This window comes from Giraffa tippelskirchi, chromosome 4 (assembly GCF_054371585.1).
Source record: "Giraffa tippelskirchi isolate mGirTip1 chromosome 4, T2T-mGirTip1v1.2.pri, whole genome shotgun sequence".
Taxonomy (NCBI): Eukaryota; Metazoa; Chordata; class Mammalia; order Artiodactyla; family Giraffidae; genus Giraffa; species Giraffa tippelskirchi.
Genome location: NC_137278.1, coordinates 37,676,894 through 38,231,623, shown reverse-complemented (window position 1 = coordinate 38,231,623; position 554,730 = coordinate 37,676,894). Strand labels below are relative to the sequence as shown.

The 554,730-nt window shown below is 41.9% G+C and overlaps 6 protein-coding genes, 5 long non-coding RNA genes and 1 other non-coding gene across 23 annotated transcripts; 5 read left to right on the top strand and 7 right to left on the bottom strand.

The window, feature by feature from the left end:
* The first annotated feature begins 59,735 nt into the window (after positions 1–59,735).
* On the top strand, positions 59,736–147,362 carry ARHGAP25 (Rho GTPase activating protein 25). Of its 6 annotated transcripts, none has more exons than XM_081595682.1 (11): positions 59,736–60,189; positions 98,911–99,110; positions 105,881–105,968; positions 113,288–113,404; positions 127,609–127,816; positions 133,573–133,705; positions 135,682–135,755; positions 137,308–137,429; positions 138,204–138,388; positions 142,201–142,727; positions 145,191–147,362. In XM_081595682.1, exons 1-11 carry the CDS (start codon positions 59,907–59,909, stop codon positions 145,396–145,398), a joined length of 2,145 nt encoding a protein of 714 aa, XP_081451808.1. In that variant the 5' UTR covers positions 59,736–59,906; the 3' UTR covers positions 145,399–147,362. The 6 variants fall into 6 exon arrangements, with proteins under 6 accessions (XP_081451808.1, XP_081451809.1, XP_081451811.1 ...); XM_081595685.1 differs by lacking the exon at positions 59,736–60,189 and adding an exon at positions 60,362–60,475; XM_081595686.1 differs by lacking the exon at positions 59,736–60,189 and adding an exon at positions 87,389–87,606.
* LOC145547064 (uncharacterized) lies at positions 79,620–83,021 on the bottom strand. The gene is made up of 3 exons (XR_014083513.1): positions 82,526–83,021; positions 82,103–82,417; positions 79,620–80,848 (listed from the first exon to the last, which is right to left on the bottom strand). It is a non-coding gene; the product is annotated as an uncharacterized LOC145547064 (long non-coding RNA).
* On the bottom strand, positions 103,923–107,081 carry LOC145547063 (uncharacterized). Its single transcript, XR_014083512.1, has 3 exons — positions 106,310–107,081; positions 105,897–106,075; positions 103,923–104,077 (listed from the first exon to the last, which is right to left on the bottom strand). It is a non-coding gene; the product is annotated as an uncharacterized LOC145547063 (long non-coding RNA).
* Positions 147,363–176,862: 29,500 nt separating the features above from the next.
* Positions 176,863–183,605, bottom strand: BMP10 (bone morphogenetic protein 10). The gene is made up of 2 exons (XM_081588266.1): positions 183,272–183,605; positions 176,863–177,803 (listed from the first exon to the last, which is right to left on the bottom strand). Exons 1-2 carry the CDS (start codon positions 183,603–183,605, stop codon positions 176,863–176,865), a joined length of 1,275 nt encoding a protein of 424 aa, XP_081444392.1.
* A 25,509-nt stretch (positions 183,606–209,114) lies between these two features.
* On the bottom strand, positions 209,115–209,187 carry TRNAG-UCC (transfer RNA glycine (anticodon UCC)). The gene has a single exon. It is a non-coding gene; the product is annotated as a tRNA-Gly (tRNA).
* Positions 209,188–231,108: 21,921 nt separating this feature from the next.
* On the top strand, positions 231,109–235,841 carry LOC145545594 (gastrokine-3-like). The gene is made up of 6 exons (XM_081590467.1): positions 231,109–231,141; positions 231,433–231,486; positions 231,886–232,020; positions 233,613–233,720; positions 234,693–234,834; positions 235,747–235,841. The coding sequence occupies exons 1-6, from the start codon at positions 231,109–231,111 to the stop codon at positions 235,839–235,841; spliced, it is 567 nt and encodes a 188-aa protein (XP_081446593.1).
* An 8,498-nt stretch (positions 235,842–244,339) lies between these two features.
* GKN2 (gastrokine 2) lies at positions 244,340–264,762 on the bottom strand. 2 transcript variants are annotated; one of them, XM_081590844.1, is made up of 9 exons: positions 264,728–264,762; positions 261,211–261,600; positions 259,376–259,575; positions 256,817–256,922; positions 249,762–249,815; positions 249,185–249,322; positions 247,313–247,423; positions 246,421–246,577; positions 244,340–244,548 (listed from the first exon to the last, which is right to left on the bottom strand). In XM_081590844.1, exons 6-9 carry the CDS (start codon positions 249,269–249,271, stop codon positions 244,466–244,468), a joined length of 438 nt encoding a protein of 145 aa, XP_081446970.1. In that variant the 5' UTR covers positions 249,272–249,322; positions 249,762–249,815; positions 256,817–256,922; positions 259,376–259,575; positions 261,211–261,600; positions 264,728–264,762; the 3' UTR covers positions 244,340–244,465. The 2 variants fall into 2 exon arrangements, with proteins under 2 accessions (XP_081446970.1, XP_081446971.1); XM_081590845.1 differs by having other exon boundaries at positions 259,405–259,575; positions 264,728–264,748.
* Positions 264,763–264,811: 49 nt separating this feature from the next.
* Positions 264,812–272,299, top strand: GKN1 (gastrokine 1). 5 transcript variants are annotated; one of them, XM_081590842.1, is made up of 8 exons: positions 264,829–264,895; positions 265,931–266,072; positions 266,154–266,278; positions 268,485–268,538; positions 268,622–268,759; positions 269,714–269,824; positions 271,244–271,391; positions 272,061–272,299. In XM_081590842.1, exons 3-8 carry the CDS (start codon positions 266,276–266,278, stop codon positions 272,153–272,155), a joined length of 549 nt encoding a protein of 182 aa, XP_081446968.1. In that variant the 5' UTR covers positions 264,829–264,895; positions 265,931–266,072; positions 266,154–266,275; the 3' UTR covers positions 272,156–272,299. The 5 variants fall into 5 exon arrangements, with proteins under 5 accessions (XP_081446967.1, XP_081446968.1, XP_081446965.1 ...); XM_081590843.1 differs by having other exon boundaries at positions 264,845–264,895; positions 265,931–266,122; positions 266,206–266,278; XM_081590841.1 differs by having other exon boundaries at positions 264,812–264,895; positions 265,931–266,278.
* Positions 272,300–302,649: 30,350 nt separating this feature from the next.
* ANTXR1 (ANTXR cell adhesion molecule 1) lies at positions 302,650–552,940 on the top strand. The gene is made up of 18 exons (XM_081594569.1): positions 302,650–303,143; positions 328,782–328,853; positions 333,341–333,412; positions 357,175–357,256; positions 357,814–357,847; positions 359,305–359,384; positions 361,958–362,026; positions 363,592–363,672; positions 378,573–378,633; positions 391,670–391,768; positions 417,658–417,727; positions 419,298–419,376; positions 450,654–450,749; positions 470,415–470,456; positions 480,210–480,305; positions 480,836–481,003; positions 493,291–493,371; positions 549,062–552,940. Exons 1-18 carry the CDS (start codon positions 302,992–302,994, stop codon positions 549,320–549,322), a joined length of 1,695 nt encoding a protein of 564 aa, XP_081450695.1. The 5' UTR covers positions 302,650–302,991; the 3' UTR covers positions 549,323–552,940.
* LOC145546768 (uncharacterized) lies at positions 485,770–517,649 on the bottom strand. 2 transcript variants are annotated; one of them, XR_014083247.1, is made up of 12 exons: positions 516,984–517,207; positions 512,060–512,132; positions 510,642–511,399; positions 510,322–510,442; positions 510,022–510,198; positions 509,416–509,647; positions 508,433–508,528; positions 499,938–500,074; positions 496,438–496,517; positions 495,758–495,903; positions 489,782–489,961; positions 485,770–488,119 (listed from the first exon to the last, which is right to left on the bottom strand). It is a non-coding gene; the product is annotated as an uncharacterized LOC145546768 (long non-coding RNA). The 2 variants fall into 2 exon arrangements; XR_014083246.1 differs by lacking the exons at positions 485,770–488,119; positions 489,782–489,961; positions 495,758–495,903; ... (2 more) ...; positions 512,060–512,132; positions 516,984–517,207 and adding exons at positions 499,564–499,746; positions 517,472–517,649.
* LOC145546771 (uncharacterized) lies at positions 501,979–504,560 on the top strand. Its single transcript, XR_014083250.1, has 2 exons — positions 501,979–502,048; positions 502,890–504,560. It is a non-coding gene; the product is annotated as an uncharacterized LOC145546771 (long non-coding RNA).
* On the bottom strand, positions 534,704–541,949 carry LOC145546772 (uncharacterized). The gene is made up of 3 exons (XR_014083251.1): positions 541,196–541,949; positions 535,682–537,473; positions 534,704–535,173 (listed from the first exon to the last, which is right to left on the bottom strand). It is a non-coding gene; the product is annotated as an uncharacterized LOC145546772 (long non-coding RNA).
* Positions 552,941–554,730: the final 1,790 nt, after the last annotated feature.

Sequence of the window (554,730 nt, the reverse complement as noted above, 5' to 3'; positions counted from 1 at the left end):
CTTCTCACTCAACAATAAGATTGTCATCCCTGGAAGAGATAACTAAGCACTGAAAAACATGCAGAGACATAAGCAATAGTGCAGGGCTTATCTGAGAGTGGATTCTGATGGGAGGAGAGGGTGGAGGGAAGGAGAGACAGAGAGCAGCTTTGCGAAGCCAGTCTGTATGATGGGGTGAGGGAGGCATCACATTATTAGGCGGAAAAAGTACAGAAAGGATGTGGAGGAGGAAGTTGAAAACAAAATTGGCTGATTTTAAAAAACCTTCAGTGAGGGGCATCCACCATGTGTCAGGGACTGAGCTGAGCAGGTTACAGGAATTATCTTGCACAGTCCTCAGAAGAGACCCTCCAAGGCGGGGTGGGGTGGGGTGGTGTATGACTCTCACTTTATAGATGAGGAAACAGAGAGCTGCTCAAGGCCACTCAAGGAGGGAATGGTTGAGATTTGAACACAAGAAGCTCCACTTGTGGGCTCGAGCTTGTGATCACAAGCTCGAGCTTGTGATCACAAGTTTGAGCTTGTGATCAGTCTATGCTGCAGCCTTTGCATGATCTTCCATGTGCCTTCTAGTATACCAAATAAATGCCTATCTCCTTTGTGATAAATCATCTCTTAATCAGATTTTCTCAAAATCCAAGAATGACACAAATCCCACCTTCATTTTTCCTTCTCTGAGAAGTTTTTATTACCCTCAGCAGCTGACCCTGATATACAGTTCTTAACCTTTGAATGTCATGGGTGCTTCTGACATCTTCTGAAGTTCATACCCCCTTCTCAAAACAGGGTAATACATAGATATGCCAAAAAAATCAATTATTTGGACATACTCTTCTCAAAATATTTTTTTTAATTTATAGTATAATTGTATCAATATTTATATTAAATTTTTTTAGTTAAATATATAAGGCCTTAAATTATCAGATTAAGATCAGGGTTATTAACTACCATGATGGTTGTTATAACTACCGAGATGTTTGGATGGCATCACCGACTCCATGGACATGAGACTGAGCAAGCTCTGGGAGTTGGTGATGGACAGGAAAGCCTGGTGTGCGGCAGTCCGTGGGGCTGCAAAAAGTCAGACGTGAGACTGAGCAACTGAACTGAACTGAATAACTACCATGCTTCTGAAGTAGTGATGAATGTGAATGACATTTTGAGCTCTCTTTTCAAGCTGCAATGTAATATAAAATATCTTCTCATTTCTCTTGGGAACAGTTTCAGTGACTGTTAATATTCAAGGGATTTGTTGCTTGTGTCAAAATAGCGGGAATAACTAAAGTTTAATTATAGGTTAGTGAGAGTAACAGTGGATTTTTTCCATCAATGTTTGTACTGTGCTCAGTCGCTCAGTCGTCTCCGACTCTTAGCAACCCCATGGACTGTAGCCTTCCAGGCTCCTCTGTCCATGGGAATCTCTAGGCAAGAGTACTGGAGTGGGTTGCCATGCTCTCCTCCAGGGGATCTACCCAACCCAGGGGTTGAACCCAGGTCTCCCGCACTGCAGGCAGATTCTTTACTGTCTGAGCCACCAGGGAAGCCCACCATCAGTGTTTATGGCCCCTAAACTGGTTAAGAACACCTGCCTGAGAGGGAGGCCAAGGCAAGCACACCTCAGAGTGGGCATTGGTAGAAATGGAGATGGCAGGAAGGAAGATGCATGTGCATGTGAATGGAATGAAATCAACAGATCTTTTTTGGGGGTACTTTTCTTATAAAAACACCTCTAGAGGTGCTGTGGTTCACCCACTGTCTGTTCTGTGCCTTCTCAGTGGCCCCAAACCTCATCCATGTGGCAAAAATTCATTCAAGAAGCTAGAGATGGTCTCTTTCCTTATGACCTGGATTACTCAGGATTCTTTCATAAAATTATTTAACAATCATATATTGTCTTAGGCTGTCTTAGACTTAACTTTGTGAAGTTACAAAAATGTTGCTGCTGCTGCTAAGTCACTTCAGTCGTGTCTGACTCTGTGACCCCATAGACGGCAGCCCACCAGGCTCCCCCGTCCCTGGGATTCTCCAGTCAAGAACACTGGAGTGGGTTGCCATTTCCTTCTCCAATGCACAAAAGTGAAAAGTGAAAGTGAAGTTGCTCAGTCGTGTCCGACTCCTAGAGACTCCATGGACTGCAGCCTACCAGGCGCCTCCGTCCATGGGATTCTCCAGACAAGAGTACTGGAGTGGGTTGTCATTGCCTTCTCTGTACAAAAATGAATACGACACAATTTCAGCTCCTGTTCTTTAACAGTTGGTCTCAAAGAGACCAGGCATTTGGTTGATGGAAAACACAAGACAGATTTACCTATCAAATGACTGGTTTGCTTCTCTTGTTTTGTTACTTTTAGGTCTTATATTGGATTGGCCAAAAAGTTCCCTCTGATTTTTCTGCATGGTGTTCTGGAAAAGCCCAAATGAACTTTTGTCCAACCCAATAGTTTTATTTTGTTTCTATTTTCCTCATTTAAATATCGTTGACTCTTTCATATATTCTTGAGTTGAATACACATTTCTTTTATTTTTATTCTTTCTGTGTCTTGTAAGTAACTAAGGGAGCAAGCTTTCTCTCCATAGAACTTTACTCTTGGTTGGAAGTGTGGAGTATCCTTATCTCTGAAATATATCTTTTTATTTCATTATGTTTGACAAATGTATTTCTTTCTTCAGAGTTTCCATATTCTCTCTATGTGTTTAAGATTTCCAACATTTGCTGTATTTGTTTCTCTTTGTTCCTTTGATATTTATTTATTCCATAGTAGACTTCATTTTTCTTTTGCAAGATCTCTTTCTTTTTCTTCTTTTCTCTTCTTTTTTCCTTTCTTTTTTGCATAAATGTGCATTCTTGTCCTGTTGTTTTTTTTATTTTACTGACCTTGGGCAGAACCAGCTCTACTGCCCAAATACAGTGATTTTGTGTCCTTTCTGTTTATTTCTTCCATTTGAGCTTCAGCTAGATAGTATGTGCTTCATGTTTTGCTTTGCTTAGGATGGGAAGAGAGGACTATTTATAGCCATGATTGGTGGGTTGGGTCTTTTTTCTATTATTTTAAGTCCTATCCTGGGATTCAGGCTTCCCAGGTGGCACTAGTGGTGAAGAATCTGCCTGACAGTGCAGGAGACGTTAAGAGACATTGATTTGATCCCTGAGTCGGAAAGATCCCCTGGAGGAGGACATGGCAGCCCACTGAAGTTTTCTTGCCTGGAGAGTCCCATGGACAGAGGAGCCTGATGGGCTACTGTCCATAGCGTCACAAAGAGTCAGACACGACTGATGCGACTTAGCACACACACATGCATCCTGGGATTCACTGTTGCTGAACAGGTGCACATCCTGCCCTTGGATTTAGGATTGTTCCTTCAACTCAAGGAGAGCCTGAATCTTCACTTCAGTCAATGATAATCTGCTCTAAATTAATTAGTCCCAATTTCATCTTATTTTTCCCCTCCTATTTCTCTTTCTCCTCCACTAGTCATTTGGTGGGAAAATAGAACTTGAAGGCTTTCATGAAAGGTTTTTCCAGTAGTCATGTATGGCTTTGAGAGTTGGACCATAAGGCTGAGTGCCAAAAAATTGATGCTTTTGAATTAGTGCTGGAGGAGACTGTTGAGAGTCCCTTGGACAGCAAGGAGATCAAACCAGTCAATCCTAAAGGAAATTAACCCCAAATATTCATTGGAAGGACTGACGCTGGAGCTCCAATACTTTGGCTACCTGATATAAAGAGCCAGCTCATTGGAAAAGACTCTGATGCTGGGAAAGATTGAAGGCAGGAAGAGAAGGGGGTGACAGAGGATGAAATGGTTGGATGGCATCACTCAATGGACATGAGTTTGAGCAAACTCCAGGAAATAGGGAAGGACAAGGAAGCCTGGCGTGCTGCAGTCCATGGGGTTGCAGAGTCGGACGGAGAATGAACAGCAACAACAATTCCTTCTTTGCTTCTCTGAATCCTCCCTCTACTCTGTTCTAGAACCCAGGAGACTGACTTTGGGGTTATACCATTGATAAGCCATATATTGTATTTCTTCTGGCTTCTTGTTGGATTAAGTCAGTGGCAGACACTGGCAGAGGGTCAGAGGATAAGACAGAATGAAGATGGGAATTTATTCAGTTGATTCCCAACTTTCCAGATTGGAGGGGCTACATTCTATAGCTGTTGGTCCCCTTGGGTACTGCTCCTCCCCTTTTCCTTTAGGGCTGGGGGAGATCCTGGCTGCCTTTGTTGCTGGCTTTAGGGAGCTCACTACTCCTGGTTACTTCTTCACAGCCCTATCTGTACCATTACAAACCTGTCCTTTATTAAGGATAACCCCCAACCCCATTTTTCCTGATAGTTCCCTGGCTGGTAGAGTATCAATCACAGCACTATGAATTCTAGTGGAAGAAGGCAATCATGCATATCTCTTATGGATTACCCACCCTGTAAGATTTAAAAATGAGTTCTTATCTGACTTTTAATTTTCTCTTTCCATTTTGCTAAGTCACTTTTCATTCTCAGAAATATTAACCATGGGTGGTCATTCTTCAAACCTTCTCTTGACTTCTTCCCAGCTGGTGAAAAACAAAACGGTGAATCCTGCAATTTTTCTCATTTCTGGTATGTTATCACCCATAGTAGTGGGAAAAGCTTTTAACCCAGAAAGGAATTTTTAGTTTGTTCCTCTAAGATGTCTACCTCCCACATGCAGTATGTACTTCCTTTGTACTATTTTTCAAAATTTCATCTTCTTACCTTGTTCATGGTACCACTTCTAAAAGATACACCATGTGTATATGTATACCTATATATATAAGGTTGTGATATATATCATTAGGTTTTATGGTCCTATGTCTCCTTTACCATATTTCCCTAAAGGTCCATCATATGTGTTAAGTATACTATAGGAAGATTAGTATGTTGGAAGGATTTTTACCAGAAGAACTAGAACCAGATAGATCATTAGAAAGTTAAAGAAAATGAAAGTTGCTCAGTCGTGTCCAACTCTTTGTGACCCCATGGACTGTAGCCTGCCAGGCTCCTCTGTCCATGGAATTCTCCAGGCCAGAATACTGGAGTGAGTAGCCATTCCTTTCTCCAGGGGATCTTCAAACCAGGTCTCCCACATTGCAGGCAGATTCTTTAGCATCTGAGATCATTAGAAGGGAGTTAAAAATACAAAGGAGGACGTGGATGGAGTGAAGGTTTTAAAGTGTTACTGGAGGTAAGGAAAGGGGAGCAGGAAGGGATGATGCTGATGTGTTGAGTTTGGCAGACTGGAAATTCAGGAGGAGGAACTGATTTAAGAGGGGGCAGATAAGTTTATTATTATATATATTGATTTTGAGGTACTGATAAAATATTTGGCTATATCCATCATGTTTTTATTGATGAGGAATATAGGAGAAAATTGGAAGTTAGAGAGTGTGGCTACCATCCACACTGAATTAACACAAAGGATCAGATTGTCAATTTAGACTCAAATTAGAGCTCCTTTTCAGTACCAAGGTTCACTAATGACCTCAGGTCTCAAGAAATCGAGAGGCTTAGGTCAAGGAAGGATTTTCTAGGACAATCTAGTGGCTATCTACATCCTTCCTATATCAGATATTGCCTTTGCTCCCAAATAAAAGATGAGGTCTCTCACTGAGATTTGTGGGTCATTTCACTGGGTAGGGGATATTTAAAATCTGAAATAGTTCTCTCTCTTTTTTTTTTTACACAGATAACCACAGGGATTTTGTGACTTTTTTAGAGGTCTTGACTCGCAAATGCACAAACTGTATTTTCATTTAACATAAGTAATACTGAAACAGGGTTATCCTGCTAAGGGAATTTTACTGATGAGGATTCTTTTCATATGAAATCATTCATTGATTATAGAAGATCCAGTCATCAAGAGATTTACAAGGAGATTAGACTGAATGATCTGCCTTCTCACCTGTGAACACCCTCCTGATAATATGGAGAGAAATGGACCACAAACTAGCTGGCTTAACACCTTCCTAGCCTCATACAAACTTAACAATTGAAGCCTTTGAAATGGATAAAGTTGAAAGTACAGAATATAGAGAGAAAAGTAGAATGATTATTCAGAAATAAAAGAAGGAAAAACCAGGAATGAAAAAGGAGAGAGATAGAGAATATTCAGAGAAGAATGAATTTAGTGTGACTGGGAATTTTAGCTTCTTTAACTCATTAATATCCCCTTTTTCCTTAGTAAAAGGACCTTTTATTTCAGAGTAAAGACTATGTTTCCCAGTCTTCCTTTCTGCTAAGGACGAATGTGTGACCAGTAAAACCTAGGGGAAAAGTTATGAAAGCAGAGAATTCATTTCCCTAAACAGGGGAAAGTGCTTTTCTCTTTTCTTTTCAAAATCCCATTATTTAGAATGAGATGTGAAGGCTCCAGCAGCGATCTTGTACAATGAAAATAAGGCTTACAGTATAGGCTTGGAGGACCAAAGACCTGGAAGGATAATGGGCCCATAGTAACTCTGTGGTATCCGTTCCAACACTGGACTAGCTCTGTATTTCTCCTAAGTGAGGTAAAAGTAATTTATTTTAATTTTTTGGTCAAGTAGCTTGCAGGTTCCCCATACTCCCTGCAGTAGAAATAGGGAGTCTTAACCACTGGACTGCCAGGGAAGTCCCTTATGTTACTATTTAAGGAGGTCTGCTTCTACCTAACTTTGTATCCAGAATGGCTCAGTATCAACTAGCCTGACTACATTTTGTCTTCCAATGCCTGTCTTTTCAATGGAAGTTAGGTTGTCCAACTACCTGAACAGGACTTCAGCATTCTCCAGCATATTAGTACCTTAATAAAAACAGAATCTGAACAAATCTAATTGAATCTGTACCACACACACGAGGAAAACTTTTCATCTGACCTTAAGGTGCTTCCTTATCATAGCTAAGCTTTTCTTTTTAAGAAAAAGAATTTCTTAAATTTTCTTTTCAGCTATTATGATATGGAATACAGTAGTAGTGGTAATGATAATAATAATATACTGTACTATTGCTTCTCATTAATCAAGTGTCTCTGTGATTCTATTAAGCACTTTACAAGCATGATTTTATTTACACCTCACAACCCAATAAGATGGGTGGTAATATTGTTGCTGAGAGATGGAACTACCCTATCTGAGCTTCCCTTTTTTCCCTCTACTACCTTTGTGTTGAGGAGTATCTGAGGACAAGGATGCCCCCATTTAGTTGTCTTGTAATGAGAATTCTATCTAAGCATACAACGTTTCTGAATTTTTGTTCTTGACTCTAAAGCTAAAAGACCACAGACAGGTCAGGTGGTTCCAATGTCCAATGGAACTCTTGGCTTCTCCACACTGCTACTTAGAAAAGATCTCAAACTGACCACTAACTTGGGACCTCTGAGGCTGTGGATAGTAAAGAATGGAGCACCTGTGATTCTGTTTCAAAATTGGGCTCTCTAAAGTACCAGAAAGCTAAAATTAATAGATTTTGTTGTTGTTGTTGAGAGGTAAGCTTGCAGAAACACACGGTTAGAACAGTTCTCAGTATGAGGCATTAAAATGTATGTCTCTAGCTCTGACCTTTTTATTTAGGAAGTGGGCCACCCGAAGTCTTCTGTGAACTTCAAGGAGGAGCCATCTGAGCATCAATAAATAATACACAACCTAATGAGTACATTTTGTTTTTTTAACAGCATTGAAAAAGCATGGGACAAAGAAGGTCATCTTCATGTAAACATACACAGAAGTTTATAGACTCCTTGAATTGGAATAGGTATTTGAGTTTTAGTGTAGTTATTTTTGTATTCCACCAAGAAAAAAAAGGTCTGTAGACTCTGAAAACGGCAGTTTGTTAAACAAACCACACCTTATTCTTGGTGTACCTCCAGACATGTTAAAAAGCTTTTGGATCCTGAGGGGGAGGTCAGGTCTTTAGATAAAATGTCCTTAGGAGTGAGTCAGTGTATCCATGGCAACCTATTTCCAAACCAAACAGAGATACCCCTCCCCCAATTGTGAGAGTGCGCTGATATCACATTTGCTTAATGTAATTGTCATTTCGTTGTTGCCTGTCCATAACAGCAGGAAGTCCTCATGTGTGATCCTCTTTCGAAGTATTACTGAGGCTCCCCCAGGAAGGCCTAGGTCCCACAAATTTCTTCTTGGTTTTTGCTCATCACTTCAGCCAGGCTCTCATGCCCACAGTCTGCACCAGCTGTTGCTTGAGTCTGTAGGCTGTGCCCTCCACAAGGGGGCTCCAGATGGCCTGCATGTTGTAAGCACTTGTCTGCCTCTCCTGAGGTCCTTCAACATAGGAGAGAGAGGCTCATCCAGTCTGGGACCAGGCTGCATGCATTTCCTTTGGCACAATTTTCTCATCTCTCACCCAGGGGTTTATTAATATTTCTCTCCCCAGTGCTCAGCGATAAAGAATCTGCCTGCAATGCAGGAGCTGCAGGAGACTCGGGTTTGATCCCTGAGTCCAGAAGACCCCCTGGAGGAGGATATGGCAACCCACTCTAACATTCTTGCCTGGAGAATCCCATGGACAGAGGAGTCTGGCAGGCTACAGTCCAAAGGGTCGCAAAGAACTGGACACAACTGAAGTGACTTAGTGTGCTTGCATGCACTCACTTACAATCTGAGTTTTTAGTCTTTAATTCATGGAGTGGGGGTGGGGGTACCAGTAGTCCACCTCAATTAACTTGTGCCAAGAAGTCTAATGCCTTCCATTCAGAGGGAGGTAAGAAGCAGTTGGCCCTAATGTGTGGTCTTGAAAACATGCTATTCAGTCAGTAAATCTTTGGGAAAAATATACATGCACCTCTACAAAAAACGAACTCTTAATTTTAGGGATTATTCACAATCCACACTTGGGGTGTGTCTGTTGACAGGGGAGAAGAAGGTCGCTTTTGGTTGTAAGGACTTAGTCTCACCAATGATATATCAAATTACATTGTGAAAGCCAAACTTATCTCCATCTGAAGTATTAATAATCATGTAATGGTGTCTTCTCTATGAACAGTGAACAAGGAGTGGTTATTACTAATATATATACTATACATACATAGTACTGCATGAACTGACACCATCTTGGGCTCTTCCAGATTCTCCTGGCCTTTCGCTGACCCTACCAGGGACTGTACTGTGTAATAAATCACTTCTCTGTGGTCGATGGCTTTGCACTTAATAGATACTGTTTAATCATTAGGATCAGGTGGCCTCTCTGCCCTGTTCATCTCCAAACAATGATGAAAACCTTCACTGACATATTCCCAGCACTCGAGAGACTAGTTACCCATTGATGAATTTTTTAAAAAATTAATTAATTTTATTTTAGTTGTGCTTGGTCTTCATTGCTGTGTGCAGACTTTCTCTAGTTGCAGTGAGAAGGGCTACTCTCTTGTTGCTGTTTATGGGCTTCTCATTGTGGGGCTTCTCTTGTTGCAGAGCTCGTGGGCTTCTCTAGTTGCAGCTTGTGGGTTCTAGAGGGTTCAATCTTAAGTAGAGCTTGGTGTCATCTAACGGTTCTGAAAGTCAGAAGTCCAAAAATCAATTTCACTGGGCTAAAGTCAAGGTGTTGGTGGGTCTGACTCCAGGAGAAAATCTCTCTCTACTTAAGATTGCCGCCCGAGACTTTCCGTTTCAACCCTCTCAGATCTGCCTCTAGAATCACTTGTGGGAACTCCAGGGTAGGTCTTGCCTTCATGCAAAGCCCTCAACTCTGGATTCCTTTTGCTGTTGGATTTCAGGCTCCAGTTGCCAAACCTGCCTTGTCATGCTGAAAATGCCTGCCAAGGCCTTCCTTGGGGGACTGCATTTTTAGGGAGTGAGATTATTATTGTGGTAAATGAGATATTTGACTACCACTGAGTTTCTTTTCATTGTCCTCTCTTTACCCCTTATTACAATGTAGATAGTCCGTAGGAGTTGACAGTCTAAATGAATAAATGCTCTTCTTAGAAAAGCCTCCTCCATGGTGTAAAGTCCATCCTTCCTCCTCCTCACCCTCCCTGTCTTCTCCTCTCCCTACTCCTCCTCATGTCTTAGAGCTGAGAGAAACCGTCCCAGCTGTGAAAAGGCAGATTAGTTGATCTATTCTTCCTCCAAAGGATTCTCCTTGAACCATCAGTCAAGAACCACTTTCCTTGTCCATCTTTGGTAGGAATGTAAATTTGTGCAACCACTATGGAAAACAGTATCGACGTTTTTCAAAAAAACTAAAAATAGAGCTATCATATGCCCCATCAATTCCACTCCTGGATCAGAAAAAAACGAAAACACTAATTTGAAAAGATACATGCATTCCAATGTTTAGAGCTGCCTTATTTACAGTAGCCAAGATATGGAAGCAACTTAAGTGTCCATCAACAGATGAATGAATAAAGAGGATGTGGTATATATATATATATGTGTGTATGTTTGTATTGAAAATTTGCCATTTGCAACACCATGGATGGACTTGGAGGGGGGTATTATGCTGAGTAAAATAAACCAGGCAGAGAAATACAAATACTGTATGATATCACTTATATGTGGAATCTAAAAAATAAAATTAGTGAATATGACAAAAAAAAAGGTAGACTCACAGATAATAGAGAACAAACTAACGGTTACCAGTGGGGAGAAGGAATAGGAAGGGATAAGATAGGGATAGGGATTAAGAGGTACAAACTACTACATATAAAATAAATAAGCTACAAGGACATATAGTACAATACAGGGAATATAGCCAATATTTTATAATAACTGTAAATGTAGTATAACCTTAAAAATTGTGAATCACTGTTATATACCTGAAACTTGTATAATATTGTAGATCGACTATACCTCAATTTAAAAAAACAGAATCACTTTCCTGGAGAATTTAGCTCACTTGGAACTGAGAATGCTTCTCCCTTGGTGTGTCCCAGTGGAAGCATTTTATTTATATGCAGATAACAAGCCAGGCAGCAGCTGACTTGTTTATATACTTAGCTAACAGAGGTGCTGTATTGCTCCCATTCTGTGCCTGAGGCTCTGACAGAAGGGAGGTGCCCCTGGGGCTCACGGAAGAAATGTCAGAGCAGGCTGTTAGTCTAAATATGGTGTCTGCAGCTACTCCCTCGAGGTCTTGAGGATGTAGCAAAAATGAAATCAATTTCCTTTGTTTTGCACAAACTTTTACTTTATTATTTTTCAGATTGAAAATCAGAGAAGCTATAAAAACAGTCATTTCAGCTGGAATCATTGTTTTTACCATCTGATATTATTTATTCATTTAATAAATCTTGTATTTAATGCTTACTCTGTACTAGGACCATGTAGGTGTTGGGGATTCAGCAGTGAATAAGACCAAGTTTCAGCCCTCACGGAGCTTATAGTCTAGATCAATCAATCAATTAAACAAACAACAGCACATGCATAAACATAATTTCTGATAGTGGTAAGCGTTATTGAAAAAAAAAAAGTAGAGCAGGGTAAAGGGACAGCAAGTGACAATTCATGGAATGAGGTCGAAAGAATTGGAGGTGGTTTAGGTTGGAGGTTGTTTAGGTTGTAGGTCAGGGAAAACTTGGCTTCTAGGAGACTTGAAATGAAGGAGCCAGCTCTGTCAAGATCTGGGAAAAGAGCTTTACAAGCAGAGGAACTAGCAAGTGCAAAGCCCCTGAGGAAGGGGCAAGTTCGTGTGATATGGAACAGCAAGAGACTAGTGTGGCTGGAATGTCAGGAGGGAAAGACCAGGATTGCCCTTGGTGAGCAATACATTAGATAATGCTGGACCTCACAGGCCACAGTAACTGTGTGAATTTCATCCTAACTGTGAGGGAAGTTAGCTGGAGAGTTTTACGCAAGGAATTAATATGGGTCTAAATTAGGGTCTAAAATTTAGTACTCTGCCCATTGCACTGAGAATAACTTAGAGGGAATGGGCCAAGTTTGGAAGCTGGGAGACCAGCTGCAGAGCTATGACTTGCTCTAGCTTCTGGAAGACTTCTGTTCCAAGGAGTATGTTTCCATATTTTTATTTGCTAGGGAGATTGATTTGGTTCTCTTGGTATTCCATTTTAACAGCATTCTTTTCTTGTTCAGCATTCTTTTCTTGTTCAGCATTCTTATTTTTTAGATAAAATTTCTTCCCTTATATTACAGAGAATTATATTATTGTTAATTTTTGAAGTCTGATTTTCTAAAAATTGTCTTTATTACTAACAAATGTGTCTAATTTATTATTATTAGCTTTGTGGTTAACAGCATAGATTTAAGCCAGATTGCCTGGTTGAAATAACAGCTTCTCCACTCATTATCTGTGTGACCTTGGGCAAGTTACTTACTATCTTTTTGCCTCTGTTTCTTTATTTCAATGGAGATAACAACAGTATTAACTCAAATGCTGATTATAATGGTTAAATGAGTAAATTCATATAAAGTACTTAGAATAGTGCCTAGGTCACATATAGGCACAATAAGGGTCAGCTTTTATTTTCTCTATTTGCTTTGGTCTACTTGTTACATTAGATGGTTTCCTCAACTGTCTGGGAATTCTTGACTCTGTACAAACTTATGAATGAGGCTCTAGGCACAGAGGAAAGGCTTGTCTACTGTGGGCATGATTCTAGCATCCCTGGTTAAATTATACCTATACCTTTTGGGGAAAAAATCTAACCTACTCTTTTCTCTTGGAGTGATCAGGTTCATAGAGAAGGATCTCTCATTCTCCAACTTGGAGATTACAGGCTGAGCTGTGCCATCTTATGAAAAAGAGCTAGTTCTCAACATTCAGGCTATAAACTTTCATCACAAGCTGGAATCAAGATTGCCAGGAGAAATATCAATAACCTCAGATATGCAGATGACACCACTCTTATGGCAGAAAGCAAAGAAGAACTAAAGAGCCTCTTGATGAAAGTGAAAGAGGAGAGTGAAAAAGTTGGCTTAAAGCTTAACATTCAGAAAACTAAGACCATGGCATCTGGTCCCATCACTTCATGGCAAATAGATGGGGAAACAGGGCAAACAGTGTCAGACTTTATTTTAGGGGGCTCCAAAATTACTGCATATGGTGATTGCAGCCATGAAGTTAAAAGACACTTACTCCTTGGAAGGAAAGTTATGATCAACCTACACAGCATATTAAAAAGCAGAGACATTACTTTGTCAACAAAGGTCCATCTAGTCGAGGCTGTGGTTTTTCCAGTAGTCATGTATGGATGTGAGAGTTGGACTATAAAGAAAGCTGAGTACCGAAGAATTGATGCTTTTGAACTGTGGTGTTGGAGAAGACTCTTGAGAGTCCCTTGGACTGCAAGGAGATCCAACCAGTCCATCCTAAAGGAGATCAGTCCTGGGTATTCATTGGAAGGACTGATGTTGAAGCTGAAACTCCAATCCTTTGGCCACCTCATGCGAAGAGTTGACTCATTGGAAAAGACCCTGATGCTGAGAAAGATTGAAGATAGGAGGAGAAGGGGACGACAGAGGATGAGATGGTTGGATGGCATCACTGACTCAATGGACATGAGTTTGGGTAAACTCCAGGAGTTGGTGATAGACAGGGAGGCCTGGTATGCTGCGGTTCATGGAGTCGCAAAGAGTTGGACATGACTGAGTGACTGAACTGAACTGAATCCCCCTGTTTGAGAGTGGTGCCCAATGAGTGTTATCCATTCATCCATCAACTGTGCTTTATGCCATACATCCAGAGTTCCCTGTTTAATGATCTCCAAAGAACAGGTTTCGCGTCTTCTCCTGGATAAGGTGGGAAAGGCATTTAACTGTCTAATGTTGGGAGAAAATCTGGAGTTCAATTTTCTCTTCCACAGGCTTTCCATTTACTTGTTTTCAGGCTCATCTTTCTTCTCACTTCCAAAGTGCCAGGTCCTACTAATTCCTGGACTTTCTGGGGATTCAGTGGTGCAAACATGGCTCTTTCTCAAGCTGTCTTCACTGATTTTGGGAATCTGGGTTTCTTGAACACCTAAATCTACCTGTTTTCTAATTTCCAAATACTATTGATATATTTCCTCTTCAATTTTTTTTTCTTTGTTAAAAATTCCTTTGCAGTAGTTTTCATGGGCACAAGGAAGGATCAGAGATACAAATGAGTATTCAATCTGTTATTTGTAATTAGATGTTCAGTTCCTTGTTTTTTTTAGAAACTTGAAGCCTGAGGTCCAGGGAGGCTACAAAGCTGGTTGGAGACAACATGGAGGTAGGATTGGGTTCTTTTGATTGTGGTCAAATGCTCTTCCCACTTGTTTTAGTCTGTTCTGGCTGCTATAAAAGAGTATCATAGACAAGGTGACTTGGAAAGAACAGAAATTTATTTCTCATGGTTCTGGAGGCCAGAAAGCCCAAGATCAAAGTGTTGGCAGGTTCAGTGTCTGATGAGAGCCCAATTCCTGGTTCATAGACAGCTGTTTTCTCACTGTGTCCTCATATGAAGGAGGAGGCAGAGGATAGTTCAGGGGTCTCCTTTATAAGAGCAATAATCCCATCATCAGGGCTTTACCCTCATGCCCTAAGAACTCCCAAAGTCTCCACATCCTAATATCATCATATGGGGCATTAGGTTTCAACATATGAATTTTGTGGGAGACACAAACTTGCAGAACATAACATCACTACTATTTCATCCTAACTCTGAACAGCCTCAAGAGACCTGATTTGATAAAGCTGAGCGAATTCCATTTGTGATCTTAATGGCCAAGATTAAAGAGTGCACTCTGGCCTCCAGGGTGTTATTAGAGCTAGAAAAGTTTTGATTCTACCTCTGCCCCATCTTCTTACCCACACTTCTTACCCATAAAGTTGTCATCTGTGCTTTGGAGAGCAACTATTTTCCCTCAGAGAAGGCTAATATCTGAGGGAGGCACCTCATTTTAAGAAATTAATTTTCATAAAGGTGGTGAAACTCCCCTGAATTTTAAGGGACATGATAGATCAGTTCAGTTCACTCAGTCATGTCTGACTCTTTGTGACCCCATGGATTGCAGCACGCCAGACTTCCCCGCCCATCACCAACTCCTGGAGTTTACTCAGACACACGTCCATTAAGTTAATGATGCCATCCAACCATCTTATCCTCTGTCGTCCCCTTCTCCTCCTGCCTTCAATCTTTCCCAGCATCAGGGTCTTTTCCAATGAGTCAGTTCTTCGCATCAGGTGGCCAAAGTATTGGAGCTTCAGCTTCAGCATCCGTCCTTCCAATGAATATTCAGGACTGATTTCCTTTAGTATTGACTGGTTTGATCTCCCTGCTGTCCAAGGGACTCTCAAGAGTCTTCTCCAACACCACAGTTCAAAAGCGTCAATTCTTCAGTGCTCAGTTTTCTTTATGGTCCAACTCTCACGTCTATACGTGACTACTGGGAAAACCATAGCTTTGACTAGATGGACCTTTGTCAGCAAAGTAATGTCTCTGCTTTTTAATATGCTGTCTAGGTTGGTCATAGCTTTTCTTCCAAGGAGCAAGCGTCTTTTAATTTCATGGCTGCAGTCACCATCTGTTGTGATTTTGGAGCCCAAGAAAATGATAGATATAGCCCAACAAAATGATAGACATGATAGATATTTCCTCTCAAGTTGAAACTCATCTAGACAATGAAATTATGTGTATAAGACAAAGGAATGTGATATAATATAGAGGATGAGTTGGGGTGAGGGGGAAATGACACCCAATCAGGGCTAGGATCAAATAAAGAAAATTAAGAGAAGATGAGTCTTATAACACGATGGGCTGGTGTGCAGAAGAGGAGGAGAAAATCTTTGGAAAGTTTTATTTGCTGAAGTTCTTATATTTGGGGGTTGTGACTATCCTAACTATAAAAGAGAAAACCTTGCCATAATATGTGTCAAAATGTTAACTAGAGTCTGCTGTAATTCAGAACAATAGATGCCTACAAGGCTTGATATCTTAACAGTATCTACCTGCCAGCCCGTGAACCCCTGAACATGACCCTGGAGGGAACCACTCCTGGTTCATGAAAAACTGTAAGAAACCAACTATCCAATAGAGCTGGGCCTCCATTTCAGCAATTATTGTAAACCCAGGTTCCACCCTTGCTACCCACTTGCTGTGAATGGTCCATTTAAAAACACCTGAATGAACGAAAATCTTTACAGAAATTTTAGGGCTTATCATTAGACCATTTGTGAGCTGGAAGAGACCCTAGCAATTACTTAATCTATGTTTTATATTAATAATAAAGGAAATTGGTTCTAGGAATTTGCTTAAGGTTCTGTAACTAACTCATAGTGGAATTTTAGAAAAATTTAATTCCCCTTCACATAGGGATGTAGAGGAGGTTGAAAGTCATTTATTCATTCAACAGATATTCATTACAGGCCAACAACGTGGCAAGTGGTGCTCTGGATATTGGAGCTCCTGGGATGAACAATCAAATAGAGTTTCAGCTTCATGAAGCTCATGTTCTAGTGGGGATTGGCAGAGGGAATAAACCAATAAATGAATGAATATATGATACAGAATATGGGAAAAAGAAAAGGCTGACAGTGAGCAGGGGGTGATGGCTGTTTTAGATTGATGGTCAAGGAAGTTCTCTTTGAGGAAGTGCATGTGACCAGACACCTTAATAAAGTGAAAGGAAAACACCGTGGAAATATCTAGGGCAGATCATCCCAGGTTGAAGAAACTGCAAGTGTAAAATCCCTGAAAGGCAAAAAACGCTGGTGTGTGTGAGGAACAGCATGAAGGCCATGGTGGAGGTGCCGAGTGAATCGATGGGGAAAATGGGTGATAGGAGCAGGGCAGCTGGGGAGCAAATTCCACAGGATCTCGTAGGTATGGAAGAATATTGGTTTTAAGTGGGTGGAAGATTTGAGTAAGGAAGTAACCAACATGAACTGCCCTCTCTGCTGTGTGTAGAATAGACTGTGGTAGACAAGGGTAGAAGCAGGGGGACCAGTTAGGAAGCAGTAGTCCAAATAAGTTATAAAGGTGTCATAGACGAGGATGGTAATGGTAGACATGGGGAGAAGTGGACAGATTCATGTTATTCATCTTATAATATATTCATGTTATATTTTGGAAAACAAAGCTAATTAGACTTCATCAGTATCGGATATGGTATAGAAGGACATAGGAGTCAGGTTTTTTTCCTGAAAAGCTGGGCAAATGATGACATTTTATGTGATGAAATCACTGAGGATGATCAGGTTTCGGGAGGGTAGTCAACTGAGCATTTGAAACTACTTAGTTTAAGTGTTTATACAGAATAAAGATGTTAAAAACTCATTTGGATATACAACTCTAGACATCACAGAAAAGATTGGAGTTGGAGATAGAACTTTTCGAGCAATCAATGTCCAAACAATATATATGCAATTTCAGATGATCAAAGACTTAAAAATATAAGCAAGAACCATAGAAATTCAAGCAGAAGACAGTATAATATCTTCAAAACCCTGGGCAGAAACGGACTTTTTCTAAAAAATTTAATTTTATTTTTTTAACACTAAAACCCGTTTGTATTGGAGTATAGCTAATTAACAATGTTGTGGTAATTTCAGGTGAACAGCGAAGGGACTCAGCCATTCATATACATGTATCCTGTACACCCATGGCTGATTCATGTCAATGTATGGCAAAAATCACTACAATATTGTAAAATAATCAGTCTCCAATTAAAATAAATTAATTAATTAAAAAAAAAATTTACATGTATCCATTCTCTCCCAAACCTCCCTTTCATCCAGTCTGGCACATAACATTGAGCAGAGTTTCATGTGCTATACAATAAGTCTTTGTTGGTTATCCATTCCCATTTTAAATATAGCAGTGTGTATATGACCTTCCCAAAGTCCCTAGCTGTCCCTACCCCTTGGCAATCATAAGTCCATTTTCTAAGTCTGTGAATCTCTTTCTGAGAAACATATTTATTAGCACATGAAAAGAGTAACATAAAATAAAAGTTTGATGAGTTGAATTCATCAAAACAAAATATTTTGCACATTTAAAGGCATCATTAAGGAAATAGGCAAGCTACAGACTGGGAGAAAATTTTTCCAATGCAGAAAACTGACAAGAACTTGAATCTAAAATGTATTTAACAACTCCTAAAATTAACAATAAAAATGACAAACAACCCAATAAAACATGACAAAAAACTTGTATAGATACTCCACAAAAGAAAATATATGATTCATATGTGCTAATAAACACTTGAAAATGTTCTCAAACATCATCGGATATTAAGAAAATACACATTAAAACCACAAGATGTCAATTCTCACCAACTGGAATGGGTAATATAAAAGATATTAGCAATACTATTGTTGGTGTTGTTCAGTCACTAAGTTGTGCTCAACTCTTTGCAGCCCCATGGACTGTAGCACGCCAGGCTCCTCTGTCCTCTCAGAGCTTGCTAAAATTCATATCTATTGAGTCAGTGATGCTATTTAACCATCTTGTCCTCTGCTGTCTCCTTCTCCTATTGTTTTCACTCTTTCCCAGCTTCAGAGTCTTTTCCAATGAGTTGGCTCTTCATATCAGGTGGCCAAAGTATTGGAGCTTCACTTTCAGCGTCAGACCTTTCAACGAATATTCTGGGTTGATTTCCTTTAGAGTTGACTGGTTTGATTTCCTTGCAGTCCAAAGGACTCTCAAGAGTCTTCTCCAGCACCATAATTCAAAAGCATCAATTCTTTGGCACTCAGCCTCCTTTCTGGTCAAACTCTCACATTTGTACATGACTAGTGGAAAAACCATAGCTTTGACTATACTGAGCTTTGTCAGCAAAGTGTTGCCTCTGCCTCTGCTTTTTAATACACTGCTTAGGTTTGTCATAGCTTTCCTTCCAAGGACCAAGCGTCTTTTCATTCCATGGCTGCAGTCACCATCCACAGTGATTTTGGAGCCCCCTAAAAAGAAAATCTATCACTGCTTCCACTTTTCCTCCTTCTATCTGCCATGAAGTGATGGGATTGGATGTCATGATCTTGATTTTTTTCACATTGAGCTTCAAGCCAGCTTTTTCACTCTCCTCTTTCACCTTTATCAAGAGGCTCTTTAGGTCCTCTTCACTTTTCTGCCATTATAGTGGTGTCATCTGCCTGTCTGAGGTTGTTGATATTTCTCCTGTCAATCTTGATTCCAACTTGTGATTCATCCAGCCCAGCATTTCGCATGATGTACTCTGCATATGAGTTAAATAAACAGGGTGACAATACACAGCTTTGTCATACTTCTTTCCCAATTTTGAACCAGTTAGTTGTTCCATGTCCAATTCTAACTTTTGCTTCCTGACCTGCATACAGGATTTTCAGGAGACAGGTAAAGTGGTCTGGTACTCCCACCTCTTTAAAAATTTTCCACAGTTTGTTATGATCCACACAGTGAAGGAAATCAACCCTCAATATTCATTGGAACGACTGGTGCTAAAGCTGAAACTGCAGTACTTTGGCCACCTGATGCAAAGAGCTGACTCATTGGAAAAGACCCTGATGCTGGGGAAGATTGAGGGCAGGAGAAGGGGTGACAGAGGATGAGATGGTTGGATGGCATCACTGACTCAATGGACATGAATTTGAGCAAACTCCAGGAAATAGTGAAGGACAGCTAAGCCTAGTGTGCAAAGGGACCCCATGGTGTCCATGGGGTCACAAAGAATCTGACATGACTAAGCAACTGAACAACAACACAGTCAAAGGCTTTAATGTAGTCAATGAAGCAGAAGAAGATGTTTTCCTGGAATTCCCTTGCTTTTTCCATGATCCAACAAATGTTGGCAATTTGATCTCTGGTTCTTCTGCCTCTTCAAAACTCAGTTTGCATATCTGGAAGTTCTGGGTTCACATACTGCTGAAGGATTTTGAGCATAATTTTGCTGCACGTGAAATGAGTGCAATTATATGGTAGTTTGAACATTCTTTGGCATTGCCCTTCTCTGGAATTGAAATGAAAATTGACCTTTTCCAATCCTGTGGTCACAGTTGAGTTTTCCAAATTTGCTGACATAGTAAATGCAGCAGCAGTAAATGCAGCACTAACAGCATCATTTTTTAGGATTTTAAATAGCTCAGCTGGAATTCTGTCACTTCTACTAGCTTTGTTCATAATAATGCTTCCTAAGGCCCACTTGACTTTATACTGCAAAATGTCTAGCTCTAGGTGAGTGACCACAAATTCACAGTTATCCAGGTCATTAAGACATTGTTTTGTATAGTTCTTCTGTGTATTCACAGAGCCACCCAAGTCAGAAAATGTCCAATATGCTACTAGAGAAGAGCAGAAGGCAATTACTAATAACTCCAGAAAGAATGAAGTAGCTGGGCCAAAGCGGAAATGACACTCGGTTGTGGATGTATCTGGTGGTGAAAGTAAAGTCTGATGCTGTAAAAAAACAATATCGCATAGGAACCTGGAATGTTTGGTCCATGAATCAGGGTAAATTGGACATAGTTAAGCAGGAGATGGCAAGACTGAACATCAACATCTTAGGAATCAGTGAAATAAAATGGACAGGAGTGGGCAAATTTAATTCAGATGTCCTTTATATCTACTACTGTGGGCAAGAATCTCTTAAAAGGAATAGAGTAGCCTACATAGTCAACAAAAGAGAGCAAAATGAAGTACTTGGGTGCGATCTCAAAAATGAGAGATGATCTTGGTTCATTTCCAAGGCAAACCATTCAACATCACAGTAATCCAAGTGGGTGCCCCAGCCACTGATGCAGAAGAAGTTGAACTTGATTGGTTGTATGAAGACCTACAACACCTTCTAGAACTAATACCAAAAAAAGATGTCCTTTTCATCATAGAGGATTGGAATGCAAAAGTAGGAAGTCAAGAGATACCAAGAATAACAGGCAAGGTTGGCCTTGGAGTTAAAAATGAAGCAGGGCAAAGGCTAACAGAGTTTTGTCAAGAGAGCCCACTGGTCATAGCAAACACCCTCTTTCAACAACACAAGAGTTGACTCTATACATGGACAAAACTGGATGGCAATACCAAAATCAGGTTGATCATATTCTTTACAGCTGAAGATGAAGAAGCTCTACATAGTCAGCAGAAGCAAGACCTGGAGCTGACTGTGGCTCAGATCATCAGCTCCTTATTGCAAAATTCAGGCTTAAATTGAAGAAAGTAGGGAAAACAACTAGGCCATTCAGGCATGACCTAAATCAAATCCCTTACGATCATATAGTGGAGGTGATGAATAGATTCAAGGGATTAGATCTGGTAGACAGAGTGCCTGAGGAACTATGGATGGAGGTTCCTAATATTGTACAGAAGGCGGTGACCAAAACCATCTCAAAGAAAAAGAAATACAAGAAGGCAAAGTGGTTATCTGAGGAGGCTTTACAAATACAAAAGGCAATGGGGAAAGGGAAAGATATACCCAACTGAATGCAGAATTCCAGAGAAGAGCAAGGAGAGATAAGAAGGCCTTCTTCAATGAATAATGTGAAGAAATAGAGGAAAACAATAGAATGGGAAAGACTAGAGATCTCTTCAAGGAAATTAGGGATACCGAGGGAACATTTCATACAGGGACAGTCATGATAAAGGACAGAAACAGTAAGGACCTAACAGAAGCAAAAGAGATTAAGAAGAGGTGGCAAGAGACACACAGAAGAACTATACAAAAAAGTTCTCAATGACCTGGATAGCCATGATGGTGTGGTCACTCAACTAGAGTCAGACACCTTGAAGTGTGAAGTCAAATGGGCAATATTATACACGTGGACAAAGATCTTTGCCTGCCAATTCACTAAGCAAAGGATGTTGTGGCTACCATGCCATCAACCACTGCCACCCCCCCACACACACCTGTGCACCTTGAGTGAATTCAGGATGGAGAGAAACCAGGTACTGGCCCTAGATAGTTAAGGTACATATCAAAGGAATAATTTCGTTAAGCCCAAACTCTTGCATATTCCCATACATAGCAAAGCACTTAAATTCATTAACTTGAGACATCTGTTTCTCTAATTAGCAGTAAAATTTCAGTGTTCCACTACTTACTTTTTTTTTTTTTTGCTTTTTTATTTTTGGTTTGTTTTTGTTTTGCAGAACCTCCTATATATCCTGGCTTCTCATTACCTTTTCGGGACAGTCCCTCAGAGCTATCTGAGAGGCTGTATTCTGGGTTCAGGTCTTCAGTAAGTCTGTGGAATAAAATGTAATATTCAACATTTAGGCTGTATATATATATATATATTTTTTTTTTTTTTTCAGTCAATGTACATATCAGGAATGTGGAAGGGCTGCAACTCTCCTACATTGCTAGTGGGAATGCAAAATGCTATAGCTCCTCCAATAAAATGCTGACTTCTGTGGTCCTTCTCTACAGTTTCCTGTAGAAATGATCCCCCTAAATACAACCACTGTCCCATTCTGGGCCACTGAGCCTGCCTAGGCACATAGCTGTGCATGGTGCCTGGTCTCTAACTCCTCCACACACACACAAGAATGAATGTTTTAGTTACTCTGTATTTGCAGGAGAAATGTGAAATTCTCATTAAAATGTAACCAGATTTGTATCAGTATTTTTTTAGGGAGCTGGGTGATCCTGGAGAAATTGCCCATGCAAGCAGCATAGGTAATAAGAACACTCACACTAGCCCACCTTCCCCAGCTCCTCTGAGAAGGAGCACCAAACAGCATTCCCACCACCCATAGGCTCCTCTTGCCTGGTTCCTGACCCTACAGAAGGTAAGAGTGGGAGCCTCAGAAAAGGATTTCTATTTTTTTCCTTTGCTTTGTAGCTTATTGCAAGATATTGAAAATACTTCCCTATGCTATAAAGTAGGACCTTGTTTATTTTATATGTAGTAGTCAGGAGAAGGCAATGGCATCCCACTCCAGGACTCTTGCCTGGAAAATCCCATGGATGGAGGAGCCTGGTAGGGTGCAGTCCATGGGGTTGCTGAGAGTCAGACACGACTGAGCGACTTCACTTTCACTTTACACTTTCATGCACTGGAGAAGGAAATGGCAACCCACTCCAGTGTTCTTGCCTGGAGAATCCTAGGGATGGTGGAGCCTGGTGGGCTGCCGTCTATGGGGTCACAGAGTCCGGCACGACTGAAGCGACTTAGCAGCAACAGCAGTATGTATCTGCTAATCTCAGACTCCTAATTTGTCCCTCTTACTTTTCCCCTTCATTAACCGTAAGTTTGTTTCCTATGTCTATGAGTCTATTTCTGTAAATGAGTTCATCTGTATTATTTTTCTTAGATTCCACATGTAATGATATCATGTGATATTTGTCTGCCTCTGTCTGACTTACCTCATTTAGTGTGATAATCTCTATGTCCATCCATATTGTTGCAAACGGCATAATTTCATTCTTTTTTATGGTGAGTAATATTCCATTGTTCGTATGTACCACATCTTCTTTATCCATTCATCTGTCAATTGATATTTAGGTTGCTTCTATGTCTTGGTTATTGTAAATAGTGCTGCTATGAACATTGAGGTGTGTGTATCTTTCTGAATTAGAGTTTTCTCTGTATATATGCCCAGGAGTGGGATTGCTGGATCACAGGATAACTATAGCTTTTTAAGGACCTCTATATTGTTTTTCATAGTTACTGTACCAGTTTACATTCCCACCAACAGTGTAGGAGTATTCCTTTTCCTCCACACTCTCCCAAGCATTTATTTGTAGAATTTTTGATGATGGTATGGCAGCAATTTAAAGGAAAGCTGACTATGACTGCATTGCATTTCACCATTTATTCTGTTTTCTCCCTTTTCAAACTAGATTGTGATCTCTTCATTTCTGAATCTCTAGAAGTTAATATTTATAGTTTCCAGACTATAATAAGGCATTGTAACCATGAGTTTGATTACTTTCATGAGGAACCCATACAAATGGTAGGAAATAGACTGGTTAGAAAATATCACTTGTTCATATTATTCATTTATTCAATATGAACTATTATTTTCTGTTTATTAATTTAAAATAAATCTTGAGATTTGGGATAAGTATCTGGTTTTTGTAACCCTTGGTTCATTGTTCTCTCCTCTACTGCAAGTAAGTGAGAGGAGAAATCCTGTGAATGACTTATGGTCAGGGGCTGGAGTGGGGTGGAAGGACAGAGTGTCTGCTTTGGGGGGTGTGTGTGGTCAGTTGTTTAATTGTGTCCAACTCTTTTGTGACCTCCATGGACTGTAGTCTGTCAGGTTCTTCCATCCATGGGATTTCCCAAGGAAGAATTGTGGGTTGCCATTTCCTTCTCCAGGGGAACTTCCTGACCCAGGGATCAACCATGTGCCTCCTGCACTGGCAGGCTGATCATTTACCACTGAGCCCCCTGGGGAGGGCATGTTAATTACAGAGCTTTCCAGAAGCTGTGTTCCTCGAAAGTCAAACTGCATCTTCTGTCCTCCTGCCACAAAGCACAGTCTCCTGTGCAGGTTTAGATCAGGTGGGTGGGAACAGGCCTGAATATTAAGGGATCTAGAGAAAAAGAAGTCCAGCAATTCATTTCACAGGAAGGGAACTGAAACCAGAGCAGTTAAGCCATCCTCCTCCTCTTCCTTTTCGTGAGAGCTTAGTTCTGTTGAAGCTGATTTTGAATATTGCATCTAATCATCAACTCTGGGCTATGGGCTTAACTGTCATGAGGCTCTCATTTCATGATAGATAAAGCAGAAAGAGAAGTGGTATGCTGTGATGAGAAAGTTCTGGCAGGAAATGAGATGGCCAGTTACCACCCATGGCTCTCTAGCTTCTCTCTGCAAGGCTTTTTTTGAATTCTTGCTTTGCCTTCCCATTGAGTGATTGAGTCAGGCTTCATTTAAATTGTAGGCATTTGCATAAATGCTCATAATGAAGAAATGTATTCCCAACTGGCCTGGAACAAAGCCTGTGGCTACTTTCTGCCTTTTGTACTGTGTCCATTCCCTGGAGGCCTGAACCCATCTGGTATGGGGAGTTGCAGTGGCAGCAGAAGGAAGTGACCGGTCAGAGCAGGCCATGGGCTAGATGAAATCACATGTTATATGTCTGACACACTGCATGTGTTCAACTGCATTTGTTATCTCCTGGTATCGTGGCAGTAACATAAAGCACAATGCGTGCCTATATGCATATTCAGTTGTGTCCAGCTCTTTGCGACCCCAGGGATTGTCACCCATCAGGCTCCTCTGTACATGGTATTCTCCAGGCAAGAATATTGGAATGGGTTGCCATTTCCCCCTTCAGGGGGATCTTCCTGACCTAGGAGTCTAACTTGGGTCACCTGTGTCTCCAGCATTGGCAGGCAGATTCTTTACCACTGAGCTACCTAGGAAGACCCTATAAAGCCCAATACAGCATATATTTGGCTTCAAAGGTGACATAAGACCATATAACTATTAACCAATCTGAGTTAATGTTTTAATTTGTTCTTCTGTTTTAAAATCTGAATACTGCATGTTGATTCCAAACAGATATTTAATCACTTGTAGGAGTGTGATAAAAGCAGATCCCATCTGGAATTGACATCAACATGTAATATGAAAGGCCCTTTAGTTGTGCCTCCCAACAAATGGTGATTTTAAGATAAAGGTCAGTAAAACATGCCTTTCACCCTTAGATGGTGTTTATCAGGAGCCTGCGTTGTTCCCAGCACAGCTGGCCTGGGCTCTGCTGTGCAGCGAAGGGTTTGTTTACTGTCTTGAGACCCCACAGGGGTAAAGCATTTTGGGAGAGAAGCCAGATCTTCAGTGTCACTGGATTTGGGGTAAGCCTCTAGGTGCTCAACTGAGAACAAAGCTTTCACAGGAAGGTGTGGCTGACTGGGACCTTCTCTCTGCACCTGGCCTGTGAGTCCTTAGGCTTTAAGCAACAGGAGTAAATGAATGAGCCTGACTCTATCAATAGCTGGAGCAGGACGATCTCACTCTTGTCTCTCACAGGGACCTGACCTGGAAATTCTTGTCTAGGTGAGGGTGATCGTTCTGGACAGTTGCATAAATACGCTACTGAAATTTGAGCAGCAAACAGCAAATGATAGGGGAGGCCAGACCTTTCCCGAGTCATCAGTATTGATGAGAGTTGAACCACTCAAGGTCTTTGAGACTGCTTGCTCAGTGATTTCACATTAGTTCTTACATTTCCAAGGATTTTCATGCTCTAGGTTAAGGCTGTCATCACTGTGGCCACTTCTAGCGGAAAGGGTTTGGTCATAGCTGTAATGAAGAAAGGCCACTGAGATCTGTTAGTGCCAGCCTCAGGAAATACCACTCCTGATTTTATTTTTTTCAATAAAGCCCCTTATCAGATACAAAGGTAGTGGAGGGATCTTCCTCTCTATCAAACAAAACAAAAACCTTGATTCTTTCTCAGAGATCCTGTCTTCCTTGTACTATACAGGTGAAATCAAAGAATGCATAAATACTCAACCTCTGACCCTCCTTGTCCACAAGGAAAATTCTGGAAATTCTAGCATTGTTAACTTGGCATTTACCTTTGACCATGTTCTCCTCCCCATTTCTACGCACCTCCCCAGCAGTCATTTCTATTATGAGGATCTAGTTTGTTAGAGAACAGAAATGTAAGATAATCCTGTTTTGAGATCTCTCATATAGGACATAACACAAAAGAGAGGGACTCATTCTCTCTCATTCCTCTTTAGAACATTGCATGACTCTGGTGCTCCATGGCTCATTGTTCACAGCAGGTAGCCCAGGGGAATGGTAGTGATGGTCATCTCTGGCAGAGCTTCATTGGAGCAGGATCTGCTTAGAGGATTAATGACAGCCATAGGTGGGGAAACTGCTGTGCCCAGTGGAGATCTGAAGAGAGACCACGGTGCAGAGATCATGGTGCGTGCCTAGGGAGTCATGTAGACACCATGGGAGAGAGATTTCTCTGTGTACACAAAGAATTCAAATTACATAAAGTATAGTCTTTGAACAAATTGAACTTAACTAAAAATAAAAGAATAAAATAAAAGCCTGTCTGAAACACCTTCAAATAATTGAAAACTAGGAAGGAAAGTTATGACCAACCTAGACAGCATATTAAAAAGCAGAGACATTACTTTGTCAATAAAGGTCTGTCTAGTCAAGGCTATGGTTTTTCCAGTGGTCAGGTATGGATGTGAGAGTTGGACTGTGAAGAAAGCTGAGCACTGAAGAATTGATGCTTTTGAACTGTGTTGTTGAAGAAGACTCTTGAGAGTCCCTTGGACTGCAAGGAGATCCAACCAGTCCATCCTAAAGGAGATAAGTCCTGGGTGTTCATCGGAAGGACTGATGTTGAAGCTGAAACTCCAATACTTTGGCCACCTGATGCGAAGAGCTGACTCATTGGAAAAGACCCTGATGCTGGGAAAGATTGAGGGCAGGAGGAGAAGGGGACAAAAGAGGATGAGATGGCTGGATAGCATCATCTACTCAATGAACATGGGTTTGGGTAGGCTCCGGGAGTTGGTGATGGACAGAGAAGCCTGGCATGCTGCGGTTCATGGGGTCTCAAAGAGTCGGACATGACTGAGCGACTGAACTGAACTGAAGCAATATAATTTTTACCTGCAATTTTCTTTTCTTGTACTGTTTTTATCTGGTTTTGTTATCAGGATAATAGTGACCTCATAGAATAAGTTTGGGAGTGTTCCCTCTTCTTTAATTGTTTGGAATAGTTTGAGAAGGATAAATATTAATACTTCTTTAAATGTTTTTTATAGAATTGGCCTGTGAAGCCATCTGGTGTTGGACTTTCCTTTGCTGGGATTTTTTTTTTTATTGCAAATTCAGTTTTATTGCTAGCATTCAATCTGTTCAGATTGTCTATTTCTTCCTGATTCAGTTTTGGAAGGTTGTATGTTTCTAGAAATTAATCTATGTCTTCTAGGTTGTTCAATTTGTTGGCATATAATTCTTCATAGTATTCTTTTATGATTATTTGTATTTCTATGATATCAGTGGTTACTTCTCCTCTTTCACTTCTTATTTTATTTAGATCCTCTCTCTTTTCTTCTTGATGAGCCTGGCTAAAAGTTTATCAATTTTGTCTATCTTTTCAAAATATCGGGCTTCCCTGGCAGCTCAAATTGGTCAAGAATCTGCCTGCAATGTAGGAGACCCTGGCTCAATTCCTGGGTCAGGAAGATCCCCTGGAGAAGGGATAGGCTATCCACTCCAGTATTCTTGGGCTTTCCTGGTGACTCAGCTCAATGTGGGAGACCTAGTTTCAAAATATAAACTCTTGATTTCATTGGTTTTTTCTATTGTTTTGCTTTTGTGGGTTTTTTGGGTTTTTTTGGTTTTGGTCTCCATTTATTTCCTCTTTGTTATTATTCTTTCTTGCTGACTTTGGGCTTTGCTTGTTCTTCTATTTCTAATTTCTTTAGGTTGTTTATTTGAGACTTTTCTTGTTTCTTGAGGTAGATTTGTATCTCTATAAACTTACCTCTTAGAACTGGTTTTGCTTCATGCTATAGGTTTTGGGGAGTTGTGTTTTTATTTTCATTTGTCTTGAGCTATTTTCTGATTTCCTCCTTGATTTCTTCATTGACCCATTGGTTTTTCAGTAGCATGTTATTTAGTTTCCATGTGTTTGTATTTCTCCCATTTTTCTTCCCAAAATTGATTTCTAGTTTCATACTGTAATTGAAAAAATGCTTGGTATAATTTCTATCCTCTTAAATTTGTTGAAACTTGTGTTTAGCATGTGATCATTTTGTAGAATGTTCCATGTGCACTTGAAAAGAATGTATATGCTGCTGTTTTTGGATGGAATGTCCTGTAGGTATCTATGAAGAGTCCAACTCTGTAGTGTGTCATTTAAAACCATTGTTTCCTTAATGATTTTCTGCCCGGATATGTCATTGATGTAAGTGGGATGTCAAAGTCCCCTTCTATTATTGTATTATTGTTAATTTCTTTCTTTATGTCTGTTAATATTTGCTTTACATATTTATGTAAGTTCAGTCACTTCAGTAACATTCAACTCTTTGCGGCTCCATGGAGTCTGCCAGGCTCCTCTGTCCATGATATTTTCCAGGCAAGAATACTCAAGTGGGTTGCAATGCCCTCCTACAGGTGATCTTCCTGACCCAGGGATCAAATCTGCATCTTGGGCAATGCCGGCAGATTCTTTACCACTGAATCACCGGGGAAGCTCTTTACCTACTTAGGTGTTCCTCTACTGGGTGCATATATGTTAATAAGTGTTATATCCTCTTCTTGTATTAATCCTTTTATCATTACATAATGTCTTGCTTTGTCTTTTGTTACAGACTTCATTTTAAAGTCTATTTTGTCTGATATGAATATTGCTACCCCTGCTTTCTTGTCATTTCCATTTGCATGAAATATCTTTTCTACTCAGTTTCAGTCTGTGTCTTTAGTGTGAGGTGAATCTCTTCACAGTTCTAATGTAAGCAGCATATACATGGGCCTTGCTTCTTTATCCAATCAACCACCCTCTGTCTTGGGAGCACTTAAGTCTACTGACATTTAAAATAATTATTGATAGGTGTTTACTTATTTTCCACTTTGATATTTGTTTTCTGGTTGTTTTTGTAGTTCTTCCCTGCACTTTTCTTCCTTAGTTTCTTTCCTGATGATTTGATGATTTTCTTTAGTGGTATGCTAGTGATCCTTTCTCTCTAGTTTTTGTGTATCTATTGTAGATTTTTGATTTGTGGTTACTATGGGATTCATATATGTTGACCTCTAACTATATCTACTTGTTTTAAACTGGTTGTCATTTAAATTCAAACATAGTCTAAAAGATCTATATTTTTACACCCCTCCCCCACATCTTATGCTTTTGATGTCATATTTTACATTTTTATATTTATCCCTTTACTGTTTATTATAGCTACAGCTGATTTTACAATTTTTTGTCTTTTAATATTTGTACTAGCTTGTGTAAGAGGTTGACCTTCTTCAGCCTTTACTATATATTTGTATTTACTAGAGGGATTTTTCCTTTTCTATAGAGGCTTCCTTCTTTTTGTAGCCTTTTCTTTTCCTCTTAGAGAAGACCCTTTAACTTTTTTTTAGGGTCACTTTAGTACTGTTGAACTCTTATTTTTTGCTTGTCTGAAAAGTTCTTCATCTTTCCTTCAATTCAAAATGATATTCTTGTTGGGTAGAGTATCCTAGCTTACTTATCCTAGTTTAAATTTTTTTCCCTTTCAGAACTTAAAATATACCATGCCACTCCCTTCTGGCCTAAAAAGCTTCTGCAAAAAAGTCAGCTGGTTTTATGGGGGTTCCATTGCATATGACTGCTTGTTTGTCTCTTGCTGCCTTTAGAATTTTGTCTTTATCTTCTTTTTTCTTTTAGTCTTTTTAAAGACCTTTATTAAAATGTTTCTTACAAACTGGGGAAAAACTTTTATACCACTAGGAGAAAAATCCTTATTTTACAAGACAATTTAAAAAACACCATTGAGAATTTGATAATATAACTGTGATAAACTCCAGAGTTCCAGATTCCCAGTTCTTTTCAACTACCCTCTAAAGTAGTACTCAAAGCTTTCTGAAAGAAACCAGATCCAGCAACTCCTACTATAGGTATTTTAATTAGATTATGTCTTGGTGTAAGTCTGTTTGGGTTCACTTGTTTGGGATTCTCTGTGCTTCCTGTACCTGGATATGTTTCCTTCTTCAGGTTCAGGAGATTTTCAGCAATTTCATCAGATACACTTTTGAACCACTTCTCTTTTTCTTCTCCTTCTGGGACCCCTGTAATACAAATGTGGGTATGCTTAATGTCATCCTATGCTTAATGTCATCCCTTAAACTGTTTTCATTTTTAAAATTTATTTATTTTAATTGGAGGATAATTGCAATATTGTGATGGTTTTTATCTGTTTTCACGTTTTAAATTTGCTTTTCTCTTTTTCTGTTTTGATTGGTTAATTTCCTTTATTCTATCTTCCGGATCACTTATGCATTCTTTTGTATCATCTACTCTGCTGTTAGTTCCTTCCGATGTGTTTTTCATTTCAGGTATGTTATTCTTCAGTTCTGGCTGCTTCCTTTTATATTCTGTGTGTATAATATTTTCCTAGAGAAAACAAATTATGGACATGATTTTTTTTCTCTTGTTTTGTGTGTGCTTTGACTAACTCTTGGTTATTGGGACAAATTTTGAGTTATTTCCCTTGGTAGGAAATAATGAAGACCATACATTTGCAAGAGGTCTAGCTAAGATCAGGGGTATACCTGGAACCTTGAAACTGTTCTTCTCATAGCAGCTCTGAGGTAAAATATTGATAGATTTGAGCATAAATCAAGCCCTGACCAGTGAAAAGCAGCCTCTCAGTCACTGAGCTGATGTGCTGAGATCTCTTCTCTTGCCAGGGGTAAGGTTGATGTATAGACCTCAGGACTGTGGGCTCAGGATGCTGTGTGTGTCATTCAGCACCATGCCTCATTTTCCTGGTCATCATGAACAATGAACAACTTGAGCAGGTTGGGAGGTATGACCTTTTTGTCATTGGTTGACTCCTCACCAGCTTCAGAAGGAATGCACTGATTCTAGCAAAACCCTTAAGGAAAGGAAATGAGAAAACCAAAGATGAGAAATCAGCAAGACTTCAGAAGTTTGGGTGTATGCAGTGCTGAATGCCTTCCAAAATTGCTATGGTTAGTTTCTGAGAATTTTTCAGGAGGATAGGAACAGTGAAGAGAGGGTCACGTAATCAGGGCTTTTAGCCTACGGAAGCAAGGCTGTAGGTACTATTTTAAAAACCAAGCATATTTGGTCAGGTTAATACTTAGCCTTTCCCCACCTCTACTAAATCTGTAAAACAGATATAAATTTGACCTGTAGCAACCAGAATAAATATAAAACATTAAAGAGAACTTTTAGAACCTGTGGTTCCTAACCAGGAGGTCCAATAGAATCATCTTGGATTCTTTTTCAGAATAAACATCCCTGAGCCCATCTCAGGCTTACTTCTTTGTAGAGTAGGCTGGAGAATCTCCATTTTAGTTGGATTTATCACTGGGAAGGCCCCTCTTCTATTTTCATCTTTTGGTGCACTGGGCTTCTTGAGAAGATTTTCCCCATTGATGTGGATCTAACTTCCCTATCAGCTCATGTGTGTCAAGAAAATGGCCCTTTGGTGGTGCTAGTGGTAAAAAATTCACCTGCCAATGCAAGAGACGCAAGAGACGCGTTCAATCCTGGGTCGGGAAGATCCCCTGGAGTAGGGAATGGCAACCCATGCCAGTATTCTTGCCTGGAAAATCCTTGGACAGAGGAGCCTGGCGGCCTACAATCCATGAAGCTTCACAGGGTCAGACATGACTGAGCAACTGAGCACACACATACAAAGCACAGGACCCCTGTTAATAAGGGGACAAGTGGTTTTCTGATAGGCCAGCAGAGGGAGCTGAGAAACAAGGGCTTCCCTCTTGCCAAATACTCCCGTGGCTATGGATGAAGAAGCCCTTCTCTTAGAATGAGTATTAGTCACTCAGTCATGTCTGGCTCTTTGCAATCTCATGGTCTGCAGCCCATCAGGCTCCTCTGTCCATGGACTTCTCCAGGCAAGAATACTGGAGTGGGTAGCCAATGGGTTATAATTTCAGTTCAGTTCAGTCGCTCAGTCATGTCCAACTCTTTGCAACCCCATGGATTGCAGCATGCCAGGCTTCCCTGTCCATCACCAACTTCCAGAGCTTGCTCAAACTCATGCCCATTAAATCAGTGATGCCATCCAACCACCTCATCCTCTGTCATCCCCTTCTCCTACCTTCAATCTTTCCCAGCATCAGGGTGTTTTCCAATGAGTCAGTTCTTCACATCAGGCAGCCAAAGTATTGAAGCTTCAGCTTCAGCATCAGTCCTTCCAAGGAGTATTCAGGGTTGATTTCCTTTAGGATTGACTGGTTTGATTTCCTTGCAGTCCAAGGGACTCTCAAGAGTCTTCTCCAACACGACAGTTCAAAAGCATCAATTCTTTGGCATTTAGCTTTCTTTATGGTCCGACTCTCACATCCATATATGACTACTGGAAAAACCATAGCCTTGACTAGATGGACATTTGTCAGCAAAGTAATGTCTTTACTTTTTAATATGCTGTCTAGATCTGTCATAGCTTTCCTTCCAAAGAGCAAGCGTCTTTTAATTTCATGGCTTCAGTCACCATCTGCAGTGATTTTGGAGCCCCCGAAAAATAAAGTCTGTCACTATTTCCATTGTTTCCCCATCTATCTGCCATGAAGTGATGGGACCTGATGACCATGATCTTCGTTTTTTGAATGTTGACTTTAAAGGCAGCTTTAGGACTCTCCTCTTTCACTTTCATCAAGAGGCTCTTCAGTTCCTCTTTGCTTTCTGCCATAAGGGTGGTGTCATCTGCATATCTGAAGTTATTGATATTTCTCCTGGTGATCTTGATTCCAGCTTGTGCTTCATGCAGCCCAGCATTCCGCATGATGTTCTCTGCGTATAAGTTAAATAAGCAGGGTGACAATATACAGCCTTGACGTACTCCTTTTCCAATTTGGAACCAGTCTGCATGTTTGCAACACATTATACAAAGATCTTAATATTCCAGAATTTGGCAAGTGAATGTGCCTCATATTTCATTATCACTGTGCCTTCCTGAGCCAGTCATGTGGTCCTTGTCCTTGTGTGATGGGAAGACAAACATAACATTGTGTCTAAATGTGGACATTCATGCTGCCTATGATCCTCTCTGGGTAGAGACAAAGAGATAAGAATCAAACTGGATTACAAGACAAAAAATGGCTAATGCATTTCCCTTTGGATTTTTTTGGTAGGAAGTTCAAGAATGATTTTCCTTAAAGTAATAGTGTTATGTATTCTTTTTGAGAGATAGCTTAGTGAAAACTCTGATGGCAAGCCCTTCCATTAATACATAAAAAAAATAGCTAATTACTCAGGACAGATAGCATGAGGTTGATTTTATGCTAGGTCTACAAGTGAGTTAAATAGATAATTTATAAAGGAAGAAGAGAATCATCCATAGAAAGGGAGGAAAAAATATTAATTCAATTTAGCCTTGCAATTGTAAAGAGAAATGGAAATACTTTGAAAAAAATACAAACTTGAATTAAGATGTATTGTTGAATAGAATCCATTAAGTTCTTGAGTAAATGGAATAATGACAACGATTTTGTTCTAGTGGCAGAACTTCAGATTATTTCCTGGGTATTAGTGGAAAATGATGACCAGAACCAATGGAACAGAAGTATTATTGAAATACGAGAGCCTATTCTTTAGATGGTGAATGGGATAATGATTCTAGAGTAAACCAGGCTAAAAACAGTTGTGGGACTTTATCTTAGCCCCTGTGATAAGTCAGGCTTGGGATTCTGATTTTTGCACAGATGAACATCAGCCTAGGATTGCTCAGAGCTGTTCCATCTGAACGACATGATCAGTTTTTGGTCATTAGCTCCCATTCCAGGCGACTCTTGATACCCCAGACCACTATTTCTTTCTGGAAGATGTCCCTGCAGCAGGTAACAGTTTTCTCAAGGTCAAGGCCCTCAGTCAACTGAGTGAAACATTTGTTCCCTGATATGGACTCGGTGGCTTTTTCTACTCCTTACATAATGAACTGGGATGTCAACTAGGGGCTGACCTTCCCCTCGAGATGTAGGTTAAATTACCTTGACCTTCTAACAACTGGGCCTGTGGAAAGTAAAACAGGATTTCTGCTACATTTCCCTAGGGTGGACCAGTCTTACATTGCTCTCTGAGTTTCCTCTGCCTCTTTGGCTTTCTGCTTCCTCCTGGGTTGTCTGGGCCATCCTATGCCAAATGTGAAACAGAGCTGCTTTAGTTTCCACCACAAAAACTCACTCAGACAAGCATGTGTAAGACTCTTAACAGAAAGAAGGACCTGGTGAAATGATGAAGGAGATCCAAGTGAGAGTTCACAGATCAAAATACAATTCCTCCTTCTCAATGGCACCCAACTTTCTCTCCTCCTCTCTGTTTTCCAGTGGATTTCCTGAGGAGGTCCAGTGACTTCTCCTTTCATTTGTAGGTCATGTCAGCCCTTTTCTCTTGAGCCTTCATTTTGGCCTTGATGGAGCTTCATGCTGAGTAGCAGTGGAGGTGATATTTTTCCTCAGGCTCTTTTCAAATTATTTTTCCAACGGGGAAGAGTCTTCTTCCTCAGACGAATTTTGGTGCAAACCAGAGGTTAATATTTTGTCAACCTCGGGACTTCCCTCATGGTCCAGTGGTTGAAAATCCCCCTGCCAATGTACGGGACATGGATTCAATCCCTGGTCCAGGTAGATCCCACAAGCCTTGGAACAGCTAAGCTAATGCACCACAACTACTGAGCCTGTGCTCTAGAGCCCTTGAACCACAGCTACTAAAGTCCATGTGCCTAGAGCCAGTGCTCCACAACAAGAGAAGCTGCCAAAATGAGAAGCCTGCACACTGCAACAAAGAGTAGCCCACACTCACCATGACTAGAGAAAGCCTGTACACAGCAACAAAGACCCAGTGCAAAGTAAATAAATAAAATAAAAATTATAAAAAATATTTTTTCAAGCTCATGATGCTGATTTTTAACTCAGTTACTCAATAGCTACTCCCACCTACATTAAGCTCCATTCACAACCTAGATATTGATACATAGAAATGGATGATTAGAAAAAGGAAGAGAGGGAAAATGTTCTTTAGTAAGAAAAACACGTGTTACAAAAGCATTCTTAATAAAGGAATAATACAGATGAAAAGAAAATTCCAATCAGTTCAGATGGGCACATAGTAAAATATCTCATTACTTCCTTCCACCCCCTCTTCTCCCACCTTCTCCCCAGGGGCAGCCACTTTTGACCATTTCTGCTTTTAGTTCATCTGATGGTTACAATCATAACTTCCCTGAATGAGAGAGATGACTAAGCTCTAAGCTTGAGGGTGGACCGTGAGCACTAGAAGGCTTCACTTAAAACACGTGGGCAGGAAGTCAGGTTAGAACTACTTAAAATGCTGAAAGAGAATGGGCCCTTTCACTGTTGGTTGCTTCCTCAAACCCAGTAACCACCACTGTCAGCATCACCTGGGAACTCTTCAGAAAAGCAAGTTTTTGACCCCATCCTGACACTTACTGAACCAGAACTTCTGAGGTGGGATCCAGCAGTGGGTGTTTTAACACATACTCCAGGCGATTCTGATGCACACTCAAGTTTGAGAGGCACTGCTCTAAATCAGCCACAGAATCACATTCCTTTTGCCCATGATTGGCTTAGGGTAGACATGTGACCCTGTTCTGGCTACTGAGATGTGACAGGTTTGTCTGAGGGGCTTCTGGGAAAAGAGTGCTTTCTCTTAAAAGGGATGCATGAAAGAATGGGAGCCATCCTTGGTCCTTCTACCAGGTACTGTCTAGGAGAGAGGAGGGAACTCCTGTGGCATCTGTTGGCGGTGGGGTGAAGTGACAGAGTGAACAAGGCTGAGTTGAGAGGTGGAAAGAATCTGACATCCTAATGATATCCTGTGGCTCTAAAATTAACCATCTTGAAATTATCCTCCCGTGGACTTTTTGTTGTATGCATGGGGGAGGAGAGAGGACAAGAGAATGGATCTACTCTGCCGTTTATTTCATAAACATTTGTTCAATCATTTTCATCCCTGACTCCAGTACCCCTGTTCTGCTGCAGGTTTCTCTTGGACATGTTCTGAGCTGACATCCCTTCTGCCAGTGTCTATCCCTCTGTATAATTCTAACTATTGACTTACTTCCAGAGAGTCATGAAAATCCTCAGTCTGCTGATCCTCTCCTATGCTCTCCATTCTTCCTGGTCCTTCTTTATTGTCATTTAGATGGGATTGGGGGAGAGCAGAGCAAGAAAAGGAATATGCTTAGCTTTGCCAGCTTGAATCAGAAGTCCTAGTTTGCTTGCTCTTATTGAGACCTGACACCCATTTTCCCTGGTAACCCATTTCAAAAGGAGAAAGAAAGAGGAAGTGCATAGAGAAAGAGGAGAGCTCTTCAGAGTGGTCTCTTCTGGGACATCCATGTAACCCTTGTGAGGCATTTCCGTATGTGGAAATTATGCTTAACTTTTTCGTGCTGTGGCTTCTCCCAAAATGTGGATCCTTCAAGAGAGACAGGACTACTGCAGTGAGTCAGTGCGGCAGCAGAGAAACCCAGCAGGGCTCCTGAGCTTGTCTTGTGTGGCTTCTACGTTTTCTGGAGCTTGAGACAACATCCTTCCCTCCCAGAAGTAATGGAAACTGAAGTTTCAACTGTCTAGCACAAGAGGATTAAAAATGTGTGTATAGTTTTATCCAAACCCTCAACCACATGAAGTCATCTCTTTTAGCATACATTGATCTATTTATTAATGTTACTGAGTATAGCTGGTTTACAACGCTGTGTTAGTTTCAGGTGTACAGCAAAGTGAATCAATTATGCATATACATATAGTCATTCTTTCTCAGATTCCTTCCCCATACAGGTTATCACGTGATGTAATCTTGAAGTAGCACTTACGCTGGTGAGAAACCGCCATGGGATCTCTAGAGCCATTTTGGATAGGCGTCTGTATTCTACTTTATAGAATAATTTTCCAACCTATACTTCTTTCAGTCTGATGTGGTTTTGCCACAGCTATTTCAATTTACTCTTTGATCTTAACTGAGCAATACATGTGATTCTTTTTCTCTCTGTAAATGTCAGAACGTGACATTCTGTTGTTTAGAAGATCTACCCTGGGTTGTTGAGGGTCAGCCAGGATGGAGAGGCTTTTTCTGACTCTAGAACTGAGTCAGTATATGCCTTTCTTTTTAACCTTCAGATTCCTCCTCTGCAAAAGACAGAGATTAATCGCAGCTTCTGACAGGCTTGCGGTGCTGAGGCTTGACAGGGGTGGTAGGTAACACCGACTGCAATATTGTGTAAGAAAAATCAAAGGTCTGAAGTATAAATAAGTACACCATCCCCACCACTGAGAGTGGCAACAATCCCTTGATCTTTTAAATTTTTACTTAAAAAGTAGATGCATATTCCCAGAGCTTTGTTTGTCTAAATCTTATCTGTAATGCACTGGCAGAAAAGTTTTGGTTTCTTTAAAATGAGAGTGAAATTTTAAAGGCACATTTAAAACACTCAGTGTAGAGATTTTTATGATTCCCTCTTGCATTTACCCATCTGTGATTTGACATATTTGATAGTGACCTACATTCACTCTCTCTTTCCAAAGCCATTAACTTAATTTTCATAAAAAGAGTTCTGCTTTTTTCTTCACACTCTTATTTCATTGGTTTAGGTAACCAACGTGATCCTGTAATTAGAGTAGTAAGTGCAGCTTGTATCGCCTTGGGACACACTCACTTGGGAACAGGGCCAACTGAGTTTACATGTAGAGTATACTTGGTAGGAGTGGAGATGAGTGATGCACGACCTGCCCTGGGCGTGCCTCGGACAACTGTCAAAGTTGTATAGAGGACTGGACAGAGTTGGGAAGGTGCCAAGCAAATGTATTCCCTTTGTCCTTGTTCACTCTTGGTGGAAATGTAAATTGGTGCAGCCACTATGGAAGACAGAATGCAGGTTCCTTAAAAACTAAAAATAAAATTACCACATGATCCAGCAATTCTACTCTTGTGCGTATATATGGAAAATACAAAAACTCTAATTTGAGAATATACATGCTCCTTAGTTCATAGTAGTACTATTTACAATAGCCTAGAGATACCCAAGCACCCATCAACAGACAATTGGCTTAAGAAGATATATATAAATATATATACATACATATATATGTGTGTGTGTGTGTGTGTGGGTATACACGTGCGTGCAGGCTCAGTCACTCAGTCATGTCTGACTTTTTGTGACCCCATGGAGTAGTCTGCCAGGCTCCTCTGTCTATGGGATTTCCCAGGCAAGAATACTGGAATAGGGTGCCATTCTGTGGCTCATGCATTGGCAGGTGGATTCTTTACCACTGAGCCACCTGGGAAGCCATATATATGCACCCACACACATTAAAAAGAACGACATATTGCCATTTATAGCAACATGGATGGACCTACAGAACATTACACTTAGTGAAGTGAGTCACACAGAGAAAGACAAATATATGTGGAATCTAAAAAATAATACAAATGAATCTATATATAAAACAAAACAGACTCACAGACATAGGAAACAAATTTGTGGTTACCAAAGGGGAAAGAGAGAAGAGGGGGTAAATTAGGAGCATGGGATTAACAGTTATAAGCTACTATGTAATAAAATCAATAAGCAACAAGGCAATATCATATAGCACAGGGAACTATATATTCAACATCTTGTAATAACCTATCATGAAAAATAATCTGAAAATATATAGATAATTGAATTACTTTACCATACACTTGAATCCAACACAATATTGTAAATCAACAATACTTCAATTTTAAAAAATGTATGTTCCTCTAGAGCCTGGCTACTCAAAGGCTGATCTGGGGACCCGCAACATTGCATCATCTGGAATGTGTTAGCAATGCAGCGTCTCAGGCCTCACCCCAAACCTGAATCGGAATGTTCATTTTATTTATTTTTAATTCAACAACTTTTATTACAATTCACATATTTCATAGAAGAAGGAATGTAGCACACGACCAGGTTGTATGAAAAACGATAAAATGCAGGTTTGTCGCAGTTGCTCTTCTGACACCTGAGGCAGGCTCTCCCCGACATCAGGCAGAGCAGCTGTGCTTGTCCGAGGCCCCCCTGCAGATGCAGCCCCGGGCATAGTCGCCCAGCCTCCAGGGCAGCAGGAGCAGCAGCTCCCCTTGCGGGAAGTGTACCTGCAGGCCCCTCAGGTGCAGGAGCCACCAGTGGGCAGGAACGCTGGGGGTCCCTCGGGAGGAGAGCTGAGGCCTGAGGTCCAGAGGAAGTGGGCAAGCAGATCCAGAGGGGAGCATACAAGGTTCATTTTAACAAGAACCCTGATAATTCAAAGTCACAGAAAAGTCTGAGAATCACTGCTCCGTGATCCGCTTTAAGGCTTCTGTTCTTCCCACTCTCCATACTGAAAAAACTATGTCATGGATATGTTATAATCTTGTTCTGAAAAAAAGGGAAAGGTTGTTTTGTTGGAAATTGCCTCCCTGACCCAAGCTAGCTTATGAACCACCCAAGAAAATCAGTTTTAGAATCTTTGTATGAGTTTTGGCTTGCTCTAATGACAAATTACCACGAACTCAGTAACTTAACCTGGATTTATTCTGAATAATACTGGAGGTCAGAACTCCAAAATTGGTCTCACTGGGCTAAACTCAAGGTGTTAGCAGGGCTTCTCTGATGGCTCAGACTGTAAAGACTCTGCCTGCAATGCAGGAGACCCAGATTCAAACCCTGGGTCAGAAAGATCCCTTGGAGAAGGGCATGGCAACCCACTCCAGTATTCTCACCCAGAGAATCCCATGGACAGAGGAGCCTGGTGGACTACAGTTCATGGGGTCGCCAACAGTTGGACACGACTGAGTGACTTGCACTTTCTTCACTTTCTGCAGAGCTAATTCCCTCTGAAGTTTCTGAGGGAGGACCGACTGTCTCCTTACCTTTTCCAGCTTCTAGAGGTCACCTGGATTCCTTGGCTTGTGGCACCTTTCTCACCTCACTCCAACCTGTGCTTCCATATTCACATAATCTCCCCATCTCCTTCTTAGAAGACCCCTGGTGATGACACTGGGCCCACCTGGCTAGTCCAGGATCGTGTTCCCATCTCAAGATCCTTGACTTAATCACACCTGACAAGTCCTTTCACACATTTTCAGTTTCTGGGGATTAGGATGTGGACATCTATAGGCTGAGCACTATTCAGCCTTCCACATCATCGGACATTGTTTTAAGGAAAGTTAGCCTTATTATCATTGTGGGCATACTGCATGTTAAGTCGCTTCAGCTGTGTCCGATTCTTTGTGACTCTGTAGACTATAGCCTGCCAGGCTCCTCTGCCCATGGGATTCTCCAGGCAAGAATACTAGAGTGGGTGCCATCCCCTCCTTCAGGGGATTTTCCCCACCAGGGATTGAACCTGCATTTCTCATGTCTCCTGCAATGGCAAGTAGGTTCTTTACCACTAGCATCACCTGGGAAGTCACTATTTAACAATGCCTGCTATGTCCTGGCACTTTACATCCATGAAGCCTAATCCTCACAAGAATTGCCCACAGTAGATATTATCATCTGGTCCTTGTAGATGAGAAGTCTGGGATTCAGATATCACAGTCACACAGAGACTGTTACCCAGACCCTCATGAGTCCAGACCTACTGAGCACCCCTTGGTACCTGGCTTGTTAACTCAACACGAATGATGAATCCAGGCTTGTCCAGTTGCCTGTTATGCCCACTGATCTTAAAGCCCATGTTAATTTTGAGAAGAAATTTTGAAATGTTATTCAAAGACCAAAGTGATGGTTTTGGTGAAAAGCCCAAATGACTTCCTGTGCACTCTCAACTGAGTGATCAGCCCATTTCTAGAAATCACACACCTAGACAGGAAAGGTTCCGTCCTTAAAACTGCAGAAGTCAGAAATGCTGTCTCTTGGCAGGAGGCAACTTGTGAGATACCGCTCTGATGAGTGGCAAAGTGTGGGCAGAGGAATGAAGCTGGGACAGAACAGAGGTGGCAGACATGGAGGTGTTTCAGTTTGTTTGTTTTTCTAAGTAAAAAATAGCTCTTACACTTGCTCTGGAAGCTGTGCTATGGGCAGAGGTCAAATTCCTCTCAATATGTGGCCATAATCACCTTGTTATTGGAATCATTTAAAAGGGCAAGTTCAAGGACCACAGTTTGCTTTCAGAATTGCGTCATCCCTCAGATTCAAACATCCTTTGGCAAAGGTGGGCAAAATCTATGCGACTCTAAAATGTGTAGGCTCTTTTCTGATACACTTACCCCCCCACTCCCCACCTAACGTTCTGGAATATTTGAAGGTAATCTTGTTAGACTCCTCTGCTTGAGCAATATTACCTTTCAAACCTGAAATAAGCTTTTGTAGAAATCCAGCTGTGCTTACAGACTGAATGCAGAAACGCTTACGATATGTCCAGGCTCCAAGATTTTACCATGGGTTAAAAATCTTCATTCTTTTTTCTGCCCAAGTGTCTGGAACCTCACATGAAACTCCTTGGTGACAACTCTACTACCATCTCTCCATTAACACTGAAAAGAGTGATGTTTCAAAATGTTTCCAAGTTTTAATTTGTGCTGGCTATGTAAAATTTCATAAACAAAGCTTTTTTGGAATAGCATATAAAGTATGTCGACTCCTTTTATAAAACTGGCCAAAACTCAGACATTTTACAGAACTCCTCTTTGTACCATCAGAGCTAGCAATCAGAAATGAATTCCTGGGACTTCCCTGGTGGTCCAGTGGCTAAAACTCCATGCTCCCAATGCAGGGGACCTGGGTTGTATCCCTGGGTGCAGAACTAGATCCCACATACCACAATAAGAGTTTGAACACCACAACTTAAGGGTTCCACATACCACAATGAAAATGAAAGATTCCAGGTGCCACAACTAAGACCTCACGCCACCAAATAACTGCTTTAAAAAGGAAATGAATCCCTATATATAAAATAGATAACCAACAAAGACTTACTGTATACCATGGGGAACTATACTCAATATCTTATAATAATGTATAAGGGAAGAGAATGTAAAAAAAGAATATGCAAATATTCTTATATGTATTAGTATATGCATATACATAAAACTGAATCATTTTGCGGTACACCTGAAACTAACACAACATTGCATATCAACTGTATTTCAACAGAATTTTTTAAAAAATAAATAAAATTAAAATTTAAAAAAAGAAATGCATCCCTTGCTTTATTTTACATTTTATACTTTCTTTTAAGGATTATATTGTATGTTTTGGGATTATTAAGGTTTGCAACAACTCATGGACAAAACATACATGTCTGACCTTACTCTTAAACAAGTTAGCTCTCTAGCCCATGCTTTAGCTTTCTGATCTGTAAAATGGGATGAATTGTACAAGTTTGTTATGAAAATCACGAGGGGAAAATGGGTTTGCAATGGGTGTGAAAGTCAAACTGTTCTCATTGCCAACGTGTGGAGTTAAAGTTAGACGCTCACACCAACTCTTTCCTTCCCTCAGCAGGATCTGGCTGTACTGTGTGTAATTACTCAATGTGAACCGTGGGTTTTATATCACCGATGAAATCAGCTGCCCTTGTCATTTCCTGTTCTGGCAGCGCCCTGCTGAACATCTTGTGATCTCCGGGGACTAGAAGCTGGCTGACAGAGGATGGGCCTAACAATGTAGCTCCCCAACTGTTGGATTAGATTTCCTCTTGGTGGCAAAGCTCCGGGTAGACAAGAGACAGCACGTTTACCTTTCTGCAACTTGAATCCCTTTCTCTCATCTTGGTGTTAGGATTAGAACACTACCCCCTCCCCACAACACCACTTCCTTCCTCCAGTGTGTCCAGGCTGGTAGGGTTGGGTGTGTCATTGTTTGCCCACGTGCTGGGCTGCTGTAGCGGGGGGGAGGGCGGCTCTTTAAACCACAGTGCTGGTTTGTGGTCCAGAGTTAGTCACTACTCTCAGCATCTCAGCCCTGCAGTGCTTTGTGGACAGACAGCGCCCGTCCTCACTCCTGTCCACACCCCTCCCCAACCAACGCAAGTTGGCTTTGCAGCCTCATAGACCGCTGAAACAAGGCAGGTCCCTGCTGTTCCCCAAGTGGTAGCTGATACAGCACGTGTTAACTTGTTAGCGCTCAGCTTACTTGCTTATTAAATCACATGAAGTGGAGCTTCAAGGACTCTTTAGGACACATCATTTTGCCAGTACAAATTATATTCTTCTTCAACCTTTATTAAGAACTTGCTATGTGGCAGACACTATCTTGAGTGTTTTTGATGTATTGTCTCATCTGATCATCTCATCAGCTCTATGAGATAGATGTAATTACCTCCATTTTGCATATGGGAGAAGTAAAGCTTGGAGAGATTCATTAACATGGTTACAGTCACACAGGTAGACTAGTGAGCAAGGAGGATTCAAACCTGGGAGTTGGCTTTAGAAGCCCTACTCCCCATGGTGACTCCCACCCCAACTCAGGCTCCTGACCCTCCCAACACCCCACCCCGACGCCCCCCCAACTTTTCCACATCAGTGATGGCTCCTGAGCCCTCAAGGACAGCTTTGTGAAGCACTGGGCCAAAGACTCAGGGAAAACACCAGCCAGTGCCAGTAGGTGCAGATGCCCTTGGGCAGGTGGGGAATAGGTGAACCATTTCCCCACTCTCTGCACTGAGAGGAGTGTGCTTGGCCTGGGTCCACACTGAATGGAGTGTGCTTGGCCTGGGTCCACACTGAAGGGGGTGTGGTTGGCCTGGGTCCACATTGAAGGGAATGTTTTTGGCCTGGGTACACGTTGAGAGGAGTAAACTTGGCCTGGGTTCACACTGAGAAGAGTGAGCTTGGCCTAGGTTCACACTTCAGGGGAGTAAACTTCTGTTGGGCTCACACTGCAAGGACTGAGCTTGGCCTGGGTTCACCCTAAGTGGAGTGATCTTGGCCTGGGTTCACACTGAGGAGAGTGGGTTTGGCCTAGGTTCACACTGAGCAGAGTGAGCTTGGCCTGAGTTCACACTGAGAGGAGTGAGGTTGGCCTGGGTTCACACTGCAAGGAGTGAGCTTGGCCTGGATTCACATTGAGAGGAGTAAACTTGGTCTAGGTTCACACTGAGGGGAGTGAGCTTGGCCTGGGTTCACACTGAGAGGAGTAAACTTGGTCTAGGTTCACACTGCGAGGAGTGAGCTTGGCCTGCATTCATAATGAGAGGAGTGAACTTGGCCTGGGCTCACATTGCGAGGATTGAGCTCAACCTGGATTCACACTGTGAGGATTGAGCTTGGCCTGGGTTCACACTGAGGGGAGTGCACTCGGCCTGGATTCAGCTGGATGCCCGTGGGCTTGTGTTCCAGCAGAGGGGCTCCACCATCTCTTTGCTCTCTCTCCTTATGGGCAAGTGTGACAGTGGCTGTGTTTTGCTCTTGAGCTGGCCACTCCCGTGCTCACATAGCCCCGTGGCTGCAGATGGTAAGGAGAGTGGAATAGACAGCAGATTCTGTAATGCTGGGCCCACTGGGAGGAGTGGTCATGAATGGAGTGGAGTTTCTCTAGTCAGAGATTTCCAGCACATGATAAAGGGGGTCATTTATTATCCAACAGTGTGTGGCCATCCATTTGAGAGAGGTGGGCAATTCTGTGGCCTAAAGTGAAGCCCCCTGTTCGGGGGCAGTGAGCCTGGAAAGTTCATCTGCTTGTTTTGGCCAGAACCCTGGGGATGGAGGCCTTCTCACCTAACTGGCAGACAGTGCGTTTCTATATCTGATAGATTCCTAGTTGGCCTTCCTGGTCCTTGGTGGCTGTTCCCTCACTGTGCTTGTTCTGAGCATGGATCCTACAGGCCTCTGGGTGCTATGGGCTCGCTGTCATGGCTGCTGTACCCAAAGGCTCCTTGTGGTTTTTCATTCCAAGTATTTTTAGTTTTCAGAAGTGGACCCCTCCCCCACTCCCATAGAGCACAATCCAACATTTGCAGCCAAGAGGAGGGAGACCCTGGGTACCCACTGACCCTCCTGCCCATGATTAACCCTGCACAAGTGATGGAACCAGTGTTTTCTCTGGTAAAGTGTGTTGATTTTGAGTAAATGCTGCCCAACTAGGTGTACAGAAGGGCTGGAGGGGGTCCCCAGGGTGGAAAGATGTCTCCCCCACCCCAAGGGTGCTAGCAGGTCAGGAGAGAGCAGTAATTAGAGTGGCCACAATGTCAGCAGGCCACTGAAATCCCTGAGAGGGCAGGTACAGACCCTAAGAAGGGGTGGCAGTCTGGTGGCCATGTATGGTAGACTCCCCACCTGGGGGAACTGGGCCCATCACCTGCAGGCCTTCTGTCCCTCTGCTTCTCCTCACAATCTGGAAGAACTAGGGGAAAAATGGGACCCAAGATGCTTCCCTTGGATGGAGCAGTTACTGTATGAATACACTGTCAAGCCTCTGGGAGAATAAGAACTGGGGTCCCTAAGGTGTGAGCCACCAGAATCTCTAGATGAAATCTCTGTGCTATGGAGTGACAGGCAGCAAAGGGCTAATGCAGGGTTTTTTTTTTTTTAACAGAAAAATAAAGTATCTAGACTAGCTGATCAAGAGTGGGCAGACACACCTGGCCCAGTCTTTTTTTTTCATTTTTAATACAATTTTTAAAGGTTGTTTTGCATTTACAGTTATCACAAAATATTAACTATCCTCCCTATATTGTACAATGCATCACTGAGCCTATCTTTTTTAAAATTTATTTATTTTAATCTAAGGATAATTACTTCACTAGGGGCTTCCCTGATAGCTCAGTTGGTAACGAATCTGCCTGCAATGAAGGAGACCTGGGTTCAGTTCCTGGGTCAGGAAGATCCTCTGGAGAAGGGATAGACTACCCACTTCAGTATTCTTGGGCTTCCCTTGTGGCTCAGCTGGTAAAGAATCCTCTTGCAATGTGGGAGACCTGGGTTCGATCCCTGGGTTGGGAAAATCCCCTGAAGAAGGGAAAGGCTACCCACTCCAGTATTCTGGCCTGGAGAATTCCATGGACTGTATAGTCCATGGGGTTGCCAAGAGTTGGACACAACTGAGTGACTTTCACTTTCTTTCACTTATTTTACAATATTGTGATGGTTTATTGCCATACATCAACATGAATCTGCCATACGCATATGTGTGTCTCCTTTCTCCTGAAATCCCTTCCTACCTCCCTCCCTACCCCATCCCTCCAGGCTGTCACAGAGCACTGGCTTTGCATTTTCTGCATCATACATCAAATTCCCACTGGCTGTCTATTTTACATATTTTTGTATATGTTTATGTTAATGTATATGTTTCAATGTTATTCTCTCAAATAATCCCACCCTTTTCTTCTCCCACTGAGTCCAAAAGTCTGTTCTTTATGTCTGTGTCTCCTTTGCTGCCCTGCGTGTAGGACTGTCAATACCATCTTTCTAGATTCCATATATATGCATTAATATACAGTATTTGTCTTTCTCTTTCTGATTTACTTCACTCTGTATAATAGGCTCTAGGTTCATCCACCTCATTAGAAGTGACTACAACGCATTCCTTTTTAGAGCTGAGTAATATTCCATTGTGTATATGTACCACAACTTCTTTATCCATTCATCTGCTAGTGGACATCTAGGTTGCTTCCAAGTCCTGGCTATTGTAAATAGTGCTGTAATGAACACTGGGGTCCATGTGTCTTTTTCAATTCTGGTTTTCTCAAGGTATATGCTCAGTAGTGGGATTGCTGGGTCATATGGTAATTTTATTCCTAGTTTTTTAAGGAATCTCCATACTGTTCTCCATAGTGGTTGTATTAGGCCTATCTTGCACCCAATAGTTTGTGCCTACTGACCCCTCATCCTTATACTGCCCCTCCCCTTCTCTCCCCACACCCAGCTCAGTCTTAAACTGGACTCACAGTGCATACATTTACACACCCATGTGGGGAACATGGGAAACCCCAGATGCAAAGTTGCACAGCCCTGTCAAGACCACAGGCAGCACGTGGCTCAGCCTGCCCTATGAAATCCCAGGCAGAATGGGTACAACCCCCAGGGCTCCCTCTAGGAAAGAGGGGGAAAAGGGTAGGGAAAACCCTAGAAGGGAGCTTAGGTCAAATTGCCATGAGAGGCCCTCACCTGAAGCAGAAGGGCTAAGAGTAGTTTTGTTAGACAAGAAATGGAGGACTTTCCAATTCCTAAACCACAGGGGGAAATGCTGAAAGCCTGAAAGGAGAACCAGGCTTGGCAGAGACTCGGGAGAACCCGGGAATGTGGGCCTGAGTTCTGTCCATCTCTGCATGGGTCAGTGGGCTTGTGTTCAAGGCCAGGGGGACCCAGCTGGGCTTCAGAGATCCTGTGGGCAGCCACCTAGGTGCCAGCACTGTGGCTGCTGGTTAATAGCAAAGAAGGCTCAGCAAAACCAAAGTGAAGGAAGCGGGGCTGTCAGCCCAGTGAGGATCATTAGGGTAGGCTTGCCCTTGCTGGACTCCTTGGGCAGTCTGTCCAGACCTGTGGCCCTTCTGTGGGACCAGCTGTAAAACTGAAAGCCAATGGGCTCCCTGCAAGCCTGGATGGGCCGTTTCTCAAAAATGACAGGAATGGACCACATTTATTGTGAAACTTCTCTTGTGATAGTTGGACAGAGTAAGAAGGAACAGATTAAAAACCTCTAGCAGGTATGAGAGGGAGGGTGACCATCCAGAACAAGGTCAAGGTCAAGGAGGAGAAAGAGCAAGAGGACTCCCTTCTGGCCCTAGGGCTCCCTCTAGGGATCAGCGAACCCCTACTCCCCACTGGGTTCCAAGAACCAGGGGAAATAAAGGGCACTAAATCTTGGCACCTCAACCATTTCCACCCAACTTTGGAGTCGGGGGTGAGCTGAGTGCTTGGGAAATGCTGGTCCATAGGGACTCCCTGGGGGGGATCATGAGGTCCAGGCTCCTCTGTCATGGGAAGACCCCTGGGCCCCTGAGAGTGGATGAAGGAGGGGTGGGAGAGCTAGTCCTCCGTCTCTTGCTCACAAAGCCTGCTTGGCCATGTTAGCCTCCGAGTTGCTCTGACCTCTCCTCCTGGGTGTTGGTGCCTTCACTGCAAGACACCTGTAAAAGGGCTTGAGTGAGGGGGACTGGGAGGAGACAGGCTCTAGTACTGCTTGTAGCAAGTCAGTCTGTGATGGACACAAACTGGACCTGAAGATGGGCATGGGTTTATACTAACACACTTTCTGGTCCCTAGAGGTTCCTTCTGGTGGCAGGATGGAAACTCCTTGTTTCTCTCTGAGCCTATTGCTCCAAAGAGAGGCACACATCACCTGACTCACTTGGGAAGGAATGGAAGACCCCAGCTGCTTGACCATGGACATGTCTGACACTGGGAGGTGGTGAAGTAGGGTAACTTCCCAATCCAGACACCACAGAGCTATGTCCTATGTGCCGAGCCTCTGGAGTCGGAGAGCCGAACTAGAGCTGAGCAGAGATGTCTGGTGGAGACTGCGTGGCTGGGAAACACAGGGCTTCTATTCTACCAGTGGGAGAGGCTGAGGTCCCCCTGGACTCAACTTCCCACTGGACTGGGGGCCCTGACTCTCCAAGTTAAGGAGCGGATGTTTCCCCAACCCCCTGAACACTTGGGCTGTCCCTGAGACCCCTTGACATCTGAGCCTAAACTGTATATATCTCCTGGGCAAGATCTCTCATGCCAGCCCCAGGAAAAGGAGAACAACCTGGGGGAGCATCCCCACGGGGGCAAGGCCCACAGTGCATTGTCTCTGCAGGATGTTGGGAAAACCCAAGGCCCTCAGGTTAATACCAACTGTACTTACTGATGTTCTTCCTGAGCCACTAGTGGGACCAAAAAAGTGTAAGGTCAAGGAAGTGTTTGTTTACCTGATCTAAAATATCCATCCAATAAATCTCAGCCCTGAACACCAGACTCCCACCCAACTGCCCACTGGACCATCTCCACATGGAGGTTTATCGGGCATCTTTAGCTCATGATGTGCTGACCTCCACCCTCTCTGCTGGCCTGAACCTTCCCCATCTCAGCCAGTGGAAGCCTCATTGTTCCATTTTCTCAGGCCAAGATCCCTGTACTTTCCTTTGATTCCTCTCATTCTCTCACATCCCTCACCCAATCTGTTAATAGAACTGACAGGACTGATCCACGATGCATTTAGAATCTCAGCCCTTCTCAGCCCTAGCTCCTTGGCCACTGCCAGAGCCTTTGCTGGTCCATATGGTGATGCTTTTGTAATATTTAGAAAAATATCACTTCATGACTTAACAAGTAGACAGAGCATTTGAGAAAGGAATGGTTCCCCTTCCTCTGGAGGAATGCAGCGCCATACTCAGGCTCTGGCTGGATCCCAGTACCCCTTCAACCTGTTGGTGTGGCCGGTGCCTCTGCAAACTATCAACTGCACAGCCATGTGTGGTGTGCTGGCTGGTCCACACCAATCCGGACCCACCATCCCCTCTCGCCTGCATTGTTGCAGTCAACCTCTGAAGTCTCTTCTTCTGTCCTTGCCCTTCTCAGCCTTCACACAATTTGCCCGTTTTTGTTTCCTTACCACCTACTTAAGCTGGGATCTCTTATCCCCTCTTCCCCAGCCCTCAACACGGAAGCCATAGTGATCTTTTTTTTTTTCTATTTACTGACATACAGTTGCTATACGATATTATATAAGTTACAGGTGTACAATATGGTGATTCACAATTTTTAAATGATGTACTCCATTTATAGTTATAAAATGTTGGATATGTTCCCTGTTGCTGTACAACCTCTCCTTGTAGATTATTTCATACCAAGTTGTTTGTCCTTCTTAACCCCCTACCCCTATATTGCCCCTCCCCCTCCCTCTCCCCACTGGTAACTACTAGCTTGTTTTCTCTATCTATGAATTCATTTCTCTTTAAAAAATATATACTAGTTTGTTGTACTTTTTTTAGATTATGCATTTAAGTGATGTCATACAGTATTTGTCTTTCTCTGTCTGACTTATTTTGCTTAGTGTAATGCCAAGTCCGTCCATGTTGCTGCAAATGGGAAAATTTGATTCTTTTTTATGGCTGAGTAGTATTCCATTGCATATATATCACTCATATCTTCTTTATCCATTGATCCGTCGATCAGCATTTAGTTTTCTTCTGTATCTTGGCTGTTGTAAACAGTGCTGCTATGAACATTTGAATTACTGTTTTTTTTGGATATATAGCCAAGAGTGGAATTAATAGGTCATATGATAGTTCTACTTTAAGTTTTTTGAGAAATGTCCATACTGGCCTCACCAATTTACATTCCCACCAACAGTACATGAGAATCCCTTTTCTCCACATCATCACCAACATTTGTCACTTATGTTCTTTGGATGGTAGCCATTCTGACAGGTGCAAGGTGATAGCTCATTGTGGTTTTGATTTGTATTTCCCTGATGATTAGCAATGTTGAGCATCTTTTCATAGTGGTCTTTTAAAACAGCAAGTCAAGTTACTCTTCTGCTCAAAACCTCACTCCAAGCATAAGCCAGAGTCCTGGCCGGGTTCTAGAAAGCCCTGTGCAGTCAGCCCCCTGTTACCTCATCGACCCATCCCCAACGATCTCCCTTTCTTCCCTCCACTCCAGGTACAAGCCTGCCTCACAGTTGTACTTGAGTGGGGCCCTTGCATTCACTCTCCTTTCTTCTGGAATGTTCTTCCACAGATACACACCTGGCTCATTCCTCACTTTCTCAGGTCTTTACTCAAGCGGGGCACGTCCACCCATTTACAGCTGCAGCCGCCCCCTCCTGAAACTCAGCACCACTTCTCCCTTCCCAGGGCACAGCTACTCTCCCCCACAGCTCTCACCCCTGGCTAACACAGCACACTCACTCTACTTATTATTGTGGTTATCTCTCTCTCCTCTCACTAGAATAAACTTCACAAAAGCAAGAGGTTTTGGCTATCTTGATTTTGGCTGTGTTCCCAGCACCTAGAACAATGCCCTATGATCCAGAAATCCCCCTGCTCTATATATACCCAAGAGAAACAAAGGATGTATACATGAAAATTTGCACATGAATGTTCACAGCAATATTATCGTAATATCTCCAAAGTAAAAATAATCCAAATTTCCATCACCTCATCAGGTGAACAGATAAACAAAATGTGTCCATATAATGGAATATTCTTTGGTCATAAAAAGAAATAAAATACTAATATATGCCACAACACTGATGAACCTTCAAAACATTATGCCAAGTGAAAGTGAGCATTTATTTTAAAAAAAACATATATTATATGACTCCATTTGTATGAAATGTCCAGAATAGGCACATATATAGATTCAGAAAGTAGACTAGTGGCTGCCTGGGGCTGGTTGGTGGAATGGGGAGGGTGTGCTAAAGGGCACAAGTTTTTGGGGGGGGAGTAATGAAAATGATGCTAGTGCTAATGCCAGCACTAGCAACAAAGCTTCTCTCTGTTCCTCCTAAGGAGAATCTTATTGATCACTAGTGTGTGTGTGTGTGTGTGTGCATGTGTTAGTCACTCAGTTGTGTCTGACTCTTTCTGACCCCATGGACTGTAGCCCTCCAGGCTCCTCTGTACAGGGAATTCTCCAGGCAAAAATACTGGAGTGGGTTACCATTTCCTTCTCCAGGGGATCTTCCTGACCCAGGGATCAAACCCAGATATCCTGCATTGCATGCAGATTTTTTTTATCATCTGAGCCACCAGGGAAGCCCAAAGGTACTGCACTACTGCACAAGAAGCTAAGAATCTGGGCTCAGAGAAACCTTCCTGACTTTGTTTCATAGGCAGAGACTTCCTGACAAAGGTGGACACTCAGGCGTTTTTCCTGGAGTCTGTTCTTCACTCAGAGACACACACTGCGGAGAATCTGGAAAGCTGAACTGCCTTCTCTGTCGTACATCTCCCTGATGCTCATCAGTGAGGTGGCTACTGTATCATCCTCCCTTCTTCTCTCCAGGCACTGCTACAAATCCCTGCAGAGCATACCAGCTACAATAGAAGTGATGATGAGGATGATGAGGATAAACACTACCTGGAGCATGTGATGGGGAAAGAGAGGGAGAAATCAGGGGGCAAAGGATTCTCTCTAGCAGACCTGATCACTACTGGTAAGATGGGACCACGGTTTCAGACCCAACATCACTTAAACATTCGTCAGGCAGCAAGTAGGGGAAAGTGGTACTTCAGAAGTACGTAGGAAAAAGACTGCCAGAAATTTGGAATGAAATTCAGCATGACATGCATCAGCTTCTCCTTAAAGAAGGGCTTAAAGGAACCAAAATAAAGTAGTAGAAATTGGAAGCAGTCAAAACTGGAAGTTCACATTTTAACTGAATGTGGTTTTGTAGAAATGTGCACTCTTGTAGCTACCTCTTTGGATGTTTCAAGAAGCAGAATTTAAGCTTTAAAAAACAGACACAGCCAATAAACACATGGAGACATTACTGCCTTCAGGAAAATGCAAATCAAAACTACAATGAGATACCATTCTGAACCTACTAGAATGGCTCAAATAGATGATAACAAGTGTTAGGGAGAACATGGAAAAAATGGAACCCTCCGACATGGCTAGTGGGGACATAAAATGAGGCAGCCACTTTGGAAAACATTCTAGCAGTTCCTCAAAAGTTTAAATGTGAGGCACCATATGATCCAGAAACCCTACTGCTCTGTATAATACCCAAGAGAAACAAAGGATGTATACATGAAAATTTGCACATGAATGTTCACAGCAATATTATCATAATATTTCCAAAGTAAAAATAATCCAAATTTCCATCACCTGATGAACAGATAAACAAAATGTGTCCATATAATGGAATATTCTTTGGTCATAAAAGAAATAAAATTCTGATATATGCCACAACACTGATGAACCTTCAAACATTATGCCAAGTGAAAGTGAGTATTATTTTTTAAAAAACACATGACTCCATTTGTATGAAATGTCCAGAATAGGCACATATATAGATTCAGAAAGTAGACTAGTGGTTGCCTGGGGCTGGTTGGGGGAATGAAGATGGTCTGCTAAAGGGTACAGGTTTTTTGAGGGCTGTGGGTAATGAAAATGTTCTAAAATTGTGGCAATGTTTGCACAACTCTGTGAATATAGTAAAAAAAAAAAAAAATCCCTGAATTTTACGCTTTAGATGGGTGAATTGTGTGGTATATAAATCATATCTCAATAAAGCTGTTAAACAACCAAACCAGTGAAATGAAGAACAACCATGAGAAACTGTCTCAAAATGTAGAGGACGATAACAGAAGTGACAAAATGAAAGACAAAGAGGCAACAAATAAAGAGCTAGCAGGTAGCTAACTGGAATTTCTAGAGATCCAAGGGCCAGTGGAACGAGTCACAAGTAAAGGTATAAGAAAATCTCCCTCTTGAGCGATCTCCAGATTGCTCAGACACATAGATACCTAGGCATAGCTGAACCCTACAAATGGCCAATATGCATACTAAAAAGTAACTTCAGTTTCACTATTAATAAAACATTGTTTGTTTAATTGACAATGATTAAAAAGAAAACGTGCCAACTGTTAGCAAGGCCATGATGAAACTGGAGCCCTCATAGAGCACTGATGTGAACACAAACTGGTAGAACCTTCTGGAGGACAGTGTGAAAACACGTCAAGATAACTACTCAGGTTTTTTTGTCAAAGGATGTTAGCATTTATCAAACAACATGCATTCTAATGTTTTAAAAATTAAAACTATACATAAATATATATACAGACACTTCCCAGGTAGTACCAATGGTTAAGAACATGCCTGTCAATGCAGGAGATGCAAGAGATGCAGATTTGATCCCTGGGTCAGGAAGATCCCCTGGAGGATGGCGTGGCAACCCACCCCAGTATTCTTGCCTGGAGAATCCCATGGACAGTGGAGCCTGGTTGGCTACAGTCCATGGGGTCGCAAAGATTCAGACACGACTGAGGCAACTTAGCACACAAGCACATACGTAAGATCTAATGTACAGCATGGTGACTATAACTAATGTTATATATTTGAAAGTTGCTAAGAGTAGATCTTAGGCATTCTGACCACACACACACACACACACACACACACACACACACTCACGCACACAAGCAAAGAGTAAGGGTGTTAACTATGTGAGATGATGGGTGTGTGAATAATCTTAGTAATCACATATGTATAATGTATATGGATATCAAATCATCACATTGTACACTTTCAGTATAAATAATTATATTTGTCAATTATTCCCTAATAAAGATAAAAATACATATACATATACACTACATCTACAGAGAAGACAGAGAATGAGAAACATTTTCATTACATCTTAAACGGTAAAAGTGACTTTTATTGTTTTTATACTTATTTAAATATATGGAATTTAGAAAGACGGCAATGACTATCCTATATGCAAAGCAGCAAAAGAGACACAGATGTAAAGAACAGACTTTTGGACAATGTGGAAGAAGGTGAGGGTGGGAGGATATAAGAAAATAGCATTGAAACATGTATATTACCATATGTAAAATAGATGACCAGTACAAGTTCGATACATGAAGCAGGGCACTCAGAGCCAGTACTCTGGGACAACCCGGAGGGGTGGGGTGGGGAGGGAGGTGGCGGGGGGCTTCAGGACGGGAGCACCCATGGCTGATTCATGTCGATGTATGGCGAAACCCACCACAGTATTGTAAAGTAGTTATCCTCCAATTAAAATAAATAAATAAATTTTAAAAAACTTGCATAGACATCTCTAATGGTAAAAATAACAGTAAAAGAAATGTTTAAAAAGTCCACTGTTGACTCTCACCTCAGGATAGAGTCCAACCCCTCAGCCAGTGCCTGAAGCCCTGTCCCTTTGGCCCTTTTTTCCTTCCTCCAGCCTTACCCCGCAGCCATATACCACTCAGGGTACTTCCCTAAATGAGTTTCCTGTTGTAGCAGCTCTCTGCTCTTTCATCAGCCAGAATATCTTCCTCCCGCGCCCCGACCCTGCTCCTTGTCTGCCTGGTCTCTCCTGGGTCACCTCTCCTGGGAAACCACCCTGGCCACCCAAGCAGAGCTCACATTTCCTGCTCTCACCCTACCCTGTGTGTGCACTATTTTTATGCCTCCAATGACATTGCCGTGATGTTTACAGTTCTCTCTCCTGAGTCATTTGAGGATTAGGCAGGTTGTTAATCATCCTGTTTACTCAGCATCCATCCAGCACAGTCCTGGATAAATGTTTATGGAGTGAAGTGGGGAATGAATGAATGTGAGTTCTGGGCTCTCACACCAGCTGAACATCTGCTCTTAGCACCTGGTAGCTCCAACCTGTCCCGGACTGACAGAGCTCACCGTCTTCTCCCTGGGGTATCTCTCCTTCCTCATTAGCAACCCTCACTCTTTCTGTCCACCCCCCGTCTCTGTGATTGGAGCCTCCATCTCTGCAGGGACAGGGGTCAGGACCCTGGGCATCTTTTTTCTCCCAAAGGAACTCATCGGGTGCCATCAATCTTACCACCTGGCTGGCTCTTACCTTGTTTTCCCTCCTGCCGTCTTTCACTCTCACTCTCCATTGGATGTCTGTCCCAGCCTCCCCATCCTTATCCCAATAAAAAGCTCCCCAGTGGCTTCTATTTCCTCCAGCATAAAGTCAAATCTCTTTCCAGGGATCCAGCCCTGATTCAGCCCTGGTCTCTCTCCCCAGCTTCATCTCTCTTCCATCCCTCCTCTTTTATCCTTTTTAGGAGCAACCCGATGAGTTCTTTCTTGCTTCTGTGCCTCTTGCATGCTGTTTGTTTCATCTAGAAGACATTTTAAACCCTTTTGCTTCCCTAACTCATTTATGCAGCCTTAAAAGACACTTCCTCCAGTAAGTCTTCCCTAACTCCCCAAGGCCCAATTAGGCCCCTCTGAGGTAAAGTCTCATGCTCCCCAAATTTTCAATTCAACATACCCCTTCTCATGTCATATTTAATTGTTTACTTAATTGTTCTCTTTCAACAGACTGTAAGTTGAATGTGAAACAAGAGCGGCTTGTTTAACATTCTGAACATGAACATTCCTCCAATATCCAGTAAAAAATTAAGTCCTGGGACTTCCCTGATGGTCCAGTGGTTAAGACTTCACCTTCCAGTGCAGGGGTGCGGGTTTGATCCCTGGTCAGGGAGCTAAGATTCCACATGCCTCATGTCCAAAAAACCAAACATAAAACAAGCAATATTGCAGCAAATTCAATAAAGATTTTAAAAATGAACCACAACCTAGATGTCTATCGGCAGATGAATGGATACATATACATAATGGAATATTACTCAGGTATAAAAAGGAAGGCATTTGAATCAGTTCTAATGAGATGGGTGAAACTGGAGCCTATTATTTAGAGTGAAATAAGGCAGAAAGAGAAAGACAAATACCTTATATTAATGCATATATAAATTAAGTTCTCAATAGCTGGTTAGCATTCAATAAGCAAATAGATGAATGAATGTTTGCTTTTCCTTTTGCTGTTGCAGATGCTGGTTCAGTCTTTGGAACCAGACAAGACATCTAGTTCTTCATTTTCTGGAGCCCAGGAATCAGGGAGAAGCACTGCAGTGGTGCTGCCCTCTACCCCTACCTTGGCAGCAGAAGGCCCCAGAGCAGGCTGTTGGAGGCAAGGCAGTTGTGCTGGGCCTTTCCAGGGTGCTTTTCTTCTGGCCGCCTTTCCAAGTATTCACAAGCAACTTCCCCATCAGTCACGAGTTTTTCCAAGACTTATAGGAACCTACCCTGAAGAGTAAGGGAAGTTCTCTGCATGTTTCTACATGCTACCGTTAAGATATTTTCAGAGTTCTTGAGTTTAAGGTCTCAGGACCGAAACTTTGGGTGATATCAAGTTCTCTGTTGAGGTACTGCTGGGCTGAGCTCAGGACGGCTATCCACCCGTACCCCCTTCCCACACCCAATGCAAGTGAGGACAGAAAAAGATTAGCGTTGTTTGGGTTGGGCAGGCAGTCATGCAGAGTGGGGGCTGTGAAATGTGCAATTGGTTGAGTCAAGTTCAGAAGAATCCAGCACCCCTGGGGTGGTTGGAAAGTGGCAGAATGAGTCGGGTTGGTGGGATGGATTGGAGTATTTATTGATCAATCTCTTTTGGTCTCTCCTCCCTTCTCCCCCCTCCCACTCAGGGCTATGAGTATTTCCTGTCTCACTGACTTTGGACTTGGTCACGTGATATGTGTTGGCCACTGGAATGTGAGCAGCTATGATAAGAACAGAAACTTAAAATGTGCTCCTGTGGTTCTTCCCTCTTACAGTCTTTTCACTCACAAGAAAGATATGCCTCAGGTCACCCTTGCTCCTTCAGCCTGGTTCCTCAAACATACATTTTGGAACAGTTTTTTTTGAGATGGTTATTCATTATATGAGCAGAGATGTGTATGATTAGGTGTTCAGGGAGCAATTTGGGCTGGAAATCTACATTGGAGGGGTCAGCAGATGCATAGCAGGCAAGCCTTGAGAGAAATGAGCTCACTGAGGTGTGGGTATAGATGGAAAAAAAGTTCACTGAGTGCATCTTGGTTTCTTCCAATGTTTAGAATTCAGGGAGATGAGATGGAGTCGGCAAGGATATGGAGATGGGGCAGAAAGACAGGCAAACAACCATGCCAGCAAGGAGTCCTGGGGGCCAAGTGGAGAGTGGGCCTGGAGCTGGAGAAAGTAATCAAATGTGTCCAAAGTGAAATGACAGGCAGAACTGAGCAGTGGGTTCAGTGACAGCGATGTCATTGATGTCCTTGATAAGAATATATTTGGGGGAGTCATGGGATCAAAAGATAACGAAAGAGATTCAGAAGAGAATAATAAGACAGATATTTGCAAGTACAGACAATTCTTATGTAAACTTTGCTCAGAAATGAAGGAGAGAAATAGAGCCATAACCAAAGGGGGAAGAAGCATTAAGAGAGATTTTTTAAAACTATAGGATGAAAAAAAATAAGCTTGAATGCTGGTAGGAACGATCCAAGAGAGAAGAAATTGATGATGCAGTAAAGGTGGAAGAGTGGCGACACGATTCGTCCTTTGTAACCAGGAGAAGATTGAGTGAGTGAGCTTTCCTGCGTGGAGGTGGGACCTACAGCAGTTGGAGCTTATAGACATTCTCCTCCGTTGCATCAACTTTCTCAGTGAAACAGGAAGCCAGGTCACCAACAGAGTGAGCATGTGGGAGGAAAGAAGAAAGTACGGCAGAGTCTTCTAGGAGAGTGGAAGAAGGAATGAACCAAAGGTTTGCAGCTAGTATGCTGGCCAGGAGCGACTCTTGTGAGCATTCTTACCTATGGCTTTATTAGCCCCATTACCTTATGGCCTCATTAGTCTTATTATCTACTATCTTTCTTAAGCCTCATGACAGCCTTGTGAAGTAGGTCCTATTGTTTACCTCATTTACAGATGAGACTATGGAAGTACAGAGTGGTCAAGAAGCTTGTTCAAATTCATGCAGTGAGAAAGTGGTTGGGCCAGGATTTGAACACAAGCAGTCTGGCTCTGGGCCCAAGCACTTAATCATTAAGTTAGTCCAGCCCAGTTGAACATGTGAAAGCCTGTCATGGAACTGAACTAAATGGAATAAGGATTGAAATACGTTTGTGGTGCACCCACTGTGTGTACTAGATGCCTTCACAGCTCTGTGCAGTCATGGTTATTATCAACCCATTTTACTGCTGAGCATACTGAGGCACAAAGAGATTCAGTTGCTTATTAAAAGCTATAGTGCTAAAAAGTGGAAGAACTGAGTTTTGAACCCTTATCAGTTAGATTCCCAAACCCACAGCCTGTACACAAGGTCAAAGAACCGCTATAACACCTAAGTGGGTCTACTTAGCTAACGTTGACTTAAATACATCAGAATCCTCCTGATATCAGGTTGAAATCACTTGGAACTTTTACCCAGAGCAGGTGGAGAATTTACTACGTGGGCCTTATAGCAGGAAGAACTCAAAGAGGGTGACTTTAGGGGAGTGCTGATTGTCTTACCAATAATTTTTGGAAGTGCAGTCTGTTCAGTGAGAAAGGAGACTTAGAGGTATATGGCCAGAGTCTTTGAATTTTAATCAAACCTATAAGCTTTATAGCCCAAGAGCACTTACTCTACTTATATAAGCATTTCTAAAACCTATTCTCTGAAGAAAGAGCTTCAGAGCTCAGTGTATCATCTACACTGAACAGCCACCCACTTCCTCAAATGCAAGGAAGCAGACAGTTAAAAAAAAAGCCAAGATGCAGCCGTTGTTTATCACGACCTCGCCTCAGTGAGGCCTGAGATTCTTTCGAACAGGAGCTTTGCTTCCCATGACGCAGAGCGAAGTGTCAACTGGGATATTTCTGGTAATACTGAAAGCAAGAGAAGCAGGGTATACACTTCACAAGGCACCAGCCCCCTGAGGGACAGTGGGAGGGCTTGGGTGCCATCCCCCATGACAGACGGAGGGAACTTTCATCTGAGAAAGGAGAAGATACTTGGGCAGATCAACCTCAAACCCAAGATTGCTTGTGAAGCAATCGTACAGGGGAAAAACACACACACACACACACACACACACACAAGCTCGAGAGGCAAGAAGATCAAAAAACCAAGAAGGGCGCGAACTGTGGCAGACTCCCCGCTTCAGCAGCGACTCACCCAGACCAGAAGCAAAATGTCCCTGAAGTTGCCAAGAAACTGGGATTTCAACCTACGAGGGGAGGCTGGCAAAATAGGTACGGTCAACGTCTTTTTGCTGCTTTTGTGGTTCTTACACTTGAGTTCCCACCATTTGCATGTTGGTCTGCGGGGAGCATAGTCTGCTTAAAAATGGATCTCTGGGCAAAGCTGGGTTTGGGGTGAAATTTGCATTCAGATTGATATATTGGCTCAAAGTCCCCGAGCGCCAGGGGAAGGCTTCTTTTTTGTTTGTTAGTTTGGAGGTGGTGGGAATGGAGCTCCTTGGCGTGTGGGATCTGGGGTACTTGGCGTGGACTAAGGCTACAGATCTCACAAAACATGGTGAGTTTTTCTCTGTTTATCTTAGAAGGATAATTTCCCTCCTGTTTGGACACATCCATGTATGAATGGGCTTTGACAGAGTCTTAGAAGTGCTTGATCTGTTCTGTTTTGTGAGCCCACTGGGTCACCAGACCTTTATGGACTTGGGGCTGAAATGGTGTTACTTGTAGCAAAAAGTAAACAGTGTGGACAAGACAGGAACATAGAGGCATTTGAAGGTATAATAAAGACACTTTTAATTAAAAAAGACAGAATGGAAGAGAAATCTAGAGGAGATGAAATAGATGCATTCTAGATAAATTAAATTAAGGGACTCTGGTATGCTTTCTGAGATACTCGGGCCTTTAATTTTGGCCTCTTCTCGTTAACAATATTGGTGATATATTGATTTTTTTAGATAGATTGTCATTGAAATAGAGTTGATTTACAATGTTGTGTTAGTTTCAGGTGTACAGCAAAATGATTCGGTTGTGTGTGTGTGTGTATATATATATATATATATTTTTTTTTTGCATCATTTTCCATTATAGGTTATGATAAGATATTGAGTATACATATATATCATTTTTTTTGATTCCACATATAACCAATATCACATGATATTTGTCTTCCTTTGGCTTACTTAGTATGATTATCTCTAGGTCCACCATGTGATCCTTTGATTTTAATCTGTTCCATAATTGTTATCATCAGTTTCTTTATATGTGTTTCTTCTACAATTAAATTGATCACAGTAATTTACAATAGAGCAATTGGGTTGGAAATGATTCCCTGTGTTTTACCCCTATACATGTATAGTGAGTTAACTTCCTTGATACTAGACATAGACAAGTGTTAAGGTGTTTCTAATGACTTAGAAATGTTCAGTTTGGAACAGGTTTAACTTGGACTTCTAATGATGATTAATGTGCTACTAAAACAAAGGGTTTGTTGCAAAAAGTCACATATCTGAGTGTTAATGATACAGGTCTAAGAAAAGATTTGAACAAAAATTCTGAGTAATCAGAGAAGCCATTTATCTTGATAACCAGAGAGGATTAGTGGTCTCTAATCAAGCTGGGAATTAGTGCAGGTTGGTTCAGAGAATAAGGAGAGATTTTATATAATCAGAGATTTTTCTGCTAACTACTGTTGATAGCAAGGTACTTGGCTAATGCTCATTCTACTGTATGTTATAAAAATTTACTTTTAGAAGTAAAACTTCTATGGTTCTGTTCCTTTGAAAGTGTCTTGCTTCTATTTATGTGGGGTCATTCTACCCTCTCCTCACCTGTGTTTCAGTCTTATTCTCCTTCTGTTTAAAAATAGGAAATGAGACAATTAATGGTTAAATGATTAACTGATTAAATAACTAAGGTTTTTTTTTTTTCAGGGAGATAGGACATTACCACATTAGAGTGCAAGTCTACATAATCTCAGACTTGGGATTAGGTTGGGTAGATTTCATGTGATAGCAACCAATGTTTCTTAAACCATGAACCCATAGTTAGCCTGTGTCAGAAGTCATGACAAGTGCTAGGTAAAAATACAGATTCCTGAGCATCATCCTGACCTGTAAAATCAGAATCTCTGAAGGGAGACCCAAGCATCTGCAATTTAATAAGTCCCCAGCCCTCCATCTCACCTCATCAAGAAGTCCTGCTGTAGGGGCTGTGGTCTAAGTCAGTGAACTTGGGAAATTGCCATTCATCCTATACAGCGTGGTGCTTGGTCCCAGTGGGCACACAACAAATATTTGTTGACTGAATGAATGATTGAATACAAGCAGATGATATTGTTTAGTAGTAGTTAATGAAAATATCAGGCTTCCCTGGTGGATCAGTGGTAAAGAATCCACCTGCCAAACAAGAGATGAGGGTTCAATCCCTGGGTCAGAAAGATCTCCTGGAGCAGAAAATGGCAACCCACTCCAGTATCCTTGCCTGGGAAATCCCATGGACAGAAGAACCTGGTGGGTTATAGTCCATGGGGTTGCAAAAGAGTTGGACATGACTTAGCAACTAAACAACAGTAATAACGAAAAAAATCATAATCACAAAATGAAATGCAGAGGAGCCCTTGTCATTATCTATGCCATTTACAAGTTTGTCACCCCAAGGATTGGACTGCAGCCAGAATACTTCTCATGAGTATCATGTTGGTGAGGATTCAAATCATAAGCTGAGCCCTCTGAGGGAGGAGAGTCACTGACTCAGCCATGGGACCTCTGGTTCCCTCTCCAGCATCCTGGGTCCAGGTGTGACTGTAGGAACTGGCTTAAGAATAACCAAAGAAGCTCATGTCTTAATAGAGAGTTGTGTCAGGGTGTCAGTGACCTGTAGTTTCTCCAGCCTGGGCTAGTCAGGAGTAGATCACTTTCTCAAGCTGGACACTACAAATTTTTGTGCTGGTTGATTCTTGTGATGGGCATTATCCTCTGCATTGTAGCAATGGTCCTCAACCTTTTTGGCACCAGGGACTGGTTACATGGGAGACAGTTTTTCCATGGGCTGAGTGGGGGATGGCTTTGGGATGACTCAGGTGCGTTACATTTATTGTCCCCTTTGTTTCTATTATTATTACACTGTGATAATGCAGTAATGTGAGCAATGGGGAGCGACTATAAACACAGATGAAGCTTCACTCACTCGCTCACCTCCTGCTGTGTGACTGGGTTCTTAACTGACTGGTTAAGCCTGGGGGTTGGGGACTGGTATGCTGTCCAGTATGATGATCGGTACTGGTCCATGGCCTGGGGTTTGGGGACCCCTGCATTCTAGGATGTTAGTAGCATCCTCGGCCTCTATCCAGTAGATGGTGGTAGCACTCCCCTACCACCAATAGTGTGACAACCATACTTATCTCCAGACATTACTAGATGTCTTGGGAAGAGACATGTCTCCTAGTTGAAAACCACTGAAGTGGATTATCATCAAGAAGGTGTGGTTATCAGGCCATTGGATCTGGAATTCAACTATCACTTCATGATTCATTGTCAAGGGCAACTTTCAAGAGGCTCTTAGTAAGTTATAACTTCAGGGGACAGTACCCTAGAAGGACACCAGGTTCAGCACTTGTTTAGGGAAATAGCAAGACACTGATGTGGCCCAGGAAAGGGCCCAATATCTTTTTGCTGAGTGGCACTTCTAGTTCCCCTAAATCTTATCTTGTGAATGCTGAGCCGAGGCTTGAATGAAAGTGAAAATCTCCAAGGTGGGGGGCAACTTCCATCTCAGAGACTGAGGAGACCCCAGTGAATGGGAAGTGGATGAAAGACCACACCATGGGTCTGGATGTATGGGAGAACCTGACCCAGGCCACCCTGAATCTGATCTGTTGGTCTTGGGAGGGAACAGGGGTTGGAGGTAAGGGAAATGCTGAGCCAACGACTTGACTTGAGATGGAGCCAAGAGCACACATTTCTTCCTTTGATCCTTTGTCATCTTCCGTTTTAGTCCAACACTTAAAATTGCGACAGCTTTCCATTGCTTTCTTGCAGTGTTTTGTCTTATTCTTTGCAAATGTGTTCTATCACTTATTTGTCTTTCTAACAGAATTGTAAGCCCTGAAGGGTGGTTTTAGAATGCAGTGTCCTTTCTTGCACTCTGTCCAAGGGTCTGGCACATCCAATGGATGGAATGTAGGTGATCTATTGAGAAGGTATTGACCATTGAGGGAAAGCCCCTTCTGCCTTAAGGCTGGAGAGTGCTTAGTTAGAAGATGACTGGGTGAATTTCAGGACTACATTGTATCCATCCAGTTGCAGGCACATCTTACTTTTTTCTCACGTACCCTAAGCCGAACCAGGGGAGAATGGGCCCTAGAGAGCATATGACTCTGAGATACATTTTTTTTTAAAGAAGTGACTATGGAGGGGTAGTGTTTTCAACTTTTTTGTGTGTGTGGACATATATTTTTAAAATTTTTGTTGGAATATAGTTGCTTTACAATGCTGTGTTAGCTTCTATTGTACACCAAAGTGAATGAGCTATACTTTTAAAACAAATTTATTTTTATTTATATTTTGACTGTGGTAGTATGTGGGATCTTAGTTCCTTCACCTAGGAATCGAAACTGAAGCCCCTTCAGTGAGAGTGCAGAATCTTAACCACTGGACTGAGAGGGAAGTCCACTCAACTTTTTTTTCTTGCTGAAATTTAATGTTGAGAAAAACTTATTCAGAAACACAAATTCATTGTTTTAATCTCCCAAGTAGTAAAGTGAATAATGACAGTAGAGGAGGGTTTTTTCCCCACTTGATAAATCATTATTTTTCTGATATGGAATCTAGTTTTGTCCTTTAGAAAATTCGCATAAGGAGAATAAAAATATTTATTACTTAAGGCTCTGGAACTAGATCAATTTCCAGTGTACGTTATTACTCTTGTTTAAAGAAGTTAGATTTGAAAGTATAGTTTTAGATAGATAGATGCATAGATAGATAGATCCACAGAGACAGAGACAACTGAATATATAAATAAGTCCAAGAATCCATAAAAATGCTTTAAAAATGAACAAACAACACGAATAGGCATTTTACAGAATAGGAATAATGATTCCAATAAATACATAGAAATATGGTTAATCACAGTAATTAGGAAATGTAAATTAAAAGTACAATGATATACCTAATCTCACTCACCAAAATGGTTAAAATTAAAAAGTTTGACAATACCAAGTGTTGTTGAAGATGTGGAGTGATAGGAACTGTCAGACACTAATAACAACTTTGGAAACAATTTGACATTTGGTTTAGTGAAACTGATGATGTACAAACTCTATGAAATAGTCATTTCCCTCTGGAGAGTGCCCCCTGGAGAAAATGTTGTCTGTATTAACAAGAAGAGATGTATAGCAGTTCCACAGTGGTATCTCTTGAAATAACAAGGGACAGGAAACAACCAAAGTGCCCATCAATAAAAGAAAATAAAAATAAATTTTAGTATCTTTACAAAATGTAAATAAACTTATAATAAATTTATAAAATGTAATACTATCCAAGAGCAAAAAACTAATTGTGATGTATTTCAGTGAGACTGAATGGCAAAAACTTAATAGTAGACAGAAAAGGGAAGTTACAAAATCAGAATGGGTATTCATTTATAAGAAACTTAAAAACTATGTACGTCTATGTATGTATATGGCAAAACTATAAGGGAAATAGAGAAACCAATTAACATAAAGTTCTGGGTGGTTTTTACTTCTGGAGGGAAAAGAACGGGAAATGCATTTGGAAACTCCAAAGGTACCTAGAGGGCTCACTGGTAAAGAACCCTCCTGCCAATGCAGAAGACGTGAGTTCAATCCCTGGGTCAGAAGAATCCCTGGAGTAGGAAATGGCAACCCATTCCACTATTCCTGCCTGGGTAATCCCATGGACAGAGGAGCCTGATGTGGAGTCAGACATGACTTAGCGACTCATCAACAACAAAGGTACCTAACTGATCTTAATTGGTAGGCAAATAAGAGGGTATTTTACTAATGTGTATAAAATGAAGAAAGAAAGAAAGGTATAAATAAACCCTCAAAATCTGGAAGGAGGTATACAATTTGTTTATACAGTTGACCCTTAAACAAGGCGAGGGTTAGGGGCACAGGACCCTCCCTCCCCATTCCGTGCAGTCAGAAATCTGGGTACTGTTATCTCTGCCTCCAGAACAAAGGAACTGATAAATGACTCACCCAAAGAGGCAGGTTATTGAAATAGGAAAAGAATCTCCAATTGGACACAAACTTTTTGCTACACTTAGTTTATTTAAACATCTGTAAAGTGAAAACACAGAAACTATGTTTATCAAAAAAATAATCACCTATAATTGGACATGCCAAGCTCAAACCCATGTTGTTCAAGGGTCAACCATTATAGCTAATTATGGGTGAGGGATTTATGGGTAAAGTATACCCACACATATTTGTATTATTACATTATAGGTATTTGCCAGAGTTTCTATAGTGAACAAATATTATTAATAACTACATCATTAAGAATGTGTGGGTGCTCAGTTGTGTCTGACTCTTCGCAACCCCATGGAATGTAGGCCTTCAGGCCTGTCTGTCCATGGGATTTCTCAGTCAAGATACTAGAGTAGGTTGTCATTTCCTCCTCCAGGGGATCTTCTTCACCCAGGGATCAAACCCATGCCTCCTGGTGCTCCTGCATTAACAAGCAGATTCTTAACCACTGAACCACCCAAAACAAATTCCAGTGCTTGGCCAGGCAGGTTGACATGAGGTCTGGCAGGTGGCACATGCTCTTTGGTGATTTAAAGCCAGCTGCAAAGCCCTCCTCCAGCTGCAGAGGTTGCAACCAGCCAGGACTTATACATGGCCATCTTCATATTTTCTGGGCCTCTAGCCTTGGGATACAGGGTTTTCTTGGAGCTACATGGTCCTTCTGTGACCAGGCCAGCCTGGTTGAGCTCCCCAGGTTGGAACAACCAAGATCATGTAGCCTGTGGTGACTGGTCTGTTTGTGGCATTTGGCTCTGGTGAAGGTTTTCTTTATAATTCACTGCCAAACTTCCAAAGTGCTCATCCAGACCAGCCCAAATGTATGGCCCAAATATATGGGGCTATATGCTGTGGCTGCCTTTGCACACCCCGAGCAGCTCCGGTCCCTGAGGCATAAGAGACCTCCACACACACAGGCCGAGTCCAAAGGAGGAGTATTGATTCCTCAACCCATGACACAGGGGTACTCCTCTCGGGACCCACCCCCGTCTCTGTTCCTTGTTCCAGTAAAAATGTCTCTCCCTATGTAGTCACTGACTTACCTTTAGATACAAATTAAATTCCTTCCACAAGGCACATGCCTCTTGCTGCCCAGGTCAAGAGCCTCCTGACCACTTGGGGAACAGGGACTGACGTCATCCTAAACGGCAGCAGAGCGAAGACCAACTTGAGTAATGATGGGAAGTCAAAATCTTGTTTTCTGCTCACTTACGGATGAAGTCCTCCTGGCAGACACTAGGCAAGGCTGACTTAGATTGTGACTTAGATTCTGCACTTTTGTTAGATTGGAGCCAAGTGCCCTTGGATTGGCAGAGGTGAGCTCAGTTGCTCTTGGTACATGAACTTTCAAAAATGTGCCTAGGGTGAGACGTGCCTAGACATACACCTAGGCATGGTGTACACAGACGTAAGTACCTTCCAGGCGTGGTCAGGCTGTCGTCTCTGGCTCTCTGTTTATAAAGCATTGGCAGAGAGCATCCTATGGGAGAACTAGGGAAACTCTGCCCCTTCCCTTCAGGGTGGTCCCTTGAGAAAAGGACACTCATTACACGGCAGTTAGAAAGATCCTGTGACTGATTAAGAAGACTAAGTTGATGATAATGGTCCCAACACACACAAGACAGCTTGAAAGAAAAAAAAAGTGTAACCTCTCATGAGGCAGCTCGGTTGTTGATTAACTGGATATGAGAAGGGAGTGTATAAGGAGCTTCTATGAAGCCCCAGCTGTGGCCACAGCAACTGCCACCAAAGGGCACTCATAGAGACTCAGGGGAATACCACAGGGGGAGCCAGGGTGTGGGGCGCAGGCCAGTGGGAGGGATTCTAGCAAGAGGGTGGTATGTAAATTTTGTATAATCTCCGGACAGGAACTGAGATGCAGAAGTTACAAAGAGAGAAGATAATTTACATTTCTTGATACTTTACTCATCACCATTTTTCTCCTTGAAAACTTGATTTTTCCTTTGAAAATGTTCTAAAAAATCAAAATCACGTTACAAAAACATGATACCCATAGGTCTGGCAAACAAATATAAAGGCAGTCAGTCCTGCTGTCTGCTTTTGCAAGGCTTACAGGTTAGTGGGGCACAGACAAACAATCACAGGACATCAAGACAAGTGCTGTGATGAGAACAGTCATGGGAGCCATAGGAGGGCACCTAGGAATCTGCATTCTGGTCCCGCCACCTCTCTCCCCATCACTGCCATCCCTTTTCTTTAATATATAGATGCGTATGCTCTTCAGTGAGTCCCAGACTTGCCATCCTTCTCACACTGATTTTCCTTTACATGGCCTCTTTTCTTTCAGAGACGAAAAAAGCTCCATAATTTTGTGTAGCTCCCCCCTGTGGAGGGATTACATCTGCCCACTTGTCTCTTGCAGCACCTGTTTCCCCAAGCAAACACAGACACACTCTAGACTCCAGTCACATCTTCTGCAGTTCCTGCCCTTTCTCATCTGTGTGGAACCCTGTCTCCTCGGGGCTCCCTTACCACCACCTGATTCCTGCTCATGTTTTAGTCCTCCCTTGGTCTCATTTGACAGACTGACATGCTTCCTCCTTTCTGTAAAGACAGTTGTGAAACTGACTGTGTGTCTTTTTTGTCTTGACTGCCAGGAAGCTCAGAGCTAAATTGAAACTCTATCATGTTTTTGTCATTCTTACACGTCTTGTCCCCTGGCAGCTCCTGAGCCTGCAAATCACTGGAAGGAGAATATAGCAATCCTTTCCCAGCCCATTTAAACAGAGACACTCACAGCTCTAGAAACTGTGGACTTCCTTTGTGGTGAACTCAGAAGGCTCCTGAACATGCAAGATATGAGTCAAACCTCCTAACTGATCACTTGGTTTTTAAACAAAGGCATTTCTCCTTAATCAGTAATGTGCAACACCAGTGCTCTAGGCCCTCCCTGGAGAGAATTAACTTGAATTGTCTGTAAAAAGTGGCATTGACTGAAGTGCGTCTAAGGGATGAATTGCCCATTGGTTTTTCTTGATAGGAGTGTAGGAGAACAAGAGGGTGTGTGTGGTACTGAAGAAAGTGCATGACTTGGGATGCCTTTTCTGATTTGCAGAAACATTCACTTCATTATTAAACAGAATTAATAATACAAATGTTGAGAGGAAGAAATTTCATGCATATAACACAGTAGATGTTTAGCAAACACCTGTTTCCTTTCTTTATAGATAATCTCATTTCTAACCTCAGATCAAATGAGCTGTACTAGGGCTGCATTCCCTTGGCACCCTTGGTGAGACGAGCTCACTGAGCTGTGCTTTACTGTCACACCATCAGTTTCAATCACCACCACAGGTGATGAGTTCTTGAAATCTGCTCCTGATTATTTTGTAACAATGAGAACAAGAAATGAACAAGGCAGGTGACTCTTAGATGGAATTCTGGGTGAGAAAATTTGCTGAGAATTCAGTGCTTGTACTTTGTCTCCTTTGAGGGATTGGCATGCTTCCTCCTTTCCGTTAAGACTGTTGTGAAACTTACTGTATTTCTCTTTTTATCTTGGCTGCCAGGAATCTCAGAGTTAAATTGAAGCTCCATCACAACTTTCACCCATGCAGCTAGCACACATATTTTCCTTTATCTTTGGTATAAATTTATGTGTTCATTGCAAATGAGTTTTCTATTTGAATATGAAAAGCCCATGAAGTCTTTTCTTTTAAGGAGAGAGTATAAGTATATGCAATCTATCAATATATACCTCCTCAGGTATCCTGTGAGTAGATTTCCTACTTATTAGTGGCAACTGGGTATTGTAATTTTTCTAAAACCAGTGTTCAGAGAATATTGGTGCTGAGAATCAATTCTTTTGGTTCACAAATGAAAGCACATTTCCATGATCACCCATATTTTTTTGCTACTTATATCAAATCATGGTGTGTTCAGTATACTAAGACCAAACATTTTAATTTCATTCATTCATGTAACATTTATTTGCTCACCTTTACATTATAGACCCTTTTAAGGAGCATTCTCAATATCATGCCTAGTGACAGCTGGTTCACTTCCTCCCTGTGCTACTCATCCACCCCTAAAATGTGTACACACAGATCTTGTTTCCAGATGGGGCTGGTGACACTCTACTGCTGGAAGTCTGGCCTATGACTTCTGAACCATCTGTATGTTTCCTTGTTGGTATGGGGGTTTCAAAGTGAAAGAGGAAGTGGTACAGTATTATGTTCCTGATACTTATATAAAATATTTTTTAATATTTACAAATAATTTTATAAAGTTTTCCAAATAAATTTATAACAAAGTCTGAACTAGCTACAGTGGCATGAGACAACTATGTATAGTATGGTAGTTAGAAAGTTACCTTGGAGTCAGACTGCCTAAATTTGAATACCACCATTACTCATTGCTAGTCGTGTGATTGGTTCTCACTTTCTTTATCTGTAAAATGGGCATAATCACAGTGCTAACCCACATGGCTATTGCAATGATTAAAGGAGATGATCTTGGTAAAAATCCTTAGCATAACAGCAGACATTGACATGTGTTTCATAAATATCACTTATCATCATCACCATCAAGGGCATTACTACAATCTAGGTATTCTACTACAATTCCTTCTAGCCAAGTCATTGGTGAAGGCCACAGCCAGCAGTGCTAGAGTCCACTTTGGTTTGTCTTGGTCCATTTTAGTTCTTTTCTATCCTCTTTAGACAAATGATCTTTGCAACATCTGCCGATCCACTTTCCTGCCCAGTGTTGGTCGCCTGACACATCTTGTTTCTGACTACCTTACCTCCAGTCTTTCAATCTGCAATACTTCTTTAAGACATACAAACTTTATCCATTATGTTTATATAACTTTTGTCATTTTTCCTTTTTCTTTCTTCTTGCTTTTCTCTCTCTCTCTTTTTTATTGACATTTCTTTCCCAAGTTGGTAAAGAACCTGGGTTGTGATTTTCCTGTAAGGATAAGGAGGAGCTTCTGGTAAGTTTCCTGTAGGATGCCTGCTATCGAAAGTTCAGTCTCCATGCTGTTGTGATGGGGGCCATTCCTCATGCTTCTCTTAACTGGGGGTGGGAAAAGAGTGAGTGACTCTGGGTGGTACACCACCTGGAAGACCCCCTACTGTATTATCGAGAAGCTGTTTCCTCCAGGGCTGCAGCCATCTCCCACGTCACAAGTCTCTGGCCTCTGATGTGACCTTGCATCTTGTTTGTTTGGGCGTCACTCGGGTCAATGTTTAATGTCTGTGATCACTTACATGTGAGTTACAGGAGCAGCAGACTAGATTTTCCATTTCTGTAAGAATCCTGCACGTGGCCATCTATTCATTTCCACATCATTATTTTTAGATACAAGTGAAGAAAGAGCAGGACCTTCTAAATGAGATCTCTGTCTTTCTCGGCCTCAATTCTGCTGTTGCAATTGAAGGGTTCTTGTGAGTGTATTCTCCCCTCCCTGTCTTTCTGCATTTTGCTCAGCATTTGGTCCTTTAGATACTGGAAACCCATTTTGCTGGTAGATGAGGAATCTCACCAGGCATACAACCCAGAGTTATTAGGATCACAGGTACAGAGCCTAGTTGTCACTCTCAGTCCATTCTTAGCCGGGGCTCTTTGTGCTCTGTCCTGAGGCCAACTTGGGCACCCATGTTCTCTGTGTGAGCCATCCTGAGTGCGCCCACTCAGCTAGGGTGACCAGCTGTCCCAGTTGGCCTGGAACTCAAGGGGTTCTTGAAATATGAGACATTCGGTATAGAAACCAGAAAAGTCACCCTAGTCCCACGCTCTAAGTTTGAGATGTTTTGACAGAAAATTGCCATTATTCTAATAGGTAGTCTCTCTACTCACTGAACTGAATTTCCGATGAGGTTGTGCAGTTTAGGCTAAAAATAAATAGGAAGAAACTTATTTAAACCTTGACTTTTTCTTTTTTGGTACTTATGATCAAAAGTCCTTCCAGATTCTTCCTTCAGGCTACCTGAATCTGCTATGCTACCTTCCTCCGCTTTTATGAAATTTAAAAATTCTTGCTCATACTTTCTCTTGAAGGATTAAGAGTCACATCTGTCAGTCACGGCAAGGAAAGTCTTCCCAGAATGACACAAAAATCCCCGCTTTGTGGAATCTATATTTGGCCTCTGGGTTTTCCATTATATTTTCTGGGTTTTCTTTCAATTCTACCCCTTCCTCCCCACCACTATAGCCACCACCCATCTCCTTCTGGAAGCCTTCGTGAAATTGCCCAAGTAAGATTAATCCCCCCTTCTTATGTGAAATTGTTCCGTTTTGCTCGTTTTCCTTCTCTTTTGATGAACACATTTATCAGACACCTACAATGTGCTGGGCACTGTGCTAGACTCAGGATGTAAGAAGATAAGAAATATTATGATCTTCACTTTAAGTAGCTCAGTCTCATTGGAGAGACAGGAAAGGGCTCTCCCATTAGAGAAAATCAGAAAGTCATAAATGACATAAGTGCGATTGTAACATTTAAAAAGTTGACTCAGGGTTTGTTCTGTAACTAAAGCTTCCTAGCCCCAACTGAAGCACAGCCTCTAAACATCTACAAGGGGCAAGTTTTCACTTGTTAATTACAATACGCGCGCGCCCCGCCTCCGCCCCGCAAATGCCTCCAACTGCAGATGGCTATTCTGACTAAGTGCCAGTAGAGGGCGCCCACAGGCAACATAGCTACATCTCCAGCAAGCTTGGTTTGTTTCCTGGTTTCTCTCCAGAAGGCCCCGCATTTAACCAGGCTGTGATCATCACAAAGTTGTCCCCATATCCGTTCCTCTGGGGCCTGAAATACCCAGCATTATAACAAAAGTCACCTTTGTATCTTTATAGATACAAAGTGAGTTCCAGATAATACCTGTTTCTTTATCGCTGTGCCTTCTCGGAAGTCTCACCCGCAGTCTTCCCATGCGGAAATGTGATGTGACCACCACATCTTACCTGCCCAGGCCACGCACTCCAGCGATTCCTCCCATTCCACTGGTTCTACCACTTTTCCACCATCAATCGTCCATTATATTCTCTTTAACAGAGATAGATAATTCTGGGATTGCAGAGCTGTTAAACAAACACCCTCGACTTCTCTGCCCCTCCATCTCGCCATGATAATCACCTTGTAAAACCCTTCACTATGTTTAAGCTCAACAACTGACTTTCTTGGTGCCTTGGGCATCTAATCATCGCTAGGGAAAATCAGACCACTGAGCTGCCTGGATTTACTTCATATTTGTGATCGATCATGTTAGGTGGATGTTCAGCCAAGCCAGAGAAGCCTACTATGCCTACCTAATAAATTTCCTTTCCTTTTTGCCAAAACATTTTTTTCTTTTCTGAATGCTTTAACACCTGCTTCCACAGCCACACTCACTTTTGCATTTCTTAGAGGAAAGTGTGTGCGACTGATTGAGAACCACCTTGTCTTCCTACCACCAAGTGCTTCTGTCTACCCACATCTACCCCCATCTTCCCCTCAAGAACTTCCCTTTAGATCTGGACATGGGACCCCCATTTGGAGACTTGGATCTTGTAGGGTCCTGCTCAGGTCTGGCCCTGTGTTCCTCCTCATAAGACAAGGCATCTTCCCACCTGTAGCCTGGGCCCTGCTTGCCATCTAGAGCACTTGGAAATGTGAAATTCCTACAAGGATGGCCAGAGCTGTCTTCCCGGGTCCCCCCCCCCCCCCCAGTGGCTGTTCTGCAGATGGTTGTTGGCAGGGAGGCCCAGAATAGAGCTTGGATGTCTGGGCTGGTGTGTCCACATGCAGGTATGTGGAGCCCCTCACTCTGCTAAATGGAGCTGGGATTGGGAGGAGAAGGGGTGTGGGCTCTAGGATGAGGGGCCTCTATCTGTGTTCATGCCATACTTTCTCCAAGGGTGGTGGTGGAAACCTGGCCACTTGTCATCTACGGTCAGCCAAGGTAGTCACTGGGGACACCACTCCACTAGGAATGTCCTTGTCAGCATCACTGATTGTTGGTATCTTGGCCAAGGGTGCATGGCCGTCCTGGTCTCATTCTACTACCCTGCAGCGTTTAGCCGAGTTAGCCATTTCTGCCTTGAAATAATCTCCAGGCTGGCTTGATGCCACACTCGGGGCCTTCCTTACTGCATTAGCCACTCTTTCTGAGTCTTCTTTAATGGAGTCTCCTTCGCCACCAGACACTTAGCTTTGAGGTGTTCAAGGCAGAACTGGCTCCGTCATTTTTAGGGCCTGGTGCTGAGTGAAAATGTGGAGCCCCTCATTCGAAATTATGAAGAATTTCAAGATGGTGCACTTGAAGAGCACTTCAAGCAGAGCACTGATGCAGGCGCAGAGATGTGGGGCCCAGTATGACCTTGCAGGTTGTGTGTCTGTGAGGCCAACCCAGGCCTCAGGACTCAGCTCCCTCGCCTTCTTCTGTTTATCCATCCTCACTCGTTGGGTGCTCTCATCCCTTCCCATGGCTTTAAATTCCATCTGCCCTTTTTTATGTTCACCCTAGTCTTTCTGCTGGGCTCCAGATTGCTCACCATCTCCACTTGGATCCCTCTCAGGCTTCGCTCTCCCAGTACGTCCAACACAGACTCCAGAATTCTCTCTCTTCCCATTCCTCCCCATCCTGTTTACCAGAGCTCAATAAAAGACTCCACTTTTCACCAGGTTGCTCAAGCTTCCACCTACGGTCATCTTCCACTCATCTTTTTTTCTCCCACCCTGCATCTAACCCATCAGAAAAAAATTTTTGGATTCATTATCGATTTGGGTTCCCCATCTGATTGATTTTTAATATTTCTGATACTGTAAACACCATCATTTCTGGCCAAGTCTTCTGCATTTGTTTGCTAACTAGTCTTCCTGTCTCCCATCTTGTCCTATACAATTTACACTCTGCACCGTGGCCATTCTTAATAGTGTTTTTTTCTTTTTTCCCCCTTCAGTTATTTGCTTTAATATAATGAAGTTGTTATCCAGATGATTTTATAACATCAGTTCTGATTTCTCAGAACATTGAATAACCTCCCTCTCAATAGAATTTAAAAGCAGAAATCAACTTATGGAATGCTTTCTCCAGTATATTTAGAATGAGATTCAAACCAATGAGACCTGCCTATGGGATCTGACCCCAACCATTTCCCCCAACACACCTGTTGCTTCTCTGCTTCTCTCACACTGCCCTTCAGCCACACTCACCTTCTAGTTCCTTAAACACTTGGAGCTCAAGGCCACCTAGAGGTCTGTCTTGCCACTGTCTTTCTGACATGCCCTTCCCTGGCTCTTACCATGACCTTTCGTCCATTTGGCTTCAGTTCAAATATCCTCTCTTTGAAGATGTCTTTCCTGCCCACAGTGTCTAGTATAATAACATCCCCCTACTCCAGTCTCTCCTTATCTCATTACTTTATTCTGTTTTCTTTATAACACTTTAGTACCAGAAATGATATTTATTTGATTTCATTTTATGGTCTCCAACTCCTACTAGACTATAAGCACCTTGAAAGAAGAGCTTTGCCTATTTCCCTCACTTTTAAGGCATTGCTGCCAAGAACAGAGCCTGGAATCTAAACAGGTGACCTTGGAGATTTTTGTGGTACATCTGGGGACTGCCCTGTGGCCTGCTAACTTTTCTCCACCCCAGTGAAATTCATGAGTGAAAATAAGATCTATGCATGTTTTTTCTGCTGTCCTTACTAGTGTGGAGCAATGGTTTGATCCAGAGAGATGATTCTGAATTTCTTTAAGAGAAGGAAGTAGAACTTTTGGTTTCTGAAGCTATTTTGGAAGAACATGCAGGTGACTGAGAGTCAGCTGTTCTCAAGAGAGGTCAGGACCAAGTCACAGGGTTTAAGCTGCTGAATAGGGTGACAAACTGTGTCCTGGACTGGCTTTGGTAAGTCCGCAACCTTCCCAAATTTGTATGAAAAATTATATGTGCAGATTCTCAAAGGAGTCTATACAAAGGCTAGAACCACTGTTTTATGTTTCCAAGCACCAAAAAAAAAAAAAAAAAAAAAATCCCTCACTAAGGAAACTTGTGATAATTAAACCCAATGTAGTGGGCACATGGGTCCGTCCTCTGTCTTGTCCAGGGGTATTTTCTGGGTGTCGTGTGTAGAGAGTGAAAGGAGAGAAGACTGAGTGGTGGGAAAATGCCACACGGTTCCCTAGTTCACAGCCTTTCCTGGCCCCACAGTGTTCCTGGCCTGGGGCAATTTGAGGGTGACAACTAACTGGAAAGTTCCTAGAACTGCTTCTTCTTGTTGACCTGCAGGTCCTGGCATCCTGGACCACATCCTGGTCATGGATGTGTAAGCTGAAGTGGACTGTGGCCACCAGGGGGCAGCACACTCAGCGGCAGCTGGGGCGGATCTGTTGGCCCAGCCAGACCTCTGGAGCTCCCTTGGGCAACTGAGCCGCTTCAAGGCCACCCTGTCATTTCATTAGGTGGTCTTGTGCTGCAGAGGACTATTTTGGCCCCCACTTACTATGTCGGGGCAGGGTTTGACTGTACTTTCTGTACACTCACTTGGTCCTTAAACCATAAAGTTCAGGTGCAAAATTACCCTTCATATCCTGATAGCTCTAAGAGAGTAAACCTTGGGACTGACATAAGCAAGCAATACTTATAAATGTTCATGGAATCAGTTATGCAAACTGGGGAACATAAGTTATTGTTCCATTTGTTGTATAGTAGCATAAAAAATGCAAACTGTTCTTCAAGATGAAAAAGGGCGGAAAAAGAAAGATTATGAATTCCAGGAGAAACCAACTGCTTCTACTTCCAAGGGACTTGAGAACCACGGTCATTTATTTAATGGTAGGCTTCTAGCGGGTAGGTGGCCTTGTCATCACTTCACAGATACGTTCAATAACGTCTTGGGGGATGTATTCCCAGCTCCCCCTCTTGGCTTCTAACCCATCTCCATGGGTGGCCACAGGCTCAGCCTTTGCAGGTCTGCCCGTGGACAGGGCTGACTCAAGCTGCATCTAGCTTGTTCTCTCTCAGCCTGAGGTTCACAGAGAATGGGCATTTGCAACAAAGCCCTGCAAGTTGTAGAGCACTGAGAGAAAGGCCCTTGAACTCTAAGAGCTCAAAACTTGCAAAATCTATCTTAATTTCCAATCATCCTGAGCCATGGTCTTTTTCCCCAAATTGCCTTAGTTTTTAAAAATGATATGCTATCTTAAAAAAAATTATGCACACATGTACATACATACATTATGTATGTACATGTATGTGTGTGTCTATCTTTATATCAGGGTTTGTCAACCTCAGCACTGGCCCATTTTGGTCCAGACATCTGTTTCCTGGGAGGGCTGCCCTGAACACTGTGGGGTATTTACCAGCATCCCTGGACTTCTCCACCTCATCACAATAGCAACCCTCCAAGCTGTGACAAACAAAATATCTCGACATTGCCAAGTATCCCACGGGGGTAAGAACGTCCCCCATGAAGAACAATTGATTGATCTAGCTATTGGTTCATGTATGTGTGTATGTGTGTATATATGTGTGTATGTACATATGTGTCTATCTATCCATCTATTATCTATCTATATTAACCAGCTTGATTCAGAGTCTGTTTTATTGCAGCCAAAAAAAAAGAAAGTCTGGTAAGACAATGATAAAACATGAATAAATTCTGTAAACTGCTCAAATGAGAGCACAGTAAGTTAGCAGCAAAACCAGGCCTGGAAAATCAGGTCTCAGAAACACTGCCCAGAGAGATTTCTACTACTTGCCACCAGAGAACTCCGTTTAGGGGTCTCTCACCCCGCCAGCTTGCCTATCATTGTGCTCTCCCTTGTACTGCAACATGGTAACACTGGAATGAAGAAATGGTGTTGAGGTGAGGAAACAGCACGGCTACCTTGCCTGGTTAGCCTGGGATACCAAAAGGAGTCATTTGGGTGAGGATCATGGTCAGACTTTCTTCCTAGGATATAGGCTTGGTGCTGGGGACGGTGGGCCATGAGGTGGACCAGCCTTTGCAGGGCTACCATCCACCCTTCCTGTGATCCTGCTCCCTTACCATCTGGGGAGATTTGACTTAATATTTTGGTCTTCCTGACATTCCCTTGTTTTTTGAGGTCACTCACCTCGCCCAAGTCACTGTGGGATGGTAAGAGTCACTTTTTTTTCCATTCAGAACTTATATTAGCTATGGAAACTTTTGAAGGTCAGGAGGAAGTGAGAATGTCAGGTGGTTCTGTGTAACAAACATACAACAAATGAGAGTGGATGAAAGAATTATTTTGAAATTCACATCTAGTGAAACATACTTTGGTCTGCAGTTGCATGCATTTGGAAAGTGCCTCAAGTCATGTGATAACCATCACAGTCAAGATACAGACAGGTCCAGCACCATCTCTTTTTAATCAACCCTTCTTGGCTAATCCTGGGCAGCCCCTCATCTGTCCTCTGTCCCTATAGTTTTTCTTTGTCCTAAATGCTGTATAAATGCAATTGTACAGGATGTAGCCCGTCTGGAGTCCGATCTCTTTTACACAGCAGAATGTATTTGAGGTCCATCCATGTTCCTACTTCTATCAATAGTTGTGTCCTTTTTATTGCTGAGTAGTATTCCATCACATAGATGTAGCCACTTGTCAGTTCAAAGACACTGGGATTGCTTCCAATTTTTGAAGGTTATGAATCACCTGCTATAAATATGGTGCTTACAGGTTTGGTATAAATATAATGTTTCATTTCTATTGGGTAAATTTTGAGTAGTGAGACTGCTGGGTCATATTGTAAGTGTGCATTTAGCTTTGTAAGAAACCACCAAATTGTTTTCCAAAGTAGCTGAACCGTTTACTACTCCCACCAGCAGGTCTTAAAGTTCCAGTTGCTTCTCATCATTACCAGTCCATACTGTTTGTTTTTCAATTTTATTTTAGTCATTCTAATATGATTGTAAAGGTACCTCATTGTAGTTTTACCTTGTTTTTCCTAATGGTTGATGACGTTTGGCATCTTTTCATTTAGTGAATTATTTGTTCAGTATTTTACCCATTTAAAAAATTGATTTGTTTGTTTACTTATAGTTGAGTTTTAAGAATTCTTTATGTATTCTGGATACAATAGCTTTGTCAGATATGTGATTGGCAAACATTTTTTCCCCCAATCTGTGGCTTGCTTTTCATTCCCTTAGTGCCTTTCAAAGAGCAAAAGGTTTTAATTTTGATGAAAGCCACCATCAGGTGGCAGGAGTAGTTTCCACTAACTCTGACCCAGGATACTCCACGGATATCAAATATGTTTTGTAAATGTTATAGACTCTTTGAGTCTCTCACTCAGCTCCTGCCTGCAATGGTTTGCAAACATTTTCTTTCATGTTTCCTCTCCAGCACTGCCCACGTGAACACACCCACACACTTAAGCATTACAAGCACAGATTTCCTGTGTCACTCTGAAACCTCAGCCCTCCCTTTCCCGGCCTCCTCCCAATGATCACAGAAGTCACATTTTCCAAAGTATTTTTTATCATGCAGAGGAAAGTGCTGGAGATCGGAATGGTCAGTGCTGTTTTTAATGGCCAAACAGTCCCGAATGTCATTGTGAAGACTTTTTCTCAAAATTATGCAAGTAAAAATGGCATTCTGGAATCTCATCCCCACAAAAACATCCATCCATTGTGTAACAAAGCTCACACTATATGTCAATGGGATTTAATGTTTAAGTGAATTAATCAGTTATGTTTGTCTATTTGTATTTTGAAATATCTTTCCATATATTCAAAGGAACAGATTTTGGGGGGCTATTTTTAAGTCTGGGTACAGCTTCTTGTCACTATCTTAGGTAAGATTTGAAGTCCTCCCATTTCACAGCTGATACAAACTAAGGAAATGCCAGAAAAGTGAAGAAGAGAGGGGAAGGGTGGAGTTAAGGAATTGAAGGAGAAAAAAAGTGTGATCCATTCTTGAACACATGAATAAATCTTTTCTTCCATGTTTAAAATTCCACATTAAGATGTTTGCTACTTCTTTTCTGATTGAACCCCATGGAAGTTCATTATAAAACATGTCAGTTATTTTATCTTTATTTAGTGCATACTTTGAGTTGAATGAAATCATTCCCTTTCAACAAAACCTCTTGCGAGCACAAGTCATTGTTTACCTTTTATGCTGTAAGATGGGCCAGACTAGAGGGACTTGGAACTGGGGACAAATCTTGCGTGTTATAGTATCAATCACCAAGTCACCCATGTGTGGTTCCCTGTCTTCTGCTTCCTGTTTATCTATCTGGGCTTCCTGCTTCTTCAGCTTGCTCACCTACAACTCCAAGGCTTAGTTTGTCTTCCAATGGCCATCAGCTAAAAGCAAACAAATGGATAATGGAGGAAGAAAGAAAAGTGATGTTCTTCTAGATCTTCTATGGACAACAAGAGATGTAGTGCAGAGGCTGGGAGGCCCATCAGGGTTGGGGGGGCAGCCACAGAGAGCAATCAGGGGAAAGGTCTGTGTCTGCCTGTCAAAGAAGCCCACACTTCAGACAGATGCTTTCAGAAAAAATCCTAACATTTTTGTGGGGACCTTGAGCGATAATAGGGAAACCCCCTTGAGCATTTTTTTTCAGACAGCTGATAACATTTGACAGCTTCGAAGAGGAACCACAACTGTAGGATGTCAGCAGCAGAGTCACAGGGGAAATGCTGTCTTTTGCGAAGCCTCACTCAAATACTGCGATGTATAGCCTGAAGTGGATAGAAATGCTGGTAAAGAATATTATTTCACAAAAAAGTAAAATCTCAATGATTTCCCGCATCATTAGCTCTATGTGAGACCTTGATGTTAATCTTTTTTTCTATTGGATTATGTTTTGTGGACTTCAGAGTAACTTCTTCTGTCAATCCTCAAAAACATGTTTAATGGAACTGTAAAATGTCATGGCAATGAAAATGTTCACACATTCCACAGCCCTCAATTATATGACCCAGAAGAAGTGTCAGAAATTTTCTGCTGTGTTGTCTTCTGTTTCTTTGCAACTCTCACCTTCATCACCTTCCTTACACAGCTAAACACCAAACACTTGGCCTTCTCCTAAAGGCTTCTTTCTTGAATTTTCTTAAAGACGCTTTCAATTTTCAGTAGTTGAATTTTAGGCAATGTAGAGTATCCTTTCAGCTCCCTGTCTCTGGTTTGAGATAGACCTTTCTTACCACCTAAGAATGTATTCTATTCTTGATAATTAATTTTGTAATATCAATCAATATTGTTAATTTATCAAATGTAAATTCAAAATATTTTAAAAAACAAATGGCTTTTCAGTTCTTTTACTTATTGCTGTAATAAACCATTGTATAATTTTCTTAATAATGAAATATTTGCATTCCTGGAGTATTCTAGACACTTGGGCTGCCTAAGTGGGAAAACAGGCAAATCACTTAATTTGTGGAGTTTAACGATCTATTTTAAATAGTGAAGGGAAAGTCAGTCAGTTGTGTCCGACTCTTTGCAACCCCATGGACTCTAAAGTCCATGGAATTCTCTAGGCCGTTATAAATGAGTTATAAAATGGAGTTATAAAACTCCGCCATAAAATGGAGTGGAGCTACCCACTCCAGTATTTTTGGGCTTCCTTTGTGACTCAGCTGGTAAAGAATCTGCCTGCAATGCGGAAGATCTGGGTTCGATCCCTGGCTTGGAAAGATCCCCTGGAGAAGGGAAAGGCTACCCACTCCAGCATTCTGGCCTGGAGAATTCCATGGACGCTATAGTCCATGGAGTCACAAAGAGTCAGATACGACTGAGAGACTTCCACTATAACATGAGTTAGGAATTGTTCCTTGTACAGTAATTAACCACAACTCAGTTTTAGAACAATTTCATCTTTCCAGAAAGTTCCCTCTTGCCCATGTGCATTCAATCTCTACTTTCACTCTCAGCTCCAGGCAACTGCTCATCTGCTTTCTCTCTATATAATGTTGCCTTTTCTGGATATTTCTTACATGGATTTGCAGTATGCTATCTTTTGCATTCAGCATCTTTCACTTAGCATAAGGCTCTTGAGGGTCACCATGTAGCAACATGTATCTGTTCTTCATTCCTTTTTATTTGTGGGGCAGTGATGCACTGCACAGCCATGGCTTTGTGTTCATCCATCCAGCAGCTGATGGATTATGGATCATTTCCAGTTTGACCAGTGTGAATAATACCACTGGAAACACTTGCATGCAAGGAATCTGTGGACATGCACTTTCACTTCTCGTGAGTAGATTCCTAGAAGTGGAATTGCTGGGCAGCATGGTAAAGCTTACCTGTAACTTTTAAAGAAGCATTCAGTTTAGGAAGTGCAGCTTTGTTCATGGGCAATTTTTTTTTTCCTCTTTGGGGCCCCCCAGGTTAGCTAAAAAAATTTCCCCTGCTCTCACTGGTTCAGTGGCCCAAGTTAGGCATCTGCAAGACAGGACCTCCCTTGCTTTTCTGGCAGGACTGCTGCAAGCTGGAGATGGCAGAGCCTGCCCAGCCAGGCCTCTGTGCTCTGGGAGTCTCCCTCTGCTCCCCTCTCCAGTGCTGCTGTTCCGCTCGAGGAGGTGGGCAGATTCTTTGGGGGACCATCCCCATCTCGTGGACAACTGCTCCTCCACAGACACTGAACTGTGGGTTGGTCAACTCTTCTCTCAGTTTAGTCCTGCTTAGCCTCCAGGTCACAGAAATCCTCCTCACCACCAGTAGCTGACACTATTCCTTCTTTAGTTTTACTTTCATTTCACATGTCGCCTTATTCTTTGGTCGTTTCGATGGAAATTTGGAAATGGGGCAGTTATACCGTAGGGTCAAGCCATCTAGATTTCCAGGGGATCCTTCCTTCCTGGGATCCCTCAGCCTGCCTCTTCCCTTTCCCCAAGCCCTACCCTTCTTAGCCCCAAAGAACTTGCTCAGGTTCTATGGTTTCTGTGACGACGGCTCCAAACTATACTGATCTCCCTTCCTCCCTGAGTGCTTTCTCTCTTATTTTCTTTCCTAAACAATGAGTCTATTCTTCTCTCCTTTTCTCTAATTCTGTACTCTGTGTGCATATCGTATTAGCAGAAACTGCTTGGATACAGAGAGTAGAAGAATTTGGGGGCTGAGGATGATCTTAGCAAGAATCCTGCTCGACCACTTCATTTAAAATATGTAGAAACCAAGATGTGCAGAAATTATTATTATTAATGACAATGCTGTGTGTGAGTGTGTGTGTGTGCGCTCAGCTGCTCAGTTGTCCAATTTTTTTGGGCCCCATGGACTGCCCACTAGGCTCCTCTGCCCATGGAACTTTCCAGGCAAGAATCTTGGAGAGGTTTACCATGTCTTCCTCCAGGGGATCTTCCCCACCCAGGGACTGAACCCACGTCTCTTCTGCCTACATTGGCAGGCAGGTTATTTAACACTAGCACCACTAGCATAACTAGGAAGCCTGCTTAATAATGATAATAATAAGCAAAATGTCCTATACCTCCTGTATAGGACATTTATATATTGTATCCTGCTGGCAAATAGTACCATCAGACAGGGAAGGGGCACTTGCCCAGGATAACATATAAGTGTCTGAAATGCTTTATTTGAAAACTTTTGGAATTTACTTTGGTTTATGGAGAAGGCAATGGCACCCCACTCCAGTACTCTTGCCTGGAAAATCCCATGAACGGAGGAGCCTGGTGGGCTACAGTCCATGGGGTCGCTAAGAGTCGGACACGACTGAGCGAATTCACTTTCACTTTTCCCTTTCATGCACTGGAGAAGGAAATGGCAACCCACTCCAGTGTTCTTGCCTGGAGAATCCCGGGGACGGCGGAGCCTGGTGGGCTGCCGTCTATGGGGTCGCACAGAGTCGGACACGACTGAAGCGATTTAGCACAGCATAGCATAGATTATGGAAATTTTTCTAATATTGGGACAGATTCCTCTCATTCAGTTCTTTCTTTTTTCAACACATGGCCAATCTTGTTTATTTATTAATAATAATGAATTATTCTAAAGTTTCAGTCAGTTCTTTCTTGACTCACACACATTAAGTTTTAACATTTTTAAATTGGGATATAGCCTGTAATCACTGAAGAAAAAGCCAATGTAGAGATTTTACAAATGACTCTTGTTTTCTTTATGAAAAAATGACAGCAGATATAAGATATAAAAATTACTCATAATTCTACATACCGTGAAAATAACCTATAACCCTACCCCAGTCTGGTGTGAATATTGCATTATGTTTTTCTGTGCTATACCACACACATATTTATGAATTTCCTGCACTATAATGTGTATGTGTGTGTATTTAATAAAATGAAGTCATATACTATTTTGGAGTAAGTAGATTTTAACCTAGCTATCAATATATAAATTCAATGTTCCCATGTCATTATAACCCAAGGAAGCATCAACTTTAATGCATAGCATTTTATTTTATGGGCACACCATACTTCATTCAACCAATTCCATGTGGTTGAACATTTAATATTTACATTTTTTAAACAATCATGCTGCAGTGAGTATCTTTGGAAACAAATTTAAGATACTTACACTATTATCTCCTTAACTAAAGTAGTAGAAGGCTTCTTGGTCAAAAAGGCATGGATGTATCTGCAAATGTTTATATGGAAAGCATGGTTTAAAGCTGGAGAGATGCATCCAGAAAGATGATGGGTCCATAATATCTGGGAGCTAAGCTATCACCCCAGAATAAATTGATCATGCAGCCTGTTTAACTGTTAGTCTTTGAGGAATAGTTACAGTGGCTTTTGTCTTTGTGCTTCCTACCCTGTCTTATTACTGGGACTTCTCAGGGGAATCTTCGTTAGCCCTCTATTGAAATTAGCACTGTAACTAGAGTGTGCCAAATCATCTGGTTTGATTATGTCTTTTTCCACATTCATTTTTCTTCATCAATTACATAAATGCATTGCTAGAGACCTGTGATTTTGGTATGCAGTCTTGACCGGGTTGGCAAATTGTTAGACATGTGGCATCTGAAAAGCAGAATTACAGCACAAAGTAGTTGGCTGAAAGATGTTTAATAGGCCGATCAGAAAAACTTAGAGTTGAAAAAAAATGTTTTTAATTTAAAGCTGGAAAAGCATTCAAGATGCTTTATTCTCATCCTTTTATTTTACAAAGGAGGAAATGAAGACTCAGAAAGGCCCAGAGAATTACACAGCTGGTTTGTGTCTGAGCTGGAACTTGAGCTTCAGTCTCTTGATGCCCAATGAGATGGCCTTCCACTGCTCTAGGCTGACCGCCTGCCGGCTTGTCCACTGCAGGCTGGGGTCACCATCATCAAGTGTAAAGGAGTTACTGGGTTTCAGTAGCCTATGGACTAGCACTTCCTCCAATTTTTGTTATTGTAAACGCTGATAATCAGTCACTCCATTCTTTCCATTGATCTTGAACTAGGCGTCCGACGTCCCAGACATTACTTCTGGTCAGAAGGAATTGTCAAGCAAGACGAAGCCTCTTTGCCTGCCTTGCAACAGCTGTTTTAAAGCTCCTTCTGCAACCCTGGGGAATTGTGTGTGTGTGTGTGTGTGTGTGTCTACATGTACACACACAGACCATCACCACCACACACAGTTTGAGTAAAAGCTGACTTTACAGGAAATATCATCCTAAATTGCAAGCGTCAGGGGTCCCTGGGTTCTTCCCCTTCATTAACTGATAAAGTGACAGAGCTGGGAAACGGAGGGGCAGGCTCCGTCCGGAGGGTAATGCGTACGTGTGTGGTAGAACATCTGTCTAACATCATTCCACGACGCTCAGAGGAACAACTAACAGGTCTGGAAATGCAGGCCTGGGAAAACCAACAAGTTGAAGTTCAGGGCAACAGCTGATGTGTGAAAAAAATTAAGCTTAAAAGAATTTATTTTTAAAGATTAGTGAATCTGGAAAGAATCTTTTTTTTAAAATTACACATACATTTCAAATACCAAAATAGAGTAAGAATAATGACCCCCACCATTATATCCATTACTGAAATTCAGAATTATCAAGATTTTATCACATTTGCTCTATTATTTTCTTTCTTTTTCTTTTTTTTGCTGAGATATTTTAAAGCCAATCCCAGACACTGTGTAACTTTATTCCCTTTACTTAAGTATGCACCTCTGAAAATATGAACACTTAATTTCCTAACCATATGCCTGATTACATCTATGAAACTAACTAATAATTTATGAGTGTCCTTTGTCCTCCATCCATAATCTAATTGCCTCCATTTTTAATAGAATCTTTTTATCAGATTGTACAGTATGAGAAGAGCTGACTCTTTGGAAAAGACCCTGATGCTGGGAAAGATTGAAGGCAGCAGAAGTGGGTGACAGAGGATGAGATGGTTGGATGGTATAACCGACTCAATGGATATGAATTTGAGCCAACTCTAGGAGATTGTGAAGAATAGGGAAGCCTAGTGTGCTGCAATCCATGGGGTCTCGAAGAGTTGGACATGACTTAGCTACTGAACAACAACAGTAAGAGAAACATATTATGTCTTGTAAGTAAGGCCCACCCCACTCCAAGAACTGTTCATTGTTAACACTCTTAATAGAACTATAATGTTAAAAATCACTATTCCAAGGACCATAGAGGGCCCCTAAAAACAGACTGGAGTGACATCTGTAGGCTAGTTAATGGCTTGTAGCATCATCAGGGCCCAGTGTTTGATTATCGGGGCCAGCCCTAGGGCACGGCCCTGGCTGGGTCCCTACTGTGGTTACTGGAGCCACAGAATTTATTTGGGCTTATAAAATGCAAATAGTTCAAGCATTCTAATGCACCACTTATTTACGAATGCCAGTGACTAAGCAGAACCCCTTGCCTAGAACACATGACTGACTTCGACAGTGGAAGGGTCAGTACTAATGAGTACCTCTGACTGTGCTAATGTCCCACCGGTCTTAATGATGCAGAATGCTTCCTTCCGTTCATGTCTGGGGAGCCAGGTAGCTTGGCTGCAGTGAAGGGGCCACAGTGTGTACTCCAGGGTGCATGTGCCGCTCAGTTGCCAAATCTCTTCACATGAGCTGAGGAAGAGGCAACCTTGAGCAGTGTTTATTCGGAAGCACTCACAATTCTGTGCGCTTCTTGTTTTTATGCTTGGCTTCCTGTTATGCAAAGAGCTGCCGAGGGGGCCAGTGAAGTGTTGCAACGGATGGAGACACACACCCACAAGAGGCAACAGCTCTGTGCATTCCCAAGAGACACACAAGTTCCAGAATGTGAACACCAGAGGGGTGGCCCTGGAGAGGCAGCCTAGGTCGGGTGAATTCAAAGTGTAGACCTTGAAAGCCTGAAGACCACATTCTTATCTTTTCCTACAAAAGACATAGCTGTGTGTGCTAAGCCCCTTTGCAAGGCAGAGTTTGCTTTTTCAGATTGAAAGGCTCACTTATCAAACAATGAAGGTCTCTGAGCTATAGAACACGGGAGCATTAAACCTGCTCAGTCCCTGGGTCTGGAGGAAGATATTCAAGGAACAACTGTAGGTATTTCTTTGAATTCTGTCTTGTGAATTTGTCTCAGGGCCAGTGTCCTGGGTGGACCCATGTGACTTCATTCTGGGTGCACAGAGCTGTCCTTGGTCTTACATCTCATTACCTTTTGCGGGGGTGGGGGTGGAGCAAAGATTTTTCAAGCCAAAGTTAAAAATGAAAATGAGGATTTATGACAAAATTCCAGGAGAGTAATCATAGGATAAATGTATTCTAAAGTCTAAATGCCAGGTTTTGAAAGTGGAATGATTTTTAAAGCTCCCCACTTCCCTGAATAGTGGGTGTTTCAAAATAGAGCTCAGTTTGCCTTGGAGAAGGGAAAGAGAAGAGGGGGAGAAAAAGTGGGCCTGGAGGTTCTGAAGTTAAAAGACTTCATTTTTTTTCTAGGAAAGCTGTCTTCCCACAGTCTGCTAAATGAATAGATGAGGGTCTGTGTGGGTGGTGGGGCGGATAGTGTGTGGGTAGGTGTGTGACTGTGTGAGTGTGGATGGGTGTGTGAGTTTAGGTGTGAGTGTGGGGAGTATATGTGTGTGGGTAGGTGTAAGTGTGTGTGTGGGCACACGTGAATGTGTGTGGCTATGTATGAGTGTGGAAGTGGTGGGTGTGAGTGTGTGTGTGTGTGCACGAATGTGTGTGGCTATGTATAAGTGTGTAGGGGGTGACTATGAGTGTATGGGGGTATGCAGGGGGGTGTGAGTGTGTGTGGGTGTGTATGAGTGTGTGGTGGTGTGTGCAGGGTGCATGGAGGGTCTAGGCAATGGTGTAATGACCCCTAGTGACCATCTCCAGGGAGGCAGCCATGAGGGGCTACTGTTTCCCATGGCTCCCAGGGCTGCTCCCTCAGCCACGTGGGGGATCCGCTGTGAGCTGCCCTGTGGGCCAAGTGCTGGGCCCCTTGGGGTTGGTTCCAAGTTCCTACCTCCCAGGTCTCAGCCCCACTGGGCTCTGCTCAGGTCTCCTCAAAGGAGCTTGTGCAGAGAGCCAGTAAGACGCGGCAGGACTGCCTAATATGTCCATTTTCCTGTCGGGGTGTCAGTATCGCCTTGGTGCTGGGTGGCAGTTTCAGTGCTACTCTTCCCCATCGCTCTTTCATCAAGGCCTGCTGAGCCTTGCAGAGCTTACGTCAGATGGAAAAAGTAGCACAGAGTGGTTCACACATAACATTGCAGCAAAGTGGGTGGAGGCCAAGGCAGGTGTTTCCCACGATGGACGGGGAACAGTGACCTGTCTCCTCTTCACTTCCCTCTGCCTGTCTAGCTCTGTGAATTTTCACACACGAATCCCAGTCCTGGTGTCTCTCTTTACCACTAGAATATGTGCCTATCTGTGGGCTCTTAGGTGGTGCTAGTGGTAGAGAACCCGCCTGTCAATGCTGGAGACTTAAGAGATGCAGGTTCAATCCCTGGATCAGGAAGATCCCCTGGAGAAGGAAATGGCAGCCCTCCAGTATTCTTGCCTTTGAAATCCCATGTACAGAGGAGCCTGGCGGGCTACAATCCATGGGGTCACAAAGAGTCGGACACGACTGAAACGACTTAGCACACAGCACATGTGCCTCTATGGACTGTGAGCTTAGGTATGGATTTTGGGCTTTGAAGTTAGATTTCTTGCTGTATTCCTGGGCCAGTCACTTCACTTCTTTGAGCTCCAGTTCCTGGTCTGTGAAATATAGAGCTTTCCATGAAGACACAGGGTGAGCATTCAACCACACTGGACTTGACCCTGATAGTGTGCTTGCATGGTGGCTGGCACAGCTAAGACTTCACTAAATACAGCACTGTTTGTGTGGATCTTTCAGAGCAGGGATTCCATCTTCCCTGGCTGCACTGCTTGCATGGGTACAAGTGAACATATCTAGAAATCCCACAGATGTGTAGATCAGCCAACATTGTTTGAAAATATATACAAGGTCTGGTGGTGACTCACATTTCTCAGTAAAATATTTATTTTATTCGCTCAAGAAATATTTACTGAGAACCTTTAGTTGACCAAATGTTTTTCTAGGAGGTATGGTTAGATTGGTGAAAAATAATTTATAAAAATCCCTGCTCCTGGGAACCTACTTTCTCACGCCTGAACTTCTGTCTTTTCACACTTTGCGGTTTGTGATCGATAATGAATCCCCTTTTTTATATAAGAGGAATATGAGAGGGCTCCGGTCCACCAATAACTAGGTCAGACTGGAATCAACTATAGATATCAGGGTGCAGTAGAATGTATTTTTGTGTGCCAGGCTGCACAGCAAATGTTTGAAGCCTCATAAGTCTTGAGCTCACTAATTTAGAGGGTTTCCTCTATATTTTAAACTCTGCACGTTACCTAGCACCATGCTCTGCACATAGGAAATGCCCAAGAAATCTATCTGGTTGGTTAATTTAAAGGATATAAGTTTCTTTGTTAAAGAGAACATATCCTATGAATCTTCTGCCTGTGTGCAGGCTTAGTCGCTCAGTCCTGTCTGACTCGCTGTGACTCTTTCAACTGTAGCCCGCCAGGCTCCTCTGTCCATGAGATTTTTTCAGGCAAGAATACTGGAATGGGTTGCTATTTCCTCCCCTGGGGATTTTCTGGACCCAGGGATCAAACTCCTGCTTCCTGTGTCTCCTGCATTGTAGGTGGATTCTTTACCTGCTGAGCCTTATTCAACATTATTTTCTCTCCTTCTAATACACACACACACACACACACACACACACACACACACTTTCTTTCTCTGTTCCTTCCAATTAGCTTTTCTGAGCCAGACACAGTGAGGGTGCTCCTTCATGATACCAAATGAATAAGACATGGTCCTTGTCTCAAGAACTGCTTAATAGCTCTAGCACCTGCAGACATGCAATAAAAAGCACAAAGATATTTATTACTTACTACTGAGCCATAAAAACGAATGAAAATAATACAATTTGAAGCAACATGGATGCAACTAGAGGTTGTCATACTAAGTGAAGTAAGTCAGAAAGAGGAAGACAAATAACATATGATATCACTTATATGTGGGCTCTAAAATATGGCATAAATGAAACCATCTACAAAATAGGAACAGACTCACAGACATAGAGAACACTCTTGTGATTGCCAAGGGGATAGTGGGGGAAGGAGAGGGATGGACTGGGAGTTTGGGGTTAATAGATGCAAACTGTGAAATATAGGATGGATAAATAAGGTCCTACCATATAGCACAGGGAACTATATCCAATATCTTGTTACAAACCATAAAGAAAAAGGAAAGAATATGAAAAGGGATGTGGACACATGAGTCCCTGGTAGCTCAGTTGGTAAAGAATCTGCCTGCTGTGCAGGAGATCAGGCTCAATCCCCGGATCAGGAAGATCCCCTGGAGAAGGAAATGACAACCTACTCCAGTATTCTTCTTGGAGAATTCCATGGACAGAGGAGCCTGTCGGTTACTGTCCATCGAGTCACAAAGAGTCGGACATGACTGAGTGACTAACACACACACACAGACATATATGTAACTGAGTCACTTTTTTGTACAATGGTAATTAACACATAAATAAAAAAGAGATATTTATTCCCAAGCCATGGGACCTTTGCTCACCTACGCAGCCAAATATGCTTTTCTGAAAGAGAATACTGAGATCAGAAGCTCAAACAGTTCTTTGTAAAGGACCTCTTGCTTTTGAACAGTACTTGTATCTTTAAGGGTCCTCTAACAGAACACGGATGTTTGTGTGAGTGTGTGGTCAAGAGTCTCGGCAGAAAGGGTGATCAAGACTGAAACCAGCCAGTGCTCCTCTCATGAAGCTGTTACCTGGCGAGTGGCCACATCCATCCCTCCAGGGGTACTATCCACTCCTCCGGGATAGCTCCTGGCCCAGGGGTGTGAGATGGGCCAATACCGGCCCTGAATCTTTGCTTAGCATGGAATGACAGCCTTTCCTTTCACATCCCTTCCAGGCAGCAACCCCTGATCCATCGCTAAACTCTTGGGGAGAGTGGATTTTCTTGCTGTATTTCCTTTCTTCCACATTTACACCTAGTGCAAGCTCTCTGTAAAGAGAAGGAAAACAATATCCTTTTCTGCCTTGTATCTAAGTTGATCTCCAGTGCCCTGATTTAAAAATGTTTCCCTCAATACTAGTCTTCCCTGGGCTCAGCCTTTTCTTTGATTTCTGAACATCTGTTATGTTACTTTCCAGATAGGAGATTCTCACATCCTGCCTTTTACTTGCACCTCTTTTCCCCCAATAACCTCTTTCTGAACACACAGGCCTCACCTGTCAAAACCAGAATTCTGGGGAAGTCAAAGCTCTCAGTTCAGTTCAGTTCAGTCGCTCAGTCGTGTCCGACTCTTTGCGACCCCATGAACCACAGCATACCAGGCCTCCTTGTCCATTACCAGCTGCCGGAGTTTACCCAAACCCACGTCCATTGAGTCGGTGATGCCTTCCAACCATCTCACCCTCTGTCGTCCCCTTCTCCTCCTGCCTTCAATCTTTCCCAGCATCAGGGTCTTTTCCAATGAGTCAGCTATTCGCATGAGGTGGCCAAAGTATTGGAGTTTCAGCTTCAACATCAGTCCTTCCAATGAATATTCAGGACTAATCTCCTTTAGGATGGACTGGTTGGATCTCCTTGCAGTCCAAGGGACAATCAAGAGTCTTCCCCAACACCACAGTTCAAAAGCATCAATTCTTCGGCGCTCAGCTTTCTTCACAGTCCAGCTCTCACATCCATACATGACCACTGGAAAAACCATAGCCTTGACTAGACAGAGCTTTGTTGGCAAAGTAATGTCTCTGCTTTTTAATATGCTGTCTAGGTTGGTCATAACTTTCCTTCCAAGGAGTAAGCATCTTTTAATTTCATGGCTGCAATCACCAGCCTACCCTTATATTTCATCACACCCAGAACAGGACTCTCTTGCCCATTCCAGCCCACCACGCTCTCTGCTTCTTTCCCTACTTCTACAAAAGGGCCTCTGAGGTCTATGAGCTATCTGGAGGCAGGATTGTGTCTGGCTGATCTTAGATCCCAGATCCAGTTGCTGTTCCCAGTTTGTGCCAAGTGCTTGGCCAATATGCATAGAATGAATGGATGGAGAAGGTCCCCTCACCTGAACCACTCAAATCCCAAACCTTACACCCACCTCCTGTTCAGCCAGATGTGGGGCTCCAGTGATCCACCTCACCACTGCCTCTCCTATGCTCTCTGTTCCCCTGCCATCATCCTAATTCAGACCTCTGGATTTGTACCCAGAATATTGTACACTGTCCAGTTAGTTTTCCCCTTTTCCTTTCCTCCTTCCCTCTTCCTTCCGTCATCTCTTTCCTTTCATCACTTCTATCTTTTCTCTCATTTAATATAAAATGAAATTTATACTATGATAATAATGCCAGCAATTATGACCTTTAATGCCCATGTTTTATGAGGCAGACATAGGCTGACGCTTGTCCTCTTAGAGTTCAAGTAGAGAGGGAAGACAGAATAAGAAAAGGACCAGAAGGCATGATAAGTGTTTTGAAGGACGTGTATCCTCAGCTAAGAGGGACCAGAGCCCAGGGCTTGACTCAGTCTGCCTGGGCTGAAAAGTCTTCTTGTGGGAGGTATGGCCAGAAGTCTTAAAGGATGAACAAGAACATTCCAAGAGGTCCAACTGGGGGTGGCTAAGGATGGGTGGGAGAATGTTCCAGCAGAGAGACTAGAACATTGTCATGGATAAAGTTCAGGATGGGTATGGAGGAAGAGCAGAAAACACAGCAGGAGAATCACAAAGGATTCTGAATCCCATGGTAGGTAGTTTAGCCTTCATCTTTTGGGATAAAGATGTTGGAGGGTCATTGAAGGCTTCTAGGTCAAAGAGTAACATGGTTAGACTTGTGTTTCAGAAGGACCGTGTCATAAACAATGTCATCAGTGGGTTAGAGGTGAGATGGTGGGAGGGAGACAGGTCAGGCAACTATTGCAGAAATCCAGGGAGAGGATAAATGGGCCCAAAAAACCAGGTTGGGGTAAAGAGGAGGGATCAGAGAGAAAGAAAGCTGTTGATTGTGAGGATGTAGGAATGGGGCAGCCTTCTGAATTGGCTGGTTGACTGGGAAGAGCTCAGTCACAACAAACCATCGAAAAGCAGGTTTGAATGTGTCTGTTGCACAAGCCCGAAGAATGGGTGGGAGATGGGGGAGGAAGTGGTAAGTTCAACTAGCAACACATGACCTTGAGATCTTCACAGTGGTACATGTGGGCAGTTGGGTAGATGAGTCCACAGCTCCGGAGAGGGTGTCTGGGGGGCAGCCATGTAAATTCTACTCCCTTTTCAAATTTATTTAAACAAGGTTCCCAGACTAATGCACTGCTCAGATCAACATATTGAGAAAATATCTTCAGAGATTTCTGGCTTTGACCGAACTATTCCCATCTCACTCATATGTTCACAGCTTCTAAAATAGAATCTAAAAAATAAAAATAAAAATAAATAAAAAAAAAATAAAATAGAATCTAAACTGATGCAGAGTTGAGAGAAGTTGGAAGAAACATCTGCGAAGTAGACCCTAGAAGATTTTGTGATCGATTATCTGGAGGGGGAGGGGTCAGAAGATGAGAAGATAAAGAAAGGAAGTGATAATGCCTCCCCAGCTGACTTCTCTGTTTAAACTTCCTCCTTTAATTTTTTCTCATTCCAATTTGGGGCAAAAAGCAGCCAACTTCTACTGCAGAAACCTCATCATTGAGAATGTGGAACTTCTTCTGTGTCTTTTTTCTATGTCTCATCTCGCCCTCCCTCACCTGCAGACTAGAGTGCAGCCTATTCAGTTCAATTAAATCACTTGTCTATTTTATCACAGACTTCTCTTGCTCAGGTGTGTGAGATGGCTCCCTCTAACCTCTCAGATCAAGGCTGAACTTCTAACTCTGCCATCAGAAGCCACTTCTTCTTTGGACCCTCCAGTTTGATTTCTCTATTTGATGAAATGATACTCCCACCTTTATGGCCTGTTTCATCTCATGCTTGAAGTGCCAACCAATAGAACTTTCTGTGATGATGGAAATATTCTATGTTGTCTATTACTAGCCATGAGCCTCATGGGCTGTTGAGTACTTGAGATGTGGCTGGTGTGAACAAGGCACTGAATTTAATTTATTTTAATTCATTTTGATGTATGTAGCCAGTCATAGCAAGTGGTTACTATATTATTGGACAGTGCAGGTCTTGGGGCCTATTCTTTCTTTACCTACAAGAGTAAGGGTGGGTTTCCCACATCCCTCGAGTGTTCTGTCAACTTTTAACAACTGCCTTCCAACTGCCCACCTTGCCTCATTGGCCACTCGCCACCCCCTCTCCAGCCCACAGTCCAGCTCAGACTTCCTGCCCCAAGGGCTGGGAGCATGCACTAGTATGTGATGACTGGCTTACAAGCAAAGCTTATCACACTTATTATTTTCATTATAAGAAACAGCCCCCATAAATAGTAACAGATTTCTTTGTTTACTTTATTCAGGAACAAGTCACACCCACAGAGAAGAGAGATGCTCAAAGGAAAAAATCAGGGAATGTAGTCCAAACCAAGTTCAACTTGGGGCCCATCAGGCTTTCTTCTCTGGTATTTGACTCATCTCATGATAAGCAGGCTGGCTGAGGAGGCTTACCGAGGGCCGAGGTGGGAGACAGCTCTGATATGGCACAAAAGGAGCCCCAGCTTCTTTACTGTCTCATCAGAAACTCTGCTATCATCTCCCCAGTGTTCGGACCTGATTCTAGCAGTGGAAATTTGTTCTGAACCATCTGTCTTCATGGCCCAGTGCCCCAAGTCACATCACATTTGATGGACGTAAGGGTGAATGGGATCATTTCTGAAATATAACAGATGGTCAGCCAAGGCCTAGATCCCACACGTGCGGACAAAGTGGTCACTTACTTGTCACCAGGACATCAAGACCCCTCTTAACCAAGTCTGAGGACATAAGATTTGTATATCTACTCCTCCTTTGCCAGGCTATTCTGTAATGCACGGATGCTCTTGGGGGAGGTGTGGGGCTTCACATGTTTGTTTCTGTTACTGCTGTTTTTGCCACTTTTGTTGTTACTGTTCAGTCGCTCAGTCGTATCCGACTTCTGACCCTTTGTGACCCCATGGACTGTGGCACACCAGGTTTTCCTGTCCTTCACCATCTCCCGGAGTTGGCTCAAACTCATGTCCATTGAGTCAATGATGCCATCCAATCATTTCATCCTCTGTCACCCCCTTCTCCTCCTGCCCTCAATCTTTCCCAGCATCAGGGTCTTTTCCAATGATCAGTTCTTCACATCAGGTGGCCGAAGCGTTGGAGCTTCAGCATCAGTTCTTCCAATGATTATTCAGGGTTGATTTCCTTTAGGATTGACTGGTTTGGTCTCCTTGCAGTTCAAGGGATTCTCAAGAGTCTTCTCCAGCACCACAGTTTGAAAGCATCAATTCTTTGGCGCTCAGCCTTCTTTATGGTCCAACTCTCACAGTTTTTGCCACTACAGAGCATGAAAAATTTCCCAGAGCTATCCCAGCATCTGAATTCTTCTTCACTAAATTGGTTCTCTTCAGTCTCCAGTGTCTTTTTGGGTCCTGCTCCCCTGCTCCTACTTCTTCAGTGCTTCTGGAGTCCTCCAATTTCTCCTATCTCCTAGAGGAGTTCTAACAGTTTCTGTGGATCTCATTGGGGGCGGGGCATAGCCTGAGTCTGGGGAGACTGGAGTCTTCAGAACCACCACATGGCACCCACCTGATTCCCTCCTCTCCTGCACAGGCTGCCTTTGGTGGCATCACCCTAGAAGCCATATGAAGGTTTCTCATTATGCATTTGCTAGGAGGGATGCCATCCCTCCCAAGTCTGGTGCTGCTTCAGCTGAACGATCACATAAGTCTCACTGAGCTGGGCTACACAGAGGCTATTGAGATGAGAGGAGATCCCTGTGCATCCGTCAGAATCCCTCACTCTTCAGTCTTCTTCCAAAATTCTGAATACAAACCATTCTTTGCACTTCTGCCCTCTTTCTAGTACAAATATGAGTCTTTCCAAGTAACAGTCTCTGGCCTAGAGAGACACTTCTTCAAATTCCCTCCTCCCCATGGTACTCCTACCCATTCCCTCCTCCCCATGGTACTCCTACCCAAACCCTCCTCTGGTTCCTTCAGATCATTGAAACAGCCTTAGAGCAAGTGATCAGCCCCAGAGTGGCTGTTCTTTGAGTTACAGATGGAAGACCTTGAAGACAGCAATAAAGGGAAGAGCAAGATCTAAGATAAAATCCTTAACTGGCATGCCAGGACTCATGGATATAAAGCAAATGTGTTGCTAGCATGCTGCTGAATTGTCATCAGAATGTCAAGTTACTTTTTTAATACAGTGGGGTATCTGCACTTTTATGATGTCTGCGTGAAGGAGGTTGAATTAAGTATGTCTTGTGTCCTGGTGTACAACATAGGCTGACCTCTCCAGTCCCTGGTGAGAGGCAATGGGTGATGCTGCAAGCTGCACCTTGGGAATGACAGTATGTGACAGGAAGGCAGACCCTTTGTGGGGTCAAGGAAGCCCAGTTAGGGAAGAGTCCATCTCAGACAGCAATACAGGATGAAGTATATAAATAGGGTGGTAACTCTGGATCCAATTAGAGTCAGTGGAAGAAAGACTCTGTAATGCTGTATACAATTCTGGTGTTTGAAAGCAAGTTGTGAACAGAAATACAAGATGAAAAACCAACAGGTCTAGAAAAAGATTCAAAAAAGGAATCAAAAGCCATGAGGGAAGTTGTTGCTTCAATGCACTGAAGGTGGGAATGAAGGAAGAAGGAAGGTTTGATGATGGAGCAACATTTTGAAACGAACAGGTAAGTTTAGGAGATCCTCAACAGTGATCTCCATCTTCAAAATAGGAAGTAAAGTCATCTGTTGATAAAAATAATGAGTGACATTTGTTCACCTTGGACGAGGGACTGTGCAAAGTGGTTTATATATATATATATATATATATACACACATATATTAATTCATTTAATCTCCACAGCAATTCCATAGAATAGGGGCTATGATGATCTTAGTTTAACAAGTGAGGAAATAGGCTCAGAGAAGTTGCCTGATGTATCCAGGCTGAAAGATCCAAGAAAGGAAAAACTGGTCTTTAACCACGTGAGATGAGATGGGCTGAGAGAGGAGTTGGCTTAGTTCAGCTACGTCATGAATGTTCTGGGGACTGACAAAAGCTGGATAAAGGGATTATAAGATGGAGACTTCCTCCAGCAAGGAGGAGACTGCAGACACAGGAGACTGACAGGTATGGTGTTCACTCAGCACAAGGTTGAGGAGACAGGGAGCTCCAACATGGTTTTAAGGGCACTGTTGAATCAGCTGGGAAAGAAGGAAGGGGAGAAACAGAAAGGACACGCTGACCCGCGGGGGACTCCAGGTTGGCCGATCGATTGCTGTGGAAAGGAGGGAAGGAGAGAGTTATCCTCAGTGGGAGCTACCATGGAGACAAGCTGTGGTTGCCTGGACCTAATCTGATGACAGGCAGAGCTCTCCTGTGAAAACAAAAGGAAACTACATCGGGCAGTGGGTTGAAGGGTCTGGATTCAAATTCTGCTTCTGTGTCCTGTCGGCAGACTCATGTTCCTTTCAAATGCTTGTATGCTGTCAGCCACACAGGAGGGGCAACCCAACCAAAAGGGTCACAGGAAGGCAGCCACAGGGAGGCCCATGGTTCAGCAGAAAGGGCTATGAACACGCCCAGCGGGCAGGGGGACAGAAGGCACTTGACGACTCTGAGCAGAAAGATTTGAGAGATGCCCGCATCCTGCATGGTGGCTGTTAGGTCAGGGGTGAGGGGCTTTCGGGGGCAGCCAGGGCAGGGCAGAACCAGTGAGGTTGGGGAGCACAGCAACTCCTTCTATGGAAGAAGTCAGGCAGCTTCTGGCTGTTCTGCAGCTGCGTGGGACTCACCCTGAACCCTGAGAGCAAGAGGCACTATTTTCTCCCCTCTCTTGTCAGATATTGACTCCCACGCAGGAAAAAGGAAGCACCTTTTGTCAGATGCTGCGGCCACTTCCTCTTCAGACGGCTCCAGCCAATCTCTGGCTTTGTAGAAGGAGGGAGCAGACTCCAGCTGCCGGACCTTGCGGGTGGAGAGCCCCAGGGCCGGCGCTGGTGGGAGAGGGCCCCTCCGCTGGTTCGCTGGGTTCCGGGGCATCCTCTCTGCAGCAGATCTGGACCCCTGAGCCCAGCCTGGCTGGGGCCCAGTGCCTCCCGGGCCCTCCCTGTACACTGCTCACAGCCCAGGTCAGCCCGCCTGTCTGTCCCTCTCCACAGCTCGGTCAAGGAGCGTGATGACCGGAGAGCAGATGGCGGCCTCTCACCCTGCATCCACCCCCAACCCGCTGGAAAGACCCATCAAGATGGGCTGGCTGAAGAAGCAGAGGTCCATCGTGAAAAACTGGCAACAGAGGTACTTCGTGCTGAGGGCGCAGCAGCTCTATTACTACAAGGATGAGGAGGACGTAAAGCCACAGGTACCAACCCGGCTGTTTGTCCCTTCTTCCTACAGCAGTCTCCTCCCGGGCTTGGGAGGTGGATAGAGGACCGGAGATCCCTATAAACTCACAGGGGGCTTCTCACTAGGATAACATCCTGTCTATTCGAAAGGACTTCTCTCTGTCTTTCTCACCCTTGTCAAGATAATATAAACTGGGCTTCAGAGATGACAGGGTGATGATCCTCCACGGAGCCCCAAGATGATCACTGGGGCTCTTCCTAAACACAGCACTAAGTCAAGCCTGGCAGCTATGGTCTCTTCTTTTTAACTTTTTATTTTGTATTGGGGTATAGCCAATTAGCAATGCTGTGATAGTTTCAGGTGAACAGCGAAGGGGACTCCATGACAGCGTGGTCTTGATGGGGATGCAGAGCACAAGGGCTCAGGGAGAGTGGATTTGGGTTCAGGAAAATTGGTCTGAGGCTTTGATTTATTTGTCTGTTCAATCAGTATTTGTTGAGCATCTACTTTGCACCAGGCACTGTTTGGGGGAATTGAAATAACCCCAGTGAGTAAAACAGATTAAAAAAAAAAAAAAAAAAAAACCCTGCCAGGTGGAGATTAGAAGATGGGGTGGGGAAGACAGAAAATAAACAATCATTAAGAAAAGTATGTGGTTTGTTAGAAAATGACTATTTCTATGAGAAAAAAAATAGAGTGGGCTAGGGGGGTTGGTCATTTGAGAGAGGTGGTACTATTTCAAGAAGGGTGGTCAGAAAGATTTCATGAAGAGGGGGACATCTGAACAAAGATTAAGGAGTGGTAATTGGCCAGGCAGATCTCTGGGGAAAGAGCACTCCAGGTGGCAGGGACAGCCAGTGCAAAGGCCCTGAGGCCTGAGGCCTGAGATGGTGTGTCTGATATGTGTGGGAGACAGCAAGGAGGGCAGAGCGGGGATGTAAGAGATAGAGAATGAGAGTATCAGAGGGGATGAAGTCAGAGAGGAGAGGGCAGGAGGAGGGGGTGCAAATTGCAAAGGACGTGGTAAGCCTCTGTAAGGACTTGAGCCTTTATACTGAGATAAATGGGAGGCCTAACAAGGTTTCCAGCAGAAAGGGGTCATTCTTGGTGTGTGTTGTAAAAAGATGGCTCTGGCTACCATGCTCCAAAATAGATCCAAGGCGGAAGTGGGGAGGCATAAGGGTGATTTAGATGAGAGGCTATAATGTTTAGAGTCTCAATAGGAGTTGGGGACTGCAGGAAAATGACCAGATTGCCTGACATACTGTGAAAGTACAGTAAATGGGACTTAGAGGTGGAGTAGATGGGGCCAGAGAGGGCTTTGATCCTAAATCTTGGGCTTGGGTCTTTTCTTCTTGCCTCATGGCCATTGTGGTGAATGAGAGCAAAAGGAGATGTTAGTAACAGCTGAGAGACCCCAGGTGTAAATTGTATGTCTCAAGGCAACCAGGAGGGCTGGACACCCTCTCCTGGAGTGGTGGAGGTGAAAGAGTAGGCTTGGCTGGAAGGGTTTTACGAGGGAGGACAGACTCTAGAACCTTCTGGAGGCAGGAAAAAAATCCCCAAGAAGGGTGAAGATACTGAAAGTGGGTGACAGAGTATGTAAAGACACAAGAAAGTTCTTTTGGAAGGGGACAGTTCTCTCTAAGGGCAGGCTTGAGGCTCTGGGACATATCTGCAGTGCCTGGTTGGCCCTCCACCCAGAGGGCTGGGAGTGTTTGTTCCTGTAGAGGCTGGAGAAGGGCTGGAGACCCCATCACTGACTGAGTTCTTGATCAGTGTCCTGTGTGTAGTAACCAGACTTTCTTCACTTGACAAACAGACCCCATCAGAGTCAAGCAAGTACAGGCTAAGATGGAGTTCCTAGTGCGTTAATAGTGAGGCAGGAAGTCTTCCCATCTGTGAAGAGTGAGGGAGATAGCAATGCGTTGGCCTTCTCAAATCAGCAGAAAGGGCAGCTCAGTGAGACTTACTTCACTGAGGTGTAGTGGGGGGAGCTTATGTTTGGTTCTACTACCATCCAGCCATGTAATTATTTAGTTTTTCTAGACCTCTCTTTCTTCTTTTGTAAAATGAGACAGTCATCTGTCACAGGATTATATGAAGCACATGTAAAAAGTTGTTTTGTAAAAGCATAAACTGATGTCAAAGGGTAAAATAAATTATTGGTGGTTCTAACTTTTCTCCCTTACCTTGGGAGGAGGAAACTCAGAATCCTCTCAGGATTAAATTAATAAAGCTGCTTCTAGGATGACAAGTGTGGCTTATTTTTTAGGAAACCTATTAATGTACCAAACCAATAAGCCAAGATCAAGAAGTCAAATGAGAAAAATTACACAACCCCTAAAGAGATGGCTGAAAAGAGAATTTTATAAAATTCAAAACTCATTTCAGATATAAAAAGTTTTTTTAAAAAAGCTTTTAGTAATAAAATGATAGTTTCTTAGAATATTTTACATTATATGGGTATGAACACTTTGGCTACAAAAGCCATATGGGAACATGGTAGGAAATTTGGAGGACGCAGAAAATCAGAAAGTAGAAAATAAAAATTATCCCATCAGGAAGAAATAGCTACCCAAATCCTCAATTTTTCTGGTTTTTTTCTATGCATACGCATTTAGAAATATCTATTCTAAGTGCAAAATTAGTATAATAATATTTTAATTAAAAATTAACACTATGTCATGAATATTGTCCCCTATTATTAAATATTCTTCTACAATGTAGTTCTTAGTGGTGGCAAAATAACATCTTGTGTGGACATTCTATAATTTTTTAACCAATTTCATCCTAGAGTTTAGTTGAGAATTTGGGCTGATGTTTCTATATTACTGTAACAAACAAGAATTAAGTGGACATCTTGTAGACTTTTCATATATCCATCATTATTTCATTAAGATAAAGAAAAATCTATACAAACTAAAGAACTTTTATTATACTATCATTTAACATTGTTTTGGGATTCATAGACATTACAAATATCTTGAAGTGAAATGAAAGATATGAACTAAATTCATGGGAAAAAATAAAGGTCTATTTCCACCCTATGTTTCACACCATTCATGATGCTGGATGGATTAAAGACTTACATGTGAAAACAAGTTCTTAAAGATCTGAGAAGAAAGTGTAATTACCTGCATGATCTTTGGGAAGCAAGTGTTTCTTAAGCACATTTTAATTTCTTAAGCTGATTTTAATTGCATAAATAAAAATGTCTCTACCTTAAAAACCAAAATAATAAGGTGAAAAGGCAAGGAATAAACAGGAAAAACTGTTCATATACATCTGGTAAATATTCTTCATATCTTAAGTACTCTCAAACCTATAAGAAACAGCAATAGGAAAATGAGCAAAAGACTTAAACAATTTCCCAAAGAAATGTAATAGCCAAAAGGCATACGTAAAAAATTTCACTCTCAGTCATAATTAAAGACATGCAATGGAAGCTAATGAGATATCGTTGTCCTTTTATAAAACCGGCAAAGATTTTCTAGAAATTCCAATATTAGTGAAGACTAGGGAACAGGAATTCTCATGCACCGTTGGTAGAAATAAGAATCTGTTCAACCTTTGTGGAGAGTAATATGCCTCTTTAAAAATGCAAATTTTTGACCCTGCATTCCTAATGTAGGGGTTTATAATAGTGACATAGAAAGAATATATAGCAAAAGGGGCTAAGTTATATCAGGCAATTTCTATATATTTATACAATAGAATATAATTCAGCTGTTGATGCCGAAACTGATACTTTTTGAAAATGAAAGACATTGATAATTCAATTGCTTTGAAAAAAAAGCAGTTAACAGCAGAGGATGATTTATATGCTAATCCCACTTTTGAGGGAAAAAAGAATCATGAATCTGTAATTTATGGGAATAGACTTGGAAAGAAATACACAGAGGTGTTAACTGAGTTATCTGAGTACTGGAGTTACACAAAACTTTAATTTTCTCTTTCTCTATGACTAAAATATAAATTAGTTGTAAATTTAAAAAGAACACACATCCCTAAAAAACTCAAAACACAAAAATGCTGCAATCATCTTAGAGCAATGATATGAAAAAGGCCCTCATGTATACTGATGATGAGTACGGGCAGCCTTTCTAGACAGCAATTTGGCTAGATTTCTAAGAGCCAAAAATATCATATCCAGAATGACCCTGTCATTCTGGTTTTAAGAAGCTCTTCAAAAGAAATCAGATATGTGCAGTGCTACTTGTAATGAGAAACAGTGGATGAAGTGTCTGACAAAGGAGAATGATTAAGTAAATTACAGAGCCCTGTGTAATGGACTCTTATTTATGCTCTTCCAGGGGGGGTTTGGGAGAAGGCAATCTGTACATTTTTTCCTCTGAGTTCTCAGAAAGGTCTGTCCAGCTCTAATAGTATAATGCCCTGTAAGTCCATGACCTAGTTTTCTACAACTCATTCCAAAAGTTTCTTTGTCGAGGAAGTTGTTTAAAACAGAATCTCAGTGAATTGCTCTCAAGTCTCTGCTACAATGATGGTTTTAGACAATCCTGGCGTAGTTGTCCCGTTGCTTCATCTGCTTTCTCTGAAGTCAGTACAGACGGTTGTCTATTGGGGGCATGCTGGGAAGTATTTAACCAACAGCCTGCTGGTAGAGGAACTATTTTGGATGAAGCACTTGCCAGTTTCTGTGGTGTAAATACTCGCACCATGGCTGATTCAAGCTACCAGCATCCCTGAACTCAGAATTGAGAACAGAAGTACAGTAGCACAGTGTTAGACACTTTCTACCACACAGATTGATTAAATGTAAATAACTATATGAAGAAAAATGATAGTCAAATAGAGCAAATCATTTGGTAAATAGAAATTTTTTTTTATATTTATATGAGATGATAGATGTTCACTAAAGTTATTACAGTGATCATTTCATGATGCTTGGGGGTTAAATCATTGTGCTGTGTACCTTGAACTTGGACAGTGTGGTGTGTCGCTTGTGTCTCAGGAGAACTGCAAGAAAAAAAAAAGAATTAGAAAATGATGAATTCTGAATAGTACTATCTTTATTTTTAATATAAAATATTTCATTGAAAGTTCATATAATTTAACTTTTAATAATGGCTATGAGCTATGGGAACAAAACAAAACACTTGTTTTTTAAACAGGAGAGAGCACTGCCTGGTAGGAAGAAAAATAAAATGTCATTTCAGAGGTATCTGTCTCTCCTAAGTCCATCTCTAAACTATTATTTGATAAATTTAATCCAAATAGAGTAAAAATAAAACACAAAATGTGTACCATTTATTGAACGCTTGCTTGGTGCTGGGATCTGTGTTAAAAGTCCTGCATATACTATCCAGCAGCATAATCTCAGGGTCAGTTTTTTCCTGAGGCCACTGATATTTAAAGATAATAGGGAGTGTGTAGGTGGTGGCTATTTTTAAATAATACAATTAGAGAAGTATAAGCAGATATTTTTTATTTTCCTTCTTCCCCTGCCTCCCTCCTCCCCCTTCCTTTTCCTCTTCCCCTTTCTCCCCTCCCCCTCCTCTTCCTCTTCTTATTTTTTTTCTACTCTTTTTCTCAGTCTTAGCCATTTTCATTTCTAGACCCCCAAGGAACATTTATTCTTTCGGGATCCCGAGCTGATATGAGAGTTGCTTAAGACTCTTCCTTTGTAGCTTCTCTGTTGCCAATCCTTTCATCCGTGGTTTGTTCTAGAAATAAGACGTCCCTGTTTACTCAACTCTGAATCAGATACACTACCTCTTACAGTCAGTGAGATGTAAATTATGAGTGAGTAACTCTAGGACAAATTAGTTAAATCCTTTCCTGCAGTTACTTAGACTTTGAAAGCATTGGTTTCCTCATCTGTAAAATGGGTGTGGCCATCCTGCCCTGCTTTTGATTTGGGGCTGTTCTGAGGTCTAAGGAGATATTGCATGTGACGGTGCACTGTCAGTGGTAAAGCAGTGAGTGTACACGTGGTGGAAGTGACTTGTTTTTCTGATGACATTTTCATGTGTAAGGTCACAAGTTCCACCCTCACTCTTCTACCCCCCCAGCCTCCCCACCCCCATGAATCCATGATCCTCCTCCCCTGTCCCTTCAGGGGACATTATGCTGAAGGGTCTCAGCACCTCAGCTGTGATGTGAAGAGCACAGGCTGTGAACTCACTTCTGAGATGAATTTCTGCCACTTGCTAGCTCTGTGACGTTGGGCAAATCACAGAACCATTCTGATCCCATTTCCTCACTTGTGAATTTGTGTAGCAATACTTTACTTGGAGAATTGATGAAAGGACTAAGTGAATAATACACAGGTGAAGTGCTTAGCAAAGGCACAGACTCCTGGAGTGTGCTGCTTAGAAGCTCTTGCTGCTGCTAAGTACTGCATCTCCTTGATGACCTTGGTTCAGTCCTCAGTGCCCCCTCTGGTGATCTGGCAGGTGGTAGGATCCACCCCCTAGTCTCAACATGGCCTCCACAGAGCTCAGGTGTCTGGTTTGGCCATGAATTTTGGCTCTTGGAAAAGTAGGAAGAGACACAGGTTGTTGACAGCACCCTCTCGGCTCATTCTCTGGTCAAGACCTTGTCCTCTTTGTCTCTCAGGCACCTCCCTTGTGCTCACATTGCTGCCACTTAATTTGACTGCGGTCTGAACAGCTGAAGGGCCCCATTCGAAGCTGAGATGCTAGCTTTCATGTTCCTCTCCACCAGCCCATCACTATCCTGCCTGTCCTCCAACTTAAGTTTAGTTTGAAGCTGATGACATTTCTGTTTATCTTAAAGGCCTCACTTTCAATCTTTCAGGGCTGCATGTATCTACCTGGAAGTACAATCAAGGAGATCGCCACAAATCCAGAAGAAGCGGGGAAGTTTGTCTTCGAAGTCATTCCAGGTAGGTGACAAAAAGTGGGAGAGATGTTCGTTACATTCCTGTGTTACTTCTGATCCCAGAAGTCAAGGCTACATTCAGTGAGTCTGGCAACCAGCTAGCCAACCAACCTAGTAAGAATGCATAATAGTTCTATATATAGTTAATCATCCTATACTAGTTCATTAATAACATGGAAACTAAGTAGATGTACATCTGATTCAGCTCTGTAAGCATTTCATGGGCACCCGCTCGGAGCCAGGTATTCACTAGGCACCGGGACACTGATCTGAAAGTATATCATCCTCACTAACTAAAAGGGAGCATCCCACCAGGGCTCAGAGGTTGGTAAAGAATCTGCCTACCAATGAAGGAGACACAGGATCGATTCCTGGATCAGGAAGATCCCCTGGAGAAGGAATTGGCAACGCACTCCAGTATTCTTGCCTGGGAAATCCCATGGATAGGGGAGCTTGGCAAGCTATAGTCCATGGGGTCGCAAAAATATTGAACTCGACTTAGCAACTAAGAAACAGCATGAAAAAGAGCTTAGCTTTGAAGGAGAGTGGGACAATAAAATGAACAAAGTATAAATTGAAGCTTGAGAAACTGCCGTGTTGATAGGTCAAAAATGGTCGATAGTCAGCAGTCTCATATGGTGCAATGCGGTCTACTAAGAAATGACACCTCCAACTTCCTGAGTATTTATTACGTGTCAGGTGCTGTAATTCACCTATTACACAAGTGAACAGCACACTGGAGATGCCCTTTCTAATCAAGAGTTACCTTCCTGGAACTCATGTAGGGAACGGGGGTATTTGTCTCAGTTTGTCTCAGGGGGAGTTGATGTGTCACACTGAAGCTGCTTCTGCCTGTCTCTTGCCCCACCAGGAACTCCAGGGCTGTTGATCCAGCTCTACAGCCAGCTTTTGCTGCTGCCATGGTGACACAGCAGGAGAGGCCCCAAGTCCCCTGAGTGCCCCTTCCCTTAATTCTCTTTTTAACCCTCACACAAGTCAGTCGTATGCATAAGAAACTTGAGGGGGAAGGCAGTATAGCAGAGAGGGTAGATGTGCACTCTCTGGAGCCAGCTTGCCTGGGACCACATCTGGCCCTGCCGTTTGCTATGTGTGTGACAGAGTAAAGTGAAAGTCGCTCAGTCGTGTCCAACTCTTTGTGACCTCACCAGGTCCGTGGAATTCTCCAGGCAAGAATACTGGAGTGGATTGCCTTTCCCTTCTCCAGGGGGTCTTCCTGACCCAGGGATCGAACCTGGGTCTCCTGCATTGCAGGCAGATTCTTTACCATCTGAGCCACCAGGGAAGCCCCTGCTATGTGTGTAATTGTGATCAGTTATTGAATTTAATTATTTAATTATTTAATTTCTCCTTGCCTCTGTTTCTTTACCTGTGAAATAGAGACAATGATGATGGTAGTGAGGATTAAGTAAACAAATATATATGTCACACTCGGTATAGCACCTGGTTACAGTGTCATGTCAGTGTTTGATGTTTTGGCAGTAACTAGAGGAAACTGTAAAATTCAGAAATCAATCTCCAAACTGGCTATGACTGTTTATAGAAAACAAAGAAAAATAGGATTTTTTTTTTAAAGTTCAGCTCTTCCTAAGTGGCCACCTCATGGGCCTTCCCTTGATTTTTATCTGAGGAGCTATCCATTTTTCTTCCTTCTGAAAGGAAGAGCCTACTTTTCTAATCTCTCCTTTCTGGGAGAACTCCACCCCTTTCCCACAAAGTTTCTTCTCTTTCTCGGGCCCCTTTCCCAGCACAAATCATGAGACACAGCCACTTATGATAACTTGTGTCCCATAGCCTGATTTTTCAATATAGGGTGACCCTACTGAGAGCTCCAACTAGAAATTTACTGTGGGCTTTGCACCAAGAATCCAGTGCCTTTGGAGACTGCTGTGCTAGGGTAGGGTGAAGATCTGTGCTCTCATCGTACCTTATACTTGCAGTTGTCTCCTGGGCTGCTGGGGCAGTTCTTGGGCAGATTCACACATGTATGTAGGTGCACGCACACACTCATCACATAAGGAAAAACAACACTTACAAAGCAATAGTAAGGTAGGGAGCCATTTTCCCAAACATGTCATCATTCACCCGACCTGAAATGAGACAATGCTTTCTGGTACAATGGAGAGAATTTTCAGTTCCTTTCTTGGACATCTTTTTGTACTAGATGATTCTCAGGGGCCAACCCTGGCATAAGAAATGGCCTTCCTAATCAGGGCCCCCTCTCTGTGATCACCAGTGTTAGCTGTACAAAGCCCACAGAGAAGAATTCCATTGTTGTTATGCTCTGCTTTTCTTTATTTGGAGCCGGCAAAGATTTGAGGCAGGCTTCCCTTCCCTGCTTAACTCAAGCAGAATGACAATCTCCCACCCAAAGGGAATCACCAGGTAGAGGGGGGCTATTCCTTCTGTGGAATATGTAGGATTTAATTCTCATACTGCTTTCTGAGATGTGACACCAAATTTATTGAGCACCTGCTATGAGCCGCACATGTTGTAGGAACTGGGAACCCAGCAATGAATGAAACAGCCTGTAAGCAGCTTAGAATCAATGGGGGAAGACTGACAACAAGCCAAATAAATGAGTACATTGTATAGGTTTATGATGGGATCAGTACTATAAGAAGAAAGCAAAGTAAGAGGAAGTTCTGGGTGAGGTGGGGATGGCAACTGTTGATGTATCATTTGAACGAGAGCAGGCAGAATAGACATCATTGAGAAGGTGACCTTTGAGCCAAGATCTGAAGGAAATGAAGGCATGAGCCAAGTGTGTATCTGGAGGAAGAGCATTCCGGGGAAGGGAACAACTGCTGCTGCTGCTGCTGCTAAGATGCTTCAGTCGTGTCCGACTCTGTGCGACCCCATAGACGGCAGCCCACCAGGCTCCCCCGTCCCTGGGATTCTCCAGGCAAGAACACTGGAGTGGGTTGCCATTTCCTTCTCCAATGCATGAAAGGGGAAAGTGAAAGTGAAGCCACTCAGTCGTGTCCGACTCTCAGCGACCCCACGGACTGCAGCCTACCAGGCTCCTCTGTCCATGGGGTTTTCCAGGCAAGAGTACTGGAGTGGGGTGCCGTTGCCTTCTCTGAGGGAAGGGAACAGCCGGTGCCAAGTCTCTGAGCCTATTTCTCATCTTCAGGAAACAGCAAAGAGGTCAAGGTGGTTATGGTGGAGTGCTGAGAGGGGAGTAGAGGAGGCGATTTGGTCAGGGGTGGGCCCAAGTTTCACAGGCACTGGTCGATAACTGTACAAAGTTTGATTTTTGTGCTGGAAGGATGGAAAGCCATTGGGAGTTTTGAGCAGAGAAGTAACATGATCTGACTTTTGTTTTAAAACTCCTTTGAGTTGAGGCTAAAAAGGGGCAAAGGAGCAGCAGAGGAGGTTATTGCAATTATACAATTGAGTGATAGAGACAATGAAGGGGGTGAGAAATAAGCAAGTTCTGGACACATGTTGAAGACAGAGAGTACTTCATTTGCTGACAGATTAGATGTAGCAAAGAGAAGTCAAGGTTGACTCCAAGGTTTTCACGCAAACAACAGGAAAGGTGGGATCTGTGTATGTAGAAGATCAAGGCTTTAGCTTTGTAATTTTGTTTTAGTATTAAGTAGTTAACTCAGTTTTACTGATAAGGAAAACAATGTTCAGGATAATTTAGCTACTGCTTCCATAGAGGTAAGGATAGGATGTTAAGAGATTTAGAAAAAAGACTCCCCCCTAGATTTGGAGTGGGAGGGGAGATGTGAAGAAAGGGTCCCTAGAGAAAATAACATTTGTACTAGATTTTAAAGGATGGGCTTCTTTGATGGCTCAGATGGTAAAGAATCCGCTTGCAATGAGGGAGACCTGGAGTTTGATCGCTGGGTGGGGAAGATCCCCTGGAGAAGGTAATGGCTACCCCCTCTAGTATTCTTACCTGGAGAATTCTGTGGACAGAGGAGCCTGGCAGGCTACAGTCCATGGGGTCACAAAGAGTCAGACACAACTGAGCAATTAAACTTTGACTTTAAAGGCTGGCTAGGAGTTCCTTAGGCAAGGGAAGAAAAGAAGGCAGGTTCCTCTCTAACAAGAGAAACAGCCCAATAGGTGACACATGCTGAACAGACTGTTTAAGTCAGAGAAAGTATGTGTCTGAGGGCAGAGCTGCTGTTCTTGGGCTTTGTATTAATGTCAAACAGTTTCTCTCAAAGACAGCTCTTCCTAGCACCTCAATATGTCTAAACACTCATTTGTTTGTAGGGCAACAAGAACTTTCAAATTCCCTGTGGTTCTTGTCTCTCAAATCTGTCTTAATCTCACTCAGCCTAACTTTCCTTAGCCTTTGCGATACCCTGCTTTTGAATCCATCTTGTCATCAGCTCTTCTGATCAGAAAGATCAGTCATAGAAGCTCTGGTTATTTGGAAACATCAAGATCTGGGTATTTCTTAATTGTTGCCATGATGCAACCAAACGAGTCTCTCAGGAATGAGTGTGAACTGAAAGGCATGTTCTCTCAGACTGGAGTGTAGGCATGATGGAAGACACCAGATGAATTTTGGCCAAGGTCAAATTTGAAGCACTATGGGCTGATGGGAGACTCTTGAGAGAAAGAGCTGTAGCCTTGCCCTGAGTTTGGTGGTAACTTACTGGGTAACTTGTGGGCTTCCCACGTGGTATTAGTGGTAAAGAAGCTGCCTGCCAATGTAGGTGATATAAGAGATGCAGGTTCGATCCCTGAGTTGGGAAGATCCCCTAGAGTAGGAAATGGCAACCCACTCCAGTATTCTTGCCTGGAAAATCCCATGGGTGAGGAGCCTGGTGGGACACAGTCCATAGAGTTGCAAACAGTTGAACATGACTGTAGTGACTTAGCACTTACTGGGTACCAATGGGCAAGGCCCATTGCACCTCTGGGCTTTATTTATCTGTGGAGCATAAATGATAGTAGAGCCTTATTCTACTTTGAAGGGATATTGTGATTCCTTTGGGATTCTTTAGTTCTGCCCCGAAGGCTTTTTACTGCTCATTTTACTTCTGGAAACATCTGCATGTTCCTCAATAGCCAGTGCTTCCATGGTCTGACCCTTCTGACCAGAAGAGCTGTTGATGACCAAATGATAAGATGAATTCAGCATCAGGTTTGTTGTCATTGTTGAGTCACTAAGTCATGTCTGACTCTTTGCGACTTCATGGACTGTAGCATGCCAGGCTACAGAATCAGGTTTCTCCAAAGCATAAAAAAAGTGAGACTGGGTAATTTTAAGGTGGGTTCAAGAGACTGGAAACAGAGGAACTTTGGAAGTATTTTGTTGCTATGAAAGAAAATACAGGTTTGGGCCCAACTGGGCAGATATAACAGGTTCTTTTTAAAAGTTTTTTAAAACAGATGAACCTATTGCCGGGCAGGAATAGAGACACAGACATAGAGAAGGGATATGTGGACACAGTAGAAGAAGGGGAGGGTGGGATAAATTGGGAGAGTAGCACTGACATACATGCACTAACATGTGTAAAATAGATAGTCAGTGGAAGGCTGCCGTATAACACAGGGAGCTCAGCTCAGAGCTCTGTGGTGACCTGGAGGGGTAGGGTGGACGGTGGGAGGGAGGGACGCTAAAAAGGGAGGGGATATATGCATACATATAGCTGATTCACTTTGCTGTGCAGCAGAAACTAACACAAAATTATAAACCAATAATACTCAAATAAAAAATAATAAATGAAAAAACAAATAAAATTTGGACTCTGTTTTCTGACATCTAAAAGAAATTGAACTTATTTGATGTACATTATTATGTAAATTACAGGTGTCCGATATAGTGATTCACAATTTTTAAAGGTTATACTCCATATATAGTTATTATAAAATATTGGCTATCTTCCCCATGTTGTACAGTATATCCTTGTAGCTTATTTTATTTTATACCCAATAGTTTGTCCCACTTAATCTTCTACCCCTTATTGTCTCTCTCTACTTCCCTCTCCCTACTAGTGACCACTGTTTGTTTTCTATATCTATGAGTTTGCTTCTCTTTTTTTTTATTATACCCACTAGTCTGTTGTATTTTTTAGATGTTATCTATAAGCAATATCATACAACAATTATTTTTCTCTGTTTGACTTATTTTACTTTGCATAACGCCTTCCAAGTTCATCCATGTTGCTGCAAATGACAAAATTTCACACTATTTTTATGGCTGAGTAGTATCCCATTGATATACCACATTTTCTTTATCCATTCTTCTGTTGATGGACATTTAGGTTGCTTCCATATCTTGGTAATTGTAAATAATGCTGCTATGAACATTGAAGTACTTGTATCTTTTCAAATTAGTGTTTTTTGTTTTTGTTTTGTCTTTTGATAAATACCCAGGAGTGGAATTGCTGGGTCATACGGTAGTAGAACAAACTCTTTTTGAAGGAAATGCCCTGATATTTTGAAAAGAATGGGTTGGTATCCCCTAGAACAATTTGAGATTTAGCAGTATCATGTCATTGAAAGGAATTGCCCTTATTTTCTTGTTGTTTTTAAGACCTGTGTTTGACGGGTTCCCTCTCCTTCTCTCTCCCCACTTTTCTCCGTTTGTCACTTTCTCTCATTCTTTGTCTCCGTCTCCTGTCCCTGCTCTGCCCCCTTGTCATTTCCTCTACCCTTCTGTCCACTTGACAGCTCCAACCCAGGACATACTACAGATTTATGTCTATAGGATTGGGTTTAAAGTGAAAACAGTAAATATAGTCCTAACAGACTTCATTTGTCTTGTCAACTGTGTATCAAGAGCCGCTGTTTGCAATGTCTCGTGCAGGCGGGACAGCAGTAATCCTGAACCAGAAGCACCGATTCACAGGAGAGACGCCTGTGTGCTCCCTGCCCCCCACCCTCCGAGTTGCTGTTTCCTTTTCCCACACCCACAGCTGAGCTCAGGGTAGCCTAAGAAAGTATCCACGACTGGCGCGAGAGACTGAAGTCTTCAAAACTTGTACGGGCTGAGCCTGTCTCCTCTAGTATTGACATTGCCCCTCGCACTTCCACTTACTTTTGGTAGGAAATAGCTTCTGTCATTCAAGGGAGCAGATCTCAGCCCAAATCAACTCAGTTGCAAACCACTGAGTTCAATGATTCATCTATAGAATTGGGAGTTTCAGCAAAAACAGCAAAGGGGCATAGATATTCAGTTCTTCTGGGAATAAGTAGATGCTTTTGTGTTGTTTGACTGATTGTTTAATTGGACCAAAGAAGCAATTCAGGCTTGACTTCCCCCTTGCTGCCCCTTGCTCTAGTCCCTGACAAATGTAAGACCTTCATTAGTGTTACTTCTTCCTCCAGCCTCATGTGACCAGAGTCGTACAGGACAGGATTCCTATGTCCTCATGGCCAGCTCCCAGGCGGAAATGGAGGAGTGGGTTAAATTCCTTAGGAGAGTCTCTGGCACGCCCTCTGGAGGTAAGGACCCCTGCAGGCTTTTCTGAACAGGTGTCTGTGACATCTCAGAGATGGGAAGGAAGTAGTTTCAGACATGATCTTTCCTGGAACAGTGTTCAAAGAAGACCACGAGGGGACAACTCTGAGGCCATGCTCATTGCCAGGGCCCTAACTTCCTTCCCCCATGATAACAGAGCCAACTCTATATTGGCTGGAAAGACGTTTGCACTCATCGACAAATGTGTGTGATGCCCTGAAGTGGTCCTTTCTCCTCTCTGGACACAATGCTTTCCTCTGTAAAATGAATGGATTGGAGCAGCTGACCCCAGTCCCCGGCAGCACTAACCTTCAGCAGTACCAAGAGTCTGCCCAGTTACAGGGACTTCGGAACCTAAGAGGGTTAATGGCAGTATCTATGCTAAAAGCATAAGTAAGGCTGATCAGCACAGGAAAGGAAAGTTGCTGTGGGGGTCAGACTGGGGAGGGGTTCTGGATTTGTGTCTAGTGTTGTAGGTATGCAGTGAATTCAGAACTGAACACTTTTCTGGCTTATGAGTATTTGAATGTACAAGCTCAAGTTCAAGGTTACAAGCCTGAGTATTTGAGCTCTCTGAGAAACCTGATGCTGTGTCCACCAGGAGCCCTGCCTGTGAATAACTAATGTGAAAAAAATCTGAAATTAACAAACAGGTGAATTCAGTATGTGATTTTTCATGTCATAAAAAATATTAAAGAACTGATGTGGACATGATCTCAAGGGACCACATGACACAAATGAGTGTATTCAACTTTTTTAAGAAGACACTCATTTTTGTCAGCTTCAGGATAACTTTATAATACATGATTATTTATTGGTTATGCTGCCTGTTAATTTGTAAATCATTCATGGGGGCTTTTACAGCTCAAATATTATGTATTTTTTAATTGCCCAACTATTTCTTTCAAAAATGATGAGCACCTTAACAATTTTGTGGACATTGGAAAAAATACAAAAAAATAACCACCCGTAAGGCTACCGAAGATATTTTTATATTTTCCTTTTAACCAGTTTTCATATATACACACTTCTTCCCCAGGATGACAAACATAGGTTATATGCAATTCAATACCTTTTATTTTCTAGTTTAATTTTCCAAAATGGTTGTATAATCTTAATTGGAAATGTTTGTGCAAATGATGTTAAACAAGAAAGAGGGACGCACTGGACATCTGTAGTCACCCCTTCAGGAAACCAAGGGCAGGAGCTTCCAGGAGGACTCAAGGAGCTGAGACTGAGAGCTGATCAGCATGAGCTTATCCTGTTTGTTTCTGAGGGGCCATGCAGCTGTTCGTTCTGTTTTTCTCTGCCTGCTTGTCTGTTTTCATCTAGTTAACAGCCCTCTAGCACTCACTCCAGTCCCAAATACTGCTGTGCTAGCCCCAGCTTCGGAGAAGGCTATGGCACCCCACTCCAGTACTCTTGCCTGGAAAATCCCATGGATGGAGGAGCCTGGTAGGCTGCAGTCCATGGGGTCACGAAGAGTAGGACACGACTGAGCGACTTCACTTTCACTTTTCACTTTCCTGCGTTGGAGAAGGAAATGGCAACCCACTCCAGTGTTCTTGCCTGGAGAATCCCAGGGACGGCAGAGCCTGGTGGGCTGCCGTCTATGGGGTCACACAGAGTCGGACACGACTGACACGTCTTAGCAGCAGCAGCAGCAGCCCCAGCTTTCCTGTATTTCTCCCTTAACTACCAGCGGAGATTGAGCTCAACCTCTTGTTGTTCAGTCACTAAGTCATGTCCAACTCTTTGCGACTCCATGGACCTGCAGCACACCAGGCTCTTCTGTCCTCCACTATCTCCCGGAGTTTGCTCAAATTCATGTTCATTGAGTCAATGGTACCATCTAACCATCTCATTCTCTGTCACCCCTTTCTCCTTTTGCCTTCAATCTTTCCCAGCATCAGGGTCTTTTCCAATGAGCTGGCTCTTCACATCAGGTGGCCAAAGTATTGGAGCTTCAGTTTCAGCAACAGTGCTTCCAATAAATGGGGTGGCAGCAGAGGCTGAGCTCATTCCCTTTCATGGATCACAGCCTTGTGGCGAAGGCACTTGCGTAACTCAATGAAGCTATGAGCCATGCCCTGCAGAGTCACCCAAGACGGATGGGTCATAGTGAAGAGTTCTGATAAAGCGTAAGGAAATGGCAACCCATCCAGTATTCTTCCCTGGAGAACCCTGTGAACAGTATGAACTCAGCCTCTACCACTGCCCCATTCCAAACTCCTGGCTCAGCTGTGGTCAGGATCAGGGCAGGGATGCTGTCCTGTGACCTATGACCTGCATGGGGGGTTGAGGGGTGGGCTGTGAGAACAGAAGTGACTTGGATGGGACAGCCAAACTCAAGAGTGCCTGCTGCCTCCTACAAAGACCTGCAACCTATTACAAAAAAAAAAGAGTGTGACTTCATTAACCATTTCCCAATTCCTAAATATGGCATTTTTTTGGGGGGGTGCTAATCAAGTAGAGATGAGATGTTTATTTATTAAAGGTCTATTTGGTGATGCTCAGCCTGGCTGGTCTTGCTCAGCCTTGTCATTGTGAACTGCTGCTACAGTCATAACACAAACGGGGATTTCTCCCTCTCCCCACCTGGAGGCCACCACTATCAGAAGCAAGTCAAGCATAAGTCCTGTGGGCAGAGGAAAGTCCAGGGGAGGAAAAGTAAGAGCACAACACTATTTATTTATTCAGAGAACAAGGTTTGGATTTGATGTGGCATCTGAGACCCTTAAAAGTTTTGCATTGAACCAAACTTGGAGATCTCAGGATGAGAAGGCATTTGAAGACAGCAGAGTCCAGTCTGAGGCCATGGGACAAGTCAGAAATTTGTCCTTCCTGTTTTTAAGTCAGGAAAGTCCAGTCTTGAGGAAGTAAATGATTTTTCCAAGGGGCCCAGGTGTCGAGGGGCAGCATCAGGGCTACTGTCTCTGTGGGGGGCCCTCTTTTGCCTTGTAAAGTGCCTCGGTCTACTGGATCCCCAGGGTGCATCCTTCAAACACTGGGAAGAAACTGAGATCTGTTGCTACTGTCTTTTTCCAGCTCTTCATGAAACTTCCTACGACTTTTTTTCACGCAGAACCTAATCACTTCTCACCACCTTCACTACCACCATCCTGGTTGAGATGCCAGACTGTCTTGTTTGAATTGCAGCTTTGATCTTCACTCTCTCTCCAGGCTTTCAGCCTCTCCATCTCATAGTCTGTTTTCAACAGAACAGAAGAGCAAGCCTGTTAACTCTGTCATTTCAAGACCCTGCTCTACTCATCACAGTCCAATAGCTTCCTTTCTCTGTCAGAGGAAAAGTCAGAAGCGTTAGGATGAATCCATACATAATCTGCCCCCAGCCCTGTGACCTCTCCAACCTTGTTTTCTAGAACCCTCTCCAGTGCTCATTTCACTCCAGCTTCACCAGCCTCCTTGCTCTTCCCCAAACACCCTGGATATAGTCCTGTCTCAGGGCCCTGGCACTTACTGCTTTCTCTGTCTGTAATCCTCCTTTCTCAGGTAACTGTGTGACTTGGTCCCTTGCTTTGCTCCAGTCCTTGCTCAAACATCACTTCAGCAAGCCCTGCTCCAATCATCCTGTTTAATATCAAGCCCTTTTCCCACCAAGTCATTCTCATGACAGTTATGCAGAGCTGAGGCTTCTTCCTGCCCCTGTTCCTTTTCTAACTCCCATGATGGGAGAGATAGTACATGTGGTTCCCATGCAAACCTAACTTCTTCCCCATGGCTCTTCCTGCCTCAGAACTGATTCTCAACATGCCTCTTACCATGTCTGATTCTGGGACCAACTTTGATGAATATGTGTTGTGGGGAGGGGGAGGGTTCCCCCACAAGCTCAAGCAATTCTTCTACAGGAGCTAGGTGTTATACAATTGAACTCAATTTTGACACTATGTACAATGGTAAAGAGTCCACCTGCCGATGCAGGAGATGCAGGAGACTTGGGTTCAATCCCTAGGTTGGGAAGATCCCCTAGAGGAGGAAATGGCAACACACTCCAGTATTCTTGCCTGGAGAACCCCATGGACAGAGGAGCCTGGTGGGCTACAGTCCTTGGGGTGCAGAGTCAGATAAGACTGAGTGACTGAGCACACACGCATGTACCAAGAGATAGCTTCAGATTTCACAGATTAAGAGCTCAGTCCTACAAGACTCCCCTCAAGCACACACTCACTTTATATGCCTTTGACAAGTCCACATTGTACCATGAGCATCTGACCAAACAGCTAGAGATTAGAAATTCCAACAACCCCTCCTTGGGTTCTAATAATTTTCTGGAGTGGCTCAGAGAACAGAGGAAACCAGTTTACTTACTAGATTACTGGTTTATTATAAAAGGACAAAACTCAGGAACAGAGAAGTAAAAGATATGCATAGGGAAGGTACGGGTCAGCCCTCTCCCCGGGGGCATTCTATCAGTTCCTCCTTGTGTTCACCAACCTGGCAGCCTTCTGAACCCATTTTGTTTGTTTGTTTTTTTCTGGAGGCTTCATTACATAGGCAGGATTGATTAAATCAGTGGTCACTGGTGATTGATTTCAGTTGCCAGCCCCTCTCCCCTTCCTGGGAGGCTGAGACTGAAAGTTCCAAACCAATAATCACATGGTTGGTTCCCCTAGCAACCAGCCCCCATCCATAGCTAGGATCCAAAAATTACCTCTTTAACATAACAAAAGACACTTGATCACTCTCATCTCAGGAAATTCCAAGAGTTTTAGGAACTCTGTGCCAGGAAATGGGTGGAAGAACAAATATATATTTATTACAAATCATAATATTGCACCTTGGAAAGCAACATTTTGGTGCACCTTGGTGTTCCAGCTTTTTCCTTCCTAGACAACCAGTTTATCCCTCTCCTCCTTCCCCTCTCCTTTTTTTACTACGCTTTTCCTAAGAGTCTGTCTGGAAAGGTTAGATTAATTTTTCCCTGAAGTTCTGGATGCAATTCTAGGTTTTCTAGAATTAAGGAGAACAGAAAGGGTAGTGATGACATCTTAACTTTAAATGACTCTTCCCCAGGCTCCCAGCTGCCCATTTTCTTCAAACTCCTCCCTTTAGTAAGACAGCTCTGCCTTCCCTGGATCCGGCCCATCCCCAGCAAGCTGTTAGCCACTTTGCAAATTGTTCCTCAGTGGGGACCTGCCTTGCCCTCTCCCTCTGGAGGCTGGCCTCTGAGGTTTTCCTGAGCCATCACTGGGCACAGAAGCGCTGCTCTAGGTTCTGTGTAGTTTTGCTCCACCCAGCCTGGATATAAGACCCTGGGGCAGGTCCCACGGTTTAAGAGTCTTTGTGTGTTTGCTAGCACTAGGCATGGAGCATATAAATATGCAATTGTTCTATTCCTTGGGTTCTTTTTCTCCCTCATTTCTTACTGTGTCTGCAGCCCTCAGAGCAAAATTTCACAACCCTCAGCCCAGTGTTGCCTAAGGGAGTGTGGTTTCTGTAATTCACTGTTACCCCATGTGCCCTGCTTCTTTTTCTCTAGCTAAATGGGACATTACAAGGGATAGTCTCTGTTTATTTTCATTAATTCTTTCACCTCCTTTCCCCGGAGGCCTCAGCACTCGACAGATACTCAACAAATATTTATTTACTCAACAAATATTTCTTGAGCATGTGTCATATGCCAAGCACTATGCCAGCACTGGGTACAACAGTGAGAGAGAGAAAGAGGAGAGAAAAAAAGACAAAGTCTACTTTCATAGTCTAGTAAAAGACACAGAAAGGAAGTTAAAACTCCAAGGAAAACCATAAAATTACAATTGCAGAAAGTACCATGAAGAATAAAACTCATGATGCCATATGGGGGGGAAATGTCTTTATTAAGAAGTTCAGGAAACTACTGATGATTCAGCTTCTATCTGAAAAGCCAGAAAAGGCCAACTAGGCAAAGAAGGGGGAAGAGGCACAGTGTCTCAGTCAGAGGAACAGCATGTACAAAGGTCCTGTGGCAGAAAGGAGAATGGGCTCTGGAGTGAGAGGAAGGTGTGCACAGTGGAGATAACCTGGTTAAAGCTGGGTCTTTATGCTAAGGTGCTTTGGATGAGGGTAAAGAAGGTGGAGATGGAGAGAAGTAAGCAGGTTTGCATAATGTTTCAGTGGTAACATTGCCCAGACATGGGAGTGAATTTGATACTTAAAGAGAATGTGGTATCAAAGATGAGTCCTCCATTTCTATGAGTGCATGGAGGACGAACTTGGTTGGCAGCATCACACTATCCAGGATCCTACCTGGCAGTCCTTCCCTGCCCTTTCCTGTCTTCCCCGTGACGCTAAGAGTCCATTTCAAGTCTCCTGGGCACTCCAAGCTGGCTTGCTGCACTCTTTGCTGAGTCTTCTCAGTGTGGGGGGTGGGGAAATCTTCTCATTTTACCCAGCAACCCACCTCCAAGATCCTTTTCTCTGAAGGCTCAACTGAGCCACGTGCAACTCATTTCCAGGGAAGGGTGGGCTGGCTTCATCAGCGCTAAGTGAAATCCTGTGTTCCTGCCAGAGGCTTTGATATATGGAGCGATGCTGGGAAGGGCTGTGTGTGGGCTTTCTTTTTTTTTTTTTTAACGCACCTCCCTGGTACTCCTTGAATGGCAGTTGACAATTAGCTGCTAAGTAAAAGGGGGCACTTCTTTTTATTGCGGGGGCCTTGACAGCTTTATGTTCACTCTTTAAAAGCCAAGAGTCATGTGTGTTAAGGTGAGTGGGGAGGAGAAGATGTGTGGGAAGGAGGAAGGGAGGGCCAGGGGCAGGTGCCGACAGATCCCATGGTTTCAGTGCTGGAGTCAGAACCTGAGCAGTGTTTACAAGCATGTGTTGATCTGGAAACAAGAGAGAATGGTTCCTGCAGCTTGTGGAGGAGGGAAGGTCTGAGGCTGGCCCTGCAGAAAGTCCGATTCCTGGGCCCCCACCATGCCTCGTATCCCCAGGATGCCGCGGTGGGAGCTGGGCTGTGGCTTTCCTGCCCTGGCACTGCTCTTTTGCTGGAATTTCAGGAAGAAAACCCCCAAGCTCCAAAAGAAAGGTATTTCTTTCCTATTTTGTGATTTGGTTCTTCCACGAAAAGACGCTTTGCCCAGTGTTCCCCTTACCTCTCCTGTCTGAGAGGGGAATGCTCCCGGGACTGAGCCTCTGGGGACAGGAGTCGGGGAGCAGGGAGAGAGAGACAGAGAGGGGGCTCTCTGTGACCTGGGCTGGACCGGAGGCCGGGTGGGAGGGCTCTTGTCCTGAATCCAGGACTGTTTGAGCAATGATGAAGGAAGAATGAGATTGAAAAGGAGGTGACAGCTAATCCTACTTGTGCTTAACAGAACCAATACAGTGTTCAGGGGTTTTCCAGCAAATCTGGGGTGGAAGCTAGAGAGGTAAGGAATGAAGGATGGCTTGTGAGAGGAGACTAGACAGTACCCCTTTCTCTCTCTCCTTGAGCTTTTTGGATGTCTGAAATTTTACCTGGATAATTTTATTCCACTGACTTTAAACAAGAAAGATTAAACTACGCTGGTTTTAGAATCCCAGGGTAAATATTAATATGATCTTGGACAGATTTGTAATCTGAGTCTCAGTTTTCTCATCTGTAAAATGGGACAATAATATCTAATTTATTATTTTTATGAGGACTAAATGAAAGAGCACATGAAAACTTTTAAGGTAGTTTGTCATAAAATTAGCTTAGGTAATTAAATGTATTAATAATTATATGGCATATTATAATTACTTAAGATTTGTACCTGTTTAGATGGAAATGCGTTTGTTAATGGTAATGGGTCCAAAGTAATGAGCAATTCTGAGTGGACAAGTGGTTGGAGAGGGTAGAAAGGGCAGTTCTTTGAAGGGTTGAGTGCAAGCTAGGAGGGCACAGAAAGTGGAGCTGGGTTTCTCCTCTTAGTATCCTTTGGGTGGGAAATGGTCTTTGAGTACTTTCCAACCCACTGTCTGTTGTCTTCCCCCTTCACTGATCCTTCACTAGTTTCCCTAGATTTCTCAGTTCATCATATTCCCTTATAGCTAGGCTATTTTTTGTCTACCCAGGATCAAAGAATTCAGGATACTCTAGCAATCAGAATCCGGAATTCAGAGGTAGGTAGAACTCAGGATTGGGTCTTTGAAGTTCAGGGATGTTTTGGACTCAAAACTCATGACATGTGATGTGAGATGAAGAGTGACAAAGTCTGATGTAGACAAACTGAAGAAACAAGGTTGCCCTTTCTCTCACGTTAGTAGGGATCTATGGGGTCCTGTTGTCTCCAGAGCAGGCAGTGGTCATCTCTTGTTAGTAAGACTAGCTTGCACTGATTTCTAGGCTGGCGCTGGAAAGTTTGGAGTCTTCATCATATGGGTGATATTTAAAGTCGTGAGATTATAAAGTACATGCAAAGGCGGAAGGAAAAGCTTGGGACATTAAACTTTAGCGGACAGGGAGAAAGGAGGAATCATCCAAGGGGGCTGAGAATGAGCCTGGGGAAATAAATGGAGAACCGAAAGCCATGTGAGAAATTGTCTCAAGAAGGAAGGGGTGATTTGCTGTGTCACATGTTGCTGATGAAGCAGTTCAGAAAAAGACTGAGAATTTGATCACCGGACTTTAAAAATGTAGAGGCCATTGATTTCCTTTCCAATCAATCCTAAAGGAAATCAACTCTGAAGATTCATTGGAAAGACTGACGCTGGAGCTCCAGTACTTTGGCCACCTGATGGGAAGAGCTCAACTTACTGGAAAAGACCCTGATGCTGAGAAAGATTAAAGGCAAAAGGAGTAAGCGGCAGCAGAGGATTAGATGGTTAGATAGCATCACTGACTCAGTGGACATGAATCTGAGCAAACTCTGGCATACTGCCAGTCCATGGGGTCACAAAGAGTCAGACTTAGTGACTGAACAGTAACAACAAATTGATTTCCTTGACAAGTGCAAGTTTGGGGAAATGCTGACCAGAGTGCATTTGGGAGAGAAGGGACAAGGAACAGGAGGAATGGGAGACAGCAGGTAACAGCTCTTTGAGGACTAGTCTGTCATGTGCCAGGCTCTGTGCCAGGAGATAAAAATAGATAGTGAGCCAGACAGGTTGTCTGCCTCTGAGGAACCCACAGTCCAGTGGAAGAGAGATACTTAAATAAATCATCATAAGACGACATGAGAAGTGATGGAGGTATACACAGGGAGCGCTGTGAGCACAACGCAGGGAATAACCAATTCCCTCTTAGGAGAAGGCATTTGAGTTCAGGCTGCAGGAAAATCAGGTTTCCGGGTGGGGAGGAGGAAGGGCTTTTACTACAGAGTTTTCAAGAAGAAGGCTGGTTTTCCTTCTATCATAATCTACAGTTACCAAAGAATCTGGGCTGCAGCAGATGCTCAGGCTGTGTTTGTCAAATGATTTTGTGAATTCCAGTGGAATGAGTTTGCAAAAAAAGAATTGCAGAAGCACCCATTACAACAATGTTTGCAGTACAAGCGAGGACTGAGAAGAGAGGCAGTTTAAAGTGAATTGAAAATGTCCTGATATGTTAAGAAGGAAGGAAGGGGTGTTGCACATCATTCTAATGTGCAATAGTTAGTACCTTGTGTTAATGGCTTTGTATTCTCAATGCCTAGGAAAGCGCCTACTGCTTGAATGATTGACCAAATTGCTATTGCTTGTGAGAAAGTCTATAGGAGAAGCAGTGACTTGGGAGAGTTGGGAGTGGGATGAGAGTGAGATTGGAGAAGACAGTGGGAGAACTGCCATCAGACATTGGGCTTACAGGAATAGAGAGAGAGAAAGAAATGAGGGAGGCAGAGATGATATCTACAGAAAGGGATTGGACCAGATATGCAGATTTATGTCAATTTATGGGTGCTATCCAAATGCATGGACTTGTATGAACTTTCCCAAGGATAACGTCTAGAGTGAGGAGAAGTCTGAATTGGGATGCTAGGAAATGACACACTGAAGGAGCAGGTAGAAGATGGGCAAGTACAGGAACCTGCAGAGGAGCCTGCAGGGAGATGAGACTAAAATGAGGGTGAATGGTTTCATTGCCACATAGGGAGGAAGTCTTGAGGAAGGAAGGAGAATCAATACCGTTGGTCTTCAGAGAAGACCAGCAGATTGTGGAATGAATGAAGGTCAGTTTAGTTCAGCCGCTCAGTTGTGTCTGACTCTTTGTGACCAAAGAGTCACATCACCAACTCCCGGAGTTTACTCAAACTCATGTCCATTGAGTCAGTGATGCCATCCAACCATCTCATCCTCTGTCATCCCCTTCTCCTCCTGCCTACAATCTTTCCCAGCATCAGGGTCTTTTCTAATGAGTCAGCTCTTCTCATCAGGTGGCCAAAGGATTGGAGCTTCAGCTTCAGCATCAGTCCTTCCAATGAATATTCAAGATTGATTTCCTTTAGGATTGACCGGTTTGATCTCCATGCAGTCCAAGGGACTCTCAAGAGTCTTCTCCAACACCACAGTTCAAAAGCATCAATTCTTCAGCGCTCAACTTTCTTTATGGTCCAACTCTCACATCCATACATGACTATTGGAAAAACCATAGCTTTGACTACGTGGACCTTTGTCGGCAAAGTAATATCTCTTCTTTTTAATATGCTCTCTAGGTTTGTCAGACTTGGCCATAAGGAGGGCCTGAGAAATCTTAGAGAACAGATTGGGTGGGAAGATGTTGGTGAGGATACCAGATTGAAATAGATTGAGAGGTTACATGAATAACTAGGGGAACAGTGGAGGCCATGAGGGTGGATGACTCTTTCCAGAAGCATACCTGTTTCTCTGTAAGCATATAAGCATATTGGTGAAGAAAAGAAAGGAAGTATTTATTGATTGCATGAGAGCTGGGGTGGGAAATGTTTCTTTAATAAACTGGTAAAGACTTAGATGCAGATGCTCTTTCAATTTAAGATATCACAGAAGAATGAAGTCCTAGAAAAGACAGAAAAAGAGGGCACCCCAGTTTAAGAAACATCATCTTAGACAAAAGCACAGGGTACTTTTCTTCCTCCAAGAGAAGACAAGCAGATGGACAGAGGAGGGAGGATAGGAAAGGCAGGGACTAGAGATCATGGTTTCTTTCATGATGTCCTCCATTTGGGGAGATAAGGACAAGAGGAGTCAAGGCACCTGCTAAGACAGAGGGGAGGGGATGGGTGGTGGGCTCAAGGGTGTGGCGAAGATTTGGACCCAGGGAGATGCTGGAGGGTAAAGGGATATTGGGAAATGCATGTCCTGGGGAGAATGACATTGAAAGTCGTGACTGTGGACCATGGGAGGAAGAGACAATGAACACAGGAACAAGGCTGAGAGACTCAGATGAGGAGGAAAGTTGGTGGACAGGCTGTGCAGAGGTGTGTAAGAAGGAGCTTGATTTCAGATCGTCTGCCTCAAGACTTCAGAAATAGAGCTCACATTTGACAGCTCTGACATCTTTGTGTTTGGGGTATCTTTCTCTACTGTGATCCAGTGGGCCCCTTGAGCCCAAATGTGAAGTCCTCTGAAACGCATCTGCTTTTCCCTCTAAGGTGCCCTCCCTAGAACTCTCAAAGGGAATTTGTTAAATGCCCCATTGTCTATGCTTTAAGTCAGATCATTTAATCATTTCCTTCCAACTTGGTGAAAATACCTATCTAGCTCCTTTCCCAGACAAATAGCAACCTAATTCTATATATTTCCTGACACCCTCTAATTGTTTCTTATCATTTTGCATGGGTCCTTTTATTTTCATAACTTGGTAGTAGGCTAATTGAAAGCAAGAGTCACCTCTTACAGGTCCTTGTCTATAGAACCCATTCCACATGGCCTGCTGCTGGTACATGCAGGGCACTCAGTAGATGCCAGTGTGAGGCTGAATTCACTTACTGGGGGCATCCCTATTAGGGTTCAAACTACGGAAATGCCCAAATTGTCATTAATCGTGGAAAGCACTTGCTTAAAGATGACATAGCTCATTAAGTAATTCAGCTAAACTGACTGTCTACCTTGTCCCCACGCTAAACATAAGGGTGAAATCAGGTTGAGTTGGATTGAGAGATTACATGAATGACAAGAGAAGAAGAAGAAGCTCTGAGGGCAGGTGACTATCCTGGCTGCTCCTGGCATTAGGGAGCCTACAGTCTTGCAGAGGGCACAGCGCAGATAAATGATAGTAACCCAGTGAGAAAAGGATTGGGACAGTACAGAAGGGATATGGGTGCACTGAGTGAGGATGGAGTTCCTCAGGCTGGGTCAGGGAAGTCCTGGCAGAGGTGGTGGTATTTGAGTTGGGCCAAGGAAGACATAGGCTTCCCTTCTGGCTCAAATGGTGAAGGATCTCCCTGCAATGCAGGATACTGGGGTTCGATCCTTGGACCGGGAAGATCCCCTGGAGAAGGAAATGGCAACCCACTCTAGTATTCTTGCCTGGAGAATTCCATGGACAGAGGAGCCTGGCAGGCTACAGTCCATGGGGTTTCAGAGTCAGATATGACTAAGTGACTAACACTTTCACTTCAAGGAAGAAATAGAATCTTAGTAGGCAGGGAAGAGAGAGTTGAGCAGACTGGGAAGCTAGAAGAGACCATCCAAGGGCATGTAGTCTGTTGAGTACTGTGGGCTTTGAGATCATCAGCGTGAGGTGCCTTTGAGGACGTGGGAGGAAGTCAGGTCAGAAAGGTAGGTGGGAGCTGGTCCAGTTGCCGACCTAAGGGATGTTGGCCCTGGTTTTCAAATATTTAAGAAATATTTAAGAAATATTTAAGCAGACAGTCTCACTGGAATGCTGTAAGTAAAACAGATAACAGCCCAGCAGGTCTGAGGTGATGAGGATCCCCTGGAGCTTTGAGGGGTAATTTGAAAAATGCTGCTGTGGCAATTGGGGAAGAAGTGGGTGACTATTAAAAATGGAAGCATACTTGGGTAGACCAGTTGTTTACAAAGGTAAATAGCAGGAGGATTTTGAACAATTACAGGAGAGGAGACCACAGCAGAGATAGGGGAGGGAGGAGTCCAGCTTGGCCTCAGGCAGTGGGGAGTAAGGAGGACACGGATTCCAGAGATACAGCTGCAGCTCCTACATGTGGCATCCACATTAATTAGAGACCAAATAAGGGGACCCACCAGAGAGAGAATCATGGGGAAAACCAGAGGACTTTGGGCACAGTGTCCTAGGGATTGGAGTGGTCAGTGTAGCAGAGCCCTAATGATGCCAGAGAGAAAACGAGGCAGGACAGAAATGAAACCGTGACTGTCTTCTGACCTCCAGGACATGAAGGGCATGGGGCCCTGGTGGGGAAATTGGTAGCCAGCCAGTGTCTTGATTCATAAACTAACCTTGTTTCACTGCTGGGGTGGGGAAATTATAGAGCCAGGTGCTGGCAGGGCTGGGTGGAGCTGTCTACACATGCTTCACTGGAGGCAGTGTAATTCGGAAAAATATTTCTGGAAAGCAATTTGCATACCATAGTCATTAAAATGTTCAAACGGCTTGACCTAGTAATTCCACATGTGAGAAATGGCCCTAAGGAAATAGTTCAAAAGGAGGAAAAACCAATGTTCATCCAATCCAAATGTTAATTAATCACTTAAGCAATTAATTAGAAATTATACATTGAACTAGATACATTCCAGGAGCTCTGCTAGGCTGGTGACCATGTTCACTGTGGCAGTGTTAACAATAGTAGAACATAGTGAACAACATAAATTATTTAAAATGCCATGATGGTTTAATACAGTATGAGATATCTGTATGATAGACTGTTATGCTTTAATGCTAAATGACACAAGCAGAATTCAGAATGGCCTACTTGCTTCTCTTGCGTTTACTTCCTGGGCGTGAATTCTGACTTGTACTGTGTCCTGGCACCTGACCTTGGCAAGTTCATTAGCGCCTCTAAGGCTCCATGTCTTTAATAGTAAGACAGGTATAAAAATACTGTCTCATGGAGTTGGCTGTCAAGATTAAGTGAGGAAAGGTGTTCAAATTTAGCACAATTCCTAGCACAAACAAGCAATCATTAAAAGTGAGTTGTTCCTTTAAATACTATATATACTGACTGACAGCCTCAAATGGACAGCCCCCACTTTATAGCCCCAGGAAATATGATGTGTGGTTTGTCTTATATATTTTGTTCAGTATCATTGCAGAAAATCCTATCACTTTGACTGCTCAGTTCTGCCAAGGGAAATCGGAGTGACGGGCAGGCTCTGCTTTCTCTCTTCCCAGCTGTGTTTGGCCAGCGCTTGGATGAGACCGTGGCTTATGAGCAGAAGTTCGGCCCCCACCTCGTGCCCATCCTGGTGGAGAAGTGTGCCGAGTTCATCCTGGAGCATGGTCTGAACGAAGAGGGCATCTTCCGACTGCCTGGGCAGGATAACCTGGTGAAGCAGCTGAGAGATGCTTTTGACGCGGGGGAGCGGCCCTCCTTTGACAGGTATGCTGCGCTCACCTCGTCACCCTTGTCCCCTGCTTGGCTGAGAGGACCTTTGTCTACCAGTTGAGCTATGGGATTTGCATAGATGCTTCCAAAATCCCTGGCTTGCAACAGAAAAAGCCTTTTGTTCCGCTCATAACTCAAAATTTGGAAGCCTGGAGCATGGTTAGAGAAGCACGCTGACCATTTATGTGAGAGAGGACATGGACTAGGACTAGGGCCTTGTAGGTCAGTCAAGTGGTATGTAGGATATGGGGGGAGGGGGGTGCGGACTAAGGGAGAAAGATGGGACCTAGCTCAAGGCGCACGATTTGGAGCGGATGAGGGATGGAGAATGGCAGAGCTGGCTGGGCAGACTTGGGGTGGTGGATTAGGCACCATGTCAATATTCAAGGGTTCCGATGGTCTTCCTTGGCTTTCCAGAAACGGCCAGGGCCAGGACTTCTTGCTTATTTGCAGGAACACAGTCCTGTGCAACTCTGAACTTGATTCTGAACCCTTTGGGAGTGAGTACAGACTGACATCATGGCAGCCTGGTGTTCTCCCAATCTTGTCTGTGGAGGTTGCCCAGCCCTGTTTGGGGCATTTCAGGTGCAATGGTGTTTCTTCCACCCTCGCCCCACCCACCACCACTGCAGCCACACAGCCGAGGTTTTCTTCTCTGCCCTGCTCAACCGGCACAACCCCCACCGACATTGTATACTTTTGACCTATTGTGCAATATTTGCTCAGTTGCCTGCACACGCTTGTCCTGCTGGCAAGAAAGAGCCATTGTTCTTTCCAAATCAGCAGCCCATACACCAAGGTTTAGTGAGCTGAGCCTGAACTCTCACCAGTCTCCAAAGATTGAAATCCCCCCAGGAGCTTGTTTACGATGGAGGACTAGGGCTGATCCTGGGACAACCATGAACAGCTAAGCGCGGTACTGTGTCGACCGTCTCACCTTCCCTCTCCCTCACCTCCCACTCCAGTCACCAATTATGCCCACTCTCCTTCGGAAGCATCCCTGAGACCCGTCTCTTTCTCTCCATTCTCAGCCACTGTCTTGGTTTGGAGCATCATACGTCTGTATCTCCTGCCCTTGGCATCCAACAGGTTAATTTATTAAGGTGCTGTGTTTTAACAAGAAAGCAACAGGCGAAGATGTTACTGGAATGAGAGCAGGTTACGGGCATCAAATTTACAGAGTTTTCTGGGAGGACCATAAATCACATTTCACCATCAGACACCTGTTCAATCAAGCTCACTACCTTCACACTGACTTTTCTTCTTACGTTTTTAACTAGCTTTGCGTGGATCAAAAGATGCAGATGGGTTGTTGCTAAAGCAACGAGAGCAGTCAGCCAGGAGGACTAGAGGTGATTATGGGAGTTGCCAAACACCTGCCCGAGGCTTGAGCTCCTACATCTATAAAGTCAGCCTGGGTGGTTGGAGTCTTTGATTCCTGTGAAATATTTGGGGCTAGAGGGAGGAGAGTTACACACACTTTGTCTGACTGCTCTACCCCCTAGGACTGAGGAATAGAATTTACATATCCAAAGTAAGAAGGGTCACCTGAGGCTCTTCAGGGCCGACTCTTGGGGCCACGTGACCCCTAGGGCACTTGTCTAGATCTTCTCCATTGGTCACGTGTGCAGTTCCACCATCAGATCCCCCAAATCACCTCACTAGAAAGAAGAAAAACAAAGGTGCTCTTATTTGGTAGATTCTACTGCAGATGTATCTGGTTCTCATTAAACATATAAATAAGAATTTTAAAATGTCTTTGTCGAGTTACTTCTGGGCTGGATACTGCCCATATATGATTCAATTCCCATATCTGTATTTCTGTGAGAAAAGGACAAGTGTGCCACATTATAAGGTCAGTGTTACAATGCAAGGGTCGGCAGACCATCTGAGAGGCCTTGGCTAATCTCTGATGGGTCAGTCATTGAACTCAGAGGTCACTTGGCTCCTGACTTGTTCTTAGTCTTTGATTAAAAAAAAAAAGTATATATATATATATATATATATATATATGTATATATATATATTAAGTGAGGAAAAGTGTTCAAATTTAGCACAATTCCTAGCACAAACAAGCAATCATTAAAAGTGAGTTGTTCCTTTAAATACTATATATACTGACTGACAGCCTCAAATGGACAGCCCTCACTTTATAGCCCCAGGAAATATGATGTGTGGTTTGTCTTATATATTTTGTTCAGTATCATTGCAGAAAATCCTATCACTTTGACTGCTCAGTTCTGCCAAGGGAAATCGGAGTGACGGGCAGGCTCTGCTTTCTCATATATATATACATACATATATATATATATATATATATATGAGGACATTTCATTAGGTTGGAGGAAAAGCAAACTCAGGAAAAATCATGCTGAAAATTTAGACTATAATCATGATATTCGAGCCAGTTCTGTAACCATGGGGGCACAGACATTAAACCAAAAATTTAGAGACAAAACTGTTTAGTTCTATCGTATTAAGTGCCAAAAAATGAAAAATAGACGGTATTTTTTCATCTGTTTTTAGTTTCATTTTTTCATCATTTTTCATTTCAGCAGGGGGCTTTTGACATGATCTGCTGGATTTAGGGGGTCTCCCTGGTGGCTCAGACAGTAAAGAATCTGCCTGCAATCCAGGAGACCTGGGTTCCATCCCTGGGTTGGGAAGATCCCCTGGGAGGAGGGCATGGCAACCCATGCCAGTATTCTTGCTTTCACCCCAAAATGGCACTTAATCAGAGATACAATAAACAAGCCTGAGGATTTAGCCAAGCCAAGCAGAATTATCTTCCCTTGACAAAATGAACTGGAAAGCTTTCAGTGGGTTGCAATATTCTATGATGATTTAGATGGCTAATTGTGTTTTTTGATGATAACTTTGAAGTATCAATCCTGTATCTGTGGTTACAATCCCTTTCTCTTTTCTAATGTTGGCTTTTACCTTCTCCTGATGGAGCTATCTATAGAGTTTGACTTGTTTGTTGTTGTGTTTATCTTCAAAAGTTTCTGGTTCTTGATGTATTATCTATACCACTTTTCTCATTTCAAATTCTTTGTTTTCCATATTTGTTCTGTGGGTGTGTTCTGAGTTTTGGGGGCTCTGCCACATGATGGACGATGCATTGGAGAATGGAGTCGTGGCGGTAGGAAGCCAAATAGGGGCTGGGGCAGAATCCTGGCAAAAGATGATGGCCTTCTGGAACAGAGCAGGGAAAGGAGGGGCAGGACTTAGAGGGATTCCAGGGGCACTAGCAGAGTAAGATTAGAGGATATGGGGTGGGGGAAGGGTTTCAATCAAACCAGAGATGCCCATTGGGTGGACAGTAATTCAGGGGCATTGGGACAAAGGAGATTTCTGGACTTAGGAGAATGCTGCTCTGCAAAGTGTCAGATGCTATTTTCTAGGGAACTTCTCCTGCATATTGATGAGAGGGCTTTGCCAAGGTATTTTTAGGCAGTGACTCAGCAGGGAAGTCTTTCTAGAATCCCCACCTTAAAGTGAATGGTCCCCACCCCTGATTTCCTGAGGGCAGCAGGGGAGCAGAGGTAGGGCTCTGTGCTTGCTCAAGTTCTGCTTTGGAGTTAGAGTTCACGGGCCGCAAAGGCTGGAGCCTTTTCAGAAAGCAGCTCCAACCACCAGCCATCAAAACAAACCAAAGAGAAAACATTACATGAAACGTCAAGACAGAGAGCTCCACAGTCAAGCCATGATGTTCTGGTTTCTGAGGTCTCAGATGCCTGCCTTCTCCTCCTCATGCCCAAATCCACCCTTCCTGGCCCTCCTCCAAGAGTGGTTCCCACCCAGCCCATCCACTTCTGTATCCCTCATTGCTGATGTTCAGGAAGCACTCAGATCAGCTGAACCTTTTACCACATCACAGCTTTTCAAAATGCTACTGGGACTGTCTCTTACAAACACCAGTTTTTCTTTTTCTTTCTTTTTTAATTGATGCATAGTTGATTTACAGTGTTTCGAGTGTACAGCAAAGTGATTCGGTTACACACACATAATATCTATTCTTTTTCAGATTCTCTTCCATTATAGGTTATTAGAAGATATGGACTATAGTTCCCTGTGCTATGTAGTAGTCCTTGTTATTTACTTATTTTATATGTAGTGGTGTGTATCTGTTAATCCCAGACTCCCAATTTACCCCAACCCTCCTTCTTCCTTTAGTAACCGTGAGTTTGTTTTCTATGTCTATGAGTCTATTTCCGTTTTGTAAGTCAGTCCATCTGTACCATTGTTTTAGATTCCACATATAAGCGATATCATATATTTGTCTTTCTCTATCTGACTTACTTTACTTAGTATAATCTCTAGATCCATCCATTTTGCTGAAAATGGCATTATTAGATTTTTTTAAAGGCAGAGTAACATTCCATTGTGCATATATGTAGCACATCTTCTTTATCCATTCATATGTCAATGGACATTTAGGTTGCTTCCATGTCTTGGCTATTATAAATAGTGCTGCTATAAATAGTGGGGTGCATGACCAGTTTTCCTTAATATGAAATAAGCGTATGTTTTTTCACTATTGAGCTTCAAGTTTATGGTATATTCAGACTCATTTTCTCTTATAGAGCTGTGGGATAAATGTAATAGCTCCATAAACCCCAAGAATCAGTAGACTTTTCTTAAAGGGCCACAAATGAAATATTTAGGCTTTGTGGGTCAGACAATATCTACTGCAGCTACTCAACTCTGTTCCTATAGCATGAAATCAGCTGAAGACAATACAAAAATGAATGAGCATGGCTGTATCCCTATAATGCTTTATTTATGGATGCTGAAATTCAAATTTCATATGATTTTCACTTGCCATGAAATATTCTTCTTTTGAGTCCCCCCCCCTCAACCATTTAAAAATGTAAAACCCATTCTTAGCTCACAGGATGTACACATAAAGGTGATGGGCCAGATTTGGCTCCTGGGCCATGATTTACCCAGTCTTGCCTCCATCCTCCTTGTTGATACATGTGCTGCCTGCCCCATGCCCTAATTGCTCATCATTCTTCAAATCTTTTCTGAAGAGTCTCCTAGGACTCCCCAGTTCTATGTTGGATATCCCTTTTCTACATTTCGATGCAGTCCCAGGTCCTGAACTTCCCTTGTCTTTACACTAACCACACAGTATTATAATGACTGGGTAACATTTGAGTCTGTACAACTTTGTCACTCCATGAGGACAGGGGTCTTGTGTGTCTCTCAGGTTCACTGCTGAAATCCCTATATCTGACACAGTATCTTGAACCTAGTAGGTTCTCTCAACACTTACTGTTGAGAATAAGTGTTGAATAAATGATCGTGTAAATATGTGAATGAACCCCAGAACTATGTTAAGCTCTGTGAGGGATTAAAGAGAACAATGGGCCAAAACTATAAATGAGTTATCACATGAAAAACTATAGACTACATAGAAAATGCTAAATTGTAATATACTAAGTGACTTAGAGAAAGAAGAGTGTAATGAAGGCTAGATAGTTTAACAGATTTAATGGAAAAGTACACCTTCAACTTATCTTTGAGGCACTTACATAGAAGAGATAAAGGAAACGGTGTTGGGGATTGTTATTCCAGAAGGGGGAGTAGCAAAAATATTTTAGTCAAATGCATCTTTATCAAACTCTACTCCTTTGCAAAATTTCCTTGTGGGGACCTGGGATTTTATTCAGTGGATCACCAGCAGGGAGGTGAGGAGAATTCTGAAACTTTACTTTCAAAAAGCATTGCTTATTTTCTTCCAGAGATACAGATGTCCACACGGTGGCCTCCCTGCTGAAGCTCTACCTCCGAGACCTCCCAGAGCCTGTGGTTCCCTGGAGCCAGTACGATGGGTTCCTGCACTGTGGGCAGCTCATGAATTCAGATGAGGCAAAGGTTTGTATGTCGTTAGAGCAAGTTGTTCTACTTTGGAAGAAGGTAATCATTACTGAATACTAGTCTGGTAGGCAAGCAACAGTGGGTCGGGGTGGATCTTTTGGTGAGATACTTTGTTAAACTAGAACTTTCTCAACAGCAAAAAGTCAAATGAAGCCAATCATGGTGACAGTCTTTATGGGATGTCACACTCCAACAAAGAACTGGACTATCATCAAATACCCTCAAGTCACCTTAAAGCTAGTAAGAGAAGGAGGACGCTTCTGAGAAGGTTTCAAGCAATATGCCCTTGCTGAAACCTGCTGGGACAGAAAGACAGACTGACCAACCTGGAGGGCAGAGGCGGGGTCCAACTGTTCTAGCTTTGTGATACCATGCATGACAGGCGTGGGTATATGAGGAACATATGCCAAGGAGAGGAAGGACAGGAACTTTCCTTCAACAGCTGCCTGCAGGGCCTATAGTTCCTGTCTGCAACATCACAAAGCTCCTCACGAGCAGGAGTTTTGATCCTCAGGTAAATAGTTTCCTTAAAGGCCTTACAGTCAACAGTTAACCACATTAGAATGGTGTTAAACAAACTAACCAACCAGCAAAAGAAACCAGTAAAACCCTACTGACAACGATAAAACCTTCATGGTTTTTAATCAACATTTGCAAAACTAAATGGTCCGTGAATGCGTTTGTATTACACAGCTAATAAAGGGGTCTAACTCCCCACATTGGGGGGCAGGGAGAGATTTGTGTTTAGCACTAGTATGTTAAAAGCTCTCTCTGGCAAAATGGTGCACAGAAAAACTTGCAATAAATTTAACTTTGATTTTGCCATTTATTAATAGCAAATGATATATCTTCTGTGAGACTCAATTTACTTAGACCAAGAGACCTTTCTACAATGATTGAACTGTCACATAGCTGCACTGTCCAATGTAGTAACTGCTAGTTGTAGGTAGCCACTAGGTACTTGAAATGCAGCTAGTGCAACTAAGGAACGAAACTTCAAATTTTATTGTATTTTATAATAGTCACACGTGGCAAGTTGCTTTTATGTTAGACAGTACAAACTTAGATTTCATAACAGGATCATTTTGAGAACCAAGGGATATGTGTCACAAGTGAGTGACATTTTAAAATTATTGATTTGGGACTTCCCTGGTGGTCCAGGGGTTAAGACTTCACTTTCCAATGCAGGGGGTGTGGGTTCCATCCCTGGTTAGGGAGCTAAGATTCCACCTGCCTTGTAGCCAAAAACAACCAAAACATACAACAGAAGCAACAATGTAACAAATTCAATAAATACTTTAATAATGATCACATTAAAAAAAAATCTTTAAAAAATAGTGATAGCAGCCCCTACAGGTGCTATGAGTGAAAAGAGGAAAGAATGTTTGCAGTCCTTCTTCCTGGTACATGCACTCCTTGTATGACTGTCTCTGACATTCAGTGTCATCATGGAGCTCTAACTTTTAGACCTCTCACCTGCCCTCCAGGTTGGTCATCCTGGCCTTGTGTCCCAGTGTGTTCCAGGAAAACCATATTGCTTGAAATCCCAGTTCTCAGAAACATCCTCCTTCTCAATACATTTGAAGTTACTTGGGGGCATTTGGTTCTGGTCAAGTTCTTTATTGGAGTGTTACATCTCTAGAATTTACTAAACAAACAATAATTGTGAGTATGGTTATCACTTAGTTCTTGCCTTAGAGTAGCTCTGAGTTGGGGAGGAGAGCATAACTGCAGATGAATAAAAAAATACACTGTACAAAAAACAATGAGCATCTCCATGCTGTTTTTACAGCTTCCTGTGGATTTATAGTTATTTCAAAATGAAACATTAAAAAAAAAAAACCCAGAAAACTATGGAGACAGGATTGACTGCCAAAGTGTTGCTCCTGCAGAGATAAACCCCAATTATGTTCCAGGGTCCCGTTGCTGGCAAGTGAGCAGCCCCATTTACTGGTGTTGAAATCTCTTTCCAGGCCCAGCAGGAGTTGATGAAACAGCTCTCCATTCTTCCCCGAGACAACTATAGCCTCCTGAGCTACATCTGCAGGTAAGAGGCCCCTGGAATCAGCTCCATAATTTTCAGCCACACCAGAAAGAAGCCCCCAGTTAGAGGAGGAAAGAGTATCTCTGTGAACTCAAGAGATTCTGGCCCAGACCTTTGGAAGTTCAATTTTATTCACATACCACTGAGGCAGTTTCCTGTGACCCCAAGATAATTTAAAGGATCCCCTGAAAATCTGATCAACACAAAAAGGAAACATACATTCTCCTTCAAACCTGCTCCAGGGCTGCCCAGAATCCTGGGACAGGCATTAGAACCCAGAAGCCTTATAATTTTTCTAGAATTATCTCCCATCTTCCTGACTCTGGACCATAACTTAGCACCCCAGAGGCATTCATTCCAGGCCACTTTCTTAGTTCCCTTTCTGAGGACCTGCTGTGCGCTGACTTTGTGGCAACACATGGTATGTGGATTGACCCGGATCAGGCTGAGTTGGGAGCCTGGATCTCCATCCCAGACATAGCTGAATTTCTCTTGATTGTTTTTAGATATTTTTTATAGTTTCCAAGTTATAAAAGAGATAGATGCTTGGTTTGGAAACCAGCAAAATACAAAGTACTGTATATAAACAAAAATTACCCCAAGTCCGCTCACCCAGCAAAAATCACTATTAACATTTGAATGTGTTTCCTTCTGAATGTTGTCTCTGTGCTAGATCTTCACATGTATCAATATAGATAATAGGGAAACAATTTTATACCAAATTAGAAATATGTATATATGTTAATAATATATATATTTGTAAACTGCTTCTTTTGGCTAAACATTTGAGAATGTTTAGTTTGAGAATTTTCCTATGTCGCAAAATAGGGTTATATATGACTCCGTAATATTCCATAAAGTTTCCTCATTTGGACACCACACCCTTCTTCGAGAATTTCTCCATATTGGGAATTTTATATTGCTTCAGCCTATTCATTTAAAGGTGTTTTTTAGAAATAGTATTTAGAAATCCCTTTGCTGATCTTTTCAGGTTTATTTTTTTAATAGTGAGTCTGAGAGCTTCATGCCTCAACTGGGTGGAATTATAGTGAAAATTCATTGTTAGTTTTTGAGCACCTGCCGAAAATTTGAGATGCTTGGTGGTGTAGTCTGAGGATGAGAGCAAGGAGGCATCATGAATTCCCATTTATGAAATCTCACTATAACATTTTCTTCTCTGGAGACTCAGCTGGGATGTACAGAGAGCCTGGGAGATAAGCCTGTAAAGTCAAGACTAGGCATGGTCTGCACCCATGTTAATCTTTCTTGTCTCCTCTTAGCTCCTTGCACTGGACCCCGCTTCCTGCCAATGTAACTTCCTACCCACCCTTGGCCCCTACACCACCCTCAGCAGCTGGGTTGCTTGTTTCTTGTCTTCCTTGATCTTGACTCTTTCAAAACAAAGCCAAATTCTTGTAGTCAAAGCAGACTGGTCCCATTCCTGAGACCAGGAGGAAAGAGTTGAGACCTACCTCTGTGATCTTGTTGGTACCTGGAAGTACTTCCTTGTGGCAACTTCTTGTCTTCCACTCTGGGATATCCTGGCTGCCTGCAGGTTCCTCCATGAAATCCAGCTAAACTGTGGAGTTAACAAAATGAGCGTGGACAATCTGGCTACTGTGATTGGTGTGAATCTCATCAGGTCGAAGGTCGAGGACCCTGCTGTGATCATGAGAGGTACCGCTGGTCCCATGGTGATGGCAGGGGCAGAGAAAGTAATAACAGTGACATCACTACCAAATTGCACTGTTGATTATCTTATCTGAGTTGTAAAATAACCCTGTGAAATCAGCAGGCAGTTTATTTTCTGGGTCACAGCAGAGCAGAGAGGTTAGAGATTTACAAGTCATCACACAGTATGGTAGGCTAACACAAAAACATTTAGCTGGCATTTCTTAGTCTTTTAGTATTTTTAAACACCCTTAACCAGAGAGTGTGAACAAATGTAATTTTATAAGACACCTCAGGAAGAGGCTACTTGTAAAGCTGTGCTGAAAAGACTTCTGAGGCTGTGTCTTAGTTCAGTGAACAAGAGTCCTGACACGGAGTATTGATGTCTGCCATGATTTGGGAAAGAGCATGTTTGGCACACATTTGGTATGTGTGCAGTAAGAAATCAGATGTCATATTGAGGACCACATCAGGAGAGAAAGATGTCTTCATTTTCTTTCTTGTCATATTCCCTATTTCTTAATCAAAGACAATGCAGAGGACTATAGGCTGAAAACAACCCTTTTCCACCCCAGTCCCATATCCTTCTGTCTCATCCTTTTCACCAGGATCCCCTATCCCAAGCAATTAAGAAGGGTCCTGTGAGGAACAACTGAAGTCCTTGGGGGCCATGTGATTTTAGAGTGAAGTTTAGTGACATCTCATGGGTGGAGACCCTTGAGGACTGCCTGCCCCCTGCCCATGGTCTTGCACTACAAATCTCTTTCTTCTTTCTTTCAGGGACTCCTCAGATCCAAAGAGTGATGACTATGATGATCAGAGACCATGAAGTCCTTTTCCCCAAGTCCAAGGATGCACCTTTATCACCTCCTGCCCCCAAAAATGACCCCAAGAAACCTCCAGTTGCACGAAGCTCTGTGGGCTGGGATGTCACTGAGGACCCTCCAATTTCTAGGACAGACAGTGTAAGTAACATGATAAGGTATAGAAAACCTTCCTCTTTCCATCCAACTCTTCCTTCAGTCCAGGTCATTCCATGTAAGAGCTGCTCTGGGCTGGCAATCTGGGGAGTCGTGGGAGATGCTGTGGCAGTGGTTGCAGCTGGTATAGGCTCATCTGAATGCATCTTGAAAGCCTAGCCTCTTTCAAAGTCTAGGTTCTGTTGATATCCTGGAGATGAGATTAGTGACATGTGTGCCCATCCTCTAATGACTGAGCAATGGGAGTCCTCACTGAAGCCCACATTAAAAAGGAAACCCTTTCAAATGCAGTCCAGGGAAGTTTGATAGGGAAATTAATGTATGCCACAGTGTAAACGTTTCAGTGAGAGTTGTTGAAAATTCTGGGTGAAAGTCCAGAGAGAACTGGTTTCCTGCTCAGCCGTGAAACGTGATTTCTTTCTCAGAGTATGTGATGTGTTTGTGTATAATTTCCCTTTCCCTGATAAGCTGTCTCAGCAATGTCAACCCCCTCATTTGTACTGAAGGATTGCGGCTCACGTTCACAATGTCAAAAAACTCTGCAGACTCTGAAATTTAGACTAAGGCCAACAATTTACAAAGCTCAACTATTTTTACATCTTTATAGAGACAAATATTTTTTAAAAGAACATGTGAACTTTACTTGATTCTTGATGTGTGACCAAGTAATGAATCTAAAATTCCCAGTTGACCAGGTGCTGTCAGTTGCCTACAGTACTGTTAATCCTGTGGATGATGAAGAAAATATTGAAAAAAAAGGTGGTGGTGGTTGTGATTTTTTTGGGTGATGCCTGTCTGGATACAGTGCATCTTACTAATACTCTAAAATCAAATTAATATTTAGAAATGTTCCTACTTCATATAATGAAATCATCCTGGACATCCTTGAGAGTGGCCATTTTGCTCATTTGACAGGTTTCTGTATTTATTGTAACAGTAATGGAGAGGCACTGTGCTGGAGACCTTAAATAGATCATATCTGGAGTCATCACCCTTCCTCTGTAGGGCAGAATTTATCTTACACATCTTATAGCTGAGGTGCTGAGTCTCAGGGAGGTGGACCAGCTAGCCCAAGGTGATGGTAATAGAATAGCAGGAGAGTGGAACTTAGATCTAGTTTGCCTCTCAGGGCCCAGGCACTTCTGATTCCACGTGGGGTTGCTGAAGCAGGTGATAAGCTAGAAGCCTCGAATGACAGCTTGAGCCCTGATTTTCTGATTTTACATTTAGGGCTCAGTCTTTTTCTCTTTCTTCTTAATTTAATCTAAACATATATATCCATGATACAAAAACATCAAAACAAAAGGAAAAGAGATATGTTTAGAACTTCAGCTCCCTCTGCTCTCTCCACCCACCTCATTCTTCCCTGACTTTATCAGTTCCTTTTTTGTCCTTCCAATGTTCCTTTATGAAAATATAAGTAAATATGAATGTAAACTGTTCTTTACCTCCCTTTTTATACAAGGCATAACATACTCATTCTCTCCTTTTACGCACACACACACAGGCACACACATGCTACTCTGTATCTTGAATTTTTCTGTTTAATGGCATACCCTGGAGACATTTTCATGTCAGTACATAAACAGCAACTTCATAAACTGTGTTTTTGGCAGAGGTATGATGGTAAAGAACCTACCTGCAATGCAGAAGACCCAGGTTTGATCCCTGGGTCAAGAAGATCCCCTAGAGAAGGGCATGGCAACCCACTCCAATATTCTTGCCTGGAGAATCCTATTGGCAGAGGAGCCTGGCAGACCACAGCCCATGTGGTCACAGAGGAGGACATGACTGAGCGACTAACACACATGGTATTCCATTCTGTGCATGTAACATGATCTGCTCAGTCAGCCCCTAAAGATGAGCAGCTTACTGGGCCTTTATACTACAGACAAGGATGCTATAAATAATCTTGACCATGCTTCATTTCATGCTCAGACAGATACATTTCTGAGATAAATTCCTCCAAGTGGGACTGATGAGTCAGAGAGTAAATAGATTTGTAATATGTAATTTTGATTAAAATTGTTAAATAGTGGTTGTCCTCTTTTGTGCTTCCACCAGTGATGCATGAAATAATCTATTTCCCTACACTTTTCCCAGCAGAATATGTTAGCTTTCAGAGGGTGGGGGTTCCCATCTGATAGGAAAGAACTGATATTTCATTAATTTGAATTTTGAATTTTTCCTGTTGTAAGAGAATCCAAACATTGTTTTTTTATGTGTAAGGGCCAGTTGCATTTTCCTGCATAAACCATCTGACCTTGTTCTTTGCCTATGTTTCTATTAGTTAGTGATCTTCTCAAATTTTATGAACTTTATGTATTGGGGGAAACAGCCTATTGTCTGTGATATGCATTGCAAATATTTTTGTTAGTTGGTTAATTCTTTTTTGATTTAGCATGTGGTGATTTCTGTGGCTTACTTTTAATTTGGGAAATCATGGAAATCCATGTAGATTGAATTTATCAAACTTTTCTTTTATGGCTTCTGGATTTTGGTCATGGAAAAGCCTCCCCATTCTAAGCTTATTTTAAAAGATCCTATTTTAGGACTCCTTCCCACAAGCAATTGATTTTAGTCAGCATTTTACTTCTAGAGCACGCGTTCCTTATTAATGTAATATTCTTCTGAAAAAAAATGCCAGGCAGAAAATCAACTAATGTGACAAATTAAGAGATGGTCTTCTTACCTAAACAGACATTTTTCCAAAGAAGACATACAGATGGCTAAGAAACACGTGAAAAAATGCTCAACATTGCTCATTGCCAATAAAAACTACAATGAGGTATAATCTTACACCAGTCAGAATGGTCATCATCAAAAAGTCTACAAACAATAAATGCTAGAGAGTGGGGAGAAAAGGGAACCCTCCTACACTGTTCGTGGGAATGCAAATTGATACAGCCACTATGAAGAACAATCTGGAGATTCCTTAATAAACTAGGAATAAAACTACCATACAACCCAGCAATCCCACTACTGGACATATATCCTGAGGAAACCATAACTGAAAAATACACATGTACTCCAGTGTTCATTGCAGTACTATTCACAATAGCTAGGACATGGAAGCAACCTAGATGTCCATTGACAGATGAATGGGTAAAGAAGTTGTGGTACATATACACAATAGAATATTACTCAGCTATAAAAAGGAATGCATTTGAGTCAGTTCTAATGAGGTGGATGAACCTAGAGCTTATTACGCAGAGTGAAGTAAGTCATAAATGTAAATATCATATATTAATACATATATATGGAATCTAGAAAGATAGTATTGACAATCCTATATGCAAGACAGCAAAAGAGACACAGTCATAAAGAACAGACTTTTGGACACAGTGGGGGAAGGAGAGGGGGGCTGATTTGAGAGAATAGCATTGAAACATATACATTGCCATATGTAAAAATACATAACCACTGAGAGTCTAATGCAAGATGCAGGGAACTCAAAGTCAGTGCTCTGTGACAATCTAGAGGGGTGAGATGGGGTGGACGATGGAAAGGGGGTTCAAGAAGGAAGGGACATATGTATACCTATGGCCAATTCATGTTGATGTGTGGCAAAGACCATCACAATATTGTTAAGTAGTTATCCTCTAATCTAAAATATAATAATAAAGAAAATACCAAAGAAATAGATGGTCTTCTAGAGTTTCATAGATGCGCACCCAGGAGATGCCTTCTTTCAAGTTTCTCATTCTTTTTTTTTTTTTAATTTTCTCATTCTTATCCTGAGAACATGACATATGTGACAAAAACCCATGTAACATCCATGGCCATTTTTCTTTTAGGCCAGTGACTCAGATGCAACCAGCCCCACTGGACAACAGCCAAACGATGGGTGTCTAGATGACAAAGCATCCAGGGACAAGCCAGGAGATTGGAAGCTGCAGTCACGAAAAAGGACTCAGACACTCCCAAACCGGAAATGCTTCTTGACCTCTGCTTTGCAAGGTGCCAACAGCTGCAAAGCAGAGATCTTTAAAAATGAATTCTGGTCATCTTCTTCAGAGGCAAAGGCTGGGGATGGGCACAGGAGAACGATGTCTCAAGGTGTGCCGCAGTTTCTCGACTCCCAGCGGACTTCCACCTACGATAATGTCCCCACCCAGCCCGGGTCCCCTGGGGATGAAGCCAGTATACTCTCACCCCAGGCCTGTGACTCCAAGAGAGATGCTCTTGCCAGCCTAAACTCTGAAACCGGGCCTGGGAAAAAAATCTCTGGTGAAGAGGAACTTGAATCTTTGCAGAGGATGGTCCAGGAGCTGCAAAAGGAAATAGAAACACAGAAGCAAATGTATGAGGAACAGATTGAAAAGTAAGTCAACCCCAGAGGGGCCTGGGCAGGCACTTGGTTTCCATATTAAAAGCAAATAGGGATTTTTCTCTGCCAAAGGAGTGACATCATGAAACTTCAATTATAGACGACAGTTTCTATAGTAAGTCTGGCCTAATGAAGAACAAGGGCAAAGGGATTGAGGAGATGACCAAATTAGTGAAAACACTAAACTTTAGATGAAATTAAACTTTAGGTTAAATTCATGGAAAAGTAAGTATGTAGCTTAAGTAGCTTAACCAGCTATTTCCAAAAAGTGATTCTTTAAGCATCAACATGCTTCCCATATGAGCTTCCCAGGTGGAGTAGTGGTAAAGAATGTGCCTGCCAATGCGGGAGACACATGGGAGGCAGGTTCGATCCCTGGGTCAGGAAGATTCCCTGGAGGGGGAAATGGCAGCCCACTCTGGTATTCTTTCCTGGAAAATTCCATGGACACAGGAGCCTAGAGGACTACAGTCCATGGGATCACAAAGAGTCTTACGCATTTGCCTTAAAACATTAAGAGAAATTTTAAAACTTTTTTGTATTAGTGTCATTCACCAACTCTGAAAATATTTATTAAGGTGGCCACTCCTCCTGAAGGGAACAAAGTCTTCTGAATCCAAAATTGGGCAGAGGGGTGAGGGCTCCCAACTCCTCCATGGGAGAGGAAAGAGGACTCACAGTCTATAATACTTTCTCTAGTCTTCACGCTTCAGACATCCCTTCTCATATAATCCTCTCAGTAATCAGGTGAAATAGGTAATACCCTCATTTTACAGAAGAAATAAGAGTGTGGGAAGTATAAAAAGGTTCCTAAAGGTTGCACAGCTAATCATTGATAGGGTTGGGATTTGAACCCAGGTCAGCCACCCTCCCGAGCCCACTCAGATTCTACCTCTCCACCACTGGAATCAGTGGTCAAGATCTAGCAGTGTGTCGTGAGGTTGCCCTCTAAACAAGAGGGATGTGGAGAACTCTGAGAAGAAAACTAGATTTGTGACGAGTAGGATTCCAGAAAGTGAAAGTGTTAGTCACTCTGTTGTGTCTGACTCTTTGCAATCCCATGGACTGTAACCCACCAGACTCCTCTGTCCATGGGATTTCCTAGACAAGAATACTGGAGTGGGTTGCTATTTCCTCCTGCAGAATATCTTCCCAAGTCAGGGATCAAACCTGGGTCTCCCACATTGCAGGTAGATTCTTTACTGTCTGAGCCACTAGGGAAGATGGGAAAGAATCTACCTGCAATGTGGATTCCAGAGGAATGTCTAATTTGGCTTTAAGAAGAAATGGGCAGAGGCAGGCAATGCTCTGATGAGAGGCCATTACATGCAGCATCAACCAGGCCCTTGAAGTTAGAAGCTGTGAAAGTGTTAGTTGCTCAGTTGTGTTCAGCTCTTTGCGACCCCATGGACAGTAGCCCGCCAGACTCCTCTGTCCATGGAATTCACCAGGCAAGAATACTGGAGTAGGTTGCCATTCCCTTCTTCAGGGGATCTTCCCAATCCAGGGATCGAACTGGGGTCTCCTGCACAGACTGGAGATGGGTCTCCTGCATTGCAGGCAGATTCCTTACCATCTGAGCCACCAGGGGAGCCCAGGGATGGGCTCAAACAGGAACTCAAGTCTCCATTTAAGAATGTCTCTGCCGTTGGGTAGCATGGAGACAGTATCTCACAGAATGAAACTCTGAAGCAACTTTTCTAATCACATTCCCTTCACAGGCCTAAAATTCCCTACTGTGGTTTAAAAATGTCATATGTACGCTCATTTTCAAGGGTTAATTCAGCACAGCCTGAAGGGGGACAGATAGACACCTGGGATGAGACTAAGATTTTGGCCAGTAACAGTGAAAATCCTGGGAATTCAGTAATCCAGCAGATCCTGCACTTTGAGTGGGATTCAGAAGTGCGGGTGGGGCTGTCAGGGCCATTGCTGCCAAAGGGCAGCTCCCCGGATTCTCCAAATCTTGGTCTCTAGGAGCCTTCATGAGAGAAGGCTCTGGTCCGTGATCTGCGTGGAGCAGGATGAGAAGGCACGTGTGTGTACACAGGGGCTGGGGATCCGTACACATGGAATCTGGGTAAGATTCAGCTGTCAACACTTTCAAAGAGCAGGACAGATGTAAGGCGCTAGTGGGCTGTAAATATTAGAGGTGGTATCTTCATTCACAGACTTTATAGTGTGGTGGAAGATACAAAACACAAAATGACATGAAAAACAACATGAGATGTCATAGGATGGATGATAAATGATGAAAGAGGAGCAGGAACACACTCTGGGAATTCAGCTTTACTGGGAAGTCCTCCTGTCCAGGGTGGGACACAACTAGGAGACACAAGCTGGAGATGGGTCTTGTGATGTGGAAGGTGAAACGGAGAAGGTGGCGGTGGGCAAGGCCGGAGGGAGAGTCTAGAGGTCATGCCTTGTCATTCCATGCTTTTCTCCCCTTCTTCATAGCCTCGAGAAGGAAAATTATGACGTGTGGGCTAAGGTGGTGAGGCTCAATGAAGAACTGGAGAATGAGAAGAAGAAGTCAGCAGCCTTGGAAATCAGCCTCCGCAACGTGGAACGCTCCCGGGAGGATGTGGAGAAGAGGAACAAGGCCTTGGAAGAGGAGGTCAAGGAGTTTGTCAGATCAATGAAGGAACCCAAGACTGATGCTTGAGGATCCCAGGAACCACAGAGACCGCCTGCAGAGACCCAGCACTGCTGCCTTTCTTGCTGCTAACCAATAGCCAGGAAGCAACATCACTCCCTAAGAGGGAGACGACATTTGGAGGGAAAAATGTCACATTTCCCAATAAATAGATCAGTGGAGTTTGCAGGAGCATAAGAGTGAGCGGAGACTTATGTGGACAGTTCTGAGCCCCTGGGGCTGTATTTGAAAGGACTGCATTATTCCACGGTGGTTTCAGCTGAGTGAAACGGCACCTTCCACAACTGGATTGCCGTGTCCAGTGGAGACTGATGTGGGCCACAGGCAACAGGCTGCCCTCGACAGAGGCTGGACTGAAGTGTTAGCTGTGTTTCCGTTGTGGAACAACTTGCCTGGTCAGATGTCTGACTGGGGTGTCTCTGAGACACAGGGGCCAAAAATAATATTCAGCTTTTGAGTTCTCTGCCTTGGGCGAGGGGGCCTGTGTTTTGAAGGGCTGTACCTGCTGAAGCCGGGACCCCATTCTGCCACCCCCACCATGAGGCACACTCTCCAGGGCTGGAAACTCAAAATTAGTGTTAGGCAAAGACAAACCAAGCAATAAACTGTATTTATGAAAGCAAAACCCATTAGAAAATTATATTCAAATAAAGAAAAAAAAAAGCAGCAGCGCTGTTGGTAATCCATGCAACACCTTTATGAGAGTAAATGACTCCCCTTCCTGGGGGCAGAGACACCCCTCTCTGGGCACATAGTAAGCAGAACATGGTTGTGTTCCAATCCCACTTGCATTTCAGGGGCTGCAATTACATAAGGCAGGCCCATGATGATACAACTTTCTTAGATGCTGGTTGTGACTTTAGATAGTAACAGTCATGTAATAATATTTTTCCTGTTTCACCAAAATGCATATGATTTTATTCTTTAAATGATCCCGAGGCACTAGAGAAAAGCTGTCTTTCCCAGCTGAGAGTTGACTTTTCTTCTACATTAAAGCCAGCCTGGCAGAGGCCCCTAGTGAGGCCCAGGCCTTCCCAGGAAGCATGGTGGAGTCTTTAATGGTTTTTATCATCATTCTAGTTGGGTGGTCTTTAAGCTCTTTTGATCATGTAACCCATCAGTAGAAAATATTTGAGCATACCTTCCTCAACATGAAAAAAAGTGAGTGTTAGTCGCTCAGTCATTTCCTATTTTTGCGACTGTAGCCTGCCAAGCTCCTCTGGCCATGGAATTCTCCAGGCAAGAATGCTGGAGTGGGTTGCCATTGCCTTCTTCAGAGGATCTTCCTAACCCAGGGGTCAAACCCGGGTCTCCTGCATTGCAGACTAAGTTTTTACCATCTGAGCCACCAGGGAAGACCATCCTTCTCAACATAAGTATGTTTATTTATTTATAAATGATCTACACATGCTACTATATTAATCTATCATGTGTATCACAAAACATACATAGGAAGAAACTGAATAATGATGAGATAAAAACAAACCTAAGTAAATATTCTCAAATGTGCTTTCAGCTCTGGAAGCCCCTAGCCCAATTTCCCAGGGGGTGTTACCTGTATTCATGTTACATATTTCATCTATTATTCCCACAAATATGCTTGAATTCTGGAAGACACATGGCTGAATTAGTGGTTTGGGATCTCCGGTTACCACAGTGAGAGTTTAGCCTTTCCCAGCATCTGTGTCTCCTCATTACTTCTTTTTCTCCCTTCATTTTCTCCCTTTTCTTCCTCTTTTCTGTATTTTCTTCACTCTAGTCATCATATCGCTCACAGAGTGAAAGGCCTGCACAGGAGGTGTTTCCCAGTCCTACTACCCAGGCCGTGCTCCTCCCACCTGCAGCCCCTTGAGGACCAGATGGATGGAGGACAAGGATGACACGCAGAGCTCCTAGCAAAGGCCTGCTTACAGCCCATTGAGGGCAGGGAGACTGATTTGGAACATTATTAAGTAAAGCAACTAAATATTTGATTTCCTGGGATTTGTTTTTCAATTACAGAGTAGCAAACGTAGAAACACTTTCTGAATACTTAATGTCCACTGATGAGTGTCTGTAGTTCTGCCAGGCATGTGTGCCATGTTCTCCCATGGGTTCCTGACATGGACCCTTTGGATGCTAATACAGACCTGAGTGTGGAAGTAGCTGGCTTCATAATTCCAAAGGGAAGATTTGTCTGCGGGTGCAGAGAGGAAGCCCTGAAGTCTGTTTGTTTGGGGGTCCATATTATAGGAACTTGCTGGCCCACATTTGAGTCCCAAGTACCTGCTGGTCAGATCATGCCTCCATTCCACGCCTTTTGCCAGAACCACAAGATCACAGAGTGGCCAGTCCAGCTTCGGAAGCCGCTATCTCAATACCTCTTCACAATTGAGGACATCTGGCTTGCTGAAGCTTCCCCTACCTGCTCTGCTGCCACTCTCCACATAAGTAGAACACAAAGAAGAGTTTCTCCAGGACCTTGGGCCCTTGAGTCCAAGGAAGGGCCAGGGAAGAAGATCTGGGGTCTGAGGCCAGTGTCGTCAAAGCCCCAAAAGACCACCTACAAGATGCATGGCAGCATAGCTCCAGCTCACCTGGATCTGGGAGCCAGTTTCTGGAAGGCAAACCCAGACTGACCTATGTCACCTCTGTTGGACCCTGGAGCTCCCAGTGTTACTTTCAAAGCCCTGCCATGGGCAGGATCTAAGGAATCTGCCTTTCCCTGCCACTACCCCCTTTACCATCCCCTTTCTTCTACCTTCACAGGTGCTGAGAACTTCAAAATGTCTGCAATATGCACTTTCAAACCCCTTGCCCTCTTCCCACCAACATTCTTCACTTCCTCACTGCCTCGAGCATGGCATGTTTTCTCCTATGTGTGAGGCAGACCTGATGGTCTTCCACCTGTTTGTGCACGGGGCAGGAGACTCTGTATTAGAGGATTGCCTGGGGTAAGTCCTGTCTTCAGCTAACAAAATTCCACAGATGGGGTGGCATTTATTTGTCACAATTCTGGAGGCTGGAGGCTGAGATCAAGGTCAGGTGAGGTCTTTTTCTGGGCTGCAGGCTTCTGGCTGTATGCATACGTGGAAGAAGCTCCATGGGGAGCTCCATGGGGCCTCTTTTGTAAGACATTAATCCCATTCTCAAGGGCTCCAGCCTTATGACTTACCTCCCATAGGCCACATCTATTACCATCATCTTTAGGGCTGAGGATTTCTACATATGAATTTTGGGTGGAAGGGAAGCAAACATTCAGACCGGAGCCATTCTTTCCCAATGAATCTTGGTCAGTCTGAGCCTCGAGAGATGGAATGTGACATCACTACACCGAACCTACTGCAGAAGATGCAAGCGACAATCGGTTTTGTTGTTGTTTTGACCAATTCTTTCAGTCCTGCTCAGATGCCCATCCTCTCGGGAAACATGGAGCCGGGGATTCCCAAGCAGCCTGAGGGTCTCGAGAAGGGGAGGGCCGGGAGCCGCATGGCACAGGAGCAGATGGCTGGGCTCCATTCAGGACAGGAGGATGTGTATGCACTGACATCATGTAAACTTCCACATTCCACTACTTCCTCTGCAGATAGCATCAGGCTGTGTGCGGCCGGGGAGCAGAGAGATCACTCAGAGGCTACTCCTGCAATTCACGTGGGCTGCCTTCATAAGAATTGCAGGAAAGCTTTCATCCTGCCGGGAAGACTGGGTAAAAGGAGGCCCCAGGGATGGAGATTCAGCTGTTGCTTAAGGCTGGCCTTTGGTCAGCCACAGAGAGAGCTGCTGAGTGACTTCAGATGAGGAGTGAGTGCAGAATACCAACAGGGATGCCAAACTCTCTTTCCTCTGCTGCCTGGAAACTGTTTTACGGTCCTAGAATAACAGCACTGGAAGATACCCTTGAACTTGTCTAATCTAACCTGTTCACTTAATGGATGGTGAAACTGAAGCCCAGAGACAAGTAAATTGTCAGAGTTCACACAGCGACGAGGAAGAGGTTTAAAGGGCTCCTCTGTTCCACTGTTCAGTGATGTTTGTGATTCTTAGCTTCTGTCCACGGGTTCTGCCCCCAGACCAGGACCGTGCTGTGAAACCCACTGAACGTCTGTCACTTCAGTGCTTCCAGAATATAGAGCTGGGCTTAGCTCTTGGTCACAACCAAGACCCACCTAATATGACAGCATTTTCCACCTTCTCTGCATTACCAAAGCTGTCCTAAGACAGTGGTTCTCAGACAGCCTCACAATAGAATCTCCTTAATCTGAGCATCAGGTCCTACTCCATATCAATCAGAATATTAGGCGTGGAGCCTAAGAATTAAAAAAAACAAAAAGCTTTTCAATTACTTCTAATACAGGCAGGATTGTTAAACACGATTCTAAAACTGGTAAGTACGGCTCAAGTCATGACTAATGATAATATTAAATCTACCTGCTCCCTCTCCCATTTTCAATCAACACAACTATACACTCTGTTCTCCCTACATGTTGGTTTATCATGGGTTCATTCATATAAAGTAAGAGATGCCTACAAAATAGAAAATGGATTTATGATATGAATCCATTTTTCAGATGTGAAAAACTGAGCCTGAAGATGTTACCAAACAACTTTAATATATCAGTAGCTTAGTTATGAATAAATCTAAAGAGTCTGAGACTTCCTTAATACATGGGGATACACTCAACTTACTTTAAACGCTCACATAAGCAAAAAAGGTAAGCCCTTGAGAGCCTGATTTAAAGAGTCCTGAGAATGTGTGTTAGTAGCTCAGTCATGTCTGACTCTTTGAGACCCCACAGACTGTAACCTGCTAGGCTTCTCTGTCCATGGGATTCTCCAGGCAAGAATACTGGAGTGGATTGCCATTCCCTTCTTCAGGGGATCTTCCCAACCCAGGGATTGAACCCAAGTACCCTGCATTGCAGGCAGATTCTTTACCATTTAAGCTACAGGGAAGTCCCAGTCTTGAGAATGACTCTGATTAAAACCTTCTCTCTTTCAGACTCAAGGCAGATAACGACATCTCTACCAGGAGACTTTGGGATATTAACCATGAGTGTGACAGTCCTAGGAGACACCCATGAAGTTTCCATTAATCATTAATACCATCTTTATACCATGTATTTATCTGATTCCCAGCAGAGAGCTGTGTAATTAGGATGGGAACCTGGCTGGCTAAATTGAGCTATGGGTGGAGGGGTGGATGGAATATGGGATGTACCACAGAATAATGCAGATGAGGGCTCTGGTCACCTGAGAGTACAGGTTATACAATCTGAGATGGGTGAAGAGCTGTTTCATGGTTCAATTGCTCAGTCATGTCTAACTCTTTGCCATCCCATGGACTGCAGCATGCCAGGCGTCTCTGTCCTTCCCTATCTCCCAGAGTTTTCTGAAACTCATGTCCATTGAATCAATGATACCATCCAACCATCTCATCTTCTGTCGTCCCCTTCTCCTCCTGCCTTCATTCTTTCCCAGCATCAGGGTCTTTTCTAATGAGTCGCCTCTTTGCATCAGGTGGCCAAAGTATTGGAGCTTCAGCTTCAGCACCAGTCCTTCCAATGAATATTCAGGCTTGATTTCCTTTAGGACTGACTGGTTTGATCTTGCAGTCCAAGGAACTCTCAAGAGTCTTCTCCAGCACCACAGTTTGAAAGCATCAATTCTTCAGTGCTCAGCCTTCTTTATGATCCAACTCTCACATCCATAGTTGACTACTGGGTGAGGAGGCAGGGACTTACAAGGGGACAGGGGATTCAAGCAGCAGGATGGAAAGCTCATTTGCCCTCAAGCAAACCTGATAACCGATCAAAGTTGGCACTTTGACTTCCTTTTCTGCTCTCTCCTCCCATTTACTAATGGCTGTCCTCCCTGCCTGCAAGGCCAGTCACGTTCAAACATCATTCTGGATCCTTGATCAGTGTCATCATCAACATCGTAACTGTCACTACCATTGATAAGCAACAAATACCATTTACTCTCTGGAAAGCACTGTGCCAAGCATTTTGTACATGTCATCTTTAAATCTTACATCAACTCTTCTCTTTTTTTGTTTTTTTGAAGAGAAAGGAAGAGTGGCTTTATTACTTTGCCAGGCAAAGTGGGAACACAATAGGCTTGTGCTTCAAGAACTGTGCCTTAAACCAACACTTGAATTAAGTGTTACTATACCAGTTTTACAGATGACAAAATTGAGGTTTCAATGTAGCAGAGCTAGGAACTGACCCAAGTCTGTCCAGTTTGCCTTGTGCTAGAGTGGCTCACTAACACTTCAGAGAAATTAAAAATTTATAAAATTCTAAAATTTTTAAAATTTAGAAATTAAAAATTCTAAACTAAAATTCAGAGAAACATTTCGCTCCCTAGATGATGGTTTATTATAAAAGAATATAACTCAGGAACAGCCAGATGGAAGAGATGCACAGGGCAAAGTAGATGGGAAGGGGCACAGAGCTTCCTTGATCTTCCGGCATCTCCATGTGTTCACCAACACAGAAACTTTCCAAACTTCGTCATTTGGGGCTTTAGGAAGCCCTCATTCTATAATAACAGTTGGTTAAATCACTGACCAAACTGGTGCTTCAAATTGGTGATTGAACTCAATCTCTAGCCCCTCTCCCCCCACCCTCTGGGTAGATGATGAGACCAAAGTTACAGACCACTGAATTGGCCCTGAAAGTAAGTTTGTCACTCAGTCGTGTCCAACTCTCTGTGACCCCCATGGACTGTAGCCCACCAGGCTCCTGTGTCCATGGAATTCTCCAGGCCAGAATACTGGAGTGGGTTGCCATTCCCTTCTCCAGGGGATCTTCCCAACCCAAGGATCAAACCCAGGTCTCCTGCATTGCAGGCAGACATTTTACTAACTGAGCCACCAGGGAAGCCTAGTGATTGCAATCTGTCTTCTATTCCTGGCATTCTTATTCAAATTGTTATTTTAATTTGTAATTGAAAGTGTAGTTTAGCTCATATAGTTTAAACGCATGTGTGAAATTAAAAGTAACAATGATTATGATGGTAATAATCACTAACCTTTATTGTGTGCTGAATATCGCCAATCAGACTGTTCTAAGTGTTTTTTTGGTATTATCTGAGTTAATCCTAACAAAATCCCCAGAACTAGATAGCACTAACCCCTTTTTACAGCAAAGGAACTTGTTGCTGCTTTTGCTCCTGCCGTTCATGGTGACTCTGCAAACTGTTTCACGTCCAGAGAACATTTTTCTGACAGCTCCTGGCATTGGAGATGGAGTCAGGAGCACATGAGGGCAATATTCAGTAATTGGGTAAATTGTTCATCTGACAAATTGACTTTGGGCAAATTAGTCTGCTTCACATTCTAATAGCCAAGCTTGGCCAACTGGAAACAGAGACTTACTGGAAACCCCAGTAAAGCATCAGTGAAGTTCACACCTGATAGGAAAATATTAGACAAGGCAGGCAGAGGCTACTTCCTGGACCACTGAACTGAAGATCAGGACCAAGGGCAAGGTGAGATGGGGCAGTGGTTGCAGACCCTGCAGAGAGGATCAGAAGGCAGGAAATTCACAGTTTGGAACTCCTGGGGTTGGGGATGGTGAGTGCACCCAGCCTCCAGGCTGTGTGAGCAGTTGTACAGCTGAGAGGGCAAACAGATCCTTCACTCTGCTGTCTGCAGCCTGGTCTGTCCCCTAACCCTCCATCCTGCCTTCTCACCCCACGGAAGGGGGCCTTCCTCCATGCAGAGCCACACTCAGTTTGCTAAGCCCAGCACCTGCAGGGCTCTGCCAGCCCACAGTGGGCACAATTTTCAGCTGACACCAAGGAGCCACACAGGCTGCTTATGACTCTCGAACAGAGGTCTTGATGAAGCAGAAATGGCCACCTAGCTGTTGAGAATGAAGAAGATCGGGTCTTATTACAAGTAATTTGTAAATACTTGGTGAATACTCAGAGACAGAGGGGAAAGGAAGATTCTTACGTGTCAAGAGATTTGCCAAAACATCCACCTTAAAATAGCTCTTTGTTAGTAACTGAGGCAACTGTTATTAGTTCCTTTGATGAAAAGCTCTCTTATAGATAAAAAAAACTAGTATCAAAAGGACTTAGGAATGAAATAGAGTTGCCACATGATCCAGCAATCCCACTCCTTGGCATATATCCAGACAAAACTATAATTTGAAAAGATACGTTCACCCTAGGTTCATAACAGTGCTAGTCACAATAGCCAAGACATGGAAGAAACCTAAATATCTACACTTCAACAATAAAAGAAAATAAAAAGATGTAAGAATGGAGAGAACCAGTAGGTTGCAAATTTAGCAAGAGATGCCCAGGCTTTCATTCTAAAATTACCTCCTCTCTCTAGTCTAGGTGATGCGTGGTACTGGTTAAGTGTAAACAAGGGTATTACCTTGGGAGAATTGTTCCTAGTTTGAAATTATTTAGTCTATTTAGAGGCATCCTACACAGCTAATAATGCCATCTGACCACTCTGCCTCTTAAAGCTTTGCCTGCCACTAGGACAAGCCCAACTGCCTGCACTTGGTGTAGGGGGCCCTTAGACCATGGCTGGGCCAGAGCCCCTTTGTAGGACTGAGCCGCATCCTCCCTTCATGCATGTACACACCTGCATTCCCCTTGTTACCCTGGGAGCTGCCATGTGCTCGGCCCAGCCCGCCTTGGCTGTCTTCCCCGACGAGTGCCGAGACAAGGCTGCCGCAGGAACCTGCACTCCACTGCTTTCGGGTATCGCCTCTGTCCTCATCGTCACACCATCCATCTGACTGGCACTGCAAGTGTCTCCAGAGTCACCTGTAAGACCTCACTTCGATCACCCATGAACCGGGGCGGTGGGGAGATCTATCTCACTCAAAGCTCATGATGGCCCTTAGGACCAAATAGGATGATGTTGTGAAAGGACTAAACAAACGTGATCTACTGACCTGAAGATTAGGACTCCACCCTTCATAACCCCGGAATAGGAATCGTCCTGAAAGCAGGCTCTGTACCCTGTTTGCCCGCTGGCACTCTGGCTCCCCAAGCAGCAGCAGGACACAGATCCTTCCCGGTGCCTCTGACTGCCTGGGCTGAGGATGAGGGTCCTTGCTGGGATGGAGGGCACCAGGGCCTCCTGATGCAGCCCAAGAAAATGGGCTGTTAGTACACAAGTCACTATGAGCAGTTTCACGTCTTTGACCCAATGTGCACACGAGGAGCCTCCAAGGCAGGGAGGCTCACAGAGCTCACAGAGACCCTAGGGACCTAGCTTCTCCATTTTGCCTTCCAGGAACTATGTTCACACCAGAGCAGCTGGTGTGGAGGAGACACCTGGGAGAGAAACGGGAGTCAGGCTTGTGCCTTCAGCCAAAGCCTCAGCAGTGGGACAGAGCAATGAAGAGACTCTGGTGGACATCAAAGCTTCCTGCTTACCCCCAACACCACTAAGAAAGAAGTCTGTCTATGAAAAGGACTCCTCCCCCAAATGTATTTTAATCGCCTTTTGAAAGCCAGCTCAAGGTGGTGAACAGTGAATAACATTTACAGTTTGTGTGGATTCCAGAGTAAGAGTTAACCTGAATTTGAATCCCTGAGCCCTGCTGTGCTCAGTCATTATAGTCCCGTCAAGCTGTTTGTGACCCTATAAACTGTAACCCGCCAGGCTCCTCTGTCCATGGGATTCTCCAAACAAGAATACTGGAGTGGGTTGCCATGCTCTGCTCCAGGGGATCTTCCTAACCCAAGGATCAAACCCACGACTCCTGTGTCTCCTGCATTGCAGGCAGATTCTTTACCTGCTTAGCCACCTTGGAAGCCCTGAATTTGAGTCCCAGTTCTACTTTATTCAATTGTATCATTCTGAACTCTCCATCACCATTAAAATCTTCAGAAAAACTCCCACCCTTGGTGCATTAGTTCTCTTGAGCCACCATCAACAACAGAAATTTATTACCTAACAGTTCTGAAAGCTGGACGTCCAAGATCAAGGTGTGGGAAGGGTTGGGTTCTTCTGAGCCTTGCCCCTTGGTTTGCGGATGGTCACCTTCTGCCTGTGTGTTCACGTGGTCTTTCCTCTGTGCACATCTGTCTTAACCTCTTCTCATAGCACGTCAGTCATGGTGGATTAGAGCCCATCCTAGTGATCCCATTTTACCTTAATTACCCCCAATTACAAAATAGCACCATCTCTCCAATTACAGGTCACATTCTGAGGTACTGGGGGTTAGGGCTTCAGCACGTAAATTTTAGAGGGGACACAATTCAACCCATCACAGTCGGTAACATGACACTTCATCACCTATATCTCCAATGAAGAGGGATCCCCCCACTTTTCTGAATTTCTTCTGCACATCAATAAAGATTTAATGTCTTCACAACTAGAAACTAGGGGCTATGGTTTTATTTAGTTTTAAATTTTTTATCACAGGAGATGAATAAGATCAGAGCTCTAAAGTCTTGCTGACCCATGGGTGTCATGAGAAGGATATTGGATAGGGGCCAGGAAACCTGATTTCTATTTCTAATATATAGCATTTTAATTAGATCACTTATTAAACTATTAATAATAATAATAGGAAGGTGTGATGAGGCACTATTTCACTTGAGCCTAGGAACCCTGAATGCCCCAGCCTGCACTCACTCAGTCATTACCGTGGTGGGTTTATGGGGATATGTTGACAATTGCGTGCTCTTTATTACAATAAAGGTTATGCCCCAAACTTCAGTTTAATCCCTTGGTGGCCTGAGCTGGACCTCACAGCAGCACCATGGTACCTGAGCTAGAGGTGGGTTTGCAGCCTGATTTCCAGAAGGACTGGGCAGCCCCTCCGCCCCTAGATGCTGGGCCCCCAAACCGCTCATAATGACACTGAGAAAAGACAGGCCTGAAGAGAAGCAAAGGAGACCACTCTCCTTAACCCCTGTGGAGAGCTTTTCTAAACCTCTCATTCCAGACTCTCCAGGAGCTCTTCCAACCTCCCAGCTGGCAGGAGGCAGAGATAAACTAATCATGTGTGTGTGTATGGGTGTGTGTGTTTGCACACAAAACTCATACACTTCCCTCCTAGTAGCTGAGGCTTTGGCGTCAACTATAAGGAGACATTCATGAAGGCCTGGGGACATCCATTGTTCCCTGTAGGTCCATAGAAAATTGCTAGCATTTGGAAAAAATGTACGCATAAAGGTGAAGATGATGTTTTTTAATATCTCTTGAAGAACACTGGCTTAGCTGTTAAACCCAATGTGAATGAGGGAAGAAACCAATGAAAAGTTGAGAAACCCTCAATGGAAAAGTTGAGAAGCGTTGGTGACCCACTCCCGCCACTAGTGGGAGCTCTAGGTTCATGCCTCCATCAGCCCCCAGATGGGCTCTTAGAATACGGGGTGAGGATATTTTGGTGGGGCCTTGAACTAGGGGACCACAGGCTGTATTCCAAATTCTCCCCTGTAGTGTTATCTTCTGAGTCTTATTACTCCACACAGCTAGCTGGGCAAGAGAGGTTCCACTTCTTCAGATCCTTATACATTGCGAGTTTAAAAAACACAGACCTAGAGATGAGGGCTAAGGGGCCCAAGGCACTGAGACCCAGACGGCCAGACAGTCTGCTTCCAGGCTGTAAGCTTCAACTTGCCCAGGAACTGGACAAAAGTCATTCATTCCAAAAGGCCCAGGCATTCACCCTGGCCCAACCTCTAGAATTTATAGAAAAAAAAAAAAGCCTTATTGTACTAAAGTAGTCTTTCTTGGAGAGCCCCTTCTGAACATGGTCACTGAGAACCAGATGTAACAAGAAGATGCTGAGGTTGGCATAAACATCCTCAAACCCACCTTGATGAATCTAACATGAATTCATTAAGACTAACACTGTTATTTTTAATGCCTCAATTTGGAACCTACAAGTTTTCTCCTCCCTTCAAGTCATTGTTTGAGGAAGGATGGTGCTGAGTATGATTGTGGATTTGCAGCTGCCAAAGGAAACACCTGCTGAGAACCAGATGTGGGTAGATTCTTCCCCCAGGCCTGAGAACAAGGTCCTGCTGGCAACATGCTGGTTTTACTTCACTGTACTTTGTAGTTTGTAGTGATACTTTTCAGGTAAGATTATTTGATTAATGTTGATCTCATCTGCCAGCCTAAAGACTCACAGGGCACAGACTGTGTCTATCTGGTTCACGCATGAGCCTCAGTGGTCAATGGATTTCCTGGTCCACAGCCCCTGCTCTATTAAGACCTAGAATAATGCCCAAGGGGTGCTTCCAGTAATTCCAAAAGGAGCTGTTTTAAAAAAGAGAATACACTTTGGCTCAAAGCTCTGAGGAACCAGTACTTGTACAGCAGTATTTCATTCTCATCACCAGAGACTGTCCTATCAAAAAAGTGTTTTGAAGGGCTTCCCTGGTGGCTCAGTGGTAAAGAATCCACCCGCCAGTGCAGGAGACATGGGTTCAATCTCTGATCTGAATTCCATATGCCATGAAGCAGCTAAGGCTATGCACCACAAATATTGAGCCTATGCTCTAGAACCCTGGAACCAGAGCTACTGAGCCCATGAGCCAATGAGCCATAACTACCAAAGCCCAAGTGCTCTAGAGCCTGGGCTCCACAACAAGAGAAGCCATCACAATGAGAAGCCTGTGCACTGCAACTACAAAGTAGCCCCCACTCACCACAACTACAGAAAAACCCACACAGCAATGAAGACCCAGCACAGCCAAAAATAAAGAAATAAAAATTAAAAAAAAAATCTTTTGCATGACTTCCACCTATATATTTTGGGTTTTGTGTGTGTCATATTAATGATACTGGTTGGCCTGAAATAAAGATTTCCACAAAAACAACAACAGGAACAACAAAAGACACAGATAATTCATTTTTTGAAAGATAAAAATAAAGCAGCCCTGGATTGAATTTTAAGTATGTTTGACTATCATGTGCCAGGCATTATTTATTCTAATATTTTTGGAGCACCTGGTGAATGCCAGGCTCTGTGAAAGAGACAGGAAGACAAGAGGTTTGCCATCACACAAGGGCCCTCCTAGAGCAGGAGAGAGAGAGATGCAGAACTACAGATGGAAGCAAATGGAAGAACAGCAGATTGTGATTAATGCCATTAAAGAGATAAATAGCGTGCTCCACAAGACTCAGACACAACTTAGCGACTAAACCACCAGTACTCGAGAATAAACAGATTTTCAGAGAGAGCCCTAAAAAGGAGATTCCTGCAAATGAAATGGCAGAGATACTGTTCCTGGCAGATATAGACTTAAATTATTAAGAATACAGTCCTTGTGAGTAGACTTTTCCAATCAACAGAGGTGTCATAATAGAAGCATGTACAGGTTGTTGGGACACACACACAAAAAAGAGCACCCAACACCAGATGTGGGGGAGCTTGTGGAGAAGATGCCACTTGAGCGGAAGACTTATAGTGAGCAGGTGGTGCGGCATTCGGAGGAGGGGAGGAAAGGGTTCCAGGCAGAAAAGATGGTACATGCAAAGCAGAATCATCAGTTAATTCAGAAACCAGCCATCAGTCTGACTGGATGCTATTAGGTCCCAGAAGAGGCTAGAAAAGAGTGGACTGAAATCAAAGGTGGCAGGATTTTATATTAATTGTTCACAGTTCACATTCTCTGAAGAGAGCCATCAACAGTTGTTTCTCCTTAGCTCCAGCTTAGACATTTAAAGATTTTCTGCTGAGCAGATTGGTAGAAATCTAGAATTTAAGAACTTAATTTTCCTCTTCTGCTCATTTTCCTGATGGCAGTCATTTTTCATCTCTTTTTTTCTTTGACTCCATTATCAGCTCTATTCATTATGTTTACGATGTGGCAGCTGAAATAGTTATATATTCAGGCTAGGAATTTTGGAGAATGAATTATTGCCTTAAAAAATTGGGTTCATCTGTAACACAGAGCCATTATTATGGGGTCTTTATTATTTGATAGAAACCCATGGCTCCAAGCCCATGCAAGCCACTCTCGGTATTACTTCTTTGATCTCCATATAGTATTGAAGAAAGTGCAAAGAGCTCAGAGCATTTTTTGAAAAAGAGAAAAATTCTAGTAATTTTACGTCTATCTTTCGAATGCCCCACCCCATCCCCAGCAGTAACCGCTCTTATCCAATCTTTTATGCTCCACCATCATCAGAGTCTCAAAATCACTTTCTCTACTGGAGATGTGTTGTTGATTTGTGTGTTTAACCTTAACTCCCCCCTGACTTCTCTAATTGCCATCTCCTTAGTCAGTCTATAGTCTAGTCCTCTCAATTTGTCCTCTCCTGATGACTTTCCTTTTTCTGACTCTCTTTCTTTGCCCATCATCCAGCTCCATGTCATGTAAGTCTCATAACCTGGCAGACACAGACAGAGCCCAGAGAGCAGGATCTGGAGTCCAGCTGTGTGTGTTCAATGCCAGCCTCCCTCCCCACTTTACCCACCTTAGCAAAGTCACTGACCATATTCAAGTCTTAGTTTCTTCTTCTAATACTGGCGATACCTTGATTCAGTTAAGACTTTTTGGTTGTAAATAAAAGGACACCCAACTAAGAGAAGCCCAGGCAATGAAGACACATAACTATCTCTCCTCATGAGAGCTCTGGAGGCAGGTGGTATAGAGCTCTGGAGGCAGGTGGTATAGATACTGGAGGGAAGCTTCACAATTCCTTAGAGGCTCAGGTTTTTCCATGCTTCCCTATCCCTCACCATCCTCAGCCTTTTGGCTTGTCTCACATTAGTCACCTCATGTTTCCAAAATGGCCACTTCAACTCTAGGCCCCTTGACCACATCCTAAGTCAAGGAGCAGAAGACAACTGCACCTCTCCCTTTGAGGCACTGTCCTTTGATCTGAAAAAATAAGTACCCCCAGAAGACTTGCCATTGCTCAGAATGGAATCATGAGGCCACAGATGAGGTACATGGCCACAATATAGATACTACTTTGAGACATCTAGTTTTAACACCACTATAGTTTTCTAAAATATTTTCATGACATACCTCTAAGGCATTGTAAACTAAAATTTCTGATGAAAAATCATATCTTATTTTTAACATTCATTTATTCATTCACCCAACAAATATTGATTACCCACTCGATCAGACACTATTCTGGGAGCTGGGAAACATGCAATACATGTGACATGAACAGTGGTCCGTGTGATATGACCTTTAAGTGCTGGCCCTAGGATAAGACTGGTGTTCTAGGAAAATACCCTAAGTTGTATCCCCTCCCTTTTGTGTACCTTGCTCACATAGCCACACACGTGTTTGTAAGGAAGCATGCAGACTCCAATCTCGAGAACTCTGGAGAGTAACAGAACGGGCTGTGATTTGGGAGTTCTTATTCAGTCTTGCAATTTCTGATCCCAAAAGTTTATTTGGCCTCTCTGGCTTCCACTTCCGTTTCAGAAAAATAGAGTTCAACTCGATGAAATCTGAAGTCATTTCCAGCTCTACAAATATATAAATGTATATACTTATGAAGTTGGATGAGCCCGTAAATTCATCTTGCCCACTAAGTACTTAAGTTGGTCATCAGTAGAATCTTGACAAAAGAGTGGCTAAGTGTCTGGGCCACTAAAGAACCCAGAGCAAGAAGCTCCGCTATAGTGTTTATCCAGAGACACACAAACACACAGAAGCTTTGCCATGAGGTCACCTTGCCCTTATCTCTGCAGTGCTGATGGAATATACACACATCTGTCAGAATTCTTCCCCCAGAGCTCTGTGAGTCCACCGGAAGCCAAGCTGCAGAAAGATTCACAATTAACCCAAGAAGTGAGTGCCTTTGCTTTCTTATCTCCCCTCCTGCCTCATTGCTCTAGTGACAGGAAAGTGAAAATTCTCTGTGGCCTGGGGGAAGGTTTCTCAGAGAACAGAATGCACAACTACAAATCAATCTCTTGCTTCCAGAGTAGGATAAGGAAGAAGACACGGCCTTTGTTTGAACTGCCAAATTTAGAAGAGGCGGCACTCTTCAAAGAGTCACCTCCCAGCCTTTTCAAATGTTTACTGTGGAAAAGTCCTGGCAAGGGTGGTCTCTTTTTTTTCATTCTGGAATTTTCTTCTCAGCGGTCATTGCAAAGCTGAAAATCTTGGAAATTCCATTTTGGCCTGTTTCTCCGGGACTTTCATTGCCAACAGAGACTTTCAGATCAAGCTCATTTAAAAATGTGTGTTTCAATCCCCCCAGAATTCTAATCTGCTGGCTCCACTGGGCTTTGCCTTCACTTAGAGTGGACATCAGTGGGTTCCCTGAGAGCTCTTCCTTGAAACCATCCAGGGTTATAAGATGGTGCTTCCCGCCACGACAATCAACCACCCACATGCACGCTTAAATATATGACAAAGTCAGCTTTATACTCAGCCTTATGGGAAAAGAATGGAAAAACGGAACAGGAAAAGGTGAAGAAAGCTTCAAAGGTAGCCCAAGGTTTTCAGTGGAGAGGAACTGGGGCTTCCTGCCTTTACTTAGTAACACTATTAGTTGTCATTTATTGCTTCCTTATCCATTGGCACACACTGTTCCTAATACTTTATGTGCCTTAGCACATTTGATCCTCTCAGTATGTCTGTAAGGTAAGGTATTTTATTTCTCTCACTTGGCAAATGAGGGAACACAGGCACAGAGAGGTTCAGTAACAGGTAGACTGCCTCCAACAATTAGGTTTTTAGCCACTATGCCAACACTGGTCTTGAAGGAACAGAAAGGAGGCAGCCCTTCTGAGAGTTGATTGCCTGGCCATCTATTAGTCTAGGGAAAGCTTAGCTCTTCCTTTCCACACCTCTGGTCAAAGCACTACCCCCTAGTAGAGATGTCAGGAATCCTTGGTTTGTGAAATGTGGCAAGGAGAATGTGAATTTTTTTCCTGTTTCTATTTTTCCCTTCCAGGTGACTCCCTCTTCCAATTTTGTTACGTTCCTTCCATGTTACTAGACCAGAGTGGTCAGAAACGTTTGTTCAAATCAGATATATTTAAGAATGTCTACAACATCTATCTAAATGTGCACACACACACACACACAGCAAAAGAGAAATTTTAAGTATGTTATTTTAGTTCATTTTCCCACTGTTTAGTAGAATTAGCTTCAGAACTGAAGGGAAATTTAAAGTTCATTTAGTCCAGTAGGTCTCAACTAAAGGCCATGTCACCCTCCAAATGGCTCTTTTGAGGGTCTGGGCATGTTATAATAACTGAGGGTGCAGTGCAGTGCTACTTGGGTTTAGTTAGGGAGCCTAGGATGTTAAATGCTCTATAGCATAAGGGACAGTCCTTCACAATGTCAGATTTTTCTGCCTTGAATGCCAGTGATGTCCTATTGTTAAACACTGACTGAGTTCCAAACTTCCATTTTACAATTGAGAAATGTTGTTGTTATTTGCTAAATCGTGTTCGACTCTTTGTGACCCCATGAACTGTGGCCCTCCAGGGTCCTCTGTCCATGGAATTTCCCAGGCAAGTATTCCCAGGCAATGCTGGAGTGGGTTTCCATTTCCTTCTCTAGGGGATTTTCCCAATCCAGGGATCGAACCCATGTATCCTGCATTGGCAGGTGGATTCTTTACCACTGAGCCACCTGGGAAACACAGTTTGTTGGGAAGCCCAGTTAGTCGCGAAGCCTGAGGTAAAATCCAGAGAGACATATTTTTAGGAAAGGGCTCATTTTCCTATACCAAAGTCCACAGAGTCAAAGCTATTTTCATAATAATACTAAGACATGATTTGAGTTTATCACTCTCATCCAGTGGAATTTTCCAGAGGCTACACAGTGTGTGCTGATATTGAACATGAAATGTGTCAACATTTAGGGTATCTGTGAGCAAATATTTTCCAAATAACAAGTGCACAATATTATAGACTCACTCTTGTCTAAAAGATCCATTAAAAGTTCAAGAAGACCAATGGATTTTAATGTAATTACATACAAAGAGTTCATTGATATGATTTAAGATTTTACCTTGCACCTAACATTTAAGAAACTATCATTGATTGAGTTTTAGTGTAGCATCAAAGAATACCCACAATTATCTGAACATGCTATTAAAATATGTCTCCCTTTTTCAACTACAAATTTGTAGGAGGCTACATTTCCTTCATCTACTTCAACCAAAATAGGATTGCAAAGAATTGAACATTATAAAAATCTAGTTGTCTTCTATTAAGCCAGACATTGAAGATTTTTGAAAAGTTATAAAGCAGTGCCAATCTTCTTGTGATGCTAATTTTGTTTTGGAAAATAGATTTACTATTCTTAAAAATACATTGTTTATATTAATGTATAATGAGTTTAATTTTAAAGTGAATTGGTAAATGTATTTTTTAACTTGTGAGTTTAAATTTCTAATACGGTAAATATCAATAGCTATAACCCACAGAAATGTGAGCTCTTTTGGGGGTCTGGTCTTCAGTAATTTTTAAGGCTGTAAAGGGGTCTGAGGAATAAAACATTTGAGGACTACTGCCTGGCATTATATCCATTCAACTAAACATAAGTCTTTTGGCTAAGACCAGGGACTCTGTTTTAAAAATTGTTTCTCAGATGATTCTAAGACACAAATTAGTTTAAGAACCATTGACACAGAGCATGTCTTTGCTGGAGAAAGCCTCATTTTAATGTTGAGCTGTAGAAACAATGTCAGGATCAAGGTTAGGCCTTAACAGTCTAGTGGGGGACATTAAGGATGTTGTTGGCTCCACATCAACAAGGACCAGAGTTAAACTCCCCAGAACTGGGGTGGGGGGCAAGGAAGCACCTGACCCAACTCCTGGTTCATTTTGATCAAGAAAAACAGCTGGGAGTCAGAGAATGAGCATCAAGGGGAACATGAATATGATTGCTGGATTCAGCGGGAAAAGCCACCGTCCCAGTCAAAGGGAATGTGATTCTCTCAGTGTCCTAACCAAGCTCAAGGCCAGACAGGGAAAAGAAGTGGCTTATGAGCCAAATTAGGCTCAGAGATATGTATTATTTGTATTTCCCAGAATGTAGACATTTTCTAGAATCAGTTGGAAAAAAATTTTTTAATTAAAATTTCAAATTTCTAGTTTATCTTAAAATTGGAAAATCTGATGCTCACAGGCCTTAAACTACTTCGGCAACAATTGTCTGGTTCCTCACAGCTGCTGCTGCCCACAACTGGAGCCTGAGTCTTCCAGTGATCCGCAGTCTCCAGGCCTCCTCACTTGTTTATGTCACTTACCTGGCCTCTGGGGTTGCCATCCCAGTTCTAGATAGCTCAAAGAGAATGGTGGGATCCTTTGGTGGTCTAAGAAGAAGGAAGGGAGCAGGGCTATACCAGAATATGAGATAGTCATACAGGCTCAAACATAGCAAAGTCTGAAATCTGGAGTCCTACTGGACGCCAAGTTGGTCTAATTTGCCTGGACACAAGGGTTGGAGACAAATAGTTCGATCTTTCTACCATTGATTTTATGTTACTGTGCTAGTAATAGCACTAGTAATAGAACTAAAGGGTTCAAATTAGCTGTAGGTAATTGATTAACTCCATCTTTTTTGTGAACATTAGAGCTCAGAGTAAAAAGTATTCTCTGCTCAGTGTCTTTCTGACATCACTTGTGTGATGATGAAAAGAGCAGTTATAATAAACCCCTTAATATCCTCCTCATGGAAATCTCTCGCTGTGTTGCTGAATTTCACATTTAGTCTTTGTTTGTCAAACCAGTTAAGAAAAGCCACTTCCTCAATGTCAGCTCTGGATCCAAAAACATCTACCAAAGATAAGCAGTTGTCATGGCAAAAAACAACAAACCCAAAGGTGATGGATCATGGGACTTGGTTACTGTACTTGCCTTGTGAATCCACACTGCCTTCAACCTTTACTGAACTCCACATGTAGCTTTTCAACACATGTCCTGGGTTCTCTCAAAAGCACTTTGCTTCTCACTTTGCAACTCCTCAAGCCAATGGCATTCAACCATATTATGTAAATCTCTATTTACTTAATAACCTTGCTTGGCAATATTTGGTTGTCAAAAATCTGGCTTTTGATCAAACACGTTCATGAAAGTTTAGGAAATGCAGAATACAGTCTAGTAGGATCTGGGATGCTTTGCTTGTCTGTTTGCTGCTCATTAACACAAAAAACTATTGAGGCAAATACTAGTCTATAACTTCACTAAAAACATCTTGGTCACCTGAGGTTGTAATATATCTAGGTCTTAGGATTAAGTCTTCCACTGACTAATTAGATGACTTTAGCTAAATTACTTAATTTTTTTGCAACTCCTTTGTCCAAAGACCAAGAATTCCAAATAGAGTTTTAAAATCTAATAAACCAAAAGAACTGAAAGAGGCCTCTAACTTTAGGTTAAACACATTGCTTAGCCACCATGAGTCACCAAGCTTAAAAACTTATCATGATTTGATAAGTTTGATAAATATTTTCCCATCAAGAAAATATTTGCCATGCCTACAGATATCCTTCAAAACTTGATTTTAGTGACTATTAATTTATTTTGGATGTATCTCCATTTACTTGGACTAGCTCTAATTGTTAGAATTAAGGGGAGGGAGAAGAATACGTGTCCATCTCATACATAGTCAAAGTTGCCTCAAATTGTACCCCTGTGAGAACCTGACAGATGTTTTCTATGTTTGCAAGGAGGGGCCTGGATAGCTCAAGTCTGAGCCCCACCAAAGAAATCTAAGGTCAAGAGATGAGCTGTTGACCTGCTCTGGGGGAAGAGTACAGAATAGTTACTGTGAGGGGCAGGGAGGGGCATCTCAGAGTCAGGCAGGGCCAAGAATGCAAGTGTTTCCAATGGCCTCCGTGTAGGCAGTGCACAGAAGAAAGAGAATCACCTTCAAGATTTCTTAGCTATTATCTATGGAGGTTTTAAAAGATGGCTGAAGCTTCATCAACACATCTCCCTGTGAAAGTGAAAGTCCCTCAGTTGTGTCTGACTCTTTGCAACCCCATGGACTATATAGTCCATGGAATTCTCCAGGCCAGAATACTGGAGTGGGTAGCGTTTCCCTCCTCCAGAGGATCTTCCCACCCCAGGGATGGAACCCAGGTCTCCCACATTGCAGGCTGATTCTTTATCAGCTAAGCCACAAGGGAAGCCCCTCCCTTTGGAAGGTGGAGTCCAACTCTCATCCCATTGATTATGAGCTTGTTGGCCACAAATCGAATGTGGCAGAAGTGATGTTCCTTTTCTTTCAAGGCTAGACATGCACGCTGGAAACATTCTACCACCAGAGAAGATGTCTGGCTACCCTGAAGGAGCCACGTGGAGAGAGAGCATGGAGAGACAGAGAGAGAGACCCCAAGGTGCCCCAGGCTAGATGCCACACATGTCAGTGAGGAAGCCTTGGAGGTTATAAACCCCCAGCCTCTGTCTGACTGCCTGAGGTGGGAAAGAAGGATCTTCCCCTGTGAGCCTAATCAGCACTCAGATTTCATGACCAAAATGAATGACTATGATTATTTGGGTAAGGTTGCTTATACAGTCAGAGAAGGCAGTGGCACCCCACTCCAGTACTCTTGCCTGGAAAATCCCATGGACAGAGGAGCCTGGTAGGCTGCAGTCCATGGGGTCGAGAAGAGTCGGACATGACTGAACGACTTCACTTTCACTTTTCACTTTCATGCATTGGAGAAGGAAATGGCAACCCACTCCAGTGTTCTTGCCTGGAGAATCCCAGGGACAGGGGAGCCTGGTGGGCTGCCATCTATGGGGTCGCACAGAGTTGGACACGACTGAAGCGACTTGGCAGCAGCAGCTTATACAGTGATGCGTAATGGGAACACCATCCAATATAATTGCCTAAGGACATGATGGGACATTAGCACAAAAGAGCTTGGGCAGGGGTGGTATCGCTGGTTCCCTGGGTATTGCAGGAGGCAGCAAGCAGCCCCTCAGGTCACAGAAACTACAGAGTCAAAGGCAGTTGCAAAATCAAAGGTTTTTTTTAAAAGAACTCACAGGAAAGAAGCGAAGCTTAGGCTTTTTCCAGTCCCAGCATGAAATTGACTTATGTTAGTCCTAATCAAGAAAAAAGCTTTCTTCTCCTCTTTATTTCTTCTTTATTTAACTGTTTCATTAAGCTGGACCAAATATTACTTTGCCAACCAAACATTTTAATAATTTTGAGGCAGGGAAATTATTTCTAAGCATAACATACAAAATCAAGAAGCTACAAAGGCAAAGACTGACAGATTTGACTAAATAAAAATTTAAGACTTTTGAACAGAAAAATAAAATATTTTTGAAAGTTGAAAAGTAAATGACAAACCAGGAAGACCATTGGTAGCATAAAACAAAGGATTGATTGCATATAATATACAGATTTCAACAAACCAGCTCGAAGAATGTGAACAGTGGGTAAAAGACAGGACAAGTCTATCAGCAGAAAGAAGAAAATTAATCAAGAAATATGTAAAAACATATTCAAGTTCACCAATCATTAAAGAAATAGATTTTTTAATTAAATGTATTGTACTTAGCATTTGGTCCCTGGGTCAGAAAGATCCTCTAGAGGAGGAAATGGTAACCCACTCCATCATTCTTACCTGGAAAATTCCATAGACAGAGGAGCTTGGAGGGCTGCAGATCGCAAACAGTTGGACACAACTGAGCAACTGAGCACATTGTACTCAGCATCTGTATTAGTTTCCTAGGGCTGCCATAACAAAGTACCACAAACTGAGTGGCTTGAACAACAGAAACATATTGCCTCACAGTTCTTGAAGCTAAAAGTCTAGGATTATGGTGACGGCAAGGTTGGTTCCATCTGAGGAGTGTGATGGAGAATTTGTCCTTTGCCTCTCCCCTAGCTTCTGGTGGTTTGCTGACAATTTTTGGCATTCTTCATCTTGGAGATACATCACCCTGATCTCTGCCTTCGTTTTTACATAATATTCTCCCTGTGTGCATGTCTATATCTTTGTCCAAATTTGCCCTTTGTATAAGGACACCAGTCATATTGGGTTAGGGACAACCCTAATGACCTAATTTTAATCCAGCTACCTTTTTGAAGACCCTATTTTAAAATTAAGTCACACTCTGAGGTACTAGGGGTTAGAGCTTCAATATATATTTTGAGGGGACACATTTCAACCATGGAAGCACTCATTAAGAAAAACAATAGTATTTAATATTAGAAACTCTATAGAAACAGACTTCTTGTGTCCAGCTGGTGGGGGAGGGTGGTATAACATTTTGGAGAATAACTTGGTAGTATATCTTAGAATGATATAGTCCAAATATGTACATCATTTATCTCCAGCAATTTCACTTTTGTGAATATAACAAAATCCAAAATAGGAAAAGTGAACATGAGAAATAGAAACTCTGAAGGTAAGATTTCCAGGGAAAGGAGGAGGAGGATTTGTCTGGTATTGCTACTGTTTTTAGTATTAGCAGTTATCAGAGTAAAGTGGATTTCAACTTCAAATCTCAAAGTTTAATTCAACAATGAACCCAGCTAGGCTTGATTTGTTATCCTCTGAGTAACTAGCTGGGGAATTGATGGGAGATGCACTTCATTTCCTCGGCTCTTTCTGCTCAAGGAATCTTCTGAGCAATAACCCACGAAGGCTGACAAATTTAGCAAATAATACACAGGACACCCAGTTAAATTTGGATTTCGGATATACAACAAACATACTTTTAGTATAGGTATGTCCCATGCAAATATTTGAGACATACTCAATCAATTTTTAATTGTTTATCTTAGATTCAAATTTAACTGGGCATCCTATATTTTATCCAGCAACTTAATACCTGACCCCTTACTGTACAAAGCAAGAGGACCTGGCCCTTGGGAGCCAGGATGCAATGGTATTTCACTGTGTTGTGCTTTTGTAGGAACTTTAAAAAAAGGCAACAACAACACCCTCCAAAAAAACAAAAGACAAAACCAAAAAAATATTAAAGAACAGAACATGTGACAGGAGCTGCTCTCATGTAAATATTACGTTAATTAAAACAGATGGATCTGGAGCATAAACAACATAGCTGCAGGGGGCTGGTTTTTGTTCTGGCTGGGTTTCTTAATATAGTCACTCAGTTCCCATCCTGTTAGCACTCTTTCCTTATCAAACATTGAACTGGGGTATAAGGAAGTTTAAATTACCAGTGATTGGAGAGCCGTTTTCTAAACACTTAAAACAGATGGTTTACTGCCTGAAAAGCGTGCTTCTTTTCGGGGAATGGAGCGTTGAGCATGGTTATTTCAGGAAAATGCTTGGCTGTAGCTCATGTACTGACATCACGTTTGCCACGCGGATGCATAGTTTCCCCTCCACTCTGTTTTCTTTCTGTCTACCCACTGGGCAAAGGTCTTATTTTGAATGCTACTTGCTTGCTTCTTGCAGATGACATTGGGCAAAAGGCCTAGTTACTCCTCCCATACGACTCCCCACAGCTTCAGAGAAAGAGCAATAACCACGCAGAAGGTTTTTTTTTAATGACTGTCATTTGAGAGTGTAGAGCTGAAGATTCTACCCCCTGAGCAGTAGGGAACTTAACAAAAAGAGAATGTCCTTTTGCCCTTTTGGTGGAGGGGGGCGCTGAGGGGGGGATCTAGGATCCAATCCAGGATCATGTGTTACACTTAGTTGTCATGTCTCTTTAGCCTCTTTTAATCTATAATAGCTTCTCAGTTTTTCTTTGCCTTTCATCAAAGATTTAAGAGTACAGCCTGGTTATTCTCTAGAATGTTCTCCAAACAGATTCATCTGATATTTCCTCGTAATTAGTCAGGTTACATCATGCATTTTAGGCAAAAATACTAAAGAGGGGGCATTTGAGGGGTTAGAACTGGATTTTCTAACACCATTTCTCTTCTGTGGGAGAAAGTTGGCCTTGTGTCCTGTGAGTGAAAATTTTCTACTGAAACCCTGTTTCACACTTCCCACTGAAGAATCTTAATTTGAACTGAGAGTCCTAAAGCTTTTACAAGAGTCTCAGAATCTCATTTAAGAGTGAAAATGGACTGGGTATCGGCGTAGTTTCTGGACTTTCCCCTTGGGATGAGCTGAGCTCCTGTGGATCTGTGTGAACTATCTAATGAACGTTAAGAGAAGGCAGGAGCTGGTTCTTGTAAACTGACAGTTTGGGGGAGTGAGTTGAAGATAATCACATAATCCATTTATAACCACCCAAGTTAACAAGCTCTCACCTTCTCCAAGCAGGCCCCATATTTACAAATAGTCACTTCTGCACAAAAGCGGGCTCTCATCCACGTGACTGTAGTCACATGGAGCCCCTCTCATGGCACTATTTTTCCTCAACACCACAAAGACCCATTCACCTTAAGAGCAGTAATACAACCTATAAATAGTATTAATGTATAATCTAAGCTTTGAAAATCATTTTTTTCTCTTACTTTGTAGACAAACTACCCCCCTCCCCAAATCGCTTACAGCCCTGTCTGCCCAATGTACTACCAGGCTCTATTGTAGCTGAGAAACTTCTAGAACCATGATAGCTAGTCCTGGGCTTCCATGCTCAGGTCAGACCACGGTGGAGAATGAATCCAGGCTCCACACTGGAGAAACACTCAGTAATGGACTTATTTACAGAAAGGAATGAATATGTTGCTAAAAATTCAAAATTAAGTATAAGAATGGCTTTTCAGGTTTTATCAGTCCAGTCCTGGCCTATGCCCATCTCAGGTTCTCAGCTCCCTTTTCTCCATGTCTGGAACTCTCCTCTTGCCTTCGTCACTTCTGATGCTGAGGAACTAGGGTCGTGTTCCTTGCTGAAGCACTTGCCAGATATAACTTCCAAAAGAGGTGCAGGATGATTGATAAAAGGAATTTTAACCCACCTGGGACTGTCTCTATGTCCTTCAGATCCCATGTTCTGCCATAAGAGTAAACTTCCTCCCAGGACAAGCAGCACCATCTGTCTGTCCACCAGACCTATTACCCCATCAGAGCCAAGGTCTAGACCAGGTACAGGCCTTCCTTCTGTTTCCCTCTAGCTGAAGGAGCTGTTTCTGGGCATGTGTTTCAACAGAGCCTATTGCTTCTCTTGTGGCTCAGACAGTAAAGAATCCGCCTGCAATGCAGGGGACCCTGGTTTGATCACTGGCTTAGGAATATCCCCTGGAGAAGGAAAGGGCAACCCACTCCAGTATTCTCGGTTGGAAAATTCAATGGACAGAGGAATCTGGCAGGCTACAGTCCATAGGGTCACAAAGAGTCGGACACAACTGAGCACCTAACATTTTCCTTTCCAATTGCAGAACAAGGGAAACAGTGGATCCAGAAGGACAGGAGAGCTGTTTGCAAGCCAGAGAGTCTGTCAGGAAGGTGGATCAGATGTACATGTTCAGCCCCAAGCGCTGGGAACTAGAAAGCTGTGAGGGACACTGAGAGAGAGTTAAATTTCAGATAAGGAAGAACCCTAACAGCCTTCTGCTTACTTCTGTCTCTCCTCAAGTGACCTGTATGTATAAGGACCTAACCTACTTGATGAAGTGAGAATAATCAAGGCAGCCCCTCTAAAAATGCATTAGGTGCTCCTTAAAGGAAGTGTGTTCCCTTCTCATCACTAATGTTTGCAGAAAAGATGAAAGGTGTTCTGGTGGCTGCCTGAGGGAGTAGCCCTCAGATAACTTTCAAGTTCCCTTCTAAGGCTGAGATTCTGTAAAGTTTGAATAATCAAATTTCAGTGAAATTTAGCACGAGTATGTTTCCCAAAGAAACTTCTGCTTGTCCAGCCTCATTCCACGCTCAAAGAAGAAATATTTCTCAATTATTGACAGGAACCAACATCATTGTCTATGTATGTCTCTGGAATTCTTGGGATTCACAGAAAGTTGTATAAAATGAGAGAAACAACTACGCACTCTCTGGGGAGACCAGTTAGAAGCCAAAACCAACTCCTCATTTCCTCTGGCCATGCTCTACAAATGTAGCAGGAAGCTTTATTCCGTCTGAATAGACTGTGAAACAGATATGCAAAAGAAGGGGGTGGGGTAGGAAGGGAAGGCAGAAAAGATTTCATCTCAAGGAAAAATAAGCTGCAAATAATTATTGTCAAAATAATTTTTCCATTTTATTTAACAAGATGATTCTGAATGTACACATGTGGCTTATGAACACAGTGTCAAATATTTATTTCCATCTTCACTTTAGTCTAATAGTTACTACGTACATTTAGACATGGTTTGACAAGAGAACATGAACACGCTTCAGCTGGTTCAGTATGACTGTGGTATTAGCCGATTTCCTGTGTTTGTGGGGTGTGTTAGGTGGGCACGAGCAGTCCACATTCCCATGGCACTCAGACCAGACTCTCACAAAACAAGTGCTCGTGTGCAATGGAAACATGTGGATCACAACAAACGAGCATTCCTTGATGGGGTTGTTCATTTTGGATACATTTCCACACCCAGAAACACCCTTTTTTGCTGCTGTTATATAACATTATCTACTTTGCTTCACTCTAATGTGTGAAATCAAATGTCTTTGTTGGAGGCAAGAAAAGGCAGAGTCACAGAAACGTTGCTTTTTTTAACCAGATCCAAAAAGGGCTAAGTACCACCCATGGTGACTCTGTGCAAAGATCCATAGTCTTTAAAAAGGGCAAGGTCCCTCCAGTGTTACAAATTGCAAATTGTTTTGCTAAAACACTGCTGGATTTTATAGTCTGTTGATGAGCGCAGTAAGCAGTCATACGTAAAATTCCTTTCTATGAAAGTATCTTTTACTTCAACAATGTAGATTCCAAAGAATACCACAGAATTTACTAAGAGTTCTGGGGAAAGTATATACCACTGTTTCAGGCCAAAAAATTACATGCAGGAAAGAAGTTATTCTCTTTAAGACTGATTCTTTGGAGAAATCACTAAATTAATATATATATTAATCTTTTTCATTTATAGCATAATGGGTTCAATTACAAGCAGATTTTTCCAACTGGCTATCTGAATTGGTGGGTCATTGAAGGCAATGGATAAGATCAGAGGGGAAGCACCCAGTTTGGGGGGATGAAAGGCCCCCATTACATTCTGTCTCCATTCACTGAGCAGCAATCCTAGTCCCTCATATCCTGACATTTGCCTCCCACAGTAAAATGATAGTGTCAGCTCATTAGAGTGACATTTACTGATAAAATGTTTTTTGAAAACACAGGCACTTCAGTTAAAACTGTCCTATTTACAAATCAGTAAACATGCCAAGGAGCTCACAGCATGCCTACAAGGAACAAATATACAAAGTTATGGCAAAGTTATGAAAAGACTCCTTAAAGTAACAGGAAATGTTGGTGCAAAAAGAGAGAGATGAAAATACAGGCCATACATTGTAAAGGAGCCATATTTAGGGGAAAAGCACAGAAGACTCTTTTATCCAAGAGAGAATCACAAACATAAAAATAAAATATTTGGTATTCTACACTATATTACAAAAATAAATATATCCATCAATAAATAGTAGGAAGCCTAGAAACTTTTACATGAATATTTGAGTTGTTGGCTGCCAAAGTCCCTCTGCTATCTTACTCCTCGAAAGTCATTTAGGTTTATCAACTTCTATGATGATAATTCTGCCATAAAAGTATAGAAAAAGACTGGTGTGGGACATAGCAAAGGTCTATGACCAGAAAAGACAGTAGTGAGTTCTACTTTCCTAAGGGTCTGACAACTTCCTGGCTTTGTATCAATGCAGTGATGTAGAGAGGTTGCAAACATGCTTCAGGAGGTCTAAGGGGAGATGGCAGGACTCCTCTATGGTCAGTGTCTCTTCATTTTTTGATGAGAAGAAAGAAAAAAAAATACATTTCAATAAGCAATAAACGGCTTTCTGCACTCTCTTTCTGTAGGGTAGAAGAAAATCTTAGAAACGCATGTTTACATCTGGACTGCAGTAAAAAGAGAAACACCTGGCATATGCAGCCTGATCACCTACAGCCTAGATTTTCACATCTCTTTAATGGAAGAGTGATTATGAGGGCTCATGACAAACTTCTCCAGGAACCCGGCAGAGCCAGCAGAGGGGATGAGAAAAGCAGAGCCTGGCACCTCACACCATCAGTGTTCTATTATCTATGTGCTAACAGCAGAGGGTACCAGAGCTGGCAAGCATGACTCCTGAGAACCTGCTGTTATGTTTATGGAAATTTTGTGAGCCAATTGACAACACACTGGTGGCTTGAAATAGGCCGTGGTGGTGGTGGTGGGGTGGGTATTTATACCATCAAAACCTGAAAATCAGAGCTATTCCCTCCCACCACTCCCATCTTTACCACTGCTGGTTATAAAGCATTCACCAGCATATGACTTCCATGTATTTTACATATAAAGAAAATCTTGGTTGCTTTTTATTTAACTAGAACAATCCTGTTTAACCAAGGTTTTACCATATGTTTATTACAGTGTCCTTTAGAAGTACTACAGAGTATATGAGTAAATGGTATGTACCATGAATATAAATGATGGACCCCTTCTCACAGGGGGTACTAAGCTTGGCTAAATAAAGCCAGTTACACACACACACACACACACACACACACACACACACACACAAGCACCCCATTTTGGGTAGGAGGATTCCATCACTGAATAATTCTGAGTTGCCTAGCTGTCTCAAATTGTCAGTCACCGTATACCCACTGATGGCCAAAACTCCATTCTTCCAGGGCCAATGAATTCTCCAGGACTCACCCTCTGGACACCAGCAGACAATGGATGTGCAGAGCTGAGGTCCAAATTTGGCAAAATATCCTTCAAAATAGCTTCCCTTGCCTCTATTTTGTAGTGCAAGATGAGTTTATGAACCCAGAGTTTTGTCAAAGGAAGTCTGATGGCTTTCCAGGGTTAAAAAAAAAAAAAGTGCAAAACTTCTTAAAGAAGTATTCAGTTGGGTGAGGGTGGGGGAACCACATTTCCAGTTGTAGCTTGGACCATCCCTGTCATCTGCCTGGAGGTGTCGGAACAATTCTGTCATGGTTCTGCCTGCACAGCACCTCTGGTCCTGCACGAGGGGCGCTGGGATCAAAGTCAGAGTCTCAAGTATCCTTCCAACTGGCCAACTACTGGGCAGACCTCCCAGACCATTTCCATCAGAAATAACTTCCCAGTCCCTTCATCCTGGCAAAATGGAAAGACTGCAGAGGGAGAAGGAAGGGAAGGCACAGGGTTCCTACCGTAGCTGATTTCCAAATTCCAGCTTGGCTTTCGAGTCATTTGGTTTTGTATCTGTTTATTAACTCATTTGTTTAAGTGTATTCATTTTGACTCTGGTTCTCTTCTTCTTACACTTTAGTATTCTTCATGAGCAAAAATCTTATATATTAGCACTTCAGCTAAATAAAATATCAGGGGGAAATCTAGACATAGAGCACTAACTCCTTCTATCCTAAGAGCAAATGCTTTTTAGGTGTCCTCTTTCAGCGCACAGCAGGGGCAATGAAGGCCAGTGAAGAGAGGGGACACAGGAATGGAAGAAGGACACAAGGGGCTGGGGCAGAAAGAGAGACGGAAGTGAAAAGGTGGGAAACAGCAAGCGCAGAAGTTCAGAGGCAAAGGAGAAACTGTGGAGAAAAGAGTAAGAAGTGAAGAGTCCAACACACAGATCCCTTCTGCTATTGCCTTCTCTTGGTCTTTGATAATTTTATTTTGTCCAAAATATTTAACTACCCAATTAGACCTGCTTATACTGTTACAAACAGTCCTGGGACATCTCTATTCTTTGTCCCTCCTCCCCTTGGAGCCTCTTCCACCTCCCACACCCTCTGTAGCCATAAAGGGCAACACACAAGGCCTTGAATTTTCTATCACCTCAGGAACAGACGAAGTCCCCTGCTTTCCTTTCTTGACAAGGCACCACCTTCGAAAGCACACTAGTCTCCCATGGGCTCCTTCCTTGCTATTGTCCCTTAAGGCCACTGCCCCTTGAAGCCCTTTGGTTTCTGTATCAAACAACCCCTCCCCTCAAATGTACAACCTCTTTACCAGGCCTTGCTGCCTTGAGTAATGACAGAAATTCAACTCGCCAAAGCTGCATCTAGATTCCCAAGAGTATTGAAGAGACGTAATAGCTCCTAGGATGGTTAAATTCCTGGTGCAAATTATCTTGATGTAAATCCTACTCAGAGAAGATGTGACCGAGACCTTCCCACTGGCTTTTAATATATACGCATTTGATGGTGCGTGTGAGTAGAATCTGCCTCTATAGACCCAAAAGGGTTGATAAGCTTATCTATGTACACATATACATACACAAATGTCTACCTCTCTCAACACTGTATTTCTGCCTAGTGGTGTTCCTTTCGAATCAACATAGAAGGCAAGTAGTGTGGGCTTACCCCTTACTATTAGAGATGGCATTGCTGGGACATGGCAAGTCCAAAGAAATATAGATTGGAAGGGACTCAACTGCAGAGTAAAACATGATTTCCTACAACAAACCAACCTGTCAAATTCCCTAGGGCAGCAAGCTTCTATGATCTGTACACCCTTATTAAATAATCTCATTAAATAGGAACACAAAATATACACATTTACAATTATTAAATAAGCCACAGGATTTCTCTCCTATCTACAGCCACATTCAGAGACAGCCATGCCCTCATATTTAAACTTGTAGGTGACGACGCCCTTATCTAAATAGAGGATGGAGATGGGCTCGAGCTTGGTGGGCACACAGCAGGCTTTGGAAGCCTTCTGGGAATTCTTGAGGTGGACCAAGGCCTGGATAATTGCATGCTTTGTGGGGGTGAGATGCTCTGCCAGGGGGTAGTTGCAAACACCACGACATTCATAGGCTTCATATCCAGGCGGAGCGATGATCCAAGAGTCCCAGCCAATCTCTTTGAAGTCGATGTAGAGTGGGGTCCTCTTGCAGTAGTTTCCTTTTGCATTCCTTCTGATGCGAGCAGTGGAGTCATAGATGATATTCGACCTCATCTGCAGCAAAGCCTCTTCCCCAGGTCCGTTGGAATAACTGTCCAGATCCAGGTTGTCCATCTCTGGAAATTGCTCATGGGCGATCATTTCATCCAGTTCCTCTTTCCGCTCCTTCTCACTGCTTTGGTCATCAGAAAACACGACAAGCAAAGGATCATGCTTATTCCGGGCACTAGTGTCTATTTCCAGTTGTCCCCTGCCAAGTGTGTCTTCCATTTCGTGTTTGCTCTCAATGTGGACCTCCAGCTGGTGGGTGAATGAGCCTGATTTTTGCCAATGCCTGATAGCATCAGTGACATCAAAAGTCTCCCACTCACTGTTGGTTCCATAGATCTCCCCTGACACCAAGACCAGCATGCTTCTTTCCCCTTCATGGTCCTCTTTGCTCTCAAGTACTTCAAAAATGGTGATTTTCCGGTCCACTCCTTCATATATCAGGCGGTCTCTTTGCACCAGGGTGTACAACCTAAGCTCAGCCATGATGATGTCTTCATGGTGAGGGATGGATACATTGAAGAGGAGAGGGTATTTTCGGAGTCCATTAAAACTGGCTGGTTGGGAAAACAGATCTGGGAAAAAAAAAAAGAGAAATCAGATTTTCAGCATGTTGCAGAAAAAAACAGATGCTTATTTATGCAATAAGAACACCTGTCCATTCTCTCCACACAGAGAGAATGAAGGAAAATCAGTGAAAACAAACACAGTGTTGGCATTCTCTAAGAAAATGTACTGAAGGTCAAGCATTGAATGCTAGACACCTTAAGCTGCCAAGACTAAAATGGAAAATGTCCCCCTAATGAATGAGAGACGATACACCCAGCCTGGTTCCCATAGTTTATCAGTCACAGAATTACAAAACTTGGAGGGTCCTTGGAGATTGTGTAGGCAAGACCCCAACTTTTCTAATCAGTGAGGAGTTATCAAATGAAATGTATGGTGGTTGTTCTTTGCTTGAAACTTTTCAGAGATGAGGTTGTCATGGCTTTTCATATCTGTACTTATGGATGGAGTCCTTCACATAATCAGGGCCTTCCAGAAAAACCTCCATTTAGACCAGGGATTTGTTAACCTAGCTCATGGACCAAATCAGCCCTGTCACCTGTTTGTTTTTTAAACTTGGCTGCAGGCATATGGGATCTTAATCCCCTGACCAGGGACTGAACCCCCACTTCCTGCATTGGAGGGCAGATTTTTAACCACTGGACCACAAGGGGAGTCCTGCACCACCTGTTTTTGTAAATTAAGTTCACCCTGATAGACAGTTGGTAAAGAATCCGCCTGCAATGCAGGAGATCCCGGTCCAATTCCTGGGTTGGGAAGATCCTCTGGAGAAGGGATAGGCTACCCGCTCCATTATTCTTGGGCTTTGCTTGTGGCTCAGCTGGTAAAGAATCCGCCTGCAATGCAGGAGACCTGGGTTCGATCCCTGGATTAGGAAGATTCCCTGGAGAAGGAAAAGGCTACCCACTCCAGTATTCTGGCCTGGAAAATTCCATGGACTGTATAGTCCATGGGGTCACAAAGAGTCGGACACAACTGAGAGACTTTCACTATACTATACTATTCATTTCTGCATAATGTTTGTGGCTACTGTTGCACTACAATGGCAGAGTTAAATAGTCTTAACAGAGATCATATGGCCCACAAAACTTAAAATATTTACTTATCTGGCCCTTTACAGGAAAAACAAATTGTTGACCCCTGCTGTAGACACCAAAGCCTAACAAGTTCAACAAGATAGACATAACACTAAGGGGAGTCACAGCAGTTAAACCTGGAGTGTGTGGTCCTTTGTAAGGAGGGATGGGGGAAAATGAACCTTGAGGGTGAATTGGTTGCCTTAACTTTGCACTTGATTTTGTGCACATAGGAAGCATTCAGAATGTTTATGAAATAAAACTTTAAAGGTCCCTTAGTCTTAGAAGCACACCTTCAGATATTATCATGTTGACTCTCTATATGAGAATTTTATAGGCTTCCAAATCTTGTACACTTCTACACTTGTGTGTTAGTTGCTCAGTCATGTCCAACTCTTTGTGACCCCATGGACTATAGCCCGCCAGGCTCTCTGTCCATGGGATTTTCCAGGCAAGAATACTGGAGTGGGTTGCCATTTCCTTCTCCAGGGAATCTTTCCGATCCAGGAATCAAACCTGGGTCTCCCGCATTACAGACAGACTCTTTACCATCTGAGCCATCAGGGAAGTACTTTGCCCCGGGTAGTACCTATCTATGAGGAATCCCTAAAGACATCTGTCATCAATCAAAGTGTTCCACGATGCCAAAGATGCTAAGGATAACCATCTGAGGGGGTCTCCATCACCTTTGGCAACCTTTTCCCAATTGTATACTCAGCTCATGATTTCTGTTAAGTCCCTATGCCAGATTGTACTTTTTAATATTTAACTTCATTTTATTGTTTTCATACTAACTTTTAGACTTGTCCTAAGCAGCTCTATTCTTGAAATGAGAGGTTTGAGGTGATAGTTGTGTGGATTTTTTTTCAATCCACATTAACAAAAATATCTAATGATTTTGCATGATTTACAGCTTTCTCTGGGCACCACTCAAAATCTTCTCATACACCGCCAGTGAGAATTACAGGTCAATGGAATGAATTTAGACTCTCTAGCATGGGTCTCAAAACTAGGTTGTAATCAGGTCTTAATCTGTTGACCCAGTCATAGCTCCCATTCTTTGCCAGCAGCATGGAATATTGCAATTTATCAAATAATATTCATTGAAATGTTAAACAAATCTTTTAAACAAAGTCTCTTATTTAAAGTAGACTGATATCTTCACGACTTGCCAAAACACTTCTTTGCTTTACTGTCTATTGCACCTTTAGATATGTTCTTCTGACCCTTGGAAAAGTCTACTCCCTCTTCTCCACCTGTCTAGCTATGACCCCTCCCTATGGGACCCTCTTTTCCTCACCTCCCTATCTGGAAGTCCACTCCCTTCTGGGTAACTTGAGTACTTACTCTGTATATCTCTCCTTTGACCTTGCCATTCATGCCCTTGTTTTTCAGTTGTCTTTATAAGTGGATCTTCCTGACTATTAATAGATTGACATCCTACTGCAGGTACCACAATTTAAATTCCCTTCTGTGCCCCTAATCTACTGTGATGGAGGTAGTACTTTAAAAATATTGATGAGCTGATGATTCTGGGCATCAAACCAAATTGACTATGGGCATGATATATGTCCTTAATATATGAAGCAATTTGGTAGTTGTCCATCTCCCCCCAACCCCCACCTTAGGAATGGAAGAAGCTTCACTTCCCTTGGACAGGAAACATGAGAAGACAAAAAATAGGGAAATAGACTAGTGTTCCATCCATTAGAAAAATGAACACAATAAAATCTCACTGTTGTAGGAGGAAGTGTTTACAGAGGAGCACAAAGGAACTTTCCGTGATGATGCATATGGTCTCTATCTTGATGGTGGTGATGGTCCCGATAGATGTTTACATATGTCAAAACCTGTTATATTATACACTTTAAATATATGAAGTTTATTGTATGTCAATTATACTTCAATAGAGCTGATATAAAAAATAAGTTCACTGTGCTTGTGCAAGTATAGTAATAATAGTGGTGTTATATTTCAGGCACGGGAACTAAGGTTTGTTGAGCAAATCTCATGTGTCAGATGCTTTGCAAACTGTTTTATCTAGCTCTTACAATGACTCTATAATGCTCGTATTGCTCCTCTGTTCATCTGATTCTGGAAGAAATCAAGCCTCAATGCAGAGAACTGCCTTTTCCAAGACGAGGTCAAAGCAGTAGTAGGAAATAAAGTCATGTTTTTCCACCTTGGAAGGGGCTCTTGTTTTTCCCTGATTAGTTAGATGTAGAGGAGATTTTATTTTGTTTTGTTGGTCTTTGTCTCCTAGGGAGTTGCACTGAGCAAACGCAGAGAATCAAAGAAAGACAATATCAGCCAACAGGGTCAGCGCAGTGTGGGATTCATGACCTTGGGCTGTGCATTTTCACCTGAGGACTGACAGAGGTGCGGGCAGCAGGGGCGTTCACTGAGAGGTTTGCTCCCACCCTCGCTGATTTTCAGTAATAAGAAGCTCTGAAAACTTCACTTCCTGACCTAGATCATCCAAATCCTCCACAGAAGTGAGAACTAAAAAAACTTTTTTCCCCAAGGATGCAAACATTTTCCCACCCACATTCTAAGCCAACTGCCCAGGGATCAGTAATCAGAAACATTAGGAAGCCTTCATAGGGAAGGAGGTTGTTTATTTTCAATTCAGACTGACCCAAAATAAATCTGTAGTTTCAAAACTTGTCATTGTCATTGTGTTACTAAATGTTAGGAAGTCACATTTCCAGTGTTACTAAATATTTGAAACTGGCAGTCACCTACATTTTAAAGCCAAATAGCTTCTCCAGGACTGAGCAATACCTATTCAATACTTCCTCCAATGCCTAGAATTTAAGGAATTCATTAGCAATAACTGACATTCCAAACTTCATAGCAATTGTGTACTTTCTTACTCATGACCTCTTTGTGAAATTGCTCAATGTGTTATACGTATGTATGCGTGTCTGCTAAGTCACTTCAATTGTGTCAGACTCTTTGCGACCCTGTGGATTGTAGCTTACCAGCTCCTCTGTCCATGGGGTTCTCCAGGCAAGAATACTGGAGTGGATTGCCATGCCCTCCTCTAGGAGATCTTCCTGACACAGGGATTGAACCCATGTCTCTTAAGTCTCCTGCACTGGCAGGCGGGTTCTTTACCACTAGCGCCATTTGGGAAGCCCGCTATGTAGGTATATTATTCTCAATTTACAGATGAGGAAAAATTGGGATTCAGAGAAATTAAACTAAATATCCACATCTATTAAGTCAACTCTGTCTCAAAAATCCAAATTCTGAGCTACTGTTTTGCTACTACCTGTTTGCTCTCAAGAACATTTGGCCAACATCTACCTAAACCATCTTTTGTACCTGGTTAATGAGTATAAAAGAATAATTGGTAAATATGAGAGAATTAGTTTTTTTGGACCCACAGCTTTTACCATAGATTTTAGAAAAAAAATTTTTTTTGGATTACTTGTACCATATTAAACAAAGGATTAACTTTCATTAGATTTAGTACTGAATAAAGATCTAGAGAGAGAAAACACACTTTTCCCATGATATTTAAAGTTTGTGCATTGTTCTTCATAAAGACACAGAATAAGCTGAATCATTAATTGGGAATGCACACTTCCTGGAAACTATAAACAGTGCTTCAAGGATATACATGCATGCATGCTCAGTCGCTTCAGTCATGTCCGACTCTGCAACACTATGGATTGCAGCCCGCCAGGCTCCTCTGTCCATGGGATTCTCCAGATAGGAATACTGGAGTGGGTTGCCATGCCCTCCTCCAGGGCATCTTCCCCACCCAGGGAGTGAACCCACATCACTTGCATTACAGGCAGATTCTTTGCCACTGAGCCCTCAAGGATGTACACGTCACATCAAACAAAACAAAAATTTAGAAAGAGTATCTAAAATGTAAGTTTCCATCCTGTTTGAATATTTTTTACATCAAGTCACGAAGTGAAAACTCAGTCTAAGTTTGAGAGAAACACAAATCACAACTCTGTATTTTGTCTCTTTTTTCAACCTTTTCATTTGAAGTAGAAGTTCACAAACTTGGAGTCAATTAAAAGCCAAATGGAATTGAGGCCTATCTGGAAAATGACAAAGGTGTAGTGGTAGACCAACATTAATATTTTTTATTAAGTGCTGTCAAAATTGAAATTTTTCAGAGAGCCAATTATGATAGTGAAATGGTAGACACTTTATGGCACTGGATTAAAAAGCTATTCTTTAATACCTTTTAGTACTATCTGGAAAATGACCATTAAAAATAGTATAGACCAAAATGTGCATTGCTTTGGAATATCTGTGTACACATACCCCTATATAGGTCTTCATTCTTATCTGTATTATTTCCATGCATTGTAAATTTACCCACCGCTTCTGAAAACTCGAAGCCAAATTTTGTCATTAAAATCTCCACTTACCTTCATTCTTGAAACTCCTGATGATGTTGGCGGATGGCATGGAGGTGCGATCTGTAGCGAATTTGTTGTAGAGCTCCAGCATGTACTCTGGTGGGTCAACCTTGGCCGAGTCCTGCATGGGGATGTCAGACAGGTTCAATGTCTTGAGAAACTCATTCTTCATACTCTGTAGCAGTGTGTTGAAGTCTACACCATCTTGCTCTGAGAAGACATCATCGAAGAGGGGCATGTCTTCTTCCAGGGGCGACTGCTCCAGGCTCATGATAGGGTTGCCAGAAACCGAGTGAACCAGCAGGCAGGAGAGAGTGCACAGCTGCAGGACCACGGAACCCATGACTCTGCTCCAGCCCCCAGGCCAACCCAGGAAGGTTTAGCGCTCCTGGGGCTCTAAGTGGCAGTTTTATCTCGCGGAGCATAAATGTCTCGTGTCACTGGAGACAAGTTTGGAAACTTCCCCTCTCTCCCCCTCCCTCTTACCACTCTTCCTCTCACCCCCACCAAAAAATCAGGTTGCAGTAATTGGATAACAAATCCCCCATAGGGGCCTAGCCTTTCTTATCTCCCTAGTGTAAACTGCGCACCAGATTTTGTTTCTATCTTGCAATCCTTTTTTCTTTTAATGAGCATTTTGTAAACATTTCCACATTCTGACACTGGCTGAGAGATAGGACAATTTTCTCCTCACAGAGGCTCTGCTTCTCCTTTTAATTCACTTCCTTTTGGCAGGAATGCCTAAATTCTGCTTTTACATGGTTCGGTTTCACACATGCATAAAATAGACATTAGGAATCTACAGGATACACATCAGTGGTGATACGTATTAATGCAAGTAATGGGGTTTCATCCTCACATAAGCTTTTCTGAAGAAAGACAAAATAGCCAACATTTCCAAGTTAAGTTAATACATATGAATGATCTTCAATAAATCGTTGGAAGCTGACATTATTAAAAACGGGAAAGTATAAACTTCACGGGCAATAGCCTTTTTCGTACAGATTTGATCTGGCTAAAATGGCTTTGGGAAAATAGGGCAAGTGCTTCATTATGACAGCAACTAAAATTTATTAGGTGCTTTCCTACAAAGAGGCATTGTACTACGTGCTTTGCATATATCACCGAATGTGCTTCCTATAATAACCCTACTATTATCCCCATGGCTCATATGGGTCACTAAGGTTCGATGAGTTGCCAGAAGTCACAAAGCTACAAAGTGATAGAGCCAGGATTTGAATCCAGGCAGTCTGACTCTTATGAAACAAGAAAACAATCAGACCATTTAACCAGGTTTCCCCTAGTCTGGGCAGAGGCAGTTTAGCCAGGCCAGGCCAGCCTGTCCCCAGGGAGTCCACAGTCAGGAGAAGGCAGGTGACAGTGTGCACCTGGATGTGGTGCTCAGATCCTTCACCTGTGTGACAAGTTATTAAAAAGACCACAGTCTCTGCCCAATCCATCTTTATGGTTAAATCAAATGACCATCAAATGGTTCAAGTTAAAGCTTGCAAACAAAGGTGAAAAGTACCAAATGCCTTGGTCTGAAAAACAGTGGTGGAATTGACTGTGTGTCTGCTGTAGCAAAAGACAAGTCAAAGTCATCCCAGCTTTCAACCCTAGTTAGTGGCGGGAGCAGCATGCAGCCATCAGGGTAGTTCTGCAGACAACCCCCCGGGGTTGCTTTTTCTGCTGAGGCATTGGGGCTGGTGTCTCTCTGACCTGTTCAGGGTACACCTTGGTTCAGGGGTCTGCATCTATGTATTTGGTGCCCTCAAATAGTCTTAGTTTCTGAGTTACACTTCCCTACATTTCCCCCAATAGGATAACTACAGCATCTCTCCTTTTTCCCTCTAGGTTCCTTATGGTTTATTGTCATCTTCTAATTCTTCCTCCTCTTAAAAATGCAAATTTTTATAGCAATTTTTTTAAAAATATCAGAGAAAAGATCTGTATTTTGAGGGGATAAAAAAATCCCTCCACAAAATTGGTCATCTCTTTAATAGTTGTGGATTTGATTCAATGCTCTGCTCCTCCATTAAAAAGACAATCGTAGACTGAAAATAGATTGCAACCTGAACAGGTCCACAAGTGAGTGAGTCCAAGGGCCGTACTCCATCCCATGGGCTTTACTGTCAGGCTCCTGACAGCATACCAGTAGGGCCCCTATATGACATTCTGCATCGAAACCAGCGCCCATTTATCTTCACACACACACACAGATGTCAGCGCACACTCAGAAACTCTGAATGGCAGGCATGTGCATCTAACTGCCACAGGACAGCCGAGTAAGTGGTGGTACTTATAACCCGGGTGCGCTGGTTTCAGATGTCAGGAGGAGAGACAGGCATCCTGCCTTGCAGAGTTCTGGTTCTGAACATTCTCAGGGCTAAGGTGTGCAACTGAGATTTCACTGGCTTCCCTGTACTCTGTGTTAGAGTATCAGTGGGGTTGATACTCTATCCCCATCACAAATGTCTAACTTTGGGGTTGATTTAAAGATAGAAGTGAGCCTTTGCTTGGTGGCTCAGATGGTAAAGAATCTGCTTGCAATGCAGGAGACCTGGGTTTGATCCCTGGGTCGGGAAGATCCCCTAGAGAAGGGAATGGTTCCAGTTTTCTTGCTTGGAGAATCCCCATGGACAGAGGAGCCTGATGGGCTACAGTCCGTGGGGTTGCAAAAGAGTTGAACATTACTGAGAAACTAACACACACAAAGATAGAATAGGAAAATGTCTACAACCACATCTCAATGCCTATGACTTCTTGGAATGCAAGGTCCTTATGCTTCTCACCTGTGCTGGATAAATAAGACAGAAGTTTGGACTACAGGCATGAAACAAGCATACACAACTTCCTCCCTCTTCTAGGCATCTTACATTTTAGCTACAGTGTCTCTTTATTACCACAGTTTTCTCAGGCTTTTCCTAGTGACTTTCTAATGACTCTGAAAAGTCCAAATATCTCCACATTCCTTTTTTTTAAATTTTTATTGCAGTGTAGTTGCTTTACAATTCTGTGTTACATTTTGCTGCACAGCAAAGTGATTCAGCCATACATATACATATATATCCCCTCTTTTTTGGATTTCCTTCCCTTTTCAGGTCACCATAGAGCACTGAGTAGAGCTCGCTGTGCCATGCAGTAGGTTCTCATCAGTTAGCTATTTTATACATAATAGTGTATATATGTTAGCCCCAATATCCCAATTCATCCCACCCCACCTCTTTCCCTACTTAGTGCCCATATATTTGTTCTCTATGTCTGTGTCTCTATTTCTGCTTTGCAAATAGGTCTATCTGTACCATTTTTCTAGATTCCTTATATGTGTTAATATATAATATTTGTTTTTTTCTTTCTGACTTATTTCACTTTTGTAGACATAGTCTCTTCTATTACTTTGCAGGTATGGTGATAAAATTGCTTAGGAAGATACATATATAACAGGTCCCAGCCAATTAGTAATACTAGCAGGATCCCAAGAGCCCAAGCTTCACCTCTTAAGCTCTGAATCCTGGGGCGATTGGGGTGTAATGCTGAGGAAGGAACTTGGGCAGCAGCTATCTACCAACAGGAATGTGATGATAAATTTTAGCACGACATAGTACTGCTATACCATGTATAATAGGTGAATCTAAGTTCTGCTGAAAATTCCTCAGCCAGAGCTCTGAAAATTACATGCTGTTAAAACTTGCAAGGTCAACATGAGGATGACAGCTTGCTCTGTTCACTTCCATGTGTACTACTAAATCTGCTCTCTGGCTGCCTTTTTTTCTCCCTCCCAGATGGTGCCTACTGTACTAGGTGTAGGAATCCACTGAGGGGGGATTGGATGCCTCTTTTCCCAGGGTGGGTTTTTCTCTTTTGATATGGTCTGCCTAGCACTTCCTTCTAGGATTAGAAGTTGCCTTGGCAGTGATATTTCTCATTAACTCCATAGACCATAGTTCACCTTCTCGGCAGGAGATGTTTACCCTTGCCTCTACTGACCCCTCAGCAGTTAGGTGGCTGCTGACCCAAGGTTTACCAGTGTGCCAAGTGCTTCTCATGCCCTAACACACAGGGGCCAGTGCCTCAACTCAACTTTTCGATGTAGGGTATTTCAATAGTCTCTTAGGTCCATCCTTCAATAACCTTCCACCTGATCCCTTCACTCTCCAATGAGGCCTAGAATGTGAATCATCATCAATAATTGTTAGCAATTTTTAAAAATTCAAGCCTTTGTAATAGTCTTCCATTCAACAATTTCTTGCATGTACCTACTATGTGCCAGGTATGGTTCAAAAACAAAACCTGAAGGAAACATACCAAACCCCTGATCTTGTGGAGCTTACTTTTCAGTTGAAGGGAGAGAGACAAACAAATACACAAATCAAGCAAAGTGCCTGGTGGATGGTGATAAGTACAAAGGCAAAACCAAACTGAAGCAAAAGGATATGAAGAAGAGGCAAGGGGGGGAGGGGACTGCTGTTTCACTGTTAAGGCCTTACTGGTGGAGGTGAGGGAGTCAGTCAGATGGGTCCAGGGAGCCCATGGAGCACACAAAAGGGGACTGCATGCAGAGGGAACAGCTCACGCAAAGGCTCTGAAGAAGCAGGATGCTTGGGAGGCTTAAGCATTGATGAGAAGGTCAAGATGGCTCTAGGAAGCCAAGCAAGGGGGAGCCGTATGATAAGTCCAAAAGGAAATGGGCTGGACCAATTAGAAAGTCATAGATTTTTTTTTTAATAGTCATACTATGCAAATATACAATTTGCCTCTTGTTTTTATTTTTCACTGACCGCTCCATCTTAAGTGTTTTTCACATTGGCATATAGTGTTTACAACCATTCATTATAATAATTGCATAATTCCATTGGGTAGAATTTCCATAACCTTGCAAGAGGATTTTTAAAGTAGCAGAGGAAAACTTACAATTTTATTAAACTGTAAAGACATTGGATATTTAGATTTCAAATACAACTGCCAACATATTCCAAGATTGAGAGCAGTCGTTCATATATTCGCTTACCTAGAATGTAGGTCCAAGAAAAATGCAGAGTACTTAAATCATGTTTTTTTCTTCATAGAATACCATCAGTCTCAGAAATACTTGGAGACCATCTGTGCCACATTGCCTCTTGCCTGGATTATGGTAGCAGGCTACCAGCTGCTTCTGCCCTCAACTCCTAACCATCTGTTCTCACTATGATAACCAGATCCTGATATGATATTGTATCCTCACTCAGACAAAAAGACAAAGTCTTACAAAAGTCCTCATGACCCTTCGCTGCTGCTCTGATGTCATTGTTACTTGCTAACTCCACTCTAGGGCCAATGGTCTTCTTGCTATTCCTAAACACCCCATGCCTGTTTCCATTTTAGGGCCTCCACCTGAAACAAGCTTTCCCCAGTAATCCACATGGTCCCTCTCTCACCCCATTCAAGTCTCTGCTAAGAAGCAACCTCCTCCATGAAGCCTACCCTGACCACTATTCAAAATGGCAGCTCATTCAGCAATCCTGAACCTACCAACCCTTCTCTAGTGGTCACTTATCACCTCTCAACATAAGATATAATACAATTTATTTATATAGTATACTCACTGTTTTCAGTCTGTCTATCAGTCTGTCTTTCTTTGCCATCTGCTCCTCACCCCGTAGCTAGAATATGTGTTCCAGAATGGCAGGAATCCTAGTTATGTTCCATGATATATCATAAGTACCTAGAGCCTTACTTTCCCCACAGTGGTTAATAAATAGTCACAGTCGTTCAAGGAAAAATGATCAAACACTCAAATATCTTCTTCCTGAGACTACTTACAGTATTATCATAAAAATGTAAATGCCATTAAAAATAAATAACAATTATTAAAGTTATTATAAGTAATATAATAATATGTAATAATTTTAATATTATTTAAACCATTATTAAAATATGCATGTGTTTTCTTGAGACACAGTATATATATCTAGTTTGGTTTATGTTCTAGAATGGTATATAGTAGTATTACATACCTTTCGACTAAAACTTCTCAAAGAATTGGTTTATCATTCTTCTAAAATTTTATTATGCATTGTACTATATATACAAAGTGTTTATATGAAATATATCAAAAGTATGAAGACAATAATAGAACAGACACACTCATGTACCTACCACCCCATTTAAAAAGTGAAAAAGGCCAATACCTTTAAAATCTCCAATGTAACCCTTTCCAATTCATCTCCTTTCCAAAAGAGGTAGCTGTCAAACTAAAATTTTTAATTAATCAATCTGTTACACTTTTGTGATTTTACTACAAATGAACCAATTCCAAAAAATATATAGCTTAGCTTTACATGTTTTGACTTATATATAAATTGAATCATGCTCTATGTCTTTTGTATGGCCTACTTTTTTGCACTTTTTAACCTGTAATCCATTGATTTTCATAACTACATAGTTACCAGCTTTACAAACATATAAAAATGTGCTTTTTGATTATGCTGTTGATAGACATGGGTTATTTCTTTTTTCCTCATTATGTACAGTGTATTATGAGTAATCTTATTGCCAAATTGGGGCTTCCCTGGTGGCTCAGATGGTAAAGCGTCTGCCCACATTGCGGGAGACCCGGGTTCGATCCCTGGCCTGAGAAGATCCCCTGGAGAAGGAAATGGCAACCCACTCCAGTATTCTTGCCTGGAGAATCCCATGGACAGAGGACCCTGATAGGCTACAGTCCATGGGGTCACAAAGAGTCGGACACGACTGAGCGACTTCACTTTCACTTTCATTGCCAAATTGAAATTGTTGTTCCCAATTCTGTTCATCCCAGCAGGAGTACCTGTTATTCCACATCCTTGCCAACACTTGTTCTGGGAGCTGAATGAGGCTGTCTCATCTGTTGCTGGCCCCGGTTATTCCCAGGATCCACAACAGAGCCGGAGATAGTCTCTTGGACAAAAGGCATAGTTTATGTGGGAAAGCAAGCACTGTTTTAAGGTATTGTGTCAGTTCCCAAAACTCTATAATAAATGATTCAAGCCATGTAAAGCATGGTTCCCAGGAGCAAAAAAAAAGAAAAAACTTATTGAAGGGCAGGAAAGTAGACTCATATAAATACAGCACCATTATTTTTTTTATTATTGCCATGCTGTGTGGCATGTGGGATCTTTGTTTCCCAACCAGGGATCTAACCCATTCCCTCTGCATTGGGAGTGGAGGGTCTTAACCAGTGGACCACCAAGGAAGTCCTGGCAGCACCTTTCTAAGTTCATGAATAGGAAGAGAATATAACAAAGCTGTCAATAATCCCCAGTCAGTATACAGATTCAATAAGATCCCAATCACAATCCTAACAAGACTTTTAATTGAACTTGAAAAGATGATCCTAAAACTTGAATGCAGGAGGAAAGAGTTAAGAATAGCTTAGATGCCCTTGGAGAATACCATCTACTTCACTTTTTCTGCAAAAATCAAGTTGAGATAAAGTAAGAGCTTAATATGGAAGAGTAATTTTGAACCTTTGTCTTGGTGATATAGAGACTCTTGGGAGAAAAAAGAGTCCTGGGAGGAAAGCTCCTTTCACCCCAAGAGCTAGTGCTTCATATGCTATCTCCAATTGCAGAAGCTAAAAAGGAGATAAATGATTGTCCTATCCCTCTTTGCTTAAAAAAAAAAAAAGAAAAAAGCATATAAATTGATTCTATCTATCAAATTCCAAAGTAGCAAAATAGTATTATTATTATTAGCTTTAGAAAAAATGTCACCAAGAGTTCCTTGAAACTGAGTTCCCAATTACATTGTAAATTGATTTTGTTACACTGCTTTCAGGAACACAGTTATTCATGGAATGAGACAAGCTTTCCCTGTCACAAAAGATTACATTATTTGTGTCTTAATTCACATTTTCATAGTTCTTTAAAGCTAACAAAATATTTTTTTGGCATGTGCATCTTAAGGAGTCAGTGCCAAAAAGGAAAATGCCCACTGACCTAGGATATCCTGGGAGTGGCATAGACTGTCCATCAGCATGCTCTTAGGATCACTCGAGGTGTTTGACAGCTGCGCTAAGCAACCATCCAGAGTGTGAAGACAAATCAGCAAAGCCAGCCAGGGCGCTCTGCCACCACCCTGAGATAAGTCAAGCCCTTTAACACCAGAAGCTGCTAAGGTTTTATTCCACACTCTCAGCAAGATAAGCTGCCTTTCACGCCTCACAAGACACTCAGATCTGGAAAGCAGCTCAGAAGGAAAAAAAAAAAAAAAGCTATTCAAATAAGTGCAATTATTTCAGTGAAGAAAATTAGTAGGTTTCAAGTTATTTGAATTCCAGCTTCATGAGGAGCCAAGACACACGTGTCTTCTAGGCTCTGCAAACATGTGGATAGAGGAGAGGAATAACCCCAGGACCCTGAGTCTCTCTTGATATCAGCCATTTTCCACTTATATCTGAGCCCCGCTCTGAAAGGTGGCATTTGTCTCCCCATTTTACAGATGAAACTGAGGTTTGAAAGGCCGAAACAACTTGCCCCAAGTTCATGCATTGGGGAAATTTGTATTCAACCTCACCCTCTTGGTATTGCTCCCTCTGAATTGTCTGAACAGCTGGTAGTCCACATAGTTAGACTCTGAGAAGGTAAATAGGGCATACCTCTTTTTACTCTGTTTTTCTTTCTTCAGGGCTTCCCTAGTGGCTCAGCTGGTAAAGAATCCACCTGCAATGCGGGAGACCTGGCTTTGATCCCTGGACTGGGAAGATCCCCTGGAGAAGGGAATGGCTACCTACTCCAGTATTCTGGCTTGGAGAATTCCATGGACTGTATAGTCCAAAGGGTTGCAAAGAGTCAGACACGACTGAGTGAGTTACTCTTCACTTTCTTTCTTGCACTTCACAAATACTACGCTTTTTACAGGTTTGCAGAAGCCCTGCATGGAGCAAGTCTATCAGCTCTTTCCAATAACATTTGGTCACTTTGTGTCTCTGTGTCACATTTTGGTAATTCTCACAATATTTCAAGTTTTTTCAGTTATTATATTTGTTATGGTGATGTTACTATTGCAAACAGATTATGATTTGTTGAAAGCTCATATGGACAGTTAGCATATTTTTAGAAATAAAGTATCCTTAAATTAAGATTTGTACACTGCTGTTTTAGACATAATGCTGTTGCACACTTAATAACTAAGTATAAACATAATTTTATATGCATTGAGAGGCCAAAAATATATGTGTGTGACCCACCTTACTGTGATATTTGCTTTATTGTTGTGATCTGCAGAGCCAAATCTGCAGTATCTCCAAGGTACGCCCATATAGAACCTTGACTGTGTGATTATTTGGGCTTCCCTGGTAGCTCAGCTGATAAAGAATCCACCTGCAATCCAGGAGACCCCGGCTTAATTCACTCACAGAGTGGTGGACTAGTCTGTACTCTGACTCCTCCGTGGTTTCCCTAAAGGCTGCATGAAACCACTAATATTTTTAGATTTCCTAAGATGGTTCCAATTTCAAGTGTCCTGTCCAGGCAAAATATGAGTCTCCTTTTTTTTTTGCATTAAGAAAATATGGTCACCTTACCTGTAGAACTCAGTGTACCTACATTTTGAAGGAGTAACATACATTCCTTCTTTGAGTGATCACCACCAGAACCTTCCCCAGAGAGCTGCAAGGTCAAGGAAAACCACTCACAATACTTTTGAACTTAGAAAGTGACTGTTACTAGATGACGAATACCCAAGGGAGGAAGAAGCCATGTAGTTTTATAAGCTTCATCTCAGCCAAATCACAATATGAATGCCACTGTCACAGTCTGAGACTGTGTAACTACCAGAATGTTCCCGAAGTAACTCCTTGCTCCCCAGTTTCATGACTCACTGAGGCAAACTCTATAACTGAGACTCATTGCATCTCCAAGTTGGAAGGAACAAAGGAGGTCAGCCCAGCTGGCCTCAGACACTCTGCAGGAAGAGAGAGGAAAGGAGAGAGTAATAGTTGAGACCTGCCTTATCGGTGGGTAGCCACTTTTCTGACTACTTTCACTTGACAAGTTCAGAAGGTTGCATGCCAGAAGGGCTTCTTGGAGAAGGTCTTCTGTATCAGAGCGATAGCCTAAGTGTCTTGTGACAGAACTGCTGCTGAGTATCATACAGTTCTTTGTGAAATTAGAGTCTGCATGTGATCCATCTTCATTAAATGTCATGCATAGAACAAAGAGAAAAAGAAACTCGAAACCATGAATAGTCTTAGGTAATGTTGCAAAAGCAGATACATTTAGAGTCAAACTTTCGGTTCCTAAACAGAAAAGGATGATCATTTTGCCTTAAAAGGCTTAGTTACCTCCCCATGAAAATCTCTTTTTCTGTCTTTCTTTCCATGGTAAAAGGTCAGGTTACAGGGTCAAGCTCCAAACCAATCACATGATGTCATAAGACAGTAATTTAGTTTAAGCAATCCTTACAAAGTGATGTGAATATATAACTGAAAGATGACAAAGTGAATTTTAGATAAACACCTTCAATTAAGCTTGTTCTGATGTAGAAGTCCAAGGGACCAAAGCCATTTGTTTGGTCTTTCACATACCATCCAAAATTATTAGCAAATTATCTACCAAAGTTTTATTAGGAATCACTGGTTAATTACCTCCGGAGAATTTGTGCAGTTAGGATGAAAAACTGAATTCTCTAAAAGTCAATCAAGCAGTTAAGTGTAGTTTGGAGTGCCAAAGAATAGGAGCATGTAAGACTTGGTTTAAGGAGATTTCTATGGTCACCTGATTCTGCCACACTCACTACATAGTAATCCACTGGCTTAGCTAACATGAAATATCCATGTGAGTTCTGTTATAAAGCCAAATGACCAAATCTGTGATAAAAAGAATTCCAAAATATGCATCCCCCAGCTGTTATTTCAGGCACAAGAATGGCCCTTCTCTGTTACATGGTTGGCATACTCGTGAGTTGTGTCATCTTTCCTGAGATAATGTTAGAATGCCTGTCTTCTCAGACAAGTTGAATGCAGAGGCTGTATTCCATTTATTTATCCCTGGAACCTAGTATGAAGCTTGGCACATAATACATGCTCAATAAATCAATAAACAAAGGAACATATTTTTGATGTGACATCATCACATATTTATCTGCTTTGGGTTTTCTATAGTACTGTAGAGAGAACTAGGCTTAAAGATATTCAAAGGAATCTACTTTTAATTAGGGACACTAATTTTCCTAAGTGTCCCCATCTTCCCCAAAACTGCTGGTGCATCAGATCCTTAAAGACATTTGCCTCTCTTGCTGTCTATCTTCTACCCCATGCTGTACCCACCTACTCTCCCTCCTTGAGGTCTCCTTTGAAAATATTGAGATTCTTTTTTGACTATTTTTCTACAGACTAAGTCTTTGGGAATACTAGCCAGGTCTTGACTCATGAGAACCCTTCCTGCACATGGTGGATGAGACAAAAAAAAAAGGTCTGGGTATCCTCCAATTAAGAAAGCATACCCTCCCCAAGCTGCCACTCTTGTTGATAGACCTTCAGGATCAAAATCTCTGGACCCCTTCTTTTTCTTACTGTGTTTCTATTATAAAATTAGTTGCTCAGTCATGTCTGCCTCTTTGTGACCCTATGGACTGTAGCCCGCCAGGCTACTCTGTCCATAGAATTCTCCAGGCAAGAATACTGGAGTGGGTTGCCATTTCCTTCTCCGGGGGATCTTCCTGACCCAGGGATCGAACCTGGATCTCCTGCATTGAAGGCAGATTTTTAACCTTCTGAACCAACAGGAAAGCCTGTGTTTCTACAGGGTTGCTTTTCTTCTCAAATGGATTGATGTGTGGTACTCAGGGGAAAAGGTGAGATTGCTGCTGCCCTTGGGCTCTAATCTTTGAACCTGCATACACCCAGAAAATGTTCCTCTCCCTGGTCCAGTCCAGTTCATCAGGAGATTACATTAGGTTTGGGGCAAAATTCTCATAGAAATACAATGATTTTGCCTGGAACATCCCCCTGCTACATGAATGTTGGTCCCTTGAACTTGTGATATCAGACAGCTCTCTGAGGAGTCAGGAATCTTGAGCCCCAGCCAGAGTCAACTTATCATGGCTAATAATTCGTCATTCACCACCACCTCTAGAACAAATGTTTATCAAGCACCTACACTGTGTAATGCACAGTGGCACGAGGCTGGCAGCACTCACAGACATAACAATGAGAATAAAAGGCTGCCATTTATTCAGGTCCTATTTTGTGCCAGGCACTGAGCTCCATGCTTATGGTTATTATCTTACTCAATTCTCCCCCAAACTCTGTGACCTAGAGTCATTTAAGCCATCATCTCCATTTTTCAGATGAAGAGGCTAGTCGGAAAATCAGGAAGAGAAAGGTCCGAGATTGACGCCGGCTCGGTTCAGTTCCAAGCCCAGTCATTCACTCTAACACTGCTCTCCATGCCCAAGAAAGGCTGGTTTGATGGGCTGAGAAGGGTGGCAAAGAACACACAACTGGGAGGAGGAGGATAAGCCATAGAAAGGGGATCATCTTTGTCTACACTGAAGGGAGAGAGGAGACGACTGGTGGAGATCCAGCCACACTGGTGGTGGCAGAAGTTGAGGAACTTCATACCTGACATCCTCAATTTCCTCTGACAAGTAAGAGGCAAAATCATCTAGTTGAGTCAAATTATTGCAAGGATATGGCAGAGGTAGTGATGATGATGAGGATGATGACAATAATAGCAGCAAATACTGAGTTCATTACGTGCTGCATGCCTACATGCTAAGTCGCTTCGGTTGTGTTCAACTCTTTGCAACCCTCTGGACCATAGCCCACCAGGTTCCTCTGTCCATGGGAGTCTCCAAGAAAGAATACTGGAGTGGATTGCCATGCCCTCCTCCAGGGAATCTTCCCAACTCAGGAATCAAACCTGCATCTTCTGTGGTTCCTGGATTGCAGGTGGATTCTTTACCGCTAAGCCACGGGGGAAGCTTCCATTACATGCTGACAATGGACTAATTTATTAACATAAGTGATCTCTTTTAATTCTCACAGTTCCATGAGATAGGCACTATTTTGGACTCCAGGAAACCAAGGCTCAAAGAAATGAAATAGTAAAGCCTATCACAGGACAGGGACTAAGTAATAAAACTGGGATTTCAATCCTGAGAGTCTAACTCTAGAGCCCAACCCACTGAGGAGAAAAGTGAGAAGACCGTTCAGGATACGAAAAAAGATGACTCCTCACATACTTTTCATTTAAAAGATAAACATTGGAAAACCGGTGATCTAAGAGGTGGTTTGCAGGGGGAATTTCAGCCTAGCCTCTTAAACAGAACATGGAGCAGCAAGGCCAACATGCCAAGGAGGCATTTAGACGTGCAGAAACCAGAGTTCAAGAGAGAAATTAGGTGTAGAGCTTTTATAGCAATAACATATCATATGTGCCGAAGCTCCAATACTTTGGCCACCTCATGTGAAAAGGTGACTAATTGGAAAAGACCTTGATGCTGGGAAAGATTGAAGGCAGGAAGAGAAGGGGATTACAGAAGATGAGATGGTTGGATGGCATCATCAACTCAATAGACTTGAGTTTGAGCAAACTCCAGGAGATGGTGAAGGACAGGGAAGCCTGGCGTGCTGCAGTCCATGGGGTGGCAAAGAGTTGGATGTGACTGAGCAACTGAGCAAATGTATGATGTTATAGTCACCAGAATTTTAACTGAGGGAGTGATACAATTCAACACACATGCACACATGTATATATAGATTCCAACATTCATTAAAGTTAGTAAAATATATCATCTCTGCCCATAAAACTCAGTTAACTATAACAAATTTTAAGCAACCCTTATAGAATCTCAGTCTATACAAGTAGAATCATAACTATTTTCATTTTTACTAAAGTCAAGTCTACTTTGAGTTTCAGTCATACTGAAGGAATACTGTAAACTTCAAGCATAAAGTAACTTATCTTGCAGAACTACAGAGCTGATGGCAAATACTGTGAGCTGCCCTGAAACAGTACATAAGCAGAGTGTACTGGTGAAGGAAGTAGATAAATGGTCTGTAGCCCCAGAAGTAATCACATTAACAGCAAGACAAGGTTCTCCATGGAAAACGCCAGTGAGTTCAACAGCGAGAAGAGGAGGAGGACAGCTGTGAAGGAGGCTGCCAAGGACCAGAGGGAGAGGGTCTTGGGGAAACAGGGGGCTTTCCAGGGGGAAGATAAAGATTGGCTCCTGCTTTATTTTTGCTATTTTCTATTCTTTACTTGGTACAGAGCCAACAAGAAGTTAATTTCTCCATTGAAAGAAGTTCTTTCATTGCTGAATTGTCGCCGAGGAAAAGGCCAGGCTCCAGTGTCACTCATTCAAGGGTTTTATTAAATGAACAAACGTCTCCAGTAAGTAGCTAAAAAATTTTAACAGCATCTTTGCTTTTCTTGTAAACCAGTATCACCAGACTTTTTCCATCCCTTCCTTCCCATGATCCTCTGTTGACTCTTCCCTATCACTCTCAGTCAAGCCCACACACACTGTCTTGCTCTGCACACACGTGGCACACTTGTTCCCATGCTCTATGGAAGGAAACTTCTCCACGGCTCTCATCCTCAGGGCTCTCACCCAGCAGGCAACCTTGGGGGATTCCCCTTTATAGCATCTTTAAACTGCCTTACCCCAGCATCTTAGTGATATTCCCACTTCAGCTATGCATTGAATTCTCAGGTAAATTTCTATTCTTTTTATTCCTAGGAATAATTTTTTAAATTTTGAATATTTTATTTTTACCGTTGTGACTTGAAAATATAATTTAAAATGTATTGCCCGGAATCAAGCATAGTCTAGCCTAGAACTTCCTGATTCTTGGAGTGTGACCTGGTCCTCAGAAACACTTGATCTTTGCCCAGAATAGGCAATTTTCTTAAGCCCTCAAAGCTTTACCTTTGCCATCTGTAATGCATGGACAACAGTGTTTAGCATAAGGCTTAGTTCTAATAACTGTTATGAATGTAGATACCTATTCAGCTTGAGGCTTTGAGAATAGTTCTTCTCCCTTTTAAATAAAATCTCATTTTAAAATTTGTTACCTTCTCTGTCTTGTATCATGCCCTAAGCTGTGATTCAAACACAGCTTTTGAAAACTACTTAGAACTTTTGCAAAATGATTAGATGAGTACACAGTTAGCTTATTAATGAGAAGTTTTCATTCACTGGATAGACCATTTCTTTTTTCATTGGCTGATACAGTCATTAAAATACTCCATACAAGAGAAGGTCAAACCCCAGACTCCAGTGAAGTTCACATTAGCTGAGTCTGAAAAAGGAAAACAAAGTTCATGGAAAACTGAGATCTGCAAAGCCAGGAGAATTAGGAAGATTCCTCCAGCTTGTCCTCTCATGGCCACATGGGATGAATGAAGTAACCGGAGTCGTTAGATGTAAGGAAGAAAAGGGGCTGAAAAAGCTTCAACCTTTATAATCTGGGGTCCAGAACAATATATTCTCTGGGTTGTCTCTCCCTCCTTCCCTCTTATCCTTCCTCCCTTTCCTCTTTCTTTCTATCTTCCCTCTCTCCCTTCCTTCATATATGCTCTGAATGCTTCAAGTTAGTTTTTTTCAGTATACACATTTAAGGAAAGAGAACTTGACTACTGCAATACTCTCAGTTCACTTTCATGTCATCAGATCCTCACCATAATCCTGTGGAAAAAGCAGGGCACACAACATCGTTTTTTATATAAACAGGGAAACCAAAATGCCCCAAAATGAAATGAAACTTGTCAAAGACTTCCTATAGCGATCCTGAAAGTCAAGACTGAACTCTAACAGTTAAACTAGGTCTAAGCTAAACTGGGAAATAGGCAGGACTTTTTTTAAAGAATAAGCTGGATAGCATCGGAACAATAAATTTACTAAGTTGGCTAATGGTTTTAATAATTTCAGTCGTAATACAGATTTAAATATTCTACAGAATGCTTACTGACAGTATTTTAAAAATCATAACAAGTAATTCAGGTGAAACAAGACACAATCACATCTAATCTCTCTCATATGGAGGGCACTTGACATTTTCTCTTTATTAGTCAAATGACCCATATACACCAAGTATAATGTAATTCCTCCCATTTTTCCCAATGAAGGATTAAGAAAAGACATAGATTGGGAGAAGAGGGGGTGCACCTTTTAAAGATGTAGAAGAAATGGTCAAATCTTTACTTATATTATTTCATTTAATAATGTTAACACATGTATTTAGAATAGTATTATAAAAAATAAAATATGAATTTAAAATTGTTTCCATTTTCATATTTTTCAAAAGATTGCATTCAAACCCTTTAGTTGAATCTTCAACATCAGTTTCATTGTTTGAGCCATTTTTGAGTCATTTATCACATTTTCTAGACCTCATCATCTTCACTTTTAAGACATTGGCAAAATCAGCCTGTCACTAGAACACTGATCTCAAACACAAACACATTTGGATAACATTAGCTGTCAGTTTTCAACTGTCCTGAGGTATGCATTTATGACCTATCTAAGGCAGTCATCCAATTTATTGCTTTTTAAGCTGATTTTCAAAAGGCTTTTCCCTGCTTTATAGCCTTGGGTGGTTGTAATTGGGAAGCACACTTTCAGAAATAATTGTGAGATATGAGTTAAATTCCTTTGCTTCTTTTTTAATTTATCAGTTCAGACAGACCTCAATAAATATCCAACTAAGGTTATCAGGTTGATGTTTTCTTCAAGCAATATTTTACCGGTCAAGAGAAAAGAATTGAGACAGTAATTGCAGCATGAGACTTCTAAGGCCTCAAATATAAGGTGAGCTCTTTTCTGAAGGAGAACTTTGGGGGAAGTCTCGACCTTTCACTTGGGCCTCTACAACAGCTGGTCTGAAGGCCCATTTGCCTATTAACCATCAGCCTCTGACCTTCTTGGGGAATAATAATGTTGCCTACATGCAACAATAAGAGGGCCAGGGAGCTCTAGGTCAAGGTGGAACTCTATCAATAGGATGAGGTATCAACCAGCAGTATGCTCCTGTATGTCTGAGACATCTCTTTAGAAGGCCAGAAATAAGGTCTTGCGTCAATACATACCCATGGTTCTCTCCCTAGCTGCTTTTCTGGCAGACTGAGAAGATTCCAGAGTATCTGTTTGAAATGTTACACATTCATTCATCATCAGAATTTCGGTAGCTTTTTTAGCGCTGTTGACATTTAGACCTCTGAATGGGAACCATCTCAGAATGGACCATGTATGGGAAAAATATGGAAATGACAGCCATTCCAGAGAAGGCAGAAATGAGGAGCTCAGATTGGGAACTAATTTTAGTTATCCTGCACACTCCCACCCCTGTCACACTCCTCTGTATCTCTCTTCTCACTGAAAGTTTTGCTCATGCAGCAGGCAGTGTCTGATAGCATTTATAGACATCTTTGTGTAGCTCATCCCAGAATGCTTTGGAAGAACTTAGAATTGCCCTTTGGTACCAATGACTTTTGAGAACGATTTGTATCATTCCATTGCTCCCAAATCATTGATAGATGTCAGGATTCTGAAATAGCTGCAGAAGCAGTTGTCAGCCCATATTTTACAAACAAAGCTTATAGAGTGGTGAATTCCAGTGACAGAACTTCAGGAAAGAGTATTCATCATAAGATGGAGTCAAGTGGTTCACACATTGGTGTTTTATCAGTTGGTGATTGTTGTTAGTAAACTCAGAGGTGTCCTACCAGGCAGATTGCCTCTGCCCAAAGACTGCCTGAATTGGAGATGCAACAGAATTCTGACTGGGACGTATTGGTCAGGACAGGACCTATTCCGAGGTCATGTATCTCCTCTGATGTTTTGTATTGCTATTCAGTTTTCATGAGGATACATCTTATATCAACTAGTTTATGGTTGGATACTGGATTTGTTAGGAGCCCATTGGAAAGAGAAGAAAGAACTTCGTGTGGAAATGAAATTTTTGTTCAGTGGTTTGAAGATTCTTGGTAGTGGTCAGAGATTACTGACTAAAGGGAGGCTTCATTCTCCCAGAACCTCTGAAAACAAAGTCAGATGCAGACGGGGCTCAAGCGGCAATGTTACAGCATAAGGGGACATGGTTCTGTATACTTTGGAGTATAAAAGAAAGATAAAAACAATTTAATGCTTTGGCATTTTTATTAGCATTCATCATTCCCTTCTCTGCCTCTAATTTTATTAAGCACCCACTATATGCTACAAACCTTTGGATATAAACCTTTCCATAGCCACTACTTTCTCTTACAACTCCTTTAATGTTTCCTATAATACAATATTTAAGAACATAACCTTTTGTGTTACACAGACCTTTCTGTGTATCATATTGAACACAGTAAGACCACTGATTGACCATACAAACTTGAGTTGATTACTGAGCCTTTCTGAGATTCTGTTTTCTTTTTTATAAAATACTATGTGTAAAATAAATATGCTTTTACACTTAAAACTAATACAATGTTGTAAATCAACTATATTTTAATAAAAAAGAAATACAAATATAATGAAGATCAAAATGCTACTTACCTCATAAGATTGTTGTGAAACCAAATGAGAAAAAGCCTATAAAACATTTTAAGTCCCCTACTGGTAAATGGTAAGATTCATTATTGTTATTTAGTGCAAATTTTTCTTATTTGATTAGATTGAGCCATTTGCAATTGCCACTTTTGTAGGTTGAAATGGTAGAATACTGATGGTTCATATGATTTAACTTCATGTACAGTTGGGTTTTCCAGATTGGCTTATGTTGGTTGCCATCAGAGTTAAGGAGATTGATCTCCTTAATAGTGTACATAAAGAAAGGATTATGATGTCCAAAGACTGGAGGTCCAGGCTTATAATTTTTATTCCAGTCATATTATACTTTGTATATTTGAGCATTTCTCTCAAGGCTTTCTACATTGGAGATGATTAATAAATATTAGCATAATTAATTCATATAACAAAACTTTAGGAAATAGTAAACCACTTGTTAAAAACCAGCCTATATTCCTTAGTTGTAACATCACAGTTCTAATACCTAAGACCAATTGACACATCATTTCAAAAACTTGAATAGCAAATATGTATGACTTGAGTTGACCTGGTTGAGTTTGCAAACTAGATCTATCATATAGAAACCATTTCACTTCAAATCAGTGATTCTTGGTGAAAAACAAAGCTGTGCAAACCATAGCATGAAAATAGATGTTAAGGGTGAGGGTTTCAGTCATATCTCTGCCCCCTCTCCAGAAAATGAAAATAGATCCCAGATCAGGAATAAAAAGAGCTAAAAATTACTGTGCAATTTCTCTCTCTCTCTCCAGCCAGGGATGAGAGCACCATGAGAAGCCAAAGGAAGCTTGGGATCCTCACACCCCACCCCACACACTAATCCAGCCAATGCTGTCAGATCAAAAAACCACCCATGATTATCGATGCAGCTTTGGTCCCTAGTCTGGGTCCAGAGCAAACAGTTCAGTGATGGCTATTTTAATGCATGATCATTGGATATATCACAGGTGAGTTCTACTGAAAAGCCTAGGTAAGACATATAAATGTAAGTTTAAAATATGAATCCAGAGAATGTTTTTAAATATATAGAGACAAAAAAGAAAAATTAGTGGTTGCAAGGGTATGGGTGGTGGGGTGGGTGGGACTCAGAGGTGATGGCTAAGGGGTGCAAGGTTTCTTTTTGTGATGTTGAAAAAGTTCTAAAATTGACTGTAGTCATGTAGTCACACAATTCTCTGAACACACTAAAAGCCATTAAATTATACAATTTAATTGGGTGAGTTATATGGTATGTGAATTATATCTCATTTAAGATCTTTAAAAAACAAATAGGAAAAAAGAAAAAAAGGAAGCGGAATTTCATTTCACAGATCTTTAATCCTACCATGAAGATATATAAAATCTGTAAGCATTTTGGTATATAAGTCTTTTGGTCTTTTTTTTCATGCTAGGAGAGCTTTGCAGTAATCTACCTTTTAAAACTTAATATAACTTGAATATATTTATGTGCCAATGTGCATTTATATAATCTTTATTACATGGCTACATAACACTTCATTTATTTTGTATATACCCACATTTCCTTACCCAATCACTTATTATTAAATATTTAGAATTTGTGCTATTTAAATAATTCCTTATACCGAAGAAAACAAAAATGAGCAGGGAGAACCTTTGATAAAAGACTAGACGAACTCTTAAAATTGTCACTTGTACAAGCAGAAAAATTGACTTTTTCCTTCCATTAAAATGCAGGCTAATATTGTATAACATGTCTCTATAATTCATAGACACCTACTGTGTGCCACTGTGCTTTGTGCTGGGGAATCTACAAATGACAGAAATTATCTGTCCTTAAATAAGATCTGAACTACCACTTCATAGACAATATTCCTAATTCTTTTTAGAAAATAATTCAAGGTAATGTCATATCATACTCAAGACAACCATATTTTGCTTTCACAACCTAAACCATGGAATGCAATAATGTCAGTGCCCAAAGATCATCTATAGAAGCCCTACGTCATTATACAGAAGATGTGAAATCTTATACCCAAGGATGTTTGATGACTTTTCCCAGGTGACTAAGTCTCTAATAGAACTGAGATTTGAACTCAACTCGCCATGAGGCCAGAGCATCCATCATTTCTCATTGGTACCCACAGCTCATCTCCTCTCTACAATACCCTCCTTGCAAGCCCAGCTCTAAAAACTCCTTCTCCCAACAACTTGTGATGTGAGAGTAGGAGCTTTATCTGAAGCAGAATTCACTCCCCTCACTGTTAATTATAGTTAAGAATTGAGAGAATGCTCATGCAATTAACACTAAGATGTGAATGGTGATGGGTTACTCCTCCAGGGAATCTATATGTCCAATACTCTCCACATGTTCCTAACCCCATGCCTTTTACAGAGCACTTACATTTCGTATCAGAGTTGCATAATCAACAGTAGGACATTTATTGTACAGATGGGGAAATCTAAGACTCAGGCAAGTTTTCCTTTCTCTGGACAGAAAACAGAGGTGGCAAAGATGAGGTGGATGCCGAGAACTTCAGTCACTGAATCTAGGACTCTTTCCACTAACACATTATCCTGACAAAAGCATGGAAGCCTATTGGGGTATTTTTGAGCAGGGTAGATTTTCCCTTCTTCTTCCAAGAATAGAAATCAACCACTTGGCTCTTATGAATATTTGCCCCTGCACTCCCACTCCCATCCCCACTGCCAAACTAAAAGATCTCTGCCTGCTGTCTTCCAGATTGAGATGAGAGACTATTTCCTCTCATCTCCAAAGGAACAGAGCTCTTCTTAAGTTTCATGGATGCACACAAGGCACTGCAAACTTCAAAATTATTTAAAATTCAGTTTTAGTGGGGGCCAGGTTGAAAGATTCAGAGGAAACAGTATGAAACATTAAAAAGATAGATAGATTTTACATTTTTTAAAAAATTCTGCCCCAGGAAGCAAGACCTGATTCTCTTTAAATTCGTCCCCATGACCCCATCCTCCATGAGGATCACACCCTTCTCATCACAGGAATTCTCCGCCCCGACACATCCTGGGCTGTGCTTCTCCTTCCAGCCTTTCAGCACCAAATATTGGACACACATTCTTTTAGAGGCTGTGGCTGCTGCTGCCTCATGCGACCAACGGCCGCACACCACAGTCCACCGAGGGTGATGGAACGGGTTATCACAGATCAAATTCCTGCGTCAGTCACTTCCTCTCCTTATCAGGGAATCGGGGCTTTTTATGAGGGATGTGGTGGATGTCAGCCCTTGCAGAACACCAGCAGTCCTAACAAGCTTGACTTCTTGCATGCAGTCTGGGAAGGAGCTCTCAGCTGTGCTAAGAGAAGATGCTTTTAAAGAGGGGATCAGACCAGCCAGCCTGGGGCCATCAGTCATGCACTCACTCACCCACAAAGGCCAGCTGAATGCCTATAGTTGCCAGACCCGCGCTGGGGCACCATGGAGATAACGAATGAGGCTTGTCCTCGAAGAGGGTGCGCGGACAATGTGATAAACTTGCAGCATGCTTTGGGGACCCTGTGCTGTCTGACTGTAAGAGGACCTAGGGATTATCAGGCTCTACTCACAAGAAGACCAACACTCAGCAGGTTTAGCATCCACCATGTGGCCTCCTTGAATGGGCTGTGCTGCCCATATTAGAACCCAGAGCTAATTCCCTGCTCAGTACACTCCCCACCCTCGCCCCAAGGCCCCTCCCCTGGGAATCTATAGGATAAACCATAAAGAGAGAAGTTCACAGGGTCTTTATTCACACATTGCTCTTGTCATTTCTGGGTTAGATTATCATGGCTTGTTGAGACTGTCTTTAAGCAAAGATTATCTACTCGGGAACACCTCTTAGTGTAAAACTTTCATAATATCATTCCATTTATTCCTTTCAATTCTAAACCAGCTCAAGTACTCATCATTAAGAAGATTCACATAATAGAGTGCTATAGTAGAAAAACTCTCCTCTCCTTTCTCTTGCAAAATAAATAAATAAATGTGCTGTTTCTAATCATTTTCTTTCCTTTCCTAAACGATTTCTTCCCAAACTCACTAGGTGAGACCCTGCAAAGTAGACATCCATCCTGGAAGAAACAATAGTGGTCAGAGAAGGGATTCAGGGTCCAAGTGGGATGAGGTCAGCCACATGGGGAAGAGGTGTTAGTGGCTCTGGAGGAATTGATTGTGCAGGATGATTGATCAAATAAATCAATATATTAAGGGTAACAGGAGTCAAGTCCTTACTGTCAAAGAAGGGAGTTACAAATGGAGAAGTGAGAAACTGAAACGAACCTTTTGCTGTTAAATTTAGATTGGAGGTATTCGTGTGAACTATGACTTTCAGTAGTTATAGATCTAAATGATATATGATGGATAAATTGTGTCAATATCTATAGATATAAAATGTTATGTCTATATTTCTAAATATGCACAAATATTTTAAAATATGTGTATACATACATACTGTCCCTCACTCTGACCACTAAGAAAGTAAGGGCAAAGATACTATGACATGAGTATCTCTGTGAACACATCTAGAGCCCATATCCTGGCTTCTGAACATCATTCTCCAGTAAAAGGAACCAGCGCTCCTTGTAGAAATGGCTGATTCCAGGGCTGGAGCAGGGAAATTACAAGATGAGCCTAGAACATCTGTTGTCTTCAAAAGACAATTACGAAGAATACAAGGAATAATGGGAGCCCTCAACAGGATACAGAAGCCAATGTAAAGCCCTCCTTTTGGCCAAATCAAGGACTATTTGAGCCTCCAATAAATAATCATAGTAATGGATTGCAACCCATTGAATAAAATAGGAAACTGGGCATCTATAGACACAAATAAGCATATGAATCAATGGAATCTTTAGTGGGAAATGGAATATTTACATGGTTCCCAAGTATCTCTCAAAAAAAAGCCTCACTGAGTATAAAGGCAAAAGGAGTGAAAAACCTTGACAGAAGCCACCTCAATCAAAGGATCAAAGTGAGCATTATCAGTAAAAGAACAAAACCAAAACAAGCCCTCCCTGTTGGGATGCAGTCCATCATATATCATGTAGATCTATATAGATCAGATCTATCATATATCATTTAGATCTATATCTACTGAAAGTCATAGTTCACACGAATACCTCCAATCTAAATTTAACAGCAAAAGGTTCATTTCAGTTTCTCACTTTTCCCATTTGTAACTCCCTTCTTTGACAGTAAGGACTTGACTCCTGTTACCCTTGATATGTTGATTTATTTGACCAATCATCCTGCACGATCAATTCCTCCAGAGCCACTAACACCTCTTCCCCATGTGGCTGACCTCACCCCACTTGGACCCTGAATCCCTTCCTGACCACTATGGTTCCTACTCTCCTTCCCTCCAGCATGTCTCCTGCGTTGGTAGCAGGTTTTTTACCTCTAGCACCACCTATTCTGTTGTGGTTGCTTAGTCCTATTCTGTGGTAACAGGTAAATATCGGTGACTTCCCAGGAATGTATATCTGATATTATACGAACTGCTCTACTTGGCAATTAGTCTGTAGGTCACGGGTGGTAGATAGGTTACCATGAAGGGCCTTGAACAGCACTTTCCAAAACCAGGATTCTAACTAGGGGCCCAGGTTGAACATCAGGAAACTTGGGGATCCAGGGATGGAAGGAAGAAGTGGAGGAACATCCCGCCAACAAGAAGGTGCTGTAGCTGGGGCTTAGGCAAGGAGGTAAGATGCACCTTTTCTTTATAAGGACAGAGACTTCCCCAGTGGTCCAGTGGTTAAGACTGTGTACTTGCACTGCAGGGGGCCATGGGCTCCATCCCTAGTCAGGGAACTAAGATCCCGCATCCTGCGAGGTGAGCTAAAAAAAACAAAACATTTAAAAAAAACAAAACATTAAAAAAAAAAAGCTTATAAAGACAAGTACAGAACAGTATTGAGTGTTAGATGGCCAAGTTGGAAATGAGATACGATGTGAAAAGAATCTCAGGGGATTAGAGATGGGCAAGGCTTGTAGCTGTTGTTCAGAGGGCGTGAGGTAGTTCTTGATCCTTGAGTAGGAACATGGGTGGAAGTGGGCTGGCCACAGCCACCGAAAGTCTCCATAGACCACACCCAGGGGTTTGAATGGGCAGCGGTTGTTGCAGAGGAAGGTGACTTGAACCAAGAGAAACACTTGTTTGCTCCTCTCTGACCGGCCCTAGTAGTTCAAACCTCTTTGTCCTTCCAGGGGCCAGACCACTCCTGAACTTTCCCAACAAATTATCCAGCAGCCCCTGTTGCCAGGCCACAGGGTAAACTTGAGCCCAAAAGAGAAGGGGGAAAGCCTTTTTCCAATTCTCCTTATTTTATTCTACTTACATCAGGCCCTACCAGCATTCACTTGGGGTGTTAAGTTGGATTAAGGAAGAATGGAGTGAGGATGTTTTGCTTTTTTGACTCTTCAAATAAAGTGTTATTTTTTGAAGATTGTGGACTCACAATGCTTGCTTAAGAAATGTTTGCTGCCTGCTGAAATCTTTTAAAAATCTAACACAATTTCTGATTCTGTTCACCAGATTGGCTAAGGTTTCCATCTTTTTCCTGCCTCTACCCCATCACTTCATGGCAAATGGATGGGGAAACAATGGAAACAGTGAGAGACTTTATTTTGCTGGGCTCCAAAATCACTGCAGATGGTGACTGCAGCCATGAAATTCAAAGATTCTTACTCCTCAGAAGAAAAGCTATGACCAAACTAGACAGCATATTAAAAAGTGGAGACATTACTTTACCAACAAAGGTCCGTCTAGTCACAGCTTTGGTTTTTCCAGTAGTCATGTATGGATGTGAGAGTTGGACTATAAAGAAAGCTGATGCCAAAGAAGTGACGCTTTTGAACTGTGGTGTTGGGAAAGACTCTTGAGAGTCCCTCGGACTGCAAGAAGATCCAACTAGTTCATCCTAAAGGAAATGAGTCCTGAATATTCATTAGAAGGACTGATGCTGAAGCTGAAGCTCCAGTAGTTTGGCCACCTGATGGGAAGAACTGACTCATTGGAAACGACTCTGATGCTGGGAAAGACTGAAGGCAGGAGGAGAAGGGGACAGCAGAGGATGAGATGCTTGGATGGCATCACCGACTTGATGGGCATGAGTTTGAGTAGGCTCCAGGAGTTGGTGATGGACAGGGAAATCTGGTGTGCTGAAGTCCATGGAGTCGCAAAGAGTTGGACATGATTGAGTGACTGAACTGAACCCCATGCTGGGCCCTATAAGCTGATGTTTTCCTTTTAGAGGCACAGTTCTTGCAGACCTTCTTTTAAAATATTTATTTATTTATTTATTTGGCTCCATAAGTTCTTAGTTACAGCACATGGGATCTTGTTCCCTGACCAGGGTTTGAACCTGGGCCCCCTGCATTGGAAGCACAGAGTCTTAGCCACTGAACCACCAGGGAAGTCCCTAGACCTCCTTTTTTTAGATAGTGGGAATAAACATCCCCCATGTTCCTATTTGCAATAATGAATCCAGGTTCTGTGAATTTAGAGGAAAAATATTCACTAAATACAGAGAGGATCTGTAAAGCTTGTATGTGTGTATGTGGTGGGTAAAGGAATCCTGTCTTCTTTCCCAAACCAGAGCACTGATCCTGTGTGTGTGTGGTGTGTGTGTGTGTGTGTGTGTGTGTGTGTGTAAATATCTGAACTACACTTTCACAGAAACCTTCTCTCAGCTCCCCTGCAGGCCTCCCTGAGTCACAGCCCTGCCTTCCCAGAGAAGTGCCCCAATTTGCCTTATAAGGCAAAACTGAGGTTTCTAATTTCTCTCCTGAAGGTTGCAGGGAGTAGAAACACCAGGTGCCGAGAGGCGTGGTCCAGGGTCGTGTTTCCACGATGACTCAGTCTTCTTGGAAAACAGGTCCCAGCGAGGGTGTTCTTCTTCAGCAGCCTCTGGGCGATGAGTGATGACGGGCTGTCCATGCTGCCAGACGCTTATCCCAACACGATCGCCTTTGCTGCCCGTTGCCTGGGGTCCACAGACTATATGCCCTTGTCCTTGGAGGTGCTTGGAGAAGTCTTTGTGGACGCCACAGTAGGAACAGAGAAGTCCCATGGGCGGAGCTCCAGCAGGTGCAAGGGGGCTGTGGTCAAGCAGAGCCTGGTGGATCAGGGCGGGCATGCAGGGCTGGAAGTTCCGGTGAAGGAGTAAGGGGCATAGCGAGAGGCACCCTGGCCTGTGTGCAGAGTCAGATGGCAGGGAGCCCGGGGGCAAAAAAGAAATGGCGCTCCAGGGAGGCAGATGTCCAGGGTCAGGGAGACCTGCAAGGCCAGGTTTGGACCAGACCCTCAGGACGTGAGGCAGGATCCTGGAGCGGGAAGAACTGGGGAGCTGAGCTCGGAGTCCAATCAGCTGCTCAGGTATAAGAGCATTATTGGACCTGGATGTGAACTAAAGCCCCGATCATGAGGAAGGTGACAAGGGTTCAGTCAACAGAAGCCTGAGTCATCAGAACCTTGAAGCCACTGGCTTGAGGCTGTTGGAATTAGCATGGCCTAGAGCACAAGTGATTCCAAAGCCTGGGCGGTTAGTGTGGCTGTGGCATGGGCTGATCTCCGGGAAAATCAAAAAGTCCATGCCTGCCTATCCCGCATCTGTCTCCTGTTGCATCTTCCTTACTTGAGTCACACCAGGTAATCAGAGAGCGATGATCACCTGAAGAATGATGTCTCAGCTTCCCATGCCCTGGGCGCCTTGTACATCGACCCACCCAAATATTCCCAGAAGGTCCCGCCTGCTTCATAAGCCCCACCAACTTCCTATTCAGCCCCAGTCAGCCTGTCCTTGAAACAGTAACCTTGTTTGTCCCAGCTTTCCCATCTCTGACAGATAAAAATTATTACCTTGGTAAAGCGGAGGACTTGGAGGGGAAACCTGAGAGGCTTGCTCCTTGGAAAAAAAGTTATGACCAACCTAGACAGCATATTAAAAAGCAGAGACATTACTTTACCAACAAAGGTCTGTCTAGTCAAAGCTATGGTTTTTCCAGTAGTCATGTATGGATGTGAGAGTTGGACTATAAAGAAAGCTGAGCGCCAAAGAATTGATGCTTTTGAACTGTGGTGTTGGAGAAGACTCTTGAGAGTCCCTTTGGACTGCAAGGAGATCCAACCAGTCCATCCTAAAGGAGATCAGTCCTGAATATTCATTGGAAGGACTGATGTTGAAGCTGAAACTCCAATCCTTTGGCCACCTGATGTGAAGAACTAACTCACTGGAAAAGACCCTGATGCTGGGAAAGATTGAAGGCAGGAGGAGAAGGGAACGACAGAGAATGAGATGGTTGGATGGCATCACCGACTCAATGGATATGAGTTTGAGTAAGCTCCAGGAGTTGGTGATGGACAGGCAAGCCTGGCGCGCTGCAGTCCACAGGGTAGCAAAGAGTCAGACACGACTGGGTGATTGAACTGAACTGAACTGAATAAGAAGTGAGATGAAGATGACGATTTGGGGAAGAGAGAAAAGGTAGACATGAGATAGGTCACAGAGGGAAAATGCACAGGTTTAGGGACCATCTAAATTAGTGAAAGGAGAGAGAGACATGTAGAAGTGACACCAAGATTTTGAACATAGGCATGATGGTCCGGCATACATTCTCCTGCCGTTGCTTTTAGTTTCCACTACTTTTATATTCAGTTAGTGTGGAGAAGTCTGAAACATGCAGGGGCATGAATGGAAAGATCTGAACTTGGCCTGGAGAGTTGCGGGCACTGTATCTCCCAGAAAGGCAGCTGCATGTCCTAGAAAAGTCATTTAACCTCTTTGGGCTTCACTTTTTTCCTCTATAAAAGATAATCTTCTTTTTAAAAAAAATTAATTTATTTATTTTAATTGGAGGCTAATTGCTTTACAATATTGTAGTGGTTTTTGCCATACACTGACATGAATCAGCCATGGGTTTACATGTGTTCCCCATCCTGAACCACCCTCCCACCTCCCTCCCCATCGCATCCCTCTGGGTCATCCCATTGCATCAGCCCTGAGCACTTGTCTCATGCATCGAACTTGGACTGGCGTTCTGTTTTGTTTTTTTTTAAAAAAAGATAATCTTCTTCATCTGTTCCAAGGGAAATAATGTGAATGAAATATTTGTAAACAATGCAGAATAAGTGTAAGGTATCATGTGCAGATAATTGCAAGCTCACTTTGCCACATTCAGTCTCAACCTTTTACTGGGTCTCATGAGGGGAACCGAGCTTCACCTCCTTTGCTACTACCGCCACGTTGTGGCTGCCTTGTGAATTGCATGCCACAACTGGGGACGATAAGCAAAAAGCAAGTTTTGTTGTTCAGTCGCCAAGTCATGTCCAACTCTTTGTGACCCTTTGGACTGCACCATGCCTGGCTTCCCTGTCCCTTACCATCTCCCAGACTTTGCTCAAGTTCATGTGCATTGAATCGGTGATGCCATCCAACCATCTCATCCTCTGTTGTCCTCTTCTCCATCTGCCTTCAATCTTTCACAGCATCAGGGTCTTTTCCAATGAGTCAGCTGTTTGCATCAGGTGGTCAAGGTACTGGAGCTTTAGTTTCAGCATCAGCCCTTCCAAAGAGTATTCAGGGTTGATTTCCTTTAAGATTGACTGGTTTGATCCCCTTGATTTCCAAGAGATTCTCAAGAGTCTTCTCCAGCACCACAGTTTATTCGCAAATAAAAAAGTATTTAAGTCTTTCCAAGTTAGTTAATAAATTTAATGCATTGTCAATCAAAAGCTCTTAAAAAGTTGATTCTAAATTGCAATGGAAGACTGAATGGGCAGAAATAGTCAAGAAAAATTTGAGAAATAAGAATAAAGATAAGGAGAAAAATAGGTTAGAAAGCTATAGTTATACAAACAGGGGTATTGTCACAGAGTAAGCAGATAGCTCAGTGAAGCACAATGCAAAATCCAGAAGCATCTCTGCACACACAGGAATTTAGCATACAATAAAGATACTATTCAAATTAAGGGGAAATTACTCAATAAATGTGATTAAAACAATTGACTGTCCATTCAGATCTAAATAATATATTCATAAAATTTAATCCTAAATGAACTGTAGATCTAAATTTATAAAATTCAATTATATAATATTAAAGGAAAATATTTGGGAAGTAACAAAGTCTCTTAAACAAAGTTTTTAAAACCCACAAAACAAAGCTGTGGCCTAAGTGATTGACAAATTTGATGACATCAACATTTCTAAAATTATGTTCATTAAAAGTGTAAACAAAGTTAAGTAAGTGAAAGTAGGAGAAACAAATTTTGCAACAAGTGAATAGTATATAAACTCCTATAAATTAATTTTGAATGACTCAGTTGTAAAGGAGCCAAGTATAAAAATAAGCAAGTCACAGAAGTAAAGCAAATGGTCAATAAACTTATGAAAAGATGTAAGTATTCATTTACTAATCTAAGAAATGCAACATAAAACAGTTAGTATGCCATTTTTCACTAATTTGACTGGCAAAAACTGAGAACATTTTTTTATAACTGTTAGAAATATTATGGGAAGAGCATACTCATTTTCTGTTGGTGAATAGTGTAACTCAATAAACCACATTATATCTATATTGTTAATAAATGGAAAAGGCTAAAAGAAATCTCAGTGCCTGACATGGTCCAATCTTTGGATATGCTGAATGAAAAATCAAATTGAAATGAAATAAGATGCTATTAATGTGAACCATTAAAAACACGCCAAATTTTCTATAGAAGCCTGTGGGGATGTGTTTATGAACGAGGAGGTAGGCACAGACAAAGTTCCCATCAGATGTTCAACAAACAGAATATGGTGGTCATCTTTGGTGAGGAGATGGGAATTGACGTATTGGCCAAAAGGGATACGAGCCCTAACTTTCATGTTTTACAAGGATGCATTATTCATGTGGAGACTTATTCAAAGAAGAAACTGGTTAAAGTGACAGATGGTATTTTTCAAAGATGGCTGCAACAACATGTCCAATCCCTCCTGCTTTTGGCAATGTGACCTTGCCACACACCTCCCAGTTGATCAGCTTTCAAATATCAGAGCTGGCATCCAAAGCCAGATAGTCTAGATGACATCCGAATGAAGCCTGTGAGCACTCTCCAACACTGCTCTGACTAACTCTGACAACACTCCCATAAGGTAATACTGCTGACATCCCCATTTTACAGAAGAGGAAGCTGAGGTTCACACAGGAATTACAAATAATGAGAACTAGTTTTAAAACAAAGAAAGAAAATCTTATGGGAAAAAATTGAGTCATCTCATCTATAATCAAAGAAATAAAACAAAAACAAGATTTGATGTCATACTTAAACCATTAAAACTTTTAAAAAAGAATGTTTATTTCCATAAAATTTGAATATACATACATTATGGGTGAAAGTGCAAATGAACACAGTACTTTGGAAAGCAATTCACATATCATGAATCATAATGTGTTGCAAACATTTTGATTTCGATCTACTTCTTGGAGCTTATCTTATAGGAATAATACAAAAGATGAAAAATGTTTTCACACTAAGACACTCATTCCAACATTATGTAGACAATTAGAAAAAACAAACTTTTGGTATTTTGTATTTGTATATCCTCTGCTTTCCCTTGCTTTTTTTTAAAGCATCTTTAAACAATTAATTGAAATATTTCATTATAAAAAAATTAGGACACCACATTTATTTATGGAAATTATGTTAATAAATTCCCGTGGGAAAATACCAGGAGAGGTTATGCAAGAATAATCATAGCCTTGTCAAATTTATTTTCAAGATGCTTAGTAATGTTCTCATCTTGTTCAAAGATCTGTTTTATTTATCTATTACAGTGCATGTTAAGTTGCTTCAGTCGTTTCAACTCTTTTCAACCCTATGGACTGTAGTTCATTAAGCTCCTCTGTACATGGGATTCTCCAGGCAAGAATACTGGAGTGGGTTGTCATTTTCTTCTCCAGGGGATCTTCCCAACCCAAGGATTGGACTTGTGTCTCCTGCATTGCAGGCAGATTCTTTCACTGCTGAGCCACCAGGGAAGCTCCATTTATTACAGTAGGACCTTGCTATTTATCCATTCTATAGATAAAAGCTTACATCTGCTAACCCCAACTTCCCAGTCTATTGTCTATGTCCATGTAGGACAAAACTGTTACAACGCTATCTGTCTACCAAGCTCTTTTTCTAAATCATAGTTTTTGCCATAAAGATGCTGGGCCAGGAGATCCCACCCTACAGTTTGTCACAGTTTTTTCCTGTATGGATTCTTCCTGCCCACGGGTATGGTGCTGCAGATAGTAAAGCACCAAGCCATCTAGAAGCTCATGGGCAGCACCCTGTGCCTACAGTGTGGAATCAGGTCTGGAATGTCCACAGTCTCAGACACACATGCCTGGCATTCTTCACCATCCAGGCCTGTCTGCTGGCAGTTGAGGTCCTTGACAGTTGGTTCATCCACAGTGGGGTTTAAAGCCAAAATCTGCAATTGCATTATTCCATTATCTAGATTGAGGATTAACACCTCTACTGATTTGATGGAGAAAATGGCTCCAAAATCCTCCTTGACAACCTCTCTCTTTATCAGGAAACCACTCGGATCTCACCCACTTAGCAATTCACGCTAAGTGCCTGTATGAACTGAAATTAGGTAGCTCTCAATCTGCCTGCTCTGTCCAGCCCCAGGAGACAAAGCAGCAATAACTCAAGCTTGGCTCCTCACCCCCACCTGGAATGAGTCTGGAATGAAGCTCATAAAACCCAGACCCCTTTTCAGAATCCTTACTACCAGAAGACAACAAGTCTCCACATCTGCTCTTACTGGTCTCCAATTCACTGTCCACAGAGAGCTAGAAAAGGTTTTTCAAAGACCTCTGGTAGCTTCCCGTCACAGACAATAGAAAAACTGCCTAGGCCCAGCCTCCAGCCAGCCCAACCTGGCCCTCCCACCTTACCCCCTAAACACTGGCACTTCTCCCAGCCTCTGCTGGGGACATACTCTTCTCACTCCCCCATAATGACCCACGCATCCTGGTTGACCTGGCACTTTCCTTTTAATGCTTCAGAAACCTCTCAGTCCCCAGCAAATCCAAACCATAGACCAGGCTGCTTCCCCATCCAACCCCAGGTACCTAACTGGCCACGCCCAGGCTTCCAGAAGGTCTTAGGCCCAAAGTCACTTTTCAGAGAGGCCTGACTCTCCCCCTACATCTAAATTGGGTCCTCACTGCTACTCCATCTCATGACAGTCTTTCTGGTTGAGGACACCCATGATAATTATTTACTGCTTCATTCACAATCATTTATTGAGGACTTGGTGCTAATGTTTTATGGGCTGGGGATAAAGTAGTAAACAAAGCCGACAGGAGGCCCTAACTTCAAAGAGCTTACATCCTAGGGGAAGAAATGATGTGGTTTTAATAAACAAACTACACAGAGTAATCAGTGTGGTATAGAAAAAGAAAGCAAGAGGGGACAGAGAATATCCAGGATGGAGACTGTCTCAAACAGGGAAGGCCTGTCCAGGGAAGGCTTGAGGGAGGTTACATCTTGATCTCAAAAGATGAGGAAGCAAAATTTGGGCTCCTGGGGTAAGTGTTCCAGACAGATGGCAAAAGTCCTGAGCAAAGAACAGTGAAGAAGCCAGAGTGGCCAGAGCTGAAAGGCAAGAGGAGCAAGAATTGGAGGTGAAGACAGACAGGTAACAGAGGTCTGACCCTGTGGGACTTAGTAGGTCCCTATAACACATGTTGCTTTTGCACTGAGTGAGCTAGAAAGATACAGCTGGCTTTTGATGAGGGAATAACATGCTCTGCCTTAAGATTTCACAGGGCGGGGCTCTGCCAAACCCCTGGTGGAGACTTTCAAAAGATGCCTGGGGTGGATTTTTTTTTTTCATGGTTAAATATTTATTTTCAAATGATTACAATCATTAGGAAGAGAAATAATGCCTTGTGGCATTTGTTGTTTAGTCGCTAAGTCATGTCTGACTCTTTGTGATCCTATGGACTGTAGCCAGCCAGGCTCCTCTGTCCATGGGATTTTCCAGGAAAGAATACTGGAGTGGGTTGCCATTCCCTTCTCCAGTGGATCTTTTGATGCAGGGATTGAACCTGTGTCTCCTGCTTAGCAGATGGATTCTTTACCACCAAGCCACCGGGAAGCCTGTGGCATTTTTAACAAGGGTAGTTGTAGCAGTGTTGATACCTTAATCTGGTGTACACTTTGAAGATAGATTGAAAAGGTTTTCACTCAATTGGATATGGTGGGGAAGGAAAGAAGAGTCAAGTGACTCCAGTGACTTTCACCTTAGTGAATGATGGATGGTGGTTCCATTCTCTGGGATGGAGACTGTGGCAGCAGGTTAGTGGAGGTGGAACCATTGAAGATCAGTTCCGAACATGTCGACTTTTAGGTGATTAGACATCAAGTAGAGAATTACACATATGGGTCTGAGGGTCGAGAGAGAGTTGGGCTAAGCATATACACCTAGGAGTCTTGGAGAAGAGATATTTAAAGCCATAATAAACTTGGTAAAATCACTAAGTGAGCCAAATATAGGCAGAAAAGAGGAAATGCCCAAGTACTAAGGTCTAGGACAGTTCACAGCCTTACTAGGCTGTCAGCTCTATGAAGTCAGAGACTATGTCTAACTTTTTTCATTTCTATCTGCTTGGTACTATGACAGTGTGTGACATATTGCAGATATTCAATATATTTGTAAAATTGTGATATAAAATACAATGGAATATTATTCAGTCATGGAGTGCTGATAACAATATGCTAAGTGAAAGCATTCAGACACAAAAGGACAGATATTATATGATTCCATCCATGTGAAATATGAAGAATAGGTAAATCTATAGAGACAGAAAGCAAATTTGTGGTGCTATAGGCTGAGGGAAGGAAAGATAGGGAATAACTAAATGGGTAGGGACTTCCTTTTAAGGTGATGTTTTAGAACTATATAGAAGTGGAGGTTGTACAACTTTGTGAATGTTTAAAATGTTGATGAATTGTCCACTGTGAAATGGTTAATTTCATGTTAGTGAATTTTACCTTCACGGAAAAATATTAGCTCTTATTGCAAAACAAGTTATCCCAAACATAAAGACAATAAATATTTATTACTTTACACAGCTTTTTAGGGTCAGAATCTGGGAGGGCTTAGCTGGATAGTTGTAGCTCAGAGTCTCTCATGAGGTATCCATCAAGATGTTGGTGGGGGCCACAGTCACCTGAAGGCTTGACTAGGGCAGGAGGCTCCACCTCCAATATGGCTCCGTCACAAGATGGCTCAGCTTGGAATGGGAAGCCTCAGCTTCTTGCCACATAGACCTCCCCATGAGGCTGATTGAGTGTCCTTACAACACCGCAGTGAGCTCCCCCACAGAGTAAGTGATCCATGAGAGTATAAGACAGAAGACACAGTGTCTTGTATGGACTAGCCTAGGAAATACCATACCATCAATTCTACACTATCCATTGGTTGCACAGGTTAGTGTGGAAGGGACCTTTACAGAGGCATGAGTATCAGGAAGTAAGGATCACCTGGGGCCAGCTGGAAGGTTGGTTACCACACTTCCTTTGCCCTTACTTAAGGAGTAGTAATGAATTACATCACCTGCTCAACATGAACTTGACCACCAAAAGCAGAGAACAAAAGGCAGCCTTGGGAAAACATGGGAAATATCACATGTGAATAGCATACATGTGGGGTACTATACAAATTATGCCTGAGTCTCTACAAAGTGCCTCAGGCATCTGTGTTATGCTGGAAACTACATTGCAACTATTTTCTTTGAAAATATCCTTTGAAGGAGGACTCTCCTAAGTAACTGGATTATTGATCCTTGGTAATGAGACACCTTGTCAGGAACTAGGGATGAGTGGGTGATCCCTGCCCCTGGCTCCACAGTTTCCTTTCATGGGTTATTACATGTCAGCACACTGCTTCCCTGTACCTCCTAGGCTGTCCTACTGCCCAAGTCCAGACAATATCCCTCCATTCTCAGAAACGGCAGCTTTGACAACTTTATGGCTCTCAGAGTCCAGAGACAGTCCAACAGAATACAGGCTTGGCCGTGTCATCTCTTGAGTCAAATCTTCCAAGATCCTGCCCAATCAGATTACTGATAGGAGCATTCCTGAAAGTTAGCCAGATCAATAACATTTTACCAAAATCTTAACTTGGATGGAACACTCTTTGGACACACTCATGGAAGCAAGCGATCCAAATGTTGGTCATTTGTCATTCAGAGAGAAAAAATGGTCAGGCCACTTGAGGCTTTTGCTTGAATAAAGAATTCAGTAACAGGAGCATTCAGCTAATTCGGTCTTAACACTGCATTTTAACCGCTGCTATTCTCTTTTTCAACTTACTGCTTATGATAGATCATAAAAAACAAGCAGGACATATGTAAGGGTATACACTTCTACAGGCAGTGCCAACAAATTAATTTCTCTTAGCCATTCCGCCCCAAAATAAAATAAATATATTTCTGAAAGGGCTCAACCCACTGGGGATTGATGAAAAACAAGTAGATATCAGTGGAATTGGTTACCACTGCTTATTGACACCTGAGGTGGGTTTCCTGCAGACATTCAAGACGTCAGCCAAAATTCCAAACACTTATCTATTGGAAGACGGAGGGCAGCCAGTGAGAGTGCAGAACAGAAGATCTGGGACTAAAACTCTGGTTTTCAGACTTCAGATTTGGTGCTTTTTCCAATACTCTGTATTGTCTTCTGAGGAATTTAAGATAAAAAGGCAAAATGAGGTATACAATAACAATACAAGAGAGTGTTATAGAGAATAAAGAGGTAGGAATCCTTTGACTAGAGTTGATTTTATATTCCTCCAACAGTGCCTTTTTGAGTAAATGCACATGACAATTGTGTAAGGTTTCAGTTACACTATGTGTATCATGAGAGCATACATCCTGATGGGTTCCCCATAATGTATCTCTCTCTCTTAACATGCTCCTGAGTAGGAGGATCAAGACATTTAGAAGCCATCTGCAAACAGTGAGGGTTTTAACAGATAATTCTCCAAAGAAGACATACAGATGGCTAACAAACACATGAAATGATGCTCAACATCACTCATTATCAGAGAAATGCAAATCAAAACCACAATGAGGTACCATCTCATGCCAGTCAGAATGGCTGCTCTCAAAAAATCTACAAACAATAAATGCTGGAGAGGGTGTGGAGAAAAGGGAACCCTCTTACACTGTTGGTGGGAATGCAAACTAGTACAGCCACCATGGAGAACAGTCTAGAGATTCCTTAAAAAACTGGAAATAGAACTGTCATATGACCCAGCAATCCCACTGCTGGGCATACACACTGAGGAAACCAGAATTGAGAGAGACATATGTACCCCAATGTTCATCGCAGCACCGTCTACAATAGCTAGGACATGGAATCAACCTAGATGTCCATCGGCAGATGAATGGATAAGAAAGCTATGGTACATCCGGGGGGATGGGATGGGGAGGGAAGACGGAGGGGGGTTCAGGATGGGGAGCACATGTGGACCCATGGCTGATTCGTGTCAATGTATGGCAAAAACCACTACAATATTGTAAAGTAATTAGCCCCCAACTAAAATAAATACATTTATTTAAAAAAAAAAAAAAAGGACGCTGTGGTACATATACACAATGGAATATTACTCAGCTATAAAAAAGAACACATTTGAGTCAGTTCTAATGAGGTGGATGAAGCTGAGCCTATTATACAGAGTGAAGTAAGTCAGAAAGAAAAACACCAATACAGTATATTAATGCATATATATGGAATTTAGAAAGATGGTAATGACGACCCTATATGTGAGACAGCAAAAAAGACACAGATATAAATAACAGACTTTTGGACTCTGTGGGAGAAGGCAAGGGTGGGATCATTTGAGAGAATAGCATTGAAACCTGTACATTACCATACGTGAAATAGATGACCAGTCCAAGTTTGATGCATGAAATAGGGCACTCAAAGCTGGTGCACTGGGACAACCCAGAGGGATGGAATGGAGGGAGGTGGGAGGGGGTTCAGGACAGGGGGACACATGTCTACCTGGAGCTGATCCATGTCAATGTATAACAAAAACCACCACAATACTGTAAAGTAATTAGCCTCCAATTATAAATAATCATAAATAATTGCCTCCAATTAAAAAATAAATTAATTTTTTTAAAGTTCAAAAGGAAAGAAAATGCATACAAACAAACAAAGACATTTAGAAGCCAAAGGAAGGAAAATGCCACATCTTCAGAGAGGTTGTCTTCCTCTCCCCCACACCCATAAGAAGAACAGTGGTAAGAGAGGTTCAGCATAAAAAGAGGAAGGCAAAATTTCTAGAAGTCCATTTCCACCCATCGCCTGGAGGAGCAGCATCTTGGAGCATAAGCTGGGTGGTCTGAAGCTGATGGGGTCTAGTTTCTTTGACTCAGGAGCCACGGTGAGGCCTGGAGGAGAAGTCATAGGCTAAAGTTATTGGCTCCAGGCTGCCTCTCCAGGGACAGCTGGCCTTCCGGTTTTTTTTTCTAGAGGTTTGAGATACTTGAAGGAATATCTTTCAGGAACGGGTGACTTTGGCCCAGAAATCTGCAGGAAAATGAGCCATCAGTCGTCTGGTATAGGCTCTTGGTTAAGGATAAAGGGAATCCCCAGCTGGGGTGATGCAGAGCCAAATGGAAGCACACAGGTCCCAGGTCTGTCAGAAGTTTGCAGGGACCCAAGACTGCTCTCACTTCCTGTCAAACACCTACTGGGTGGAGATTCTAGGGGGTTAGTTAAGTGTGGCATCCAGATGGCTTCATTGTAGCTGGGTCTGAGGGCAGGGGGATGGAGGCAAGGCTTTCCACCTCAAAAAACCAGAAAGCCAAACAGAAGGACTTTTAATTCCCTGCATCCTTCCAGCTCATTTTAAGTAGCCAGTGAGTCCTTGTTTCCACGTCCCTTGCTTTCTGTCCTCCTGATTTCTGAGCAAAGAAGTCCTTAGCCTCCCTGCCCCCTCCTTAACCAGATGCCCCAGCACATGGTTTCATGATGCTGTCCGGGGTATAGAGGAGAGGCCAAGATGTGAGCTTATTTACTGATGGCCTGTGGTCTCAATGGCAACCAAGAACCTCTAGCCCCACCCCCACAGTCCAGTCTCAGTTTCCAGATCTGTGAAATGGGTAAACTACACTATCTCCACCTCCCCCTAAATGGTTTTACCACCTAAACTCGTCCTTCCTTACTAGTGTCCCCCTCCTAACTTTTCTCCCAAGTGAACTGAACTAAGAGATGAGAAAATAAATTACAGAAGAAAAGATAAACATGTATTTTCTATGGGAGGAGGATCTTTGAGGCAGAGATTCTTAAACTTTTTAAATAGAACTCCTTTGAAATTTTTGATGAAGGGCATGACACTTCTCCCTGGGAGGAACAAACTATGTATGCATTCACAAATAAAGTTTTACTTTCAATTTCAGGAAGACTTAGAACCATCTCATCATGGGCCCAGGTGAGACTCTTTGCTTTCAGAAAAACTCTACTGTAAAAACTAACTTTGTAAAAGAGGACACTTGTGTGCTAAGTTGTTTCAGTCATATCTGACTCTTTGCAACGCTATGGATCATTGCCCTCCAGTCTCCTCTGTCCATGGGATTCCCCAGGCAACATAATGGAGTGGGTTGCCCTGCCCTCCTCCAGGGGAACTTCCCAAGCCAGGGATCGAACCCGCATCTCTTATGTCTCCTGCATTGGCAGGCAGATTCTTTACCACTAGTGCCACCTGGGAAGCCCCTGTAAAGGATGATGTCAGCTGCCTACTAAGGCAGGACACAGTGGATCCTGGTTGCCAATTTACCTGGAATGAACTCAGGAAGAACTGAGAGCAATCAAGCAATTGCAGGTCAGGAAGACACAGAGATGAGAATAGCAGCTCAGAGCTGAGACAAGATGCAGCAAAATAATGTCTGCTAGAAGGTTGTAGCTGTTCAGGGAAGGCAGGCTCAGAAGTGCCTGCTGTGGAAAAAATATTTGGGTCTGGGATCCAGGGAAGACAAAAGAAGGGGCAGAGATAACATTCAGGGCAATGGATCCGTGAAGGGAAGAGACACAGCTGCAGAACAGTTCTGGGACAGGGAGTGTCCTAAAGTCCAGATCCAGATCCTGAGTAGGCAGGCATCCAGAAGGTAAAGAGGCTAAAGGAGAAAATTCAAGGGAAGGGAGAGAGGAGGGTGGGGTGAAATTTGAAAACAACCATAGAAAACATATAAATATAATCATAATTGAATCTACTAATGTGAAACAAGTGGCGCATGGCTGAAGCAGTCCAAATGCACTGAGTATCAGACTCTGGAGAGAAAAAAACTAATTAAAAACAACCAAACAGGGCTTCCCTGGTGATCCAGTGGTTAAGAATCCACCTGCCAAGGCAGGCGACACAGGTTTGATCCCTGGTCTGGGAAGATTCCGCATGCCTTGGGGCAACTAAGCCCATGCATCACAACTACTGAAGCCCATGTGTGCAGAGCCCGCAAACCCCAACAAGAGAAGCCACCACAATGGGAAGCCTGCATACCACAACTAGAGAGTAGACCCTGCTCAAAGGAACCAGGGGGAGCCGGCACACAGCAACAAAGACCTAGTGCAACCAAAAAATAGTTATTAACAAATAAGCTTTCTTTTGAAAAAAATATTTATGTTAAAAAAAATGAAACAAGAGTATCAGAAAGAGAATTGGTTTGTGGGCCAAAATGATGTTATTGATTTTTATTTTTCATTTGCTGAGGGATTAGGGAAGAAATACAAGTACACAGAGTGTGGGCAAAGCTCTGTTGTTGTCCAGTCACCAAGTTTTGTCCAACTCTTTGTGACCCCATGGACTGCAGTATGCCAGGCTTCCCTGTCCTTCACTATCTCCCAGAGTTTGCTCAAACTCGTGTCCATTGAGTCAGTGATGCCATCCAACCCTCTCATCCTCTGTCACTCCCTTCTCCTCCTGCTCTCAATCTTTCCCAGCATCAGGGTCTTTTCCAATGAGTCAATTGGTCGCATTAGGTGGCCAAAGTACTGGAGCTTCAGATTCAGCATCAGTCCTTCCAATGAATATTCAAGGTTGATTTCCTTTAGGATTGACTGGTTTGATCTTGCAGTCCGAGGTACTCTCAAAAGTCTTCTCCAGCATCACAGTTTGAAAGCATCAATTCTTTGGTGCTCGACCTTCTTTATGATCCAACTCTCACATCCATACCTGACTACTGGAAAAAACATAGCTTTGACTGTACGGACTTTTGTTAGCAAAGTGATGTCTCTGCTTTTTAGTCCAGTCTAGGTTTGTCATAGCTTTCCTTCCAAGGAGCAAGCATCTTTTAATTTCATGGCTGCAGTGACCTTCCACAGAGATTTTGGAGCCCAGGAAAATAAACTCTGTTACTGTTTCCATTTTTTCCCCTTCTATTTGCTATGAAGTGATGGGACCAGATGTCATGATCTTAATTTTCTGCATGTTGAGTTTTAAGCCAGCTATTCACTCTCTTCTTTCACCCTCAAGAGGCTCTTTAGTTCTTCTTTTCTTTCTGCCATTAAAGTGATATCATCTGCATATCTGAGGTTGTTTATATTTCTCCTGGCAATCTTGATTCCAGCCTGTGATTCACACAGCACAGCATTTCACATGATGTATTCTGCACAAAAGTTAAATAAACAGGGTGACAATATACAGCTTTGTCTTACTCCTTTCCCAATTTTGAACCAGTCCTTTGTTCCATGTAAGGTTCTAACTGTTGCTTCTTGACCTCCATACAGGTTTCTCAGGAGACAGATAAGGTGGGCTGGTATTCTCATCTCTTGAAGAATTTTCCACAGTTTGTTGTGATCTACATGATCAAAGGCTTTAGCATAGTCAACAAAGCAAGAAGTAGATGCTTTTCTAGAATCCTTTTTCTTCTTCTATGATCAAATGGATGTTGGCAATTTGATCTCTGTTCCCACTGCCTTTTCTAAATCCAACTTGTACATCTGAAAGTTCTTAGTTCATGTACTGCTGAAGCCTAGCTTGAAGGATTTTAAGCATAACTTTACTAGCATGTGAAATGAACACCAACTATACAGTAGTTTGAACAATTCTTTGGCATTGCCTTTCTTTGGGATTGAAATGAAAACTGACCTTTTCCAGTCCTGTAGTCACTGCTGAGTTTTCCAAATTTGCTGACATATTGAGTGCAACACCTTAACAACATGCATCTTTTAGGATTTTAAATAGCTCAGCTGGAATTTGATCACCCACACTAGCTTTGTTTGTAGTAATGCTTCCTAAGACCCACTTGACTTCAGATTCCATGATGTCAGCTCTGTGCAAGTGGCCACACCATTGTGGTTATCTGGGTCATTAAGACCTTTTTTGTATAGTTCTTCTGTGTATTCTTGCCACCTCTTCTTAATCTCTTTTGCTTCTGTTAGGTCCTCACCATTTCTGTCCTTTATCATGCCCATCCTTGCATGAGATATTCCCTTGATATCACCAATTTTCTTGAAGAGATCTCTAGTATTTCCCATTCTATTGTTTTCCTCTACTTCTTTTCACAATTCATTGAAGAAAGTTTTCTTATCTCTCCTTGCGATTTTCCGGAACTCTGCATTCAGTTGGGTATGTTTTCCCCTTTCTTCCTTGCTTTTTGCTTCTGTTCTTTCCTCAGCTATGTGTAAAGCCTCCTCAGACAATCACTTTGCCTTCTTGAATTTCTTTTTCTTTGGGATGGTTTTGGTTACTGCCTCCTGTATAATGTTATGAACCTCCGTCCACAGTTCTTTGGGCACTCTGTCTACCAGATATAATTCCTTGAATCTATTCATCACCTCCACTGTATAATCATAAGGGATTTGATTTAGGTCATATCTAAATGACTTAGTCATTTTCCTTAGCTTTACAATTAAAAAAATGATTCCCCAGTTGTGATGCCTGCTGAGTTCTACAAAGCTGAGAAGATTAATTAAATATCAGCACCATGACAGGGATGAATACAGAAGCCTGCGTTCAAGGCAGGAACTAGAAACTGTAAAATAAGGATGAGGAAGTTTCTTGTTTGCAGCATGTGATAAGTCCATTACAGAAGAAATCAAAGAGTGATTAGCAAACACCAAGCAGAACAAGGGATCCAGTCAAGGAGCTTGGCTCCTGCCAGAGGTTCCAGGATGCAAGATAAAAGGTAAACACCTTTGCAGATGCCTGGCTTTCCTTTTCCTTTTTCTTCACCCCCTACCCTCAAATCCAGGGGCAGAAATATTAATGATGTCTTGGCTAACCTTATAATTGCCCTATAATTGGCATCTATAAAAAGGCTCATTTTTTCTTGTTGAATCCACTATGCTCTTCAAAGTTTAATTGCCTTCCTCATTCACATTATTATTAAATAGTTGATTTCATAATTTGCCTTTAAATTTAACAATCATTTACTATGTACTCACTACATGTTGACCACTGCTAAGTATTCCAGGAGATATAGAGATGAATAATATACCAAGAGTGGCACCCATTCACTCATCTTCTTAATGTATATATTTTTGTGTACCTTCCCTGGGTCAGGTACTGCTCTCAATATTTTATATCAGAGCTGCAGCAGAAAGTAAAGGAGCCTCTAATCTTATGAAGTTTATGGTCTAGTGACATGAATGTGTCATTTAATGACCAGATCAAACAACTATACAGGTAAACATAGCACAGCGAAGAGTATAAATAGCAAAGTAAGGTCCAAGCATGGAATTATGAGATTGTGAAGAAGTGATCACATGTGGCTAGGAGTGATGGAAGGGTGGGGAGTGGGGCACTGTTTCAATTGGCCTTAAAGAATGGGTAAGAGGAAGAGGTCAGGTAAGGAGTCTCCTGGTATAGACCAAGGATTGGAGTCCAGAAAGCATGGGCTCCATATGGGGAACTGTGGAGAGCCACCTTTGGTTGCCATCTTGGCATAGGCTGAAAGAAGTGGAAGACAGGACTGCAAAGATTGGGGGGGGGGAGCAAACCATGGAAATCCTCAGGTGACTTTGGAAAAGTGAAGTAGCAAGACTACAAAAGATGTGGAATGGATTGGAAGATAGAAGAGAGAATATGGCGTGAAAATTCCTAAACTTTCTTTTGGCCAAAGTTCATTCCTTAATGAGACTTCATTGTTTGGATATATTGATTTTTCCTTTGTGCACATGGCTTTTGGACTTTGCAGAAATAAGTACAGGTTTCATTATGCAACTATACAGTTATTTGTTAACAGTCTTATATATCAGTATTTTTAATGGCTGAATAATACTCATATAGACATGTGATATCTATATGTATATATAATATATATATGTATATGTATATATATACATAGCTGTTATTGTTTTGTTGTTAAGTCATATCTGACTCTTTGCAACCCCATGGAATGTAGCCTGCCAGACACCTCTGTCTACGGGATTTGCCAGGCAAGAATACTACAGTGGGTTGTCATTTCCTTCTCCAGGAGATCTTCCTGACCAAGGAATTGAACCTGTGTCTCCTGCATTGGCAGGGAAACTCTTTACTGCTAAGCCACCAGTGAAGCCATATATATATATGGCTTTTAATCACATTTTTATATTCATTCATTGAATGACAAACCTAGACAGTGTATTAAAAAGCAGAGACATCACTTTGCCAACAAAGGTCCATACAGTCAAAGCTATTTTTAAATAAATATTAAAAAAAACTAAGATCATGCCATCCAGCCCCATTACTTCATGGCAAATAGAAGCGGAAAAGGTGGAAGTAGTCACAGATTTCCTCTTCTTGGGCTCTAAAATCACTGCGGATGGTGACTGCGGCCATGAAATCAAAAGATGATTGCTTCTTAGCTGGAAAGCTATGACAAACCTAGACAGTGTGTTGAAAAGCAGAGACATTACTCTGCCAACAAAGGTCTGTATAGTCAAGGCTATTGTCTTCCCAGTGTGAGAGCTGGACTGTAAAGAAGGCAGAGGACCAAAGAATTGATGCCTTTGAACTGTGGTGCTGCAGAAGACTCCTGAGAGTCCCTTGGACAGCAAGGAGATCAAACCAGTCAATCTTAAGGGAAATCAACACTGAATACTTTTTGGAAGGACTGATGCTGAAGCTGAAGCTCCAGTATTTTGGTCACCTGATGCAAACAGCCGACTCATTGGAAAAGTCCCTGATGCTGGGAAAGATTGAGGGCAGAAGGAGAAGAGGGCATCAGAGGATGAGATGGCTGGATGGCATCATCAATGCAGTGGACACGAACTTGGGTAAACTTCAGGAGATGGTGTGCTGCAGTCTATGGGGTCGCAAAGAGTTGAACGTGACTGGGCGACTGAACAACAACAATCCTAAAAGGTATGAGGCGATATCTCATTGTGGTTTTCATTTGCATTTCCCTGTGATTTGCGACGTTAAGCACATTTTCATATACCTATTGGCCATGTAAATGTCTTCCTTGGAAAAATGTCTCTTCAGTTTCTTTGTCCATTTTTTTTAACTGGATCATTTCCCTTTTGCTATTGAGTTGTATAAGTTCTTCAGATATATTGAATAATAATAACTCCTATTCAGATATATACTTTGCAAATATTTTCTCCCATTCTATAGGTTGCCTTTTTAATTTATTGATTGTTTCCTTTGCAGTGCAGAAGATCTTTAGTTTGTCTATTTTAGCTTTTCTTTGCCTGTGTTTTTGGTGTGGTATACAAGAAATCATTGCCAAAACCAATATCAAGGATCTTTTCTCCTATGTTCTCTTCTAGAAGTTTTACACTTTCAGGTCTTAACATTTAACTCTTTGGTCCCAAATAGCCAAAGAAATTCTGAGGAAGAATAATCAAGCTGGAGACATACAACTCTCTGATTTCAAACTATATTACACAGCTTGAGTAATCAAAATAGTATGGTACTAACTGATGCTGGGGAAGATTGAGGACAGGAGGAGAAGGGGACGACAGAGGATGAGATGGTTGGATGGCATCACCAACTCAATGGACAAGGGTTTGGGTGGACTCCGGGAGTTGGTGATGGACAAGGAGGCCTGGCATGCTGTGGTTCATGGGGTCACAAAGAGTCGGACACGTCTGAGCGACTGAACTGAACTGAGCTGAACATAAAAACAGGAACATAGATCAGTGGAACAGAACAGTGAGTCCAGACATAACCAATGCATGTTCAGTCAACAAATTTTTGACAAAGGCACCAAGAACATACAATGGATAAAAGATAATCTAGTCAATGAACTGTTTTGGGAAAAATGGATATCCACATGCCTCAAAATGAAAGTCATTCTTTTATTGCATTTTACTTATTCAACCAGTAACTATTGAGCATGTGCTCTGTGCATGGTGTTTTTAAACTACTGACAGTGATAGAGATTATATTATCTGAGCCCTGAGTGACCTAACAGCCCCCAAGGCCCACTTAATTCATGCTCCCGTTGAAAACTCACAATAAGTACTGTAAGAACTGAGCTGTCTGTCTTCCACTTTGATCATTCCAGTGCTCAACCTCATCCATATACTTCATCTTTACCTCTGAAGAAATACGTTCATATGATTATGACCTTTTGGAATTTGGTCCAGGTAGCTGGGTCACAACCAGTCAAGGGCTTGATAAAAAATAAGAAAATGTTTGGAAAAGCGTGAGTCATAGAAAGATGTTCCCTATGTCTCAGGAGATCCAGGGCTGCTCAAATGGTCCTTCATGGAAAAAGGCACCCTGAAACAAAAGCTGGGAGGAGAAAGACAAATCATAGAGTGGAAGCAAAATATCAGAATGTCAGGAAGTCACCCAGAGGTAGATCTTTGAAGAGGTTAAATGAGGTCAGCTTGGTGGGTGGGCAGAATGCATTACAGGACCAACCATGTGATTTGGGGTTTGGATGAAGAACTAGACCAGTCTGCTCTCCAATCTAATCTTGTGGTTACAATTCAGCTCTTTTGGTTTCATAAGGTTTTTCTCAACCACCTCCACTATTAGTAAAGAACTTCTCTGGAATTGAGAAATAGAAATGGTAAACACTGATTTTGTATCAGGACCATTTGGTGAGATCTACAATTTGCAATCCTTCCTTAACTGTTAATGTCATAGGCGTGCCAGCCCACAAAGCCTTGTTCATTTGTCATATTTGCTTTATGTAACCAGTGGAGGTATTTGGGTAAAAGGACAATATTTAGAAGTAGTTAAAGAAAAGTGATAACACTGATTACATAAACTTGCCTTTTTTCCCCGATGGTATTCAGATTACAATTAATTTCCCAGAATCTTTTACCATGGTAATTAGTCAAAAGGCCCAAGACTATATAAGCCAGACTTAGGAAGTAAATAGGACATGAAAATTCTTTTATGCATGCAGTTGCCTAGGTTCTGAGAAAGAGGCAATATGAAACACCTTGTAAGTATATTTTCTGGTTTTAAATATAGGTGATTATGTTTTCAGAGCCAGAATAGCCAGGGAGTATTCCTTTTTCCCATGTTCTCTTCAAATTAACCCTAAATAGAACTTCCAAATATTAACTTGGCACATAACCTCCCTGTTGGTAAGCCTCTCTTTTTTTAGAACATCAGAAAATGGGTCTTTCCCAAAAGAATTAATAGCTAGTTTCTTAAAAGTTCAACTGTCTTTGGGGATTGAGTAGATATTCATATTTTAGGGTCTTTTCTTCCTGGATTCATCTTATTTATAAATTTCTGGCAAAGAAAGTTTCAGGTGTATTTAACACATGGCAATAAATCATTTAATAGAATATTATTGCTGTCTGCATCACATGTTTTTCCTTGGTTAACCTCATTGCATTGTGGTTATTTTTCAGAGAGTATCTGTTGTCTTTTTGTTTGAAGATGCATCTCACATTCATGGTGTCATCACATGCAGAATACTGCATAGGACATTGTGGGGAAGGGGAGGAAGGGGGTTTCCTGTTGATTTCGGCTTATGTTGTAAGTGCTCTTGAGCTGAGTGAGCCTTAAGTAGACCAGATAATGAGCTGTGATGTGTAGGGAAAGATTCTCTGCTACATTTATCTTAGCTTGTTCCTGTCCTTCTAATTCTCTTTTACTTACTTTCTGGTGTCTGAAATGCCTCCAATAGGTCACACCAAGAGCAAACGATTCTCTGCAAATATCTCAAGAACTACTCACCCTTGAGTAAAATCTATTTCAAAATAAGGTGTAAACAAGTGATACGTAATCTTTTATGCTCAGGCAAGGTGGAAGAAACTGGAGGAGAGGAAATCAGGAGGATATCAGATTCCAGAAGGGACAAAGAGGGGGTCCCCACTGGTTAGGAAGAAAGAAGAAGGTACAGAAAGGAAGACACGGGACCTGAATTATCACTTATTTTACAACTTGACTTAAGATGGTCCTGTACCATGTGCAGATCAAGTGTTTGGTCAGATTGCCTAATCTTTAGCCCAGTGACTGAAGTAGATGTAGAGCAAAGCAAAAGGTATCTTTGAATGAACGATACAGCTTTCCTTCTTGAGTAGCCAGTACATCTCATATCGAACACACGGAATGATAGTCTCCTGGTACATTTGGGGCCTCTAGGGCAAGAGACACTATGAAAGTTACAGATCTTTTAAGAGGGCTCCAACCCTGGGGTTCCTCTGAGCCCCAGGCCCTGGGCTCATCTGAGGCGAAGGGAGCCAGCCCTGTACGCTGACATTTGTTTCCATTTCAGATTGTGCCTTCAATCCTTGTGGTCCTCTTCCTAGCTCCATCTCTGGACCTGATGGTAAGTGAGGGTGGAGAGGGTTCAACCTGTCTGGTCCTCCTGAAGCAGAAGTATTTCAAAGGTGACAATCTGGGGTGCTGTGTTGTGCTTAGTCACTCAGTCGTGTCCGACTCTGCAACCCCATGGACTGTAGCCCACCAGGCTCCACTGCCCATAGGGATTCTCAAGGCAAGAATACTGGAGAGGGTTGCCATGCCCTCCTCCAAGGGGTCTTCCCAACCCAGGGATTGAACCCAGGTGTCCTGCATTGCAGGTGGATTCTTTACCATCTGAGCCACCAGGGAATCTGGAGTGGCCTCCGTCAAATTTCTTGTGAGGACCCCTTTATACCTGTGAGAGATGGGCAATGCAGGAACTCTGGACTTAGGACTGTTCTCCTTGCTGCCTTCTCTTCTCTAGAACATCAGTGACAACCATCCTCTGGATGGATCTGTTGGGACCCAGAGCATCCATGTCAATGCCTTTCGAGGTATGGTCAGCATCCGAGACAACAATGTTTTGAGTGAATGGGATGGAGTCTTGGACTACGAGAACGTAAGATGTAGAACACATTCATTACAATGCCAAAGAAAGCCTTGCCTGCTCCAAAATTTAGCCTCCTGCTTTTCCAGAGAGAAAAGAACCCTGTGTACACAGGCCTTCTCTAAGTTTAGGATCTTGAGGGAATACATCTCTCTTGGTAAGGAACCAGCTTTCGTGCATTTGCAGTGACTTTTTTTGAGCCAGCGACCATAGGAGGAGCTTCTGAGATCTCTAGGGATCCAGCATCCTTTTGTGCTCCTCTCCTGTGTTGACTTCACAGGGCTCCTGAGGGCCTCTGAAATAAGAGAGCTATTTTAAGAATCCTGATGTCCTCCAACTTGTATGTGCCATAGAGGTTCTTTGATCTTGCTCTCAGATTTTAATCAGTTTATTTCCAAAGCAGGAAAATAATTTATTTTCACTTTTAGAAATCTTGCTTCCACTTGCCCATGTGGTCAGGGATGGCGAGGTATGATCTGGAAGAAAGAGGCAGGATTGGGAAGGGAGGCTCCATGATAGAAAATTATATGACCAGAGACACGACGCAACCAGAGATACGGTGCAATCAGAGACACGAGGCAACCAAAGACACGATGCAGCTTTTGTGTGCTTCAATTTCCTCATCTGCAAAGGAGAATCAATGGCTGCCTTTCCTACTGGAAAGGACTCAGAGGATTAAGTGAAGGAAAATACCGCATCCCCCACTCCCTGGATGACCCTCTGCCATCCAGCCCCTGCTGTTTGGAAGCCCCGCTCCTACTTTCCTCACTCAGGACAGAATCCACAAACACAGGCTTTCTCTCTGCTCTGCCTGGACCTCCCCAAACTCTGTCCTCACCAGTCTTCACCTGACACACTCCTGATTTCCCGGAGGACACAGCTCCTGAGTCATCTTACAGGACATGCAGGCCAGGGATTTCTAACTCTGTTTTAAGCCATAAAGACTTTTGTTCCAACAAAGATTTCTCAAAATTTCACCTGATGGAACAGGAGTCAGAACACTGGCAGGTGAGGGAGATGGGCTCAGTGTCAGACTCAGCTGGAGAACCGCTGCTTTACTCCAAAGCTCAGAGAGGCTGAAGGTCAGATCCAAGGCTACATCGGGGCAGTCAGTGACAGATCGAGGGCTGGGATCTGACTCTAGAGGTCTGAGCCCAGGCTCCTCCTCACCTTGTAAACCCAGAAGGGACGCTAACTCACACACTGGCTTCACAAAAAGGCGGTATCTGTCTCATCCATTCATGACATCCCCCTGGAGAGAGTCTACTTTTCCTGCCTTACAAATGGGGAAGCTGAGGGTCATGGAGGCGGCTGAGGACCATGAACAGGACTGTCACTGTGGCCGAAACCCTGCCCCTCCAGTCCCCCCAGTCTGTTAGTGGTATGCAGAGTGCCCCAGGGGATACCCTCCGTGATGCCTGCAGCAGGGCCCCATGTGCAAGGCCAGTCCTGTGGCTGGCACTTTGCTCTGGTGCCCAGGGCCTGCTCTGCCAGGATACTCCACACCACAGTCTGAAGGACAGCAATGTGCAGCTCTGATGACAAGTAGGAGGCCCCTGTACTGTGACTAAATGAATGACAGGGTTCTGCTGTGTTGCTTTAAGGCCCTCTTGATGGCTAAGGTGTTTAGCAAGATGGCCTGTGTCCTGGCCAAGATGGATGAAGCTGTCTTCCCAACTTTGGATGACATTGTTAAGGCCCTGGACCACCAGGTAAGTGAGATTAGCTCACTGCAGTCCCCTCCTAGTTTGGTGTTTTCCAACTCTACGTTCTGACCTCCTAAGATGATGCTGTACATGCTGGGGAATTCAGTTCATGCTTGGTCTTAACACCCATGGAATTCCATCATCGTGTGAAGGACTTCAAGTCCAATCCATGGCCTGTTTAAGTCACATCACATTAATGAAAATGAACCATTGCATTCCATGCAATGACATAATTTTGATGTATTCCAAAAGGGTGTGAACTACATGTTAGTGAATATAAATATTAAAGTGAAATACTAGAGTATTTTCATTCTCATGCCTCCTCTCCTCCCCTGCAGACTTATCTTTAGTTGAAAATGAGTTTAGGACTCCTGAAACTCCTTCCTGTCTCTTAAATGACAAGGGTTGTCAGATAAATTGAAAATCAGCAGGAAGCCCTTGGGAAGTCATTGAAATCTGGCGTCATTTTGCTTAAATAACTAACACAGCACATTTGGGCTGTGTCCCTAATGTCTGTGGCAGGAGGACTGCTGATTCCTGGGGAAGAAAATGCCTTTGGATCACATAAAAATAAAATAATTTATCACTCTTTAAAAAGAGAGATAGAATGTATTCCCCTCATCTGATTTATAACAAGTAAAAAGCATAATATAAATGAAGAACATAACTTAAAATTTATTGTATATCATTATTAGAAATGAGAATAGCACTGGAGTCTGGAAGAGCTGAGAATTCAAGGGTGAAAGGAGTACATACAGATTGAGTCACAGGGACACACAGACTTTTCTGGAGTAATTTTGCCACCTTGTGGTCAGATAGGATATTGCTATTAGAAAGGAAACTCAAGGGCAAGTGCAGGTTCAAGGCTCTTTTTGTACATCCAATGCCCCCATGCACTGGAATAGGTTTCTCAGTCTTCCTCCTTGCTGCGCCACCTCTACCTGCTGTCTCACCGTTTTGAAATGTCACATCTTCCAGACTTCAAAGCATTATCCGTCTACTCACGGCCTGACCTACACTGTTTTGCCCAGCCGGGTCAAGAACTTAGCTCAGTTCGGAGCACCCATCAAGGACATGTGCCGAGCAGTTCCCACTTATTTTGCCCAACAGCAAAAAGAAGGTACATGAATAACTTACCTAGAAACTCAAGACCATGATTGAGGCAAGAGGTGTGGAATGGTTTTTAGGTCCTTGACAAATTCTAATGACACTTTTCAGGTCTATTCCATTTCTTTGCAATTGAGTATAAAAATAATGGGGCCTGAGGTGTATTTCCCCCTGGTGGCAGAGATGACTCCTGATTACTGAGAACAGGAAGCAGAGTGAACTTAGCTTTACCGAATGGTTGAGGACAGTCATTTCACCACTGAGAACTAACAGCTGGTGGATACTCTCACCAGACGCAAAGTTTCAGCCTCCCCTCCCTTCCCCCCACCCCAGCAGCACAGTGCCTGGAATCCCCCACTGGAGGCCCATTGCTCTGGAGAATCTCAGTCCTCCTCTTTCTCAGGCTGCCCAGATGCTGGAAAGCAGGACTCTGACAGTTATAGACCACACTTTGGGAAAGAAACGTCTTAGTGGCTGGCATCCCTGATGGAGATACAGTGGGATCACTGTCTACCAGCTTGGGAAGTTACCAGATAAGAATAGAATCTCCCTGGTGCTCCAGAATAGAGTCAATAACCGCTTCCCATTACACTGTTGTCTGTCAACTACATCTGAGTATAAACTAACTCAGTGAACAAGGCTTTTTCATAACGAGAACTTCCAGCAGGGAAACAAAGAGAACTTGAGAAGCTGGGGGGTTAAAGAAGATGATCAAAAATCAATAAAAGAAATAGAAAAAAAGAATGTGGGACCCGTTATTGCAGCATTGATGAGATCTTCCATTTTGTTCCCAAGTCTCTGGTTAGCAAAGTTGTCTTGAGCATCACACTTCATCTAGGCGCAACTCATAAATATCTACTGTACTTTAGAGTCTTAGAGTGATTAAGTGATCTTTTAAATAAAATGCTTCTCTTTCTTTTTAAAGGTGCTGCACTGGCTATTGACCCAGATTCCTGTTTTGAAGTCCAACTCCTGTCCTTCCTGGGACTCTCCATCTGTGGGGACATGCCTGGGCTCTGAACCTCCAGGTCGGCCACGTGGAGAGCAGACCTGTCTGGATGGGGCCACTGACCTGACCCCAGAGCTCAGCGACCTAGCCCACCTCTGCCAATGGAAAGCTGCTCATTTCAGGCCTGATTACCCCTATCTTCTGACTCAAGATCCAGCTCTGTGACCTAGAAACTGAATACACTTTCTCCTTATTCTATTGGCTTAGAACAATAAAGTTTCTTGCCTCCCTGATCTAACATATGAGCACTGCCTTCCTGCACTGTCCTCTCTAGAGTTACTGGACTCCCATCCACATGCTGTCCATACCATCACACACAAACAAGGCACAAAGGAGAACATGTCTCTCCTGGAAGGTCTCATTTCTAAGGGCCTCTCTTTGGTGTGTCCCTTGAAGAATTCCTGAAGAATCTGGGGCACAAATAAAGAAAGAACAAAGAGACACCAGCCACAGCCTGACTTAAGCTTTCAGGTCTGAGGTCACATCTCCGTCTCCTACAAATTGATGCTGTTCACTGTGGCCCAGCCTGCACAGTGAAAACCCCCGAGAGAGAGTTAACTACATGAACAAGGCCTCTCAGACCTCTCTTTGGAACCAGTCTAAACCCCTTCATGGGAATCCCTGGGCATTTCTCTCTGTTACAAATGAATAAGGGATCTGGCCTCTTTACCCTGGTTCTTTAACTGTCCATCTTGAAAGCTGGGAAGGACACAGAGTCAGCCCCACCCACAGCACCCAGAACATCCCTGACCTGCCTAAACCAGAATAAACAAGAAAAGAGTACTGGAAATACAGACATAGACATCCCCCGAAGGTCATGCTGGAGTTTGGAGTAAATGGGACAAGACTGGAATGGAAATGGTGGGGATTGCTGAACCTCACATGCAGTAGAGTAGACGGACTGGGGTGAATTTCAGCACTGATTTGCTGAAGGCAGAGCTGAGCTCTAGCTCTGCATAGTCATGATGTGATGTGACTTACAGTTATGAACGGAAAGGTGATTGTATGGGAAAGGCCCAGAATAAACTGCTGCTGCTGCTGCTAAGTTGCTTCAGTCGTGTCCGACTCTGTGCGACCCCATAGACGGCAGCCCACCAGGTTCCCTCGTCTCTGGGATTCTCCAGGCAAGAACGCTGGAGTGGGTTGCCATTTCCTTCTCCAACGCAGGAAAGTGAAAAGTGAAAGTGAAGTCGCTCAGTTGTGTCCGACTCTTGGCAACCCCATGGACTGCAGCCTACCAGGCTCCTCGGTCCATGGGATTCTCCAGGCAAGAGTACTGGAGCGGCTTGCCATTGCCTTCGCTGGAATAAACCTCTAGCTGGGTTTAAATAAGGTATGACTGGGTCGGCCAGGGTCTCTGAAACTATGCATTTGGTTACAAGCATCTTGTCAAGGATAAGACTGGTGGAGATAGGTGCACAGAGCATCCAGGCTGGAAGAATCAGATAGATGTGACAGATTAAGTCTTTTGGACAGAGGCCCACAAAGCATGGTCTTGCCCTCAAGCCTTGACCTAAAGTGTCCATGGAGTTAAGTTCCCATGGCTATCAGTCCTTCCTTGACCAGTGTATGCTTTATCCCTGACATCTAGTCCCTGGCATCTTCAGGAGTAGTCCCTATCTGGTCCCAGGTGCCTCAGTCCCTGTTACAATTGCTGGACCCCTGCTCCCAAACCCTCAGGACTCGTGATGGTGGGGACTGCTGCCTACTGACTGGTTCTGATATCTATCACACTTTCCCCTCTGGACATCTGAGCTTCAGCTGTTTCTAAATTCCCCATCATCTCCGGGCTCCACCTGATCATTATAACATCCCAGTTACTTCCAGGAGACTTTAGACATCCCACCTCCTGACATCCACCACGTGTCTTTCCATCTGTTACCCTCCCCACAGACACTCTGCCAGCTAGACTGCTTTCCTTCAGGAAATTCTTCGTTCCAGGCCTGCTGCCCTCCCATGTTTGGCTATCATTGACTGGGCTGTAAGAGCTCTGTACCAACTCTGAGAAACAACTAGCATAGTCCTCTAGACCAGAGATCCTCAATCTCTGGAATCTAATGCTTGATAATGCTTGATAATCTGAATTGGAACTCATGTAATAACAGAAATAAGGTGCACAATAAAGGTAATGCACTTGAATCATCCTGAAACCATCCCCCTGACTCTGGTCTGCAGAAGAATTGCCTCCCATGAAACAAGTCCCTGGTGTCAAAAATGTTGGGGACCACTGCTCTGGACCTTACAGAACTTGTCAAGATAGATTTTGGTCCTTCAGGTCCTTCAAGCTCAATCTTCATCTCATAAAGAATCTTCCATGTGTGCACCAGGATTTAGATATTTTAAGAGACAGGATTGGGAGGGGCAAAATTCCAAAATGTCATAGACTGGGTGACTTATAAACAACATTTATTTCTTACATTTTTAGAGGCTGGGAGGTCCAAGATCAAGGCACCAGCAAATCTGGTGTCTGATAAGAGCCCACTTCCTCATATGTGGACAGCCGTCTTCTTGCTGTGTCCTAACATGGTAGAAGGTAAAAGGGAGCTCTCTAGGGCCTCTTTTATAAGAGACTAATCCCACAACATTGGGGATTAGATTTCAACATATGAATTTTAAGGAGACATAAACATTCCTGTCTACAGCACCACCCTTCTGATGACCATTGTTAATATTTATCCTTAATCCATCACTCAACGAAAGTCACCATATTTACACCTCTAGCCAGTACCCCTCACCTTGACCCTAACATATTCCATGTTATCAACACCACTAGCCTTCTTTTAAAATGCAATCACATTAATATTCATAGCAAAGTGTTTTCCTCCATCTGTGACTGAAGAACCCAAGCTTCTCGCTAAGTCTTTTGCAATAATCTTTCAATGTCTTTGGAAAGGCCTGGGAACTGGCTTATGAAACCATTCATCTTCTAAGCAGGGAAATCTTCTATTCTCTTTTCTTTTTTTTCCCATTTTTTGGTACAGCTGCTGTCACTGACCTCTGTCAACATCTCCAATGCTGCCTCTTAGGTCTGGGCAGAGGGGACTGGGAACCCACAGGCCACGGTGCTGTCAGCTGAGCAGTCACCACACCTGCCATCCCTCCACTGAGCATGTGCCCCGGGCAGACGGTGCTGTCTCAGCCTCAGGGGGTCAGAGGAATGTGGGCCCTCTGGACTTATCGCGAAATAGGACAGGGTGTCTCCCCCAGTGGTTTGCTGTCAGTTGTTCACACTGCTGCAATGTTTGCTCTGGTTTCTTCGAGAAAGTGTAGTGAGAAAAGGCTTCTCTCTTCTGTTGCTTCTGTTGTTTCTGCTCACAGCTCCCACTCACCACCCTGAGGCCTGAAGCTTGAGCCCTATGGAGACTGGACTGGGGGCAAATCTGAGCACGAGACAGATGTCACGGGGTGTTCGGCACCGCTTCTCCCGTCTAGGACTTGTTGGGTATGACCATGTCCCAGTTCCCTCTTTCCTGAGGTTTTTATCTCCCTCAGCTTTGTCCTTATCTTCCTGCCAACATGCCATGGAAGGATCATGTCTAAATCCCTGCTGGGAACTGCTCAAAACCCTCCCACCAAGAAATCTCTGAGATTCTTGCAAAAATTCCTCCCTTGCCCTTAGGCCTTTCTCAGGGAGGAGGCCCAAGACAGAGGTCAATTTCCCTGCCTCCAAGCTCGGAGAATGATGCTCCAACGATAGGCTCCCTTGAGGGGAGTCTTGCTCCCTTCACTAGCCCCACTCCTTCCACCCTAGAAGGAAGCTCCCCTAACTGTCCTCATCATGCCTGCCTCTCTGCAGCCTCAGGGATGAGCCAACTGGCCCTGAACCCCACATCTGTGGGTCTGGGTGGGCAGGCTCACCAGCCAGTGACTGCCCAGAGCTTACTTTCTGGCTCCCTGCCCACTCCATGCTCTCAACTCCCCCAGGGGTCAGGAGTGGGGCCCCTTGTCCTGCCAAGAATGTGCTGCTCCTCTTCTTCCTACTCCTGCCTGAGGTAGAAGGACCATCCTCACAGTTTAAGCTGTATCTCTGCGGTTAATCCTATGAAGCAGCTTCATTGGCCTCATCAGGTGGGTGCTATTCACCTGGGCATCAAACTCAACATTCAAAAAACTAAGATCATGGTATCTGGTCCCATCACTTCATGGCAAATAGATGGAGAAACAATGGAAACAGTGACAGACTTTCTTGGGCTCCAAAATCACTGCAGATGGTGACTGCAGCCATGAAATGAAAAGACACTTGCTCCTTGGAGGAAAAGCTATGACAAACCAAGATAGTCTATTAAAAAGCTCTGACTGAAAACCACTGATTTAGACTAATCATTATGGAAACCTTGGAACTAAATAATGAATATATTCCTTAAAACTGAAGGATCTTTTTAATGGCTACTTAAACAGGAAACAACTACTGTTGGCAGGAAAGATGTGAATGGGGAATGGGGATTAGGTAGTTGGTGGATTGTTTTGTTTTGTTTTTCCTGTAGAGATTGGAAAATTCTGATCAACAATAGATGATGAGGAGGAGGAGCGGCCAAGATGATGGAGTAGGAAGACCCTGTGCTCACCTCCTTCTACAGGCACATCAAAAATTACAACTATGTACAGAGTAACTGTTGATGAGAATGATCTGAAGACTAGCAGAAAACATCCTTCTGGTGCTGGGAAAACTGGGCAGCTACATGGGAAAGAATGAAATTAGAAGATTTTCTCACACCATACATGAAAAAAAAAAAAAACAAACAACCCTCTCAAAATGGGTTAGAGTCTTAAATATAAGACCTGAAAGTATAGAACTCCTAGAAGAAAATATAGGCAGAATACCTTGCCTATAAATCATAGCAATATTTTTGGATGTCTCCTAAGGCAAAAAAAGAAAAAGTAAAAATCAATAAAAGGGGCTTACTTAAACTTAAAGCTCTTGCACAGCAAAGGGGACCATCAACACAACAAAAAGAGAACCTACTAAATGGGAGAAAATATTTGTAAGTGATGTGGTTGAAAATTGGTTAATATCCACAGTATATAAACAACTCTATGTAGAAAAAACAATTTAAAAATGGGCAGAAGACCTAAATAGACATTTTCCAAGGAGGATATGCATAGCCCAACTAACACATGAAAAAGTGCTCAATATTGCTAATCATTAAAGAAATCCAAATCCAAACCACAGTGAGATATCACCACACACCTACCAGAATGGCTATCATTGAAAATACCACAAATAACCACAAAATACCATAAAATGGTATTGTGGTGACAAAGGAACACCTTGTACATTGTTGGTATGGATACAAATTACTGCAGCCACTATAAGGAAAAACAATATGAAGTTTTCTCAAAAAAACTAAAATAAAATTACCATATGATCCATCAGTTTCACTCCCAGGTATATAGCTGAAAAAAGCAAAAGGTTAATTCTAAAATATATATGCACCCATATGTTCACTGCAGCATTAATTTCAATAACAAAAATATGAAAGCAACCTAAGTGTCCACCCATAGATGAATAGAAAAATAAGATATAAATATGCACAATGGAATAAGTGGAATGGATACACACACACACAATGGACTATTAGCCATAAAAATATTGAATCTTGCCATTTGCACCAACTTGGATGGACCTAGAGGATATTAGTCTACATGAAATAGTTCAGACAGAGAAAGACAACCACCATATATTTCCACTTAGATGTGGACTCAAAATACAGAACAAATGAACAAATAGAACAGGTACAGAGAACTCGTAGGTACAGAGAACAAACAGGTAGTTGCCAGAGGGTAAAGGAGTGGAGGGATGAGTAAAATAGTTAAGGGAGATTAAGAGGTAAAAACTTCAGTTACAAAATTAAGATACAGTATTAGGATTATAGTCATTTATAATGCAGTATCTTTGTATGATGACAGGTGGTAGCTAGACTTATGGTGACCATATTATAATGTATAGAAATATCAAACCACTATCTTGTGCACTTGGAACTAACAGCATTGTAGGCCAATTACACTTCAATTAAACTTATTAGGAGAAGCAAATCAAATAGGACAGTTCAGTTCAGTCGCTCAGTCATGTCCGACTCTTTGCAACCCCGTGAACTGCAGCACACTAGGCCTCCCTGTCCATCACCAACTCCTGGAGTCCACTCAAACCCATGTCCATCGAGTCAGTGATGCCATCCAACCATCTCATCCTCTGTCGTCCCCTTCTCCTCCTGCCCCCAATCCTCCCCAGCATCAGGGTCTTTTCCAATGAGTCAACTCTTCGCATGAGGTGGCCAAAGTATTGGAGTTTCAGCTTCAACATCAGTCCTTCCAATGAACACCCAGGACTGATCTCCTTTAAGATAGACTGGTTGGATCTCCTTGCAGTCCAAGGGACTCTCAAGAGTCTTCTCCAACACCACAGTTCAAAAGCATCAATTCTGTGGCACTCAGCTTTCTTCACCATCCAACTCTCACATCCATACATGACCACTGGAAAAATCATAGCCTTGACTAGATGGATTTTTGTTGGCAAAGTAATGTCTCTGCTTTTAAATATGCTATCTAGGTTGGCCATAACCTTCCTTCCAAGGAGTAAGCGTCTTTTAATTTCATGGCTGCAATCACCATCAGCAGTGATTTTGGAGCCCAAGAAATAAATAGGAAGGCACATGCCTAAAAGGAGTGAGTCAAATGTAAGCTACAAGGAAGCTGGGGCTCCATTAAATGTTCTCCAGAAAGAGTCCCTTTGTAAGGTCTGGAGAGGGAAGATATTAATTCTGTTTTCATTTTTGTTTGTCTCAAGATATTTTCTAATTTCCCTTTGACTTCTCTCTGAACTCAGTGATTGTTCGAGTGTATATTGTTTGATTCCCATGTACTTATGAATACTTTCCTCTTGTTATTGATTTCTAGTTTTATTTCATTGTGGCTGGGAAAGATACTTGGAATGATTTCAATCTTCTTAAATTTGTTAAGACTTGTTTTCTGGTTTAGCATGATCTATCCTACAGAATGTTCCATGAGTGCTTATGGAGAATGTGTTTTTGTTACCGTTGGGTGGAATATTCTGTATATGTTTCCAGGCTTATTCAGTTTATAGTTTTCAATCTGCTGTTTCCTTATTGATTTTCTGTGAATGATCTATTATTTAAAGTGGAATATTGCAGTCCCCCATGATTATTATATTGCTATCTACTTCTTCCTTTAGATCTGTTCATGTTTGCTTTTTATGTTTAAGTGCTCTGACATTGAGTGTACATAGATTTATAATTGTTCTATCTTCCTGATAATTTAAAGTAAAGCTAATTTGAAATTAGAATTAAGAGTCTTTTCCTCTCTGATGATGACACAAGGAAGATGGAGACCTTGGGGTTCACAGTAATGTTGGTTTAACCACCATGGAGAAAGCTAATGCAAGATACTGAGGCTGACATGTAGAGAGAAAGAGGGTTGAGAGTGGAAAAAGATAGTCTGGTCACCTTCAAGCACCTAGTTCTGGCCAACCAAGACCAGAATATACCTATCTTCCTTTGGTAGATGAGACAATAAATTCCCACCTCACCACTCCCACCTGTTATTTCGATTTGGGTTCCATCATTTTCAAACATTAGGGGCCCAGCTAATATACTCTACTTTTATTTGACACTTTATTATACACTCTTTACTGCTGTTATCCATGGTTTCATATAAATGACTCATTGCATAACAAGAAAATAGCTTTCTTTACTATGGTAGTTTTGCCAGCATATCTATCCTGGTGCTAATGGTTATTAAGGAGTAGATGTTATAAATACGAGCAATTGATGATAGAAATTCTTGCTAAAGTAGTTCCTCTTTGTTCTGAACTTGCATTCGCTGACCAGTCCCTATGAGAATTAATTATATGATCTGGAAATTTGCCCACCTTTTGCAATTTATTTGAAATGTTAGAAATTGTTTTCCTCCTACATTGACTTGATATTGCCAGTCAGGTCCTCACTTCTGTAAAACTTTTCAGGAATATGCATCTCTCTCTAGGTGATGGGTGTTTCTCCCTCCCTCTCTCCACACTCTGGGATGAAATATGTCATGATAGTGTTTATTACAGTTGAGTCTACTAATCTGATGAACTAAAAGTTATATAAATGGCCCTCAAAGCTGGGGACTTTGTCAGAAGGTATACTTGATAACATAAATTTTATATATAAAATCTGATCAGCATCATCTGATCAGTCAAGTTGTCTTTCAAGGGTATAAATAAACTATCCCTCTCATTAGGTGGACATTACTGTCACCTGAGCCCCTGCTCTACCTAAGCGACCTCAGTGTGTTGGATGGAGGGATGGGCAGCTGGTCTAAGTGACAGATGCAAAAATGGAGACTTGCACGTAACTGACCAGCCTGTATGTAACTCACCTATATTACCTGGGAATTTTCACACTATGCACTTTATTTGAAATCCTGGCAATTTCTTTCTATATATTGATGTAAACATCGTTTGGCCTCCCTTTGTGGTTTACAAAAACAAACACGTAGATATCTATAAATATACTAGTCACATTTTACTAGTGAATCTTCAAATTAGTTGGGGCATTAAGAAAGAATTTAATTTGGCTGTTGAGTGGAAACCAAGGGTGTATTTCTTTAAAAAGATGAAACCAGTGAGCTGAATGCCTTACACGTGAACATCTGCACAGACGGAAATTCCCAAGATGCCCAGGAGCCCAGCCTTTGCGCAGGTTCCAACACCAGTATAATCTGAAAAGGCGGAAATTTTTGAAAGAAAGAGAATGAAGACGTTAGCAAATTAGATTTAATTTAGCAAACCAATGCCCTTTTGTAAATGTCTTGATGGGGGGTTGTACATGTAATTTCATGTTGCCCAAGATTTCAGCTATACTTGTAAAGAATAATCATATATTAGCTTAAATAAGACTAACAATTCCTGGAAGTACTCTCTGGCTCAGCTGATGCCATGGCATTCTGCACTGATGACATGCCAGTGTGCCTTTACTTGTAAGTACTAATGACCTTATTAAAAGAAAAATATCTTAACACCTGGGCAATAGAAAGGTAATAAATGCCAATTCTTTTCTTCTTTATCTAACCTCCCACTACTCTGAGGAATTTTTCTTGCCGCCTTCACTGTCTGTGACCTAGCCTCTCTTTCACTCTGGCCACTCTTCATACTTGGGCATATTTAGCAATTTTGTGTAAAAATACCAGGAATGATCGCAGTGACATATGTTAACTGGATAAATCAGAGTTTTTATTCCCCATCTGTCAGTCCACTTTGCCTGCTCTGTCTTGGACCAATCTTATCCTAAATTCTGGTTGCTCTTTAACTTTTTTGAGAAACAATTGACAAATATATTTGTATATATTTAAAATGTACAATATATTGGGGCTCCCCTGGTGACACAGTTGTAAACAAACCACCTTCAATGCAGGAAATTCAGGTTCGATCCCTGGGTCAGGAAGATACCTCTGAGAAGGAAATGGCTACCCACTCCAGTATTCTTGCCTGGAAAATCCCATGAACTCGGGAGCCTGGCAGGCTATGGTACATTGTGTTGCAGAGAGTCGGACATGACTTAATGACTGCTACTGCTGCTGCTAAGTCACTTCAGTCGTGTCCGACTCTGTGCGACCCCATAGAAGGCAGCCCACCAGGCTCTGCTGTCCCTGGGATTCTCCAGGCAAGAATACTGGAGTCGGTTGCCATTTCCTTCTCCAGTGCATGAAAGGGAAAAGTGAAAGTGAAGTCGCTCAGTCATGCCCGACTCTTAGCGACCCCATGGACTGTAGCCTACCAGGCTCCTCTGTCCATGGGAGTTTCCAGGCAAGAGGACTGGAGTGGGGTGCCATTGCCTTCTCCGACTTAGTGACTAAACCACCACCAAAGTGTACAATATGATAATTTGATATACAGATACATTATAGAAGGTCAAAATAGCACATCCATCTCTTCACATAGTTAACTCTTTTGTGTTTGTGTGGTAGAAATTCTTAATCTCTACTGTCAGCAAGTTTCAAGTATGCAATACCATATTATTAACCAGAGTTACCATGCTGTGCTTTGTGTTCAGTTGCTCAGTCACGTCTGACTCCTGGTGACCCTGTGGGCTGTAGCCTGCCAGGCTCCTCTGTCCATGGGGTTTTCCCAGGCAAGAATACTGGAGTTGGTTGCCATTTCCTACTCCAAAGGAATCTTCCCAACCTGAGGCTCGAATACACATGTCCTGTGTCTCCTGCATTCCAGGTGGATTCTTTAACGCTGAGCCACCAAGGAACTCAAGCTAAGTATAGTATAGCCGTATACTATACTTTAGAGAATCCAACAGTTTTCCCTTGGTCCCAAAGGAAACCTTTTTTTTTCCCATCCTCTATCTTAATGAATTAACTTCTCCACCAGATCTTGTGTTCCTTGGGGGCAGAGTTTTACTCATTTCTGTGTCTCCCCCAACATTTAGAAGCATTTCCACACATGAAAGATATTTAATTCCCCAAATAAACCCAATTGAGTAATGTTTCATGTTTATTTGTATTTCACACAGCACTTAACAGAGGGCCTGACATATTGGAGCAGTCAGAAAATATTTGGTGAAGGAATGATTTATTGGTACTTACGTGTCTTATCAGCCACTTCCCCCTGATATAAGGGGACATGTTCACAGAGCTGCCTGATGGGTGATCCAAACAAGAACCACTTCACATTTGTGATCAGAGATTTCAGTGGGTTGTACTTGACCCAGATGTATTTGTCAGAGAACATACTGTTCAAAGCCTAGATCAGTACAACAGAGTGGAAAAAGATGAAATAAATTGACATAATCTGGTGTACCTTATTTTAAATTGTGACTTTTTCTCTTTCAAATTATTGAACAGAAGGTGGTCAGGGATCTCAAGACATCATCTCTTCTGACCGCTTGGTCTCATTATTATCAATGAGAAACCTCATTATTATCAATGTTATTTTGCAGCTAATGACAGTGAAACCTAGAGAGGGTGAATCCTGTGCCCAATGAGAAGACACAAAAGGAGAATTAAACCTCATGTCCTAGCCTCACACAACATTTGCTTATTCTCACTATATTGTATTTACTTGCACCATTGTGTTATTGGATATCAGAACTTCACTCATTTTTCCTCTCAATCATTACTTCCTAAAGCCTTGTTTTAAGAAAAGAGCAGTTAGTTCTTTCTACAGAGACACTGGTGTTTATGATAGGTTTTTAAAATTTTAATTGTTATTTTTACTTTCTAAGGAAGCAAGTGGTTTGCTTGAAGACACATATCTAGGGCTGAGCAGAGGCAGCCTTTGTATTATAAGTTCTTATAACTGGGGGCTGCATAGTGGAACTCAAGCTAAGAGATATATTCCTGCTCTAAAATCAATGAATATGAAAATGCTTTAAAGTGGAGAGTACTGTCTCCTTATCCCTTACCCTTTTCATTTCTCCATGGACCCCATATTCTCTGGCTCAAGAACAGGGAATACTTCAGGCTACCCCAGAATTACCTTCCTCTCAAAGATGTACCGTTTGAGTTGATCCAGAGCAGGGATGGCTTTGTGGTCCATCTTCAGGATGTAGCAGGCTCTTCTAGAGAGCACCCTGAGCGCAATGTAGCCCTGAAGCAGCAAGAGCACAGTTACTGCCCCTCCCAGTTCCCTGGGTTCTGAACTTAGTGAGTACAGCCCTTCAAGAAAGCTTCAAACATTCACAGTAAGATTTTCAAGCTGCAATCCATTCTGTCCATTTGATTTCTTTTACCTCGTCATTTCACTTGTCATTTCTGTCTCTAAATTTGTGTAAACTCTTAATGTGTGCTTCACTTTTCATGTTTTGGTTTTGCAGTTTGGGGTTTGAAAGTTTAAGGAGAAATTGCTCTTTGTCTTTCTCTATTGATTTTGTTCTGCCGCTTCCTAAATTTGGAGTAAATACGGTATTCTTTAGACTTGTGCTTTCAAATATGTTAATTACCAGCCACAAGTTTCCATTTACATTTAAAGTCAAATTAAATAAAATTTAAAGTGTACTTCCTCCATCACATATTTCAAGTGCTCTGTAACCACAAGTGATTAGTAGCTTCCCTATTGGAAAATGCAAATACAGAGCATTTCTACCATTGCAGAAAGTTCCACTGGACAGTACTGCTTTAGAAGATCTCCTCAACATATCCACACCACCCTCACGCTCCACACATACATATTTCATTGATTCTCCTCTCCCTTCTTTACCATCTTCTCTTCATCTTTTCTCCACCTCAAACCCAAGCTGGCTGCATAAGGATAGAATGGAGGAAGTTGGAACTGGAAGAACAATGGAGGGTGAAGACCTTGGAGCCGAAAGGAACCTACTGGAATATTCATCTGGAGTGGAATTTTCTCCACATAGTTCTGAATAATTATTCAGCATACAAGATTGTATATAATGCAAATCTTTCTAGTCCCTAATTTTCAATTCTCACTAATTTCCAGTTCCTAAAATCCAAAAATCGACTGAAGCCAAGCCTTATGATAATGGAAGAGGCTTAAACCAACTTCTCACCATGCTACTTTTTAAAGATACTGTTGAGATTTCCCTGACATCTGCTTAAAAAGAATTTCAGCACAACTCCTTGAAGTCTAAGACTCGATGCTTTCAAGTGTGTCATGGAACTCCCAATAACAGTGGGACAGAGGCAGGGAGGAGGTTTCTACAAGAAAAGCAAGTTCAAATGCCCAGTGCCATAGACTGTGGACTACTTTTATCCACAGTGCATAACTCTCTCCATAGATAAAAGCAGGTTTGTCACCCAGGTGGAACAAATGGAAAACAAACACATAAATGAATGAATCAAGGATGGAAAAAGTTTTCTGAGCAGGTTTCTGAGATTTATTGTTAATTCCAGTAACTGAAACTTGGAAATAGCATAACGTTTTTAAGTTAACATGCTTTAATTCTTCCAAAAGTATAATTTATTTCATATCCTATGTACATAGTTAAATATGTAGTTGTTCAGGATTTCCACTATTTTGTGATTGCTTGTTTCATGATTGCTCTCTTTCTGCAGAATTTTTTGTATTAGAAGAAGCCCTACTTTACTCACACATTTGACAAATATTTTTGAGAGCCTGTGTGCCAGGCCTTGCCCTGGGTTTTAGTCACTCTTCTAGGCACTTTCTGAGCCTGTAGTGAACCAACATCATCATGCTTCCTACCTGAAAAGATCAAGCAAATTTGTATATTTCCTGTCTCATCAATTTTTTAATTAGAAATGGGAAAAGAAGAAGTAAGGAAATTCTGAAAGAATTACAAGGATAGAGCCTGGAATTCAAATGCACGATAAATGGTTGTCCCTCCACCCCGTAGAAGTCCATTCTTGAAGAATATAAAATATTGCTGCTTACGTGTTTATAGTCAAAAATGGTGGTAGAGGAGCATGATCCTGCATGGATGTTAATGATGGCAGCATTTTCTTCATTGTCAATTGTCATCGTCTCCTGAATTTGGCCACCTTTGTCAGTTGGGCTGATGATGTTATAAATCTAGATTGACAAAGACATAATGGTGTTTTCACAAACCATGTGCATTTGAAAGGCAACTTTCCCAGCAAAGTAAAAGCCTTCTATTGCTTTGAACAAGAGATTGAACATTGAGATGTTGCCACTGGCATCCCAGACCAAAAGCCAGTGCTAAAATACGAATGCAAAGGTTTTCCTCTTAGTTCACTGTATTGTATATGGGCAAAGCAATGACATCACATGAGAAATGAAATTGACCACATTTTAAAGCAATGGGTTATATTTTTAAGGTATTGTGATTGGAAGAAATAGTCAGCCTCATTGTTTCTGTTACTGGTTATTTCTGGGATTTCATCCTACATGTAGGGCATGTGGACTCTCTACTGTCCTTCAGATTATCTTGTATCTTCTTTTTCCTCTCCCAATATCTCTAGGATATAATATCTATAGTGAACTAACTCACCTCATTTCCCAAAGATTGCGTCCCAAAGATGGCCAGTGCCACCAGAAATACCACCTGAAAAACAGACCGGTCACATCCATTCATAATAGGGCTTTCATTTGGAGTGGGGTGACACAGGACATGACAAGCACAAATATCTCAGAAAACATATATTTAAAGACACTGGTGGGAGGTCATGGTCAGTAGTCCATTTTCAAAATGTGCCAAAACTTATTCATTTGACAGGCATTTGGTGAGATTTTTCTAATTTTCAGATTAGTTCTCCCTTTGTTACCAAATTCCTGACCCTTCCTAACAACACAACCTTCTAGAAAGAATATGCCAGAAAAATACTTGGGGGAAATACAAGATGCTTTTTGGTGTTAAAAGTAATAATAATAATAAAATTTTTTTAAATACTTGGGAGAGGTGAGCGGTAAGAAAGGGCTCATTTTACTAAGAGGAGGACCCTGGAGGTATTCATTCACACTGGCTTTAGTAGTCAGGCATCAAGCTGTGTTTTTTAGTTTAAAAAATTATTTAATTCCTTGAGATAAAGAGAGTAAGACAGATTTAAAATAGATTCATTGGTGATAGGGGTACCTATGTATTCCTAAGGGAAACTATGAAAATCAGATCGTGGAGGCACAAATAACTTCTGAGGCTAACATCACAGAAAACGTCCACATTCCCATTAGTGATGCCATCAGACAAGTGTTAGGCCAGCAGAATGTGAGACTGACCCAGGGGCACTGCTGACATCTTGCTGCAGTTGTACAAGGGTCTCATTCAATATGCTCATCCTGGTTTTGTGTTCCCTGTTCTGAACATCACAGGGCACTACACTGTCATTGAGACTGCTGATGGAGAGACTCTTCAAGAAGGCAGATGTTTTTAGGACCTGTCAGTGAGGTTTTCCTACTTCCCTTTGCATCTCATCAATAATATTTCTGTCCTGGTGACTGTGGGTAGAATGTCTAACATGGACCTAAGTGCAGATGTCCAACCTGTCTACTCACATACGGAAAACCTGGCCTCCAAGGCCACCTCTAGTAACCTCTGACATTCCTACGTGTTCCGTTTAATGGGTCAAATACAGAAGTTTGAGTTAGATGGGTGGTGGGCTGAGCACCTTAGTGGAATGATTAAAGAGTCAGGAAATGTCCCCTGCCCCCAAATAGCCACCCACCCAACAATGTGATTAATACAGCACGGTCCCACGTGTGCATTTTGGGGTTAGATCTCTCCTGGAAAATTAAGAGATCCTGGGAGAAGGAACTCATTAAATTGACAGTGTTTAACAGCTTATGGGGAGGTACTTATATTACTCTCTCCTTCAACAACTCAGTGAGAATAAGGGGTAGAGGCTGAGGGGAAGGAGCTCCATGCTGCAATAGAACACAGTTCACTGTCTATGGAGCACTGCCATGTGAAGCTATGGGAGACTGGGATCAGGGCCGGGATCAGTTGGAGTGGTCATGGCGGGGTTGCTCTGCCATGATTGCTTCTGTATGTGGGGCCTAAGACGGATAGATTTCAAGACTAAACCCCACATTTACTGGCCTGGGGAAATCATATTCCTCTGTGCCTCAGTCTCCTCGCCTGTAGAATGGGGCAATACTACTCAGTTCAGTGGCTTCCCCAGTGGCTCAGCAGTAAAGAATCCGCCTGCAGTGCAGGAAATGCAGGAGACACAGGTTCAATACCTGGGTCAGGAAGACCCCCTAGAGTAAGAAACCCACTTCAGTATTCTTGCAGGGAGAATCCCAAGGACAGAGGAGCCTGGCAGGCTATGGTCCTTAGGGTCACATAAGGTTCAGACACAACAGAAGCAACTGAGCATGCACACATACCCTTATTGCAGTGAATAGATGAAGTGATTCATGTGAATGTTCAGCATAAGGCCTAGCATGCACTTGGGAAATGGCAGATTTTTTTATTATCGATATTATTATTATTACTCTTGACCATATGTCATAGCATGCAGGATCTTAGTTCCCCAACCAAGGATTGAACTTGTGCCCCTTGTAGCGGAAGCACGGAGCCTTAACTACTTAACCACCAGGAAAGTCCCTGATATTATTATTTTCAAATCACTATTTCCCTTTTAGGTGGTAAATATAGTTATCCTAAAATGCTTATATTCCCTCCAAATTTCACAATAAGTAATTATTATTAAAATATGAAAAATTAAAATTCCCTAGATATTTCCCTTTTTTTCTTTGTATTTTCTTCGTAAACATCTCAAGAAACAGACAAAGGATAAATAAATATGCGCAAATTAATATTTGACATTATTCCTGCCAAAGACAACAGTAATTCAGTCAAGAAACTTAGAGGCATGCAGTATTTGTCTAAGACCCCTGAAAATGAACACATATTGGGTGTGAACATTCTCTGCAAGCAGTTACCATAAGAGTATAAAGAAGCATAAACAAATACTCACAGGGATTTTCATTTTTCCTGAAAAGAAGAAGCTGCTGGAGCAAGTGAGGCTGCCCAGTGCAACTTCTACCTTTATATCAGATTTCAGGTGCAGAAACCTCTGTCCAGAATGATCACTTTGTAAAAGGCTATGTTCCTATCAATGCCACACCCCAGCAAACTCCTTTATCAGCATTAAGACCCAACCACATAACACAATCTCAGAGAAGTTCGTTACTCAATACTGAAAATTCGCCACTTGGTCACTCTGTAAATAGCGCCACTTATCTACTCTCTGTTGCATTTGTGATTTCAATGTCCACCCTTTAAAAACATTGCAAGATCCTTGTTCTACACAAACATCTCATGGTCATCTATGTCTAATACTATACTCCTAAATCTCACCTGATGGTAAAGTCCACCCTTCAGACATGAGTTGGGCCCCCACTCAATGACTTTTCATCCCTGCCCTGCTTGTTGAATTTTTCCATCCAGGAGTTGGGTATGAGACTGGAGCTGAGGGTAGTGTCTGGGGACATGTTGTAAGAAAAAGCCATCTGATGACTTTTTTTCTCCTCTCCTTCAGAGTTGGTGCCAATTTCCAGAAATCCATGAAGAACAAGTCTCAGAGATCCCTCTGCCCAATTACCAGCATTAACCAATTTTTTATGTTTAAACATTACCCAAAACTCCATCATAACTATGACTTAGGTAGTTCTTGTTATCTTGATATACATTGAGAAATTCCCAGACTAAAAAAATAGAGAGAATAAAGATTAATGCAAGTAATTTTTATAATTCTACCATCAGAAATGGCTAGCTAGTATTAGGGTGGAATCTTGAACTCAAATGTGGGGAAATACACAAGCAAACAGCACCTGTAAATGGCAGAATTGTTCAATACGGAAAATTACTATAGTAAGCAAAGAAAAAACATAAATGATGTTCTTGTTCTAGAGCTGGAATGACTTCTTAGCCAGTAACTATTTAAAACTTGAGCTTTTAAAAAGCAGACATTTGGGCAATTTGGGAGTTACCTAGTTCATTGGAATTCCCCTACCTTGGCTGTTCAGCTGCGTTGGATGTAAAATGGGCTTTTCATTTACTCTTTCTAAGATAACAACAGCAAGAAGGGTTACAGTGCATCTGCAATTTTCTCCCATATCTGGCTCCAAAATCCCCCCTAAAATCACACAATAGATATTAGAATTAGAGGTATTACACTCTACCCTTCAATGTGTCCCCTGTCCCCTCAAGAGTTCTGAGTCTGTGTGTCTAATAATGACAATAGTTAGCGCTAATAGGGGCTTCCCTGGTGGCTCAGGACAGTTAAGAATCTGTCTGCAATGCAGGAGACACCTGTTCAATCCTTGGGTTGGGAAGATCCCTTGGAGTAGGAAATGGCAATCCACTCCAGTATTCTTGCCTGGGAAATCACATGGATGGAGGAGCCTGGTAGGCTACAGTCCATGGGGTCACAAAGAGTCAGACACGACTAACACTTTCACTTTAGTATTAATGGAACACCTAATATGTTCTATCACTTTCTAATAACTTTCCATATATTAATTCATTTGGTCCTCACAACAATCCTATGGGTTACTTTCTAATCATGTTTTGCCGGGAGCCAGCCCACGAAATCCCACCCATGACAGAGTCATGGGAAAGAGGAATGATTGAGCACGGCTTCTCAGGCCTCAGGGATTCTCGGAAGGCTGCCTCAGCGCTCACCTTAAAGATATCTGTCTTTCTGATGTTTGCTATAAAAAAACCTCTTCTTATTTTCTATGACTTAGGCAAAGGGCCTTTCCCGATTTCCTTCTAAAATAGATCATTCTGAAACCTCAAATCAACAAGGCCCCTGAATGGTAGCACCCTAAATAAAATTATCTGGGATATAGAGTATGCTGATCTAAATTCCTTTTGCTAACATATTAGTTTGTTTAATAAATAAGCCTGTGCCTTTAGAGCTAATATACATGACTGCTCCTTAATCATAAAACAGCATTGAGAGCCTCCGCACAGAAAGCCCCTATGGGCACAAAACCCTTCGCAGGAAAAAAGGCTTGTTAGGAAATATAAGAAATATTGCTTTATGAAACTGTTACTTAGTCTATATTTACTCACTATGTTTTTACTCTTAATGTATTTAGCCTATATAATGAAAGCATAATAGTTAAAAATTTATAATGAGACAATTGTTGATTTAGCTGATGATTCTTACTTAAAGCTGAACTTCAGCTTGCTGTTCTATGACTTTATGGGACCACATTCTTTTCTGTTAAGCTCAAGGCATAGAGTAAATTACCGAAAACAGGTTTTACCTTGAAACTTCCTATTGATGAATTCTTTCCTGCTGTGCCTGGTACAAAAGTGTTCTGACTGATCAACCCTTATCAATGGAGAGTCACAAGATGTTAGCAGGCCCCCAGGCCGGAAGATGATGTAAACAAAATGAGGCTTTTGGTAACTAAAGACATGCAAATCGTTTCGATGAAGGTCAAAACTGCTGGCCTATTAAGCTGAATTGATAGGCCCATTAAGCTGAATTCATATGCCCATTAAGTTAAATTGGTATGCCCACTAAGCTGAATTGGTATGACTCTATGCTTTACATTTGTTTCTATGTACCACAAAAAATATAAAAGCTGTCTTAAAAATAATAAAGTTGGAAGACACTTGGGAGACACTTGGAAACGCCGAGACTCGCTGTGTCTTCTCATTCGTATCGCCGACGCCGTCCATCCTGAGGGAACCCCTGGACCTGCTGGAGCTGGACTCTGGCAATGTTTCATTTTACAAATAAGAAAACTAAGGTGCAGAGAAATCAACTTTTAAGGACACAAGTGGGGGTTAGAGCACAATCTGACATCACATTGTGTCACCAGAGTCCACACTGGTAACAGGTGCTATCTGTCCTCTCTGACTGGGTGCTAAGTGTAACTTCTTGCCTTTCTGAGATGGAGGCATTAGCAAGGAGCCTTCTGATTCCAGAAAGTTTCTTGACCAAAAGATAGACTTGGAAATAGGCCTAACCCACAACTCAAGGGTAAAACTTTAATAGGGTGAATGAGACACTGTACTTATAAAAGCTATTATAGGTAAAATTCAAGATTCATCTGCCTAGCTCCCCACTGAGAGTGTGAAGTTGCTGATATGGAAGGGTCTCCTCCTGGCCTTACCCACATCTTGGACACTTCTTCAGTGGGTCCGAAAAGGGACACAATCACGTGGACTCTTAAACTTCCCTGGGTGATTCTAATTGAAAGAGCTGTTTCAAATCCTGTCCAAACCCTTCCTGAGGAAAATAGGATTCAAATAGGTTAAGAAACTTGGCCAAGGTCATATATAGATACAGTTAATGGCAGCAGCAGCAGTGGCAAAGAAGACTTTTTCTTGCTATTTTATTGCTCAAACTAAATAGTAAATCCAGTCCCTTACTGATTTTGTTAGTTTTCCTTACGTAAGTTTGAGCTTATTTTAACTATTACCTTTTTTATGACATCTACATCCCATATTTTTGCAATTTTTCTTTCTCTCTCTCTCACACACACATGAACATAACTCTGTCACTCTTTTTTTTAATTTGTCAGGCATTTACATTTGGATATACTATAATATATGAGACTTAATACATCTAAAACAAAAGTTGCTACATTCTTTCCCTCAAAGCAGCCTTTTTTCTGGACATTGTTATTTCTGCTGACAATTTCCCCCAGGTGTTCAGGCTCACCTTGAGATTATCCTTGCTTTTTCTGCCATTTTTCCTCTGTAATGCCTCGCCCATTTGTGTCTTTCTTTTCAATCTATGAGCTCAAACTCCATTTTCTCATTCTCACCACCACACACTGTCCCTGGCGCAATGACTTTAAGTAACCAGAATTGCTACACTAGCTGCTATAACAAGAAACACCTAAATCTCAGTGATTTGACAACATAAACTTTTATTTCTCATTCACATAAAGGCCAATGCAGATGACTTCATGGACAATGGCTCTCCTCCAGTGGATGACTTATGGCTTCTTTCTTATATAGCTTCCCCATCTTCAAATGTAGTTTCATGGTTATCCTGGCATCAACAAATCGGCACTTGAGAGTTTAGATCAACAGCATGAAGAAAACACATCTTCTTTTAGCTTCTTCAGAATGAAAATGACCACATCCATTCACTATCCATTAGTAAGGATCAGCCACAGTTCATATCTAGATGTGAGGGAAATGAAGCTTAGCTCTATGCCAAAAAGAGGAAGCCAGTCTTTGGGTGTAAGAAAAAAGGCCAAAATTGTCTTCTTGTTTCCAGACTTGCCCTTGCTCCATCCTCAAAACCAATTAATTCAAGACTTAAAGGCACCATATTGCTTAAGTTGCTCTTGTGTTCAAAGACTTTCCAAAATTCTCCTGCAAGCGTAGGCTAAAATTGAAGACTGTTAGCTTGGCATTTAACTCACTATTATAGTCTCATTGCAAACTAAATTTCTCCAGTGGTATGAGTGAGAAATATCTGAAGTGAAGGAGAGAAGATGTGGTTATAGAGATAGAGAGATGTTCATGTACTCAACTGCCACAAAAGACACTCAACTTTACTTTCCTATCCTTTCCTTCCATATCTTAGACTCCCCACCTTTTACCATGCTATTTTCTTTTCATATTACCTTTCTCTATTTTGTCTCTCTTTCTTCTTTCCTTCCTTCTTTTATTTCTCTTCTTCCTTCTGTTCTTAATGACAGTCTCCCTTATGAAAGTCACCAGATAAATATTCTGAAATGAATAGAAGAATAAATCATACCTGATGAGTATCTGTTCTCAGAGCTTGCTATCATAAACATAAATAACTATTAAAATACAGTAGATGTTATGCACAATGGTATATATAAAATAGATAACCCACAGTGGCCTACTGTATAGCACAAGGGACTATACTCAGTATTTTGTAGTAACCTACATGCAAAAGACTCTGAAAAAGAATATGTATACATATATATATGTATATATATCTGAAACACTTAGTTGTACATTTGAAACTAACACAATATTGTAAGTCAACTATACTTCAATTAAAAAATAATAATCAAGAAATATATAGTAGATGTTAAGTATCAGAAAAGAAACACAAGTAATTTGCAGCAACATGTACAGACCTAGAGATTGCCCTATTGAGTGATGTAAGTCAAACAGAGAAAGGCAAGGATCATATGATATTGCTTAAATATGGAATCTTAAAAAAGAGTACAAATGAACCTATTTACAAAACAAATTGAGTCAAGATGTAGATTTAGTCTCAACTTATGAAATGTTTGACAAATCCACAGATTATAAAATGAACACATGGAACATGTCTTTAATGGCCAAAGACATGATTAGAGGGAACAAAACAATAGGAGGTGCTTTGAGTTACAGCTTCTGACACATCTGACCTGAATTTGAATTGTCTAGGTGTTCCAGCTACTCACTGTGTGTGCTCTGCCAAGTTATTTAATCTCTCTGTGCCTCAATATCTTCATCTGTAAAGAAAGGGTAATAAAAACATCTCCTCACAGGGGTACCATGAAGGTTAAACGAGGGCACGCATACAAAGCGCAGAGTAGAGGAACCGACACGGTAGGTTCTTAATAGATGTTATCTAATGTTACTGTCACTATTCATTATTCATAATACACATTCAGTCTTGTTAGCTATTAAGAAATTGCAAATCAATAATTTAACGAGAAACCATTCACTTCTTTTAGTGAGCATGAGGTGAAAAAAGTTCCATCTTCTGGGCGAAGCCTCTGTAACTACTCCAGCTTAAAGAACTCACGCTCTGAATGTTTTGTCTATATTGCTCATTTGAAGAAGCTACAAGGCGCAAAAGAAAAGTACAGGCTCCCGGATTTCATGAAAACATCGTTCCATTTTTTAGCTGCCATGTGACCTTTGACAAGTTGCAGAGCCTCTTGGTAAGAAAATGGCCCTCATAGAGGAAGTGGGCTCTCACAGATTATGAATCTGTTGGACTTATGAGCCTCTAGAGCTATGAGACATAAATATGTATTGTTTATAAACCACCAAGTCTGAATGCCTAAGACAATCAGAGAAGGAATAAAGAAGGAAAAATTAAATCTTTTTCCTTATTCTTAATTGATCTGATAGATAGCTGTTCAAATGTAATGCAAACTATGGATTTTGGGTGGTAATGATGTGTCAGTATAGGTTCATCAATTGTAACAAATTATAACACAGGCTATGCATGTGTGAGGGCAAGGAGGATACAGGAATTCCACTCAATTTTAACGCCAACTTAAAACTTATCTTTTAAAAAACTGTTTAAAAAAATAAAGAAGGTAAAAAAAGAAAAGAAAAAAAAACAAATGCAACAAATAAAAATAGTTTCAAACATATTAGATATTAATCCAATTATTTCAATAATTACTTTAAATATGAATGATCTAAATACACCAAGTAAAAAAGAGATTGTCAAAATGGATCAGAAAAACAAGACCCAACTATATGTTATGTTCAAGAAACTCACTTTAAATATAAAGACACAGATTATATATTAAAATACAGTTTAAAGTAAGGGAGTAAAGAAATACATACCATCTAACACTAATTTTTAAAAGCTAGAGTATCTATATTAATTTTAGATAAAGCAGGCTTCAAAAAAAATTATCCAAGATAAAGTGGGCAGTAACAGCATGATAAAGGAGTCAATTCTTCGATTTATTTTAGGGTGAGCCATGAAATTCTACACAGCAAATAGTATCTACATTTCTAAAATATACATATCTATTTAGATACCCCCTTGAATATGTGCCTATATGAAGAGAGCAAATCAAATTTAAAGGTGTGTTAATTATTTTTAAAAAAATGAGTGATTGCCTTTTTAGAGAAACACCCATGGAAACTAACACCAACTAAAATATTATTTTTCTGGGAGGAGCTCAAGGAACTTATAGGTGTGGCAAAGAGAAAAGAGCCTTCACACATGCAGGGAAGTATGAGGTTGACATACCTGAGCTCAGAGGCCAGGGAGAAAGGGAATTTTCACATGGCTATCAGTGAGGATTAAATCCCTAGAATATCTCGAGCTTAATGTGTAGCAAATTGTCAGTTCTTGATAAGTGGAATAATTCTGACTCAACTTTTCTCTATTGAAATGCAATTAACTGGGAGATTTCATAACTATAAAGATGAATCTGAGAGTATTAAGAACGTTGTAAGGTGATGCTCACAGCCACTGAACTCCCCCAGTTCACACCACCTGGCTCTGCTGCTCCCCTAGGCTGACACTTGGTTCCTCGGTGTCTAGATCCAGATTCCCCCACAGGACTTGACCAAAGGTCCATCTTCTGCATGAAGCCTCCATAACTATTCCAGCTTAAAGAGCGCACACTCCTCTGAACGTTTTGTCTCTACTGCTCATTTGGAGAAACTGCAAGGCATAAAAGAAAAGAATATAGGTTTCTGGGTTACACGAAAGGATTATTCCATTTTTAACTGCCATGTGACCTTGGATAAGCTCAAAGCCTCCCAGAACCTTCCCCTTACCTTACTTTGGTATATCCATGTTATGTGTGTGTCTTGTCTCCTTACAGAGCCAGATATGTAATCTGTGAAGCCCAGGGCAAAACGAAAATATGGGACCTCTTGCTCAAGAAACAGAAAACCACCACAATATTGTAAAGTAATTAGCCTCCAATTAAAATAAATAAATAAATTTTTTAGAAAGCTTTTTCCTTTCTTCCATAGTTTCTCTCTTTCTCTCAACCTATGATGGTGTCTTTGATTTGATAGTTAATGTCACAGTCTCTTAGGCATGGGGACAGTTGGAAGTAATTGCAAATCCTCAGAGGCACCCGGGGCCCCTCACTATGACTCAGCATGCAGGTGTACGTGTCAGACCTTGATCATGTCTGCATCTGCACCCAGACTCCACAGTGGAGGTAGAGGAATGGGCGGTGGAGAGACCATCCAGGAAGCTGGGGAGAAGCAGGAATTGGGACAACACATGAGCCACAAATCCAAGCCCCCAGGGCATGCTGCATTGTCCCGTTGGACTCTGCTTACAAAACACAGATTCAGAAATATAATTAACAAGAATTTCAAGTTGGCACCTTCCAAATGTTAAGTTTGGAGCCCTCTTCTGAGCATGAGTTCTGCATGGGTACTATAGTGATCACAAGTCCAAAAAACCAATCCTACCCTTGGACAGATTTCAGGATCTTGGAGTGTGAGCACTTGTTTGTATCTCTGAATCTTCTATAGCACTTGTGTTTAACTGGCTCATTGCATTAGCTGGTTAACTAACATGGTTAATTGATTACTTTTCAACATGAGAAAATGAGCAAAGAATTGTAGGTCTGAGCAGTAAATGAAAAAATTTCCCAGGCTGGATGAGGGGCATTGAGTCTTTATTTAAATGCAGTTGGACCCCTGAAGAAATAATACATTCCAAAATAAATCCCAATGGATACACTCTATTAAGCATTTCCAGGAATTGGAGACTGGGGGTGTGGGTAGAACGAGTACATAATTGAATAAACATGGAGCTCAGTATTCCCTGAAGCACCTCTGAGTATCCAGCTTCTTCCTCTGAGGATGTGTGCTTCCAGACATGAACAGATTACACACATGTGTGTATTTTCTATCTGGGAAAATACAGCAAAGAAAGTATAGTGTGAAGTCACAGGGGTCAAAAGGAAACCAGTTTAGATCAGTCACCCTGCAGAACATTCAATGATCCACAAAATCATGTTTCACTGTTCAGTCTTAGGGCAAGTCCTTCACTTTGGCCTCTTCTGCCAAGGAAGTCATGGGAATAGTTCAGTGTGGGGGCCATAGGGTCCTCACAAGACCTGGGCTCCAGGTGTGGCCCTCACAGCTGTGTTACTTTTGGTTTTCATCACTTAGAATCTGATTTTCATCTTCCAGTGTTCACTTTGATCCTTTCCAGGCCTGACTGCTATGGCTGAAGGAACATACCATCAGCATGAGATTTCACACCACTTTCTCTAAATTGCTTCAATATGAGCAATCAACAAGGAATGTGCTATTACTTCTGAATTACCTGTAAATAATTATAAAGCAGCACGTTATTATCACTTTGTTTCTATTCTCCAAGTAGGCGTATTTTCTCCAACTCCTTTTCAGAATAAAAGTACTTTGATTTGATTACTCTTCATAGTGGTGAAAAATGCAGTTATTAATCAATATTCCCTTTATCTCTACTTTTATATATTTTATAGAAATGATGTCATCACTCAGGAGACCTTCTTTTAGCAAGATGTTTCCAAATCCTGTTCACAATGCTCTCACACTCAAGGTTAGCGACCGATTGGAGTCATAATGTATCACTGGTTGTCTCTGAGGGGTTCCAGAGGTTTGGCAGATGTGACTGGACAGACATATAGGCAGCAATAGAAAGGCAGCATTATATAGATTTTGGCAGGCAATGGTCCTAGAGGAAATAACAAAAAGAGAAGGCTCTGTGATGCCATAAGAAAGAGTTTCCTCCATGTTGTTGTAATTTGAAAAGAATTTCTCTCCTATACAAAAAAACAACTATGTAATAAGTATGGATTTTCTGGAATTGGAAGCTTTCTAGCAATAATTATTAACATGCTTTTCTACATGTTCTTATTGCTGTTTTGTCAGATGTGTCATTCCTGGCCAGAAATACATATGGAAGATTCAATAGGAGTACATCATGGTTAAAACCCTTGGGAGCTGTAATCACAGGGACTGTTATTAGAGTCTTAGATGCAAACTGGTAAACCAAGATTGTGGGAGGGGGGCAGAAGTCCCCCAAACTCTCTACCTCCAGGTGACGAAGGGTGCTCAGATCTCACAATGAATCATCTGATGTGGGACCATCACAGACTGGTGTTCAGCAAGACAACAGAGGCAGAGAGACTGAGACAGAATCTCGGCATGAAAGGGATTCCCCTCTCCAGCAAAGAAAGTATAGTGTGAAGTCACAGGGGTTAAAGGCCAGCTGAGTCCTAAATATCAGAAAATGGGGGAGAAGGAAAGGGAAGATGAGATTCCTTCAGGCTTCCTAGGTGTTGAGGGTAGCCCCTCTATGTACCTACAGCAGAGCAGGAATCTTGAATGAGGAAATTTAATGATGAAAAATTGCCCTGTAAGTAAACATCCCTTTCACTCAGAGAGAGAGAAAAGGGAAATAGAAGTCTGATTTATGCAGAACAGCTCTGAAACGTCCTCCGGATCTGTGGTCTGACCATATCACATTCATATTGCACCCTTGTTTGATCCACACAAAGAGAGCTTCCACCCAGCTGGACATACAGGGTGTGGGGTGACATGAGGTCCTGGGTGTGTGTGCTGTGAGATAAAACAGGGCCTTGTTCTTGGCATGGCCCAGCATTGAGCTCTGTAGGCAGAGGAGGCTTTATTTACACAGGGGCTGGTTTGCCCCACACTGACCTTGGGCACTGGGGTCACACCATCTCCAGAGACTCCCTTGTTGTGTTACCATAACCAGTGTAAGGCAGCACCTATCTAGCTGGCTCCAAAAATCAGAAGTGAATAAAAATTCTGCATATTTTATCTTCTAGCTTGAACATCTCTTTCAGTGTGTGTTAGACACTCAGTCATGTCTGACTCTTTGCGACCCCGTGGACTGTAACCCGCCAGGCTCCTCTGTCCATGGAATTCTCCAGGCAAGAATACTGGAGTGAGTTGCCATCTCCTTCTCCAGGGGATCTTCCTGACCCAGGGATTGAACTTGGGTCTCTTGCACTGCAGGCAGATTCTTTACTATTTGAGCCATCAGGGAAGCCTCTCCTTTTTCTAATTCTAAATTTTAAAATGGGCCTGAAAGTGAAAGTCGCTCAGTCGTGTCCGACTCTTTGCGACCCCATGGATATAGTCCATGGAATTCTCCAGGCCAGAATACTGGAGTGGGTAGCTTATCCTTTCTCCAGGGGATCTTCCCAACCCAGGGGTTGAACCCAGGTTTCCTGCATTGCAGGCAGATTCTTTACCAGCTGAGCCACAAGGGAAGCCCAAAATGGGCCTATGGAGCATCATATATGTGCCGTATATATTCTAGGTTCTATGCAGGTGACAAAAACACCTGTTTTTCTCTTAAGGGAAGACAAGAAACATATAAAAACATAGCTCTCAGAATGGAAGGGAGAAAGAGACTTGCTCATGCACGTGGCTTGTAGGAGTTCAGTTCCCCTACCAGGGATTGGACCTGGGTCCTCAGCAGTGAGGGTGCAGAGTCCTAACCACCGGACTGCCAGGGAATTTCCACTTCCTTAAGACTTTTGGATGAGACTAGTGTTGAGGTCAGGGTTGACCCCTCCCCACACACATATAGGGTGTGGGATGAGGTGACTATATTTCATAGATACCACACTGATAGCTCAGTTGGTAAAGAATCTGCCTGCAACGCAGGAAACCTGGGTTCAACCCCTGGGTTGGGAAGATCCCCTGGAGAAGGGAATGGATACCCACCAGAATACCCAGTATTCTGGCCTGGAGAACTCCGAGAGGGGTCACAAAGAGTTGGACACGACTGAGCGCCTTTCACTTTCACACAAAGTATGGGCTTCCCTGGTAGCTCAGCTGGTCAAGAATCCAACTGCAATGCAGGAGACCCGAGTTCGATTCCTGGGTTGGGAAGACCCCCTGGAGAAGGGATAGGCTACCCACTCCAGTATTCATGGGCTTCCCTGGTGGCTCAGACAGTAATGAATCCACCTGCAATGTGGGAGACCTGGGTTCGATCCCTGGGTTGGGAAGATCCCCTGGAGGAGGGCTTGGCAACCCACTCCAGTATTCTTTCCTGGATAATTCCGTGGACAGAGGAGCCTGGTGGGCTACAGTCCATGGAGTTGCAAAAAGTTGGACATGACTGAGTGACTAAGCACAGCACAGCACACACAAAGTACAGAGGAAGATGTTCTTCTGATTTCTGAGGCCAATGAAATACAATATTATATAAAGGATGAATTATTGTCAAATCCAAGATGCATCCTCAGAGGCAGTACAATTTTTGTCTCCCTAAGGAAGTTGCCTCCCAGGAATGTTAATAGGTATTAGGAAAAATAAATCAATAAAGGAAAAAAGGAAAACCAGGTTCTATGGTCAGTTAAGTTTAGGAGAATCTGGATGAAACAACACGACATAGATTTCTCTTCTACAAATTCCTCAGCACGTTTGATAGGTGAATGTGAGTTGTCAGTCCCTAAGAGGGAGATTATTGAACCCTGAACTCTAGTTAGCTAGTTAACTATTTACTCATTGTGGAGCATCTTCCAGACCAGCATTCCCTAGGCCCAGAGGAAAATATGTCAACCTCCAATCCTTCGGAAGATATGACATGCAAAACATATCCTAGGTACTGCAGCCATGTACCAAAGTGACTGCACATGGCTGAGTGTACAGACACCATGCTGATCCCTCTGACTTTGAAGTCACATGACAGCACATGAAGAAGATGAAGACCTCTTCACAGATCTCTGCCTCTATCCCAGGCTTCCTGATCTTCTGCAGTTAAAGAGTAAGTTTGGAAAAGATTAGTGAACATATTAAAAACATAGACAATATCTTACCACAGCTACACTAAATCACTCAAGCCAACATTCTGAAAGAGATGCGGATAGTGATCAAGCTTTATAACCACATAACCCAGTCCTGTGATTGCAATGCTTACATAGGAGGGTAGCTATGGGCTCAGGAAGGTTTCCCAAGGGGAAATTTATAGATCAGTGATTCATGAGGTTTGGTTTTTCTCTTCAGTAATTCAATTTACTAACTTCCATTTGTAAGAGAGAGCAGGCAAAAAAATTAAGACTGTAATTCACCTCCAAGATTGTTTTGAGCATTTACTTGTTTGCCCAAGTGACAATATCTACTCTCTTCTTCTGATGAAAACAACAAAAATAGATGATGTTAACATCATTTCTGAAATTTTAATTACCTAAAAACAAGTCAAAGGACAAGGATTCCTTTTAGAGCTCTAGGAAAAAAGAAAAAGATTTAACCCCAGGATATGGAGAAGATGTGATGGAGGCAGTGATATTTGAGCTGGGCCTGGAAAATGAATAACAATTACCAGTTAGAGATAAAGGCAAGGGTTGGCACTCCAGAATGAAGGAACAGCATGTATGAAGGCAGAGAGGCGTGAACCATCATGAATGTTGCCACTAGAGTGAGAACCCTGGTGTAGCTCAAATACAGATTTTTAGCATAGAGTGACAGATACAGCTGGAGAGGCTTTGGAAATCTTATTAAAAAGGGTCCTCTGTGTCATTCCAGTGAGCTTGAAGTTTTATCTTGTAGGTTGCCAGTGAAAATTTCAAAGCTAGTAGAGTCAGTTTACTTAAATACTTTAGAAAAACAGCCTTAGAGAAAATGGGGAAAATGCCCTGGAATATGAGACTGGTAACCAGAGCTATCAATTACATCACTGTTTTAAAAGTCCAGGTGAACAAAGCTGTGGACAAAGCCAGGGTTCAGAGTCAATTCTAAGACAAAATGACAAGGGTTAGTAACTAACTGTATGTGGTGGTAAGAAGAGTCACAGAGAGTCCTTAGTTTTCTAACCAGATGTATGGTCCTGTCACTGAGAGAGTTCAGGATTGCAGAGAAGGATATAGGTTTGGTGGGAGTAGCTAATAGAATATGTTTGCATGCCTGCATGCTCAGTTGTGACCAACTCTTTGTAACCCCATGGATTGTAGCCCACCAGGCTCCTCCATCCATGGGATTTCCCAGGCAAGAATACTGAAGTAGGTTACTATTTCTGCCTCCAGAGGGTCTTTCTGACCCAGGAATCCAACCCACATCTCCTGTGTCAGCTGCATTGACAGACAGATTCTCTACCACTGCGCCAGTTGGGGAGCCCTAATAGAACAGCTTAGCCTAAGCAAAAACATCACAATGGCTCAGTTGAAGGTACGAAGAGGAAGCAATGCCACATTCTTGCAGGAGCTGCTCTCTGCAAGGTCCATAGTTTCTTATCTTGTTTGATTTTAGGGATGATTCTTTTCCTAAATCTCAGTAATATCAATGTATAAAACACCCACAGCCACAGCTTCAACTGGACCAGAAGTTACCGTCAATCATACTGCTCATTTTGATATCTTCAACTTCAACATATGGTGAGTCAGATCAGCTCCATGTCAAAATGCCTTGCCAACCAGGCGGATATTCCAAAAGGTTTCCTGGTATGCCGGAATGTGGCACAGATATGGAAATGGACAAAGATAAGTCTTAGGCCCCACCTGTTCACACCTAGCTTGAGTAAAGCTGGTCAAGTACAAATATGAGAACACTTATTATCTGAATGCATACCTGTCATCTCAGCTTCATTGCTTTGGTGAAGTCAAGATGAAGTTCACAGTGAGTAGATTGTTCCTTTTGAATTTATTACCTTAAAATTTGAAACTGCTAATATTCTCAGCTAAGCAGGGGTATGCTTCTTATTATAATATCACTGTCATGGAAAAATTTGTAAAAAACAAGAATAATCCCTTTTTATGGAATCATGGCATTTATAAGCATCTCCATAGAGAAGGATAATTATACTGGGATTAGTCAGCTGCCTGAGCATCTTATACTATGCTGTCTTTAAAAAAAATTGCTTTCTGGATCTGTTGATTCAGATCTGGGCACAGAGCAAACAGCTGCTAACTCTATAGGAAATGTCTGAATTTTCATTACATTCTTGAATTCCTTTTTTGACAAAAAAACTACTGAGCATCTTCAGGCAAGATAAAAAGCTTATTATCAAAACAAATTAGTGAGAGACTTACTGTCACATTCCCTCCTGTGAAATGGATCTCTAAGTAACAAAGTTTTGCCTTGAACCCTGTCTATAGTCTTATATTCATGAAGACACTAGAAGTGTGAAGCTAGTTCATCATCACATTTGTTTCGTGTAAAAGGCTGAGAGAGTAGCAAATGGACAGCAAAATTCTGCCAAAGCAACCGGTGATGCTGTATGTCTCATAACAGGATGCAAAAGGGCTAGAGCAGGGTGAATAAACATTCATATTTTGACATACTAAATATTAAAATATATATGACAGTAGATTCTGCTTCATAATGGAGTTGCAAGTGTGAAATACTTTTCTGGAAATAAGTGCTAATGATAAGAAGGTTAAGAAAAAAAAAAAGAGCTTCAGACACAGGTTAGATCTGATTTCTCTTCCAATTGTGGTATGAACAAAAGGTACACCCTTGGCCAAGTCACTCAACTTCTGAAGCTCCATTTTCTCATCTGTGAAGAATTATGTCGTACTAATAGATCTTTAAAATTTCTTCCACCTCTGATTTTTTTCATCCTCCTTTTTAAACTATCAGGGGATACATCAAACAATTTTTTTTTTAATTATCTTGAATCACTAGTGCAGGTCTCAAACCATTTTGTTCCAGGCAAAGAAAATGAAGATAGGGACCCAAAATTGTGCATCCTGCATAAAGCTCTGTGTTCTGAGAACCAGTATCATGTACTCAATGACAACTATGATTACCCCAGGTATCCAGGGACAGTGACTGACTTCCCTTCTACTAAGCACACTTGATAGCCAGATACTCCATCTTTGGCTTCTCATCATTCATATCCAAACTGGTTACTAATCCATTGCTTTGAATATATATATATATATACACAGTAGATGCAGACAAATACTATTTGATTTCACTTACACGAGATACCTAGAATAGTTAAATTCATAGAGTCAAAAAGTACATTGATAGATGCCAGGGGCCGGGAATGGGATGGGAAGGGGAAATAGGGACAACAATATGAATGTACTTAGTGTCATTGAACCATATAGTTAAATATGGTTAAAATAGTATGTTTTATATTGTGTGAATTTTACCACAATAAATTTTTTTTTTTAATAAAAAGACTGTTTCTGAGATTAGGAGGTCTAGGATGAGAAGAAAGCATTCAGGTCAATAATTTGATCTGGAAATTAGTCCTATTTGATTTCTAGACCACATTAGGAAAGTTATCTTAATTCATTTTCAGGTCTGCTTCTCAGAACTTAAAACCATTTTCATTCCATGTATGCTATTCAGTGTCAACAATATTTTTCAATATACTTACACTTCATCAGTTTTTCATAAGACCTACATTAAAAATTCTAAAACAACCAACATAATTATTTATACCTACAATTCAACATTATCATTAAATTTTCTACGGTTTAAAAAAATTGAAGAGCAAAAAAGAGGAAAAGACAGATCACTCAACAGAGTAATAAATTTAGTAAGCACTTTTATAAGTTCAGCTAGAAAAAGACGATGAGGACATCATTTTGCCATTTAACAGTAGACCAATGTTATTTGTGATTTCAGATTGTCTTTGCTGGACTTCTTGGCATCTTCCTGACTCCTACTCTTGCTGACTACGTAAGTTTCATTTGTGTGTTACCAAAATGCATTTGAAAAAAAAAAGTGGTATTAAATCATTGTTAATTTCTTATAAATTTCAGAGTATCAATGTCAATGATAACAACAACAGTGGTGGAAGTGGGCAGCAGTCAGTGAGTGTCAACAACGAACATGGCGTGGCCAATGTTGACAATAACAATGGATGGGGCTCCTGGAATTCCCTCTGGGATTACAAAAGTGTAGGTAGTCAACATGTAATTTCTGTTCTTTGCAAACATGGCATTTCTTTTTAAACAATAATGAAAACTGCTTGCTAACCATAAAAAAATAAAAAATTATGTAAATTTTAATTGCACAAAAGAAGAGAATTATAAGTAAAAGTGTCTCTTTTGCCCACTCAGCTTCACTTCCTAGATAAAATTGCTGTCAATAAGTTTCTCATAATAAGTTAAACTTCAAGTCAGTGAATGTTAATGAGGATCCAGTGAATGGTATGAGGCTATAAAACAAGTGCAACATCCCTTGGCCTTACCTGCAGAAACCCTCAATAAAGATGAAAGACCTTCATAATATTACTGTTGCCAAACCATAGTCCATATCATTCTACTGTCAATTTCCTAAAAAGACCGAAACTGGCATTTCATTTATAATTCAAAAGGACCAAAGTAAATGTAAATGACAATATTAATTAAATGTAAGGGCAGCTAAAAAAACAACAAAGAAATAATACCCACTTGGCTCTAGTTAGAACACCTAACTCTGTAATTATCAGTTCTATATTTAACAAAATTTGTCCTTTAGAAAAGGCAACTCTTTGTAGTTTCAGCTTTATCATCTGGTTAATTGGAAAACTAATTACTATCCTGCTAGCTTCCTTGAAATGTTGTGAAGATCAAAGGAGATTAAAATATGATAGTATTTAAAAATTTATTTCAGCAAAACAAACATATAGGGAGACTCTTGCTGGGCTAGAATCTGAAGTGAATTCAACAGTCTCTCCCTCCAAGAGTTTGTGATCTATGCTTACAAATGTCAGCAATAAATATGATTGCAAAACAGGGCCAGATCCAGCGCTCTTATCGCAGTTCATTGTGATCTCACAATTCCATTTCCCTCTCCTGATGAAACTAATTTTCTGATGAGAAAGACACCTTGGAGAACATACTGCTTACCATCCACCATCTTCTTTATAGGGCTTTGCTGTAATCAGACCCTTTAAAAAGAAGTCGTGCATTGTGCACAAAATGAACAAGGAAGTCATGCCCTCTCTTCAAGCCCTTGATATGCTGGCCAAGAAAAACAAGGTAAAAGCAAAAGTCATTTTATTCTTCGCTCGGGGAAGTCTTATGATTTCCAATAAACAATGAGAAGGTCGCAGTTGCTCCCTCTTGACCACATGGTACGTTGTTATGTGCAGCACAAATGGGGAAGAGGAGTTGGAACTGCCTGAGGAGAGGCAACTACCATCACACTCAAATGGTGAGACTCCCACCTGCCCCTCTGGAGTCTGACCAGAACACCTCACTCTTACTATTAGGGGAGCAAAGCTCTGTTTCACATCAAGGGGAGTCCTCCGCACTTCAAGGACATTTTCCCAGAAGAGTTGGGTTAGGGTTATTAGATTTAACAAACAAAAATAGAGGATACCCAGTTAGGTTTGAATTTCAGATAAACAGTGGATAATTTCTTTTTGCCTAACTGCGTCCCATGCAATATTTGGGACATGCTTGCAAATGATCTGTTGTTTACCTGAAATCAAAATTTAACTGGGTGTCCTGTATTTTATCTGGTAACCCTAGGTGTAGTGGGCAGGGAGAGGGGAACTAGCACTAAAATGTCAGCTTGAGTTTATATTTGTATAACTGATAAGTGGGTATCTTTCATTGACAGTGTAGAGAAAACAAACTGCATTTTCAGAGACTGATTATCATACAGCTCAATCCAAGAAATATAAGATGACCATATGAACTACAACTTTCAGTGTAAATTTACCCTCAGACTTACGCTGTTATGAAAAGCTGAGGTTTTGAATCAGCTAAATCCCTTAGGGCATTTCAAAGTGTTGAGATATACAGGGTTGTAATTGGTTTGTCTTCATTTTGATTATGGAAAAATTATAGCCAAGAAATATGCCCTGTTGGCTTTGTTGTTGTTCAGTCCCTTAGTTGTCCTACTCTTTGCGACCCCATGAACTGCAGTATGCCAGGCTTCCCTGTCCTTCACTATTTCCTGAAGTTTGCTCAAACTCATGCGCATTGAGTCAGTAATGCCATTCAACCAACTCATCCTCTGTTGCCCCCTTCTCCTCTTGCCCTCAACCTTTCCCAGCATCAGGTGGGTCTTTTCCAATGAGTCAGCTCTTTGCATCAGGTGGCCAAATTATTGGAGCTTCAGCTTCAGCCTCAGTCCTTCCAATGAATATCCAGGGTTGATTTCCTTTAGGATGGTCTGGTTTGATCACCTTGCTGTCCAAGGGACTCTTAAAAGAGTCTTCTTCAGCACCACAGTTTGAAAGCATCAATTCTTTGGCACTCAGCTTTCTTTATGGTCCAACTCTCACATCCATACATGATGACTGTAAAAACCATAGTCTTGACTATTCAGACCTTTGTTGGCAAAGCAACAATGTCTCCGCTTGGCCTTGTATCCAACCCCCAATTCAACAAACCACTGGGTTTAACACTCCTTCTCTCTTCCTTGCCACCTGTCTTCCCCACACTCAGCTTCAGGGTAGAGGACCAGAGGGACCACATCCCAAGAGCCTGATCTACTCAGTCAAGCCTGACAAAGTCAACAACCTGGACCAGTTTGGAAAATCCATTGTTACCATGTGCAAGGGGATTCCAACATACATGGCTGAAGAGATTCAGGGTGAGGAACCCCTCTACTGTGCATTCTGAGTTAGTGCTGGTAGGATTGTCAGACTGTTTTCAGGCATGTCCACAGAGGACACAAATTACTCAGGAGGTGGTGATCAAGGCTAACACTTATGTAGTGCTTGCTCTGTGCCATGCACAATTCAATGTGCTTTACGTGAGTTAGCTCATTTGCTCCTGATCCCAGTCTTATGTGATAGACTTTATTGATATTCTCACTTTCTAATGAGGAAATAGGCACAGAAAGAGGACACAAACTCCTTGCCTGGTCAGTCCTAAGTATTTTGGCTCTGGATTCTATGATTTTTAACCATTCTGAAATATTTCCTTTCATGAGTGAATCTAGAAGAAACTCAAAAAATGCATAAATCACTAAATGCAAGGAGAATGCTGATAGAATCTGTTGGTTTTTTTATAGCTCAAACAATCACCAATTCTGAGCATTCAAACAATAATTTACGCAGAAACAGAGCGTCCACTCAGGAACTGAATATAACACCAACTTTTTAGATCTCTTAATTGGTTAATTTATGGCTAGCTAGCTAGCTAAATCATGAAATTATTGCAGAGTTGGTTTGAAAACTGTGCAACATTCCTCACCCCCATCCCCTCAAAAACAGGTCCTTGAAAAGGCATTGATAGTGCTTTCTTCTTTTTTTATCAGGAGCAAACCTGATTCTGTACCCAGAAAAGTGCTTCAGGGTTGATATACTCTGGATTCTGAACATTTCCTTATGTGGAGAAGCAATGGAGAACTAAAAAAAAAAGCTCCTGTGGGTTTAGTCATCAGAATATTCTATTCAGAAAAATGTGGTTCTAATGGTGTTTATCATATCATTCTGAAATGTTCTCTCCTAGTCCTGTTTGGTTTCCTTAAGTGTCAATAAACCTATTTAGCACTGAGTTCAGTTTATACTAAAATTCTTTAGGATTTCTATTTGGAAAGCACAGGGTCAAAAGTGCTGTATGGTGGCAGTAAGTTGTCTTAGTGCATTAGACCCAACTGTTAGCCTATATTCAGGACCTGTCCCTTATAAAGAGCCCCTTCAGCTGCTTCAGACACTACTAACCGCAGCTCTGGGAATAGTTCCAAGACCATCCAACTGCTCTGAAGACTGCTCTATAGTTGATGTGCATAGTAACATTTCAGATCAACAGAAATCCACTCAGTGTAGCATAAGCCAAAAGAGGGGGAAGGGTATCGCAAGGATATTAGAATATCTAAAATTACTCTTAGAGAAAGAAAAGCAGCTGGTATCAAAAAGACTGAAGACAGGAATTATATATTGGCTCCAAGACCCAAGTCTCCTTCTCTCTGAAGCCACATATAGTTCTTCTCTGCTCCTCTCAAATTCAACTTCTCTCTTCTTTCCATTTTGATGACTTTCTCTGTATTCATGGCAGAAGATGGCGGAACCAGAATGTCATCCCCATCTCCCATGTTTTTGTGTCTTTCCAGCTCACAAGATCAAGTCTCATACTTTTGAACCCATATTCCAAATTTTCTTCACAAAGCATGGTTCAAGAGCCCACAACCTCCACTCTTTGATGGGCAGAGGAGTGAAGTCACATGGTACATACACAGCATTGGGGTCTCCACTGAAGGAGAATAATCTCAGAGAAAACAGAGGTGCCAACTGGTGTATGTTCTAATATGAAACTACAGCTCATTTTTTAAAATTACTCCCACATGTATTTTTTATATCCTGGATGCCATAAGAGGATATTAATCCATTACCATGTCTTTGTACAAGGTACCCCTAAATAACCTAACAAACAAAACTAAGGACATTGAAATGGTGGAAATGGCATTGGAAAAATGCCCATATTTACCAGCCCTTATTGGAAAAAGTTATAATTTTTAAAATTCTGAAACAGTTCTGATCTTGGTGCGAGGCAGCAGTGAGTGGTGGCATGAAGTGAGGTCCTAATTCCCTGCCTAAAAATCGGACCTGGGAAGCCTGGATGAAAAACAGGAATCCTTGCCACCAGACAGCAAAGACTAGAGGCTAGAAGCTATTTTTCTTTGCCCCCAGCAAAAAATACATTTATCCCAGAGGCAAAAACCATTCATGCAAGTACAAAGTTTATTATTAGAGACATCGCACAACAACAAGCGGTAGCATACACATAGAAGTGGTTTGTTTAGTTAATGTAGAAGCCAGACAGAGATGCACACCCAGAGAGGAAGGAGGTGAGTACCCCTCCTGTGAGGAGAGGTGCAGTAAAGAGGCATTAAGTTATTTACATGGGGCAGTTTTTCTGGATCTTTGTTTATCTCTAACCAACTATCTGGTTTCTTTTTCCACACCTGACCTACCCTAAGACCCTCCCTGACATGCTTGTGAAAGTTTTTCCCAAGATGGATTCCAGCCCAGAGGCCTGTGGAATCACATATTATCATCACATATTATGGGATGGTACTACCTTCTTTGGTCCCCCAAGGAGTCTTTCTGTGCATGTGAAATGTCTCCCTTGCCACAAGGATGGGAAATATACAACCTCCTGCTCTTTTAACAGGGTTTAGTTTCACTCTGACCTAGCCATAAAAATGTCCAGTGTCCAGCTATTTACCCTATTCCTGTTGCTGGTTTTTATATTAACGTGTAGATCTCAAAATATAGACAGGAGTCCAGTCGTAAATATGCAGTCCTGGAGCCTGTTTGTCTCTTGCTTCAGCAAATATAAACAGGGGGATGGTAATGAATGTCCGACCTGGAGCTCATCTTCTGACCTCAGGAGGTGTGAACAGGAGGCCAGTTGTAAATGCCTAACCTGGAGCCCATCTATCCCTTGCCTCTGTTCCACTGCTGTTCATAAGAAGTGTGCTACCAACAGAGCAGAGCTTCCAAAATACCCTGAAGCCATGAGATGTGGAAACCTGTCAAAGATCCATTAAAAATCAAGGTCTTACATATTGCCCTCGTATGAGCAAGAAAGAAAGAAAGAAAACCACGACTCCCCAACTAGACACAATGTCATGGAGCTGACTTAAGCGAACCAGTGAGTCTCATATTTCTTAGAAGAGTTGTCTCATCACTATTTCAGGATAAGGAATTGAATTCAATAGGAAGTAAAAATTCTAGATTATATACACCTATCAAATATATGAAAGAAAAATTGTAAGAATTTCAGGAGAATTTAACAATCTGAGTATACTATTAAAGATTTTAACACATATTTTTCTATTACTTGTAAACAGTTAAGAAGAAAAAATGAATGCAATTAACAGTAACAAGCTTATTTTGATGAACATATATACAGAACACTACAGAAATCACATTCTTCTTTAGCATATATGGGACATATACAAATATTGATCACATGCTGAGGCATAAAGCAGATCTCAAAAACATTCAATGATTGGTATCAAAAAGATCACACTTTTACAGACTTTAATTTAATTAAGAGAGTATAAGCATTCCCCTCTGAATAAAACAAGATGGTCTCATTTGTTTTGAAATTAAGCAGCATAATTCTAAATAACACTTGAGCCAAAGAAAAATTCATGATGAAAAGTACAATTTATTTAGAACAGTGCAATAATGGAAGTGCTACATGTCAAAGGCTTGTGAGCAGCGGCTATAACAACTTATTGTTTTAAATGTTCATTTTACAAAAAAAGAAAAGCCAAAAACTGAGTCAATCATTCAACTTTAAAAATAAAGGAAGACAATAAAATATCCAAAATCAGTAGAAGGAAAAAAATAATATGGATAAGTCAATTAAAAAATATTAGTCACAACCTGTAAATAAGAGAGTTGTTTTATTTGGTGGGCATATGAGGACTCTGAACCCAGGGGGCAGCATCTCAGTAGCCCTGAGAAAACTGTTCCTACAGGCAGGAAAGGGAGTCAGGCTATATACAAGTTTGCAACAAAGCGGGCAGGCAGTCTGAACATCAAAGAATATTGTTAGTAAGGAAAACCAGACACTTAGCTAAGGAATTTAGAGTTCTTCTGTGTATGTGAAGATGCAAGCATCTGGACTCACTGAATTCATTCCTTTCACATGCACCTCTGCTATCTGGGGCCATATCCTGTTTCCTAATCCATTCCTGTTCACCTTACCCGGTAGCAGATGTGGCAGACGGCTGCTTCTTGCATTCCCCAGCTCTTCTGCAGTCACCGTGGGGAGGCGGGGGCGGGTGGGCATCTGCTGAATCACAGGCATTGTGTTCCGTTTTGGGGAGCTCTAATTCACATTTGGAGCCCTGAAATCACTGATGGCTATGACATTTCTGGTTGATTGAAATGGCCAGAAATATTCCATTTCACAGATGGTAGCAGATGTAAGTAACATAGAAAACTACTATAGACTAGTAAAACTCAACAATGTCAAAAACTGGTTCTTTGGGAAGGCAGAAAATTGACAGGCTTTAGGTAAAATTGACCAGAAATAAGAAATAAATTATAAGCAATACTAGTAATAAAAATAATACTAACCCACAAATACCACAAATATTAAGATTTCAAAAAACTGATATTATGAATTTTATATAGATGAATTTGAAAGCTTGGGTAAACCGAATATCTAAAAATTTAACCTACCAAAACTCACTCAAGAAGAAATAGCAAACCTGAATAATTATGGCCAGAAAAGGAGTTAGTGAAAAGTATGAAAACTTCACACAAGAAAATTACAAGCCAAAATAGTTTCTACATTGAGATTTTACAAACATTGAAAATATAGATTATTCTAATCATAAAACTATTCAAATGTATGGGGGCAAGGGGAGAAGTACTCTCCAGTTCCTTTCATAAGAATATTTAGTTGATTCCAAAACATGACAGGTATGAGAAAGGAAAAGTATAGGGCAATCTCTGTCATAAAAATAGATGCAAAATATCTCAACGAAATGATAGCAAACGTATCAAGCAAAGTGTAGAAAAGGTAATACAGTGTGACCATGTGGAATTTTCCCTAGCCATGCCAGGTGGTTTGATATTCAGTTCAGTTCAGTTCAGTCGCTCAGTTGTGTCCGACTCTTTACAACCCCATGGACTGCAGCACGCCAGGCTTCCCTGTCCATCACCAACTCCAGGAGATTGCTCAAACTCTCGTCCATCAAGTCAGTGATGTCATCCAATCATCTCATCCTCTGTTGTCCCCTTCTCCTCCTGCCTTCAGTCTTCAAGTTTGTTTATCTGCTGGGAAAGATTCAAGGTTTTTTATTAGGAAACTAATAATGTAGTTTACCACAATAAAAATCAAAAGACAACAGACTTACTGAATATCTCAATAGCAGCAAAATTACCTTATAGAGCTGAATATTCATTCACAATAAACAAGCAGTTCTTAGGAAATTTGGAATTAAAAGAAAATTCATTACACAGACCAAAATCATCTAAGAAAACTGTAAGCATCAATTGCAACAATGAAAACATTTTCATTAAAACAAGAAACAAAGCCAGATGCCTGCCATCACAACTTCTAGAAACATTCTACTGAAAGTTAATATAGTAAAAAAAAAAAAAAATTAACTATAAAAATTAGAAGAAAAAAGAAGGAAAAACTAGCATTATGCTGAGATGCCAAGGTTTTCTATGTAAAAAATACAAATCTATAGATAAGTTATGGGAGTCAGAGTATTTGGAAATTTTTCTGAATACAAAAATAACTATTAAGTGTGAATTGTGTTTCAATATGTCAGCAGCAAGCATACAGAAAGTTTAATTTTTTAAAAACATTGATAACGGGAATAAGAGCAGCAACAGATATGATACACCTAGGAAAAAATATTTAATTTATTTAAGAATATTTCTTAAGTATCTGCTACATGTATAGCACTATTGCATACACTTAAAATCCATCAGCAAATAAAAATTCAAAGATCCTTGTTTCATGCAGGTGACATTTTAGTTAGAGAAGGCAAAAATAAATGACAAACATGATTAACAAACAAACACAGAAATAAATAGGATATTTGTTAGGATACTATTGTGTACTATTAATGAATAGGATATAAAATGAGAAATGCTAAGGTAAAAATGCAGAGCTGGTGACAGGTGAACAAAGAATGAAGGCAATAAAGGAGTCAGCAATGTCAATATTTTGGGGAGAAAAGTATTAAGGGCAAAGGGACTAGCCAATGATAAGGCCTAAGGCAGAAGTATGCCTGGCACATTAAAAGTATAGTAAGGAGGTCAGTGGGGCTGAAGCAGAAGAAGCAAAATGGGGAGTAGAAAGAGATGAAGGTACAGAGATAATGGGGCACCAGATCACTTCATGGCAGATAGATGGGGAAACAGTGGAAACAGTGGCTGAGTTTATTTCTAGGGGCTCCAAATTCACTGCAGATGGTGACTGCAGCCATGAAATTAAAAGATGCTTGCTCCTTGGAAGAAAAGTTATGACCAACCTAGATAGCATGTTAAAAAGCAGAGACATTACTTTGCCAGAAATGTCTGTCTAGTCAAGGCTATGGTTTTTCCAGTAGTCATGTATGGATGTGAGAGTTGGACTGTAAAGAAAGCTGAGCGCCAAAGAATTGATGCTTTTGACCTGTGGTGTTGGAGAAGACTCTTGAGAGTCCCTCGGACTGCAAGGAGATCCAACCAGTCCATCCTAAGGGAAATCAGTCCTGAATATTCTTTGAAAGGACAGATGCTGAAGCTGAAACTCCAACACTTGGCCACTGATGCGAAGAACTGACTCATTTGAAAAACCCTGATGCTGTGAAAAACAGAAGGCGGGAGGAGAAGGGGACAACAGAGGATGAGATGGTTGGATGGCATCACCGACTCAATGGACATGGGTTTGAGTAAACTCTGGGAGTTGGTGATGGACAAGGAGGCCTAGCGTGCTGCAGTCCATGGGATCGCAAAGAGTCAGACATGACTGAGTGACTGAACTGAACTGAACTAATTAGAAGTTGGGACTTTGAGCCTAATGATATCAGCCTGACCTCAGGGGAAGAAAGAAGGATGAAGATTGAATCACATGACTAATGATTCAATCAGTAGTGCTTACCTAACGAAGCCCCAATAAGAACTGGGACACCAAAGCTTGGGCGAGCTTCCCTGGTTATAACACTCCACATCAGTGTGTCAGGATGGTGAGGACCCTGACCCTACAGAGAGAGGACAAAAAAAGCTTCATGATTGAGACCCTCCCAGACTTTGCCCTATGCATCTGTCTTTGGCTGGTCCTGATTTGTATCCCTTTGCTATAGTAAAACTGAGTTCTGAGTTATTTTAGTTAATTATTGAATCTGAAACTGTAGTGAGAACTCCTGAATTTTTAGCCAGCTGGTCAGAGGTTGGGTAGCCTGGAGACTCCTGACCTCGTAGCTCGTTTCCGAAGCAAAGGCAGTTTTGTGGAGATAATAATGCCTATAAATTTGATTATGTTGCTTCCTTTAATATCTATATTCTTTTTCTTCCTTTCTTTCTCTTTCGTTTTTCTTTCCTTCCTGCTTTCTTTCTTTATCTTTCTTTGCCTAATTGAATTGGCTAGAACATTAATAGCAGTGTAAAATATAAAGTCGTAGCAGTTACACTCAACTTGTACCTCCATTTTTTACCATTAAACAGCATGCCAACAATCAGCTTGTCAAAGATAGATTGGAAGATTTATTTCTTTCTAATTTATCTAATTACTTCTTGGATTGCCTTAACTTTAAAAAGAGAAAGAAATAATCTTTTAATTGTTTATATTGAAAAAGTATTATTTTATTGAGGTAGGAAGATAAAAGCTTAGTCAGATAAGAAAATTAAGAGGTCTGTTTTAAAATACAAAATAAAACATTGAACTTAATCAGAAATGGGCTACAACTTCTAATGAATTCTTATCTAATTGATGTGTACTGCTTTATAGTTACAGCGCAAACAATGTCTCTCAGGTCATATCTGAAAGGAAGACACTCGAAACCCATCTGTCAAGATCAGCAAAATTCCACTCGGACTTTTGCCCTGCTGCATCTCCATGATCCTGGGAATGTACTCATGTCTAAAGAACTGTTCTGGTTACTCTTGTTTCTGCATGGAATCAGAAATCAGACATGGTTCAATGAACCTGGAAGAATCCTCAGTGTCTACCAGAACTTACTGAGTTATAACTCTTAGTGCCCAAATAGGAGGTCTGGTCCTAATCCTAACTTAGATACTTGAAATAGTTTACCCTCATAAAACTTGTAATTGTCCGACATGAGGCTAAGGCTGAACCTCCTGCCTGCTAAGGGCTCCTGGTCCAGATTCCTGCCAAAGCTGCAAAGGTTCATCAAGGTGACTTTTGCAACTGCCATCATAGCAGTGGACCCTGTTCCAAACCAAAGAAAAAGCTCTAGCATTCGCTTATCAATTCTCTTTTATAATGTATCACTTTCTTTAATATTGTTTATTTATTATTATTCTCCTTAAGTTTGTTATTCGTTTCTAGTTTATTGAGTTGATGACTTAGTTTATATTTATCATTCTTTCCATTGTTAAACAATACAAACATTTACTAATTTCTTAATTTCTTCCTGTGTATAACTGACTCAATTTTATTCCTTCATTTTCAACATGTACTATTCACATTACATTGGGAAGGACTGATGCTGAAGCTGAAGCTCCAAATCATTGGCCATCTGATGTGAAGAGTCAACTCATTGGAAAAGACTCTGATGCTGGGAAAGATTGAGGGCAGGAGGAGAAGGGGCAACAGAGGATGAAATAGTTGGATGGCCTCACTGACTCAATGGATATGAGTTTGAACAAACTCAAGGAGATAGCAAAGGACAGAGGAGCCTGGCAAGCTGTGGTTCACGGGATTGCAAAGAGTCAGACATGACTTAGTGACTGAATAACAACAACATTGACATTACTAGTGTTTATTTAACTTGCCTAAAATTTCATAAGGCTATTTTTTAAAAATGTGTGTCAGTTCCAGGATTCAAGGCAGAACGTAAAGTTACAGAGGTGGAACTCAATTCCTACCCCTTGAGTATGTGTTGACTCAATGACTTGCTCCTAATAAATCAAATGTGGAAAGAAAAAATAGTAACTTTACAATGGAGAAAACTGACAGAGACCACTTTGTGATCAGTGTGAACAGCACCAGTGCTAAGTCATGTAGATATCATATGCCCTCTGATATGATGTATATATTTATCTGATATCCTTCTCCAAAATCTATAACCCCAGTACAATCATGACAAAACATCAGATAAACCCAAAATAATGAGCATTTTATAAAATACTTAATGTACTTGTGCTAAGTCACTTCAGTCATGTCTGGCTGTTTGTAGCCCACCATGCTCCTCTGTCCATGGGATTCTCCAGGCAAGAATACTGGAATGGGTTGCTATGCCCTTCTCCAGGAGAGCTTTCTGACCCAGAGATCAAACCAATGACTCTTATGTCTCCTGAATTGTCAGACAGGTTCTTCACCACTAGCACCACCTGGGAACTACAAAGTATTTAATAGTACTCTTCAAAAGTGTCAAGGTTCTTGTATTCATTTCTCAGGGCTGCTAAAACAAATTGCCACATACCTACTGCCTTAAAATGTGCTGTATGCTAAGTCACTTCAGTCCTGTCTGACTCTTTGTGACCCTATAGACTGTAGCCCCCAGGCTCCTCTGTCCATGGGCTTCTCCAGGCAAGAATACTGGAGTGGATTGCTATGCCCTCCTCCAGGGGATCTTCTTGACCCAGGAACTGAACCTGTGTCTCCTATAGCTCCTACCTTGCAGGTGAATTCTTTACTGCTGAGCCACTGGGGAAGCCCATAAAATAGCAGATATTAATTTCCTTATAATGTTGAGGCCAAAAGTCTGAAATTAACATGTCAGCAAAGGCTGTGGGAAGAATCTTGCTTTTCTTCTTCCAGCTTCTGGTGTCTTGTGGTGTTTCTCAGCTTTAAGAAGCCTAACTCCAATCTCTGCCCCATCTTCATATGCCCCATCTTCCTTCCTTATATGTCTCAAACCTTTCTCTCCTTTTGCTTACCAGGACACCAATCATTGGATTTAGGATCCACTCTAAATCCAAGATGATCTTATCCCAAGGTTCTTAACTTAAATCTGCGAAGACCCTATTTCCAAGTTAGGTCACATTCACAGGTACCAGGGGTTGGGGCTTGGACAGATCTTTCTGGAAGACCCAATCCAACCTACTCCCAGGAGACTGAGAAACTGTCACGGATGGTGGAGACTAAGGAGATGACTAAATGCCATGTGTTGTCTTGGATTGGATCGTGGAGTTAAAAAAAGAGACATTAAAGATAAACACTGGTAAAGTGCAAATAAAATCTATAGGTTATTTAATAAAACCATGACAATGTTAGTTTCTTAATATTATTTAGCATTGTCTTAACATTTATTTCCCAGTTTTGATTATTGTGCCATGATCATGTAAGATATGCATTCTTACTAGAAGAAGCTAGGTGAAGGGTATATGGGAATTTTCTGTACTATATTCACAACTCCTCTATAAATCTAAAATTATTTCAAGTTAAAAGTTTTGTTTAAGTAACCGTATCATACTATTTTATTAAGAGATAAAAACTCAAGATTTTGTTTAAAAATCCAGATTAGACCAACTAAAACAATAAAAAGAAATACTGATATGTCAGAAAAAAATAGTCAAGGATATATGGGTACATTTAAAATAAATAATAAAATCAGTTGGTGATATTATTACTGCCAAGTACAGCTTATGGCAAAATAAAGTAATAAGAAGACTTTTGTGATGATGGAACATATAATCCACATGGAAGACCTAATAGTCATAAACTTTATATACCGAATTACATTGATGCTTTTGAACTGTGGTGTTGGAGAAGACTCTTGAGAGTTCCTTGGACTGCAGGGTGATCCAACCAGTCCATCCTAAAAGAGATCAATCCTGGGTGTTCATTGGAAGGACTGATGTTGAAGCTGAAACTCCAATACTTTGGCCACCTGATGCAAAGGGCTGACTCGTTTGAAAAGACCCTGATGCTGGGAAAGATTGAGGGCAGGAGGAGAAGGGGACGACAGAGGATGAGATGGTTGGATGGCATCACCGACTCAATGGACATGGGTTTGGATGGACTCTGGGAGTTGGTGATGGACAGGGATGCCTGGCATGCTGTGATTCATGGGGTCGCAAAGAGTCAGACACAACTGAGCAACTGAACTGAACTGAACTGAAAGTATATGAAACTAAAAACCCTTGTTGGAATTGCTAAAAGAAACTAGCTAAGTTAGAGAGAGGACAGGGGAAAACTTATACCATATCCATCAATTTTTAAGATTAAATACATGAAAATAGAATATGAAAAACTTCAATATTGTATGCTTGCATCTTAACATAGAATCACAATGACGTGCAGAGTCATGTCAGTATCTGCTTTCAGTGGTTTAAATACCACGAGATGTGTTCATTGGTGAAGTGGTTTCGTTGCAAAGGCAAACAATTCCTGATGCAGTTCTAAACAAAGCATGATCTTCCCTCAATTTACATTCATTCCTGAAAATTTTGGAACCAACCAAAAAGGTACAAAGTAAATATCTTTCTATGTAAAATAAGTTAGTATCTAAACCCAGAAAACTGAGTTTAGATAAAGACAAATGTTATCTAAACTGAATTTAGATAAAAATCACATGGGACGTAGGACAAGACTTCATGCCGCCTACTGCAATCTCAGCTGAGCGACCCTCCAAATGACTTCAGTGTGTGGCTGATACACACAATTAATTTTAACAACTAAAATTCTTCTACAATTTTCTTCAAATCTTTTACTGTTTGTTATGTGCTACCTGTTAATAGTATGGAGAGAGCTCCAAGACAAAGGTAGCATATTTGAAATGTCCCAACTGGACACAAGGTTTTCTTTTCATGTTTTATTGCCTGAAGTTCCATGGACAGAGGAGCCTGGTGGGCTACAGTCCATGGGGTCGCTAAGAGTCGGACACGACTGAGTGACCTCACTTTCACTTTTCTCTTTCATGCACTGGAGAAGGAAATGACAACCCACTCCAGTATTCTTGCCTGGAGAATCTCAGGGACGGCGGAGCCTGGTGGGCTGCCGGCTATGGGGTCGCACAGAGTCGGACACAACTGATGCGACGCAGCAGCAGCAGCAGCCTGAAGTTAGCTGGGTCTTCTACTTAGTAGGATTCTCTAGTTAGGGGACCATTGAAGCAACTGACACCCATTTTCTTACAGCTCTTTACTTGATTGGAACAAGAGTGGAAGCCCATCATACTCTGTAAGCCCTTTACTCTTGAAAATCCTGAAGCTGCTGGCAGTCAGGTTTTGTCCGTGACAACTGCCCTCCACTCCACTCTCTGCCATTCTGAACGCATCTGTGACTGGAGGTGGCCTCAGTTCTAGTGTTACCGAGTCCAAGCTCAATCTACTCACTGTACAACAGGCCAATAAATCGAAAGATATGTTTTTGAGGCAAGGAATACGTTATTTGTAAAGCCAGCAAAACTAGACGATGATAGACTATTGTCTCAAAACAGCCATCTTATTGGGGTCAGTCAGAGAAGAGGAGGAGGTGAGGAAGTAAAAAGGCCATTTACCTTGCAAAATATCTCCTCACTTGGCCAGCATCAGGGGAGGGGATGTGTTAATTTCTTCTTTTCTGCAGTCATTCACAGGTGGGCAGGGTCAGATTGTCTCCCTGTGAGCTGATCAAAGGCGCTTTAGTTTAACAGTCAGGCAGAGGGGCAGGATTCCTTGTGACTCACTATTATGTATGCTTACAGCTATAGACAGCTATTATAATAACAAAAGCAACAAAAAGAAAAGGTTAAAGTAAAAGAGAGATCCAATGTGGAGTCACTTTTCTCTTCCCTGTTACACTGGGCATGTCCACTGTGTCAAATATTTTCTTGCCCAGTGGTATAGCTGAAGTTGGTATGGGCACTGGCTCCTTTGCCCGAAATGGATGTTCCACTTCAAATCTGCTATTGCAATGTCTTTCCCAGGCCATCTGAGTGCAATAGAAGCTGGTGTTTGGGCTGCAGTCAGCTGCGCTGGCGGAGAAGGCAATGGCACCCCACTCCAGTTCTCTTGCCTGGAAAATCCCATGGACGGAGGAGCCTGGTAGGCTACAGTCCATGGGGTCGCGAAGAGTCGGACATGACTGAGTGATTTCACTTCCACTTTTCCCTTTCATGCACTGGAGAAGGAAATGGCAACCCACTCCAGTGTTCTTGCCTGGAGAATCCCAGGGACGGGGGAGCCTGGTGGGCTGCCGTCTATGGGGTCGCACAGAGTCGGACACGACTGAAGCAACTTAGCAGCAGCAGCAGCTGCGCTGGGGTTGAGTTATTTGTACACTAGAAATTTGACTGCATCTAAGTGTCATCACCAGCCTTCACTTCCAGCCTTTGGGGGCTTTGCTCTTTGTCGCATTAATGTGCTCTTCCCAGAATATTTTATTTCCCTTGCTTGAATCATGGGTTGCTTGTCACTTCCCTCAGCCTAGTCCTTTATCACAGTGTAGGTAGCAAAAACTTGTCAGCTTATGGCCTTTCAATGGCAACCTTCCATCTTTCCTAGTGCTAAAACAAAATTTTACTCTATTTTTCTGTTATTCAGTTCTAAAGGAATATGGATGAAAGAGGAGTTAATATACAAATTTTTTTTGGCTGCGTTGGGTCCTCATTGCTTCACACAGGCTTTTTGCAGTCATGAGGGCTACTCTCTAGTTGCGGTACACGGGCTTCTCATTGTGGTGGCTTCTCTTGTTACAGAGCACAGGCTCTAGGGCATGTGGACTTCAGTATTTGTGGCGCATGGATTTAGTTGCATGTGGAATCTTCCCGGACCAGGGATCAAACCTGTGTCCCCTGAGTTGGCAGATGGATTCTTAACCACCAGACTACCAGGGAATATGGACTTTAAATGCCACCTTCAACCAGAGGCTGGAGAAGAAGCTGAGTTAATGTCAGACCCCACCAGGACCTTGTCATGGGGCTTTGAGGATCTGGCAAGTGACTGTTGAAACCAGCATTTGTGATGGGGCTGTGGTGTCTCTGGTGCTGAGGCATGGGAGGGAGAATTGTTTTTTTGTCTTTTTACCAAGCTTTAATGAACAAATTGTTTCAATTTTATACTAATGTTTCCAGAATATAGAGAGGAGGCAATACTTCCTCACTTATTCTGAGAACTTGGTATAAACTTAAAAACCCAAATTTGGCAAGGATAGCATATAAAGGAAAAATTACAGATCAATCTCACTCCTGAACGTTCAAAAATTCTAGACTAAATATTGACATCAAATTTTAGCAATGTATAAGAAATATAATATATCAGGATTAAATTGGGTTTATCTTAGGAATGCAAGTGTGATTTAACATTCAAATATTTATAAATATCATTCATCATATCATGCAGATAATACCACTCTAATGGCAGAAAGTGAAGAACTAAAAAGAGCCTCTTGATGAAAGTGAAAGAGGAGAGTGAAAAAGTTAGCTTAAAGCTCAACATTCAGAAAACTAAGATCATGGCATCTGGTCCCATCACTTCATGGCAAATAGATGGGGAAACAGTGGAAACTGGCTGACTATTTTTCTGGGCTTCAAAATCACTGCAGATGGTGATTGCAGCCATAAACTTAAAAGACGCTTACTCATTGGAAGGAAAGTTATGACCAATCTAGACAGAATATTAAAAAGCAGAGACATTACTTTGCCAACAAAGGTCTGTCTAGTCAAGGCTATGGTTTTTACAGTGGTCATGTATGGATGTGAGAGTTGGACTATAAAGAAAGCTGAGCGCTGAAGAATTGATGCTTTTGAACTGTGGTGTTGGAGAAGACTCTTGAGAGTCCCTTGGACTGCAAGGCGATCCAAACAGTCCATCCTAAAGGAGATCAGTCCTGGGTGTTCATTGGAAGGACGATGTTGAAGCTGAAACTCCAATCCTTTGGCCACCTGATGCAAAGAGCTGACTCATTTGAAAAGACCCTGATGCTGGGAAAGATTGAGGGCAGGAGGAGAAGGGGACGACAGAGGATGAGATGGTTGGATGGCATCACTGACGCAATGGACATGGGTTTGGATGGACTCTGGGAGTTGGTGACGGACAGGGAGGCCTGGTGTGCTGCCGTTCATGGGGTCGCAAAGAGTCAGACACGACTGAGCGACTGAACTGAACTGATCTGAATGGCAGAAAGTGAAGAGGAACTAAAGAGCCTCTTGAGGGTGAAAGAGGAGAGCCCCTTGAGGCCTGAAACTCAAGATTACAAAAACTAAGATCATGACATCTGTTTCCATCACTTCATGGCAAATAGAAAGGGAAAAAGTGGAAGCAGTGACAGATTTTATTTTCTTGGGCTCCAAAATCACTACGGACAGTGACTTCAGCCATGGAATTAAAAGATGCTTGCTTCTTGGAAAGAAAACTATGACCAAACTAGACCACATGTTAAAAAGCAGAGATGTAACTTTGCCAACAAATGCCCGTAGAGTCAAAGGTATGATTTTTCTGGCTTCCCTTGATGGCTCAGTCAGTAAAGAATCTGCCTGCAATGCAGGAGACCCAAGTTCAATCTCTGGGTCAGGAAGATCCCTTGGAGAAAGAAATGGCAATCTACTCAAGTATTCTTGCTGGGAAACCCTGTGGACAGAGGAGCCGGGCAGGCTACAGACCAAGGGTCACAGAGAGTCAGACATGACTGAGGGTAGTCATGTATGGATATGAGAGTTGAACCATAAAGAAGGCTGAGCTCCAATGAATTGATACTTTCTAATTGTAGTGCTGAAGAATACTCTTGAGAGCTCCTTGGACAGCAGGGAGATCAAACCAGTCCATCCTAAAGGAAATCAACCCTGAATATTCATTGGAAGGACTGATGCTGAAACTAAAGCTCCAATACTTTGGCCACCTAATGTGAAGAGCCTGCACATTAGAAAAGACTCTGATGCTGGTAAAGACTGAAAGCAAAAGGAGAAGTGGGAGGCAGAGGATGAGATGGTTAGATAGCATCGCCAACTCAGTGGACATGAATTTGAACAAAGTCCAGGAAATAATGAAGGACAGGCGAGCCTGGTGTGCTGCAGTCCATGGAGTCGCAAAGAGTAGGACATGAACGAGCAACTGAACAACAAATTACATCAAGAAATTAAATGAGAAAAAAATCAGTCAATAGGTTCAGGAAAAACATTTGACAAATTCAAAACCAATTTATGATTTTATTCAAAAAATGAGAGGGACAATTGAACTGCTGATGTCTCTGTCTATAGGTCTTGCCTGGTTTCAGGGGATAGTGACCATACTAGTATTGACCTGGACAGACAGCAGCCAGATAATGACAGAGACAAGGTCCACATGCTTTTTTTTTTTTCACAAATGCAAAAATAAGAAAATTGAAAATCATCTTTCCAGATTATTGATATGCATCAGCAACCTCTATTCCAGAACTATGTGGATTTGCTCTTCTATCATCTGTTTGATGAAAGTGTGTGATTCTCCCTCCAAGGTCTCATTTGGTTCTTTGGAGTGAGGTAGTTAGGGCAGGCAGCTCATGTGGAAACTGAGCCTTAGCAAGGTGAAGCTTTCATTCAGAACCAGGTAGCTACCAAACGCTGGAGGACCAGGACTGGGTCTCTGGTTTGGTTCTGAGTCCAGTTTTTTCTCTAGCACATTTATTCACATTTTATGATTCACGGAAAACACAAGCACAGGATATGGAAGAGAGAGTTTTAATAGGGGTAAACACCAAAAACTAAGTCTTAGATGAATGTCAAGTCTTCCATTTGTTCTAATTGTGAAGAGTATCAAATGGTAGAGCTTTAAGGTACAGAATCCCAATCCCCACCCTCTCACACACATACACAGGCAGAGTTCACCTCTGTGAGACCAGCATCCTTCCAGGGTCTTTTGAGCCCTTTAGCTAACCACATAAGGCAGCCAAATCCACAACGCTTTCTTTCATGCTTGAACTCTGTAGATGGGACTTCCCTCCTCAGTTGTTCATCTCTTCTGTGGAAATTACTCAGTAAACAGTAAAACTAGGCATAGCAACCCCCACTCCCAACCCACATACACCCCAAGATCAAAATTCTCGGCAATCTCTAAGAACTTCCTGAGGAAGAAATATAGAGAGGAGCCTTCCCACTTAGATCCTTAGAAACTAGCCTCCTCCAATTCTCTAACCCATGCCCATCAGGCAATGTAGGAGCTTGGTCACACTTGTCTTAACCCATCTCTTAGAGTACCAGTGTAGCGAATGGTGTGGGGAGCTAGACTGAGCACAGCTGATCCTTAGGTAAATTAATTAACTTCTCAGGGATCCAGGGGAAAAAATATAGGATTAATAATGCCTGCTGTATTAGTCGACTATTATGAACAACCACAGAATCTCAGCTGTGCTCAATAATAAGCATTTCTTTTCACCCCTCAGTGGTCAGCTAGGTAGGGTGTCCTGCGCAAGGCTTGGTTGAACATCTCTGTTTCAAGTTATGAATCCAGCTGGCTCTGATCTGTTCCATGTGTCTCATTCTGGATACCTAGTAGATGAGGCAGCCACTGAAACCATGCTGGACTCTGTTGGACAGAGAATCTGCCACTTAGAAATTCCCTGCTCACCATCAGATTCATCACCCTCCTAGGGTTGGTCCTGTTTCCCCTTTGACAAATGTTTTAGCACCTTCTCAGCTCCCTCTCCAGCCTGTTTTACTTCACAGATGGGGAGGGAGTCCACACTGAGAGGGTATGCTGTCCTAGTTCTGAAGGCACATACATGTCCCCATGTCCCCTCCTCCAGGAAGAGTCAGGCTCAGATGGACTGAAATGACCCTTAGACTTTCCACTGTAGACAATCTTTGCCTTTGACTCCAAACATACTTAATGACATATTCGAGAAGCACTCTGAGAATCTGATTCCCCAGAATCCTGCACTGACCTCCCCTGTTTCACAAACGCCAAAGAACACAGATCCATAGGCAGGTATGTGTAGCTGGTCAGTGTCTGATGGCATTGACAAGTCCCTGGTGGGTCTGACAGAATCTCACCTCACCCAAGGCATCACCCTTCAGAGCGTGGCAGGTGTCCACAGGAACCCATCAACATTTTGGGAAACAAAATCCAATCACAACATTTTGGTTTAAGTGATCCCTTCCCTGTTTGTTTGTTTTGCACATCTGCTTTGCAGAAGTAAGTTTACAGTAAAGGAAGTAGCAACCCTGTGTTTGAATTCAAGCATCCTTGGCTCTTGCATAATTCAGAGGAAGGACCCTCATCATCCACTAACCAACACATGATACAGTCATTTATATGACTTAAAACATTTAGATAGAACATAAATTAATGCTACAAAAACCAGTGTCTTGGCAGTAGAATAAAGAAATGTCAAAGTTAAGTACTTTGTTATGCCAAATGCTATGTTATGAATAGAATCCAGAAAATATAGTTCCCAGGAATTCTAGCAGTAAAAGATGGTTGCTCAAAAAGGACTATTTTGTTTACACTTCATCTTTCAGAACTTCTTCAACTCCTGATCTTTCCACTTACACACTTGTCAACTTGTAAACATCCTTTCCACTGTCTCAAAGGATCACACAGTGGGAAGAGCCAAGGCAAATATGTACAGGCCGGCATCCCAGGCCCACGAACAGGTACAGAGATGATTAATCAAAGTTATTTGACCTCTTTGAGTCTCAGGTTTTCATTCACGAAATGAGGATTGTAATATGGAAATCACAGCTGTTGTCGTTAAGAGAAAGGCAGCATCCATGGCCCTCTAGTATCCTTACCGCCTTGTGATATGTTCATTTCCTTGGCCAGTGCTGACCTCTCCCTCTGTGTTCTAAATCCCCCCTTCCTGTCTCCTCACACAGGCACCACCTCCTCTCTCCTCCTCCCCACTCCCATCTTTGATCTTTCGCATCGTTGGTCCCTATAGTTCCTTTGTCCCTTCCCCATCATGGATATCAACTAAAACATCTCCCAGCTTAAAAAAAGAAATCATGCAAATAAGTAAACACAAAAACCTCTTCTAGCCTCGTCCTACCTCCAATTCCCTCATCTCAGATATTCCCTTCTTTACAGCTCCAAAACTCGTGTTTTATACGAATTGCATCCACTATTCTTCAATGTATTCTTTTTGTTTCTAAATGATTTGATTTGTAAAAATGACTTCTGAGTCCTTATCTAGATGAATATATTTCATAGTTGCCATCATAACCTACAGAGATCCTAAATTTTTCATGTCATAATGCACCATGAACAGTTTCTCGTGTTTTACAGTCTTCCTGTGTCTTATTTTTATTTTTTTTCAGGGGGAGGAGGAACTTAAAACAGCATGAGTTTATTATCTTATAGTTCTGGAGGTCAGAAGTCTGAAATTGATCTTTAGGGGTTAAAATTAAGATGTCAGCAGAGCTGTGTTTCTTCTGGAGACTCAAGGGGAGAATCCATTCTTTGCTTTTTCCAGCTTTTACAGACCACCTACACTCCTTTGATTGTGGCCCCCTTCCAGCCATCAGATCACTCCAACCTCTGCTTCTGTCTTCACCTCTCATTCTCTGACCCTTGTGCCTCCCTCTTTCACTGACAAGGACCCTTGTGTGTCTGTGGACCCGCTCAGATAATCAAGGATAATCTCCTCATTTCAAGATCCTTACCTTAATCACATCTGCAAAATCCTTTTGCCTTATAAGGTAACTAGTTCACAGGTCCTAGAGATTAGGACATGGACATCCAAACTTGGAAGTGAGGTGAGGTGGTGGAGGGCATTACTCTGCCCCCAACCAATGGTAAGGTCATAAAGAAGCCTAGGAAGTGATCACCATGAAAGTCAACACAGACTTAACCTTCCTGTGTTTCATTTTTAATGGCATATAATGCACCATTTTATTAATGACCCAAAACCAAATATGTATATCATTACAGATAGCACAAGCTGAAATCAAGATTGCTGGGAGAAATATCAATAACTTCAGATATGCAGATGACACCACCCTGATGGCAGAAAGTGAAGAGGAACTAAAGAGCCTATTGACGAAAGTGAAAGAGGAGAGTGAAAAAGTTAGCTTAAAGCTCAACATTCAGAAAACTAAGATCATGGCATCTGGTCCCATCATTTCATGGGAAATGGATGGGGAAACAGTGGAAACAGTGTCAGACTTTATTTTTTTGGGCTCCAAAATCACTGCAGATGGTGACTGCAGCCATGAAATTAAAAGACGCTTACTCATTGGAAGGAAAGTTATGATGAACCTAGACAGAATATTAAAAAGCAGAGACATTACTTTGCCAACAAAGGTCTGTCTAGTCAAGGCTGTGGTTTTTACAGTGGTCATGTATGGATGTGAGAGTTGGATGGTGAAGAAAGCTGAGCGCTGAAGAATTGATGCTTTTGAACTGTGGTGTTGGAGAAGACTCTTGAGAGTCCCTTGGACTGCAAGGAGATCCAACCAGTCCATCCTAAGGGAGATCAGCCCTGGGTGTTCATTGGAAGGACTGATGTTGAAGCTGAAACTCCAATACTTTGGCCACCTCCTGCAAAGAGTTGACTCATTGGAAAAGACCCTGATGCTGGGGAGGATTGGGGGCAGGAGGAGAAGGGGACGACAGAGGATGAGATGGCTGGATGGCATCACTGACTCGATGGACATGAGTTTGGGTAAACTCCAGGAGCTGGTGATGGACAGGGAGGCCTGGCGTGCTACGATTCATGGGGTCGCAAAGAGTCGGACATGACTGAGCTATTGAACTGAGCTGACTGATAGATATATTGTCTATACATATGATATGTGTGTGTATAAATGTATATGATTTTTGGTATTGCCTTCAAAGTTTATAAATTACTCTGTGCTCTAATTATTTTTCAACTTTTTCTATTTTTTTCACTTTTACTGGGGTCTCCTGCATTGCAGGAGTTGCAGGGGTTGCAAAGATCTCCTGGAGAAGGAAATGGCAACCCACTCCGGTACTCTTGCCTGGAAAATCCCATGGATGAAGGAACCTGGTAGGCTATAGTCCATGGGGTTGCAAAGAGTTGGGCACAACTGAGCGACTTCACTTTCACTTTCCTGCTTTGCAGGTGGATTCTTTACCAACTGAGCTATCAGGGAAGCCCCTTTATTTTATAAATATCTCCCTATATTTATATCTGGAGAAGGCAATGGCAACCCACTCCAGTACTCTTGCCTGGAAAATCCCATGGACAGAGGAGCCTGGTGGGCTGCAGTCCATGGGGTCTCGAAGAGTCGGACACGACTAAGCAACTTCACTTTCACTTTTCACTTTCATGCATTGGAGAAGGAAATGGCAACCCACTCCAGTGTTGTTGCCTGGAGAATCCCAGGGACGGAGGAGTCTGGTGGGCTGCCGTCTATGGGGTCTCACAGAGTCGGACACGACTGAAGCGACTTAGCAGGAGCAGCAGCATATTTATATCTAGCCCATGCGATTGTCACTTTTAAAGACAACATGGCATTCCATTGTACTAATAGCCCAATAGAATGAAACAAACTTAGCAGAATTCCTTAGCGAGAACTTTGGCAAAATCTGAAGACTCAAAATTTGTATTGAAAATATTAAAGTCACATAGTTTAAAAGTCAAATTTCTGCAAGTCTTATAGTAAAACGTTTTCTTTTGTTTCTACATTTTCTCACTCCTTTGATTAAATTTAGTCTTTTGATGTCAGGGAAGGCCTAGGAAGTTAAAGTTCTCCTACAAACAAGAGGCAGGCGGAGGACATGGTGGGTGGGTGGTGGGAACGTTTGTCCCAGGAAGGTCTTTAAGGTTCTGCTGGGCTACATCCTCTGGGATATCCCTTTGCTGTCATCCTAAGAATTGTCTTTGCCTTCATGCTGAGCTGGTGTATTAGTTAAAGTTCTCCAGAGAAATCAAACTAATACACTGCTGGGTCTTCCAGATTTGCTGACATAATGGCAAAACCTTGATGGCATCCTCCTTTAAGGATTTAAATAGTTCTGCTGTAATTTCATTGCATCCACTAGCTTTATTAACAACAGTGCTTCTTAAGGCCCACTGAACTTTGCCTTCCAGAATGTCTGGCTCTGGGTGACTAACCATACCATTGTAGTAACCTGGTTCATTGAGATCTTTTTTGTACAGTTCTTCCATGTATTCTTTCCATCTCTTCTTCTTGATCTTTTCAGCATCTACTAGGTCTCTTACCATTTTTATCCATTATTGTGCCCATCTTTGGGCAGAATGCTCCCTTGATGTTGCCAATTTTCCTGAAGAGATCTCTAGTCTCTCCTCCTTTTTTTTTTTTTCTATTATTAAACACTGCTCATTGAAAAAGGTCTTCTTGTCTCTTCCAGCTATTCTTTGAAACTCTGCATTTAATTGGGTGTACCTTTCCCTCTCTCCCTTGCTTTTTGCTTCTCTTTGTTCTTCTGCTATTCTAAAGCCTCCTCAGATAACCACTTTGCCTTCTTACTTTTCTTTTTCTTTGGGATGGTTTTGTTTGCCTGCATGGCATAGTTCATAACTTCATTGAGTTGTGCAAGTCCCTTCGCCACGACAAGGCAGTGTGATCCATGAAGGGGGTTCCCAATATACTGATATTTAGTAATGAACTTGGGGTAGGTCTATTTCTAGCCCTTGTTTTGGAGACTCAAAGGGTCCTTTCAAGCTAGAAACTTATGTCCTTAATTCTAAGAAATTCTGATGATTTTTTCCCCCTTTATTTTCTCTGCTTTCACATTCTATAATTCTGTTATTCAGATACTGGACCTCCTGCACTGGCCCATTGTTTCACATATGTTTTCTACCCATCTTTTTTTTCTTGTGGTCTTTTAACTCCACATCCTTAAAAACAAAAAAGTCTTCAAGCTTATTTTCCATTGATTCTGTTGTTTTCTTCATTTTTATTTTTGTGTTTTAATTTCTAAGAGTTCTTTTTTCCCCCTTTCTGAATATTCCTTTTTTCTAGCACCATTTCTATTAATCTCCTTTCATAAAGGTCAACAAAAACTAGTTACTAAATCTAATGAAGGATATTTAGCTCTTGTTTTCTTACCCTCTCTATCGTGATTGATCCTCATGATTACTCCTTCCTAGAAGTGTCTTATTTTCCCTCTGGTTCCTCATTCTCTGTCAAGCTCTGTAAAAATGTTCATGATCCCCAGGCTCCATTCTTGACCTCATTACGTGGCTCTTTTAACTTGGCCTAAAGTGATATGTAAGTGTACTCATACTGTCAACTTCTACTCTCGTGACTTACAATGCTCTTCATCCAGTCACCATTCCTGAGTGTAAGATTCACACAGATGAATGTCTTCTGCATTCTAACTTTCCAATTAAATATGAAGCAGCAGTATCAATTAAGAATAAAGAAGGGTATGTTGGAAATTTAAAGAAAAATATAAATAGACATCTTAGAGAGGAAGAAAGTAATCCAACTAAAAACACATAACAGGACCACCCATGTAGATCTGAACTACAGCATCAATAAAGACTTTTTTTAATTTTATGTTAGGAGAACATGCTTAATGAAGAACTATCCATTTGTGGAAAAAGTATTCTGAAAATTCTACTATATCCATAGAGTTTTCTAAATTGAATGTTTTTCTTTCCCTTTTCTCTCTTTTCCACTGTCCCTGAATTGACTGCAAGATTAAGAATTACATTTTAAGCTGATCCCATTACTAAGCTTGTGATGAATTCCCTCCACACTTCAGTTTCACAGTTTCTGTTTTTAGACACCAAATTCTAAAGCTTTTTTAAGAAAGCTATCACCTGAAGTTTTCCCTCTACCTCTGAGCAAATCTGATTTCTAGAGGCCAGTGTTCCAGGTGTTGGAACAGGTCATCCCAAAGACTGTGGTCCAATAGTGTATCGCTGAGGATTCCATTATGTCAGATCTACTTCTCCTTGGAATTGTCATGGTGGGGTCTGGAGGAGATGAGGAGATAAGTTGAGTTTTCTCTAGAAGGTAAATTAACCACACTGTTGGACCTATTTATATATTTGTGCCTCGCAGCTAAACTTGGCAAGGTCCACATTGTATTCATCCTTCTATCACCAGTGTAAGCACAGGGCCTGCCTTATAGAAGATATCCAAAACCTATTTTTGAATGAATGAATGAGTTAGGAAGAAAAAATAATAATGGTTGTTTTATATAAATTGTTAGATCTTAAAAAAAAAAATACAGTACCAGAAAGAAGCATCACTGATTATAACCATTTCCTCAGACATTTCTTTAGAGTTTAGCTCTCTAGCATTCTTGGCTAGCAGAAATAGCATTGGTGCCAATAGATTATTAATAGCCCCAAAGCATGTTTTCCATTTGTTTTCTGTATGCACCCTAGGAAATCATCAACTCCCAGCAGATCCTGGATGAGCTAAAATCTTTATCTTTGCATTTTTCAAAATTGATAATGTGAATGCCCATGGTACAGAAACAGCTTTGTTTCATTGGTGGTAGAAAAATCAAACACTCTGAAAGTGGTTCTTCTAAACTTACTCTTTTCATCCCTAGAAGAAATTCACATGCAGTTTCCCAGAATCTCTCAATAACACTAAAAGCCAAAATCTATTGTGTGCTTCCTGAAGGCCACGTGTAATATATTATCCCACTGAAAACATACAACAATCCAATGAGGTAAGTAATATTAACCCAATTTCACAGATAGGAAACTGTACTATAGATAGGTCACTTAACTTGCTCGGTCACCCATCAATAATGGCAGAGCTGTGCTTTGCCCCAAATAGCCTGTTGTGCAATCACACTATTTATTAGTGTGTGTCTTGCCTAGTGCTCAAATAGTTTGTGGAAATTACCAGCAATTCTACCTATTTCAACAGATCTCATCGGAGAAGAAAATGGTATAGATGAAAAAGAAATTGCTCACTGTAAGGCTGTATTAAACTATATGTGTCCCTGGAATCTCTACATCCATTTCTGATATTTTACAGAGATCTGTATCTTGAAAAAACTCCATTGGTTATTCCAGGGTGATTAATGTCTTTGCCCCCACCTTTCACACTTCCCCACCCACACACACGTGTTCACACACTTTGAGAACAACTGCTCTTTTTGTCTTAGAACTTGGAGAGTGGCCACTACCTAAAGGGTTGAAGGAGTTATGGGCTTGACAGACCTAGGTAGATTTTTTGTGTCATCTTCAGTTATAAACTGGTCCAGGGTCTCTGAGTAAGACCTTGGTTTTGAATACCCTGAAATATGCCAAGACTGAACAGAACTGAGTAGAAAAGGGCTGAACTGGTCTTGTATGTACCTTTGTGCTGGCCTTGAGTCATCTGATAAAGCTTCCATTAGGCATTTGCAAATTCTGGACCTGTCAGTACCCGAGATTATCTGTACTGGTCCAGTTCACCCATCTTCTGGGTTCTGCATTTGATGGGCCTGGTTTCTACCCTAGATGAAATAAATGTTTCGTTTACAAGGCTTTGGCTCTTGTGAGGTTCTGGGATGGATTTCTTTTTACAGTATGTTGGTATGAATCATGGGTTATTCTCTTGGCTGAGTCCTTGTAGGAATGTGCATCGGGCTTGCTGTGTTTGACTTTGAGCTTTGGCTAAACAGAGATGGATGGCTGAAAACAGAGGTTTTGAATTGCCCCAAATTGAATCAAGGGATATAGTGAAATTAACTGACTTTTAAATAAGACTGTGCTGGGTTTTAGCATGCTAGGTTTAGCAAGATTTTGACTGTTTCAGAGCTGAGGTTGTGCATAACCTGTCTTATGGAATGCATCAAGGTATTTTGCTATAAATCATGATTCTGCCGCTGGACTTGAAGCTATTACTGGTGGCTTTTCTTTTCCTATGACCAAAAATCAACATTCAAATGATTCAGATTCTTTAGAAATATTGTTATGGACAATAAATTACTCCTAGGAATTCTTTCTTGAATTTTTTCAAATGGTGGTCTTATGGAAGATAAGCATGAAGGAAATCTCATAACAATGAAAAGAGACTTTTTTTTTTTTAACTAAAGGCTCTTTTGCCTTAAAAGGCTATGGAGTCTCACCAAAGCCTGAGGACCTGTGGGACCTCCAAGACCTTAGCAAACATTGAACCTATTTGACTGACACAAATTTTGGCAGAGAATGCTAGATCTGTCCATACTGTGAACAAGCATTTCTAAATAAATAATTATCCAAGTTTTCTTCAGTAGACTGTGTTATCTGGAGCTTCCAAAACCTTTGCCAAAAACCTAGACAAATGGTCCTTTGGTACCCAGTTGGATTCTTAGAAGATTAGATGGCAATGTTATCAGGAGAGCAAACTTCATTTTTTAGAGCTTGGCAAAAGGGCTCAATCGTATGTGTTGGAGAGTATGGGACAAATAACGGAGAGTGAGTCACTAGGGGCTGGTAGACAGGTAGGTCGTATTTAACAATTTCTATCTCAAAGAAAGAAGCCTGGAAAATTCATGCGGAAGAGTGATTAGAGTGCAGGATAAAGCCTTAAGATGGTCAGTCTAGTATTACAAAGTCTCCATCTTTTGGAAGCCAGGGAACTTGAAATTCTTGGCACTCTTAAGTATCCTTTGTGTCATAAAATGTGCAAACATTCACAAGTTACCACCTATCCCTCTCTCTTCTTGACACAGAAGTTTCCCTTTCCTGGCACCTCATTGCAGTCCAATGTCTCCCTGCCCTACTCCGCTGGCATGCTCCTTGGTGACACGAAGACACACATGTCAGATCAGTGGGGTTTTCTCGGGGCTTATGCTCTTGACTTCCACACAATGTGGCACTGTTGACTGTTTCTTCCTCCAAGAAGCTCTTCCTTGCCTTGACTTCCGGTTATCACTCAAACACTTTCATGTGCATGGTTAATTTGCCCTTGTGCTTCTTCAACCCTGGAAATATCTTTCCATAGCCCCAGCATTATCATTTATATCATTCTTCCACTGACTTGACTTTGAGAAGCAGGGGAGCTCCTTCCAAACTCCATATGACTTTCTCTGTGAAAGCTGGGAAGGCCAGCCAATGTTCTTGAAAGAAATTAGAACCCTGGATATCCTTAGTCCAAGTGGAATATTCAGCATTTCCTTGAGAAGATGATAACATCTGTGGAAAGGTATCTTGATACTTGAATATCTCTGAGCTGTGAAATCAATCTGAGAAATGCTAGCAGAAACCCATTGAAAACTCTTCCCAACTTCTTCTCCAACCTCAAGGAACTGATCCACCTCTCCCATTTCCCTACATGCACTAATTAAAAGTCTGTTACAGTCTCACAACCAAAAGAAAATATTGCCAATTTGAAGAACCTGAAAATGTCTCCTCTTGAGGGCCTGCTGAACCACCATCTTGATATCATACCAGGGACTTCATTTGTCTTGTTATAGACTCTGGACATCTTTGTTCTACTCAACCTTCCATGAGATTAACCATATCTCCATGGCTCAATATCAAGTTCACTTCATGGGCATATTTGGAGGATACCTCTCCATAGTGAGTGAAGCTGGCGTAAACTCGCTAATTGGAAGATGCACATGAAATGGATTTCTCTGGGCTAGTGAGAGAGAGGAAAAGGTAGAGTGACTTTAAAATCTAGAAATGGTCAAGATGTATTAATGATTCCCTGATAGCTCAGTTGGTAAAGAATCCACCTGCAATGCAGGAGACCCCGGTTCTATTCCTGGTTCGGGAAGATCTGCTAGAGAAGGGATAGGCTACCCACTCCAGTATTCTTGGGCTTCCTGTGTGGCTCAGCTGGTAAAGAATCTGCCTGCAATGCTGAGGAGACCTGGGTTCCATTCCTGGGTTGGGAAGATCCCCTGGAGAAGAGAAAGGCTACCCACTCCACTATTCTGGCCTGGAAAATTCCACGGACTGTATAGTCCATGAGGTCGCAAAGAGTCGGACACGTCTGAGTGACTTTCACTTTATCTAGGAGAGTGAAAGAAAAACAGAGGCAACTTGGGCCTTAGAGTATCTGAATCCATCCAACTCTCTGTCCTCAAAAGAACCCTCTCCCAGGGGAGACCGCTCCACTCTCTCCCATTTCCCATAACTTTGTTTCATACTGAATTTCCGTCCCCCCGCTTTCTACCGTGGGAATTCCCTCACTTATCTTTAACAATCATGTCTCTAACTTTGAAGAGTTCTGTTAAGACTCTTCTGATCCCCTGCCAGACTAACTTCCTAAACTATAAACCCCTCAAAACATGCTTCTGTCACCCAAACTTTAAAGAGAGTCCCTAGAGCATGAGGATGAGAGAAGACACTCCTGATCTTCCCTGATCCCTCCTGTCTCCCAAATCCCTTTCAGGTTCAAGCCCTTTCTTTTTCTTTGCCAATCCTGTTACCCACAAATGTGCTCTTCAGTATGTTTTTCTCTCTCACGTTCCTTTCCTAATCAGTTTCCCCTGGTTTTTCTGCATTCATCTACCCACTTAATTTCAGTAGATTTTCCTCACCTTCTTTCTCATCATAGAGCTACAATGGGACCAGGAGAGGTTTTCAGTTTTAGAGAGAGGGAGAATATATGAAAAAAAAGACTTGGATAAGTTAGAGTATTTTAATTTCCCCGCAATTATTTTTTTCCTGAGAGTAGTTATTCCCAAAGTATAAGTATTAATAGATACAGTACTTTTCAAAAAAGGAACAGTTTCTTGGTCAACTAAGCTTGGAAAATACAGTTAGACATTTTCTCCCCCTAAAGATAGCCTCAAATTTCTAACATGATAATAGGCATTTCTTAGTTGTCTATTATTGCATAACAAATTGCCCTCAAAATTTGATGCTTGAAACACACATACACTTTCATTCTCTCATAATTTTTGTGGGTCAAGAATCTGAAATTGGCTTGGTTGAATGGTTCTGGCTTTGAGCTTCTCATAAGGTTACAGTCAAGAAGTCAACCAGGACTGCAGTCATCTGAAGGCTTTGCTGGGGCTGGAGGATCCACCTCCAAGATGGGTTATTCACGTGGCTGGCTGATTGATGTTGGCTGTCAGCAGGCGCACTTAGTTTGTTACTACATGGACTCTCACACAGGGCTGCTTGAGCAATCTCATGACATGGCCTTGGGTTCCCCAGAGAAAGTAATACAGGAGAACAAGGAGGAAACCGCAATCTCTTTTTATTATTGTTAAAATATAGTTGATTTACAATGTTGTAATTGTTTCAGGTTTACAGCAAAGTGATTCATATACATATATATTCTTTTTTAAGATTCTTTTCCATTATAGTTTATTACAAGATGTTTTGAATAGAGTTCCCTGTGCTAGACAGTAGGACCTTGTTGTTTACCTATTCTATACATAGTAGTGTACATCTGTTAATCCCAAACTCCTAATTCACTCTTCCCCCTGCACTTTCCTCTTTGGTAACCATAAGTTTGTTTTCTAGGTATGTGAGTCCATTTCTGATTTGTAAATAAGTTCACTTGTATATTTTTAGATTCCACATATATATTTTGGAGTATGTGTTAGTCACTCAGTTGTGTCTGACTCTTTGTGACCCCATGAGCCCACCAGGCTCCCTGTCCATGAAATTCTCGGGGCATGAATCCTGGAGTGGGTTGCCATGTCCTTCTCCAGGGGATCTTCCTGACCCAGGGATCGAACCCAAGCCCCTTGGGTCTCCTGCATATGCAGGTGGGTTCTTTAACACTAGCACCACCTGGGAAAGTATATATTTTAGATACCACAAATGATATTTTTTTTCTCTGACTTACTTCACTTAGTATGATAATCTCTAAGTCCATCCATGTTGTTGCAAATGGCATTATTTCATTCTTTTTTATGGCTTAGTGATATTCTATTGTCCATATACACCAAATCTTCTTTATCCTTTCATCTGTGGATGGACACTTAGGTGGCTTCCATGTCTTGCCTACTGTAATTAGTGCTTCTATGAACATTGGTGTCAAACAGTTCAATATAAAAAAACCAAACAACATATCAGAAAATAGGCAGAAGACCTAAACAGACATTTCTCTGAAGAAGAAATGCAGCTGGTCCACAGGCACATGAAAAGATGCTCAATCACTAATTATTACAGAAATGCACATCAAAACTACAATGAGCTATGACTTCACACCAGTCAGAATGGCCATCATCAAAGAGTCCACAAATAATAACGTCTGGAGAGAGTGTGAAGCAAATGGAACCCTCCCACACTGTTGGTGAGCATGTAAATTGGTACAACCAATGTGAAGAACAGTATGGAGGTTCCTTTAAAAACTAAGAATAGAGTTATTATATAATCCAGCAATCTCACTCCTAGGCATACACCTGGAGAAAATTCTAATTTAAAAAGATAAATGCACAATATCTTTTATATTCTCAGAAGTCACACACCATCACTTCTGCTGTTCCTTATTTATTACACACAGTTCAGTCTCATTCAGCGTGGGAGAGGAGGTGTGAATATCAGGAGATGAAGAACATAAAGGAACATTTTCGAGGCAGGCTAGTGCAATGCACACTAGGAGTCTCCAAAATTTAGAGGCTCTCAAGCAGAGGGGAAGATGAGTGTCTGGAGCAATAATGCTGAAATACGGAGCACGAGTGTGTATTGAGGATTCCCAGAGTGGAAGACATAGGAAGATAAAACTTGAGTTCCCGCTGGGAACGGGGATCCAGAGACCACTCTAAAGATGACCCCTCGCTGTAGAAAGGCTGCGACGGAGCTTCTCTGGCAGTCCCAAACTGTTCGGAAGGTTCACATTCTTGTAAGCTGTTTGCTTCCTCTGTCTTAAATCAAAGATTGGGTGAAAAAAGTCGAAGTTCACAGGCTGAAAAGAACTTACAACACAATCTCCAAAATCAGAGACGGAGACCATCTAGAATGCTCCGCTGTTTCATGCCAGGAACAGCTTTCTGTGTGGGACTGTTTTTGCTGTTTTCAGCCACATGACCGCATCCCAACAGTCTCTTTTATGATCTGCGCTAAGTGTACAGTAAGGTCACTTGGGTGATTCAGATCACAAAGGCCCGTTCTTCTCTGCTCCTTTGTCCAGCGTCTTGTTTGCAAAGGTCCTAGCCTGGGGTCAGAGCCGTGGTGCTTGGAGTAAGTGCTCATCAATTGCTTACAGGGACCTGATCAGCGGACGTAGAACAGGAAAAGAAAGAACAAGGATAAGAAAGCTAGCGAGTGAGGAAGAACTAAAAATGGGGAGGAAGTAATGGAGAATGAAAGGAAAGACGCGTGAGAAAAAAAGAAGGAACAGGACACTTGCACAGCCAGGCCCCCTAGAACGCGGAAGAGTGCCTTCGCTGTCCTTGGCCACAAGGTGGCACCCTTTGAACTTTCTTCCCCCATCAAAATATGAAAGGGGGGCGTTGAGAGGAGGGAAAGAGTAAGCACTCCCCCAACCAAGAACAATTTGAAAACCCACCCCAAAATATTTAAAATCTGGGACAAAGAACCGTCAGGACGGAACTGCTTCAACTGCAAAACCTCAGCGCTGCCTCCGGAGCGGCCCGCCGGCCCGAGTCAGGAGCAGCCCCTTTAAAAAAAAGCGGACTACAGTATTGGGATTCTTGAAACCCGAAACCTAGAAACAGAATCGGAGCGGAAACCAGAAGGAAAACCTTGAACTCCTCCAGACAATTGCTTCCGGGGAGTTTTTTGGGAGAGCGAGGGGGAATAAAGGGCCTGAGAGGAGGGCCCCTCGGATGGCGCGCCCCTGAGGGTCCTGGCGAGTTCGAGGAGCGTGGGGAGGAGAGGACCCTACCCTCTCCCTTGGGCTGCAGGTCATGGCCACCGTGGAGCAGAAAGCCCTGGGCATTGGCTTCAAGTGTCTCTCTTTGGCCACTTTTGTGCTCATCTGCGCCGGGCAAGGGGGACGCAGGGAGGAAGGGGGTCCAGCCTGCTACGGGGGATTTGACCTGTACTTCATTCTGGACAAGTAAGTGCCGCGAGTTGTCCCACCCTAGGCTAAGCTGATGATGCTTTCTCCCCGGGCTGGGCTCCTTGGCAGGGTGGCTTTGGGACAGGCGCGCATCTCCAGGGACCCAGAGGGGCCGCGGGAGGTGGCGGTGGCCCCAGCGCTGCGCCTTTGTGGACCGAGCGCGCGTCCCCATCCTTCCCGGCTGCAGGAGCCGGACAGGCAGGCGTCGCTGCTTGTTCTCCAGACAGCTTCTTCTCTGCCTTGCTTTCCGGCGACCGAGGCGCCTGAGTTTGAGGATGGGAATGTAAAGATGCTGTTGACCTACTACCTCTCTGTGAAGCTTTTCCATTTGCTTTAGAATCCTTGGTGAGAAAAGCTTGCTTAGGAGAGGCAGAACAACGTTCAGGCACGTCTAAAGTAAGCGGCGTGGGCTTTTAAAAGCCAATCGTCTCTTGTTTAAAAACTCTGCTCTACATATTCCTTTTCCCTGGTTCCTCATCATAGAATGTAGGCAGACTGGGCAGTTCGTGGAAATATAAGGCGGATTTCTCCACTCCACTGAGTTTGAGGCTAGGGAGTTCTTTGTTGTGGGGACGCTTTGTGAGTCGTAGGATGTTTTGTGAGTTGTAGAATGTTGAGCATCCCTGGCCGCTACCCTCTAGATGCTGGTACTACCCGCCCCATAACCTCCCCCACCCCACTCCCCAACCTCCGCCGTCCCCACTAGTCTCTCCGTGGTGACAAGCAAAAATGTCTCCAGACATTGCCAAAAGTCCCCTGCGGGTATATTTCTCCTCCCTCTGGGCTTGAGAAACCCCGATGCAGGCGAAGTCAAGTTCTTGCCGATTTGACTGGTGGGCTACCAGGGAAGTGCAGGAGCCCTGGTTTTCTTGCAAAAATGGATGAGGCTTCAGGACTGTTGAAAGGAGAACTGAACTCTGCCCAATCCCCCGTAGACTTGCCAAGCCACAGTCATTCAAGGAAGTTGCCTGCTATCAACTAAAAAGCAGCTTTAACAATAAAAAGCCCCTCAGCGAAGATCAGTGCTCACTCGCCCTGTGTGAGCGCCCCACTGCCAGGACAGGACGCTTGCTGTTACAGTGGAGGAGACATGAGTTTCACAGACTGGAAAGTATTTGCGAGTTGGAAAAGGAGTCCTGCAAAATAAGCTGGCCAGCTAGACACCGAATGTGCTTTGCAGTTGCCCCTGGAGTTTGATTTTTTTCCGTAAAGACTGTTTTGAACTCCAGATTCTTTGGATGAAAAGGGAGATCTCTTTCCTGCAGATTTATGAGAAGGTGGATACTGAAAATATACTCCAGTGCTAAGAAATGGAATTTCTTTTGTTACTTCTAGCGGCTGGGAGCACTAGCTCAGATTCAGACTGTCTGAAAACACAGATGCCCATCATTGTGCTTTTTTTTTTTTTTTAAGCCAGTTCAGAAGAACATACAGGAAGACTTGAAAATGGACAGAATCACCATGTCCCAGAATGGAACAACTCCACACTGCAGAGATATCAAACTCTTTCCAAATTACCTTATAAACTGAATTAAACTTTAAAATCAGAGTTCTGAAAGAATTTTGTTGGTGAGAGGAATTTAGCAAAACGATTCTAGATTTATCTTAGAGGAAAAAAAAACAAGTATTAAGAGCTAAAACATTTTGGAAAAAGAATAATCAATACTTATATCTCCAAATATTGAAATGTATTATAAGGCAAATTAATAAAAAGCAGGATGGCTTTAAAAAAAATGGTTCTTGAACAAATGGTTGGTCCACAGGAAAAGAAAAAGTTTAGATTTACACTTTACCCACCCCCTCCACCACCAAGATAATTCCAAGAGTATTGAAAATTTTAATGTTAAACATTTAATTTAAAAATGAAGTATTGAAAGAATTAGAAGAAAATTTAGATGAGTATTACTGTAATCTTAGATTTGGAGCTTTAAAAACAGAGTAGCAACAATAAAGAAAACTGCAAAAAGATTTAAATATATTCAACTCTGACATGTCTATAAGTGAAAAAAATGCCACAAATAAAAGATAACAAGTTACAAAAACTTTTGCAGCATAAATTCACCTCTATAGAGTAACCTTAAAATATAATAAGCAGTTTTTAAAAGATCATCTCAATAGAAAACAAGCTTACTATATAAATAATTCACAAAAAAATATGAAAGGCAATAAACAAAAAAGTTCAACTTCCCTAGCAAAGAAATGGAAAAATCAAACAAGATGTAACTTTTATTACATTGACAAAGATTTTTAAAGAATTATAATATTCAGCATTGGCCAACTTGTGGGAAGGAGGGCCATTGTCATATCTTATAAGGAAAGTATAAATTTGGTTTGGTCTTTCTAGGTTTGTGCTATCCAATAAAATTTTCTGTGATGATGGAAATATTCTCTTTCTGTGCTTTCCAATATGGTAGCCACTAGCCGTATGTGGCTATTGACTCCTGAAATGTGTCTAGTGGGATTGAGGAAATGAACTTTCTATTTTATTTAAGTTTAATTTAAATTTAAATAGCCATATGTGGCTATTATTTTGAATAGCATAGACAAGATAGCATGGCAACATGTATCAAAGGAAAACTCCAAGACAGTCAGAAAAGAGTGCCTATATGTTCGTGGCTGTGATGTTTATGATGATGAAGCTGAAAATGATCTAAATGTCCAACAACAGAGGATTTAGTAAGTTAGACCTGGTATATGCATGATATTGAATACACATGTTATACATGCATGTAAGATAGTTTTAGGAGAAACACAATGCACATAATATACTCTTAAGGGAAAATACAATTACCAAACATTATACACTATGATTCTACCTTTGTAAAAATTGCTAAACACACGTGTGTCTTTATTTACCCAATATGTAGTAGTATTTGTCTGTAGAAAGTAGGATTTTTAAATTCTTTTTTACATTTTTCTGAATGTTCAAATTTTTCTACAATAAACGTATATTACTTTCATATTCAACAAAAATAAGTTATTCTGAGCTTTTAAAAAGTAATTTCAAGTGTGAGGGGGCTCTCTTAACCAGCATGCTGAGCTCCAAGCCCCTCACAATTATAGAGGATTTGCTTCTTTCATGTTTAATCCTGGAGTACATTTCTAAATGCACCATAGGTCCTTGGCAATATGTTAAGGACCCAAAAATGCTCCGGGAAAAAAATGGTGGGGAGACCTTTACAGGTACCTACCTTTCCATGGAGGTGGACTCCTCTGACTTCTTTTAGCTGTCTTATTGCTTGAAGAGAGGGACATTTTTGTGCTGAATGAGAAAGGTGCTAGAACTTGGTATGATAAGCGTATGCAATTCCAGCTTGCCATCTCGATTCGAACTGATTTATGGGATTGTGGAACCCAAAGCTGGGGAATGGGCCAAAAGCCACTGATAGCAAACAGTCCCCCAGCTGGTCCCTAAAGACATGGTCTTTTGTCCTAGAAAGTACCTCCCCAGAAAGTGCTGTCCAGCACCCAATCACTACAGCTTGCAAAGGGAAAGAGTGCTGATGCGTTTTTTTTACCTTGGGCTTCTCAGATCCTCTGGCGGACAAGACACTGTGTAGAGGCTGAAACCAGTGGCACACAAGGCAGTAAATTCACCATTCTTCTCCCCACCCCTCAACTCCCTTTTTTCCCAGCGAATGGTTCTCTTCTTTTCTGTGACATTAAACCTTAGCTCACTTCAGCTTTAAGCAGGATGCATCTCTGGCTTGGAAGAAACCCAGGTTATACATTTAATGGAACGTCATGTTTTCTCAACCAGAAGCAAAGACTTCATAATGATAACCTAGACTACCACAGTAACACAATAGGGCATTATTAGCGGCTTTGGCCACGGAGCTGATGGACTGGGCTTCACAAGGCTTTATATGATGGAATTTTATGTTCATTCAAGCATGCTTTTCTGGTTACAGTCAGGAAAAGTAGACTGCTGGGAATTCAATCAGGGATTTGAAAAGTCAGATTTGGAAGGACTTTCTCCAGAGGAAAACAGTCAAGGAGCAGCTAGCCACCTTAAATCTCCCAGAGGGCCCTCTAAGATTAGTGCACCCAGTTGGCCAACCCGTGGACATGCATGGACCTTTCCTCTCTTGCAGGGCTCTTCTGTTATTACACTAGATATTTATGTATCACATATTGGTCTGTTTTATAGAGAGCTGTTAGTCACTTAAGTGGAAAAAGTGGACTCTCCATCGCGAGTCTGGGGAAGTGCTGGCTATATTCATGTGTGCCCTACAGACTTCAAAAATAGAATGGTTGGATGGGGTGGGGCAGAAGTGGAGGAGATGGTGGGCTGGAGGATGGCAGTAAACCTTGAATAGTTGACTTACAGGGTTTCCTAAAGCCACAGCCTGTCACCTAACAAATCCTTACATTTGCAAAGATCCTCTGCAGGCTCACTGTGTGGGCTCCTTCCCCATTAGAACCCCCCAGCTCCTCCCTCCATGACTTCCTTTCTGTTCAGCACCAATTTTCTCTTTCTCTTTTCCCCATACAAGGGGACCCCGTCTCGCCACTCATGCAAGTCCAAACCCAGCATCCAAAATTGGGTGGTCCCATGTGGTGATGATCTGTAGGACCCTTCCTATGTGTTATACTTCAGAGACATGGTCATTAAATGAATTTTTATAACATTAGACTGGGAACCTCACCATGTTCTGGGTTCCCAGCTACTAACTTACAAAAGAAATCTTTAGAGTCAAAACTAAAGTCTCCTAAAACTTACACCGTCTCACAAGTGCCCCAGAGAAAACCTTGCTTGGTTGCTAGGGCAAGCGCTACTCTCTCTAATTTACAGATGAAAAAACTGTTCAACCTTGGTCAACCCACTGGATTAAGTGACCTGTGGAAGGACCTAGGATTAGATAATGACAAAGCTGGGACGCTGTCTGCTCCTGACTCTCAGCCCAGCTCTTTCCACTCATCATTGCCCTGTGCAGTTGGGTCATAATGAGAAGCACATGGCAATACAACTGGGTAGATTCCAGGAATTAAAAATCCCTGCATCAGAGTTTCAGGAAATGATGGTGCATAAGGCAACTAAGGTTACTTAATTGAGGAGCTACTGCTCTGCTGTTAAACTAGCTCTAAATTGATTGAAAGTTTCAGGGTCTCCAACCCTCTGCAGCCCATGGAGATGTTCCAGAGGTCTGAGGATTACCTGATGGGTAGGACTCTAAGGACATCTGATTATAATGCCCTTAAAGATCTGATAAATCAATAGTTTGTTCAGATTGAATCCAGTGGAAAGGGGAAATTCAACTCTGTAGACATGTTAAAACTCACAGATGTAGCTTGTTTTCAGAAATGTTTTGGAAGAAGACTTCCAGTAATGAAAATGCAAACTTGACTCTGAATAAGGAAAACAGAGTTCATTAGATGGTACCTTGAAAATGATACAGTAATAATTCTGAGAGGCATCAGGGAAAAAAGGTTTTCAGGGGCTTGGAATGTCTTCTTTTTGGTATCAAGATGGATTTGATGGTTTTTCAATATTCTTCCTTACCTGAAAGAATTGCAGTTTTGGAGAGGTCTTATCAGGTCAGGTAATAGTTGGTAGAACTGCTTGCAAATTGGAAGGTTTGGCTTATGGTTCAAAATAAATAGGGCAGAACTCTTTTGTTTTATTTTGTGCTTCTGTCTGGGACAGCCAAGCAATTACCTCCAGTTTCCTTAGCTGTGGAGACCTGGTAAAAGTCAGTGTCAAGCTGAGAATAGAATCCAGGAGTGCTGGAGGAAGGCACCCTTCCTAAGATAACCTGCAATTATCTTCAAATCCTGTAGGACTCCCAGCAGTCCAGGAGCAAACTCTGGCATTCCTTAGTGAGACTTGGCTGTCACATAAATGCAAATAGGATTTGCCCATCCTGAAGGAAATCAGTCCTGGGTGTTCATTGGAAGGACTGATGTTGAAGCTGAAACTCCAACATTTTGGCCACCTGATGGGAATAGCTGACTCATTTGAAAAGACCCTGATGTTGGGAAAGATTGAAGGCAGGAGGAGAAGGGGACGACAGAGGATGAGATGGTTGGATGGCATCACCGACTCAATGGACATGAGTTTGGGTAAACTCCAGGAGTTGGTGATGGACAGGGAGGCCTGGCATGCTGTGGTTCATGTCCGACTCTTTGCGAGTCGGACACAACTGAGCGACTGAACTGAACTGAACTGAACTGAATTTAGAACATGTGTCTATTTTTGATATAACGTCCAGAGACTGGATTTTGCCTCTTGCAGTGATTACTGGGCAACAAAAGACCAAGTGGGTATTTGGATATTTCCTGACATGTTTCCCAGACATGCCATGTTTGTACTGAAAATAGTGATTAGATTTCTTCCATTTGGAAGAGCTGATTCTTTAGTTCATTTGGCATAGATTTGTTCTCAAGTCCGATCACAAGTGTGTGCTCCAATAAAAGTACAGGTGACAATACCTGTTGTCAACAGTGTCCTGTTCTGGAGGCTGCAAGGAATGGAAGAAAACAGCAAGCAGTCCAAAGCTATTTGCTTCTTAGGTAGGAGGACATTAGAAGGACTCCAGGCAGGCAAAGCTAAAGGCTCTAATGAGGATTTGGGGCAGGGGGCAGGTAAAGTCAGGCTTCCCAGGTGGCGCTAGTGGTAAAGAACATGCCTGCCAGTGCAGGAGACATAAGAGACATGGGTTCAATCCCTGGTCAGGAAGATTCCCCCAGAGAAGGGAATGGCAACCCACTGCAGTATTCTTGCCTGGAGAATCCCCATGGACAGAGGAGCCTGGCGGGCTACGGTCCATAGGCTCACAAAGAGTTGGACACGACTGAAGTGACTTAGCATGCATGCAGGTAAAGTCAATTTTAGATCAAAAAGGAGAAGAAATAAGTAAGTTTACTGAGCCCATATTACTTACCACGCATTGCGTAAACATTTTGCCTGTATGATCCCATTTAGTTATCTCCTTTATAACCACATAAGGCCAGCACAGTCATGATCACTACTTGACACATGAGGAAACTGAGGTTTAGGAAGGTTAGCCAAGGTCATTGTAAGTGGTGAAACTCAGCCTCAAATCCAGGCATCTCTGTCTCATGATCTAGGCACAGAGATGAAAAGAATCTAAGCATGCAAGAGAACATTGACTCAGGGTAGTTTATGTTATGCCGTGGTAACAGACAATCGCCCAAATTACAGGGACACAAAACAGCAAAGGTAGAAGCCTTTGTGGTCTCCGTCTCTGCTACACATCTGGCAACAGGGGCTCTGTACAGGGTGCTATCCTGGAAGCTAGACTGGTGGAAATTCCTTCACTGGCTTTTACCATCATTGCTGCAAAGGAAGGAAATGCTGGAGAGTCTCTAGCTGGAGCACTGCCAATAAATTAATGATTTGTCCAGATTGAATCTGATGGGAAAGGGAAATTCAACTCTGTAGACATGTGAAATGACACGCATCCTTCCACTCACAACCCACTGGTCAGAACTAGTCATGTGACTACTCAACATCACCACCACCATCACACCATCAATACTACCACTACCATCACCATGCATGCATGTGTGTGTGCCAAGTAGCTTCAGTCGTGTGCTACTCTTTGGGACCCTGTGGACCATAGTGCACCAGGCTCCTCTGTCCATGGGATTCTCCAGGCAAGAACACTGGAGTGGGTTGCCGTGCCCTCCTCCAGGGGATCTTCCCAATCCAGGGATCGAACCCATGTCTTCTGCATCTCCTGCATTGCAGGTGGATTCTTTACCCACTGAGCCACCTGGAAGGCCCGCTACCATCACCACCAACACCAAATGGGATGTGGAAAAATACTATCCTCCTGTTTTTCTAAAGGGAGAGGAAAGCCAGATATGGGTGGGCATAAAAATCCTTTACTATAAACCTTTAATCATACACTACTTTCGCCTGAGTAAGCAAGAAAGGAGTAGTCCCTGGGAGAGGATGTAAAGATAAGACTTCTGGTCCAGGGTCAGTGTTGAGCCATGTCTTGGATATGTTCACCAACTGGAATTACAGTCAGACACGACAGTTCAAATCCGCCTGTGTGGCAGTGATGGCCTCTCGTTCTTTTCCTTCCTTGCCCATTGCCCTCATTCTTTACATGAAAAATTCAGTGCAGTGGGCAGGGGATTAAATTAGACTAAATAGAAAGTAGAAATGAAGACGAGACATGTTTGCCTGATAGCTAAATATTACATGAATGTATTCAGAAGCTCAGAATCCCTTTGTCCATAGTTTGTGGACTATAAGGGAATTTGAAAAGCTTTGAAGGGAGAGTGGGATGCCCAGGTGGTGCTGACGGTAAAGAACCCATCTACCAATACAGGAGATGCCTGAGACAAGGGTTCGATCCCTGGGTCAGGAAGATCCCCTGGAAGAAATACAGCAACTGACTCCAGCATTCTTGCCTGGAGAATCCCATGGACAGAGTAGTCTGGTGGGCTACAGTCCATAGGGGCGCAAAATGTTGGTTGCGACTGAAGAGACTTAGCATTCATGTACACAAGGGGAGAGCAGCCCCTGGAACACTGAGGCAGCCAGGCTGAGAGGATGCTGTGTGTTGCAGAGGCTAATTCTCACCTTGAATCAAGAGTATCTGGGTTCCAACCAAATGTGTTTCTCAATGAAGGTGTCATTGCCATTTTCAGTAGACAGTTTTTCACTGAGAGGGACTGTAGGATGCTTAGCATTTCTGATCATTCCTTTGTAAATGCCGTAAGCTTCTAGTCATTGTGATACTCAATAAATAAATGCCTCTACATATATCCCATATATTCCTTGAGGTGGTACCACCCTGGTTGAGAACCCTTGACTGAAAGAAAGCAGATAGAGCAAGGCATGCAGGTGATACTGATTTTAAGCATCGTAGGACTATATCTGATCAGGAAGAGCATTTATCTAGAGGAAGAACTAGAGTGGCTTTAGTTATAAGAGGGCCAGTGGAAACTGCTGACCTTGGAAATGTATGTGCTAAACCAGTGTTTCTCAACCAGGGACCAGATCAGAACCTTAAGGTTCAGGGGCAGGCCTGTATCTTTTGGAAAATTTCTCAAGTGATTGTGATTTGTCTCTTTCCCTCTCACAGTAAATCATGAGAGTGAACAGAAAGACCAGAAAAGCTGTCCTATAGTGCTGGCCTTGTTCCTCTCTCATGAGGATGTAGCTGAGGAAGCAGGCACCTGATAACTGAATGCCCAGTAGAGTTCTCACTTTAGATGATGGTAGGAAAGGCTCAACATGATATAGAGAAGGAAGAGCCAAGGTCACAGATAAGCCATGCTTTGCCCTGCTGTGTTGGCAGATCCTGCCATGTGTGCATACACATGGAGGCCATGGTGTTTGCTAGGACAATCCTTTGTTCCCTTTCTGTCAAGACTCCAGGCAGGAAACATACCCTAGTGCCTCAGGGGAATGAACTGGACTAATCACAGAGGTTAAGAGAGCTGACTTTGGAATCAGGGATTTCTGGCTTTAGATACCAGCTCAACCTTTTACTAAGTTGTATGACTTGATCAAATTATTCATTAGCCTTTCCGAAACTCAGTCTTCTCATTAATAAAACAAGTATTAAAACTACTGCCTCACAGAAGTATCCTGAAGATTAAATAATATTAGATCAAAACCCTTAATGAAGCATTTGGTATGTGAGTGTCCTAGATGATGATAATGGTGGTGGTGATGGTGGTGACAGTAGTGGTGGTGGTAAGTGTAACAGTAGTGGCGATGGTGATGATGGTGGAGGTGGTGACAGTGATGGTGATGATGGTATTGATGGCGATTGTAGTGGTGATAGTGATGATGGTATTATTGATGATGTGATGGTGGTGGTGATGGTGACAGTGATGGTATTGATGGTGATGGTGGTGATGGTGATGATGATGGTATTGATGGTGGTGGTGGTGGTGATGGTGATGGTGATGACAGTATTATTGATGATGTGATGGTGGTTGTGGTGATGGTAACAGTGATGGTACTGATGGTGATGGTAGTGGTGATCAAGATTATGGTATTATTGATGATGTGATGGTGGTGATGGTGGTGATGATGGTCTTACTGATGATGTGAAGATGATGGTGGTGGTGGTGATGGTGATGGTGATGACGGTATTATTGATGATGGTATTGATGGTGGTGGTGGTGATGGCAGTGATGATGGTCTTATTGATGATGTGAAGATGATGGTGGTGGTGGTGATGGTGATGGTGATGATGGTATTGATGGTGATCGTATTGGTGATAATGATTATGGTATTATTGATGATGTGGTGGTGGTGGTGGTGGTGGTGGTAGTGGTGATGACAGTGATGCTGGTGGTGGTAATGGTGGTAATTACCCCTAGAGAAAATGGATGTGTTCCTCTAACAAAAGACATCTCCTTAGATTATAAGTTGGACTTCCTGTCTAGGGTAAGGAGTATATCAGTGCAGTATTTATCAGTTCATCAATTCAGTATTTATCAAACTTTGCTAAATGTATCAGATTACAAAATGCCTATGACATATTCCTGGCTCTAAAGGATTTCACAGTTTAGCAGAAGAGACAAAGGGCTAGGGAAACAAAGTTGGTGAAATAATGAATTTTGATTGAGATTAGAGAGGTTTAGGAGACTTTCTAGAGAAGATAACTTTGGATCCAGGACTTGAACCTAGAGCAAGGTTTTGTCAGGTGACAAAGTAAAGAAAAAAACATTGATGACTAAGGAGGAACACAAGAAGGTGAAATGACACATACTCTTTGTGATGTAAGCATGACAGTGAGAGTGACAGAAAAAGAATCTGGAAAGAGTAGGATTTTTCATATCAACTGTAGGTTAGGGTATTATGTTGGGAATGGGAGAAAAAGAACAAATGAAACTGAGTGACTTTGTAGGGTGGAGTACCAGGACTTGATGAGCAGTTGGCTGTGAGTGAGTCAGAAGAAAGAGCTATGAGGGGAAGGAGTAGGTTTCAGAAGAAAAGAGAAGTTTGGTTGTGGACATGTTGAGTCTGAACACATAGGACATTTGGGTGGAGGTATTGAGTAGGCAGTTGGATTTATATCCTGTAACTGGAAAAAAAAAAGAATTGAGAGTTGTCAGCCCAAGAGAAGTAGATGAAAATATGGATATGGATAATAAATAATATGGAGATAATATCAAGATAATATCAGGGTTAAAAAATGTCAAGTAGAGGTGGTGTTTAATGAGAAAGATGGCCAGCGTCCAACCTCGAGGAATTGCCAACAGGAATGTCTGGGCCAAAGAAGAAACTCCATTAACCAGAGTTGAGAAGAAGTTGCCAAAACAGTTAGAAGAGAAACAGCTAAGAACTGTTACCACTGAGGCCAGGAGAGAGAATTTCAGTGGAGGGGTGATGAACTAGATCTTTTCCCCCTAAAATCATCTTCTCTATTCCTAGTCTTGGGGGCAGCCTCACCCATAGATCAAGCCAAAGGACTAGGATGAATCCTCTTATACTCCAAAGCCTGACAATGTCTGCTCCCACATCTCTGCTTTGTCATCACCTTGCTGTACTGTATTGAGTCGCTCAGTCGTGTCCAACTCTTTGCAACCCCATGAACTGTAGCATGCCAGGCTCCCCTATCCATGGGAATTCTTCAGGCAAGAATACTGGAGTCAGTTGCCATGCCCTCCTCCAGTGGATCTTCCCAACCCAGGGATTGAACCCAGGTTTCCCACATTGCAGGCGGATTCTTTACCATCTGGGCCACCAGTGAAGCCCTATCATTACCTTAGTTCAGGCCATTTCCGACACAGTTCACAGAAGTGTTCTCTAAATTGGTCTCTTTACTTCCTTTTTTTTTTAAACCCTTCCCCCTGGGGCTTCCCAGGTGGCTCAGTGGTAAGAATCCGCCTTCCAATGCAGGAGATGCAGGAGACATGGATTAGATCCCTGGGTCAGGAAGATCCCCTGGAGGAGGAAATGTCAACTCACTCCAATAGTCTTGCATAGAAAATTCTGTGGACAGAGGAGCCTGGCGGATTACAGTCCATGGAGTTCCTAAGAGTCTACACACCTGAGCATGTACACACTACTCTATAGTCTTGACATTGGTACCAAGTTGATCTTTTTAGAACAGATTTAATCTTGACATCATCTCCCCCAACCCTTCAACCTCTAAACACTCCCAAAGTTCTTTCAGTATAAAATGTGAACTCCTTAGCAATTCCTTAGGATTCTAGAGCTTTGTTGCTCTGATTACTATGTGTTGCCCTTAGTTTCATCTCTTACCACACCCAACACCCTTGCAATTTCCAACAAAACTGTTGGTGTGCAGTTCCGTGACCTAACCCCATGCTCTTTCTTGCCTTTAGCTTTAGTGACCTCATCACCATTTCCATCTTTGTATAGGTGATACCCTCTTAACCTTTGAGATGATAATGGCACTTCTTTCCTTCATGTCACTAGCTGTGAGCTAAACAGTGGTACAGAAAAGCTGAGAACAGTCATCTCTTTACATATCATCTTCATTCTAAGTTTGTTCTTTGTTCAGAGTCTCTCAACCCCATAACAACTCATATCACATAATAAGCAGCAGAGGGGTCCATTGTCAAGACATTGAGAGGAATAACCCTTGGTATGTGTCCTCTGAGGTCTCATTCAGTGGCCTTATCTTCTTTTCCTCATACCCTGCTGCTTAACCATATACAGCTCATTCCTGTAGGAACCACCTAGAACAGGACTTCCCCAACACCTTATGGCATAAGGATTATGATCAGAATCTTAACCGTCATTACTTACATAAAATGTTGTGTTAGTCACTCAGTTGTGTCCTATTCTTTGCGACTCCATGGACTGTAGCCCACCAGGCTCCTCTGTCTATGAAATTATCCAGGCAAGAATACTGTAGTGGGTTGCCATGCCCTTCTCCAGGGGATCTTCCCGGCCCAGGGATTGAACCTGGGTCTCACACATTGCAGGCAGATTCTTTACCATCTGAGCCACCATAAAAGATAATGCAAATATCAGGTTTATGGAAATTATATAGAAAATTAAAAAAAAAGAAATATCCTAACTGAACTGTACTCCAGTCACAATAATAAGCAATATAAGGTCAAAAGAAATACAAGATGCCATGGGACAGCCATAATCTAACCATAAGTAAATAGATGGCCAGTATATTCCTGGCCTGTGCTTGTCCCAGTATAATTATTAGTGGCTTCCTAGTTTACTCTTGAAAGTGTTTCAGTTTGGGTTTTAAATTATATGGTCATTCTAATTATTGTCTGTCATAAAAGACACTATCAAAGGAACAGAAGAGGATTGAAGGCCAAACAGATGAATCCTCTGATACACCTTATTCCATTAAAATGGGCAACCAGTTTGGCACTTCTGATTCCACTCAAGTACACCAATTTTGAGCTTTCCCTGGCATCCCCATCCCCAAATTCCCATAACAATTTGTGGAACTTCTGCAGTACTTCTCACTAACTTAGCAACCTAGCACTACGCATTGTAATGGTAGGCTTGCTCCTTCCATGGGGAGGCAGTGTTGCACAGGTGTTAGGGGTACAGGTTTAAACACCAGAAAGACCATAGGAGAGTAAAGTTTGGACTAAGAGCATGGACTCTAGGGTCCTTATCCCAACCCTACCACTTACTAGTGTGTCCTTGAGTGAGTTACTTACTCTCTTTGTGAACTAGGTTTCCTCATCTGTGAAAAGGGACCTAATAGTATTATCACATAAGGTTGTGCTCAGAGCAGAGTGCTACCCACACACAGGAAGTGCTCATTAAGTGCTGCTAAGTCTCTTCAGTCATGTCCGACGCTGTGCAACCCCGTAAACGGCAGCCCACCAGGCTCCGCCATCCCTGGGATTCTCCAGGCAAGAACCCTGGAGTGGGTTGCCATTTCCTTCTCCAATGCGTGAAAGTGAAGTTGCTCAGTTGTGTCCGACTCGTAGCGACCCCTTGGACTGCAGCCCACCAGGCTTCTCCATCCATGGGATTTTCCAGGCAAGAGTACTGGAGTGGGTTGTCATTGCCTTCTCCCATTAAGTGCTAGCTATTATTAAATGGCTTCTCTGGTGGCTCAGTTGGTAACAAATCCACCTGCAATGTAGGAGACATGGGTTTGATCTCGGGGTCAGGAAGAACACCTGGAGAAGGAAATAGCAACCCACTCCAGTATTCTTGTCTGGGAAATCCCATGAACAGAGGAGCCTGGTGGGCTACGGTCCATTGGGTGTCAAAGTGTCAGACATGACTGAGAGACTAAACCACCACATTATTAAATGGCAATGAATGTAAAGTGCTCAGCACTATGCCTGCTGCCTAGTAAATACTTAGTGCAGGTTGTTTTGTAATTACTAATCTTTTACATTCTAAAGGACCTACTAGGCATTCAAAAATCATTTTGCAGCATCAATACATACTCTTTTTTGTTTATACATACTACAAATATATTCAGCAAGAAAGAACCGAGAAAGGTCCTATGCTAAAGGCACTGGTGACTTTTGGAAGTGTTGCTTCAGGACATCATAAATGCAGAAATTAAGGTTGAATGAACTCAGGGGCTTAGTTTGAGATGTGAAAGGAAAGAAAGTTTGTTGATAACCTCTGAAAAAGAAGCTGAACACAGACAGTTAGCTTCTCACTGCCTCCCCGACCATCATCCCCCGAAAGAGAAAGTCTTCAGGAGGCATCTGGGGAAGCCTGTGTCAGGTCCACACACTGAGGACAGCCACACTGACCTGCAACACCCTTGTAAGAAATTCCACTAGAAACAAAGCAGATGAGCTGAGTTTGCAGGAGGTCCGGCCGGGTCTGCTTTCAACCCTGTTGCCAAGTTAGAAAAACACGTAGAGGAGGATTCTGGAGGAACCTCAAGAACAATCCCAAATCTGGAAGTGAGTCTGAAGGAAAGAGTGGGACGGCAGAGGAACGGAGGCCATCTCCATAGAGCCCTGCTACCCTGGTGCATCAGTATCACCCAGAGGCAGCTGTGCTGGACAGTCGAGGGGAAACAAAGCCACAAAAGAGAGCGCGCACGAACACCAGGCATCTTCCTGACAGTGACTCCCTCCAGCATTGCTGAGTCCTCCCCACATATCCTGGGCCTCCAGGGAAAAGGCAGTTCTGTCTTTGATTATGTGGATGCAGTAGGGATCAGGAATGAGGTCAGGTACAGCGCAGTGTGAACTTGGAGTAGACATCAGGTCCAAAAGCCCAACATATGGCAAGCTGGAACTGACATGGCCTTGTCCAAAACAAACACACAAACCTTGCAAGGATGAGATTCCTTTGTGAAAAAATGCTGAAGAATTATTCCATTCCCTACTCTCCCCTAATTGATGGAACAATAACATAAGCTTAATTTAGCTATTAAGGCCAACTCCCTTTCCCCAAACTAAGTTCTTTTCTAAAAAAAAATTTTTTTTTTCCATTAGAGTATAGTTGATTTGCCATGTTGTGCTAGTTTCAGGTGTACAGCAAAGTGAACCATTTATACATATACATATAGCCACTCTTTTTTCTTTTTAGATTATTTTCCCATGTAGGCCATTACAGAGTACTGAGTAGAGTTCCCTGTGCTATACAGCAAGTTCTTATTAATTATCTATTTTATATATAAGAGTGTGTATGTCAATCCCAGTCTCCAAATTTATCCCTCCCCTCCCTTATCCCTGGTAACCATAAGTTTGTTTTTTACATCCATGACTCTACTTCTATTTTGTAAATAAGTTCTTTTGTATCTTTTTTTTTTTAGAATCCATATATAACCAACATCATATGATATTTGTTCCCCAGATTTAGTTTTTAGAGAAGTTTGCAAGTTCAAGACATTGCCATATATATGGCAAATATGAGACCCAGTTACACCTTCCCACATTGAACGATGAAAATAGCGCCTACAAGATTTTAGCAACTGAAAATAAATGATGTAACAAAATTCCTGAGGTGGAAGAACATGTCTATGGAAAGAATTTTCAACAGCAAAAGAAATCAGTTTTAGCACCATATGCTTTATGATTTCAGAGACATTAAATAAAATAAGAACTTTGCTAGACAGGTGATAAAATATGAAAAGGGAAGAAAATGGACCTAAAACAGTTAAGGAAATATAAAATAATATTGAAAAATGTTAAGTCATAAAGCCACCTGAGAAGCAGTAAAGAACAGAACTGACAATGCAGAAAATGAAGGATGAAGGCATGTTTGAGAAGTTCTCATAAGTTGAATAGGAAATGAGTTACACAAAGGTGATGAGAGAGAAGATGATAAATAATGAATGACAAAAATAGATAACCAGTATACCAGATAATTTGCATTGCTAAAGAATAATCCAGAAGAAGCACTCAACAGTTTGATAGAACTTCCCTGATTAAAAAACAAAAACCTGAAAATGTAGATTTCAGCTCATCAAGTAATAATCAAAATTAATTAAAAGAGATTTATACTTAAACGTTTCCTGGTAATGTTTAATTTCAAAAACAAAAGAAGAATTTTATGAATGAGAAAAGATACAGGTTACCTACAAAGGTTCTGCAATATTAAATGTTAGAAAAATTTAATGGATGAAGTTATGATCTAAAATGTTCTGTCAAGATGTCACTTACATGAAAACAGAAAGACATTTTCAAATACATACAGATTCTTCTAAAAGGGGGAGTGGGGATAATTTTCTTTAAGAAATTACTCAAAAGGTGAATCAGGGTTTTAAAAAAACTTAATAGTGATTATATAAAAGAACTTCTAATGACCATCCAAACCATTTAAGCAAATATGTCTCGTTAGTATTTTCATTAAATTTTGAGATGATATTACATCAACTAATAAGAGCAGTCTGTTATGAGAAAGGAACAGCTGAAAATAAGAAACTTTTGGAGAGAAAATATGCTGTTTCTGAGTATTCAAATTCATTGGAAAAAATGACCACCACAAAGAATATTACAAAAATAAATTCAGCTCATCAGAAGACAGTTTAAGAAACTTTTTCCAGAACTCAGAAAGAATACAGAGATTAAAATTATGAGACCAGAGGTAAGTAACACAAAGGCATATAAAAATTCCTCAGACTTAGAAAAATCCAAAATATATACCACCCACATACCTTTATTGAAAAAATATCACTTGAAAGTATTGACACCAAAATGGAAAACTTTTTGTAAATAAAGGATATGAAAAAGACATAATATAAAAGAAATAGAAGTAATGGCCTCAGAAAAGTTAATGTCACAGTAATGTTATCAGTGAGGTTATACAGCAAAATATAAAAGTTAAAGAATGGATTCTCAAAAGAGAAAGTGAAAAGTGTAAGTTTTTTTTATGCCACATAGAAAAAATTGCTCATACTATATTCACATATACTGCCCCCCTAAAATGTAGTTTACTTTTATCTATCTTCCAAATCAGTCAATCCTAAAGGAAATCAACCCTGAATATTCACTGGAAGGACTGATGCTGAAGCTGAAGCTCCAATACTTTGGTCAATTGATGTAAAGAGCCGACTCACTGGGAAAGACCACGATTCTAGGGTCGCAAAGAGTCAGGCACAACTTAGAGCCACTCCCAGTTCTCTCAGTCCTGTGGCTGTGTGCTTGAAGGGGGCTCATTGTGTCCTTGTGGCTTGCACGTGAAGGGTGCCTCTGACTCTTCTGGCATGCATAGTACCTATACCTTGTCTTGTCACGGCCACCTGGTGTTCATCCACAGATCACATTGCTGGCTTTGACTGGTGGCCTTTCAGACTTGTTTATCACATCTTGGTTTCAGACAACTAACTAGTTTTCTGTTCTCTTAACAACAATTCTGTGTTGAATTTGCACCAAATGTACCAATACTTGATATCAGAAATATCTTTAGGCTTTTCTTGCTCTGTGTGAGTGTGTGTGTGTATTGGAAAAGGTGAATTAGTGGAGGTGAAAGGATTACATATTTTGGTCTAATATCTTTCTGAGCATTCACAAGAAAAACACAGTTTAGTTTACATCTTGACACAGTATATGTGCATTATATACCTACACATAGTTGACCGAAAGTTTCACATAGCATGACTTTCTGTCACCGTATGCAATATATTCTGATATTTCTATTCTATTTCATTTTTATTAACTGTTGGCAATATCCCACCAAACTTATTTCCCAAATCACTAATAGGTTTCCTTCCACAGCGTAGAAGTCATTGCTGTCATAGCCTTCAGTGAGGTGGACTAACCAGGAAATTCCTTACAAGTCAGTACAGTGGGGCTGGGGTCTCCAGACACAGATAGGAGCAGGGTGGGTACAGTGCTCAGTGGCTTGATTTGGGTCTGCACTGAAGACAGTGGAGGAGGGTAAGAGTTGCTGTCAGCTTTTAGAGCTAGAGGGAGGCTGGTTCATGACTCCAGCCAATCAGAAGAGGACAAGAGCTGAAGATCTGGGCTCCAGCCAGTTAGGGTGCAGGGAGGCTAGGAGGAAGGAGAGAAGGGCCAAGGAAGAAGTGGAGTCAGGTAGGGGGTGGGAGGGGGGATACAAATGAATGTGGGGCCAGAATTAATTGCCTGTTCTGCTCAGTGGCGCCTGAGGCTGCCCTAGCCTTGCACGCAGGATTAACTGGGGACCTGGTGGGTCACTGAGGACATGAATGACTTCAACTGGGTGGGGCTGAAGAAAAGCAGGACCTGACAGTTTTATAATTTCCATCCTTACTGGGACTCTGCTCTTCCAGGACTAAAAGACTCCTGGGTGATGTTTCCAACTGTGAGCTTTCTTTATTTCCCTTTCATTTTACTCTGACCTGTATGCCAAGGAGAAGACAATTTAAACTCAATTTGGTCCACTTGATTCTTTCTGACTGGTTGTACAGTGGCTAATGGAAAGAGCTTGTGTTTTTAAAGGAGCTCAACCACAGGGAGGTTTGGAAACTCACATAAACACAAAAGAATGTGTTTCAGAAACAAATCAGAATGACACCCAGGGTTCTTCTTTTGCTGTTACTCTTTGCATATGAGATCCTTGAAGGTAATTGAGCAGTAATCTGAGGGCCAGGTCAAGTTACATGCAAACCCCTCTCTGGGAACACACAGTGAATACACAAGATGTATTGACTTCTTATCAGGCTCCAAACCTTGGAGAGGGCCTAGAAAAACAAAAATAAGTAAGGAGCCCCGGAGCTGCTCCCAGCAGTTACCTTCTCAAGGGACCAGTGGCTTTGCCTCCTTGTGGTCTGGGGAACCCTTCTGAAAGCCAAGCAGAAAGTGGTGTAAAGAGGAGGTGACTGATTTTGAGTGGATTCAGATAATAGTAAGTGAATCTTCAAGCACAGAACTCTGTAGGACTGTGTTCAAGCAGAATTCCCTGGGAGGCTACCTGAGTTCCAAATTTTGTTGAGATATATATTTGTGGAGCCAGAGCATGAGATCCTAAGAAGGGACCTGAATTCTCTACAGCATCTCAATACCCAGTTGGCCTATGGAAATCTTCAGGGGCTAGAATTGCACAAGTTAGAATTTAATTGAGTCAAATATCTGGGACATTTCACATCCACTGACTTGGATCTAAAACATGGATATTTCAACTCTTTGACTATAGTCTGTCAGCAATTGTGTGTTAAAAACAATTCTAAAAACAAAACAATCCACAACAGAGTTCAGTGGAACCTTAAAGAGCCTCTTGATGAAAGTGAAAGGAGAGTGAAAAAGTTGGCTTAAAATTCAACATTCAGAAAACTAAGATCATGGCATTTGGTCCCATCACTTCATGGGAAATAGATGGGGAAGAAATGGAAACAGTGACAAACTTTATTATTTATTTGGGGGGGGGCTCCAAAATCACTGCAGATGGTGAGTACAGCCATGAAATTAAAAAACACTTGCTCCTTGGAAGAAAAGTTATGACCTATCTAGACAGCATATTAAAAAGCAGAGACATTACTTTACCAACAAAGGTCAGTCTAGTCAAAGCTAAGGTTTTTCCAGTAGTCATGTATGGATGTGAGAGTTGGACTGTAAAGAAAGCTGAGCACTGAAGAATTGATGCTTTTGAACTATGGTGTTGGAGAAGACTCTTTAGAGTCCCTCGGACTGCAGGGAGATCTAACTAGTCCATCCTAAAAGAAATCAGTCCTGAATATTCATTGGAAGTACTGAGGCTGAAGCTGAAACTACAATACTTTGGCCACCTGATGCAAAGAACTGACTCATTTGAAAAGACCCTGATGCTGGGAAAGATTGAAGGCAGGAGGAGAAGGGGATATCATGGGATGAGATGGTTGGATGGCATCACCGACTCAATGGACTTGGGTCTGGGTAAACTCTGGGAGTTGGTGATGAACAGGGAGGCCTGGCGTGCTGCAGTCCATGGGGTCACAAAGAGTTGGACACAACTGAGCGACTGAACTGACTGAGGCAGGAGTTTTTGTTTCTACCCTGGGCCTTTGGTAACAATGGCTGGATGAGCCATTATTGAAGAGAACATCAGGGCTCCCATAGCTGGGATGTTAAGCTCAGTAATTCTTGAACAGTCTGGCATGATAAATGAGATATTTAACACATTGTAGGGTGGAGAGAAGCTGCCCCAACCAACACCTTACTTCTCCTGGCTGTGACCAGAAGTCCACTTGGGTCCTCAAGCTTGAAAAGGAGCCATGTTGGAACATGGACACAGCATCTTGGGCTGATTATTCTGGGAGTATCTACTAATTTAGATTCCCAACCAGAAAATCAGTTTACAAGGCAAAGTACAGGAGAGACACGCATATTTTAACAGGAAGTCCAAACAATAAAAAACCCAGTGTATCTGTCTGCATGAGAGAAGGGCAGGAGTCTGGTTCAGGGGGGTAGTTTCCAGATCCTCCATGGATGAAGTAGTTAAGAGTTCAGAGTTAGGAGTCCAGTTGTAGCCAGTGGGTGGTGGTGAGGCAGGGGAAGGGACCATGGCACCAGGCAGACAAGCCCCTTCCTCCTGGGGATTTGGGTTAAAGAGAAATGAGCTGTATGTCCAACAAGCTTACCTCCATGCTAAAACCATAAGGAGCTGCCATGGGACTATTTCCTTCTCTAAGTGGTTATTTGATCTTGGGGAGCACAGAGCATGCATATGTGGGTTAAGAAGGGTCAGTCCTGAGGACTAGAAGGATTCCAAGGTGCAGACTTACACAATCCTATATTCCTATGCCGCTTTAGTAGCTGAGACCCCTTGGGGTCCCATGTAACAAAAGAGAAGACAAAGTCAGTGTTGTTCCCAGAATCTTTGAATGTTATGTTTACCCTCAGTGCTGGAGGCAATGGGCTATGCACATCTCAAGCGTGTCCCAGAGGGGATATATTTTGGTCAAGGCTTATATAATTGTGTGAAGAATGATCATGAGTACATATGAAACAACAAACTTCCACAGTAACAGGACAATTATTAGTAGAATTGGGATGGGAGAAGCAAGCCTGTCAATATCCCCTTACCTCTTGTTTTATCTTAAGACTCTCATTTTATTTTCTTCTTGAGAAAATACAGCACCTGCCCATTGGCAGGAAAGTGTTCCAGATGGATTTAGAATTTTCTCAACACTCTAGAATATTTCTTGAATCTTTCCTTATATCTAGCATCTAGAAATCAAAGATGAATACCAACATTTTCTAAATTTTACATGTCAATCAGATAGAAGAACAGTGCAAATGAAATATTTTAAGACAAAAGAAAATGTGAATTAATTAACAATTGGTGATCCTTTGTAATAAGTGTGTATATATGTGCTGTCACTTCAGTTATGTCTGACTCTTTGTGACCCCGTGGACTGTAGCCCACCAGGCTTCTCTGTCCATGGGATTCTCCAGGCAGGAATACTGAAGTGGGTTGCCATGCCTTCCTCCAGAGAATCTTCCCAACCCAGGGATCCAACCCGCGTCTCTTATGTCTCCTGTATTGGCAGGCAGGTTCTTTACCACTAGCACCATTTGTAATAAGTAAAGGAATGCAAATGATTTGTGCTCAATCCTTGAGAACAAAAAAAATGCTAATACAAAAAGGATTTACTTGAGACCCCTGCTTCTTTAGAAGACAGCCAAGAATAGACCCCCACCTCTAGTTCAAGTCCCTACTTCAACTCTTTACCTCCCTTCCCAGTTTAATTCCCTCACTATAGGATTTCTCTACTGATGAGAAAATCAGACATGGGATGGAGGAACTGTGGGGATTCCTCTCTAATCATTAGGTATCTTACCCTACTCCTCAGTAACCAAAATTTCAGATGATACTTGTCCGGATCATAACATAGCATTGCAAAACACAATATTGCATTTCAGAAGTGGGCACAGATGACCAGTGTTCAAGGAGATCTCTTGATTCCAGTGGAAAGGAGTTGTAGAATTCTAAGTAGACTGTGGCTAATAGTCACATGGTGGCTCTTCTGAAGCATATACACAGCACTGAGCCAGATCTGCCAGACCCTCACTAAGACCCCCAGGGCCTGAGCATCTACCCTTTGGCTGAAGAAAGGGAGTCAGAACCAGTCTGAAACATGTCCAAGAGGATGGCTGGGATTCTAATGAAAAACTTTCCAAAGCTTTAAAAGTTTAGGGCTGGGATATGCTCTTCTGGTGAGCTATTGGGAGACTCCCAGTTGCATTAAACTCAGAGATATACCATTGATTAGATAGGCCCGTTCATTGAGGACCTGTACTCTAGAATCATTGGCCCATCTGGGAAGGCTCTTCGGGATCACATAGGGTCACAGGAATTGGCTGGAGCCATCTGAGTCTCAGGCCTGAGACACTCATCCAGACAAGGCCAGAAGCCAGGACCAGCTGGCAAAAGATCAGGAGGCATCCATGAGCAATAGAGACGTCTCTCCATGCTCTTCTTCCTTCCTTCCATCCAACTAATAGGTAGATGCTGGAGAGGCAAATATCCTTAACATTCCCACAATGGGAGCTTGAAGAAAAAAGTGATGGCAACCCAGTATTAGAGGATGATGACTGAGAGATGGACACAGGGCCCTGAGATCCCGGGGCAGGAGAAATGAGCCCCATCTGTGTTGGTCGAAGGCAACAGGCAGAGATCAAATTGGGTCTTACAGATGAGTAGTAGTTTGCCAGTGTGGACATTGCGTGTCTCAAGCAGATGGAATGTATAAAGGCTGAGAAACTGTAATAGAAAGGTTTACTGGAAAAGGTTTATTTTTGACAAGTCAAGCCTCACCCTCTCCAATCCTTCTGCATCTCCCCAACTCCCCACTCCTCGACCCTGTAGGCTTTATGCTACTGCCCCCCAAAACCACTTGCTTTTCCCCAAACCAAGCATTTCTGGATTTATTAGAGGAGGAGTTGAATATTTTTTCAAATGCTGATTTACCATCCTTCAGGGGATTGCCTGTTCTGATCCTTTGTCTGTTTTTCTATTGTTTGCCTTGTTAACATTTACTTGTACCAATTATTTACATATACTGGACACTAATCTTTTGCCGTTTATTTTTGTGGCAAACATCTTCTCTCACTCTCTTCCTTGTCTTTGCTGATGGTATCTTTTGTCATCTAGAATTTTAGACACTTAGTCATAATAATTCTTTTTGTAAAGAACAATTCCTACTTTTTGTATTTGGTTGAGGGAACTCTTCACTAACCTGATGACATAAAAATCTTCTATAATTCACCCAATGGATTGAAAGTTTTGTTTTTCCTATTAGGTTTTAATACTTCTAGGGTTACATTTGGTATGAGATAGTGATCTGATTGGTTGTTTCCAATTAGAAATCCATTGTCACAGCAATGACATGGGAGGGTTTATTCTCCCTCCCCAGTTTGAATCACCTCTTTCACTATGTATTATAGCAAGACCTCACATACATTGAGGTGTGGATGTGGTTCTCCATTTTACTCCATTGGCTCTACTCTTACATATCATGCATATGGGGTTGCTATATTTGATAGGGCAGGCTTTCCAACTTTGTTCGTTTTCATTATTGCCTTGATTACTTTTATAACTTTAATCTTCATTTCACTTTTGAAGTCAGTTTTTGAGTTTCACAAAACATTTTTTTCAGAATTTTTCCTAGAATTGAAGTTATAGGTTAACTTGGAGAACTTCCATATCCTTATGATATGTAATCTTGCATTGTTTGTCCATAACGTATTGTATCACTTCTGTTCAGGTCAGACAGACATGTCATTACTGGATGTGGGGCAGAAAAAAATAGATTTTACTCATAGAGGTGGAATACACTTAACCAGAATGAGAATTCCTAGACATATTGAATCACAGAAAAAAAGGCATAAAATTGACTTTGCACAGATACATCTTAAAGATCTATAAAATAGTCTGAAACAAAAATGACAATAACTTTCTAGAAGTTAAAATTAAGGTAGATGAGCGCGTAAAAATAAAAGCTATCTGAAACCAGTGGAAAATGTTTTCAGTACAAAATGTCAGAGTCAAAAGAGCAAACTAACCTCAACAATTATGACAGGCAGAAATGCAGAGCTCAGCTGAAACAGATTCTTAATAAAAGGAAAAGAATCTACAGAAGAGTATTTTAAAATAGAAAAAGTTACTATGAAGTCAGTGCAACAGATTGAATATGAGCCCTATAAAAAATACCTATAAGCTGAATTGAAGCAGTAGTAAGTGGTATCAGTGAAACCGAAGTCAACTGTGGGAAATAAGCCCATTTCCAAATCTAAAGTGCTATGATTCCATATGTCTTAGAGAAAGTTTCCCTCTTTTTTTCAGTAAAAGGATCCCTTTTTAATGATGAGGGGCTGTATCATTTTTCTTCTTTTAAGTATTAGTATGACTAGTTACATTAACTATCCTTAAATGTTGAACTACCAATATCTTACTGAAATAAATCCACCAATTAACTAATTAGCATTCTTTTGAACTCCAGCTGGATTTGTTTTGCTAATATTTTTTTAGAGACTTTGAATCTGTATTTACCAATGAATTTTGACTCTTTTGAGGAGGGGAATTTGTTTTTCTTTGTCTATTTGGGCATATAGTTTGTGCCAATTTCATTTGAATGAATTGGAATACTATTTCTTCTCTAATCAGAGCAATCAGTTCAGTTCAGTTCAGTCTCTCAGTTGTGTCCAACTCTTTGCGACCCCATGAATTGTAGCACACCAGGCCTCCCTGTCCATCACCAACTCCCGGAGTTTACCCAAACTCATGTCCATAGAGTTGGTGATGCCATCCAGCCATCTCATCCTCTGCTGTCCCCTTCTCCTCCTGCCCCCAATCCTTCCCATAATCAGGGTCTTTTCCAATGAGTCAACTCTTCACATGAGGTGGCCATAGTATTGGAGTTTCAGCTTCAACATCAGTCCTTCCAATGAACACCCAGGACTGATCTCCTTTAGGATGGACTCGTTGGATCTCCTTGTAGTCCAAGGGACTCTCAAGAGTCTTCTCCAACACCAATCAGAGCAATAAATTGCACAAAAATAACTATTCCTTAAAGCTGTGAAACTAACCTGTGAATCTGGCTGGGCCCAGGAATTTTTTGACATATGATTGTATGGAATATGGGTGGTAAGGAGTCGGAGGTGGAGTGAAGAGAGTTCTTTGCCAAAGTTTGTCAGAATTCTAAAAATAAGTCTAAGCATCCTTTCAGGTAATTTCCAAAGTTATGGAAGTTTCAGATGGTGAGCCCTGTTAAAGGATAGGTCAACTGTAAAACAATAGAATATATGACACAAGGTAAAGACAAATGAACACCTGATTAAGTCACATCTGCTTTATTTCCCTAGGTCAGGAAGTGTGCTGCACCACTGGAATGAAATCTATTACTTTGTGGAACAGTTGGCTCATAAATTCATCAGGTGAGAAATATGTGGTTCTCTGCCATAAGTAAACCCAGACTATGTTTGCTATTCTACTAATTACTAACTAGTTTGGGGGTGCTTTTTGACAAAGGTAGACTCTCAGACCTTGGAAGAGAGACTTGCCTTTGTTTTCATCTTTGCCACGTTAGAATATTTTGTTTGTTTTTGTTTTGTTTTTAAATAGAATAACTTGACTATGTGTTTTCAAGAGGAACCCAGTTTGGTTATAAGATCAACATTTTAACTTTCTTCCTCTCTTGTTGAATAATATCCTTCTAGAAGGATCATTAACATTTTCTTTCACAGTGCATTATGCTGGAGAAATTGGCTCATTCTGGCTGGACCCATGTGTATGGTGTAAGGTCACCTTACACCTTATGGGGTGTAATGTGACCAACTCATCCCAGTTTGCCCAGAACCTCCTTGGTTTTAGCACTGAAAGTTTCATACCCTGGGAGCTCTCCTCAATCCTGGGCAAACCACCATGCTTGTTCAGCCTGGCTATGTGCCCTATGGGGTAGAATGCTCTGAGCATTCTCAATACCACTTTGCAAGGGAGGACAATGAATTTTGAACATCGTCACTGTAAACATTGCAGGGGCCTTAGCAGTCCAGTAAATGTAGACTCCCACTAGTAAAAGAAAGGAGGTCATTTTACCCTCTTTGGGTGCAGCTGCCAAATGACAACACAACTGTGATAGTGTTCACCTATATGCTTGAATTTAAACCAGTTGTCCAGGTCTTTGGTAAAAATTGTTCTGGGTGTTGTAAATTTGAAAGCAACTCCACTTCTGCTTGGTGGCCTCTGTTGAGTCTTCCAGCCAATGTGAGTAACCGTATATATCTTCTGTGAGTAAGATTTTTTTTTTTTTAACTCAGGAGACAAGTTGTCCTCTGAGACCAGGGTACTGATAAATGTGTTCCCTGCAAATTCACTTGCTGGTCTCCACATGTACCCATCTTCCTGACCGGAGGGAGAAGGTTAATGGGTGTCCTCTCTGTGATGCCAAAAATTGGAAACTAGAGCAAGTAGCATACGAGCCCAGATGAATGGAGAAAACAGAAACTGGGAGGAGATGGAGGTGAAAAATAGAGGAAAGGAGAGAAACAAAATATTTAAGAGACTCATAGAAGCTTAGAATTGAAAGGAGTAACTTTCCAAGCTATCCTAAGAGCTACCCATTAACTGCCAGCTTGAAAAGCTCTGGTGAGAAACTGCTGCCTTTTGAGGCAAATACAACCCAATAGTTGGACAGTTCCAGTTTCTGTAAGAGTCCATTGACCCATAATGTCCCTTCCTACACTCTCATCCAGGAGTGATATAAAACAAATCTACCTCCAGACACTTGGGAGTATCTGCTATGTTTATATTTGCTCTGATGGTTTTCTGTTCCCTCTAAAGCAGAGGAGTCTCCTGAAAAAAGATTTGAAGTTAGGCAGATGTGGAGTTGCATCCAAGCTCCATTGGGCAACCAAAGCAACTGACTCACCTTGGTTGAACCTCAGTTTACATGTGAAAATTATAAGAGAAAATGTGCTCAAAGCAACAAACCCAGCACCTGACTTAGAGTGGGCCCTGCACACTTCTCTTCCCCAGTTCCTTCAGCACCTCCAGACACTTCATTATTTTAGATTCAAAGAAATTAGAGGTAGGGATTGAGGAAACTAAGAGACCATTTAATCCAGTTCTGTTTGTTTTATAGACAAAGAAACTAAGGACCAGAGTAGTTGATATGGCTTAATCCAGACCACAAGGCACTTTCCTGGTTTTTCTTTTTTTTTGGTTGTGCCATGAGGCATGTGAGATCTTAGTTCCCCAAGCAGGGATCGAACTGGTGCCCCCTACAGTGGAGGCATGGACTCTTACCACTGGACCACCAGGGAGTTTCCACTTTCTTTTCGTTGTCTCCTCTGGTCCTCTTTGGCTATGGACCCCCATCAAAATGTGGCACCAAGACACGACTGCTGTGCAGACTCCAAAAGGAGGGACTGTCTTTTGTTAACTGCTGCAGTCACAGGGCCTCCAACAGTGCCCGACATACAGTACCATAACTTTTCACCATATTCTTTAAACCCTCATACTACACCTCACACCCATCACTTTCAGCAAAGAATTTCACCTGCTGTTTCACCAAAAGCCCAGAGAATAGCAGGCAAAGGATTACCTCTTATTCTAATCCTCCTCTTAAAAGATATATGCATGCCTTCCCATTGTCTCTGAGATCCTAGTATCCTTTTTATTTAATGCCAGTCGTTTCACATTAGTCCATTTTATCCCATTGTCTCCAATATTCCCCCAGGTCTTTGTTTCTTTCTTGTATTTTTCTCTACCTTTCCTCTGGCTCCATTTCCATTGCCAATAGATAAAATCTCATTAAAAAAAAAAAAAAAGAATTTCCTGGTCCTGTCTTCCTATAGATGCTACTTTAATTCTTTCCCAGTTTCTCACTAAAATATCCTTAAAGACTGTATGGCTCCATCCTTACTTCTCATTCATTCCTTAACCCATTCCCATCTGCCTTCATCCCCACCCTTACACCTGCTTACTCTCACCACAGTCCCAAAGAGATGCTCAATAGGACAAATCCATTGAGAGCCATGCAGTGCTTGCTCTGCTGGTTAGAGGCACTTCACTGTATTCAGATTTATCTCTGCTTGAAATCCTATCTTTCGCCGACTTCTGGCTCACCTTTCATCCACTGACTGGAGCCAGGCCTTTAAACGTTAGTGTTGGTTCTAGGTTTGGCTCCCTTCCCATCTCCCTGCTGACACTCTGAACAATTTTACTCACATCAGTATGCTGAGAATTCCCAAATTGTGTCTTCATCCCAGACTCATATACCAATAACTGTTTGGAGACCTACATCTCCCGCATTTCAAATTCCTCTTTCCAGAGCTTAATTCTCTATAAGGTAGGCAGTATAACATGGTGAATAACCCAAGTTCTAGAATCAGAATGCTTGGTTTTAAGCCCTAGGTTCACCACTCTCTCACTGTGTGGCCTCGGGAAAATTATTTTATCTTTCAGAGTCTCAATTTCCTTTTGTGGAAAATAGGATTGGTAATAGTAATGATCTCATAAAGTTGTTACAAGTTTAATGAGACATTATATGGGAATCACTTACAATAGTGCCTGACACATAGTAAGCACTTGATTGGACTGGTGATTATTATATTATTATGAAAATTATGATTGTTATTATTATCATTTGTGATGTAATGTCCTCAGCACTGGTGAAGTAGTAACAGGCAGCCTGATAGCATGGACAGAGAACCCAGGTCTTTCTCAAGAGGCCAATTTCAACTTACCGGGTGTTGCTTGGGCTCCTACTATGTATTACAGACCATGCTAAGGGTTTCCAAAGATGCATTAGACATAAGGTAATGGATGTAAACTTTATCTTGGAGGCAATAGAAGCCATTGGAGGTTTGATAGAGCTGACAAGATGAGTGACAAGATCTGATTTATATTTTAGGAAAATAATTCTGGAAGCAGTGTGAGGAATGAATCAGAGCAAAGAATGATGATCAGCTGGGTCACCAACTAGGAAACAATCACTATTGTCAGGAAAAGGGGAACAGGTTTGGGGAAACATTTTAGGAAGTGGGAGCTATAAGATCTGTGGCCAGGTCAGATATGAGAAATTATTGCATCATGAAGAAATAGGTTGATATTATGAAGGTAAACCAGCTGGCTACCTAGAGAGAGCCCCAAAGGGTGGCATTCCAGTGGCGGATCCATGGTAGTGTGACAGTCCATCTTGCAGACAAAAAGTTATATTTGTTCTCACCTGAGGGTTATTCTATCTTTCAGAGTGTGGATTTTACATTGATAAAGTTCCCAATCACTGCCATGTAAAAACCATGCTAATGTATTCATTAATCATGAGAAGTTCTAACTACCAAGTAGAATAGTTATTCTTGTGGCCCATCAGTACATGCTCTCCCTACAAGGTAACCTCCTTAGAAAGCCAAATAGAGATAACAAATTGATTGTGATCCTACTTTCCAAGTAAAATAAACTGTACAATATTGATGACTAACGGCATAAAGCTGCCACTGCCTAAGACACTCCATTCATTATAGGATATGCCAAACTATAGAGGAGACACTCAAGAATGCTTTCTGTTGAGATCCTGAATTGTACTGACAGCATGCAAACCAGTCTTCTAGGGACACACTTCAGACATAGTGGAGAAAAGTGATGAGCTTTAGCTTTCTTACTTGTAATCCACATTCACTGAGTGATGGTGTCAAATCAGAAGCAGCTTCCAGGAAGACAAAAAGAGTCTTCTCTTCGATCCACAGCTTCAAGTTTGCTGGTGGCCAAATACTTGCAACACCAGCTGTGGAAGTGCCCTTTGGGTTGTAGGTTGGCAGCTCTGGCAGCCATAAGAAGAAGGGAAGAAGGAGGGGAAAGCTTAGAAGGGAATGGCATTCCACTGTGTCTCTTTCTGCCCTAATAGAATTGCTTTTTCTTCCAGCCCACAGCTAAGAATGTCCTTTATTGTCTTCTCTACTCAAGGAACAACCTTAATGAAACTCACAGAAGACAGGTAAGGATGCTCCCCATCCCTGCCATTACAAAACCCATCTTTTCTTGAGTAGTTTTGATATTTGTGCCCTCCTGCCAAGCCTTGACCTGTTATTTTAATCAAATAGTTCTCTTTTCACTTATGCCTTGAACTTTGCACATTGACCCATCTGCTAATTTACTCTGCAATGACTTTGATAGAATTTCCTGCTGTTGGTGAAACCTTATAAATGACTGAATCACAGTAAGGTAAATCTTACCTTGGTGACTTAGTCTGCTGACGTGGAGCAAAATGTTAGCAAACCAGATTCTTAGGGGACCATATTTTCTTTTATTTAAGTTAGATTTATTTTGTGGATTGAGCACTGTGAGAGCAGTAAGAACTTGAAATATTATCATCCATAATTATAAAGGCAGGAAATAGAAAGGGAGGGCTTACGGTACCACAAGATAAAAGACAGTTTGAATCAGGTGTGGAAAAATGTTGTTGACATAAAAGGATTATTTAGACCTAGCGTAACACAAACATTGTTTGGGGTTTTACCACTTGTAGGTGAAAACTAGCAGTAACAGAGACATGTCATTTATTCCTACCTAGGGTGGCATATAGAAGATGACACTTTTCCTGAGTTAATGATTGTTTTTCCAGGTTTTAAAAAGTGGCATGGTCCGCATGAGAGAGGCCCCAGGGTGGGGCGCTCTTGGGATTATTGACTGACTTACGTGAACAGGATGGAGAAAGGGAGGAATAGCAAGTACAGGGAGGGTAAAGGACTTTATTCTATACCATTCTTCTAGAAACGAGAATAGGACTAACAGGATGGAGTAAGGTTTCCTGGAATTTGCACTCACACAGCACATCTGATCTAGTCCTTGTTTTTCTCCATGTCTTTGCTTCCCAGCTGTAACAAAAAGAGTCCTCCATACCACATGGAAGTTTCCAAATCCTGTTACACCTTCAGCAGTGTCTATTATACGCACTCATGCCATATGAGGCGCACTGAAACCCCATTTTCAAAATAGAGGTTTTTTATTCCTTGTGACAGAAGGGGAAACTGAGCCTTATCTTGTTCCTAAGAAAAGAGCAGAACCCACTGTAGATGCGGGCTGCACAGCCTTTCTGCTCCACCTGCTGGTAAACAGAGACTCGTGACGCCCGAGAAGCCTGTGTGACTTCCCTTCAGTATTGGCCAAAGATTATAAGAAACTCTGAGACACTGTCTCTTATCCTGTGGACTACATGCAAGCCTCCCAATCTCTCTCGGTATTTATATATGATAGTATCTCAGTCTTCATTTTCAAAGATGTCTTTTCTTTAGAGAAAACTCCTGTCTTAGCCATTCCTCACATCCTCCTGCAATCCAAGGCTGCCTAATGCTGCGTTATGCTGATTCCACTCACTCCATGCCTGAGAGTTTGGCAAGAGACCAAGTTCACACATCCCTTGCGGATATTTTGTGTGCTACTGCTCATAGCCTCTGGGAAGTTGGAGAGGTCGAGGGAGGTCACAGATTTATAAACACTATTAGAACGCTGAGGGTTTCAGACCCATTTTGGTTATGCTAGTTCAAATTAGTCTTCCGAATCCTACTTTGAATCTAGTTTTTTGTGCCTTAACTTCACTACTCTTAGTATCTTGTGCCAAGGAGAAGACTGGGATTAGAATCTCTACTTTTCTGGAAGCGGCATTTAATATTTAAAGGATGAAGATACATCAAATAACAGCCAGAAATACCTCACTAAAGGCTGAATGATTTGGGATTAGCAGATGCAAACTATTATATAGAAAATGGATAAACAACAAGGTTCTACTGTATAGCACAGGGAACCATGTTCAATATCCTGTGATAAACCCATAATGGGAAAGAATATGGAAAGAATGTATATGAGTGAATCACTTTGCTGTCTAGCAGAAATTAACACAACATTGTAAGTCAAGCAAAGACAGAATGAGTTTTATGTGGTGACCTCTTGGCCTAAACTACGGATCAGTGGCAATGGTTCACTGACACATCCCCAACCTTGTTAGCCTGTGGAGAGGTGTGGGCAAGCCAGAAAGTATTTAAAATACTTCCTCATGAGATTGGTGTAACGAATTAGGCTTTAGAGCTCCCAAACTGATAGTTTCTGAAATATATAACTTCCAGTGTCTTAGTTTATATTTTTTGAAATATAATAAATATTTACATTTATTATGAAGATCAATTGTCTCATTTGATCTTCATAATATCCCTGCAAGACAGGGAAAGATGCATTATTAGACCTGTATAATAATGTGGAAACTTATAGAATTTTTAAAAACTTGCTGAAAAACAAGACATGAATTAGCAGAGATTCTCATTTCAACAAGAGCAGAAGATTTGGGGCATATTAAAAGAAATAATATCAAAGGTATATTTGAAACCGATTCTTGGCATCAGATCCACACAGGGAAGCCAGGGGAAGGTTGGAGTAATACAATGAAAAATAATTATGTAAAGTGTCATTTTCACTGACTAAGGATTTTTTTTTTCTCTTTACCTATAGTTCTCAGCAGTTTGATTATGATATGTCTGCCATGGCTGGGTTTTTTGGGGTTTTTTTTTTTTTTTTGGCTTGTTTTTTGAGTTTATCCTATTTTGGCTTTGCTGAACTCCTTGAATTTAGAAATTTATGACTTTGATCAAATTGGGTGTCTCTGTAGACATTATTTTTCAAATAGTTTTTTCTACACTGGTCGTTTTCCCCTCTGCTTCTGGGATCTCAGTGACATACATGTTAAACCTTGTGGGTGTTATTCCACATGTCCCTGAAGTTCTGTTCAGTTGTTTTTTGCAATTTTTTCTATCTGTTCTTTATACTAGATTGTTTCTGTCATTCTATCTTCATATTGACTCTTTCCTCTGTTATCTCCATGCTGCTCCTTAGCTCATCTACTGAATTTCTTATTACAGATACTGTATTCTTTCAATCCTAAAATATCTATTTGGTTCTTTTAAAAAAATTTCCTCAGCTGAGAATTTCTGTCTTTCCTTTTATTTTAGGTGTATTTACCTTTACCTCATGGATTATATTGTTGTTATAGTTATATAACTATAATACTATAACTGTAAAAATAGTTATTTTAACTCCTATTATACAATAACTATTATATTATGACTGATAATTCCAGTAGCTCAGGATTGGCTTCTTGTCTTCTCTCTTGAAACTTGGTCACATTTTCCAGGTGATTTGTATGTCAAACAATTTTAGATTATATTCTAAAAGTTTTTAATATTAGATTGTTAAGACTGAGTCATACTCAAATCCTATAGAGAATGCTGATTTGTTTGTTTGCTTTAGTTGGCAATCGCTGTGACGAGGTTCAGATCACAAGTTCTGTCTCTTCTGTGGGTGGTGGTTTTTATTTTGGTTCAGTTTTCAGTTTTTGCTAAGTTACTTTGGGTCTCTCCTGCACATGTGCAGTTCAGAGATGAGCCCGGGACTTACACAGTTTCACACACAGAAGGATCCCCTTTTCCAGCTCTCTCCTCTCCAGGATTCCCCACATACTAATTTTCTCAGTGACGGCCCCCCTTTCCAAGTCTTCCAGCAAGAAAAATGGGGTTCCTCTTGGAGTTTTGGTCACCACATTGCTGCGTGCAGTTCTATCCTGAGGCCACCCCTGGGACAAAGCCAGGAGTAATAAAAGAGAACAGAAATGGGATTTCCTCCACATTCTTTGGACCACAGGGACCTCTTTTCGCAGAGGCCAGAAATATGGGGACTTTCTTAGCTTTCAGGTGACATCCCAGGCTACTGCCATGTGACTGAGACCACCCTTAGATTAAAGCTAGGAAGGAAATGAAGGAAAAAAAATTGGAATTCATTCCTGTATGGGTTATTTCTCTAGGTTTTAACTCTCTAATTCACCTGAGTTTTTTGCTTTTCAGAGTTTTACTGGGTTTGCTTTCTTCATTTGTCCATTTTTACAATCAACAGAAGAGACAGCAAATTTACTCCATCTTACCTGCTGCTGCTTCAGTAGTACAGATAAGGACACTGAGATTCAGAGAGTTTAGACAACTTGCTCAGGTCAAAGAATAAAAATGGCAGAACTGGCATTCTGGTTCTGGGTTCTGGATTCAGTCCAACTCATGTGCTTTGCATTCTATCATGTTGCTCTTTTAAGATTTCTTGGTGTCATCAGTTTGCAAAATAATTGACAATGTGTAGCAAGTCTTTTAAGTTTCTTCATTAACATAATAAAGGAACTGATGTTAATTTGTTATTAAAATAAATTACTTTAGTGTTAACAATTGCACGTGAGTCCCTAAAAACTCCCTGGATGGTCTTTTTCCTGATCTTAATTGAAAAATGCTTCAAATGTTTTGTCATTTGGAAATGAGACCATGTCAAGGAAGTCCCACTCCTCCTATAAAAGAAATCAGAAATAGATACTCAATTTAGTTAAATCCATTTTTGGTACCTATTGAGATCATATTTTTTCTTTGACCTAACTAATACAGTGAAATGCGTTGAAAAGATATTTTACTATTGGGTCAGATGCATTTCTGGTTACACTTGGTTGTGATATTTTATTATTTTAAAGTAGAGCTGAATTCTGTTTTCTGTATTTTATTCAGGAATTTAACATCAGTATTCATAATTATGATTGGGCTATTATTTTCCTTTATATGACTACCTTTAGTTACAGTACTTTTTAATAAATTTTTTACATTATTACTTGTAGAATTAACCTGATATAAGTAAGGTATGAGGTCCATCATTTTTCTCCAGGTGTTTAGGTGGTTTTTCTAACATCATTTAGATGTTGGGTAAACCTTTACTACTGATTTAAAAGTTTAAACTTTCTCATAGACTTGGGTCCTTTGCTGGTTTTCTATTCTGATGTACTGCATTTGTCTGTTCTTATGCTAGTACAGCATTATTGTAATTAGTTTTAACATCTGAAAGATAAGTCCTTCCTTACCTCTAATCTTGGGTGAAAATCTCCTCCTCCCAATCTCTTTAAGTGACTGGGTTAATTTTTCCCTACCATGTGCACTTCAAGTAGTTATTTAAATTATTAAATATTCCAAAATATACCTGAGTTTTCACTTGAATTGTATGAAAAGTACAGAATAATCTGAACAAAATGGCATTACTTATTACTATATCGATTTTCTTACTTAAGGATATATCACTTCTCTTTTATGTCCCACCGTAAGGTTTTGATATTTTCTTCAGATCAGTCTCATGCAGTATTCACTAGGTTTATTCTTAGACATTTAAAATTTTTGCTTCCATCATGAATGAATTTCTTTTCTGTTGTATTTTCTAAACTATTGTTCACTATAAAGCAATTAATCTATAGCTTGGGATCCATGGGCTTTTATTGAACTCCATAAAATTATTTTTAAAAATTTGCAAGTCAAGGAGATTATAATTTGCAACAAAATAGGCAGATGCCTCCCAAACAGTTAAGAAATACTGGCCTGGGGGAAATCATTGCTTTGTAGATTTATTTCTTATCTCAGCACTTTAAAGAACCATTTTATTAATTCTAGTATTTTTCTGGTTACTTTTGGAGTATTTTTCCAGCAAGATGGTTACATTATTTGCAATTAATGATAACATTTGTCCTCTTTTCTAATATTTATAGCTGTTATGCCTCTTGGGCATCTTGGGTTGTTTGTTTTTTGATATCAAGTTGTATGAGCTATTTGTATATTTTGCATATTAACCCATTGTCAGTCACATCATTTCTTTTCCATTGTATTCATATCCATCATATTTTTTTATTGTGATAAAATGTACATCCGAAAGCTTAATATTTTAACCATTTTTAAGCATACAATGTGGTGGCAGTAAGTTGTGCAACCATCACCACTATCCAAGTCCAGAACTTTTTCATCATCCTAAACTGAGACTCTCCCCAGTCCCTGGTAACCTCTGTTCTACCACCTATCTCCCTGGATTTGCCTGTTCTAGGTACTTCATATAAGTGGAATCATTTAATTTTTGTTCTTTTGTGTTTGGCTTATTTCACTTAACGTGTCTTCAAGGTCCATCCATATTGTAGCATGCATCAGAATTTCATTCATTTTTAAGGCCAGAATAATATTCCTTTGTATGTATATAATACATTTTGTTTATCCATTTATTTGTCAATGGACATTTGAGTTGTTTCCATCTTTTGGCTGTTGTGAATAATGCTGCTATGAATATTAGCATATAAATATCTGTTCAAGTCCCTGCATTCAGTTCGTTGGGGGCATACACTAGAAGTAGAACTGTTGGATTGTATAGTAATTCTGTGTTTAATTTTTTGAGGAAAAGTCAGTGTTTTGTGTTTTCCACAGTGGCTTCCCCATTTCACATTCTTACCAACAATGCATAGAGAGTCCAATTTCTTCACATCCTTATTGATACTTATCATTTTCTGATTTTTTTAAAAATTGAGATAACTTTGGTTTATAATATTATGTAAGTTTTATTTGTACAACATATATTTCTACTTCAGTGTACACTACAACATGGACACCACTAAAAATTTAGTTTCCAGTCATCACCATAGTTGATCCTCTTTAGCCATTCCACATTCACTTACAATCCCTTCCCCTCTGACAACTACTCTGTTCTTTGTATCTATATGTTTGTTTTTGGTTAGTTTGGTGTATTCACTTATTTTTGTTTGCTTGCTTGATTTTAATATTCCACATATGAGTGAAATCGTACAGTATTTATTTGTCTTTCACCGTCTGATTTATTTCATTTAACATAATATCCCCTAGGTCCATCCATGCTGTTGCAAATGGCAGGACTTTTTATGCCTTTATCTTTTCATGACTGAGTAGTATTCCATTGTGTATTTCTCTCCATACATACAGACACACACATATACACACATATTCTTATACATTCATGTTCTTTATTCATGTCATGTTCATCCATTGACAGTCACTTAGGTTGTTTCTATCTATTGGCTATTGTAAATAATGCTAATACTATGATGAATATAGGGGCACATAGGTCTTTTCTTATTAGTGTTTTCATATTCTTTGGATAAATACCCAGAAGTCAAATAGCTCATAGTTCTATTCTTAAGTTTTTGAGGAAAATCCTTACTGTTTTCCATTAGTAGCTGCACCAATTTACGTTCCCACCAACAGTGTTTGAGAGTTCCCTTTTCTCCACATCCTTTCCAGCACTCTTTATTTCTTGCCATTTTGTTAATAGCCATTGTAACAGGCATGAGGTGATATTTCATAATGGTTTTAATTTGCAATTCCCTGATAATTAGTGATGTTGAACCTCTCTTTGTGTGCCTGTTGACTATCTGTATGCCTTTGGAAAAATGTCAATTCAGGCCCTCCGCTCATTTTTAAATTGAGTTGTTTTGTTGTTGTTGAGTTGTATGAGTTCTTTGTATTTGGATATTAATCTCTTATCAGATATGAAGCTTTTTAGTTTGATGTAGTCTGGTTTGCTGATTTTTTATTTTATTTCCTTTGCCTGAGGATATATGCTCAGAAAGATATTGCTAAGACTGATGGCAAAGAGTGTACTACCTATGTTTTCTTCTAGGAGTTTAATGGTTTCAGGTCTCACATTCATTTAAAATCCATTTAATCTGGTGGGTTTTTTTTTTCTTTTGTAATAGCCATCCCAATGGGTATGAAACAGTATCTCATTTAGTTTTTATTTGTATTTCCTTAATGATGATGAATGCTGAGCATTTTTTCATTTGCTTATTGGCACATTCGTATATCTTCTTTAGAGAAAAACTGTTCAAGTCCTTTGCCTATTTTTTAACTGGGTTGTTTTTTATCATTGTCATTGAATTCTAAGAGTTCTTTACATATTCTGGATATTAAGCCCTAATTAAATACATGACTTACAAATATTTTCTCCCATTCTGTGAGTTATCTTTTCACTGTGTTGATAGTGTCTTTTAATATATAAAATTATTTAATTTTGATTAATCAAATTTATCTCTCTTTTTCTTTGGCTGCTTTGTGCTTTTGGTTTTACATTTCAAGAAATCATTGCCAAATCCAATGTCATAAAGCTTTCCCCTTTGTTTTTTCTAAGAGTCTGATAGTTTTAGCTGTTAGATTTAGGTCCTTGATCCATTTTGAGTTAATTTTTGCTTATGGTTTGAAATAAGGGTGTAATTTCATTATGTTGAAAATGGATATCCAGTTTTCCCAGCACCTTTTGTTGAAAACACTATCTTTTCGCCCATTCAATGGGTGGCACTCTTGTTGAAAATCACTTGACCATGTATGCAAAGTTTTATTTCTGGGCCTCTATTCTATTCCATTGGTCTATACATTTGTCCTTATGCTAGTATCAAACTGTTTAAATTGCTATTGCTTTGTACCAAGTTTTGAAACCAAGAAGTATGAATCTCCCAAGTTTTGCTCTTTTCCAAGATTGTTTTGGGTATTTAGATTCCTTTGAGATTCTGCATGAATTTTAAGATAAGTTTTTCTGTTTCTGCAGAAAAAAAAATGTCATTGGAATTTTGACAGAGATTGCATTGAATCTGTAGATAACTTTGAGTAGTATTGTCATCTTAACAATATTAAGTCTTTTGATCCATGAACATAGGCCGTCTTTCCATTTATTTAGGCATTCTTTAATTTGTTTCATCAGTGCCATTGCATTTTTAAACTGACAAATAATATCTTTCAACTCTATGAATATTTTTCTGATCCTGAATTTTTCCTTGTGTGTGGGGGCATACACTGTTATTGTGTTAGAGATGATATATCTTTAATCATGAATATGAATTAGAATTGCTTTATGTGTTCCCCTGTTTCTTATATGAGTTTGCTTCAAAGAGGAAATTTTCTTAACCTTCTTAAATTGCTCCTCTTCTTTCCATCTTATGAGAATTTTTCTTAGTAGAGAGACTCAAAAGAGGAACAACTACATTTATTAGGATTTGAGATGAGTTCCATCAGAGATCATGTAAATCTTTGTTGAAAATGTGAAGATCACAGGAAAAGAAGATGGGTAAATTTATATGTAGTGTAACTTTTTTTTGAGAAAGGTAGAGACTTAGTATGTCCAAGGTAAGGAGGAAGCCTGTGCCAAAGGAAAATAGTCAAGTGTAGACCTTGGATCACTATGTTGAGAATCTATCTCACCATCAACCACAGGCTTTCCTCTTCAGGTCACTGACTTGCAGGCTGATAGGTCCTTCTGTCACCTTGATCTCAGCAGCTCTACATCTTGCAGGAATTATTCCAAGAGTCTGACATGTATATGACACGCTTACCAATTTGCCAGCAATGCAAAACATTTTCCCTGTCATACTAGTTCAGCTGTTTTTACAGCATTTTGGAAAGAAAAAGGAAGGTTAAAATGTGTAGAACCAGATCACTGTTTTTAACTGGAAATTTTACCTTTCTTGTAAACTTTGAAAGATGAAAGAAACAAGCATAATGAAACAACTGTGAGTCAAAGAATTATTATGTCTTATCCAACTCAATGGCCTCACTTCACTGCTAAGAAAATTATTCTCAGAGAGGTTGAATTATTTGCCTAAATTCATGTAAGTAGTCAGTAAGAGTAGGATTTTTTTTTCAATTCACAGAATTAAAATGTTTAAATCCAGTGATTTTTTTTTCCTATTACATTACATAGCTTACCTAATTCACTGTATCTGTATGCATATTGTTATCCTTTTTCTTATCTGTGGAATAATTAAATGGTAGCAACCACTATACATATAATATGTGCAAATACAGAAGTATATATGCATTTGTGTGTACATATATATGTATATATATATATATATATATATATATAATCTTCTATTAATGACTTATTATGTACTGATAACCTAGAATACCTTTTTCAATTATAAGAGAAAATAATAATACCTACCTTGTAAGGTTGCTATGGGAATTATATTATTTATAATATATATATGTTTTATGTAGATGGGGATACTGAGTCAGAAAAGGCTCAAGGCCACTCTACCATAAATGTAGAAACCTGGATTTGAGCCCGGGAACCATGGCCCCAATGTCCCACACGCCTAATCACTGCACTATAGAGTTTCCCACAGTTTTACTACTATATACAGTTTTAAATTAAAAATAAACCTAAGCCTACATAACTCACCACCCAAACCCTCTGACTTCTTCCAGAAAGCAGTTCCCCTGAAAGCATGTGCCCTCTACACATTTTATCTTTGTGGCCTTTTAACAACATAGCTTGGAAATACTCCTCACAAAGAGGTACCGAGGTAGAATCAGCAATTCGCAGATGGGGTTAAGAGGTTAAGCATCTTGCTTATTGCTTAAGGAGTTGGAGAGAAAGCCAAGAACACTTGGCTCAAACTGCTGAATAGAAACCAAGAGACCACACTTCTCTCTCCCTCCCAGTCAGCCTTTGGTTTGGTCGAGGGTATGGTTTTGCCATCAGTATCACAGGGGAAAATGACATACTCTGAACACATCACTTGATTCCTGGAGCAGAATAATTGCAGGCTGTCATTACCAAGGGGCATAATTCTGAAAGCTTTTTCTAAATTTAAAAGTAACAGGAGAGAAAAAGAGTCTTCAGATACTTTGTGCTTGAAAGCACCTGGATTCATTCCATTTTGAAGTACTGTTCATGCAGGTACAAGAAGATTTGATGGCAAAATTAAGAGAAATGGAGTGGAGCACTTATTTACTCTCTTCTCCTCTTGACTGAGAAATAATATCATGGTGTGTCAGTCCACGGAAGGTCCTTTCCTCTCTGTGCCTCTGTCTCTCTGATTGTGAAATGAATACTGTAACAATCATCCCTACCTCATAGAACTGTTGGGAGGATTAGCAATGCCAGCCACCTAGCAGATGGTGTTGTTACATTTGTGGTTATTGTTGGGGGTTTTAACCAAGAATTAAGAAATCACCCTAAATCCTCATGGACACATACCACTTAAATCATCACAGCATAGCCAAGAATAATTCAGAGCAAGTCTCCTCTCCATGCCTCATATCCTTCTCTGAAGTTTTTAACCTTTGGCTGGTCTCTCCCTACACAGAGGGATATGGGTAGAAAAGACTGCTTTGGCATGGCGTCAGGTAAAAATGATTGTTTCCTCTGTCTAATAGTTCTAGCAAGACTTCCTCCAGATGAGAGCACACAGGCAATGTCTCTAGAGGAAGTTTGTCTAAGGGCTTCTCATACTGAATCTCAATGATGGTAAGAAAGAACCCACCTTAAAGCAGTTCAGTAGGCCTAGGAACAGATGGATGTGTGAGAGCAGACTGGTCCTGTGCTTCTCACAGTCTCCCTCTGGAGGACCACTGCTAGGGAGGAGAAAGGAAAGGCATAGGCCTGGGGTCTCTAGGTTGAGTTTGAAGTGGCTCATCAAAATAAGAAATTTCCTCAACATCCTTCCATCTTGAAAATGAATGTGCATTTGTATTCTCTTCCATAACACACCAATGTTTAACTTCACATAAAAATCATGTTGAGTCCTTTCTCAAATTTTGGAGTATAATCTATGCCCTAGGAAAAACCATTACACACACACACACACACACCTTCTGTGTCTTTGTGTACAGTTCACTGTCCTGTACCAAGTTTGGATGCCACGTATGTAGTAGAGACAACCCAGACTTTGTACCGAGACCAGCCTTGGCTCCAGTCCGGGCTCTACCAGCCTGTGCATGTTCTGTGCCTCTTAAATCTGTTGTCTTTTCAAATGTATGATGAAGATAATAAACACCATTGGGTGGTGTTATGGTGCTTTGTGAACTAGTGCATGGAAAGAGCCTAGCAGAGACCCTAGCACAGCCTAGATCCTCAGGAAGTACAACTTCCCCTGCTCACCTACTATCTGGCATGTGGCACATACATAGATAAAGGATAACATCTGACTGAGCAGCATCCACAAACATTCTTATCTGGATGAAGCCAGCAAGGCAAACTTCAGAAATAGCAGCATCAAACATGGTAGAGTTCTCACATTCAAATCTAGATAGCTAAGACCAACACATTTTCTGTGGGCTAACCAAAAAAATCTACTGTTGGTCAACATCAGGCTTGTCCATCCTCTCCTAGCCCCTTGGCCTCCCGGGTGGGAACTTGAATCTTAGATTTAGCACTGCCTTTGACAGGCTCAGAATGCCTCCTTGTGAACTGTGGTTCAGCCTTTGATACTCACCCTCAACAATTTTTTAAAATTATTAAATATTTTAAGTATAACAAAAGTATACAAAGAAAGGATTGTAAACCCTCATTATCCACCACCAAGCTTATGAAATAAAATGCTACATGTTTTGACACCCCCCTTTCTCTTATCAGAGATATTACTATCCTGAAAGTAGGATTTATCGTCTTAATGACTGTTGTATATTTTTGCATACCCATGGATAATATATTTTTTCATATTCAGTTTTATAATAAACTATCATGCTGTGTTCTTCTTGAACTTGCTTTTTACACAACATCATGTTTTTGAAACTTTTTCTATGTAGATACATGTAGCTACACTTGGTTCATTTTAACTAATGTATACTTTCTGTGGCATTGCATTATATTGTAATAATGTACCACCATGTACTAATCTATTCTCTCATTAATATACAATTAGTTTGTTTCTTACTTTTCACTGTTATAAACAAAGTTGCATTGAACATTCTTGTATCTGTCTCCCAGAAGGTGGGAAGCAAGATTTCTCTAATATAGAGATATATACCTAGGGATTGAATTGCTAGGTCTTTGGTATGTGAATATGTAACTTCAGTAGACATGATTTAATTGTGCTCCGGAAGGGCTGCACCAATTTACACTGCCATTAGTGATTATAAGAATTTTCATTTCCCGACATTCTACCGATGTCTTGTGTGATTCTCCTATTCTTCTCAAACAGATGTGCCTACATTTGACTTGTGGATTGGATTATCTGGTGTGAACCTAGTATACTCCTACCTACTCCCACTCCAGCCCAACATTGCTCCAAAGTGTGACAAGGAAGTCCTATCTTTTGGAGAGAACTGTAGCTTTTTCCAGCCTGACCAGAACAGCAGACTCTTGTCTATTATCTACCGTAGAACTGTCTACTTTCAGCTTCCATCCAAGAAAGCGACTCTGGGCTCCTCATTCTCTGTTGCTCAAGATTTGGCAGAGTGCCACTCTATCCTCTGCCCGTGCAAACACTCCTTGTGGTCAATAGTACTAAGCTCAGGTACATCAAACTGACCATCTTAGATGCCACCAGCACCAGCAGAGACCCTGTCCCCCCCTGAACTAAGAGGAGTGTGGAACTAAACGTTCTCACGGGATAAAAATATGTATTTGGGCAACCCTGACTATAGAGCCTACTTTGCACCACTCCCATCTCTTGCAAAATATGACTCAACTAGGGGAAAGGGTTAGTGATGGGAAAGGTCTTATAGGGATTTGTTTGCAGCCAAGTAGTGCCATAGGAAACTACATGGTGCAAACCACTCTGCAAATGAGTAATAAACCAAAATAGAGTTATATACAGAGGAGTTTGTTTGGACAAATTGATCATGTTGCCCCGTGATTAAACCACTGTTCCTGTCCTTTATGCCAGCTTAGGACAGCTCAGGAATTTGGAAATTCCTTGAGGGGCTCCTTTTAATGAACTTCAGTTACTGGTCTGCACTTGACCCTGTGTCGTACTCTAGACTACCACTGCCTGTCAAATGTAGCATCTCCAGTTACCAGCACATTTCCCGGGTTCTGTTTCTGTCTCAACCATTGGTCCTAACATAAAATCAGATGCAGGACTCTGAGCTAGAAGGAAGCTGGTAGATCTTATAGTTCCACACTTTCACTTTGCATTTGAGAAACCAAAGGTTGACATGTATTAGAAGTGGCAGAACTAGAATTCAATTCAGTCTGTCTTCCTGCAAAGTCCATGCTCTTGTGAATGGTACTGAAGCCATGGGAAGAGTGAGACTGCCTTGTAAGACAGTGTGAAAAAAGTGAAAGTCGTTCAGTTGTGTCTGACTGTTGGCAACCCCATAGACTGTAGCTCCTCTGTCCATGGAATTCTCCAGGCCAGAATACTGGAGTGGTCACCATTTCCTTCTCCAGGGGTTCAGTGTAGGTGTAAGAATAAGGGGATCTGGGTTCTAGGGCACTCCAGTCTTTACAGTTCTAGAAGAGAAGGAAAAGCTTACTCAGAAATATGAGAAAGAACAACTGATGTGGAAGATGGAGAGAGGATGCTACAATGGAAGTCAAGAGAAGAAAGCATTTTTAATTAAGAGAGAGGAGTTAACTGTGCTACTGTTAGAGAGTGAGTAAGAGGAAGGCAGAGAAGTGACCATTGAATTGGGAATGTGGAGATCATTGAGGACCTTGAAGTAGGCAGTTTCAGTGGAATTGTTGAGTCAAAAGTCATGGCAAAATGAGCTAAGAGGTGAGGGGTTTCAATTTTAAATTGAAAGGTAAAGACATTTTTAGCCCCCTTTCTTGTAAAAAGCACCCACAATCAGGAGAAGGTGAAACAAAACCACAAAGCCCACCTTTGAGGAAATTAAGAAATATTTAAACCATAAGAACACAGGACAGAAAGAATACAGAGAGTGACAAGTGATGTAAGCAGTGTGGAGAGAAGTCATACGTAATCCTGCAAGAGATATTGAGGAGGAAATAGCCTTGTAGCCTTGCAGAACCTTGGAAAGCTCAAAACCTGGAACTGTCTTCTGCTACTGCAGAAGGCAAGGAAGTGTTACAGGGTGAAGACTGGAACATGTTTAAAAGTTTATCTAAGGATCTTTTCAAACTTCAGAACCACTTGCTTCCGCTACAATTTGAAAAATTCCCCCTTTTCCAACTCCACTAGAAAAGAGAAGTGTATTCTCTGGCAAAATTAAACAAGAAAGGTTTCATGGACAGACACCACACAAGGGAGATCATGGAAACATATGCACAACAAATGTTGCTACTTCCAACCCTCTCCCTTGTCAATTCCAGAATTAACAACTAAGGAAAGAGTTTGAAAACTACTTCTCTGTAGAAATAATCATTTCAGAGGGGGAAAAATGTTCATACACCAATGCATCAGTGGATGATCCATCCAACAAAGAATCCTGTTGATAAAAGCTGATCATCCACCAACTGGTATGCCCCACCATGCACACAGGGTTTCCCAAGTGGCACTAGTGGTAAAGAACCTGCCTGCCAATGAAGAAGATGTAAGAGATGTGGGTTCGATCCCTGGGTCAGGAAGATCCCCTGGAGGAGGGCATGGCAACCCACTCCAGTATTCTTGTCTGGAGAATCCCATGAACAGGGGAGCCTGGTGGGCTACAGTCCATAAGGTCACACAGAGTCGGACACACTGAAGCAATTCAGCACACACGCACACACCATGCACACAGAGCTTCCAACGAGTCTTAGTCTTGTTCATTCACTATGAACAGATAGATAAAGATCACTTTACATTTGAAATCTTTACCAAGAAAAACTGGGAAGCAAGTACTCTTTCAAGAAGTTTTGTTTTGAAGAGACATGCAAATGAATCGGTCAATAGCTAGAGGGACATGTGGGGTCACAGAGGATTTACTTTGTTAAGATGAAAGGTACTAGAGTATATTTATATGCTGGTAATCATCTCCAGTATTTTTCTTCCTGACTTGAAACAAATGTGTAGTCACAAATATTTAGAAAAAGCCTTTATAGTATATGTCTGCTTCTAGTTAGGATGTAGAGAGATGTGAAAAACCTTCATTTCCATGGTCAACCAGAAAAGCCCAGACAAAATAAAATTCATATGTTCCACTGGGGCTAGCAGACACACAGGAAGCACTGATGAGATGAGAGAGAAACAAGCCCAGTAGAACTGAGCAGACGTCTGCAGAAGCTTCCATACTTGAAGGTGGCTACCTTATCTGGGTTTGGGAAATTAGAAATGTAGGTGAGCCATGGACAGACCTCTCAGGCATGAAGAAGTCAGCTGAACCTTAGACAACAATGTGCACTAGAGAGATGGATTATCTTAAAGAGCCCCAATGAAGAAAAATTTCTCAGCCTAATAATTCTTACCTCTTATCCAAACCTCTGCAGTTTCCAAGAAAGTAGCAGTGAAAGAGCTGTTGAAAATGAGAGAGAAATCACTTAATCCCATGGATACTTGTGGTGCTTGCTTGGATTCCAGAGTCTTAAGTCAAGCAAAATTATCTGAAGCTGCGCCTAACTACCATCTCAAATACAGAAAAAATCACAAAGACAGGGCTGGGAACTGGGTTAATAACAGGGAATACAGTCTAATTAAAGCTGTATCCCAACCGAAGATCAACCTAACCCGAGAGAGAATCTAAACATTCAGTGCCACCACGACCCCAGCTCACAAAGATAAAAGGTTTACAGTCTGCAGTGAGTAAAAAAAAAACCAAATCAATATTATACCTAAGTTTCCCCTGCTTTTAAAAAATATACCATGTGTGAAATACAAATTTAAAAATTGTGAGATATGGGAAGTAGGAAAGTGTGACCGATGATCAAGGAAAAACACACAGGAATGGAAGCAAACTACAAATGACTCAATTATTGGAATTAATAGACAGGAATTTAAAACAACTACTATAAACATATAAAGAATTTACAGGAAAAGGTGCATATAATGGAGGAAGACATGGGGTATCTGAAAAATAAGAAAGAATCTCAAAACACCAAGTGAAAACTGCAGACTGAAAACTACAATATCTGCAGAAAATGGATTAATGAATTAAAAACACATTAATAGAAATTATCTAAACTGAAAGAGAGAAGGGAAAACATGGAGGGTGATGAACCAGATCTTATTATTTGTGAGGTGATATCAAGTGATCTAATATATGTATAATTAGAATACTAAACATGATATTTCACACACAGGTTCAAGAAGCTGAAAGAACCCCAAACAGGATAAATTTTAATAAATCACCTAAGCACATCACAGCTGAATTCTTGAAAACCAGAATAAAGAGAGACTCTTAAAAGCTGTCAAAGGGAGAGGGAAAAGACATACTACAGAGAAATATCAATGAAAATCTCTTATTTTTCCCTGGAAAAAAGCATGTGCAATCCAAAGACAAAGGAGCGATATCTTTAAAGAGACAAAAGGAAAAAAAGTCCAGCCAGAATTATGTATCCATTGAAAATATCCTTAAAATTAAAGGCAAAATCAAGACGTTTCTAGAAAGAAAAAAAAAGAATCATTACCAGCATATCTGTGTTACAAAATAAATAAATAAATGTTAAAAGAAGTTTTTCAGAGAAAAAAATGATACCAGGTGTAAACTATCCATAACAACACATAAAAACAACAACTAGAAACTATTTCCTTTTTCATTTATAATTTTACTTATTTGTTTTTGACTGTGCTGGGTCTTTGTTGCTGTGCGAGCTTTTCTCTAGTTGTGGTGAGCAGGGGCTACTCTCTCGCTGTCGCGTGTACAGGCTTAATTGCTCCCCAGCATGTGGGATCATCCCGGACCAGGGATCGAACTAGTGTCTCCTGCATGAGCAGGTGGATTCTTCACCACTGAGCCACCAGGGAAGGCCAACTATTTTCTTAATTTCATAAAAAGATGATTATTTAAGACAGAAACAATTAACACTGTATTTTGGAGTGTATTACCTATAGAAGTAGAATATATGACAACAGTAATGCAAAGGATGACAGAGAATTACATGGAAGTATAATACTAAGAGGTTTTTCCATTATATGAGAAGTGGTGGGATATTAACTTATTATAAAATAAGGATAAATACCATAATCCATATAGCAACTGCTGAAATGAAATGAAAGGGAGGATATCACTAGAGATCCTACAGATATTAAAAGAGAATGAAGGAATATTAAGAAGTAATAGAAATAAATTCAACATTTATAATGGATATTAATAAATACCTATGCATGTTACTATATAAAAATTATACCTAACTTTAAAAAATATAACAATAGATCTTTGGTTCAACATGCATCCTGATGTCATTAATCATACTGGCCTACTCTGAAATAAAAATCGTAAAGAGGACGTGATTCTTTATACATTATAAACAAATGATTAGAGTTGGTTATGGGACTTCATGGCTCCAAAGTAGCAGCAAAATGTCTTTAGTTAATCTTTGCTATTCTGTTCGGTTCACTCCATGTTTTTGGTAGCCAACACTGGAGCCCTGAGACATCCGGAAATGTTGTGAGTGTAGCATTAGTGGTTAATTGTGATGCATCTTTACTGTATCGTTGAGGTTCCAAAGCCAGAAACTGCAGGACATTTGAGGAAAGTCAGTTCCACAGAAGCTCTTTTATTAGGAGGCAAAAAGTGGCCAATTCAGAGCTGACGCTGGGTTTCAGAGGGGTGGTGGTGGAGGAGTTTATTTTTTATAGACTGAGAATGTTGTAGACATTGCCTAACCCCAAGGTGGATTTTGCAGTAGAAGAATCACCGGGATACTTGGGGTAAAAAGTTGTTGAAGTGCTTCTTGATGTACTTACGTACATTCATCCTTTAATGGTTTCATCAGCAAATATTAAAACGTCACAATACAACTGGAATCCCAGAAAGCAATCTTCAAGAAATGTAGAAAAATTCCCAGGGTAAGAGAAAGCCCAACAGACACTGTAACTGATTCTCCCCACCCCCTCCCCCTACAAACCAGCATAGTACTTGGGTGCAGAGTGAGTGCTCAGTAAATAGTTGTGAAAATGAATGAATGGATGGATGGATCTATCCAAAGTGGAGTCATTCATTCAGCAACAAATCACTCACTCTATGTCCATCATTAAGTATTGCAGGAGTTGCAAAAGGAACACAAGACATGTGGCCTGAAAACCCTTAACTTCTAAGTAGGAACATTGGCAGACATGTGAAACCACCAAGGAAAAGAGGAGACTCTTTAATAGCAGCCTGTTTTCGTAGGATTCCCAGACTCTCTCATTTCCCAGGAAGATAACATTTCATTTGGTAATACCCAAGTTCTCAGAGAGGAGAGGTTCTTATCAACCCCTTTAAAAGACCTTTCTCAGTGATTTGTTCAACATTTGCTTTCAGATTAGCCATTCCCTATTAAGTTTTCATGGAAAATAATGCTAAGGGAGATTTAGGTTTTAAAAGTTTCTAATATTAAAAAGAAGCTTTTATTATTTCTCTTAGTTTATACATCAGTGGTGTCTTCTGTTTTATAAGACAAGAGACTGAGTTTACTATCTGTAAATGTAAACACATGTCCATTAAGAAACATGTGAGTTTTTGTTTGAACATAATAACCCAGTGGCTTAATGTTTTTCTTAATCTTTTTTTAACTTTAGAGAAATCTTTTAGGAACTAATATCTCTTGTTTTGAAGAAACATTTATCTGAAGTTCAGCAATTCCTACAGTTTCACTTCAGTTTCTTTTTCTTCTGTACAATTCAAGAACATTTAATATTTTGAACGACATGTTTGTTCTATTTGTATTGTTTAAAGGCAAATAAAACTTGGTGCACATAAAAAAAATAAATAAATAAAAATAAAAGACCTTTCTCCCAGCTTTCTTTCATTTCTAAGAGAGCATAAAAAAATAGGTCTTTATTAATAGATCTATTGTCCCAGAATTAAAACAGACCCACAATTTCCATGAAACCATCTGTTTTGTTTGCATGGATGTTGTGGGAGCTTAGAGAAGGAGCATGGAGTAGGGAGATGGGGCCATAAGTCATCTGATCTTTTACCAACAAAGGGTGGTGTAAGGGAAGTGTGACCACTGCTTGGGACCAGTGAGCTCATCATATCTTACCAGACACATCAAGGATAAGGACAGCTCCCAAAACAGCCTGTGCTTGTTCTGGTACCAAAAAAATAGAAAGCTCAAGAAAACACTTGTAAGGAAAGGAAATAGGCTTAGAGAAAACACCCCCGTTCCCAGGCATTTTTTGGCAGAGGAAAAATGCAATGCAGCCAGGGAAACTTTTCTGCACCCCCAGTAGCCCCCCTTTTTTTCCCCTCTTTTTAAAGTTCCAATTTTAACACAATACACCAATTTTAGTGTTACCAAAATGTCCTAAACCTCACTAGTCAATGACCAAAGACAAGACCACATTTACTTTTTTGGTTCACATTTCCTTTCAATGCCCAATCTGCGTCTACCTAATTAGAAATTATCCTCCGACTCCATAATGCACCTCAGCTATACCGAAGAGTTTCAGGGTATGACCTCTGTGACTTAGGAACAAGCCCCAGTTTTCTGTCTCAGGCACGCTCTCCTATCCCAGCTTCACCATTCTGCCACCTTGTTGGCTCTTGTTGCTGTTGTTCAGTTGCTCAGTTATGTCTGACTTTGCAATCCCACGCACTGCAGCACACCAGGCTTCCCTGCTCTTCACCAACTCCCAGAGCTTACTTAAACTCATGTTCGTCGAGTCGGTGATGCCATCCAACTATCTTGTCCTCTGTCGTCCCCTTCTCCTCCTTCCTTTAATCTTTCCCAGCATCAGGGTCTTTTCAAATGAGTCACCTCTTCGCATCAGGTGGCCAAAGTATTGGAGCTTCAGCTTCAGCATCAGTCCTTCCAATGAATATTCAGGACTAATTTCCTTTAGGATTGACTGGTTTGATCTCCTTGCTATATGAGGGACTCTCAAGAGTCTTCTCCAACACCACATCTCAAAAGCATCAGTTCTTCGGCTCTCAGTCTTCTTTATGGTCCAACTCTCACATCCATACATGACTACTGGAAACACCATAGCTTTGACTATATGGACCTTTGCTGTTAACCTCATGAAAAGGCTGACCTGCAGGGCAAAGCTGCCCTCTGCCGGGTGAATGCTAACGCCACCCTCCCCCTACCATGGTGGCCTTATGCGGGACTCCACTCTCATCTTTAACCCTCCTTCTAATGCACAGATATATGCTCTTTCTCATTACCCAACAACAGAGTTGAAATTAAACTATGGCTTCTAATGGAATCTATTAAAATGTGGGGGTTCTGTAAAGAGGTACAGTATAGAGAGTGGTTTATAATCACATGGACCCAGGCCCGCCCTACAGTCAATTACTACCAGGTCAGCTTCTACCTGGCCACTGGCCACATGTAGCCAGTGAAGCTTATTCCCTCCTCTACCTCTTCAGCAAATATTTTTTGAATGTCTGTAATGTTCCAGGTACTGTCGTGAACACAGAAGATTAGTGAAGACCAAAACAGACATGGCCCAACCTTCATGGAGTTTAAAGTCTAAAACTGAAACAAATGAACTAAACTGAACAGATGATGACATAATCAAATGTTACTAGTTACAAAATGTCTTAAGCGCTATAAAGCAAAAATTGTGGGATGCCTTGTAAAGTCTGATTGAGGGAGCTAATTGTCCAATGAAGCTACTTTGAGCAATTGATATTTAGCTTGGGATTGAAGGCTGGGAGAGAATTAGCCCAGTGGAGAGCTGGACAAAGAATATCTCCAGTCCCTAGGCATCAGTGACTGCAGGTGTGAAGGATCTGTTGGAGAAAGGAACTAGGGATGACCAGTGGCACTCAAATGAAGGGAGTAGGGGCAGAATGGTGCAAGTTGAGACTGTCAGGGACGCAGAGAACCATCCATGTAGGCACTTGAAGGTTGTGGTAAGGATTTGAGATCTTATGCCAAGTGTAATTAATTGCTATGAAGGGTTTTGAGCAGGGGAGTGAATGGCATGTTTTGACACATAGTTTAAGAACATGTGGAGATTGAACAGAAGAGGGTTGAAAAGGCAGTCTGATAGCTAGTGACTTTCCCAACCAATAGTGTAAGTAAGAAATGATGGTGGCCCAGACCATGAGGTTGGCAAAAGAAATAGAAGTGTCAGTCTCAAGATATCTTTAGAATACAACCAATGGAATCTAATGTTAGATTACCTAGGGGATTAGGAGAAAGGGAAGTCAAGGTAGAGGGGGTCAAAGAAGGCTTCCAGTTAGTTGATTTGGGCAGCTTGGCATGTGAGCTGATATCTGGGCACTCATAAGAGAAGCAGGCAATAATCTGTACGTCTCCCAAAGTCTAAGTTACTTGATCTTTAATATTCCACCTTAGAAGCATCAGCAAACTCAGTTTAAACCCTATTCAATTCGTCTTTTAAAACTTCCAACCTGACAATCCAGTCTCACCTATGAGCACCCCATTACATCAGTTTAACAAAATATTAATTCTGCGTTGGGCTTCCTCTTTAAGCAGTTACCAGTATATACAAGTAATAAATTTTATCCATTCATTTGTTCATTCATTTATTCAAGAGAGAAATAGTGACTGAGAGCAGGGCCTCTAGGTTGAAATCCCACCTCTGCCACTTAGTAGTGAAGGGGCTTTGGACAACTTCCTTAAAGTCTAGAACTGAAACGAACAGATGTTATCAGTTATAGAATTAGTTGTTAGTTTATAAATTAGTTATAAAATGTCCTAAATGCTATAAATCCAAAACTGTTGGGTGCCACATGAAGTCTGATTGAGGGAGCTAATTTGAACTGGGGAAGTCAAATGACTATTTAATACCTTCAGCAATATAGTGACTCAGTTTCCTTATCTGTGAAATGAAGATGACTCTAGTATCTACCTCAGAGAGCTACCATAAGGCATAAGTGAGTTAATTGTATATATTTTCAAACAGTTTGATACAGTATTAGTACACAGATGGTATTAAAAATTGCCATTGCTCTTCATTAATTCAAGTTTTACTGAAAACTTGTCACTGTTCTATGCTGCTTGCGAAGAAGAAATCCAGGCAAATTTTTTTTTTTCTTCTAATCAGGCAGATTTGATGTCAAGCCTCTGTTCTCTTACTTAACTAACCTCTCTGAACTCATTTTCTTACCTGAGAGCAATAATACCCACCTGGAGTGGTTATTGTGAGGATGAAATCAGAAATCTGTGTAGGACCTGTATCTATTGGATGCCCAGTGAACATTAGTTTCCTTCCCTGCTGAAAAAAACTTTCCCCACCTAATTTAAACTGTGCATCTCCACCCTCTGCTGCTAAAGAAACTCCAGTGCGAGGAAGATAATTTCAAACCCTTTATGGGCTTACTGTTCATGAATGAAGTTCATTTTTTCTTTCCTTTTGTCAAAAACTACTCTTTCTTGCCCCTTTCAGCATAGTACAGAGCTATTTAATTGATGGGAATGTGAATGTGGACATCTAACATCCCTAAACGAATGGTCCACAAAGATTCTAATTGGCCCCCTAAGCTTCATGCTTTCCGCTGCTGTCAGACCCTTTCCCAAGACCATAACCCACTTCCTCTTCCTGCACCACTACCACCTTAAGCAATCAAAGTAAGAAAACACAGACTCCAGCCCCCAGAAAACACTGTGGGTTGTCCTGGAAAGCCCAGTTTGCCAGGGTCTTTATTTTCAATGCTGACTACTTGGTTTTCTCTGGCACAACAGCGCTGGTGGCATTTTGCTCCAGACGCCTGTGCCTCCTGCCTGTGGTCCTTGTGGTGGCCTTGCCCTGGGTTGTTAGTACCCACCTCTCTCTGGACTACATGTGCCCTTTGTATCTTGATATAAAGTTGCTTAAGGTGGTATGTTTCCTTCAAGACCAGTTGCATCTCAAGACTTGTTTCCAATGTAGGGTGAAAACTTTGTCCTGTTCCAGGGAAAGGAAAATTTTCACCCACAGATTCCTGCAGAAATGTCCTTCCCCTCAGTCCCTGGAATCTCACTTATTCTACACTATGGCTGGCCCTAAATTGATGATTTACTACAAAGACTTTCCTATCGATAGGCTTTTAGGGGACTATTGGGGTAATATAGACTATCCATGGAGATAAAGTCTAATGCATGTGACTATCAACAGCAAAAGAAAAACAAGACTAACAGGATGTCTTTGGATTTCAGGGAACAGATCCGTCAAGGGCTAGAAGAACTCCAGAAGGTTCTGCCAGGAGGAGACACTTACATGCATGAAGGATTTGAAAGGGTAACTTTAAAAAGAGTTTTAAACTCCAAATATAGATTGTGATATAGAAACATCAACACAGGGATGACTGATGAGATGAGACACATGTTTTGACGGAACTGAACCACACTCAATGGCAAGAGTAAAAAAATTTCCCTTAAGTGTTTACCCAATAATTCCATCCAAAAGAGCTGAATAAATGAAATTCCTTCCTCCTTCCCTGACACTGGATGAAGAATCTCAGCTAATGCTTGGCTGATGCTCATGAATCATGCCACACACAAGTCCTCTCTATTCCCAGGGTAACCTTTGCTATATATTTCTTCAGAGGTTGAGACAGAATTTCATCATTTCAGTCTTAAGAAAAACAAGTCCCAGTCTATGAGGAGTAAGGTATTGATCCAAGGTAACTTTAGATGAATGTCATCCATTGATATTTGAGTGAAACCTGGGTGAATTACATAAAGAATCAAGACTGACCCAAGACTGTGGATCCAACATCAGAGACCACTGCCCACTATGGCATTTGTTGTAGCAAAGAGTAGATACGTCTAATGACTTTTTCATGTGTTTTTCAGGCCAGTGAGCAGATTTATTATGAAAACAGTCAAGGTAAGACTATATTCTGAATTACCATTATGATTAACTTTTTTTTGTGTTTCCTTCTGAAAAATTGCCTCAGTAATTTCCTGTTTCAAAAGACACATATGATATTGCTTCACATCCTTGGACACACACTTCATCACAGAGAAGGGACACATAGAAAGATGGCACGTACCAGGTCAAATTCTACTGCTCTGATGATTCCCAAAAAAGTTATATAAAAGTAATTAAGATCTCATTATGGGCCACAGTCTGTAATGCTCATGACCAGTTTTGAATGTTGAATTCATCAAGTTAATAAATACTTGGATGAGTTAGTAAAGTCTTAGATTTTTATGTCAAATTTAATTTTCTTGTCCTTCTCTGAGCTCCAAGCCTCTTCATCATTGTGATTGGATATGATTTTAGATTAAGATACCAGTTTGGCTTAATCGTTCCTGCATTTAAATGGGGGAAAAAAAGAAAATAAATGGGGAAAGGGCATGAAATGCTCTTGCTAGTGTGCTTAGCACATCGAAATAATATTTATTATTATTTTAGTCAATATACTATTACTACCCTAACTTTCATGGGTAACATTTCTCTATCTGAGGCAAATCTCCAAAAAGAGAGTCAGCACTATATAGTAGGGACTTTTCTCCCAGAACTGTAGAGGTGTCCACTTCCTATTTTACTCTAAAATGCAAGAAATAAGACAGACCCAGTATCTATAGCAACACTTGTTAATACAAAGACATTATCAGCAATGTTGGCTCAGATGGTAAAGAGTCTGCCTACAGTGTGAGACACCCAGGTTGGATCCCTGGGTTGGGAAGATCCCTGAAGAAGGGAATGGCCACCCACTCCAGTATTCTTGCCTGGAGAATTCCATGGACAGAGGAGCCTGGTGGGCTACAGTCTATAGGGTTGCAAAGAGTTGGACACAACTGAACAACTAACAAACAATGTTACTAGAAGTTTCTAAATCACTGACAGTATTCTAGTACGTTTTGACAACTGCTGTAATACTTCTAGTCAACTTGTAAATCATGATGACTGTTACTGTTTGCCAAACTCTTCAAGGTGTGTGGCATGCAGTCAAGGACAGCATGTGAGAAGGACACCTGAATGGCCCAGGTGGTCAAGTTTGCCCTCAGGCCTTGGCAAGAGTCAGTTGGACTATTCCTAGGAAATAGTCATGTGTGATTCCCTGTAACTACCCCCAGCTGTCAGTCCAGTGATCAATTTACCAGGTTTGGTCTTTTTTAAAGACAAGACTTGGCAACGCAGAAACAAAACATGTTCCCCCTTAGAGTCTGTTCCACATTCTTCTTCATCTTGGAGCTATTTCAGTCTCAAAAGAAAAGGGCTGATTCTCACAATACTGAACCTCAGATGGTGCAGCTTCAAAGAGATGGACTCCCAGGGCTGAGGGGGTTTTCTTGGTGTGGCAGGATGAACTGAGTGGGTCTGTGTTGTTTGAGCAGGATACAGGACAGCCAGTGTCATCATTGCTCTGACTGATGGAGAACTCCATGAGGACCTCTTCTTCTACTCAGAGAGGGAGGTAAGAGACAGCCTGGCCTGTGTTTGACATAGAAACAGGGCTTCTTCCTTCTGAAATGGGCTGCAGTCTCTCTACTTGGGCAAAAATGATAGATTTTCTTTGTAAAATCCCCAGATAAAATAGAGTCCCATATGTGAAAAATAATAACAGTTTATTTTTAAAGTGAATCCACATGTCTCACACATGGTTGGTATTTTTCCCTTTTACAAAATATTTGCATATTACTTTGGGGGATAAAATATATCTGTCATGCCTTTCTTTATTGAAAGCAGTTTTGAAATACAATGTATCATTTTTCAACAAATCCATTGGTACTATTTTTCTTTTATTTCTACTAAAAACAGGAGGGGAAAGAATTACTTGAAATATGTAAGAGCCAATTTTGTCAAAATGTATTAATCACTGAAATTCTTACTAAGAATCAAAGCTGAACATTAACTGGTGACAAAGTAAATTGTAAGCTCTCCTTCGATATTCCTTTTTTCCTTTTCTTTATGCTCTTGAAAACTACTCCCTAAAGCAACTAAAGGAATTCTTTCTAAATGAAGCTTTCAGTTTGTATAAAGAGATTCAGAAAAAGAGGTTTGTCTAGGACTTGAAAGTGATGTTTATATTTAGGAAATTCTTTCCTTTCAAGTTTCACATTCGAGCTATATGTATAAGTAACCCAAGGAAACCAGTTCACCATAGAAATGTATTGAAGCCTCATTAGTGCCAAAGGCTCATTCAGGACAAGCTCGAAAGAAACACAATAAGAAGAAACACAGGCGGGGAGAAAGGGAGATACCAGCCTCTTAAGGAGAAATCAATCAGAGCATTACCCTTGTCTGAAACTCTTGACTACTATTTAATTTAAATTCAGCTTTCTCCACAAGCCGGAAGTATATATTCATTCATTCATTCACCCACTATTTACTTAGAGTTTGACCTGTATGGGCACTTTGCTGGACTAGAGAAACATTGGTGAGTAAGACACAGCTGCTGCCCTCAAGGACTTTACCATGTAATAACGTTCAACTTTTTGAAAACTCTGTTGGCAAAGGGCATTAGGATATTAAGTGGGTAAACACATTACTGTCCCCCATCCCTAACTTGTACAAAATTCTCAATGGGGAGACACATGAGTAAATTATGATAGACGCTCCCTGAGCATCTGGGAAACAATATATTCCTATACGAAAATACATTCCTATATAGAAATTCCTAACTTTAGAAAAAGTTGAAACTAACTATATAATAGTAATGCAAAATGGTTTATCTAGATGCAAAGTAGCAATCAAAGTAAAAACCCTAATAAGGAAATACGTGAATCTAAAATAAATGATAAGTAACAGGCTTAAAATAGGGATTAGTAGAAAAGAATTTTAGGTATGGAACATGCAAACTTAGAAAAATATTTGGAGTGCCACTGCCAATAGGAAGAGGGTGTCTGAAACAGAAAGATAAAGTTCAAGATACAGAAAGAAAATGAACCTTTCCATTTTTGATAATTCTATATAAAGCCCTGCTAGAGGAGAAATGTCATATAGATGCTGTTGCAGACAAGCCTGGGGCTAGACTGTATCTAAAAGTTAATTTTATCCTGAAAGCAGCAAGAAATATTTCTAACTTGAAGGTAAAAAGATGTATGTTTCTGTCCCTTCTAAAATTCAGGGTTAATCATAAGTGGGTTGGAGTACTAAGAGAGGGGGATAAAAGGACACCATTGAAATCAATATGCATATATTGGGCACCTATTATATGTTTCCTATCAATTATTTATTAATTTCCTACTGTATTGACACATACCAAGGAATTACAAATTTTGTTTTCTATTCTGAAACAAACAACCTAGAAAACCTGGAAGAGTATTTAATAAATCAAATATTAAAACCAAGCCAAAATCTGTGTATTATTCATTATGTTGCCCTCTCAATACTTAATTGTAGAGAAGGTCATAGGTTCACCCACTCAAATATGGACTGCAATTCCCATACCATTGACCCTGTGTTTTTGGGAATAAAAACCCTTATTCACAAAGGTGCTGACATTGATGCGCGTCTGTATTGTTCTAGGCCTCATGTGAGGAGCTCTGGATATGTTATCTCATTTAATCCCCCAAACACTTCACAGAGCTAAGTCAAGCATCAAACACAGGTATATCAGTTTCCAAAGATCACAACCTTGCTGTCAGAGCATGATGCCATTACAAAGGAAGAACCTATGTCAATAAAAATCCATCAGAGGAACAGAAAAGATAATTATTTCCCCAGAATATTTAATATGACTTAGCCTACAGTTTCCTTTTCCTCCCTTCATCATTCAAAGTTTCTCATCAAGACTCTACTTCTGTGGATCTTTCTCAACACTTCCTATTAGACTAATCACTCCCTTTGCATCTACCATATTGAATTAGAATGTGATGTTCACTGGAGTATTGACTCTTCAGGGACAGGGACTGCCCTCTCCCTTATGGTACCTGGCACATAGTAGATGCTCAATAAATACCTGGTTATTGCAATTAGTCTGGCTGATCCAAAAAAACTACATTTGCCACTGCTTCTCACTCTAATGTCATTTTTTCATTGGCCCAGGCGAACAGATCCCGAGATCTCGGTGCAATCGTTTACTGTGTGGGCGTGAAGGATTTCAATGAAACACAGGTATGAACATAGATTTCTTCATGCTTGGGAGCATATTAAGCTTGTGAATGATAGAAACCATATGCATTTGGTGAGGAGGGTGCATCAGCAGCGTAAATACCCTTTAGATAGATGATTTTTCCAGGAACACTAAACAGGAAGGGAGGCATTGGATGTGTGAGGGATGTGAACCCATTTGCAAATACATTTGAGGGTCTTCAACACAGAGCATCTAGGCAGCATCCTTTCTAGTTGACTTTTAGTAGATGTTAAATTGCCAAGAAGTCAAAACAGACCGAAATTAACTTGGAAACAGATTGATTTTTTTAAATTTATTTTGACAAATCTGATTTTCTTATTTAAATGGCAAACATCCCTTTTATCTCATTAAAAACACAATGCATTTTCAATACCCTTCCCATAAATGGAAATAATTGGCCAGTGGGCAGAAAAGTATGTCCAGGTATATATAAGCAAATTGTGAAAATGTGTTAGCAACCTAAAGGGATGTTCTTCATAATTTATTTTTGTTTTGATAACATGGACAATGCTCATGATATGTTGCTAAAATGAATAAAATAAGGTAACAAAAACTGTTCTGGGAATAGTATGAATCCATTTTTTAAAATAAAATATGATATATAATAAAATAATAATATAATAAATATATAAATAAATAAATAAAAATAAATTAAATAAATATAATAAATACTTATATACTTATATATATTTATAAATATATGTATAGTATAATAAAATATGATAGAAAAAGTATGAATAACTATATATATATCAAATTAACAATAATAGATGAAGGATGAATGGACAAATGGGTAGATAGATGAATTATATGAACTTCTTTTCTTTTTAACACATGAATTATATGAACTTTTTTTCTTTTTAACACTCCTGGGTTTTTTGAAATTTCCCAATGATTGTGTGTTCCTTTTGCAATCAGTAAAAATCCTGGCACTGACTCTAACTGTGGCAGTCTCAGCACTAGACAGAAATTTGGGAGGAGAAAAGCTCACAGATCAGTTTCTCCCTTCTTTAGTCCTCTGCTCCATCACGCAGGAGCAGCCAAACCAGTCTTAAGGGTTCTCCCCTCAATGAGCAGCTTGGGTCTAAGATAAGAGTCCCCATTCATTGACCTCACCCAACACCAAAGCTTGAATTTATTTTTAAAGTTGCTCTGAAAGGAAACCTGAGTCTGTTTGATTCAAATACAGTTGCCAATAGAAATGTGGTTGAATGGGAGAAAAATGAGCCAATGGCCTTCCCCCAAATCCATAAATACATCAACCCAGGCCAAATGTTCATCTCGCTGCTCAATCTTACCCCTGCTCCCAAGGAGACAAGCATTAAAACAAACGTAAAAGCTGGAGCCGACTCTCCGGACCCACTCCAGAAGGGCGGCTGGTAAGCTCATTATGACTGAGGGCCTTGCAGTGAGGCCCCTGAGCCCAGGCAAGCCCTTCAGTTCCTATGGGTTCTAAATGAGAGGGAGCCCCCTGGACCCAGTGGCTTTTCCCAGTTCTCCGTGTCCGAACTTTACACGTCTCCGTGTGTGTTTGCTGTGTTCTCAGCTGGCCCGGATTGCAGACAGTAAGGATCACGTGTTTCCGGTAAATGACGGCTTTCAGGCCCTGCAAGGCATCATCCACTCAGTGAGTAGAGCAACTTCCGCTGGGACTGAATATTCCGGCACTTCCGGCCCCCTGATCTGCTGTCCAGTCCCTCATTGCATCTCGCTGAGGCTGGTGGTCTTCTTCTTGAGACACACGCCTTTGTGTATCTTTGTATCTGCTGTGTTCCAATTCTCCCTCCTGCCTTTCACACGTGTTTCTATTCTTCTGTGCCAATTCTTCACCCTACAGTGGAAAACTAAAAATGGAAGGGAGTCCTGCTCTGGCAATGAGCCAGACTTTGGGCAGTTCTCATACTGGAAGCACTGTGGCCCATTGCTGTGCTCTTGAGTGACCTCAGCTTTCCCAATCATGACTGACTGCAGCCTCCCTTCAGACCATTGCAGGCTCAACCTCTATCACTTGCTCATCAGAGGTACTTTCCACCAGTGGTTTTCTACCTTGGCTGCCTGTTGATGATTATCTGAACAGGAGTTTTAAGATCTTCCCCAGGTGATTTTAAAAGGTTTCTTTTTTTAATATTAAACTTTTATTTATTTAATGAATGGAACTTACCTGGAGTCACAACATAGGTTCTTGTTTCTCTGTTTTTTCATGGCTCATTTGTTTGTTTTTTTAAATATATATAGTTGATTTACAATGTTGTTTTAGTTTCAGGTATATATACAGCAAAGTGATTCAGTTACACACACACACACACACATATTCTTTTTCAGATTCTCAGATTCTTTTCTCTTATATGTTATTACAAGATATTAAGTATTGTCCCCTATGCTAAATACAGTAGGTCCTTGTTAGTTATCTGTTGTATATATAGTAGTATATGTATGTTAATCCCAAGCTTCTAATTTATACCGCCCCCCACTTTCCCTTTTGGTAACCATAAATTTGTTTTCTATGTCTGTGGGTCTGTTTTTGTTTTGTAAATAAGTTCATTTGTATCATTTCTTTAGATTTCACATTTAAGTAATAGCATATATATTTGTCTTTTGTCTGACTTACTTCACTTAGCATGATAATTTCTAGGTCCATCCATGTTGCTGCAAATAGAATTGTTTCTTTCTTTTTCATAGCTGAGTAATAGTTCAACCTTACTGTAAAATATGAGGGTTTCCATGTTCCCCAGGGTTTCCACAGTCACCAGCCCTCTTTTCCATCACAGCCTGGTTTTTGTTTTTTTTTTTCAATTATCCTTTTCCTATCAGTGAATGTGACCTGGCTTCCTGGATTTCTTTTCTACTGTCCATCCCCTAGCTAGACCCTTGGTCCAGCGGAATACTGGAGAATGCTGATCTTTGAAGCTTCAGCCAAAAGGCCTGTGTGTGTACTGCACCTGTATTAAAGTCCAGAGTTGCTAAAGCCTCCACCTTTAGATCTGGGAACCAGGCAGACAGCCAGCAGTATCTGCAGTTGGAGTTCACCAGGCTTTAGACTTGGGGTCCAAGATGCAGATTCAGAGCTCAGAGGATCACTGTCCTTTTAAGATATCAATGTGGTCTTAATCCAGAGGTTACTCCTCAGGAGTTCAGGATCTGTCCAGCTCCTGCAGATTGACCTAGTAAGCCTCCAACCTGTTTTCCCTCATGCTTCCTCTCCCTCCCTCCAAGGTTTGCTAAGAACCCCAGGAGAGTGGAAAGGAGAGTGAGACATACGAACTTTGGAGCTGATCAGTCCAGAGTTTAAAGGCTGGCCCAACAACTTATCATGTGTAGATTCTTGGATGAGGTATTTTCTTTTGTTCCATATTTGTGTAGGGGATTAATGATAAGACATACATTGTAGTCTTGTTTGAGGATTACAAGAGATAACACCAGTGAAAATGTCTAATATTTTTTTCAAGCACATAATCAGTACTCAAGACACAGGAATTATTTCCTCTTCCATGTCCCTTCACCACCACATAGGAAACCTTAGTGTCAGCTTCTTCCTGATCTTCTGAATTTCTTGAATATGCATAATGATCACATCTGCACTACCCATTCAGAGGGTCTGTCCCCAAGAGCTTCTATCAGAATCAGTATGAGATGGAGCCTATGAACCTGCATCTTTTAAATATGCACTTTTTGGTCAGTGCCCCAGATGTTGTACATTCAGAACATTGACATGTGTGACCTTACATTTCCAGAACTGTGAAAAAATAATTCCACCCCAAGTTGAGAGCTCCTATCCTAAACGTGTACATATGACAGACGTCTTCTTTAAGATGTGACTGCAAGAAACAGAAACCCACTTAAAGTACCTTAATCAGAAAGTGGAAATAATTGAAAGGATAGAAGATTATCAGTTCTAATTATGGATCCCCAGGTGAGGGACCCCTGGGGTCCTATAAATAACTTCTGAGGTCAGTGTGGCACACTTGACAGTGTAAACAACAAGCAATGTAATAACCAGGTAAAACAACACCCAAATAGTGATTTCTCCAGATGATTAAAAACAGGATTCAGGCCTGATCATGAATCCTGTGGCCCCTCAGAGGTGAACTGTTCTGGCCTGGAGACTTCATGAGAAGCTGGGCAGAACTGAATTCCTAAAAGACCAAGGACGGGTGATGGATAGCTCCAGAGAAGAGATGATATGACCTCAGCCCAAAGAATGGAAAGGAACAAACATGTTTTGAGGACAGTAATCTGTCTGGGAGAGTTTGGGTAAAGGAGTCAGGAATAATGAGAAATAAACTAAGACATTGGGTTGGAAGCAGATTGATGAGAGCCTGGAAGGAATTTTAACTTCAACTTAGCATAATCACTGAAGCATATAACATCTAACAAGTGATATTTAAGAAGAGAATCTGATAGCCATGTCTCTGTATATAAAAAGGATACTGGGGGGCCCCAGAGGCAGGAGCCCAGTCATGAGGCTACTGTAGAAGTCCTTTCTTCAGATGGCTGGGTTCTAAACAGGGACAACTCTTACTTGTTCAAAGATTCTTATGAGTGGTATGCCACATCATTCAGGAGTTGGTTCCTCCCCAAATAATCTGAGTATTTTTGTCTGTATAAATTGTGTTGTCTTTGACTGTTTCAGCCTTAGCAACTCATTCAAGCTCAGCATGAGCTCAGATGTTTGTAAAGCTCTCCCTACCCCTCCAGTAGAAATCACTCCAAAGATGTATAAGAAACTTTAGTAAAACTGTCTTCCAAAAAGGGAAAAAAATAATTTGAGACTCCGAACTTTTAGCTGAATGAAAGCATTCTTGTGAGTTTTTATCTGGGAGTTATGCTGGTGGTTTCCATCCTTCCAATACTTGAAACCCATGTTTATTGCAGTTGTTAATTCATTTGCTTGGACAGAAAAATGAGGACAAACACAACACAGCTCATCTTTCTCAAGTCAGACAAAAACAATTATGGCCTGAAATTTGGCTAACTAATTTTAAGAAGTGGGTTCATTTCTCCTTCTGGATACTGAAAAGAAAACTCTTGTATCCCCTCTCCCCATCTGAAGAATCTTTTCCAGCTTTGCCCATGGATGTTGTTTTGTGGCTATTTTCTCATAATAAAGTAGGACTGGGCTTAATTATCCAGAATAGGAGTGCAGAGCAGCTTTCAAAAGCTCAAATAGTTCATCAAGTTCTAGACCCACTGTGACCTTCTTTTTTTATGGAGGCAGAGTTGATTTGCAATATTAGTTTCAGGTGTATAGCATAATGATTCAATGTTTTTATAGATTATATTCTGTTTAAGGTTATTATAAAATACCAGCTATATTTCCTATGTGGTAGAATATATCCTTGTAGCTTATTTATTTTATACAGTGGTTTGTACCTCTTAATAGTGCCCTTGTTTTTAAATCCCCGATCAAGATGCATGGGCTAATATTTATTCATTCCTCTAATATTCATTGAAAACTTTTTATGGTAGACTTTGGCCATTTGGTTATATGTAAGCAGAAAGAGACCCTACCCTGGTGGAGTTTATAATCTCGTGGGAAGAACACATAAAAAAACAACTCAATAAATAAACATGTATAATTTAAATTATGATGCATGGTATATAGAAAGTAACATACAACTGAGATTAAGAGTAAAGTGGTTGGCAAAGAACTCAGGCTCCTTTGAAGAGATCGCCCCAAGTGAAATGGAGTTGTTCACTGGAAAAGCATGGATACAACATTCTTGGCAGAGCAGAACCCTAAGAAGGTGTATAACAGAATTGAAGAAGAGTGGGGCTTGGATGGTAAATGACAGAAGATGAAGGAAGAAGCAAGAAGTGGCTAAATCACATGGAGCCTTGAAAACTATGGTATTTTACTGTAAGGGCAATAGGCAACCATAGCCAATACAAAGTCTGACAAAGGAACGACCATGTTTGTAATCAAGATGCTCAGGGACTCTAGAGATCATGGTTTTTATCCACTTTGGATGATGAATAAACAAACACTCAGAACCAATAGTAATGAGACCTGTGAAAAAGAAGAAAAATTACTATGATTTATTGAGCATCTTCCTTCTACCAGCTCCTCTGTTATCTACTTCCACAACCACTCTCTCAAGAGGGACTTATTATCCCCATTTTACAAGTGAGGAAACTGAGGTGTAGGCAGTTAGATAAACTGCCCTAAGTCTTCCCACTCATAATGGTGGAGGAGGGAAGTTGAACCCACATCTGGGTCCATAGAGTCTGCTTTTTCCACAATACTGGGCTGTGAATGTCTGAGGAAATGGAAAATCACTGGATTATAGGGAACTGATTATCTAAGGCATGGATGCAGGAAGTCCCTGGATTCTCTGCTTCCTCAATCTGATTCCTGTGTTTTGGTCTTTTTACTATTATTCAATCCTCTCTACTTTAAGGAAGAAGTACTCAGATTTTGTGTAATGTGTTAGTTCAAAGTGCTTTCACTTATTTTCCATTTTAATCTCCCATCAGTGGGACACAGGGAATAGGCAGAGAGAAAAGCTCATAATTTATTTTGATACCAAATATTGTTTCTTTTTCTCATTTAATATTACCCCATTTAAAAATCATAACAGCCCTGTGAAGGAAATATTCCCATTTTACAGATAAAGAAACTGAGGCTCAGATACCCTGCACAAGAGCACACAGCTCTAATGGGGAGATCAAGGTTGGAAGCCAAGTACATGACTCTAGAGCTCAGGCTTTCTTCCACCTCAATTTCCTTAGAAAGGTTAAAAATAAGAAGTCATCATTTAGTGAATTCTTAGCTGTTAGGCACAGTGAAAATCATTTTACATAGTCATCTCATCAAATGCTCACCCCCACCATTTAATGTAGATATTATTACTCCTTCCATAGAAGCAGATACCCTAAGCACAGAGAGATTAGCTAACTGGTCCAAGATTGCACAGCAGTGGGCAGTGATCCAGAATAGACTCAGTTCTGTCTCTAAGGTCCATAACAAAATGACCACAGCATTTAACGAATGATGTGGGTAGGCCAGGAAGCAGCTCCATTTCGGAGAAGAGGACCCTGAGGACCAAGAATGTGAAATGACTTGACACAGTTTACAGAGTTAAAGCAAAGACAAGACCAGAGTCCAGGCAGGTGCTCTGGTGTGAGTGCACCATTGGTGGACAGGAGACTCTGCCATTTACTATTAGGTGGAGAGCATCTCTGAAAATCTCAGTTTCTGCTCAGTGGATGAAATTCCATCATTTTGAGAGGCTGGCAGCTTGCCACAGCTGAAAGAAACATCTTCACTTTCACATTTGCTCAGGACTCTACCTCGGAGGTAGAGAATTCCTTCTTGTTTTTGCAGAATTCAGTTGATAAAATTATAAAACAAAATTTAGAAGATTGGAAGATTGGAGCCCTTTAAGCCAGTAAAACTGTAAAGGAAGAAACTATTTTTTTGCCTTTTCTTATTGTGGCTTTCTCCGGGAGTTTCCACTGACCACAACTGGTGAATGCAGCGCCAGCCCTCAAGTGAAAATATGAAGCAAAGGTCCAGTGAGGCTCCTGGGTCTTTGTTTGCCTTTTCAAAAGTGCTGCAGGCAGTGAAATGGGAACCTGCATGAAAGCTGGGTTTGGATAACACTGAAGTGGGTCTGCAACTTTGAATCCTAATGCTTGACCTGGTTACCATGATGCCAGCTCCTCCTCCCCGCTGTCCCCACTTCTCGTGCAATCAAGGGTGGTGCCTAGAACCAAGCACACTTGGTCTCTGAGAAGAACTCAGTCACTGGCACCAAACTCTCTCCATCCAGGAACATTTCTCTAGAATAAATATTTAAGCCTGCATAGGGCTTCCTACTAATTCGAGGGGTGAGTCAGTGCCTAGAGCTTTCTGCATGTTTGATCAGCTATAAACAAGTATTGGGCAAACATGACTATATTTGAAAGGATTTCTTGCAAGTTATGGCACTAACATCCTTGTTATCAAGGAAGCTGTGAGAACTACTGAAACTGAGGACTGGATCTATTCCATGGTGTATATATATATTTATTTTATTTATGGTAACCATATTATGTGCTAATTTCTCCCTTCCCCTTATGGGAATGCAAAAGCCCCTCGTCCAGCCCTACTGGAGCTTTGACAAAAGTCAAAGCCCATCTTCCTGACTTCCCACCCATCTACTCTTCCAAGACCCCACAAGGGACTGCTAAGGGTTTTTCTCCAATCAAATATCTAAATCCCTGGGGTTTCCCTGGGGGTCCAGTGCTCAAGACATCACCTTCCAATGCAGGGGGCACAGGTTCGATCTTTGGTCAGGGAGCTAAGATCCCATATGCCTTATGGCCAAAAAACCAAAACATGAAAAACAGAAGCAATATTGAAACAAATTCAATAAAGACTTTAAAAGTGGTCCGCATAAAAAACAACAACCAAAAAACAGTATCTGCATCACATTCCTGTAGTCCTGGCAAGTACCTGACTTAACCGAACCAGCTCTCCTTCCAGGGCTAGCAGAAGGGGAGATTCATTTCAGCAGCAGCCCTTCTCTTAAATCAGCCTTGTTTGTGAAGGAAGAAACTTTCCTCTCCACCTTTGCCCCATCTAAATCCTGTCTTGAGTTCTGTCTCAACTTCAAGGCTCTGCTCCCATCCTCTCTTTTCCGCGGAGCCTGCCCTGATCTCTCCTGCACCTTGAACTCTCCCTGCCTTGAACTCCACTGGTGCTAATTGTTGACATCACTTGCTTGGCACTTGCCTTTCCTCCTGGTCAGTTGCTGAATTGTGTAGTCAGAGCCCGCCCCCTGTGTCGTATTCCCCCTGTGGCATCGAGTGCGGGGCTGAGCATAGGAATTCATTGCAAAGCAGCTCCAAGAACTGCAGAGTGTTCGTGACCTATGTGGCCCCACATGTGGGCAGTTTTGTGTCTCTGTTTCTTGTAAAATCCTCTTAGTCTTTCCCTACCCTCTTTCCCAGGACTGGATCTATAAAAGGTGGCATTTTGTGCTGCATTCACATTAGCAGGCCTGGAAGCATAAATAGAATTAATTGTAGTTTTTGTGGTGAGCGGAAAAGCTTTTTAAAAAATCATTTGCCTCAGCAGTCGTTAATCAGACTTTACAGACATTCAGGTCAGGCATTTCAGCTAAGCTATTATTTCTATTTAACTCAGTAAAGAATCCAAATGTAATAAAAATTCCCATTACTTAAATAGGCTGTAGAGATTGCAGGGAGGTATGTTCAGTTAACCCTCAGGTCAACCCCACACCCTCCAGCTCCTTCTCCTATATCTAGGAATCTGTTAAGACTTATTGTAAAAGCAATAGCAGAATTTAGACACAATCCAGTGAAACACTGCAGGGTTCAGCTCCCCAGGAGGGCCACTGACTTTGCCAGCATTCATGAGATCAACAAGCTCATTTTACTAAATAAACCTCGTCTTGGAGTTCACAATTATCTGAGCTTTCCTTCTGAAAACAAGAGAGGAAAGTGGTTTCATAGAAAAAAGACGAATTTTCTCAGTTTCAAAACCTTGTTTGTCCTGTGCTCCTTCGCACCAGACTCTCCTTGAGTGTGAAACTAAGAGAAGAGTAGCAGATATTTAGATAAGCTGGATGCCCCTCTCCAGACAAAAACTCTCGCATGTTTTGAGGATAATAAGCTTTATTGTCTAAAATTCAGTAATCTCTTAAAAATGTCTTTCTTGCACGTTGGAATATTTACTTGGTATTATGCATGACTATACATAGGAGCCTGGAGGGCTAGGGTCCACAGGGTCACAAAGAGTCAGGCACAACTTAGCAACTAAACATAACAATGACTATATATAAAATCATGTATGAATCCTAGAAAGATCTCTGTGTGTTAGTAAATTTTTATTTTAAATTCAGATTCTGTAGAACTGATAGGAATCTAGGATAATGTCCATAAATATGGACAATAAATAGGTCTATTGATTTTTAAGTGTGGAATGGAATTTATTTTGGAAAGGTGACTATCTTTTTTTTTTTTTCAAAATTTTATTAGAGATCAAATAGTTTCAAAATTCGTGGGGGCAAGATTGACAGTCTTGAAGACAAAGATGAGCCAGATGTGTGTCCCAAACTCCCTGACATTTTCTAAAAGCAATATCCTCTAGGCTTATCCAATATGAATACTGCCATCAGCTATAATATTGTACCTGGGAGTCTGAACCCCACCTCCCAAACATATATTTATACATTTTTGCCAAGGGACCAAGGCCTTTTACAAAGCAGGCCCATCTAGACTTTAAACATAGGGACATAATACACCTACAACGTTACTGTTTTAAAATATAAGTCATTTAAAAGGATGAAGGTGAGAATTAGGCCTGCTGGAAGGGCAGTCTCCAAAGACGGTGGTGCTTAGTAAGAAGAGGGAGATGTTACAAGATGCTGAAACTAGCCTTGTATTCAAAAGACTATAAAAGATTGAAAATTTAATTTAAAAAACCAGAAAAGATTAATGTAATAAAAGATTATATTTATGGGGAAAAAGAAAGACTGCTATATAATATGCTAAAATGACAATTAATGAAGCCATGCAGAAAGTGTGCCATTTGTTTGTGCAACAAATATTTATTTAGTGCCTACTATGTGCTGGATAAAAACAATTCTCCTTGCCTTTGTAGAGGTTATAGTCTAAGAGGGTAGATAGACAATGACCAACCAATCAAAAAGACAAATATATCATTATAAATCACAATAAGTCCTCTGGAAGATAGTAATTTATATTAAAATGTGAATGAATACAGAAATATTTCATTGGTAAAATCACCAAGACTTAGGTCACAAAATCCATACTGAATTTGGAGGGTGACAAAGAGAGTGAATTTAAGGGAAATTGCTAAGTTTTGGCTTAGAGAACTAGACAGACATAATTGGGTGATAGATAGTTAAACAGCCACAGGCCAGCCTACTTCAAGCTCCAGGCATCTTAGAAGCAGAATATGCCTTTCATGATAAGTAAGACACTAAGAAACATGCTATCTAGATATGTAGAAGCAAAAGGCCCTTTTACCACAAATGGATAAAGGAAACTGGTCTTATATGAACACACACAGAACCCTTCCAACAGGAAATGGCCAAGTATATAAAGAATGATAGTTTATTAGGGAAGGAGGCAGAGCAATGAGGGGGGAAAAGTTAGGTATGCTTATGATAAGGGAGGGATTCATAACAACTCTATGCAAATATTCACAATCTTTATAGATTCTTGAGAAATCTCTGTATAAACTCTGAACTTTATGAGAAAAGGCTTCAGAATAAATAAATAAGTAAAGTCCTGGACTAATCCACCATGGATTTCACTTTAAATATATTAAATAGCTCTTATTACTTGGCAGAGTTATTTTACATCTGTTGCCTCTTTTACTCCCCTAACAATCTAATGAGGTGTTCAAGAGTATCACTACCAGTAACAACACGTGCATTTCCAGAGCTCTTTACAGATTTCCAACATGCTTACCCATATATCTTCTTTTTGAAATCTGCCCAGAAGGTAGCAGGATAACATTATTAGCCATATTTCAGGCATTTTCAGCAAATAGGATTTAGCAAGAGGCCAGTGGTGAGTGATGAGATAGAAGCAGTTATGAGTGACTGTCTTTGCCCAAGAGTAGTAGCAGTCATAGCAGCAGTAACAGAAGTAAAAGTAGCAGCTACCATTGTTTGAGAACTGAGTATGTGTTAGACACCCTGCTAAGTGCTTCACTACTAAGGCTGTCCTGAACCTATTTCTTGGTACCTTATTTTCACGAAAGGCACTTGTTGGCTGATGGCCCAAGGTCATTAAATAACTATCTATTGACTAATCACATCTGTCTAGTTCTGTCTATAGAACAAAAACCTTGTCAGTATTCCTTAATCTCACTCTCTTCCTCACTCTCTAAGCCAACTTTTACCACCCAAGTTCTATTGATTTTACAAATGAAACTTCTCTGCATTCTTGTCTGTTACTCATTTTACCATCAGACAGCTCTTTGAGGTCAGTGTTTTTCTTATTCTCATTTTACAGAAAAAGAAACTGAGATGCAGAAGTTCAATAACTTATCCAAATCCTCCTGGCCAGTAAGTGGTGGGGCTTGGATCTGAACAGGAAGTCTATTTAAAGTCCAGATCTATTTTTTTCTGTCTCCAGAGCCCAGGTTCCCAAGAATAAATCACTATTAGTTGAGGATTTCCAGGCCCTGTGCTATGGACTCTGCCTATAGTATCTCATCTAACCTTCCCTACTCAACAACCTCATGCAGTACTTGCTGTTCTTATCCCACCATTACAGATGAGGAAACAGGCTCAGAGAAGTGATGGAACTTGCCCAAGGTCACAGTGCTTGTGACTGAGTTGACCCCAGCAATTTGATTCCAGATTCTAAATTATTAGTATGTTAAACTTTTCCCCCAAATTGGGGTTCAGACAAGTTTAATGATTTTCCAGGGACCATAAGTCAGACAAGTAGAGGACCAGGGTCAAGACCAGAAGCCAACTCCTCACACTGGTTAGGCTTGAGGCATGTGGTAGTCTTAGCCTAGTCTCCATGATAGGTCAGTTATTCTGTCACCTCTGATATCACCCCGACCCTGTGTGAGTTCTTTCCACTCTGTCTAGTCATTCCCCATCATCTGGTTCCCAGTGCTCTGTCTGTACCTCCTCCATGGCTACCAGTGCCCAGATCGGGGACGGATCCTCTGCCTCCCCACACCCATCCAGTCTCCAGTCCCTAGGCTGCTCTGCTGTCTGCTGAAGTTCAGACAGACTGATTACTGTACAGTCTGGGCTGCTAATAACCAAAGGACCCCAAATCCACCTCATGCCATTCTGACTTCCTACCTTTTGAAACCAGATATTTCAAACTAATAGAAGCCACAGTCCCAGACAAATCCTGCCCATCCCCCTCACTGATAAATTTTACTCTATTGGCTGTACCGTATCCCTTCCAGATGTTTTATGTTAAGATTGGGAAAGCTGTGTTTTTACTGGATTGAATCACTGTACTTGGCTGACATTTTTTGGCCCTTAATACACTCCTTAGATTTATCAGCTAATTGCAGACACTTTGAGAGAATCATACGGCATGTGTTTATTATGACAAAACCTGCAAGTGTGTCTTTGTGGTTAAAGATTCACGGGTGTTTCCTTTACTGACCCCTGGTCAAGTATTAGAGTTGGTTCAAAAATGTTGCTTCCAAGTCAGGAACGTAACATGGGTGAAAATTTCATTTTTGTGTTTTGATGGAGTTTGAAGAATGGAGACAGGATAGATCCAATAGCTCAATTTTCATTCTTGGACTGTTGAAATTTTTAGTTGCAGATGATAAAATGACTTATAAAGGGAGATGGAGGAATTTTGTTTAAAACGTAAGAAACAGCTTTGTGTTGTTCTAACGTCACTGTTTAATAAATTTCTCCAGTGAGTCAATTCTGTTTCTTCCATTGTGGCCTGTTTGGAGATTTATGCCTGAAGACATGATGAAGCGGGTGGTTGCCTCTCTGAGTCATGGCCACCAGTAGCTAGGATGGCCCTTCAGACAAGAAGAGCCCAGTGGCAGCAAACTACAGGGGAGAGGGGAGAGGACAATCATCACAGCTCAGGTAGAGCAGGTGCTATCTGAGGAGGATCTGGATGAGGATCCTGGCAAGCCCTAATCCTAGGATGTTGCTGCATCTAAAGGACTGTCTTGACCATTGGAAAGAGGAGGAAGGAAAAGCCAGAAGGGAAACATGGATGCCCAGGATATATCCTTGGGGGTCCCTCATTCCAAGTCAGAATATCAGTGAAGGGCTCAGGGGTGATACTGGGTCCCCAGAACCAGGTATGTGAGGACCACTGACTAACAGAGATGGAGGTGGAGAGTTGGGTGCACATTATCCCATTCCCGCGAAACAGGGGGAACTGAGGCTGCACCTGTGCTTGAGGTGCGTGGTGACTGGGTAAGCCAAAGCGAGAGGAAATAAGGCAAGCGCTGACAAAAAGGACTCTGGAAGCACATAGAAGCTGAAAACAGATACTAAAATGCCTTTAAATTGTGAAAGAGGCAGAAAGAATGTTCAGGAAAAATAGCTGGAAGTCTAAATCTTAGGATTGTCAAGAAAAAGAAATACAGTCAGCCCTCTGTAACCTGGGTCTCACATCTGCAGATTCAACCAGCTGGGGATCAAAAATATTTGAAAAAAAATCCAGAAAGTTCCAAAAAGTAAAACTTGAGTTTGCAGCATGCTGGGAACTATTTACGTAGCATTTCCATTGTATTGGGAATTATAAGCAATCTAGAGATGATTTAAAGCAGTGGTCCCCAACCTTTTTGGCACCAGGGACTGATTTCGTGGGAGACAATTTTTCCATGGACCAGGGGTGGGGGCAGGGGAATGGTTCAGTGGTAATGCGAGTGATGGGGAGTGGCAGATAGAAGCTTCACTGGCTTGCTGCCGCTCACCTCTTTCTGTGCAGCCCAATTCCTAACAGGCCATGGATGCGTACTATTTCCATAACCTGAAGGTTGGGGACCCCTAAAGTATATGGAAGAATGTGTGCAGATACTCCACCATTTTATATAAGGGACTTGTGCATCCTCTGACTTCGGTATCCATGGAGATCCTGGACCACTCCTCCTGCAGATACTAAGGGAAGATTGCACTGCTTCTTATGACTCTCAGATATAGAGAATTACCTCAAATACATGGTTGCAAGGGAGCCTCTCAGTGAATACATCTGAATGTTTTGTTGCCTGTGTATCAGAGAACAATTTTCTGAAGCATGTTGTTCATTTCCTTTCACAATGCTTCTCTATGAGGATGCCCAGATTTCTCTCTGGAATGGGTAAATATTATCTCTTCTGAGAAACTGGTTTGTTTTCGTTCTTCAGACTGAGAATCTCATAAATATTGTCTGTCCTCATTTGCTACTAAAAAGCTTAGAATTAAATTCAGGAGCCACTCCTAGCAAGGAAATAAGCTCTTCCCAATGTATTTTTTTCTATGCTATTCTCACTCCTTACTTCATCTTCCCCTGATTTTCCCTTTAATCCATTTCCTCCCCTATTGTAATTTATTATATATTTTGTTTGACTGTATCCTTGTGGCATATATATCACTTAAGCTGGAACAAAGAAGCGTATTTGCTAAATACACCCATGCAAGTTAATGGGTGTTTCCCAATGCTAAAAATGCTTTTTTTCTTTTACAGGCTTTATATTTTATTTCACTACTAATTCTTTTAACAAATGCCCCTTTCATAAATAGAGCAATGGTCTTCTTCAGCCCTCTGACCCATTTCAATTTCCAAATTAAGTAAGACCCACCCAAATAAAGATACAGCAGTATATCACTCAGTGTCCTATACTTGTTTAAAATGCTTGGCCAAAATTTTAGAATCCTTATGCAGTAAGCGGTGGGATTCATAAATGGCAGAGAAAAGCTTAAAAGTCAGATACCCTGATTTCGCCGGAAGCCTTTATTATTAATTCCCTGTGCAGTCTTGGGGTTCTCCAGACTCTCCACTGAACCCTGCAAGACTCACTTGGGGGGAAACTACATTTCCATTTAAGTAAGGTCCTCTTAAAGTGTGAGGCACAACAAGCAGCCTTCAAATACATCCTTCGCCTGCAACATGTTTCCACTTCTTTAACTAGAAGGCGACTCTGAGTAATCTGAGCATGCATCTCTTCTAGAGAGTTGGCCATTTCCATCCTATCTCTCTGGTCTTATCTATTAATCACTCATTTTTCTACTTTTTAAGCTTCTTTTGTTCCAGCTAAAGAGGTCTATGCATTTCTAGTTTCTTACCTTTGCAAATGCCACTCCCTGCCGGGAACTTAACCTTCCCCTAACTTACTCCCCACCACTTGACTGAATCCCACCCTCAGCACCCACTTCTTCCAGGAAGGCCTTCTCAATTACAGCCCTCAGTGATCTCCCCCATGAACTCTGTAGCTCATACTGTCTGCTCTTTTACCCTGGCACCTATTACATAGGATGGTCCGTTGTTATTTATCTTTTCAAGTGTAGCTCCCATTTCATCTACTGGATGTTAAACCTCTCTATAACTAGGACTGGCCTTTCATAGATTCAATACATATCTGCCAGAACAAATGAATAAATAATTCCTATGGCTTTTGTGGGGCTTCCAGGGTGGCGCTAGTAGTAAGAACCCACCTGCCAATGCAGGAGACCTAAGAGATGCGGCTTCAATCCCTGGGTCAGGAAGATCCCCTGGAGGAGGGCAAGGCAGCCCAGTCCAGTATTCTTGCCTGGAGAATCCCATGGACAGAGGAGCCTGGCAGGCTGCAGTCCATAGGGTCTCACAGAGTCGGACAGGACTGAAGTGACTTAGCACGCATGCACATAGCTTTTGTGACACCCAGAACATCTAGCACAGTACTGCTCATTAAATGCTTGACATTAATGATACCAGTGAAAATGTAACAGTCTACTTACCCACCCACTACAACATAGTGTCCTGAGCCTTCTGATCTTGGTAGCTAAAATCAAACCCACTTTTCTAACAAGATAAGCTATGCTTTGACTTTGACTTTTTGATTTCCTCTCCTCCTAGATTTTGAAGAAATCCTGCATCGAAATTCTAGCAGCTGAACCATCCACCATATGCGCAGGAGGTAAATTGAAACTAAGTGTTAATTGCTGTCACATGAATGATGAGATTTTGAATTCAGGTCGCGTTTACTTCATCAGAAGCAAAGAAGGGAGTCGGGGCACGAAAAGGGAGAGGGAAAAGAGGAGCAGAAATTGCTAAATTTGCTTCTGGGGCAAAAAGGTAATAAATAAACAACATGTCAGTTGTTTGAAAGTTTGAAACACCCTATCCAAATTCTCTCCTTTCATGGGAACTAATTATAGGAATATTACAGAAATACTGGATTCCCACACACTGCCACCAATACCCCTCTCTGGATACAAGTGGAATCCAAACCTTCATTTTCATGGCAGCCCTACATCACATCACAGTGATCATAGGCCACCTCTGAAATGTTGACATATTTAATTGTTTAACTGGTGCTGAACCTCTTTCCATAACTAATATTTTGATCTTAATTAATTGCCCCATCTGCCAGCCCTGACAGAATGTCAATAGGCAACTCCAGTTGGCCCCGTAAAGAGCCATTATAATTTTGTCATTAATGCAGCAAACCTCTACTATTTTAACAAAAAATCAACCTTCTCTGGGTCACAGTATTTTGTCTGACTGATCAAAATTGGGGTCTTGTTGTTGTTTTGTTATAACGGACTGCCTAAAACTTTAACCATGCTGGCTCTCTTCATATAATTCCTGGCAGTTTCCCCATCATTCTTCTTTTATTTATTTAAAAAGTACTGTTAGGCACCTCATGAATGCCAGGCACTGTGGTAGGTGCTCAAGATTTGAAAAGAATAAACTCTCTCTCTGTTATTTCCTGGTGCTCTAGGACCTGGAGTCTTCCACTGTTGAGACTTCACTGTTGACATCATCTTTCTAGTCTCCTAAAATACCAAGTGCCAATTATTAATTTATCATAGAAAATATATCATGCAACCCTGTAAGTAGTGAGGAAGAACTTTCCAGCTTTTTCAAAAACTACAGTTTTATTCTTTATGGCATATTTTATTGATATAAGTGAGGTAATTCCTTGAGGATTTCATTCCAGTTTCTTGGCTATATTTTAGAATAACTGAAACACTTTCAAGGAGTTAGATGTACTGAATAGTATGAACCAACAATAAAACACTAAGTATATATGTAAACCTACAAAGTTGTTAGTGGTACTTGGGGACTGACTATTCAGAATTGTGTGTAAATTTCCTGAAGAAAAGCAATCAACAAAGAGTATCTGTTGACCTTTAAATACACTGCTACCTGGCAACACAGATGGCAGGAACATATGCAGCTGGCACAAAAACAGGTCCAGGAAAACCTTCTTAAGAAAAAGAATTGAAATATCTTACCTTTGCAAATTTACAAAAGCATATGACTACATCGAACCCAGTGCCAGGAGCCTTGACCAGGGTTCATTAGCTCCAAGGTAAATCTGCCTCCACAATTTTTATAATTCCTTTATTTTAAAACAATTAGAAAATAGGGGAGTTCCTTAATTGTGCAACTATCTCATTCATGAAAAAACAACCCAGACTTGCAGTTTAGCAATCCTACTGGATGTTTTGCAACCATGTATTGAATCAGAACATTTAAAGACAATGAATACAACTTCTGTTAATTCACTAGCATAATCAGTACCCTTCCTGTAAGGTTCTTGGGGACAGAGAAGAAATCTTATTTCTCTCCACTTCCCACTGCCTCACAGAGTACACGGTACTTAATAGGTGGTCAATAAATGTTGACTGAATGTCTTGATTCATATATTCCTTCAATAAACAATGCACCAATTTTTGCTCATTTGACCCTGATTAACAACTACTTTCACCTAATCTCAAGAATTTATCAGACCTTTGAACTGTCAATTTAAAATGAAGCAAAATTAGAAATAGACGAAGACAGAACAAGACCCCTCAAACCCACAAAATCTCAACTGGTTGGACAATGGAAAAATATCTTATTAAATAATTCTTGAATCAAAGATTAATAAACCAAAATCTGCTTTACTTACCATCAAGGTGTTCAAAACAATAAAAAGCCCACATATATAAATATAATGAATATGGCACAGAAATATCAGGATCCACAAGATCTGATCCCAGCAAATTCAGTTTTTAGTATGTTTCTTATTAAATAAAAAAGAAAAATAATTAAGTAAAAGATATTTTTGAAGCTAAGGAAAATATAAGAAAAGAGATTAAAATGCATTAATGAATTTAAACAAATTAAAACAAAATCTCTGACTGAAATGCAATATTGCATATTTTATAGACAAGCAATAGTTTTCCCATATCAGAGTAAACTATCCAATTCTACTTACTTTATTTCCTTTTTTAATTGAAGTGTAGTTGATTTACAATGTTGTGTTAATTTCTGCTGTACAGAAAAATGATTCAGTTATATATGTATGTGTGTGCTATACAGTAGCACCTTGTTATTTATCCATTCTATATATACGAGTTTGCATCTGCTAACTCCCAACTCCCCTTCCACCCCCCATTTCCTTTATTTCTTAGAAAAAAATTAACACAAGACACAACAATGGAACCTAGTCATAGGTTTTGAAAAGGCAAGCTCCCACCTCTCTTGACTTAGAATCATTAGGGTTAAAACATGTTGATTAGAGAATAATTTTATTAAGAAGAAAATGAAACTTTCACAAGATATCCCTACTCCAAAAGTTCTTCCAGGGATTCTCTTAAAGGTCTATCTCTGAATATTCTTGGAGTAAGCATGGCTTTTATGAAATATTGGGGGCCACCTCCCCATGGTTATGAACTCCTGTCAAGTAGACCCAGGCATACCCCCTCTGAAATTTTCATTAGGCTGCTATGAGGATCTGGAGATTTATGTGAAAGTGCTTTAAAAATCATGAACTGTTATAACAAAACGAGGTGATATTATTATCACCAGTATCATTTTAATATGGATTGAAGATCAGTGTGAGAATGTTGATAACATCATACCAATGCCTGTATGTTTTTCTGGGCTTCCCTGGGGGCTCGGTGGTAAAGAATCCACCTGCCAATGCAGGAGACGCAGATTTGATCCACTGGTTGGAAGATCGGCTGGAGAAGGAAATGGCAACCCACTCCAGTATTCTTGCCTGAGAAATCCCATGGACAGAGGACCCTGGCAGGCTACAGTTCATAGGGTGGCAAAAGAGTCAGACATAACTTAGTAAGTAAACAACAACAGTGTTTCTCTACTGAAAGAAAATTGGAGAAATATATAGAGTTCAGAGTATCTGCAAAATGATTCACTAACTCAATATGTACTGAAGGAGACAGTAAACAAGGAAATATTGAGACTAAACCCTAGACAGATCTGTGAAGAAGACAGAATTTGCTTTCATCCAAAATCTTTCCTCTCAGCCCCCTCTCCTCCCTCTCTGAATTACTTCCCTTCCTTGGTCTCCATAGCACCCCCTCCTGTGAAGCCCCACCCAGGCCTGTCCACTCAAGACACTCTATGCTGATGACTGCATTCCCCCAAGACAGTGATCTCTGCTGGCTTTCACCAACAACTCAGCAACAAGCATAATTCTGGCAGCAAACTGAGCCCTGAGTGAGGCAGTGAGATAACACACTGGACAACAAAACTGAGATCCAACACAGACCTTTCCATATTGGGCTGCAAATAACATGGTGAAATTTAATGGGACAAATATAAAATGTTAAACTTGCAAACAGTTTCATATATAAGCAAGTTTAGAGAAACTTGGCTTAGTAACAGTTCATGCAAAGAAAAAGAAAAAAGCAAGAAGACACATAGCTATCTTGAGAGCCAACAAGAATGCCTTTGACAAAAAAGAAGCTGATGCGATCTTAGGGTGCATCAGTAGCCATCCAGTGTCCAGGGTAAGAGAGCTAATTCCATGCTGTAGTATTCCAAGTTCAGACCATGGCTCCAAGTCCCATATTTTAAGGATGGCATTGACAAATGTTCTTAATAGAAGAGGAGATGGAACTAGAAACCATTTAATAATTCATTCAGGATGTGAGGGCAGCCTGGCTGTGATATCTGTCACTCCATTGATAGACAGGATTGATTGGGCTGATACGGCTGGCTAGGCAGGTGTCCCCTCCCTCCCCCCCATGTGTGTCCCTCCTGAAGCTGTATGCCTAGTAGAAGACGATCACCTTCCGCAGTAGTGCTTCATGCATAGTTCATGAATGCTATAGTGCTTCATGCACTGTAATCCGTTCTTCAGTCAAGGATATAAAAGTAGCTGTGCTCCCTTGCTACAACCTCCAAACAAGCTCTCAAGGTCCATTTACAGGAAGACGCAGGATAGTCAAGCTTCTAAGACTCCAGTCACTGATTCTTTCTTTCCTTCCCTTCTTCCTCCCTTCCTTCTTCCCTTTTTTCTTTCCTTCTTTCTCCCTCTCCCTCCTTTCTTTTTTCTTTTCCATCAATTCTTAGTGTCTACTATGTATGTACCAAACAATGTGAAAGGATTTGAGTACCCAAATGCATGCCTGGTCCCAACCCCCATGAAATTCTCAGTCTTCTCTAGGAGATAGTCATATGTTCAGATAAAATACAAAAGCATGTATGAAGCGCTATAGCAGAGATCTGCTCAAAGAGATGCTAATGAGATGCTTGTGGGATGAGGAAGGACTGACATGACCACAGAGATTTAGACAAAGAATTGAAACACAAGGATATTTGGAGAACTCCCATGCAAAAAGGACTTATTGGTCTTATTATATGTAGCTTCAGGAGACCACCACAGAGCAGTTGGGGAGGAATTCAAGGAGGCAGATTTTGGCTTAACACATGCAGCTTTTACAATGAAAGCTTTCCAACAGTAGAGTAGATGGTCTGAACTTTCCACCCCTAGAATTATGCGAACAACAGCTGAATGACCATCTGTAAACATATGCTGTCCAGGGAGCTCCTCCTTTGGGCCTCCTTTATAACTTTAAGTTTCTAAAGACTTAATTCAATGTCAGCTAAGATATTAATGGCTGATTATTGTTTAATTGCTAAAGAGACCAGTACACTTGGAACTGTTTTGCATTTTAACAAAAAGTCTTAATGGGAAGAAGATGTAGGGATCTCCCCTGATCGAAAAGAATTTCATTCAATGTCATGAGTGAAACTATTTGGAGAGAGAGCCGTCCCCCAAAGCCTTCACTGCCAGAGGTTATAAACTGGCGGCCAACAAGCCCTCTCTGGTCTGCACATATGTTCTTTTTGATTCACACTGCAATTAAAAAAAAGATAACAAATTTATTACTACACTTAAAAGTCTGATTTCATCTAAAAATTCAGATTTTCATCTTGTATTGAAAAATCAGATCTAGCAACACTGGGCCTGTATTTATCACATGATAGTGATTATTAGAGACTGAATAACTTCCCTTTAAAAGAAGCATGTACTCTTTCCAATTCACCATACTATCCCACCTCTCCCCATTGTCACTCCTATACCCAGGCCAAGCATATGGTTGCCATTTAGTATGGTGCTTAAGTCCCTGTATTTACAGTTCCTGTTCTAAAACATGTAGGAAGTCACCTGCTCTGTGGAGAGCCTTTACAGCACCTTTGACTTTGCATGTGTGCCTGGTAAGTCGCTTCAGTCATGTCTGACTCTGTGTGACCCTATAGACTGTAGCCAGCCAGGCTCCTCTGTCCATGGGATTCTCCAGGCAACAATACTGCAGTTGTTTGCCATGCCCTCCTCCAGGGATCTTCTTGACTCAGGAACTGAACCCACATCTCTTACATCTCCTGCACTGGCAGGAATGTTCTTTACCACTAGTGCCACCCGGGAAGCCCCAGCTTTGACATTGCCTGCATTTAAATGATTCTCTTTCCCTTCCAATATAAACTCTTTTTTAAATTTCCTAATCAAATAGTTTTGCAGATTAGCCTGTGTGTAATTAGGAGAATTGGCCCAGTGTTGGATTGGCCCTGCCTACTTTAGTTTAGCTCCTCCTTAAGAAATGCATCCTTTGCCTAAGCACAGTTTTCCTCTGGTCCCACAATGGTGGCCTCAGACTTGTATAGCTCCATAGTGTTCTATGTAAGCAATACTCCAGGAAGAAACTAATTGGAATTAAGCATACAACTTGCCAACTACTCTACATGTGAAGCTTTTGTCCTCCAGAAATGGAAGGAGGTTATCATCAGCTTCCCACATTATCATTTGAGATGCAATTCTATTATTTGTACTCTGTTGTTTCCCATTGTTTGTAATAAACAATGATCGAATGAGTGCAAACGAAGTTACTTTTAGGCAGCTTAAACCAGACACTTGTAAGCAACATCAAAAAGTGGTTTTGTTCCTTTCACTCTTCATTTTCTTTCAAAAAAGCTCATGCCTGGCCCATAGGCACCTCTTCTGAATTAGTTGTTTAATTCTCTGCTTGATCTTCTTTTTCATTCAAAGATATTTCTGTTTGAAGGAGGGATACTCACATTTAGATGATGGAAATGTAAAGTGGTACTCTCACTTTGGAAAACAGTTCTAATAGTCTCTCAAAACGTTAAATATACACTTACCACATGACCTATCCATTGTACTCCTAGGTATTTACCCAAGAAAAAAAAGAAATTTATGTTCTGACAGAGACTTGTACGCAGATGTTTATAACTGGTCTATTTTTAAGAGCCAAAAACTGTGAACAACTCAAATATTCATCAACACTTGAATGGATAAACAACTGCGGTTTTTCATACAACGAATAATACTCAGCAATAAAAAGGAATAGACTATGCATAAACCTCAAAGTAATTATGGCTGAGTCTTAAAATAATTATGCTGAGTATAAAGAAGTTAGACCAAAAAGAAATACTTACCATATGATTCCATTTCATAAAATTCTAGAGAATGCAAACTAATCTACAACAACAGAGAACAGATCAGTGGTTGCATGGACTGGAAGAAGAGATTATGAAGGGGAACATAGAAACTTCTGAGGCTGGTGGGTGTGTTTACCACCTTGATTGTGGTATTGCCCCATGATTGTGTAACTGTATCAAAATGTTTCAGTTATACACCTTACATACAACTTGTATATCAATTATACCTCACTAAAAAGTAAATAGCTATACAGTTTTTTAAAAATCTTCTAGAGTAATTTAGGCATCAGAAAGCACCTAATACACATCCAGCTCTATGTTATATTTTAGATGTTACATGTCACAATAAGCATTTAATAGGAGAGAAAATTAAAACTACCTCACAAGACAGAAATATCACTAACAATAATTTTGTTAGTGATAACAACAAAAGTCTTAGGTGACCAGAGCAAATGGTGAATATAAAGATATCTCATTTTCAGATCCAGTGATTGATAAAGGATCTTTATTGAGGTCATCACAAAACTATGTGTTCCATACTTTCAAAAAAAAAAAGGAGGGAATAGAATAAGTTTATCAATCTATTCTCTGACCTTAACAGTTTTCTTTTTTAAAACTGAGCTATAATTCACATATCCTAAAGTTCACCCTTTCAAAGAGTACAATTCAGTAATGTTTGATATACTCACAAAGTTATACAGCTATTACCACTATCTAATTCCAGAATATATTCATAATCTTAAAACGAAACACTATACTCGTTAAGCAGTCACTCCCCATTTCTTCCTCTCTCCAGCCCTGGCAACCGCCAGACAATATTCTGTCTTTCTGGATCTGCTAATCTGTGCTATTCATATGGAAATGAAAGGGAATGGAATCATGCAATATGTAGCCTTTCGTGTCTGACTTCTTTTACTTGGCATGATGTTTTCAAGATTCATCCACAACACAGCATGTGTCAGAACCTACTTGCTTTATATGGATGAATAATATTCCATTGTATGAATACCATATTCATCACTTGATGGATACTTGCGTTATTTCCACTTTTTGGCTATTATGAATAATGCTACTGTGAACATACATGTAGAAGCTTTTGTGTAGATGTACGTTTTCAATTCTCTTGAGTGTATACCTGGGGATAGAATTTGTGGGTCATATGGTAATTCTAGGTTTAGCTTTTTGAGGAAGTGCCAAACTGTTTTACAAAGCAACTGCACCAATTTACATTCCCACTAGCAAGGTACACAGGGTCTAATTTCTTCACCAATACTTGTTATTGTCCATCTCTTTTATTATAGCCATTCTGGTGAATGTGGAGGGATTTTGATTTATATTTCCCTAACAACTAATGATGTTGGGCATCTTCTCATTCAATGACCTTATTAAGCCTCAGAAAATAAACAAGATTTTATCTGACTGGTACCTGAATAAAGGACCACATTCTCCTTCCCTTATTCTCTTTCTCTCCCAAGATGTCATTTATTCATTCATTAAAGGAGCTTAGACTGACACTGACTCAGCCTTGGGTTAGGCACAGCCCAAAATTCTAAAGAAAAAGAAATGATGGCCTCTCCCATCAGAAGGCTTAAATTATTATTGAGAATAAAGTGACAAAAAGTCATAGTAAATATATATCTTAAAGCTAACTTAAAGAATATGTAAAGAGATGGAGTAAAAGATCATTTCCTGGTAGAAAGTCCTCCCTGAAGCTTTCCAATCTCTAAGCACTTCTTGTAGGAGCTGTAACCCAACATACATGTTGCAAACTCTGGGAGTTGGTGATGGACAGGGAGGCCTGGCGTGCTGCAGTCCATGCGGTCACAAAGAGTCGGACACGACTGAGCAACTGAATTGAACTGAACTGAAAAAACCCTTGGATGTATTTATTGTGAGAGGCAGGTTCAGGGCTTTGTGAATAGTGTAATTCAATCAGTATGTCCTGGTTCTGGTGTGTCCTGGTCTCGCTTGCTGGCAGATCCACTTGACAAAGGTTTTGTTACATAACCTCTACGTGTGAAGGGCTGACATTCCAGTCAGGCTGCTGGGTCAATATTTGGGCTCTTCTGGAGACCAAATGTGTGTCCTATCACAGAAACTGTACCAGGCAGGGTGGCATCTGGCCTCTGCTCTGGTGTGCCTCCCAGAGCATCATTTCCTCCATCTGCTCCCCAGGCCTGGGGGTTAAATTGTTTGGTTTCCACTTTGGCTGTTCATGGATTCCTGACGTCTTTCTTCCTAATACCCTGAGGGTGGGCCAGGCCCAACTAGACAGACATCCTCTCTTACAGAGTACCCCTCAGCAGCACTGCTAAGGCTAGGCTATGACCTTAAGAGAAGAGAACTTGGCACATGGCCTGCATTTCCAGCATCTTTTCTCCTTCCACCGATCTTTGAGGAAATAAGAGAAGTAGGCCCAACAGTGAGGCAGAAAACATTTTGAATCAGCAAAAACATCCAATGGCAGATTTCTGGATGTCTAGCATTCAGACTTGGAGAAGGCAATGGCAGCCCACTCCAGTACTCTTGCCTGGAAAATCCCATGGACGGAGGAGCCTGGTGGGCTGCAGTCCATGGGGTCGCACAGAGTCGGACACGACTGAGCGACTTCGCTTTCACTTTTCACTTTCATGCATTGGAGAAGGAAATGGCAACCCACTCCAGTGTTCTTGCCTGGAGAATCCCAGGGATGGGGGAGCCTGGTGGGCTGCAGTCTATAGGGTCACACAGAGTGGGACACGACTGAAGCGACTTAGCAGCAGCAGCAGCATTGAGATTAAAAACAGAAATGAGTTTCTAGAGGCTAAACTGAATGAAAAGATATTATACAATAAGATTCTTCCACAATGCTTGGCACTTAACAGAATGCTTGTTGAACCAACAGTGTCATCAATCACATGCCAGGCAGACATCGAAAGAAAAGGCTGAGTCCCTTCGCTGTTCACCTGAAACTACCACAACATTGTTAATTGGCTATACCCCAATACAAAATGTTTTTTGGTGTTAAAAATAATAATAATAATAAAATTTTTTAAAAAAGAAAAGAACAAAGAAAACTATTTAGTTCATCATTCTAAATTTAGCAATCCTATCTATGCATTAACATGCTTATCTAAATTCTTAATACTCATACTGTTGCAGTGAAAAGGAAAATAGAGGAATTAGTTTGTTTTTCCCTTTCCTGAGAATAAAGAAAATAAAGAGAACAGTGAACAGGTCAGGGAAGAAATATAAACATGCCTGAAAGAGTTGATCACTCCTATTTTTACTTTTAACTATTCCTAATCTGTAGTCTGTGACTAGATTTGCTTTTCACAAACTAACCTGACACTCTGTAAATTACATCCTGCACGTATGGTCCCTAACTCTGCATGAGTTACATCCTGCATGTATTGCCCCTTAACTCTATGCTAATTACATTCTGTACCTGGTGCTTACCTTCTCCGAGCTCTCCCTTTGCAGACCACCCCTTGTAACTTTTTGTATTTCAGAAAGAAGGCCACAGGAAAATAAACCAGAGATAGTAGTATTAGTCGCTCAATCGTGTCTGACTCTTTGTGACCCCATGCACTGTAGCATACCAGGCTCCTCAGTCCGTGGGATTTTCCAGGCAAGAATACTAGAGTGGGTAGCCATTCCCTTCTCCAGGGGATTGTCCCAGCCCAGGAATCAAACCCAGGTCTCCCACACTGCAGGCAGACTCTTTACTGTCTGAGCTGCTGCTGCTGCTAAGTCGCTTCAGTCGTGTCCGACTCTGTGCGACCCCATAGACGGCAGCCCATCAGGCTCCGTCGTCCCTGGGATTCTCCAGGCAAGAATACTGGAGTGGGTTGCCATTTCCTTCTCCAGTGCATGAAAGTGAAAATTGAAAGTGAAGTCGCTCAGTCGTGTCAGACTCTTAGCGACTCCATGGACTGTAGCCTACCAGGCTCCTCCGTCCATGGGATTTTCCAGGCAAGAGTACTGGAGTGGGGTGCCACTGCCTTCTCCGACTGTCTGAGCTACCAAGGACCAATTACCTGTCTTCATGATGCCAGCTACGACTGTTTTGAAACAATACAAAAAGGAGAAGGATACAAGACTCTCACTACTTCGTCCCTCATCACATACCCCAGACTATAAGCCCCTGTTTGTTACCACCAAAATCTTGTCTTTCTCTGTCCACTGAAGTCGAATAAAAAATTACAAAGACAGAGTTTGGAGGAACTAGAAAGATGGCTTGAATCCTCAGCTGGCTGAGGAAGAACCCAGCAGGCCAGTGTCCCCCACCATGGGGAATCAGAGCAGATCATATAGATGGGCCTCCCAGTCTGGGGTATGTAATAAGGAACAAAGTGAGAATCTGGCATTCTTCTTCATGCATTGTTTCAAAACAGTCATAGCTGGCGTCAGGTAGCCTGGTAATTGGATCTGAAAAAGCCATGTGCCCATGACCTAATATAGTTCAAAACTAAGGCAGTGAATACTCATATACATTAGTACCCAGTTTTGCTGCTTACCAATTACAGATTACTTGATCTTGGGCAAGTCATTTACAATGTCAAAATTTCAATTTCCTGACAGTGAAGTTCGTTCATAGCTCTCAACAGCACTCTGTGCTAACTTGTTTCTCCTGGTGGCACACTTAGTGCCTCTAGGTTCCTTTACTTTGGTTTGGGTTCCCTGCCTCCCAGCCAGGCCAGCTCCACTTACCTGCAAAACGGGCAAACCTGCTGAAAATAAAAATAAAATAAGCTTTAAAAAAATCAGTGTTAATCTCTAAATGAGTCATATGTCAACACTGAGGATTCATTTTAGCATAATGGCAAAGAGCATGCTGGTTGAGTTCTAAGCACATGGCACTTGACACCCGACAGACCTGGATTCCAGTTCTAGTCCTGACTACCAGCTGTGTGATCTGGGACCAGCTATTTAACCTCGCTAAGCTTGGTTTTCTCATTTGCACCTCCCTGTAGTGAGGTTTAAATGACATCAGACATCTACAACACTTGGTACAGAGTGTGGCACACAAGGAGGGAGCAGTTGATATCAGTTATTATTCTCTTGGCAAACATGACCTCTAAATGAGTTTCCTGGGAGTGAAGGTGACATACATTCATGCCATTTATTAAAGTTTGGAAGAGTCCCCATGCAAGTCCTTTAATTCCATTTTTCCTCCAATGAAAATCTCCATTTGAATAGCACTTTACACTGCCAGATCCACTTTCACAAATACTGCACTTTTATTTCTAACTTTTAGCCTTTTTCTTTTTTTTTTTTAATGCCACACAGCATTATCCCACGCCCCAATTTTTATATACAAAAGGATGATAAAAATAAAGGAAAATGAAGTATTGGCTATTAGTTACCATCAAACTTAAGCAAGTATTCCTAATTAGCTGGGTTTTTTTCCCCTTAGTAAGAGGATCATTATTTTTACTTTATGAAGACATTGTGTTAATTCAGCCTGAATTATGCCAACGTGAAATTAACATGCAGGGCTAGAGGCCAGTGAGCTATATTATCTCTTCTATTTGGAGAAAAGAGAGCACTAACTGCACTAGGACCTATGTCAGTTCAAATGGGAAATGCTTGACAACTAGCCACCCATAAACAAGACTTGTCTTCTCTGGTGAGTACAGTTACTCCTGCCTAACACTAGGTATTCCTACTGTGTGCCCTGCAGAGACAGGAGAGCTGAAACTGTTGTCAAACAAATTCTAAACATAAAGGAATGCTTTTTTAGCTATGGAAGAAAAGACCAAAGGACAACATCAAATGATACCTAGTCACGTGCTACACTATTCAGGGCAGACTGTGAATGCCAGAAGACAGTGGTCTTCAAAAACCCTAGGCACCTTGAGTTCTAAAGAAATCCTTTCCTGTGCATCCAATGTATAAAAGAGACACAAGAGGCCTTCTGGCAGCAGACATCACAGGTTTTAAAACTGTCACGACTTGAGAGATGGGTAAGGTGTGCAGGACACAGGTGAAGGAGAGGCATTCCAGGGAGGAGGAACAGTAACGGCAAAGCCAAGGTGGGAATTTAAAGAAAGAAGTTCTGTGCCTTCCCGGTGGACAACTAGTGAGAAGGTGGTGATTAAGTGGTGAAAGGCTCCCACACGGATGCTTCTGTTTCTCAGCTTGAACTGATTTTGAATATTTTAAGCCTGATGAATAGTTAACAAGTACCCTGAATCAGGGCAGATGGGAAATTTAAGGTTAACATTGTGCAGTCAATTAAGGTGTCCTGTCATTATTCTTTGTTTCAGAATCATTTCAAGTAGTCGTGAGAGGGAATGGCTTCCGACACGCCCGCAACGTGGACAGGGTCCTCTGCAGCTTTAAGATCAACGAGTCAGTCACACTCAGTAAGTTCTTGCGGAGTTTGGGGGTTTCTGCCGCTGGCTTCTGGGCAGGGGGTAGTTCCCAACCCATCTTCCTGAAAAGCCGCACCCAGGAAACTACAGAGAAGGGTCCTCTCTGCTAGAAAGGCTGCCAGCAAAGGGCATATCTGGCCCCTGCGGTCCCCTTGCTCCCGTAAGGAGAGGCAGCAGGTACTGTTTCCCAGTCCCCCAGCATACGTGTACCAAGTTCCAAACTCTCAGGTGGCAGTGGTGGCCCTGACTGGTTAGGGCTTACAAAGCTCCACATTGCTTAGTGAGATATCAGGACTCTCAAGCAAAAGAGGAAAAAATAGGTGTTCTAAATTTATTAATTCTGAGTAAACTAAAAGCCAAAAAATTCTCATCAGGATAGATAGCTGACCTGAGATACAGGAAGATGGATGTAAAACTAAGTGCATTTCATGGGAAAAATGAATTATCACAACATTGGCACATTCACAAGACGTTTGTAGCAGGGAAGTTAAAGACTTGTGTGACTCAGATTACTGTCCAGGAAAGATGAGGCAGATGGATTATGTTAAGACAGATGGCCAGGAGTCCCTGTTATTATTTACATCTGGCATTCATCCCACAGAAAATTACTGGTTCAGTATCTGCAGCAGTAAACAGCAATCATATACTGTATTTTCTACAGTGCTAGGACCTTTTAAATACCTCACATCTTTTTGCCACAACAGCTCTGGGAGGTAGAAAGACAAAGAAGATGGAGAGGATACTCATTTATTGACCTTTCACACTGGTTTTGTCCTCCTGTTAGCATTGTGGAGTAGGTACTCTCCTGTTTTTAAAAAGGAAGAACTGAAGGGTATGCCTTTTTCCCTCTTTAGCATCTCAAAACCCACTTCAATATTTAAACAAAGATATGCAATGGCTTCTTTGCAAACATCTGGAATTCCTGTATATGGAGAAACTCCAAAGATTTGAAATATTCAGTTATTTTTCCCTGATACTTAGAAATGCTCTCATGTGTCCAGAAAGTACTTGCTGTTTGAAAACATTTTCAAGTATCCTGCCATAGTGTGAAAGTTGGACATGCACCCTCTACAGAATCTTTCCTTTTTTTTCCCCTCCTTTAATTTGTGATGTTCAAGTCCACCTTCCTTCTCTCCTCTTAATCTTAAATCTAAGATCAGAAACTCCTGAGGATTAAACTCAAAAGACATCAACACCTTCCAAAGAAGGCTTCCCAGACAAGCAAGCCTTTAGAACCAACTCCTCTCTGAACATGCACGGCCATGAGTATAGCATTGCTGTTGCTTAAAAGGTTACTCAGAGATTCTATACTAAGATAACAAAAAAATGCAAATTTTTTATGATGGATTTATAGAGTGACATTTTAAACACATATTTTCCAGCTTCTCCATAAAATTTGATTTCTTGGGAAACTAGCTTCTTTTCCTTTCCTAATATAAACTTGCAAACACCTGCACAGTCTGTTCACCTAATATATATTTAAAAAGAAATAAAGGCTGTTGGGTTTAGCTTAAACCACAAACCTAATTATGCTTTCAACACAAGCACTGACAGCTTAGAGAAAAGAAAGGCAGTGACTCAACCATATTGTATGCCGCAAGCAACACTCCTGAACTCAAATAGTTATTAAAAATATCCTAGCTAAGGGGAAAATACCAGAAATTTTTTTAAAAAATTGTCTTTATTAATTTGTTCATTTATATTCAGTAAAGTAAGAAACTATGGAGGACAGAAGAGATAAATAAATTTTAAAATGCAACATATTCAATTCTTCATCTTTCTGTCAACTTTATGAATGTAAGTATCTCATTGAGTTGTCCCCATAAAATAAGACAGATTCAGATTCTCTTACTTTTCCCATTCTCCTTTCCCACTTCCATATCCACATTTTAAAATATTATGTTTTCATTTTTATAGTATATATTTCCTCTTTCAAGATTTTTTCCTAAATACTGCATTACATTTTATAACAAAAAAGAGAATAGAATTCCCTTATTAATCAAAAAATGACTAATTGAGGGCCCAATAATGAAGCTATGGTTTTTATTATATAAGCCTTGAAGTCTTCAAGAAATAATGTATTATTTGTAGCACATTATGTTAAGAAAAACAGTTAAGTAAAAAATAACAAATTAAAAAAATTACATTTATAGTGAGATATATTAACATAACTGTCCAAGCCTTTGGATGAATAATAAAAAATTAAAGCTATAGAGCAAATATATGTACTTTTTTTAAGTGGCTATGAATTCCCTTTAACATGTATTGCACTAAGACAGAAATAAACCATCGACATATTAATGCCAAAAGTTGAAATTGTTTACATATATTCTTAGATAATAAATATAACCAGAAAATAAAAAGTATAGGTTAATACCTATGTCTGTCCTGCTTTCCTTGCCTTTGCTTAAAAATAAAATAAATCAACCACTTAGAAATCTAAAACAATTTGGCAACCTGTTTCTGGTCAATGGTTCCAAAATTACGCATAAAATATGATGTAAACACTGTGACATGTGGTCTTGCTCAAAGGAATGAGGAGGAAACCCCCAGGTACAGGAAACAAAAAGGGAATGCAAAATATAAGCAGAAGGCAAAGCTGTGAGGGCTCCAGACCTGAGGGATCTTCAGGCTGTGATCGCAGTACTGATATAGATATAGGACACCAGCAAGTTCAGTTCAGTTCAGTCCCTCAGACGTGTCCAACTCTGTGCGACTCCATGAACTGCAGCACGCCAGGCCTCCCTGTCCATCACCAACTGCTGGAGTCTACCCAAACCCATGTCCATTGAGTTGGTGATGCCATCCAACCATCTCATCCTCTGTTGTCCCCTTCTCCTCCTTTCCCAGCATCAGGGTCTTTTCAAATGAGTCAGCTCTTTGCATCAGGTGGCTAAACTATTGGAGTTTCAGCTTCAGCATCAGTCCTTCCAGTGAACACCCGGGACTGATCTCCTTTAGGATGGACTAGTTGGATCTCCTTGTAGTCCAAGGGACTCTCAAGAGTCTTCTCTAATACCAAGTTCAAAAGTATCAATTCTTTGGCGCTCAGCTTTCTTTATAGTCCAACTCTCACATCCATACATGACTACTGGAAAAACCATAGCCTTAACTAGACAGACTTTTGTTGGCAAAGTAATGTCTCTGCTTTTTAATATTCTGTCTAGGTTGGTCATAACTTTCCTTTGAAGGAGTAAGCATCTTTTAATTTCATGGCTGCAATCACCATCTGCAGTGATTTTGGAGCCCCCAAAAATAAAGTCAGCCACTGTTTCCACTGTTTCCCCATCTATTTGCCATGAAGTGATGGGACCAGATGCCATGATCTTAGTTTTCTGAATATTGAGCTTTAAGCCAACTTTTCCATTCTCCTCTTTCACTTTCATCAAGAGGCTTTTTAGTTCCTCTTCACTTTCTGCCATAAGGGTGGTGTCATCTGCATATCTGAGGTTATTGATATTTCTCCTGGCAATCTTGATTCCAGCTTATGCTTCATCCAGCCCAGCGTTCCTCATGATGTACTCTGCATATGAGTTAAATAAGCAGGGAGATGATATACAGCCTTGACGTACTCCTTTTCCTATTTGGAAGGCAGGCAAAAGCAGAGCCACCTGTAGAAATCAGGCTGCAGGGGTTGTAACACACTTTAAATGGGTACAGGGAAAGCTGCTCAGTGATTCAAGAAAGCAGGCAGGGGAGTAAGGTAAGATGTTCTACCAACCACATAATACAGAAGCACCAAAATGTGTCTGTGGCCATCCTGATTGCTGTGGCCCTGGCCGAGGAAGTATACATCCAGTCCAACCCACACCACTCCTGAAGCCATAATTCCCTCTGAAGATGGGCTCATAGCACCAAATGATAAATCATATGACAATAGTTGAAAGAAAAAGGAGAACAAGCAAGAAGACTAGGAAGCATTTTAAAAGAGAAGGTAAAATAAACATATTTAAAGTGTATTAAAACAAGAAAACATCTCAAAAAATCTAACTTTATACCTAAAGGAACTAGAAAAATAAGAACAAAACCCAAAGGCATTAGAAGGAAAGAAATAAAGATCAAAGTGGAAATAAGCAAAATAGAGAGTTAGGAAGCAATAGAAAAGGTTAATGAAATGAAGACTTTTTAAAAAAAAAAAAAGATAGACAAAGTTGATAAACCTTTAACTAAATTCATCAAGAAAAAAAGAGAAAGGATCCAGATAAATAAATCAAAAAATAGAAATTACAACTGACAACAGAGAAATACAAAGGATCATAAAATATTACTATGAACAATTATGTGATAATAAAATAGACAACCTAGAAGAAATGGATAAATGCCTAGAAATGTGCAATCTCCCAAAACTGAATCAGGAAGAATTATAAAAAATGAACAAACTAATAATTACCAGTAGTGAAACTGAATCATTACTTTAAAAAACTTCCAACCAAAAAACTCTAGGACCACACAGTTTCACAGACAAATTCTACTAAACTTCAAAGAAGAAATTTATCCTTCTCAAACTATTTTTAGAAAATGAAGAGGAAGGAATACTTCTGAACTCATTCTACAAGGGTAACATCACCCTAATATCAAAGCCAAAGATACCACAAAAAATAATTATAGGTCATTATCACTGATGAATGTAAATGCAGAAGTCCTCAACAAAATGTTAGCAAACTGAATTCAACAGTAGGTTAAAAGGGATCATACACCATGATCAAGTAGAATTTACCCCAGGAATGCATGGATGGTTCAGTATCCACAAATCAATCAATATAATACACCATGTTAACTAACTGAAGAATGAAAACCATATGATCATCTCCATAGATGCAGCAAAAGCTTCTGACAAAATTCAACATCCTTTTATGATAAAAACTCTTCACAAAGTGAGCATAGAAGGAACATACTTCAACATAATAAAGGCCATGTATGACAAATGACAGGCAACATCATAATCAATGGTGACAAGCTGGAAGTATTTCCTGGAAGATCAGGAACAAAACAAGGATCCCACTCTCACCACTATTTTTTTAACATGGAAGTGGAAGTCCTAGGCACAACAATCATAAAAGAAAAAGAAATAAAAGGAATCCAAATAAAATTGGAAAGGAAGAAGTAAAACTGTCACTATTTGCACATGATATGGTTCTATACACAAAAAATTCTAAAGACACTAACAACAACTATTTGAACTGAAATGAGTTTAGTAAGCTGGTTGTAGGATACAAAAGTAATATACAGAAATATGTTGCATTTCTAAATACTAATTATGAACTATTAGTGAAATTCATAAAACAATCACATTTTTTACAGCTGTCTAAAAAAGAATAAAATAAACTTGAGATAAGTCTGATCAAAGAGGAAAAAGCCCTGAAAGCTATAAGAGATTGATGAAAGAAATTGAAGACAACAAAATAAATGGAAAGATACTTTGTGCTCATGGATTGGAAGAATCAAAATTGTTAAAATGACTACACTACCCAAAGAAATCTATAGATTCAGTGCAATCCCATAAAAACACCAATGGCATTTATCACAGAGCTAGAACAAATAACTCTAAAATTTGTATGAAGACACAAAAGACCCCAAATAGCCAAAGCAATCTTGGGAAAGAAGAACAAAGCTAGAGTTGTCACACTCCTGGGTTTCAAGCCATACTACAAAGCTACAGTTGTCAAACCACTATGTACTGGCATGAAAACAAACACACAGATCAATGGAACAGAATAAAGAGCCCCAAAATAAACCCATGCTTATCTGGTCAATTAATCTACAACAAAGCAGGCAAGAATATACAATGGGAAAAGACAGCCTCTTTAATAAGTGGTGTCAGGAAAACTGTACTGCTGTGTGTAATAGAATCAATCTGGACTATTTTCTCACACCACATACAAAAATAAATTCAAAAGTGGGTTAAAGACTTAAATGTAAGGCCTGAAACCACAAAACTAGAAGAAAGCATAGGCAGTATGCACTTTGACATCTGTCTTAACAATATTTTTTTGGATCTGTCTCCTCAGGCAAGGGGAAAAAAAACAAAAATAAACAAATGGGACTACACCAAACCTAAAAGCTTTTACACAGAAAAGGAACCTATCAATAGAAGGAAAGGCCACTTTCTGAATGAGAGAAGACATTTTCAAACTATGTATCTGATAAAGGATTAATATTCAAAATATACAAAGAACTCATACAACTCAACATCTAGAAAAGTAAACAGCCCAATTAATGTCTACCAACTGGGTAGACATTTTTCCAAAGAAGATATGCAGATAGCCAATAAGCACATAGAAAGATGCTAAACATCATTAACCATCAGGGAAATGCAAATCAAAACCACAAACAGATACTAACTCAGAATACTAACTCAGAGATACTAACTCAGATACTAACCTGTCAGAATCGCTATCATCAAAAGATAACAAAGTGTTGGCAAGGATGTGGAGAAAAGGGAACACTTGTGCAATGTTGGTGGGAATGTAAATTGGTACAGCCACTTGGAGGACAGTATGGAGTTTCCACAAAAACTTAAAAGTAGAACTGCTATATGATCTAGCAGTTTCACTTCTGATTATTTACCTGAAGAAAACAAAAACACTAATTTGAAAAAATATATAAATATTGCTGTTCACTATAGCATTATTTACAGTAGCCAAGATGTGGAAGCAACTTACATCCATCCATAGATGAGTGGATGAGGAACATGTGATGTGTGTGTGTGTGTGTGTGTGTGTGTGTGTTGTGTGCTAAGTTGCTTCAGTGGCATCAGACTCTTTATGACCCTATGGACTGTAGCCCACCAGGCTCCTCTGTCCAAATATATACACAACTTAGTGGATAGACTAAGCAATGTGATTAGACACAGATAAAGATGAAATGCATGAACTGGAAGAGAGATGTGAGGAAATACTACCCCTCAACCAAAGCACTTGACTCAGATTTTTTTCATCTGTGTTTTACCAGACTTTGAGGACAAATGATTCATATCTGATACATATTCTTCTAGAGAAAAGAAATAGAGCAAAAGCATTTTAATTCAGTTATGAAAATTATATAATCTTGGCTTTTTAAAAACTGGACAAGACACTAGTAGTAGAGTATATTTGAAATCGATTTCTTTGATGACAAACACACAGATAAACTATTGGTCAACAAAAATCCAGCAATGTATTTAAAAAGGACCAGGATAAGTAATACCATTTTAAAAAATGAGGGAGGAATTTTCCTCTCACATAGCAAATTTTTTGATGCCAAGAAGATGTTAAAATTCACTATCCCATCCAAATTTTAAAAATACATACTTTGAGGGACTTCCCTGGTGGTCCAAGAATTTGCCTGCCAATGCAGGGGACACGGGTTCAGTCCCTGGTATGGGAAGATTCCACATGCCAAGAGCAACTGAGCCCATGCACCACAATTACTGAACCCACACTCTCAAGCCTGAGAGCTGCAACTACTGAAGCCCAAGTGCCCTAGAGTCTGTGCTCCATGACAAGAGAAGCCCCTGCAATGAGAAGCCTGCACACCTCAACTCCAGCATTAGCCCCAGCTCTCTGCAACTAGAAAAAGGCCACATGCAGCAATGAAGACCCAGTGCAGCCATAAATAAATAAATAAATAAAATTATTTTTAAAAAAGGAAAAGAAAAAATCACAGGAAAAATAGAGCAGCAGCATATAAACTCTAGAAAGAACTAAATTTAACCAAACTTGTAAAGACATATAGGAAGAAAGTTATACAACTCTGAGAAGGAAATGAAGACAATGTAAGTAAATAGAGAGCCAGTATAGACTCATGGCATAGAACACACCCTGGAACCAAACCACCCAGGAAAAGCACCCTGGCTCTGTCTTAAAGCTTTGTGACCATGGCTGGTTACTTAACTTCTCTAAACCTCAATTTCTCCAGCTGTAAAATGAGTATGGCAATAATAGCACCTCCGTGGTGGATTCCTATGATGTTTTAGTGTAATAATTAGGGCCTAGAACAGAGCCAAGCATGCAGTAAGCAGTTGATCAACGTTGGCTTATAGTATTAATTTATTATCATTATCACTGTTATTCAGTGGAGCAGCAACTGAGGATTGTAGAGACATCAGTTGTCTTCAAATTAATATTTACATTACTGCAGTCCTAATGAAAAGTCCAGTGGGAATTTTGAAGTTAACAAAATAATTCTAAAGTGTATATGGAAGAATAAACATTTAAGAATAGCCAAGAAAAATGTGGAAACTTGCCCTAGCCAGTTTTAAGATGTATAAAAAAATTTGCAGTAATTGAAACAATGTATGACTGGTGCCACAAAAGGCAAACTGAACATTGGGACGGGAAAAACGAAGTCCATAAAGAGAGCCAAACACTTCTATGAATTTAGTATAAAATAAAGTGACCTTTCTAATCGGTGGGAAAAGAGTAGATTATTCTTTTTGGTATTGAGACAACTGGCTAACCCCTTGGAAAAACAATTCAGTTCAATTTTTATCTCACACTTTACATCTAAACAAATTCCAGATGAAAAATTTAAATGTGAACATGAAACTATAGAAGTTTTAGAAGGAAACAAAAATAAATATTTATATAATTTTCCACTGGGTAAAATCCTTTTAAGCATAACTCTGAAAGGAGATACCACAAAGGAAAATTTGAATGGTTTGAGTACACATTTTAAAATTCTTTAAACCTCCCCCCTTAAAAAAATCTGAAGGGAAACAGAAAACCTGCTAAATTATTTTTAAGATGTATAACAAATAAAGGGTCAATAACTAATATATAGATAGATCTTAAAATCAGTAGAAAAGATGAGCACATCAGTGGATAAAAGATAAGAAAAAGAAATTTACAAGAAAAATAATGGCAAATAAGCATATGGTAAATGCTCATTGTAATCAAGGAAATGCAAATTAAAATAATCTATCAAACTGGTAAAGATTAACAGAAATACAATGCCAATATTGGCAAAGATACAGGGGAAGAAGTGGTTTCATTTATCATTGGTGAGAGACCATTAAAGATCACTGAATCTTTTGGAAGGCCATTCCTGTTGGCTTGTTTGTTTTTTTTTTTTGGCCGAGTCACACAGCTTACAGGATCTCAGTTCCCCAACCAGCGATTGAACCCAGGCCCAGCACTGAAAATCCGGAATCCTAACCACCAGGCCATCAGGGAACTCTCCAGAAAGGCCACTCTTAAAACAAATCAACTGCTTTCATACATTTTTGACCCAGAATTTCAACTTCGACTTCATCAAAGGGAAATGCTAGAGAATGTTAACAAAGATTCAGCTGTAAGATGTTCATCATAATATTGCTTTATGATAGCAAAAAGGAAAAAAAGAGACAGAGGAGGGAGGAAGGAATGAATTTGAGATGAAAGCAAGGAAGGAAGCAGAGAGGAAAGCAAGTAAACAAATCGAAACATCTAAGTGGTAACATTTACAATTGATAATGTTATATAAATGATATTCATGTTTAAATAATTAATATTGTGAGAAAGAAGAGTAATTACTTATGTGGGGAAAATGTTAACAGTACTGCTTCACATGTCAAGAATAAGTTACAAAACAGTGCCTTCGTTAAAGCTGCTCCTGATTTAGACACATACATTTATATGCAGAGAGAGAAATGTGAAAGACACACATCCAGATGTTAACAGTAGTTACCTCTGAATGAGTCCACTATGAGTTTTTACTTTCTTCTTTCTGTCCATCTAAGTTTCCTATGATCATATGTCCCTTCTGTCATGAGGGAAAAAAAAAAGACAGTTATTTAAATTTTCATTTTAAAATTCTTGTTAATCATTTAGGCCAAGCATGCATCTTAAGTGTAGCATTTAGTTGGTTCTCCAGTTACCAGGCTGAACTACTCCTGGCCAAGAAAGTATCTTGGAAATCTTCACACAAACTTTATTTATTCTGGCTACACTTTTTCCTACTTCAGTATTCGATGTATCATGCCACGAAAAGATCCACTTTCAGTTGGAAATCCATTTGTAGAGAGATAAAAATGCTAAAAAGGATACCCTGAGGTAGGAGCTGAGAAATGATCCATTTTAAAGAACAGTAAATAAAAAATGGATAGTTTTACTAATACAATAATGACAAAATTTGACTCTCCTAGTGTTGCATGGAGACTTACAAGGTATGACCAGAAACAAAAGAAACTGATTTTTAGCAAACTTACTAAAATTCAATTGAAGGGCCATGTGAAAAATCAGCCTCTTGGTTTTATAGGCACATTTCTTTTCTGATGCAGGATTTTATTTCTCAGCTTGAACTTCGATCTTATTCACAAGGCATGGCTCTGGTTCACTTTTGGTTCACTCTCAAAGAATAAAACATTGCCCCCTTTGAAGATATTTTTTTTCAAACCGAAGGTCAGTCCTGAAAGCAGCTCTAAGAGAGTTTCAGAGAGGGGCTTCTTCCCAAGGGGATGAGAGACTACACTTACTCCAATATAGAAGTTCCAGTGTGTTTGTTTTTAGAAATCTGTCCAGTTATCCAGAAACTATATTTTATCTTAGAAAACATCTGGTCCTCAGGACTGCTTTGGGCCCCTTAAGGAGATCATTGAAGGGTACCTATGGTGACAGTTGGGGAGAGAGAAGGAGAAAAACTTCCCAAACAAAAGTCTATTGTTGCCTTTCTCACTGGTTGGAATGTTGTATCTATCAGTCAAAGGCATTTAGCGCAATTCGGATGCATCCTTACTTAGGGCTTTGATGTGGTATGAAGATGATAGAATGTCATTTTGTGCAACTCAGAATTAAATGATACAAAGGAGCATCTTGTCTCATAATTCCTTTTTTTTTTTTATTGGAGTGTAGAGTGTAGTTGATTTACAATGTTGTGTTAGCTTCAGGTATACAGCAAATTGAATCAGTTATACATATACAAATATCCACTCTTTTTTTAGATTCTTTGCCCATACAGGCCATTGGGCTTCCCCAGTGGCTCAATGATAAAGAATCTGCCTGCCTATGTGGGAGACGTGGGTTCAATCCCTAGGTCAGGAAGATCCTCTGGAGAAAGAAATGGCAACCCACTCCAGTATTCTTGCCTGGGAAATCCCATGGACAGAGGAGCCTGGTGGGCTACAGTCCATGGGATCTCAATGAGTCAGATGCGACTTAGCAACTAAACAACAACAGGCCATTACGGAGTATTGAATAGAGTTCCCTGTGCTATACAGTAGGTTCTTATTAGTTATCTATTTTATATATAGTAGTATGTATATGTCAGTCCCAGTCTCCCAGTTTACCCCTGGTAAGCATAAGTGTGTTTTCTACCTCTGTCTTGTAAGTAAGTTCATTTGTACTCGTTTTTCAGATTCCACCTATAAGTGATATAATATGATATATGTCTTTCTGTGTTTGACTTACTTCACTCAGTTTGATGATCCATCCTGCACTCCTGCTTTTTTATCTTTTTTTTTAAAAATAAATTTATTTATTTTAGTTGGGGGCTAATTACTTTACAATATTGTAGTAGTTTTTGCCATACATTGACATGAATCAGCCATGGGTTTACATGTGTTCCCCTTCCTGGACCCCCCTCCCACCTCCCTCCCCATCCCATCCCTTTGGGTCATCCCATTGCCCCAGCCCTGAGCATTTGTCTCATGCATCGAACATGGTATGGTGTTCTGTTTCACATATGATAATATACATGTTTCAATGCTATTCTCCCAGAACGTCCCACCCTCACCTTCTCCCCCAGAGTCCATAAGACTGTTCTATGCATCTGTGTCTCTTATTCTGTCTCACATATAGGGTTATCATTACTCCTGCTTCTTAATCAGGCCTCACATCAGAATCCCCCAGAAGCGTCATCCAAGTAATGACAATTACTGATTGTGAGCACCTGCCTGGTTTCCTTCCTAAACTAGCTCATTTCATCCTCCCAGCAGTCCAGTGAGGGATGACTTATTTGTATCCCCCTTGGCTAACAGGGGAACTGAAGCACAGAGAGAAACTGCCCAAGGTCACCCAGGTGGCCAGAGGTTGGAGCAGTGTGGACTCCAGGCTGTCTACTCCAGAGGCTCTTGCCCGCTTCTCTATGTTGCTTCTTAAACACTGATCCCCACAGGTCCCCGGGTCCCTGATCCTGAATGCCCACATCACTCTGACATGTGCCTGATTTGAAAACACTGATTCCCACGGCTTCCCCTCACTGTAGAAACAGGAAACCTCAGCTCCGAGAGATTCAGCTGCTTGTCCAAGGTCATGGGTTTGTTAGTCAAGACTCAAGCTCTGGTTCAAGGAAAAAAAAAGCCCTGGACCAGGGGACGAAGAGCCCAGGCTTTAGGTCAGTGTATGCAGCTGACTGTGAACACGAGGAAGCCACCTCTTCTGGTTCCCCAAGTGGCCCCTCTTTCTTACACTTTATGGGCTTTCCATGTATCTGCTCATGTTTCCCTTTGCCCCTGCTCTCAGAGGGAGTTTGGGTTTCACCCAGTTGTTTCTGAAATGGCTCTTGCCAAGACTGTGTTAGTCCATGTTTCTATCTTTCAGATCCAGACAAAAATACAGATAAGTGGAAATTTACTGCAGTTTTGCTTGGTCAGACAAAAACCTCAGGAATCTGGGATGAGGTGAGGATGAAAGAGAAGTTGCCACCAGATGTAACTAACTGGTGAAGACTCTCATTTAGGGGCAAAAGAGTTTCTTCCAGGGGCAATTGGACACAAAGTTAACTATAGCAGTGCCTGATAGGTGGTCACATGTGACGTTACCACGGTTCTAGCAAGGGTGCTGTTGTTTCCAAATGAAAATTGGAAGCTGCCTGTGGACTCTGGCACCCAGTGAGCTTCTTTGAAGCATGATTAAGAGAGATTTGCAATGAATTAAGAGACATTCATTGCTTGTGAATGTCCCTGAAACTGCTGTTACCCCAGTCCTGTTCTCAATAGGGGAAGTTGGCACCCCCTCTATTCAGTACCAGATAACTGGACTTTTGCAGTGCCTTTCCTCATGGAGCACTACTCCTTTGTCATTTCAGTAGGATGATGGAAGAAAAAGTGGTTAACAGAGATGGACCAGACTCATGGGAACTCCAAGGAGACTAATAAGCTATGCCCCCTTCAAATTAGCATTTGAAATACGTTAACTATTTGCTCCACATTCATTTAGAGGAAACGTTGGGTGCTTCAGAGGGAAAGGAAGAGAGTGCTACTGATGTATCTTTCCTTCAAGCAGTTCGGCTCTGGCCCCTAATATGCACACCACAGCAGCTTAGTGATGTCCACTGTGACTCAAGTGTGTGCCTGAGCTCTGCTTCCCACCTCTTCTCTGCATTTCTGTGTTAATTTGTGTTCTTTAAGAGCAGTCAGCATTTGCCATAGTTTATGGTCATGATCCTGTGATAGATAGTGATAGTGATAGATAGTCACTCTGTCATGTCCAACTCTTTGCGACCCCATGAACAGGGTCACCAGGCTCCTCTGTCCATGGGATTCTCCAGGCAAAAATACTGGAATGGGTTGTCATTCCTTTCTCCAGTGGATCTTCCTGGCCTGGGGATCAGATCTGGGTCTCCAGCATCGCAGGCAGAGTCTTTACCGTATTTTAATAGACTTGTCCCTCAATCCCATCTCCAAAGGTAAACCCTTCCAAACCTAACTGTGCACAGCTGAAAGACTTTGTGTCAGTAGACACATACCTTGTGCATGAATTCTAAATTGTCTTCCGCCAAGTGAAAACAAAACTTTAAAAAATATATTTCTTAGCAAATTACAGCTGTCTCAAGGGCACCAGTTTTCTGACCTCAAGCTTACAAATTTTTTAAAGGTTGATGCTTTGCTTGTAAGATAATTTGTTAGTTTTGTAAATGTCAACAGTCAAGAATTTTGGGTCTAGATTTATTGAGAGGAGGAAACATTTTGCCAGAGCTCTGAGCCCCATTATCTTCATTTGGTTTTCTTGCAATACCTAAATCTGTCCCTGTTAAACTTTGGATAGAGATGATGCAGAAGACGACAATATTATGTGCAGTATGATTCCAATTATGTAAAAAATAGTATGCATAGAAAAAATTCTGAAATAGCATGCCCCAAAGCATTAACAGTGTTTATTACTGGAAGTTAGGATTACTGAGGATTTTCATGCGTTTTATATTCTTCTCTGTATTTCTCAGACTTCTTACACTCACCATGTATTACTTTTACAGTCACTAAAAATAACAGTAAATATGAGCCAAAAATAATTTACATCCTGAGAAGTCAGACTAGCTGTGCTAAGGACCAGTTCTAAAAGCTGGAGAGTTCTGAGGCACAGAGATCAAGCCCCCAAAAGACAACCCAGTGACCAGCAGGCTGCTGGCTACTATCCCTGAGCTTCTCTGGGAATGCATTCATGGTCCCTCACCCTTTACTGCCTCTCCTTCTGGCGCTATGATGTAATCTTGATCCTCCTGTAAACAATGTTCAAGATAACTCACTTCACTTTTTTCCAAGACTGCACTCAGCTCTCTGTCCTACACTGGTGTTTGTAGGTAAGGTGTTCTGATTGCAGCCTTCTCACCCATAACAGCTCAGAGCCTCAGCAACAATCTAATCCCCACTTCTGGAGCACCCTCATTTCAGTTGTAAAGCCTCACCCAATAGAGTGGCTCAGGTGCCACCTACCACTAGGCAAGCCTGGACCCATCAAAGCCTGCATGGAAGAATTTACCAAAAAACACTCTCTTCTTTACTCTCACCAGATGCCTTCCAATGGCCCTCAAGCTGTTACTCCCTCACCCTCCTCTATGCATAATCATTTAACACTTCTGAACTTCTCTGGACATTCTGTCAGTACCCCGGGGGGAACTGTGAACTACCTAGTAATATCTACAGAACCCTCTACAATGGGCCAAAACCTTGTGTGAAAGTGTTAGTCACTCAGTTGTGTCAGACTCTTTGCAACCCCATGGACTATAGCCCACCAAGCTCTGTGGTCCATGGAATTCTCCAGGCAAGAATACTGGAGGGGGTAGCCATTTGCTTCTTCAGGGGATCTTCCCAACCCAGGGATCAAACACAGGTCTCCTGTATTGCAGGTGGATTCTTTACCATCTGAGCCACCAAAACCACGGTAGATATTATACCTAGATTTCTAACCTTGGTACTACTGACATTTTGGGCAGATAATTTTTTAATAAGAGGGAGAGGAACACCTGTGTATTATAGGCTCCTTAGCATTGTACATGGTCTCTACTCACTAGATGCCAATAGCACTCCCTTCCTGGTCTGACAATCAAAATTGCCTCAAACATTGCCTTTCATCCCCTGAGGGTCAAAACCACCCCCATTCAAGGACTGCTGCACTGCATACATGTCCACATGTGCTATTAGAATAGATGACTGTCTTCTTGTCATACCTACACCATATAGCCTGACACAACCTAGGAGATAAGTTTCACAGGACCTGGTTAGTTTGTATATACCCTCACATCTTGTGTTGTACAGGTATGTCAGGCTTTGAGCCCAGAAGTACCCCACTTTAGTAGTCACAGTTGACATATATCAAGTGCTTATGAAGTGTTCAGTATTTAATCATATCATCTCATTAAATGAGTGAGTATGCAATGAGTATTATTGCATCTTACAGGTGAGAACTCTGGGTTATGGATAGGGTTATACAGTCTGTAGGTAGCAAGCTGTGATGGGGCTCCATCCAGGGACCAGACTATTCATGTGCTCATGGTTCCTACCCTAACCTGCCCAGAGAACAAAGAAGAAAACCAAAAGGTATATTCTGGACACCTTAATACAGAGGTACTAGGGAAATAGTCATGTATAGACCCAGGAAACTTACCTGGAACCCATTGCCCAAGCTCTTCACCTGATCTCGTAGTAACTAACCAGTGAGGGCTTCCAGAGAAATCTTGCAACAACTCCAGGCCAAGGGATGGGTGGATAGATATGGGTCATGTCTGAGGAAAAAAGAAATAGTGGCCAGCCTGTTTCTGCCATATTACAGACATGAGAGAACATTACAGCAGATGTGTATGTTCTGAGGATTATTGCCAACTTGGCCCCACTCTCCTGTGCTTCACTACTGGCTCTTCCCATTCTGTGTTGACTCTTCTCATTGCTCTGACCACAGAAAACCATTGTTTAGCCTTTCCAAGCAGAAGCTTCCCTCTCCACTTTCAAAATCTCTACTGGGTCCCCTTCTGTAGAGTTTAATGACTTCTATCAGAAGAATGCATAGGTTTTTTACCAAACTCGTCTATGAAAAATCTTCCAGTTCAGGGTCTGATATGGAGTTCACATGCCTAATAAATATTAGCTTCTTTCTACTCTAAGCAACGGATCCCATTTAGCTTTGCAGTAAGACCCTCACATTTGTGAATTTTCATTGCACGAGTCCCAGTAGAGCAATCAACCACCTCTTTTCTGGCTGGGACCTCAGAAAGCTCAAGCCAGATGCCTTGAATTTCATCAACTTGGAGTCCTGCAGAGTATCATTTATTTCCAGTTTTTGCACAGTATTTTAAAAGTCTAATTTTTTAAAAGCTGGTTACTTTTCAAGTCAGTGAAAAGGTAGAAACATTTAGTCTAGCCTGTCTTTTCTCCCTTCATTCAGGGACACATTCCCCAACCAGCTGATAATTTGGTGCTGAACAGTTATACTTGGCTCAGAGATGCCACAAAAATGCTCCCTAGACCCAGGGACGATGGGGAAAAGAGCAGGGTGAGCTCATTCAGTTCCTAACCTCCACTATTTTGTCACAGTAGGAATGTAAACTCTACTTTGGAGCTTACATCAGCTTTTGGAGGGTTTCAGCAAGCTCCCCTAGATAAGACTAAGAGTTATTTTCTTGTCCTTTTGGCCAGAAATAAATATTTATATCAAGAAAGGATTGCCAAGACTTGGAAAGTATTTCAGTTATTTAATCAGCCCTATAAAAGGATTCACTGTGATTGGTGTTTGAATTAGCTAATAAATTTTAATCTTGGTTTTATCCCAAATCCATTAGACAGTCATCAACTGCAGCTAAGAATTCTGGAAACTTCTTAACCAGTCTGAAAAGAATTACATTGATCTGAGATCAAAACCATGTACACATTTGAATGTATGGTTTTGAGATACGGGTTAATTATAATAAGTCAGAGTCTCCCAGAGGACACTGGAATCTTCTCACAGAGCTTCTCAAACCTGGTTGCCTTTCATGGAAGACAAGCCTCCTAACATTATTCAGCCTCACCCGTGGAGAATCTTGACCTTTTGCCTCCACAGCTGTCAGACTCAGCTCTGGGTATACTTCAGGCCACATCATAAAACTAGCTGTGAGAGTATGACAATATAAAATGACTAACTAGTTTAAATTATATCTGTCATTTCAAGAAAACCTGGGTTTGATTTCCAGGTCTTTTATTCATGTTACAACACTAACTCAATTAACCAACTTCTTTGAGACTCAGTTTCCCAAATTGTAAATTAATAGTAATAATAATGTCAAATGAGACCATAGGTATATCAGTTCAGTTCAGTCACCCAGTCATGTCCGACTCTTTGCGACCCCATGAAGTGCAGCATGCCAAGCCTCCTTGTCCATCACCAACTCCTGGAGCTTGCTCACATTCATGTCTATCAAGTCGGTGATGCCATCCAACCATCTCATCCTCTGTCGTCCTCTTCTCCTGCCCTCAATCCTTCCCAGCATCAGGGTCTTTTCAAATGAGTCAGCTCTGCGCATCAGGTGGCCAAAGTATTGGAGTTTCAGCTTCAGCATCAGTCCTTCCAGTGAATATTCAGGACTGATTTCCTTTAGGATGGACTGATTTGATCTCCTTTCAGTCCAAGGAACTCTCAAGTCTTCAACACCACAGTTCAGAAGCGTCAGTTCTTCGCCACTCAGCTTTCTTTATGGTGCAACTCTCCCATCCATACATGACTACTGGAAAAACCATAGTTTTGACTAGACGGACCTTTGTTGACAAAGTAATGTCTCTGCTTTTTAATATGCTGTCCATAGGTATATAGTGTTATACAAAATCAGTATAGAATAGATATACGTATATATGTATGTATAGGTATAAATATGTGTGTGAATGCATAAGTAAATATATATGCCTGTGTATGTGCACATATGTACACACAAAACACATTCACTAAAACATTTCATTTTCCCAGAAATTTCTAATCAAATCACATTCCTTCTCAGATGGGACTCAGTTCAGTTCAGTTCAGTCGCTCAGTCGTGTCCGACTCTCTGCGACCCCATGAATTGCAGCACACCAGGCCTCTCTGTCCATCACCAACTCCCGGAGTCCACCCAAACCCATGTCCATCGAGTCGGTTACGCCATCCAACCATCTCATCCTCTGTCGTCCCCTTCTCCTCCCGCCCCCAATCCTACCCAGCATCAGGGTCTTTTCCAATGAGTCAACCCTTCGCATGAGGTGGCCAAATATTGGAGTTTCAGCTTCAACATCAGACCTTCCAATGAACACCCAGGATTGATCTCTTTTAGGATGGATTGATTGGATCTCCTTGCAGTCCAAGGGACTCTCAAGAGTCTTCTCCAACACCACAGTTCAAAAGCATCAATTCTTCGGCACTCAGCTTTCTTCACCGTCCAACTCTCACATCCATACATGACCACTGGAAAAACCATAGCCTTGACTAGATGGACTTTTGTTGGCAAAGTAATGTCTCTGCTTTTAAACATGCTATCTAGGTTGGCCATAACCTTCCTTCCAAGGAGTAAGCGTCTTTTAATTTCATGGCTGCAATCACCATCAGCAGTGATTTTGGAGCCCCAAAAAATAAAGTCTGACACTGTTTCCCCATCTATTTCCCATGAAGTGATGGGACCAGATGCCATGATCTTAGTTTTCTGAACGTTGAGCTTTAAGACAACTTTTTCACTCTCCTCTTTCACCTTCAACAAGAGACTCTTTAGTGCTTCTTCACTTTCTGCCATAAGAGTGGTGTCATCCGCATATCTGAGGTTATTGATATTTCTCCTGGCAATCTTGATTCCAGCTTGTGTTTCTTCCAGCCCAGCGTTTCTCATGATGTACTCTGCATACAAGTTAAATAAGCAAGGTGACAATATACAGCCTTGACGTACTCCTTTTCCTATTTGGAACCAGTCTGTTGTTCCATGTCCAGTTCTAACTGTTGCTTCCTGACCTGCATACAGGTTTCTCAAGAGACAGGTCAGAGATGGGACTCAGACCCAGCCAAAACTCAGATTGGGACTTGAACCCACAGTTCCTGACTTGGGAAGGGACTAGAATCCTTTGTGTTTTAATTGAAACTGTTCACCTGGCAACCAGACTTAATGAAGCTCAGGTCTTTTGTCACAGAAAGAATTCAGCATGAGGTAGAACAATAGACTAAGAGTGAGTTTATTAGCATAAGACGCTTGTTAGAAATACAGCAGGCAGGCAAGGGAGTGCAGCCCTGAGAACGAAGAGGGCTATATTTTTATAATCAAAAAGTAGGGAGGAGAGAAGACCACCTTCTTCCTCATTTTGGAGTAGACACCAGGCTTACGTCATTTAGTTTCTCCTTTGTCCCTATATGGTTTAACTGGGACTGTCATGGTGCTATTTAAATCATATGTATATTAGCAAAGGGCTTCCCTTGTGGCTCAGTTAATAAAGACTCTGCCTACTCTGTGGGAAATCTGGATTCGATCCCTGGATTGGCAAGATCCTCTGGAGGAGGGCATGGCAACCCACTCCAGTATTCTTGCCTAGAGAATCCCCATGGACAGAGGAGCCTGGCAGGCTACAATCCATGAGGTCGCAGAATTGGACCCAACTGAGAGACTAAACACTTATTAGCAAAAGGGTGATGACATATACTAACACATGTTGATTAGTCTTAGGTTTTGATATAACATCCCCTTCATTTACCCTTTCACCTAAATTCATGTCATGGTTGCATGCAGAAATCCCAATCTTCCAAGGACCATTAACTCCCTGACTTCAGGTAACAAGATTCAGACCCCATACCTATTATCTTGTGTTATAACTCTCAGGATTTGTGGCTTGACTGTGCCTGGCACTTGAATGTGCCTGGTCTTCCTTCAAGACAGAGTAGATTGTTGCTAGGTGACTGGATTCTTTTCTTGAGTGTTCATATGCTCTCAGCAGTCTCCCAAACTCCTTTAAAATTCCCTTTCTACCTTTAATCCCCTAGTGGGATTTCTAAACTATTTAATTATCCTACTCTATTCTTATCACTAATGCCTAAAAAGATGTTTGATAGAACAATGTAATCAAGCAATTAGGCATTTTGAAATTTTAAATTTTAAATTCCTCTGATTTTTAACCACACATTTAGTTTACAGTCCATTTTAAAGGCTTGGATACCTGTGTAATAATGTGAAGTAACATTTACTAAATGTTTCTTGAGTGCTAAGTCATGTACTTCTAGGCACTCTTGTACTCCCCGCACAACCTGATGCAATGATGTCATCATTACTGTTCACAGATAAGGAACTTGTCCTCAGTCACACACTAGTCACAGGACCTGGGATTTGAACCTGCATCTGTTTGACTCTGGAGTCTACCCGGCACTGTGACCCCTGTACTCATCTCCAGAGCTGCTCAGATCCCAAGCCTGGGTGTCTGATGGTTTGGTGTAAGGATACTCGTTGATCCCCAAATCCTGATTTAAGTCAAGTTTCAGTTTGATTATCAGACTGTTGTAAGACAGATGCTTTGAATTCACCTATGTCATGGGTATGCACTGAATTCAGAACTATCGTAAAAAGCAAGGACATTTATATTTATAGATCATCTAAAAATTCCCTTAAGGCCTGGTTTCAGCCCCCTCCCCTCCCTAATTTCCTCCCAGCTCCTGGCTCCATTTCCCCTGTCCACCTGGTACTAACAAGCAGTGAATGGCCGCCAGTGGACAGAGGACCAGGGCCCTCCACCATCCTCCAAAGTGGATGTTGCCCCCGTAAACATCACTACACCACTGGTTCTGGCAGAGGTGGCCCTGAGGTTGGCATGGCCCCTGAGCCAAACGTGGCCCAGCCTGAGGAGGAAAGCTTTGGACCCTGCTTCCCAAGTGGACGTTCCAGGAAGGAGTCAGATGATCAGAGTTATGGAAACCAAATGGCCCTCCTTTGTTTAGAGAGAAAGAAAAAAAAAAGCACTCATTTTTGTGGTAAAGTGAAACCAGGCTCCAAACCAAACAATCTCTCTCCAAGCCGAAAATGCCAGCTCCCCAGAGCAGGCCCACAGCCTGGGACTCTGATGAACGGGTGGGAGGCGGTGCCACAGCCTGCAGCCACGTCTGCTCGGGCTTCTCAGTGGCGAGGGTCTCCTCTGCTCTGCTCCTGAAATAGCTGGTCTCCCAGGCAGGAAAAGAAAATGAAAGGAGGGGAAAAGTGAGAAACGAGTCCGCTGCTGCTCGACCAACCTCCAACTCTCCCGCCTTTCCTGTTGGGAGGGAGGAGAACAGCTGCTGGGAGAGTGCGGAGAAGGTAGCCGGGGCCCGGGCGTGTGGCTGTACTGCGCCCCCTTCCGCTCCCCCTGCAGAATGCAGCCGGGAGTCACAAGGCCTCCTGTGGCCGTGCTGCGGCGGGCTGGTGGCTCCATGGGCAGGAACCCACACTCCGAGTATTACTAGAGTGTGTGCAGCACCCAGAGCAAGTAAATATAGGTTGTCATTGGCCACGCCTATCCCGGGCTTTGTTTCTCCTCTAATACAGCTTTTCCTGGAACGGAGAGGCCCTTGGTGTGGACTCTGGGGAATCCAGTTCTGATTCTGGCTTTGCCTCTGACTTGCTGTGAGATCATGGTTTACTATAGCCTCTCTGAGCCTCCATTTTGCATCTGGAAAATGAACCCAGTGAGTCCTGCCTTGCCTTGGTTCCCAAGGTCATAGTGAGAGGAGATCAAGCCTGGCTTTTATCCAGAGATGGCGACCAGACTGCCCACGTGCTGATGCAAGCTCTCCTGTGTAACACTTGGCAAGTGTCTCCATCTTTGTCTGTTCCTCACCTTTACAGGAAAGGAATAGGGACTTCCTCGGTGGCCCAATGGTTAAGAATCCTCTTGGCGGTGCAGGGGACACAGGTTCAATCCTTGGTCCAGGAACTAAGATCCCACCTGGCATGGACAGCTAAGCCCATGGGCCAAAGCTAGTGAAGCCTGCAGGCTCTCGAGCCTGGGCTCTGCAACAAGAGACGCCGCCCTAAGAATCCAGAGCACTGCAACTAAGGAGTGGAATCCACTCGCGGCAAATAGAGAAAGCCTGTGCACAGCAACCAGAACCCCCTGCAGCCAAAAATAATTTAAAAAATAAAGTGAAGGGAATAATAGCCTTGCCTGACCGCACTACTGGAAGGTAAAACTGGGGTATGTGATGTGTGTGACGCACTTAGAGCACCCATCATGCCCCAAGTCTCACTGTCATCGTCACCATCATGGACAGAAAAGCATCTTGAAGATAATGCCCATGGACAGAAAAGCATCTTGAAGATAATGCCCAGGTCAAGCCCTGTGTGATCTGCCTCTGTCCTCATAAGCTTTTAATTGTTCTCAACACACTCACTATTCTGACAATATTCCATAATCTGCCAGTGCCTGCGGGCTGTGTGCTCAGTCCCGTCTGACTATTTGTTACCCCATGGACTATAGCCTGCCAGACTTCTCTGTCCATGGAATTTTCCAGGCAAGAATATTGGAGAATATTGGAAATCTTTTTCCTACTCCAGGGTATCTTCCCGACCCAGGGATTGAACTTGCATCTCCTGTGTCTCCTGCATTGGTAGGCGGATTCTTTACCACTGAGCCACCCGGGAAGCCCAATCTGCCAGCATTCATTCTAAATATGAGGGGAAACTCCAGTATCTTCCTATTACACTTAGGAAAAGTCCCCCAAACCCACCATGATCTACAAGGGCTTGATCATCTGGCCCTGCTGCCTTTTCTAGCCTCATATTTTATCCACTGTCTCACTGAAATCCAACAGCCTTGTCAGCTGTCTCCTAGCTCCTAAAGACCTGGGCTCCTTCTTGCCCCAGAATCTGTGCAGGTCCACCTCTTTCCCACCCCGTGTCCTCTCCACCTGGCCTCAGGTCTCAGCTCGCAGAGCTTTTCCTCAAGGAAATGTTTCCTGACCTTCCAGATGGAAATCTGCCCCCTGATTCTCCTTCTTTGTACTGAACACAATTTAATCAAATAGTAATATGTGTAATAACAGCATTTTTTGTGCTTTGTTGTACTTTCCTCATGATTTCTCCTCCTCCAGAACTCCTGTTCACTCAGCAAAACCCAATGTCCATTTTACTTCCTATGTGAAGCCCTCCCTCAAACAGGGTTACTCATTAGAACTCTAACTGAAGTTTTGATTTAGTAGGTGACCTCTGTCTGGAAGGCATAAGAGTGCCTGCATTTTGTTCTGCTAATTATCCCTTCTCCTTAGGCTACAGACCCAAGAAATAACAGGAAATAAATGCCACTTATTATTAGCAAGTTCAGTATCTGATATCCCCAGGGCATAAATCTTGCCCACATCCCTAATTCCAATACATAACTAAAACACTGGCCATTAAAAAAAAAAAAAAGTGAGAGGCTTTGTCTATTGTGTTCAGTTGCAGACCTAGCATAACGCTTGGCACATGGTAGACATTCAAGAGAATATATTTTTAATAAATAAATGTGTTTAAATAAGCAACAAGGATATGTTGTACAGCACAAGAAAATTTAGCCATTATTTTGTAATAACTTTAAATGGAGTATAATCTATAAAAATATTGAATCATCATGTTATACACTGGAAACTAATATAGTATTATAAATCCACTCTCCTTCATTTAAAAAATCTTGTACTGAAGACTAAGATTAAATAAATGTAATATTTTTACTGCTTCAAAAAACTAAATGTGTTTACTAACTATCTCCCCTGCAACTTCTATAAAATCCATGAAAGCAGAGACCATGTTTCTCTTCTAAAAGCCTGTGTTTCTAGTTCATAGTAGGTCTTGAATAAATATTTGTTGAATGAATGACTTGGAATAATCTTCCTACCTTTTCACCACTTGAAGGTCTCCCTAGACATCAGGGGAAATTGTAATTGGCCATCCCTTTTTCCTCCTTCCATGGAAACACAGTGCTTAGAACTCAGATGTGTCCTCCAGCTCCTATCTCATGTGGGTCTGGTCCTTAAATCCTATCATGGAAGGCATGAAGCTTCCTAATCTCCACTCAGGCAAGTGTTTAGTGTCAATTACATGTAAATGTCGTTAGAGACATCAATTTCCTATCAAATGCAACAGCAGGATAGCATCCTTCCATTATACATGGCTTCCTTTCTGTCTTCTAGGCATCTGTATTCACAACTTGATTAAAGGGGCATATTTATTCATCTTCATATCACCTACAGTTCCTACTACAATCTTTTGAACAAAGAATGCACCCAATAAATGTTGAGTCATGAAAGAATGACTACCATATGCTGGGTTTAGTAACTTCTCAGCCCTGCTTCTGGCCCCAGAATCTGAGATACGATGAAGTTTTTAAGGAGTTCCAGATTAAAGCTGCTTAAGTTTTTCCCTGGACATCCATTAGGATAAGAAAAAGAAATCCCCCAGCTCTAGATTCCCCCCGCTTGAATCCATCTTTCATAACTACATTTGCTAAAACTTCCAAAATCATCACTTCAAGTTTTTCTCCAAAAACCTCCAAAGTTCTTTTCATAGCCAAATAGGCTTAGGTCCAAATCCCTCAGTCTAACTCAAAGAACTTGGGCCAAACATTTTCCTATAGTGATCTTTTCAAATCCTCCTTATGTCCTACCCTGGAGCATCCCTTTTGTTTGCTCTGTCTTTGCTGTTTGCCATTTGTCCCACCAGGAAGGCATCTTCCCATCTCTCCCCTGAAGCTCAGCTGCTGTCATGTTCCCTGTGACCTCATCATGTCACCCACCTAGAGGGAGCTGCTCTCTGTCTTCTGAAGCCAAACGATATTTTGGCTTAGCTACTTCTTGTATCTGTCAGCAAATTTTTTTTAATTGAGATATAATTGATATTTATTAGTCTCAGGTGTACAACATAATGGTTCAATATTTTTATATATTGTGAAGTGATCACCACAATAAATCTAGTTAACATCCATCACCACACATAGTTATAATTTTTTCCTCAGGGTAAGAACTGTTAAGATTTACTCTTGTAAACTTTTGAATCATGCTGTACATTGCATCCTCATTACTTATTTATTTCATACCTGGAAATTTGTACCCTTTGACCACCGTACTCATTTCACCCACCCCACCTATCCCTGACCCTGGTAACAACCAATCTGTTCTCTGAATCTGTGAGTTGTGGGGTTTTTTTTTTTTTTACTTTTTATATTCCACATATGAGTGAGATTATACAGTATTTGTCTCTCATTGTCTGACATTTTACTTAGCGTAATGCCCTCAAAGTCTATCCATGTTGTCACAAATAGACAGGTTTCCACTTTTATGGCTGAATAACACTCCATTCTATACACATGTGCCCTAATTTCTTTATCCATTCATCTGTAGATAGGCACTTAGGTGGATTCGCTATCTTGGCTATTGTATCAATAAACAATGTTGAATCAATGAACTTTTCCCATGAATCTGACTCCTCTCTCAAACTAGACCTAGACTTGAAGCTCCCAAGGATCAGACTAATACCTTCTTGTTTCCCCTCAGTTATGCCTGGTCTGTGGTAAGAGCTCACTCTCTATGCTCACTGAGGCTCAACTGGATATACAGGTTAGAAAGTATTCAGGCAGATGAGCTTGCATTCACTCTAATGGATTTTACAACTCAAGACAAGTCTATATTTCAAAACATCACAGCTTTTCTAGTGTCTCCTAGGACTTGGTTGATGGTCCACAGGAGGCACCGAATATGAAATTATCAATTTGCCTCACTCCTCTTAATCCAGTGACTTCCTTTTTACAGACGAGAAGCCCTTCACTGTGGAAGATACCTATTTGCTGTGTCCAGCACCTATCTTGAAGGAAGTTGGCATGTAAGTTTCCACCAGCAACTAAACCCCACAGCCAGGGAGGTGAGAGGAGGTGGGGGGGAGGGCAAAAGGAGAAGAGTCTGTCTTCACTGTCATTATGGAACCTTTCTCTAGACTCCTCTAGATAATGATGATGGTGCTCTGAGTGCGGTGAGCCAGGCACTAGCATCAGTGTTTCACAGAGGGGATCTTTATTCTCCCAAGATCCACTATAAACTACCAGGCTCCTCTGTCCATGGGATTCTCCAGGCAAGAGTACTGGAGTGGGTTGCCATTCCCTTCTCCAGGGGATCTTCCCAAAACAGGAGTCAAACCCAGGTCTCCTGCATTGCAAGTAGATTCCTTACCCTCTGAGCCATCAGGGAAGCCCAATGAACCATCACAATTTTACAGATGTGCAGTCTGTAGCAGAGAGAATTTAAGTAGCTTGTCGAGGTCACATAGTGAGTGGAAGAGTATAAGTTCAAAACGAGGTCTGTCTGGCTTCATCACAACTACATTTCTAGAAAGCTCTCAGGCTGCCCAAAGTGCTATCATACTCATAACCTCATCCTGTCATCGTAATTGCCCTTCTAGATGATTATCTCCTTTCTTAGAGATAAGGAAACTGGGAAAAGAAGCTCAGCAAGTGATCCACAGTTGATTCAGGACCCCACAGTCAGACCCTCTGAGGCCACATTCAATGTTCCTCCGTGTCTCTCCAGAGTATCAAATATTCATTCACACTGCCCAAGCCTCTCTGAACTAATTTATGGAGAAAATCTTGCAGTGATGCAGTTGTGATAAGTGCTAGTGAGATGAGATCAAAATATTCAAGAGAAGGAAGAGAATTAGCATCCTGAGCAAGAAAAGAAATATGCAGGGAAACAGACAGGCAGTGTTGGTGAAAGAACACAAACTAACCTCTCTGTAAACACATCTCTAACAGACTGAAGACAGAATGGTGGCTTTAAGGAAAAATGCTAAACTTGTTCATCTGAATTCTGCTTTCAATCATTTGTTCAAATTACAAATCTAGTTGCCTGACATCAGCTTATGATGCCACTGATTTCACAAACTAGCCCTGTGTCCATGCTGCAGAAGACAAGCTTGTGTTTCAACGAGCATCTTCTAGATGGGAGGAAATAGAAAGCAGGTTAGCTCATGTACTGCTGTACCGTTCTGTGTTGGCTAGGTGGTAACAAAACCATCACCATCAAAATCTCATCACTGAGAGTCCAGATAACAACTGTAGAGTTTCTAGCTTAACCAGTTCATCCCCTGCTGATTTGGACCATTTGTTAAGACTACCTCTTCCTACCTACTACAATGTGGCAAGTAAATTAAACGGGAGCAGCCTCTGCCCATTCAATGCTATTTGCCATGATGTAAGAAAGGCTGAACACACTGCCTTGCTGCACCAGCCGGGTGTACCTGACATCTCTCTACAGTGTTAGAGATGGATGGGCCCCTGGAGAGCATCCTCCACGTTTTACAAAAGAGCCAGCTCAGAGGGTGGTTTAGAACGGAGCCCCCAGGGGCCCTTTGTGTCCGCACGCCTTGCTGACTATCCCTGGTCCCCATGTCGTTGCAGGAAAGCCGCACTTCAAGTCAGCATGAATGATGGCCTCTCCTTCATTTCCAGTTCTGTCATCATCACCACCACACACTGCGTAAGTCCCTTTCCCTTGACCGAGAACTTCATTGTCATCCTCATCTCCCTGGCGAGTTTTTTCCAGTTCTGTGTTCTGTTAACTGAGTTTTGACTCTGGCACTGTGAAGCCAGCCTTTGGCCACCTCAGGGGCTGCACACACGTCAAGAGTGTATCAGGAATGCCTGTGCCTCCTGGGTTCCCTGTTTCTGTTACTAAAAGTGAGACCTGTACACACTGGCATGACCAGACGGTACGATGGGGCCAGGGCCTCTGCAGTATGGAGCGGGGATGCCTGGATGGACTGGGTTTAGGAGAAAATGCACAGAAAGAAATGGCACAATATATACAGAAAACCCATCTTAGGGAGTTTTTCCTCTAAAAGGAAGCGAGAGGCAGGGGGTGGTGCAGTAGCTGAAGGAAGAGGTGGAGTAAAAAGAGAGGCTTTTATTTAGAATTGGAGAAGTTGCCACTTGTTAATATGATTGTGAAAATAATCCAGGAGAAAATAGAAAATTCATGAAGTGGGAGAGAAGGGGAAGGGACCTTGGCCCATAGGGGTAGTGAAGCAGAGGGCAGACTGTATCCTCTGCCAGCTCTTCCAATGCCCCATCTCTGGGTCCTCCATGGAAGATAGTATTCATCTCTGGCTGCGCATGAGGTCACCTGGAAAGCTTTTAAAAAATCCGGATGCCCTGACCAATTGGGACAAAGTCTGTGTAGCAGGCCCCAGCGTTGGTGGGTTCAGGGCCCCCTTGGGAGTTCTCTTGTGCAACTATGGCTGGGAACCCCTGGGTTTATGAGGTTGCTCCTACTGTCAGTGTCTTGGAGCTCAGCCCGTCAGAGGGCAGTCAGGGCTTTGTTAGCTCATATAAAGACCTCAGCACCTAATACGAACATTTCCAAAAGGATCTTTGTTGAATATTCAGTTTCTATTCTAGCAAATGCACTTTTCTCATGAGATTGCTCTGCATGCTAAGTCGCTTCAGTCGTGTCTGACTCTTTGCAACCCTATGGACTGTGGCCCACCAGGCTCCTCTATCCTTGGGGATTCTCCAGGAAAGAATACTGAAGTGGGTTGCCATGCCCTCCTCCAGGGGATCTTCCCAAGCCAGGGACTGAACCTGTGCCTCTTATGTCTCCTGCATTGGCAGGCACATTTGGAGAATTCTTTACCACTAGCGCCACCTGGGAAGATCCCTCTAGAGACTAGCATTTTTTGACCTGCTGGCCAGCTTAGACAGGTACCATAGTCACTTCCCAGCTGGCCTTTGGAGGGCATGTCGTTAGAACCCCTCAGTGATTGGAGTTTCTGTCCTTAACACTATCTAGGTGGATGAGGGAGAGCAGGCAGGCCTTGGAGCTGGACAAGATAAACATGAATTGTTTCCTGGAGGAGCAGGAGGCCAGGCCTCACAAGGGACAATGCACTCAGCTTCCCCAGTTGTCCTTCCTCCTCCTTTCCCCCCCGACACATACATTCCATCATATGTTAGGAGCCAGTCAGCTTTCTTGAAAGCTGGGTAAACCAATGCAGTGGGTACAGACAACAGAAAAGTTTCACTTGACCAGTGTAAGAGCCTAACGTCATCACAGAGACGTGTCACCCCTGAGCAATGTCTGTGTCTCAGGCACGCCTCAGCGGAACCTCAAATCTGGAGACCAAATCTGAAAGCTGGATGCGGGAGCAGTGACATGTCTCCAAGCACGCCCTGCCCGATTCTTTCAGAAACTGACCCCGTTGGAAACTGCCAACCTGCAGGAGATGATTAAAATATCCCAAATCTAACAACGCCATTCCAGATTCCTCCCTCCTTTGGAATGACCCAACAGTTTGGGCCTGTATTTCTCATTATGTCTGACCGGACCGGAGAAACAGCCGTGTCCTGAGTCCGCGAGGGCAGGGAGGTGGGAAAGGGAAATATCTCGGGACCAAGCCTGTGGGATGACAGGGGCAGGACGACAAACTCAAGTCCTGGGCCTCTAAGCCAAGAAGAGAGGGTGTCCTCACTGACATAACCCAAAAGGAAAAGAACTCCCAGTCAAGTCACTCTAATATCGTCCCAACTCATTCCTGCCTACGTTACAGTCCCATCTCCTTCATCTGAGTGCAAGTCACTAAGTTTTCTGTTCGACTGACCCTTGGTCAGCATCACCTCATAACATCTGCATTATTTGCCTTTCACTTGAGAAGGCTGCATGTCTATGACAAAGTTATAAGGACCCTAAGATTTTAGATCCAGGTCCATTCACTCATTTATTCAACAAATATTCGCTGATCATGCACAATGTGCCAGGTAGGCACTGCCCTGGGTGCTCAAGATACATCAGAGGACACAAAGGACAAAAATCTCTTATCTCATGGGGATGCAGGGAGGGAAAGCAGACAGTGAACAATAGACATAACAGATGAATCACACACTATGTTAAGAAGTGATATAAGCTGTAGAAAAAAAAACAAAAAGCCAAGGGAATTCCATGATGATCCAGAGATTAGGACTCCATGCTTTCACTGCTATGGACCTGGGTTCAATCCCTGGGGGAGGAACTAAGATCACACAACCCATACCACCAAAAATAAAATAAAGAAAAAAATAGAACCAAGTAAGGGAATTTGGTACTGCTTGAGTGAGTGAGTGAGCACAAATTTTAAGTAGAGATACGTTGAGAAATGGCATTTGAATAGAGACTTTGAAGTTAACTGTGAGGAAGAACTTGCCAAACGGTGAGCCCCGCTGCTCAGAGCCCACCACCAGGGCCAGCTGGTATGTTCGAGGAAGAAAGAGGGCTGGTGATCAGTCACAAGAAGTGAGTGAGGCAAGCAGTAGGCAGTGAGATTATGGGATGGAGAGTGGAGGGTCTTGTGAGAACTTTGGCTTTTGCAGAGGTGCAACACAACCTGGCTTGCATTTGAAAGTTCACTCTGGCTGCTGGAATGGCCGATAGGAAGACAAGGATAGAAGGACCTTGACTGGTTAGGAGGGTTATGGCAATATTTCAGGCACAAGCAATGATGGTAGCTTGACTCAGGTGGGAACAATGGTGATGAGAGAGGAGATCATAGTCAGATATGTTCTGAAGGCAAAGCTAGCATATTTCCCAAATCATTAGACATAGGGCTTGAGAGGAAAGGAATCAAGAATGGCCCCAAGGTGCAGCTACTATGGAGAAGAGTATGGAGGTTTGATAAAAAAACTAAAAATAGAGATGCCATAGGATCCATCAATCCCACTCCTGGGCATATACCTAATTCAAAAGAAATATGCATCACAATGTTAATAGCAATACTGTTTTGCAATAGCCAGGACATGAAAGCAACCTAAATGCCCATTGACAGATGAATAAATAAATAAGAGGCAATACATATATACAATGGAATATTAATCAGCCATGAAAAAGAATGAAATAATGCTATTAGCAGCAACAAGGATGGACCTATTGTTGTACTAGGTGAAGATTGTCATACTAAGTGAAGTAAGTAAAGAAAAACAAAATACCATATGCTATCACTTATATGTGGAATCTAAAATATGATACAAATAAACTTCACACAGAAAAACAAATTTATGGTTCCCAAAGGGGAAAAGGGGTGGACAAGAGATAAATTAGGAGTTTGGGATTAGCAGATACAAAATACCATACATCTAATAAATACTATATATTTAATAGATACATAACAAGGTCCTACTGTATAGCACACGGAACTAAATTCCATATCTTGTAATAAACCATAACGGAAAGAATATGAAGAAGAGTCTATATACTCATATATAAATATAACTGAATCATTGTGCTATACACCAGAAACTAACACAACTTTGTAAATTAGCTATACTTAAGTAACTAATTAAAAAAAAAGAATGGTCCAGAGGGCTTTGGCCAAGGAGTAGCCCTCAGTTGACAGGAAGACGTCTAAAGCCAGAGAGGATCTGAGGCAGAGGAGGTATCATATCAGTTTTTTGTCCACTAGTCCTGTGGCCTGGGCTGAGTTATCTAGCCCCGAGGTACCTCAACTTCCTAATCTGTAAAATTAGAATAATAATAATTTACATCCCTTAGCAGTATTGTGAGTATTAAATGAAATGGTTATGTAAAGTGCTTGGCAGAAGGCCTGGCCTGTAGTAGGTGCTCAGTAAATGTTAGTTGTTATTATAGTGGAAGCTTAGTCAAAATGATGGACCTAATTGGAGTTTCTTCCTAAGGAATTGCTCCTCACTTCAGAGTCCCAATGTAACAAAATAACTCTTTCAACACAACATGTAGCCCTTTGAGAACATGTTTGTCACTTGATCAAACCCAAGTGATTGCAAGGGGGCAGACAAATTGGCCAAAATCATCCAGAGAAGAAGACCTATAGTGAAATATTCAACCCCAGTCCCCAATAGGTCCTGTAGAAGCTCAAATTAAAAAGACTGACGCCACCACTGGACAAATAGAGATGCAAGTGGAGTGGGTGGTCCTCCAGAATATGAAGTAAAGTCTTGGACTTGCCTTTGTTTCTTGGGCAGCTGGTTTGGAGGACAAGGTTTTTAGATCAAAAATGATCTCCTGGGTCTGAGTAAAGGGTTAGTCTTGTCAGTGCCAGTTGCAGCCTGCCCAGTCCATCCCCTGGAACCAAAAATAATTTTAAAATATGTGGTTGAACCTGTTCTTTTCTCGCTTTATTTGGTGCCCATTTGGACAACCATGTCACAAGTTTTCAAGATCTGCAATGAATAACTGTTGCCTCTGCCAGGAGCAGAAATTCCATGAAGTTTTACAGGAAAGACATTTTTCCATCCAAGAACTAAAAGATTCCTATACACATGGTAAACTTTGTTGAGCTCCATGACTATAGAAAATGGTCAAAGATCCAAAGCTCTCTCTTCCCAGCATATTTGAATACATCCCATCTCTAAGAGTGTTCACCAGCCTCCTTTTTTTTCTCCAACTCTAGAAATAGGTTGAGAAAAATCACCTAAATGTACTGCTGTAAGGGAAATAGCAAAAAGCAGTTTGTCATTTTGATAATAACACAAGCAAATTTAGGACCTTACCAGAACTTTTTATGAAAGAGTGTCTTCTTTTATGTAAATAACCCTAAAATTGTATAATTTTCCACCTGAAGTGTACAAAAATCAGAGAATCATCCAACAAGTATTTCTCAAATTCTTCCTGTGTCTCTGGTGCTCCATTTACATTTTACAAGTCGCTGTCCTTAAGGAACTTAAAATCCATTTTGAGACGTGAGTCCAAAAACTCATGAAAGAGTATATAATAAAGAACAAGGTTGTGGGAGCCAGGTGTATAACTGCTGTAGGATTTCAGAGTAGAGAAGAAGGGGTGAATCCATGAAGAGTCATGAGGGCTTCATGAAGGAGACAAAACCCAAGTGGTGGTTTGAAAAATGATAATAACAGGTGAGAAGTGGGAAGTGGCCTTCCACTAAAGTGAAACCAACCTGAGCAGGACTAGATACAGCCATGAGCATAGTTTGTTCATGGTCCCTCCTGGGAAACATGACTTCTTTTTCTCTTTTGCTCTTATTTTGTATCAATATCTGTTCCTTCTAATTGAGGTCTGTCTCTCAGGTTGTCAACTACTTTCCTAGGATGGGCACTCCACACCCCTGATCACCTGGTGATCAACAGTGAGGCCCAGCTGATGCTCTTCCCTATTAACTATTAGGATTTGATTAGTGTTGGTTTCCAGGTTGGAGAATCACAGTCTTTGAAGAGGAGACCTAAAGTTAGACATAAAAGTCTAAAATCAACACTAACTCAGTGGACAGCTTCTCTTTCCTCCTAATTTATACGAACAATAGCCTGGCTACAGTGATGTGCTTGTGAGCATGCTCAGTCACTCAGTCGTGTCTGACTCTTTGCAAGTCCATGGACATGGACTCACCAGGCTCCTCTCTCCATGGAATTTTCTAGGCAAGAATACTGGAATAGGTTGCCATGCCCTCCTCCTCCAGGGGATCTTCCTGATCCAGGGATCAAACCCACGTCTCCTGTGTCTCCTGCAATGCAGGCTGACCCACTGAGCCACCATGGAAGCCCCACAGTGACAAGGCTGAGTAAATCTGAGAGGACCCATGTCAAGTCCCTATTCAGAGAAAATTTTTGAATTAAAATAAAAATGCAACAGACTTAACCCTAAGGCATCAAAACCAGAACAAATGCTCTATGATTATGGCATAATGGAAGAATTAAGAATAATATTGAGTCAAAAATCCTAATTTCAGGTTCTAGCCCTTCCATTTCCTACGATGATCTTGGGCAAGTTAATTTGAGCCTGTCTCAGTGTCTGTCTTGTTGTCAAGTTTAAAAAGTGACAGCTGTGTGTTAGTTCATTGACATTCTCTTTCCTTGCCGAGTAAAATTCTAATGGACTCTCTCATTAAAAGATTTGCTGTTCATTATTTATAAACAGGCTATTTTCCCCTGATTAAGAAGTATGCTTCCTTCTGAGTCCGTGATAAGCCTGTTCCTTTAGGAACAGGCTGGGAAAGACTGAGGATATTGCCTGCATAACAAGGGAAAGCAGCACCAGTAAATTAGATCTGGTGATAAGTCCAACTGGGTTAAGCTGCAGTTTCTTCAATATTTTTTGTATAGTTGATTTATAATATTGTGCAAATGTCAAGTGTACAGCAAAGTGATTCAGTTTTACATATATATATATTATTTTTCAAATTCTTTTCCATCATAGGTTGCTGCAAGATATGGGATATAGTACCCTGTGCTCTACAGTAAATCTTGTTTATCTGTTTTATACATAGTGGTGTGTATCTGTTAATGTTCACTATTTTTGAAAAAAAAAGTTTTCTCAGTAAATGGATCATGGAGTAACATAAGGGGACTATTTAGACTATTTAGAAGAATGAGTCAAAACAAATATTAACTAAATTTGATGTGTCATTACCACATAGAAAATTTCTAGTATTATAATTTAAAATATGCTATCATACCCAGCATGTCTGGAAGCGTCTTATCAGAGGAGGTGCCATCTCATACAGATGAGAGCTGCAAGCTCAGAATTTTCTGACAGCCTGGATCCTCCAGCGTGCCCTGAGATAGCCACAGCTCACTGGGGTTTGGAGTACATTTGACTTCTATATGGGTGAACATAGTACCAATTTGTTTCACAAGGGTTTTTAAATGATTTTATTCTTCATATTTTCATGAATTGAGACTGTTCTTTTCCCAAACTAATGGCATTTTCCCCAGAAAAAGAGTGAGAAAAAATGTGTGTGTGTGTGCGCTATCAAGATCAAGATTCAGGGCAGGCTCTGGCACATGAGGATCTACAGCACAAAGCAGACAAAACTGTCGCGACTGATACACAATCTAAGTAACTACATTTGCTAAGTCCAAGGAACACAAAGATAATGCATGGGAAACAGACAAGTACTGCAAAGATTTGCAACTTGACAAAAGTGCTTCAACTGAGAAATGAACAATGCCCAGTGAGTGATACCATGAAGTGGAGTGTCTGGGGAGTCAAAGAAGGATTGATTCACAAGAAAGATGATAAATTTGCTCAGGGTATGGCCTGGGTGAAGGTGTGTTCGAGGCCCATGTGGCTGTGGTTAGTCGGGATGGGATGTTGGAGAGAAGATAGAGATAAAACAACTGAGACCAGTTTGAGAAGCCTTCCTTAATTGGAGTTTTTCTCTAGTGTTTACTTTAAGTATAATACAGAATGCTGTTTTGATGTTGAATTCCAGTATCTCCTCATTTAGGAAATAAACATTTTCCATCTTCAAAAAAAGAATCTAAAGGAAAGCAGTATCATAGGAAAACTGGCATGGCCTGAGTTTGCCTTGGAATACCAGAAACCAAGAGCCCTTGTGGCTCTGCTGGTAAAGAATCTGACTCCTATGTGGGAGACCTGGGTTTGATCCCTGGGTTGAGAGGATCCCCTGGAGAAAGGAAAGGCTACCCACTCCAGTATTCTGGCCTGGGGAATTCCATGGACTGTATAGTCCATGGGGTCACAAAGGGTCAGACACAACTGAGCGACTTTCACTTTCACGAGAAACCAAGGTGATGGCAACTTAAATAACCTGGATGCTGCCAGTGAAGGCTGAGGTTGCACAGGCAGCCTTGGGTAGGGCTAGCTCAGAAGACAGTGTGCTGGAGCCCATAGAAGAATGCTCCAGTGGCTGCAGCAAAGAGAGGCTTCAGATGGAGGTCAGGGGCCATCTTCCAACCTTGTCTGCAGAGTTCTATTCAAAGCAACTTCCTGGGTTCATTTTGTAAGTCAGTTCAATTCTGTTACTAATTGCTTTGAAATAACTTAGGAAAATAAAAATCCAGCCCAGCTTTGTAGTTGTATAACTATCTAGGTAAACAGACAGTTGGCATGACTGCCCTTGCCAAAATTTCTTGAATTTCACCAGCCTGGTGGGGAATGAATCCAGAACCTTGTGCTGAGTGGCAATCTCGCCTTCCAACATAATAAAAAAACTAATGCTCACTCTTCAGAAAAAGTAGAAATCAGAGAAGTCTTTTTTCTTCTATTTCTTTTCCAAGGTAAACAAAACAGTCCGTTAATCAAAATAGGTAGCTATCTTTGAAGTAGCTAATTCATACCAGCAGCTATAAGTGTGTGGGCCTCTTCATTAAGGAAAGTAGTTTAGAGAAGCAGTTGCTGATGGTGAACAGAGCCAAAGACTGGGACTGGCATGTATGAAATAATACTGTGGTCCAAGTGTTAGGGTCTCAGAGAAGCGAGTAGCCTGTCTTTGCCCTCCAGAAGCATACAAACTAGTTACCAAGGCAGAATACATACTCCAAGAGGTAAATAAGATATTTGGTGGTGTAAAAGGTAAATATTATATTTGGGGGTGCAAAAGACAGATACCACAGGGTATCCAGAAATTCTTTGTCTATTCTAAAGACTCGTGAGCCTCCACCCAGGCCTATGGATAAGTAAATTGACAAAAGCACTGCACACTTTGGGGAGAGTCCACTTAATGGTCCTAGTGGGTTACCAGGTTCTAACCCTAACCCTAACTTCTCAATTACTTAAGAAAGCATTCATGTCTTCTGCAAAAGCTGCTAAGTCGCTTCAGTCGTGTCCGACTCTGTGCGACCCCATAGACGGCAGCCCACCAGGCTCCCTGTCCCTGGGATTCTCCAGGCAAGAACACTGGAGTGGGTTGCCATTTTCTTCTCCAATGCATGAAAGTGAAAAGTGAAAATGAAGTCGCTCAGTTGTGTCCGACTCTTCGCGACCCCATGGACTGAAGCCTACCAGGCTCCTCCGTCCATGGGAGTTTCCAGGCAAGAGTACTGGAGTGGGGTGCCATTGCCTTCTCCTGCAAAAGGGAGCTGGACAAATTCTAGAAATTCAAGAATAACATGTAGACAGCTCATGATGTACTCAGCTCAGAGTGTCTTTTTCCCAAAAAGACCCTCCCCAGTTTGTATTTCTCAGTTACAGGAAAAGACTCATGGAGAAGACAAGTCCCTTCCAAACAACCAAGCCCCACACCCCAATTTTTCTTATAGATTCTTCACCCTGACATCATTCCACTGCCTGTACAGCTCACTCCTGTGTCCACCTTTCTCCTTATCCATTTAGCCCCCACGTCTTCACAGAAGATGAAGAATTCCTATCCTGGAAGAATAAGGGGTGTCAGGGTTGGAGGGGAAATAGGAGACTGACTTTGAAGAGGGTTTAAATGACAGAAGATGGAGTCTGGGTGATGGGAAGCCATTCAAAGGAAGAACAAGACAATATTTTTGGAAGATTGATTCAGCATTTGTTTATTCCAAGTCTATTAGCAAAATATTATTTATCTAGATGTCCCTGATTTATAATTTGGTCATTTGGAAAGGAACAGGCTACAGTTTACTGTTCCATTATTTGAAGTGAAAGAAACTTTGTTCCAAGAATGACCAATTCACAGCCCTAGGGCTACAAGTGATTCATTAGCGTCTCATAATCAACCCCTGAAAAGGGATGGCTTTTACTATCTTATTGCTGTAATTATAGGTGATATGTCCTATGAAAGATGTGGCTTAGCAAAGTACAAAGGAAAGACTTAGTTGGGGAGGAAAAGTGGGAACCATCATGGACTTTGGGATCAGATCAGTGTGGCTAAATCCCAGTCCTTAAACAGCTGACAGTGGTCCTAGTACACAATAGATACCCAATGTTAGCTTCCTTAGGCTGATGTTATAGGTTCTCTAAGAATCGGTGTGGTGACAGAGTCTCTGACTTCTGGTTGAATTAACAGGAGAATGGTATCTGAGCCTAAGGAAGTGATAGAACCTTTCAACTTGCTGAAGGAACATCTTTCAAGTATCACATTAAATAGTAAGGACACTGCAAAGGAGAACCTCAAAAAACTGAATATGTGGAAAAAGATGACCAAGTATGATAAATCATATAGAATAATCTATAGAACTGAGACCAAAGATATGAAGAAAGTCTTGATAGACATTTTCAATATTCCAAGGGCTGGGGTCTCCTGAGGTACATCTGCTTTTATTGTGTATATCTAAGGAGTAGAATGGGGCTTCCCTGGTGGTTCAGATGATAAAGAATCTGCCTACATTGCGGGAGACCCGGGTTCAGTTCTTGAGTCAAGAGGATCCCCTGGAGAAGGGAATGGTAACCCACTCCAGTGTTCTTGCCTGGAGAATCCCATGGACAGAGGAGCCTGGCAGGCTAGGGTCCCTGAGGTTACAAAGAGTGGAGTAGAATAGGCTGATGGATACTTTGTGGCTCAGTTTTGTAAAAGGTCTTTCTGATTGGGTGCTCCGTACAGGTGGGAGTCAACTCCCTATTGTGGTTATATTCAAGTCCAGGCAACCTGATAAACTGGCAAAATTATGTAAAGGCCATTCATGCATCAGATAGGCAATTGGACTAGAAAAACTTTCAGACTTCTTCCAGTGCTAAAAGTCTGAAATTCTAGAACTAAAAGTGATCTAGTGAAAGAGTAAGGCAAATATTATCAGTCCTATATGGTGTAACAAATGAGTTTGGCTTTTATATTTTGAAAATAAATGAGAGCCTTTTGTTGGTGACACTGGAGATAGTTTCTCTTAGTGTGGTTCAAACTAGCCAACCTCCGCCTGATACAAGTGAGATTATATTTCAGACCAAAGTGAGCTTAAAGCTCCTCCCAAGAAAAATTTGTTTTCAGATAACTTCAAACACACCATCTCATTTACAAACAATTAATACACTAGTCACAAATCAGTCTCATCTATTTATTAGCCAGCCTTAGTAGAGACATATATAATTCAAGGTCTTTTTTTTTACAATATCCTAATATTTATTATTATTATTATTTTAACAAGATGAGCTATGGTTTCTTGTACTGTCATTAGAAAGGCTGAAAGACCACAGGAATATCAGAATGCCAAACTCAGATGTCAGATGTTGTTTATGAACTGAAATAAAAATAGTTTGGCGGCATCTCTATTTTGATAACCCTTGTATACATAAGAATCTTTTCAAATATGTTTTGGAGGATTGTGCTGATTTGTTTTTCTTGGATGTTTGAGGAATTGACTTTCAGTATTTTTATCTCAAGGCATTTTAAAGAATGTTTGCCCTAAGTTTGAAATTCCCTTGTTTTGAGAGTAAATGAGGGGAAAAAAGGATTTTTCTGAATCTATATTTGAGGAAATTCAGATAAGCACATAGCAAGATGGTAATATTTATTTTTAGAAACAAAAAGTCCAAATACTAATCCATAACCAAGATAAATATGTAAAGGACCAAACCCAGCAGTTAAAAAACACAGACTGATATATTGCGTTTAAAATATATTCTGCTATATCTTATTTATAATAAAGAATGCATTCAACAAAATAAAAGGGCACGAAGGTTAAATATAAAAGTATGAGAAAAACTATGTCAAAGGAATACCAAAATAAAGTTAATATAGCTATGTTAAAGTTAAAAGTTTTAGCTAAAAATCTTTATTCATAAAAAGAGGACCATTACATAATGTTAAAAGGAACTGTTAACCTAGGAAGTATAATTTTACCCTGTACTTCATGACAGATCCTCAACATATATGAGGCAAAAACTGACAAGATTACAAAGAGAAATTGATAAATCCGCCATCACAATAGGACATTTTAAAACAATTCTCTCAGTAATTAATAGATCAAGCAGCCAAAGAAATCAGCTCAGTTCAGTTCAGTCGCTCAGTCATATCCGACTCTTTGTGACTCCATGGACTGCAGCATACCAGGCCTCCCTGTCCATCACCAACTCCCGGAGCTTGCTCGAACTCATGTCCATCAAGTTGATGATCCCATCCAACCATCTCATTCTCTGTCGTCCCCTTCTCCTCTTGCCTTCGATCTTTCCCAGTATCAGGGTCTTTTCCAATGAGTCAGTTCTTCACATCAGGTGACCATAGTATTGGAGTTTCAGCATCAGTCCTTCCAGTGAATATTCTGGACTGATTTCCTTTAGGATTGACTGGTTTGATCTCCTTGCAGTCGTCTTCTCTAACACCACAGTTCAGAAGCATCAATTCTTGGGTGCTCAGCTTTCTCTATGGTCCAGCTCTCACATCCATACGTGACTACTGGAAAAACCATAGCTTTGACTAGATGGACCTTTGTCAGCAAAATAATGGCTCTGCTTTTTAATATCCTGTCTAGGTTGGTCACAGCTTTTCTTCCAAGGAGCAAGCATCTTTTAATTTCATGGCTGCAGTCACCATCTGCAGTGATTTTGGAGCCCAAGAAAATAAAGTCTGTCACTGTTTCCATTGTTTCCCCATCTATTTCCCATGAAGGGATGGGACCAGATGCCATGATCTTCATTTTTTTGAATGTTAAATTTTAAGCCAGCTTTTTCACTCTCCTCTTTCACTTTCATCAAGAGGCTCTTCATTTCCTCTTCACTTTCTGCCATAAGGATGGTATCATCTGCGTATCCGAGGTTATTGATAATTTCTCCCGGCAATCTTGATTCCAGCTTGTGCTTCATTCAGCCTGGCATTTTGCATGATGTACTCTGCATATAAGTTAAATAAGCAGGGTGACAATATACAGCCTTGACGGATACCTTCCCCCATTTGAAGTCAGTCTGTTGTTCCATGTCCAGTTCTAACTGTTGCTTCTTGACCTGTGTACAGATTTCTTAGGAGGCAGGTAAGGTAGTCTGGTATTCACATCTCTTGAAGAATTTTCCACAGTTTGTTGTGATCTACACAGTTAAAGGCTTTTACGTAGATGTTTTTCTGGAATTCTCTTGCTTTTTCTGTGATCCAATGGATGTTGGCAATTTGATCTCTGGTTCCTCTGCCTTTTCTAAATCCAGCTTGAGCATCTGGAAATTCACAGTTCACCTACTGTTGAAGTCTGGCTTAGAGAATTTTGAGCTTTACTTTGCTAGCATGGGAGATGAGTGCCATTGTGCAGTAGTTTGAACATTCTTTGGCATTGCCCTTCTTTGGGATTGGAATGAAAGCTGACATTTTCCAGTCCTGTGGCCACTGCTGAGTTTTCCAGATTTGCTGACATATTGAGTGCAGCACTTTCACAGCATCATCTTTCAGGATTTGAAATAGCTCAACTGGAATTCCATCACCTCCACTACCTTTGTTCGTAGCGATGCTTCCTAAGGCCCACTTGACTTCGCATTCCAGGATGTCTGGCTCCAGGTGAGTGATCACACCATTGTGGTTATCTGGATCATGGGGATCTTTTTTGTACAGTTCTTCTGTGTATTCTTGCCACCTCTTCTTAATATCTTCTGCTTCTGTTAGGTCCATACCGTTTCTGTCCTTTATTGTGCTCATCTTTTCATGAAATGTTCCCTTGGTATCTCTAATTTTTTGAAGAGATCTCTAGTCTTTCCAATTCTATTGTTTTCCTCTATTTCTTTGCAAAAAGAATAAATACCAAAAAAATGATTTAAATCATGCAATTAAACATGATCTAGTGGACACACAATAATGCTACAGCAAAATGTTCCAAGTAAGGTCCAAAATTTGGGGGTTGCATAAAATGAGGGCTATACAGTTATAAGATTAATGAAAAATATCATCATTTCATAAATTTTAAGAAACATATCTCTGAAATTGGAAAACTTCCGAGATTAATGTATCATAATCTCATAGTGTTTTTCCCTAATGGCTCATAAAATAATGAGTCATCCTACAATGGATGCATCTTAAATTCATTAAAATGTTTCCCAGCAGTCTGTGCTGTATCCAAAGTAAAGATGATGAAACATATTCTGAAAAAAATTTATTTTTCACTTCCTCTCCACCACTCACCCCTACCAACAGTGGAAAAGAGAACTCTATCCTTTCTCCTCTGGAGATTGGGGGCCAGGCAGAGGGAAGGAGCTGATCGCCAACCACCTTACAGCCAAATCCACTACATCTTCATTGTGCTGCTGCAGGGCTGATTGTATGTAGGAAAATCTCATGTGTTTGCAGTTTCAAATAAACCATTTAAATTTTTTTTAAGTCAAATTAAAATCATAATGGAAATTAGAAAATAAAGTAGTCGATTATTAAGATTCCTCATACCAAAACTTGTGGAATATAGCTAAAGTGAGTCTTAGACGGATATGTGTATCCTTAAATATCTATGTGAGAAAAGAAGAAAGGCATAAGTTGATTAGCCAAGCTTTGAACTCAAACCATTACAGAGGAACAATGGAGTAAGCCCCTCCAAAAATAGAACAAAAACAATATAGTAAGAGAATAGAAAACAAGATAGAGAGAAAACAGAGTTGTGGCTGCTACTGCCAAGTCGCGTAAGTCGTGTCTGACTCTGTGCGACCCCATAGATGGCAGCCCACCAGGCTCCTCCATCCCTGGGAGTCTGCAGGCAAGAATACTGGAGTGGGTTGCCATTTCCTTCTCCAGTGCATGAAAGTGAAAAGTGAAAATGAAGTCACTCAGTTGTGTCCGACTCCTCGCAACCCCATCGACTGTAGCCCACCAGGCTCCTCTGTCCATGGGATTTCCCAGGCAAGAGTACTGGAGTAGGTAGCCATTCCCTTCTCCAGGGGATTGTCCTGACCCAAGGATCTAACCCAGTTCTCCTGCATTGCAGGCAGATTCTTTACCATCTGAGCCACCAGAGAAGCCCCCAGTTCTGGGTGGGGGACACACAAACTCCCTTCTGTCACAGGTTCAGGCTGTGTTGGACTGAGATCATTTACTGAAGGAACAAAGAAAACATATGCCAGTTGAGCTCATCTCTCACTCCCTTCGTGATCTTTCTTCCTACGGAAGCCTCTGTACACAAAGTGAATGTTATGAAGTGTTGTATAGTGTTTACATTTTGTTCCCCACCATTCTTAAGTTCTTTTTTTTTTGATGTGGACCATTTTTAAAGTCTTTATTGAATTTGTTACAATATTGCTTCTGTTTTATGTTTTGGTTTTTTGGCTGCAATTGGCCAAGAGGTGTGCAGAATCTTAGCTCCCCAACCACGGATTGAACCCATACCCCCTGCATTGGAAGGCAAAGTCTTAACCACTGGACTGTCAGGGAAATCCCTTACTCTCCGCCATTCTTATCAGGAACTAAAATTTTCCATGTTACTATGAAACCCTTGATTTCTGTGGCTATTTGCTCCTAGGGAGGTCTTCTGATCACTGTTTTTTGAAGTTTGTCGTTCTGCTTTTACTAGCCGCTCACTTCCTGGTCTTCTATTTTAGATCCCACCCCCTTTTCTGATTTGACAGACGCTTCCGGCAACCAAGCTTCTTTGAATATAAAATAAGAATCCCTAGTCTCTGAATAGGAACCTGAGAGAAAGTATATTCCTTAAGTACACAAGCTTTAGTGAATGTCCAGTGTGTGCATTTCCGTGTGCTCTTGGGTCATTGGGGCTATTCCAAAAGATTGAGTCTTTTAGGTTGGGCATTCTGAATTAGCAAATCCAGTTGTGAGAGGCACAGTTGTAGGAAGAAGTGCACAATTTAAAGAGGATCCAAAAAGTGTGTTTGTGGCGAGAAAGAGAAAAGAGAGGTGGAGGGAGAGGGGCAGGAAGAGAGGGAGGACAGATTCATAGTTGGAGAAATACGACCAAATCACAGAGAAAGCCTTTGAGCATTTTCTGTCTGCCAACACTAAAATAATGCCAACTCTTTAAATGGTCCAAAATTGACAAAAACCAGTGGACTAGGCTATCCCAGAACTGCAGGAGACAGCAGCCAGACCCAGGCTACATTGTCCTGGCTGGGAGTTTACAGTCACAGTGCACCAAATCACAAATTGCCACAAACCGACAAATTGGGGTCTTTACATATATCTTCTGACCAGATGTTGTGATTTACATGGTCTGCACCCTCAAAGAGCAGACAGACTCTTCCCTCTGCTCCCCACAGAATGACAAAGTCCCACCACGGTACATGAGCGCCCTTCCTTTTGCAAATCAACCAGCTTCTCACTTATTCATTAGGGCACCAAGGAAATTCAAAGGTCAGTAATTTAATTTATAGCTCCCCAGAAGAAGAGTCTGTGCCACGAGCAATACATAACTAGCATTCCTTTGCTGTAATGGTGGTTCCTAGAACAGATGTTAGTTTAGCCAATGTCCAAAGTAGTGGGCTTAATATTTTGTTTCATTTACTTAAAAAATTAAAAAGCACTTGAATAAGTGACAACTGAAATATTTCTGAGTTCCTTTTATATACCGTCCAGCATCAGGAAAACTGTTTCATTTGCAGGCCAAGAAAATGAAAAAGGTGCAGCTAAGGCACTTTTGTTTTATCTGCATTGCCCAAATCCATCGACTTAGAAAAGGTAGCTCAAGGCTTTTGAGACTGTATGTAAAAGGTGCAAACCCATCAAAGTAAATATCTAACAAAGCCTCTTCACAGTAGAGTTTGACATGGCAACCTCAGTTGGCCTTTAGCTGCTGGCCTTAAAATTTGTGAATGCAAATATTTTATCCCTAACAGATTAAAAAAAATGATGATGATCCCGTGTTTGTATCTCATATTTTCTCACTCTAAATAATGTCCATCCTTACTCAGTGCCTTTGATAAATTTCACTTTTCACCGTGGCTATAGGCCCTGCCAAGTGCTGCCTGGACCTGCCCCAGGTTGCCTCACTGATCTCGGTGCTCTGAGCTCAAGCACTGGGGGTTATAGCATCATTTAGAGAGTAACTGCACATAGTGTGTGCTGCTCTTTGAGCAAGCTCTGTGAGTCAGTCCTGACTTTCTCACTGGACAGTGATAACATCTTCCAAGATTGTAGGCTGACTTTGTTCATCTTTCTATGTCTCCTACTGCTGAACATATGTTAACTATTCAATAGAAAACGATCTGTTGGCTTCCTGATACTATTTGCAGTTTTGTTGTTATTTTGTCACTCAGTCATGTCCAGCTCTTTGTGACCCCATGGACTGTAACCCCTCAGGATCCTCTGTCCCTGGGATTTTCCAGGCAAGAATACTGGAGTGGGTTGTGATTTCTTTCTCCCGGGGATCTTCTCAACCCAGGAACTGAACCCACATCTCCTGCATTCCAGGCAGATTCTTTACCACTGAGCCACCCAGGAAGCCCTATTATGCAGTTTAGAGACATTGTCTTAAGGACTAGATCATCATGGTCACCAGTAGTAACCATCTATCTCTGGACAATGGCCCCAAATCATAAACATGGCTTCCACCTTTCCAAGTTCATAGTCTAAAGCAATAGCTAACAGTATAGTGAAGATATGCTTATTGACAATAGACAATAATGATGCTGACTAACATATGAAGTATGATCACTAAGACCAATTGAGCATATGCATTAACATTAAATAAATAGTTACATTAAAGGCAATAGACAAGTCTCTGTGGCTAATGGAACAAAAAGTAGAAATGAGAAATTAGTCTTTCTCTTCCACTGTCGGTAGTTGAACATCACTTTTTCTGTAATCCTATTTCAACAGCCCACTGACAGGAACTAAGGCATTCTGAGTACTTTTGAGCTACTTCTTGTCTGCATTATTCTCTAAAAACTGGTTCTGACTAGCAAGCTCTGTGAATTTTATGGAAAGGAAAGTGCTGGATGAATCCAACATCTACTTATTATCACCCTCACCATTGTGAGTGAAGATCAAGGTGATGCTGGAAAATCTTGACACAGAGTGTCCTTCCATGATAAGGACCTCAAAGCTTGAGTTTGTAGGAGTGTGGCATTAATCCTCCCCTTCTCGTTGCATTATAATGGTGGCTTGTCTAAGGCCTTTTGGTATTATTTGCATAAGGCAAAAAGTAATAAGATGTATAGCAAACTAGAATCGACACATCCAAATTATTACTGCTTCTTCAAAATATTTACCTTGGAAAGCCGTATCCTTAACAAGACTCAAAATTTCAGCTATCTTCTGCACTCCTGCTCTGAAACTGGCATGACTCTGAAGGCACAGTATTTGAATATCCCCAGTCGAGGAACTAGGAAGACATCATCATCATTTGATATCAAAACAACTCCAAAAGTTGTGGGAACCAGGTCTGGTGAATGTTGGGTGATCAAATTGGGAAACTCACTGATAAAAAGCAACACGTAACTTAGATAACAGATTTTCTTTTTGTGGTCTATAAATTAGCTTCAGAAACACTTCCAAAGGAGGTATTTCAGAATTGCTTTGAGGATGGGCTGAATCACTGGAGAGTCTCTAGCATCCAGAGTCACTAGTTTGGAGGGAATTAGATTCCTCTCTGGGAGTTCTACTATGTTCAATACACGAACAGCCTCATTACTTTATAGTCATGCTTTTTACAAAGAGTCCCACAAGAGCCAACGTAATTCTCACCTAGTATTTTTCCTGTACTGCCCAATTTATGGGTTAAGGAATCCAGTATCTTCGGTGCCTATCAATTATATCACCATTTTAGCCCAGATTACATCTAGCCTGGATTACCTCTCAGGTAGCAAGAGTAAATCATCATATTTGATAGCGTTTTACCCCCATTAATGTTTGATTGATTATAATGGAAGCTATTAAATTTACCATTGGAATACTCACTTGGGTTTCCCTTTGCTTGACATTGCAATGGCAACCTGAAGGCCTGTGGTTTCCCACTATGTAAACTGGGACCACCCACCAATACCACAGCCCAGTCACAGTTGCAAGACACTGTTCACAGGAATCAAATTTATTCACCTGAGCCAAGTCTGGGCACATCACCAGGAACACAGCTTGGGCATAGAAGCAAGGGGGAGAATGGAAAGGAAAGTCACATTTTATTGAAGGATGGCTGTGTGCCAGGATCTTTACATACCTTGTCCTATGTCATTTTGAATCAATCCTGGGAAGTAGAAATTACTGCAATTTCATACATGTTGAGAAAAGGAAGTTTAAGAGAGGCTGAGTTAGAAACCTAAAGTCTATGTATTAATAAGTGAAAGAATTAAGACTTTAAATTTTACTGAGTCCAAAGCCCAAGCTCTTTGCAGTAAGATTGGTGAGCTGTTTCTAGTGACAGGACCATGGAAGGGGAGGTGAGCAACGTGGGGCAACATTGGCAACTGTGCCATTTCAGCTACCCACCAGCCGTGGAAGGTCTTAGTCTACCAAATCCTTATTTCCCTCAATCTAATAAATACTTGAGTGACAAGTCCTTTTAGTTTGAAACATTGTATTACATCTCAGTCACAAAGATAAGTAAAGTCAGACTTATGTCCTCCAGGGTCTTATAGTTCAGTGACAGACAAGCACATAATAATATAATGTCTATAATATACAGGAGATACTGAGATAGAGATATAAGATGGGAGCCCAAACTTGGAGTTGAGTGGTAGCACTTACTTATCTGTGTTCCCCTCTCAATTACAAGGTCAGTGATTAAAAAGACCACATCCATCTTTTATGCCAGTGCTTGTAGAGGGCCTGGCATAGAGTAGGTATTCAATAAATGTGTACGATATGAATGAATTGGGTGGTGCCTTAGCTGAGACTGGTTGGGAAGTGGCTCAGATGGTAAAGCGTCTGCCTACAATGCAGGAGACCCACGTTCGATCCCTGGGTCGGGAAGATCCTCTGGAAAAGGAAATAGCAACCCACTCCTGTACTCTTGCCTGGAAAATCCCATGGACAGAGGAGCGTCGTAGGCTACAGTCCATGGGGTCACAAAGAGTCTGACACGACTGAGCAACTTCACTCACTCACTTAGCTAAGACTTGAAAGATGAAAAACAGTTGCCCAAGGAATGAAAGGAAGAAAGGGTGTTTCAGGGAGAAGACCATGAGAGAGACAGTGAGCTTGTGTACAGGGAACTACATGTGGTTGAGTTTCGTCAAAGCCCAAAGTGTAAGGAGGGAGGTGGTGAGAGAGGAGGTTGGAGAAAAGAGAAGCCTAGTTGTGAAGGGCCTTGAGCTAAGGACTCTTGGACTGAGGGACCCATAAATAGATTCTGGGGGTTTGATGGACCCCTCTGAAAATATGATCAAAATTAGTGAGCTTGTTTATAAATGTGAATGTGTCCTTTTCTGAGGAAAGGGCTGTATCACTTTCATCAAATTCTCAAATATTAAGAACTCTTGACCGTGAAGAGCTGTTAAAAGTTCATGGGCAACAGAGCTATTATAACATGTTAAGTCAATGACTCTAGATGAAGTGGTGGAGGATGGAATTTGGGTAGCAAGGCTGGTGGTGGAGAAACCAGTGAAGAGATAACTACAAATGGCCAAAAAAAAAAAAGATTCTAAATCTAATCCAGTGTTGAAGAAGGAGTAGATAAGGCCAGATTCAGGAAGTATTTAGCTGGTCAAAGGAATAGGTGTACTTATAGGAGGGTGTGAACTTGGGGAGGGGAGAGAGGAAGAAAGAGAAAACTGAGATGGATTTCCAGATTTCCAACTTGGATTGATAGGTGGTGCGTGCATGCTAAGTCGCTTGTCGTGGCCAACTCTTTGCAATTCCATGAACTATATAGCCTGACAGGCTCCTTTGTCTATGGGATTCTCCAGACAAGAATACTGGAGTGGGTAGCCATTCCCTTCTCCAGAGGATCTTCCCAACCCAGGGATCAAACCCAGGTCTCTATGTCTCCTGCATTGGCAGGCAGGTTCTATATCACTGCCCCACCTGGGAAGTACTTAGTACTTATTATTGAATGAAGAGAAGAGAATGAGCTGGGTTGAAAAAGGAAACAGTGAGCTCAGTTTGAATTGTTGAGTTGGCAGTGCAGTGCCAGTAGAACCTACCAGACAGTGAAACGACCCTGACTATTATCCTGAAGCATGAAGAGAGGTCTAGGCTAGAGATAAGAGTTTAAACTGTGAAAGGAAGGGAGACAGCTCACGGCCAGTTTTAGAAAGAAAAACAGCAAGGGACCAAGAATGCATCCATGGGTTGTACAACATGGTAAGCCAACTAAATGCCACTGAATTGGACACTTACAAATGGTTAAAGTGGCAAATGCTGTGTGTATATATATTTTACCATGCTTTTTAAAATGAGAGAAAAGTAGACACTTCAGGTATAGCTTAGGGGTCTCTACTCACTGCTCTGTGGTGATCTAAATGGGAAGGAAATTCAAAAAAAGAGGGGATATATGTATATGCATCGCGGATTCACTTTGCTCTACAGCAGAAACTAACACAACATTGTAAAGCAACTATACTCACAGCAGAAACTAACACAAAATTGTAAAGCAACTATACTCCAATAAAAATTAATTTTTAAAAAGTATATACCTTGCTTTAAAAAAAAAAAAACAAAACAGAGCCATGCCGCCTGCTGATATTTAAGAGACTGCATACAAGGAAAAGCCCATGAGGATGTGGGCAAGGAATAATCAGAGATGAGAGGTGGGAAGCTGAGGAGAGCCACCACAGATGCCAGGGCAACAGAATTCCAATAAAATGCAGGGCGGGATGGGCAGTGAAGTTAGATAACAGCTAAAGTTACTTCCAGAAATAACAGTCAGAGTATATAAGCTCTGGGAGAGAGAGAGAGAAAAAGAGAGAATTTTTGGTCTCAGGGCTTGCCATCCCAGAACTTCTCAGCCGTAATAAAATGACTTAAATTTCATCTTTCAAAATAAAACTTGCCCATACTCTGCCAGTTTTGTCTGGGCAGGAAACAGAGCTCATACCAGCTGCTGAGGATGGTTCGAAATTCCACTTCAGAGCCCTGGAATGTGACACCTCCCAAGTGGCAGCCTCTGCCTAGGGAGGGAGGGAGGGAAGCTGCCTGGAGCGGAGGGTGGGGGTACAGCAGAGGGTACAGAGCCCTTTGGCCTCCCTTGGAGAAGCTGACACTCCCATCTGACTTGTCCATCATGTCCCTGGTGCAGGATAAATCACCATGTCCCTTGTCCCTTTGTCTCTGCACATCTCCCTCTCAGCGGATGGCCTGTTTGTTGTTTACAACAAGCGAGTTGCCATAAGATCTCAAGGTCATGGACCAGAACTGCCCCTGGCCAAAGGGCTTCTCTTTCCCTTGAGTACTTTCTGACAGTGCTTCAAGGACAACCTTGCTCAATACCAGGGATAGAGGGATGGAGCCAAAGATGGAGGCAGGAGAGGAAGAGGGACTACTGCGTAGCCACACACCATAGCAAACCTGTCTAGTCGTGTCCTGGAGTGCCCTGTGGCATCATCATTTCCCCGCTGAATCCAGGGAAGCAGCCTCTCCAGCTTTTAAAAAGATCTAATGGATCATCAGCTGTTTTCCTGTCATATTTTGGCAGAGTTTGGCTGATAGCCCTACAACGTGGCAGAATAAACCTGCTAATTCATTCTTCAGGTTGAATGTTTAAAAGACAGTCTCATCTAACCAGGTGAAATAATATGAGTATCTTCGGTAACTCAGTGATAATGCTCAGGATCTGTAAAACCTATCCTAGATCCTAAAACTGCAGCAAACCCACCAACCATCAGGGAGGGCTCTCCTTACTGCTCTATTAATAATTCCTGTACACTTTTGTCAACATGTAATTGTTACAATTTACCAGGGCCCTTCCTAAAAAGTGAAAGTGTTAGTCATTCAGTCCTGTCTGATTCTTTAGGACCCCATGGACTCTAGCCCACCAGGCTCCTCTGTCCCTGGGATTCTCCAGGTAAAAATACTAGAGTGGGTAGCTATTCCCTTCTCCAGGGGATCATCCTGACCCAAGGATTAAAGCTGGGTCTCCCGAATTGGCAGGCGGTTTCTTTACCACCTGAACCACCAGAGAAGCCCTAGGGCCCATACTAGGGTAAGTTAAAAGATACTGGAGGGGTCACAGTCCTAGGGGCAATAAAGCATGTGAACAAACAGAAATAAGACCCTCAACACCGTATATGAAAGCCTTTGTTTTTGTGGACTGGAGACTGAGGCTGAGGGAACAACAATGGGCTGGAAACTGAAGCCCAGGATTAAACAGACTTGCCAGCCTCCCCTACCCTGGGGCTTGTCCAGGGAAGATGCAGAGCTTTGGGGGAGCTGATGAAGTTTAAGTTTCCAGGATCCTCATATGAATGGGTTCCTCCTAGCCCTTTTAAGGCCCCAGGAGGGGCGCTTATAATTATGAGTTCGTATTTTTACATTCTTTTTCTTAAAGAGGCCCCCCCAAATTGTACAAGCATCAGGCCTCACACAAAACCAGCCTGCATGGAGCTGAAGAGGAGCTGTTCCCAGTGGGTAGCATGCTCCCAGGAGAGGAAGTGGAGAGCAGAGGCCCACGTCCTCTGTGCTCTGGTTCTATTTACTGAATGGAGAAGGAAATGGCAACCCACTCCAATATTCTTGCCTGGGAAATCCCATGGACAGAGGAGCCTGGCGAGCCACAGTCCATGGGGTCACAAAGAGTCAGACACGACTGAGCGACTAAGCACTCAAAGAGGAAGAAAGGCCTGGAGTTGTACACAAGTGTCCTCAACAGGGAAAGATACGCAGGAGTAGGGAAGAACACACCCCCCTTAACTGATCCAGAACTGAAGACACTTCATTGGCTACATGTTAATAACCCCATGACTGGACATCAAGCAGAATCCCAGTTCAAACCCACCTTGAACTTCTGAGTTTCTTAAACTTGAGTTTTCCCAGTTTTCCATCGTTCCTCTCAGTTTTACCCTCCTCCCTTTACCCGGGCCAGCAAGCAGCTAATACCTATATAGAAGTCTCTGGAGTCAGGGAGAACAACTGGCAGGGTCCCACTGGAGGCCATCCCCTTGTAGGGACAGGTTTTTTTTTCCTTTCTTTTTTTTAGAGATATATTCAGAGCAAACAAACAAACAAAAAAGCAAAATATCAAGACAGAAAGGAGCAGTGATACTTAATGCTCTATTGCTTAGAAGCTTGCATTCCTCCTATTATACAAGATCTCTCATGCCCCACTAGTGAGTCAGAAATCCAAAATTACTAGAAACCTACCATGTGAGAGATGCTGTCATTATTCAAATTTCCAAATCTATACCCTTGAAAATAACGCCTCCTTGTTTTAAAAGACACACCCTCATTTGGTGAGATGGGAACAAAGGAACTGACAAAACCATAAAGCGGGGATTTGCCTTTCAAGCCAGGTCTACTTCAGAGAAGGTTATCCTAACAAAGAATGACTGCAGGAAGGAGCAGGTGAGCATCCTGCCCTCGTATTTAATATACCATGTCTGCTTCACTGCAGGCTTCTGTGAGCATGTTACACCTCAGCATTCACAGGAAAAAAGGCATGAAACTACTACTCATTGAAGAAAACAATGTATTGTTGTTGTTGTTATTCAGACGCTAAGTCGTGTCCAACTCTCTGCAACCCCATCAACTGCAAGCTCCTCTGTCCTTCACTATCACCTGCAGTTTGCTCAGATTATGTCCATTGAGTCGGTGATGCCATCTAACCATCTCATTCTCTACCGCCCCCTTCTTTTGCCTTCAGTCTTTCCCAGCATCAGGGTCTTTTCCAATGAGTCAATTCTTCACATCAGGTGGCCAAAGTTTTGGAGCTTCAGCTTCAGCACCAGTCCTTGCAATGAATTTATCTCCTTGCAGTCCAAGGGACTCCCAAGTCTTCTCCAACACCACAGTTCAAAAGCATCAATTCTTTGGTGCTCAGCCTTCTTTATGGTCCAACTCTCACATCTGTACTTGACTACTATAAAAACCATAGCTTTGACTATTCGGACCTTTGTTGGCAAAGTGATGTCTTTGCTTTTTAATACGCTGTCTAGGTGTGTCCCCTATCCGAGCTGGAAGTACCTTAGGCTGCTTCCGTTCAGCTCTAGTCACAGACCCCAGAACCCCCAACCTCCTGCTGAAAATATTCCAAATTAAAGGGCTATGTTGATTTATTAAACTTTGTTTTTATTTTTTAAATAAAATAAGAATTTAACTTGTTGGATATTTAGGCTGTCCAGAAAATAACAATAGCAGGAATCAATCTTTGGCTATTTATCTGCTGCTTTCTTTTCCCTCAGAAAGCTCTTTCGAAGTTTCTAGAGAATTACATGCAGAGGCTTCCCAGCAAAGGCAGGTGTCAGAACAGAGTTTGCAGTGCAAGTCAGCTCCTGCTCTCACTTCGTGTCATAAAATCAGGTCCAGGCAGGTCCCTCCCCAGCGTCAGAGAGAATAGAGGCTACATCTGCTTCCAGGCCTGGAGGCTGGCTGGTGCGGAATTGTGAGTGGTGAGGAAGCCAGCTCGCCCCCTGCCATCTAGTCATCTAAGACAGGGCCGGGGGAGACACATTTAGGCACTGCCCCGAATGGCACCGCTCAGCCCCATAGTGGAGGCCATGTGGGCCCAGGGGTATTTCCAGTCCTGGTCACCCTGTGCCCTGATGAAGCAGAGAGCAGAGGCCGAGTCCACACACTTGTCCTGAGTCAGACTGAAAGCGATGGTTAGCCCATGATCCTCTTAGGCTCCAAGCCAGGAAGAAGCTTTGGGGAGCAAGCAGTGGGTAACTCAGTGACCTGGGACACTGGAGGGCTGGTGGAAGGCCGGAGCTCAAGGAGCCAAAGAAGGTGGCACCAGAACAGAACAAAAGAGGCAGCTTATGGGCCACCAGGCCATACTCTGGGCTCTGGAACATTCCACATGTCTCCTGGCTCATGGCAGAATCTTAACACCCAAGGGAGCTCTTTGTCTTGGAATTTGGTGAAGATACGAAAGGATTAGCTTAGAGTAACTGGACCAACTTCTGAAATAAAACAAATACCATTTACTACACAGTACAGGTGTGTATGTATTTCTCTACTACATTCTGATATATATGCAACAAGGTAACACAGAGTCTCCTAATATGAGTTGTCATGAGGTAATTGATTAAAACTCCAATCCAGTCTCATAAAGGGCAAGCAGGCTCTGCTGTGGCCCCGTCCCTTTTGGTCTTTACTCTGAAGTATGCTTCCACCATGTGAGACTCCAATCCACCTGGAGCCATGTGGGTGAACTTCCGTCAGAGCAGATGTAGCAATTACAAACACACTGTCAGTCTCTCATGGCTACTTAATGTTTAGTCTTTAAAGTGTCGATATTTCTTAAGCGAATTTTTTATAAATCTGATATTACAGTATAATGGTGAAGTGGAAGTGGGCAAAGTTCTAAAATCAGACTGTGAAGGTTCAATTCCCAGTTTTGTAGCATTAAAATTGAGGGCATGTAAATGTCTGTGAGAGTCTTGGGTGAGTCACATACCTTCGCTGAGCCGTTCGTTTAGTTACATAAACTCGTGCATATGTAGCACGTGGCCTGGTGCCATGAATGCCAATAGCACACATTAACTGTCAGCTGTCGTTAGTAGAATTAGTACAAACACATCCCTGAAAATGCAAGAGTTTCAGAATGAGTGACCCTATAGAGTGTTATCCTAAAAGACTGGACCGAACTGCAGTAGCTCTCCACCTGGGCCCTTGACCTCCAGTCTTTCCCTTCTCAGGTCCATCCATACTCTATGCATTGAAAGCATTTGCTTTGCAAGAAACAAATCTGATCACATTACCCTCGGGTTGAAACCACTCAGTCTCAAGATAAAAGTCACGCTCTTGGCTTGGCCTCTGACAGGGGAGATCCCACCTCCCTTCTACCCTCACAATAGGCACTTTGCGTTTGCTTTCTCTGCAGGAATGCCAAGCTCTCCTTCACCCTGCAGGGTGAGAGTCTAGTGTCACCCACTCTGTGAATAGCTAGTTCCAGGCACTTGGTTCTTAGCATTTGCTGAGAGCAGTAGCCTGCTGGTTCAACCTGTAGGCTGTGGAAGAAAGTGGCTCAGCTTTTTTGACATTTATTTTATTGACATATAGTTGATTTACAATGTGTTAATTTCTGCTATACAGCAAAGTGATTCAGGTTTACATATATATATACAGAGATATATTTTATATATATAGATACATAAATAATGCATTCTTTTTCATATTCTTTTCCATTACAGTTTATCACAGGATATTGAATAAAGTTCCCTGTGCCATACAGTAGATCCTTGTTGTCTATTCATTCTCTGTATGATAATTTGCATCTGCTAATCCCAATCTTCCATGCCATCGCTCCCCTCACCCCCTCCCCCATGGCAACCACAAGTCTGTTCTCTATGTCTGAGTCTGTTTCTGTTTCGTAGATAAGCTCCTTTGTGTCACATTTTAGATTTGACATATACGTGATATATGATGGTATTTGTCTTTCTCTCTCTGACTTACTTCACTTAGTATGATCATATCTAGGTCCATCCATGTTACTGCAAATGGCACTATTTCATTCCTTATGGCTGAGTAGCATTCTATCATATGTATGTACCACATTTTCTTTATCCATTCATCTGTTGATGGACATTTAGGTTGTTTCTTGATCTTACCAAATGGCCCAGCCTTAAATTCTGGTTTTTCCCTGTGAACCTGGGCACGATTCTTTTCCTGTGTTTGCCTCAGTATTTTAATCTGTAGAATGGGAAATGTAATATTATTGAATTCATAAGGTTGTTAATGAGAATTAAGTGAACTGACATATGGAAAGGATGTTGATACATAGAATGGACAGTCCCTGGCACATAGTAAGTATGCAGTTATTAGCTATACTAATGACAGGTATTATTATTGTCATTACATTATTACTATTGCCCCAGAATGTAAGCTTTAAGAATTGAGACTGTCTACATAGTTCACTGCCTGGCACATAAAAGGTGCTGCATGGGATTCACAGATAAAAGAGAAGGAACTGGTGGTTACTGGTGGGAAGGGCATTAGAGGAGGGAGGGAGTGGGAGGTGCAAACTACAGCATGTAAGACAAGTTCAGGGATGTACCATCAACACAAGGACTATAGCCAATATTTTGTAATAACTGTAAATGGAAAGTAGACTTTCAAATTTGTGTAACATTTTTAAAATTTTTAAATAGAATAAAACCGATCCAACAAATTAATAAGTAAAAGGTGCTGTGTGTACAGCTGTTGAATGGTACACAGCCCCCTGCGTATGGGTAACAGTTGATCCACATACCTCAGCAGACTGTGAAAACCCTGGTTCTCTCTAGTTAGTCCTTATCCCTGAGATCTGCTCGGTGGGCACAAGATAGACCCACCGTAAACGTTTGCTGAATGACTCCATGAATGAACCGCTGAGGTTCATGTTCATGCAAATGTTATCTCCTTATAAAACATGAGTCTCGGGTCTAAGTTTACCAAAAATGCACACCCTTTGTTTGATGGTGACTCTTTTTGCCCTGGATGTTTGTATATAATGGCTGCTGGAAGATCTTGAAAACCAGGCAGTGCATTTGGGGAGTTTTGGGGGGGCTGCATCCAGAGCAGGGGTCAGTCCCTTCAGGACCTCCTGCCCTGCTGCATTTCCTCTCCCCCAGCATCCCCAGTGCACTTGCCCCTGCCTGAGTCCCATGCTGTCTTCCTCCACTACAGCAGGGAGGCCTGGGACTGGGTGGGGTCAGACCAAACTTGGCCAGAGGCAGGCCACACAGAGCTTTGTCTGAATCCGAGAAATCTTCTTCCAGTACTGAAGCCTTCTGTCTTCCCATTTGGGCCCGGTCCTTCACCCTCCCCACTTCATAGGAAACCTTCTCCTTTTTCCAGAAGGAAATTTTTAAAAATCCCCAAAATAACATCAGCCTTTCTGCTTCAGTTCCTCTCTCTAGAGTAAAAATTAAATCAGAAGAGGAGAGACTGCATATAATGTGAATACATGTCATCTGTAGTCTTTACTGAATTATAACTTAATACTGAAATACCAAAGGTTTATAAACCTTGCAGTAACAAAACCACTTGTTATTCTTAGTGCAGATTTATGATGTGAAATGGCCACCATATTTGCTGGCCAGGCAGAAACAGAGAGAGGGTGAGTTACAGCTCAGCGTCTGGCTTGATGGCTGTCATCCAGTCATGTCTGCTTTCATCTTACAATTCATTTTCTCCTCACATCAGTGCAATGAGGCAGGTGAGGTTTAGTATCTACATTTTATGGGCATGGAATGTACAGATGGAAAGATCAAGAGGGTTGTCTTTGACTAACAGTAAGTCTGGAAAACACACATCGTTTCTTTGTATCTTCCAGGAGAGCATCATTTTCTGCTGTAGTTCATGCATAAGTGTTGTGGTCCAGGAGCATCCTCTGGCCACTGTGCCCTCTCCCCACCCACTGCCCAGCCCTACACCTGCGCTTGTGAGGTGCAGCTCCCTCAGGGACAATAGGGCATTCCCAAGCCTTGGCTTGGTGGGAGTCAAATGTTTAGTTCCCTGGCTTTTGGGTCAAAGACATTCCACAGAGTAAGAGATGCCTTTGAACAGCTTCCAGTAGCCCCTGATGAGCCCTCAGAGGAAGAGTGAGTCACACCCCAGCTCTGCCATTAACCTACTGTGCAACCTTGGACAGGCCACACAGCCTCCTGGCTCTGGAAATGGCGGGGAGGGAGCAGCTTTGAGAACCTGCTCACCCTGGGAACAGCTTCCCATGAAGTCATGTGCCCTAAAATTCATGAGTGTCGTTTTGGGAGGGTGACACCTTCCATCCAGTAGAGCCGAGCCCGTCTGTGTACCCCACAGGACCACCAACCCAGGGTGAGAGCCCCAGGGTCACGTGAGCACTCACACCAAAGGGAGGAACCCCAAGGGCAGATTTTTAAAATACAACTTCAGGGGTTTATTTTCTTATTATGCAATGTTAAAAAGAGAAAAAGCAAAGATAGATTTCTTTTTAATTACCATTAACCCACTACCCGCAAAACCACCATTAATATTTTAGTAAATATCCCTCAGTCTCTCTCTCACTCTTGACACATATACATAAGTCCACTGTTTATATCAGGGATGTTTTCTTGAGTCATTTAAATATTATTTGCAAACATAATGTCTACAGAGTAACTGACTACATGGTGGTTCTATAATGTATTATTAGTCGTTCTTTGTTAAACATTTAGGTTGCTTTCCTTTATAATCATCATCATCATTATCATCATTATCTGTGCAAGCATACCTGATTTTCCCAGGGAGGTGCTAAAAGTAGAAGTGCCAGCTGTATTCAGAAGGGGTACCCATTACAATTAATACCTGTGACAACTTTCCTCTAACCCCTAGCTCCAAACATTGTGCCCCCTTGCATTCCCAATACCTGGGAAGGAAGGGAGATGGAGGGCACTTAAATCTGCCTGTTTGAACCAGCAGCCTCAGAATACTGACACCTAGTCAATGAGATCTCTGCTGCTAAAAGTTAACCATCTCAGGCCACAGCAACTGTGTCATATTTGGGACTGGGCTAGGCATGTTTGGAAGTGGGCATAATTTGTCTTGGCTGCCTGACTCACTGGATCTGACAGCAGTGTTGACTCAGCCACCACACCCCTTCCCTGCCCTCCCAGGGTCAGCAGCAGCTGCTTTACCCTCCATACCCTGGAATCCCTTTGCCCTTTATCACATCCTATCCGTGGGCTCTAGTCTTTGCTCGTCAATCTGTTATGTGCACATATGAGAAACAGGTTCAGGGAAGCAGACTGTGTCCTGAGAACTGTCCTGAGTTCAACCCAGGTGGTGGCAGGAACAGCAGATCCAGGGAGCAGGAAACTGTCACCGTGTAGAGGGTGATGGTCCACAGGCAGGTGGGGAGTGGCAGGCCTTCTCAGTGCCCAGATGCATGAGCAGCCATCTGCTCTGTCTCTTGCAGGATTGGTCCTTCAGAATGTTGTTCAAAGGGAAGAAGAGGGCCTCCCTGAAAAGAGGAATCCATTTCTCATGAGAATTGACTACATAGAGTGTGTTGCCCAAAATGCTGGACAGAGTCTCAGCCATTTGCCTGGGGAACTGTGCTCTTCCCTGGGCCTTAAATCTGCATACTGAGGATGGGAGTGTGGGGCGGGGGGACCACAGGTGTTGCCTTGGCTCACCCAAGCTCCATGCTGGTTGCACACATAGCCAGTCCCACTGCTGACCACCCTCTCTCTTGGCCCCACAGTCTGATGGCTCCATACTGGCAATCGCCCTGCTGATCTTGTTCCTACTCCTGGCCCTGGCTCTCCTCTGGTGGTTCTGGCCCCTCTGCTGCACCGTGGTAAGTGACACAACCTCCTCCCTTGACCTCGGGCCTCTGGCCACTCAAAGCGAAGAGTGACACAAAGTTAACAGTACCACGAGCAAGGAAAGGGCAACAAGGAAATGTGTAAATAATTAAGAATAAATCTAGCATCTTTGGGTACAATTAGTACAAAATTGGCAAAATCTAACACAATCAATAAAACTGAGTCATTAGGAGTTCAAATGGGTTAGAGAATGAGTTTGCCAGTGGCCATGCCATTTGGGTAGAACAGCTGGAGAGCTTGCTCTGGGCCCAGTGCCTAGGAAGGATTAGCAGAATACTGTAAATGATGAGGCTTAGTTGATAGGTAACCAATACACATGAATGTGTGTGTGTTTGGTACATATGCATGTGTGGACACACATATGCACACATATTTGTTGAGTTGCACCAGCTGATACTCTTCCAAAGCCGACTTGGTCTTAGCAACTAGTCAGCTCATCTGAGAAAGTGACTTAGGCCTCTATTTTTAACAATACAGAGTGGCACCTACCTTTTATAGCATGCACCTGGGCTTCCCAGGTGGCACTAGTGGTAAAGAACCCACCTGCCAATGCAGGAGACATAAGAGACATGGGTTCAATCCCTGGGTCAGGAAGATCTCCTGGAGGAGGGCATGGTAATCCACTCTAGTATTCTTGCCTGGGAAATTCTATGCACAGAGGAGCCTGGCGGGCTACAGTCCATGGGGTCACAAAAGAGTCGGACAGCAACAGCAACAGCAACAGTCAGTTTCTATTCTCTGGCCCGAAGACCTAAACGAAAGGATAAACCCAAACAACATAATATCCAAATGAAGAAAACACATTAGGTCTCACAGGTCTAGTGCTAGCAGTGCCCTGCCTTCTTGCACCGTCAGAACATACACTGTAAAGCCAGGTAGGTTTGAATCAGTGCGGCTCTGCTGCTACAGCATCTTTCATTCCCTGGATTTCAGTCCTTCTATGGCCAGCCCAGGAGGGGAAAACAGATGATGAGACTCTCCAGGCCAGTTTGTATTCCCTTTATCTCTGGAATGCCAGCATTTAAGCACACGACACAAAGCTCCTAAAATCTATGTGTGGAAATACCCTGGTGTTCCAGTGGTTAACACTGCACTTCTAGTGCAGGGGACACAGGTTCAATCCCTGGCCAAGGAACTAAGGGTCCACATGCTGCACAGTACAGGAAAAACAAAATTTTTTTTTTAAATTCTGTGTGTAGAACAGAAACCAAAAACTCATAGAGCACTAGACTTGAACTGAAGGAGGAAATGTCTTCAAATGACATCCTAAGGAGATGGGAAATGAGTGAAACAAGAAATTCAGCCAGGATATGGATCCATGTGGCAAGGATTTCTGGAAAGTAAAGCATTTGCACCAATAGAAGCCTGTGGTGTAGACAGAAAAAGATGACTTTTAGCAGACAAGTCTGCATGGTGGGGAGGGATGCCAGATAGGTGCAAATCTTGGGTCAATTAGTGTAATCCAGGCTGGAGTGATTTCACCAAGATTTTAAGCTGAGTCTCAACCACAGCAGCCTCAAAAGTTAAATGTTTAAATACTTAAGGCTGCACAACCATTTTATTTTAAAGGTTTGAAAAAAAAAAAAATGAGTCATCCAAAGTGCTCTGTATGGTGATTCAAAAATATACATATTTCCAAGTCTGGAATTCTGGAGGGAGACCTTACAATGGTCTCTTAAAGAAAGGGTGGCTGGTGGTGGTATTGGTGGCAGCCTGAAGTGAACACCAGGGCTTCTGTTATAGTAGGCATCACCTTTGTTCACTGAGTCCCTTTGATTGTTAAAAACAGTTATTTCTGAGTTGGGGCAGCTAGGAACAATAGAAGAGCCAAGCAGTACTCTATGACTTACTAGCTGTGCAATCTTGAGCAAGTTACTTAACCACTCTGTCCCCCAGTTTCCTCATTTGTATACTGAGGACAATAAGAGCTCTGACCTCATAGGTAGATAGTGAAAATTAAAGGATGATCTATATGTATAGATATATGTATATCTATACCTGTATATCTATAACTGTACCATATGGCATTCAATTTATATTGGTGAGAAATGTCTCTTCTTTCCAGTTTTATTGAGATATAATTGACTTATAACATTTTGTAAGTTTACAGTATACAACTTAATGATTTGATACACATATTGCAAAAAGTTTACCACAACAAACATCCATTACCCCACATAGTTACACATTTTTTCCTTTGTGATAAGAACTTTTAAGAACTACTTTCTTGGTAGTGGTGGTGGTGTTAAGCCACTAAGTCGTGTCTGACTCTTTTGTGACCCCAGGGACTATAGCCCGCCAGGCTCCTCTGTCCTTATGATTTCCCAGGCAAGAATACTGGAGTGGGTTGCCATTTCTTTCATGCAAGGGATCTTCCCAACCCAGGGATCAATCCTGTGTCTCCTGCACTGGCATGTGAATTCTTTACCACTGAGCCACCAGGGAAGCCCAAGAACTACTTTCTTAGCAACTGTTAAATGGACAATACAGTAGTCTAAACTGTAGACATCATGTCTTACATTACAGCTCCAGAGCTTATTTATCTTAGAACTAACTGGAAATTGGTACATTTTGACTACCTTCACTCAATTCCTCTACCTCCAACCCTGTACCCCAGTCCCTGCCTCTGGCAACCACAAATCTGATCTGCTTTTATGAATTTGGTTCTTCTAAATTCCACGTATGAGATCATACAGTATTTGTCTTGCTCTGCCCAACTTATTTCACTTAGCGTAATGTCCTCAAAGTCCATCCACGTTGTCGCAAATGGAAGGATTTCCTTCTTTTTTATGGCCAAATAGTATTTCACTATATATGCATTTTGCATCTTCTTTATCCGTTCATCCTTCATAGGTTGTTTCCATGTCTTGGCTATTATAAATAAGGTTGTAATGAACATGAGGCTGCTGATACTTCTTTGGAATAATAATTTTGTTTCCTAAAAGTGGAATTGCTGGACCATATGATAGTTCTATTTCTAATTTTTTGAGGAACCTCCATACTGTTTTCCACTGTGGCTACACCAGTTTACATTCCCATGGATGGTGTATAAGGATTTCCACTAATACTTGTTATTGTCTTTTTGATGATAAGCATCCTAACAGGCATGAGATGATATCTTATTGTGGTTTTATTTTCCAGGAAAATGTCTCTTAATTAACGCCTTTCATTATTGGAAGCAGGATTACATAAGGCCAGATTGTTTTGCAATATTCAAAATATTTTTCAACAATTCTATCTGGTTAAGCCTATGTCACTTTGGAAGACAGCCAAAAGTCTTAATGCGGTCTGATTTTGTAAGTCCTGAAGGATTTCTTTGCAAGAGGAAGATCTTAGAGATTGATTTCCCTGTTTATGAGGTCTATAGAAACTGCCCTCACAGCTATTTCTGAAAGCTGGCTGGGGCTCTGACACTTGGTATACTCCCCAAATTGCTTCTTGATCACTGGCTTCCTTCATGAATGGTGATGTTCTGAGGGGGATGGGATAAAGTCATGTGTTTTCTGAAGGGAGTATACAGGAAGAGGGCAGACATCATCTCCTGCCACCCTAGGAGGCAAAATGCAGAAAGTTTCTCTCCCTTGTTTGACAGCACCCCCTCTCCACAGTCTGGGACTGGCAGAGGGCATCCTTGTAACTGATGGTCCTGAAACCTTCCTCTGTCCTTCTCTCTACCCTGCCTCAAGTGTGAGGAATACCCCATGACCTGGTACCAAAGCCACATCTCAATGACGGGAAATAACCAGAAAGCAGAAAGGGTCTGTAACGTGAGGAGCCCATGAAGATTCTCTGCTATGTCCTTCCTCTGTCTTCTGTACAATTCTCTCCAAGAATGATATTTAAAGTATTTAACAACCCACAAGGCACCCCCCATCCCAACTGAACCAAACATTAACCCTTTAGTGGCTGGATATAGACTGGGAATGGGGGTGGTCCACAAAGTCCTGGAGGGTGACAGGGGTAGAAGGGCAGGCAATTAGATCACTCTCCACTCATCATAATGAGCATTTTAAAAGTAATGATCAGGATGACCAGAGCAAGTGTATTGGTTACTACAGGCCGGCCCTCTGCAGAACTTAGCATCCTCTTGCTTCCTGCTGGCCCCATCTGGAAGAAGAAATCTAAAGGGTGAGAGTGACTGGTGCTACCCATTGCATTTCGCCTTTCTGAAAGGACCTTACTCCCGTCTGGCTCTTATCTTCTGCCTAGATGGAACCTGGGTTAACTGCTTGCCCAAATAGCAGAGAATAGTCTATCAGTGGTGACCAATGGAAAGAGAACTTTTCCAGATCTTGGATCAAAACCTTTTAGTGTTTCCCAACATGGACCTCAATATCCCCAGGTAAACCTTTGATTTCTAAGATTCCTACCTTTATTCACTGGCACCAAAAACATTCCCATTAAAGGGGAGAGAGTCACTGGACTATGTAACCTGGGTTTATTTGCAGTTTCAGAAAGGGAATTCAGGAGCCAATATTTTACCCCAAAATAGACAAATAAATAGACCCCTGCCTCAGTTCCACAAGGAGCATTGCCAGAACCCTTTAAGTCATGCAATGGCCACTCCATCTACTTATTAGATAGTCCAATATTCTTGAACTTTCTCAGTTGAACTTTAAAAAAAAGGAAGACCAGGAAATCTAAATAAGAAGATGATCATGAAAAAAGGGTTGAAATATATTGTAAGAGTGAAAAAAGTCAACAATGAATCAGTGGTATTAGCAGTAAATATCATCTAATATAGATCAAGAAAGTGTAGGTAACCCTGAGCATCTACCATTGTCCCAGCCAAGAGGCAGCACCCTAATGAGAGCCTGCAGTCCAACTAGGATGGTAGCTTCATGTACACAGGGAAAGGCCATCACATCCAGCCTAAATTTCAGCAGGTTGCCAGACACTGATAGATCTTGATTAGTAGTGGGGACTTGACTCCTCCAAATCAAAAATTTGGGGATAGAATAAAAGCTTGTATGGTCTCTTAACCTATTGACCCCATGTTGACACTCTCAGGAATACCCTCAATTCTGTAACTCTTTCTCCACCTGCCCTGCCCTCTTCCTGCACCTAAACAGAGCAATTGTAAGTCTTCTTTCCTGCTCCCAAGATGCTGATTCCTTCAGAAAATAATTGCCCAAGCACACTGATGAAGCCATGGCACATTTACCAGTCCTTTGCATTGCTTAGCAAACTCTGACCTCATCCATATGGAGCCCCAGATTTCACCCCCCCAGTGTCTCTCCCAGACTGTTCTCCTTCTCCTGGAGATGTCTATGCTGCTTCTGGCCCTTTCACTCTCAACAGACAACCTGCTCTTCTGTCTCAGTGAGAAGATGGGAGCCATCCTGTGAGAAACCTTCCACTTCAAACAGACTTGTGTGCATCCTTCCCCAACATCCCTCCCTTCCCCGGATGCAGACTGGCCCCTCTCCCTCTCCTTCCACTCATGTCTTTCATTCTGTTCTCCCCCACTTACCTCTGCCTGTGGTATCTCCATCCTTTCCACCGTCTTCCTCCCTGCTGCCTGCTGGCCTCCTTCAACCTTTACGAATATGTCATAGCTTATTCCCCCTTCAAGCTGCCCTATTCCTTCTCCCTCTCTTTCATCGGAAAACTTCTCTGCAGAGCAGACTGTTCTTCCATTCACTCTTCAGCCTGCTGCACCCTGGTCTCCATCACCATTGTTTCTCTAGTCCATCCCTTGCAAGCCTGAACTCCCAGCCAGGAGTGCTCATTTCTCTTCCTACTCTAGTTCTTTCAGCAATGGGCACTCTCTCCTTTCAGCTCTCTCCCCTGCTGGCTGCTGCCGACTCTTCTGTCTCTTTTTGCTGCTGCTCACCTCTTGTTCTTTGAGATTGTCTTCAGCCTTCTCTACACATTGTCTCCGGCAATATCACCAATGCTCATGACTTCGGCTACAACGGATATGCTGATGGCTTCTCAGTGTGGCCACCCATCTCTGGCCTTGGCTTCAAAAGATCAGGTCTATAGTATCAGGACCCAGTGGATTTCTCAAACATGGGTATCTCTACCCCACCACAACATGTTCCAATTAAACTTGATGTCCCCAGGACTGGTCTTCATCAATAGATATGTCATCATCCTTTGAGCTGCCCAAACTAGAGACAGCAGAGTGATTGCCGATGTCTGCTCTCTCTCTTCTTGCCTTCTCTCACTTCGGAACTGTGTACAGAGCATCCTCTTCTCTCACACCCCGTCTCATCTGGCACTTCTGTCTGCATCCTCTACCCCAGCCCAAGTATAATACCTAGAACTCAGGAGTTGCTTAACAAATAGTTTGGAATGAATGAACGAGTGAATGGGTGGATGTCATTGCCCTAGTCTAAGGTTCTGCATCTCCCACCTGAACTATTGCAATAACTTTCTAACTGCTCTTTTAGTCTACCGTCACTAGGTTTTTTTCTTTTAAAAAAAAAAAAAATCAAGGAAACAGTTCATGATCCCACTCCCTTCCCTGCCCCAAATCCTCATGACTGTTCAAGTTTTCTAAAAATAGACTTCAAATTCCTTGCAATGGCACGTGTAGACCCTTCCCAGTCTGGCCACAATCCCCTTCTTTAGCCTCACCTCCTACCCCTCCTCCCTGTGTGTGCATGGACTCCCTAAGCACCTCGTGAGGGCTTCTTCATGGCACCAACCATGCTGTTGTTACTGATTGTTTACTTGTCAATCTTCCCCTATAGACATAAGCTGTTGGAAGCCAGGAGTGTAGTTCCGCAGACATTAACTGTGCCCAGTTCAAGACTGTTACTCATAAATCTCAAAGTTCTTGGAGTAGCCAAATGGAAGGAGAGCCATCTCCAGGCTCGCTCTGTTCTTTGTGGCTCCTTGAACATACCATGTAGTTATTATTGATCTCTTTCTGTTGTTTCCACTTACTGAAATATTCTCATAGTCTTTATCTATTCTGTCTACAATTCCTCTCTGAAGTCCTACTCATGATTACTGTATCTAACTAGTTTTCCTTTTTCCCACCTGGGAGAATTAGCTTCAACTTTCCTTGGTTTTCATAGCACTTTTTTCACATATCTGTTAAAGCAGGGGTCCCCAACCCTCAGATCAGCACTGGTCCATGGCCTGTTAGAACCAGGGCTGAACAGCAGGAGGTGAGCAGCAGGCAGGCCAGTGAGGGAAGCTTCATCTATATTTACAGCCAGTCCCTGTTGCTCACATTACCACCTGAGCTCTGCCTTCTGTCAGATCAGTGGCTGCATTGGATTCCCATAGAAGCATGAACCTTAAATATGATGCACTTGGATCATCACAAAACCATCCCTCCAACCCCACTGTCCTTGGAAAAATTGTCTTCCATGAAACCTGTCCCTGATACCAAAACATTGGGGACCACTGGACTAGAGAATTGTCTCATTCTATCACAAGGATTCATTCATAAATATGTTCCTGTCACTGTACAATGAATCCCTCCAGAGGAGGGAGACACTAATCACAGAAAATCATCCTACAAAGGAGTACAGTGCCTGGCATGTAATTCATATGTTTTCCAAACTAAACTAAAAAGCTAAATCATCTTGGGGTTATGCAAGGAACTCACAAACATTGGAACTGCAGGGCATGGTAGTCTCACGAATGTTCGTATCATTATTATTAGGTTTCATAAATTACATGTGTGTTAACACATGGTTTTATATGTATCAAACATTGCACAACAAAGCACATTTATATTTGCTTCTTAAATATAATCCTAGAAATGTGCCCATTTTATTGAAAGGTAAATGGGGTCAGGAGCCCTGAGCTAAAAGATCCTGCTGTATTTTGCCAGATGAGAAAGTTCTGGAGCTTGGTTGCCTAACAATGTGAATATACTTAACACTACTGAACTGTACACTTTAAAATGGTTAAGAGTAGGTTGTGCATTTTTTTCCACAACTAGAAAGAAAGTAAGAGATCCTGCTGTGCTGTGCTTAATCGCTCAGTCGTGTCCAACTCTTTGTCACCCCAATGAACTATAGCCCATCAGTCTCCTCTGTCCGTGGAACTCTCCAGACAAGAATACTGGAGTGGGTTACCATTTCCTACCCCAAAGAGATCCTGCTAGAGAGTTGCAATTCTTCTGCAACCCAGCTAATTAAACCACACTATTTAGGTGAAATCAAATTGCTATATTTCTATTAATATATAAATATAATATATAAATATAATATTATGCTATAATATAATAGCAAATATTTTTATTCAGTTTGTTGGGAAAGGATTATGTGCTTGTATTGAGACTGTCTCTCAATATAACCAAAATTCAGTTCCCTTTTGCCTTGCTTTGTTTTTCAATGGCCTTGTAGGTATTTTATGAACAGTTTTTAAAGAATTATGTAAAGAATCATGTTTAATTCCCTTATTGAATTTCCAGGGTAGCTCAACAAATAAGCCCTTTTGTCATCACCAATGACAAATTCCAAGGGATGAAAACTAATCAGGAACTTAATATGCCTTAAATTGAAATAAAAATAAAGTCTTCAAATAATGCCCTCCACACCTTTAAGCATAATATTTAATTTTCAGGGCCAGACAACCAAACCTCACATCACCAAAGGGATTTACTGAAGTTTATTTAATAGAAACCTAACAAGTACAAGCAGCTCCTTAGCCAGGCATTTTAGGCCTAGATTCATCATGTTTTCTGGACCCCTTTCCAGCCTCCACCCATTCCCATTTGGACACGCCTTACTCTGAAGCTTGCAAGATTACACAGAGCTCTGTCGTGGCCTGCCCTGCACCGCAAGCCCCAAACGCCCAGTCTGTTGTCATCTCCACCTTGCCTTCATGGCTTCCCTCATCCCTGTGGGGCTAGCCTTGACACTTGCTTGGGAACCCACCCACCACCATCCTCATGCCCCTGAGTGAGCTGGGAAGAGACGAGCTATCATTAAAGACAATGGTGTTCCAATATGAGATCATCGTCCATCAGTTAAAGGCAAATCTTTAAAATTCATTTCCTCATGTGAAAAATTAGAAAATTGGAACCATATTGGCTCTGAGGTTGCTTCTTTTATTCTCACCTCGTATAAGTGAATCTGCTCCTCCCCTTCAATATGTCCTGGCCTGTGATCCTCAAATCTTGTTACACATCAAAATATGATGCAAGTAGTCAGGGGCAACATTTCTAAACAACGTCCACCTAAGCTTCTTTTGACCCTGGAGCCCCTTCCCCTTGGCCTAGTCCTATCCCCACCCATTAACATACCAGCATCTAGAAGGACACTAGTCCTTCCCAAACACCTATAGATATACTGATGTCTGAAAGGACACTAACATTCTGCCAAAGACTGTTTGGGAAACATAATCCCAGAGAATGCTGAATGGGCTGAAAGACATATTCCTGAGTTCCTAAGAATGGCCCCTTTTCTGCCCTCCTCGAAGGGTACGTCAACGCCAACAAGCTCAAACACACTGTGAATATCACCCCCCATCCTTGCTCAGTGTGTGTCTTGATGACATCCACAGCCACTCCCCGTGGCTGGAATCACCTTGCCCATAACCAATGTAGACCAGATGCTCCTCCAAGCTTTAGGGAATCTGAATTCATGGATTTTTTAAAGCTGTCTCAGAGTTTTGCAGTGCCTGGCACATTGTCTACTGGAGACTATTCATAGCCATTCTTTTGAATTACCATGTAAGTCAGTTGGGCCTTATCAACTGATGTTAAAATTCTTGCCACCATTGTCTCTTGAGTTATGGATGAGTTTGCCTTTGAAATAATTCCAGTCTTAAGGGAGATACAATGGCGGGCCAAAAATTATTTGGAATTTGAGTTCCAAATGCAAAAGACAAAAAAAGTTGAGCTCATTTCTTTGAAAATGTCTTGTACTACATTCTAGATCAACACTCTTGGCAGTAGCTTTTACTAAACTTTTACAGTGTAAATTTATTGAATTCAGGCAGTACTTGGCCAGCTTTAATCAGCTGTGAGGTTTCTATTACATTTATACTGTTTGTATAGTAAGATTCATTTTTCTGTCATCAGCTAGTATCTCATACTTGCTGGATATTCTCCACATTGCATTGCCTAGTTTCTCTTGGTTTCTTGATTTTAATTAGAAAGATATTTATTATAAGGTTGAGGAATCAGAATTGAAGCCTAGATTGTAAAAGCGTAAGAACAAGCATCTCCTTCCATCCATGAGACTAAAGCCTTTTGTTATATGGCTTTTCAGATCTCATTGGCATTTCTTCTATACACAGCTCTCTTCTGGTGGCTTCTCCTCACACAGAACCTATGAGGTCAGTGAAAGTGAAAGTCACTCAGTCATGTCTGACTCTTTGCGACCCATGGACTGTAACAGTCCGTGGCATTCTCCAGGCCAGAATACTGCAGTGGGAAAGCCTTTTCCTTCTCCAGGGGATCTTCCCAACCCAGGGATCGAACCCAGGTCTCCCACATTGCAGGTGGATACTTTACCAGCTGAGCCACAAGGGAAGCCCAAGAATACTGGAGTGGGTAGCCTCTCCCTTCTGTAGCAGATCTTCCTGACCCAGGAATTGAATCAGGGCCTCATGCATTGTAAGGCGAATTCTATACCAACAGAGCTGTAAGGCCAGGGAGGTAGCAAAAGAGTTGGAATTAAGGTATCAGTCCAGAAGTCCCATAATATGTGATTTTTCAAATCAAAAGCTCCAAATGACTTTAAGCATCTAAATACATTTATTTGAGTTAACCCCTCTGAGGTGGCGCTAGTGATAAAGAACCTGCCTGCCAGTGCAGGAGATGTAAGAGAAACAGATTCGATCCCTTAGTTGGGAAGATCCCCTGGAGAAGGAAATGGCAACCCACTCCAGTATTCTAACCTGGAGAGTCCCATGGACAGAGGAGCCTGGCAGGCTACAATCCATAGGGTTGAAGAGAGTCAGACATGATTGAGGCAACTTAGCATGCCTCCTGAGCATGCAGGAAGTAATCATTTGCAAAAAAATCGGTTACTCCCAGCTGCTGATACACTAGACCTCACAGCAAAATAAAAACAAAAAATTCCTGGAAAAAATGTATAATAAAAGTTTGTTTTAAGTGCATAACAAGGATCACAAGAAAACAGACATTTCCAGGGACAAAATAAAGAAGGTTCTGGAAATTAGGTGCTTAGCTGACCCTAAAGCAGTGGTGATTTTCTAATCTCAATAACCTAGACATTTGGTTTCATAGCTTTACATAAGTCCGTAAAAGTTTGAGAGCAGGGCTGACTCTTCTGCTTACAGCTGAGACTTTGAGTAAAGGGATAGGCTATGAGTTTGATGTGTGTGTGTGTGTGTGTGTCCCTAAAAATTCAAAACAACAACCTCTCAGTTTCAGAGCTCAAATATATATTACTTTGGGTTCTATAAATTACAAACTAAGAGAAAGGGATTTACAGTTTAGAAGTACTTAGGAATCTGCAAAATGAAACTTGAATCCTCTCTGGCAGGCTGATCCCTTAGCTTAGTCTTCATAAGACTCCCATAGATAAATGCAAACTACACATGAGTTCACAATTGAAAACTACCCCAAACTCAAGGAATATTATTACTTAGATTGCTTGGTGTTTTACTATGCATAGAAAACACAAAAGACCAAAAACCAGTTGAGAAAGTCAGGCCCTGTCATTTGTCTTTCCTGTGCTCTTTACAAAATAAACAATGGTTAAGTAGCAGATACATCAAAAGTTCTCTAAATACCATTATTTCTCCCATAACTTGAAGGGTCTTTCTAAAAATGTCACTTCAAAAATTCAACAGCCATTTATGATTAAGAAAAAAAACTTCATAGAGGGAATATATCTCAACATAATAAACCTACAGCAAACATTATTTTCAGTGGTGAAAAACTGAAGCATTTCCTCTAAAATCAGGAAAAAGACAAGGGTGCCCATTCTCACTACTATTATTCACATAGTTTTGAAAGTCCTAGTCACAGAAATCAAAGAAGAAAAAGAAATAAAAGGAATCCAAATTGGAAAAGAAGAAGCAAAACTCACTGTTTGCAGATGACATGACACTATACATAGAAAACGCTAAAGATGCCACCAGAAAATTTCTAGGGCTAATCAATGAATATGGTCAAGTCACAGGATATAAAATTTATGCACAAAAATCCCTTGCATTCCTATACACTAACAATGAAAACTCAGAAAGAGAAATTAAGGAAACAATCCCATTCACCATTTCAGCAAAAAGAATAAAATACCTAGGGATAAATCTACCTAAAGAGACAAAAGACCCATATGCAGAAAACTGTAAGACACTGATGAAAGAAGTCAAAAGCAATACAAACAGATGGAGAGATATATCATGTTCTTGGATTGGAAGAATCAATATTGTGAAAATGACTATACTTCCCAAAGCAATCTACAGATTCAGTGCAATCCCTGTCAAACTACCAATGGCATTTTTCATAGAACTAAAACAAAAAAATTCACAATTTATATGGAAAAACAAAAGACCCTGAACAGCCAAAGCAATCTTGAGAAAGAAAAAGGGAGCTGGAGAAATCAACCTTTCAGGTTTCAGACTGTATTACAAAGCTGCAGTCATCAAGAGAGTATGGTGCTGGCACAAAAACAAAAATACAGACCAATGGAACAAGACAGAAAGCTCAGAGATAAACCCCTGCACCTTTGAGCACCTGATCTCTGACAATGAAGGCAAAAATATATAATGGAGAAAAGACTGCCTCTTCAGTCAGTGGTGCTGGGAAAACTGGACAGCCACATGTAAAAGAATGAAACAAGAGTACTTCCTAATACCATACACAAAAATAAATTCAAAATGAATTAAAAACTTAAATGTAATGCCAGAAACTATAAACCTCTTAGAGGAAAACATAGGCAGTATGCTCTTTGACATAAATCACAGCAAGATCCTCTTTGACTGTACTCCTAGAGTAATGGAAATAAAAACAAAAATAAATAAATAAATGAGACCTAATTAAACCTAAAAGTTTTTGCACAGCAAATGAAGAAATAAACAAGGTTAAAAGACAACCCTCAGAATGGGTGAAAATAATTACAAATCAAACAACTGACAAAGGATTAATCTCCAAAATAAATAAGCAGCTCATACAGCTCAATATCAGAAAAACAGCCCCATCAAAAAATGGGCAGAAGACCTAAACAAACATTTCTCTGGAGAAGACATACAGATGGCCAATAAACACATGAAAATATGCTCAACATCACTAATTATTAGAGAAATGCAAAACAAAACTACAATGAGGTGTCATCTCACACCAGTCAGAATGATCATCACCAAAAAATCTACAAACAATAAATACTAGTGAGGATATAGAGAAAAGGGAACTCTCCTGCACTCTTGGTGGGAATGTAAACTGATACAGCCACTATGGAGAACAGTATGGAGATTCCTTAGAAAACTAGGAATAAAAAACTACCATATGACCCATCAGTCCCACTACAGGGCATAGACCCTGAGAAAACCATAACTGAAAAAGACACATGTACACCAGTGTTCATTGCAGCACTGTTTACAATAGCCAGGACATGAACACAACCTAGATGTTCATTGACTGATGAATGGATAAGGAAGCTGTGGTACATATATACCATGGAATATTACTCAACCATAAAAAAGAACGAATTTGAGTCAGCTCTAGAATCTGTTATACAGAATGAAGTAAGTCAAGAAGAGAAAAACAAATATCATATATTAACACATATATATGGAATCTAAGAAAACAGTATCAGTGCATCTATTTGCAGAGAAGGAATGGATATGCAAATATAGAGAACAAACTTAGGGACACAGTAGGGATGAGAGAGTGGAACAAATGGAGAAAGTAGCATGGACACATATACACTATCATGTGTAAAATAGATAACTGATGAGAAGTTGTCATATAACACAGGGAACCCACCCTGGCACTCTGTGATGACCTAGAGAGTTGGGGGGAGGGAAGGAGGTGATATATGTATATTATAGCTGATTTGCGACATTATATGGCAGAAACCATCACAATATTGTAAAGCAATTTTCCTCCAATTAAAAAATAAATTTAAAAATAAAAGCAAAATAAACAAATTAAAATGTCAGTTCCTTATGGAATTTTAGCCCCACGAAAGCAACAGCCTAGTGAGGGAAATAGGTTCAGAACAGAACACTCAAAACCTTCTAAAGTAACACATTTTTTAACATTAATAATACGCTAAAATTTTCTAGCATTTTAAATGCTTTAAATTCTTAATTAAAGTAATGTGTGTATGTTAGTCATTCACTCAGTCGTGTCTGACCCTTTACAACCCCATGGACTGTAGGCCACCAGGCTCCTCTGTCCATGGGATTCTCGAGGCAAGAATACTGGAGTGGGTTGCCATCCCCTTCTCCAGGGGATCTTCTCAACCCAGGGACTGAACCCAGGTCTCCTGCATTGCAGGCAGATTCTTACTGCCTGAGCCACCAGGGAAGCCCAATTAAAATAATGCTACAGTATAAATAGCTCTATGCCTCAATTTTTAAAATATAAACACATGAAGTTTTATGATGGCTTTGAGTATGATGTAGCCCCATGCCTTTGAGTTAACAGGACGGAAGGAAGGACATTCTAAGGACGAAGTGTCACAACAACAGAGGTGGATGGCTGTGACTCATTGTCTTGTTATTCCTTCTGCACTGGCTTAAAATAGAAACCCAGCTTTTGATGTCTTGCCAGGGTCCTCTTTTTGTAACAAAACAAAACAAAAAAGCTATTTGTGTGATTCCAAATAAGAACAAATGCCACAAATTTGTTTTTCTGCTGCTCTCAGCATTATAGCCTTTTCTTCATCCATGGCACATGCCTCTAATCCCCTGTAAAGCAAATGATGGGCCCCATAAATTCCATTCTCTTTTCTTTGTGTTCTTCATTGTGGTCTCTGATGAAGCTCTCGGGGGTCCCTCTGTTTCCTTTGCTTTCAAGGTGTCTTCTGTCTCTCACGTCTTCACGAGTTCTACAGAAGCTTAAGATTTTCCTCCTTCCCTGAATCCCTGGCTTCTTTAACCAGGACACACATTTGTGTTAAGGATGCTATAGTAAATGCTTTAGTGAAGAAAAGTACACATGCTCACAAGTGTGATATGTAATTTCATTGCACAGGGGAAAAAGAAGTGAGAAAGCAGATGAGGTATGTGTATGTAAGAGAGTTTTGTGTATTTCTTCCAGGTCACTACTGACAACTGGACAGCATCTTCACATTCACCTGATAGCACTTGGTACACCCAATATAATTGGCTCACACTTTTAAATGGTTAATGTTATGTGAATTTTACCATAACCAGAAAAATCTAAAATATATACAGACATACTTCAGAGACAGTTCTGTTCCAGACATCACAGACCAGAGTTCTCCCCAGTCCTGCCATGATATGCTTACAAATATGTCTGTTGAGGGACTTTCCTCTTAAACATTTCATTAAGGATCTCTTCACCCTTATCCATCTTCTCTTTGTCCCTCCTAATGAGGAAGGAGCTGACAAGCCCACCCAAAACCAAGAGGAAGCTCCAGAACCTTCTAAGAAGGGAAGTGGCCCAAATCAAGCCTAAGTTTGGTAGTGCTTAGCCGCTTCTTGTGTGCGTTCTTGTAAGATACAAAGATCCTCCAGTCATACTAGTTAGAAGGCCAGAAATTATGTAGTTAACTTTCAATTACATTTAAAAGTATGACAGAAAACACTGGGTCATGTGAGACCCCAAAACAGAGATGTGCAGACGTGCAAACAAAGCAGGAAACACAGCAAGCATTTAGGCAGAAGATGCTCCCAGTGAGAAGCAGCCAGGTGCGTGGAAGGAACAGGAAGGTGACAGGAGGCTGAAGTGCAGAAGTGAAGGGGAGGGAGGTGGAGAGGAGTGAGGTAGGGAAGTGGGGGGCCATGTCTTGCAGGTCTTGTGGGGGCTAGGGCAGTATGCATTTTATCCTGTGAGCCTGTGCCATTCTATGTGGAGCAAGTTCGTGTAGTGGGCTGTAGGCTTGAGAGCAGTGCAGGCTGTTGCCCAGTTGCTCCTCCAGGCCACCTGGGCTCGGGCCCTCGGGCGGATGAGGTGGGGAGGGCTGATGTGGCTGTGTACTCAGAGCACTCCATTGGGTGGCCCAGGCGCTGGTCTTGGTATGAAGGTTTGGCTCACTCGCAGGCAGCCCATCCAGCTTCAAGGCTTGGAGTAATCATATGACTTCAACTCAGCCTGCCTGGATCGCACTTTGAGATGCTCTCTTGCCATCACTTCAGGGTGGGGTCGGGGGGTGGTGTTTAGGGGGCGGCAGACAGTGCTGGAGGCAATAGGAAGTCTTCTTCATTCCCACTGAATACAGCCAGACACCCAACCCAGGAGACCAGATGGAGGTGCTTAAATCCTGTCTACCTGAACATGGCGGCATTTTTTCAGAGGCTCAGGTGGCCAGTTTACAAGTATGTCAGAGTGGAATCTAGATTATAAATTAGTCTGCTTTTGATTAACACTTAATAAATCTTGCATTTTGCTTTGTCTTTTGGGTTCCCCTTGGGATATTGTTGGCTGTAAAATTCGATAAATATCCAATAAGACACTGTGAACATCAGCTCTGAGTGATGGGCCACTTGGCTGATATCTGCACTTCCTGGCTGATGTCATGTGCTTAAACATGCGTGGTAAAACACACTGCTGCTGACCCCTGTGAAGACCCTGGCCACTGTCAGGCCCCCTGGCCACTGTCTGAACACCAGCCTCCTATCTCACTCATTTTATGAAGCTCTGGCTTGTAGGCTGCACCATCTGGAAATCACCATACATAGTCATTCAGTATATGCGGGGTGGGGGGGGGGAGGGGATGGCGGGCAGTGTTAAGTGAAACCTTCATTAAAGATGTGATAAAAGCAAGAGAGAGCGACTATAAGAAAGGGAAAGGGGACTAATAATAGTATGCACCATCTATTGAGCACCCACCCTGTTTCAGAGCAAACATTATTGCTCACCGTGACTCAGTTCCTGCAAGGCTAGTGTTATTGCTCCCATTTCACAGAAATGGACTGTGGAGCTCAAGGAGGTTCAGGGACTTGTCTGATCTTCACAGTCAGAAAGAGGCAGGTCTAGGGTTCACAAGTGACAACTACTCTGGAAGATGCAGCAAGGGATGAGGCTGGTTGCATTTTGAAGACAAAAGCCCAGCTGCTCTGCACCAAACCTCTGTTCACCTAGGATACTCAGCAAGCACATAGCTCACAGCACTCTTGTCAACATCTGTCTGTATTCCCGAGTCTCCTGCTCTCCTCTCAGTCCCTTCCCTAAGACTGCCCTGAGAGAAGAGATGCATGCCAGATTGCTGTCCCCAGCTCTTCACTCCTCCTTCCATTTCCTATTTGAAAATCACCACTGCCTCTGGGACAGTGGGAAGTCTGCATTGGGCAGTAATGACCCTCCTCAGAGATTTTTTTAAAGGAGTTTGGAGCCAGTGTTGAGTGGGTGAGAAAAATCATGGCTTCGTACTTCACAAACACTTCAGCAGGTTTCTCACAATGGCCAGGAAATGGAGGCAAATGCAACAATAGTTTGAAATGATCACCTCTGCCTCTTGATTAATTGAATACCATCCTTTTAGGTGACTGAAAGCTCAGTCCCCTGGCTAGTATTAGTAGAGCCTCAAGTGAGTAGCCTATCTCAGCATACAGAGATGATATAACAGATAGTGGTAGCATGGGTGACAGCAGTGGGGATCAGAGCCCAAGTTAGGTCCCAGAATAATCATCAAATGAAAGGTGGGATATGCTTAGTAGAAGGGATGGGGAGGAAGAGCTGCCTAGTAGGCAGCCTGCCCTTCAGCTGGTAGAGATCTCCAACCAGATTAAGGAACTGGTCCCATGGACAGCACCTGAGCATCCATCCACAGAGTGGTTCAGGCCAGCACTGATGCTAACACATCAAAAGATATATAATGACTTTTGTATTTTCCAGAATTCTCAGAGGAAAAGGACTGCATGTTGGGGTCCCAACATTCTGATAATAAAGTTTGGAGTGTGAGAGGAGGGAGGCTTCGACGAACGTGGTGGTTGTTCAGTCGCTAAGTTGTGTCCCACTCTTTGCAACCCTATGGACTATAAGATGCCAGACTTCCCTGTCCTTCACTATCTCCTGGAGTTTGCTCAAATTCATGCCCATTGAGTCAGTGATGCTATCTAAACATCTCATCCTCTGCCGCCTGCTTCCTCTTTTAACTTCAGTCTTTCCCATCATCAGGGTCTTTTCCAATGAGTTGCCTCTTCCCATCAGGTGGCTAAAGTATTAGAGCTTCAGCTTCAGTCTTCCCAGTGAATAATCAGGGTTGATTTCCTTTAGGATTGACTGGTTTGATCTCCTTGCTGTCCAAGGGACTCCCAAGAGCCTTCTCCAGCGCCACAGTTTGAAAACATCAATTCTTCAGTGTTCAGCCTTCTTTATGGTCCAACTCTCACATCCGTACATGACTACTGGAAAAACCATAACTTTGATATACAGACCTTTGTCAGCAAGTAATGTCTCTGCTTTTTAACACACTGTCTAGGTTTGTCATAGCTTTGCTTCCAAGGAGCAAGCATCTTTTAATTTCGTGGCTGCAGTCACCGCTGCAGTGATTTTGGAGCCCAAGAAAATAAAATCTGCCATTGTTTCCACCCATTCCCATCTATTTGCCGTGAAGTGGTGGAATCAGATGCCATGATCTTAATATTTTGAATGTTGGATTTTAAGCCAGCTTTTTCACGTGGTAGAGTCAGAGTGAATAATGGCCAAACTGCCTTGTAAAAAATTTTAAATAGAATTAACTAAAAGGTTGCAAGAGCTTTCCTTTTATGAATGGGGTGTACGAGTAGGAGATAAAAATGAGGACAGGTGGCTTACTGCCACCCCTCTGTCCTCCTTGCTTGTTCTTCTCCATTGTGTTACCCGTCCTCTCATTGGTTAGAAGCGGCTCCCAATTGCTTGCCTTCCCAAAGTGACCACACATCTCTCTTTAACCCAGATGATGCGGTGTTTGTGGAGCCCAGTCTTAGAATATTGATATGTAAATCTTTGTACCTCTTCAGTTTCAAGGCCCTGAAAGGAATCCCTGGTTACCCCTTCTTTGCTGCCTTCTGTTGGGAATCAGTCTGCCTGACTGTCACACCCTCCCTCCATGAGTACCACCTAGGGCCAGCAACAGTTAATGGGATTGCCAACAGTTAATGGGATTGCCAACAGTTACTGGGATTGCCAACAGTTAATGGGATTGCCAGCAGTCTGAGTGTGGTCCATACCTGACTGACCTCTGCAGCACTATCTTAACTTCTGTTGTGTGCTATTCTTGTTAGATGTGCAGTGGTTTGGGTGGATTGGTGAATAAGTTGATGCAGGAATGACTAGATGAATAAATGTGTGAATACATTTGCAGGACCGTTACCTGGGCTAAGAGATGAAACTGTTACCTGTGGAATACTTTTTTCTCTATACAAAACTATAAGAGGCACAATTCAGTGTGGAGCCCTCAGCTTGGATCATGCTGTAATTACTGAGTTATTCTGCCCAGAAAGACACTTGCCTTGCTTGAACCCATTATGGTAGTAATTATGGCCACACCACCCAGGCACCTTTTGAAAGCAAGCCTCTTGGAAAGCAGGTGGCTGGAGATTTCTACTCATTTGTTCATTTTTTTTTTCCTTTTCAGATTATCAAGGAGGTCCCTCCACCCCCTGCTGAGGAAAGTGAGGTGAGTGACCGGGTGGGCTGGATGGCAGGGTGGGACCGAGAGCTGACTGGGCTGGCCCCAGGCTCAGGCCGCCACAGAGCAGAACTACATCAGGCCCAGACTTCTACTGCATATGAAGCAGCAAAGAGGGAGGTCTTTGGCTCTTTCCTAACCGAGGATAAACAGGAACTGATCTGAACTGACAGCTGGAGGCACAATGGTTTTTGGAAGGTTTTCTCCCTGCAAGAAAAAATTGAGATGTGAACATAAATGGTTTTCTCAGTACAATTATTTGGAGCCCTGAGTACTGATTTTTCCTCCAAAACAGACACTTGCTGGATCTCTTCTCCCTGAAGAGACAATGCTTTTTGTGTGTGGATCAGAGTGAATTTGCCACATTCTCCAAACAGTGATTCTAGGAACAGACTGATGCTGAAGTATTACATTTTCCTTTAATTTAAACAATGTTACCTAAAGACTTGCCAGGCAATAAAGAAAATATACTAGAGCCCCCTCCAGTATGCTAGTATTCTGGCCTTGTATAGGATATTAGATCTTTGTCATTGGAAAGGAGAAAAATGTTTTAGATTCCATCATAAATTGTCCAATAAGCAGAACTGGTCATGTGTGGCCTAGAGGCGTTAAAGGCTAATGGTGAGAAGAAGCATCCCTGGGGAGTAGTGCCTGCCCAGAGCTTTTCCTGGTCCTCTGATTACTCCTGGGATAGCCGGCTTCCCTCAATGTGGCATTCACCAATTTAGAAGCCAGAGTGCAGGTCTGCAAACTTAGTGGGATCCAAAGAGACATCAGTGAGGTTTCCAGTTCATTTTCCTTAATCCCTAAGGTAGGTTGCATGCAAAGGGAGCACCACCCCCTCACCATTCCTCTTCCCAATGCCTTTGTCAAGTTTCCTTCATACAGAAAACAAGATAGTGATTAAAATTCCATGTGGCTCTTATATCCTGAACTATAAGCATGTAAGCTAAGGGATTTAATAACTGCAATCAACTAAAGCGCATGTTGTTGGAATGCTAACTTTCTGCCCAGAAATCAGTGGAGGAAATTACATTGCTGTGCACAGCTAAGGGAGGGGAAAAAACTCTCCTGACATCCACAAAAGCCTCTTCTTAATCCTTTAAGAGAAAGCACCGTGGCTAGCTCCCCCAGTTCCAATTTGGCTGTGATTCTATTGTGTGCAGCTGTGTCTTATACTCCCTGAGAAAAATAGCAAGAAACTCTCGATGAGGTTGCTCTGTTTGCCCTGAGGTGAAGAATGTTCCCTTCACTCATCATGTTCAATTAGCGGAGTTATTACCCTTTCTTCTGCTGCTGGCTCTGCATTTGCCTTTGGAAGGTGACATGGCAGCCACCATGGCCAAAATACACCAGGGGTCTTAGGTCCAAGACTGTGGGGTATGGTTGACCCCAGGCCCCAGCATCTAGCACAGGACTCCACGCACAAAACAAATGCAATAAGTATTTGTACAATGAAGTCCTACAATTCTGGATGAAAAAAATAAAGCCCAAGTCAGTAAATCACCAAGAAAGAATAGCTAAAAGCAAGAGAAAACAAGTAGTTGAATTTTTCCAGTTTCATCCAATATTCTTTATGGGAGTCATACTTTCACCTCTAGAAGGCAAACCTGAAACACAATAACAGCCTGGGGACCCTTGAGACCTAGCGGGCTGTGTTAGACCTATAGGAGCTTCCACGCTGGCCAGGGCAGGCTAAAGGGGGCACTGATTCTCTGGGCATGCATGCTGGTCCTGATTGCTCCTTGGCCCTGTGAGCTCAGCAGCCCTCATCTCCTTCCTAATGTGTTTTGGCAGAAAAAAAGAAAATAATCATAAAAAAGAAATCCCACAGAAACGATGACATAACCCAGCCCATGAAAGTATGTTACACAAAGCCCTGAATCACAATCTGAACCTAGACAACCTTCTCCACTCCAGCTCCCTATGTGCAAATCCCACCAGCCCTTCAAGGACAGCTCCTGTGCTGTAATTTCCTTTCACTACAGCTAATTTCTCCTTTCTCTGTATTCCCAGGGTATTTTATTGACGTTTTCCTTCTGCATCAAAGTTTAAGATTATTAGCTATACTTGAAGGTCAGGATCTATATCTAATTGATCTTTGATTTATCCCCAAAGGATTTACAATATTTAATATTTAGTTAATAGCCAAATGGGGTTAAACGCTCTCTGCCATAAATATGAACAAGTATCGGTTATCCAAACTTTCATCACCTCTTATAAGCATCATATCCTAAAGGTGATAAATATACTGAGAAAATGAACACAACTTTATAATGAACTCTCAGTTATCCTCTTTATTCTTGTTGTTGTTCAATCACTAAGTCATGGCCGACTCTCTGTGACCCCGTGGACTGCAGCACGCCAGGCTTCCCTATCCTTCACTATCTCCTGGAGTTGGCTCAAACTCATGTCCATTGAGTCGGTGATGCTATCTCAACATATCATCCTCTGTCGCCCCCTTCTCCTTTTCCCTCAATCTTTCCCAGCATCAGGGTCTTTTCCAATGAGTCAGCTCTTCACATCAGGTGGCTAAAGTATTGGAGCTTCAGCTTCAGCATCTGTCCTCCCAACGAATATTCAAGGTTTATTTCCTTTAGAATTGACTGGTTTGATCTCCTTGCTGTCCAGAGGACTCTCAAGAGTCTTCTCCAGCACAACTCAAAAGCATCAATTCTTTGGCACTCAGCCTTCTCATGATCCAACTCTCACATCTGTACATGACTACTGGAAAGACCATAGTTTGACTATATGGACCTTTGTTGGCAATGGTTGTTTTTGCTTCTTAATATGCTGTCTAGGTTTGTCATAGCTTATTCAACAAACCTCTGTCCATAGTTCTTCAGGCACTCTGTCTACCAGATCTAATCCCTTGAATTTATTAATCACTTCTACTGTATAATCATAAGGGATTTATTAGGTCATACCTGAATAGCCTAGTGGTTTTCCTTACTTTCTTCAATTTAAGCCTGAATTTTTCAAAAGGAGCTCATGACCTGAGCCACAGTCAGCTCCAGGTCTTGTTTTGCTGGCTGTATAGAGTTGCTGCTTCTTCAGCTGCAAAGAATATAATCAATCTGATTTTGGTATAGACCATTTGATGATGTCCATATGTAGAGTCATCACTTGTGTTGTTGGAAAAGGATGTTTGCTATGACCAGTGTGTTCTCTTGACAGAACTCTGTTAGCCTTTGCCCTGCTTCATTTTGTACTCCAAGGCCAGACTTGCCTATTACTTCATATCTCTTGATTTCCTGTTTTTGCATTCCAATCGCCTATGATGAAAAGGACATCTTTTTTTGATGTTAGTTCTAGAAGGTCTTGAGGTCTTCATAGAGCCAGCCAACTTCAGCTTCTTCAACATCAGTGGTTGGGGTGTAGACTTGGATTACTGTGGTGTTGAATGGTTTGCCTTGGAAAAGAACCAAGATCATTCTGTCATTTTTGAGACTGCACCCAAGTACTATGTTTTGCACTCTTTTGTTAACTATGAGGTCTACTCCATTTCTTCTAAGGGATTCATGCCCACAGCAGTAGATATTGTGGTCATCTGAATTAAATTCACCCATTCCCATCCATTTTAGCTCACTGATTCCTAAAGTGTTGATGTTCACTCTTGCAATCTCCTGCTTGACCACATCCAGTTTACCTTGATTCATGTACCCAACATTCCAGGTTCCTATGCAATATTGTTCTTTGCAGCATCATACTTCACTCTCACCACCAGACACACTCACAGTTGAGCATTGTTTTTGCTTTGGCCCAGCCACTTCATTCTTTCTGGAGCTATAGATTCTGAGCAACTGACAGTGATATCTCTGTGTATAAAGACAAGACAAAGAAAAATTACTTGAAATGTCAAGCTCTCCACAAAAACAAGAAAGCTAAATTTTAGCAACTAAGAAGAGCTTTTCCTTAGACTGAGGACTCCTCACTGTCTCTAGTTATTCCAAATAATTGGCAGTTTATGGAAGAATCAATAATGGAATACTTCACCTGCTAATTTAGTTCTAAAGGTCATCACCCTCCATGCATTATCTGATTGTTTGAGAGGGAGAGGGACATGTGTTGAGTGAACTGACACTGTGTGAGCACCCAATTAATAATAAGACCTGGCTTTAAATTATGAATTCATTTCCAGGTTTATCATCATGCTCACTGATGCTAATGATTTCTCTGTGGCAAGAATTTCTTAGATGGAAAAACTGGGCTACAGAAAAATTAAACAACGTGTCTTGTTGTTTTGAACTCCCTAACAGCAGCAGACCTGGTCCCTCTCACAGCTGTGTCTACACAAACAGCCAGACTAGCATCCTACTGTGGAGGGGTGAAGAGCCAAGTTTCTGCCAGGCATCTTTTTTTTCCAGTGGACATATGACACATCTGATACACATATGCACAAATACACCCTTACATACACACGTGTCTGCTCCAATCGGAAGTCCTAGAACAGACCCAAATTCAGTCTTCTGTATTCAGTAGTTTAAAAAAATAAACACACAATTGCTTTAAAAGTGCACACACAATTCTTCATTGAAAAACACAGGACAGTCATTGTGTTAATCATTATGTGTATGTAAACAGATAGGATGGTACCAAAACATATCAGTTAAGTCAACTGGGATTTTTTTTTGTACTTACACAGAAGAGTTGATGAATTTTTTTGACTTGCCAGTTCATTTTGAAGAATTCGTCTCCAAGACAGACATTGAAGCTGACCTCTCTGGCTTATCCCCAGAGACTTCCGAGGACACAGTACAGCCAGAGCTCCTTAAGCTCGGCCCTCCAGAGCCTCTCAGACCTGGGTGTTTCTACGGCTTCCATCCTTTATTTCATATCATCATCCTCACAAAACTTACTCTTCTATAAATGTAAACAATCTCATTGACAGTTACATTCTATTTTTCTCAAAATAGAACATGTTGCAGTAGAGGCACAACTACAATTGTCTGAGTGAGTAAAGGAAGGAATGGACAAATATAGGGCCCTTGTTTGAGGGCACGTAGGGTTTATCATAAGGTTTTAAGACGTGCAACAGTTCAAAGAACTTTTTAATGAATTCAAAGGCTGGTTTAAAACTATTTCCTTGGGCTCCGTTCTGTTTCAGTTATGTTTTCCCGTCTACAGATGGGTCCTACTGTTACCCATTGTGAATTGGAGATTGAGAGCCTATTTGGGTCAAAATGGCCATTTGGTTCTTCTGCCAAATGGATATCAAAGAAGCAGGAGTGTTAAAGAACTTGTAGACTGAGTCTCAGAGGGCCACCATTGGCACAACTCTAGGAGGCGCTCTTCACATCATGGTCTGCATGAGGAGTGAGAGATCCCCAGGATCAGTAATCTCACCCCTTTCCTTGCTGGTTTGCTTAATAACTGACTAAAAGGTCAATATTTGTTGAGTGAGTGAAGGTCAATACAAGGAACCATGGCAAACACAAGAAGGGAGCAGTGAATTCCCTGGGGAATCAGGGAGTTCTTCATGGAATAGGTTACATTTGAGCAATATCTTAAAAGATGGGTAAAAGAAGCAGGAGAAGTTTGTTTCAACCGTATGGAACTGTGAATGTTGAAGCATGGAGCTATATAAAAGCCTGGCATGATTGGAAAGATGGAAAACGTGCAGTGCGTGCAGGCAGCAGAGGACTAAACCAGTCATGGACTCCCGAATGTGTGCATCAGACTTCTATTTCTCAGCTCTTTCTTGTCCAGGTCTGCCTGGATGAACAGGTCAGAAGAGGCCTCCCTGTCTGAGTCACGTGCTGCCACTCGTGTTACCCAAGCATCAGCCAACTGGATGTCTGGGGCCACCACATCCTTTAAAATTTAAACAAAACTTCCGCTGACGGAAAACCAGCATCCCTTCCTAATCTCTGTGGTTGCTCCAGGCACCACTGCCTCCTACTACTTGCTTCTTCTGTCTTATCTCCTCTTCTTCCTTTGCTGGATACCATCTAATAAGTCAGATCCCTCTATTCCCCAAAGGCACAACTGGCACAAAGCCACCTGCGTAGGAAGTTTTACTGAAGGTTTAAAAGTACCAGCGGGTTACAATACAGTGCAGCCAATTAAACAGAACATTAAACAGCCCCTTCTTTTTTATTTTTAATTTTTTTTAACACCAAAAACATTTTGTATTGGGGTATAGCCAATTTCCAATGTTGTGATAGTTTCAGGTGAACAGTGAAGGGACTTGGACATACATATACACGTATACCATCCCTGTCATTCCATTCCTGGAAGGTTCTCCTGGACGTCTTCTCCAGTGGGACCTGGCAGTTTCCTGGAGTTCAGTTCCACTCTTCTGCTCATCTTCTGCTGACTGCCCACAAATCCCTGATTCCTATGGTTTTGCTGACACAAAGCAGTTGGGCTCATCCAGTCTGTCCTCCATTTATCATAGGGGATCTCTGTACTGGTGGTTTTTCCCTTCCCTGCTATATCCTTAAAGGGCAGCGTGAGAGGGACTTCCCCCAAAGCCCTGCTATTTAATTAGAGGTAGAGACTCACCTCAGGTGCTGCCAATTCTGTCACTGAAATTGCTGGGGACTATCTATGATTTTACTCCATCAATTTATGGCCAAATAAAAAAAAAAACCACATAAAAAATTCCCTTCTCTTCTGAAGATTGCAAAACCCTTCTGTCTCTAGAATGTGTCAACAGAGCCATAGGAACTGAAGGGAAATTCTGACTCTCCCTTTGGTCAATCCATGGGCCTTTGTGTTGTCTTTTGCTGTTGTTGTTTGAGTTTGGCCTGCAAGCTCAGCTCAGAGGATTAAAGGCAGGCTTGGTTGCATCAGGAGCACATGGAGCAGATTATCGTCTAGGCATTTCCTGTATGGGATGCAGGACCTGCACATGTGCAAAAGGTCAGCCCAGCCTGGGTACCCGGCAACAGCGGAGGGATAGAGCCCAGGGGTGGGAAGAGATAGGGGGAAGGGCAGCTATGCGTGCAAGTATGGGGGAATACCCGACAAGGCAAGCCAGATGAGAAATCCACTCCACTGGTCTCTTCATTTCTCTGGATCTGGCTATCCTCTTCTGTGCAGTGAAAAATCCCAATTAGATGGTCTCTAACATCTGTGCTCCTGTCATTTAAAAAATTAGGAGACGCATGAGACCCTTTCAGTGCGCTAATGAATAGAGCAGCTTTATTCTTGGAATTTCATACATTCTTTGTGCTGCTATGTTCAGTTTAGGGTGACTTAATTTCAGTTAAGTACTTGACCGGGCATGCCCAGGGTTTTGGAAGCCCTGTTTCATATATGACACAGACACATTCTGGTGGTAATGTTTAACCATATAAGGCTCCTGGTTGGCATCATAAACTTTCTGAAATTATAAGGTGAGATACTGTGAGCTATAGTATTTTCTTGCTGGTGTCTTTTTTGTTTGTTTTTATTTATTATTTTGGCAAATGTAGTCAGAAGTCTTAGCAGGTACAAGAGGTAAGAAGTAGAAAACTGCATTTACTTGAAAGCATCAAATGATTGGAAAAGCAAAACACAAAAGGCCAAAACCTAGAATTTTGTCAACACTGCAAAACAATCAAACAAGAGTGTGGCTGCCTGGGCTCAAATCCAGCTCTGCCACATCCAAGCTGGTGACTAAGTCACTTAACCTCTCTATTTCTCCTCTGTAGTGGGTGTAATAGCACCACCTACATCACTGGCCGGTTGAGAGATGACTGGGTTAATATATGTCAAGCACTCAGAAGGGTGACCAGTACATACATGTTAAAGGCTACATAAATCCAGCTGTGACATCACGAATTCAATACTGACAATTATTGAGCACCTACTATGCACCAGGCTCTGTGCAAGATTTAGAATACAAGGGTCGACAGAATCCACTGTGCCTTCAGGACTCACAGCCCCACATCCAAGAAGGACAGATTAATTTAAGACACACACACACATGCAGACTGACCCATTCTGGTCAGCTGCCAGAATGTGATCACAATCCTTTAGATATATTAATTTTTAAAAAGAAGCCTGCCCATCACAAGCACAGAAAGTCACCTTGAAGGTCTTAATGTGTTGTGTTACTGCTTTGCTTGGTCACCTCTGGCTCTGATCTCTCTTCTGCGGACCCTTGCATGTACCCTGTCCCGTGCCTGCCCCTTTCCACACAGCAGTGGCCCCACATGGGACTCCACTCTGCCTCCCCAAATGCCTCCAACCCAAGGCTGTGGGAGGTGAGCTTGTTCTGAGCACATTAATCTGCTTTGCAGACTCCATTGTCAGCTTCCTTTCCTTATCCAGAAGGGAAATTATGCCACCAACCTCTAGCCCATCCAGGACCGCAGATGGTGACTCTTTCTCCCCACAACAGGAATCAGCGCCAAGATAAGGATGAGTTTTGCTAATTATCCCTCTCTTATCCCTCCCTTTTCCACCCATAAGCTTACAAGTTCCTCTTGTTTTCTCCCTTCATCTTAAAAAGCATAGTAAATGCTAACTTCCTGTCAGTAAGCTAAGTTGCAGACACCTAGTTAACTGCTTTATTTGAATCATCTTGTTTAATTTATTTGTAAATTCAGCAGATAATTCTTGGGCATCTACCATGTACTAGGTGCTGTTCTAAAAGCCGAGACTGCAATGGTAACTATGACAAATAAACAAAAGCTTTCTTGAAACTTCCATTACAGTGTCGAGAGACAGACAATAAATAAATAGCAAGCCATGTGTGTGCTCTGTTGTTTAGTCGTGTCCGACTCTTTGTGACCCCATCGACTGTAGACCACCAGGCTCCTCTATCCATGGAATTTTCCAGGCAAGGATACTGGAGTGGGGTGCCATGCCCTCCTCCAGGGGATCTTCCTGACACAGGGATCAAACCCACGTCTCCTACATTGGCAGGCAAGTTCTTTACCACTGAGCCACCTGGGAAGCCCTATAAGAGCAAAAACTAGAAATAAAATAGATTGATGGGATGAAAAGACTGGGGCTACTTGAGAAGGATGTCCTGGGAATGCACTCAGAGTATCTGGGAGAGGGGAGTGTGGAAGGAAGAAGGCTGGAGAGGTGAGTAAAGGCCAGAGCTCTCAAGTCAGAGTTGAGGTTTGGAATTTATTCTGCTGCTTTGTGGAGAATGGATTATAGGTAAGAGAGGTCAGTTAGGAGACTATCTCCATACCCAGGAGAAAGCTTATGGAGCCTTGGTACCAGGGTGGTGGAGGTGGTAATGGAGCTTGAGTTGGAGAAGCCATGAATTGGGGATCTTTTAGAATTAAGGTCAGTAGAACTTGCTGGAAAATTGAGGTGAGATAGGGAAGGGGAAGCAGAAGGAGAGAGAATTCAAGCGTGACTCCCAGGCAGAGGGAAAGACTACGGCAGGAACCAATCTGAGGTGGGGAAATCAGGACTTCTTTTAGACATGTATTGTGGAGAAGTTGATTAGTCCCCAAGATGTCAGTGCCAACAGAGATCAGAGAAGTCAAGGACAAAGATGTAAATTCACGAGGCGTTAACATGTAGACAGGATTAGATGAGATATACTATAAAGGAGTAGAGATGCAGAAGAGAACATATTCCAAGAATGCAACACAATCTAACCAGGTCGTACTGCTCTTATTCCCACTTTGCAGATAAGGAAAATAAACTTGGACAGGTTAAGTGATTTGCTCAAGGCCCAGTAAACGGTGGCACTGGGATTTAACCCAGGCAGTCTGCTCCCATCCGCTTTGCCATAGTGGACACAATGGTGCTTTGCTTCCTTCATGTGTCACAATCTCTCTGCAGGAAGAAGATGATGATGGTCTGCCTAAGAAAAAGTGGCCTACGGTAGATGCTTCTTATTATGGTGGCCGAGGCGTTGGAGGCATTAAAAGGATGGAGGTAAGGACAGCTTCACTTACGCATGTCTACGTGCTGACTACTCAGTGACAGAAAACCAAAGCAAAATGGTGAAAACTCACACTTAAGGTCTAATGGGGATGTGAATCGTGAGGCATCAATGAAGAGATGGCGAGTATAGCCTTTTACCTCTGCACCCCGGTGTCTTGTCCACTGGGAGTCAGAGCAATTCACTCGTTAGCTCAAGTCCCCCCACCCTCACCCAGTGATTGCTTCTATCACTGGAATAAAATCTAGAATTCTTACTGGGCCCACAATGCCTTTGCGTGTGTTGTTCCCACGCCCTGGGTGGTTCCTCCCCCAAATACCCACGCCCCTTGCTCGCTTTCACTGCTCCTCCAGCCCCTCCCCCTTTCCCTTTCTCTACTCCACCCCTCTTCTCTGGTCCTCATGACCCAAAAGAAATGAGGACTGGGTAGCACATCGTACAGTTATTTGTGATACCTGTTCTCCAGGGGCATCATGTTTTATTTTGTCATTTTGTGGGGTTTTTTGTATGTGATTTATTTTAGGTTCGTTGGGGAGAAAAAGGCTCCACAGAAGAAGGCGCTAAGTTGGAGAAGGCAAAGAATGCAAGAGTCAAGATGCCGGAGCAGGAGTACGAATTCCCTGAACCCCGAAATCTCAACAACAACATGCGCCGGCCCTCCTCTCCCCGGAAGTGGTATTCTCCGATCAAGGTGTGCCTCTTTCTACTCAAAAACCCGTCCTCACTCTTTGTAAAACACTTACATAGAAAGAACCAGAATCTCTTGAGATGATATCAAACCAAAATCCAGCTTATCACAAAGACACAAATTTCTCAAATCATGGACTTGAAAGTTTAAATGTATACTTTCTCAGTTTCCACAATATCAAGGTGAGAGCTGGGCTTTTTTGTTTTAATTGAAGTATTGTTGATTTACAGTGTCTTGTTAGTTTCAGGTGTACAGCATAGTGATTCAGTTTCATGTATATATATATTCTTTCTCAGATTCTTTTCCATTATAGGTTATTACAAAATATTAAGTATAGTTCCCTGTGCTATACAATAGGCCCTTATTGTTTACCTATTTTATGTATAGTAGTGTCTATCTGTTAATCTCAAACTCCTAATTTATCCTCCCCTCCTTTACCTTTTGGAAACCATAAGCTTGTTTTCTGTGTCTGTGAGTCTGTTTCTGTTTTTTAAATAAGCTCATTTGTATAATTTTTGTAGATTCAGCATATAAGTGATAATGTATAGTATTTGTCTTTCTCTAACTTACTTCACTTACTGTGATAATCTTTAGGTCCATACATGTTGCTGCAAATGGCATTATTTCATTCTTTTTTTTTTTTTTACAGCTGAGTAATATTTCATTTATATATATATATACATCACATTTCTTTTTCATTTATCTGTTAACGAGCATTTAGGTTGTTTCCATGTCTTGTCTATTGTAAACAGTGCTGCTGTAAACACTGGGGTGCATGAAAGTTTTCATCTTTTCCTGCTATATGCCCAGCAATAGGAGCTGGGCTTCTTAAAATCCCCATGGCAAAGTGGTGGAATGAGAGTGGACTTGAAGAAAGTGACTTGGGTGGTAACCCCAGAGAATCATTATAACTTTCAATAATTTCATTGGTAGGCTTTCCATAGTCTAACAACAATGGCTGGATTCTCCTTGATGCCTAATGTCTATCCCTCTTGCCACAACAGAAGCCCATTTCCCTTTATTGAAGCCATGTGCTGGTGTAAGTGGGCTGTGTTGGCTGTGAGTCTAGTACTCATTCTCCCTGGCTGCGAACAAAATGTCTTGTTTCTCCAGCATCTCTCTTCCCCCTCACAGTTCCCCAAGCTTAACTGAAAGCCTTTTTGACTTACTGGGAAATTCAAGTCATAGGAGGCAGTTAATGCTTCCTAAAGGCCTCTTTTCTCTTCCTCACGGGTGCAGATGTCTTTGAGTTCATGTGAGTCGTTCAACACCCTTGCTCCTTGGTCTTCCCAGGCATCTGCACTATGCCAACTATCAAAGAGCACTAGAAAATTGTAGCCAAAAAGACTGACATAGTCTACCAGAAAAACTAAAGTGGTAGAGTCTTTGCTGCCCAGGTCTGTCTGGAATCTGAGGCTCCAACTCAGATCTGCACCCTCTAGCTCTGTGCTGCAGACAGAACTTGCCAACTCCAAGGCCTCTGGTGAAAGACTCAATATAAGAACCAGCTCTCTTTGCGGAAGAATGGATACATGTGTATGTATGGCTGAGTCCCCTTGCTCACCTTTGAGTCCACCTGAAATTATCACAAAATTCTTAATCAGCTGTACTCCAATATAAAATTAAAAGTTTAAAAAAAGAACCAGATCTCATCAGCAGCTGCCCCCCCCACCCCACCACACACACACACACACACACACACACACACACACACACAGCTTTACCCCTCTTCCAGTGATAAACTGAGATATTTGCTAATTTCAGAGCAGCTCTTCTCCCATGACATCAAAAGAAGTGACCATTTTAAACATTGGAGGAAACTTTCTTGGTAGTTGTCTCTGCTCAGTTGAATTACCTCATTCTAGAACTAATCGCAGTGCATTGTCATTTTGGTTTGTTGTGTTTCAAGTGGTGAGATTCTTAAGATAAGCCACCCCCTCTCCTAGAGCAATGGGTTGAACTCTGGAAAAAATGTGGCCCAAATGTAGTTTGCTTGACTAACAGCTGTTTGCTTCTAATTATATTCTAATGTGGAACATTCAGTGGCGTGCATGCATGCGCAGACAGGAAGGAGCCAAGGAGAATCTCAGATGAAGGCGAAAGGGGATTTTCTATTATGTTGTTTTCAGAAATCTGTACCTTGTGACTAATACAACATATTTGGTAAGAGCCAGGATTTCATCTCTGTAATCTTGGATATTGAGAGAGCTTTAATTCTATTTGAAGAATTCATATTTGCTTGAGAGCATGTTATTCATCTGTTAACTAGTGGTCTAGGACTGAGTTTTATGAAACAAATGAGCATACGGACAACTAGATTTAGAAATCTCAAAATACTCCCAACACGCACTTGGAATTAGTGTCAGTTGAATTGAATATTTGTTGTGTACCTACTGTGTGCCAGGTACTGCTGGATATTGAGTCTATGGAGGGTTTCAAACTTGGCTAAGAATCAGTCACCTGTAGGAGCTTTAAAAACACAAATTCCCAGGCCTAATGTCTCAAACCTCATGATTCGGTCTCACAAAAGGCTTTCAAAGTCTCCCTGGTCTTCGTGACCTGCCCACTTTTTCTCATGAAGTGAAACTCCTTTTTTCCCCTAATTATCTCCCTTTTCAAATTTCCCATCCAAACTCCCTAAGGGAGACCCCACTGCTGCATCGATTACCACTCCCTCCCCAGCCCCTGCTCTTCAGCTTTGGTCACTGTGTGTGTGTGTGTGCACGCTGGTTCTCAAAGTGTGGTCCCTGGATGGGCAGCATCAGGAGCTTGTTAGAAATGAACACCCTCAGGCCCCAAGCCTGACCTGCAGCTTTGGGGCTGGGGCCCAGTTAACAAGAGATCACCCAAGGTACCAGCCAGCCTTCCAGAGGAGGCTCCCTGAGGGCAGGAACCGTGGTGTGTGGCAAAGTGACCACAATCATGCCTCGGAGACATCCTAAGTTTCACATGGGTCCATTGTTCTCCCAAATGCAGCTGCTGGATTAATGTTGAGTGGTTGGAAAACTGCATGTTAAGAGATCACCAAAAAAGCCAGCTGGAAAAAACCTGTGATGCTGGTGGGCTCGTTAGGCGCCTCTGTAGGACCCCTTTGTTAGGATATGAGAAAGCATGAATGCTCCTCCTGCCGCTGGAGCAGCTAACACCAAGGCTTACGTAGCACAGCTCGTTCGTGTGACCACTCCTGTTTGTGAGTCTTCCCCTAACCAGATTTGATCCCTGCCAGAGGCACCAATTATGCTTAATTCATCTTTGAATCACCCACAAACAGCATTGTACCTGGCATGGAGTAGGGATTCCTCCACCTCTTGTTAATAGAGCCGATGCGTGGGATGTAATTATGAAACCACACCCAGAGCATCATGCCGGATAGACTTTCTCCTGTGACTTACACAGATCACTTTGGTACTCTCGGCCCAAAGAAGGTGACATTCTTCTTGCTATCTCTTTGAGGCAAGGAGAGAAAAAGAGGTCATCCTATGTGTATCTGGGCCAGATGGGCAAGGGAAGGGAAAGAAAAAGAAAGTTTGAGTAGAAGCACAGAACAGAATTGAAAAGTCATAATGTACACTGTTCAGAAGAAGAGCAGACTCTCCACCAGAACCTCAGCCTTTGGACTGTAACCCCATGCATGGTTCACGATGAGCCCCATTCCAGCCACAATGTTTATACACACCACAGGCCTTGGACAAAGCATTCAGCCTCAAGCTGTGCCGTAGACTCTGTTTCCCTTTCCTGAACCCTCTCGCTGGATTTGTCTTGATCCTGGCAGGAAACAGAAGGCACACTCAAAAGTGGGTCGAACTCACACAGATCTGGGCAGGGTTAAGAGAATCCGTGGCAATGGTGAGGCACGCAGGCACTCAACAGTGAGAGCTGTGACATCCCTGGGCCTGAAGGGCAAGGAGAGGAGAGGGTGTTACTGGATCCAGTGAGAGCTGCAGCCCCAGAGTAGAGGTCGCCCAATGGGAGCTGTGGCCATAGAGAAGGAGTCAGTAATCTAAATCTGCTCTGCTCCCTGTTTTAGTATGCTCCACAAGCTAAGAATGGTTTTTGTATTTTTTTAATGATTTTATTAACACCTACACAACAGCCTTGAGTTTGCCTCTTGACCTACAAAGCCTGAAATATTTACCCTCTGGGCCTATACAGAAAATGTTTGCAGACCCCTGCCCTATAAGAAAGCAGCCACTGATGAAAGTGGGGGTCAGGGAGGGAGTAGAAGGAATAAGTACCAACCTTCCCGTTATCTTGCCCTCTTCTCTCCTTTTTTAAATTGAAGTATAGCTGATTTACAATGTTGTATCAGTTTCAGCTGTACAGCAAAGTGATTCCATTATATATATATTTTTTCTTTTTCAGATTCTTTTCTATTATGGGTTATTACAAAATACTGAGTATAGTTCCCTGTGCTATATGGTAGGGTCCTTGTTGGTTATCTATTCTATATCTAGTATATCTAGTATTGTGTATATGTTAATCCTAAACTCCTGATTTATCCCTCCACCCTCTTCCCCACTTTGGTAACCATAATTCATTTTCTATGTTTATGGGTCTGTTTCTGTTTTGTAAGTAAATTCACTTATATCATGTTTTTTCAGAGTCTACATATAAGCAATATCATAATGTTTATCTTTGTATGACTTACTTCACTTAGTGTAATAATCTCTAGGTCCATCCCTGTTGCTGCAAATGGCATTATTTCATTCTTTTTGATGGCTGAGTAATATTCCACTATATATATACACACACAGACATACACACACATGCACATGCCCCACATATTCTTTATCCATTCATCTGTCTGCTGTCATCTTCTGGTGCTACCTGTTGGCCAGACCAAAGGAAAGCTAGATGATGCCATCTGTTGAGGTTGCACTTCCAAGGCATGGAACAAGGAAGGCAGAGAATTGCAGAGAGTGGATGGGGGCAGGCAGCTCACAGAGGATGGCCCACCCACTCTTTGCCCCACTATCAACAGGGAGAACATCTCCACCCAGGGCAAAACTTTCCGAAAGTTCTAGAAAGAGTCCTGGTTCCCCGGTGAAGGTGGTCAGAATCACACACCTTTAAACTGGTTGCATTTGACTCGGTTTCTCAAGCATTCCAGGAAATAGATTTGAGGACCAGAGAAGCAGGGGAGCATGTTGCCTCCGCACACCCCAAGGGAGCTCACTAGGAGAAGGAGTCCACAACGAGCTGCTCCCTGCCGTCGCCCAGGCTAATTTAAGACACTGACCACACTGACCACACTTCACCCTTTCCTCATTCCAGGCTCATGATCAGGAAATTTTCCGATATTTGGCCTGAATTTTTCTTTGCTCGGTTTTCACCCCCTGGATTTACAGCAATCCCGTGCTTCTCATTAAATTGGGACTGACCGCTTCAGGCGAGTTAAGTAATGCCCAGATGTATGGCCACCAGAAAGATTAAAACCAGGTCTGTTTTCAAGTTTGCTGGAAGGCTTGCAGCCTTCAGAGAAATGATTTTTCTCCTTTTCCAGTAGCTCCTCCCTTTGACTGGCAATGACAGAAATGACAGCCGAAGGACAAAAGCCAGACCCTGGCTGGCCCTGCAGACCACTGCGTTCTGCAGAAGAGCCAGACCGGCCTGTGCTGCTCGCAGTGCCGGGAAGCCGGTGGTCTTCTGTTCATTTTCTTTCAGGCAAACTTGTCATCCCTGGCCTTAAGCACCTTGACCTTTTAATCAAGCAGCATTCAGTGCTGAAACTGCACTGAACGAAGCTGTATGCCGTCCAGTAAGCCACACTGAAGACTTGAATGTTGTCAGATGTGCTGTTGATGTTGAACAGACATTTTTTTGTCCCTTCCTGGCTACATTTTAGAATGGTTCCAAACATGTTTTAAACAAAGACTGAAAGAAGAGAGAAAAAAAAATTACCATGTGTGAGTGTGTCTATGTGTGGGTATGTGTAGGGGAAGTTTCTAACTTATGCATTCATTTGTTTCATTTAAGGAGAAGCATGAGTCACAATATTTACTATATATTTTAAGGTATAAAAAATTAGTATTAGTCTCTCACAGCCCTCTAAATTGAACTACCCTCAAAATTCCCAGCTTCTGACTAACTTCCAAGTAGCTGAGGCAGACAAACCAGAAGAGAAGATACAGCTGCTGCCTGTCCACCCCTCCTCCCACCCCCAAAAAAGGAAAGAAAGGCAGCCACAAAGCTCATGCACCAAGATGCTTTGAGCGATGGGCCTCACAAACCTCCTGGCATGGTCTGCTTGTTTAGGAAGAAACAAGTGAGCATTGATGTAGAATTCCCAGTTTGCCAGCCTTTGTGGATTGGAAGATATTGATTATCAGGCTGGGGTAGAATTGGGAAACCTGGAATTGGTACACTTCTCGTGTGATAGTCAAAGTGTGTCAATTTCATATGAAAGAAAGATATATATAAATGTCAGCTAATACACTTTGGTGGAGGGTTCCCAGAATGGTGGAGAATCTTTAAGCTTCGCAGAAGCATTCCTCCTTGTAGAGAGGGCCATGCATGCAGGACACTCAGATCTGAGAGAAAAAGTGGAGTCAACTTAGAGGCTCCCCCCAGGCTGTGAGTAAAGCCCACCGACCACTTGGAAGAATCTCCTGAGGCTCTTCTCATCCCAAAGGGATGTTATTTATAAGCGCAGTAGCTACTGTCTTGAAATGACAAAACTTCTGCCTCCTCTCAGAAAATCAAGCCAAGGAACCTTATTATGTACTTTTCTTTGACTTTTAAGAGTTATTCTTCATCCTCTTGATTCTAAACACACTTATTCTGAAGCTTCAGCTCTTGCATAAAATGCTATCTGATGTATTGACAGAAATACAACAAGGTATAGGATGTATAGATTACCCCAACTGTTTTCTATGCCACACAGAATGGGGACTTTGGATTCATTTGTGGAACTTTTAGAATTCAGAACACTGAGGCTACAATCAGAACTAGCTGGTCTTACCTTGGCCAGAACAGCTCATGATAGCAGCTCACCTGGATGAAGGGCATACCTGGGTGACGCATGTACCACAAGTCAGGCATAGTCCCGAGGGCCTTTCTTGCACTCACTCCTTCATTTCTCACCAACACCCTCAAAATTAGAAACTGCTACTCTTCCTTCTGTTTTACAAATGGAAAAATCAAGGCACAGAGGGGTAACTTGCCTAAATTCACACCGCTAATAAGATGTTTCTTGATTTATTTCATTACCAACAAGCATCCATTCCAGCTAGCAATGAAATTTGTTATTAATCAAGTAGTAGAAAGGACTGGGAGCCTGGAGGTAAACTCCAGGCTCAGGAAACTATCTGGAGCTCAGGCTCCAGACCAATCAGGAAACTTCACAGGATGAGTGACAGATGATCAAGGCCAAGGCAGTAGCCAAGGAGACAGTGGAGCAGGGCTGGACAGGAAGAGGCAAGAGGGGAGATGAGACAGAACATCCCCCAGACATGGTCGAAGTTGGATGTGAAGGGGTGGCAGAGAGAGAGGAGGTGATAATGACCTGTCTGGTCATTGCCTGTCTGGATGTTGGCGGTGCTCCATGGCATACTCAAGACAGGATGCCAAAGGAGGAGCAGGTTGGGGAAGAATTATTCAATATGTGATGTTTGGGGTTTTTTTATACCTGTGGTATGTTTACTTTACAACTAAGATTTGGTAATTGGATTGGAAGCTTATATGAGCCATGGGCAGACAGGTAGAAATTTGACCCATGAGACTAGGTGAGAGTAGGCGGGGCGAGCATTCTGCCTGGGAGTGAGTCTAGTAGCAGGGGGACACCGAGGGGACACCCTTGCATCAAGGGTAGGCAGAGAGGAGGAGAAGAAGAGGCTGAAAAGGATATGAGAGAGTTAAGAAGGAGCAGGCAGTGCCAAGGTTTAGCCAAGCCTTAGCGAAGCAGCTGTGGTGGAGTGTTGGGGGTCCCCAGACACCGTCATAGAGGCTGGGGGGAAAGGTGGAAATGGGGTTGGAGGACAGAGTGGAGGACGAGTGCTCCATGCTTGTGAAGTACAAATTATTGGGTTCTTACTCGTCATCTTACATTCATTTCCATCTTTCTACAGAGCATTCCAAATTATCATTTTAATGACTTTACCTGAGGATTAATACATTGATAACATTGAATGAATGCTTTCTGTGAGACAAGTATCTTACTTCAAGGGCTTGCCAGGTGGCGCTAATGGTAAAGAACCCACCTACCAATGCAGGAGACATAAGAGACGCGGGTTCAATCCCTGGGTCAGGAAGATCCCCTGGAGGAGGGCTCGGGGACCCACTCCAGTATTCTTGCTCAGAGAATCCCATGGACAGGGGAGCCTGGCAGGTTACAGTCCATGGGGTCACCAAGAGTCAGACATGACTGAAGCGACTTAGCATGCACGCATCTTACTTCAATATCTAATTGTAAGCCTTTTTAGAAATCCATAGAGCAGACAATATTATTATCTCTCTTCTTTTTAAAGATGAGAAAGGTAAGACTTAAGGACATGAAACAGTTTGTCCAAAGCCACAGCAGAGAAGGTGAGGGGCAGCCCCAAAATACAGTCTAAAGCCAGTCATTTTGTGCTTAAATATCGCTCTATGATCTGTTGCCACAAAGAAACATGACCCATTCTCCTGGTGTTGCACATCTAGGTGGTTTTTGCCCCTTTTCCCTACCTGGAACTTTGGATTTCTGCTGAGTTAATTATAACATTTCCTCAACAGCCACTTTTTCTTTTAGCTCCATCTCATTGCGCCTCTGGAGAAGGAAATGGCAACCCATTCCAGTGTTCTTACCTGGAGAATCCCAGGGACGGCGAAGCCTGCTGGGCTGCCGTCTATGGGGTCGCACAGAGTCGGACACGACTGAAGCGACTTAGCAGCAGCATTGCGCCTCATTTGTCAAGGAGTTGAGTGATCAGTGCACAGAATACTGAGAGGGGGATAATTTACCAAGTCAGTTACCAGGAGTACCCCCTAAAAAACGGAAAAGAAAAGAGGCATTCGTCCAGGAAGTCCACCTGGTTATCCTGACATATAAATGCTTATCCCAAAGAACTTTAAAAGGAAACATTTAACCAATGATTGAAACGGTTTAATGCAGAAAACCATGCTGAACACATCAGCAGTCCTTCCCAGCATTCTGAAGTCATTCCAGAATATTTTTAGAGATTTTTGTGAATACTTGGCCAAGAGAGATGAGAAACATTACGCTTAGCAAGACAGAGTTGAACCCACAAGAACTCAAGCAACCATTGATAAAGGTTGCAGAGCACATTTTTCGTATCTGAATAAAACCCACCAGAAAATAACTTCAGAACACCAACTCTTCAAGGTGGCATTCTTAAATTGATGCTGTCACTATGAAAGCTTTGTGGCAAGGAACTTGAAGTCTCTAGACTCTCCTAGCCTTTCAGCATTATCCTTCAAAGACCACTTACTGATCAGTGTTTTCAAACATGCTCGTGAGACCCCAACAGGGATACATGTTGGCCCAGTAAATCCTTATGTGTGCACTTGTGTGTATTCACTTCATACACTAATACTCACACCCATGCATATTTAACTGATACACATTTTTCACAAATCATACTTATCCTCACCATGTGCCATTAACTCAAATATTTTCTTTCCTATTAATTCAGATCCTAATACACAAAATTATTTCATGAGGGGTTGAAGAGTTGCAACCCCCAGTTTAGAAACCCTGTTCTAGAGGATCTAAGTGAAAGTGCTCCGATCAGAAGATCTGCACAAGGAAGAAGCTGCAGTTGGTATAATAGAAAGTATATGAGCTTTGCACAGGGAACTATATTCAAAATCCTGTGATAGACCATAATGGAAAAGAATATTTTAAAAGAAGGTGAAGTGAAAGTGAAAGTCACTCAGTCATGTCCGACTCTTTGCGACCACATGGAATGGTCCATGGAATTCTCCAGGCCAGAATAATGGAGTGGGTAGCCTTTCCCTTCTCCGGGGGATCTTCACAACCCAGGGGTCAAACCCAGGTCTCCTGCATTGCAGGTGGCTTCTTTACAAGCTGAGCCACAAGAATGTAGATATGTGTATAACTGAGTCACATTGCTCTATAGTAGAAATTAACATAACATTGTAAATCAACTATCCTTCAATTTCAAAATTAATAAATGCTATCTAAAAAAATTTCTTTTTAATATTTAGAATTAGGCAGACATGGTGGGGGCATCCAGTCACACCTCTCCAGTTTACAAGTTGTGTGCCTCTGGCCAAGTTAGTTGACCTCTCTGATTCCTTCCCCGTAACCCTTTGGGACTGCTGGGAGAATGAAATGAGCAGACACACAGAGAAGCACCTAACCCAGCACAAAGCAGCACTGGATGCACTCATTCATCTAACACATATTTACTGAGCACCAGAAGCTGTGCTAAGGGCTGTGTATACAGCAGCTAAAAAAACCAGTGGCACATCTGCTTTCATGGAGCTGGCATTCCAGACAACAGAGACAAATACTAAGCAGATAAACAGAGCCTTTGTCAGGGAGTGATAAGGGCTGTATTAGTTTCCTACTGTTGCTCTAACAAATTACCTCTAACTGAGTGGCTTAAGACTGCACAAATTTATTGTCTTATAGTTCTGGGGGTCAGAAGCCCAAAATGGGTCTCATTGGGCTAAGATGACAGCAAGGCCAGGGCTGCACTCCTTCTGGAGGCTCTAGGAGAGAATCCCGCTCCTCATCTTTTCCAGATTCCAGAAGCTGCCTGCTCATTGGCTTGTGGCCCCCTTTCCTCCCCAAAGCCAGCTACCACGGGCTGAGTCCTTCTCACATGGGATCACTAACTCTGCTTCTGTTTCTCCATCTCTTCCTCTGACTCTGACCCTCCTGCCTCCCTCTGTTAAGGACCCCTGTGAAATACATAAATAATAAACAAATCCATGTGGTTAGCTTGGGTCCATCCAGATGATCCAGGATCATGTCCCTAATCTAAGATCCTTATCATAGTTGTTGGGGCAATTCGAGCACAGGTTGAAAAAGAATTTCCAGACACACAGCATTTCAGAAGGGAGTGATTTTATTAGGAACAAAGAGCAGAGATAAAGGAGGCACTGCAAACACAGTGGGCTGACCTGACAGACCAAGAAGAGTTGACAGTTTTTGTGGGTTAATAGCCAATTTTTACAGCCTCAAGACAAAGAAAATTCCTGCTGGAAGGTTGGTGTTAGGTGATTGGTTGGAGTGCTATAGAGTGTTTACTAGAGTGGGCATCTTTGCCTAATTTGGAGTCAGGAGGCCTGTTAGTGATGATCAGGGGCTTTTGGCAACAGTTACAAAGGGACTCCATTAGCTTATTGACCTGGTTCTGAGCTCCACTTCTGTGGCCTTGGTACAGGGCTCACACCTATGGCAGGACTCAATAGTAATCAAATCTGCAAAGTCCTTTTTTTGCTATGAAAGGGAATGTAGTCACCAATTCCAGAGGCTAAAATGTCATGTCTGGAAGTGGAGGCAAGCAGATTTCCTGGTGGTGAAGGGAAATCAGACAAAGTAAAGATGACTTCTGCCTGTTGGTGGAGTCACCAGCCAGGGTTAATAATAAGAGCAAAGCTAAATAAATGTCTTTTTTTCCCTGTGCTTTTAGTGTTTGCAGTGGCAGAAGCCAGCTCCACTCAGCATGTCTAAGGAACTAGAACGTTAGACTCCCTTTGTCACGTACTATGAAACTTTAGCCCTCACAGATTCACTTCTCAGATTGAATTCTCAGATTCAGCCAATCACCTACAACTCCAAAGGGGGCTGTGATTTGTGGTGATCCATGATCCTTGGTCATTTGTCCCTCCAGCCCAGGATTCTGGAAACTTTTGTGGGGACAGCCATGGATCTGTGCCACAGGACCCTTTCATTGGTCTAGCCCCATCCACACTTCTGTTCAGTCATTTTCCTGAATTTGTCCTCATTGTTTCATTTGTAAACTCAGTACACTAAATGGGAAGAAAAAACTTTAGTGCAAGTTGAAAAGCTTGACCTGCAGTGTGAGGAGATGCCCAGAAATGCAATGAGAACAACAGGCTAAATGACTCCTCTGTGTCTGCACACCTGAGGCTGTGCTAAAGTCGCAGGTGTCTCCTGCGTGAGCATCAGGGTTCTCTGGGATGCGTCTCTTCTCCTCCATTGCTGAAACCCACATTTTGAACTAGAGAGTCACGTTCTGTGACAACTGCATTGATGGTGAAGTGTGGTTCACATGACTGAAGAAGCATGGAAAGATCATGTCTGTGCGGGCCCTCGGTCTGGTTTCAGATGTAATCTTGGTGCATTTGTTTTATTTCAGGGAAAACTTGATGCCTTGTGGGTCCTACTAAGGAAAGGGTACGATCGTGTGTCCGTGATGCGTCCGCAGCCAGGAGACACGGTAGGATTCGTTAACGGTGTCGCATACATGCATTCTTTTTCTCTTTCTCTCTCTCCCTCTGACTGTTGAGCTGGAATAACTCCAGATATATGAATCCAGCTATCATTTCATGTTGTGACAAATCAGATACTAGTTTTCAAAATTTGGGTTCTACAAGACCTTGAGTTTCGACTTGCTTTTCTGAAAAGGATTTTGACCGAAACAGGTTAGATTAGCTTCCTGGGACTTGAGCTGCTGGGTTTCCAGGTACAGTGAGTGAATAAAGCAGGGATGCTCAGGCAGCTTCCAGAGAGAGGACTGCTGCTCCTCGGCCACACTGGCCAGGGGTGACAAGCAGGACGCCAGGGCCACAAGGTGGAGCCGGGGAATAGAGACCATAGGAAAACTCCCCCATCATCCAGCAAGTGTTGGGTTTGTCTGGTCCAGGATCACAGGAGGGTCTTCCGCAGTGAGGATTTGCCCCGAAACTGTCAGGACCAAGCTCAGAGTGTCTCCAACTGGAAGGAGACAGGAAGGGAGGAGGCCACAGAGGCCTTAGTCCTCATTTTGTAAATGAAGAAACAGAGGACAGGACAAGCTGAATAATAACAATGCTGGAAACAACCTCAGTTCTGCCGTAATCAAGCCATTGCTAGCTCTTCTGGGAAGAGCTAGTCTCTCTTTTATAAAATCTACAAAGCAAAGCCTGGAACCAAATTCTCCCTCAACCACCCACAACCTGCATCTTTCATCTGCTGTTCTGGGAATCAGACACACTAACCCAAAAGCAAAGTCAAGGTGTCTAATTTGGGGCTCCTTTTGAATCAGGTAGAGTTGGGTCTGAATTTTGTTTCCTTCCTGCCTGGAAAACCCTAAGCAAGTCACTTGACCTCTCTGAATTCCATTCTTCATATTGTGAAGTGGTTGATAATAATTACTTCAGTGTGGCTGGCTGGAGACAGTAAGGTTTGTAAGGCATTTGGCTTAACATTTGAACACATTAAATAGTAATGCTCAGTCAAACATTATTATGATTATTTACCTTGTGCTTTTCTGTCTGTGAAAGGTTGATGCAGAAATTCAAACTATATTGCTATTGATTATGTCAGATATACCTGCATCTTTACACTGCCCACTCTGCAACATGGCACAACTAATAAAACGAGAGCAGGGTCAGTTAGGCAGGTCACCCTCCCTTTGCACCTGGTAACAACAGGTGGCTTGTGGTTGAGAGGATTTGGTCTAAAGTTTCACAGCCTGAGCAGACTGCTGCCAGCTAGGTGTTCCCGCTCCACGTTGTGGCAGGGACAGCAGGCAAGTATGATGTAAAAAAAAAAAAAAAAAAACAACACCCAGGGCATATAAATGCTGGGCCAACTTGACCTTCTTGATCTCTAGAATTTGTTTTTTTTCTGGAAGTCAACAAGGATACATCGCTAGAGCAGATTGTAAAGTACAAACAGCTAACAGAAATGAGCCTTGGCCATCAGCTTTGTACTCAGCGTGGTATCTGGCCTTATAAGTTATACATATGGTTTCTGTGGAAAATTCAGAAATTTTTTAAGCCTGCATGAGACGCATCTAACAGATTAAGAAAAAAACAATAGGATAGGTAAACTCCTCGGGCTCAGCAGTACTATTTTTGTGATAGAACGTGCTAGTCCATGAACAAGCCCATTTTTCTCAGAGCACTTGGAAAACATCTCCACTCAAATTTGTTAACATTCCATTCTTCACTGACCAGTTTGCCAGAAACAGATTATAAAGTGGGTCAACCAGAGAATCAAGTGTAGGAAAGAGGAAGGATAAGAGAAATATTATGGTAGATAAGATATAAGAACTAAAACTGTTTGAGGGCAAATGGCTGATTGGATAAATCTAACAAAAATGAGATGAAAATGGATGGAATTCCTTCTAATGAATTACACCTAGATTGAATCTCTTATTTACAAATTCTGAATGAAAGTTTGTGTTTCACATTTGAAGACCTTCTGTGTGCTTTTGAGAAATACAATCCCACCCTGAAATTTCATTCTCCAGTCACACAAAATAATAGGTGGGAAGGATGGGAGGTCTGAGAATTAGGATACATTTGTGACCATGTTCTCAGAGGTGTTGCAAAGTACAGCCTACTTTGAAATGGACTTTCTTTACAGGAATCCTGCTAAGATTTTTAAGACACAGGAGAGAGTAGATGCAGAGAACCCTGTCTTTGTAATCATGGTTATGGCCACAGACATCTAGTTGTACACATGGAGATACACAAGAAACATCATAGATTATGTAGGAAGGGAAATTCAAAGCTACTTTATGGCAACTCAGGAAAGAATTCTAGAAGAGAAGGCTATACTGTAGCTTATTATTATGTGCTTATTCTGTTCTGTTTTCATAACTTTGACAGACTCACTCTAGACCTGCCTTCTTTGCACGGTGGATGACTCTGTAAGAATTCCTCAGCACTGATTTATGGGGCTGGCCACATTTTCCATAAACTCAAAATGACTACATCCAGGCATGTGCTCATGAACAAGAGTCACAGGTTCTGAGTTTTTCCTTTAAAACAAAAACAAAAACAACCATCACCTAATTACATTCTCAGTTACATTCTGAATTGTTTCAAACACATGTTGATCTCACAGAAACCTGGCCGTTCTTCCTTCTCAGTTCCTGTCTGCTCCATCCTTCACCAGATGAACCCACCCCAGCTTTACAGAGGCAGACATGGGCTCACCAGTAGAGCCTCGGAGGCTGCTGGAAAAGCAGAGTGCCTCCAGCCCCCACCACAGAGCAGAGGGCTGAGAGAGGCCTGAGCCCAGAGTCACATCCTTCCCTGGGACTGGTGCCCACTTCCTGGGAGCTGCCCAAGCCCTGGGTCAGGGAGAACATGAATGGGATGACAGCAGGAGACATGAATGCTTTCTGACTGCCACCACCCATCTTCCTCTTTCTGCCTGGGGTGGGCCCACAGTCCTATTGTGTTTTGGAGACCACCAAGAGAGCCTGAGCTAACATAAAAGAGAGAGTACCAAAGAAGCCACTTAAGTAGCAAACCAGCAATGCATCGGATCCTAAAATTATGGTGCTTGCCTGCCAAGTCGCTTCAGTCATGTCGAACTCTTTGCACTTCTGTGGACTGTAGTGCATCAGGCTCCTCTGTCCATGGGATTCTGCAGGCAAGAATATTGGAGTGGGTTGCCATGCCCTCCTCCAGGGCACCTTCCCAACCCAGGGATCGAACCTGTTTCTCTTACATCTCCTGCATTGGCAGGCAGGTTCTTTACCACTAGTGCCACCTGGGAAGCCCCAACCATATGGTATCCTCTGCTTAAACCATCCCCTGGCTTCCAGTGTATAGCCGCCACTTTGCTCTTTTGAAAACATGGATCTCAGCATGCCATCCCAAAGCTTCAGTCTTTCAAAGGCTAGGAAGAAGCCCCAAATCCTTAGCTTGATTTAGAAAGGCTTTCCTTGTCATTTCATCTACTTTTCCCCCCAGGTTCCCTTATCACTCCATAGAGGCTCCAGCCACCTAGAATTGCTCACCATTCCCTGAACATGCCAGAATCATTTGTGTCTCTGTGCCTTTGCATAGTCTTAATTTCTCTGACTGGGATGTCTTTCCCATCATCTCTACCTACTGAAATGTTACCTTGGTAAGATTGTTCATTGTCCCCATGGTACCGCTGTAAACACAAAACATTGCTGTCCGGACCCAGGTTTTAAAAGGGGTTTTGCCAAAGTAGAGAACATTCACAGAGACTTAGCAGGAAAGTCTGGAAATTAGAACCTGTGTCCCATGAGCATTTGCCAGGATAGTCCCCAAGGCTTCCTATATGAGAGCCTCTTTGACTTCAGAAAATTTTCTTACCATTCAAGGACAAATGGCAGAAGGAATTTGGAATGTTCAGTCTGAGGCAGAATACTTAAAGGGAGCTGAGAGCTTTTTAACTTGGTCATCATGCTAAGCCAGAGAAGGCAATGGCACCCCACTCCAGTACTCTTTTGCCTGGAAAATCCCATGGACGGAGGAGCCTGGCAGGCTTCAGTCCATGGGGTCACTAAGAGTTGGACACAACTGAGCGCCTTCACTTTCACTTTTCACTTTCACGCACTGAGAAGGAAATGGCAACCCACTCCAGTGTTCTTGCCTGGAGAATCCCAGGGACAGGGGAGCCTAGTGGGCTGCCATCTATGGGGTCGCACAGAGTTGGACACGACTGAAGCGACTTTGCAGCAGCAGCAGCAGCAGCAGCATGCTAAGCATTCTTTTTATAAACTATTAATATTTTCTCTCTGGGCCTCCCCGGTGGCTCAGATGGTAAAGAATCTGCCTGCAGTGGGGGAGACCCAGGTTTGATCCCTGGGTCGGGAAGATCCCCTGGAGAAGAGAATATCAACCCACCCCAGTATTCTTGCCTAGAGAACTCCATGGACAGAGGAGCCTGTCAGGCTACAGTCCATGGGGTCAGGTCACAAAGAGTTGGACACAAGTGAGCGACTATCACTTTCATTAATATTTTTAATCACTTACCTGTATTCACCTGTATTCAAGGAATAATCTTTTCATGCCACTTCATATCATTATATGATGTGATTTTAAATGCAAACTGTGACATGATATTTTGGCCTGCCTTCTCTTTCTTGAGTATTTATTTCAAGTGTTTATTTTTACAGATGAAGCTATCTGTAATCAGTATACTTGTTGCCAGATCATTGTGCACATTCATGAATGTTTCCTTAGGATTAAGCATGCAGTTGTCTCGTTGATCAATCAAACAGCATGCAAAATTTAAAGTTTTGACATGAATTGCCAGGTTGGGCTTATTATTCATTATTGCCTGAAACACTGTGTGAATTAACACTAGAACCTGCATCTATGAAAATCCCATCTCCCATTAACATTATTAATCTTATCTATTTGACAGGTGCTAATTTAATTTGTGTTTTCTGTTATTGAAGTGAAACTTCTTTCAAATATCTATTTTCCCTTTTGTCTATTGCCTATATATGCCTCTATACTATTTTTCTATTGGATATTTTAGTTTTGATTTTTATATGGCCATTTGCTTAACTCATATTCATTCATTTATTAGTCAAATGTTTTGAAGATCCAGTGGTATACATTAAGTATATGATGCTTACTTCATGAAACTTAAAGTCTAATTTTGTGTGTGTGTGTGTGTGTGACATTACCTATAATTTTATAGTTAACTCTATGAATGTTTCTAATTTCTGCCTATGGTATCAAACTTAGAACAGTCTTCTCTAGTCCAAGAGGATGTAAATTTTCACAAAAATTTTCTGTTACTCTACTCTGTCACTTTTAGTTTTTGGTGGTGTTGTGAGTTGGTACCTTTCTGTATCTTCCTGGGTATTTTATGTAAATTTTGGAGACGTGCCCTCAGGAGTTATCAGCTATATGTTATATCAAACCAGAAGCCCTGGAACATTAAAGTCTCTAAAGTACAGAATATGACCTCAGAGAAGACATGAAGTTAAGCCACAGGTAGGAGTTACAGTAATACATATTTCATCTTAAAAAACTGAAAGAAGAGTTTCAACAACAAATGGGCTTCCACAGGCATCACTGGGGTTGCTCCATGTTACCAAACAGGGGTAAAACCAGTCAAACCACTGGGTCAGGACATAGTAAACAGTTCCTGCAGCAGATCACTAGTTCTCAAACTTGAGCACAGAATCACCTAGAAGTTTTGTTAAAACACAGGTTGCTGGATCCCACTGTCAGAGTTTTTGACTCAGCAGGTCTGGGGTGGGGCCTGGGAACTAGCATTTCTAACAAGCTTCCAGGTGATACTGATGCTACTGATCTGGGGACCACACTTTGGAACCAATGAGATAAATGGAATTAGATGTCCATCAAGATCCCTATAACCCTGACTTCTGGGGACTTGAAGTCAGAGTATCTGTGTGTATTTGACCACCAGTGACTATTTTCCTATGTTTCTCTGCAGAACACCTATTAACCTAAGTGGGGAATAACTGCTCTAGCAGAAGTCTAAATATTAAATACCAACCAGTTACAGAAAAATCTTGCCAGCTGGAGATGGTTTTGTTCTTAGATTGCTAGTTTCAAACACAGAAATGTAAGGGAGTTTCAGAGATCAGAGTTCACGGAATCCAGTGATTTTCAATCTGGTTGCATGTTGTAATCATCTGGGGAGTTTTAAGGCCCTGGTGCCAGGTTCTATTTAATTTTTCTGCGATGAAGTCTGGATACAGGAGTTTTAAAAGCTCCCCAGGTCATTTTAAGAAGCAACTAGGGTTGACAATCTGTGATTTGATCCTATTCTCTATTTCTTGTCCCGGGCAGCATCTTCTGTTTCCCTCATGGAACAATTTGAAGGCAACTCTCCACATCCCTTCAGAAACTCTATCCTGTGTTTCATAGGCATAAAGAAAATGGATGATTACAATCACCAGACTATAAGCATAGATTCTTCCTGCTCCAATATTGTTACTGCTTGGGTAAAGAGAAAGGAAAAGAGAAAATATAACTCTGCCTCCTGGGTCTTTCCCAGATGGAATTAAAATATCAACCTGTCTAAACCCTCCCCAGGCATTTTTACCCCAGCTTTAATGTCCCAACCCCTGCACAAGCTCTGGGAGGAGCCACTGGGGTTGGATGTCGTCTTTGTTTTCAGCTCCTCAGTTTCTCTTCGATCTGGCATGGGGAGGCTGGTACATTCCATCGCTCCATCGCTATCTGCAAAAACAAAATACGAGCCACACTCTGAACTTGTTTTGCAAGGCTGAGCCTCACTGCAATCAGAAGAGACCCAGGAAACACACATGTAGATGGAGATGTACGTAAACAACATATGATACTCCTCTGAAAGGCAGCCGTGGAGGTTGTGAAATCCTCTCCCTGAGCTCCCCAGGGCTGCCGTCTGCACAGCTGTTTCCAGCAAGGGAGCTGGGCCAGTCACGTGGGCCCCATGCCTTCCTACTGTTGCAGAGGCAAGAATGATCTGGGCAAGTTATCTCCAGGGACAGACCGTCCTTCGAAAGCAGACAAGCCTCCTGTAACATAAGCAGACTCAAAGTGTCTGCACTCTGTTTCTTGCTTTCTCTTTTCTCCCTCTTTATGTACCTTGCATGACCTCCTCCTTCTTCCATCTTCATCTTGGCTACCTTCCCTCAAACATTCTTTCATCAAATCTTATCTACTGTGCTCCTACCTAGGAATCCATCCCTGTGCTGGGCACTGGGGATGCCAATTAGAATAGGACTTAATTCTGACTTCCTGGAGTTCAGTGCATGATTTGAAAGAGAAGAGTAAAGCATTGTATTAATTATAGATGGTTATAGAAGCACAGAGGCTTCCCAGGTGGAACTAGTGGTAAAGAACCCACCTGCCAGGACAAACAGACATGGGTTCATTCCCTGGGTTGGGAAGATAACCTGGAGGAGGGCATGGCAACCCACTCCAGTGTTCTTGCCTCGAGAATCCCATAGACAGAGGAACCTGGCGGGCTATAGTCCATAGGGTCACAAAGAGTCAGACACGACTGAAGTGGCTTAGCACACGTGCACACATAGAAGCACAGATCCATTCACAAGAAGGGGAAGAACTATTATCTCCATTGTATAGAGCAGAAACTGAGACTCGAGGGGAGGTTATTAACTTTCCCTAGGACACACAGCTGGGAAGGGCAGATCTGGGGCTTAATTCAGGACTATCAGACTTGAAGTCCACACTGGGATTCCTCAAATCCTTCATGCATTCAGTAGATACTTGTTGAATAATATAGAAACCTAAAAGTTTCTATATATTCCAAAACGTAAGAGTTCCTATATAGTCCTTTTTTTATTAAAAGAGTAATGTCTGTTTTCTTGTTATTATACAGATTAGCCAAGTCTAGATTAAAATACTGATACCAGTGTCTTGTTACTAGTATAAGTGAGAAAGGGAGTTCCTAATAAGCTGCTAATATTAAAAAAAAAAAAAAAAAAAAGATACTTGTCAGACACTTCCTGTGAGATGAGCACTGAGTTTGTGCTGGCTGTTCACCAATTAATAAGCTGTGTCCTGTCCCTTAGAAGCAGGAACCAACAGTCAAGGCCCCAAACACCAGTGTGATGGCTCTGTAATGGATGTGAGAGGTGGGAGTGGGGGAGGGGATACACCCAGGAAGGGCATTTCACCTTGGATCAGAATTGGCATCTAGAAGTGGCATTGAGGCTAAGATCAGAGCGGAGTTGTGGAAGGAGGCTCTTCTGTGGGAAGGAATCTTGAGCAAGAATCTAGGGGTGGCCTGTGGTCTTTGGGAGACTTGAGGAGCAGGGTTTGGTAGAGGACAGTGCAAAGAGTGGAGGGAGAGGGTGGAGGGGGTGCTGATCATGGAGCCCACTCTGGGGACAGTGGAGAATCACTGCCAAGTGTTTTAGGCATAGTTGTGGTCACACTGTGTTTCAGAAAAGTCACGCTGCCTGCAGTGTAGACATGGTGGCAGGGCAGTGGTAGGAGGAAGAAAGAGGCTGGATTTAGGAGATGCTGAAGAAACAGAATGACTGGATTTGGAAACTGGCTGGTGTGGAGGATGAGAGAGCAGGTTGTCAGGGAGCACCTCCAGGTTTTGGTCTGAGCCAATTGTGACATCATTCACCAGGATAAGGGTGCAAGAAGAGCTTTGGGAGGGAAGAGGAGGACTTAGCTTTTTAACTTACAGAATTGAGTGTAAGTACCACAGAGTGTCTAGGGCACAAACATTCAGGAATGCTCACTCTCAGAGTCATATATGTGCAGGGTAGGCACCTACAGGACCTGAGAGTGGAAGGTGTGCCCTGGATGCCCCCTGACATCACCCGACCTGTCAGGAGGCAGTTTTTCTCTAGGGAGAGTTGTGGGCAGGAGGCAGAGACTTAAGCGTCACCACCATGACGGCTGAGACCAATGTGAATAGATGCAGAGCCAGGGAGAGGGTGGAGAGAGAGAAGGGAAATGGCTTGAGTGCTGAACACCCAGAGTCACATCCTTTGAGCTGAGGTGGGGAAAGAAAAAGGAGAACAAGAGGGAAACGAAGAAGGAACAGCCAAAGAAAGAGCAGGTGTGATAGGAGAGTTTGGGTCATGGAAGCCAAGGGAAGATGGTTCATCACGGAGGAGGCTGGGGTCAACAGCATCAAATATGGGAAATTTAGATGCAAGCTGACGAGTCCTCTAATTACTAGCAGTAAGAAGGTCCTAGAGGTCTTAGTGACGTGGATTCAGTGCAACGATGGGGGCAGGAGTGAGGCTTAGAGGAAAATGGGAAGGGAGAGCCAAAGCAGTGGCTGGAGGAGAGCTGGACTTGAAAGAGGCTCTTTGTTTGATCAGAATGAAGGACTTGAGAAAGATGCAGGGTTCATGATGAAAGTCCAGCAGGGGCTGAGGCTGAAGAGCTCACTGTTGGAGGGCAAGAGCCCTGAGGAAGTAGAAGACCTAGAGGCCAGGAAATGCCTCTCTTCCTTAGTGACCTCAGTGGCAGAGTCCAAGATGGGCCCTCCCCCATTCAGCGGCCTCTGTCTTCCCTCTGACAGGCCAGCCAAGCAGGGCAGGTAGACGTAGACTGTCTGAGGAGGGGATGAGGAGGAAACCAGCCACACCTTCGGAATTCTACCTCTCCCGTGCATCTGCACTTTCTGCAGTTCCAGGGTGGGTATCTCTTCTTCATGCAAAGTGAAAGTGAAGTCACTCAGTCGTGTCCGACTCTTTGCAACCCCATAGACTGTAGCCTACCATGATCCTTCGTCCATGGGATTTTCCAAGCAAGAGTACTGGAGTGGGTTGCCGTTTCCTTCTCCAGAGTCTTCATGCAAGAAACATGGTAATTTGGGATGCCATGTTACAAGCGATTTCACTTCAAAACTCCACCTGCAAGAGAGCCTATTGTTGGGTCCCTAGAATATATTGCGGTATGTTTTATTTCTCGGTGGCAGAATGGAAATAATGATCTTCTCTACCCATGGCACCTAAAGGGCAGTGCTGACCACATCGGGGTATTTTGTTTCATTAGTGGAGGCCTCCCACTTCTTTTGTTAGTGGGGGCCTCCCACTTCTCCCATAAGTTAATCCCATAATATCTGTCAATTACCAATTACTAGTTTTATACTAGGTTATAATCAGCTACTGAAGTGAGATACTTGTCATCTATCAATATTGTGGCAGAGCCCTGCGTTTCATAGACAAAGCCATCAACAAATGTCCTTGGTCAGGATTAGGTTAAACCAACAATTCTGGAGTTAGTCTGTTACTCTACTATGTACTAGCAGGGTCACTTTTCAGGCCACTGTGCTCTTTAAAATCATGTCCATTTTCCAAAGAATTGTTTACCAGGAATGCATGCACCTGGATGTGCAGGCTGTGCCCTGTGACAGAGGACCACCCTGAACATCACTGGTCAAGCTCCCTGGGACAGGCCTGCATCCCAGCTCAGAGAGGAGTGTCTCTTCCTGACTCACACAAAAGCACCATGTGGGCTAGTGATGGCCCCCCATCATATGAAAATAGAAAGCAATTCATTTCCTTCCAAGGATTGCTTTAGATACTATTGCTAAGTCCAGTGGGTTCCCCCATCTTTATCATTCCCAGTAACATCCTTCTCACCATTTCTTGTACTCACCAAGAAAGTATTTACATAGTTAACAGAGTTTTTACCCTATATTATCTTTTTTCTTTATTCACTTGTGATCATGCATATATATAACTTAATGCCTGATTCTTTCATTTAATTTTATCCCTATAAACATAAGGGGGAAACAATTTTTCAAATTGCTAGGCAATTAAAATCATTAAAACCACTGTTCTAGGTGTGCTGCTAAGACATTCCTTCCTGAATACTGGCAATTTTAAAACACATGGGTGTCTATGTAAAGACATGAACATCCCCATTTGAACAGCTTGCTGGTGAAACAGCAGATCCAAGTACATAAATACCAGCACATTCTAAGACACATCCCAAAAACGTGGTGAAAATGGATGACTTGGGCAAGTCCCAGCGTCCACAATACACACAATTGGTTGGTTAACATTATGTAGAAAGTTCACCTGACCCTGAGGCTCTTATCAGTCATTTCCTGTCTGCCAAGTAACATTTTGCATTTGAAACTCCTCACTTCAGTTTTCCTCTGAATTTGCTTCATGGCATCTCTAGTAAATGCCTCTGTTCTGACAACACTGATTGGTGAAAATAAAATGAACGGAGCAAACCTGAGAGCAGAAAATGTTTACCCAACTTTCTAAGTGTGACCCTTTTCAGCAAATATTACTGAGGTGCTGGGAAGGGCTCTGGGGAAAAGGCAGACAAGTGTGAAACATCAAAGAACAGATGGCTAAGGCTGAGGAGACAGAACAGATGGTGGTCAAGGTAGCTCCCGGGACAGACCCAGATTGCTGAAGGGAATGAGAGCCACAGAGGAAGGGCAATCATCTGAGAGGATGGGAGACCTTCTCCTGGACTGGTAGGACTTGAAATGGGCTTTGGAGGAAAGTTGGGACTTAGGCAGACAGGAAGTAGAAAGGTTGGGGTAGCAGGTTTCCAGGACAACCTGCAGCCCATTAGTGCCCATGGCCAACCTGCAGAGTGAGAGGAGACATCTCAGGATGGGATACAGAGGATGAGTGTACCTCCTGAGGCTGGAGGGGGAACAAGGATGAGATGTTACCACCCTGATGATAGGGACTGAAAAATTTACACTATAACCATTTTGAGCTAGTCTTCATCTGGGATAAATATTAGAGTGCCAAATTACATTGTATTTCAAAACATTTGATTTCAGGCACAGTTTCTCAAAAGTTTTGCAAAGCTCTGGTTTGACAAGATATTGATAGAGTTTGAAATTGTTTTTAAGGTATGTAGAAAACTTGGCCATAGGCATCTTTGTCTTGCAGAACGGCCAGTTAAAATCATTCTACCAAAGCTCAAGAACACAAAGGATCCAATGTGTTGGTAAATAGTTAATAGGCTAATAATTAATGATGTTGGTTTGTCAAGATGAAACAAAATGACAAGTGTAAATAATTCAAACAGATGGGAGTTCATTTTCTTCCCTTCTTTACCCTGAAAACTACAGTTGATTTCAAAGAAGTTAGATCTCTGCACACATGAAAAACTTCTCAGAATTCCTCTCTCATATTTAAATCAGCAGTGACTAAAAGAATCAAATTACTTTATTAACGTCTTTATGTAAAGGTCAATTCCTTCTTGCACAATAGACAGTAGGCTTTATATAAGGCTTTTTTCTTAGTCCCTCTGCTCTTTAATTCAATTCACAGAACCGCTGAAAAAGTAGACATTTCTATTTTAAAGTGGCAGAAAAGAAGTTTGCATAGAATATATTGGTTTTTACTTTGGGTCAACAGGGATCTTCAAAATTTCTATCAGTGTCTGACACCAAGATGTAAAGTCCCCAGTAGATCTGGAGAGACAGTCCAATTTGCTGACCACTGACTTCTGACCTTTCATAAACTTTTGTAAGACTAGATCATTTAAAGAAAGAAAAAAAAATCAAATTATAGGAAATGTTCCTAGAGGGTGTGATTTATTTTGGCTGAGCCCCTTCCCTGGATGTTTGAATTCTCAGTAGTATTCATTCAGTTCTCACCCTTGGAAATCTTTCCTTCACTGTCTCATTGGAGAGGAACATGAGTACTTAGAATTCTTGGCTTACCCGCCTGATTTTACAAAAGAAAAAGTTCAAGACATCCTCTGTCCACAGCAAAAAACAAACTGTACCCGAAACCTGCAAGGTTAACTTTTTTCGGAGAAGTTAAACCCAAAGTTGATGTTGCAAAATATACCATCTTGAGGTTTTTTTTTTTTTTTTTTTGCACTAACTCCCCACTCCCAGTGGGAGGTCTCTTTAAATAAATAATTGTGAAGGTATCTGATGTGGCTGAGGTCTCTCCCTCCCCTTCCAGTCCCCTATAACCTAACCCCTCTTTTTTCCACACCCATACATATTTCCATACTCATCAGCAGCATCATTTTATTGCTTAGCTGATGACTTTCACCTTTGAATTGCCTCATCTCCCAAACAGCTGCAGCAACAGTCAAGTCTTGGTATCAAGTTGCAAATAGCAAACAGAAGAGAATTTGGGGGCTGAAGAAGGCAGGGCTGGTTAATAGAAACATCCCTCTTGAAATTCTCTGATCTCATTTTTTTTCCTGCCAAACACTCAGAACTGAGGGAAATCGGGCTTGGTTCTAGGGTCAAAATTTCATCCAAGTGTATAACATTGTAGGAAGTTTTCTACTTTGCTCAAGTGTGATGTTTATGTCTAGCCACTTGGCAGGTATGGGCCTTCCCTTCCAGCTGAGGGCATTGGAAAAGATCATCTCTAGTGAATGGTCTACACTTCTGCCATGGGCCTCAATTAAGATTTATTTAACCCAGGTTGGTGGGGAGTTCTATTCTGGTCCAAAAGTGTTAGGTTGAATCTTAGGTGGCAGGATCTGACCTAGGAGATATCCTTCCAGAATTCACATTCTGCTGTAGATACACACACACACACACACACACCCCTTCTCCCAGTATCCCCATCACCACCTCACCTTAACCTGACCCTGAGTCTCAGGAATGGGTTGGAGGTTCCTCGTGATCTCAGTCCCTTCATTTTCAAGATAAGGAAATTGATGTTTAGCAAGCTGATGGGGACACCTCCAAATACTCCCAAGTACATTTTCTCGGACGCTCCCCATCACTGCTTTACTTATCTCCTATTTTCATATTAGTAAGATTAATGCTCTCATACTAAGATCCCTGCTTCATTCACAGTTACAAAGGGAATTAGTGGAAGTGGCAGGACCAGACCTCTCCAGCCCTTTACACAGCCTGGCTCTCCTGAGTCCTCTCCCCAGGCCAGGAGAAGAGAGTGGGGCTCATGATTGGGCTTGATCCCTTGAAGAAAAGGTAAACCAGACCGAATTTTGGGAGGTAGAGCTGGTCCCTGTGACCCAAACTCCTCCTTTTCTGTCCACTTCCCTTCACCCACCTCCCAACACTGTTCCATTTTTATACCCTGCCCAACATGGCATACCCACTGCTTGCCTCCCGTAGTGACCTGCCCTCCTATCAGTGTGCTATGTGCCAAAGTTACCTCATATTTTCTCTTACTGATTCCACCTCTGCCTGCCTCTCCCTTTATCACACCATGTCTAAGACAGAGTACACCCATGCACTGGTCTTGAGCTCGGACCCTACAGCAGGTACCATGCTAGGCAATGGGGATTTACATGAATGAGGCCAATCCCTGCCCTTGGGGGATGTACATCAGAGTAGTCAGAAAAGCACTAAATTAGAACTTGAGGTGGTGAGTGGTATGGAACTGTGGGGAGCATCTCAAGTTTCATGGGCGCATAGAACACAGAGATTTAATCCGGGCTGGGAGACCAGGGAAGACTTTGAAAAGAGACCATTGGACTGAGATTTAAAGGATGAGCTCTCCTGGTAAAGTGAGGGAAAGGCATTTGGGTGGAAGAGACAGCATGTATGAAAGCCCAAATGGGAGACAAGCTGAAAGAGGAGGCCCAGGCTGACACTGGACGGGGAGGGGAGAGCAGTCACACTTCACCTCCCAGCTCTGCCTTCTCCACCACTACAGCTGCTCACACCTTTCGGGTGCCCAGCTCTCCGAGGCTCTCCCCTGATTCCTGCTCATTGTCTGGTCCTTCCTTCCTCCTGCGCTCACAGCTGCTGCCTCAAAATTTCACACCATTTAAATTTAAAGGCAGTACTGACATTTCACTCCCTAAGGAAGCAGTCACTGATCTGATAAAAGGGAGGTTTCCTTTCCTTTCCCTCACAGCACTGAGAACATGGTTCAGTCTGTTTTCTTGTTCTATGAAGACTTTTTCTGTGACCCCCAGTTCACAGCTATTTGTAAACTTTTATAAGATTCCCTCCACACGTACCTGCATTTCAGTAGTGGCCAAAGATGTATCAAAAAAATCCTCACCTTTAACAAAGAGGGAGAGCTCACATGTTCTTGTAGGGGCATCTTTAGGTAAAATGAGGCTGACTGAGCATTCAGTCTATTCAGTTATGTTCACACATGTACCTATGTGTACACACATATCACTCACCTTACTACACCGACAGTTTGCATGTGTGCTCAGTCGTGTCCAACTCTTTGTGACCCCATGGACTGTAGCCCACCAGTCTCCTCTGCCCATGGAATTCTGCAGGGAAGAATACAGGAGGAGGGTGCCATTTCCTATGCCAGGGGATCTTCCCGACCCCGGGATCTAACCCGCATCTCTTGCATCGCCTGCATTGGCAGGCAGTTTCTTTACCACTATGCCACCTGATTAAGCATTATTAAAACATTAAACTTTCATTATAATTGCTGTTCATACTTTTTGTCATTGCCATTTATTAATAACTTTGACTTTTCCTTTAAATTTTTTGGAAATAGAAAATTTGAGAGGGAAACAACTCTCTGACTTTACTCGTCTTACTTTATAAATTCATTCTTGTGATATTTGTTTAATGTTTTAGTGTTTTTCCTTTTTTTCTTTTGGCTAAGACCATTGAGAGCAGAGCTATGTTCAGAATCCATAGTAACGGCAGAGTTAGCTTCAGAGGCACTCACTCCTCTAGCCTTCAGCACCTGTGTGCATTCCTATATCCCCCCAACATCTGGATTGGGTCACCCCATTGACTGGGTGGCCCTAAGCAGCTGACACTCAGTCACTGGCCTCAATCCCCAGTGTACCTACTTTCCAAGGCCTCTGTGACTCCGACTCGAATATAAGCCCTAAACAGGAGTAAATCTTGCATAAGCTTTTCCACATTCTCTACTGCTCACTCAAGGTGATTTGTAATGGGAAACTCTTGAATGTCACAGAGTCTGGAAAATTGGACATCATAACAGACATCCATGCCCCTTACTAGGATCATTAATCAAAGTGGGTCCACTGGAAAGTCCACTGTGGAATCCTCCCTTCTTTCTTTCTAACAGGGGAAGTAGTTCTGACCAAGCAGGGCTGGACTTCTTAAGCATGGATGTAGAGAGAAATGGAAAGAAGAGGGAATATTTTCCAATTGGTGGTGGAAACAAACTTACCAAAATTTATGAAGCCACAGCCTCGATGCTCCATCATGTCTATAGGTCCAGGGGATGTATGGTCCTCCAGAGATGGCCAAGGCAGCTGTAGAACTGAGGCTACCTTCTGCACTTGTAGACAGTAATCATCCCTCCAAACCAGGAATAAGTACAGAACTCCTGTAGCCCATGGTCCCCACTGTACCACATCAGCTGCCCTGGCTTGTTCTGCACTAGATCCTCCACTGGTGGCCTAAAGTTGAAAATCTGTTTGCTAATGATTCACATCAGAACCTCCTAGCAAAAAACTAGGGTTACAAGCAGTTCACATCACACACACCAACAACCCATGTGACTACATCCCACACAAGGTCACTAATAAGCAACATGGATGGAAGCTTCCAAAAGACTTAACCTACTCGTGTGAAAATTCCAGTTTCATCCAGCAATGTTGCTATGCCTTCAAATTACTGTAAATGCCAATGGTGAAATGACTGTTCTGATCCTCAGTGGACACAGCCAAGCTTTGATGCCTGTCCTTTATAACTCACCCATCTATGTCCAAAAAGCCTGAGACTATATAACAGATTTATGAGTCAAGGGAGAACAATTTTTGGATAACTTTACCTTGTAATCGTTTTCTTGCTCTCTTAAGCTCATTCCATTGATGTGTTTAGTTCTAATCCATTTCCAAGTTCGATGTTTTTTAAAGACAACAATTTGATTTTTGAAATTCTCTAGCTTTGCAAGCCATGGACCAAACTGTCCCACTCTGAAGAAACACAGCTTCTCATAAATCTTTCTCTGAAACACAGGGTGAGAGAAAAGGGGCAGGATTTGATTTTAAATGAGTATAAAGCTTCCTATCACTTCCAGAGGATAGATAAATAGACACAGACAGGTACAGTTTCAAACAGTTTTACATACCTTAAAGAGTCTATGGAGATCAGAAGATAAAAGTATTTCCATGACAGGAATTTAAACTCTTAAATTTTCTTTTAAGCTCTTCACTGGCCAGCGAAAGAGTCGACTAGAACTTTTCGTCCAGCTGTGGAAAAACAGTGGGCAACTTAGTGGATTATAAGTGGAGTCTTTTACAAATATATAGAGTGTTTTACAAAATTGTTTGTGACCTCCATCTCCTTCAATTCAGTTCAGTCGCTCAGTCGTGCCCAACTCTTTGAGACCCCATGGACTGCAGTACGCCAGGCTTCCCTGTCCACCACCAACTCCCAGAGCTTGCTCACACTCATGTCCATCAAGTCAGTGATGTCATCCAGCCATCTCATCCTCTGTCGTCCCCTTCTCCTCCTGCCTTTGATCTTTCCCAGCATCAGGGTCTTTTCCAATGAGTCAGTTATTCACATCAGGTGGCCAGAGTATTGGAGCTTCAGCTTCAGCATCAGTTCTTCCAATGAATATTCAGGACTGATTTCCTTTAGGACTGACTGGTTTGATCTCCTTGTAGCCCAAGGGACTCTAAAGAGTCTTCTCCAACACCACAGTTCAAAAGCATCAATTCTTCGGTGCTCAGCTTTCTTTATAGTCCGACTCTCACATCCATACATGACTACTGGAAAAACCATAGCTTTGACTAGATGGACCTTTGTCAGTAAAGTAATGTCTCTGCTTTTTAATATGCTGTCTAGGTTGGTCATAGCTTTTCTTCCAAGGAGCAAGCATCTTTTAATTTCATGGCTGCAATCACCACCTGCAGTGATTTTGGAGCCCAAGAAAATAAAGTCTGTCACTGTTTCCCCTGTTTCCCCATCTATTTGCCATGAAGTGATGGTACCGGATTCCATGATCTTAGTTTTCTGAATGTTGAATTTTAAGCCAGCTTTTTCACTCTCCTCTTTCACTTTCATCAAGAGGCTCTTTAGTTCCTCTTCGCTTTCTGCCATAAGGGTGGTATCATCTGCATGTCTGAGGTTATTGATATTTCTCCCAGCAATCTTGATTCCAGCTTGTGCTTCATCCAGCCCAGCGTTTTTCATGATGTACTCTGCATATGAGTTAAATAAACAGGGTGACAATATACAGCCTTAACATACTCCTTTCCCAGTTTGGAACCAGTCATTTTTATATTGGTCACATGTTGAAATGATAACATTCTGGATCTATTATTAAAAATACTCTCACCTGTTTCCTTACTTTTTACAAATGGGGCTACTAGAAAGCTGAAGATTACCTATGTGGTCTGTGTGACATTTCTATTGGCTGTGCTGGTCTAGAGAACTAGCCTGCAAGACACTTGTGAAAAGAGGGACAACATGATTTCATACGGGCCCCGCATCTTCCAGCCATCTATATTTAGCACACATAAGGATAATTTCAGAGTTTTGGGTCATGGTCTGCCTTTCCTGGTTTTTTGTTAGGTCAGCTGTGACTTTGCCTTTCTGGGCCAGTTCCTATTCCAAACTTCTTGTTCGGAGCCACAAGTCTTGCGTGCTCCAAACCAGCATGGAGGGTTTTGTTTTTAAGCTTCCTTTTACTATCATCACAGGGAAAAAAGGGTTTGCTGCATTTAAAACTTTGTTCTAGATATTTGTACATTTATTGGATTATCTGCTTTATATTTGAAAAATTCCTAGAAAGCAAATATTATCCCCATTTTACCAAAAAGAAAACTGCCTTGACTTGGGAAATAATAACTTGTACTTACCAGGAGCTTCATAATGTGTAATTATTTTGAATGCATTTCCTCTGATCACCCTTTGATGTAAGTGTTCTCATCCCTGTTTTACAGAGGAGGAAATTCACTTTACAGAGGACTCAAGAGCCTCTTGAGTCCATGACTGATACATGGAAAAGCTAGCGTTTATTCACTCATCACGTTTATTTGTCAGGCTAAGCCCCGGTGAACCAGGAGGCCATGGTACCTCCCTGCAGTCTGCACTGTAGGGTTCCCAGTACCCAAGTGTTAAGTGCTATGCCAAGAATTAAAGTAGTGTGGTGGTATAGGCTAACCACCTAGCCTGCGTGGTTAGAAAAGCCCTCTCTTTGGAGAGATGGGCACTGGAGAGATGGCACTGAAGGTAAGGTGTCAACGACAAGCAGGAACTGGCCATGTCAAGATCAGAAGAGGAACAACAGTGCGATGCCTGTATGGCTGGAGAGAGCGTGGCTTGTTGGAGGAAGTCAGAGGCCAGCACCAAGTGCAGTAAGAGACAGGAGGGCAGGGCTTGTAAACCAGGGACTGGATTTTACTCTGTGTGTTAACAGGAAGGCTGCTTGGAGTAGAGGGTTAGCAGAGGAGGGACATGGTGTGATTCACATTCAACCCAAACTGCCCTTGATATGATGGGGAGAAGGGATTGTAGGGTCCAGAGCAGAAACTGGGAAACCAGTAAGGAGCTCATTGCAAATAGAGCTGGGTGAGGGGCAGTGGTGATGGCCTGGTGAGAACAGAGCAGAAGTGGCGAGGAGTGAGCACAATCTGAATGTATTGTAGAGGGACTTCCCTGGCGGCCCAGTGGTTAAGAATCCACCTTCCAATGCAGAGGATACAGATTCCATCCCTGGTTGGGGAACTAAGATCCCACATGCCATGGGACAGCTAAGCCTGTGCACCACAACTAGAGAAAGCCCATGTGCAATGAAGACCCAGTGCAGCCAAAAAAAAGAGAAAGGAAGACAGTATTGTGGAAACACAGATAATGAGACTGGCTGATGGGTGCTCATCCCTCTTTCCATCTGACTGTCCCTCTAGCCCCCTCCACCTGCTGCAGTGTCCTTCCCAACACACTCTGTCCTGGAAATTCTCATCCCGTTCACCCAGTAGGGGCCTTTCCACCATGCCCAGAAAGCAGAAGGTAACTCCAGCAGAGTGCCATTTTGTGTCACCCTTTGGTTTCGCTTTGTGAATTCTTGTCGTGCCTCACTGTCAGTCTCTTGACTATGCTTGGTAACCTCTGGAATCACATCAAGATGAACAGTGAGACCTTGCTGTATTCCAGAATCTCTTCCATGGAAATAATAGAGAAGTGATTCTGTTCTTTCTCACACTGGGGCTGGCAGGAAGATGAGTCGTTTGCACATTCATTTGCCCTGCTGCCATTTGGAGACTGAAAAAGCAGAATGCATTGTCATATATGCCAATCATCAGCCAGTGCACCATGTACACTGGGGCCCAGCCTGGGGTAGGCACTCCTGATTAGGGGACAGAGTGGATGGGGAAGAAACCAGGTGGTGTGTCATAAAGTGATTGTTTGCTGCTGACAGTAAAATGGAGAGATCATGAGTGGAGGGAGTAAGCCAGAGGTCAAGTTTGGTTGAAAGAGACTGCAGATAGGAGGTGTGACTTCAGCTTTTTCTTCGAGGATGCTCAGGCTTTGGCTAAACAAAACAACAACAAAAAAGTAAGACCAACAGGGTTGCCAGTCAGCAAGTTTATATGTGTGTGCATATGTATATGTAGCCCCTTCTCCAGCCAGAGAAAACATTTTCTTGGCGTGCACATTGAGCCTTCATTAATGCTCTCAGTGCTAAGGAATGAGAACTCACCCTCCTTTACCTACTAGCCAGCCAGCCAGCCTCTTCCCAGGAAAACAGAGGGCGATCAACCACAGCGGCAGGTGTTTGGCACGCCTGCATATGCCCCACACCCCCTTCTCTCTGATGTGAGGGAATTCTGACTCCTTGACATCAATGAACTATGCCCCCTCTGAAACCTCCACTGGCTCCCACTGCCTGCACACAAGATATGTTTTATGGACACTTATTCCCCAGCTGCTCATAGGCATCAAATAAGTTTGGGGAATGCTGCACTTGACAATGTTAAAGGTTTTGTTTTGTTTTGCTTTTTAATCTGCAAGACTTCAAAGATGCTTTCATGAGCCAATTGCATTGGGAATCTCCAAAGAGGAAGAATGTATCATGCCATATTTCCCAAACTTGAAAATGAGTGCTCTGTTTTGACAGAGCATCACTTGTGTCCCGTGGAAGACAAATTTGGGAAGTGCTGGGCTGACCAGAATTTCCCCCCACCCCTCTGACCCCCATCACCCTGCACAGTGGGTCAGACTCTGCCCGCCTCTCCATGAGTCCTACACAAAACAGTCTGCCCTTTGAGACACTGTTCCAGTGGACAGGCCCTATGTATTCCTGCATCTAGATCCCCACTCACACCATGCCCTAACCCAAATGATCCTGGCCTTTCCTGTCCTCTCATTGTAACTCAATGCAAATCATGTCTCCTCTTTGCCAGTGTCTGCCAGGTCTCGAGATGCCTTCTGCCTCTGATCCATCATCACCCTGCTTCACGTCCCATTCATCTAGCATTTCATAGAGGTCCTCCCACCCCAACTTTCTCTGACACCTTGCATGTGGTAGGCGCTCAACAAGAGGAGAAACAGGAAGGCAGTGAAGGAAGAGAGGACAAGAGAAGGAGCCAGGGAGAAAGAGCATGGGATGATGGAGGTGGAGGAAGAGGAGAGAAGAGCACTGAGGTGAAAGAAGGAAAGGGAGTCCTTCAGGATCTTAGACGTGGTATTTCATTCGGTGTAGGGAGAGGCACAGCCAGGAATCGCACCTCAACTACTTTGCAGAAAAGAAGATCCATTGGGTTTTCCTTCCATGACAGCAGCCCCCAGGGAGGGGACCGATCCCCAGGCCCACTTTGCAGAAGGCCAGTGCCCAACTGTAGGGCACCAGCTCAAACTGGAAGTGCCATACCTGAGAGTGGCCCCAGCTGTGACCCCTTGACCTGACTTGTGCCTTAATAATTAACATAATTAGGTATGTCTTTACACTATTAACAAAATAGCATATGTACCCCTTTCTTTGTTGTTTTTTGTCAACTACATAATTGTGCTCAGTTGTGTCCAACTCTTTGCGACCCTATGGACTGTAGCCCAGCAGGCTCCTCTGTCCATGGGACTTTTCCAAGCAAGAATGCTGGAGTAGGTTGCTATTTCCTGTTCCAGGGACTCTTCCTGACCCAGGAATCAACCTGTGTCTCCTGCATCTCCTGCACTGACAGATGGATTCTTTACCATTGAGCCACCCGGGAAGCCCAGATAACATAACACCATATACAATTAATGATAAATGTTAAGCAAAATAAATAACCAAGTACAAATTAACCCTAAAGCAATCATCATAAGAGCATTTTGCTAAAGCTAGTGCCTTCCTTTTACATGGGAGAAGCCTGAAACACAGAGCATCTTGAGCCTTGAAACTAAGCTTAAACCTTGAATCTGTAGCCTTGGGCACTCACTTTCTGAACTACTTTAAGCTCTGCCTCCCTGGCAAGGGAGTCTGTGATCTCTTTCTCAGCCAAATGGCCAACTGCCTGAGACAGAGACACAAGAAACCTTCCCACGTCTCCTTTATGCTTCTGACTCACACAAACATGGCCACCCCATTTAACAAAGCTATTTTTTCTTTATGGGACCTGACTTTCCTCTTTTCCCCTATACTCTTAAAACAAAAATGTCAAGCAAAATGGTGTACGTTATGAATCAGATTAAACAGATATCTTCCAAAAGAGCCCAGCTTTGGTAAGACGTCAGTCCATTTCCATCACCTTAGGTCCTTTCTGCAAAGGCCGGGGCCCTGCCAGAGTCCCACCCTGGAAAAGCTCATCCTATGGAAGCACATGGCTTGGCGGGTTTGCCAGACCTGTCTCTAACACTCTGTTAAATGCCCAGATGTGTTTCTTTCATGCATGTGCATAAATTCCATTTCAGAGTGTCAGGGCAACACCTCAATCCATCTCCTGAAACTGATTCGTGGAAAGAACCTGAATGCCAAGAGGCCTGGGTTCCAGTCAGTGTTTCCTCTGACTTTTATAAGTTGCAAGCAGATGACCGGGCCCCATGTGCCAGAAGCCATGGGACATGACAAAGACAGTGGACCCTGAGGGAAAGGGCTGACGTGGACCATGGGAGAGAAATTGGCCCTTTCCCCAGCCCCCGGGGACTTGCAGTTGGCAGAGCTGAGCCAGGGCAGGGCTGAGGCCAGAGCCATCCACACTAGTTCACAGCCAGCCCTGTTGGAGAAAAAGAGCTGGAAGTGTGTAAGGAGCCAAGCTTGTGTAAGAGCCTAGTCCAGGAGAGCATTTCTAGGGCTTGTGAGGAAGAAGAAGAGAAAATGATGCACAAATCCCCAGGCTCAGGAAGACCAAGCCATTCCCCGCCTTATAGCTGGGTCAGTTCCTTGTTACCAGCCCCACAAAGCTGAGTATCTCTCTCCTTCTGAGCTCTGGTACCTGGAACGTGGCACAAGATGACTTGTGCATGATCAAGATAAAACTTGGGTTTGTCTTTCCCTCCACCCCTTGTATACTTCATTCACTGAGAGATTTCCCTCCTGCCACCAGACGCAAACTTAGCAGGCCCCATAATTCCTAGGCCCACTCTTAGGTTATAGGCAGATCTGCAATCAAAAGAGGAACCTAAATTCAGCAGTCAGAAAGTCCAATCTAAGAGATCAATCAAAATCTCACACCTCACCCGGTGTTCAGTCTTCCCTTCCCCACCCTGAGCTGGCCTTCCCATGAAGCACAAGTTTGGGTGTCTCTCCTCTCTTCTCTACTTCACTCTTCTCCTCAGTCCCACCCCAGCTTATTAGCCAATTTCTTACACCTTTTGGGCGAGGACAGGTGAGCAGAGATAGGAGAAAGAATAGATCGTCCTTGATCTTGGACATTTAAGCTGAGCGCAGCCCAGGCTAAATGCTGGCTCTGTTTTCCCCTGATGTGTCTGGAACTCCTCTTGGATCCTCTCAGGCAGTTCCTGTGACCTGGGTGATGTCTCTCTAGCCCCGTGTTTACTTGCTTCCACAACTTCTGGATGGTTCATCTCCAGCTTCCTACTCCCTCTGTCCAGTTAGATGGCTTTAGACAGGATCCAAGATGGCTCCACACTGGATCCTTCTGCGTGTCCACATCTGCTCCACAGGAGACACTCCGACAACATGTGGCCAGGCCAACCCCCTGGCAGCCATCTTTACTCCACTGCCATGGTTGCTTCCAGAACTCTGTGCTTACCATCTTCAGGGAACTTGTTTCCAAGCTCTCTGTTCCTCACACACCTCACCAGTCTAGAAGGGAAGCCTCCCCTTCTCCCCATACCTCTCTCCCTGATAGGAGGTCCACTGGGGACTCGCAACACAAGCACAGCACCTCTCCAAACCCCTCTCCCTACTCCGGCCCATTTATAGACCCCAGCTGAGGGGCCCATGCATCATGGGGCCAGTTTACAGATGTTGCCATGGAAACTTGCATTGATGGCGAGACACCTCCTCAGAAACTCTTGCATCGTGGAACATAGTCAGAACTTCCATTTGAACATTCCGCACGCACTCATCTTAGAGTTTAATCATGTACTTATTTAAATAAATATAAGCCCCAAAGGGCATGAAATTCATCTGGTTTATTCACTGCTATATCCCCCCATATAGTGAGCACTCAGGCAATAATTGTTGAATTAATTAATTAATTTTTAAATAAAGTCATGGTCTGTCTCTAGACTGTAAACTTTATGAGCATAGAGACTGGGCTAATTTTTACTCAACATTTACCTCTAGTATCTAGTAGAACGCTAGCCCACTGTAGGTGTTTTAAAAGTAGTTTTTGTTTCATTTTGTTTTGGGCTGCACTGGCTTTTCTCTAATTGTGGTGTGTAGGTTTACTTACCCTGGCATGTGGGATCTTAGTTTCCTGACCAGGGATCGAACCCGTGTCCCCTGCATTGGAAGGCAGACTCTTAACCTCTGGCCCCCCAGGGAAGTCCCTAAAAGTAGCTTTGAATGAACTAATGAACCTGGGCAAGTGGCCACACTTCCGGTAGAATTCATGGATGGTCCACTAACCCCAAACATCTCTCGCACCCTTCCTCAAATTCTTCACTTGGCCACACTGCTTGAAACTGTACCCATCAGAGATCTCTCTCAGAGTGAGTCTTTAGCAATCCATATATCTGCAGTAAGTAAATGGACGCTGTCAGTGTTTATACTTATGAAGGCAGCTTGATACAGGAAGGCTAGTTGGACTTAAAAAGAGCCAGGAGGGAGCGCTCACAAGAAAAAAAATCACGGTCCTCCAGGTGGGGACCCTTTGAGAGACTTGCCAAGGAGACTGAGCCTACCAGGAGGTGAAAGGCGAATGGGAAACAAAGCCACTGTTTTTTTAGCAATGTGTTTTGCCTTTAGCTCTCTCTCCTCCCACACAGTTTTTAAGAACCACTTAATTTTTAGAGCTAGAAGGAATTTTCGATACCATCAGAGTCTGTGGTTTTTAAACATTTTTGAGCCAAAAGGAGAATTCTTTAAAACTTACCAGGAGCCAATATGAAAAACAGATAAGAAGAGATGATCTGGTTCTAGATGGACAATGAGCCAAAAAGCAAAGCACACACACACACACGATTTTCCCACAGTAGTCCCCAAACCTCCCCCTCAGAATTCCTAAGTGCTGTGAAGCAGTGGGTCCAAACACAGTCAAAGACCCATGCTGTCCTCTGTCATCAGCATGTCTGTGAGGCTGCGCTCCAGAGGTCAAAGCAAATAGACCTGACTTTTCCCTCCCTCCATTGAGGGTCAGACCTTGCTCCCTCCACTCCCCAAACTCATCTATTCTATAAATGTTTGCTAAATCAAAGAAAGAGCCCTTTCACGGGGCCACTAAAGACTTCCCCCCTAGTTTAATGTGACCAACAAATATTTACTAAGTGCTGGCTACACCCTTGACCCTGTGTATGGCACTCAAGGCAAATGGTCATTGTCATTGCTGCATTCATCCACGCTCTCCGGATGCTGTTTGTTCAACCTTCTCTGAACCATCTAAATTGCAACTAAATATCCAGCCCACATCTGTCCATCTTTTCTTCAAATGTGCTGTGAGACACACTATGAAATGATTTGCTGAAATGCAGATAAACTACATCTGTCAGCCCCCATCTATAATTCTGGTGAGACTTGCAAAAAAAAAAAATGAGGTTTGGCCCCAATTCACTCTCTGCAAACCTTGGCTGAAAGGGACGACCACTGCTTCCTGTCCTTGGAACTCACAAACCATCTGTGTAATGACCTGTTCGAGCTTCCTGCCAAGGACTGACGTCCATCTCACCAGTCAGCAGTTCCCACCAAAAGAGTTTAGGGCCTCAGGGGCTCCTGTCCCAGATGCTGGCCCAAGTCCAGGTCACAGAGATGGCTCCCTCATCCTCCTGGTTGTTACAGGAGCACAGTGGGAAGCAGGGAGGGTTCAAGTTAGTGGAATTATTTCTGTATCGGCAACACCAATCCGGGGCTCAGAATCGCTTAGCCGAGAGCAGAAGAACAAGACTGTACAAAGAAGCACGGCTGGATTCGCAACCCAGCTCTCCCACACGCTCCCTGGGTTTGGTTAACTATAGCAACCCACTCTAGTTTTCTTGCCTGGAGGATCCCTATGGACAGAGGAGGCTGGCAGGCTACAGTCCATGGGGTGACAAAGAGTCGGACACAACTGAGTGACTAAGACTTCACTTTCACTGAACCTGCCAAATGAGCTTATGCGAGGTTGTAAGGACTAAATGCAGTATGGTCCATGAAGTGCATAGAATGGTGGCTGGCACACATCATAACTGTCACTATGAGAAAATGACCTTGTTGATCAATTCCTGGAGGTCAAGGGTGGGACAAGGCAAGGGATAGGCCCAGAGAGAGGGATCTGTGTATGAGGAGCATGCTCCTAAGTACACAATTCATTTTCCCAGGCATCAGGAGGTATACAGGAAAGACAGTCTTCCTATAAAGCTTGGATTCTTACAGAGAAAAAAAATCATGAAAAAAAAATGTCCCCTTTCAGCCACATGGTTTGTGAATTTGCTGTCCTCAGGTCAGGCTGAGATCGCAGAAGACTGGCCCCCAGCTGGTTCCTGGAGTCACTTTTCAGAAGATCTATGGTTTTCATGGGCAAGTTCTTCAGTGTAGCTCCTAACCCCCAGAGAGCTCAGTACAAGAGATTCTGTCTCCTTGAGGACTCCTAGGAAAATCCAGAGGAACCAAGAGAGAGAACCCTCCAAAGAAATGTCCATCCAGAGGGCAAACGTTATCACAATCCATGCTCCCAGCCCTTGTGGGAAAATTGCTGGACAGTCACCCTATGCCTTTGTCGATTAAAATTAAACTGGCAGAATTCAGCTGTAGTGGATTTTAGAAGTCCTGGGTCAATTTCTAAAGCACATTTATTTTTTAAATACTTGAGCTAAAGGCAATAGTAATAAATGACAGCTGAGAACTTGAAGTTTTATTTTCAAACTGAAAAAAATTAGGGAGTTGGGTTGGGTATCCCTGTATATTTTCATATTAAGGATAAGTCAATAGAGAGATTCCATTGTGTTTGTCAGTCTAAAAGTAATCAATTCAATATGCCACAGTCACAGATTGAGACCCTTTAGAAAAAGCCCTCCTGGCTGGACAATATGAAAGTGACAAGGGTAGGTTAAGAGCAGAAAGCCGCTGGCGAGGTCCCTGGAAAGGGAGGTGGTGCCTGCCAGGCTGCTTCTTCACAAAGCGCCTAGTCCAGCCTGAGGCTTTGCTAGAAGGGGCAGCCCTTCCGGCCTTGACTTTGACCAACTTTCAGCAAGAGTCAGAGATCATAACCGGAACAAAACCACAGCAGCTAGGAACCCAGCATAGATGGAAACACAGCCGAGAACATCTGACCTCTGTAACTTTCAGCATTAATAAAAGGCTAACAGAAAACCAAAGGCCTATTAAATATCCCTGCCCCACCTAGATCACCACTTAATTGGGGTGGGGGGCCCTCCAGGGAGAAAGAATATAAATGGTCCCAGAGGCTGGAGAGACCTTGGTCTAAAAATTCGAGTCTGATTAAAACAAACCAGGAGCCTCAATTGCTGCCCTATGCTGACATCAGGGAACTCATTCTTAGTTCTGCTAATGGTTACAATGTAGAGATTATTATGCTTTTTTATTTCATGCACTTAATCAATGCTTGAAGAATTAAACCAGTGAGACTAAAGATCACCAAAGATCAAACTTCCTCATCCATCACAGAAGGACATCTATTCTCAGAGCCAGCCTCTCGTTAAGAAGTCCCCAGGTTCCTTACCAGGGTTTTGGTAGTCCTACTCTTATATTGGAGGCTTAGTCAGAGCAGTTCATAAGCTGTCATTAGAAAACTCTTCTGTGTATATGTATCTCCCCAACATACTTACCAGAAAGTCTCCAAAAGGAGAAAGGTTCATCTCTTTGCTTTAGGAACCTTGAACCTAGTTAACATCAATGTCCACCAGCTTGAGGAACACACACACACACACACACACACACATCACTGATGAGAATGGTATCAGTTAAATCTTCTTTAATCAACTGGCTAAGAGTAGATCTTGTTCTTTATTTATTCACCATTTTTTTGTATTGCTAATAATTAGATCCTTTACTATGAGCCAGGCACTGTGCTATATTCTTACCAAATTAATCATCTTCAGGTATCAGAAAGGTTTCAGTATATGTAGAAAAGATAGAAGTGAAGTGAAAGTGAAAGTCGCTCAGTCGTATCAGACTCTTTGCAACCCCATGGACTATACAGTCCATGGAATTCTCCAGGCCAGCATACTGGAGTCAGTAGCCTTTACCTTCTCCAGGGGATCTTCCCAACCCAGGGATCGAACCCAGGTCTCCCGCATTGCAGGTGGATTCTTTACCAGCTGAGCCACAAGGGAAGCCCAGACATGATAGATGACCTTGGTAATCATGATTCAGTAGATCCGGGGTTTGGAATCTGTGTGTTTGACAAGGATCTCAACTGATACTTATGACTGAGCAGCTCTCCTGGGAGGCGTCCCAATTTGCCCACAGCCTCCTGACTGAGGTGCCCCCAGTTTCCTGGCAGGTGGGATCTCATCACCGCGGAGCAGAGAGAGGCTGGTCACCTGAGTGAGGGGTGCTGACCTCCCAATGTGACTTAAGAATCCATTCACTTTCCCTGGGCCATCACACAGCAGACTCAAATTGATCAGATAGTCTGTAACCACCAGATCCTCTTCACCCCAGCTATGACTGAGCCAGGGTTTCCCCCATGCCAGAATCAGTTTTCTTAAGTGCTAGACCTGGTTTTTAATCCTAAATACCTAAGTTATTGAATTTAGCCTATTGTTGCAGCTTGTCCAGTTCCCTTTCTCATCCTGGCTCCATTCTCCCATGCATCAGGCAGCCCTCATTGCCAGGAGCCATCAGGACATGTGGCAGAAAATGCCCATGTACCCTGTTCTCCACTGGTGGCAGGAGTTGCCCAGACCAGCAGCTCTGGGCTTGGCCATAGCCCCTCCACCACCAGGAATTCCCCTCTCCTGTTGAGTTCTTCCAGAATCATCTCTATCCTCTCTGTGTATTTTTTTTTTACAAGCTTTTTAGCTATTGAAAACCAAAGCAGGCCACTGTAAGGAAACTTTTATTGGAAAGAAACTGTCTGCCCTAAGGACAGTACCTTTTTTGCGTTTATGAAATTCTCAGAGTTAAAACCATGATTTAAAGAAATGGGAGGCCAACTAACTTGAAGTCTATTTTGGTTAACATTCATGTTGATGGTGGTTTCACCTATTGAAACAGCAAAAATATTTAACAGAAATATCCACATAGGAAACCAAGACAGCCCCACATAGGGAGTCCAAGAAACCTTGGAGTTGGGCCCTCTCCTTCCCCTTTGTGGCTCAGCTTTTCCGGCCTTTAAGGGAATGATGATTCCTGCTCCCTCCTCTTCACATGGAGCTACTGAAGTGATCCACAAGATAAGGCCATACTGGCATTAGAGTTTCTGAGGCAAAATTAAACAGTTACAGTTATAGCATCATCCCCTGAAACTATGATTCCTTATCCACCAAATGATCCCAGTGGTGCCTGGAATGATGAAAGCGTTAGTTGCTCGGTTGTGTCCTTCTCCTTGCGACCCCATAAACTGTAGCCCACCAGGTTCCTCTGTCCATGGAATCCTCTAGGCAAGAATACTGGAGTGGGTTGCCATGCCCTCCTCCAGGGGATCTTCCCAACCCAGGAATCAAACCTGGATCTCCCACACTGCAGGCAGATTCTTTACCATCTGAGCCACCAAGGGAGCCTGATGAGAAATGCTTAAATTTGGGTAAAGAAGCAATTAGCTGAGCGTTTTCTCATATGTTGAGGAACAACAAGACACTGCTTTGAAACCTCCAAGTCCGAGACACAAGGAAGACCACAGCTTGTATCTATAACCTAAAAGGCTTCCATGTACTATTTAGGAATTATCAATAAGAATCACTCTGAAATCAGGTGTGTGTATTGTTCTCTATTTCTTTAAAACAACTTTTCAAAACACGTATTCTATGTCTTAGCTTCAGTTGAATGTGCTTCTGAGGGTGGATTTACGTAACAAGTAGTTGACTGTCCTCTGGTGGATGTGCACCTTCTCCTTGAACGGAGATTGTTGGGGGCTGATATCTACTAACTGTGAAACTACAGGGTGGAGTGTTTGACCCCTGGAAGTCCCTTTGCTCAATGATTCCTCTCCCCTGTATCAAATTTGTTTTGAAACTCAAAGAGGTCATCGTTGCCTCAAATACAAAGAGTGATTTTATGTGATATGTCTTGGGAATACAGCTCATATGATCCATCATAATAAAATGAAGGTGTATTAAATAAAACATCATGTACAGAACAGAGAAGATGGATGGGATGTCACAAAAAAGACTTAAGCAATATTTGTGTATATACTAAGTGGAAACATATGGGAAGGCGTTTTTTTCTGTTGCCTTTTTTCCATCAGTGTAAGGCTTTTAAATGACACTATACATTTATAACAGTGGCCTGCTGTCCAGGAATTATCATGAGATCCTCCAATTACAGAGGCTTCTCAAGTGGTTCAGCAGTAAAGAATCCGCCTGCCAATACAGGAGACGCAAGTTCGATCCCTGGGTTGGGAAGACCCCCTGGAGAAGGAAATAGCAACCCACACCAGTATTCTTACCTGGAGAATCCCATGGAAGAGGAGCCTGGTGGGCTATAGTATGTGGGGTCACAAAGAGTTGGACCCGACTTAGTGACTGAGCACACACGTGATTACAGAGGACCAGAACTCAGTGGCCACTATACCCCCAAACAATCAAGTTCCAGTGAAACTTACTTAAAGACACATTTCAAAAGTATCTATACAACGTTATGCACCTAAAATACAGTAAAATCTCACCAGATATCAGAGTTTGGGAGTTTTATTTGCCCTTACACCCAAATGAAAGATTGTTTCTTTTAAAATGATCCAGATAAAGCCCCATCTTGTCCCTGTATCATAATTCAACTTTTAATGTGAGTGAGAGTGAAAAGGGGACCTAAAAATAAAAGGCATTCAGTGCGGTCTTAGTTCAAATCATGGCACAGTTCATCAAAGAAAGACTGTTGGCAGTTGATTAATTTTGCCTGGATGGCATTTTCCCCTCTGGAAAGAAAAAAAAAAAATCTCTGGTTCCTGTTGCATCACCCAAAAAAAGGCAGATCCACTGAAATGTGAAAATGGTGAAATGTGGAAAAATCATATAGCTCCCAAATATTAACAGTGTTCAAGCTGGGATCGTGGGCCTGAGGTTTTCTTTTATCTTAGTTCTATAAAGTTTTTAATGTCCTCAATTGTTTTTATTTAATGAAAGAAGTGGGAATTTAAGAAGAGAGAAAGCTGCAAATGCATGCTTGAAGGGGTGATTGTAGAACTGGGTCTGTAATATCTGAGCTAACTTTCTGGGGGTAAAACATGCTCCAGTTCATTGCATCAAAGCAAGGTGTGAGTGGTTGGTTACACGAGAGCATGATGGTTCTTTGCCTTGACCACTTCTGCTTACACTGCATCCAGCACCGTCTTCACATCTGTGGCCCAAGTCTCCCAAGACTCTCATTTGCAAGGTCACATCATTTAAATTCATTTCCTGGTCTTCTTGTCTTTCTTTTTGTCTAGTGATTCCCCAAGGTCTTTGGATTCAGCACTTTGGTATGAAATTCAGTCTTCATTTAGTTCAGAATTTTTTTTCTTTTCTCAGTGACAGAATATGATGAGGTAATGTTTTCTGGCAGGCTGACCCAAGATTTGAACCTTTAAAAGTGAAAAGCACTGAGAGCTGAAAAAGCCAGTGTACAATATTTATTCAATATTCTTGAGTAGAGAGTGATGTCTTCCTAGTGTTAATAACAGAGTGACAGAACTGTCATTGTCCCCACATGTGCCCATTGCAAAATTATAAACATATTAGTTATTCTCTATAACAATAGTAATAAACTGTAGAAACTTTAAAAAATGACCCAAGAAAACTGTCTTTTCCCCCAGAGACTATTTAGTAGGCTTTCTGTATTGGTCTGAACAATAGCAGGCCGGAAAGTGGATAAGGAATGACTCCAAAATCACTGGATGCTGAGGAAAGGGATGAGGAGTGAAGTGGTGTTGGAGGCACATTGTCTGGTTTCCAAGGCAGCGGAGGTGGAGGAGGCATCCTTGTGTAGGTCTCCTTAGACTGGAGCAGAACAGCACCATTGTCCCAGCCCCGGCATATCAAGAAGATAAACTTTGTAAAGGTTCTCCTCATTCATAAAAAGGGATGTGAAGTGATAGTACTCTGACATTTGTGGTCCATAAACCCCTTTTGCATGGCCTAGAACCTTCTCTGAGGTTTTATTTTGCATAAATTACAGTTTCATAATCACTTTCCAGAACTGTTCCTTTTTGTACTCTTTAATGTACCTTCAGGTACAGGAGAAGTGACATCTTTTCATTTATATAAAGAATGCATACATTTGTGATTTGCATTCAGAAAAAGCCCCTTCACTAACCATGTTCCACACTTTGGGGGTCCCTGGAGTTCCAAGAGAAACAAGGAAATGGCTCTCTTCAAGTCCAGAACAGTTCTGGGATGGCATCAGGTCACCTCTACTCAGAAGGCCCTGGTGGGACAGTGAACCACAGCTTGAGATCACTTCAGGAGTACATGGATAGGGAATAAAATAGTACAGACAAGGGTGATTGAGTAACCAACAGCTTGGACATTGACAGACCCAGAGGGAGGGCCATGCCTTACTCAGCCAGCTCCTCTTTGTAGATAACATCGCAAGCAACCTCTTCTGTCAATCTCACCCAAATGCTGTCTGCCACTCCTCAGCTGACATCTCCCTTTCTATAGTCTATAGTCTATAGTCTCCCTTCCCTTCTTAACTGGTTTCTCATTTTGGTTTGGTAGGTTTCCCCTTCTACTAATTTACCAATCTGGAGAGATGAGGGTTCTGAATTTTCTGACTTCCTTCTCAGTTCATCCTTAAAATGGAACTGTGAAGAAGTGCTCTCATTGGAAAGATAGCCCTCTACATGAGCAGAGTAATTCAGGACTTTCTCCTTCAGCCCAAGGCTGATCCACACTTGGAGATCAAGAATTTCCTGCAATGGGGGCAACCGGGGTTTGATCCCTGGGTCAGGAAGATCCCCTGGAGAAGGGCATGGCAACCCACTCACTCCAGTTTTCTTGCCTAGAGAATCCCATGGACAGAGGAGCCTGGCGGGCTGTGGTCCATAGAGTTGCAAAGAGCCAGACATGACCAAAGCGACTTAGCATACACACATATGTTAATCCCAGACTCCTAATTTATCTCTCTTCCCCCTTTTCCCTTTGGTAACCATAAATTTGTTTTCTATGTCTATAGGTCTATTTCTGTTTTGTAAATAAGTTCACTTGTATCTCTCTTTATTTAGATTCCACATATAAGAGATATTATATATTTCTCTTTGTCTTACTTCACCTAATATGATAATCTCTAGGTCCATCCATGTTACAACAAATGGCATTATTTCATTCTTTTTATGGCTGAGTAATATCCCATTAGACATATATACAAGCCACATCTTCTTTATTCTTTCATCTGTCAATGGACATTTAGGTTGCTTCCATGGCTTGACTATTGTAATAGTACTGCTATGAAGATTGGGGTGTGTGTATTGAATCAGAGTTTTCTTCAGATACATCTCCAGGAGTGGAATTGTAGAACTGTGGTGCTGAGAAGACTCTTGAGATTTCCTTGGACTGCAAGGAGATCAAACCACCCAATCCTAAAGGAAATCAACCATGAATATTCATTGGAAGGACTAATGCTGAAGCTAAAGCTCCAATACTTTGGCCACCTGATGCGAAGAGCTGACCCACTGGAAAAGATCCTGATGCTGGGGAAGATTTAAGGCAAGAGGAGAAGGGGATGACAGAGGATGAGATGGTTAGATAGCATTACTGACTCAATGGACATGAATTTGAGCAAACTATGGGAGATAGTAAAGGACAAGGAAGCCTGTCATGCTGCAGTCCATGGGGTCACAGGGAGTCAGACACGACTTAGCAACTGAACAACAACAACAAAGGAGAAGAGGGAGGGCTTCCATGGTGGTGCTAGTGGTAAAGAATCTGCCTGCTATTGCAGGAGATGTAAGAGGCACGGTTCGATCCGTGGGTTGGGAAGGTCCCCTGGAGGAGGGCATGGCAACCCACTCAGGTATTCTTGCCTGGAGAATCCCATGGACAGAGGAGCCTGGCGGGCTACAGTCCATGGGGTCACACAGAGTCGGACACAACTGAAGCAACTTAGAATTCATGCCCACAGGGGAAGAGGGAACACAAAGCAAATTAACAAAAGCCTGACTTGTTAATTTTTCAGGGCAGCCACATTCCTATCCATAAATGTAATCATCTGCTCCAGATCATTCTCTGCCCCCTGTTGAGTGAGGCCTAGTGAAAGCCTGGTCACTTAGGCAGGACCTGGAGCAGATCATGCAGCCAAGGGAAATGAAGGTCAAGCTAGTTTCAAAGGTCTTATCAACCCATAGGAATGAGAGAGCCTGGGGCCAGAAGAGTGTTCAAGAAGGAAGAAATGCAGAAAAACAGTTGCATCAACATAACCTGGGTGGAGGCCAAGAAGAATTCCAGAATCAGAGATCCATGCAAGCACCTGGGTGACATTTTGCTGCCATGGGAGGGGCTTGTACAACTGGGAGGGACCATTTAAATAGATAGAAATGAAGCAGGCAGTGCCACCCGTCTCTCCAAGTGAAGAGTGGACCCTCTACTAAGAGTGAACTCTCTACTGAGCCCACTTCCACTGAACAAATAAAATGTGTTGGTCATTGGCAACATCCTTTATTTGCAATTAAGGTGCTGAAATCCCCAGAAGCTTTCCTATATTTTATATCCTGCTTCTTTCCAAGGGAGTTAAGGTATAATTTTTTTCCTCTTAATGATTCGTGCTGTACCCTCACTAAATATCAGTCTAACAAACCATTTCTTCCCAGATCTGACAGAATGTAAGCTCAGACCAGCCTGGGAAGAATTAAATATCACAAATATTTAATTAATGAGCCTGAATTAGTGAGGTGTTTCCTGTACCACGGAGATGAGGCATTTCAATACTGGGTCCCCTTTCAGATCCAACTCTACATTGTGTCATAGTTAGGAAGAATATGGGGGCCCAGTGGAGGCCTGAAACTAATTTTGAGGCTGAATAACTTAATGTTTTTTACTCCTAAATGAATCCCAGATTTTGAATGCTATAAATTTTCCATTTCTTCGGCTGGCAATGGCAAACATCAACCATGACCTTTCAGGGCTTTGACTACTGTCTTCCTTTGGTTTCAATTTAAGAGGCACTCTGGCAGGATCACAGTAGCCCTTACCTGAAAAGCAGATGAGTCCAGGAAAATGTCAGTGGCAGCTCGGAGCCAGCTGGGCAAGGATCAGCCTGTGTAAATTTGAAGTGGGCAGCCAACTGCATGGTCAGCATTTAAGAGGCATCCCAAAGCCTACCTGCTCCAGCAAGTCACCACAGTGGCTTGCCATAGTCCCCCAAATGCCCATTATTGGGGCCATCCCTTTAGAGTTAAACACTATCTCGGGACTTTCCCTTTAGGAGTTACAATATTAAGGTTAGAGTTTCAGCTGATCTAGCAAATCCCAAAACAATACAAGCTAGGGGCAACAAGATAGGGGCTTCCCAGGTGGCTCGATGGTAAAGAATCTGCCTGCCAAGGCAGGAGACACAGGTTCAATCCTTGGGCCAGGAAGGTCCCCTCGAGAAGGAAATTACAACCCACTCCAGTAATTTTGCCTGGGAAACCTCACGGACAGAGGAGCCTAGCAGGCTACAGTCCATGGGGTCACAAAAGAGTCAGTCATGACTTAGCAACTGAACAAACAGCAAAGAAGACAGAACTTTTTTTCCTCACATGTAACCTTCTGGGGATAAGTCATCCAAAGTCAATATGGCGGCTTCAGTATGGTGGCTCTATGCTGTCAGGGGTCCAGGTTCCTTCTGTCTGTGTCTCCACTAACCCAAGTGTAGTGGCTTTCATCTGCATAGTCCAAGAAAGGAACAGTGGAGGGTATGTCCCTTCCTTTTAAGGCACTACCTAGAATTTGTACACACCGCTTCTGCTCACAGCCAACTGGTCAGAGTTTAGGTCATGTGGCCACACCTTGACACAAAGGAAGACCCACCCATGTGCAAATTTCTGCATCACACTAGGTCAGCTTTCAGCATCACTTACCCCACCTCTTGAACCAATTTATGCAAGCAAGGCTGGGAAGTGTAGTCATTACTATGTGGTCCTGTGCCCAGTGAAACTCCATGGTTCTACCCCTGAAGGAAGAAAGTGAAAATAGGTGTGGGAGACAGTTAGCCATTGCTTTTTACAGTATATGTTTGCAGACATGAAAAGAAAGACCCTATTAAGGAATAAACCTTCATAGTGGTCCCAGCTTATGGATCATATTAGAGATTGTCACATAGAAAGCACAGAGGGACTGAAAGGGTAAGCAAGTTTTGATTAGAAGAAAGTGGGGATATATGGAACCCTTCTCTAGGAAGGGCAGCTGGAGGGCACTAAAATTCTGAGGAAGTTAAAAATAGAGATGCGGAAAGCTCGAAGGGAATGGTGGGAACAGGGACATATCAGGACCCAAAGCCAATTCTCAAATATGTAATATTACTGGTGGCCAGCTCTTTAAGTAGACATGCTTCTTGATTCCTTCTGCTCTAGATTCATTCCAATCTAAAAAGCACATGTTGCTCAAAAGAAAGAGTTTAGCATTCAGCAGAGCTGGAGTTACAGCTCTCCTCCATCATTTACTTGCAGAAAGACCCTGGACAAATTACTTAGCCTTTCTGAGCCCATTTCTACATTTTGGAATCACAGTATTAATATTAACCAATAGTACTATTAGGGCTTCCCTGTTGGCTCAGATGGTAAAGAATCTGCCTGCAATGCAGGAGACTCGCATTCCATCCCTGGGTCGGGAAGATCCCCTGGAGAAGGAAATGGCAACCCACTCTAGTATTTTTGCCTGGAGAATTCCATGGGCAAAGGAACTTGGTGGGCTACAGTCCATGGGGTCTCAAAGAGTCAGATACAACTGAGCAACTAACACACGCACACAGTACCATTAAGCACAAAATGAGATGATGTATATAAAACAAGTAGTACTAAGCCTGGCTCAGTGAATGGTGGATGCAATTAGTATGAAACCTTTCATCTCGTGATAAGCAACTGGTCCCTCAAATATGGAGCTTAGACATTATGACAGGTCACAGGATAGAAAAACGGTACATGTGTGAGATGCTGTGAATCTAAAGGACACATACCCATTTAGGATGCCAGCCACTCATTGGCAAGAGTATAGTAGTCACAAAAGCAAAATGTTCTTTATATTTTAATTAATATTCTCTCCACTTGGGAAAAGCACTTTGATAACTACAGGCATTGGAAAAAATCTTGCCCTAAAGATGGAATTCCTCACATTGTTCAAAAGAAGAAAACAGACCTTCATCCAGGAGCTTGTATGTGTGGAGCAGGATGAGGCTGGAGCTATGCACCAGATGAATAAGTAATTTCATAATTTTACATTTCACATCCAAGCTAAATAATGCTTTTCGCAAGGCAATCTCAGCTTATCTTCTGGCCCCTATTTTTTAAGGCAAATATCTCAACATAAATAAAATAATAAATAGACTATATTAATGATAGTTCTAAGTAGTCAGAGTCATTTAACTGGGATTATGGACAAGGACAGGGAAAATATCCTCAAGATTGTTAACTGGAAGAGACAGAAAGGGAGAGAAGGAAGGCTCTGAATAAAATTAGTTCATCTTGGGTCAGACTTTCACTCACTCAGCATGACCATGCCACAGTGTTTTCTTAAATTTTAGAAAAGTGCATGAAAGCAACATTATTACTGAGACCCATCCAAAATGTCAATTAAAACCAGGCTTTTTGGAAAAATAATTGCTGCACTGCTTAGAAGGACCCAACATTGAACTTGATACCACCAATGAAGAGAAAATGGTCAATACCAAGGGCTGGTTTTTAGAAAAGCAACACTTAGAAACAATATTTAGGGCATCAGGTCCAACCACTCAGCACCATTCGCTTCCTCTTGAATCAGCAAATGTTTTCAATTAATTCTACCTCTAAAGAGCATGACCCTTGGAATCTCTGCATACATCTTTGTCTTGCTACCCTGAATGCTCTGAATTTTTAGAGTCCCTTTGGCCACTGATCACCTTTCCTGGATCTCCTTTCTCTGGTCCTATTCCTTTTTTTGTTGTTGTTTTTTTTAAGACGTGTCAGAACTAGACAGGTGCAGACATAATACGTCAAGGTTTTATATAATGATGAGACATAAATAGGGGATTTAAGCATCAAGTGGGAAACTTCATTTGTAAAGAAGTTCCTTATGTCACTGTGTATGTTTTTGTCTTTGTTGACCGCAATGGCATATTGATCTTCCTCAGAAGCCATAAGAGTGAATCCTTCTCTATGTGGACTTACTAATACATTCATTTGCATGACAAGTAATTTATTGCAACTTTAGGCATAGTTTAGACATGGGCACTTAGCAGACTTTCATGTAACCTTAGGACAGAATTTATTCATCCACATTTGAGTAACAGGATTACTTTACCTTACTGTATTTCCTCTCTGTCAGGATACTTATAAAAATATGTTTAAAGACTTTCAATGCTGGAATGGCAATTGGAGCATAGGTACTTCACTTGACTGCAGAAGCAGGGAAGACCTTTCAACTTTGAGCTACCCACTGGCAGCATAGGAGTAAGTGATGGGATATCCCAGACCCAGCTCACATAAGTAAGCTTGCACAAGTGTATAAACAAGGAAAAGCCTTTCAATATTGCAACATCTTGCCTATTTCCTTCCCAGTTCAGCCTTGTCTCATCACCATAACAGCCTACATTTCATAGTGAATAATGTAGGGTAATATCAAGAGAACAAAAAGGGAAAATTCTGATGGTTTCCTTTGGGGTTGTATCTTTCTCTCATTTAGCGAGCTTATCTTTCTCCTGAGGGCCCATGGATTCTAGCCATCTGAAGTCCTAGCCATTCAGTCAGTGAGTAGAGCAAAGATCATGGTCCTTACCAACACCTTTGAAGGATACCAAGTTGAGTCCACAAAAATGAGAAACCCACAACAATTCCTTTACTCAGCTCCACAAAAAGGAATGATCCTACTAGGCAAAGAGAATCTGTGACAGGTACCAATCTGTGACAAGTCATTCTAAAATATAATGGCTTATTTCAGTACCAACATGTGACAAGTCACTCTAAAATATAATGGCTACAAAGGCTTCCCCCATGGCTCAGCAGTAAAGAATCTGCCTGCAATGCAGGAGATATGGCTTCGATCCCTGGGTTGGGAAGATCCCCTGGAGGAGGACATGGCAAACCACTCCAGTATTCTTGCCTGGAGAATCCCATGGACAGAGGAACCTGATGGGCTACAATCCATGGGGTCACAAAGAGTCAGACATGACTGAAGTGACTTAGCGTGCATGCTTGCACGATGGCATATTTCACAGAACTAAAACAAATAGGTCTAAAACTTGTATGGCATCACAAAAGATCCCAAATAGTCAAAATAACCTTGAAAAAGAAAAACAAATCTGAAGGTATCACACTCTCTGAGTTTAAAGAAGACATACAGGAAAGTTAATTCCTACAGCTCCAAATGGGAGAAAATAATTGTAAATGAAGCAACTGATAAGGGATTACTCTCCAAAATATACAAGCAGCTCATGCAGCTCAATATCAGAAAAACAAACAACCCAATCAAAAAATGGGCAGAATACCTAAACAGACATTTCTCCAAAGAAGACATACAGATGGCCAATAAACACATGAAAAAAAATGCTCAACATCGCTCATTACTAGAGAAATGCAAATCAAAACTACAATGAGGTATCACCTTACACCAGTCAGAATGGCCATCATCAAAAAATCTACAAACAATAAATGCTGGAGAGTATGTGGAGAAAAGGGAACTTGCACAGTTGGTGGGAATGTAAATTGATACAGCCACTATGGAGAGCAGTATGGAGATTTCTTTAAAAACTAGGGATAAAAGTACCATATGACCCAGCAATCCCACTACTGGGCATGTACCTTGAGAAAACCATAATTCAAAAAGACACATGTACCCCCAATGTTTATCGCAGCACTATTTACAATAGCTAGGACATGGAAGCAACCTAGGTGCCCATCAACAGATGGCTGGATAAAGAAGTTGTGGCACATATATACAATGGAATATTACTCAGCCATGCAAAGGAGCAGATTTGAGTCACTTCTAGTGAGGTGGATGAACAGAGCAGAGTGAAGTAAGTAAGAACGAGAAAAATAAATATCATGTAATTGGAGCTGATGGTAAAGAACCCTCCTGCCAATGCAGGATGAATAAGAGACATGGGTTTGACCCCTGAGTCAGGAAGATCCCCTGGAGGAGGGCATGGCAACCCATTCCAGTATTTTTTTTTAATTTATTTTTTAATTGAAGGATAATTGCTTTATAGCATTTTGTTGTTTTCTGTCAAACCTCAACATGAATCAGCCATAGATATACATATATCCCCCTCCCTTTTGAACCTCTCTCCCATCTCCTTCCCCATCTTGCCTGGAGAATTCCATGGACAGAGGAGCCTGGCAAGCTACAGTCCATAGGATCACATTGGTCGGACATGAGTTGGACATGACTGAAGCGACTTAGCACACATGGAATCTAGAAAAATGGTACTGATGAAACTATTTGCAGGGGAAGAATAGAGACACAGACATAGAGAACAGACTTGTGGACACTGCAGGGGAAGGAGAGAGTGGGACACATTGAGAGAGTAGCATTGACCATAATAGAATTTACCATATATAAAATAGATAGCTAGTGGGAAGTTGCTGTATAACACAAGGAGCTCAACCCAGTGCCCTGTGACAACATAGAGGGGTGGGATGAAGTAGGAGGTGGAAGGGAGTTTCAAGAGGGAGGGGACATTTGTATACTTTTGGCTGATTTACGTTGTTGTATGGCAGAAACCAACACAACATTGTAAAGCAATTATCCTCCAATAAAAAAAGTTTTTTTAAGTACCAAAAAAAAAAAAAAGACACACATATGGCCAACAGGCATGCTGCTAGTTATCAGGGACATGCAAATCAAAACCACAATGAGATACTGCCTCACACCTGTTAGAATGGTTATTATGGAAAAGACAAGGAATAGAAATGTTGGAGAGGATGTGGAGAAAAGGGAACTCTGTGCACTGCTGGTAAGAATGTAAATTGGTGCAGCCACTATGGAAAACAGTATTAAGATTCAAAAAAAATTAAGAATAGTGTGTGTGTCTCTCTGTGTGTGTGCCAAGTCACGTCAGTTGCATCTGACCCTGTGCAACCCTATGGACTGTACCCTGCCAGGTTCCTCTGTCCATGGGATTCTCCGGGCAAGAATACTGGAGTGAGTTGGATGCCCTCTTCCAGGGGATCTTCCCAACCCAAGAATCAAACCCACATCTCTATGTCTCCTGCATTGGCAGGTGTGTTCTTTATCACTAGTGCCACTTGGGAAGCCCAGAATTACCATATTGGGTGACCCAGCTATTCCACTTCTGGACACTAACTTGGAAAGACATAGACTCTTGTGTGTTCACTGAAGCATTTTTTCCAATAGCCAAGATATGGAAAAAGCCTAAGTGTCTGTCAGTGGATGAATGGTGGTGTGTATGTATGTATATGTGCATATGTGTATACATATGTATATATGTATACATATACACATATATATATACACACATATGTGTATATATATATACACACACACACACACACACACATAAATGGGCTTCCCAGGTGCACTCAGATGGTAAAGAATCTGCCTGCAATGCAGGAGACCCAGGTTTGATCCCTGGGTTGGGAAGTTCCCCTGGAGAAGGGAATGGCAACCCACTCCAGTATTCCTGCCTGGAGAATTCCATGGACAGATGAGCCTGGCATGCTACAGTCCATGGGGTCGCAAAGAGTAGGACACAACTGAGAGGCTAACATTTTCATTTTTACTTTTCATACACATAAACACAATGGAGTACTACTTGGCCATAAAAAAGAATGAAATCCTGTTATTTGTAACAATATGGATGGACTTTGAGGATATTATGCTTAGCTAATAAGTCAAACAAAGACAGCTACCTTAGTCTATCACTCATATGTGGAATCTAAAAAACAACCACCACCACCAACAACAACAAAAACCAAACTCATAGATACAGAGGACAGATTAGTTGTTATCAAAGGGGAAAGAGGTAGGCACGGACAAAATGGGTGAAGGGGATCAATTGTATAGTGATGGATGGTAACTAGACCTGTGGCGGTGATTGCTCTGTAGTGTACACAGATGCTGAACTCTAATGCTATCCTCCTCAAACTTGTATAATAAAATAAGTAAATAAAACATAGTGGTTTAAAACAATAACTTGCTATTGCTCTCACAGTTCTGTGGGCTGACCTGACTCACCTGTATAATTCTCACCTGGGGTCTGATCTCATAAAGTTGCAGCCAGATGGTGGCTAGAGCAAGAGTCATCAGGATGGACTGGGCTAGATGTCCAGAAAGGCTTCTTCACTCACCTGTCTGTGCCCAGTGCTCTCCACATGGCCTTTCACTACAGTAGTCTGGACCTCTTACACCAAGTCTCAGGGCACCAAAAACAGGAAGCAGAAACTTCCAGGCCACTTGATATCAGTCTCAAAGCTAGTACATCATCTCCATTATGTTTCATTATTCAAAACTATCACAAGACTTCCCTGGTGATACAGTGGATAGGAACCTGCCTGCCAATGCAGGGGACACAGGTATGATCCCTGGTCCGGGAAGATTTCCACATGCCGCATGGAGCAACTAAGCCCATGCACCACAAATACTGAGCCCACGCTCTGCAACTACTGAAGCCCTTGCGTCTAGAGCCCGTGCTTTGCAACAAGAGAACTTGCTTCAATGAGAAGACCATACACAGCAACTAAGAGTAGCCTCCACTCACTGCAACTACAGAAAGCCCGTGAGCAGCAACAAAGACCCAGGGCAACCAAAATAAATAAATAAATAACTCTAAATAAGTAAACTATCACAAACCAGATTCAAGGGAGTGGAAAAATGGACTCTTCCTCACCAGGGGGAGAAGTCTGTACTCAGAAGAAGGAAGGAGTTGATGGCAGCCATTCCTGCAGACAAGCTATCCAAACAGAAAGAGAGAATTCTTTGGAACAGAACTCTCTGCCTAGACTGCTCTGAGAGAGGCCCCTCCCCTGCTGCTCTTGGGTGGCCCAGTGACTAAAGCAGCAAAGCAAAATTTGAGCAAATGCAATTGTTTAAAACTGAAGTATAGAGGAATTAATAAACCCATACTACTCCTAGACTTCAACAGATCAAGCTGATGAAAAAATAAATAAACAACAGATAGGCTTTAATCTAATAAAAATAGATTTTTGGATATTTCTTTAACAGTGTACCCATCAACTAGAAAATTCACAGTATTTTTTAAATTTGTGAAAAATTACTATAACTTAGGCAACAAAGAAAACTGGGAAGAGGAGAAAAAATATAATTTTACAGGCCATGTTTTCCCCACCACATCACCACCAAAAATACAAATAAACAAACCACCCCTGGAAGTTAGGAATAAGAATTTAACTCTTTTTTAAAGCCCTTAGAAATTTTAAAACACTCTCATAAATTACCAGAGAAGGCAATGGCACCCCACTCCAGTACTCTTGCCTGGAGGATCCCATGGATGGAGGAGCCTGGTGGGCTGCAGTCCATGGGGTCGCAAAGAGTCGGACACGACTGAGTGGCTTCACTTTCACTTTTCCCTTTCATGCACTGGAGAAGGAAATGGCAACCCACTCCAGTGTTCTTGCCTGGAGAATCCCAGGGACGGCGGAGCCTGATGGGCTTCCGTCTATGGGGTCGCACAGAGTCGGACACGACTGAAGCGACTTAGCAGCAGCAGCATAAATTACTGTTGAATCTAAGGGGAAATGAAAACGACAATTGCTGGGATTCTAGAAAATAATGACAATTAGAACACCACAACTAAAACCTATAGGAATTGGAAAAGATCATAGCCTTGATTTTTTTCATTATTAGAAAAAATGAAAACAATGAGCTAAGCATTCAGTTAAAAATTAGAAAAGAATATGAAACAAATCTACAAAAAACAGTAACAAGGAATCTAAGAACAAATTAATGAAAACCAAGCAAAATGAGTAGAACTGAGAAATGTCTTAAAAAGTTTTCTTTGCAAATACCAGTATCATTGACAAATCTTTGAAATTCAGAAAAGTCAGGATATATAAATATGTATAACATGGATAATGAGAAAAGGGGTATTATCACAAAAAAGAGATTTGCTTAATTGTAAGAATTTCCTATCTACAAAGCATAGATCTATGCCAGGGATTAAAAAATCTTCATAAAATGAATGATTTTCTAAGGATAAATTATAGAAATAGACTCAACAAAAACTATAAAACCTAAATAGGTCAATATCTGTGGCAAAAACTTTTAAAACCATCAAAAAGCTGCACTTAAGAAAAATAACATGTCCAGAAAGATTTTGAGAGAATTTTCTCATTCTTTAGTGAACTAATAATTCTTAGGCTATTTCACAAATATAGAATATACAAAAAAGATGAAAATCGTCCCAATTCCTTTAGTGAAAACTATTACCTTGATGATAAAAAGAACAAAAGTGGCCAATCTCACATGTGAAAATTGGTGCAAAGATCCCAAATCAAAAATTAACAATTTCAGAAGTTTATTTTAGAAATATGAGGATAGTAAGAAATTAAATAGACTCATAATGCCCAATAAAGAATTTAATAATTGCATTTGGTATTTCCATGTGACAGATTATGCAACCATGGAAAATGGCAGGGGAGAAATGACCATAGCATTTTATTTAAAAAACTCTGATACACGATGATACCATTTTTTGTAAACTTGTGCCCACCCTGTGTGTGTATGTATGTGTGTGATCTGAAAGAATGAGCACAACTCTGAGTGTGATCATTGAAATTCTTCCCTCCTCTTTTCCCTCCTTCCTTTGTGCATTTTCCAAACTTTCCACAAATAAATTGTAGAACTTGGTAATCGGAAAAAAAGGCGGAATTTTGCTCTTAAATGTCTTATCTCAATCGTCGTTCTTAACAAACCCCATGTTTACACGTGTCCCACTAAAGATGTGCCATTTTTATATATTTCTACCCTTTCATTTTTCTAGTTTGCTCTTGTTACCAAATATTTCCCTCGTGCTTTCATCTTACCCTCAGTTTTGGCATCCAAAGAAGTTATTATGGAGAGCAGGCCAGTATGTGTGTCAGCAAAATGCATCAAATAACTAAAGGAATTGACCTTGGATCCTCTTCCATGAACAGCACATAAAAGGCAGGCTATTATATGAGATTTATAGACAGGGTAAGGGTGCAGTGGAGAAAAGGGAGCAGAGAAAAATTCTGGCATCACCACTCACAACACACCCTTCTCTTCGCCCTCGGCTCTGACTTTGGGGAAGAGGAAGAAGGCAAGACAGGTGTCTCTGCAACTTTGTCCCTGTCCTCGACTTGGGCCTATGAATGGATGCTGTTAAATGAAAAGCCCGAGTGTGGTATCTTCATTTCCAGTGATGGACCAAAGCTGAAGTGTAGGGTTCAAAAATAGAAAAGCACATGAAATTGGCAGAAAGAAATACCAAGGGCGCAGGGCCAATTCGTGCTGAGGAGCTTGGATATTTTCCTGTAGAAGGTGGGGAGACACTGAAGAATTTAAGCAGGAAGACAACATTGACTGTGTGTCTATGTAATATATATATGATTATATATATATTCATATTTACATATAGAAATATATGAATGTTTATATATACAGGCATGTGCTATGCTTAGTCACTCAGTTGTGTCCAACCCTTTGAAACCCCATGGACTGTAGCCCGACAGGCTTCTCTGTCCAAGGGGATAAAGTGGGTTGCCATGCCTTCCTCCAGGGGATCTTCCCAACCCAGGGATTGAACCCAGGTCTCCCACATGCAGGCAGATTTTTTACCGTCTGAACCACCAGGGAAGCCCATGTACAGGCATACATACATCTTATTGCCTGCATGCTCAGTTGCTCAGTTGTATCCGACTCTTTGTGATCCCATGGACTGTAGCCTACCAGGCTCCTCTGTCCATGGGATTTTCCAGGCAAGAATACTGGAGTGGGTTGCCATTTCCTCCTCCAAGGAATCTTCCCAACCCAGGGACTGAACCTGTATCTCCTGTATCTCCTGCATTACAGGTGAATTCTTTACCGCTGAGCCACTAGGGAAGCCCACATACATCTTATATATAGTTCTATTTATCCATGTTTGTGCATACATGTGTATATCTATGTGCATTTGTTGTTCAGTCACTAAGTCATATCTGACTCTTTGTGACCCAGTGGACTGCATTCCTGTCCTTCACCATACCCAGAGCTTGCTCAAGCTCATGTCCATTGAGTCAGTGATGCCATTCAACCGTCTTATCCTCTGTTGCCCTCTTCTCTTCCTGCCCTCTGCATATACATTTTACATGGAAACTAAAATGTCACTGGAGAAGAGGCAGCAAGCAGGAAAACAGGTTCACTGAGTGGCTCAATTTATAGAAGAGAAGCCAACAGCGAGAGCATGGAGGAATGAATGGATGGATAGGAGAGATCTTAAAGAGAGAGAATCAGGGACTTCTTTAGTGGTCCAGTGGTTAAGAATCTGCCTTGCAATGCAGGGGACGTGGGTTCAATCTCTGGTTGAGAAACTAAGATCCCATGTGTCATGGGGCTACTGAGCCCACGTGCCTCAACTAAAGAATCCACACATCACAACAAAAGATCCTGCATGCTGTAACGAAGATCCCATGTACTGCAGCTAAGACCTGATGCAGCCAAAAATAAAATAAATAAAGTATTCATCATTTGTAAGAGAATCAGAACTCTGCTTCTCCCTGACTGTCGCAGTAGATGGCCATCCCCCAGTTTCCACTTATATTTCCTAACTGAGATCAACCCTAACTGAATGACTGCCTGCAAATTTAGTCATAATTCCAAACTCCCAGAAGAGAGAATCTAATCCGTCTACCTCAAATTAGGTGTCCACTCCCCTGTCCAGTCAACTATGACCAAGGACGGTGCCACATAGCACAAATATTGTGTTCTGTGTGTGCTTAATCACTCAGTCATGTCCAGCTGTAGTTGGACTGTAGCCCTCCAGGCTCCTCTGCCCATGGGGATTCTCCAGGCAAGAATACTGGAGTGGCTTGTGATGCCCTCCTCCAGGGGATATTTCCAACCCAGGGATCAAACTCAGGTCTTCCACATTGCAGGTGGATTCTTTACCATCTAAGCCACCAGGGAAGCCCATGGGTGCCGAGATCCATTTATTTGTGAGATTGTTTGCTGTCCACCTCCACTTCTGGACTATATTCTTCATGAGGGCCAGGACTGTGTTTGGTTGCTCAGCACTGTCTTCAGCATCTTATAAGGTGTCCAGGACATGGTTAGCACTCAAAAACCATTTGTGGGAAAGAAATGCACAAATGACTTAACAAATGAAGAGATTCAGGCAGAAGAAAAGGCATGATGCAGTCTTCAAATCCAATCCTCCATCCGTTCATTGTTCATGTGTCTCATTTATCACCAGAGCATCTGCTTCAGCAGAATTACATCAGTTGCTTCAACACGCCAGTGAGCTTTTTGTGGTCTAGCCTGAGAACCAACCCCCATTTACGAGAATGATGTAAGTTAGGAACTATGCTCCTAATTCTAAACAACTGACATAAAACAAACTTTGGAAACCTGATCCACTTGTAACTTGAGAAATACCTCCAAACAGGACAATCAATGGAGAAACTAGACCAGAGAATAAAGGTATTCGTCAGATGAAACTTGGCAGACATGCTCTCCATTTTCCGTCTGATTATTTTCATATTCTTCCTGTGAAATCCAATTTCCTTAAGTGACCTCTGTTCGTAGGAAACTATTTGGTTTAATCAGTGGAAGCCATGGCGTATTTTTAACCATCTCTGAAGGCCAGCTCCCTCTCCATTGAGGGTGCCTGATACCCAAACAGATGTTTTACAGCACTCAGCACACATGAGCTCACCACTGGCAAGTCTTTTGCACACAATCAGACCTCAGCTCTTCTCACACATCTCCCGCAAACCCAAATTCAGAACCCGCAGGCAAGCTTGAATCCTTACCATGGTAACAAAAAAGAGCAGAGCATAGAGAATCCAATTCTGAATTTTCAGTCTATTAATGTTCTATAAATCTGATGACCAAATGGAAAATATGCAATACAAAGAGTTAGCCAAACTAAATAGTCTATAAAAAGATGTGCAAACTGGGTGCCCCCGAAGACTTCAGAATTAAGTATCCAAGTTAAAGAGTTCCAAGGCAGTTTGAATTTTGATAGAATTTTAAAACATTAGAGCTGAAGGGTCTTTGGACATCATCTAGCAAGCACAACAGTTTTGTTTCAGAGATGATGAAGCTGAGACCCAAGAGAGAAAGGGACTCAGGGTTTCACATACTAGAGGCAGAACTGGGGGTAGAGCTTTGCCTTCCAGGCCAGACCCACAGAGCAGACAGACCACAGTCCCACACCCCCAGCTTCCTGCCTGTTCTTCCTGGACCATCTGTCTGCAGTTCAAAGCTGGGAAGAAGCCAAAACCTGGTCAATAAGATCTTTCATGCTGACTATGCCATGATCATTTCAGAGTGTGTCCCCTCCAATTTAGATAGAAAGTTTTATTGAAGACCAACTTCCCTTGATAAATCAATAAAAAGTAACCTAAAAAGGTATGTTTAAAAGTAACATGTCAACATTTCAAGTGTGGAAATCAAAGGGAATACATAGAATTCTTACCACTCCTATGGTCAAAGGAAACCATCGCAGTATGACTGAGGAGATGTAAACAGAGAGCTGTGAGATCATGGACCTTTGGTCCTCTGAGAACCTAAACTTGCAGGGAAAATCCAAGCTTCCTAAGAAGGCTTGCTCCACCTCAGAGACACTTGGAGATGTGAGCAGTATTCACTGAGTGCCAGCCTAAACTTGAACCTCATGCTGCTATGAAGATCTCAAAAGGAGAAGAAGAAGATGGAACCTCAAAAATATTCACCCACACATTGGGGAACAAAGTTTATATTGAGAAGAAAACCAAGTGGCAGAGTACAGACTTCATTAAATAAATATTTGTGGAGAGCTTAGGACGTGCTCAGCTAAACATCCTGCAATAAAACAGCAAGAATTTAATTGAAATGTGTAAGCAAGGACCAGATCACAAAAGGCTGCGTATGCTATTGGAGGGAGGTGTTTGGAATTTACTTTAAAGATCACTCAGTTCAGTCACTCAGTTGTGTCCAATCTTTGCTACCCCATGGATACAGCACACCAGGCCTCCCTGTCCATCACCAACTCCCAGAGTTTACTCAAACTCATGTCCATCGAGTCGGTGATGTCATCCAACCATCTCATCCTCTGTCCTCCCCTTCTTCTCCCACCTTCAATCTTTCCCAGCATCAGAGTCTTTTCAAATGAGTCAGTTCTTCACATCGGGTGGCCAAAGTATTGGAGTTTCAGCTTCAGCATCAGTGGGAGCCTTTGAATGACGACCTGGGGAGTGAATTGACCAGACTTAGGTTCTGGAAAGATCTCTTGACAGCTGATGGACTGTGGCCAAGTACTACATTATATGATACTATCTTCAAGTACTTCAACAGGATTATTAGCACTTTTAGTCTGTATTCAGGATAATACAGTAAAAGGGGGGTGAATGAAAGCCTAAGGCAAGCAGAGCTAGGTTTTAATCCCATTTCTACAATTTACCAGCTGTATGGTCTTGGGCACGTTATTTAAATAGTTCTACCTCCTCAGTCGACTTCCTTTCTGTACACTGATGATAATACTTAGCTGATGGGGTTTGATAATAAATAAAGTGGATGATGTGCCTGGATATTTCTAAGAATCCTCCCAATACCATTAAATGCAACCAAATCAAAGTGGAATTTTTCAGTTTGGAGGGAACACCACCTAGCATCCTGCTGTGCCTCCACTTAGCAGGAAATACTGTTGCATTTTCTTCTTAAAATTTAATCAGGACATTTTATTGCTCACATGTAAAAATAATTGGCATTTTATTGCTCACATGTAAAAATAATTGGCATTTTTACTTTGTAAATGAGCAGTGAGGTAAACTGAGGTCAAAACCAAATATTGGCTCTGAATCAAACCACCCAAAAGCAATAGTGCAAAGAATTAAACTGGTTACAGAGACCAATGGAGGAACTAAGTGCTTCTACCGTCCTAGCAACCTTTTAACCAAACACTGGTGCAGATTCGCTGGCATATGTGACACTGAAAACATCTGGCCTTTCTATTACCCTCTCACAAGCAAAAACTGATGTCGTGTAAACTGATCTTGAGGCCAATTATATGGTCTAAGTGTTACAGTGTTTGTGTTGGCTCTTCTGGCTCCAGGTTTTAAGAATTTAATTTATAGCCACACCCCTCCCCGAAGTCCTCACTCCGTCTTACTGTAACTGACTCCAGGGATCTGTTTATGCAGTGTCTGCATCTTCTTTTGGGGACGATAAGTATGTGTGACAGCATTGCCAGTCAACTGTGTCCTGTAAGAATAAGTTATAGGAGTGGCGCAGCAATGGGAGGATAGAAGAGGGTGGGGAAGTGAGCGGGCTCTGGGAGCTGCTCTGGTCACATGTCCATTGCTACATTTTTTTTCACCCCTGTGTATCAGTTTTATTCTAGAAGCCAGGTGAGGAATGTAGAAGTTCTACCCCACAGTTCTAGAAGGCACTAAACTAGGAGTCAGAAAACCTGCTGCTACCTCCAACTGGCCTTTTTACCCTGAAAGTGAAAGTGAAGTCACTCGGTCAGGTCTAACTCTTTGCAACCCCATGGACTGTAGCCTACCAGGCTCCTCCGTCCATGGGATTTTCCAGGAAGAAGACTGGAGTGGGTTGCCATTCCCTTCTCCAAGGGATCATCCCCACGCAGGGATTGAAACCGGGTCTCCCGCATTGTAGGCAGACGCTTTACTGTCTGAGCCACCAAGGAACAAGGTCATTATCATGTCTGAGCACAACAGACATTACTGTGTCTGTTTCCCCACCTAGGCTCAACCTCACTTACCAAACACAAGTGCCAGGCACTGTTCCAAGCCCATCACCAATGCTGATTAAGTTAATCCTCATCTTGACAGTGAGTGGCAGGTGGTATATTATCTCCACCTCATGTCTTACAGTGGGATGTCACTCAGGAGGGGCATGACAGAGGCTATGAGCTTGCCCCCTCCCCTCTGGCTCCGAGCTACTGCCCTCGGCTCCAGTGGGCTAGGTCTGTACCTGTGCTCTGCAGCAGGTGACCCCAGGGCACTCTTGGGGTGTTACTGACTATGGGAAGGGGTGCTCTCTGCCTCTCCCCCACCCCACCCCTGTCCCTCAGCTGCTATGGCCAAAGGCTGTGATGGTGGCTGAGGAGGGGGTGACCAAGGAAGATCTCTCTTCTCCTCACTCTCATCGCTCCCCCCAACCCCTGCCTGCTTTTACTCTGTTTTTAGCTGACAGATGTGAGAGAGTTTTGTTCAGTGGATCCTTTCAAATCCTTTTGAAGATGTTGAGGAATCCAAATCTGGGTTATGAATGGAAGTATTGACAGAAGAAGCCTGGGAGCTCCTAATTTTGTCTCTGGTAAAAGTACTAGTTACAATTGCATGAAATAATTAAACAGACCTCTGGGTTCATTCACCTTGTCTCTTGCCCACCCTGACCATCACTAATCCCTGGAGGGAGGGAGAGAATAGTGGGACAGCCAGCCCTAAAGGAGATCTGAAGGTACGTGGGGACTTGACCACAGGCATCAGCATCTTCTTCCCCAGGAAGGGAACTCTCCTTCAGCTTTAAAGGAAATGGGTTTCTCTAGTCTCCTGGTCTGGTCAGGCATATCTAGGAACATAGGACAGAACATGTAGTACAGTAAATCCCAACGCTGAGTTACCCATTAAAGGAACTTATCACAGATGGTAGTAAAATTAGTACTTTCACATCCTGAAAGAAAGAGCTGTATCCAGGATCAGAAATAAACTATACCTGAGGCTTAGGTTTATAAAGCTGTAAAAGAGGGCTGCTTGAGCAAACAGGAATTCACAGTACTGGGTCACAAAATTAACTCGTGAAAGTCTGATCATGATCTTGGAGTTGCCAGCAATGCAATGAGAAGATGTTAGTGGACCCCAATCAGAACCTAATGAGGTCAGGCCTGGTTTAATTGCATAAAATGCAAGTTCATAGGAATTTGGGTGCTGGCACCTAAATATGGCCTTATAATTCCTAAACCAACAGTGGAGCAACAGATGACAAAACAAGGCCAATGCCTTCCAGAAGTTTCTCATCTAGTCAGGAAGCCAAGGCATTTACAAATAAAGCAATTATAGGATGCAGGGTTTGGAGTGTGGTGTAGACGCTAACTAGAGAACTCAGGGAGGAAAGCAAGGAATGAGTAGAAGCCAGACTCTTCAGGGAAAGATGCGTGGAGGACAAAGGACCTGACTCCGGACTGAAAGATGGGGGGAGGGGCACGTGTGTGAGGAAAGCTGTGCTCTGGCCCCGCCCCCATCGGCTCCCACAAACCCGCATCGTGCCCCTGCCATGACTCTCCCCGAGCCAAGTCTTAGATCACACACTTGTATTTCCCTCTTGTCCTTTGGGTAATTGGTCCTTAAGGTCTACAGTCACACCCTCTTCATTCCCCACTCCCCCAGGCTCTTCCTCGAAAGGCCTGGAAAAGGAAACCCTGGCCTCTCAGGACACATCACATTCAGGCTGGACAGCACAGGATGGCATCCATCCTAAAGAAGGAAGCCAGGAAAAATCCACACTTCCTCCTCAGAGGAAGCCCAGAGTCATCCCTGTCATGGGTTATAATCAGGTTAAAATGAGCAGGACGAGGAGAAAAGGACAGCCTCAGAGGGAGAACCCTGCCTCAGCTTCCTGGGGAAGGATTCTGTCAGCATCCAGGACACACAGTAGGGAGAAGAAGATGCCCCCATAGGTATGGGAAGTTTGGGAAAAGGCCAGGGCCCACAGGAGTGACCAGTACCCTGCCCAGACAGGTGGGGGAGGGTCGAATGGGAAAGGTGATGGGAGGGGGCCCACATACCAGAAGGATTTCACAAGGGGGAGAGGCCCTGTGCACCCATCCCTTGCAGAGCCCAGTGTTGAGTGGAAGGCTCCCAAGCACCTATTAAGAATAGAACTGAAATCCATTGCTTTTGGGTCAAATGCCCTGTAGATATCAATTAGGTCTAACTGGTCCATTGGATAAGGAAATTGTGGTATATTTACACAATGAAATATTACTCAGCTATAAAAAGGAACACATTTGAGTCAGGTCTAATGAGGTGGATGAAACTGGAGCCTATTATACAGAGTGAAGTGAGTCAGAAAGAGAAATACAAATACTGTATATTAACGCATTTATAGGGAATTTAGAAAGACAGGAACACAACAATCCTATATGTAAGACAGTAAAAGAGACACAGATGTAAAGAGCAGACTTTAGGATTCTGTGTGAGGAGAGGGTGGGATGATATGAGAGAATAGCATTGAAACATGTATATTACCATATGTTAAATAGATGACCAGTGCAAGTTCGATGCATGAAGCAGGGCACCCAAAGTCAGTGCTCTGGGACAACCCAGAGGGATAGGGTGGGGAGGGAGGTGGGAGGGGGGTTCAGGATGGGGAGACACGTGTACACATGGCTGATTCATGTCAACGTATGGCAAAAACCATCACAATATTGTAATTATCCTCCAATTTAAAAAAAAAAAATTAAAGTAATAGAGCTGGTGGGTGTGTGCTTCCAAAGAGAAGAGGGGAAGTGCCCCAGGGGGGAGAGGGCTACTTTGAGGAGGCAGTTGTAGGTGTTCCAGGTGTCTACTCTGCATTATCCAGCCGGGTCCCTGGGAAGGGTGGAGAAAAGGCAGAATTCAGAGTAGATGCCTGCATTGCAATAAAAGGTCCCAGGTTGTATTTCTTAAGAACCTAAGGGCACCCGAGCAGGTGTCACAGCACCTGGAAGTAGAAGGCTTCCCCAGCCAAAGCAAAAGCAGGACAAACTGTCTATGTCAGAGCACTAGGGAGGCAGGGGCCTGGAGCAGGCAGCTGCATCTACTGGTAACAACAAACCCACCTCTTCCTAGTTGTGGCTTAACCTTTCTGAGCCTCAGTTCCCTCATCTGTGAAACAGAACAACTGATAATAATACCTGCCTGGCAAGGCTGTTGAGATGAAATTCAGTGACTTCTGTACTTGCCCTGACCCTGCGCATTCAGTCGCCTTCTCTTCCGCACCCTTGATAGAATCTGGGGGGAAAATGAAGTTGAACAAACAATTTTGCAACATAGTGTTGGCCTCAACAATTTAGGGTCTGCATCCCTTACCAGCTCGAAGAAGTTATGGAATGAGAATGCTGCCCCTTTCCTTTGGCAACTTAATTCTCTTAAAAGCCCCCAAGATGATAGCTTATGGTGAACAATGTCAGATTCGTGATCTCTAAAGAAGATTTAGCTTCAGGACCAGGGACCAGGCTTGAACACTCAGAGTTTTTCTGTGGCAGAAGTTTTATTACAGGGACAAAAAATAGAGAAAGCTCCTGACACAGACATCAGAAGGGGGTGGAGAGTGCCCCACTGGCTAGTCTTATCAAGGACTTATATACTTTTACCAGACCCACTCCCATAACATACATCTTAAGATAACAAGATTAATCAGAAGGTTCTTGTTAAAAAGGAGAAACATGTCTTTCAGCAAGATACATTGTTGTTATATAATCCTTAGTACAGGATTGTACTTGAACCCTTGAACAAGATGAGTTTTGTTGTATAATCTTAGCTCTTGGCTTAAAGAAAACAGCATCTTATGTGACAAAGATAAAGCAATGTAGAAAAAAATGTTTGTCCTTTTCACCTCCTTGAGAGCCCCAGACCCCTTTCTCCTCCTTGAGGGCCCTGGACTCTATCAATCTGCCTAAGAATTAACTCTCTCAATAGTAAGCCCAGAAGAGGGAAATGGGGAGCTTATTTGTTATCAGGTTCTATTTCAATGCTCTGCTGAGAACACTGACATAAACACTGACAGAAAGCATCTGCTTTCTGCGGGTTTCTTTCTGGCCGCCCCCTGCACTTCCCACACGCCCTGTTGTAAGACCCCAGCAGGCATCAGCTCATGTTTCTTTTTCTCTGATTCTCTTTCAGGGACGCTGTATCAACTTCACCAGAGTCAAGAACAATCCGCCTGCCAAGTACCCCCTCAACAACGCCTACCACACCACCTCGCCACCTCCTGCCCCGATCTACACCCCACCACCCCCTGCTCCCCATTGCCCTCCCCCACCTCCCAGTGCCCCCACTCCCCCAATTCCATCCCCACCTTCCATTCTCCCCCCTCCTCCTCAGGCTCCCCCTCCCAACAGGGCGCCACCCCCCTCCCGACCTCCTCCTAGACCTTCTGTCTAGAACCCACAGTTCATGCTCTGGGTTCTCTCAGAAACTTTGGGGAGGAGGCTCCTCTGTGGTGTTAGAACAAGTCTTTTCAGTTAGAGGAGGCTTCCACTTTGGAAAAGAGTGGTGATAACGCCCACTGACATTCACATGCTATAAAAATTTGTTTGTAACACCAACACACCAACAATTGTGATCAGCGGAAAGAAATTGAAATTTTGAATTGCCTGAAAACCAGTGATGAGGCAACTATAGTCACAATTATAGCCACCAGCCAGCCATCATCTCTAGAAGGTTCCAGAGACAGTGAAACTGCTGAGATGCTCTAAGTGGGATTGGGTCTCCTGGAGACCAATATGAAAATCATTTCTCTGAGGGTGAAATGCAGCGTCAGATAAGAAGTCATATTGCTGGTTGCTAAGTGCTGCCTTCCCTCTTCCACTCCACCTCCATCTCTTGACCCTAGACCTACGAACCAAGGAATCCTCCATGCCAGCCAGGAAGGTCAAAACCCTTCACCTACAACTTTGGGGAAAGATTAGGGTCCCCATTGTGACACGAAACTCAACATCAGACAGGTATCCAAAAGCATGTTCTGGGATTTGCAGAGGAATAAAAAGATATGCTTTATTTTCCTTCCAAATCCTCCCAGTTGCCAAGTGAGGAAGAGGGTGGTTGTTCACAGATGGAAAAGGTATGTTGCCATGTTGCTGTGTAAGTGAAATCAGGTGTGTGCATTGACAGGCGAGTACTGGTGGGAGCATCAGACAGTTTCTAAAGCTCACAGGCCATCAGCAGCTAGAGGTGGCTGGCTTTGGCCCAACATGGCCCCTAAGTCAACAGACAATAGCATTGTCGAAGAGCAACTTGTTAATGATTTATGTTAAAAGAAAAATCAAGATTTGGCTTCAATGTAGCTCACTTGAGATATGAAGAAGTGATTGATACTATTTTCCAGAGAAAAATATGAGTTGATCTTCCCAAAATGGTGTCACTAGCACTACCACACAATTTCACTGATTTTGTTTTTCTTTCTTTATGAAGTTGTGCACCAGAGACTTCTAGGTAGAGCTGAGAGACAATAGTCCTGACATACTAAGGAATATATCCCCTCCATAAAGCTGGTGCAAATATATTTCTCCTTGGCTTTTCAGCATACTGACAAATACTATCAGCTGCCTGAAATTCCCACCATGCCTGGGAACCACTCCACTCCTCCAAGTCTTTCTGAATCTGTTGTCACCAGGAAGCTATATAATCACTTTCTAAACATTAGACTTCATCACCTAAGGATGAAAACAGAAGCCATTGTTCAGGGCCTACTGCACCAGCCTGTTCAAAATTACCACCCCCTCCAACTTTCCACAGGTCTTAAAAGTCCTAAAATTCTTAAATCTTTTCAAGAATAAAGCAGAATATAAAGTAAATGCAAACTTGGTGCTTTGGGCTGTGGTCTCCAAAGGTCTTGCAAGAACCCCCCAAGCCAGTTTCATTCTTTCACCTTACTTAGAACAGAGACATAGGACCCAGCATGCACTGCATACATACCAACGCTTGTAGCCATGGCAGACATTGCTAATCAATCACAGCACATCTTCTGATGAGCCCAGGATTCCTTCACAATCTTCAAACCACAAGTCTGAAGAGCCACCACTCATCAGTTAAAATTGAGAGATAAATGATCCCTAATTGCCATCTCAACTTTAGAAAGCAAAAGCAAACAAGGATTGTGTGTGGGGGGATGGGGAAATCTTTGGACATAAAAGGTACAGTCAGGGGAAAATAGATCTAGGCAGAGTGCCTTAGTCGGGGGCTACAGGCACTAAACGCATTGCCAACACCAAACTGACACTTCCCCAGGCATACCTTGGGCCCTCTCTTCTTCCAGCCTGCCGCTTCCAGAGATGCCCACAGCTTCCTCATAGAGCTAAAATAAGAGATGTTTTCCAGGGCTCCCTCCTTCATCCCCCATCCTGGCCCAAATTCTCTATTTTGAAAACATTAGGCTTCTTCTTAAGTACAGTCCTCCATGAAGCAGGTGTCAGAATGTCACAGCGACCTGCAGTGACATTGCTGGACTCCAGAGACCCATTCCATAGGCAAAAGGGTTCCCCAGGCTCACAGCCTAGAGGCGTTGAGCCCCTGGCCACTGTTTTGACTGCTGGCGGTACAAAACAGTCCACCCACACCACTGCCGCCTGGCTCACTGCGGCCATTAAAAGTTAAAGCCAAGATGTTAACATTGTGCATCAAGACGGCAGGCATAAGGTGAGAATGCAACATTCAAGATCTCAACCATACATCAATCAGAAGCCCCTGTGCAGTTTCCAAGATGTTGTTTTGATAAACTTTTTGATGAAATGGGGAACTGCAAATACATGATAGCTTTGAAGAGGATTAGCAGGGTTTGTCCTTAAAACGGATTCTTCATGTAAACCCTAGTCATTTAGAATGACAGTGGAGAAGGAGAAACTTCTGTAGTGTATGAACAAGGTAATATTTGAATAGTAGGCTATTACAGGCAGGAAAATTCTTTAACTGGTTTATAAGTCTATCCGTACTTGGGTCATTCCTTGTAAAAGGTAGCAGACATATGATTGTGATCAGGAAACTGCACAAAATTATTTTTTTCAACCCTCATATTATTGTCCTCCTGAAGTTGTTTTTTTTTTAATAAAAACCAACTTTTTGTTGTATATATTCATATTCCATGTGTTAGATGGAAGCATTTCCTATCCAGTGTGAATAAAAGGAACAGTTGTAGTAAATTATTATAAGGCCAATGAAATTTCATGGCAGGTTATTCTACCAAGCTGTGCTTGTTGGTTTTTCCCATGACTGTATTGCTTTTATAAATGTACAAATAGTTACTGAAATGACGAGACCCTTATTTGCACAGCATTAAGAAGAACCTTGAGTGGTTACCTCTGTTAACGACCAGCTCACAAACAGTGTCTGGCCTGTAGCTTGGCATATACTCCAGTGAGACACAAGGTCTCTTTTACCAGAGTCAAGAACAGAGCTGGTGGACATATTAATTAATAATCTTGGATATCTGGCTGTGGGTAACTTCACTGTAAATATATCTAGAATGAGCAGAGACTATCTGGAAGTCTCATACACACTAAAGTTCAAACACCAGGTCAGATAAGGGAAATTCATCCAAGAACTAGAAAAAAAAAAAAAAAACAGATGAAATATTGCACCACAGTTTCAGCCCAGTGCCAACTCAAAAAGAAATTAATGCTGTGTAAAAGTGGGTTGAATTAGTTTGCAAACTATAATAAAGATATATGCAGTAAAAAGCCTGTTAATGCACATCAGATGAATGGGATGTTCTAGTCAGTTGCGTTTTCTAGTTACCCGAACTCTACTATATTATTGTACTTGGATAACCAATTTAAAAGAATTAGAATATGATGTTTTAAATACACTTAACATTAAACTCTTCTTCTAATTCTTTCTTCTATCTGTGATAATTCAGAAGACATTATGGATATTCAGTGCCTCTGAGTAATTGTTATAAAGATCAGTTATTGCTGTACTTGCTATAGAAGACTGGGCTAAATGTGTACAATGACAAACCTTGGAAGTTGCTTTTTTTAAAAAAAAATAATAAATTCCTAAAATCAACTCTTTTACTGGTTGTCTCTTTGCTATGAAAATGAAGTACAGATTGCTCAAGTGCTTAACATTGTGATCATAAAAATGGCTATCATTCTGCAGATTAAATTACATTTCTCAAATTATTTTGTGCCTTCTACTATCTTGATTACTCTTTCTTCTTTAGCTGTCCAACATTCAACTTATATTTTTTGTAGGTAAGACAGTGTTTCTTACTAGTTCTTGAATCTGTTTCTTTATAAGTCTTCATTAAGCCTTGAGTTCATCTTAATTAGAATAAAACCATTTGAAAACAAAATCATTCCACAATTTCTTTCCAAGATTTCATTAGTATTCAACTTTAATAGCATTTTGGGCACATGGACTTTTTAAAATTACATTCTTCATTAAATCATTTTGAGATAACTGACCAGCAATTTGGAAGGAAAAAGAAGTTGGAGCCCTACCTCACTCCTTATACCAAAATAAATTCCAGCTGTATTTAATTTAAGTGTAACAGATAAAACCAGGAAAGTACTAGAAGCAGAAAAAATGTTTACTGTATGGAATGAAGAATTTTAAAATCTCATATATTGCTTGCATTGCAAACCAACTTTCTTATAAAAAAAATCATTTCAATGATTGAGTGCTGAATGCTGAGTTGTGCTCCAATGTATTATGTTGAATAAACAAAGAAACTAACAGAAATAAGATTATTGATCAAGTGCTAACTGCAAAGTTGAGCAGCTGATGCAAAATTGTTTGTCACTAAATCCAGTTTTCTATCTCCAGATAAATGTGTTTCCCTGGAGTCTCACTTAGGTGTAGAACAATCAGTATAACACTTTCTCCATCTAAATACATTGTAAACAAGGTCCATGTTACGTATAATTATCAAACATAGACCATAGAGTTGGCATATGCAAAACAAATGAAGTTATTCTGGTTACAACTGTATCGTGTTGGCTTGAACCATGGCACGTCTATCCTGAAGTTATCCTACCTAAACAGATTAGAAGCCTTTTAATTCCTCTGGGCGTAAGCTTTGGTTCCTTCCTTTTTGCTCAACGTTAAAATAGTCATTTAGTTATATAAACCCTTCCTTCTCTACTTGGGACAGTTTTAAATTTTGGAGTTAAAACTGTGCAACATCTCCTCTGTTTAGTTTCAAATGTCATTTCACAATGTCCTTATAAAGCAACAGCAGCAGTTAACAAAATGCCTGAGTCACCGGAGAGTGCAGAGCAAAGCTCTGTTAAAAGATATTCAATTAGTTGTGCACATTCAGTACTTTTTCGCCAGCATCTTTAGTTGAGAGATCCTTGTAAACATTAAAATGGATGCAATTCATAAAAGACATACTTCTTTTTAGTGAAGTGGCTTGCATTCTTGCAAAGCATTTTAAAAGTACAAGAAACATTGGTGCTAAGAGTGCAGAAAACGCTTCGTTTTCTTCTGAAGGAGAAGTCATAAGAGACCTGTCAACCACTCATCATTGACACCAAAAATGTGCACCCCCCAAGATTAGTCATGGAAGATTTACAGCCTCCTATATTCACATTGTTTTAAAATACAAGCACTTTGGAGGTGTTGCCAAGATAGCGGAGTAGGAAGACCTTGAGCTCACTTTCTCCCATTGGGCATACCAAAATTACACCTATTTACAGAGCAACTATCAGTGAGAATGACCTGAATACTAGTAGAAAAGATTTTCCACAACCAAAGATATAAAGAGGGAACCATAGTGACATTGGGTCACTATGGGCTCAGTAGTTGTGGCGCACTGGCTTAGTTGCCTGCAGCCTGTGGGACCTTAATTC

Bases quoted from the DNA above. Each gene is read 5' to 3' on its own strand.
- BMP10 (XM_081588266.1), bottom strand. From the start codon at position 183,605: ATGGGTTCCGTGGTCCTGCAGCTGTGCACTCTCTCCTGCCTGCTGGTT. The intron at 177,804-183,271 runs GTAAGTGGAGAT...TTTTTTTCCCAG, and splicing joins CAGGAGTTTCAAGAATGAAG to ATCTGTTTTCCCAACCAGCC.
- LOC145545594 (XM_081590467.1), top strand. From the start codon at position 231,109: ATGGTCCTGTACCATGTGCAGATCAAGTGTTTG. The intron at 231,487-231,885 runs GTAAGTGAGGGT...TCTCTTCTCTAG, and splicing joins CTCCATCTCTGGACCTGATG to AACATCAGTGACAACCATCC. The intron at 233,721-234,692 runs GTAAGTGAGATT...CACATCTTCCAG, and splicing joins TTAAGGCCCTGGACCACCAG to ACTTCAAAGCATTATCCGTC.
- GKN2 (XM_081590844.1), bottom strand. From the start codon at position 249,271: ATGACAATTGACAATGAAGAAAATGCTGCCATCATTAACATCCATGCA. The intron at 247,424-249,184 runs GTAAGCAGCAAT...TTGCTGCTTCAG, and splicing joins CCATTTTTGACTATAAACAC to GGCTACATTGCGCTCAGGGT. The intron at 246,578-247,312 runs GTAATTCTGGGG...GTACTGATCTAG, and splicing joins GGTACATCTTTGAGAGGAAG to GCTTTGAACAGTATGTTCTC.
- ANTXR1 (XM_081594569.1), top strand. From the start codon at position 302,992: ATGGCCACCGTGGAGCAGAAAGCCCTGGGCATTGGCTTCAAGTGTCTC. The intron at 357,848-359,304 runs GTAAGACTATAT...TTGTTTGAGCAG, and splicing joins TTATTATGAAAACAGTCAAG to GATACAGGACAGCCAGTGTC. The intron at 359,385-361,957 runs GTAAGAGACAGC...TCATTGGCCCAG, and splicing joins TCTTCTACTCAGAGAGGGAG to GCGAACAGATCCCGAGATCT.
- ARHGAP25 (XM_081595682.1), top strand. From the start codon at position 59,907: ATGACAGACGGAGGGAACTTTCATCTGAGAAAGGAGAAGATACTTGGG. The intron at 135,756-137,307 runs GTAAGAGGCCCC...GGCTGCCTGCAG, and splicing joins CTCCTGAGCTACATCTGCAG to GTTCCTCCATGAAATCCAGC. The intron at 138,389-142,200 runs GTAAGTAACATG...TTTTTCTTTTAG, and splicing joins CAATTTCTAGGACAGACAGT to GCCAGTGACTCAGATGCAAC.
- GKN1 (XM_081590839.1), top strand. The intron at 268,760-269,713 runs GTAGGTAGTCAA...TCTTCTTTATAG, and splicing joins CCCTCTGGGATTACAAAAGT to GGCTTTGCTGTAATCAGACC. The intron at 271,392-272,060 runs GTGAGGAACCCC...TTTTTTTATCAG, and splicing joins CATGGCTGAAGAGATTCAGG to GAGCAAACCTGATTCTGTAC.